Genomic DNA, 448,143 nt, shown 5'->3' with positions numbered 1-448,143 from the left:
ACAATATTGTGGAGACATCTAAGTATGTATATTGGGGGGATGGTATATATTGGGAAATGTTATATTTTAAAACATTTTGAACTATACGATTGTGAGTTTCTCTATGAAATAAATAAAATATACCAAACATATATTTATTTTAGATAACTTTATATATTAGATACAACGTATGGAGGGTACCTAAAAGTAGATTGCAAAAAACCTTTCTCAAACAATTATTTTAAATCGTATTTAAATTAATCATGACCCTATAGCTCTCATTTTTTCTACTCTTTAACTAAAAAGGATTTTCTGTATTCCAGAATACACCCAGGTAGAATTTATAATTTTTATGGTAAATGCTTTTGTTAGTTGGTGAAATACTTTTCAAATCTTTTATTCTTATTTCTTTCCTCAAAATGGTTCCTCTTCCTGTGACTGTCCATTACCAAATCATTTACCCAGTTGTCAAAGCATAAAAAGTTCCTTTCCCTCTCTCATATTTTTTCTATGACATTCAATAATTCAACAAGTTCTACTGATTTTACCTCCAAAATGTCTTCAACACTATAACTTTCACCTACCCCAACACTTCAGCATTGTTTCAAAAATGGGTCTTCTTAAATTCCATCCCTCCCCAAATACTCTGCTAAGGAAGTTGAAACTAATGCCCAGTTCATGTGTCAGGGTCTCTGAGTGGATTCCTACTCCTAGAGGCAGAATTAATCTATCTTTTCTTTATTGCAATTATTTATGTCCATGTAAATTTCCTGTCTTTTTCAGTAACATTCTTAATAGAAAGAATGATTAAAAAGTAGTTCAGACTAATACTGAATAATCTCACACTTATTTTTTAATGGAAGTCATATGAATGGACGTTTGAAGATTACATTTAATTTGAGCATATATTATTCAGTTTTGGATATGTTAACTAAAGTGTCCTTAAATGATAATATTCAAAGAAATTAAACAGTGTAAGTTTAGCATGTATGTTACATTTAATCAAAACAATAGGTGGTATTTACAAAATGAAACCCAATTGCTCAATGTTGCATGAGAAATAACATGGTCACATTAAATGTTTATCTTTAAATAAGGGTGAATTTCACTTAAGGAAATATCCTATTTCAGTCTTAAGGAGTCAATAATAAGTATTGTGCTTTTCATTTTGCCAAGGGAAATTTTAAAAACACATATTATCATGACAGAAATCTTCCTTTACCTAAAAAATTTAAAACAAAATAATGTACCAAAATAAGATTACTCATATTAACACTAATAAGCAACACATGCTAAAATTATTCATATGCTGTAAGTGGCAATTGTAGTGATTATATTTTATATCAAGTAATAGTAATTTCAAGCATTGAACTTAGGGGGGAGTTGCATATTGATACTTTTATTCAAAATGAATAATATTTTGTGAGATGGTAGCTTAATGACTGGTTTTTTAAAGCTCTTCTAGAAAACATTAAAATTTCTATAAACCTAGCATTCCATTCTTTATGTAGATTTTCTTAAAGTATATTTCATCATACTTACATGATTCCTCTATTTTTCAAAAATATTTACCTTTCCTAATTTTTTTCTATGTAGAACAATTAAAATAAGCTATGATTTCATGTATCTGTGACAAAAATTATACTGAAGAGCTGGACCAAGAAAACAGTCTCATATATTGAAAAATACATAATTTTTTCCACAGTTTTTAATGAGGAACTAGATATTTAAAGTGGCAATGAAAATATTATTTTGTTATTTTGAACATGCACAGATAGATGGGGATAATACTGATATGAATTAAGAAAAGATATATTTACTTAGAAACATGTAAGTAACAAAGTAATATGATCCATAGACTTACCTTTCATAGTCTTTTCTATTTGCTATGTTGTTCCAAAGCTGGGTAAGACTGTTAAAGTAATGACCATGGGAAATTACTCAGGTATATATTGACCTACTCATAAAGTTTTATTACACACTCACTAGCCTATCAATATTTAATATACTTCTGTTCAACATGTAATTGTAAAAAATGTTAACCCTGAAAGAAGTTTGTATAAATAATCCTCTCTGTGACTCTGAGTTAATTAATAACTATGTTCTTTGACAGTCTTTGACTTCTAGAAGCTAAGAACTATCTTAAGAACAAGAGTAGTTATTTCAATTGTTATTTTTCTTTTCAAAACTGTATTTTTTTCATTATTTGGATATTAACATAACATCTTATTGTGTGAAATTTAAATTATCACTGGAAAGTATAAACATATTTCAAAAATTGGATTTATAAAACATTTGGAACAACTAGAAATTAGAAGACAATATTTCATAAAAAAAATCCATGTCTTGCAATTAACCTTAAATTTGAAGAACTGACCAAATTCATAAGAAAAAATTATAAAAATGAAAATGTATGAATAACCAATTCATAAATAAAGTCAACATTTTATTAATCTGCTTGTTTATCATGTATATTACAAATTTTTGAAAAATCACATTGTAAACACTTCACAATTCATATAGTAGAATTTATAGTCAATTATACTGCTAATTTAAGCTACTATACTGTTGGGAGCAAAGGATTTGATGTAAGAGACCTGAGTATAAATTCCACCTATATTGTGGACACCTAAGAAACCATTGGCAAATTTGTTTACTTGTTTAAGCCTACATCTCTTTATCTACAAATTGTTAAGTACAATACCTGCCAGCAGGGTCACTGAGAGAATTATGTGAGCTATTATAGTTATTATTATGGTGTTACTATCACAAAGAAAATTGAATTTGAATAGTATTTGATTTCTGTACACCATCTGCCACTACCCTTTCACAAGAACATGCATTAAAATAATGTGGTCACACAGAGTAGAACAACTCACTTTAGGGCAACCTTAATTTAAGTCAAAACAGATTAGTGCTGACCTACTCTCTTTATAGACTGTGATGTACTTAGACTTTTTAGTTTGTATTTCATAATTTCAAACATATGGTAGTTAAATCATGTATACTAAATACAAACTTGATGTTAAAAGTTGTATGATTTGGAAATTATATGCTGGTTTCTCATGTCACTGCCCACCAAAGCGCAACACAAGAGAAGAAAAAAATTGCTTTTCACAGTGATTGTGCAGAGATACTTCAAAATACTAAAAATCATCAAAAATGCATCTATTTCTTTCAGGCCTTGGCAGGGGATTGGGGGCAGTACTACAAAGAAAACGGACACAGGGAGAGTGGAAGAGAGTTGGAAGGAGGCCCTAGAAGTTGTATGAGTTGCTACTTCTAGAAGCTGGAAGTCCATACAGTCATAAATATAAAAAAAAGGAACCAAAGATTCCTGCCTGAGGACACATACAAAACACTGAAAGCAAAACAAATTTAGAAAAATAAGTACTTAAAGGTCCATGAAGTTTCCAGGAAAAAAAAAAAAAAAAAAAAGGGCATTTGCAAGTGCTAGTAGGTACCTGAGTCTTACCATTCACTGATAAAGTGAACTGATGATTCCTCAGGTCTGAACTCTCCATATGACCATTCTCACAACTTCAGACCCAAATTTGCAGATGACGCAAATCCTCAACAGATTGAGAATACTCTTTGCTATCAGATCAGACATGCCTTTATCTAGTTTTATCTCAATTAATACTTTTACTTCTCTATGTCATGCAGGCTCAACAGTTTCAATTTATTTTTGTTGAGTATTATATGTAGACACTTTATTTCCCATATTTTTCTCTCAATCTCATACTTGGTACTTTGTACTTACTCTACTGCTGCTGGTATAATTTGTAACTGTAAGCCAATATTATTATAATTACTACCTAACAGGTCTTCCAGACTTCATCTATTTATCTCTTTTCCCTAAAATAAATCCATCTTTCTTTCCCCAAGAAAAATTTGATTAGTTGTAGTCCCAGTGCTGTACTCCAATGACACTGCCTGCAAATACTGAATCAGCCTTTTTAATTTTACGCTTAAAAGTCTATACTATTTGCCATTTCACATTGAAGCTCACAATTAGCTTGCTTTCCTGCCATATTACTTGCTAAGCCCCATTCACTTTCTTAATCTAATTTCTATGTTCACTCAGTTTCAAAATGGATATATCTTTTCTTAATGTGAATTGTATCCACGTTTCAAGGCCCAGTGGACATCACTTCTCTTTCAAAGGGACTCCTCAAACCATCTTCTTGCCCTGGACAGCATTGATTTCTCCCTTTCATCTCTCCATGCAATGCCTTTTATACTTTTATTACAGTACGGTACTTGTCCATTAGGGACTCAACTGTAGTCAAACAAGGAAGAGCAATGTCTTAATAATGGGGATTTGAAATGGGTTTATTACAGAATATGAACATGTGCTGTGTGACAATAAAGAGTACTTAGAGAGGGGGAGACTATCTCTGCATTGGATAATACCCATAAGCAAGGGCAATTCAGCAATACAGTTGCCAGGTATCATAATCCTTGTTCAGGATGTGGCAGGAACCAAGTTAAGCTAGGGATTTAATTGATAATAAAACCACAACATGCTCAAAAGTCAATTCTTGCTGGAACAATATGGTGATGTTTAAAATATTGCTTATCACACACCAGTCGGACAACTGGTAGAACTTTTTATTTTCTCTTTTCTTTCTTTTGATAAAATTACTTAAATTTAATGGGGTATGTTATTGTCCTTCTGCAAAGTGCATTTTCTAACCTCTCATACTGCTTGTTTACCTGTGTAATAAAATTTACAGTCAATGGAATGAAGCCAGAATTAATGTAGGCAACTTCCATATCACGATTTTTAAAAGAAGTTTCTAGTCCTCCAAATCCTTTATTTAATTTTTTCTTTAAACCAAACACATATGTGTTTTGATAAGATATCTTTGACCATGTATCCCTGGTCCCTGGTAGAGAGTGGAGAAGCAAGATAAAAAGGTGTCAAATTCCTGGACCTCCTATTTAACTATAGATACCTATCTGATTACATCATTTCACCTCCCTCTGAATATTAAATGAGGGAGAAATAATCTTTCAGCTAGTGAAAAGCTGGATCTTTTCATTAAATTACCTTTTTCCAGAAGAGATGTTGGTTATTGAATTATGAGTTCTAACAAAGAAATGTTAACTATGACCAGGAGGTTATTTGTTGGATTATGCACATTATCTATTGCCTCCTTGGACCTCCTGTTATGTAGTTCACCAATTATTTTCAGAAATCAGAAAATTACATGCATACATACTCTATATAAATATGCAGAGCTAAGAAGAAATAATAAATCTTTTTAAAGAACTAATACTATTATTATAAATGCAATGGAATAGAAAATCAAGCCTCACTCATGGTTTACTCTTTGATGAGAAAGGTTTTATTTGCTTTTGTCATTATTTTTATTTTTGAAACATAGCTGTGGAGTTGGTGGTGCTATGACCTCAATGTTTATTTTCCCCCCAAAATGTATATGTTGAAATCCTAACCTTCAAGGTGATGGAATTAAAAGGCAGGGCCTTTGAGAAGCGATTAAGGCAGGAGAATGGGGCCCTCAAGACTGGCATTATAAAAGAGGGTTGAGAAAAAGTCTACTCCCCTTTTACCTTGTGAAGACACAACAAAAAAGCAACATTTTTGAACCAGCAAACTGCCTCAGACACCAATCTTCCGTCATCTTGATCTTGCCCTTCCCAGCTTCCAGAATTGTGAGAAATAAACTTCCTTTGTTTATAGCCTCTGAATTTATGATATTGTTTTTAGAGCAGCTAGAATGGACTTAAATAGATGTGACAGATTTGATTGATTTCAAATCTAAATCTTTGGTGAACTAATAAGTTGATATCCTGTCCTTTATAATGCCCTGGAGTAAATAGAAAAAAATAGATCCTTATGTAGTGAATTTTCATCATGTGATATGTAAAGAAAATTTTTCTTTTGTCTGTGTAATATTATCAGTGCTATGAAATTCACATCAAAAGGAACAACTTATACAAATGAATGTCTGAGAACTTTTTAAATTATTATCTAAGTATTGTAAAAATCATTGAAAAAAATTGCCTTCCTAAAAATGGTCTTAAGATTTCAAACATTTTAATAATTTTCTTCACTCTGTTTCCATATTTTAATTATAAAAATTTTATTATGGAGAAAACTACTTTTGGAATATGAAATATTCATTTATATGTTCAAAATTGCTGATAAAAACAACTAAGTAAGGATTTAAAATAAATGGGCCATGATTTCTCTGGAACAGCTATTTGATATATTCAGTACTACAACAGGAGTTTCACAAATAACAGTAGAGATAAATAAAAATAAAGTGACTATAAACTGTTCTGAAATTAATCTGACCTCCCTAACACTGTGAGATTTACATACATTCAAGTAAATGTTTCCAGAAATTTTAAAACATATTTCTTTGGTGAATAATTTGAGAACCCTTGAAAGCAGCTTAGAAATTTGACTTTAGGTATTTTCACAGCAAAGGAAATAACAAAGAATGTGAAGAGGTGATCTACAGGATGGGAGAAAATTGTTCCTAGGTAATTTTCTGACAGAGGATTAATATCCAGAATATATAAAGAACTCAAAAAAACTTAGCACCCCCAAAACAAATAACCCAGCTAATACATGGGCAAATAAACTAAGCAGACACTTATCAAAAGAAGAAATACAAATGGCAAACAAATATATGAAAAAGTGTTCAATATCTTTAGCAATTAGGGAAAAGCAAATCAGAACTACACTGTGATTTCCCCTCATGCCAATTAGAATGGCAGTCATCAAAAGTACAAATAATAATGAATTCTGAAGAGGATGGTGGGGAAATAACCACTTTTACACTCTTGATGGGATTGTAAATTAGCACAACCACTGAAGAAATCAACACGGAAGTTCCTCAAAAGACTAGACATGGCACCGCCATTTGACACAGCTATACCACTACTTGGTGTTTATCCTTAAGAATTAAAATCATCATACAATGGGAATATATGCATATCCATGTTTATAGCAGCACAATTCACAATAGTCAAACTATGGAACCAGCCTAGGTGTTCATCAATGGCTGAAGAGATGAAGAAAATATGGCATATATACATAATGGATTTTATTCAGCCATAAAAAAGAATAGAATTATATCACTTTCAAGAAAATGATGGAACTTAAGAGCATTATGTTACACAAAATAAGCCAAACTCAGACTATCAAGGATCATATGTTTTCTTTCACATGTGGAAGCTAGAAAGAAAAAAGGGGGGAAAGGTGGGAGAGAACTTAGGAAAGTGAAGAGAGAATAATATAGTAGAGGAAAGGGACTGGAGGAGAGAGAAGGGGAGGGAAAGGGAAAATCTTGGGGAACAATATTGACCAAATTTTATCTTTAATCCGTGTGCATATATGCATGCTACAATTAACCTAATATTATATTTATAATTGTAATATACCAATAGAAAATATGGGGACTTTTTTTCTTTTAAATTCCTGTAAGTATTTTGTACTATTTCATACCATTATGCACAGTGGTAAAAACTCCACTGGACTCTGCATTCATAGGGCTCCATGAAATTTTCAATTCTAATTCTGTAAAATATTTAATAATGATAGTAAGTTCTCAATGAAACATGGATAAAACACTCAGTTTCTTATACTTTTACACCTGTAACCTAACATAAAATGCATTAAAGGCAGTTAATAAAAGTGTATTTTAAATGTGTTTAAATATAAATTATTTGAAAGTAATGGGGTAGTCTCCATAAGTGGCCATGCCATGATGTAACTTTCCTAAGATTTCAATTGTCCAAGACATCCTTTATTGTTTATTAATATTAGTAATAGTTTCCAGAAACATAAGATATTAGAAGAAAATACAAACATAAATTTCATTTAATTCCTATGTTTTCCAAGTCAATGAATATCTAATGAACCAAGTAAACATGGCCAGTTGTAATATTCACATTCGCCACATTTTGAAAACTTTATAACCAGTCTAACATACTGATATGTTAACTAGTGCCAATTCTGCATTATGAGAAAAAAATATTCAGTTAAACAATTAATACAGTGAGTGGAAAATCAACAAAATAAACTTTATAGGTTTTAAATATTTTATACAGCATTGTTTTTTATCACAAGCACAGTAAGCTAATATGTAATTTCAGTCCTCTTCATAAGATATCTGAGGTTAATTTATTTCTGATAAAAATTTTGAGATAGATTTTATGTTTAAATTTTATTTATTCAGCAATTATTTATCAACCTCCCAATATCAGGAACTGTTTAAGGCACAGGTGATAAAATACTGAAAAGGACAATATTGTGCTTTATACAACTTATCAGGAAATAAAGTCAAATGAATTATAATGAAAAAGAGTAATATTTTACTCTAATATCCTAAAGATATGTATTTATTAAATAAACATCATAAATTCAGCCCTTCTTCATCTCTGTCTGCTTTATTTATGTTATTTGGTCTTGGTTAGAACAGTAATAAAGTGAAAATGAGTCTGTCCTATACTAACTAATACAGTTCTTATTCCCATGTAAATATTAAAAATAAAAAGATAATTTTATATATTTGAAATTTCTTCTTTATGTGGATAGTTCATTAAGTAAGCCACAAATATAATTCATCCCATTCAAAGATTGTTTCCTTATTTTCCTTTTATTTTAGCCTAAATACATGTGATTTTTCTTTCTATATTTTGAAGTATTAACTTCATCAACCTCCATATGTTTACAATAATACCATGGACAGTGTTTCAAGATCCACAGATGGTAAGAGAGCACATATTAAGTTCATTTCATCTGGCAACAGCATGCCAGACCCTCAGAGCAATCATATTTCCCTCATATCTGAGAGCTGAGGTTCTAACACATTCAGGATGTGCATTGAAATTGTCACAGGCATAAACTTTACTTTGAATATCTTCAATACATGTATACTTGATGCTACTTTAAATGAATCATTAATTTTTTTGTTCTAGAAAAAAGTAACAGTACTACTTGTACACTGAGTTTTACCATTTAGAACATGAATCAAGTTCCACAACTAAACAACTAAATTCAATTTAAAATCAATAAATAACTACAAATGAAGCATTTGTTATATCTGTCTTCATAATATCCACTTCTTCTTGACACAATTAGTCCTGGACCAGTCACTGGACATAAGTATGACTGTCTCTAATCCTAAATGCTGATTAAAAATCTATAAGAAGATAGAATTATCTGCATCAGATATAATTTTATCAAATACTGGTGATACAAAACTTGATATTTTATTTTCAGTTGTAATTCAGGATCTTGGAATGCAATGCATTCTATTTTAAGTTTTCCTTTTCTTTGAACCCTTTTGGAATTCCTACAAAATAAGAATACTTTTCTGTTCCTCTAAGATTTCATGAACTAAAACAACAAAATATTTTGGAAAAGAAAATACTTCCATGAAAAAAGATGTAGCTAGCTAATCTATACATGAAGAATTTCCTTGTACCCAGTAAATTGGTAAAATTTAAATTATATTCGTGTCTTTTTTTTCAGAAAGGATTTTAAAGAGACAATACTGTTTACTTTCTGAAAGTGGATATTCATATTTTTCATGATTGTCAAGGGAATATTGAGTTAGATTTGAAAAGATGGATCAGCAAAAAATATGTTTTATTGACTTTTAAAATTACTTTAGACCTCTGTTCTTTCTCAAAATCCTATCCCTCGGAGAAGTCATCATTCATTTCTATGTTAAAAACTACTAAATTTGTTTATCTAGTTTTTTCTTTTCACCTAAACTACAATGTGCCTAAATTTCTACCGTACACTTTTTCTAGTTCCATCATCTTGCCTAAATTACAATGTATGTAACATTCTGCTGGACATTTTTACCGGAATGAATTTTCATTCCTCAAAGACAACAGTTCTGAAATTAAATTTAACATCCTTTCAGTTTTCTCCTAATGTTTTCTCAAGATCTTTTTAGGATCACTGTCACAGTTGTCCAAGGAGGTCCCCAGAAAGGAAGAGGAGACCTCAAATCAATTCTGGCAGGTTCTTCAATGTAGAAAGGAATTTCAGGGTACATGAAAAGAGGGACAAAGATTTATTTAGAAAAACAAGGAAATTTATTCTAGAAAGCAATTGAATAGGCTACACTTGCAAATGAGGAAGGAGTGTGGGTATATGTAATATTCAAAAAGTAATAAAATCTGAAATGAAAAAGGTTGCCAAATGTCAACATGTAAAAAGTACATAAATCATAATATTAACGAGGGTGTTAAAGGACATCACTGATTAATTCTAAATTGTGCATAATGCCTCTTACATAATACCATTAGCTAGTGTCATCAGTATAGTAAAGCATCAATCTTGGAAGCACTAAATGTTATTATGTCTCTTTTATCTTAAATAAAGACTACATAAAGGAAAATCACAGTTACAACATCTCAAAACACTTCCTATTGAAAAAAGGAGGCCAAGATATGGGAAAAGTCTGTTCCTCATGATGAAAGTCTGTAGAGTCTCTTTCCTTACTTTCAGCAGGTATATTAACTGCTACAAATAATTCACTGGGAAGCAGCAGAGATGTAGGTCAAGCAGTGCTGATAAAATTCTAACCAGATCAATAAAACTTTTCGTTTCTTGATTTTGTGTTCTACAACTTTGTTGAATTTGTTTTATAGTTCTGTCCTCTGCAAACACAGATCATTTTGCAACTTCTCTTTTTATGTGGTTCAATTTAATTTCTTTTTCTTGCTAACTATTCTAACTAGGACTTCAAATATTATGTTAAATAGAAGTTATGAAAGTGAGCATCCCTATGTTGTTCTTTGTCTTAGAAGAAATTTTTCAGTCTTTCACCTTTGAGCATGATATTAATTGTGGATCCTACATATGTGATATTTACTATGTTAAGTTGGTTCCTTCTATTTCTAGATTGTTGAGTGTTTTTATCATGAGTGTGTCATTTTTTTTTTTTTGCATTCACTAAGGTGGTCTTGTATTTTTATTTCCCTTTTCTATTAATGTAGTATATATATATTTTTTTGCATTCACTAAGGTGGTCTTGTATTTTTATTTCCCTTTTCTATTAATGTAGTATATTATAATGATATAATGATAGACATATGATGAGGCATGGTTGTATTCTAGGAATAATTATAACTTGTTCATGTATATGAATCATTGAATATACTGTTGAACTCTTTTCGTTAGTGTTTTATTGAGCATGTTTCTGTATTGTTCTCTAGTTATTTTTCTTGTAGCTTATTTTACTTTGGTGTCAGACTTCATAAGATGATTTTAAAAGTGTTCCCCCTTTTTAATTTTTGAAACAATTTAAAAATTCAAGTTAATTCTGCTTCAAATACTTGACAAAATTTAACAGTGAAGCTCTCTGGTCCTGAGGTTTTCCTTACTGGGAGTTTTTTAAATTATACATTCAATATTCACACTAATAATAAATCTATTTGGATTTCTACTTTCTCATGATTAAATCTGGTTAGGTTGTGCATTTCTCACAATTTATGCATTTTATCAAGGTTTTAAAATCTGTGGCATGCATATGTAGTATTTATGGTACTATAATTCCTTTTATTTCCTTAAAGTTGAGTGTACAGTGACCCTTCTTTGATAGTCAATTTTAATTATGTCGGTTTTCTTTCTTTTTTCTTTTTTCATTAGTCAATCTAATCAAAGGTTAACTGTGCTTAACTTTTCAAATAACAACTTACTTTTATGGATTTTTTTCTACTATTTTCTTTTTTTCTGCTCTAATGGCTAATATTTCCTTCCTTCTAACTTTGGTTTTAGATTTTTTTTATTTCCTTAAGTTTTAAAGTTAGATTTTTGAATTGAGAGCTTTCTTATTAATGTAAGCATTTATACCTATACATTTTACTTTTAACACTACTTACATTGTACCATAAGTTTTAAAATGACATTTGCTCAATTTTTTCCCAAGTAGTTTATAATACCACTGAAGACTTCATCTTTGAGTCATTTATAGTTTTAAGAGTATATTTATGAATATCTTCACAATTTTCCTTCTCCTTATGGAATTAGTTTTATTCCATTGTAGTTGGTGCAATAATTTGTATGATTATGATCTTAAAATTTAGACTTCTTTTGTGTTCTAAAATATGTTCTATCCTGTAGACATATGTACTTGATAAATTGTGTTTTGCTAATGAGTGGAATGTTCTGTTAGTCTATAGTATTACTCAAGATCTCTCTTTTCTTGTTGAACTTCTGAATGGTTCCTTTACTGAAAACTACTTATTGACATCTCTTTGTATGATTGTAGGATTGCCTGTTATTCATTCAATTCTGTCAATGTTTTCCTCATATATTAAGAGCGCTGACATTTTGTGAAATTATATTTACAATTGTTATATATTCTCAGTGAAATGATCCTTCCAAAATTAAATAACAACCTGTTTTTGTGTCTTGTAACAGTATGTTAAATATCATTTGCCATATTTTCCCTTTCAACACATACATGTCCTTAGACCTAAAGTGAGTCTCCTTTTTTTTGGTACTGGGGATTGAACTCAGGGGCATCAACCACTGAGCCACATCCCCCTCTCTTTTATATTTTATTTGGGGACAAAGTCTCACTGAGATGCTTAGCACCTCAATTTTGCTGAGGTTGACTTTGAACTGGCCATACTTTTGCCTTGGCCTAAGGAGCCACTGGGATTACAGGTGTGCACCACCATTCCCAGCTAAAGTGAAACTCTAGTAGATAGCAAATAATTGAATATGTTTTTCTTTCCAACTGTCGATCTATGTTTACAGTATAGTTTAGTCCATTTACATTTAAAGTAATTACTTTGATGCAGCTACATCAATGTTTCTAAGCAGTTCAATTCACAATAGTTAGATTGTGGAACCAACCTAGATGCCCTTCAATAGATGATTGGATAAAGAAATTATGGTATATATACTCAATGGAATATTATTCAGCCATAAAGAAGAATAAAATTATGGCATTTGCAGGTAAATGGATGGAGTTGGAGAATATCAAGCTAGATAAGCCAATCCCAAAAAACCAAAGGCCAAATGATTTCTCTGATAAGTGAATGATGATACATAACAGGGGGTTGGAGGGAGGCAAGAATGAAGGAAGGATGGATTGTATAGAGGAAAATGAGGGGTGGGGAAGGAGTGAGGCAAAGGAGAAATAATAGAATGAGACAAACATCATTACCCTATGTACATGTATGATTATGCAAATGGTATGACTCTACTTTGTGTACAACCAGAGAAATGATAGTTATACTCCATTTGTGTACAATGAATCAAAATTTTTAAAAAATTCAAAAAGATTCAATAAAGAAATGCAAATTAAATCATAAAAAAAGAAAATATCACTGTCACATTGGTAATGGTTTTCTGTATGTACTATATTTTTCATCTCTTATTTCCTCCTGTACTGCCTGACTTTTTGTTGTTAATTTTTTTATAATGATACATTTTTGATCTTTTCTGATTTAGTTTTGTCTATAGTACATAGATATGTCCTTTGTGGTTATCATGAGTATCATATAAACTCTCCTAAAGATATAACAATTTAAACTCATAGCAACTGAACTTAAGTTGTATAAAAATTCTACTCCTCCCATCTACTTTATAATACGGATGAAACAATTTGTGTAAATATATATAACATGCCCATGAACATGTATCATAGTTAACTTATGCTTTGTCTTTGAAGTCCTATAAAATTAAAAGTGAACATACAAAAAATTAATAAGTTTTAATATTTGTACATTTATTTGGTTTTTAATGAGCATTATATTTTCATGTGGCTTAGAATTACCATCTGTGCCCATTCATTTTTTAGCTTTAATGATTCTCTTAGCATTTCTATCAGTTGATTTTCAACAAAAGTATGAGATCACACAATGGATAAAGGACAAACTCTTCTATAAAGGGTATTGGGAAAGTTAGACATCCACATGAAAAACAATTAAACTGTACCTTTACCTCAAACTATATGTAAAATGAATTCAAAAATGGATTGTGGAGTTAAGTCCAACACCTGAAACTGTGAAAATACTAGAAGCAAACAGGGAAAACTACAACATTGGTCTGCCAATGGTTTTGGAAGGGAAAGACTGGATCCGAAAATTTTAGAAAAAAGTAGTATAAATCAATAAATAGAACATACGCAATGTCATACTATTCAGGTTTAAGAAAGAAGAAAATCCTATTTTTCACACGCTCAAAAAAAATTACATGGAGAACATCTCACTCAGTAAAATAAGCAAGGCACATAAAGATAAATATCATATAATTTCACTCACATGTGGAATCTACAACAGTCAAATTTGTAGAAACAAAGTACAATGATGATAATTAGAGGCTGAGAATAGAGAGGAATGTAGAAATGCTGGTTGAGTATTTAAGCTAATGGACATGTGAATTAGTTTTGTTCAATAATTTCACCCTGCATAAAGATATCATAGTATCATTTTGTTTGCTATAAGTAAACATAACTAGAATTTATAAGGAAATTAAACTTTTTTCACTTTGAAGAATAATATTGTGAATTAATGTTCAGCAAAAAATAGGTTTTATGTATGCTTAAAATTAAAGGTTTTTGAGTAATAAAAATACATATAAATATTATAATACATAGAAAGTGGTAGCAACAAAATATCAACTCAACATGCCCTGTGTGGTAATTCCAACAACTCAAGAGGCTAAAGCAGAAGCATTGCAAGTTTGAGGCGAGTTGGGCCACTTAGCAAAACCTTTCTCAAATGAATCAAAATGCAGCCTGTAAAAAATCAAAGTAATAAAATAAAGAAATTTAAAAAAAAATGATGGGTTGTAGAGTGTACCTGGGTTCAATCCCCAATTGTGTGTGTGTGTGTGTGTGTGTGTGTATAACAGAATTTTAAATTTATATATATATAAAATGTATATACATAATAACACAGAATTAAAATTCTAGACATTTAGAAAAACTATGTGAGAGCATAGGAAGAAAAAAGATAAATGTAAGCATATAAATAACTTAAAAAATTAAAAATATAAGAACAAAAATAAGGATAACTATGCTTGAATGTTGATTTTTTATCAAGGGAACCATTAAAATAAAATGAATTAAGTTTAAACCAAGAGAGTATTTCTCCATCATGTAGAAGTATATAAATAGCTTGATTTTTAAATGTGTTCTACTAACTTAATATATGGATCATTTTTGCAACAATACAGCTATCATCTTTTCACACAAATACTTGAGAAATAAAATATGAATAAATCCAAAATTTGTATTATCACAAAAACAGTTTTGAACTTGTGAAGTTCATGACAATCTTGGGGATTCCAAAAATTGCAAAATCACTGTACTAGAACATAAGAAATACCTAGGATACCTCTAGATATATCTAGTTTTCACAGATAATTTTTAACCGAATTCATAGTTATGAAGAAATGGAAGAAAGAAAGTGAACAGGGAAAAAAAGATTGTTTTGACACACCTATAGCTAACATTATACGAAAAGGAAAAAAGGAGTTCTCTCTCACTGATCTTATTCAATATAGCAATAGAAATTTTATTTAATAGAAATTAAGAGGAAGAAATAAAAGGTATACAAAGAGGAGAGAAGAAAGTCAAATTATTCCTGTTTCCAGATAATATAATTTCATACAGAGAAAATGCTAAGGCTCTAACATAAACAATTAGCACTTAAAAAATTTTCAGAAAAATAGGAGGATACAAACTCAACATACAAAATCAATAGCTTTTCTGTGCACCAATAATGAGTTTGGGGGAAGAAATGATGACAGTAGGTCCAGTCACAATAGACACACACACACACACACACACACACACACACACGCCTAGGAGTATACTTAACTAAAGATGTGAAAGACATCAGTGATGAAAACAATAAAACACAGAAGAATGAAACTGAAGAAGGCACTTAAGTGGAAAGGCCTTCTTCATTCATGCACTGGAAGAATTAATATCATTAAGATGTCCGTGCTACCCAAAGTGATCTACAGATTCATTGTAATCAGCATCAAGCTAACAAAGATATTCTTCACAGAAGTACAAGTACCATTCTTAAAATTCACGTGGAAGCACAAAATACCCTGAATAGCACAGCAATCTTGAACAAAGAAGAGAATAAAAAAAAAAAAAAAAAAAAAGATCAAGGAATCATAATCATACAGAACTATAGAAAAAAAAGACAGCATGGTATTGGCATAAAAACATATACATAGATCAATGGAATAGTCTAGAGAAACCAAAAATAAGTCAATTGATTTACAGCCATCTGACTCCTTAAAAAGGAGCCAAGATATACATTGGAAAGAGAAAACGAACAAAATGAATCTGGGAAAATTGGATATTCACATTCAGAAGATGGAAGTTTGTCCCCTACCTCTCTCCCTGTAGAAAAATCATCTCAAAATAGATTATAGACCTTAATGAGAAACCAGAAAATCTGAAATTAGTGGAGTAGAGAGAAGGCATGGGGGAGATTCTTTCAGATATTTGTATAGGCAAAGATTTTCTGGATAGGACTCCAAAGCACAGGAAACAGTAAAACTGACAAGTGGAATTACATAAAAGTAAAAAGCTACTGCAAGCAAAGGAAACAATGTAATAGAGTGAAGAAGCAACATAAAGAATGAGAGGAATATTTTTGTTATATCTGACAGTGGTTTAATATTCATAGTACATACAGAGCTCAGAAAACTTAAGAACTAAAGCAAAAACAAAAACAATTTAATTAAAATAACAGACAAATGTTCTAAATAGTCACTTCTCAAAAGAAGAAATACAAATGGCCAATAAATATATCAAAAAATGCTCAATATATTGGCCATCAGGGAAATGTAGTTGAAAACTATAATGATGCTCAGTTCACCACAGTTAGAATTAACTATTATTTAAAAAAATGTTTGTGAGGATGCAGAGAAAGGGGAAAACTTGCACACTATTGATGAGAATGTGATTTAGTACAGTAACTGTAGGAAACAGTAAGGAGATTTCTCAAAATCTAAAAATTGACATATCATTTTCCTTTCCTCTAAATAACTTAGCATTTCTGACAATATAGGCCTACTGGCAACAAATTTCCTAACACTAATGTTTGAATTTCTGTATATTGTGCAATGTTCATATATTCTCTTAGTTTCTCATTAAACTGTGTTAAAGAAGTTCATACTATCTTTGTGAGGTGTACAAATAAACTGCTACTTATGGAGTGGATTGTTACTGTCCTAAAATGACATGGTTATTAAAGATCTGTAATTTCAAATAATTATTGACTACTAGTATCCATAAGAATATCTGACGGGTCAAGTGAAAATAAATAAAAACCACTCCAAGTTTCCTTGAAATTTCAAAAGATTAACCCATCAATTAGGATAAAGGAAACTGACCCAAGAAAGGTTAGATCATGACAATCTCTTAATGTTGCTCAACTTTTCATGAATTAAACAGAAATATTTATTCCAGAGAAAACATCTTTGATCTTAGGTCCAAAAATAAAGAAAAGTCAATAAAGGAAAGAAAAGAGAAACTATGTAAAGTAGACTTTTGGATATTGAATCCAAAAGAAGATTTATATATATGTTTCAATAGAAAAGGTGCTTAATAAATATCAGTTAAATAAATAATATATCAGTTGTTTATTTAATGCCTTTTTCACATTATATCATCTCAGAAATAATGAAGTTTATTGGTATATTGTTTTATCCATGTGTTTATTCCTACAGCCAACATAAACCTGGGATAGTCAACATTATCCATCCTCATAACTATGACAACAGGCTGTCCTATTTAGCTAACTGAATTTACTGAATTTAGGTTTGGGAGACAGGAAATCTTGCTAAACTAAATACTTATATTTGAAACTGATCAAGTCATTTCATATTCACTTCAGATTTCTTATCTATGTAATAAATTCCATTTTATAACTGTCATTCCATGAAATCTAATTTTACCAGGGTCACTCTGAGGGGTAAAGTACATGCTATTATTTGGAGAAAATCTGCTCTATAATTAAAATATCAACAGTCACTATATTGTCCAAGTGAGATGTTTTTGAGTTGTAATGAGGCTATATTTTCCTTCAAGGCCAATAATGGAAAAATAATTGAAAGAAAGTTTGCAAAAAGAATAGAGATCTAAGAAGGAAAATAACTAAATGCCATATTAAATGCAAGCATGTTATTATGCATGCAAACATATGAACATTCAAGCAAAGAAAATGGTAAAAAATCTGAAAAGTAACTGCAGAAAATGTATAATGTTATGTGACTGTTTATTTAAAAAATTTAATTTTGATCAAAATAAATTCAATTACTTGAAATATTTTGGCATTTCAGGTCAATTGTATGAAGGTACCTTGCTCTTTTAAAAAGTCCACAAGAGAAAACTAGGTTCTACAAAACATAATTTCAAGAAATAAAAATATTTTAAAATGGTAATACTATGTTTATAGAGTCATTATAGCAAATTTTTGAAGTAAAGTAGAACATATGGTATTATGTAATGAAATTGGTTTACAGTGAAGTAAAGGAAAGGGAGTTCACATTTTTAAGCCTTTCTATAAAACACCGTGCTCTGTGTTTTTCTCATTTTATCTGAAAGAAAGATATGCCAGAGGGAGAGGGAAAGAGAGAGACAACAAAGTAAAATCCATATGAACTGAGTAGTTGTTCTACAGTTACTGACAGGAAAGAAAAAGTCCAACGTCCACCATCAGTGGAAGAGCCGTAGATTTCTGTCTCCAAAGGTCATGCACTTTGCATAATCATCAACAACTTTGACATTTAGCCTATCATGTATTTTAAACAATAAATAATAAGATCATGTACAATGTGGGCATTTATAAGCTTCTTAGCAGTATCAGAATTACCTGATTAAAGTCCCAAAGTTCACCAGGTCAGTTTCTTTTGCATGAATACACTATCTAAACTGGGATAGGGCACATGCAGGAAGCACATGTTACGGTGGTGATTTCCAATGGGGTCCTTTGCTAAGTGTGCCATATTTCATTTCTCTCTTGCCACAGGGATTAGAGATACGAAAAAGGACTGGCAATTTTAATAAATTTTAATGTGATTTTTAAATGCACCTACGCGATAAATTTTGTAGCATATCTGTTTATATAACTCTCACCCACTTTCAAACACTTTAATATAAGCTATATTTAGTTAAGCCTGTGATATTTCCAAACTGACTATAGTATTTATTCAATTTATTGATTCTTTGAAAGGAGATGACTGTGGGTGTAATACCATGGTGTTCTTTAAGACTTTTCATTGTTCTTCCCTCATGATGACAGTGATTATTTACTCTTTTTCTCTGCACTTAATCATTAACCTAAATGTTTCTTATGGAAATTGTACTAAAATTAACACTTATATACCCATAAATATGATCAAGTTAACACATTACTGCTTCCAAGGCTTACAAGGTACAATAAGGTCTCCCTTATATGTGATCAATATGGGTGATGGTGTCAATGATTTTTTGAACAGCTTATCAAATACTGTTAAAAAGTCTTCTTTCTAGGTCTTCTAATTAGCATTTCAAATAGGGAAAATGAAAGATTATTCAGCACTGTAAGAAAAATAGGATAGTTTTGGAGAAACAAAATAATGTTAGATTTTGGTTGAATCAAAATAAATTGTATAGAAACTAAAAATTTTAACATACAAATGAAACTATGCTAGACATGGCAGCCCCACCTTTAATTCCAGTGGCTCAGGAGGCTGAGACAAGAGAATGACAAGTTCAAAGACGGCCTCAGCAACTTAGCTAGGCCTTAAGCAACTTAGTTAGAACCTGTCTCAAAATAAAATCTAAAGAAGGACTGAGAATATGTTTCTGTGATTACGTACCTTCTGGGTTCAATCTCTGGTACAAATAAAAAGGAAACTATGAAAGTATTAGAAGAAAACACTGTGAAGCTGTATTAATAATACTCTTAAGAAAACAAGCACTAGATTTGGAATATTTTGAAATATATTTCATGATTAAAATGATGTAAAGATAAATGATTGATAAATCCAATATGTAAAAATATAATTGTTTTCTTGGCTCAAAACATGTAAACAAAAACAAGATTAAATGAAAAACTGAGAAAATTTTGTTAAGATTAAACAACTTGATTAAAAGCATTTGGAAAAATAAAATTGCATGTTACTAAAGACATATAGATTTTTTTCCTTGATATTATTCCCTAAACAACACAGCATAACAAATATTTATCCTCTGTTAGAAAACATATGTTGAGATGATTTAAAGTATAGGGGACAATGATCATAGCTTATATGCAAATACTACACCACTTTATATAAGGGACTTGAGCATTCACAGATTTTTGTATCAGGAGGGAGGGTGTTCTGGAATTAGTTCCCCATGACAAGCCCAAGATGGTCATATATATACTCTGTATAATGCATACACAGTACACACATACACACACTTGTACACACATACACACACAGTCATTGTATTATCTCCTGGATCTTCTCCTTCTTACTACTGCAGAACTTCACAACATGTTCACTCTGGTGGGTTGCTGGGTGAACAGGAAAAACTAATCCAATTAGTTTTGTGTTTAAGAATCATCTTTGACATTCACTGACCATATCGACAATATTGGATGGATACTCAACTTATCTCAGTTTATTATTTGCTATAACAAATCAAATTACACATAGGCTTTGAGTTAAAGATTAAATTCTTATACAACTATTTCTTGGCTTTGTGTTCCTGAAAGTAATTAAGTCCATGTATGCTTCATTTTTATAATTTATAGCATTAGGAGAACAGTAATACCCATCTCTTAGCAGTGAGAATGAAAACACTAAACCTCAAAAATTAAAATATTTGGTCAGAAATATGCAGATTGTTACAGACAATAAAGACTAGATCTGTTCTCTAAATAATCTACTCACGATATCATAGAATACATTCTCAGAAAGAATTTTCTTGATGACAGTAAAAAGAGATAAGTGAATATACAATTTTTATAGTGTTCTTAACATGAACTTTGTAGTCATTAAATAACCTAAAGCAGTTCTAATACTTTGGGGGATTTTCAGAATGTTGACTTTTGAGTTGCTTATTAACTTTTGATTATCTTAAAGCAGGAAAAAGTGAAACATTTATCATTCATTTATATCATATATTTCCTATTACAAAGTAGTAGTCAGCAAATTTGAAGATAAAAATAGTAGGATTTAGTTTTGTTTTGGATTTTTGAAGTGTGGAGGAAAATTGGAGGTAAATTTTAAGGTAATCAAAATGAATGGCTACAATGTATTAGAAATCAACAATGAACATATATATAAATTTTGGTCAAGAACATGTTTCCTTTTCTATGCATTCTTTAATTTCAACTTGTTTTGGAATGATTTAAGTAATTAATGCTTACGTTCTTCAAATTAAACAGTACTACTAATGCTGTGTAATAAACATAGTCTTTCAAAATGTCTAGAGTTGGAGAACACTGGCAACACAGCAACTTTGGCTAAGAAACTGTACTTTGTATCCTGCACAAGGTTTTTTTGAAGAACTTCTATTCAGAGAAACAAATTTTAACACAACTGGTGCTGGACCACACTCAAATGTATGAAATAGTTTTGTTCTGTAAAATCTCCTCATTAATTTTGACATAATTCCTTATTATCATAATTCTCAAGTTATCAGCATCACCTTTTGCCTACTTCTTACAAACCAAAGCTCAACCACACTTGTACATTCATAAGCATTAGTCAGATGCCAGAGTAAGTCTATGTAAAGTTGTTTAAAAGAATACAAAAGTAGAAGAAATAGTTGGCAGAGCCCTATACATAGAATTAATTTTTTAAAATGCTTGAAACTTTCATTAAAATACAAAGAAAAATTGTTCAATACCATTGATAAATATTAGAGTTGACACACTATTTTATGTAATTATTAAACACTGATAAAAGGTTTTATTTGCCAATAAATTTAGAAGTAGATTAGAATTGGGCAAAGAATATACGTAATGAATGGAATTCTTCATAGGAAATGAAACAAGCAATGCTGCAGAATAATCAAAAGGCATATATATAAGTAAAAAATAAATCACTCAAATAGATTCCTTACTTCCAAGTTTTATCCAGAAATTAGAAACATAGTTGTAGAAGTCTAAAATCTACTGAGCATTTTTGTTATTAAGTTGGAACATGACCTTAAGTACTAAACCTACACAATAACTGACAATAATAGCTGGCAAAAAATCTATTTGTTGAATCAAAGCAATTTCATGTTTAATTTTATTTGTTAAGCAAACATAGATGAAATAAAGTCATAGATTACAGGGTTATCAGTAGTGTGTTGGTAAACAAAGATCTGAACTTCGTTACTTCATACTACTGTGTACTCTGTACCAACCAATCCATTTTCAGCACACATTCTGCTGTGTCTTGAATACTAAATGATTTCTGCATAATTCTCATATACAAAAGACAATGATACCTTCTAATCTTCTGTAGCACTGACAAAAGTATAACTAAGCAATTACATTTCTAGGCACTAATACTATCAAAATAACTGTGCTTATAAAAGTTGCCAATATAGAAAAATGTCCTGAGACATTTTCTGAGACTCTCTAAAAAGAGAGTCAAAGTTGCTTTTATATCAAACAGATAATTATTTTCAATCTTTAAAAGCAGTAATACATTTTTCAAAACTAACATCTAGTAATGTTCTAATCACTGGAAATTTGTAAAGACAAACCTCATTCAAAGGTCTTATGTAGAACTTTAAATGGGTACATTTTACTTTTGGTAAATTATATTTTCATAAAGGTAAATTAAAGAAGTCAATAGATGGTCTCTGAATTGTACCTGACTGACCCATATTTGATATATAGGGTCATAAGTTACTCCCTGATTCAGCTATGAAGGTTTTCACAAGCATGTTTTCAGCAAACTCATCCGCCATTCATGTTGTTCCAGTGTTTACCAAGCTAACCTGTTCATGGGGAGGTCTATGCAGTTTTTCTAACCTACAGATTTCAGTACCCAGGTAAGACCAAATGAATCCACAAGTACAACAACCATATCAGTTAATTCCTAGCACCAGTAAATTTGAGAAACATGCTTCGGTTTTCCCTATTCCCTCTAAATAATAATATTTATTTATTTATTTATACTAATTAAAAATCATAAATTTACATAGGGTAATATTGTTTGATTCATTCTGTTATTTTTTTCCCTTCCCTCCAGCCCTCCAACCCCTCCTACCCCTCTTTTCCCTCTATAAAGTCCTTCCTTCCTCCATTCTTAACACCCTCCTTATCCCTAACCCTAAACCTAACCCTAACCCTAAAGCTAACTCCTCCTACCACCCATTATATGTCCTCATCCGCTTATCAGCAAGATCATTCGTCCTTTAGTATTTTGAGATTGGCTTATCTCACTTAGAATGATATTCTCCAATTTCATCCATTTGCCTGCAAATGCCATAATTTTATCATTCTTCATGGCAGAGTAATATTCCATTGTATATATGTATACCACAGTTTCTTTATCCATTCATTAACTGAAGAGCATCTAGGTTGGTTCCACAATCTGGTTATGGTGAATTGAGCAGCTATGAACATTGATGTGGCTGTATCTCTGTAGTAGGCTGATTTTAAGTCCTTTGGGTATAGACCAAGGAGTGGGATAGCTGGGTCAAATGGTAAGTCCATTCCAAGCTTTCTGAGGATCTCCATACTGCTTTCCAGAGTGGCTAAACTAATTTGCAACCCCACCAGCAATGTATGAGTGTACCTTTTCCCCCACATCCTCGCCAACACCTATTGTTGCTTGTGTTCTTGATAATTGCCATTCTAATTGGGGTGAGATGAAATCTTAGGGTAGTTTGGATTTGCATTTCACTTATTACAGGAGATGTTGAACATTTTTTTATATATCTGTTGATTGCTTGTACATCTTCTGTGAAGTGTCTGTTCATTTCCTTAGCCCATTTGTCGATTGGATTATTTGTATTCTTGGTGTAGAGATTTTTGAGTTCTTTATAGATTCTGGAAATTAGCGCTCTATCTGAAGTATGAGTGGCAAAGATATTATCCCACTCTGTAAACTCTCTCTTCACATTGCTGATAGTTTCCTTTGCTGTGAGAAAGCTTTTTAGTTTGAATCTATCCCAGTTGTTGATTCTTGCTTTTATTTCTTGTGCTATGGGAGTCCTGTTAAGGAATTCTGATCCTATGCCAACAAGTTGAAGGTTTGGACCTACTTTTTCTTCTATAGGATGCAGGGTCTCTGGTCTGATTTCAATGTCCTTGAACCATTGTGAGTTGAGTTTTGTGCAGGGTGAGAGAGAGGGGTTTAATTTCATTCTGTTGCATATGGTTTTCCACTTTTCCCAGCACCATTTGTTGAAGAGGTTATCTTTTCTCCATTGCATGTTTTTGGCACCTTTGTCTAGTATGAGAAAATTGTATTTATTTGAGTTTGTGTCCTCTATTCTGTACCATTGATCTACCTGTATATTTTGGTACCAATACCATGCCGTTTTTGTTACTATTGCTTTGTAGTAGAGTTGAAGATCTGGTATTGCGATACCCCCTGCTTCGCTCTTTCTACTGAGGATTGCTTTAGCTATTCTGGGTTTCTTATTCTTCCAGATGAATTTCATAATTGCTTGCTCTAGTTCTGTAAGGTACATCATTGGGATTTTAATTGGAATTGCATTGAATCTTTATAGCACTTTTGGTAGTATGGCCATTTTGACAATATTAATTCTGCCTATCCAAGAACATGGGAGATATTTCCATCTTCTAAGGTTTTCTTTAATTTCTTTCTTTAGTGTTCTGTAGTTCTCATTGTAGAGGTCTTTCACCTCTTTTGTGAGATTGATTCCCAAGTATTTTATTTTTTTAATGCTATTGTGAATGGGGTAGTTTTCCTAATTTCTCTTTCTGAAGATGCATCACTTATGTATAAAAATGCATTGGATTTATGAGCATTGATCTTGTATCCATTTAATTTCTTTGGGTTCTCTAATTGCTCTGGCTAAAGTCTCAAGAACGATATTGAATAGAAGTGGTGAAAGAGGGCATCCCTGTGTTGTTCCAATTTTTAGGGGGAATGCTTTCAGTTTTTCACAATTTAGAATGATATTGGCCATGGGCTTAGTGTAGACGGCCTATACAATGTTAAGGAATGTTCCCACTACCCCAATTTTTTCTAGTGTTTTGAGCATGAAGGGATGCTGTATTTTGTCGAATGCTTTTTCTGCATCTATTGAAATAATCTTGTGATTTTTAATTTTTAGTCTGTTGATATGGTGAATGACATTTATTGATTTCTGGATGTTGAACCAACCTTGCATCCCTGGGATGAAACCCACTTGATCATGGTGCACTATCTTTTTAATATATTTTTGTAGGTGATTTGCTAAAATTTTGTTGAGAATTTTTGCGTCGATGTTCATTAAGGATATTGGTCTAAAATTTTCTTTCCTCGATGTGTCTCTGTCTGGTTTAGGTATCAGGGTGATATTGGCTTCATAGAATGAGTTTGGGAGGGTTCCCTCCTCTTCTATTTTATGGAATACTTTGAGAAGTATTAGAATGAGCTCTTCTTTAAAGGTTTTGTAGAACTCCGCTGAGAACCCATCTGGTCCTGGACTTTTCTTTGTTGGTAGGCTTTTGATGACCTCTTCTATTTAATTGCTTGAAATTGATTTATTGAAGTTGTGTATGTCCTCCTCGTTCAGTTTAGGTAATTCATTTGTCTCTAGAAACTTGTTGATGTCTTCGAGGTTTTCTGTTTTGTTGGAGTATAGATTTTCAAAATAGCTTCTAATTATGTTTTGTATTTCACTCGTGTCTGTTGTGATATTTCCTTGTTCATTCCAAATTTTAGTAATTTGAGTTTTCTGCCTCTTTCTCTTTGTTAGTGTGGCTAAGGGTTTATCAATTTTGTTTATTTTTTCAAAGAACCAACTACTTATTTTGTTAATTTTTCCGATTGTTTCTTTTGTTTAAATTTCGTTGATTTCGGGTCTGATTTTAACTATTTCCTGTCTTCTACTACTTTTGGTGTTGGTCTGCTCTTCTTTTTCTAGGGCTTTGAGCTGTAATGTTAAGTCGTTTATTTGTTGGTTTCCACTTGTTTTGTTGAATGCGCCCCATGAAATAAATCTTCTGCTAAGTACTGCTTTCATAGTGTCCCAGAGATTTTGATATGATGTGTCATTGTTCTTGTTTACTTCTAAGAAATTTTTTATTTCCCTCCTAAAATCTTTGGTTATCCATTCATCATGTAATAGTGTATTATTTAATCTCCAGGTATTAGAGAAGTTTCTGTTTTTTATTCTGGCATTTATTTCTAATTTCAATCGATTATGATCTGATAGAGTACAAGGTAGTATCTCTATCTTCTTGTATTTGCTAATAGTACAGGATCTATGTGCTGCTGAGAAGTAAGTGTATTCATTCTATGTTGGATGGTATATTCTATATAAGTTGGTTAAGTCTAAATTATTGATTGTGTTATTGAGATCTATGGTTTCTTTATTCAATTATTTTGATTTAGTACATTAGGCAATGGAGGGAAAAAAAGAAAAATGTGATATTGACACTCCAATGTCACCTTCCTAAACCTATCAATAATACTAATGTTCCTACCTCCCAACTTATAATATACTTTGCTAAAAAAAAAGAAAAAGAAAAAGAAGAACAAGCTGCAAGCACTTTGAAGACGATTTAATATTTGTGAGGCAAACCAAGAACAAATGCCATGAGACAAACAAGGCTCTATTATTCATGAGTCACTAGGAAAAGTAAATTTACAAACTTGAAAAAAGAATTTTATGATGCCAAGCCATTAGCTATTTCTGAGTTCAAACTAATGCTCATAATTGTTTATAATTATAAACTCACTTTTTGGGGGTTATAAACAATTACTGAAGTTAAATGTAGAATGAGTATGGCTCTCGTGAATAATGTGGCTTCGGCAATCATTAACTAACCATGTTTGTCATCTTCACAAATTATAAATCAGTGAAGCACTGTGGTTACAGAACATTGTCTGAACTCTGTAAGAATACTGACAAATGTCCAAAATTTGATAATAAACAGCCGAGCGGTATGTTAGCAGCAGGTATATCTAATTTTCCTCACATAGACTGCAGGAGCCACATCACAATAACCTGGACTGCTTATCAAAAGCAGACTTCAGTACCAGCCCCAGAAATAATGAATCAAAACCTTAAAGTCAGTGACCCATGAATCTGTATTTTAACCAAATTCTAAGGCAATGCATATGATGAAACAGCTTGGGTTACCTTTTTGGATTTTAAGAACTCTGAAACTGATCAGGATGGGATTTGTCACTATCACTTAGGTCACCGGGGCCCTGCCATAGACAAGCACACAGTTGGATTTGTGTGACAGTGTTATATACTTACTATCTATAAAACCATTTCTCTTAGAGTAAAAAATAATAATAATAACAGAATCGTTAAGACAGCCCTCCTCAGAACCACTTGACATTGATTTTTGGCTACCCTTTTATAGGACTTACTAGAGACAACAACTAAAAGCCAGAATATAAATTTTCCTCAAGTGCCACTCCTTATAAATACACATAACTCTTCACCCACCCAGAGAAGCAGCTCTCAAGTGTATTTGATGCTTGAAAAATGACTTGATATCAGGAGGAATCGCCTACATTTCATACTACATATGAAAGAACAGTGATTTTTAAAATTCTTTTCCTGACTCCTAAATTTTCATTTAACATTATATGTTTTCCTCATTTGTGGGTTTCCTAATCTGTATGTAATGTGATCACTTTACTTTCAGGTGAATAGCTTATCGGGTTGTTACAGTACATAAATATTTCAGAGGGTAAGATGTGACATCAAACTTGTTCTACTTAATAACAAGCCACATTATTACAACATTTTCCTGAGTTTACTTTAAATTGATCTTTGTCCAGTTCACAAATGCTATGAGAGTACATATCATAAAAAGTAGAAGATAGTACATCCAATTATGGATCAGTTTTTCTCCACGTGGTGGAAAAAGTGCTTTTACAAGGCACATGCACTAAAATGAAAGACTCAGAACAGAAAATACATATGAAATGCATTACCTTATTATATCAAATTTATGGAAAGATAGTATATTTCTATTCAATTTTTTTCTAGTCTTTTTGGAAAAAAATAACAAAGAAAAGCAATCAGCACTGGTTTGCATAGAAATTGATGCCTTGCAATGAAACCATTTACTAAAGAGTACCGTGATGACCTTAAAACATCAATGCATCTGAGGTTTCCAGGAATCACTGAAAGGGTCTACCAGAATATTTATGCAGTGCCATTTTAAGTTGGGCTAAATAATTTATTACAGTGACCCTGTTTCTTTCACAATATTTAGAAACAATATGCTTTTTAAAAATAAAGAATTATTTAAAAAATAAATAATGTTAGCAAGGTGAATCCTTCAGACATTAAAAAATAAACTTTAGGAGATGCAATTAAAATTATAACAAAGTTGGTAATTAAATGGGGGTGGGGGAGTGAGAGAAGAATGGAGGCACTTTAGATTACGTAGAGGAAAATGAGAGGGGGGTATGAAAAATGGTGGCATGAGACAGACATTGTTGCCCTGTGTACGTGTGTACGTGTTTGATTACACAAATTGTATGAATCTGCATCATGCACAACCATAGAAATGAAAAGATGTACCCCATTTGTGTACAATGAATCAAAATGCAGTCTGTGAAAATAAAAAAAAAAAGAAATATAAAAATAAAGGGATTCCAATAAGTATCTTCCTTTTTTTTTCTTTTCTCCCCTCTGAGGGGCCAGGGATTTGAACCAGGGTCCTTGTGCATGATAGGCGAGCGCTCTCCAACAAGAGCTATTTCTTAAGCTCTGGGATTCCAGTAAGATCATTAGGCCTGCACTCAAAATATAATGTTCAGGCACTTGGTTGCTGAACAAATAAAAAACCAATCGAGTTCATGTTCTAATATAATGCTTTTGCCACACATCTAAGGTACAATCCTAGAGAAATTTACATGTTTGAATTGGCCATTGTTTAGACATCATTTTTTAAAATTGCATAAACCTTTTTATTATAATGCTTATTAATTATTTTATATTTTACTATTCAGTAATGACTTTTAGCTCAAAGTTGATTTGTATGCTATCAACATTATAAAATTACTTTTCATTCACAAAGAATTAAGTTTCTAGTTTTAATTCCTGTATTTTAAACATTTGGATTAAATCTTAGAAAACACACACACACACATATATATAGTAGACTGCTGGAGAAATTTAACTGTCCAGACTGGTTTGATATTGGCACAATTAGGCTCAAATTCCAAAGTATATCTAGACACAACTCTCACTTCTCACAGTGGCCATGTGTAAAACTCTCTCTAGAATGAGAATAACCTGATGGTTTCTTATTTATTGGATATCTGTGCCCTCTCCAAATTTTATGCACCCAAGTTGTGCTACTAGATGGTGAAGTCTTTTGGAGGAAATGAACAAACAGGAGAGTTTGTCCACTCTCTTGGCCCTTTGCCATCTGCAAACCAGGAAGAGGGCACTTTCCAGGCATCAATCAGGAGTATCCAACTCTCTAGTTTCTATTTTCCAACCTTCATAAATGTGAGAAATAAGTTTGTTTTAAGTCACTTAGTGTTAGGCTGTGTGGAGAATAAAATGGTAGGGTAAGACTTACAGAGTCAGAAATTTATTGCAGGAATTTAGAGATGTAATGGTGTTCACAGCAGAATACTGTTGGTAAAGGGGTAAAAAGTGGATTCTGAGGTATTTTTAAAATATTTCTCAAGCAGAAACAAGGAAATCAAACACGGTATTTGTTTCATTCTGTTTCTCTTCTCCCTCTTTTCCACAAGGCATCTGTTCTGAGGTCAGATTAGTATTCCATATCCACATTCTTTTCCCAGTTCATCTGCTATCGTTATTGATGAAGTTACCCCAATGAAGAACAATCAATTCCCAACTTTGGAGAGAATGAAATATTTTCACTTTCTTTTGACTTTCTCAGTCGCAACATCAGAAATTTACAGTCACATTCCAAGTCCTCAAGTAATCAGTGGAGACCTGGATTGCGTAGGATCGAACATCACACACACAAAAAAATTGACTTACTTTAATAGTGTGTTCCTTCTGCATCTGTGTTACTGATTATGGTGCTAGTCTATAGAAAGAGTGTGGATGAAGTGTAGCCAAAATTTGTTACTTTGGGATGATACAGTGATCACCATTATTTTTTCAAATTTTCTAATAATATTAAAGATAAAATAGATGGTGGTCATGGTAATCAAAAGAGTCCATACTTTACAAAAGACTGAGGAATATTGTGTTAGAAGATGATATATTATTTGGTGCTATCCAATTCTTTTCATTGTATTCCTTGTAAAGAATAATTCATTTATGCTTAATACTGTTTTTTTAAAAGTGATAACATTGTCATTATTCCAAGGTTGTAGAATGTCAGGGAATTGAAGGAGTGATCTAGGGATATGTTTCTTTAATTAAGCTATTATTAATTAATTGTGCATTCATATGTAGTTGTAAGAAATCATAGAGATTATTTTACCCAGTTTCTCTTTACTTAGTTTTCCTCAACAATAACACCTGCACAAACTATTACAGTAAAATACAACTAGAAGGAAACTATAGTAACCAGATATTGACATAGGTACAATCAATATTCACAGCCATCAGAACACTTACAGTACCACAAGGTTCCTCATGTTCCATTCTGTAGCCACACTTAGTTCATTCCCAGTTGTGACCCTCTTCTTAAGTCCCAGCAATTAATCGTGTTTTCTTCATTTCGAAAACTTTGCCATTTCGAGAAGATCACATAAAGGAAATGAATTGTACGGTAAGTTACATTTGCTGATCAACTTCTTTTCACTTAGCATAATTCTCCAGAGATTTATCCAAGGTGTGTTTTTCAAAAGTTTGTTCCTTTTGTTGTTGTATCATTTTCTTTGGTATGGAGGTACCACAGGTTGATTAATCATTCACCAGCCGAAGGGAAATACTTTGGAGCTGTTTCCAGTTTGAACCTGTTACAACTAACACTGGTGGAACATCATTTCATGATTTAAAAACTATCAAAAGATTAGGTATATGAGTAATCTTCCTCAACATAATAAAGGTCATATATGATAAATCCACAGCTAAAATCATATTCAGGGGTAAAAACCTGAAGTCTTTTCATCTAAGATTGGGAATAAAACCAAGATACCTACTCACACTACTTGTTTTTCAACACACTACTGAAAATCTTAGCCAGAGCAATTAGACAAGTAAAAGAAATAACAGGCATCCAAATGAGAAAGGGAGACATAAAATTACCTGATTCCAAATGACATGAATTTATATAGTATAAAACCAAACTCCACAAAAAAACTGCTAGAATTAATAAACAAACCCATTGAAGTTAAAGTACACAAAATCAATATGAAAATGGTTTCTATACCCCAAAAATGAAATATCCAAAAAACTAATAAAACAATATCGTCAGAAAAGTAAAGTGCTTCAGAAAATTAAACCAAGAAGGTGAAAAATCTTTACTGTAAGTCATTAGTGAAATAAATTCAAGACACAAGTAAATGCAAATATTCTATTTTAATGTATCAAAAGAGTTGATATTATCAAAATGTCCATGCTACTCAAAACTAATCTATCAATTCATTGTAATCCTTATCACAATTCCAATGGCATTTTTATTAAAAATAGAAAAAAATTCTAAAGTTTATATAGCACCATTCAGGCCCAGAATAGCTCAATTTTAAGCAAGAAGAACAAAGCTGAGGCATCACACTAAATGATGTCAATTTATATCACAAAGCTAGAATAATCAAAGTGGTATGATACTGTCAGAAAAACAGATATAAAGACCAAAGGAACAGACCAAGGTAAGTGCCACCACTGGTTGGTCGCAGTCGCAGAGTGAGCTGGCCGGTGAGTCAGGCTGCCTAGATCGTGAAGGCAGCTAACCCGCCCAGCCAGCAGGCCAAGGAAAGAGGTCATAACTGAGCGACCCCCCCTGACCCCTGCACCTAGGTTGGTGCCATCACTGGTTGGTCGCAGTCGCGGAGGGAGCAGGAAGGCGAGTCAGGCTGCTTGCATCGCGGAGGTAGCAGGCGGGCACCCAACCAGCCTGCCTTGCGGAGCTGGGCAGCAGGTAGCCAACCCGCCCAACCACCAGGCCAAAGACAGATGCCATCACTGAACAACCCCGCCCGACCACCATGCTGAGGTTTGTCCCCATCACAGAGTTAGCCAGAGGCTGCTTTATAGACTGGTGCGGGCATTTTGAATTACTCCTGAGGGCGTGACCATCATCATTGGAAGGGCAACTCCCGTCCTGAGACACCTTCAGGAGGCTAGAGGACCTTTGACAAGACCCAGGAGCCAAGAAGAGGAGGTATTGAGAGACTCGGGACCAACTCAGAGCCACCAGGGAATATACCCCACCTGAAGGCCACCACCCCAAGAAGGCTGCTTCCTAGTGGAGCACCACATTATCAAGTTCCTCCAAGACTTCAGGCTACTGAAGGCTAAGAGGTGAGTGATTTGAAATCTACACAGACAATATTAGTCAATAGAGGAAATCTGCAATATCCCAGAGTTTACTATTAGAGAGGTAGATACCTGAACAATATGAGAAAACAAGGGAAGAAAATGTCCCAAACAAACCTAGATGGTATAGCAATAAAATCCAATGACAGCATGGCAGAAGGAATGTCAGAAGGGAGTTCAGAATGTACATAATTAAAACTATCAGGGAAGCAAATGAAGATGAAAGAGTAAATGCAGGCATTGAAGGATGAGATGAAAGGGCAAATGCAGGCATTGAATGATCGCACCAATCAACAGTTAAAAGAGCAAATACAGGAAGCAAAAGATCATTTCAATAAAGAGTTAGAGATATTGGAAAAAAACAAACAGAAATCCTTGAAATGAAGGAAACAATGAACCAAAATAAAAACTCCACAGAAAGCATAAACAATAGGATAGAACACCTGGAACACAGAACCTCAGATATCGAAGACAAAATATTTAATCTTGACAACAAAGTTGACAAGCAGAGAAGAGGTGAGAAATCATGGCCAGAATCTACAAGAACTATAGGATATCAGGAAAAGGACAAATGTAAGAATTATTGGGATTGAGGAAGGTTTAGAGAAACAAACCAAATTATGAACAACCTATTCAATGAAATAATATCAGAAAATTTCCCAAATATGAAGAATGAAATGGAAAATCAAATAAATGAGGCTTATAGAAATCCAAATACAAAAAATTCCAACAGATCCACGCCAAGACACATTATACTGAAAATACCTAACATACAAAGTAAAGAAAGAATTTTAAAGGCTGTGAGAGAAAAGAATCAAATTACATTCAGGGGGAAACCAATACAGATATCAGCAGAGTTTTCAACCCAGACCCTAAAAGGTAGAAGGGCCTGGAACAACATTTTTCAAGCCCTGAAGAAAATGGATGCCAACCAAGAATCTTATACCCAGCAAAACTTACCTTCAGATTTCACAATGAAATAAAATCCTTTCATGATAAACAAAAGCTAAAGGAATTTACAAAAAGAAAGCCAGCATTACAGAACTTTCTCAGCAAAATATTCCATGAGAAGAGATGAAAAACAATGATGTAGACAGGAAAGGGAGGAACTACCCTAAAGGAACAACCAAAAAAGGAGAAATAAAGTCGTTTAAAAAAAAAATGAGCTAAATGACACAAATGCAAATCATATCTCAATAATAACACTGAATGTTAATGGCCTGAACTCATCAATCAAAAGACATAGACTGGCAGATTGGATTAAAAAGAAAAATCCAATAATAGGCTGCCTGCAAGAGACTCATCTCATAGAAAGAGATACTCACAGACTAAAGGTGAAAGGATGGGAAAAAACATACCATGCACACGGACACAGCAAAAAAGCTATGTATCCATCCTCATATCAGATAATGTGGACTTCAAGCCAAAGTTAGTCAGAAGGGATGAAGAAGGACATTTCATACTGCTTAAGGGAAGCATAAATCAGCAAGATATAACAATCATAAACATCTATGCCCCAAACACTGGCTCATTCATATATGTCAAACAAATCCTTCTCAATGCCACAAATCAAATAGACCACAACACAATAAAACTAGGTGATTTTAACACAACTCAGTCACCACTGTACAGATCCTCCAAACAAAAATTGAACAAAGAAATCATAGATCTCAAAAACACAATCAACAATTCAGACTTAACGGACATTTATAGATATACCATCCAACAAAGAGCCCATACACTTTCTTCTCAGCAGCACATGGATCATTCTCTAAAATAGACCATATGTTATGCCACAAAGCTACTGTTAGCAAATACAAGAAGACAGAGATAATACCTTGTATTCTCTCAGATCATAAGGAAGTGGAATTAGAAATAAATGACAGAGTCAAAAACAGAAACCATGCCAACACCTGAAGATTAAATAATATGCTATTGTATGATGAATGGATAACAGAAGATATCAGGAAGGAAATTAAAAAATTCTTAGAGGTAAATGAGAACAAAGAAACAACATATCAAAAACTCTGGGACACTATGAAAGCAGTTCTTGGAGGAAAATTTATTTCATGGAGCACATTCAATAAAAGAAGAAAAAATCAACAAATAAATGACCTAACACTCTGGCTCAAAGCCCTAGAAAAAGAAGAACACAGCAACACCAAAAGTAGTAGAAGACAGGAAATAGTTAAAATCAGAGCTGAAATCAACAAAATTGAAACAAAAGAAACAATCGAAAAAATTGACAAAATAAATATTTGGTTCTTTGAAAAAATAAACAAAATTGATAAACCCTTACCCACACTAACAGAGAAGAAGAAAGAAAACCCAAATTACTAAATTTGGAATGAACAAGTAAATATCACAACAGACACAATAGAAATACAAAACATAATTAGAAGCTATTTTGAAAATCTATACTCCAACAAAATAGAAAATCTCGAAGACATCAACAAGTTTCTAGAGACATATGAATTGCCTAAACTGAACCAGGAGGACACACACAATTTAAATAGATCAATTTCAAGTAATTAAATAGAAGAAGTCATCAAAAGCCTACCAACAAAGAAAAGATGGTGACCACATGGGTTCTCAGCCCAGTTCTATAAAACCTTTGAAGAAGAGCTCATTCCAATACTTCTCAAAGTAGTCCATAAAATAGAAGAGGAGGGAACCCTCCCAAACTCATTCTATGAAGCCAAAATCACGCTGATACCTAAACCAGACAGAGACACATCGAGAAAAGAAAATATCAAACCAATATCCTTAATGAAAATTGATGCAAAAATTCTCAACAAAATCTTAGCAAATCATCTACAAAAATATATTAAAAAGATAGTGCACCACGATCAAGTGGGTTTTATCCCAGGGATGCAAGGTTGGTTTAACATCCGGAAATCAATAAGTGTAAGTCACCATATCAATTGACTTAAATTCAAGAATCACATGATTATTTTGATAGATGCAGAAAGAGCATTTGATAAAATACAGCATACCTTCATGCTCAAAACACTGGAAAAATAGGGATAGTGGGAACATTTCTTAACATTGTAAAGACTATCTATGCTAAGCCCATGGCCAATATCATTCTAAATGGTGAAAAACTGAAAGCATTCCCCCTAAAAACTGGAACAAGGAAAGGATGTCCTCTTTCACCACTTCTATTCAACATTATCCTCAAAACTCTAACAGAGCAATTAGACAGACCAAGGAAATTAAAGGGATATGAATAGGAAAGGAAGAACTCAAACTATCCCTATTTGCTGATGACATGATTATATATTTAGAGAAATCAGAAAATTTCACCAGAAAACTTGTAGAACTCATAAGTGAATTCAGTAAAGTAGCAGTTTACAAGATCAATGCTCATAAATCCAATACATTTTTATACGTAAGTGATGAATCCTCAGAAAGAGAAATTAGGATAACTACCCCATTCACAACAGCTTTGAAAAAAATAAAATACTTGGGAATCAATCTCACAAAAGAGGTGAAAGACCTCTACAATGAGAACTACAGAACACTAAAGAAAGAAATTAAGGAAAACCTTAGAAGATGGAAAGACCTCCCATATTCTGGGATAGGCAGAACTAATATTGTCAAAATGGCCATACTATCAAAAGTGCTATACAGATTCAATGCAATTCCAATTAAAATCCCAATGATGTACCTTACAGAAATAGAGCAATCAATCATGAAATTCGTCTGGAAGAATATGAAACCCAGAATAGCTAAAGCAATCCTTAGCAGGAAGAGTGAAGCAGGGGTATCAGAATACCAGATATTCAACTATACTACAAAGCAATAGTAACAAAAACAGCATGGTATTGGCACCAAAATAGACAGGTAGATCAATGTACAGAATAGAGAACATGAACACAGACCCAAATAAATACAATTTTCTAATACTAGACAAAGGTGCCAAAAATATGCAATGGAGAAAAGATAGCCTCTTCAACAAATGGTGCTGGGGAAACTGGAAATCCATATGCAACACAATGAAACTAAACCCCTCACTCTTACCCTGCACAAAACTCAACTCACAATGGTTCAAGGACACTGAAATCAGACCAGAGACCCGGCATCCTATAGAAGAAAAAATAGGTCCAAATCTTCAACTTGTTGGCATAGGATCAGACTTCCTTAACAGGATTCCCATAGCACAAGAAATAAAAGCAAGATTCAATAACTGGGACAGATTCAAACTAAATAGCTTTCTGTCAGCAAAGGAAACTATCAGCAATGTGAAGAGAGAGCCCACAGAGTGGGAGATAATCTTTGCCACTCATACTTCAGATAGAGCGCTAATTCCCAGAATCTATAAAGAACTCAAAAAACTCTACACCAAGAATACAAATATCCCAATCAACAAATAGGCTAAGGAAATGAACAGACACTTCACCAACGAAGATCTACAAGCAATCAACAAAAATATGAAAAAATGTTCAAAATTTTTAGTAATAAGAGAAATGCAAATCAAAACTACCCTGAGATTCCATCTTACCCCAATTAGAATGGCGATTATCAAGAATAGAAGCAACAATAGGTGTTGGCGAGGATGTGAGGATAAACGTACACTCATACATTGCTGGTGGGGTTGCAAATTAGTGCAGCCACTCTGGAAAGCAGTGTGGAGATTCCTTAGAAAACTTGGAATGGAACCACCATTTGACCCAGCTATCCCACTCCTTGGCCTATACCCAAAGGACTTAAAATCAGCATACTATAGATACAGGCACGACAATGTTCATAGCTGCTCAATTCACAATAGCCAGACTGTGGAACCAACCTAGATGCCCCTTAATTGATGAATGGATGAAGAAACTGTGGTATATATATATATATATATATATATATATATATATACACCATGGAATATTACTGAGCCATAAAGAATAATAAAATTATGGCATTTGCAGGCAAATGGATCCAGTTGGAGAATATTATGCTAAGTGAGATAAGCCAATCTCAAAAAACCAAAGGAAGAATGATCTCACTGATAAGGGGATGATGACACATATGGAAGGTGGGCAGGGGGCAAGAATGGAGGAAGGAGGGACTCTATAGAGGAATAAAAGGGGTGGAGGAGAGGGGAGGAGAAAAAAAAAAATAACAGAATGAATTAAAAACTATTACCCTAGGCAAATGTATGATTACACAAATGGTATGCCTCTACTTCCTGTACAAACAGAGAAACAAGATGTATCCCATTTGTTTACAATAAAAATGAATTAAAAAAAAAACAAAGGAACAGAACAGAAACTCACATTCAACTAATTATTTGCAAAGATGCCAAGAGTACAAAATATAAAAAGTGTAGTCTCTTTAATAAATATTAAATTGGTAAAACTGTATATCAACATATAAAAAAGAAGAAAGAAATTAAAAAGAAAAAGGAAATTGTATACATGTCTCACACCATAACCAATAATCAATGCAAGATACATGAAAAACATATACATAAAGTCTGAAATTACAAAAGTACTAGAGGAAAATATAGGGTACAAGTTCCTTCCCATTGGTCTTGGCCATGATTTATTGAATATGATATTAAAAATGCAGTACTACAGTGATGCAGCCACATCAGTGTTCATAGCTGCTCAATTCACAATAGCTAGATTGTGGAACCAACCTAGATGACCTTCAATCGATGAATGTATAAAGAAACCGTAGTATATATACACAATGAAATATTACTCAACCATAAAGAAGAATAAAATTGTGGCATTTACAGGTAAATGGATGCCACTGGAGAATATCATGCTAAGTGAGATAAGCCAAGCCCTTAAAACCAAAGGTGGAAGGATCTCTCAGATAAGCGGATAATGATACATAACAGTGCATGTGAGGGAGGCAAGAATGCAGAAATGATGGATTGTATAGAGGAAAAAGAGTGGTGTGCAGGAGGTGGGAGGAAGGAAAAATAACAATGAGACAAACATCATTACCCTGTGTACATGTATGATTACACAAATGGTGGGACTCTACTTCGTGTACAACCAGAGAGACAACAGTTGTACCCCATTTGTGTGCAATGAATCAAAATAATTTTTTTTTTTAAATGCAAGCAACAAAAACAAAAGTAAACAAATTGGGGTCACATCAAATAAAATTTTCTTTCCAGAAAATGAAGCAAAAAGGGAAGAGAAAACTCACAACATGGTAAAAAAAATAATTTGATAACCATCTATCCAATAATAGTTAATGCACAAAATATATAAAGAATCCAAATAATTCAAATAGAAAAGACAAATAACCTATTTAAAATTGAGCAAAAGACCCAGAAGAAATGTTTAAATGACACAAACATGACTGAAAGGTACATGAAAAGGTATTTAATATCATTAATGATCAGCAAAATGCAAATTAAAACCACAATGAAGTGAGATATCACCTCACACTTGTTAGGATGACTATTATCAAAATTAAAAATACAGTCAGGACGTGGAGAATACGGAACCCTGGTGTGTCGTTTTGGGGAATTCAAATTGGTATAGGTATTATGGAAAATACTGTAGAGATTCCTCAAAAAAATTAAAAAAGAACTACCATATAATCCAGGAATTATATTTCTGTATATATATTCAAAAGAAGTGAAATTAATGTGCAAAAGAAATATCTGTACTCCCATGTTCATTATGGCATTATTAATAACAGTGTTGGTATACAAAAAAATACTTTACCTTTGATGGATAAATGGATAGATAAAATTTGACATACATACAAAGACACACAGATACACAAATACATACAAAATGGGATGTTATTCGGTTTTTACAATGAAGGAAATTGCCATTTGTAACACTGTGGTTAGTCTTGGAGATTGTTATGTAAAATGAAATAAGGCAGACACAGAAAGACAAATATTGCATGATATCACTTATACGTGGTATCTAAAATAAAATTAACTCATGAAAATACAGCATAAAGGGGGCATGGGAGAATTTTGGTGATGTCTTATGATCAATCTGTGGGTAAAAGCAATCAGTATTTTGCTATTAAATGAACAATTTTCCTTTAATATTAAAAGGGAAATTCATTATAGGACTCCCTGTGGATATCAAAATACACAGATTTTTAAGTATTTTATGTAAAATGGCATAGTATTTGTATATATTACACATATCATCCCATATACCTTAAATCATCTCTAGATTATTTATGCTATCTAGTAAATGCTATAAAATTTTTGTTATACTGAAATGTATTGCCTAAGGAATGATGACAAGAAAAAATCTCTATGTGTTAGGAACATTGGCAATTTTTTATTTGTTTTAATTAGTTATACATGGCAATAGAATGCATATTAACACAGTGTACATGAATGGAGTATAACTTCTCATTCTTCTGATTGTACATGAAGTAGAATCACGTGGGTCATATCATCATATATACACATTGGGTCATAATGTCTGATTCATTCTACTGTGCTTCCTAACCCCATACCTACTCGCCTCCCTTCACTCCCCTTTTCCTAATCCAGAGTGCCTCTGTTCTCCCCTACCTCCACACCCTTACTGTGAATTAGCATCCGCATATCAGATAAAACATGTAGCCTTTGATTTGGGGGAATTGGCTTATTTCACTTTAGCATGACACTCTCCAACACCACCCACTTACTAGTAAAGTCCATAATTTCATTCTTCTTTAAGGGTAATATTCCATTGTGTATATATACCACATTTTCTTTATCCATTCATCTGTTGAAGGGCATCTAGGTTGGTTCCATAGTTCAGCTATTGTGAATTGAGCTGCTATAAACATTGATGTGGCAATGTCAATGTAGTATGCTGATTTTAAGTCCTTTGAGTTTAAACTGAGGAGTGGGATAGCTGGGTCAAATGGTGGTTCCATTCCAAGTTTTCTAAGGAATCTCCATATTGCTTTCCATAATGGTTGTACCAATTTACAGTTCCACCAGCAATGTATCAGTGTACCTTTTTCCCCATGTACAACAGAGGCAATTTTTAAAACCACTTTTGACTCACAGTTAGTTGTGATGTGTAATTCAGGAATGTGGAGGAGGGCTGCCTATAATGTCAACTGCATGTCTTTTGTAAATGCTCTTCATCAAGTCTATTCTTATTTTTATTGTGTATGGCATTGAATTTTATCAAAAGATTTTCTGCACTCATTGATATGATTTTTGCTTCTTTTCTTCTTTTGCCTGTTGTTATGGGAGATTACATTGATTGGTTTTCAAATATTGAACCCAGCCGTGAATCACTGGAACAAATTTCATTTGATGATGGTATGTAGTTTTTTAAAAATTTATTTCCAAATTATACATGCTAACATATTTTAAATATTTTTGAAACTTTATTCACAAGGGGTGTAGGTCTGTAGTGATGTTTTAATTTGTGTGCCACCTTTTTCTGATTTTGTATCTACATAATGTTACTTTTGCAAAATTAATTGGGAAATGTTCCTTCCACTTCACTTTCTGGAAGAGATTGTGGGAATGGTGTTATTTAAACATTTGGAAGAGTTCTCTGGTGAAATCGCTGGGCCTGTATATTTTTCTTTTTAAAAAACTTTCAAATTATGAACATTATTTCTTAATAGCTATTTGGCTAGTAGAACTACCTATTTCATATGGGATGTGTCATGATAATTTTTTTAAGTAGTTTGTCTATTTATTATATATAAAGTTGGTCATGGTATTTCCTTATTGTTGATAATTTTTATGTATGCAGGGTCTAGAGGAATAATGGCAATTTATGACTTTTCTAAATTTTAGGTTGCTTTTGTAAAAGGCTTGTCAATTTAATGATCCTTTCAAAGAATCAGTTCATTCGTTCATTGATTTTCTGTATTTCTCTCTGTTTTCAGTTTAACTTTATTCTGCTCTTTGCTAAGTCGTGCCTTCTGCTTGCTTTGCATGCGTATTGATATTCTTTTTCTTTGTTCTTAAGATGAGAGCTTAGATGATTGATCCGAGACTTTCTTCTTTTCTGATAACATTTTCTGAAAACATTTTCTGATAACATTGCTATAGATATCTCTCTCAGCACTGCTTTAGCTATGTACCATGAACTTGATAGTTATAGACTCACTTTCATTCAGTTCAATGTATTTTTAAATTCTCTTGAGTATTCCTCTTTGACCAGTGAATTATTTATAATTTTGTTTTTTGGTTTCCATGTATTTTGAGATTTCCCTGTGATCTTTCTGTTATTACTTTCTGGTGTCCACTGTGGTCCAAGAACACACTCTATATGACTTCAGTTTTTAAAAATTTGTCATTTGTTTTATCATCAAAATATCATCACCATGGTCTATTTTTGGTATATGGTCTGTGGTTTATGAAAAGAGTGTACATGTCGTTGTTTTGTAGCTTTCTTGAGTGAAGCATACCTGTGATATTATGATATGTATTAGTGTGTGTGTGTGTGTGTGTGTGCTCATGTGTTTGACCACGATGCTTATAACTCTCCAAGAAAGTTCATAAAAACTCTAATTTTCTCCTACTTTTAGTTACTACAAAGAAATTCTCTGATCTATCTTTGTCTGATAGTTAGCAATAAGACTATCCTCATTCCTACACTCTGGAAGGAGGTGTCTCTTTGCTCTGAAGTCTACTTTATCTGATATTCATGCAACCACTCCCACTTTCATTTGATCAAGGTTTGCCTGGCATATCTCTCTCCATCCTTTTTACATCTAATGTGCCTATAAATTTAGACTTATAGTGAGTTTCTTATGGAAAACTTATAGTTAGGTCTTAGTTTATAATCCAATATGCCTTAAAGTATTTTTTATTATATTTAGACCACTCATGCCATTTATGTTTACTTAAGATTAAGTTTACCTTTTTGCCTCTTTTTATTCTTTCTGTTTTTGTTTTCTTTTTCCTGTCTCTCCTAGGTGTACATGGACTTTTCTTAGAATTCCGTTTTGATTCATCTATAATGTTTTTAGTATATCTCTTTGTATAGTTTTTGTTTGTTTGCCCCAGGTATTACATTGTAAGTACAAATTTATTAATACTGCAAATGAATTATCTTATTTTTCCTTCATCTGGCAATGTCTTGATTTCCCCTTTATTACTAAGGATATTTTCACTGAGTATAGGCTTTTAGCTGATAGTTACGTCCTCTACTGGTCCAATTCCTTTTGTCCTCTGTAATTTCTGATAAGAAAGCTATCATTTGATTTGCTTTTTCCTTAGACTACAGTAACTGCTGTCAAAATATCTTCTTCATCTTTAGTTTTCAGTTTAATTGTGAAGTGTCCTGATATGAATTTCTTAGAGTTTATTCTGTTTGAGATTCACCCACTTCTTGAATCTGAGGATTCACATCCCTTGTCATATTTGTGTAATTTTTTAACCTTCATTTTTAAAAAATATTTTTCAAGCTAATCTTCTTTCTCCTTTTCCATGGACTAAGAGGACACAAACATTTGGTCTTTTATTATAGTGCAAAAGGTCCCCAAGGTTCTGTTTCCCATTGTATTGATGGTGGTGGTACTTGGGGTTTTCCAATGATAGTTCACAAGTACTTTTTCATATTTGGCAAGTTTTGTTTTTCCATCTTCCTTTTTTTTCTTTTTTTTTTGGGGGGGGGGGGGCCAAAGATTGAACTCAGGGGCACTCAACCACTGAGCCACATCCCTAGTCATTTTTTTTTTTTTTTTTTTGTATTTTATTTAGAGACAGGGTCTCAATGAGTTGCTTAGCACCTCACTTTTGCTGAGGCTGGCTTTGAACTCTTGATCCTCCTGCCTCAGCCTCCCGTGTTGCTGGAATTACAGAGGTGCAACACCATACCTGCACCATCTTAAATTTTGATGACTCGTTTTTTGTCTCCTCCATTCTGTAGCAAATGAATCCACTGAGATGTGTAGTTCCATTATTTTGTTTTTAGGTTCTAACATTTCCACTTGTGGTTCTTTTTATCTTCTGTTTCTTTGCTGAAATTTTTTAATGTACTTGTTGAGGCATTATATTTTCAAATTCTTTCCTAGAAATTACAGTACTGTTGAAACATTTTTATCATGACTACTTTAAAATCTTCATCAGATAATTTTATTATATCTGCCATCTCAGTGTTAGCCTCTGGTGAGTGTCTGTTTTTTTGTTTTTTTGTTTTTTTTTCCCCAAAATATAAAAGATGTTATTTTATTTAACCCATGTAACTTTATTTTTTTTTCTTTTTTTTTCCCTTCCCCCCACCCCTCCCACCACTCTTTACCCTCTATACAGTACTTCCTTCCTCCATACTTGACCCACTCCCTAACCCTAACTCTAACCCTAACACTAACCCTTCCTTCCCCCCCATTATGTGTCATCCTCCACTTATTAGCGATATCATTCGTCCTATGGCTTTTTGAGATTCGCTTATCTCACTTAAGCATGATATTCTCCAATTTCATCCATTTGCTGCAAATGCCATAATTTTATCATTCTTTATGGCTGAGTAATATTCCATTGTATATATATACCACAGTTTCTTTATCCACTCATCAATTGAAGGGCATCTAGATTGGTTCCACAGTCTGGCTATTGTGAATTGAGCAGCTATGAACATTGATGTGGCTGTATCTCTGTAGTATGCTGATTTTAAGTCCTTTGGGTATAGGCCAAGGAGTGGGACAGCTGGGTCAAATGGAGGGTCCATTCCAAGTTTTCTAAGGAATCTCCACACTGCTTTCCAGAGTGGCTGCACTAATTTGCAGCCCCACCAGCAATGTATGAGTGTACCTTTCTCCCCACATCCTCGCCAACACCTGTTGTTGCTCGTATTCTTGATAATCGCCATTCTAATTGGGGTGAGATGGAATCTTAGGGTGGTTTTGATTTGCATTTCTCTTATTACTAGAGATGTTGAACATTTTTCCATATGTTTGTTGATTGCTTGTAGATCTTCTTCTGTGAAGTGTCTATTCATTTCCTTAGCCCATTTGTCGACTGGATTATTTGAATTCTTGGAGTAGAGTTTTTTGAGTTCTTTATAGATTCTGGAGATTAGCGCTCTATCTGAAGTATGATTGGCAAAGATATTCTCCCAATCTGTAGACTCTTTCTTCGCATTGCTGATAGTTTCCTTTGCTGAGAGAAAGCTTTTTAGTTTGAATCTATCCCAGTGGTGGATTCTAGCTTTTATTTCTTGTGCTATGGGAGTCCTGTTAAGGAAGTCTGATCCTAGACCAACAAGGTGAAGATTTGGACCTACTTTTTCTTCTATAATCTGCAGGGTCTCTGGTCTGATTCCAAGGTCCTTAATCCATTTTGAGTTTAGTTTCGTGCATGGTGAGAGATATGGGTTTAGTTTCATTCTGTTGCATATGGATTTCCAATTCTCCCAGCACCATTTGTTGAAGAGGCTATCTTTTCTCCATTGCATATTTTTGGCACCTTTGTCTAGTATGAGAAAATTGTATTTATTTGGGTTTGTGTCCGTGTCCTCTATTCTGTACCATTGATCTACCTTTCTATTTTGTTACCAATACCATGCCGTTTTTGTTACTATTGCTTTGTAGTAGAGTTGAAGATCTGGTATTGCAATACCCCCTGTATCACTCTTCCTGCTAAGGATTGCTTTAGCTATTCTGGGTTTCTTATTCTTCCAGATGAATTTCATAATTGCTTGCTCTATTTCTGTAAGGTAAATCATTGGGATTTTAATTGGAATTGCATTGAATTTGTATACCACTTTAGGTAGTATGGCCATTTTGACAATATTAATTCCTCCTATCCAAGAACATGGAAGATCTTTCCATCTTCTAAGGTGTTCTTTAATTTCTTTCTTTAGTGTTGTATAGTTCTCATTGTAGAGGTCTTTCACCTCTTTTGTGAGATTGATGCCCAAGTATTTTATTTTTTTCCATGCTATTGTGAATGGGATAGTTTTCCTAATTTCTCTTTCTGAAGATTCATCACTTATGTATAAAAATGCATTGGATTTATGGGCATTGATCTTGTAAACTGCTACTTTACTGAATTCACTTATGAGTTCTAAGAGTTTTCTGGTGGAATTTCCAGGTTCCTCTAAATATATAATCATGTCATCAGCGAACAGGGATAGTTTGAGTTCTTCTTTTCCAATTCGTATCCCTTTAATTTCTTTGGTTTGTCTAATTGCTCTGGTCAGGGTCACAAGAACGATGTTGAATAGAAATGGTGAAAGAGGGCATCCCTGCCTTGTTCCAGTTTTTAGGGGGAATGCTTTCAGTTTTTCACCATTTAGAATGATATTAGCCATGGGCTTAGCATAAATGGCCTTTACAATGTTAAGGAATGTTCCCACTATCCCTATTTTTTCTAGTGTTTTGAGCATGAAGGGGTGCTGTATTTTATCAAATGCTTTTTCTGCATCTATTGAAATAATCATGTGATTCTTGACTTTAAGTCTATTAATATGGTGAATTACGTTTATTGATTTCCTGATGTTGAACCAACCTTGCATCCCTGGGATGAAACCCACTTGATCATGGTGCACTATCTTTTTAATATGTTTTTGTATGCGATTTGCTAAAATTTTGTTGAGAATTTTTGTGTCGATGTTCATTAAGGATATTGGTCTGAAATTTTCTTTCCTTGATGAGTCTCTGTCTGGTATAGGTATCAGTGTGATATTGGCTTCATAGAATGAGTTTGGGAGGGTTCCCTCCTCTTCTATTTTATGGAATACTTTGAGAAGTATTGGAATGAGCTCTTCTTTAAAGGTTTTGTAGAACTCGGCTGAGAACCCATCTGGTCCCGGACTTTTCTTTGTTGGTAGGCTTTTGATGACTTCTTCTATTTCAGTACTTGAAATTGGTCTATTTAAATTTTTTATGTCCTCCTCATTCAGTTTAGGCAATTCATATGTCTCTAGAAACCTGTTGATGTCTTCGAAATTTTCTATTTTGTTGGAGTATACATTTTCAAAATAGCTTCTAATTATGTTTTGTATTTCAATCCTATCTGTTGTGATATTTCCTTGTTCATTCCGAATTTTAGTGATTTGGGTTTTCTCTCGTCTTCTCTTTGTTAGTGTGGCTAAAGGTTTATCTATTTTGTTTATTTTTTTGAAGAACCAACTATTTATTTTGTCAATTTTTTGTATTGTTTCTTTTGTTTCAATTTCATTGATTTCAGCTCTGAGTTTAACTATTTCCTGTCTTCTACTACTTTTGGTGCTGTTCTGTTCTTCTTTTTCTAGGGCTTTGAGCTGTAGTGTTAGGTCGTTTATTTGTTGAGTTTTACTTCTTTTATTAAATGCGCTCCATGAAATAAATTTCCCTCTAAGTACTGCTTTCATAGTGTCCCAGAGATTTTGATATGATGTTTCTTTGTTCTCATTTACCTCTAAGAATTTTTTAATTTCCTTCCTAATATCTTCTGTTATCCATTCATCATATAATAGCATATTGTTTAATCTCCAGATGTTGGAATAGTTTCTGTGTTTTACTCTTTCATTTATTTCTAACTTCAATCCATTATGATCTGATAGAATACATGCTAGTGTCTCTATCTTCTTGTATTTGCTAACATTAGCTTTGTGGCATAATATATGGTCTATTTTAGAGAAGGATCCATGTGCTGCTGAGAAGAAAGTGTATTCGCTCTTGGTTGGATGGTATATTCTATAAATGTCCGTTAAGTCTAAATTATTGATTGTGTTATTGAGATCTATGGTTTCTTTGTTCAATTTTTGTCTGGAAGATCTGTCTAGTGGTGAGAGAGGCGTGTTAAAATCACCTAGTATTATTGTGTTATGGTCTATTTGGTTTCTGAAATTGAGAAGGATTTGTTGGACATACATGGATGAGCCACTGTTTGGGGCATAGATGTTTATGATTGTTATATTTTGCTGATTTATGCTTCCCTTAAGCAGTATGAAATGACCTTCTTTATCCCTTCTGACTAACTTTGTCTTGAAGTCCACATTATCGGAAATGAGGATGGATACTCCAGCTTTTTTGCTGAGTCCATGTGCATGGTATGTTTTTCCCCATCCTTTCACCTTTAGTCTATGGGTGTCGTTTTCTATGAGGTGAGTCTCTTGCAGGCAACATATTGTTGGATCTTTCTTTTTAATCCAGTCTGCCAGTCTATGTCTTTTGATTGATGAATTCAGGCCATTAACATTCAGGGTTATTATAGAGATATGATTTGGTTTCCCGGTCATTTGGTTCATTTTTTAAATATTATTTATTTATTTATTTGACACAACTTGTTTCCTCCATTATTTGACAATTCCTTTAGGATAATTCCTCCCTTTGCTGATTTGCTTCTTTGTTTTTCATCTCTTCCTCATGGAATATTTTGCTGAGAATGTTCTGTAATGCTGGCTTTCTTTTTGTAAATTCTTTTAGCTTTTGTTTATCATGGAAGGATTTTATTTCATCATCAAATTTGAAGGTAAGTTTTGCTGGGTATAAGATTCTTGATTGGCATCCATTTTCTTTCAGGGCTTGAAAAATGTTGTTCCAGGCCCTTCTAGCTTTTAGGGTCTGGATTGAAAAATCTGCTGATATCCGTATTGGTTTCCCCCTGAATGTAATTTGGTTCTTTTCTCTCACAGCCTTTAAAATTCTGTCTTTATTTTGTATGTTAGGTATTTTCATTATAATGTGCCTTGGTGTGGGTCTGTTGTAATTTTGTATATTTGGAGTCCTATGAGCCTCTTGAACTTGATTTTCCATTTCATTCTTGAGATATGGGAAATTTTCTGATATTATTTCATTGAATAAATTGTTCATTCCTTTGGCTTGTTTCTCTAGGCCTTCCTCAATCCCAATAATTCTTAAATTTGGCATTTTCATGATATCCCATAGTTCTTGTAAATTCTGTTCATGATTTCTTACCATCTTCTCTGTTTGTTCAACTTTGTTTTCGAGGTTAAATATTTTGTCTTCAATGTCTGAGGTTCTGTCTTCCAGGTGTTCTATCCTATTGGATATGCTTTCTATGGAGTTCTTAATTTGGTTTATTGTTTCCTTCATGTCAAGGATTTCTGTTTGGTTTTTTTTCAATATCTCTAACTCTTTATTGAAATGATCTTTTCCTTCTTGTATTTGCTCTTTTAACTGACGATTGGTGCGATCATTCAATGCTTGCATTTGCTCTTTCATCTCATCGTTTGCTTCTCTGATCATTTTAATTATGTACATTCTGAACTCCTTTTCTGTCATTTCTTCTGCCATGCTGTCATTGGGTTTTATTGATGTAACATCTAGATTTGTTTGCAGCATTTTCTTTCCTTGTTTTCTCATATTGTTCAGGTATCAGTGGACCGCTGAGATATTGCAGATTTCCTCTATTGACTTACAATGTCCCTGAAGATTTCTCTATATATCCCCCCTTAGCCTTCAGTAGGCTGAAGTCTTGGAGGAAGTTGATAATGCGGTGCTCCACAAGGAAGCTGCCTCTCTAGGAGTGGTGGCCTTCAGGTGGGGTATAATCCCTGCTAGTGGGCAGAGGTGCCTCCACTTGTTGACCAATGGTCATCCAAAGAGGACCTAGGCTGTGGGCTGAGGCAAGGCCTGTTTGGGCCTGAGTCTCTAGTTTTACCGTCCTTGTGGGGAAACCTCACCCGGCAGGGAAGACTCACCCGGTGGGGTGGTCTTGCTGGTCAGTACCCTCCTAGAGGTTCCCCTCAATTTACAGCTACCGCCTGGGCTGGGCTGCCTTCCTCTGCAAAGTTCCCAGGGGCCCAACCCTACCTCCTGGGCCTGGGAGCCTCACCCTTCGCAGATGAATCTCCTTAGGCTGCCCCTCCTCAGAGAATCTGCCCGCAGGCCTGGAACCTTCGCTCCGCCCTAAGCCTGTCTCTGTGCGGCTCTTCCATCCAGAAGCCTCCTAGATCCTGGGACCCTGCTCTGCACCTAATCGCCTGGCTATGCGGCCCCTCCTCTGAGCAGCCACCTGGGGCCTCGTACAATCGCTCTGAGACCCAGAGACCCGCCACACGCGTCTTCCTCCAGACAGCCGCCCAGTATTCCGGTGCGGTCACTAGGAGTCCAAGAAACTCACTGTGTGCCTCCACCTCCCACCAATCACCCGTAGCCATGGGCAATCAATCACTCCGAGTCGAAGTGACCCTCCCCGTTCCTCCTCCTTCTCCAGATAACCCCCCGAGTGTTCAGGAGCGGTCACTCTGAGTGGCTCTGAATCCACGTGACCCGCTGCACGGGTCCTCTGGGCAACGGCCTGGAGCTCTGGTGCGGCCACTCAAGACCAAGCGACCCACCACGCTTCTCCTCCAGGCAGCCCCCCTGTGTTCAGGCGCTGTCACTTTAAGTCCAAACAACTCACCACTCGCCTTCTCCTCTGAGCAGCCGCCTGGAGCGCTAATGCAGTCACTGCGAGTCCAAACGACCCGCCGCGCTCCTCCTCCTCCTCCTCCTACTCCTCCGGGCAGGCCCCGGGGTTCAGAAGTGGTCTGAGTCCAAACAGCTCGCCACGCAGCCCCTTCTCTGGCAACCGCCTGTAGCTCTGGTGTAGTCACCCGAATCCAAGCGACCACGCTCCTCCTCCTCCTCCTCGTCCTCAGGGCCAGCCCCGGTGTTCAGAAGCAGTCGTTCTGAGTCCAAACAGCTCGCCGTGCAGCTTCTCCTCTGGCAACCGCCTGTAGCTCTGGTGCAGTCACTCTGAATCCACGCGGCCACGTTCCTCCTCCTCCTCCTCAGGGCAGGCCCCGGTGTCCTGAGTCCACACAGCTCTCCTCGCTGCTCCTCCCCTCGAGTGTCTGTTTTTAATTCAGTTGAAAATGTTTCTGGTGCTTGGTTGTTGAGGGCTTTTCAATTAAGAACTTAATACTTTTATATCATATCATATCATACCATATCCCTGTATTTTAATTAAATTTTTTGCTTCACTTGGCTTCTCCTGACATTGCTGGGTTCATCAGGGAAGAACAGGATATTCTTACTGTAACCAGATAGAAATGGAAGCCCAGGTTCTTTGGGTGGCCTCCACTGACACATGGAAGAAAAGGTTCTCATTGCCTTGGATGGGAGTGGAATTCCGGCATCCTCTCTCTGCTCAGGTGACTTCCTTTCTGCTCAGTGATGGTGAAAGTGCTGACTCCAGTGAGATTTCTTTGACACCATGTCATGGAGAAAAAGAGCCATCTAGTTACCACCCAGTGGGAGTTCAGTCCAGTCTCCTCTGGCCTCTAGTGACACCATCCCAGTTGGTAGTGTAGAGGCACACTTAATTACACATTTGTGAGGGTGGTATGTATTCATGTTACACGCTTGGAGTTCACTAATATAAGTGGGCATGTAACCACAGTTCTTTTCTGTGATATGTGATCCTAGTAGTTATTGTATAAAATCATCTGCCCCTTTTAGAGATGCTTTCTCTCAACCAAAAGTAAGTTGTCTAGAGTGCTATACTATGAAGGCTCTGAATATCTTATGTAAATTTAAGTTTATTGAGAAAGAGATTATGTGCTCTAAACTGAACAGAAACCTCATTGATCCATAGCTCTTGTCACAAAGTACTCATTCCTGAGGTAGGAAGATCATGAAAAATGAAATAGGATTTAAGAAATCTTGGAAACTAAGTTATGGAGCAGATAATTGTGGGACAAATATCATTTAAACTCTCAAATTCTAATTTTTTTTTTTTTTATTTAAAGAAAGATGGTCTAGGATGGGTTAATCCCACTGGTCTTGCCCCTCGAATTTACAATTCTATTATACAGATTCTACAAATAAGAAGACATTAGCATCACTTCCCACTGAACTCAAAGAAATGAAAAAAAATTAATATTTAGTTGGGTTAAAAAATATAATTTAGAAATTATTTAATACTAGCCAATGAAAATTTTTGAGTATATATTTTCATTCAAACTAAGTTATATTTAAAATAAGAATTTTGAAAATGTGATGTGATCTGTTAGAACGAATCAAAACTTACTCAACATAATTCTATCTTTTAAACTTTTTATTATTAATCAGTGTACCATTACCAATCCAATGAATACTAGAGAATTAAGAATTAAAATATGACTCTGTTGAAAGGACAAATTTCAAAGATAATCTTCACATGAAGGAAACACCCTCCAGTATCAGTAAGATAAGGTCCATTTGAATTACATGTAGCCAGGTATTAAGTTACTTACTTAGACTTAATTTTGTCACTCACTTGCAGTGTGACCTCAGATAATTTGCATTTTCTCCACTTTCTTAGTAATAAAATGAGTCATTTCAACAAGTCTATTTCAAATATACATTCCAGTTTTACAGCTTTACAATTTTATGATTCAGGTATACTTACTGTGATCTAGATATTTGTGCTAAAATACCAAGGGTCAAAAATTTATCACTGAAGGACTGTGTTCCTCCCCTTTATCACAGACATTCCCAGGTGTGTTAACCATGCTACTTCACCTTGAAGTCCTTTATAGCACCTACACATGAAACTCCAAGCATTCACAGATCACATGCACAGTCACTTCATTGACTTAGTATCTGTTAGAACTACTGGTTATCCAAGACCTGAAATTCAGAATATTTCCCTTTCACTCTCTGGTTCTCATCATTCCTTCTCCCCCAGTTCCACTGACTTCAGTTTTCCCTCATTATGATACCAAGTTCTTAAAATTTAAATTACCATAGGAAAGTCACCAAATGGTTGAGTGAATCCCCTCAAAAGTAAAGTCACGATCTCGGAGAAACTCTCAGCTCTACAGTTTCTTTGTTTATCTAGAGTCAAATGTCCATCTACCATTAGATCTAGAACTGTGATCACATTTTTAATAACTAATAAAGAAAATCCTTCTTCCCAATCAGGTTGCACTTAAGTTTCCATACCACCAAATGGCTTGAGTACCTTAGATTGTCATTTAGTGCTTTCATGTTTCCATTTCTTATATGTTGGCATTAAGTTATTGCATTGAATTTCTGTTCTTATCCCTTCCCTGAAATTTAAATCTCAAAGGTCAGGTACATAATTCCTCATATGTGCCAAATTGAATATTCACTTTTCCTGTCACAACAATCCATTATCAATCCCTAGGTACTTCTCATTTTCAGAATTTCCACTCAACCATTAAGTTTAGGTGCCCAGAACTCTATAAATTCCTTTCATTTTTAGTTTTTCATATTGTTCTTAAACTATCTTGGATATGTAATTAAATAAGGGACTTGAATAACTGTCTTTATAACAGTCACTTCTGAATTCTTTAATCTAACTAGTTTTCTCAGAAATGTATATTTCAGCTGCTTACTTGACTTCCCTACCAAATGTCCAGGGGACTCTTAAAATACAAAATATGCAAACTAAGCCTCTTTCAAGTCAGCTTCTTCCATAATTATTTTTTCTATAGTAATCAATACATAGTTATTCTTTACTTGTCTAACTATTCATCCCAAAGTATTCTCAAAAATCCCTTTGAATACACCACCTTAATATTTCAAATGCTACTGTAGGCTTACTGCAAATTAACAAAAAGCACAGCAAACAAAGAAAAAAATGAATGCAAACAGCAAAGAAAACCCTAAGAGAATGTGCCCTTAGAGATAGCAAAAACAGTCAGAGTGGACCTAGCAAGACAAATGATGTTAAAGGAGGTACTGTTAAAATTCTCAGTGCTGCAAAGAGGAAAGGTGAATTAAGTACAGTACATCTTAAGGACCTGTTCAGAATTAGGTTATTGGTTGCATTTAGAAAAAAATAAGAAGTAAAGATAATGAATGTTGACTCTTCTCCTTAAGGCATCTTGCTACACATCACAGGTTTAGGAAGCAAGTAGAAAAACATGGAATTAAGGTGCCCTTCGACAGATGAATGGATAAAGGAAAAGTGGTATATATAAACAAGGGAATATTACTCAGCATTTAAGAATGACTTTTTGACAGTTGTCAGTAAATGGATGGATCTGGAGACTATTATGCTAAGTGAAATAAGCTAATTCCAAATAATCAAAAGCCAAATATTTTCTCTGATATGCAGATGTAAATTCACAATAAAGGGGGAGCTAGGGAAGAATAGAGGTTCTTTGAATTAGAAGTACTTCAAATTAGTGATGGGAAGGGAGGGGATATGGGGATAGGAAGAATAGTAAACTAAACAGTCATTATTACCCTATGTGTATATGTGATTATATGACCAGCATGACTCTACATCATTTTAACCCCAAGAATGAGAAATCATACTCTATGTATGTATGATGTGTCCAAATGCATTCTACTGTCATGTACAACTTATTAGAAGAAATTTTTTTAGAAAGAGCACATATGGTAAGATGACACCAAAAAGTAAGAGAAAAGTTCAACCCAAATAGGTCAAAAAGTGATATATAGAAAGATTGTAGAATCCCAACTCTGATGGAAAGATATTCATAGGTAATCTTTAAGTGGGAAATAACTTTCATGAAATGATTTCTAAATCTGAATTTATCTTTTTTAGCATAATTTAATTTATTTTATTTGTTCTTTTTGGCTATACATGACAGTAGAGTCTATTTTGACATATTTATACAAACATGGAATATATCTTATTCTAATTAGGATTCCAGACTTGTGAATATATAGGATGTTGAGATTCACTGTGGTATATTCATATATGTAATAGGAAATTTATGTCAGATTCATTCCACTGTTTTTCCTATTCCTTTCCTCCCTTCCTTCCCTTCATTCCCCTTTGTCTAATCCACTAATTCCTATCCTTCCCTTCCCCTTCCCTCTTGTGTGTTAGCATCCACACATCAGAGAAAACATTTGACCTTTGGTTTTTTAGTGTTGTCTTATTTCATTTAACCTGCAAGTCTCCAGATCCAACCATTTGCTGGCAAATGTCTTAAAGACATTCTTCTTTATTGGCTGAGTAATACTCCATTGTGCATATAAACCACATTTTCTTTATTCATCTCTTGAAGTGCACCTAGGTTAGTTCCATAGCTTAGTTATTATGAATTGTGCTACTATAGCAGCACAATTTTTATAAACAATGTTTATAAACCTTCATGTTTCTGTGTCACTGTAGTATTCTGATTTTAATTCCTGAGTTATACATCCTTTGGATATATAACTGGTTCAAATGGTGTTTCCATTATAAGTTTTCTGAGGAATCTCCATACTGCTTTCCAGAGCGGTTGCACCAATTTGCAGTTCCACTAGCAATGTATGAGTGTAACTTCCCCCCACATACTCGCCAACATTTGTTGTTACTTATATTCTTGAAAATTGCCATTCTAATTGGACTGAGGCAAAATCTCTGTAGTTTTAATTTGAAGGTTAAGTTTTAATAGAGGAATAGCAAATATAATTAATCTCACATGACACATTTTTAGGATACTGCAAAATATTTGAAATTAGCATTTGTGAAGATTAGAACTAAGATGAGGCAAATAAGCCTGCCTACTGCAAAATTTAAGGAAGTAGTCACATTCAGAATTACACCACAGCAGGGTCATTATCTGAAGCAGAGAGTGAATATCTCTTTAAATCTTGTGCCTCAGACACCATGCTTGGTTCATCCAAATCCTGGCCTATTTGTAAAATATATCAATGTTTTGTAAAAATCTTAACACAAGCAATGCAATGTAGCAATTGTAAACTTCTGCTAAGGCCATAACTATTATATGCTCATAGACTCTAAGACCATATTGTTTTCTCATCAAATCATACACAGCAAAAATTTAAATTTAATTTAAAATATTAACTAGCCAACCAAGTGTGGTGGTGCACACCAGAAATCCTAGCCCCTCAGGAGATTGAGGCAGGATGATAGCAAGTTCAAAGCCAGTCTCAGCAACTTAGCAAGGCCCTAAGTAGCTTAGTGAGTCCCTGTCTCAGAAATAAAAAATAAAAAATCTGGGGATGTGACTTAGTAGTTAAGTGACCCTGGGTTCAATCCTTGGTACAAATAAAATAAATAAATAAATAAACAAACATATATATATATATATATAAAATATGTATATATCTAAGAAATATATATATATATATATATGCTAACCAATTTGGAATAGTTAAATAAATCAGTGTATTTATGAAATAGCTATTAAAAGTAGACAAATGATTTTACTGATTTTGTAAAATTAGAGCGTATCATATTAAACTAAATAAGGAGGCTTTAAACAATATAATGTGTGATGCAAATTGAGCAGTTAAAAATAAGAAGAAAACATATCAAATATAAGTATCTAATATTTTAAAATATTTAATTTTATTTATAATTTTACTAGTTATTTTAATATTTCTTTGCATATTTTTCTGTATCTCACTCTGCAGCAAATGAAACCAATTACACGCTCCTGTCCCCTCTACATCTATGCCTACACAATTAATTATGATGTAGGTCCATGTTACAGTACAGGAATGTTCTCTATGATAGCAAAATAATCAATGGTGTATGAAAACCCAATGAGTTATGTGGTATTGTTAAACCCAAAGCATATATTTCATTCTTTTTTTCTTCTAAGTTGGTTTTCACTGGAACGAACTGGAAGCCATATTCACCTGTAGAAAGTGATCTGTTGATACCTAAATGTTAATGTTTGCTTCCCAATATTGCAATAATTTATTTATGATAAAGGGGAGTCAGAGACTGAATACATGATTTAATAATCATTGTAAAGTTAGCTCTGCCCATTAAAAGAATATAGTCTTAGCTGAGCAGTCACACACACCTGTAATTTCAGCTGCTCCAGATTCTAAGGCTGGAGGATTACAAGTTCAAGGCCAGCCTGGGCAATTTAGGGAGACCCTGTGTCAAAATTCAAAAAAATAAAAAATAAAAAAATGAAGGCTGGAGATATGTCTCAGTGGTAGAGTGCTTGCCTAGCATGTAAGAGGTTCTAGGTTTAATCCTCAGTACAAAAACAATCCTCCTTTATTTATAAGCACTTGTTAAGAGAAGGTATTAATAAATTTTGATGTTCTATTGAGCACAAGTTCTTATTTGTACATAAATATTATTTATTTTAGCTTTTGTACATTCTATTATTTTTAATAAGCTTAAATCTAAGTGTATTCCCCTGCTGATACAGGTAAAAGGTAATAATAAATGTTTTCATTTTCTGTCAATTCCATTTTCCAAGTAATTAATCACTGGTTTGGTATGATGATTATTGTTTTATTTGACCTCAATAGTTACTAAGTTTTATAGTTTTTTTTATCTTGTATCTATTTATACTCAAATTTTTACTATTTTGCAAATAGCACCTATTATTTTACTTAATCCCATATACAGAATAAAAAATATGAAGGATTTTTGTTCTGACAGTTCTTTTTATGCTACTTTGATTCCTAAACTTAATTATTTCTAAGAGTTTTTAAAAATCTAAAAATCAGTTAAAATTTAGATGATTTATCCCTTCCTTCTTTCTTTGTTTCTTTATCTTTCTTTCCTTTCTTCCATCATTGCTCACTATTATCTAGTTTCCCCAAACTGACATTTCCCAGGTAAAACTAGAGACATTAGAGAATCAGTGTGGGCTGCACATAATTACTTCCTCCTGAAGTGTATATGATGGGAAGCAGGAAGAAAAAAATAACTTTACAAGAGACAAATGACAAACACAACTTCAGCCAGATGGGATCAATGTCAACATCAACAGACACAAATCAGGTTAATGGCTTGCACACTTGACATCTGAGATGAACAAGACATGTTCTCTCCTGTGGTCTTCCTCCCAAAAAATCCATTTAAAAATTACATTTCACCGTGCAAGTATAAACAAATTCTACTATTCCTCTAGTTAACTAAAGTGATAACACCAATTGTTGAAATATATATGACTTAATGACTACAGTTCTTCTGGTACTGTTGTAAACGTGTTACACATATTTCAAATTGTAATCAAATGGATTCATTTAATATTCACAAATTGCCTGTGAGATGGCCTTCACTATGATAACAATTCCCCATCCAGTGTACCATGGAAGATGTTAGAATGACTTTTGAACTCAGAGAATATAACTACAGAGACTGTGCCTTAAAACTATGCCAAATTGGTTAGCAGACCTGTTGAATTTTATAACCTTACAGCAAAAAATAAGTAAAAATGACAATTTTACAGTTCTGATTATGAGCTTTTTCACAAATATGTGCTTTTTATATATAAAAAGTATATACTTTATAAGTATATGAGAAATATAGACTGAACTAATAGTTTCAATCTTCTGCTCAGTGTTTTTTGCACAATTCCCAATCAAATTTTCAAAAAGAACCCTCAGGATGTGTCCCTTCCCTATGTTTTATGGCATACACTATTATTCTATAGCAGACAGTTACAGGGTGTGAATTTTACTTTTGCTGATCATAGGTAAGAACTAAGGAACATGTTACCTTGAGGCTAGGTACCTATTTTAAATTACAAATGCTTCCTTCTTACTTAATACACTTAGGTACCAAATAACAAACATCTATTATGCTATCAAAGTTAATTTTTCTATATTTTTTTTAATCTTAGCAGATGCCACTAGAAAGCGAAAGAGTCACTATGGTACTATTGGTGAACTTAAATGGCTTTTAATTAATTTTAGTGCTAATTTTTTAATGAACTGACATCTCATGCCTACTTACCACTAAAAGATAAGTTTATTTCTACTCCCTGAAACTGAAACAAGTGCATTGAACTCAGTTAACATTTTCAAGGAGTGTATTTATTTTATTTCATTCCAACACAGATCTATCTATGGGAGTAGGACATGAATTTAAAAATTATTAATCTTTTATCAATACTGATTTAAAAGCTTGCAATTTAAGACACAGAAAAACCACAATATAGTTCAGCTCTAAGATTCTTTTGTATTCTCCCTAAAGTCTTTTTTCTTTTAGGAAAGACTTTGGTGTGTTAAGAGTAGCACATTTAAGTAGTAATGAAAGGGAATAATTTTCTTAAAAAATACAGATAACTGTTACAGAGTTTGGATTTGCAATGTCCTCCAAAGACATTCATGCTGGTTGTGCTATTGGGAGATGGTGGAGACCTTTAGGAGGTGAACCTAGTTGAAAGAGGTGAATTACTGGAGATTACCTTTGAAGGGTTTATTTTGTCCCCAGTTCTGTCCTCCCCTTTCCTCAACTCTCCTCCCCACCCCTTCCCTTCCTCTCCCCTCCTCTCTTCTCCTTTCTTCTCTCTCCCAACGACCCCCCAAATCCTGGCAGTGATGTGGGGAGCAGTTCCACTTCATGACACCCTTCTAAAGCAATGTTCTACCTCACCACAGGTCCATAGCAATGGAGCCAGCCAACCAGGGACTGAAACCTCTGAATTCATGGTCCCCCAAGCAATTTTCCTCCTTTAAGGTGATTTTCACAGGTATCTTGTTCCACTGATGAAAAGCTGACTAAGGCAATACCCAATTCTAAAGTCCTATCTCATCTTGCCTCCTTTGAGACTATCACTTATACCATCTTATCCAGACCAAATTTTAAGCACCCTGACATTTCCTACTTTTCTTCTATTTTAATTTTCCTTCAATAACCTGTGGAAAACTGCTTTTCCTGACTGTCCTACTCATCTATTCTTCCAAACCTTAGTTCAGTCTGTGGAATCTTACCCAGCTGCAACAAAATATGTTAGTTCCCAGGATAATCCAGAAAAAAAAAATGCTATTGCAGTTCCCTCAGCCTTTGCCCTTTCTTCCTTGCTCAGAACCATTTACTCAGTCTTTTGTAGTCATTAGCATTCTTGGCAAAAGTACTCATCTGGCAGGTGTATGGATCATGATATTGAGAGATAGGCAAACCACTTGTTAGAATATCAGCATAAATAGAAGCAACGGGAAAAAAAATTAAACCTTGTACTAGAGAAGAACTCCTATTTATCTCTCAGGGACCAGGAATGGCCTGTACAAACTGATAAAATTTATTAAAGACATTAGCTCTAACTTCTGTTTAAAAAGCCACCCACACCAGATATTTACATAAAATCATAGGGTTAATGCTCTGTGCATTCTCTATGAATCTTTCATTTAGGGTTCATTACAACACTAAAATTCTTTCAAATTATTTATAACTTCTCGAAGTTTACATGCTCAATAAGAAGCTCCAAAAGAAACATCTTGAGGTGAAGGCCACTTTTGTTCCTCCCTTGCATATGACCGTGACAGAAAACTGATTTTATAATCCTATAGTCTCATATTCTTTTTGGTAGTAAAAGTAACTAGACATAGGTTTTACAGTCAATGAGGCAAATAATCTTACCATAAAGTAGATTATACTCTACACTCTTTTGCATTATTCCTACCTTTGTGGTCTCTGAAAGTTCTAAGCACACATTAATAAAAGTGGGATGGAGAGACAGGAAGACAGAGATTGGAAGATTGTTTTCTTTTAGGAAAACCTTCGGCATTCCAAGACTGGCATATACAAGCCTAACGAGTCTTATAATCTTTACTATCTAATTTCTTGGACTCTCTTTTCAATTCTGACTCCTTCCTCAAGCATATATCATTAAGCTATTGTTTAATGAACTATGAAATGTGTATATTCTATGGCAACACATAGCCTAGCCTTCCAAAAAATGAGGCCAAATAAACCTGGTGGTATATTCACAGGTTTAGCATACAAAGTCGATCAAAATAAACTTCAAAATTTGTATTTCCACAGGTGCACCATTCTCCTAAAGAATACAAAATCAGGATGAATCACATTTTTTAAATCTTCCACACTTTATCCATGCTAGATAATAGTGGCAAGTGGCCAAGCACAACTTGAAGTATTTTTTCACTAGTATTTCTTCCCTTTAAGGAAAAGAAAAAGTATATATACATATTTATGTATGTATATACATATATACACATATATAATAATTATATGTTATATAATAGAAAATATTATATGTGTCATATATAATTATAATATATACATTTTTCTCATGCAGTGTAGAAGAGAAAGTCATCCAGTACCTTTGATTGTAAAAGGAATTAATAATTTTATCTCACCCTTTCTGTCTCATAGCATATTTCATAAATGGCTATAGTTTATTAGAAACAGAAAATAAAGTGCTTTAAGAAGCCATAATAGGATCGGGGGAGGCAGGCCCAGAGACCCAGGCCCAGACCAACCAGGTTCAGTCCACAATCTAGCGCCCGTGCTGTGGTTGCCCATCTGTCCACAAGTGGAGGCGCCTCTGCCCACTAGCAGGGAAAATGCTCCACCCTAAGGCCACCATTCCTAGAGGGGCAGTATCCTTTTGGGGTCACTGCATTATCAAATTCCTCCAAGATATCAGGCTACTAAGACTGGGAGGATTGAACATTACTGTACAGTTTTATTGTAAATTTTTTATTAGTAGTAATATTACAATTATTCCTATTATAACTACTATTATTCCTACTTTTCTTTTCTTTTCTTTTATTAATATATTTTTCATCCTCTTTATTTTCCTCTTATCTATCTGTCTCCTTGGAGACTCTATCTCCCTTTTCACATGCTAACAACCAATTTCTTTTTTTTTAATAAATAATCTTTATTTATTTATTTGTACATGGTGTTGAGAATCAAACCCAGTGCCTCACAAATGCAAGGCAAGTGCTCTACCACTGAGCCACAACCCCAGCCCCCCAGTTTCTTTTAATTCCACTTTCACTACTCCTATGATGTAGTACCTCTATGGACATACTTCTTATCTCATTAACGTTGTGTCCTATGCCCCTCCTCATCCTCTTTGTCCACCTTTAGAAACTGTGGTCCTTATTCCAAACCTATTGACTAAGCTGTAGATAATAATCAAACTCATAATCTTTGTTTATTAAGAAAATATGATTACCTTAAAAAGGAACTATTTGAGGTAAGGATGCATATTGTTTGTATGGTGTGCTGCTAATATTGATCTCTCACTTCAAGGTGAGTTATTGGAAACCTGCAGGGGCACTATACATCTATAGGAGGGAAACTGCAATACCTCAGATTCACACTCCTAGAGGGGAAGATACATAAGAAATATGAGAAAACAGGGGAAGAAAGTGTCCTAAACAAACCTAGATGCTACCTCAATAAAATCCAACAACAGCATGGCAGAAGACATGTCAGAGAGTTCAGAATGTACTTAATTAAAATGATCAGAGAAGCAAACGATAAGATAAGAGAGCAAATGCAGGCATTGAATGATCGCACCAATCAACAGTTAAAAGAGCAAATGCAGGAAGCAAAAGATCTTTATAAGAAATAGATAGAGATTTTGAAAAAAAGAACAAATGGAAATCCTTGAAATGAAAGAAACAATAAACCAAATTAAAAACTCAATAGAAAGCATAACCAATAGAATAGAACACCTGGAAGACAGAACCTCAGACAATGAAGACAAAATATATAATCTTGAAAATGAAGTTGACCAAAAGAGAAGATGGTAAGAAATCATGAACAGACTGTATAAGAATTATGGGATATCATGAAAAGTCAAAATTTAAGAATTATTGGGATCGAGGACGGCTTAGAGAAACAAACCAAAGGGATGAACAATCTATTCAATGAAATAATATCAGAAAATTTCCCAAATCTGAAGAATTAAATGGAAAATCAAATAAACGAGGCTTACAGGACACCAAATGTACAAAATTCCAACAGACCCACACCAAGGCACATTATAATGAAAATACCTAACATAAAAACTAAAGACAGAATGTTAAAGGTTGTGAGAAAAAAAAAAATCAAATTACATTCAGGTGGAAACCAATACGGATATCAGTAGATTTCTCAACCCAGAACCTAAAAAGCTAGAAGGGCCTAGAACAGCATTTTTCAAGCTCTGAAAGAAAATGGAAGCCAACCAAGAATCTTATATCCAGGAAAACTTACATTCAGATTTGACCATGAAATAAAATTCTTCCTTGATAAACAAAAGCTAAAAGAATTTACAAATAGAAAGCCACCACTACAGAACATTCTCAGCAAAATATTCAATGAGGAAGAAATGAAAACCAATGATGTAAGTCAGCAAAGGGAGGAACTGCCCTAAAGGAATAGCCAAATAAAGGAGAAACCTAGTCAAGTTAAAAACCAAAAATAAGTCAAAATGACCGGGAATACAAATCATATCTTAATAATAACCCTTGATGTTAATGGCCTGAACTCAACAATCAAAAGACACAGACTGGCAGATTGGATTAAAGAAAGACCCAGCAATATGCTTCCTTCAAGAGATCATCTCATAGAAAAAGATACTCACACACTAAAGGTGAAAGGATGGGAATAAACATAAAATGCACATGGACTCAGTAAAAAAGCAGGGGTATCCATCCTCATATCAAATAAAGCAAACTTCAAGCCAAAATTAGTTAGAAAGGATAAAGAAGGACATTTCATACTGCTTAAAGGAAGCGTAAATCAGCAAGACATAACAATCAAAAATATTCATTTCCCAAACAATGGCTTATCCATGTACATCAAACAAATCCTTCTCAGTTCCAGAAATCAAATAAACCACAACACAATAATACTAGATGACTTTAACACATCTCTCTCATGACTGGACAAACAAAAATTGAACAAAGAAGCCATAGATCTCAATAACACAATCAACTATTTAGACTTAACAGACATATATAGAATATTCCATCCATCAATGAGCAAATACACTTTCTTCTCAGCAGCACATGGATTCTTCTCTAAAATAGACAATATTTATGCCACAAAGCAACTCTTAGCAAATACAGAAAGATATACTAACTTATATTCTATCACATCATAATGGAACGAAATTAGAAATACATGACAAAATAAAAAACAGAAACTACTCCAACACGGGGAGATTAAATAATAAGCAATTGAATGATGCATGGCTAACTGAAGACATGGGGGGTGGAATTCTTAGAGGTAAATGAGAACAAAGATACAACATATCAAAATCTCTGGGACAATATGAAAGGAGTCCTAAGAGGAAAATTCACTGCATGGAGCGCATTCAATGAAAGAAGAGAAAGTCAACAAATAAATGACAAACATTACATCTCAAAGCCTAGAAAAATAAGAACAGATGAACATGAAAAGTAGTAGAAGACAGGAAATAGTTAAAATGAGAGCTGAAATCAATGAAATTGAAACAAAAGAAACAATTGAAAAAATTGACAAATAAAATGTTGGTTCTTTGAAAAAAATAAACAAAATTGATAAACCCTTAGACATAATAACAAAGAAAAGGAGAAAGAAAACTCAAATTACTAAAATTCAGGATTAAAAGGAAATATCACAACAGGCACTATTGAAATACAAAACATAATTAGATGCTATTTTGAAAATCTATACTCCAACAAAATAGAAAAGCTCAAAGACATTGACAGGTTTCTAGAGACATATCATCCACCCAAACTGAATCAGGAGGACATACACAATTTAAATAGTTCAATTTCAAGCAATGAAATAGAAGTCATCAAAGGCCTACCAATAGAAAAAGTCTGAGACCAGATGGATTCTCAGTGAAGTTCTGCAAGACCTTCAAAGAGCTTATTCCAATACTCCTCAAAGTATTCCATGAAATACAAGAGGAGGGGACCCTTCCAAACTCATTCTATGAAGTTAATATCATCATGATACCTAAACCAGACAGAGACACATTGAGGAAAGAAACTTTCAGACCAATATCCTTAACAAACACAGATGTAAAAATTCTTAACAAAATTTTAGCTAATCACATACAAGAACATTAAAGATAGTGCACCATGATCAAGTGGATTTTATACCAGGTATGCAAGGTTGGTTCAGCATCCAGAAATCAATAAATGTAATTCACCATATCAACAGACTTAAAGTTAAGAATCATGTGATTATTTCAATAGATGCAGAAAAAGCATTTGATAAAATACGGCACCCCTTCATGCTCAAAACCCTAGAAAAAATAGGGAAAGTAGGAACATACCTCAACATTGTAAAGACTATTTATACTAAACCCATGACCAACATCATTCTAAATGGAGAAAAACTGAAAGCATTCCCCCTAAGAACTGGAACAAGGCTGGGATGCCCTCTTTCACAACTTCTATTCAACACCGTCCTTGAAACACTAGTTAGAGCAATTATACAGACCAAAGAAATTAAAGGGATATGAATAGAAAAAAGAAGACCTCGAACTATCCCATTTGTTAATGATATGATTCTATATTTAGAGAACCTGACAAATTCCACCAGAAAACATCTAGAACTCAGTAAAGTAACAGGATATAAAATCAACACTCATAAATCTAATGCATTTTTATCATAAGTGATGAATCTTCAGGAAGAGAATTTAGGAAAACTATCCCATTCACAATAGCCTCAAAAAAAAATAAATAAATAAAATACTTGGGAATCAATCTAACAAAAGAGGTGAAAGACCTCTACAATGAGAACTACAGAATACTAAAGAAAGAAATTAAAGAAAATCTTAGAAGATGGAAAGATCTCCCATATTCTTGGATAGGCAGAATTAATATCATCAAAATAACAATACTACCAAAAGTGCTGTACAAATTCAAAGTAATTCCAACTACAATTCTAATGATGTACCTCATAGAAACAGAGCAAGCAATCATGAAATTCATCTGGAAGAATAAGAAGCCCAAAATAGCTAAAGCATTCCTTAACAGGAAGAATGAAGCAGGGGATATCACAATACCAGATCTTCAACTATATCACAGAGCAATAGTAGCAAAAATGGTATGGTATTGGACCAAAATAGAGAAAGAGATCAATAATACATAAGAAAGGACAAAGAGACAAATCCACATAAACAAAGTTTTCTCATACTAGACAAAGGTGCCAAAAAGATGCAATGGAGAAAAGATAGCCTCTTCAACAAATGGTGCTGGGAAAACTGGAGATCCATATGCAGCAGAATGAAACTAAACCCCTATCTCTCACCCTGCACAAAACTCAACTCAAAATGGATCAAATCTCAGAATCAGACCAGAGACCCTGCATATTATAGAAGAAAAAAAAGTCCAAATCTTCATCATGTCAGCTTAGGACCAGACTTCCTTAACAAGACTCCCACAGCACAAGAAATAAAATCAGGGACAGATTCAAACTAAAAAGCTTTTTTTCAGCAAAGGAAACAATCAACAATGTGAAGAGAGAGCCTACAGAGTGGGAGAAAATCTTTTCCACATACACTTCAGATAGAGCACTAATCTCCAGAATCTATAAAGAACTCAGAAGACTTTACACCACGAATACAAATAACCCAATCAACAAATGGGCTAAGGAAATGACAAGTCACTTCACAGAAGAAGGTCTACAAGTAATTAATAGATATATGAAAAAATGTTCAAAATCTCTAGTAATAAGAGAAATGCAAACCAAAATTACCCTAAGATTTCATCTCACTCCAATTAGAATGTTTATTATCAAGAATAAAAGCAACAATGGGTGTTGGTGAGAATGTGGGGGGAAAGGTACACTCATACATTGCTGGTGGGTTTGAAATTTGGTGCAGCCTCTCTGGAAAGCAGTATAGAGATTCCTTAAAAAACTTGAAATGGAGTCACCATTTGATCCAGCTATCCCACTCCTTGGCCTATACCCAAAGGTCTTAAAATCACCATACTATAGTGATACAGCTGTATCAATGTTTATAGCAGGTCAATTCACAATAGCTAGATTGTGGAACCAACCTATATGCCCTTCGATTGATGAATGGATAAAGAAACTGTGGTGTATATATATATATATATATATATATATATACAATAGAATATTACTCAGCCAAAGAAGAATAAAATTGTGGCATTTGCAGGTAAATGGATGCCACTGGAGAATATCATGCTAAGTGACATAAGTCGATCCCATAAAACCAAAGGTGGAATGATCTCTCTGATAAGTGGATGATGATACATAACAAGGGGTGAGAGGGAGGCAAGAATGGAGGAATGATGGATTGTAAAGAGGAAAATGAGGGGTGGGGGAGTGAGGGCAAAGAAAAATAACAGAATGAGACAAACATCATTACCCTATGAACATGTATGATTACACAAATTGTATGACTCTACTTCATGTACAACCAGAGAAACAACAGTTGTACCCCATTTGTTTACAATGAATCAAAATAAATAATTAAAAAAAAGAAGCCATAATATTGAAACTCTGCTCTACTAAACTGAACAATTTACTGAAGATTCCTTTAAAACCTTGATTTTAAGGATTGTGGATGTAGCCCACTGCTAGGCACATGCTACTCTATTTGAAGGTTTAGTGAAGTTCCTATTATGAAGATTAATAGTATACATAGATTTTAGTCAGAACAAAATTGTGGTTTTTTTTTCCTTTAAGTGGGACATTAGTGGGTATATAGGTTAAAAACATATTTTTGCTTTCCTGTAAAACCTTTGAAACAGCATTTTAAGTAAAGGAATAGAATTTGTGAAACTAAACTCTGAATATGACCTTCTGAACAACAAGATATCACAAATATTTTTTATAAAGAAGACAAGAACATCCATTAGTTGTTTCTATCTTGCTGAAATAAGAAAGGGGCATCATTATGTTTTCATTTTTATTTTCATGAAGACATGTAATATCTCTTCCTTCTAACTTTGCCATACAATTTCCTATGATATGATAATTCATTTTTGCTTAGAATTTGTTTGAGGGTAAGGAGAATGACCTTCTATGATAGGCAAAATCTTTTGTCTTTAAACATTAAAAATAAAATAAGGGCAGATTTTGCAAAAATTTCAATGTAACCTAGAATATCAAATTTAACCAATTTAAATTTAAAATGTGATTATTTGGTATTGAAAAAACTTTTAGAACATAAACGTCTATAGTGAGGTTAGAAGGTATAATCTCAGATCATAATAAGAAACTGCAAAGCAGTTTCTCTTCACACCAGTTGCTAATTTGTCTGAGTCTTGTGAGATAACATCCACACCCAAGTTGTAAGGAGTCCATTTGTTCCTTACGGAAATCAATAAGAGATAGCAGAAGTCTTGGATTCATTATGAAAGCTGAATCCCCCACGGATCAGGAAAGCTGCTTAGACTCTCTCAGGTCAACCAGATCCCACATCCCAGTCTCCACCCTCTCCCAGTAGCCTATACAGCTAGCAATGGTTTAGTCCACTGATGAGGTTAGAGCCATCATGGTTTACTCTCTCCCAGAAGACACACCTCTCAACACTGGAGACTAAACTATTAACACATGAACCTTTGAATTACACTCCAGATCCAAGCCATAACACTTGCCTGGAATATATGTAAAAGAGGGTATAAGAACTGAACTACCTTTTACTTTCTATCACAATGTTTCTTCTCTGTCCTCTGGAGCTGTTTCTATTTTTGAAACCTTAAACTTTTCATGTAATCATTGCTCAGAATCTTTCAAAGTAGGTAAGCATCATTACTCAATTATACACATAAATAAATTCAAACCCACAAATCACTTTCATTTGGTGAGAGAGTCTTTGCATCAAGTCTTCACATTGATAGAAAATAATAAGCTTAGACAGGAATTTTAGTAAGGATATTCACTTTTCATATTTCTAATTCACTTTCTAATCATCTTCTACCAAGTTTTATTAATTGGATTTTACCAAAATAAGTTTTTAAAAGGCTAAGTAAATTACCCAGTTTCAAACAAGTTAATTTCTGTACTTCACCCTTCTTTCTTTCTGATTTATGAAACATACTTGCTAACAGAATTTCTCATATGCAAACAGTAACTGTATAGACTGCTGTTTAATTAAAAAAAAAACAGGAAATCTCCCTTATTAAATAATAAATGCAGCTGTGCATGGTGGCACATGCTGGTAATTCTAGCTACTTAGGAGATTAAGGCAGGAGGATCACGAATTTGAGGCCAGTTTGGGCAATTTTGAGAACTTGTCCCAAAATAAAAAACAAAACAAACAAAAAAAATGTATTGGGGTGGTACAGTAGGAGGGAGGACTGGATTTAATTCTAAAGTACTTGTTTAAAAAAGGCCTGCCTGACACTATTTAAGTCTCATTAATCTCAGATTTCACTTCCTTCTTATCCCCCCTCCCTCTTCTTGTGAATGCTTAGTACATAGTAGTTCACTACCTTTAGGGCATTGTTATCATAGTTGCCAAATAAACACTGCTGTATTTTCACTTAATTCTTATAAGTTGGTGTCATTATTCTTCCTGTTTTACAAAAAGAAAAACTAAAGTTAAGTATGTTTAGTCACTTGTCCAAAGTTTCACAGCTAGTAAGAGGAGTTCTGGGATTCGTTACTGGTGTTTAACTCCAGAGCTCATCTCTTAATCAACACACCCCATACTGTCCTGCTTCCCTAGAGAAGTCAAACAGTTTTTAAGTTAACCATCTTGTCTGGACTTATAGGTGGTGCTAAATGTCTCCCAGCAAGCCCCTTTCTTAAAGGCTTGCTCCATAGGGTGTTTACTGGGATATTTGTGGAACCTTTAGGAGGTTGGGCCTAGTGGAATGTCTTTAGGACTCTGAACACATACCCTTGAAGAGGACTCTGGGACCATGGCCACTCCTCAGTCTCTTTTTCTTCCTGTTAATGGAGTGAGCAGTTCTGCTGCACCACAAGCTTCTGTTATGCTGTGCTAGCTACCTCACCAGAAACCCAAAGCAGTGGGACCAACAAAGCATGGATTAGAACCTACAAAACGGTGAGTTAAAATAACTCTTTATAAAGGGATCATCTCAGGTGTTTTGTTTTGGAAAACTGATAAACAGTATTATTTGAGATTTGCTATGATGTGACATTTATGTTGAGATCTTGGTGTCTCTGATGTATGCTGTGCTTTAAGTTCAGGCTCAGCAAGCACAGTGTGTAACAGCTGGTACCTACTACCATGAATGACAGTGAATGTGGATGATAATTTTCTCAGACACCCTCTTCAGTTGTACTGAACTTCCTCTGGCTCTATACCTTGCTTTTGACACCAGTTTCTGTCCTATATACTTCAAGATACCTTACTGAACTCTAGATTCCTACTTATGTCAGATTGTGCTCATGCCTTTTATTTTAAAGTTATGCTGCAGCCTTGAGTGGGTTGCATTGATAAATGATGAGCAGGAGGTTGGTGCTGTCATGCAGGATGTTCTTGTCTATGTTACAAATTTTGCAGTTTTCAAGAAGGACCATGAGGAGTTCTTGAATGGTTTTTTAATAGGAAAGAAACTTATTAGATTTGCAATTTAAAGTCATCACTTTGGCTTCTATGGAAAAGGTGTTTTGGGGGTCAGTTCAAGAAAAAAGCATCTCATATCATCATGGTTTATGATATTCATCATGCATATGATTAACTTTGTTGTGGTTCAGGAATATATTGTGATGACTCAAATAGTGACTTAGAGGTAGAGAGAAACAACTTCAGAAATAGATGTAGGATATAGAATCAATAGGCTATCTTGATCCTGCCATTGGTCTCTGACTCTATACCTAAATCACTGTGACCAAATATGATTATATAAGAAACTCCCCAACAGAAATAACTGAATTGGTTACTCTGAAGATGGCTGACTTTCCATTATACTTGAATTTTACTTCAAGAGCTTACCATCTTCTCTTTCTACTTTCTAAGCAGTATGATATCACTAACTTAATATGAATTTTCTAGAGGTGAATAATTATGTATTGAAATTTATAGAATATGTGCAGAATTCTGAAAGCAGTGATAGCAATGTAGAATATTCTGGAAGAACCTGATTCCAGGCCATAAAACCACTATCATCCAGGCCATACTGTCACAGCAATGTAATCAGGGTCTTTCCAAATAATCATAAAGGGATGCATGAAAATAATACTTGCGAACCAATACAGAGGCAAAAATGACAATAGGACCAAGTATGAGGAGCTGGAATTTATTTCCATAAGATATGCATGATGAATATCATAAATCATGATGATATAAGGTGCTTTTTTTTCTTGCTAAAGGAGTGCTTAATAATTTCAGATGTGATTGTTTGAACATGCCAACATCTTTCTAAATCCAGAATTCTTTTAAGAAATTGCAATAGTCTGAATAATTATAACTGTGCCACTAAGTTATTCTCCACTTACGTACTTTTAAGTGCAGAATTGTGGTTAATCCTTTCCTTCGAAAACTTTCCAGACCTTACTGTTCTGTACACTCAAGAGTTGATTTGGGATTAAGGCACACTGAAATAAAAATGAGCTCTGAACCAGGAGCTAAAGCATGAAGGCTGGTATGTTCTTCAGCATTTCAGAAGGTCCTTGCTTAGGGCTGATTTTGAATGTTTCACTAGAAAACAGAAGAGATAAACATGGGAGGAAATACTGGTACAGAAACAGAACTTTTAATAAATATGGAGGAAACTATTGACGCAGAAACAGGACTTGTATAACTAAGAATCACAGACAGCAACGCTAAAGTCATTCAAAATTATGCCTTCAAAATTAATTCTCTTAGTTTAAGGAACAAGCCTACAGAAGGTTAACCAGAGAATTTCTAAAGATATCTTTTTGAAGGCACATACATGAAACCTCAATGTAATGTATGTGCCTGAATCTAATTCTAGGTCCGTGTTATGGTTTCAATATTAGGTGTCCCACAAAAACTGATGTGTGAAACAATGCAAGAAGGTATACAGGAGAAATGATTAGGTTGTCAGAGCCTTAATCCCATCAGAGGCTTGCCTCTGGTGGGATTAACTGAGGGTAACTGAAGGTGGGTAGGGTGTGACTGGAGGAGGTGGGTCATTGGGGATGTGCCTCTAGGGTATATATTTTGTATCTGGTGAGTGGAGTCTCTCTCTCTCTCTCTCTCTCTCTCTCTCTCTCTCTCTCTCTCTCTCTGCTGCTTGATCATCATGTGAGCTACTTCCCTCTACCACACTCTCTTCCCCCATGATATTCTGCCTCACCTCAAGCCCCATGGAATGGAATCAGTTGTCTATGGATCAAGACCTCTGAAACCATGAGCCAGATAAACTTTTCCTCCTCTACTGTTGTTCTAGTCAGGTCTTTTAGTGGCAACAGTGAAAAGCTAACTTAAACAGTCACTCAAAGGATATTTGTAGAACAATTGGTGAAATGTGAATAAATTAAGTTGTATGTTAATTTCATGATATTGGTAAATGTCCTGTATTATGTAAAATGCGAATATTGGAGGGATATTGGTAATGAATGCATTAGAATTCCCAATAGATTTTGCAGCAATTTTTGTAAACCACTTCCAAATAAAACTTTAACTTATTATAATAAAAGGTCACACTCATTGTTGGCATTCCTCCCTCCCCTTTTTATTCTAGAAATACTTAGATTACATACAAAGCAGATCCTCCACTCAGCACTGGTTGTCTTTGTCTGCACTGAAAAACAGAGTTGAGCATTACTTCAGAAGACACCAGCAAAACTCAGTTACCCTGTGAATGAGGAAGGAGTGGGGATGTTTTAAAATACCCACACTTCTACTCACTTACTTTCATTGCCATTCCATCTATCCCCAAAGGCTGCAGTTAAAAGACAAAATCTACTAATGTGATTCATGTCTGGATTCTGCTGTGCTGCTTCTGAACAAAAACATTCATTTTCTTCATAAAATGCCTTGTTTCTGATTGCCTTGAAATGTAATTATTATTATATACTGCTTAGCATGTGGATTTTATCAGAGGAATAAAATATAAGAAGATCAAATAGATTTAAAATATTTATAAGACCCCATAAAAGAGATAACATTTAATATAAGACCATAAACAGAAGGGTGAATGAAGTCATTCCAGTATTTCCAGTACCACTCACCAACAATGTACTGAAAACTCTATGTAACAGGACATTTGTCTGCACAATGAAATAATTCTAGATAAGGTATATCATGCCTGATAATGCCAGCAACTGGGAAAATATGAATAGAAATGGCAGATTTGTCCTAATTTGAAGGAGTGTTTGCTCATTTGTTTGATTTCCATCTAATTGGTATGCACCCACCTTCCATGTCACGAATAGCCAATTTTAATATATTAATTTGTATATAATTACTACCTGTTTTCACAACTAACATAACATTGAAGCTGCCTTATTGTCATTCTTTGATAGTCAAAGAAGGTAATGAATCTGCCATAATACACAACTCCAATCATAATAGCTAGCTGACCATTGACATAAAGGCGATATGTACATACTGACTCCTGTAAAATCAGGTAATTGACAAAGTCTGGGTCATTTGGTTATGCAAAACACAGAGAATCATGAATACATGCTGCACCTTCTTATCTTGCAGATGCTCAACTTTTTAAATTCAACTACAATGAAATTGTTAGTTTTCTCTAAACATAGCACGGCATCTAAAATATTTTACCTTTCCTGAAAAGAAAATGAAGGGTAACCTCTCATTTCTGGTACTTTAGTCTTCTCATTCTGACTTGAAGAACCCAAGAAGTAAGACACATAATAATTGATACTTTACAGCATCTCTGGGACATTTTCAGAGTGAATATCTACTAAAAATATTTCTATCAAAATCAGAAGTGACTCTAAAATTCACCATTTTTTGTCCTTATAAGATATCATTTTTTACTACTCTGAAGAGCACTATGGTTAGGAATAAACTGCATATTGGAAATCAAGTTGGTCAAGAATTCTTGACACTAGAATTTCATTATTACCTTGGAATAGTTTTCCCACAAATAAGGAACTTGATATTCTAAAATTTCATATTCTCTTTACAGGGATAATTTTTAAACTCCTTAGCATATATGTAAGTCCTTTTCACAATGGTCTCAATCAGACTTATTAATCTCATATTTTCCCTTCCAACTCATATGTCTGCCATTTTCTTAATATTCCATGTTCTTTTATATGCCTATATCTTTGCCCAAGTTGTACAGAACCCTCTCGCCTTGGCACCTAAGGCTGAAGCCCATTATATTATAATGTCCCTAGGTAGAACCCAAACTCAGGATAGAGAAGGATGACAGTGTGATAAGCATATCCTTCTGAACTCCAAAGAAGGTCTGGCTTCTCCAGCCCGCACTTCTCTTGATAGGTCTCTGAAAACATTTCACCGAGAAAAAGTGTGGAACCAAACAAGAATGACTCTTTGGGATCTTTGCCCAAAGCTTCTTTGTAACCTGAAACAATATTAAAATTACTTCCTGATGATAATGATAGTGATATTAATGATAAACACCATCTCATAACACTATCATTTATTGAACACTAGCACATGGCAGACATTGACCTAAATGCCTTACAGAATTATACACTCAAAAAGGAATAATGTCAGAATAGTCAGTCATTAGTAGAGGTCCCATTTTCTGAATGTGCAGCTTCATTATCTCTTTTCCAACCCAGAAATAACTGAGTTATAAACATATCCTTCTGAAGTTTAGTCTCATTCTATTTTCTAGAGTGTAAGGAACTGGAATCATTGAAAAATCTTTGAGAACTTACAAGCTATATGATCATGGACTACTCATGGATCATGTATTAAGACAGGGCTGGGAGTATAACTCAGTCCTAGAACACTTGCCTAACATATCTAAAACTCTGGATTCAATCCCTAGTGCTGGGGGGAAAAAAAAATGTATTAGAACAAGGAAGAGCTCAATACCATTAATCCCATTTTCATAAGGGAAACAGTATTTAGGAGTTATACATATTACCTGTGGTTTTCTGTACGATCCTCTTTAGCTTTTCATGAAGCCATAGTAGCTTTAGCAGAGAAACATGGACAAAAAGATGAGTTTACACGCTACTTCTTCCAACTTCTTCCAACTAACCACCACTTCACCTGGGAATAACAGAAGGCCTAAGAAATCTCAATCCATATTGTAAGTCCTTAAAAAATTCACAGCTGAGTTTTGTTTCCTATAGTATTCACTTGTTTTTGGCACTATGGTCTTCTAAGATGAGTATACTTTGTATGAAATAACATGTACTCTGAGCAGAATCTGCATCCTGTAGTGATAGAAGATCCTCAATTATTTCAAAGAATGCTGGTCATGTTGCAGTTTCAAAAGTATAACAATCAAAAATATTTTAATATTTTAATATGCAGTGCAAATGTTTATATTTCTTAGACGTTCATTTTCTATAATGTACCAATAAAACTTACTCTTTGTAAGCATTTTTAAGTTATGAAAAAGCTTTTCCTGGAATCTATTAATTAGCATCATTTCTGCACTCTATATAAACACCATGTTTTATACAAAAGATTATTTAGAAAAAAATCAAGTTGATATGTTTACTAACTTTTAAAGTGGGTTAAACATGACACTTTATGTCTTATGTTCATAGCCTTTGTAATTTATATATTAGCCTTTTTATACTCTGTCATATCATTTTTATTAGTGGAAATAGTAAAAATTTATGTAAAATATTTTTACACATTAACTACATGTGTAAATATTTTAAAATCCCACTATATTAAATCATTCCAAAAGACTATATTTTTAGATTTTAATTTTATATAACCCTATTTTGCATATGATGAATTTATTGTCTGTACAAACCTTAGACTTAGCTTTTTTCAATAGATTCTATTGATTAGCAAGATATACCTTATTCTATTTTTTCTAGAACTGGACTACAAACCATTCATTTGCTTTGACAACAGTTTGGTATTCTGAGATTCATTTTATACAAGTTCTAAAATAATCAAATTACATTATGAATGTATTTAAAGATATAAAGGTATAGTGTAGGATTATTTTCCTTAATAGGATTTGGACTCAAACTCATGTATATGTCAAGGACAATGTAAAGTGCCAACAACAACAATTTTAACACAAAGTCAAACATTTCAGACAACTAAAATGTAGGACTACACTTTGAAGCTTCCAGAAATGAAAAAAGCACTTTAGAGTTTCATATAGACATTTACTGAAAGTAAATACATAAAGTTTATTTTTTAAAGTATGTCTTTGTTCTCATATCTTCCTTAAATATTTGTTGGGCAAAGTTTGCCATCTGTTAAACTCTAGTTTATTATATTCTTTAACACAATAGAGGAAAATATGATCATAATAGCATTTCAAGATTAAAACTTAAGAACACAGATGATTTTTCTCCTCTTTTTACGGTCTCATATTACTTAGGTGAAAATGTAATTAGATGTATGTTAAAATTTGGATCTTGCAAGTGAAAAATATATTTTATATATTGATTCATATGATTATCTCTGCAATTCTGATATCATAACCAATTGTATTTCACCTTTGGCCAAAATAGGGTCAAAACCAAAATAAAGAGTTAGTCATGCCTTGTCATTCCAAGTGTAAATTCTGTTACATTTTGGATGGTATAGAAGAAGATAAATATGTACTGAAATTGCTCATCTCTCCAAAGGAAGGTGGTATATATGCTCCTTTTTGTTTTGATATTGTTAGCAGCATTAGCATTCTGGAAGAATTTTCAGTGAACTGGTAGAATCTGTTAGGCAATTATAAAAATGCAGACATGAATAGACCCTACTAAATTATTGCCCTTATTTGTAAACATTTCCAAAATGGAAAAGAAATCTTCACCTGCACCACACGGGCATGCTGCTGGCTCTGCTCTTTTCTAGCTTTGTTTGCTAATGAGGAAGAGATAACAAAATTTTATAGCTCCTCCTTTTCTTTCCTTTTTCCTTTTCTTTTCCCCTGAATGCTCCCCAGAAACAAGCTAATAGTGCACAATTTCCTCCATTTTACTTCCTTGAGGTCAATGTATATATTATTAATATGGAAATTCAAGAAAAGTAAAAGCAGTTACTGCATTTCCCACACTGTCTCACTTCTTCCCACCTCTCTTGCAAATCAGACTGCATCCCTTTCAGTCAGTGCTGTGAGTTACATACCAAAGGACATTCAATTATTGTAGTAAGAACAGTCAGGCCACATGCATTTTACTTCCATAATCCCACAGTGCAGGGGACTCAAACCCGGGCCTCCAGCATGAGAGGCAGGCACTCTATGAGGTGGGCTATATGGCCTGCACTCACATGCATTTTAAAGCTCTCTTCATTCATTTATTCCATAAGTGTTTATCTACTGCCTATAGTTATTGAGGCTTTATGTTAGAAGTAATGGAAAGAAAGGTAATAATATGACTGTTGTAGGTCCCATGAAACTAAGAAGTTTGATCAAAAATGTATTTGTTCATAGCTGTGCATATAGTCCAAGACACTGGGCTGCAGTATGTGCTCTGAAGTACTTACAGTGTAATTGAAAACCCAGAATTCTTGGCAGTGATAGGCAAAAAGAATGAAAATACACTTAGGAAAAAGATGCCAACATAGCCAAATTTGCATAGAGTGATAACTTATATTAATATTTTGGACAGAAGTATTTAGACAGAATATTTAGACTTAGTTTCTGTACTAAAGAATTGGTAGGGTTGAAGGGAATTTGAAGTTAAATTTTGATGCTTGTGAGAGATGTGTATTTCCAGATAATAAAATAATAACCACAGTAATTTGTAAAAACATGGACATAAAGAAACTGCATATTCTGAAAGATAAACTATTTACCTAGTTGCTGCTACAGATACTCGCTAAGAACCATGGTGCTCAAAAGCAGCAATTTGTGATCAGTATTACCTCAGTGACTTTTTAGTAACTAATTACGTATTATTTTCCTTCTCTTCATTTTCTGCTGTCAGCCTTTCTTTCCATTGTTCTGTGATGCCCCTGTAAGTGGAAATAAGGGTGAAACTATGCCATGTTGCTCTTAGGTTGGGCAAAGAGTGGATTGCAGAAAAGGTTCCCAAGAATTAAGGTCTCCACTCTTCTTTCTTTGAGTTAGGATACATGATTTCTCTATATAATAATTTATAATTTTTTAATAACCTAGGAGAAATGAATGAAAAATCTCATATTTAAATTAACATGAGAGATGATTAAGTGTCAAACTCGAACCCTGATCATTTAACAAATACACCATTATCAGCAGAACTTCATGTACCATTCAACATCCCACACTACATCTTATAACACTTTGAGCCCTAAATTTAAAGTTTTTTAAATTTTTACCTATGCAATAATGCATTAATGATGTACTTTTCGAACTCACTGATAAAATATTAGTAAGTACATATATAAAGTATATAATACATATATCCATAATTAATTTGAGTAATATTGTTATTCACATTTATGTATTTACCAAAGATGTTAACTATAATATGATCCAAATTAAAAAGCAGTTTCAATATTGTTTGTACTATCAAAATTCTAATCATGAACACAAATCAGAATAGTATCCCTGATAAAAAAATCTTTTTAACCTCTACATTTTTGACTCTGGAATATAACTCTAGAATATACTATATGATAAATTATGATAATTTTAAATAAATGCTTTTTCATAATAAATATTAGTAATTGTATTTCTTAAATGAATTCTGGTATAGGGCTCATGACAAAGTTATGTTAAAGTGACCCAAAATTTAAATAAGGAAATCTTTTTGTATATAAAAAACTAAAAGCTTAAAAGAAGACTTTATGATTCATAGTTCATTTATACCAGCAATTAAAGTAAATGTTTCAATATACATTGCTTATCCAAGTGAGTGTTGTTTTATGTTTTGTTTTTGTTTTTGTTTTTGTTGTGTTGCTGTTTCTGGTGCATTTTTTTTTTAATTGGTTGTTGTTAAGTTTCATTTGACATCCAATGAATATGGCGAGTTTATTTAGAATCATATTGAAAAATACAATGAACCTACTGTGGAATTTAAACTCTTCCAAATATAAAATACGAAAATGTTAATATGAACATCTAATTCAAACTTTCTACATCCACCTGATTTTTATTTTCTACTAAAAATGTAAATCAACAAAGAAACTGTCAACAAGCAATAGAGGAACAGATTTTGGATCCAAAACTGATGAAGAAGAGCACAGGTTAGAAAAAAATTCTAACTCTATTTGCTAGACTTAGAATATTTAATTTGAATAGAACAAAAGAAACCCCACCCCCCCATTATAGACTATGGTTATTGGTTTATGTATTCAACAAACTTGTTTTATTATAAAATTATTTACCAGAGACAAAAACAAAGTTTTTTTTAAAATAAATTATTTCATCAGAATTTTGTGGAAAAAAAAAAAACTTAAAATTCCAAGTGGCAATATAACATCTGAAGAGTTGAAAAATTTACACTTTAAATAAAAGAAAAATGTGGAAAGTGTCTGAATTATGATAAAAAGAAGTGTTTTAAATATGATGTTTTCCATTGATAGTGTTAATTCAACCAATATTTTAGATGCAATAACGAAGATAAAAGCCATTTCAGAGGAGGAAAAGCAAGGCTCTGAGATTTCAAAATTGAGTCTCATATTTCTAAAACATTTGCTAATTCTTTCTGATTTCCAGAAGTTTTTCTAGTTTTATTATAGGTCCTGATTTTTTTTTCATCAAATTTATAAATAATTTCACAATGAGGGGAAATATGCTGAATTATTTTCTGAGCTTAGGTACCAAGTTAGTGGACTGGGCACTTTGTCATTGAGTGTGAGGACTCTCATCAATCCCTGATCTTGCCTTGGCACTGACTTTGAGCTCAGTGAACACGCCGTTAGTCACAAGAATATCTTGGCACCGAGTCAGAAGCAGAAGTAGAAGCAGGACTGCCAGCAGCAGGAAAGGAACAGGCCTGGAGGGAGAAGAGAACTTCCTCCCGTTCCCCCACACAATCAGCCAACAGCTTTGTTTCAACATCCTTTTTCAAAGTTAACTTTGTCACCCCCTGGTTAGGGAAGTGTTGTTCTTGTTGTAAAGCTACCAAAAATCATTATAGTGTTTCTTCATTTGAATAAACTCTAGCAGTAAAAGTTCTTCGTAAAACATGTCAGAAGAGCAAAAGCTATTTTAGCAAATAATACAGGATAATACAGGTAGTGTGGTTCCTTTCATGATCAGGAGAACATTACAATTTAATTGAAACAAAGCATTCACATTTGCTTTTATGTGGTCATTAGCACACTTTTTGATGAATTTTGTTTGGTTTTGCTACAACCTAATATGCTAGAACTATGAATTCATTCTTCTCATAACATGTATTTTAAATGATCAGATTTCACATACTAGGCCCTTCTATTACTGAGAGGTAATGAAGAAAGCCTTCTTTTTTAGTAATGATTATCATGTTTCAATGTTCAAAGATGTTAGAAGGGTTTGGTCAAACCGTAAATCTATTATAATCCCCGTGTGGCTATATATCGTAAGTATATAAGTATCACTTTGTACTAGAATTTTTAAATCATGTAACTAATTATGTATATAAGTATAACAGAAAAGAAATAATACATTTTGTCAAAGGTATGTATATTATTCTCAGGAGCAGATTTTATCAGAACTAAAGGAGCAAGTCAAAGCATTGTTTTTTACAACTAACGACACTGATATGTAAAATCTTCCTCTTCAATTCAAAACCCATATGAGCATACTAAAAGTAGTCATTTCTATTACTATTAATGTTAAAATAAGAAAACTATGATAATGAATGTCTTAAACTGGTTCTTTACCTCTCATATTTTACCTTCAAATTCCAGTTTTTCTACATATCTAGATAAATCACACAGGTCTTGTCTAATTCATAAAGCTACTAAAATTGTTTTCACCTGCAAGGTTTATTCTAGAAATAGAAAAATGGAGAAAGAAGCACTTGTTTTTGATTTGACATGTTGCATACTTATGAGAAATGAATTCCTTTACTGTGAAGACTTAAAATTTAATTACAATTTGAGATTTGTCCCCTATGACTTAAACTACAAAATGAAACAAAACGGAAGATGAAAGAACTTTTAAATTCAGAAATATTAATTACAGTTTTACTTTAAACATGTGAGTATTTCCAAAGTGAAGTCTTAAAACATCACCCAGCTTCACTTGGGTGGTGACTAGACAGAAGCAAGAAAAGTAAGTGCATAAAACTACTGTTAAACATGTAAGAAAAATGCATATTTTACATATAAGTATAATTCAGCATATATAAACTGTAGACATGTATATACAATGTATATACATATATAATAGTGCTATGTGTATATATGTACACTCATGTGATTGCCCAATTACACATGTGTTATTGCTCCTATTACTTTAAAGGCCTATAATATAGTCAGTAGAACACTTACATGGTGAATTTAGTGATATTTATATCTATTCACCTGAATTTTCATAGTTGATGATACTGAGCTAAATATAAGATATAAATGTCTAAGTTTAAAGTAAACTAGCTCAAGTCACTTAAAATGGCCTGACCTTCTATTATCATTTTCTCTCACAGTATCTTGACTTGTATAGTAATAATAGGCCTCACATTTTGTGAAGCGTTTCATTAATATTTCCTTTGTCATAGCCATTTCACAAGAAATGTTTTTCAGCTTAGACCACATAATTTCAAAGACAGGACTGTACAAATAATAGATTTACATTAAATGAATCAAAATTATATTGTTCAAAGGCTAAAAAAGTTTTCTGCATCATAATTGCATTATGGGATTTCATAATCCAAAACACAAATACTACTTTTTTCATATATTAAGGTTTAAAATTAAATTCCCAGGTAAGAAAATAAAATTTCAAACTCAGTCATTAAACTTTCCTTGTGATTCTCTCTCTGAACTTTTATTAAAAATATGGTATTCATCATACTTATTTGTAAAGTATTTTGCAATTAGATGAAATAATTTCTTTCTAAATAAAAATATAAAAGCATCCACATAAATAATACCACAAAATTATATATAACATGTTAAAGCTATTGCTGAATTAAACTAATAGTTCGTTTGCAATTACTTTCCACTAACCATGTTTAAGGGACATTACAATATGTTTGTTACTTTCTAATATTATTACTAGAATTAGTAATAAAAAGCAATGAATAATGGCAAATATCTGTCAGATCTGGATCTGTTTCAGTAGCAGACCATTGCTAGGAAGTGAATTAGTTATCTATTTTTCCTTAAAATGAATGATTTTACTGCAGCAGAAGCATAAAGCAGATCCTAATCTGTACCTATATTAATATCCATGGTACTTTATAGAATCATATCTGGTATTATAAATTAAAGCCAACTTAACTGATATAATACAAAATTAAAACAAGTGACCTATCTAGGGGGTAGAAAAATCCATGGAAGCAAAAAAATATTCTCTCAAATACAAAATTCCATTCTCATATAAATTTATTTCCACTAAATAAATAAATGTATTTTCATTCAAGGGTGAAATTACTACCTATATTTAAGACAAGACAGTCTCACTTTCTGTATTTGATAAATAAAATATAAACATAATTACCAAGTTATATTGTAATTTAATATAGTTTATGGAGTCTCATTTTTCAAATGTTGAAAGCACCAGGGTCTCTAGGAATTATACTTTCACCTGGTTTGTATAATATGCCGTGTTATGGATATGAGCATGGTTACTAAGCAAGCGATTGTTGCCAGAAGCATCTAGCTTTGCACTCTTGAGTTTTTGTGTATGGTTTCCCCCTATTCAAAATATTTGGGTAGAAAGGAAATATGATAAAACATTAGTTTAGAGGGACTCCATAGATTGAGTTTTAAAACCCTTAAGGAATAGTACTGGCTTCTGTGCCTTAAAAAGAAGGAGGAGGAGGAGGAAGGAGAGGAAGAGCGGAGGAGGAGGAGGAGGAAAAGAAGGGAGAGATTACAAAGAATAAACAAGGTGTGTTAAGTAGAAAAAGGTAACCTATAGGAATGTTTGTGGTTTTTTTTTTTTTTTTTTTTTTTTTTTTTTTAATAAAAGGAGGAGGAGAAATGACCCTAAATAGTAGTAGTCCTGACTCTCTCGAATAAGAAGAATTTTGTTTCAATATTTTGTATGAATAAAGAGTGAATTAAGTTCAAGGACTTTTTGTTTCTAAAATAAGTCTAAAATGTACTTCAAATAACAGAGAGCAAAAGTTATAGATACAACATGTCAAATGCAAGGTGGTCCTGAAAGTTTCGCTTATAATTGAAATACCTGTGATTTTTCTTTGTATACATATTCATGTTAGTAGTTTTATATAATTAATCAAGAAGTATATCAATAGGTTCTAGATATTCATGGGGCATTTTTTTAAAAAAATACAGTGCCCTGGTGTTATTTCTCCCACACAGCATCAGAAGCTGTTGGTATCACTCATTTTTATGAGAAAAAAACATGATGTAAGGCATCAGTGACTTATGACGAATTACATTCAACACATAATGATAATTTTTACTAAGGGCAGCTTGAGAAAACTAGCTGAGAACCTTGGCCTCACTGCACAATTCTGTACTACTGAGTCTGTGGATCTGTGAAGCTCTGCTGCCCTCTACTGGCCAAATGAGATAAGTGCCTGCTTCAGAGCGCTCGGGTTTCTTTTTATCAAGATACTGGCATCCTAAAAATCCAATTTTCTTTGGTTTCACTCACATGTAAATGGATCATAACCTGAACTGTTGTCAAGTTAATTTTGCAACATCAATTTAATGTCATACAGAAAGAAAAATTCATTCAGCATCTTCTGACTTACTTCAAGCAATCCTGGAGCCATTTGCAGTAAGTGGTTGGGAAAAACAGTGATCAAACAGAACAGTGACAACTTTCACAAATAACACTATTCTGACAGTCCACTCGGCTTCAAGGCCTTGGATTTTGACTGAGTTGTGTGTGTATGTGTAGGTGGGAATGGATGGGTGAAGGTATATGTATAATTTTAGTGCATATTTTTTAAAGAATAACAATTTCACTTTCCTTTTTCCTTATATCATTTAGTATCTTAAGATGCATGGATCCTTGATTACTTTTCCTGAGTAATCCTATGTTTCTTCACAATCTAGCTACTTTATTTTCTCCCAACTACATACTGTCTAAGAGACAGTGCCTCATCAGGTTAATAAGTTTGAAAATCACAGTCCAAGAAAAAGAAGAACTATAAATCAGATTTTGATAAATACCAATTGTATCCTGGATTGAGATAAGGGTGATGGATTTTAAGATATATCAACATCACAGTGCATCAAACTTGTTAATAAATTAGCGTTCAGTATAACATGTAAAGAAATAATTATTTTTAAATGGGAGCACAAAAGGCATGGCATAGCTGAAGTTTAAGGTTCAAGCTTTGTATCTTCTATATATAATGTATTATGTTTTTCAAAAACTTTTTATTAGGAAAGCTATACCAGACGCATAATCACTATACAATGATTAAACATTACCTTTACAATTTATAATCACTGAAATTACAGAATAAATATATGCACATTTCTTTTGAATCTTTGTGTGTGAGAGAGAAAACATTAAAAGTGCTTCCTACAAAGCTGTTAGTGATATATACCCAGTTGCTTTTTATTTTTTAATATTATTTATATATGTATATTTATATTTATATATATATATATAAGAAAGTGCAGATGTTCTCCAAAAAATCTTGGCATCAGGATGAAATGTCACAAAGAGGGTGTTCAACCCTAGGTGTGTATCTCCAGTTGTTAAACCACCAGGCCTTCACTTCAGTAGGATCCAGCTTCGAATGTGACTTTTCCCAGGGTGGTAGGAGAGATGCTGTGAGCTGTACACTAGGAGTGTAGGGCAGGTGAAGCTATGGAGAGGACAGAAATGGATCAAACCCAAGCTAAGTGGATTGGTTTGCGTGGGAGTGTGTGTGTGTGTGTGTGTGTGTGTGTGTGAGAGAGAGAGAGAGAGAGAGAGAGAGAGAGAGAGAGAATGTGTGTGTGTGTGTGTGTGTGTGTGTGTGTGTGTGTGTGTGTACCTGCACCAAATGCAGGTTTAGGAACCTAACCGTATGCAGGGACTTGTGGTTTGCGAATGGGTCTACGTGTGAGAGACAAGAGAGTGAGTGAGAACATTCGAGCAAGACCCGCCCCTCCCTCCCCGTCTTGCAGTTTTCAGGCATGCAGCAAACTGCATTGTTAATACATGTACAGAATCTGTGCCATGATGGGAAGAGGAAAGAAAGCCACAAATGTCAATCCCCCCCTTTCAAATGAAACTACAATTAAAGAAAAAAAAAGTTACTGAAAATAAAAAGACACATTGAATTTTACTTAATTAGGATCAATACAACGATCCCCGATATACCTTATACATGGCACAGTCAAAGTCTCAAGTTTCAGTATAAAAAAATAATGATAACATTTGCTGGCAAAAGTCTGCGAAGGCACTTCATTGATTAATGATCTGAGTATGGCCCTTCCTCCAAATCACATCTGAGAGGGGAGAGCACACATCTGTATTCTCTAGTTATCATGCGGTTTCAGTTCTCTTCAGGGCAGGGAAGATTGTGAGGATGGAGTTATTGGGACAAGTGTAAAAGGAGCAAGGGACATATTTCTTTTACTTTCCTTTTCTTTTGTGGGAAAAAAAAAAAAAAAAAAAGCACTAATTTGTTTTCTTCTTTCTGTTAGAACCTGTAGGTTGACTTCTCCAGGACTTCGAGGTAATCCGGCTTGGTTTGAAGTTTGGCCCTTAACTCGAGGTAATCACTTTTTTGGGTTTGGTGGTCTGTGAAGCCCTTTCCAGCTGAGAAGAGAAGGGTTTCTTTAAGCCTGGCATCCTGCTGTAAGTCTGGGTATTGCATGCCAGGGGGGTGGACATGTAGTTCCTTTAATTTGGGCACTGTGCCGTAGAGACAGTCCACAAATCCCACTGTGCAGGGGGCTGGCTGTGGCCTCTCTCGGTCAAGCAGCATACTGCCACCGCCACAGCCTCCCCCAGGAGGAAAGAGCACCACCCCGCCATTCTTCTCATGGTGGCGGAACCCAGCCAAGTCTCCACCAGTTCCCCCAACCACCCCTGAGACCCCACCAGCTGCTGAGTGGTGAGGGTGAGGGTGATGGTGATTCACCGTCACTATGGTGTTGAGCTGGGAGCTGGAAACTGCTAGGGCCCATTCCTTCTCTTTTTCCAGCAAGGTCCGGTAGTTGCTGTGGTTCTCCTTGGGTGTTTCAGCAAACTGCTCACTTCCTAGGAGAACCTCACCCATTCCTGGCGGTTGCGTCCCCCCAGGACCGCCACGTTCTGCACCCCCTGTCTCCTGGACAGCTGAAACAGCCACTTCCTCCTCCTCGCGAGGCTTGTAGATGGGGTTGTTGCACATCTGGGTCACTGGGTGGGGGATGTACTCGTACACATGGCCCACAGGAGGGGCCTTCTCTGGGGAGGAAAGGGTGGGTCGGCCTCCGCCCCCACTTCCACCACCGCCACCACCTCCACCATCCTCAAACAGCCGGTGGCATTGCATCTGGATGCCAGTAAGGTCCACACCTTCTTGTCTCTTGCTCCTAAAGGGCAGCTTCTTTCGACGCCGTCGGAGCACATAGGCAAAGAGGCCTGCAGCAACAAAGACTGCTGAAAAAAACAGAACCAGCAGGCTAAGAATCAACACAGAAAGGGGCACAGGGCCACCAGGGGGAGAGAACTCGTAAGGTGATACGCTTGTTGGTCCCCCAACAAAGTGAGAATCTCCAGGCTGGGCTGGAGATGCTCCATGTGGTGCAATATGCAGCATCTCTGGGCACAGGACTTCTAGCTCAATAGTGCGCACATCACGGTGTGTGAGGTTCTCGGGGCTTCTACAAAGCACATCACCTACCACACTGACTGAGCTGATGGTTTCAATCCACTGTTTAAAGGGGACCAGGTCACAAGTGCAGTCCCAAGGATTCTCATTGAGGTCTATCTGGACAATGGCATTCAAGTGTTCCAGGACACCAGCCACAGGAAGATAGAGAAAGTAGTTCTTCCTCAAGTTGAGCCGAGCCAGGGATGTGCCTGCAAAGGCATCTGTTGGCAAGGTCCTCAGCAAGTTATTGTTGAGGAACAGCAGCTTCAAGTTGGGCATGAGGCTAAAGGCCGCAGGCTGGATTTCCCGGATAACATTGAACTCAAAGTACAAGTAGTGCAAACTTTGTAGCCCGCGGAACATGCCCGGTGTCAGCTTCTCTATATCATTGCCATTGAGAAAAAGGCTCTTAAGGTTGGGCAGGTTGATGAAGGCCCCATCCTGGACATAAGAAATACGATTGTTCCCCAGATGCAGGAGATCCAAAGAAGAAAAATTCCAGAAGTCAGAACGGTATATTTTCTGAATCAGATTGCTACTCAGGTACAGTTTCTTGGCATTCAATGGCCTTGGAAGAAGTTCAGAAATGTTATTAAATCCTCTTTCTTTGCAGTTGACAGTCAAGCCAAGGTCATTGATATGCAAATTACAGGTACACCCAGTGGGGCATATAATGGGAATTGGTGGTCTGGTTTGATAAGGAGCAATAGGAGGTTGGTTTGGACCAGGGTATAAAGCCTGGGATGTGGAGGGCGGTCTTGGCGTTCGGGGCTGTTTGGTGGGCTTAGGCTGTTTGTTTGAGGACTTGTATTCAACAGAAGAAGCAGTAAAATGGACAGAGGACAACATTGAGGAAGGCTTAGTTGGCCACGTATTCTCCTTGCTTGATGACAAGTGGGGAATCCCCAAACTAGCCTCCACCTCAGAGTCAGACAACAAGGGACAGAGTTCTGTCTTCCTGATTTCTCGGAGGTCCTTTCCATGGAAATGGAATGGTGTCTCACAAGTGATGTCTCCCACCAGGGCAGTGTAAGGAATGCGTTCCAGCCAACTCTTCAGTTGTACAATCTCACATGTACAGTTCCAGGGATTTTCTTCTAGTTGAAGCTCCATCAGGCTCCTGCCAATGTGATCTAGCATTCCTCGGTAAAAAAGAACCTTTAACCTGTTTCCACGAAGGTCCAAGTGTGTTAAAGAGACAGCCTTAAATAAATTGGTTGGAAGCATGGGGATGAGATTATCATTTAAAATCAGAACCCTTAATTTGCTTAGGTTCCGAAAGGCCCCACTCTCAATGCGTTTAATAACATTGTAATCTGCCTGCAGATATTCCAGACTTTCGAGGCCAAGGAAGGTGTCATTTCTGAAGACATCCAGTTTGTTCTCATGTAGATATAGCCTCTTTAAAATCTTAAGACCATTGAAAGCTCCCATTTGAATGTCCTGCAAAGCATTGTTCCCAAGGTTAATGGACACAGCATTATTCAGATGAAGAAAACTGTTGGTGTATAATTTCCTCATTGAATTCCTCTGCAAATATAGTTTAAAAGGTCTTGACCAGAACTCCGTAATCTGACTAATATTTGTAAATCCTTTACTGTCACAATGTATATGAAAAAGGCTTTCTTTAACTTCACAGTAGCATGGATCAAAACAGGGTTCATCTATTTCCTCGGAGTCCTCTATCAGGGGAATTGGGGTAGTCCATCCTAGAGCAATTGTGCTTAGAAGAATTATCCACAGCATTCTCCCTCTGTGAAGCATCTCGGTTATGGAACGTTTCATCATTCGTAGTTGATTACAAAACTGCAACAGAAATAAAGATGCAGATTTTTAGCTTTTAGTCATATGCACTATTTTAATTGACTCCTACATGTGGGGCTATTTAAAAGTGATATAAAAACTTCAGCAGTTATTGAACTGACAATCAAACTGAGCCAGAAACATGCTTAATGTTTAGAGTGTGTCCTATATTTTAAACTTAGGAAACTTTGATACATGGAAACATGCAGTGACGTTTTCCTGAACTAAGCCATACTTGGTAAATGGCATATCACATGAACAAAGGCAGCTTGCATTGCCTCTCATGGAACACAACAGAACTTGACTATTGTGTGACCTTTTAGACATGGGCAGATTTAGCATAATGGCAATAATTTAGCCATTACACTTGTTTGCCTGCTAAACCTTACTGACATAAAAAATGTCCATTATAAATCATATTGTTACTCTGATAGAAAAATATATTCTTCAATTATATGTTCTTATTACAAAGACATGACTTATCCCAAAGTTATTAAAGAGAATGGTAAAGTGTAAGCCTGTTGCCCAGTATCAGATGTTGAGATGTGTAAGATGATTGATATCGCAGGAAAACTTATGATTTCTTTTAAGAAGCTATCCAAACATGCTTAATTACAGTATATGGTCAGTTACATATACTCCCCATGCCCTCTTTTGCCCAAACACAAATTACTGGTATCTCCTTCCATTGAATACGTAACTTCCACATACCTTATTATTTGTCTGTTTAAAGTATTGAGGAGTGATTAGCCCTTTTAAAGAAAATACCTATGCAATTGTCAGAGCTAAAGATAGTGACATCTAAAGGTTGCTAAGTCTGGGAGTGTCTGAATTAAAACATTTGCAGAGCTTAGTTTGGAATGTTTATATGTGCCTTCAAGATCAACTGAGGAACCCTAAAAAGCTGGAAGGGCTGATGATTGGTTAGAGAAGAGGTGGGTAGTTAAAGGCCAGATAGGGTAGAAACCTGAATTCTTGCCTGCTGATAAATGATCAGCATTTCAAAAAAATACATCATTCTTTCCAATCAGAAGAAACGTATGCAGTGCACTATTCTAAAAACATACAGAGCCTTCATCCATGGCTTTCTTTCTTTGCCTAATATTACCACTATATGAAAATGTGTTCATAAATAAATTATAATAATGCAGTTTTATTAGATTGTCCTTCCTGAGTCACTGAAATATCAATCAAAATTGAATGACTGATTTTAATCAATAAAAATAAATCAGAGTTTCAAGCATGTATTTTATCCCCATGCATAGATACATACATCAAAGAAATATTTCTTAACTTGAAACACAGTGATATAATTGATAGGGAAAGTGAAAAGAATTTATCTTCGCATTCAACTTGCATATAATGTACACAGCTGTAAGAAAAAGAGAAACTGTGAGAAAGCAAAGAGAAATCTGCCTCAGGCATGCAATACTCAATTTTTAGAAACAATTAAATGAAAAAGAGAGAGAAGGCAGATGAGGCTACATTGCAGTACCAGTTAGTCTTCCCTTTCTCTCTTATAAAATATTAAAAATCTACTTAAGTTCTTTAGACTTGACCATTCTTTTCTTAAATGTTTTTCACAACCCTGAGGTTTAGGAAACATAAGCTCCAGATTTCTTTGACTTACCTATTTTGCAGGAGATTTTTTTTTTTTTTTTTTTTTTTTTTAAGCAATGAACATTTAAAAGAAAAAAAAAAAAGCAAAACCTTGAGTTTAAAGATTCTCTCTCTTGTTCCTTCACCCTCCCTTCCTCTCGCTGAAGCTGAAGCAAAAGGGGATGGGGAGTGGGGGCGGGGGGCTGAAGGGAAAAAAAGAGAGGAAAAAAAAAAGCAAGCTTGAGACGTGCTGAGAATGCAATGGGCTCTTCAATGGGCTCCTTTAGGATGCAGAACTGCCTCTTGGCACACTCAGTAGAGGAGGGAGGAGAAGGGGCTGCAGCAGGCTTCCAGCTCCGCGGCCGCTGCTGTTGCCTTTGCTGCTGCCGCTGCCGCTGCCGCTGCTGCCGCCGCGGTGGCTGCTGTCCCTGGGTACCGGCAGCACATCATTGGGCACTGGGAGGAAGGGCGGGAGGAAGGCAGAGAGGAAGGAAGGCTCAATCACAGTGCAGAATCTCGGACTTCTCTCGCGCTGTCTTTTTTTTTTTTTTTTTTTTTTTTTTTTAAATATGTGCTGTAACCCTGGATCCGGCTTTCCACGTCATGAAAATGAGCTCCAAGAAAGGAACGCGCTTAGCATGGGGTCGGGAGCGAGCACTAGGAAGCCCTGACTGTACAGTTTGTGTGTGTGTGTGTGTGTGTGTGTGTGTGTGTGTGTGTGTAGACGTAGAGGAGTCAGAATGATAAATTGACAAAATAACGAACAAAAACATAAAAGGGGGAAGAGGCCAGCCTACGGGAAACATTCCTTTGGTGGGGAAGAAGATGGGGGTGGAGGGAAGTAGGGGAGCAGGGGAGGCATTTTCTCTCTCTCTCTCTCTCTCTCTCTCTCTCTCTCTCTCTCTCTCTCTCTCTCTCTCTCTCTCTCTCTCTCTCCCCCCTCTCTCTGTCTCTCTATCTCTCAAGGAAATGGTTTGTTCATCTAGTTCTCAAACCTCCTCTCTGTAGTGCTGACGCTGTGGAAAGTGAAACTATCCTTCGGAACTGTCCTTTCACAGAACAGACATTGGAAAACCAGGATGAGGAATAAATCCAGGTCCCCAAAGAAGAAAAGCTGAATTTGACTGATTCTGTCTAGGTGTCCCAAATAAGAGCTCAGCTTGAGTGACTTGGACAGAGTTTCTCTTGCATTTTGTTTCGATCCTTTTGCACCAGAAATCCTTTTTGTTGTGCTGCAGCTCAAAGTCTTCGATTTCCCTTGGATTCTAAGACACCATGTGCCTTCTTCCACTTTTTTTTTTTAAACAGATGCAAGCCAGTGCTCTGGAAGTAAATGAAGACCACTTGAATAGCAGTGGCAAATTTCACATTCTTAACACAAGGAAAGACCTGCAGAGATAGGGTGGAATTTCAGGGTTTGAATTTTTTTCTTCTTCTTCTTTCTTTTTCCTTCCTCCCTTCTTTTATTTTCTCTTCTTCTTCCTCCTTTCATTTTTTTTTCTTTCTTAACATTTTTCCAAGATATTTTTAAGAAGTGGATAGCTAATAGGGAGTAGTGGAGTTATGGGTGACTGAAGGAAGATGTTGCAAGGTAGTGAGGCCACTAGATCATAGTTCACAAAAACCCTCTAAAAGGAGTTTTTAAAGGTTCAAGTGGCAGTTCTACTGTCCTACCTGCTGGGAGGAAATACAGCTTATGAAGAAACTGGGGAGACCCAGTCGTGCAGCAGAGGAGGCTTGTTAGCTAGAAATGGTGTGTGCCTTGATGCATCCACTCCCCACCCCAACACACACACACACACACACACACACACACACACACACACACACACACACACCCAATCCTGTCCTGGACTCACAGGTAGGGGGAATAGAGGGAGTTTTTGGTCTGAAGAACTAAACTTAATTGTCCAAGGGCTAAAGTTAGTAGGTAGAGATGGCTTTCCCTTAAAACACTGTTTGCAAAGACAAATATAAAGAAAAGTACAATTTATGTATAAATATCTTTTCACTCTAAAATAAAGAAAGCTAACTCAACAAAAGTCAGTCATAGTCAATTTACATGACATTTTGCATTTAAAATGATCGCACGTTTCCTGTGCCCCACAGCTAAGATTGGAAACAGCAATCAGAAACTAAGAAAGGAGGCTGGCAGAATTCTCTAACATTCTACACCCTTAATATTCCGGACCCACCCTGTTCTCGGTTAGGTCTCAGCGGAGAAGCAAACCAACACGGACAGCCTGAGCTCAGAATCGGAACAATTCTATCTCGCTCCCCAGCTGCCACTGTTCCCCTCCCCCAGGACCTAAGGTGCCCGGTGTGCAGAGGCGGTGACTGTTTCTTGGATCTTATCTGAACCCAAGATTTGATGGGATGAATGGTAACCAGGAGCTGTCCTGAGCATCCAGGTGACGGTAAATGCTTCTTCCTCTCTGCAATCAAGTCTCTGCCCTCTCTTAAACTACAACCCTGCAAATTCTGGACTTTGACAATGTCCTATGGCTATTTCACTGTTTTTCTTTCCTTTATGTCAAGACAGCATGTCTAAAAGATAGGGAAAGCTCCAAAAGTTAGGGATTGTCGGACTCCGGGGCCCCGTTTTCTTATGCGTCCTGCTGGGAGCGCACCATTTGTTTGTCCAGAGGGAGGACAAGAAGCCCTTTCTCCCCAGTGTGCCCCTTTCCCACCCCCCACCCCCCATTGCCGGATCTTCGAGCTCACTAATCTCTCCAGATCTAACACTAAATATTCCAATATGGAAGCAAAACGATCCCCCTAGAACATATAATTAAAATGCTGCATCATTCATTTTCTGAAGCGCTTTGAGCCTTCTGTAGATCCTTTTCTATTTTTCTGTCGCCAGGCGAAACACATAATAGGTCTGTTTAGAAATGAAAAAAAATTAAAAGCTCAAACCGTTTCCTTTCTATCTCTTACAATACAACCAAGCGATCCACTGGGGGAGGGGTCCTTCAATCAGCCACCTGGCCTATTTGTTGGAGTTACGATTTCCTCCCCCGAAGGAATCGGAGGGTATCTTAGTCTCCAGTACCCCTTTTTTCGCCATGGACCGTAAACCTAACTGATCCTGTTTAAAAATTCAACAAACCCCTAGCACCTGTGAACGTATAGAAGACACCACGGTCAAAGTCTGTTTTCTACTGAGGACATCCTACATACGAGACACACTGATTTCATTTAGGCAAAGTAGGAAAGGATGGCGGAGAGTACCTATCCGTGTAGAGCGCTCAGGATCTCCGAGGTTTGCTCCGAGGGGCTTCCCAGCGGGAGGGGCAAACTCTCTGGGAGGTTCAATTGTATCCTTCATACTGTAGCCTTGTATCTTCTCCTCTTCCGGCCACCAACTTTCAGAAAGGCTATCAAATCACAATTGAAATCCTTTTAAATATTTCCAACTCTGAGACTTGCAAGGAAATGGTCGCTGCATACCAATGGGAGAGCGGGGCGCACACCTAGCGTGGCGATGTCAGTGACCCGGAGCTCACGAACACAGCTCCGTATGCCCTCGATGAAAGTCCCAGGACTGGAATCATTTGATTGAAAATCTCGGTGCTCTCGATTCAGTGGCGAGCTTCGCTGTTCCAGAGAACCCGGGTTTGTTCTCTGGATTTCTCTGTCTTCCTGAAAGGTTGTCACTCACAGAACAATCCCTGCCAGAGGCCTCCTTCAATTCCAGAAGATGGAACTAGCCCTTTCCTTTCCCGGGTGTCTTTGCTCTTTGCCCTTTGGATGGGTGGGAGTGGGGGTGGGTGGTGTGTAGATGAGAGAAGAAAGGGGTGGGGAGAGGCGGAAAGGAGGCAGGAAGGGGGCGACTAGATCTCAGATCCCAGCATTGGTCAGACGGCGAAGGGGGGTGGGGGGGGGGAGAAGATACAAATACAACAGTATGGCTGTACACACCAAATCCGACTCGGATTTGGGAAATCTCAGGCAAAGCACGAAGGCGAAGCGATCCCGTTGGCAGAGTGTGTCCCCTGACAGCTCACCATTCAAGAACCCTCACTTCTCCAGCAGGAGAAGGAAGCGCGGTGGGCAGTGGAGGGGACCGCCGAACGTTTCAGGCCAAGGAGACGCTCACGGCGGCAGCGGCGACGGCATCTTTTCAGACTGACCTGCTTTAAAAGTGCCACTTTAATGGCCTAGGAGATAACTAAATTCGGATTACACGTTACTTACCAACGTCTGCTCCTAAACTGGGAGTGCCTGGTCGGGTATTGGAAGGCAATATAGGGAACGCTGGGCTGGAACACAAATGCAAATCCATCAGCTGCCCCCAAATCGCGCACCGAGGGAGCGGCGCTCCGGAGCCCCCAGATCAGCCCATCGCCTGAGCCTCCGCCAGCTTGTCCCCCCCGCACCCCCGGCCCCTCCTCCGCGCCAACTGTGTAAATCAGCCGCCGCAGTCCTCTCGCAGCGCATCGCAGGCAAATCCCTGCTTAGGAAGCAAGGAAGCAAGTGATATCCTCTCTCTCTCTCTCTCTCTCTCTCTCTCTCCCTCTCTCTCTCTCTCTCTCTCTCTCTCTCTCCCTCTCTCTCTCTCTCTCTCTCTCTCTCTCTCTTTCCCTCTTTCCCTCTCTCTCTCTCTCTCTCCTCTCCTCTCTTCTTCTCTCCTCTCCTCTCCTCTCCTCTCCTCTCCTCTCCTTTCCCTCTCTCCCTCTCTCCTCTCTCCCTCCTTTCTCTTTCTCTCTTTCCCCTCCCCCTTCTCCCCTGTTTATCGGTCGCAATCTGGCAGCTCTACAAAGAGAAACCCTGTCAGAAAGTCTGCATTCTGTATCCGTGGATTGATTTTAACTTTTGCAAACGAGAGATGGCTGTTTGGAAAATTACAGCCCAAACTGGAAAGGGGCGGATGGGGGGTGCTGTGATCAAATTAGGAACATCTGAGCTGTATCGGTGGGCGGTATCGCTAAACGCCTCCAAGGAGCCATTCCAAGTGATTTGCAGTAATGCCCAACCTTCATGAAACATAGGTGACAATTTCAAAGTACATAGTTCCTCATCTGTTTACACTTGTTGGGGGGCGGGTGGAGATAAAACTGTAGGGTGAGGGGAGGTGCGTGTGGGGGCGTTTGTTGGAGACGTGTACATATTATTTCGTGACAAATTAGAAAAGGACATTGGAACAATTATTGCACCTATGTTAAAGTACTATCACATTACAGAGGCGACCATTACCCCCACTGCAGTCATACTAATGCAGTCATTTAATGCTCCATTCAATCTGCAGTGTAAACCAACGCAGTTCTTTTTAATAGATCCCTTTCATCAGCAACTGTGTTGGAGAAAGGGCGGTATTTCACTAACTCCCAAGCTGAACAGAAGGTAGTCTGGGGGAATCATCTCTGTATCTTTTGCTGTTCCTTCCTGAAGTGAATGCAGTACATTGTCCAAGACAAGTGAAGTTGCGTTATCTATTATAATAGTAAACCTAAAGTTAGCTTGTCCTTATTTTTGAAAGCTTTCAAAGGAATAGCTAAATTCTAGCTCACCCCTCTTAAAAAAATATGTACTCAATTTATATATGGCAACATTTGAGGGACAATCCTAGAGATATGACTTTATTCTTTACTTTGTGAGTTTTTTTGTGTAATTTATACCACTGCTAGTCTATATCACAGTCATATAATACGGGCCTATATTCCTAACAGACTGTCCATAGTCTAGTATATATATGTATGTATACTATATATACTATATGTACTATGTATACTATATATGTATGTATTATATATATATATACACACACACACACACACCCCAATTCAGCTATGGCAACTGTCTGTGTTGGTTATCCTTGAAGGGTGAGTTTAGATTGACATAGTATTTTAATTTGCTCTTCAAAATGCTCAGAATTCTTCAAGTTTATCAAGATTAGTAAAGTATCTAGAGAGACCAAGACTGATAGAAGCACTATGACATCAAAACCTATTATTTTTAAATATAATGTTTCAGATCTACTGGCATGGATTCCAAACCTTACTTCAGTATTTTCTAGGATAATAGTATCTTCAATGTGAATTTTGCATATGTGAAGACATGGATGTGGAAAGAATATTTGTCATAGGTGTTTTACTTACTATATCTTCAAACTGGGTTTTAAAGAGGTCTATCCAGGAAAGATGGCCAAAGAACTTTGTCCTTATAACAAATTGGTCAGATTTATTATATTTCAGTAGGCTGATGTTTCTGGCCTTTTCAGGTGGTTGCTCAATTGGAGACAAGTCACTCCTGGGTACAGCATATTCTGTGTAGGCAAGTGTGAAATCCCACATATACCCTTTAGCCTGAAAGCTGGGGGATAATAGAGACACCCTAGACAGAATCAGGCAACATCCTTCATAAAATACTTGAATCTCTTTAACTTTTTGGAATCATTTTCACTTTGATTTTCAAGGTTATTTGTTGATGAGAAAACCTGAATATAATACTATATTTATCCTGAGTGTATATGATGATATAACATGAAGGAACTAGGGCACTATGAAGATCGTGGTTTGTAAGCATTAAAAGTGAGTTCTTCCAACACAAACATTCAGGCCAGATAGAAATGTTGGGGGAAGTGATTGTGATGGATCTTCGAATCTATGTTGTGACTTAGTATTTTCTGCAAAGACGTTTGTTAACATGTCCATACTTTATTTAATCAAACATTATGTACATTATGGAAAGGAATAACTTTCATTTAAAAACTTTTTTATTGATAATCCATTAACAGGCAAAGGAAAAACATAAAATATCACAAAGGATGCAATTTTCAGTCCAACCAAAAAAATGTTTATATTGCTGATTGGTACATATTTTGAAGTTATTAAGACATTATAATATTTCCAATAGATTCTTTTTGGCTCGCTGTCATTTTCCAGAAGGGAACAATGGTACTAAAATTACTTCATTTGGCATAGTTTTTTTTTTTTTTTTAATCTAAACTATTTCATTCACTGTGATAGTTTAAATAAAACCAATTCATAAATCTTTTGAAAGATTTAATAGTACTTGAAGTACTACTAGAGAACTGTTGGTTGTGTGATAGAGTATTCACATGAGAAACTTTCCAACAATAAATGCATTCATCCATGATAACATGCAGCTTTCCTAGTTCTTCTGCATATCAAACTCATCTCTTTTGAACTATTCTACACACATTGAAGCCTACCTACTCTATCCTTTTGAAATACTTTTAGGCCAACAAACTACATGTTTGATATTCAGCAAAAAGCTAACTTCATCCTTATTGGATTAAACTTTGGTATACTACCATTGAAGCAAAACCCAATTTTGTGTTAATGTAGCCTATAAAAATTAAGCAGGTGAAAATATGATAAAACAGAAACTAATGTTTTTAGTTTCGTTTGGGAAGAGTTAACATTATTGAAAGAATTCAAAGACTTGAACAATTCAGACTGAGGGCTATATAACTTACAGAAATGTTTGCATAAGCTTCCTATAGTTCCATTGTTGAAACAATTTTGAAATATTTTATGTAATGTATAAAAATTGCAAAGTAATTGATAACTTCTCTAAAGAAAAATTTAGTAAAAATTTAGTGAATCAGCATAGATTTGGAGTTATTTTAACTAACAAGTTATAAATATGAAGATGAAGTTATAAGACATGCAATTAGATATTCATCTTTTATACCTTTTCACTAAGCATTTCAGAGTGCTTTATAGGTGTCGGCTAAATGAAATATCAGCATATTTTCAAAGTAAACAAGAGATGATTGATTTGGGGGGCGGGTACTGGGGACTGAACTCAGGAGCACTTAACATCCCCAGTCACATCCCCAGCCCTATTTTGTGTTTTATTTACCATGCCCAGCAAGATTGATTGATTTTTGTGGTACTGGGGAGTAAATCCAGGAGTGCTTTACCCCTTACCTACACCCCCAGTTTTTTTTATTTTAAATCTTGAGACAGTGTTTCACTAAGTTACTGAGGGTGGCCTCAAACTTGAATCCTCCTGCTTTAGCTTCCCAAGTCTCTGGCATTACAGGTATGTGTCAATGTGCCCAAATAAATGAGTGTTTTGCTTTGTTTTTAAAACTCTAAGTTTAATTGAACTATTTTAGGATAGAATTAATCTATCCAATTATGAACAAAGTATTTAAATTTTTATTTGTAGACTGAATTAATAATAAAATGTTGTTATATTCCTTTTTTAAAATATTTTTTAGTTGTCAATGGACCTTTATTTTATTTATTTATTTTTATTTTTATGAGGTGCTGAGCATCAAACCCAGTGCCACACACATGCTAGGCAAGCGCTCTACCAATGAGCTATAACCCCAGCCCTTAAAGAGGTTTTTCAGATTTTTTTGCATTAGTAAATTGTAGATGCTAACATGTATATCTTTGAAATCAAAGTCACCTGGTCAAAATTCAGAAGTAGTCTTCAAGAGATGAGTTAGGGACAGAGACATGAGTTAAATTGACATGAAAACTGAAGCCATGAAACTTTGAAATTTATGATATTAGAGTGACAAAAAATGTTATAGAGCATTACAGTTTTTAAAAGCTCTTTATTAAGTATCCAAAATATTTTAGCTTTCATGGAAATTCCAAACACATTTAAAGTTCCCTATGTATCCTTATAATCTACTAATTTTAAAACCAGCTATAACTCGTAAAGGAAAAGTACTTACATCAGCAGAAGAGACTTGAGAGCCTGAACCATACAGGTAGATGGATATAAATTAAAAAAAAAAAAAAAGTTCCTTGACCCTTAAGTTTTTGAGAGCTATTTGAGAATGTGAAAAAAATGAATATTTTGAAATGAAACTTATTTTAATATCAAATACAAAATCTGATGAAAGATTCTCCATCAACTATGGGACAAGTTGATGGGTCTTAATATGGCAAGTGTTAAAATTCACATATAATTGAAACTCTCAAGGACAACATTGAATTTTTTACGTGTGGAACAAGAAAGTAATGAAATACTGAATACATTTCTGAATGTCATCAATTTAAAAAAATATTTTATTGGTGCCTCATAATTATACATAATAGTGGGATTCATTACTCCATATTAATGAACTCACACAATATAAAATTTGATCAATCTCTTTCCCCAGTCATCAATTCTAAGATGACTAACTTAAATCCAAAAAAATTGAGTTCCCTGCATTTGTCTATTCTCTTCCCCCATGTCACAACTGAAGCTTTTGCATATAACTTCTTTTAGTTTCTATGGTCTATTTGAATCTTCCTTCAGATTTCTAAGTTTTCGAAGAACTAATGGTAAGTGATTCTTGTGTCTGTAACTCTGTCTTTTGAACATTGAAATTGATTTCTTTTTAAAATTTATGGGCATTCAATAGTAAATATGATTCCATCATATCTATTGAAATACTCTTTTTGCAGATGAATGCTCTGAATATTATTTCATCAGATGGTAGCATTTTAAAATTTTTGGTGAGTGTGAGGAAAATATTTATTATGAGTATTTTAATATATTACATATTTTTAAAAATATTAAGGTGAGAATGTAAATGTATATGAAATGACTAAGTAACCATTTACTTGTTTTTAATGAAATAATGTGAAATTTATCATAGCATAAACTTTTATTCTCTCAATTTATAAAACATCTTCTGGAAAGAGTCACCAAAAACAGAAGATAAAGAATACTTGTGTATTTGAGCTGTATTTTCATGTTCTATTCTTGATATTTTCAAAGGATAATCTAAACTAAAAATATTTTTTTCTTTGTTTTAGTTGGATATTTTCATTCAAGGGGTAGTGTTGAAAAGTCCAATGTGCTTAAGACAGTGACAGTGTTTACCAACTACCCCCTCATTTTGAAAAACTAAAAGCTTTATAGTTGACTTTGTAATATTGTTTGACATGCCACGGAAATGGCCAAAGCACACCTACACATATACAAATTATGCATTTATTTTTGTTTCTTTTTGTACATGTGTTAGGAGGATCCAAAATTCAAACTTAATGGACTAAAAGAAATTATTTAGTTATTTCGTCTGTAAAATTAGAAGTCATACCTAGTTTTAAAAATTCTGTAGCATAAAACAAAATAGCTCTCTACAAAATATTTTCTTCAAACTATGTCTTAAATACAGTTTTCTTGCTATTGGATGATAATATTCATGAGTTAGAAAGAAAGTCTTGGAACACTTAAGTCACAAAGGATCAGATAACCTTTAGAAACTGATCTTTTGCTATGAGCTTAAACAAATAGCCTGGAAACATAACTTTGTTCAACAATATAATAGGCTGAAATCAACTCTCCAGCTACATTACATTCTATCATTTATTAAAGGTATTATATTTTTAAAAATTATTTTATCTCTTTTACTAAAATACATAAGAATTTAGAATATCCAAGTATTGGATATTTTTGACATTCCTTGGCATTTTTGATAAGTATTAATTCATGCAGGGTCCTATTAGGTAGATTCAGTATGACAGAAAAAGCCAACCTAATATAGTATCCATTGAACTGAACTAGAGTCTTTCAACCTTATGGAACTTTTAGTTTCATTTTATAAGGAATGGAGATTTAGCAATCCAGTTAAAGAAAAGAGAACTGCTTTTTTAAAGGATTTAATGTGTCATCTCATGAAAATCAAAGACTTGAATAAGTATAGCCACACCTGGTGAGAAACATAACTGGAAATTGGGTCAGACTTTATCTCTCTCAGGGTCCACACACAGCCTTACTGCCATATCCTTCATTTCCCATCTGTTCTCTACAGAAGCAAGAGTCATTCTTAAAAATACATCTGATATAATCTTCTAGTAACCCTCTAGCAGCTTCCTTTTTCGGTGGGTAAAAGTCAGTGTCTTCAAACAGGTTCATAAGCCCTGTAATATCTTGCTGCTGCCCCATATCCGACCATGTACACTGCATTATTTGCTTTTTTGCTCCCATTATACCAACCATATTTCTCACTTTTATGTTCCTTGACTTACAAAGAATACACATATTTCAGGACCTTTGCTTTCCATAAATATCAGGATGACTGGCACTTTTCACTATATTCAGGTTTCTTTCCAAAGGAGACATTATTGAATAGGCATCCCTGAACAGGTTATTTCAAGTTGTAATTTCCCCATAACTCTTAAGCCTCTGTAACTTGCTTCATTTTTATTCCTGCAGTTTTCACACCTAGTATTTAATAGTTTATTTATTTATGCCCATTTATTATTCCCCCACTATAAGAAAAAGTTTCATGATATCAGGGACTTTGTCACTTCATTATTTTATCCCTGACACCTAGAACAGTGCCTGGTACATGATAGAAAGTCCATATGAATGCATTGGAGGAATTAAATGAATGAAGGTTATCTCAATCTCTATATCCTTTCTCGTTTGCACCATTTCCCCTGATGCTAATTGGCTTTCTTTGTATTGGCTATCTAATTAGGCTGAGCCAACTGAGAACATGGCTGATCAGGGCTTTGGGCAGGTAGCCAGACAACCCAAATGTGGCTACAACAGAAAATCATTGCCACTACATGTGCACCAATGCTCTTCATTGTCCCAAGGCCTGACCATGATCCAAACATCACTCCTCAGTTCAGCATCTATCTACTGCATCCTTATCCCTTCCTGATTAAATGACTTCTCCAGTCTCTTTTATACTCTCTTCACTACAGTGGTAACTATGCACTACCTCTATGATTTATAGAACCACACTTCTGTTTTGATCTTAAAGGCAACAAAATACTCACATATTCATCCTTCTCCTAGACTGTTCTACTTAAGCCTTTTATTGGCAAACAAAAAATGTTATGTGCTTTTACATAGACTCCTTTGTTTACTCACCCTAAATGGACCCCCAGTGAATTGTGCCTTTGCATTAGCTCCTCTCTTTTGTTTGAATAGAAACTGCTATTTGTTTCTATCTGACACAATGTGGTAAAGAGTGAAAGGACTTTACAGATGTAATTAAAGTCTCAAATCTTTGATTTTGAGTGAACTGAAAGGGAGATTATTCTGAATGGGACTGGTCCTCTTCCTAAAATGAAGACACATTTTTCTGGTGCCCTTGAGGAAGTCATCATGGATTTCACAACCCTAAGGAAATGAATTTTGCAATGATTTCATTGAACTTAGAAATAGATTCTTCCTCAGTTAAGCCTCTATATAAGAACATAGTCCAAATGACACTTTGCAGCCTTAACAGATCCTGAGGAGAGGACTCATCTGAAATGTGTGGATTGCTGACCTACAGGAACTCAGAGATAGTATAACACATGCTTAATTTTAACTCTTTAAGTTTTGGATAATTTGTTATATAGCAATATAAATCTAATACCCTTATCCTAGTTCTTTGTAAAACAGATATTTAAGAATCCCCATGCTATTGTAGTTATTTAGGCTTCTCAGTGTGATTTAGATTTGGTTGGACCTTTCTTTTTTCTTTGAGTTTTACATGCTAAATTATGGATATAGAAATGGTTTTTCCCTCTTGCTAAGTATCTATTTGGGAATTTACTCTTTCACTGAATTTTCCCTGGTCTCAGTGTCTCAAAATTAAATTTAGACTTTCTCTCTGAGGGTAACACAGGACCAAAAGTACTTTTCTTCCTCCCTTTGCCACGTAATCATATCTTCTGTAGGTAACATCAACTCCTATTGTTTTCAGCTTCTGGTTCTCATAAACATAGACACAATATCTCTGGCTATGAGATTCGAATGTCTAGTTCTCATTAATAGCTAATCTTTTTTTCTCCACGCATGTGAATATTTCACTTACTTTAATTTTTGTTAATCATGGGGAGTATTTATTTAAACAAGGTAAGATCAGAACATTAATATGTGAAAATTTATCTTTAATTTTTTGCATACAACATATTTAAATATTCATGTGATTATTTTTGTAAATGTTGGAATATCTGTGTTTGATCACTATTTATTTCTTTATCATTTGTAGGTTTCCAAATGCTATTTATTCTGCCTGCAAACTTAAACTGTATTTTTGAAAATCTTGACTTTCTAAGAAGTACTGTATAACACGGACCATCATCCAGCACATGTCACGTAATCTAGGAACCCGTTAGTTAACTAATATGTTTTCATTTTCCAGTTAGGAGCTGAGCATATAGAGACAGGAAGAGTTTACATTCCTTTTAATTCCACCACAACATATATTTTTCAGAGCTTTTAATAACTCACAAAAAAATTACGGTTTAAATATTTGGTACATGCTATCTCTATTTAAAAGACAAATTATTTCCCTTTACAATAAGTTTCATAGCATGTGTTTGGTAAAAATATTCCTTTATCATTCACTTGGAAATAAACAATTTAGGTGACATATTGTTGAGAACAACTTTTTTCTGTTTATCCTAATAGAAATTGTCACATACCGATTTGAAATTGAAGTTATTAAGAATTTCTGTTTCTTAAAAGGAACCTAAAAAGTATATAATCAAATTCTGATCCACATTTTTTGGAAGAATAAGAAATCACTGTGGTTGAGTCTTTGAATAAGTAGTTTAAAATAAAAATTATAATTTTAAGGGAAAGGGAAATTCAAAATTCTGATGCATAGTGGAAGAGGGGCTGGAGGGGGGAAGGGTACAAAAATGCCTGTTCATGCTGATCCTTAGGGAGTCAAGAAATATCCATATGCACATTAAGGTACATAAACCTAAAAATGTCCTATTCACTCATTTAAGCATGAATCTCATTCTGGAATACAAACTCTCTCTTTTGAGAAAAAAAAAGTGTTGAGAGATATTTAGAGGAAAATCAATTCAAGTAGCTTTTGTTGTAATGTTAAAATCACATGAATATTTGGTCATATGAACTATAACTGAACTGCTGTTCCCTGTTACCATTTCAAATCAGTATAATGCATTGATAAGAAACATACTGACCATTTCCAGGGGTGAGGTCTGTAATTTTTTTTAAAGTAGCAGAGCACATTTAACATGCTTGCATTGTGTCAGTGAGAAGGTATAGATTTCTTTTTTGGAAAGGTGCATTTGAGTTAAATACCAAAATCCTGGAAACTTCTGATAGTAGTTGGTGTTAATTATTTTCCTTTGAGATGAATCCCCAAGAAGTAAGAAATTAATTTGCAAAATCTTATGGTGTTTGCACATATATGAGATCACACTTTATTTTACTGTGAAATATGAAAGGAATAGAAAATTCATGAGCAACTGAATAGAGCATCTTGAGGAAGATTTTATTTTCTTTCATTTTTTATTTTTTGTCTTTATTTTTCTTTCAGCAAACACAGGGATGTGTAAATAAAACCGGTGTGCTTATTTAACAAAGAATTTGCTGACATTCTTGTTCCACCCACAGTTGTTCTAAATTTGCTGCAGCTGCCTCGAAGTGCCTCCAGATGGCGGCCTAGTGCCCATTCGCTCATCCCAGAGACCCGCCAGTTGCCAGCTGCTGGGGAGAAAGAGCTTGGAGCGGCAGGGCTTAACCCGGTACTGCTCCGAGGTGGGTTTCTGAAGGACTCGGGGAGACAGCTGCAACAAGGCTTCACTCACTGTACAAGTATTTCCATTTCTGACAACAAAAAGAAGAACTTAAGCGGGCGGCACTTGGAGTGTAAATTTCTTTGTAGTATTTAAAAGCAGCATGGATCGTGGGCAGCCGAGCTGGTATGTGCAATAGAAACTACTCAATGGAAAATGTGCTGGGTAGGGACCCGTCTGATCATCCTTTGTGTACCAAATGTTCTATGTCCTGGATTGTGCCTATATGTTACACTCATTTCATTTACAGCAGGATCGTGGGGACTTGGGGGTCAAAAGCTTTCATTTGTTTCCAATGTGATAAAATGAAAGCTTTACAGGACATTGCTTATTGCTAGAAAGGTGAAACGAGTCACTGTCTAAAGAAACACATGATGATACCAAAATACTTTTATGTTTCTTTGTTAGATATCAAGAAAGAATAAAATGAATTGTCTTGCTGTATAGTTTTACTAGGTAAGACTTGTAAAAGACATGGCAAAGAATATGTTAACTACCAAGAACTAGATATCAAAACACTTAAGCCGGTAGGAATAGACTTAAACACACCTGTAAAATATAAACATTTCACATCTGTCTTCCAGAAAGAACATTGTGTAGCTATGGTAACACTAATTATGAGAACTACATATTATATGTATGAAGATTTGTATAGCCTGATATGCTATGGGAATATGTGCTATGTTTGTATACATAACAACATGTATGTGTGACCTAGATACAGAATTTTCATTGAATAGTTACATATATATATATATATATATATATATACACACACATATATATATGCTGGATATGGATGGATTTTTGCACCTCCACACATAATATTCCCCTCTAGGTAACTTAGTATACAGATCATATGTTGACAAAAATTAAATGTGAATTTAAAGAATGCACTTGTTTCAGTGTTATATTTTAAATTTCCTAAGTTTCATTCAGCTGTGCCCTTAATTTCCTATCCTTTTAAATTTTGGAGAAAAGCTATTTTTTATATTTTGAACATGAAGTATTGCTGATGTGATTATATAGGAATTGCATGCATACACATTTGACAAAAGCAGATTCTTTGCATTTAAGATTATATTTGGAGTTCTCAAGAGTTCTGAAAACTTGAGACTCTGACTGGGCATCATGTTAAAAATACAGCCAAAAAACCCGGAAAGATTCAAGATTCAGAACAAAATGGAAAATAACTCAAGTTGAGGTTTTGTTAGTGTTTTTCCTCTAATACCATTGTTAGACTACTTTTACACTTGTGCTGATGATTCCCTTGATAACAGATATTGCACACAACAAAGCAACCGAATTTCATATTTTGCCATTTTGCACAAATAAACACAAATATAAGAAATTTGAATTGAGAACTAAGTAGGATAATATGCTAAGTAAAGCATAAAATACCATGAAAAGTTGGAAACTTTTGAGTCCCTGCCCTTAAAGTTGCCAATCAAATGACTAACTTGGGCATGTTCCTACATGCAAGTGCATGGTAGAATACAAACCAAATTAAATGCCTATAAAGAAATGCATGCCCATGACCGGTAACAGTTAAAAGGGGGAAGAAATCTGACTTAGAAGAATCAGTAATAGTTTCAGATTGCAAGACCCTTTTTCAAGGAATAGAGTGAAAGATTGATTTTGGTAGCTATGATAATGTCCAAGTCTTATTCCAGTCAGATTTAGATTTAGATTGTGTTGGGTGTTTCTCATTGGTCTTAAAGGTGAGCAGTAAGAGAAAATAATACATGTAATGAGGAAGTATTGGAGATGGCCTTGAACAGCAGGCTGACACTTTTGGATTTCATCATTATTTCATCTCAGGGCCACCAACAATGCAGGTATCTAGTATTCTTAGAAACATAAATAGTGCATAACCAGAGCAAGCATGAAGTTTCAGGATAATTTTATATCTTATTTATTGTCTTTCCACCATATCAAAATATATGCTAAAAGAAGTGACACTTATAATATTATATTTTCAGGCCTTGAAATTGAAAAATATTTCTTGAATAAATGAATGAATAGTAAAATGGGAAGAATGCCAGGATTCTATATGATTTGCCTTTAATTTTCCTGATACTCATACATGACAAATAACCTCAAAATTTGTGGAGTTATTGTTCCTGCTGATTGCATTTATGGTTCAGGTAATGCCAAGTAAGTTCCTCAAATCACTACTACTGATACTTAATCTTACTCTATTTTTAACTTTTTAAAAGGTTATCAAGATAATTACAAACTGTGATTATTCAGGCAGAATTCACCAGTTCATCTTCCTATCTACACAAAGACGTATTGTATTTATAACACCTGTTAAAGAAATAAATTCAGGGAACAGTTGAAGAGTTGGAGGAAGACTTCACACTTCATAACATACTTTTACCCCCTTAAAAGAACACTTCAAATATTTGCTTGTCTATAACTTCATTTAGGTTAAACTCTCTAAATCCTCTTTATAATTAAGGAAGCTGCAAAGTGGTCATTTGAGAGACCTTAACCTGTATGCTTTCATAGCATTTGGAGATATTGAAAGAGTTTTCTTGGAGTCGCAGTCCCCATACACAGTGGTGATCCTCTTCCTAGTCCCTATGTGATATCTATACCTTTTATGAACAATTACAGGCATATGTGAGCAAACTAGTGAAGGAAATATTTTTGTCATTTGAAACAATGATACTAAATCAAAAGAAGCAGATATTTTAAAGCAATTACAAGTATGAATCACTCAACTAAATTATAAATGAATGTGTAGAATCTTACAAATAAAAAGGCCAAATAAATAATGCCACTGAACCATCAACTTTAAAAACTGAACACCTGGAATGTTCACCTGTTGCATGATGGACCTTTGCTCTGTGATGATGATTTATAGATCTTAATTTACTTTCACATGTCTCATCTAAAAATACACAAGGGTGGAATTTTTCAGTTTAAAATTACATGTTGATGGGATTTATACATGTCAGTTAAACTGAGAATTCAGAATTTCAGTTTTAGTTTTAGCTAATCTGCACAGAGTCAGGCTTTTTCTCTCAACAGTGTCAATATGACAAATTTCCACTCCTGCCCAGGTCTCCATCCTGCTGGACCTGCAGATAATACTTTATTTTTAGCTCTTTAAAAGGAGGTAATATGACATAGTGGCTGGCCTAAGACTTTCACCTTATTCCCAGTCCTAGGGCAAGGGTTGGCCTGGAGACTAATGGATTAGAGAAGCATACGCTGTTCAAATAGTGCTGGATGTTCAATTTTGGAGGAATATACTGCAGTATATGCTGCAGGGTTTTCCCCCTAGTGGTTGACTTGAAGCCATTGTGTTTCTTAAAACAATAGAAGTAGACTTTTCTTTATATTATAGAACTGCTTCCTCAGGATTCCCTAACTTAGTTTTTAAAACATTTTAGAAGGGTACATGGTTTTCTTCAAATTGTCATTTGATAGATATGAATATAATACCCTGAAAACATACTGAAGACTTCTCTTTAGTATTTGAAAGGCCGATTATTAAAAAATACACAGGGCTGGGGAGATAGCTCAGCTGGTAGAGTGTTTGCCTCACAAGCACAAGGCCCTGAGTTTGATTCCCCAGTACCACAAAAAAAAAAAAAAAAAAAAAAAAAAAAAAAAATTCACAAATTTTCTTCTTCCTCTGTGTATCCCGATGTCACATTTTGTATAGTCAGTGTCACTGAATCAGCTTAACATGATTTTTCCTTAGCTTCTCCAACCATACTCTAAACTCCTCAAAGGCAGGAAGCAAATCCCATGCTTCCTTTGAGTCTCACTGTCTCCCTATTACACTGGACACATTGTTTTGTTTTTGTGACAACTGAATAAAGAACAAATGCCAATTTTTTTCACATAAATTAAAATAAGTAGATGCAGTCATGTAGCAGTGACATCTAAGGGGCAGAATGGAAGTCTTTCTAGTACTCTAGATGTCTGGCATGTTACACCTGACACACGACAGGTGAAAGGGAAATTACCTTAATTGTTTTAAATAGAACTTCACTTAAAATAACATTTGAAATATAGGCATATACATAAAGGCATAAAACTTGTGTTGACTTGGTAAAGTTACTTACAGAGCATAGTTGTGTTTCTGGAATATTGTATATCTGCAGATAGGACAGTTCAAAGTCAGAAATGGTAAAAGGGCAGATAAGCAGAGTTCTCGCAGTAAGAATTCACCTTAAGGGAAAAAAGTCATACATTTTATAATGAACTTATTTATGAGCATACCACAAGTTGTATAAAAATAAGTTTATAGCAGCAAATTTCTATTTTAGCAAGTGCTAATGAAAAATAACAAAGGATCTATGACTGTATTGTTAGCAGAAGTATAGAAGCTTTTCTGATACCTCCTGACCAAAGGCTAACAGAGGCGCTTTTGGTTACTAAGATGTATTTTTTTTTTTTTTTTTTTTTCTGGTCTCAGGCTCATTAACGATGGAAGTAGGAGGGAGAGCATATAAAGTGGTAGCTGCAGCTGTGGGCACTCAGATCATTTGTCACCTGGCATGAAGTTAGTGTTGGCAGCTCCCGAGTTCCAGCACAGAACACCAGGGAGCAAATGCCAACTGATTGTTGTTACTCACCAGCTTGCTGGCTCAGTCCTGCTCATTCTTCAGATTCTCCTGAAGTGTTGCTGTCTCCAGGTAGCTTTGCCCCACCTCTTTAAATGCACTTAGCACCTTTCTCTCCATTGTTGTGACCTCATATTCTCACCACTTAAAGACTTACCTTCCCTCCTCCTAAACTAAGGGCACGGGCTGAATCTTGACCAACATGACTTCATATCTCTGTCTTGCATAAAATAGATTTGCAAATATTTATGATTATCATATGTCACATGTTGATGTCAGTAGAGATGGCATTTGAATCTTAGTGCCACACATAAGTATCATTTTGGTAATACCATGAGGATTTACTCATGGGATTTCTATTTGTTATTGTGTTAATCCTCAAAAACAAAAAACTTATCAAGTTGGTGGCATTATCATGCTGCTTTATGTTAGAAATTAAATCACGGGCAGGTTAAGTTACCTGGCCAAGGTCACAGAGCAAAGAATAATGAAAGTAGAAGATTCTGAACAATACCTGAGACAGAGTCAATATGTGCTGACTACAGGAATGGGGGTTATTGGAATTTTATTTGTAGAAGACTGATTGCCATGTAAATGGGAAGTTGCCCCCACACAGTTAAGAACAGTTTGTTCCCTGACTTTAGTGCCTTATGTTGCAGAAATGTTATTTGTAGAATTTCCATGGAAGCCAAATGTGGTCAAGGAAAAAACTACTAATATGCACAATCTGAGAGGATTCTTATTTTTAATTTAGTATAATGTTGAGCATGTTAGAAATTAAAGAAATTGTTATAAGAAATATGCTTTTGTTATGGATCTCAGGATTTTAAAAAAAGCAAATAATAGCTCAGGTTACTTTAATACTTTGAAGCATTCTTTATTTTATTTATACATTTTATTTGCTTTGTACAATTTTTACTTTTTCTCAAAATGCCTTTTGTAGAAAATATGCTAAATACAGATGAACTGAAAGGAAGCAAAAAATCATTCATAATTACTTGACCAAATTATAATTATCATGAATCCTATGGCATGTTTCCTTTTTTGACAAAACTGCACACCCGTTTATATACGCACATGCGTTTGTACTCACATACATTTTAATATGAAATTGTTATAGATCGAATTTCATGTCCTATTATGTACTTATTATTTTAATATGTTCTTTAAAATTATCTCTAATACCTGAATAACATACTATGTGAATATATCATAATTTTATTTAGTGATTTTTCTTTTTTAATAGTCTTCTAGTTTTGAAAATACTTTTGTTCCTAATTTTAGCCTATTTGAACAGGGTTAATATGGTGCCTTACATAACAGATGTACCTCTTAAATAATAATTTTAGATGACTAATTAACATGTACTAAGGTTGCTAAAGGTGGGACTACATTTCTGACCAAATATAAACAGGCCATTTTTTTTAAGTCGAGTCCATGCTTAAAGAAATAACAAGGTAAAAATAGAATTGCAGATGGGAATGGACTAATATTTCTCCAGTGATCATGATATGCTATGACCTACAAGATCAGCACTGTAATCACCATTTCACTGTGATTAACTGGTACTCAAAGAGGATGAATGACAAAATCAGGCCGCTTTAGTGACACTGCTAGAATCAAATATAAGTCTCACTGCTGGACATTTTATCTTTTTCATCCCAACTACACCACATTCTGGCAGGGCCCATAGCTCAACGTCATACTTAATTTCTTTAAGCCTCAGTTTCCTCATGTGTAAAATAGAAGCAGTAATGCTCACTGCAAAGGATTTCTATGATGATTGATTTTGAATAATATATGGAGATTGAGATCCAAAGGGATTTATCTTAGGGCTCAAATGGTAGCATTCAGGTCTAAAACTTTCATAGGAAGTCCTTTCCCAAATTAATAGAGTTCGAAAACCTCCTGGGATTTGAGGGACTGGCTGGAGGCTTGTTAACAATCAGAATCCCAGATGTGAATCTAGAAGAGTTTGATTGAGAATGTGAGGTGAATGACTGTGTTTGTTTTTAGCTAGTTCCCTTGGTAATTCTGATGATGTGTTAAATGGCAACCACAGACATAGGCAACTAGAAAATGAGCTGAAGGGAGGATAAGAAGTTTAAGTAGAGGCATGGAAATTTGGCAGTCATTAGATATTGGTTCAAAGTAGAGCTACCCTTGGGAGAGTATGGCTGAAAATCATCAGCATCTAAAAGCTATGCAGGCCTTGAAGGATTCATTGTTTTCAGGTTATTTAAAATATGAAACACATCTAAGACACTTGAAATCAAAAGCAAAAATAATACAGAAATGATGGTAAAGTTTTTCCAAAGTAGTAGGACAAATGTTAAATGGGTTGATTATGAAAGTATTTTCACTGGGTACTTGATGTTTGTGTATTAAATCACATGTATATTACCTAAACTAAAAAATTTTTCATTTGTCTTTTGTTTTTCTTTTATTTCTTTTTTTGCCATGATGGGGATGGAACACAGGGCTTTGTGTGTTCTACCTCTGAGCTACCTCTCCAGAACCCCTCTCTTTTTAAAAATACAGATTATTTTAGGAAACACTTCTCTGGGTTTCCATAGGAACCTTCCAGTATTTCATATACCATAGCAGTTGAAATCCTTGGCTACTCATAAGAAACTTTTTGAGAGAGTTTGCCTCATTGAAGGATGATGCTGAAGGCACCATTCCAGTGACATACTAACTTTCCTATGTTTTTCTTTTTCTTTTCTTTTTTTTTTTTTTTTAATTTTGAGACAGAGTCTCACTAAGTTGCTTACGGCCTCTCTAAGTTGTTGGGGCTGGTTTAGAACCTGTAATCCTACCTCAGCCTCCCAAACCACTGGGATTACAGGTATGGGTCACTGTGTCTGGCTCATTATTTTTAATACTTGCCAGAAACATAACATTAAGAAAGTTGTCAGTGGAAGACATTCCCTATCCCTGCTTAATTAAAATGATACCAAAAGTTTGAAGACATTAGTTTTGTTTTGCTTTTTGGATTGTGAATGTTTGATGTGACTCCCTAAAAAATGTACCAAAGCAAACATTACTAATATGTAAGTATGTAAGTATCTTAAACTGATTTGGTAGGAATTAGTAAGGGGTCTGACATTAATATCTTTAGAATTATTATTGAAGGTATGAAATTCCTTGGTATACATTTGGTTAAAAAAATCATGTTGGACCAAATAATTTTGTGCATTTGTTAATGAATAATAGAATCAGTGGAGCCTAGGTATTTTGACTAATAGGAAAGTGAAATTTCTGGTTTATTAATAGAGACATATTCTGGCTAAATATAACATTCAAATTCTCTATAGTTGCATTTTTGAATTGTTCCTTAACATATAATAAAATCTTAGATGGCTGAAGATGAGCTTGAAAAGTGATTTTCAGGATGAGATAAGAATTTACAATTTCAAAGCGTTTTCGAAGAAGCAGTGTCACAACTTCCTTTGCTAATCCTTCCCCATGTGCAGGTACCTGCATTGTGAAATTCTTGGTTAAACCCTTTTGTAAATCCTTCCTACTGATGTAAAAGCCACATCTCCAAACTTGACCTTTGTGTTGACTGAGAAAAGCTGCTCATGTTGCTTTTAACGTATACCATATAGCTCTCTGGGGCTTATTATTGAAATCTCCCTCCACAAGTGCTGCAGACCAGTCATGTGTGTAGGCTGGCTCTCCTTATGATTTCCTTCTACGGGGCAGGGCACCACAAGCTTCACTTTCAGGCGGCTACAAAAGGGGCTTTTTCAGGTCTCCTTGCCACCTTCTAACTTTTAAATCAGTTTTCTCTGGTTTTGTGATATATTTTTTAAACTCTCTTCTTAACTGTCTGCATTTGTCTTTTCATCTTCTGCCCTCGACCAGCCACACTTAGAAAGAAAACAAAACAGAACAAAGAAAACAAAACAAAAAAAGTGTCTGAATGATACAGAAGCAGTTTTACTGTATTGTCTTGTACGTACATAATTTTTATATGTAATTTTCAACATTGTTGTTTAGACATGTACTGTTCAAATGCAGTTTCCTACCAAACATTAATAAAGTTACAGAATATTAAACTTGCCCTTGAGGAATGCCTAACCGGTGTGTAACAGTTACCATAATATTGCCACTGACTTTGCTGCGTGTTGAATCCTTATAAAAATGCTGATATTAGTAATATTATAAAACGCTGGAATTAAAGAATAAAAGATCATCTGAGTAGATAATCATGCTGATCACTTCACCTGATTCCTGAGTTACTTTTGTCAAAGTAAGGTCCTCTTCTACCCTTGGATTAAGAAATTTAACTTGATGTCCTGCTCTTTTCTGTCACCTGCAATAATTTCACCATAGTTTTGTACTACTCAGTTCATTACCAACATTTCCATGGTTCTTTCTTCCTTCTTATTTTGTAAGTCACCTTTTATTCTGGCACATTTATGGATTTTTCAGGTGGCAAGATTTCTTGATTTTCATTGATTGCCCCTTTCTACACAGAATCTTCTAGTCAATGTCAAAGGGAGTTTATTATATGGATACCTCATGTTTAGGAAATTAGATTCACTATACACTGATTATATTGAATTTGCTGTATTAGATTAGATCCACTGTATACATTCAGGAACTTTTACAACCTCTACCAATTTATTAAAATTGAGTACAATTCATTTTGATAAATTATTCAGAAGTACATTTATGATTTTATATGCTCATTTCAGAGACACTTCATATTTATCATTACATTTTAAAATGCATCTTTTTCAGTTTTGTAAGTGTATTTTTCAAATTGTTCCATTGTTCCATGTGCACATGTTTGAAAAAAATAAAAGTAAAGATTCGCTGCAGCTTTCATTGTCTATACTGTAAGACTGGCAAATTACAAAATGGACAAAGATAATGTATTGAAATTATGAGACAATTAAAACTTCATTCACAAGAAAAGGATGCTATCTGTCTGGTTTGATGATCCACATAAAATTAGGAAGAATAAGAAAAATCTAGGTTTGTACAATAATTATGCTAGATATCAGAAAATGATGCTGTGCAAATTAGCCTGCTATATTTTTAACTTTCATTTGGTGCTGATAAATCAGCATACTGCAGAGCTTAAGAAATTGCTTTGTTTAATTTTGCCTAAAACACTATTTAAACAGATCAATTACTGATTTGGATTTCGTTATAAAAAGAATGGTTAAGGAGGAAATTTCCTGTTGACAGGGAAGAAAGGAAATGTTTCAAAATTGTTTTCATGCAATAGTTTCTTAGCATCTGATAAGAAATCAAGCTACATCAAATCAATTTATTACAAATATAAATATGAAATGTAGAATGTTGATAGAAATAAATAATTTCAGCCAATAAAAGTTCAGATTTTTTAATATAGTGATGACATATCTTAAGTGATAACTGAGTTTCATTTTGATTGTTTACTTAATACACAAAATGATGGCAGTGTATGTATGAAGACTAATTTTCAGGTGTTTAATCTGAATAAAATATATCAAATAATGTTGCTAAAGGCAAGAATAAAGACCTTTATATATCGTAGAAGGTCATTTACTCCTCCCTTCCCTCAATTTGTATTATTTTTATTTCTATCAATGCCCTCATCTATCTTCCCTGTTTTCTCACTCACTCTGTCCACACAGGGACCAGGTTGGAGAAAAGAGATGCCTAAGTGAAGAACTCTAGTCATTTTGGAACACTGTAAATAAGGTGATGGTGGTAGGTAGCAAGCAGCTGAAAGGGTTTATTTGTATTCCAAAATACATGAATCTGCACCTGCAAGATTTTTGCCATCACAGTCAACTCTTTATTATTTAGAGAATTCTAAATAATGTGGAGATTTGGCTGTAACCCCAGACTTGCTTCTCTGGAACACCTCACTTTGTTCTTGGCTGCAGACATCATGGTTTCCTTTGGAAGAATTCAGCTTAGATGCGGAGGACTGAGTGTTGTGTGTGTGACTGAGTGTAAATCAGTCCAAATTCCAAAGGCAAATTATGTAGGGCTTGGGTGCACTATCTTGTACACATGCCTCTTTTTCTGCCTTTTTAAAAGCAATTGGGAGACGTGTACTTTTGATGTTTCTGTGCAGTATGTGTTCAAACACATTTCATGAGGTCTTCCTTAAATTCATACTTAACATTTAAACTTCTGTAAGTCCAGTCACTTCACCCAGGCTACGTGCGTTAGGTGATCAAATATTGGTTTTCCTTTCAGTGCCACTCTCAAAGGACTATTATATTTTAACCTTTTTATGAAGTGTTTTAATACTTCATAAAAAGAAAATTTAACATGCAAAATATCCTCTTTCTCCTCCACTGGGAGAATATAATGTGTACTGGCATTTTGGATTCCCAATTTTTAAAGATAATTATTTATAAAATTAATTATTTAAAAAAAAATCACAGAGTATGCTGGATATGGTGATGCACCAAAACAACAACAACAACAACCCTCCTCCCAAAAAACAAAAAACAAAAAATCAACAATCACAACAATCACAAAGCAAAACATTAAGTAGCTGCTAAGCTGCTACCATCATCTGTCTCTCAGTTAATGAACATAATATGTACTTTTAAAAAGCTACATTCCATACAGTAAGGAAGAAGCCTTTTTAAATTTCCTGTTCTTGCTACGTTATCTCAAGGAATGTCTACTCAAAATTAAGGACAATAAGAAACAAGATAATAGATACTAATATAGAGACAGTAATACAATGTGGAACCTATTTAATGTGAAAACTACTGTCTCATTCACACTTGAGACATTAGATCTGTGAAATTTGAGAATTTAAAAGAAAATTTAGAATATTATATCCACTTTCCAAGATGAGACAGGGGATGAGACCGTTGAGAAAACTTGGGGTCAACTTTGATCACACATTCCAGTCAATTAGACGTTTGAAATTCTATTCACTGAAGAGTGAAGTTTTGCCTGTGGTTTCTTCCTGGGATAATGGGACAATTGCTTTTGTGTTTCAGAAAGATAATCCTGGCAGCAAGGAGATGGATAATTTAGAAAAAAATCTTGTTGGACAATGTGGATCTGAACTGAAGGTAGCTAGGGGAAAATTCTAAACGGCATTTTAGAAGTAGATCGATAGAATTTTCAAATGTAATGTGAGGGAAAGTAAGGAGTTCAGGACTTCACTGAGATGTTTAACTAATGTGATTGGATAGCTAATGATGGCGTTAATCAGAATAGGGAATGGTAACTAGGCTTTCTCGAGGGAATATTTGGAATTTTAAGGGGAGAGCAGAATAGGGCAGTGGAGATGAGGAACTTGGAAATAGGTCATGGTAGGTTTGCTACCTGATGGAAATAAACAGGAAGATTTCTTAACCTTGGTTCTATTTTTTCTTTGGGAAGAATAATTTTTTGTGGGGGTCGTCTTGAAGATTTTAGGATGTTGAGCTACATCCTTGGCCGCTACCCATGAGATGTCAGCAGCATCCCTCCCAGTTGCACCTATCAAAGATGTCTCCTGACTTCTTTAAGGGTTCCCTTCGGAGGGACAAAATAGCCCCCAAATTGAGAAACACTGATGTAGAAAGACAAAGTGGGTGACACAATTCTCATCTAGAGTTCAGAAGACAGACGAGGCTTGAAATTAGTATTTAATATAAGTCATGATAATGTGAGTTTATGAGATTTTATAAGAGGAGCATGTAGATGGTGATGTCACTCTTTGATTTTTGTTTGAACAGCTCCTGAGACTGAAAATTTCTAAATTTATGAGCTAGATTGAGGAAGCCTATTCCATATTTGGCTTATTTCAAGTGTTATATGTTGTTATTATTGTTACACGTTGTTACAAATTGAGCCAAATTCCTTGTATCCTTCCAAAATTAGCGTTTCCACAACTCTACTCTTTTGTTCCTGGAACACATATCAAGTCTAGTAAGACGAATCAGATTTTTTCTTTTCTGTATACCGCCATAGATTTGAGTGCACCTGTCAAATTAATTCTGCAATTCAGTAATCTTTTCTCCTGGCTAAATGCATTTAATATTTTCAACTTTCTATTTAGATTATTTAAAAAATGAGCCTCAACTTACAGACTTTGACCATAATGTTTTTATTAAAAACCTTCAAAATTGCATTATTATTTTTTGCCTGTCACATTTATATCATTTTCTTTTATTTACATTTTTTTCTTATTTACTATTTTTATTTTGCACAAACTTTCTGTAAAGTCATTATGTTAATCAACATTTCATTGCTGTAACCAAAATACCTGACAAGAACCACTTTAGAAGAGAAAAAGTTTATTGTGGATCACAGTTTCAGAGATTTGGTCCATGGTTGACCAATTCATTGCTCTGGGCCCAAGATGAGGCATCATGTCTTGATAGAAAGACGTGGTAGAGGAAAGCAGCTCAGCTCATGGAGGCCATGAAGCAAAGAGGAAGGGAATGTGACCACAGGAAAGATGAACCCTCTCAGGGCACAACCCCAGTGACCTACCCCTCCAGCCACACCCCAGCTGCATACAGTTACCACCCACTCCATCCAAACTAGGAGGGACTGATTAATTTACAGCTATCACGATCCAATCATTTCACCTTTAAACATTACTTCATTAATACAGGAGTATTTGGGGAATACCTCATGTTCAAACCATAACAATTATTCCATATGATATATTAGGATTTTTTTTAACTCAAATGTGGAAATTTATATTCATTTTTTAAAAAATATACTCTTGTTTATCCCATCATTTCAACCTGACTGATCCTTTTGAATTATGATTTCATCATCTAATATGTCTGATATTTCTATCAGTTTCTTGCCATCTGCATGGTTGATCAGCATATACCCACAGACACACTCATCCAAGTCATTAATGAAAACACGAGCAAGGTAGGTTCAGAATTAATGGGATCACATAGTGCTGTTTTCCAGTCTTTTTATTTCTTACTTAGAGGTCTTTTTATTTTCACAGAGTTCTATATAAATGAGAGTCATATGGATAAACATTATGTTCCACCTTTCCCAGATAAAATCTTGAAACATAATCTTATTATAGAAGATGGTAAATTATGTTCCATTTATAGGGTGGAATATTGTCAGAGGAAAAAATGATTTTTAAGTGCTAAAAGCAGAATACATATAGCAATACAAGATGACATCATTTTACATATATATGTTATAAAAAGTATATGTAGGTATAAATATGGATCTAACTAGAGATAGAGAAAAACCAAGATCTTAGTGATAGCTGCCTCTGAAGTGATAATTATGGTTGATGTGATTTATTACTTTTTGTATTCTCAAATGTTAATGAATTTGTCACCTTCATATCATATGTAGAAAATATATTCTACCAAATATATTGTGTGTGTGAGAGAGCGAGAGAGAAAAAGAGGCAGAGACTGAAACAGAGAGATTGAGGATTCAATCTGGGACCTCACACATGGTAGGCAAGCACTGTACCACTGAGTTACCACTCTAGGCCCTACTGTATAATTTTGAATCAACAAAATTTGAAACAGAATCTGGACAAAAATGTATGAATCCTTAATGACCACATTTGGGGAAAAATCCTGACCTTTATAATAGGATAAACCTTCTCAATGAAGACACTTTTTTTTCAGTATTTCCTAGGAAGAAAGGGAGCTAATGTTGCATCAGATTTCCCAGTCACTTGCCCCAGAGAAGACTTCCTAAGAGTATGATAAGTGTCACTGACTAGGCTGGAAGAAGCCTTTAGATGAGGAAACATACTTGCCTGTTTTTGTCTTTATAACAATGTTATAAAGATAAAATGAGATGATAAATGTGGAAATTTGTGCACAAAAGTGTTAAAAATAATCTTCAATGGTAAATTACTGATGAAAAAGTTTACAGTATAATTATTTTGAAATAGCATCACTATTCACACACACACACACACACACACACACACACACACACACATTCTGTATGATTACATTTGACTAATCTGCAGAGCAAGTTCCATGAAGTCATGTACCTTCCAACACTTGGTGCAAAACCTCATACCTACAGGTAAACATTTTATACATGGACAGAAGATGAGTCATATTTTTGAAATAGTGGAGGTTTTTATTTAAAGAAGGGAAATAGAATAATAGTGTTTTAAGTTAGCAAGTACAAGTGTTCTTAGCTTGACATTTTGGTACAGCAGATGACCCATTAATATCATTGAGTAATAAAGACCACTTGACTTCCTCCTCTTCCTGTTCCCCACTTTAAGGCACTCTAAGATTCTATGTTTGACCTGATTGTCTCTTCATACTTTTATGATTTTGATTGCACACATTTCTTTAATCTCAAATGACTTCTTTGTTGAGGATTTAAATCAGTCTCAAATTTTTCTAGTTCTACATGAATGACTTATTGGTCAACATCTTTTTTTCTTTGATTTTGCTGATTATCTTCATTATCCACTCAGATTTCATCTATAAAAACTTAACATGATCCACAGACTATCCTTAACATCCACTTTTCAAAATACACATGTAACACATTCTGCTCTTTCAGGGGTCTTTTCTTTTAAGGGTACTGATCTTCTCAAGTCCTTGTTCTCTCTGGTCTGCTTTTCCTATTCGTTGTCTCCAATATAGAAAAAAAAAAAAAAGGGATCTTAATGCTTCTATTTCTAATATTTCTAACGATATCTCTAAACTCTGGGCTGGGATGTAGCTCAGTGATAGAGCATTTGACTTGCATGTGCAAGGGCCTGCTTCAAACTGAACCCCTGTACCACCAAAACAAATCAACAAAAAAATTCTACAATCTTTGTTACTTGTTATCATGATGATTCATTTTACTACTATAATTATCTTTTAGATGTCAAAGCAAAATAACTCTTTTTTTTATCTTTTCCTATTCAAAATCTTTAATGACCACCCCCTTTAACTACTTTAAACATAATATTAATGGTCCTGTGAATATTATTTGGAAGAAATAGACTTGGGGAAATATTAACTTCATTCTTCAACATATTCTAAGCTGCATTCTTCAACATATTCTAAGGTATGTGAATTCATAACTCAGGGGTTCCACTCAAAACAGATGCTTGGCATTCAATACCCCACATATTGTACACCCTGAATGAAGGAAGCAGATGTTTTTGTGAGGGAATTTGGACAATGATCTCAAACTCTTAGGCACAGTAAGTGTCCTCATTCTAGAATGCAAGACCTATTCCTATCTGGGTACAATAAAAAGCTAATGTGATGTGAACACCCAGAAAATACAAGGTAATTCTTTCAATGGTATTAAATGGTTAGAAGTCTTGGTTTAGCTTCTCTGGCATTATAAAGGATAGAACTAAAAAAAATAAATAAATAAAAAAAAAAAACCTTGTTCCTGCCTCTATCGATTTTACCTTCTTGTTGCCTACATTTGACCTAAAAAGAAATTAAAAAGGAAGGTAGATGGAATTAGAAATATTTCATGGAATAAGGAAATCTTGAATACAATTTAGGATGGAAGGTATGTTTTCTCTCAGAGAAGTATAACAAGAACCTTATATTCAGAGAGTTCAGTGTGTTGGGTGGTTCTGTATCCAGGAATGGTGAGTCAGAGGCAACCTGTTTAGATAAGACATAAACTGTTCTAAATGAAATGAAAGACTTAATGCTAAACTATAAATAGATTGTGAAGCAGCGGAGTAGCTAGTTGATAATTTTTCAGTTGATCCACAAAACATTTTAATTTCTCTTGTTACATGTTATATTTAAAAAGGAAAAGGAAGTTTGTGGCTATGAAGAATGTTTTCCATTATTAATTATGCCCAAAGAAAATGCTACTGAAGAAAAAAAATTTTGTTGTTGTTGTGTGATTGTTTTTATAATGAAGCCTGTGGACTTTCAAATGGAATTCACAGATTAATATTGGAAGACAAATGACTATGTTTAAAATCCCAAAGTGTTAATACTATTAAATAATTTATCTATGTATTTCTATTTTTTCTTTAAAGTAGACTGAAGCACATATTAAATGTGAAAGCACTTTTTCTTCTTAGAAAAGCAATAAATGGGAAATTACTAAAGATATTTTCTCCACAATTTTGGAGCTAGAAATGAAAGTAATGTCAACCATTATAAAGGTAATGTTAACCATTAATTATAAAATTGTTCTAAATGAAAATCTATTTATAATGTTTATTCAAATCAGTTCTTATTGTAGTATACGATATTGAATATTCAAATTAGGATTTGTTTGGGGATTTTTCTAGATTCTTGTTTCATTTTGTGGGAAAATCAGATCCTGAGAATCAATGATCTTAGCTCTACCATATTCTAGCAATTTTGTGCCTTGGTCTCATCTTGCTAGGGCTGCTTAGAGAGCTAAAAGTATGTGCCAATGTATGGTATACAGAGTTAAAGTTTTTAAATGTTCTTTTTTTCTCCCCACTTATTTAATCCTTCACACTATTTCTCCAGTCAAGAACTGATCCCTGACAAGCTATGAACCGAAAACAGTTTACAAGCCTATGAAGGTGCCATCTGCACATTTAAAGCAGACTATGTGGATTTAAAACCACTTCAACTGATACTCCACCTTTAATTAGAAAATAAGTAGTCACTCTCCCTCACACCATGTCCTCAATCTGTTTGAAACATAGAGAAAACAATACACAGACGGCATATGGGGAGTTTTTGCAACGCTGTGATGAAGTTCTCACCCAAAGAAATCCCTCTGTTCTCTGGAGGAGGATAAGGTTTGGAGGAAAACCTCAGACAGGCAGATACTTTAATTGAGCCAAAGTTCACTTATGAAATTCTACAAATTAACATTAGTCTGAAGTGAAAAGGTAATTTAGATCGTTTTGTTGATTTTCTTTTAATGGTCCCAAAGTTTTCAGACAAAATACCAAAAGGGAACCAGACTTCTATAGTGGAGGCCGTAAACTACGCTTTGAATTGACAAGGTTAGATGAAAGGTGAGCCACAGAGTGGGTGTAGCCTGGGTAAAAATGTATTGTCCAAATACCAGAGAGACCCTGAGTAGAAGCCACCAAAGTGTACTAGCCCATTGCTGAAAATGGTATTAGACAACTTCAACTTCATCTCCTCTTCCTCCCCCTCCCCTTCCCTGCCCTTCTCTGCTCCTCCTCTTCCTCTTTCTCCTCCTCCTTCTTTTCCTCTTCCTTTTTCTACTTCCTTTTCTCCTTCTTCCTTTTCTTCTAGTGCTAGTCTTGGTAGACATGAACAAAACCAGATATTTTATAATTTATATGATTATATGAAGATATTCCAACAGTATATAATCTAATTTTGTATATAAAGGCATACTCCCACTCTCTTTCAATGAGTGACAGCCTGTTTCATTGATGAGTGATTTCTAGTTTCTAAGTTAAGAATTTCTTCTGAAGCCCTGTAATCAGTGAACACCATTCCTCTTTAATGCCTGAGTCTATTGTACTTAAGGAAGTTGTTTTAAAAGAAAATTCTGCAATACTATCCCTCCTCCTTCATTCTACTTTGTATTTCAACTTAAAAATGAATTACGGGGTCGGGAGTTTTGTGGTAAAGCATTTACCTAGCATGTTCAAGGCCCTGGGTTCAATCTCCAGGCTCAGCACTGAAAAAAGTAAATATGACAACATGACAACAATTTTGACATTCTGAAAAACATTGAACGAATGAGAAAAATAGAGAGTGCTTCATTATTATTTTTTAAATCCTCTATACTTTTGCTCTTTTGTTCTTTTTGAACTTGTCTTTTGAGTGATTCATTTTGCAAAGTCACCTGGGCTTCAAATGAAACGGTGGAATTTCCTAGGACCCTTCTTTAACTGTATACATAGGTTATACAGTGGCTCTCAAAGTGAGATTCCTAGACCCAGAGCATAAACATCACCTGAATATTTAGTTGAAATCCAAACTCCCAAACTCCACCCTTACAAATTTACTGAATCTGAACCTCTTGGGGAGAATTCTATCAGACTCTTTTAACAAGCTCACTCTGGTGAAGCTGAAACAATTTGAGAACTACTCATTTATGGCATCAGATGCAGGGAATGGATACAATAAATGGGCCAAAGGGCTTTGATTAATAATAATTTGCTCTTTTCTTCTAAACTTCAGTTATTTGAAAATTTTCACCATTTTTGATCTCTATGATTTTCTTTTGTTTACCCTGAATTAAAAAAATTGGTTGTTAATTAGTTTTGAAAGTGACAAAATTAGATTTGAATCTCTGCTGTACAACTAATTATATGACTTCAGAGTGGTTGGTGTTTCTGAGTCTTGGTTTCATTTTCTCTAAAATGAGGGTAATAATACTTTGTAAATCGATTATAAGAAGTAAATGACATAACTTCTGTAAATTACTTGATAAAGTGCCCATTAGATAGTAATTTCCATGTTAGGCTGTTTGCATATTTATCATATGCCTATCTTGACTTGTGATAATATATGAAAATGATTTTAATTTGTAAATATTAGTAATTGAAATGTATTTTCATGAAGCAGTTATCTGGAATACTGTTATTCAAGGAAAATATATCTTAATATAATTGACAAATGTGCTTTTTACTTATTTTCTAATGGTTTTGAAAATCCTTAAAAGTATTATTACATATCAATAATTTGTTTTGTTAGGTATTATGTCCCTACCTATAATGGCAAATCATTGAATTTATTACCAATTAGCTTTTAGTTTTCTTAGGACACCTTTTTCTTTCAGCTAGAGCCGGGTGTGTACATGTACCCTCATTTTTATCCTGTTGCCTCCATTTTCCTTCCTTTGACTCACCATCTAGTTTCTTTTCTTATCTTATGCCCCAGTAATTACAGAATCCTTAAATGGCCCAATTGAAAATGGGCAAGCGTATCATTATGTTTAAAGTACAGAGCAGTAAAGGGAGCTAGAAGATCATGGGTTTTTTTTACTTTGATAAAAATTCTGGTTGTACTATGATTCTGCAGAACAAAAGAAATGGCTTTGAAGATAGCAATAAAGTTAACTTTCTTAGATGGACAACAAAATTAAGAGCTTGTTGATTAGATCTTCTGAAATAAGAAAACAGATACATTCTCAAATGAATATCTACTAGAGACAATGAAAAAATTCTCAGTTCATGCAAATGATAGAAAAAACAAGTAGTAACTAGACTAATATTAGAAAATTATGATATCAAATTTGTGCATTTTAATCCTTTTTTTTTTTTATATTTTCCTTCATTATATCCTTTCCTTATATCCTGTGCCATATAATGTTTTATCTTGATCTTTTATCCCAATCTGTTAAGACTTTATAGCTCATTGCTTTAAGGTCAGTTTAATTGGATCTTCCTACTTCCATTTTCCTTCTTCCTTTTCATAATTTCACGGATTCTGGTTTCTATCCCACTTCTCTACTGAACAATGCTCTCATGAAAGGTCAGCACCCTGTACAGGCAGGACTGACCTTTTTCATATATCACCTGCCCTTAACAGTCCATTGGGTTGTACACTATTAGTGTGAGAAGGGACTGTAGAGACCATTGAGCTGAAGCATTTACTTTTCAGATGAGGAACCACAAACCCAGAAAGCCTATGTGACCTTATCAAAGTCCCTTAATAAACTGTGTCAAAATTTCTGTGCCCTAATTTCTAATTCAGTGGTAGTTATATGATTAAGAACTAACTTTCTAGTTCTAGAGATAGAAATAAAGTAGGATCTTTTCCTATATATGCAAGAGTTGTTACCAATCATGATAGCAGGTAATATTTGAAAGCTCACTGTGTGACCAATGGTTACTGAATACAAAGAACCTTTCATGGATGATCTCATTGAAACTTTACAGCAATTCTATGAGATCAGGGATGTTATTATCCCCATTTTACAGATGAAGAAAATGAGGCAGATAGAAATTAATGTCAAACAGAGTCTTATACTCACAGAAACCACGTAAAGAAGATGAAACATATCCAATACCATCTTAAAGACTGCCAACAGTTGAAAATACTTGGAGCTTTTCTTTAACTGGTCAAAGGTGGGAAGAAATGTGAGTAAGAAACATAATATTGACTTAGTTGAATCTCAGTGGATGTTCCTGTCCTGGCAAGGGTCAGTTATATGTTCCACAGCCTCCAGGATATTTCTGTTCTCTCCTTTCTTTGTAAAGATAAGACTGAGGGTGTAATGGTAGGATTGAGATTCTTGTTGACTGCCAGCTTGAGTCAGTCCTGACCATGTGGACCTTCCAATATGATCAATTAACTTCTGCATAGCCAGTCGGCTTTGATGTCTCTAGAGACAGACTATTAGTAAGACAAAATATATTTTCAAATTTTTATATTACAAATTGACATGTTACAATTATGGGAGGCAAACTGATGTTATGATTTATAGATACAATGTGGAATAATTGAATCAAGATAGTTAATACTGCCATCACTATAACTACAACGCTTTTTTAAAGAACATTTAAAATTTACTTTCTTAACAGTTTTGAATGTATAGTATTCTTTTTCTTAATTCTGTTCACTATGCTGTGCAATAGATCTTTAAAAAATGCCTACTTTCTTGTTTAGACTTTGTACCCTGTGATCATCACTTTCTCTTTCCCCCAATTCACAAATCTCTGTAATTAACCACTCTGCTCTCTGCTTCTTGTTTGTTATAAATTCCACATATAAGTGAGATTATGTTATGTTTGTCTTTGTGTCTAACTTATTTCACTTAGTATAATGTTCTCCAACTCCAACCACGTTGTTGGAAATGACATAATTTTCTTTATTTTCAAGGTTGAATAATATTCTATTGTATATTTCTACCACATCCCCTTTATCCATTAATCTGTTGAAGGATAATTATGTTGATTGCCTAAGGCAACTAAATAGTAATGCAGTGAACATTATTGGCTCATTAATACCACAAATATTCATTGAAGATAAAAGAGATCTAGCTTTGTCCAAGACATAAAGAAGAGAGCACAGTTCTTGTCTATGAGTCTATCACAGGTTAATAAAGGAAACACAGGCCTGAGCAGTACTACTTATTATTGTTGCTATAAAATGCTATCACTGACCACCTATTATGTTCTAGGCACTTTACATATTTAATAATTATACAACAATTTTATTATATTGTATACTCTATTATGTATTAGGCATTGTGCTTTACTTACATTACTGAAACAAAACTCCAGTTTTAATTAAACTTTCTTTGAGAATTTTAGAATGATTTCAAAATGGAGGTCACATGTGAACAAGGTTTGAAAGTTACCAAAAAAGTTACTATTCTTCAAATATTATTTGAAATTATTTGTGCTATATATTGTTTCATATTGGAATGATAAGCTTTTAGAGAACAGGGTCCAGATATTTTGTTTCTTTCATTGAACTTAGTATACTAATATAGCAAAGACTTATTTATTAAATGAGTAGGGTGTACGATAGAGCTAGAGAATTGTTACATCTGCATGTATGAAAAAGAGTGAACTACCACAAATCATATTACAATACTAATATAATTTCTGAGGCTGATGGTTCACTTTTTTGAAACATGTTAATGAAGCCAAGAGCAAATATTTAATACTGACAGCTTTCCATGCATGGACACAGCCATTGACCCTGACCATAACTGTACTTTCAAGAAATACCCTGTGAGGCATCCATATGTCAGATAAATATACTGTACTGTCTTGTATATATAAAAAGAACAGCAACAATAAAAAGACCCCATAAGAGAAAATGCAAATCCGTCATCATCAGTCTAAAAAACAAAAACAAGCAAACAAATAAGCTTTAAGTGCAAAAGTGTATGGTTTTCTGGTAGAGAATCTGAAAGATAATATCTATATGGGAAATGGAGCAGTATTTTTATAGCTGATCCCATTTAATCATGTTACATATAAATTCACCTCCTGTTGCAATTTTACAATCTTTTTTTGCATACTTTATAAGGAAATGTAACTTCAAAATAAGGAAGTATGTCTTTAAGACTCTTTAGTTTATATTCTCTTCTTGCTAGCAGTAATGATAGACTTCTATTTCTCACTATGGAATAAGAGGTCAGCTTCAGGGACCTATTGTTTCATGTACAGTGATTTAGACAGAACATAAGGAAATCTATGTTAATGTGATCTTTCAGGTCTTTACAAATCAAAATAAGAACCAAAACCTACTGAAGAAAGATCAGAGACACACAAATACATCATAAAACTCTGTCACCCTATTAGAATAGAAGGTTCAGGCTTAATTCTAATTTTCAAGAGGTTGCTCAGAGAAAAATCCAATGTTTTAAAATACATTTTCATTTTAATACAGTCACAAAATAATACTTTAGTAATTCCATTCCCCAAAATGACATAATGATCATTTCATCAAGTAGGTGTTTAATAATAAGAGATACTGCTTAGCTTTCTAAAACTCATTGTAGGTATAAAATTGGGTGGAAATAAAGTGCACACAAAATATTTCAAAGATTTTATTGTTTGCTTAGCATTTGACATGAGATGAAATAGGAAGATAGAAAGCCTGTTTGAAAAAAGTAGCTAAATAATATTGAGCAATTAGTAAAAATTTACATTTAGCCAACATTCTAAGAAGAAGAAATAGTGCCTAACCTGAAAAACAGGTTTAATTGTATTAATAATATTAAAAATAGTTTATTTGCATTAGTGTACATTTTCTTAATTTCAATTAGTTTTTAGTCTTTTGATGTTTATGTTGAGGCTGTATTTTTCTGGCATTATAAGGCTAAGACACATGGGTGTCTCAGACCTCATACAAGTAACTGAATGTTTAAGTGAACTTTCTTCCTTCTTTTCTTGCCTCAGTTTATCTTTAGGCATAAAGAAAAGAAATGATGCATCCAAAGTTAGTTGTGAAAATATCATGACCAAGAACCTTGTGACTAAGGAAGATAAGGTTGACGCGAGAGATTCAGATAAGAAGAAAATTTTTGAAGAGGATTTCTTTGGAAAGGGTCATACTAAGATTCCCACTGAATTAGAATGAGAAGATCTACCTTAACTAACTTTAGCCTAATGAGAAACATTTTAGGTGATTACTGTGAGAGTTTAAGAGGCATCCCTGGTAATTGAGAGATTTAGTGGGCTGTGCTTAAGTGAGGACCAAAATAGCTAAAGGGACTAATGTCAGTAGAGTAACAATTTCTTTTTTCTGGAAAAAAAACCTATACCCATTTTTCCTGAGTCTGATATACTACAATGTTGTCACACATTGCATTCCCCAGGAAGTAGACTTTGAAACAGAGATTAGCTTGCTCTAAAGAGTTTGCTTAGTGAGTACTCTTGGGGAAAAAAAAAAAAAAAAAAAAAATGTGAAAGCAGGGAGTGCTGAAGAGAAGTTGAGCTGGCAAGCTGAGTGACCCTTCTGAGTTTACCTGACTTAGAACATGGGGGCCAGTCTGTCATGATCCTGTCTTAACCAGTCTTTGGACATTCACTGCACATAGAAGGAAGCACTCCCCAGAGAAGGCCAACACCGGGAATAAATCTCCCTCTACTAGAATTAAATACCTCTTCCTGAAGGGAAATCTGGACGGTATATCACAACTTCCATCACAATTCCAAACAAAACCAAAAGGAGGTTGTTTTGCAGTTCAAAAGCAAGTCAGGTAGGAGAAAGGTGATAGCAGAGAGATTAAAAGTTACAAATGCAATGAATTATAATTTTGCCAAACAAAAGACATTTAGCGCTTTGATACATTTAGATGAAGATGAAGTAAATGGGTGAAATGAAAGATATCAATATAACGTATTAAGCTTTTAATGACAAAAGAAATTATACCATGCTTTTGTTAGTGGTGTATGTCCCTTAAACATCATCATATTGGGTTGCAGGTTGTTCTTAATTGTGATCTGTTATAGCATGCCTGTGTGCCTGTGTCATACTGAAAATAAGAGCTTGTTATTTTTAACTCTGTTCTTTTCCAAATGTGCTATATAAGCATAGAAAATCTGTTAATCTGTATGTCTCCAATGTACTATTTTGAAATTTTTACCCAGAGAATGCAGGCATGTGTAATGTCCCACCTATCTGTAGCAAGAAAGTATATTAATCATAAAAATAACACCAGTTTTAGCATGATATTTGAAATGTGTATTCTAAAACTCAAAACACCATAGTAGAGGATTAAAAAACATCTAGCAAGCCATCATCTTCAATTAATAGAAGGTAAATATTAAATTTTACTGTGACTGCTTCTTTAAATCTGACTATGTTAGCTTTCTGCCACTATAACAAAATACCTGAGATAATTATCTGTAAGAGAAAAGGTGTATTTTGGTTTACAGTTTCAGTGGTTATAATCCACAATTTAGTGGAAGTATTGTTTTGGGATTGTGGTAAAGCAATACATTATGACAGAAGTATAAGCAAACTATGGGTCCCATGACCAGGAAACAAAAGAAAGGAAGAGCCTGGGATCCCACAAACTCCTAAACACCTCCTACCAGAATTCACCCCTTAAAGGTTCTACCACCTCCAAAATGCACCCCTATAGGGAACAAGCCTTTAACTCATGGGTCTTTGGGGGACATTCAAGTTCTAAACTGTAGCAACGACTGTCAATTCTTTAATGTTGAGACACGTTAATGTAGGCCCAGATAACTAGTTAATTTGTACAGTCTGATATTGAGTTTATCACTTTTATCATTTTAAAAATATGTGAAGTGATCATAAGGAAAAAGTTATTTTAATAAAAATAAGTGTTTACTTTTTACTAATCCCCACATTTCCCCCCAATTGTATCAGCATTCTAATAAACTCAAAAACAATTAGTAATTTTTAGAATGAAGGAACAAATGATTTAAGAGTTGATGAACACCACTGCACTATCCTAGAGAGCAGAACTGGTGTGTCTTTGAACAATTGGTGAGAAAAGAAATTCCAGCAGTGACATTTTATAAGGTGATTCACAAGCAAACTGAGTCACTGGCATGTACCCAAATGGTTTTGAGATTTCTTACCCTTTTAAAACTTTCAGACTTAAGGAATCAAAACAGTTTGGTTGCGGGGGAAGTCTGTGGCAATATGTTCATTACAAAATTGACCAATATTTAACCTTCAGCCTATGTAAATAAGAATCAGTTTATGCATGCCCTTCTTACTGATCATTTCACATGATTGTACAGAATTCTTAAAACCAGCCATGCAGTCTTCAATTTTGTTTTCAAATTGTCTCAATCTTTCTTTTAGTCAGCTTTTTTGCTGCTGTGACCAGAGGACCTGAGGAGAACAATTTTAGAGATGGAAAAATTTATTTGGGGGCTCATAGTTTCAGAGGTCTCAATCCATAGATAGCAGGCTCCATTTTCCAGGCCAAGGTGAAACAGGACATCAGGGTGGAAGGGCATGGAAGAGGGAAGCAGTTCAGGACATTGCTCCAGGATGCAGAAAGAGCTCTTCTCAGCAGAATAAAATATAAACTCCAAAGTCATACCCAGGGACCCAACTCCTCAGTCACACCCTGCCTACACTTACCACCCAGTTAGTTCCTCTCAGGGGATTAATGCACTGCTTAGGTTAAGGCTCTCATAAACGAATCATTTCATCTCTAAACTTTCAAGCATTGTGTAACACATGAGCTTTTGGGGGATATCTCATAGCTAAAACATAGCACTCTTTGTTTCTTTTCTTAACATAGCTATGACTTGATTAGTCAATTATCCAAGGAATCAAAACATGTTCAACAGATCAGCGGTATTAGCATCACCTGGGAGCTTGTTAAAAATGCAGAACCTTGAGCAGGGTACCAGGGCAAATACCTGTAATTCTAGCAATTCAGGAGACTGAGGCAGGAGGATCCCAAATTTGAAGCCAACCTCAGTGACTTTTCAAGACCCAGAGCAAGTTAAAGAGACTATCTTAAAACAAGATAATAAAAAGGGCTGGGTAATTAGCTCAGTGGTAATGTGCCTTTTGGTTCAATCACCAGTACCAGAAAACAAAAGGGCGGTTGGGTCAAGAAAAAATGCAGAATCTTGAGTGAGACAATATCGCACTGTGATTTTTGATTTGCATTTCTCTTACTATCCATGAGGTTTACCACTGTATCCTACAACTGTTGGCCATTTGCATGCATTCTTTTGAGAAATGTACAATCAGATGATTTGTCCATTTTTAATTGGATTATTTATATTTTCTATTGTTGAGTTTCTGAGTTCCTTATCTGTTCTGGATATTAATCCCTTACTGATAAAATAATATGCAAATATTTTCTCTCATTCTGAAAGTTATGTCATCAATTTGTTATTATTTCCTTTGATGTGCAGAAGCTCCTTAACTCAATATAATCCAATTTGTCTATTTTTGCTTTTGTGTTTTTGGAGCCTTATCCAAAAAATCATTGCCTGGACCAATGTCTTGAAATGTTTGCCCATTTCCTCTGGTAGTTTGATCACTCTATGTCTTAAGTTTAGATTTTTGATACATTTTGAGTTGCTTTTTGTATGTGGTGACAGATAGAAATATAGTCATTCTTCTGTAGATGTATATCCAGTTTTTATAACACTATTTCAACCTAGTCAGAATGGTCATTGTTAAAAAACTGAAAAATTACAAATGCTGTTGAGGATGCAGAGAAAGGGGAAAACTTATACACAGTTGGTGATAATGAAAATTAGTAGACCATATGGAAAACATTATCAAATTTCCACAAAAAACTAAAAATGGAACTGTCATATGATTCGGCTATTCCAATACTAGGTATCTATCCAAAGGAAACAAAATCAGTGTGTCAAACAGAACCTGCAGCCATGTTTACTGAAGCACTATTTCCCATAGTTAACATGCATTCGACTGAGGAGTCTAACTGATAGATGAATGCATAAAGGAAATGTGGTTTATATACCCAACAGAATATTATTATTCAGCCATTAAAAGAATGGATTTTTGTCATTTCCAGAAACCTGGATGAAGTTGGGGTAATTATGGCGCAGGTTATGTTAAGTGAAATAAGCCAGGCACAGAAAGAACAATATTGTGTTTTCACTCATGTGTGGAAGCTAAAAAAACTTGATTTAATAAAATAAAAGAGTAGAATAGTGACTACCAGAGATTAGGAAGGGGAAAGGGACAGGATCAACAAAGGGAAGTTGAATAGCACTTTCTGAAATACAGTTAGACAGAAGAATGGGTTCTAGTGTTCTACAGTACAGCCAACAGTACGATCCAGTCCAATAATATAACTATTGTTGACGATTCATTATTTGTTTTTGAAAAAACTAGAGTAGATGAGTTCATAGACTCCAAACACAAAGAAATGACAAATATTGAAGGAGGCAGAAATGCTGATTGCCCTGATTTGACCATTGTGCAGTATACATATGTATCAATTATCACACCGTACTCCATAACTATGTAAAAGTCATGTCCATTAAAAATAAACTTTGAAAAACGCAGAACCTAAACTATCACCTTGAATCTACTAAATTAAAATTAATGAGATACCCAGACAATTCCTATGCACATTAAAGTGTGAGAAGCAATGATCTTAAGAACTCTCCCCTTGGAGGAAAATCTTTCTCTCTCTGGAAATAAGAAAAGTATACCATTTTCTTGTGACTTTCCCTGTCACCTCTGTCCAGTGAATTGTTTCTTCTCATTTTCCTCTCCTTCTCCTTTTCTTCTTACTTCTTTGGAATATCATTTCATTCTTCTAGAACTTCTCACTCAGGCAAAGTTTCAAATTAGGTTATGTCTATCTTTACTTCATCTGCCTTACATAGCTTTTCTCTTTCTGCTCTTGCTACTCATCTCTCCGCTTCCTCAAAGCAGTGACAGTGATGTTTCAAAATTTGGTCTCCCTTTCCATACTTGGTGCACATTACTCTTCCCATAGCTTGCATGATCCAACCACACTGGCTCCCCTTCTATCAACACACTACAAGTCTAGTGCTCTGTGGACTTTTGCCCTGCTTTTCTTTGCTTAGCTTACACAGTCACTGGCCTCTCTATGTGTACATGTTGGCTCCTTCACATGTCTGGTGTCTGCTGAAATATCCTGTCCTATTTAAGTCAGTTTATAAAATATATACTTTACAAACATTCACTTTATTATTTCATATTTGATATTAGTTCCAAGTACATATCATAATCTGAAACCACTAGCTGTAGGCAAGAACTTTGTGAATCATGCTTCCCTGAATTCTGTCACATTGGAATAGTGCTTGATCAGTGAACTGAGTCTCTTATAATTACTTGTTGAATCAATAAGGGAATAAATCACTGAATAAATCTCCCTTTCTTATATTTTCTTTATTCAGTTTGGGTAATTAACTAAACATATTCTGAGAACATACTATGTTTCAGTCATTTTTCCTACGTGCTAGTGATAAGAATTAAAAAAAAAAAAAACCACAGGGTAGGGGATGTGACTCAGAGGTAGAGTGTCTGTCTAGTATGTGTGATGTGTGAGGCCCTGGGTTCAATCCTAAGTACCACCACCACCAAAAAAAAAAAAAAAAAAAATGTCTGTGCTTTCTGGATTATCTACGATCTGGAGGAGATTGACGTATGATGACAGATTTTATTAAATGAATAGAATCTGATAGGAGACTGAGAAATGAAAGTAAAAGCTTATATGAAAGTAACCTCATGGTTACTGATTTTGAAAGCATTCTAATAATGGACAAAATTCATTGTATGTATGACGAAGCAAAGAAAGACAAGAAAATGCAATAGTCTATATATTACCAGAAGGAATGTCTAGGAAAAATTTGATTGTATATGAATAACTTGGGAAGCTTGTTAAATGAGAAACTGCATATAGCTCAAGCGATTTGTGAGAGTGATCAAAGATATCCTGAACGACTTGACTCCTCTACTCTTCCCTTCTTGAATACAAATAAATTTAAATAAAACTGAAAAGCATGCAAATGAACAAAGCACGATTTAAATAGCTACTGTGAGCACTGGGAGTGAAGTTCAGTGGTGGAATATTTGCTTAGCATGCATGAAGCCCAGGGTTCAATCCCCAGGACCAATAAAAATGTTACTGTGAAAGACAAAATGCACAAGACAATTAAGGATATAATTATGTTCTGGGTATTGTACCAGGGAGAGCTTTCATTGATGAAGAACATCTTGCAATTAGAGAAATGCAAATCAAAACTACTCTAAGATTTCATCTCACTCCAGTCAGAATGGCAATTATCAAGAATACAAGCAATAGTAAATGTTGGCAAGGATGTGGAGAAAAAGGTACATTCATACATTGCTGATGGGAATGCAAAATGGTGCAACCATTATGGAAATCAGTATGGAGATTCCTCAGAAAACTTGGAATGGAACCACCATTTGACCCAGTTATCCCACTCCTCAGTTTATACCCAAAAGACTTAAAATCAACATACTACAGTGACACAGCCACATACATGTTTATGGCAGCTCAAGTCACCATAGCTAAAATATGGAACCAACCTAGATGCCCTTCAACAGATGTATGGATAAAGAAAATGTGGTAATATGTGGTGTGTATATATATATATATATATATATATATATATATATATATAATGAAATATTACTCAGCTTAATATCATGCTAAGTGAAATAAGCCAAACCCAGAAAAACCAAAGTCAAATGTTTTCTCTGATATGCAGATGCTAATTCACAATGAGAGGGGAAGGAGAGGGAAGAATAGGGTTACTTTATATTAGGTAGAAGGGAGTGAAGGAATGGGAAAGGGTATGGGGGTAGGAAGGATAGTAGAGTGAAACAGACATTATTACCTCATGTACATATATGACTGCATGACCCATGTGATCCTACAATATGTATAATCAGAAAAATGAGAGATTATACTCCATTTATGTATGATTTATCAAACTGTGTAAATGGATTCTACTGTCATGTACAACAAATTTAAAAAATTTTAATAAGAAGTACAAGTGTAATATAGATAAAGCAGTAGTCTAAATGTGTATCTGAAAGATTATCTTTTCTTTGATAAATAGTAAATGAAATGCTTTTGCATTTTACATTTTTGAATTAAGAATTAAAGAATTAAAAATTGAAAAACAAAAACAAAAAAGAAGGAAACCATGAGGGGTTTGTAAGACAAGGAAGAGAATGAGTGAGGATGATAGAAGGAAGCCTGATCTTGGGAGATACCTGGGCAAGGTGGTTGTGTTAGTCAGTTTTTTCTTGTTGTGACAAAAGAACTGAGCAGAACAACTTAGAGGAAAAACCACTTATTTTGAGCTCACAGTTTCAGAGAGGTTCAGCCCATAGTTGGCCAACTACATTACTCTGGGCCCAAAGTGAGACAGAACATCATGGTGGAAGGTTATGGAAGAGAAAAGCTACTCATTTGATGGTAGCCAGAAATCAGAGAGAGAGAGAGAGAGAGAGAGAGAGAGAGAGAGAGAGAGCGGGAGGGAGAGAGACTGGGTGTAAGCACCAGGAGGGGGCAGACAAGGGCACATGAGACATAATATAAATCCCAAAGGAGCACTCCCAGTGACCTACTTCTCCCAGCTATGCCCCAACTGCATATGCTTACCACCCAGATAATCCATTCAAATGATTAATCCATCAAATGGATTAATCCACTGATTAGGCGACAACTCTTAATCTAATCATTTTACCTTCTTTATTAACACAAGAGATTTGGGGGGGGGTCGTATCATATCAAAACCATTACAGTGCCTTTTGCCATTTCCCAAAATACAAATTATTGTAGGATTTCTTAACATTTTCTGACTTTTTTGAGGGCTCAGGTCAAGTTCAATATTGTCACTACAAAGTTTCCCCTGCCTTATAGAATTTACAGGAGTAAAATCTAGTCTTTCGATTTTCTTTCAACCATCAAAATATGGATCACAGGTATGCGTGTCTCAGCTACAGCAGTAAGAAGATAAATTAGAATACACAAATTCAGGTAAAGTTGAGAATATATCAAAATATTCTAGCACTACCATGCGACTTTAGATTTTACAAAATAGAAAATTCAAGCCGAAGTCTCATTATTTTGTAGAATATCTCACAGTATTAAAACAGTGAATAATTATGGTCAGTGTGATTAAAGTTTTGTGGTTTAAAATTACTAACTCCCTGAAATCATGTCATGTCTGCTTAAGGTATTATGTAAGTCAGACATTGTGTCTTATACTGAATTTTAACAGTAAGAAAGAGGAAGATGGTATATATAGCATATAGTTAGTGCTCCATAAATATTTACTAGTGGTGATTATAAATATTTCAATTACACTCACATGATATTACCGGATATTAATATCCTTTCAAATTGCATTTAAAATTTATATCTAAAAATCTATGTCTTAGAGATGAGAAGTCACATCCAGAGAGGACAAAGTGTCTCTTAACAGGACAGTTTTATTCTCCAACATTTTGGCAGAGTCTAGTAACATTTTCTATTGTCACAAATTTTTTTAGAGGACTCTTCTGGCATCTAATGGGTGGAGGCTATAGATACTGCTAAACAACCTCCTACGCACAGAAAGGGCCCTTGAAACAAAATTATTTGGCCTGAAATGACAGTATGATGAGTTTGAAAGTCCCTGGCCTAAATAAGTTTATACATGGATGAATACATGCTTATGTTTTAGGTGTAATAAATTATTATATTTGTAGTTTTCTGTAAATTCAAAAATACTGCTCAGCTTTTACCAGTTAAAAAAGCTGACAATTTATCACTCTAATCCTTTGTAAAATTTATTTGTTGCCAATATTCTCTGAAGGAGTCAAGGTCTTCTGGGTTTAACTAGAATAGAAAAAAAATTACTTTTATTTTTATATTGGATCTCCAGCCCAACATAATAAGCAAAAATGATGGAAAGAACAAAGGCAACATAGTACAGATGTAAATCCTAAAGTTTTATCATGTTATAAATTTGGGTCACTGATGGGCTGGGGAGATAGCTCAGTCAGTAGAGTGCTTGCTTTGTATGCACAAGGCCCTGGGTTCAATCCCCAGCACTGCAAAAAAAAAAAAAAAAAAAAAAAATGGGTCATTGACCCTTAGTTGAGAAAAGCAATAAAAAGAGAAAAAAATTTTGAAAATTATGATTTTAAAATATTTCTTAAAAATATTATTTTATTTTGGCATATTTGAGAGAGAGGAAGATTGATTGTTCTTGCCTTTCTATACTTAAAAATTCATGGACCCACATTAAGAGGACATTTTAATTTAAATTGGGGGAGAGTGAATATCTGCCACAGAAAGTGATCAAAGAAAATGCAATTAGTGAAGTGTAGGCAATTTAAAACAAAACTAGAATGGCTAGGTTCCTATATCTGATGTATTTTAAGTTGTAACAAAAAAAATACTTCAACAGTTGTAGTAACCCACAAAAGAGCATATGAAAAGACAAAATACTTAAAGCCACTGGAAATTGTCAATCAACTGAAATTTAGGCAAAAACAAGGATGATAATTTGAAGTAATAATTGCTGTTATTTGTGAACATGTACATATATTAATGAATTTATTTAGTCCTTTCTGAATTATAATTCATAAGATATATTGACATTTAAAACTCATAAGTTATCTCTTTTTTTTTTTTTTTCTTGCAGTGCTGAGGATTGAATCCAGGGCCTTGGGTTTGCAAGGCAAGATACTCTACCAACTGAGCTATATCCCCAGACCACTCATAAGTTATCTCTACAGACAGACATTTGTTTCTTAATTAAAATAGCCTCCTTGCACACTGTTTTTCTTCTTAAATTTCTTTGGTTTTGCCCTCACAGCCATGTTGTCCCTAGTTATTTTGAAAACATGTGTGGGTTACTGAGAATTTCTGTAAGGTTTGTCATTTCATGAGACTCAGATCCCTTTGTAGAACTGAGCTTGAACTAATATAAGATTATCAGGATTCCATAATCTCCTTAAAATTAAGTTTGCTCCACCCCGTTTTATCTTCCCACATAGTGTTAATATTCTCGTCAGTGAAACCAGAGGCTTGAGTAAGCAGAAGATAACACAAAGGAGGAAAAATATCTTTCCCTTTACCCATCCTAGGTATTAACAAGAGAAAAGTATAAAATTATTTAGTATAAGTTTTATGTGACATGGGAGCCTCCCCAAGGAGATAAAGACCCAAATAAATGGTTAAGCCTATCTTTTTTATAGTTGGTTTGAAAAGTGGCTAGGATGGAGTAGTAAGGGTGTGGTCTAATGGCAACAAAGTGAGGGAAACTTAGCAATACCTGTTTGTTCATATTCTCCTCTGTGACTATGTAGAGGTAAAAATGTTATTTTCTGCTAGAATAGGCAGAGCCCTCTCCCCTACACACGTCTTCAGGAGGCCAGAAAATCCTTCCTTGTTTTTTGGCTACTTCAGGAGAGAAGAGCAAGGGAAAGTCAAAATGCCCTTCCTACTTCTGCTCAATATGCCAAAGTGCTATATATTGGGGTATATGTCCTGAACCCCATCAGTAACAACAGTCAGGCAGTTAATAAATAAATGAACCTGCAGTCTTCATGAGGATGGTGACAAATCTGAGTGTGTGAGCCCGTAAGGGGAACTGGAGATGTAGTTTCTGGTTCTCATTCTCGTGGTGTTACATTGGGTCACATGGGCTTACTGTCCAGTATCACTACATGTTCTGGTTTATTTCATTTTTTTTTTGTTTTCTTTTTATTTCACAAAAAGCATAAAGTTATATTTTAATGAAGTCTACTAAACTTTAAAAAAAATTCCTGTTTCTCTTTCTCTTTCATTCCTTTTTGTTATTATTATTTTTTAAATGCAGTACATCATACATTTTTGGAAAACACTGGTAAAAAAAATTCTGGCCTGAATGATCAAAGTGGTTGGCATTTTTCACAAAATATACACTAAATAAAACACATTCAAATTCTACTAGAAATCTACTCAAATAGTTGACACAGGTGTTTGATGTAGCAGGATTCATATTTTCATTAATGTCACTTCAAGAAACTGTCTTGTTAACCAAATAAATCTCTCACAAAATTCCAAAATATCATTGTTGACCAAGGCAGACACTTCTTAGATAATTATTCATAAAGGTTGCACTTTAATTATGACCTTTTTGGACTTGGAGAAAGATAGATATTTGAGATAATAAAGGTGTATAATAGATTAATAGTAATAAAGTTTTTGCCTTTCATTTCTGAATTTTCTGGGTTCAATGCTGAGCACCAAAACAAGATGAAAACAAGAAATGAACAGACAAACATTTACAAGGGTTATATAAGTTGCATTCATAAAACAATTATTTTAACAAGCATAGATTAATGCATATTTTGTGCTAGATACTTTGCTTTGAGATCTGAGATAAAAAGATGAATACAATACTTTTTGACCCCTTGAAGGTATGGAAATCAATTAATTGAATCATTTATTATGGATGGACAAATAAAGTATTAAAATTATTTTGGTGGAAATATGTCTGTATTACATAAATGCCAGTTTGATATGGAAATTTATGTGAGGTGTATGGGAGGAAAACATTCAGAAATTGTTCCTTAACTGAACCTGAACAATGAATAGGTGTTTTTGGCCACAGTAGAATGGGCTACATGCATTTCACATGAATGATAATACTTAGTTCATGTGGATTTCCTGAAATCTGTCCGTCTGAAAGTAAATCACAAGATGATCATGCTCACTAAAATTTAGGATGTAAACAACTTAAAATTTCTTTTTGTCACTAGTTCTATTACATAATTTGTCTTTAAAATTTTGATTACTCTTGTCAAAATAAAGTTCTTACAGTTTAATATACATCATAATCCTTCTGATATTTTTAGGAAAAACACAGATTGCACCCCACCCTGCTTCCCTGTTTCTGATTCTATAGGTCTGGGGTGTGGCCAGGAATTTGCATTTTAACACATCCCCCTGTTGCTGATGCTTCTGGTGAAAGGACTATACTTTGACAACTACTATTAATAAGAATGCAAGGCCAGAATAAGTGTCAGGTGATCTGGAGCGTGCTCCAATGAAGAATTTATTTTTCCTTCATTTCACCTGTAAATTAAAAAGGCTGGACTGTATCTTAGTTCATTTTCTGTTGCCGTAACAGAATACCACAGACAGTAATTTACAAAGACCAGAGATTTGTTTCTCTGAGTTGGGCCTGGGAAGTCTATACGAAGGTGTGGGCTTCTGGTGGGGGCCTTTCTGTTGTTTATGACTTAATGTGAGGCACCACACAGCAAGAACAAGCATACAGGGCTCAGGTCTCTCTTCCTTTTCTTATAAAGTCATTAAATTCTATCATGACCCCTTCTCACCCTTCTAACCCTAATCACCTCCCAGGGATACCATCTCTAATGATGAGTGCTCTTTCAAATTGAAACACTACTGTTTAGACAGGGATGAGTGTTTCTGAGTCGAGTATTAAGTCTCTAACTAAGCAATTAAGGTAAATTCCTAAATTTTAATACCTAATCAGCAAAAGAAAAGTCCAGTAGTCAGATTCACCGTCCTTTGACAGCAATTCATCCATCATCCTTCCTCTATTCAGTGTCTCAAAATATCCTCTGAGATGTGCAAGATACTTTTCTAGGTGTGTTTTCCAACCTCTGGTCTTGTTTTCTCTGAAAAGAGTTTTGGTATTTAAATGGATTAATGTGTATTCCTTTATCCTAGTACATTTCCATTGCCTTCTTAGGGGTTGGTACCTCTTGTCTGTTAACCAAGCCATAGTTTAAAATTCTCAGCTCCATCATTCCGTGGTCTGTAGGGCAAAGTTGGGAAACTCAAGCAACTTTAAATTCAGAACTTATAATGATGGTTGGGCCAGTGGAGGGAGCTGTTTACTTGAGAATCACTGACCTTTTTGGTATATAGTACATAGGAGCACAATTTTCATTGCTAGTGAAGAACCTAGTGCCAAAACGTTTATTGCTGAGTTGACATTTTCTCTGAGCTGAACTGCTCATCTTGCTTTGAATTTAGAAAGAAATTTTCCTTATGTCATTGCTTCAAAGTCTGTACCTGCAATGGCTTTTGCTACTAAAAAGATTGGTAGAAGCAGGGAGTGAGGAGAGAGGATGGGACAAGGGAAGGGCTGAATTATATGAACAGTTCCTTATTAGTAAGCAAACAGCAGTCTTAAATCATGAACTGGATAAATTATATTTGATGAAAAATACTCAAGAAAATATGTCTCTGTGCATATTTACCTTGCAAGTCACATTTTCTTTGGAGTTCCAGAGTTAATGATTATTTATTTTAATAAAATGAGTAGATTTAAATTGATTAAATATAGAGTGTTGAATTTCAGGACTAATGAACAATGCCTCTAATCTGAAAAAGGCCAGGTGTAAGAATAGAAAAGAATATTTAATAATGGCTGATAAAAATTAAGAATGAGGCTTACATAATATGAAATTTATATTTTAGGATCAAAATTTAAAGTTCTACTATATATCAATGGCCCATGATGGTTCAGATAACTCAAATTTGTAGTTCATAAATGTCCTATTTGTTGAATATTTATGAAAACAATAATAATAATAAAAGTTTATGATACTCAGTAATTTGTTTCTAATTTCTCTAAATGTAAATTTTTCAGTTATTAGTTTAGATGTAAAAATATCTCAGTTGAGAATATTATATAATTTTCACCTATTTTGTTTAGTTATTAAATGAGTAATTTCTCATTGCTTTTGCATAATATACTTTTATAATTCCTACACTCTTCAAAAAACTAAAATTCCCAGCCAAAAAAAAGTACAGTTTAAACTCTGAAAAACAGCAATAAAAAATGAAAAGTCAGTGTAAGTTTACATAAGCGAACAATGTCAAGGAACTTTGTATTATATATCACATCCTGATTAAATTTCATCTTTCAGAAAAAAAAAAAAAAGCACTCAATAGGATGATTCAGAAAGCTGAGAACCAAGGTTTAGAAATCCAACTAATGTCTTTAAAGTATTACTGCACTACTCTTATTTAGACCAAGAGAGGCCTGTGAGCTGCTTTGCATTCTAATCAAGTAGATTAAGCCTTGTGAATCTTTTGGTTGAGATTTTCTACCGATAGCTGGCAGTTCTCTGTAATAAAAAAGTCAAGTTCAGAAGCCTTTGCTGGATACTCTGTTTAGTTTTGCAAGACTCTCTCTTCCTACAAAAACATTAGGACTATTTCATATGATTTGTCTCTCTTGCCCAGGGAGATGATAATAAGCAAATTTGGATTTTTGAATTTTGTTTCAGTTAATCAGAGACATTTCTAAAAATCTTATGTCAGGCAAATGTGTAGTTCTGATTTATATCTCATCCCCAGGAAACATTAATATGGTTTCCTAAACATCAAATTATGAGAAAATAATACTTATAGGCATAAACATTTTTAATAGATTATCAACTTTTATATAAGCGTTCTTTAATATCATGTTAGATTTATTTGATAATTTTAAAAGGTATATTAAATGAATTTAGTATTAAAGTCCACAACCTTATATAATGACATTTTAAAATCTGTTTGCTATTTAATAACCATATGTACTCCTTAAAAACAAAATCAGAATCATAATTCTTGAAATTTCACCTTGGCAGCATGCATTCACTTTTATTGTCTCCTCTGCTGGCCTGAAATCACTAATGAGTGCCTGAATGTCATAGGCAGTGCCGATTGCCCATCAGATGCAGAGCTTAGTCAACTGTGTAATGAAGTCTTGTTTGTTTGCTTGCTTTTGTATGGCACTTAGTGAATCTCGACACATTTTCAGCTGCTTAGTGATATTGCTCATTTCTTTACTTCTCCTAAACTTTTTGCATCATTTTACTAACCATTACTGAACTTTATTTCATTTTGTGTACCTAGTAAGTCAATGCCAAAGTAATTGGTCCTAGAGCAACTAATAGGCACTAAAACAGGATAATAACACTTCTAACATAGAAGGCATCAAAAGAGGATAAGAAATTAGAAACTACACTCACCATATTTCTTTACACAATTTTAAAAAACAGATGTTTAAAATAAAAAAGCAAATACATGCTTGATATTAAAAATAAATACATGAAAACATAAATAAAAGGATCGTAGAGTGAAATGTTTAATATCTCTGAAGTGTTTACCAACACCAACAACCATGCACTGATTCTCCAGACACCAAATCAGTTTTCATCCATCTATTTCTGACATGACCTGCTTAAAGACTCAATCCCGCAAGCCTTTTTTGATTTCAAAACCCAATCTCAAGTCTTGAACCACAAATACTTCTGACTTCCTAGTTATAATGTGGTGGTTCCTGCAACCTTCTTTTAAGTCTTACTAATTTGCCAGAAAAGCTCATAGAATTTAGGAAGCTTATTCACATTTAATTTTTATTTCAAAATAAATGGAACACAGAAACATCTAAAATGGAAGAAGAACTAGGACAAGGAATAGCGGTACATGTGTGTATGGAACTTCCATGGTCCAGCACCTAGATGTCTTTACCATCCTGGGAGATCATTAAATTTAATTGCTCAGGAATTTTTAGGGAACTTAATCTTCAATCTAACCCTCAATTTTTTTCTAGTCCTGGGGATTAAACCCATGGCCTCCTCCTGTATGCTAGGCAAGCACTCTATCAAGGAGCTTCATCTCCAGCTCTCCATTAATCTTCCCTTTCCTGAAGGTCAGTGTGTTGGTCTTTCTAGAACCAGGCCCATCCTGAGGATATCTAGGTGCCATAACTCAATTTGCCTAATTAGCATAAACTTGAGTTTCGTTGTTTTGTTTTGTTTTTTCTTAATATATCAATTTTAATATTTAATTATCATCTCTCCAAGTGTGTGATCTCTATTTCATTAAAGATAGTCTAATCCTGTGAATTACTCATATTGTAATTTTTTTAATAATTTATTTATTGTGAGTCATTGTAAAAAAATGGGGTACAACTTATTTCTCTGGTTGTACATGTGATCACACCATGTGTGTAGTCATACATGTACACAGGGTAATGATGTTTGTCTCATTTTGTTATTTTTCCTTTCCCCCCACCCTTCCCACTCTTCTTTTCCTCTATACAATCCATCCTTCCTCCATTCTTGCCTCCCTCCCAGTCCCCTGTGTAACATCATCCGCTTATCAGAGAGATCATTCAGCCTTTGGTATTTGGGGATTGGCTTATCTCACTTAGCATGATGTTCTCCAACTTCTTTCATTTGCCTGCAAATTCCATAATTTTAATTTTCTTTATGGCTGAGTAATATTCCATTGTGTATATATACCACAGTTTCTTTATCCATTCATCTATTGAAAGGCACGTAGGTTGGTTCCACCATCTAGATACTGTGAATTGAGCAGCTATGAACATTGATGTTGCTGCATCACTGTAGTATGCTGATTTTAAGTCCTTTGGGTGCTTGCTAAAGCCTGTTTAATTTAAATGTGATCAGTATCCTAGACTCTCATATTATTTCTAATTAATTATCACTAGTTGATACTATAATTTGAAAATGAAATAGCACACCATATTAGGAATATGTACTGAATATAATCAAGTGTTTATTTGGAGGTTAGAGAATTCCGATTACTTTGATTACTCTTTAAATTTCTTTTAAAGTTTTCTTCCTTTGTTTTTAGCTTTCTCATCAAATTTGGTGATTCAGAGATTATAAGAAATTGTCTACTAATGTAAAATTTCTTTGTTATAACTTTAAAATTATGTATACTTTTACAAGTATCCTTATAGTTCTTTTTCCTATTTCTAGTATAGTTTTTAAATATTCTTTTGAAAAATCTTAAAAATTTTTCTCTATTTTGTTGATATTTCTTAAAGTCCACATTGCCTTTTCTTGTCTGTGTCTATTATTGATGTCCAATTAAGACTACTATTATTGCTTCGTCTTTAATAGTTTATTCACTTCAAGTTCTTTAGGTTTTTATTTTTTCCTCTAGTTTCTTGAGATGAAAATTTTATTTCATTTATTTTCAACTTCTACTTTTTTGAAAAATATTTAACAGTAAAAATTTTCAGTTGATATCACTTTGCCTAGATTTCTAGAATTTCAAGATGTTTTTGTTACTGTCTTTTATTTATATATTTTCTATAATTTCCATTTTGATTTCTTCTTTAAACCACTAAGAATATTCTCAAATTTTGCAAATTTATTGTTTTTTGGGAGGCATTTTTTTGCTAATTTCTATTAAATTAATCTATTAATTTGTTGTATTTTAATTTGGTGAAATAATATTCCCAGAATAATATTCATTATTTTCTTTGTAGAATACCTTAAAATTATCTTTGCAACCTAATATGTTGTTATTATTATTTTGGTAACATCAGCATGATTACTTGGAAAAGTATATTTCTGATTAAAAATATTTTGTTTCCGTGTATCAAGCTTGTTATTTTTAGAACCCCCAATTTTTTATAATTATAGGGATTTTTACCCTGAAAACCATCTTTTAATGTCTAAGCCTCCAATTTATTTTATGAATAGAACTTGATTTATGGATATAATTTTTCATCTTAATATTATAAACATGAAAATATTTTAATATATTTTATAACTTAAAATTAGTGACTACTGTCTGCTCTGTATTTTTTATATTATGTACCTTTCATCAACATACTTTTTTCTTTTAAATAATTTTTCTTTGAATTCTATTTTTCACATTGAAATGAATATTATCCTCTTATTACTATTATCAGCATACTTATGTTTCCTTTAACTTTTAATCTTTTTAATATTCCAATTTGAATATCCCCATATAGTAATTAAGCAACTTTCAAAGTTTAATCATTGTACTTTATTTAAAATTCAATTAATATTAATTAATTCTATTGCATGGATCTTGGTAGATGTATATTGAATATTAAAATAGAGTGAGCTTCCTGCTTGAAAAACCTCACAATCTATAATTGCTTTTTTTTTTTTTTGTTAGTGTTATGTTTTGGTAAGGGGATTGAAACCAGGGGCATTCTACCACTAAGCTACATCCCATCCTTTTAATTTTTTTAGTTTTAGAAATGGTCTCTAAATTGCAGAGTCTGGCCTCAGGTTTGGGATCCTCCTGCCTCAATCTCCTAAGTAGCTCTGAGTAGCTCTAAGTAGCTCTAAGTAGTACAGTTGTGGGTCACCATATCTGGCTATTGCAATTTGTAGTTATTTGGTTGAATATTAGGTACATGTACCTTCACTGAAAATACTGAAGTTGACACCACTGTTTCTAATGATGCAGGGAATACGTTGTAATTGTCTGCAGAATTATTATGTTTTCTGACTGAAAACATTGAAAAATTTGAAATAATTGAAGTTTGTTTTTGAACAAATGTAAAGGTAGAAGTATGTTTTCAATATGCTCAAGAATTTATTTTTCATTCTTCCTCAAGAAGTTCCTAGATTAGGCTAGAGATGGGGCTCAATGGTAGAGTATTTGCCTAGCAGTCATGAGATGGTAGAGTTTCATCCCCAGCACTGCCAAGAAAAAAAAAAAAAAAGCTCCTGGACCATCTAGTCCACCAAAACAGTAGAGTAAACCAAGGAAGAAGGTACAGATCAAATACAAGGGGAAGTTTTATTTTATAGTAAAACTACCATAGGTCATTTAATTTGTAAGTGAACTTCTCTAAACATTGTGTACATATAAATTCATTTCTATCTAATAATACCTCTGAGAAGTAGGATTTAACCCAGTTATAACTGGTTTCAAAGTCTTGGAAACCCTACAGTGTGCTACCGCACTGTATGTAATGGTGGGATGGAAATTCTTAAATTCTTGAAAATTTGATCATGAGATGTTTGAGACCATTCCTGTGCAGCAGACTGTGAAAGTCATGTGCATTCTAAGCCTTTTAAAAAAGATTTCTATTTTACTTTTTAGTTATACATGACAGTCTATTTTGACATATTTATACAAACATGGAATATATCTTATTCTAATTAGGATCCCAGTTTATGAATGTACATGAGGCACTATAGTGAATCTTTTAGGGACTTTGTCTTTTTAGGGACAAAGGAAGAAACTGGAAGAATATGTGAGGTTTGACCTCAAGGACAGTTGAATACACTATTTAACTTAAATGAAATAAATATGCAAAAAGAGAAAATTTAACCAATGGACTGTTGGATGATGTGAAAAGGGACATTATAAAAGAACCAAACAAACCAAAAAATGTGAAAGAATCGTAGTACAGACTGCTGGGAAAACATTCAAACTTTGCACAAAAAAAGAATTTAATTGCAAAATATTAACTGGCTTAAAGTAACAATATTTAATATTCATAATGATGAAATATCAAATACTGATTTTAACATTAACATGACATCATTGTATTGGTATTGTAGTATAAGTATATATAAAAACTAAATCTTTATTAATCCTACAATAATCTATTAGTTGATAAATACAAATTTCATAGAATTTGCATGCAATTTAGAAATACAAAAGTAAATGCCAAAATAAACAGTTAAAAGAACTGTTCCCTAATTCTCAGGAGCAGAATTAGAATGAAGTGGTCTCTTTATTTTTAAATACTCTTCCAGGTTCTTTTCCCTTTGAATTTGAATTTTTTTAAAACAAACTTACAAATCATTTTCTAAAGCAATAAGGTTTTTCAAATGTAAGAGCAGGAGCACAGAAGAGATGAACTGATGTAGGAAACTTACAGAACACAAAGAGAGATAAAATTAATACTGAAGTTATTTGATAAGCTCTATTATTAATATGGATTTAGAATTCATAATGCTATTATAGCTAATTATTTTGCTTTAATTGGTTTGATGTTTGGTAAATTTAATCTCTCCAGATACAGCTCACCACCCTCTGGAACCAAATTTATTTGCTTCTATGCTGCTCTCTAATATTGCAATGTTCCTTTTCTCATTTTTTTCCCTTCAATCATGACATCCACAATCTTCCAAGTCTTCCCAGCTAGAGCCTTGGAGTCTCTTCAGCATCAACCACCCTTTTCTTTCTCCACAGGTTGCAAACTCTTGCCAGTTCTATCTAATTATACCCCCATTCTTCCTATTTCCCTCATTATTTGCATGCTTCATATGTTTGTTAACTTTTGCCTGACTTACTGAAAAATCTCTAAATTGGAAAATACAAAGTAAGCTCTTTTATTAACTCTCTTACCAAAAGTTTCAAGCCTAAACAAAAGCAGAGAAAAAATATCTTGAATTCCAAGGATGTCTAAATTAAAATATTATTATTTTATTTAAATTAATAGAAGGAAGGCAATCCATGCATGCATTTATCTATTATTTACTTAATGAATTCCACCACACCATTTTTGGTAGTATGTAGGCATTATGTACTATTTAAGCTTCCTTATACACATTCTTCCTTGTTTAACTTTAGGTACAGATTATATATATTTTTTTTATTTGGGGCAAGTCTCTATGCTCATTTCTTCAGTTACTTTAGTTGTATTACTCTTATATAGAGAGATGGACTGATTAAAACAATATCTCCTGTTCATAATGGTAGCTTAAATACATGAAAGTAAATTTGGTTGTAAATAAAATATCATCTCACATTCTTTCCTTGTGTTTCATAAATCTATATTTATCTTCTGTTCTGGAATATTAATTTTGATTAATCTGGCAATAACCTGTTGTTTTTCTTTAAGTCATATGGTCTTTTTTCTGCTGAGGGAAAAAAAATACTTTATTGAAGTATTATGGTTTTACAAATGTGCCTTGCTTTTAGCTCTTCTGGTTCAATTTTCCCAGATATGTGGTCTCATGTCAATGTTGTTCCAAGTATTTTATTTCAGAAAAACATTACTTAACATTAATTAATTTTTACCGTTGATAACATTTTTGTCTATCTTTCAGTATAGATTAAAAACTTTGCATCTATGTATTCTTTTCATTTAATTACTACAAGTTCCTCCTTTCTATTTCAATTTCTCTTAATTGGAAGAATAATATTTCTAATTTAAATTTTTATTTCTGATTATTTTCTTCTAAATTGTTAAATTAAGAAAGACCTCTTTTAAAATTGTAGTTTCTGATCACCTCATATCTGAATTATCCTACTTTAATGTTTGTTGTTCTTTCTTGTTCCATAATTTTGTTGTTTCTTTAGTTTATCTGTGGAAATATAACTCAGTTTTGTTTTACTTGTATTTTGTTTGATAGATGGCAATTTCTTTTTCATGTATGATTTTAAATGCTGTGGTGAATTATTCTGCAATTTATTCTTACATCATTTATAATATATTTATATGTTATATACAATTCTTTTCTGCTGCTCATGTATGAATGCTCATGTATTTTTCTATATATACCCTTAAGAGCATAGTTTAAGATGGCCTTCTTAATTTCATGTCTTTAAAACTTTTCTTACTCTCACAAACGCTTAAAATAATATTGCCATCTATTTTTGAAATGTTGACTCTTTCCCTTCCCCCAATCTGCTGGAATTTTTTAGTTTAGTTTCTGTATCCTATAGCTTTTCTCAATGTAGAACTATTCTGGAAAAGTATCTGGCTAGTGGATTTCAAGGGCCCATAGAGCCCAATCTTTTCCCAAAACAACCTTAATATTATGCCCTTCCACATTCCTTTGAATTTGAAGTATGAAGAACCTCTGACCCAGTTTTTTTCTGCTGTGCCGATTAGCTGGACAACTTTTTTCTTTCTTTTTTTTAATTGGTGCATTGTAATTGTACATAATGGTAGAACTCATTGTTACATATTTGAACAGGTACACAATATAGCAATACAATTTGACCAATATCACTCCTCCGTGTTTCCCCTTTTCCTTTCCTCCCTTTCTCTAGTCCCTTACATCTACTCTACTTATCTCTCTTTATTTTCATGAGTTCCTCACCTGCCAACTTTCTTTTCTTTCTTCCTTTTTAACTTCCACATATGAGAGAAAATAAACAACCTTTTATTTTCTCAGTTTGGGCTTATTTCGTTTAACATAATGTTCTCAAGTTCCATACATTCTTCAGAAACTGACATAATTTCATTCTTCTTCATGGCTGAATAAAATTCCTGAGTGTGTGTGTGTTTTCATGTGTTTGTGTATCACCTATTCTTCATTCATTTATCATTGATGGACAACTAGAGTGGTTCCATGGCTTGGTTGTTGTGAATTGTGCTGCCATAAATATGGGTATGCATGTACCACTATAGTATGATGACTTTATGATAATTTCTGAAGAGTGATATAGCTGGGTCATATGGTGGTTCCACTGCTCATCTTCTGAGGAAACTCCATACTAATTTCTATATTGGTTGCACTAATTTACAATCCCACCAACAGTGTAAATATGTTTCTTTTTCTCCACATTCTGTTCAGCATTTATTATTGTTTGTATTCTTTATTTTCTAAATTTTTTATTTGTTCTAATTAGTTGTACATGACAGTAGAATACATTTATACATTTGGATAGCTCATACATAAATGGAGTGTAACTTCTCACTTTTCTGATTGTACATGTTGTGGTATCACATTGGTCATGAGATCATATATGTACATATGTAATAATATCTGTTTCACTCTAATAACCTTCCTGCCCCCAGATCCCTTCCTCTCCCTTCACTCCCATCTACTTAATATAAAGCAACTCTATTTTATCCACCCTCCTTTATTGTGGATTAGTATCTGCATATTAGAGAAAACATTTGGCCTTTAGTTTTTGGGTTTGGCTTATTTCACTTAGCATGAGTGAAATAACTCCAACTCCATCCATTTACCCAAAAATGCCTTAATTTCATTCTTCTTTAAAGCTGAGTAGTAAGTATCCTTGAAGTCTGAAATTCTGACTAGAGTGAGATAAATCTCAGTGTACTTTTGATTTGCATTTCCCCAATTGCTAACAACGTTGAACATTTTTCATATATTTGTTGGCCATTTGTATTTCTTCTTTTAAGTGTCCATTTAGTTCATTTGCCCATTTATTAATTGATCTATTTGGATTTTGGGTGTTAAGTTTTTTGAGTTCTTTATATATTTTGGACATTAATCCTCTGTCAAAAAAGTAACTGGCAAAGATTTTCTCCTGTTCTGTAGGTGCTTTCTTCACATTGCTAATTGTTTCCTTTGCTGTGCAGAAGATTTTTAATTTGATGGCATCCCATTTATTAACCCTTGGCATTATTTGCTGAGCTTTAAGACTCCTATTGAGAAAGGTGTCTCCTGTGCCTATATGTTGAAGATCAAGCTTACATTTTCTTCTGGGAGTTGCATAGTTAGCTGACCAAGTTTTTAAGGAGCATCATTTATGCAGATGACATGAAGGTTCTCAGACTCCATTCTGTATCCGAATTTTTTTTTTTTTTTTTTTTCTTTTCTCTTAGCTGCTAACAGAGTGTGTGTCTGGTTTTGTTTTAGTTTTGTTTTGGTTTGTGTGCATGTGTATGTGTGTGTGTTCTAGCACCTTAATTGAGATATAAAACATACCTCATAAAATTGACCTTTTAAAGATGTATAATTTAGTAATTTTGCTGCATTTAAGTTACACAACAGCCATGATATGAGAACATTTTCCTTACCCTAAAAAAAAAATCCATTAGCAGTACTCTGCATTATCACTTACTGACAATCTCTGAAAAAACACTAATTCAATATGTCTTCATAGATTTGCCTATTCTGAGCATTTCATAAATATGGACTGACGAAAGTTTTTTCTAAACTGGCTTGTTCACATAGCTTAATATTTAAAGGCTCATTCACATTTTGCTTTTTTTATATTGATGAATAATATTGTATTTTGTGGATATTTTATTCTTTATTTATCAATTTATCAGGTGGTGGATATTTGAGTTGTCTTATCTAGGTCATGTATTTACATTCTAATATCTCCTTAGAGAATTTCATTGCTTCTAGTTCTATTTAATTTCATTAGGATAAAACTACCTTCAGCCATCTGTCCTGATACGTATTTACCCTATCAATTCTGATTTTTCAGAAAGACCATTTTACATATATTTAAGTATGCAAATTCAGAAAAATATGTAAGTATAAATTGAAGTCAAGATGAACTGAGCCTTAAATACATTTCAAATACTTTTGGTTTAGAAACCTTAGGTGGTTGCAAAACTTTAGATTGACTGAGATGGAATGTGAAGTTTGAGTGTTTCCTCAACAAAGTCATCAAATAGTTATTGGATGCTAATCTAATAGAAATAGTATAGAGAAGTTTCCTGCATTAGTGTGGAGGTTAGGCAAAATGACCATCAAGAACATTTTACATTTTCTGGTTTTATGATATTATGTATCCTGAAAATTATGGGAAGAAAACTTTCAAAAATTACTTGCATCTTATGCCCTCAATTTTTATATAGAATAAATCTGTTCACTAAAATATAATTATTTGTATTATATCATAAAATAGGCATTTCTAAAAAAAACCTGAGCTGTTTTCCAAAATGTTGTATTTAGAATTACAGGGCTTATTTAAAATGAAGAATTCATAAAACTTTCTAATTAGAACAGAAAACTCTTTAAATAACATTCCTTATAAATATACTGGTTCAGTTTAAAAAGGTAAATGAAATTCCTGATAACTAGAAATATAACAGTATAAGGAAAATTTATCACCACCCCCCAAAGATAAAAGCTTTGGAGATGAAAATAAAAATTTCAAGATATATTAGTTTCTTAGGAAAGCTTGAGAAATTATCACAATGTGGGTGGCTTGAAACAACAGACATATATTCTCTTTCATTTCTGTCCTAAAATAAAGATTTCAGGTCCCCAGGACAATACCCTCTCCAAGAGGCTCTGGGAAAAACTGTTCCTACCCTACTCTCAGGTTTAGTTGTTAGGAGCATTCCTTGATTGGTATCTACACCACTGTGAGTTCTCCTTTCCTTTTTTGATGAACCTATATTCTGTGTATCTTTTCTTTGTTTTAAATCTTTCTCTGCCTCCCATGGTATATCTATCCCAATATTCTTAATTATATCTACAAAGACACATTTTCCTAATAAGACAGTATTTCCAGTTTCTGGGGATTAGGATAAGAATATATTCTTCAGGAGCCAGCCTTCCACTCAGTAAACAAGTACAAGAATCATTTCCAAATCAGGACTTTCCAATTTAAAACAACAGATGTCCTGTGGAATCCATTGGCAATACAATAGTATCTCATGTCTTGCTACACTCATGGTGTTTAGTGGCACCAAATATCAATATGCTAAGAAATAACGTATATAAACCAACATATCATATTGCCACACCATATTGCCATTCTTTCCCTATTTACCTGTGATGTAGGACTAGCCCACTTTACAGAAAACATTGTGGCAGAACAAGCTGGAGATTAAGACTAACCTGAAAACTCTGTTCTAGTTCTGTTTTAAGTTCCTGTCAGTTTTAGAATTTTTTAAAAAAGCAGTATTTTAATTCATGATTTAGATATTCAGAAAACTGACAGAATTGAATTTTTTACAAATCATTTAATCAGAATTTGAGGTAAGAATATACAGCAGAAAAAAACACATTTTATCAGATGGACACTAACATTTTTTAGTACAAACTATAACCTTGTTCATCAAGAATATTTTTGAATTATTTAAATAGGAACATAAAACAGAAATATAGAGATGGGCTCACGTATATAAGTCTCAAAGAGGGTATCATCAAAATACAGATTAAATCACTGAAACTTTTAAGTTCCTAAAATTTAAACTTTTGTAGATTTTGCTAGCTTTTGTTTTTTTTTTTTTTTAACCCTTATACTGTTTATGTCAACTTGAGGAATGTGGAGTACACTGAGCTGTATTATTTCCATTAATATCTTTTGTTGACAGACTAAGACAGAATCAGATCCACTGTACGTCATTGGGGACTAAGAAGGAAATCCTTTCTTATTTTATTTCTGTCAGGTATTCTTTAAAGAGAACATTAAAAACCTTACAGGTTAAGAATTACATTTAAAAGAGGCTCCAAAGAATGTAATTACTTTATTGAAACCCTACATTGGTTTCAGTGAAATCATTTTGAGATATATACATATTTTACAGATTGTGTCTCATTTTGGAGTAAAAGTAGAGATATTTTGAGATATGACTACAATGGAGTGACATTGCTTGATCCTGTCTTTAACAAATTGACATTTTTTCCTTACTCAAAAACTATTCAGCTAAATTTCAAAATTCTTCTTTGAAGTACAATTGTATCAAGTAATACTTCAAGCTTATTAAAATCCAGGTATGTCAAGTGCAAGAAAGTTATAAGTTTTAGGTTCACAAAAGATACATGCTTTGCATATTTAGCATAAACTGATTCTCTTTTAGAAGTAAAGTCAGGCTTGTTTTTTAAAAGAGTTATTCATATTTAATTTAGCATTTTTGTGAAACCATTTTAACATTTTTTATTTTAACATTTTTTAGACTAGGGACTTTCAGATGGATGGCATGTACTCTAAATAATGGAGGGAACATTGAAGGGCATTTCTCACATTTTATCCTCTTCTTGTTTTGCTGCTTTAAACTTAAATCCTAAATTATATTTCCTCTATCATCATTTAGTGGTTTGCAAAAAACAATCATACTACATGTTCAAGAAACTTTTCCATGTATAGTTTCAGCAATTTCTTGATTATTATGTTTATGGATTTCAAGTTAATTCAACAATTTCTACTGACAGTTATTAAGCATTCAGTGTTCCACAGAATGTTCTGTTAGTGTCTGTGTGAACCAGGTGGATAAGGCATTGTCTCTACTGATACTGCCTATAGATTAGTGTAAATAAGTTTTCATCCAAAGTTTCTAAGTCAGAGTGTCTTGAATAAAAACAAATTTTAAAAAGAACACATGGATGCTTCTCAGTGCAACAAAGAATTTTAAGTGTTTGCTCACATGATTAGATACAAGGAAAACTTCACTTTGTGTTTTGACTTATGTTATTGCCAAACAAAGTTGATCTGAAGATATGTAGTTTGCACCATTACCAATGTCAGAGAGTAACATACTGCTTTAGAGCAGAAAGAAAATTTAAGAGGAAAAAGTACTTGGAAAAAAAAGAAAAAAATGATTTGTAAATCCTTGCTTTCAGTTAATATAAATACATTAAATTTTTACATAAAAAAGTACTATTTCCCAGGAATGTTGAGGGTTCATTTTCCTGTACGTCTTTAGGAACCAAAGGTACTCAGAAATAAGAACTGATTTTTTTGTTGTTGTTATTATTTTTTGTTTTTTCTTTTTGGCAAATTTTGAACATACTAGCTTGAGGAATATTGTTTTCAATATTCAATCATTCATACTGTTCTTAACTTTGAATACATATGTTTATTTGTACTATACAGAAAACACGATACCAATCATTAGATGGGTAGCTGGATGGACATTGAGTGGTAAACTTGTGAATAGTTCTATTTTTATTAAAAAAGATTTAAAATAAGAATTTAAAAAAATAAATTTCAAAATTATCTTTATACATACTTTATTAAAGGTTTTGATATTCTATATTCATTTTTATTCTTATAGAAAATGCTTAATATTTTAGAACACAAATACGTTTGAAAAACATTTTAAAAATCTTGGCATTTGATTACATTGTCATCAAGATGTATTGAATTTTAATAAACTTTTCTATTTTTTTTTCTTTTTACAGTGCTAGAGATTGAACCCTGGGGCCTCATGCATACTAGGCAAACACTCTACCACTAAGCCACACCCCAGTCCTTCTTAAACTTTTTTTTTTTTTTTTTTTTTTCTGTGGTACTGGGGATTGAACTCAGGGCCTTGTGCTTACGAGGCAAGTACTCTACCAGCTGAGCTATCTCACCAGCCCAAACTTTTAATATAATTATATTTATTTGTTTAGATATGTGAATATCATCACCATGATTAGTCATTTTGCTAAAACAAAGGAAAGAAAAATGAGTCTTGAAATAAATGTGTAGTAATTATAAATACATGTATATACAGTCTGCATGTGTATTTCTGAATTCTATCACTAGCATCTTATCCACATAGTATTCTGTCATATGCAATGATTTACTATATCTGTCTTGGAGATATCTCTTATCAAGATATCAAGATGATAATTTGACATTTTTTGTAAAAATATTTTTATCAATAGAAGGTATATTTCCTAAGATAGAGACTAAAACCTGTTAATTTTGCAGTTCATTTATATATGGTTTTAAAATTAAGTCATAATTTGTGAACTTACATTTGTACCCATGTCCAGGATGTGTGATATGTCCTACCATATCACAAAAATAAATACTCATTGTGAAAAATTTGACAGATACAGGGAAGTATAAAGTTAAAAAATAAAACATCCCCATCCTAACATCTTGAAAAAACTATTATTAGTATTTTAGCCCTGGTTTTTTGATCTTATTTAGTTGCTATTATATTCTACATATAATATTTTAAGATATTACCTTTTAGTCTTTTCTATTAATGAACACAAAATCTTCACTTTGAAAAATATGTATATTAAAATATTTTAAATTGTTTATAATTTTATAAATAACTGAATTTTTGGTATATTTATAAAATGTAAGCTTCTTATATGGACTTATGCTTTATATCCTGAATTTCCCCATAATTTCTTAAGGAAAGATATATCTTGACATGAAAGGTCAGATAATAACACATTTAAGTGATTTATTATTACTTCTCAAAATCAAGGCAATACAGTGGATCAAGTAACAACATAAATTTTAATTATAAGAAAAGCATGAATTAAGTTTGGTTATTACAATAACTTTTACATTGTTAATAGCTACTAATAACTTTGCAAGATACAGATAAAACAAAACTTTGGTTTTATAATTCAGTGAGCTTAATAGTTTAAATGTATAGTTTAGATATTGCAAGGGTCTGAAAATAAAAGCACTATCTAATGTTTTAAGCTCTTCTCAACTCAGGAAAAACATTCCATCTGTACTCTTGATGAAAAATGGGTACTTTAGAGATATATCCTTGTATATTAAAAAATAGCTGAAAGTAATTTTATGGAATTAAATATGATATTTTAAACTGTAGAATTGATCAAAAATGACTTTTCTGCAAAATTGTTTAATGTAGAATCGATTATTCAAACAGAATAAGAAGTTCTATTAATTCAATTTTTTGTTATTGAATTATACATAATTTATTGCTTTTTGAAGTATATAATTAATATATTTTATTTTTTTCATTTAAAAGTTTTTACTGTGATTATTTCTAATCTCATTTACCTGAGGATCTTTCAATTTTATGAATGAATGAGGGCTGGGGATACAGGTCAGTTGGTGGAGTGAAGGCCCTGGGTTCAATCCCTAGCACTACAAAAAAAAAAAAAAAAAAAAAAAAAGAATGAATGAGGGAGAAGTTGAATGACCATACAGTTTCTGACTTTTAGCATTTTGTTTTAATTTTAATTGCTGTATTTTATTTGTTCTAATTAATTGTACCTGACAGTAGAATGCATTTATACATTTTGATAAATCATACATAAATGGAGTGTAATCTCTCATTTTTCTGATTTTACATATTGTAAGATCACACTTGTCATGCAATCATATATGTACATGAGGCAATAATGTCTGGTTCATTCTATTATCCTTCACATCCCCATACCCATTCCCCTCCCTTCACTTCCCTGTACCTAATACAAAGTAACTCTACTCTACTCTATCCCCTTCCTGCCCCTTTATTGTGAATTAGCATCCGCATATCAGAGAAAACACTGGGCCTTTGGTTTTTTTTAAGGGACCTTTTATTTTATTGATTTATATGTGGTGCTGAGAATTGAATCCAGTGCCTCACACATGCTAGGCAAGTGCTCTACCACTGAGTCACAACCTCAGCCCTGATTTTTAGCATTTTCTTCTAAAATTCTATCATACTACTCCATTCTCTTGTACATAGCAGAGGACTGAAACCAACCTGTTATTATGCCTTTTTTTATCTGGATATCTTTCAGATTTTTTTTTCATCTTTATAAATCAAAAAATTGCTAAGCTATATGTCGTATCAATCCCTTTCCATCATTTTTTTTTTTTAGTTTGGTAATGTGAGTCTTCATTCCAGCTTCTATTTTCTAAGCAATTTGTATAATTCATTCATGATTTATATTATTCTTCTGCTTAAGTTCATGTTCTGTTTCTTTTTGAGACATTCCTTTGGAAACACCTATAATTTACTGTTTTGTTATCAATATCTATCATTTATTCCTTAAATTTATTTTTGTATTTGTTTTTCTGTATATAGGAAGAACTACTCATGTAGTTTCTTCACATTTCTTATTTAGTTTTTACCTTTTAAAGTTTGGTCCTTCAATTTCACAAGTGTAGACTAAATTCTGTACTTTTATTTTTTAACATTCATATTCCTTTTTCTTTTCTTTGGTTGATTTTCCACCTCAGTTTCTCTTTTCTCCCTATGTTATTCTATTCTTCTTTCATTCCTCTTAAAAGTCTATCTAATCATAAAAATATACAGAAGATCAGTGGGATAGAAGGAGATTGAGAGGAAAAATGAAGGGATGAAAAAGCAGAGGAAATGCAGAAAAAATTTGACATAATTAATCTATGTGTGTGTATCAATATACCGCAGTGAATTCCACCCTAATGCATAGCTACAAAGCACCAATTCAAAATAAAAAAAATAAATAAATAAATAAAAGGAAGGCCAGTGGTGAAGAGAAAAGAGAATAGCATGAGGGAGGAGAAAAGGGAAACTGAGAACCCCAGGGATTGAAATGGAGTAAATTAAACTCCATGAATGTATGATATGTCAGAATGAACCCAACTACTATGTATAACTATAATGCACTGATAAAAGTTAAAAAAAAATCCATCTACAGTGAAATAGTTTTCTTAATAGTCTTCCAGCATCTGCAGGAAAACATTTTCAAGGGTTCTTTCTTTTTGTATACGAACATTTTATTTCAATTCTATGTATTTTAGTGTATTAGAATAAACACAAAGGAAGTTGTGTGCTTGTTTCTTTTGCTTGTTACACCCTCAGATTTTCCCTATCTGAATGAATTCTTCCCACAAGATTTATGGCCTTGCCCTCTTCTCTGAAAAATGATGTGCTAATTCAGTCACTTACACAAATTCAGTGTTTTCTGAAATATGTATTTTTAAGTATAAAACAGAGACAATCACTTAAATGATTCTATTCCCAGTTTTTCTGATCATGTGAGAAATTGTGTACAATTATTATTATTCTAAATGCAAAGGAAAGAAGTTAGTTTATTGTATCCAATAAATATTTTAGGAAATAAAGTTTTAGTTCTCTTTAGAAGGCCATGTTGAAAAACTGAGTTAAATATACAGTTTTGAATCTAGTGTTTTACTGTATAAAGAGACTTCCATTTGCTTAACAGAGTTATGCTAATTTCAGATTTTCTACCCTATTGTCTACTAAATATCAGTGTTGATCATCTTGCTTTCTCCTGGGAACATAGGAAGATAAATGAGATGTGGTCCCTCCCACTGGGGAGCAGAGTCTGGTGGAGCACACAGAAATGTTTAGAAATAGGAGTTTGGTGATGTGCTGAGTACTTGTTTTTCCCTTTGCCAGGAACACTCCTAATCTTCTGCTGCTTCAGATCTTGACTCAAATGCCATCCACTCACCTGTGAGGTCTTTCTGTCCACTTTATCTGAAATCACGCCATTTTACTCATCTCAACGTTTCCTTCTCCTTTTCCTTGCTCTATTTTTTTTTTCCCCTTCATCAAGTATTGCTATTTAGAATATTATATGTTTTACTTATTTTCTGCCTTTCCCCACTAAAATGTTAGTTTATGAGGGCAGGAATTTTGTCTTTTTTATTTTGATTAAAACTTTTTCTCTATTTTATATTTTTTCATTTTATTTCTTTTAATTAACATGTATTTATGTAGTCAATGAATATATGCAGAATGAATGAAATTATGTGTGTATGTTTTGAGAGGGAATGAATTTACTTTGTTGTTCATCTTGTTCCACATATTTTGTGTTTGTTTTTTTTATTAAAATTTCACAAATATCCAATGAAATTCACACACACACACACACACACACACATGATTGATTGATAGATGGATAATGGAGATTGAGCACAGGAGTGCTTTACCACTGAGACCCTTTTATTTTTATTCTGAGACAGGATCTTGCTAAATTGCCTAGGTTAGTCTTGAACTTGCAGTCCTCCTGCCTCAGCCTCCTGAGTCACTGGGATTAGTCTTGTGCCACTATACAAATTCATACAATTATCAACTTATATTTGTCATTCATCCAAGGAATATTCTAGAGTTTTCCAACCTAATAGGGAAGGTGAACTGTAGTATCTTCTTTTATTACTGAACTCTTTCACTACAAATAGAAATTTAGCAGAATATTTGTGAAATATTTTGAATTAAATAGGAGCCTGTTAATAGATGGAATGAAATTGATATGAAAGGCAAAGAGAAGAGGGCATAAAAAACCAGAATTCTAAGATACCAAGGATGTTAAACTGGTATTTTAAATAATCTCAGACTTGAATTTTTATTTCACTGGCATTTTTTTTAAAGACTGATCATTACTTGGATTGTTTTAGGTTAAATAATTGAATAGAGGATAGTTAACAATTATGGCATTGATCCTTGGAAAATATAACATTACCTACTAAAACTGACTTTAGATATGATTTCCATATACTAATTGAAGCATAGAGTAGTAATTGTCCATGTGTAACATAGGACCTGATTGAGCTTCAGAAAGTTTGTATTTAAATTTTTAAAAAAGAGAACTGACACCAATAGCTTTGTCTTTAAAAAAAAAAAAAAAAAAAAAAACCTAATTTATTGCATAAAAGAATGAACTTAGACAAGTTGTTCCCTGCTCACAGGAAATGCAAATTTTTCTGTGATCTTTCTACTTAGTTTCTCAATTCCTTCCTTTTCTTTCTTGGACAGCACATGTGCCTGCTCTAGTATTACACTGATTGATTTTGACTCAGTGAGACATATTTCCATTCTCTCCCTTACCTAAGTCATGTATCACACTTCATAGTGCCCCAGTTCCCAGTAGTAGTTTTCTAAACTGGTCAATGCCCTCTCACTCTCCATTCCAAAAAAGAAAACCAAACAATTCTTAAACAGTTTAGTCATTCCTTGATATATATTTTAAAAATATTTCAATGCCCAAATAATGATAATCAGAACCTCTTTTACTAAAATGAAGATATCAAATATATGTTGTTGTTTTCTTTTAGTAATATCAGTCAGATATTTCATAATGTATACTGCACTTTCCACTGATTGCTACATTATGTGTTAGACTTTAAAAAACCATTGGCGTCCTGACCTCTCCCTCACTTGGTTACTGAGAGGTAGAAAGACTAAGCTGTTTACCACTGCTCCATAAAAGGTTATGGATGTGGAAATTCTGACCCTATTCATGGACCTTTGGTACTAAACCCTGTTATCTTATCCTGGCTGTAGGATGTTTGGCAGGCATATCATTTTTAGAGTGATTGCTTTATCTTGATTTTCAGTAATTTTTGCAAATATTTTAAGAAACCTGGGTAGTTTTCTAACAAGTAAGGCAGTGGTGAATATCCGTGGTCCTTATTTAGCTGGATGTCATAGAATTGGACTTACATTGGCAAATATTTAACCATGTGTCAGCCTCTTGTTGGTGACTTTGAGTTAATCAATATCCAATCACACATTTGTGCCATCTGTATTCAGTTCAGCTTCAAGCATGGGTCTGATTCTATTTAGATTGACTTTGAATCTATTCTACTTGGCAATCCTGTTATAGCTGCTGTGTATTTCTTATTACTGTAGTTTACCGAATTCTTCTTGTCTTCCTTTCAGGCTCCCTTCTTCAATGCTGATTCAAGATGTTTTTTAAAAACTATGAAACACCCACAAAGCAAAAGTCCAGTTGCCATGATGTAAAACACCAATTAGGATTTAGATTATAGAATTGAAATAACAAAATAGTAGAGATCTTTCAATCCAGGGGTTTATCAAAAACCTTGAGCATTTCTGAAACTCTTTTTTAGGGGTGCTACAAGGTCAAAACTACTTTCTTAATAATATTAAGATATTATTTCCTTTTCTATTTCATTTTTATTTGAGTATAAAGGGGAATTCTCCAGAAGTTATTTAAATTAATGCCAAAAATGTGAGAATTTAGGTCTTCTATAAGGCATTAAAGGAATTTGCAAAAATGTAAAATAATGCTCTGCTTCTAAATAACATTTTTGTTACAGGAAGCATATTTTTATTTTGTTCTTATAAATAATGTTCGGTTTTAACTTGAAGTTTTATTATTTTAAATTGAATTAATATACACATATTTAAGATTTTTCAGTTTTAGCACCTGTAAGAAGTTACCCACTCTAAACTCTTATTAGTTTGAATTCTCACGTTAACCTTTATAAGTTGTACAACCTAGGGCAAGGAAATCACCTTCTATTTCTAAATAGGGTACTAAAACAGTGTTAACTAAACATGAAATAAAAGTTACTTATTAATATTGAGGATATTTATGTTGCCTTTCTGCTCAAAATTTTGAAAGCATTTTATAAATGATTAAATTTTATAAAAATACTTTTGTTCATTGTCATTAATGTTTAAGAGTTTGTACATGACCCAAGTGAAATTCAAAGCCAGAATTTCCCAAATCACAATTGCAAGGACCAAGTTAAATTATACACTTTTTCTGTTTCTATTATGGCTTTAAGCTTTTTTAAAATAGATTTTAAATAGTTTTTTATTTCATGGTTCTTTATTTTCTAAGTCTGGTTTCAGAGTTAGGGAAAACTATACATTTTTACCAAGGAAATAATAGTTCTAGTACAAAAGATCTACTTAGTTACAGAACAACTCCTAGAGAAGCAAAGTAACGTGATACTGATTTGCTACATAGCATACAGTTAAGACAACTCTCCGTAAGAGAAGATGGAACACAGAAAAACAGTTACACTTCAGGTTGTGAAGAAGATCCGGTGCATTGGTTTCATTTTGTGTTATTGCTGTACTCTGTGAAAGAAAATGAAAGAGAATAACAAAAAGAAAAAGAAAAAGAAAAAGAAACGGAGACAGACCTCAACGGATCAGTAAAGCTTTATTAAGCAGAGGAGGGGCCGATTTTTCAAGAGGAAAATGGCCACCGGCTGCCACAAGGGTCGGAGTTTTACAGGGTTAGCAGGTCCGCCTCATGGGAGGAGATTGTCAGTTACTTTTTGGTGGGCCTACTTTTGGCAGGAAGGGTATTTTGACGGTAGGAGAATTGCGAAAGTTCAGAGTCCTGAGTTTCATTTTCCCCCTGTGGGGTTGTAAGTTTCCACCTCCTTCACTCTGCATATGACAAAAGAATTCAGATTTTATTCAAATGTTAGTAGAATTTAAGGAATGACAATAACAAATTTGTGGCTTCACTAACTTTTATGTAAAAAGTTCCTGAGCCATCCTCAGACTGTCTTTCTGTTCCATTTGTGATGGTGACATCTTTCTCTTGATGGATTTTAGACACAATTCACATCTAGACAGGCAAAGGGCACATTGTTTGACAATGGAGTGAAATCTTGGATTTTACCAGTAACATTACAATGCCGTAACAAATTTAAGGTGTAGTATCCAAAAGCATACATCATCCAGAGAAAGTTGAAAGCAATTATATATGAAGTAAATCTGCAAAATTTTAACTCATTATTTATTGAGGGTGAACAGGGAAAAAGTAACTGATTTATTTTTGCAACATCTAATCTGAAATTTTCTCCTAAATCCCAACCTCTGAACTGTGCGCCTTGGGGGGATAGGGAACTGACTAACCTAATGATTCTAACAAAAAAACAATTTAAGTATTTAAAGGATTGTTCAGTGTTTGTTCATTTTTGAATGAAAATATTTAGTTTTTCAATCTCATTATTCTGGAAACCACCAGCATGCTAATGAACGAGAGGGTTGAGGCTTTAATATTGTAAATTTACAAACAAATGGATTTGTGCTGCTGTCCTGTGTGTAAAGCAAACCCCCGTTTGTCCCCAGGTCAATAACTTTTCTGCTTGCTCACATACCACAGGGGAACTCACATTCTCTTCTTTGATATGGCTACTGAGGGACTCTCAACTAGACTAGCAAATTCAAGATGATGTGCATAGAAATATCTCAAGAGATCCAACCTCTAGATGATGAGCTAACTGATCACTGTATGCATATAAACTTTTTCTTTATTTGCAATACTTTGCATTATTTTTATGGTTAGAGAAAAGTACTAAAAAAGCCCCTTGTTTCTTAGAAATGCTATTAACATAATTTTTCTCAGAATACCCCCCATACTGCCCCAATAATACAGAATAGAAATGGAACAAGAGTGTGATTAATCATGATGGGGATTATTTCATCATTAATGAGAACTTCTTTAGGGTACAGCTGGAATTTTTAGTTTTGTGTTATGAAAATTATGATTTGTGAAATCTGAAAAAAACCCTACTTTATTTCTATATTATTTTTCTTTCTATCCACAGCATGATCATGCCTGATTTAACTGTAAAAGCAGTTAGCCAACTTTATGTAATAGTGAGAATGTTTATGTAAAGAAGATATAAGAAACTTAAATGGAACAAAACAGGATAAACTTTAATCAGAGCTTTTTCAAAAAGCAGCATCCTTCTAAAATCCCTTTTTAATCCCTAAAATAAAGGGACTGGACCAATGATTTCTGTGGTCCTTTCCTACCACACTGTGATAGCATGAAATCCGACACTCTAATGAAGGATAATGTTGCACGGAATCAGGCCAAGGAGATTTGCTGATAAAAAATATGAGAAACCCTATTAATCAGTAAAGTAAAGGAGTCTATGACAGGCTTATGGCTTATTTTTTTTTTTTTTTTAGAATAACAAAAATAAAAGTAGAACTGAATCTGAATTGAAATAATGATACTAAAATAATTTGTCAACATGCGAAGTCAAAGCTTTCAGTATTTCAATTTAACATTAGATTAAGTTGCTCAGATAATACAAAATGTTGCTTATATCTATGAAACTGGGGTTTAGATCTAATCAAGGTTAAAAGCAAATTATTTCATTCCTTTATTTTATCATACCTCATAGCATTCATTAGGTTCAGCTAGATGAGGCTTGATAACATTAGTTAATTGCAGTGACTCTTGGTGTAACGGAAAGCTCAATTTCTGACTGACTTAGCTGATAAAATCCAGCCCCTGTCTTCCAACCTCCCAAAAGGGTTGAAAATTGCCACTTCGAGTCGTTATCATGATGTGTGTGTGTGTGTGTGTGCGCGCGCGCGAGCACGTGTGTGACAATACATACTACATATAAAACTTAATACTCATTTGCTTTGTTTTGTTAAAACACTTAACATATTCAACATTATCAGTTAATGGTGAAAGACAGGTATGGAAAGAAAAATTAAAAAGGGAAGTAGGTAAGAGAAGATTTTTGACAAGCAAAAAAACAAAGATGGGAATATGAAAAAGGATGGCAAGTTGATAGTAAGGAGGTGATAACTACAAAAACAAACTTAAGAGCCCAAAGTTCAGTGATCTGCAGCCATTTGGTACAATAAAACTGTTCTTATGTATTTGTATTTTAGCATTTTTAATGCTAAAAAAAATCTTTTCTTATTATAAAAATTCAAGAATTCAAGTTTTTACAGATATGAAATATTTAATAAACTTATGAAGTTTATAGTATTTCCTAAGACTTTCATCAAAGATTTTTCTTTTTGAGGGGACCAGGGCTTGAACCCAGTGATGCTTAGCCAGTAAGCCATATCCCTAGCCCTTTCTTATATTTTATTTAGAGACAGGGTCTCACTGAGCAGCTTTAAGACCTGGCTAAATTGCTGAAGCTTGTTTTAAACTCTTTATCCTCCTGCCTCAGCCTCCCAAGTTGCTGGCATTATAGGCGTGTACCCCCATGCCTGACTTGCTTAAAGATTTTTAAGATTTAAGCATTTAAGTGAACATATTTCATTTTTTAGTTTTACCTTTAATTGACATAACAGTTATACATATTTACAGAGTATGTTTTGATACATGCAAATATTGTATGAAGATTGAATCAGGGTAATTAGTATACCTATCACTTTAATTATTTGTCATTTATAGTGAGAATGTTCAAAATCCTCTCTTCTACCTTTCTTGCAATATACAATACATTTTCGTTAACTATATTCACCCTAATGTGCAGTAGAAAACCAGAATTAACTCCTCCAAAGTGTAACATTGTAATATTGAGCAGTATTTCCTTCTCATTTACCCTCCCCACTCTCTGTAACTACAGTTTTACACTCAACTTCTGTAAGATCAACTGTTTTAGAATCCACATGTGATTGACACCATGTAGTAATTGTCTTTCTGTGTCTGGTTTACTTTATTTGTCATAATGATCTTCACTTCAATCCATATCATTGCAAATGACAGGGTCTCATCTTTTTAATGACTGAATAGTAATCCATTGTGTATATATATACAATATTTTTAAAATCCACTTATCAGTGAAAGACACTTAGGTTCTTTTCATTTCTTGAACATTGTGAATAGTGTTTCATCAAACATGGAAAAGCATATGTCTCTATGACAGACTGATTTCATTCCCGTTGGATTTATACCCAGAAATGGGATTGTTGAACCACATGGTAGTTCTATTTTTAATTTTATGAGGAATCTCCATAATTTTTCTATAATGGCATGTTAATTTATGTTCTCATCCACAGTGGGTAAGGGTTTCCTTTCTTTACATACTTGCTAATACTGTTATTTTTTTCCTTTTTTGTTAATACCCATTTCAAGTAGAGTGAAGTGGTGTCTAATTGTGGTTTTCATTTGCATTTCTGTGATGACTAGTGATGTTGAATATGTTTTCATATACAAGCTGGTCGTTTTTGTGTCTTCTTTTAAGAAATGTCTATTGTGGTCTTTTGTCCACTTTTTAATTGAGTTTTTTGTGGTTTTGTTGTTCTTGCTGTTACGGAACTCTGTTCCTTATGTATTTTAGATATTAACCCATTATCAGATATATAGTCTGCAAATATATTCTATCATTCTATAGGTTTTCTCTTCACTGTATTGATATTTCCTTTTCTAATGGCAGTAGAATAATTTGGCACGAAGTATTACAAGGCATTTATTATAATTACTACACTTTTTTATGTATTCTAAATGAGAATTTGTTTAGATAGTAAATGATTCTGTTTAATTCTCTTTCATTTTAGTGTGGATAACTATTAAGAATAACCTGAGTGCTGAGAAATGCAGGAATAATTTTATATATAGATACATATGATTTTATATATAGTTTTAGGGAGCAATTCATAGGACAACTGGCATGAGCATGCTGAAGATCTATGAAGGACTTGACTGGGGTGAAAAGTTTCTTCTGAGACCTGTAGTTCTGAGTGCATAGCAGAATATATATTGAGTAATAAGACAGGCAATTATAATTTTAAAAGTTTTTACTTATGGATACTTTTTGTAATACCTCTGAAAAATTTTTTAATGTGTAATATAATTATTTAATACAATATTTCCTGATATTATAAAAATATATTAATGATGTCTTCAAATACTAAATCCTGAGTTATGAACACAGTGAGGCAGTTTGCCATGCCATAATTTAAAAGTCAAATATGAATTGTTGTAATAAGTATCCAATTAGTATTGCCACAGTTAAAAGTACCATTTTCTTATAATCTGACAAATTCTAAAGTTTATTTTAAAATAGGAGCATTTTGAGCTAATCATATAAATTATTTTATTCACAGAGTTACATTTATTCATATAGAAAAGGACGCTTTTCATCTTTAAGAACATCCACACTTTTCTGTCATTTTTCTCCTTCACTTCTAAACCTATTTTGTAACTGCTATAGAGTGACAATAGCTATAAATTGGCTATGGTTGGGCCAGTTCAAAGTCTCCTTCTAATTTCTCTAATAACTGAGAATGAAACCGTTTCGCTTATTCCTCTGTCTTTGAATAACTAAACTGTAAGCTCCATGAAGGCAAAGACCATGTTGGAAGACTCACCACACATCACGATACTTGGTATGTAGTAGATATTTATTAAGATACCCACCCAGTGATTTAAAGAACAAATTAATGTTTGGAACTTGCTATTTATCCCAATTTATTTGGCTGAAGCTTGGATAGCCTACCTAAATCTGTTCATTGTCATACATGACTGGTTCTCAAAAGCTACTGTAGACCAGACCAGATACTCCAGAAATAATGACCTCTCATTTTGTCATGATGTGTTTTCCTCAGTAATAACCCTGGAGCCCTTCACTTTGACAGTTATGATAGCCTTTCTAACAGGCCCTGTAGCTAAGTTGCTTCTCCCTAGCTGAGTTACAATATGTAGAATGTAGAAAATGTCATATATTTCATAAATATTGGTTAATTATTTTTTCAGGTTCTTGTGCTTTTGGTCCCTGATGCTTTGTGAGTAGTGAATGTGTCTTGTATTCAGTAATCTTATGCAACATCTTACATGTATTGTTACATAAAAGCATATTTATTTGTATTGATTTATTTCAAACGAATCATAATTATTTTCTTTGAATAATGAAATTTTGAGATTTTTTCATCATCTTCGTGTCAGTCAAAATACAATTTCTAATATATGTGATATGGAACTATGTTAAAGTATTGTTCATTCGTTCATTTACATACACATACAATCATTTTTAAACATTTACAAACAGCCACTATATATAAGAATCCACATAAAGGCTGAGTGTGACGATGCTCTTCCATTGTGCCAGAAATTCAGGAGGCTGCAGCACAAGGATTGCAAGCTTCAGGTAAACCTGGGCAGCATGAAGTTTAACACTTTTATTAAAGACCCAGACTTTTTAAAAATTGTTTCTTAATGACACATGCTGATTTTAAAAGCAATAATATTTGAAAACACAAGTTATGTAATTTGCCAAATAAGACACAAATATTCAACTTCTTACAGAGGAAATAAAGATTAATGAATCTCATAGTCTTAATATTGCTGATGAAGCCTTTACTAGACTCACCCTATAAACCATTAAACCAATTAAATCTTATGTTACGTTCTTCCACAGCAGATCTCTTTATTGCATAAGAGGAAAGGAACATTGTGTTTCCTACTGGAATCTTGTTGTTAATATATGGACAGTTCTACTTTAGTGGTAAAAAATAAAGAAATAAAAAATAATTTTTTATTTCTGCTTGTCGTTTTTTTAAAAATCACACTACATGTTTTCCTAAGGATTTAAAATCTATGCATCTTTATTTTTCTTCTCACTTAGTAGAGACTTAGAAAACATCATTATTCTTTCACCATTTGGCTTCTGAATGTGAAGTTTCTTTCCTTTTGAAATAGACTCATGTCATTTACACTGAAATACAACAAATTTCTTCATAACAGGTATTTTACCCACCAGATTTTAATAAGGAAAAAAATTGAAGTTGTTTACATGGAATCACCCATACAAAGGTCATAGCAAATACTCAGAACACATCTGGAAGTCTTTTAATGAAGAAGGTTGGCATTGGTTTCAAATTTCTGGGTCCCTGTAAGCTCTGAGGTCAACTTTCAGTAAGCAAAAGCAGTATAGGTTCAAAAGACTTAAAATTAAAAAGAAAAATAACCACAAAATCCATGTTAACTGATAAAAACCTCTTACACCCCAAACAGAAAATTGAGTGCTCAAAGATCTAAAACAGCCAGTCTTAAAATATTAAAAATAGAATCTTCACATATTTAATCTATGGTAATTATAATTATAGGGGGAAAAAAGAACTTAGAGGCTGCCCTAAATCATCCTTCATTTCTGTCTTGATCAGGAATCAATACTGTTTTTATAAAAACAGTATTTTCTGTTCTGTCCTTCTGCCTTTCATGTTTTGTTTTTCTTTCCCAATTTTGCAGGTTTTATTCCTTTTATCAATGAAAAACTTATTAAAGTCCAACAGCAAGAAATACTTCTAAATTAACAGAAAAATGTTATTTTAAAATGTTTTAGTGGAATATTTTCTCTGATAAGTGGATGATGATACGTAATGGAGGGGGTGAGAGAAGAATGGAGGAATTTTGGATTGTATAGAGGGAAATGTGGGGAGGAGCGGGGGAAGGAAAGATGGCGAACTGAGACAGACATCATTACCTATGTACATGTATAATTACACAGTGTGGCTCTCCTTCATCTACAACAATAGAAATGAAAAGCTGTACTCCATATATTTACAATGAATCAAAATGCAGTCCGTAACAATAAAATAAATAGGATTTTTTCAAAAGTTTAGTGGAGAAAATAGAATAGACAATTTTAAATATTTGGAATCTTAGAATCATATTTGTAAAATAAGAATAAAGCTATAAGAAGAAGCAGAGAACATTAAAAAATATAAATTAGTTATTACTGCTTAAATAAATTAACAAACTCATGTAAGGTTAGATGAGGGATAAAGACATTAGATGAGTGAATCAGTCATTTAAAAAATGAACCAAAGAACTTTTCTAACCATCGTTTTTTTTTTATTTTTGCAGTAACTACTTAAGTTAAATAAAATCTTTCCCCAAATTAGAATTCATATTATGTATTCTTCAAATAAATGTAATAAAAATAATATAACAATAATATTAAACCATTTGAGAAATATTTTTTAAAAACTCCTAAAGATCATCCTAAGAGAAAATCAAAGAGAAAATCAAAGAGGAAATTACCTAATATGTGTAATACAACTATATTGAACATACAGATAATCAACACCGATAGAGTAATACCTGAGCAGAGTTCAGGGGGAAGCTCTTATTTTTCAAAATATTCATTATAGAAGAAGAGAACAAATCCATGTGAGCCAAGCATTTGAAAATGACAACAAAGTTAAAACTGGAAGAGTAAATGAATTCAGGAAAGGTCGATGAATAGCTGTCTTATATCTAACAAAGAAAAATATTACATTTTTAAGAGATTGTCCAAATTCTTAAATTTTACCCAAATACATAATACCTATGTGAAGAAAACTATAACTCCTTACTGCTAATCAAAATATAGGACCAGAGTAAACGGAGAGTAATATTTTGAGAAAAGGATCAATGCTGTTGTGACACCAGGATGCACCCTCCATTTCTTCCTCAGTGAAAGTATTATTGCCATAACTGCTGGAAGTGCAACAGGAAAAAACAGCCTTCAGCTATTACCCCTTTAGAAATTGCCTCACCTAAAGAAAAAGACCTTGCCCAGAGTACTGACCCTTCGTAGCTTCTCACACCCAGTGACTGACTGATGAGGTATTTAGACCTTTTCAACATAATTTTGGAAAACACTGACCAACGATTCTAAATCCAGAGCTTCCAATGGGGTTAGCTGTGGCTGTGACTGGGTCTATAGCATCTTATATCTCCATCTGATCACTAAGGTTTATTGTACTTCTTTTCCATGTGGCACTTTTTAATAAATGTTCTACCTGCCATCTTGGTCTCCAAGTCTCTTTCCCAGTTCACATAGCCTGTGATGGTTATCTTCAGTTTCGACTATGAGTCAAAGCAATTACAACCAAATTCCAAAAGAAAATGAAGTGAATTGGATTGGACTTACATATTAGTTTTGACCTTCATTTGTTTGGAAGACTTTTATGTCAATTTTTTATTGAATTGATTGAAATGAAGAAAAAGTGTAGTACTTTGAATTTAATATCAAAATTTTAAATGACTCTAGCTGAAACAGATGCCACTAATGTAGAGTTAAACAAGAGTATGAGTGAAAGAATCTAAAATATTATCTATGTGTATCATTGGGTATGACTTTGATAAGAAAAAATGGAATATTTAATGAAGGTGTTGGGGGAAAATTGCTAAAATTTTGAGGGTCTATCTCAAATTATATCCCAATGAAGTGGCAGATGTAAGAATCTGAAACAACTATAAAATATAAGCTGGGTGTGGTGGTGCATGCCTATAATCCCAGTGGCTTGGGAGACTGAGGCAGGAAAATCTCGAGTTCAAAGCCAGATTCAGCAAAAGCAAGGTGCTAAGCAACTCAGTGAGACCTTGTCTCTAAATAAAATACAAAATAGGGCTGAGGATGTGACTCAGTAGTCAAGTGCCCCTGAGTTCAATCCCTGGTATCCAAAAAACAAAATAAGGCAAAACAAAAGAATATTATAAATAATCTCATAAAAACTCCCTAAAGATATGTAGCAAACTTAGTACTCTAAAGAACAAGAATTTAAATTTGAGTTAATTAAATATGAAACTTATTGTCAAAGGACATTATAACCACTGCAATCATTATAAAGATTTTGTATAAATACAGAAAAAAACATTAAAGTCAGACAATGTTTGTAAAACGTGAAATAGATAACTGACTGACATCCTCAAGATAAAAAGCCTTCCAACAAATCAGTCTATGAACATCATTTTTTTTTGTCTGTAAACACCTAGCATTTACAACTTTGTTATTTTAAATGTCTGATAAATTCACAATATAATTTATAACTTTTAGAATCATCTTTTCACCAATTCCATGTTGGGATTCCTCCCTTAGATGTTGACAGAACATTTCTTTCATGGGCGTGGATATTTCAGAACAGAATTTGATGGCTGGTAAATAAAGGTTCCAAAGTCTGTCTTTCCCAAATCCGGATATCCTAACAAATCCAAGAGATTCTTAAGATGACACTGAAGACCAAAGTACTTTTCCTAAAGCCGTTTAGATACTGATTGTCAAAAAGGCATTTAGACATTTATCTGACAGTTGCTAAAGCCTGCTTTTGGGGAAATTCGAGACTCCAGTACAGCTTAATGCCAACTATTTGGGTTTTGGTAACCCCTCTCCATGCGGTAATGGCCTTAGTTACCATGGAAAGTGAGGTGATGGAGATGCTAGATGAGCTTTTGTTTAGACTTGGGGAAGGCATGGACAACATGAAAACACAAGAAAAACTGCACAATTATTTGAGATCACATCTGTATTTACATTACTGTGAGGTTTTTTTGTTTTGTTTTGCATGTTTCCCTGTTTTGGAAATTCTATTCCTAAAAATCTGAAATCAATTGCATTCTAGAATACAAGATTGCAAACAGTTTGCTTACTACACATGCTCCACTATTCCATATATATTTAATAAAAATTGCCCATGAGAGCAGGCATCAAGCATTTGGTGCTAATGCTGCTGACATGAGACCTACTATCCTTTGGCAAACCTCCAGTCCAGGTCCAAGAGTATGATAGGTATATGGACAGCTTCTGCTCTTCTTTTTTTTTTTTTGTAATATTAAATGTGCCATAATTTTATCCTTTGACAGTATAAAAAGAGCACATAGGAACTTCTTGGGACAATGAAACTATCATGCTGTAGGTGGGAATTACAGCATTATGTTATATATTTGTTTTTTTTTTTTATTAAAAATCATAAATTTACATAGGGCAATGGTGTTTGATTCATTCTGTTATTTTTTCCCTTTCCCCCCACCCCTCCCACCCCTCTTTTCCCTCTACACAGTCCTTCCTTCCTCCATTCTTACCACCCTCCTTATCCCTAACCCTAAACCTAACCCTAACCCTAATGCTAACCCCTCCTACCCCCCATTATATGTCCTCATCCGCTTATCAGCGAGATCATTTGTCCTTTAGTTTTTTGAGATTGGCTTATCTCACTTAGCATAATATCCTCCAATTTCATCCACTTGCCTGCAAATGTCGTAATTTTATCATTCTTCATGGCAGAGTAATATTCCATTGTATATATATGCCACAGTTTCTTTATCCATTCATCAACTGAAGGGCATTTAGGTTGGTTTCACAATCTGGCTATTATGAATTGAGCAGCAATGAACATTGATGTGGCTGTATCTCTGTAGTATGCTAATTTTAAGTCCTTTGGGTACAGGCCAAGGAGTGGGATAGCTGGTCAAATGGTGGTTCCATTCCAAGCTTTTTGAGGAATCTCCATACTGCTTTCCAGAGTGGCTGCACTAATTTGCAACCCCACCAGCAATGTATGAGTGTACCTTTTTCCCCACATCCTCGCCAACACCTATTGTTGCTTGTGTTCTTGATAATCGCCATTCTAATTAGGGTGAGATGAAATCTTAGGGTAGTTTTGATTTGCATTTCTTTTATTACTAGAGATGTTGAACATTTTTTCATATATCTGTTGATTGCTTGTACATCTTCTTCTGTGAAGTGTCCGTTCGTTTCCTTAGCCCATTTGTTGATTGGATTATTTGTATTCTTGGTGTAGAGTTTTTTGAGTTCTTTATAGATTCTGGAAATTAGCGCTCTATCTGAAGTATGAGTGGCAAAGATATTCTCCCACTCTGTAGGCTCTCTCTTCACATTGCTGATAGTTTCCTTTGCTGAGAAAAAGCTTTTTAGTTTGAATCTATCCCAGTTGTTGATTCTTGCTTTTATTTCTTGTGCTATGGTAGTCCTGTTAAGGAAGTCTGATCCTAAGCCAACAAGTTGAAGGTTTGGACCTACTTTTTCTTCTATAAGATGCAGGATCTCTGGTCTGATTCCGAGGTCCTTGGTCCTCTGCTGTTCTTGTCACTGGATATTCCCGTGGCCTCCTTATCTGTTTTCAAATAACACATCTTTATCACAACCTCCACTCCCTTTCTATATGCCACTGTGAATTAATAATGCACTGTAGGAGCAAAGTGATAATTTTTAGTATATATGATGTGGAGCTGACACCATACTAAGAACATTAAAAGAATAATAGCTAATACTTGTTGAATGCTAATGTATGATATTGCCTTTACAATATATATAGGTATTCTGATACCATTCTTTTCAAATCTTTTGTTTACACATTATGAAACAGAAATTAAATAATGTGGCAAAAATTACAACACTTTGAAATATTTGAGTTTCAAATTTAAATCCAGGTCTCTCTGATAACAAGTTTGAGAGCATCATTTCCCTTAAATGCACCCTTCAGGGTGTGACAGTTACAGTCTGAAATTATCCCAGGTATCATTGCAGATGGAATAAAATGATATTGACTGGTGACCATCTGATTATACCTTATTTTTCCCTTAGTGAATTTCAGATTGTCATACTTCTGTCCACTCTTTGACTTTCTCTGGATCTGGATGTGTTGTTCTGAGAGATTTTAAGACTGGGGTCATAACGAACTATTAACTCATCACAAAATCATTTACAATCTCCTTATTTATAGATACTTAATCTACAATCTTCTTTTATTCCTTAGCATGCATAGGTCAAAAATAACATAGGTCTCAAAAATATTTTAGTTCTCATTTAATACAATCCAGGTGTGGAGTATTAATAGTAATTCTGATACTGTTCTTTTCAAACCTTTTATTTTCTTTCCCCCTTCCTTACTTTCTTCCTTCCTTCCTTCCTTTCACTTTTTTCTCCTTTCTTCTTTTCTCCATTCCTTCCCCTCCCTCCCTCCTTTCCTTTCTTTTCTTTCCCTCTTCAATGTCACAGAGGTTAAATCCATTTTAAATGTTATATCCTTTTTAAAAATATTTTTTAGTCATACGTGGACACAATCTTTACTTAATTTTATGTGGTGCTGAGGATTGAATCCAGTGCCTCACATGTGCAAGGCAAGTGCTCTACCTCTACAGCCCCAGCCCTTAAATGCTATATCTTCTGTGTAATTCTTTCCATACTTTCCTTTCCTAAATTTTTGACTAAATAGACTAATAGATAAAGTACAACTTTTTCTTCCTTGCTTTTTGAGGATATGCTAAGAATATATGTTATATCTCTTTGAATTAGTTCTTACCGTTTTCTTTTTCATTAATCATCCTTTTGAAATATTTATGAAACATTTATATCTTGGTACATTCAGTGTAAGTTCAGACTTTCTAATTTTCACTTTAGAATTACTTTGTACAGAGTTATCCACTTAAATAGCTTAAAGAACTTCAGAGTAGGTGGAAAACTGTAAATTGAAAAATGAAGTATTTAACCAAAATTTCACACTTCATTGCTTGTAATTTTAGTAGAAGAAAATAGAACATTGATTTATTTCAGAAAAACATATACTTGTTAGATAGTAGGATTAATTTTAATAAGTAATACATACCACAAGGAAGATGTTGACTCTGTTTTAGTGAATTAAATTTTTTCTGTATTTCAAACAGTAACAATATAAAGAGGTTCTTCTGTAACATTGTACCTTCCTTAATCCTGTAGGCTGTTCTGCATTTATTCTTGAGGTTAGTCACATTTTGCTTTCCATAGCACTTCAGTAATTTATTCTTATGACCATATTTTGAACTCATTTAGTTTTTTGAAAAATACTATTTCCTTAGTTTTTTTTGAAATTTGATTTTATTTTTACATTACTTAAACTTTAGTATGATTAAATAAGAGATTGTCTTATTTTTGATATGTTAAATTATGTTCACAACAATAAAACCCTTTCTTTGTAAGCAAAGTATAAGCATTGGATCTTTTGTTGCTGAGTCTGGATCTTCTCTTGTTCATTCTGCTTTCAAATTACGAATTCACCCCAGATGTTGCACTTAAGTGATTGTGTGAGTCCAGGTTCTCCATAGAAACAGAAGCAATAGAAGAACTAGCTAGATTTATCATGGACATTGCCTCATGTAATAATGGAGACTGTGAAATCCCATGATCTGTGCTCTGCAAGCTGGAGGGCTAAGAAAGTTGATGTCATTCAATACTGAAAGAGTCTGATGCCTGAAGAATCAAGACCTGGACAAAAGACAATCATTTTTACTCAGTCTAATAATTTGAATTTGAATACTAATCTTTTCCTGAATAGTTTTTACAAATACATCTAGAAATAATGTTTTACCAGCTAGCTTGGCATCCTTTAGCCCAATCAAGTTGACACATGACACTAACAAACACAGAGAATATGTTTTCTCTTTCTTTTCCTTTTTTCAGTCATCACAACAAGGAAAGAAGACTTTTTAAAAAATGTGTAATTGTTTCATGCACATGAAAGAGAAGATATTAGCACAAATGTTAGAGGGACTTCTTTATATGTGAGATTGGTTGGTATCAGCTTTCTTAATTCTCAGAACTTAGTAATTAATAAGAATTCAATAAATATTTATAGAGTGAATGAATAAGATTAGCATTCATCTAAATGATCTCAATGTCATGGGATGAATTTCCTGACAGGGAGAGAGTAGAATCTTTGTAGTGTCTCCTCTTTCCCCCTATCTATTGTGTTGAAATGTGATCTAGTGAATCTTTTTCCATTTTCCTTTGCAGCTGTTTTCATGAATTGTAATGATTTTATTTGTTAATTTGTTCATTTTGTGTTTGCCACCCCTACTGGAATATCCAGATTAGGCAAGTGTCATGTCTACCTTGCTCAAAATTTTAGTATAGTGAATTTGAAGATGAGGCACTCAGTTAAAATGTGTTAAAAAAATGAATTTGCTTTAACAAATTCACCTTATTGGAAAAAGAAAATTGATTTCACATTGGATTTTTAAAAAATTGTCTGTGAAAAAAACTTGCTTGGGTCATCAAATTTATAGTAGATTTTCAATAAAAATTGCTTTCAATAAGCCCAAAATATATAATATATTCTCCAATAAGTCCACATATACACCTTGCTATATGAATTATTTTACTAAATATGTAGTATTACTGGAAGTTGTAACTGCAGCTCTGGTACTGTTAAAAAATAGTTGCCTAATAAACATTTCCCACTCAGATATTTTGTTCAGGAAAATTTCCAACAATTCTGCATACCGGTTACACCTTCTCACCCAGTAATTTTCTTAAATTGAGGAACTTAACCATTCTTTGAAATTTTGACAGTTAAGAAGTATGATAAAGGGACTCAGCTGAGAACTCACTGGGGAGAAGGAAAAATGTTTTCAACAGTTGCCCAACATAATACAGTTGAGAGAGAATCTCATCATTAACCAGGGATTCTCCAAAAATGGGAAATTTCCTTTGTCTACAGATCATTTCTGTAGGGTAGCCAACAGAAGATGTAGAAATGAGAAAAATGAGTATAGGAGAGTAATGGCAAATGGAAACTATATTGTCTGAGTAACTCTGTCTAAAGCTTCAGCTGTAGCTGCACACACAAAAGTTCACACTGCTCACTCTCTCCTTGACTGAGCTGTAACTCCAAGACAGTCTTTGAACCTGACTTTTCTCTATTGGCATTACCACTGACAGTTAAATCTCACCATCTCACTATGGTTTTTCATAACTGCTTGTCCTTTATTTCAGCTAGCTTCTGCTCATGATCCCTTCTCTCATTAGTTTTCTTCCACATTACTTACTTTTTCCCTGACCACTTCACTGTCTCCTTATCTTCTCCAGTAAAACATACTATTGCCATATTTTCCCAGCAATTTACAAACACAATGCCTTTTCTCTTAGACTGTGCCTTTTTTTCCCATTTTTTGCCATTCTGTTTTTCTTTCCAAGTCACTACCTCCTTCTACACCTGGTAAACTCAGTTTTTGAACCCTGTCTTAAGTGTTATATCTCCTGTGGGCTTTTGATGCTTATGTAGAGATATATACTCTGAAGTATCCAATTCATACCTGTGTCATAGTACCACTTATATTGTAATTCATCTGTTTATATACCAATTGTCCTCTATTATTCTGAGAACTCCCTGATAAATTTTTTACTGTTAACAAATTTATCTTTCTAAAGCTTTCTTATTTGATAATCCTTATCAAAATGAATGAATGACCTTGAGAGGCCATCCCCCAAAGAAATAAGCAAATAGAATTTCCTAAACATATTGAAAGAATTATTTTGAACACAGTGGTTGAGAGTGTTAAAGCCAAATTACATAATAAATTATTGAAATGAAAATCTTACAGCAAGCATAGGGAGCATAAAATCCTAGAAATAGGAATAAAGATAAGACTTCAAATAACTATATACTGGTTTTGAAATTTTCATATTTTATGTAGAAATACTGAATACCATCTAAGAGTTTAGGGAATATGTCAGTAAGAGGAATTAGCTTGCCAAGGTTTTAGTTGGTGGTGAGGTAACTGCTACTAATAGATTCTTCCAGAAATGGTGTCTGAGAATATCTAAGTGCATAGATTCAAAGTGAAAGTGGACTAATTGGTTGCCAGGGAGACTATATGGATCACTAACAGCCCAGGGCTGAATACGACCAGTATTTTCAGAGTAGGCAGAAGAAAGTCATTCTTTTCACAAACTTAGCTCAGATCTACCACAGTAGATTGAAGGATAGAAGCCCCATCTAGTTATTCTTTGTTATTATTTTTTAACTTTAATTTTTCTTCTACTGTTTACCTGGACTGGCATTATAGAAGCAAATTTGTGTATGGTTTTCTAGTGTTGTATTTAAATTAAGACATTATCATCATTATTGTTTGAAATTTTCCTTGGTCTATACAGACCTGGCATACTACCTATTATTGCCCACTTGAGAGTTATACTGAAGGTTCAAGTGAGTTCCTGGTGGAGATCAAAGCCAAGCAAAGAAAACTGGAAAATTCACAAATCCACTGGGACTCAGAGTTATTGCAGATTTTGCCCTTGTCAGGATTCTGCAAAGCTCGTTGTTCCCCAATTTATATTTGCAACCTAAACTCTAATACTGCAAGTTGTTAAGTTATGCTTTCACAGATGTATGCCTAGGATAAACATTCATTCAAACGTGAATTCTTATTCTATAGCATTTTAAGTTTGGTCAGTAGGGATAATACTTAAGAAGTACTACTTCATCTCAACTGAGCAACAGGAAAATCTTAAAATGTCTTTCTATATGTGGACATTCTTTTGAATTAGTGAAGCGTGTACTCAGTATGTACTCCAAGATGGCAATGATTAATTGTGAAAATGATCATTTGTGTCAAAATGCACAATTCAACTTAATATTATGAGTCAATGTTTAAAGGACACATTTTCACCATTAGAAAGATTTTAGAGTCCTAGATGATTTAACATATTCATAGTTTTATATAATTTTGGATATAGTGTTCATAGATCAGAACTATAATGAAGAAAACATAAGGAGGACTTTGATACAAGCCTATGAACTGTAAGTGTTACTATTTGTATATAACATGCAACATAGTAACATAACATGGAGAATAATGAACCACAAAGAGAAAACAAAGGTACAAGAACTACTATATGTGTACAACGTAAGCAAAATGCAACCTTGCTCTGCTGAAAGCAGGTGTTTCCACTGTAGATGTGCAATTGTGTTTATTTCTATTGCATTCTTATTTCTCAGGTCCCTTCTTGCTTTACCTGCTACATGGTAAATCTATATGGCAGTCAAAACACCATAATATGATCTGACAGAAAATACATAGGAAAAACTATTCACTTATAAGTATCCGATGTTTGCTTTCAGGTTATATCAGAACTTGGAGTTATGAATGGAGTTGACAGACAAAGGCAAGGGCTGGACTGTTGACTTAAAGACTTTCGAATTTCACCAACATTTTTGAAAAATAATTTGTTTTTTAACACATTTTTCTCTCATTAAACTTTATAGAAATTTAAGGAATATTACTTTTACATATATATATATATATATATTTCCCAGTAAATAATTTTTCCATTTATACAAGATGCAGCTTTGATCACAATTGAAAGGTTATGCTATTGACTCATGGAGATTCTGTTTACCATCCTTATATTTCCATTGTCAAATGTGTGGCTAACTAACTTACAGAATCTATCACTGGGACATCATAGAGTGACCCATGGTACTATCTTTCCAAATACCTGGGTATACTTTTAAAGAAACGTACTTTATTTCAATGAATTTAATCAAAATACTGTTTATAATAGAGGCAGATGATAAATGGGATCAAGACAAAGATTTTGTGTTTTTGAAGTAAAAAGTATGCTTTATGAAAGAAAAATATTATTCTGTAATATCTTTATTATTATATAGAAATTTTAATAACTGAATTATACAAATAATTGCACCAGTAGTAATATCTGGGGTTCTTTCTTATCTAGCACTATCCATAAAGCTGGAAGTAAATCCATTGGTAATAAAATGGAAGTGATGATAGTCCTATCTTAAGATAGGAACAATAAATTAATATAGAAAATAGTGGTAGTTCCTTTTACTAATATGCCTTAGAGATATAATCTTGCTATGACATTTCTCTGCTAATCATAGATCTACAGTTGTTAGGAAACAGAAATGAATGTCAGCAGAAATTTGGTTTGATTAACTCTAGTAAAAGAGTATTACTTCATGAGTTCTAAATTTCTTTCCAGATGTTGAAATTCCATTAGCAGAATTGAAATGTATCAAATGTGCCTAGGTTAAAGTTCTGCAAAATTAATTGAATACTAGAAAAGAAAATAATTTAACTTATGTCTTTAGAATTCAACTCACTTCCTAATGTACAAACACAAGCTAGTCTTTTTAAGGTTTTCTGAGGAGGTAAAAGATCTACTAATACAAATCAGAGATGGTATCTCTCATTTTGAAAGAAAGAATGCATAGGACTTCCCATCCCTTTGTACTGCCCTAACTTTTAACCGTTAAGATTTATTGAGTGAATCAATACTGCATCTTCTGTGTGTTCTGAGAAAAAGATGCTCTGAAGCCTTTAGGTTCTGCCTCAGCTAAGCTCAGCTAAGCTCTTACATCTGTGACTTTATGATTGAATAAATAATACTATGTGCTGATTTATTATCTCAACAAGAAAGTTTAAAAGTTAGTCTTTCCTAGGTTTGAATAACATATTGTCAGTGTATTTTTGCGTGTAAGAAGACTATGTTTGTGGCAGGCAATGGAATTGTGAAGGTAAATGTGAAGGTAAGCAATGTATTAACTATTTCCTTATAATTTTATAAGTTTTGTATTTTCTGTTCTGCTTTTGGCCATTAATCTCTGAGATGATCACTTTAGATGAAAGTTAATCAGGCTGATATCTATTTTTTAATAAGAAAAAATTCAAATAGCAAGAGAATCACAAAAATAATTTAATTCATATTTTTATTTGGAAAAGATGATTTACAAGGGGAGAAGAAATTATTTGTTGTCCTGGGATTGGAAATTCTGAGAAAGATCAGAAGCTTTATAAGGATGAAAATTGATCAGTCATCTCAACATTGTTTTTTTATTTACAGTTTACAAAATCATAACAAATAATGAATGTTTACTATTTACTGCAGGGTAAGTATGTGACTGCATCTTATTTAGGTACCATTGGAGACACTCAGATCTATCATGGATCTTAGAATTCAGAAAAAGAGGGACTGCAGGAGAGTTCTACCAAAAGCAGTATGTGATAACTACCATACATATAATATACATGTTCTATGCATTCTAAATCTTTTCAACATGTACAATTCATAGTAGTAAATGATTTAATATTTACAATATTAGAATGCATGTGCATTTAACTGCATTCATGTAGGACTCACTTTTCTGCAAAAAGCAATAATAAAAATTAAGCATAACTCTTTGGATTATCTTAAGATTAAAATGAGATAATAAAACACTTATTACAGTGCATATCCAAAAAACACAGATTTCTAATAGATTTGAGTTATCAGTAATTTCAAAAGGCAGTCGTCATGTCTATGTCTTCCAAAGATTTAAAATCCCATGCAAATTTTTTGTCTATCAATGTGCCATTTTTAATTTCCTTCCACTTTATAAACTGTACTTTTGAGCATATCTTAGATACATATGCACAAACATTTATTTTCTTCCTTAGCATGATAAGAGGGTAAAAAATACAGGAAGAAAAGGAAATAGCTTTGGAAATAATGAAATATGATTTCTGCCTTCAGGCAGGCAGCATTTTACAGTAAAATCAGCATTCACAGAAAATTTGAAAACTAATTTTTACTAACTAAAAGAGTAGTTTGGACCATTTATTTCATTATAAGCCCCACTTCTTTATCACTTAAATGCCCAGATGACTTTTAGGGGTTATGATTTTTAGAATTCTATAATGTATGTAGAATGAATAAATATGTTTCAAAAAGTTAAGGAAAACTTGCTATGCAACCTAAAGAAAGCACATTATACGAGATTATAATTTATTTCTGTATATTATGATACATATGGTATGAATACAAGCCAAAGACATCTCTTTTGAAATTAGATCATGTATTTAAATTACAGAAATAAATGATCCTGTGCTTTATTCTTCATAAATATTTCCACTGAAAAAGAAAAAAAAAAAAAAAGAAAAGAAAAGAAATAATCTTCTTTCCAAAAATAAATGCATATATTCTACAATCTCATCTGCTCTGGTTTCAAGCCATGTTTTGGTTTTCTATATTGAACACAATTATTTTGGTTTATACTAGCTAATAATTAATGCAAGATCCTATGAGAGAAATTTAACACAGATGCTTAGATGAATGGGGACATCATGATATCTACAGAATGTCACTGCTTCTGCTTTTGGATCCAAATAAATGCTTGGGCAGTTAAATACTCAGGAATTGAAAGCAAGTGCAGGCCACAGCCCCAAGAGATGTCAGGAACCATGAATGCTGATGATCTGGAAATGTACTATTGATGGCCTCAGATAGTGCTGCATATAGCACAGTGAGTCCCAGAAATGACAGCGAGATATCAAAGTGAGAAAGATACATTCTAGATTTTCATGTAACTTGGGAAATAAAGCCTCTGCACAGGGAAAAAACAATGTATACATACACACACACAAACACACACGGGGATCACAGGGATTTGTGATTTTGTGCGATAAATGCACTTTCATAGAAGATTTTATACCTCAGAGATGATGACCCTACCTTCCTACCTAAACATTACTTTGAGAGTTTATAAATTTGTTAACATTCTCAGTTTAACTTCATTATATGACCTTATTTTATTACAAATGAATCTTCTTTGTGGATGCTGCTTACAAGAGCCTTGAAGACAGCCACATTTTAATCCTTTATTCTTCTATCTGCTTCTAACCCTATAAATACCTAGCAAATTGATGGGTACATGATAGGGCAACAGTAATAAAAGCTATATATTTAAAAAATGTTCTCCAACATATTTATATGCCTTTTTCTTATAGCAGTGACTTAATGAAAATAAGAGAGATATTTTCTGGTTTTACACAGGAAAAACTGAGACTCAAAGATTTTAAATGATTAGTCTGGGGATAACAGATCCTAAATGATAGTTTAGTGCTTAAATCTTTTCTCATTTTAAACTTAAAGCTCTATCTACCACATCATCTTGACTTGTCAAAGCATATGGAATTTTTCCTTCTAATTAAAGCAAAGAGAGAAAGCCATCATTCATTGGATCCTGCTGTGTTAGGAATTACATTAGATGTTTTCATTTTTAATAATTTATCTTTAAAACCCTAAGTTTTAATTTCTGTAGTTGTATTAACTTAGAAAACCTAAATGATTTCCTTTGTGTGACATTACTAACAAATGCAAAACCAGAGTTAAATAAATGTTTATCATATTATTATAGGATTGGGGATAAGATGACATTGAAAATAAAATGTGAATCCACCCAACACTTTAGGTTTAGATATAATTTCACTCTGGGAAGCCAACCTAAAGAGATTCCCCAATTAATTTATGGTGGCTTCATTTGGTATTAAAAGAAGGAAATCATAGAAGGAGAAGATTAAAGAGAGAGACCTGAGGAGAATTAAGCATGACAAAGACCCAACAGTGTAAGAAATGCCCTTTCTATAATAATAGAAAACATATAGATGAAATCAGATTATACTTACTGAACTAAGAAATGAAATGCCTTCTGATGGGCAGAGGATAAATTCCTTCTTTTTCTTGGGTTTCCTCTCTTTTAACTTAGTATAGCAATGTGAAATTTCGTCTTGTACTATGTGAGTGGAAAGATAGATGTGTTTTTTGATATATTTGATGTTTCACCTATTCATTCCATATAGTTTGAATAAAATGAAGGTGGGTCACTTGGATTTTTTTTAACATACCTAAACTAATGTTGAATAGTTAGGATATCCCTAATAAGAGTAGTAGACTTAGTTTTCATAGTTAATTCTTCTCCAGTAGTGGCTACCACAAACAGTGTTCTCTAAGGATGCCACTTTATTCTGGCAAACTTCCCAAACTTGTACCAGAGAGTGAGCTAAAATTGCTTGGGCACTACTGAATTTATTCATATATTTGGTTCCATAGTTCATCAGAAGCAACTCCTTATAATAACTATGTAAAAAGTAAACATTAAAGAATAAAACCCAGAACAGTTTGTGAACCCCAAAGTTGCAGGCATCTCATTTCTAGCTCTAAGGCTATGTACAATTATGATACCCATTATTTGTCTTCATCACCTTCCCTTTTTGTACGATTTCCTTTTCCTTACATACTCCTTCCTATTTCTCCCTGCTACTGTTCTAGAATTCTGGAGCCCCACCTATCTCTGAATATCCTTAGTTTTCTTTGTTCTTTAAAAGGCTTATTACAGCGTTGGGAACATAAATAGTCATTTAATTGTGAAGTTCATATGAAAATCTTAACTTTATATTCATTGATCAAATGTAACTAATGTTTCTCTTCAATTATAAACAGTTAATAAGAGTAGTGGTAAAACAAACCATGCTAGGGCAGTCCCTGTTCAACCTTCTACACAATAGCAGGGCAAAGCTGCAGAATATTGTTACTCGAAGTTCAAGTAATAACAAAATTTCATGTTATAATATATTGTGCTCTACTATGGATACTTTCATGCATTAGCATTAATAATATTAATTTAATATTAACAATAATTATCATATCCTAATATATTATACTTTGTTTATGAGTGATTTTGCATATTAATGTTAACACTATATTTTACATATTCATATTTTAATCTTAATATATGAAAGAATACCCTACCAAAACAGAATATATGCTAATATAACATTATATATTATATATAACATGCATTCCAGGCATCCTGCAAACACACTGTGTTGGACAGGCACCTACTTCATTCTCACTATACAGCCAACTTCTCCCAGCCCTAAGATGTCCATTTGAGAGCCCAGCTGTTGTTCGACTACCAGGCATGCAGCCAGTTGGCTGTAAGCTATAGGTTTCGTTGCCAGAATGTCACAGGATTTTCTCAAAGTTGTTTGGTAAAGTGTACGCTAAAATTATGTACAATATCTGCTTTCTTTTCCCTATGGGAATATGTCACAAGAATAAATGAGATAATTTAGGAGAAGCACTTTGAGTTCCTAGTAAGAAAATGCTTTCTATTTGTATAACTCATTGAAGTTTTTAGTATTATTAACAAATGCAACATTAAAGTTGACCTAAAGGAAAGATCTGGCACTTTACTATTCTGGTATTTGAGAATTAAACTTTTGCAAAATCAGTCGTAGCCTGCTTCCAGACTACCAAGATATGGTGAAATCTCTCATTTCATTGAATTTGAAGTTGTGGAATTGCTTCCCTTTCTAAGTCTGTTTGTAATATAAACAATTTGCTCCATAAATAAAGGGCATTTTTCATTGTTGACATGCTGTAATTTCCATTTGAAATGTAAGTTAAATTGATGAATTCATTAGAAGGCATATTGTAAAGTGATGCTCATTTATTTTCAAGGGATGAGTACTATGTGACTGCCTAGTTTGTTTTTATTTTTATTGCTTTTCTTCTGTATAAAAGAATAAAAAAATCTGAAATTCCAAAAGTGGAAAAAATAGATTAATAGAAACTTGTGAATAGAAGCTTGTGAATAAATGCAGGGAAAAAAAAGAAAAGAAAAAATTGCTACAAAAGAGACTGTATTAATTCAAATGAAATTGTCTTTTTTCTTTTTTCCATGCATAGAAGGTGGAAACTAGTTCTGCTCTGAGGTATTTTCTCAGAACTGTTTTTTAGATTATTCCTACTTCCCCAAATGCCTAAGTCCTACAGAGAGACACTAGTCAAGGCAACTCAACCTCAGAATGTAAATGTGAGGTTCAAGCAGCAGGAGGTCTGAGACATTACTTTAGCCTCATGACAGGTCAAACCCCCCAAAAAAACCCACCAGTCCCTAGCTTTAATCATCTTCTTCATTGTCTTTGGATCATTTGTATCTGACAGAACAGCCTGCCTTCTAAACAGGAATGTCCTTATTGTTCCCTGAATCATACTCTCCCAGAGGCAGAACTTCCTCTCCAAGGGCATCAGGGACTCTGTTTCACATTTGACATTTGCTGGACTGGCAAAAAATAGAAAGTTTTCCTCTAATCCTATATTTTTTCCCACTGGGAAGAAATAGGCTGAGTTTCACAAAGTGTCTTCACATGTTCCCTACTTGAAATGTTAATACATTATGCAAAGAATCATAATCCACCAAAATAATGTCTTGGAATTTGTACAGAGTAGAAACATAATACATGTTCTGATGCAATCCTTACACAGGCATATAGCTCTTTGAATTCAAATGTATATAGCAAATGATAGTATCTCAAATGTGAGAAAATGATATACATTATCCTTGTGAATAGTTACAATGAGAATACCATTTTCACATCTGCATCCTAATAGCACTATCAATAAAATATATTCCTATCTTTAGAGTTTGCAATGCTAATTCAAATTTACATTACTTTACCATAAAAATGTAAGAGGGATGTCAAAATCATTTTTAAAAAATCAACCTAAGACCATACAGATATTTGTAGTATATATTTCAAAATAGTTGTCATAAAATAAAAAAATATATGTGTGTATATTATTAAAGAGATGAACATACTTAAATTGTGTATGTAATTTATTATAATAAGCAAAAAAAAATTATTCCCTCTGTGCTTGAGATGCTTTTGGGCAGGAATTACTTACCTAGGAGATTTCTGTTTCTCCTACACCACTAGAATTTCTTGTCATGCAAGGCTTCCAAATTGAGTATTTCCTACGGTTCTCCTCCCTATTGGAAATGACTGCATTCTTTAGAAAGGAAATGTGAGAGTAATTTTGCTCTAAAATCTTCTTTATAGTATGAATAGCTCTAAGTTGGAGGCAGAGAGTTGCAGTAGCTGCTAACCTATACTCAAAATTTACAAGGTCTTAAGATGTATTGTGGATGGATATTTAATTTATTATATGGTTTCTACTTCCGAATAATGGATACATAGATATTGAAACAGGAACAAATACACATACAGATGTGTGTGTAGAAATTCCTTTATATGTTTGAACATGTATAATTATATAGCCATATTTTCATGCATAGTTGAACTTTGATCAACACACAGCAAATTATTATATTTTGATATGAAAAATGTAATTTGAAGAAATCTCTTATGATTTTAGGGTCTTTTCTATGGCAGTGTAGTCTCTTTTTATTCAGAAAAAGGGAGTGATATTAACATTTTTGTCTGTATGGATAATGCTGTTAGTGTGAATCACTAGTGGAACAAAGAAAGTTGTCTTTCCCTCAAGGAATCCAGTGATCTTGTAGATTAAAAGAAAATAAAGGAAGGGTAAAAAAAAAAAAAAAAAAAAAAAAAAACATTAAGAATATATTGCCATAAATTTTAAAAAGTAGAAAATAACTGTAGACTAAGAAATTAAACACAAGAAAATGCAAGTGGGGACTTGAGTAATTGAAGATATCCCTGAGGATCATGATTTGTGGGCCAGGCCAGAAAGATATGAATTTGTAAGGAATATTTCAGGAAAAAGGAGCATTAAGAAGTGGACAATGTAAGAAAAAAAATCTGCACAGGTGTTATGAATATATTGGCCTGGCCATATTTGTGGTGTATATGTTAAGAGAATAACTGCTGATTTAATCTTAGATGGGACAGGTTAAATCAGATCATGAAAAGTCTTGACAACTAGACAGAAAATGTGCTCATGGTATTGTGGACAATAGGCTATTATAGCAGATAATTGAGCTGGAAAAACAGCATTGCTTTTGGAAAATTAAACCTATGATAAGTAGAATTAAACTTTTGAGACACAGCATTCTGGCAAACTTCATGTACAGAAAGATTAAGAATGGGTTGATCGCATGAGTAAATAATGGGCACACATGATGTCTCAAAGGATTGCCACTGCAAGAAAAATCACAGAGCAGTGAAAAAGAAAATTTAAAGCTCTTTTCTCCATTCCTTTGATTTGTTTGAACTGAAGGGCTGTAATGCATTTACAGTAAAAATGACAGGAGATCTTTTGAACTTTTAAGAGCCTCAGGAGAATGTTAAGAAGGAATGGAAAGAATTGGGAACTTGGTTTTCAGAGAAGGTGGGAATGGGTGAATTTAGAATTCTGATGGGACAAAAGAGAGCTGGGTAAAAACGAGAATATATAGTTAGTAAAAGTATTCTCTAGGAGTCCATTAAATAGAAGCTCCTACTAATAATAATTACTGATTTTTTAATGATAGCCCAGGGCAATAGAGTATCTTGAATTGCTTTTAAATCTTCAGTGATTAAGTTGTGTTAAAATTAGTTTTAGTGGCTACCAGCATATAATAATCCTAGGAAAAAAATCATATTTTCATATATGAAAACTTTTAGGCAACATGAAAGCAGATAATCATTTTTCTAATGAGAATGTGTAACAGAGTTTATGTTATCATGCCAAATAAGCATTAGCCATTATAGAATTTATTTAATAGTGTTGTAAATTTTTATTTTTCATTTTCCTTGCTGAAAAAGGACTCTGAAATTTCAGCTAACTTGTAAAACTCTTATGTGCTACACACTTAAGGGAACATTTTGTCATTTTGTGATAAACTTCAAATTTAAGAAAAAAAGTCAATTCTTAAACTTGAGAAAATGTTTAAAATGGCACTGGCTTTTATTATTTCTTTGTTTGAATTTCATCCTAATTTATGCAACAAAATTTCTGTTATTATGAATGCTAGTAACCAATCTATTTTCTTAGAAACAAGGGAAACAAATGTTCAGGACCACGCTATTATCAGATTTATTTTTGTATAAAATTATTTTAAGAGTTATTATCACTTAACAAAACATAGATTCTTTACTAAAACCTTTTTTTCTATAGGAAACATGATAACTGGGTGTGGTGGATAGACCTATAAACTCAGTTGCTCGGGAGACTGAAGCAAAAGAATCTTTAGTTCAAGGCCAGCCTGGGCCACATAGTAAAACTCAGTATCAAAATAAATAAATAAATAAATAAGAAAAGAACACCACAGTAAAAATATTATGTACACAATTCAAATATTTGTAAAGTGTAAGTATACTTTAATAGGTAGAACTTCATTTAATAACACAATTTTTATTGATAACAATTGTAATTAGGGGCCTAATTATTGAATTATTGATATTTCAAATTTGCAGTGTTTTCATTATGTGTTTTTGATTCTTGTGTAAGTACAAATGAGAAAGAACAAAATTTTAGGAGAGGTGACGAGGACAATTTCAGATTCAGAAGGATTAACATTTATCACTTAGTGAGTGCTCACTGCTTGCAATAATGGTTAAGTCATGTGTTTTTAGAGTTTGATTTCAACACCTGTGAAGGACAACATTGTACCCACTTAAATGGAAAAAATATATATTTTGGAAGGTTTAAGAACAGCCCCCAAGTTATAGTTTATTAAATATCAACATAAATTTTAAAATTCAACTGGAAATTATTTTAATAAACACTTTTCCATACTGCTTTTCGATATTAGGACCAGAATAAAGTAAAGAATTGCTTGAGAGGACTATATGCATGATTATGTGGTGTTGGTAACTCAGAATACAAGAAAACAAATAAAACCATTAAAACTGTGGGGTCATGGAAATATAAAGGTGAAAACAAAATTTTGAGTTCACATAATCCAAACATTCTAACTAAGAAAATCAAGACTTAAAATGGAAAATGGCAAAATGGTATTACGGACAAATCACACAAAAAGAGCATTTGTCATTTGCTTTTATAATCTAATTCTGTGGTGAGAATATATGTCATAAGATCAAGCCCTGGATGCATTAAAGAGATTTTGGGAAGAGAAGAGTATGTCAGGAAAAGTGTTGAAGAGTTGAGACACTAGTCAAAAAGTTCTCCATAGCTTTTCAAAGGAAAAAAATATATATTTCACATTATCAATAGAAAAAAACTTAATTTCAAATTTAGAAAAATAAAAACTTACTCAACATATTTAATGCACCAGCACCTCTATTAGGTATTTCAAGAGTTATTATCTCCTTTAAAACTCACAAATGCATTTGAGACTATTAACATGCACAGTTACAAGTAATTAACGTTAAACCCTTCTAGCAAGGACATTCATTATAGAATTATCCACCAATTCCACGTACACAATTAGAAATTTAAAAATTGACTTAATGTCAGTAATCCTTCCTCCTCAATACTTTGTTGAGGTGTATTTGACAAATATTGAAAGTGTATACATATACACATTGCAAAATGCTTATCACAATCAAGTTAATTAACACATCTGTCACATCACAGTTACCTCTTTGTGTGTGAGAACTCTTAAGAATTTTAGCAAATTTCAGCTTCCAATCCCTGGGAAACACAATTCTACCTCTGTTTTTAGGAGTCTGACCTTTTCAGATTCCACATATAAGTGAGATGATACAATATTTGTATTCTGTGTCTGTCTTATTTCATTTAGCATAAAATCCTGAATAATATTTCATAGTGTGTGCATATGTGTGTAGTTTTCCCTACCAGCCAATCATTGATAGATAATTAGGTTGTTTCCATATCTTAGCTGTTGTGAATAATACTGCAATAAACATTGGGAGTGCAGATGTCTCTTTGACATACTGATTATACTCCCTTCGGGTATATTACTAGTACTGGGCTTGCTGGATAATATGGCAATCCTAATTTTAATTGTTTAAAGTGTATTTTTTTCTACAAAACTACACCTTTTAATTTTGAATGCTTTAATGTTACAACAAAATAAACAATAGCAACAACAACAAAAAATGATTCATGACATACAACCTTGTCAAATTAAGGACATGGGGGCCTAAGGTGAATGTTTCCTTTCTTAGCCACAAAGATAGCGGAAGCAAAAACACTAAATTTTAGCAGAGGAAAACAGTGGGAACAGGCCCCTCAAGACAGATGTGTGAGGGGTACTCACTTTGGACCCCCTCCTTCTGGAGGAATCTCTCTCTCTCTCTCCCCCCACCCCTCTATTCTGTTTCTTAAATAAAATTTACTTTTTACTCCTGAAAAAATAATGTGGGAGTAATGGGACACTACACAAGGGACACAAGATTTCCAAGTCAAAGCTTCTCATCTGCTTCCATAAGAGATGCTTTCTCTTCCACCTCAAAGTGTGTGAAGGGTTGGAATTCATGAGGAATAGCAGCACTAGGTTCTTTTGCTATCAACTCATTTTCATCAAGGCTTAGAACTAACTTAATGTTTTAGTCAGCTTTGAGTCACTGTGACCAATATACCTGACAAGAATGCCTTAAAGGAGGAAAAATTTATTTTGCTTCATGGTTTCAGAGGTTCAGTCAATAGCTAACTGACTCCAGGACTTTGGGCCCAAGGCTAGTCAGAGCATCATGGCAGAAGGGCATGGCAGAGGAAAGCAACTCAGGACATAATAGCCAAGAAGCAGAGAGAGAGCTCTGTTCATCAGGACAGAATGTAAACCCCAAAGGAATGCCCACAGTGCCTACCTCCTCCACACCCTACCTGCCTACAGTTACCACCCAGTAAATTCATACTGGAGAATTAATCCACTGATTAGGTCACACCTCTCAGAATCTAATCATTTCACTTCTGAAAATTCTTATATTACTTCACACATGAGGGTCTTTTAGGTACACCCCATATGTAAATAATAACATTTGATTATGCAGTAGATGTGGTTGGAATCGGTATGGGTATCCTCAAAAATGGATCCAGAAGAGAAATAAACACAATTTCAAATATCAGGACCACCAGGTCCTGGACATCTTTGTCCTTTTGGTCCACTTTGACTTCCTACCACATTATCTCCACCATGGAGTGGTTCCAGGTGGGATCTGGCAATCATGTAGCCATTGTAGAGTTGTCTAGAAGTGCATGGGCCTTCATGATCTACTCCAGGTGGGCTGCTCAGCTGTAGAGGATTATCACAATGTGGTAGTATGAAAATATAAGCCTACTGGAGATTATCATCTTCTCCATCTTCTTTTCCAAAATTTCTTTCATGAGCTTACAAAAGTTCTCAAGCTTATTTTTGTTACTCTCCATTTTCTTCTCCTCCTCATCCTCTGGCAGCTAGCTCTAGGCCTCCTTTGGCCACTGAGACCAGGCTCTGCCCATAACACTTGTTGAGCTGCTATGAGCTGTGCTCATCAACAGGCTCAGGCAAACATACAACTCCCCATCAGCACTTCCACACTTGCACTGCTGACCAAGAGTTGGTGGCCCATTCTTGGCCCTTACCTGAGATTATTAAATGGACTTTTTTGTTACCTTCATGTGAAAGGCATGTTCTAACAGAGAATTCCTCTCCATCTCCAAAGAGGAACAAAGGCACAGCAGCTCAGAAAGGCATCATGTCAGTAGAGTTCACATGGATTCCAAATTTTAGATTTTTAGAAAATACCTCATAAGACTGCTTATACTTTTCCTTGTATTCTACTGATTTAGGATAATTAATTAAAACATTTATTTATTTTTGTTTTTATGTTCTATCTTCAGTACTTATTATATTGAAAGCAGGTCCTCTAGCATGCTAGCAAGTGCTCTACTATTAACCTATATCTCCAGATCTTTTTATTTTTATTTAGGACATGATCTAGCTAAATTGCCCAGGCTGTGCTTAAATTTGTGATCCTCCTCCCTCAGCCTCCAAAGTAGCTGGGACCACAGGCATGTGCCAACATTCCCAGATCTTAAACTTATTATTTTAATTATATATGAAAATTGCACATTATCATATGATGTTTTGACATGTTTTCATTGTGTAATGTTAAAGTCTTGTTGAACACATTAATTGCTTCAAACATGTATTATTTCTTTATACTAAAATGTTCAGAATCTTCTCTTCTAGATTTTTGAAATATGTAGTACATTGTTATCTATATTCACCCTACTGGAAAAGAGTGCACCAGAAATTCTTCCTTCTATCTAACTGTAGCTTAGTGCCTATTGATCAGCCTCTCCAGATATACCTTCCCCTTCAGTTCTCCCCAGTCCCTAGTAACCACCCTTGTATTCTCAACTTCTGTGAGATCATTCTTTTTTTTTTTTAGATTTCTCACGAGTGAGATCATATAGTACTTGCCTTTCTGTGTTTGCCTTATTTCACTTAATGATCTCCAGTTCTATTCATGTGATTGCAAATTATAGGACTTCATTCTTTTTATAGTTGCATAGTTTTCCATTACATGTATGTACCATGCTTATCTGTTCATTGGTTGACAGAGGCCCAGGTTGTTTTCCTTTCTTGACTATTCTGAGTAATGAAGGAGTAAACATAGCAGTGCACATGTGTCTTTGACGTATTAATTTCACTTCCTTTGGATATATGCCCAGTAGTATGATTGCCAGATAACATGGTAGCTCTAGTTTTAATTTTTTGAGAATCCTTCATTATTGTGGTAGCTGCACTATATTACATTCCCACCATTATGAAAGGACCCTCTTTTCCCTATATCCTTGCCAAAACTTGTATATTTTGTCTTTTCAATAATTGGTATTCTTCCTTTACATCTCATTGTGGTCTTGATTTGTATTTATCTGATGATTTGTGATAATAAACATTTTCTTTCTTTTTTTTGTGTGTGTGTGTGTGTGTGCACATGTGGTGCTGAGGATTGAACCCAGGATCTTGTGTACACTAGGCAAGTCCTCTACCAAGTGAGCTATATTCCCAGCCCTAAACATATATTGTTTTTGTATTCGGTTGGCCTTTTTTTAAATGTCTGTTTAGGTCTTAGTTTGGACTGGTGTAAAATAATACCCCATATGGACAATTTATAAATAACAGAAATTTATTTCTCACAATTTGGGAGCCTGGAAAGTCTTAGATCAAGGCATTATCAGATTGAGTGTCTGATAGCGTTCATAACTCATAGATGGCAACTTATTGTGTCCTCCCAGGGTGAAGGTCAAATGGACAATCAGTCTTCCTTAGGCCTTTTTTTTATAAGGGCAATAATTTCATTCATGAGGGTAGAGGCCTTATAGCCTAATCACTTCCTAAACACCTCTAATCTTAATACCTCACGTTGAGGATTAAGTTTCAACAAAAGAATTGGTGGGGAGGGGATACAAACACTCAGACAATAGCAAACCCCTTATCTGGTGTATGGTTTTCAAATATTTTCTCCAATTCTATAGGTTGTCTCTTCATTATGTGGTTTCCTACCTTTGAGGTGCAAAAGACTTTAAGTTTGATGTAATCCTACATATTCAATAATTTAAAAAGAAAATCATCTTTAATTATATATGCCTTGGTATACCTAAGTACTTCTTAAACTATAGGGTGTTTTTATTTTATTCTATAAGTTTTTATATCTGACAACATCATACTGTAATTCCTGGTAATTTAAGGGAGCATCAAGTACAATTGTGATTACATATGATTTTTTCTGTGATGACTTTACCTCCTCATACTCATAGAGGAATTGACATTTTTTATGTATATTTATTAGAAGAAAAACGTTAAATAAATGTATACATTAACAAAAACCAAAGTTTGTAGACCACTGTTTTGATGTTTTAGATATCAGACAACCTACACTATAATCACCAGAGATATTATTGAATGTACAGATTCCTGGTTCCACCTCAGACTAACTGAATCAAAATCTCTAAAGTCTTGACCCATAGGTTTGCATTTTTGTTTTTATTTTATTTTCATATTTTTTTGCAATACTGGCAATTGAATCCAATGGCACTCTACCATTGAGCTATTTTATATTTTGATAATCTTGCTGAATTGTCAAGGTTGGCCTCATGTTTGTGATCTTCCTACCTCAGAATCCTAAGAAGTTGGGATTTCAGAATTGTGCCACCACCCATGTCTAGATTTACATTTTTAACAAACTTCTGGGTTATCTTTATGCATGCTAAAGTTGAGACACCTTACTCTATATTCTCTGTTCAAAGTTTTCCCACACTACCTCAAAGGGGTTATTTTAGCAGCTTCATGAAGTTTTCCCCTTGTTTAGTTCTACTACATAATGTGGAATGTCCATCTTGTATGAATCAGGAATAAACTTTTCTTAAAAGAAAAAAAAAATATTAGAAGCAATTATTTTATATTTTATTTGGAGGAGTAAGTATATGTGTGCATATTTGTGCATATGTATATGCATATAAAATAAAGAGAAAAAATAAACTGAAGTTGTAGCTTAACAGTAGAACCTGTATTTAGCTTGTGCAAGGAAGGCCCTGGGTTCAATCCCAGCACTAATAGGTAAACTAATTAATTAAACAAATTGCTTCTGTCAGCCTCTCATGAAAGAAACCTTTGTACAATTAAGTTGAAAAGTAAATAAATTCAAGAAGCAACACAGCATTGTGTGCATTTCATACTTATTTTTGCTTCTGTTCTCTACACAATCTCTTTTAGTGAATAATGGACATCCTGTCCTCCTTTGTAATACAGTCTTTGAATTGTGGTCATGGAAATCATCACAAAAGGTCATCCTGTCCTTTCCTTGACCTCCAAGTCTTATATATTTGAAATTCTATTTTTAAAAGATTTCCGCATTTGCTATGTTCTCAAATCCCTTGGGAACCCATTTAATGTTGAACAGCCTTTTTCATTATAAAAAGCTTCTTTCTTCCTTCCCTTGTTTTGCGATTAAAATTCATTTTCTCTAGTTAAGTTTTAAACAAAAATGAAAAACAGCTGGCCACCACATATGTGGCATAACTCTTCACTGAAAAGACTGTTAGTAGTGGGACTTTAACCAATTCTTCTCTGGTCTGCATGATTTAAGTCCTTTTACCCCTTCTTAGAATTTTCATTTTCTAACCATTCAATTATTTCCTCACTTCATCCTTAAGTTCTGGGGTGTGAAACTAGACACAGTAGGATCTCACCAGTGCCGCATAAAATAGTGGGATTACCTTGCTGCTATTATTTACTCCACTCCTATTTATGCAACCCGTAGAATTCTGAGAGGTGCAGATAAGATGTAAATGGGTGTCCTGATGCTCATGGTCTTGAATAATTTCATAGCACTTTTCATAAAGATATGGATGTTATTCCCAGAAACCTGACTGGTTTATATCATAGGTAATTACTTTCTGCCTATCTATAGCATTCTAAGTTTCAATTAGATGAATTATTCTTCACTTCCACTGGTAAAGCCATTATTGGAAAAAAAAAAAAAAAAGTTGTTTAAGCAGAACAGAACAGCTCTGCCTCTTAACAAAATGAGAACCACTTTTACCCAGCCTATAAATAGGCTAGAATTCCTTATGGGCATGAAAGACAGCAATTTTTTCCTGTCTCCCAAGCTGATGGACAGAATTCAATATGATCTATATTTTTTTTTATAGCTGTGTTTGACTGGCATCTCAATTCTTTATAACAAAATCTACCTGATAATGACTTTTCATTCACCAATTCTCATGAAATTGTAAATAAAAGATGTTTAAAACAACATAAAATTGACAAAGTCACAAGTCATATTTGCATTTGTTGTAACAATTTAACTAAAAATATAGATGACTATTTGTTTTGTTTGTTTATTTGTTTCATTTTGTTTTTGTCTGCTTCCACATTGGAAAAAGCAAAACAAATTATATGCATTGTCCTATGAAAGCAGAGTACTTTGTGCCAGAGCAAGTCATCAGTTTATCTATAATCATAAGTTCTAAAACATAAGTTCTAAAACAGGTTAGGGCCAGCTGGCTTTTATACCTTCTCTTTTTCCATTGTAATATATTTGATTTTTTAATTTTTCTTTTAAAAATACTGTCTTCAGTGTAATCTCTTTTAATTGAACTCCAAGACTTTGTCTTTGAGTTTTTTATTTCCTTTTCCTATTTCTTTATTTTTTCAATCTTTTTTCTTGTCTATTCGCATCACTAAGAAACTAAGTATTTTATTTTCTTTTAACCCGTTTGTCTTTGCATACAGTCCAGAGACTACTGAAGGTAGATACTAAGGAGAAGACCATAGAAACTGTGCAGTCAGTTCTGTTGAACAGGATGACTTTGCCTTCATGTCCTTAGACCCCATTCCTCTACTCTTCCCCTACCTTACTACCCAGCTGCATTCATTCTCAAGCCTACCTGGGGAAACCTAGGACAGTTTTACAAAGGTTTTGAATGTTTACATTCAATCATAAAACTCAAATACCATCATGCCATCTGTATACATTTATTGGAGCCCACATTCTCTAGCATAAAAATCTACGCTCCTTTGGACACAGATTATACTTTGATACTATAGTATACCAAAATATCCTCCTTCTCAGTTTCTCTGCCCTTTTCCAACAAAATCCAATAATTTTCCAGTTTATGTCTGTGGTCCCTATTTTGTTCTTAAGTATACCCTGGTATAGATGAAAAATTATGTAGCAATTCAATTATTAGAAAATTTACTTTGATGATATCTTTTAATTACCAATTCTAGTGAATTTTAAGTAAAAAATGTTTAAAGCAACATAAGATTGACAAATCCACAAATCAGATTTGCACTTGTTTTTGAATTTGACTAAAAAGGTAGATGGTTTTACTAGTTTCTTTTCCTCCTTCCATATTATAAAAAGTCAAAGAAATTATATGCACTCTTCTATTAAAACTTGTTTTGTATTCACATGCTTATAAGTAATGTATTGAGTACTTATGACTCATGTATTTAATGTATTTGTGAAGTTTCCATTTGCAGAATATTGTTTCCTTTCTCGTTTGAGAGTTAAAAAATGTTATGCTATTTACCCATTCATTACTACTTATTCACATTTTTAAATTTTATATGTGTTTTTTTTTTTTTTTCTTGAAAACATTCTTTCAGATAATAGGACTAGCTAGGCCTGATGGCACCTACCTGCAATCCCAGCAACTCAGATTGACTGACACAGGAGATCACAAGATTGTAGCCAGCCTGAGAAATTCACTGAGACCTTGTCTCAAAATAAAAAATATAAAAAAGGTTAGGAATGTATGTCAGTGGTAAATTGTGTCTGGGTTCAATCCCTAGCAAAAAGAGGGAGAGGGGGAGAGAGAGAGAGAGAGAGAGAGAGAGAGAGAGAGAGAGAGAGAGAGAGAGAGAGAGAGAGAGAGAGAGAGAGAGACCCATACTACATTATTATTCATTCATTTTATAACATTTTATGAAGACCTACCAGGCGTCAAATTATTTTGTGTGATGTTACAGTGGTGGAAATAAAACAACGAAGGGCCGTATTTTCATGTCACATATAGTATATATATTTTTTTGTTTTTTGAGTAGAGGAAATAACAAAAGTGGACAAATAAGTTTATTTCAGATTGCGATAGAGAACAGAACAGACTAATGTAATAAAAGTTGATTTCAGCTTTGGTCTGCATTAAGGAAAATGTTCAGCAAAAATGTAATAATAATGTGACCTTTAGGATGAGAACTGAATAATAAAAATACCTTAACTCTGAAGATCTGGGATAAAGGGAAGAGCATGCGCTGAGGCCCAAACAGCAGGAATGAGATTTGTGGTCTGAGGAATGTAAAGAGGGCTAGTGTGCCTAGATGGTAAAGGTGGATGGAGGGGCAGTTGGAGGTAAGATGGGAAAAGTATTCAAAACCATACTACCTGTGTCATTAAAACATGGTCTTCAGCAATTGTTTTAAGGAATACTCATTGAAATTTATATTATTTTAATATGTTTTAAATGTACAACGAAGGCCACTGGACAAAAGGAAATGAAATAATGGATTTTGATTATAAACTTTATATAGTTGGGCTCAATAACGACCAAAGCATACTTATGGCTAATAAAGCATGCTATAGTTTTCACATCACAGACTGTCCACAATAGGCCCTCTAATCTCAGATTTCATTTTCTCAGGCTTATCTGTGGTCAAACATAGTCTGAAAACACCTTGGTATAATAAGATATTTTGAGAAAGGAAGAGACAGAAGATTACATTCACATAACTTTTATTACAGTATATTTTTATAATTGTTCCATTTTATTAGTTATTTTGATAATCTCTTAATCATAATTATTCAATCATTAGTTAATTAATCAACCTCGTGTAATTATATCCACCCTCCCTACTACCTTCTCTTGTACTCCCTCTCCTAGTCTTCTTCTGCCTCCCCTATCCTGTTCTGCCTCCCTAATAGTCCATTTTCTGTTTTCTGGTCTTTTTGTTTGTTTGTTTCTTTGTTTCTACATATGAGAGAAAATATAAGATATTTATCTTCCTGTGTCTAACAAATTTCACTTACCAGGATACTCTCCAGTTCCTGGGCCTATTTTATTTCTTTAAGTGAACTCAAAACAATTACGAATATTTATGTGATACCATTCAGTGTCTTATTATAAACATTTTTGTATTAGTCAGCTATACATTACTGTGACAAAATGCCTTACAAGATCAATTTAAAAGAGGAAAGTTTATTTTGGCTCGTGGTTCTAGAGGTTTTAGCCCCTGTCTACTTGTCTCTGTTGTTTAGGGGCCTGTTGTGAAGCAGAACATCATGGCAGAGAGCACATGGTGAAGCAATGCTGTTGAATTCATGGTAACTAAGAAGCAAAGAGAGAGAGAAAAGAAGGAGCTGGAGTGCCCATATGCCCTTCAAAGTGTTCCCAATGACCTAACTTCGTTCCACTAGGCTTCTTTTCCTAGAGATTTCAACACTTTACAATATGCCATGGAGTTTCAAATGAGTCTCAACATGTGAGCCATTGTTACATACTCAGGTCTAAACTATAACAATTGCATAATCAGGGTAATCATATCCATCTCCTCAAATATTCATCATTTATGGTGAAAATATTCAATATCATTTCTTCTAGCTTTTTTTGAAAGAGACATATCCTTATTTATAGTCAACCTACTGTGAGATAGCACTCTAGAACTCTTTTCTCTGATCTAACTTGACTTAATACTCATGGATCAACATTTCCCTATCCTTCTATGCTGCCTATCTTCCTAGTTTCTGGTGACCACTATTTTACTCTTAGCTTCTGTAAGATCATTTTTTTTTTTAAATTCCACATAAGAATGGGATCTTTAGGTATTAGTATTTCTGTGCTTGGCCTATTTCACTTAATAAAATGTTTTCTAGTTCCATCCATGTTGTTGCATGTAAGAGGTTTACATCCTTTTTATAACTGAATAAAATATGTTTCCATTGTATGTTTGAACCACACTTTTTCCGTTCATTTTTTGATGGAACCTAGGTTTGTTTCCATTTCTTGACTATTTTGAAAAGTGCAGCAATAAATAAAAGAGGGCAGGTATTTATTTTTGCTATATTGACTTTTTTTATTTAGACTATAAACCCAGTAGTAAGAGTGCTTAAATATGTGGTAGTTCTGGTTTTGTATCCTCCGTAGTGTTTTCCATAATAGCTATACTTATTTGCATTCCCACCAAGAGGTACCTTTTTCTCCACATCCTTGCTAGTGCTTACCATTTTTCTTTTCAACAATAAGCATTCTTTCTGCAGTGTAGCAATATCTTCTTGTGGTTTTGATTTGTATTTCCCTGGTGATTTGTAGTGTTCAACATTTTTTTATATACCTGTTGGACATTTTTATGTCTTCTTCTTAAAAATGTCTATTTAGATTTATTGCCCATTTTAATTAAATTGTTCCTTTTTTGCTTTTAAATCATTTGAGTTCCTTGTATATTTAAGATGTTGATCCATTACCAAATATATTGTTTGCAAATATTTTCTCCCATTCTGTAAGTGATCTGTTCACTCTGTTGATTTCTTTCTTTTGTTGTGCAGAAGAATTCAAGTTTGATGTGATTCTATTTGTCACAATTTTGTTTTGTGTCCTGTACTTTCATTAGCTTATTTAAAAAATTGCTGCCCATTTCAGTGTCTTAAAAATTTTCAATATTTTCTTTTATTATTTTCATATTTCTAATCTTATATTTGTCTTTAATCTGTTTTGAGTTGATGTTTATAGATGATGAGAGAGAAAAATCTGTTACCTTTCTTTTCTTTCTCTCTCTCTCTCTCTCTCTCTCTCTCTCTCTCTCTCTCTCTCTCTCTCTCTCTTTCTTTCTTTCTCTCAGTGCTGAAGATTGAACCCAGGACCTTGCATAGGCTAGGTAAGTATTCTATCACTGAGATTACACCCTCAGCCATAGCATTATTCTTCTGCATTTGAATATTCCATTTTCCTTTCATCATTTATTGAAGAGACTGTCCCTATTCCAATGTGCGTTTTTAGCACTTTATTGATGATTAGTTGGGCTGTATATAAGAGAGTTTATTTCTAGGCTTTATTTGGTTCCATTCGTTTATGTGTCTGGTTTTATGCCAAAACCATGCTGTTATTCTCTTTGCTATAGCTATATAGTATATTTTGGAGTGAGGCTGTATAATGCCTCCGTTTTGTTCTTTTTGATCAAGATTTCTTTATCTATTCACATTTTTATTATTATTATTATTATTATTATTTAGCTTCATATGGATCTTACAATTGTTTTTCAACTTGGTTTTTTGGTAGGTTTTTGTGGGGGGACAGTATGGACATTTTGACAGTTCTAATCCTTTTAATCCATATGTTTCTAATAATTTTGTGTCTTATATAATTTCTTTCCTCAATGTTTTATAGTCTTCTTTGAGGAGGTCTTTTACCTCTTTGGCTGAATTTATTCTTAAGCCGTTTTTTAAATAGTTATTGCAAATGTAATTACTTACTTTTTATTTAAGATCATTTGCTATTGGTGTGTACAAATGCTACCAATTTTTAAATTTAAATTTTTTTATCCTAGAGTTTTGCTGATTTTTTCATGAATTGTTGTAGTTCTTTTGGTGAATTCTTTGGGGTTTTCTGTATAGAACATTGACACAACCTGCAAGGCATAACCCTAGGAACTGGTGAGAGGCAACGGGGGATTAATATAGAAAAACACTCATAGAGAGAAAGCTGGGACTAGGGACTCCTATCTCTGATGGAGGAACAATGACCCAGAGTTAGCTTAGCATATTTATTGTATACAGTCTCATAATCAGGAAGTTAAACTATAGTGGCATTGTTCATAAAAATTTACAGAACTAGAAACATTTTTGGAGTTATTCTACTGTTGCAGTGCTAGAAACATTCTTTTATTATCCTCCTGCAACCAGGAAACCCATTGCCCAGAGTTTCTACAAAGGAGGCAGGCTTGAAGTTTGCAGCACTGGCAAGATATTGTGGTTATCTTTTTATGCTCAGAATTCTCCATCCCCGAAAGCTGGTGTCTGAGCTCAAGGCCAAGACTGTTACTGTTCCATACTTTTGCACAGAATTTCCTCAGGCAGGGCTTTACCATACCTCCTGAGTGATATTGTCCTGCACCTTTTCAAAGAAAATTCACAAAGCAAAGTACAGCCACAGCTCTGAGGCAACCACAATGATCCAATACTCTCCACATAGCATCATGTTGTCTGTAAACAATGATAACTTGCTTTTTTTTCTCTGACTTGGAACTCTAGTACTGCTTAGGATTGTTCTGGCTAGGAACTCCTGTACTATGTTGAATAAAAGCAGTGAAAGTGGACAATTTTTTCTTGTATCAGAGATATTAAAGCAAGGCTTTCAAGTTTTCCCCATTTAATATGACGTTAGCTGTGGGCTTGTTATATATGGCCATAATTTTGTTGAGGTTCATGCCTTGTATACCAATTTTACTCATTGTTTTTTTCATGAAGTGATATTGAATTTTTTTTTCAAATAGATTTTCTACATCTGTGCAGTGATCACAAGGTTTTTATCTTCTTTCTGTTAATGTTGTGTGTAATGTTTATTGACTTGCACGTATTGAACCTTGCTTGTATCCTTGGATTGAGTCACACTTGATCATGATGAATAATGATTTTATTGTGCTTTTAGATTTGTTTTCATAGTTTTTTTGTGAAAGATGTTCATCAGTGATGCCAACATTTCCTTTTCCTTCTCTCTTTCTCTCTTTTCTTGTTATGGCAGTGATGGTATCCTGGTCTGGTTTTGATATCAAGGTCATGTTAGCCTCATAATGAATTTGAAAGATTTCTCTCAAATTAAATAAATTAAGAAGAATTGACTTGAGTTCTTTTTTAAATGTTTCATAGAATTTTGCAGGGAAGGCATCTGCTTCCGGATTTTCCTTTGCTCATAGTCTTTTTATTCTTTCTCCAATCACAATAAGCTTTTCTGTTTCATGATGATTCATTCTTGTAAGGGGTATGTGTCTAAAAGGTTTTCAGTTTCCTCTGGGTTACCAAGTTTGTTGCCATACAGTTGTCCATAATCATCTCTAATGATTTTTTTAAATAATTATGTGGTATAAGTTGTAATGTCTTCTTTTTTGACTCCAGTTTAATTGAATCTACTCTTCCTACTCTTTTTTATCTATGTCTATATGAAGTTCTGTTAATTTTGTTTCTCTTTTGAAAAAAAACAGCTATTCATTTTGTTGATCTTTTGCATTTTCTAATCTCTGTTTCACTTATTTCTGGCCTAATCTTGGTCATTTCTTTCACTTTATAGAGTTTAGTTTGATTTTGTTTTCCTAGTTTTTTTGTTTAGTTTTGCTTCATTTTTCTAGGTTTAAGTTCCAATTAAAGGCTGTTTATTTGATGTTTATTCCTGTTCCTTTTTTGATGGCTAAGTGTTGATTGCTGTAAACTTCCCTCTTAGTATTGATTTTGCTACATTCTGTTTTTTTGGCATGCTGTGCTCCAATTGTCACTTTTTTGGAAGGGTCCCAGTATTGAACTTAGAGGCACTTAACCACTGAGTCACATCCCCAGCCCTTTTTATTTTATATTTATTTATTTAATTATTATTTTGGGGGTACCAGAGATTGAACTCAGGGGCACTCGACCACTGAACCACATCTCAAGCCTATTTTTTATTTTATTTAGAAACAGGGTCTCACTGAGTTGGTTAGTGCCTTGCTTTTGCTGAGGCTGGCTTTGAACTCACCATCCTCCTGCCTCAGCCTCTCAAGCCACTTGGATTACAGGCATATACCACAATACCTGGCCCAATTGTCACTTTTCAATTCCTTTTTTAATTTTTTTCATTGAGGCATTGAGCTCTCAGGAATATTTTGAATTTCCATAATATTTTATATTTTCCAAGTGTTTTGTTATTTATTTCTGGTGTTATTACATAGTAGTCAAGAAAGATACTTGTTATGACTTTATTTTTTAAACAATTCCTTGAGTTTTATTTTGTGGATCATTATATGATCTATCCCAGAAAGTGTTCCCTGTGTTGTTCAGAAGAATGTGTATTCAGTAGCTGTTGGATAGAGGGTCGTTTATATATCTTTTATGTCCATTTGATCAAGGGCACAGTTTAATATGGCCATTTCTTTGTTGATTTTCTACCTGGGTTATCTGTCCATTGCTGAAAGTGGAGTATTAAAGTTCCCTACTATTATTGTATTGCTTTACCTATTCCTTTAGATTTGTCAAAATTTATTTTATATATGTGGGGGCTCCAACATTGGATGCATGTATTTAGAGTTGCTATTTCCTCTTGCTGAGTTAATTCCTGTGTCATTATATATTGTCTTCCTCATTTCCTTTTATTACTTTAGACTTAAAATCTGTTTTACATGATATAAATATGGCTACTCTTACTTTTTTAACGTAATTCTGTTTGCATAGGAATATATATTTTTGTCCCTTTACTTTCAGTCTGTATTCTTAGATGTGAGTTGGGTCTCTTGTAAGTAGCAAATACTTGCATCTTTTTAAAAAAATTCATTTTGTCACTCTGTTAGTTGGAGAATTTAATGCATTTGCATTTGGGTAATTGTCAAAATGCAACATTTTATTATTGACATTGTTATTTGTTTTCCTATTGTTTTGCAGTTCCTTTCTTTCTCTCTCCCGCTCTTATACTTTTTATGGGGTCATTTTCTCTAGTGATGTGTTTTGATTACTTGTTTATCATTGTTGATGTGTCTATTATAAATTTTTGCTTTGTGGCTACCATGAAGCTTACAAAAAATATTTTGAAATTATAACCACATAAGAGGATCATAAGGAAAGAGAGAAAAAATAAAGAAAATATACAAAATAAGAACTCTACATTTACACTTCACTCTTCCCTAAATTTTTGATTTTCATCACATTTTGCATCTTTCTGTAATCCCATTGCTTAACATATTAATGTCCTGATTAACTTTTATTGTTTCATTTTTTTGTTTTGGTCTAAATATTAATAACACAATTATGTATTTATACTGTGTTAACAATATTAGTATATTCTAAATTTGTATTATTATTTGTACCAGGGAGTTTTAGATCTTTAAATATTTTCTTCTCATCTGTATATCTTTCAGTTTGAATAACTTCATTGGGTATATCTTAAAATTTAGATCTGGTGGTGAAAAATGGCCTCAACTTTTATTTTCCTGGAAATATGCTTCTCTCTTGCTCTCTCATTCCTAAGGATAGCTTTGCTGGGTAGTGCATTCTTCTTGTTCAGCAGTTTTTGTGCTTTGTCTTTGTGTTTTATCCAATGTTATGGTTTGTATATGAGGTGTGTCCGCCCCACCACCCCCCAAACTCCTGGGCTAAGGCAGGAATAGTCAGGGGTGAAGTGATTTGGTCATGAGGGCTCTAACCTAATCAATTCATTTTAGTTTGAATGCACTGACTATGTGGTTATGATAGGCATATGGGGCATGGTCAGAGGAAGTGAATCACTGGGGGTGTGCCCTGGAAGGATTCATCTTTCTTGTGGCACCTTTTCACTCGCTCTCCCTTTTGGCTACATTGAGTTGAGTTTCTTCCCTCCATCCTGCCCCCCTTTATAATGTCCTGCTTCATCTTGGGGGCATAGCAATGGAACCTCTCAAATCATAAGCTCCCAAATAAACTTTTCTTCCTCCAAGTAGTTCTTATCAGGTATTTTGGTCACAGTGATGCAAAACTGACCAAAACATCTAACTTCTCCCTTGCTTATAAGGTTTTGGCTTAGCAGTTAGATGTCAGGGAAGTTGAACGATCTTTATTTGTTATTTGTTTCTTTTACCTGGCTTTGAGAATCCTCCCTTTGTCTTCTACCTTTGAGAACTCAATTATAATATGTCTTGGAGTAGATTCAGTTGAGTGAATCTTTCTGACTTTGACCTTTCTGTACCAGGATATTTGTATCCTTTTCTAGGATAAGAAGTTCACTTTGAATAAGCTTTCTGCTCTTTTGATGTTCTAAAGTTCCTCTTGGATGAAATGTTTGCTCTATAGCTCCCATATTGGCTTTACTTCTCTTTATTCTTTTTTCTTCTCTTCTGATTCTATATTTTTCAAATAGCATCTCTCTGAGCTTACAATTTTTTGTTTCATTTACTCTGATGACATATTTACTTTTTGTATTTTTTAGTTCAAGCATTTGTATTTGATATACATTTTAAATTTCTTCTACCTCCATATCAGTTTTCTCTGTTAGTGTATTGAATTGTTTCTCTGCATTTTCCTGATGTTTGTTGAATTTCCTTAAAACAGCAATTTGAAATTCTCTAAGATTTCATGCAATGTTACATGTTAGTCTCTGATGATTTATTGTGATTTTTAGGTTAAGTTATAGTTTTATGAATGTTCTTAATGTTTATATATATATATATACACACACACACACACACACAATGATGTCTGTGCATTGAATTATTAGACATTTCTCCTAGTCTTCAAAATATGACTTTGCTTTTGTCTATTCTTTCAGAAAATTCTAAGCATTTTCTCTGAGTCTGTGGTTACTGCTGCTCTTTCAATACTAGATGGAACTTACATTCATGGATTTTATGTTGTCATTGTTTCTGTGCTAGACTGTAGCTCAAGCCTAAATTTTCCCCCAACCTATAGTTGGTGACTGGTTCCAGATGGACAAGGGGGTGTTTTAAGAAGGGTATTCTGACCTTCCATTCCTTTGCTTGGAATTGGGATTAATCCAAATGCTTTATTCATAATCACCACTTTGTGGTCAAGTCCTGCATAATTCTGACCACCACCTGGCCTGAAGGCATAAGGTCAAACCTTAGGCACCAAGGCCTTGCAGCTAATTTCCTCTTTTTCCCGAAGCAAATTCTCTATGATGTGCTGACTTGGCAGAGATGAGATGAGCAGTTCCATGGCCACCAATACGGGAATGCTGGGTCACACCCAGAGCCCACTGGTCTTCCAAGACCAGTGCAGCACAGGCGTCATACCTTGTCCCACATTCGTATGTCCTTTCTGCAGCTATGTCATAATTGTGGTTTGAGACTGTCTCAGCGGACCAAAGATGATGCTGTACAAAATACAAGTTCATGTCTGTCTGGGACCAGGGTAACTCCAGAGGCTCTATCCAAGGGCACTGGTGTAGGGACAGTAGTTGTTGTGCTCAACTTCAAGTTTGTTCCACCAAAATAGACATGGTGCTGAGTTCCAAGGTAAAACCCTGTGCTTACTTCTACTCTCCAGTTGAAGGAAACTTTTTTAGTTTTGTGTCACCTATTACTGTGGAAAGGGTATTGGAGGTAATCTCTTGGCTGCCAGGTTGTGTGTTCAGTTATTGTACCTGGTCAGAGCTCTGGGGGCAGGTGTTATAGGTCTCTGCCTGGTATTAGGTTTCGCTCTGGTGGTCCTGGTACTACATTTTAAGTCTAAGAACTGAATTTAATTCCCTCACTCTTTTTTCAAGAGGCAGGTATCTGTTCCATCACAAGTTACTTAGAATTGGCAGAGAGGTTTAATGTGGGCATCTTTCTCTTGCCTTATACAAAGTGTTTTTAAATTATTATTCTGCTAAATCTAGCTACTGCAATCTCTTATCTAGTACTTTTGACACTTGTGCAAATTGTCATATTTCTCTATCTCCTATGTGCCTAATTTCTGTGTTAAATGAATAAATTATATAAATTATTAACAAGCTGGTAGAAATGTTTAGATAAGATAAAGCATATTATATATATATTATATATATATATATATAATATATATATAGGCTTTGATATAATATGCCATTCTGGTGTCCACTAACAGATTCCTAATATGCCCCTGAGAGGTAAGGAAGGGAGGAGGTGCTACTGTTTTGTTGTTGTTGTTTTGGTACTTAGAATTGAACCCAGGGTTCATCTTCCATTGACTTACATTCCCAGTCCCCCCCACCACCACATTTTTTGAGACAGTGTCTCAGTAACTTGCTGAGGTCCTTGAACTTGCTGTCTTCCTGCCCTAGCCTCCCCAGTGACTGGGATTACAAGTGTATGCCACCACCACACCCAGGAACTACTGTACTTTACATACCATAAATATATAAAATGTGCTTGAAACTATAAAAAATAAAGAATGCTACTATAATTAGGTTAGTTATGTATACTGCTCCATTCCAATTCTAAAACAAATTTGTAAAGAAGAGAGTAAAAACATTATTTTTTTAAAGAAAGATATCCTTTGAATATGTTAAAGAAAACTGATTTTTTTTTTAATATCAATTTTTCTTTGGATATATATAGCCAACATACATTAGACTCTATCTCTTAAATTACATGAACTATACCTGGTTTACTAGTTTTTGTACAATATTAATAAATATCTCTACATAGATATTTAAATAAGAATATATAAAGGAAATCTTATTTTAAATATTCACTTTGTTTATTTAAACTCTTAAAATGACTTTAAAACATAAAGACTGAAATACATCCTTTTTCCTATCAGTCACTTTATAGTAGCACTAAATAATTTCTATTATGTTCAACCACATATGTTTGGATTAACTCCAAAATAATTTTGTAACTTTATCTTCTGTTTTTATTTCTGGAAAACAATCATTGTGGGTCTCGTATCAGAACTAATAGGTAAAAATATTCCACCAAAAATTATAAAGACAGAAAAGTTCAACTTTGTAAGATTGTATTCTCTCATGAGAAATTTAGCAAGTTGTAGGGATCACTGTGATTTCCAATGTGTGGGAAGTCAGAACATCTCCAGGTTATTCTATGCATGAGTGTACACTGACAAATTACTTTTTCGTATAAAATTTTAATGAAAGAGAATATTACACTTTTAAAGTGAAGTGTTTGTATTTAAACTATCCCCATTTTGAGAATTTTTCCTAATGATACCTGATCCATATCAGAGCCTGGGAATTCCCTGTAATACTTCATTAGTCTTGTCAACTAGATTTATTCATAAATGAGAATAAATGAGCACATCAGCATAAGTTATTGTGGTAATTTGTGAAACTGTTAATGAGATATTTTCAGAGCTCATAAAAGGGAAGATCTATGTCATTAAATTACTGCATAGTCACTTTATTTTGATACAGTAAGTGAGCTGATATTTTATCAAAACAACACTTTTTTTTTAGCTGGAGAGAAACATGGGGGGATGTTGAACTGGAAAACATATCCACCTTCATGGAGAAGTGGCATTTGTGGTTTATTAGATACTGACATTGGCTTTATAGGGCTTTTGAAGAAGTTGGTTCCTTAATTAATTAATTTCTCTATGCTCTGCACAGAGAAAGAGAATGTCACAGTATAGAAGACTTGTTGAAAGGAATGCCTTTTGTTGTGGCATAATAGCTTTAGACTATACCTGTACAAAAGTTGTATGTCATTTAATTTTCTTGTTATACAAATGATGGACATTATTAATTTGCTCATTTTTGAAAGCTACTGAACCACAAAGAATTCCAGGGTGAAGATAGTAAAATTCAGGTCTTTCGTTTAGCTACGTTTCTATTTGTGGTACAGTTTTATTCCATGGAGGACTTAGGCCATTAAGTGGACCCTTTATGGGACACTTCATTACCAAAATCATGGCAGCAGTAAATGGAAAAGAGCATGAAACCTAGTATTCAGATCCAAGCTTATTCCACTTTTGCTTATGTGACCTGTTGGAAATTACCATGCGTCATTCCATCTAAAAATATTGTGGTGCACTCATAGTGTTGTTTCAAGATTAAAGGAAACAATATCTGTAATGTGTGGATCATAGTTGCTGATAGTTACCCTATACAAATTTTTTAAATATTTATATTTGCTGATTTTAAATTATTGTTATAAACCCATTGCAATCTGGCATAAATAATGTATTATTATAGGAAAAGTAATTATGTTTTCCAGGAAAAATATTTAGTGAAAGAAAGAGCTAAATTTTTGCAAGTTACCTTATTGTTTGACTTAATAAAATGAGGCTGAATTTTCTTACTTTTCTGCTGCATGATACTGTGTTGTGGTAAGTTCATTTTGTAGTAGAATATGAATAAAATCTGATCTCACACAGATATGCAATTGGAAAAGTGAAGAATATTTTCAAAAGCTTTGTGGTGAAAAATCAAACAAATAAAACAAGACCTAAATTTTTTTGTTTGTCTTTATGAAGTATAGAGAGATGATTTTATTTGAAGGACTGAACAATTATTGACTAGTATGTAAGTCATATTTTATAGTCAAACAGTATGTATACTTTAGGAACATAAACCCAAAAAGAGGAATTATATATTTAAACTATGTAATTTTTGAAAGTTATACCTAAGCAGCATATCTTTTATATGGTCCTAAGAGAGAAATAATATATTATCCATTCTACATAACTTCTGATTCACAATTATGCTTATCTGGAAAGTTCATTCATATAATCATATCAAGTTCATTATACTGGAACCATCTTTAAAATTAGAATTAATTATTTACATAATAGTTTTTATTTTACAATAAAATTTGGATACTTAATCCTGTCATTAAATATTCACAGAGACCTATGTAATCTGAGCTCTTATCCTCATTTAATTGTCCTTTCTACATGACAGTCTGATCACTAAATTGAGGATAGAGAATAAAGCATTAACCTAGAATTTCTGACTGGTTTGTAATCTCAAACATATCATAGCTGTCTTCCTTTTACATTAAAATATATGACTTTTCATACTGCTGCTGAATACAATTGAAATGTTAAAACTCTCCCCAGTCTGGTAACATCAAATGACATTATAAAACTATAGTAAAAATGCTTGCAGCTCAGCCTCTGCCAGCAGAGGTTGCTCTTAGGTTAGCAATTATCTCCAGATTGCTTTATAGCAAGAATATTAAGCAGTGGAATGGAAGCTACATTATGATACAATTATGCAGAAGTTAGATTTAAATTGAATAATAACTACTTCAGTGACTCTCAGTGTGTTAATCTCCACATCATCAGAAATTATTCTCTTTACAAAGATATCTCTGTAGCAGAGCAGAAAGTGACATTTTTGAAAACAGTTAAGGTTTACCAGGAGTGGAGAACTGATAATTTATAAAATCAGAAAGAAATTTTGAGGTTTAACAGAAAAGATTTATAAAATTATATACTTTATTATTATCATAGAACACCTTTGATTTGCTTTTAAAAGTACAAATCAGTGCACATCTGTTTGAACAAATGCAAAATCACAGGTATTACATATGTGAGAAAAATACTTTGTAATAGGTATTTTTTAAATCTCAAAGTAAGTAGAACATATAAACTTATGCACAGACACAAAATAAAATATTTTTAATTAAGTTCATGGAAGTGCCAAGTTCATTTTATAAAGGATTTGTAGGATTTGTATTCTCTCTTAATAATTCAGACATATAAAATTAATTAAACTAAATACTTTATTAGAATGGAACTTGAAAAACCAATTTTATTTTAGACGTTTTAAATGTCAGCAAACATGAGATGGAACTTTTGTCCTCTGATAGAAAGTCTGTGTTAAAAAGGAAAGTTAAAACTTTCTCAGTAATAAGAGTATCTATAACAATGGTCTATATTGGGAGCCAGCAATTTTTTTTATAAAAGGCTAGATAGTAAGTATTTTAACTTATGCAGATCATATGGTTCCTGTCATAACTTTGCCACTGTAGCACAAAAGCAACCCTAGATCTTAGGTAATAAAAAAGTGTGGCTTTGTTTCAATAAAACTTTTTATTTTTGAAATCATCAGGTAAACCAGATTTATCTCACATGTGGTAGTTTGCCAAACCCTACTCTATATCATAATATTATAGATAAAAATAAAATTGCTAATCAATGCAGTTTTATTTCAATACCAATAGTTACTGTTTCATAGCATCTATGGGGCATATGGTATATATTGTTCCATTTTCTTGTGCTACAATCGGATTAATATTTTAACATCTGTTTTTATACATGATACTATAGATTAAGCATATTTTTAAAATTATTTTGCATTCCAGTATTACCAAACTTTTATAAATAAAATTTATAAACAAGTTTAATTTAAAGATGTCACTCTGTGAGGATATCTTATGTGTATCATAATTAAATGTATTAAAAATTACAACTTTTGGGCTCAGTTTGCAGAGTGTTTGCCAGTCAAGCACAAGGCCCTGGTTTCAATCCCCAGCTCCGTGAAAAAAAATAAAATAAAAATTACAGATATTGTTTTCTTTTTTCTTTTAGAATTAATGTTATTTCCCTCAGAGTTATTCAGGATTATTTTTCATTCTTTATTATTTAAAATTAATAATCAAAAATAATAGAGTATGGCTGAGAATGTAGCTTAGTAATAAAATGAAAATCTAGTATATGTGAGGTCCTGGGTTCAATCTCCACTACTATAAAAATTATAATCATATTTAAAAATTTATTCATAAACATCGTAAATATTGTCCCTATTAAAAATTTATTTTCATATTAGGTAAGCCACAATAGGATTTCAGTGCAAAAATATTCTATAAGAATGTAGATAAATAAGTTATTTTGAACTTCAGAAGAGTTCTAATTCTATATTGTGGTATTTTAAAATGTATTATTGTTAGATTCTTGATGCTCTTATAGGGAGAATTTTTGATTAAGCTATTATCAACATTGTATAGCCAATTGGAAGACCTGGCAATAGTTGATAATATCAATATTAATTAAAAGTCATAGCTCTAAAAATACATAAGCAATAGTGACAATAATATTGTAAATAATAATAAGAAACAGACCATAATATTTTCCTTTATTACTGACTGCTTTAAGTATCTTGCAAATGAGGAAATTAATTCTTAGAAAATTTTGCTCATTGATCAGTAAATGAAAAATGAAAAATTATACAACTTGGTCAAAAACTGAGATGACAGTTGGATCATAATGTGCTGTGCAATGGCAGCAATAGCTGTCTTTCCCCGCAGACTGCTTAGACTAGTTCTCAGTTGTAAAATGGATCTCTAACATAAAATGTGCTTTCTTTCAAAAGCACCTGACTTCCAAATCTATACAAAAATCCTATTTGTTTACTATTAAGATCACATAAGCAATGTTCTAGGAAAGTAGATACTATGGTGCCAAATAGCTACTTTGGTGCCATCTACATTGATTTTAAGATATAAGTAAAATGGCAATCTTCATGTATTTTTAAATATTGAAATATGTGAAGCAGTAACTGAATTCCAAAAACTGTTTCTTAAATTTAATATATTAAAGGTCATATTTTAGGATGAGCAAAATCAAAAGTAAGTAATGTGACCTTCTAAAACATTTGTTGCTAAGTTCTCTGTGAGAAAATACATTATTTTATATTTCTTGTAAGGAGTAATTGGTTACTTAAAATCTAATATGTGTGAAAAAGTGCCTACATTTTTCTGCCACAAACAGTAGTTCACAAAAAGTTGAAGTTTAAGTTAATTTTATATAAGTTCACTGTGGGTCTGAATAGTACAAATATGAAAGAAAAAAATTAAAAATTCAATTTTAACTTCTTAGAAAGTGCCCTTTGGTAATCTGAATGAATATTTTCTTCAAACTCTATGAAAGGTTTATATAACTATCCTAAAATTCTTCATATGCTTAGTGTGTAAAAATATTTTCTTAGAAGGGATTAATAATTTAATACTGACAAGAAAATGAATGTTTTCCATTAGAAATATAATGATATCATTTATTCTCAGAGCATCTTTGAACTTTCATTTCTTTAGTGGAGAAAACAATGTTTCAAGAATTTTAAAGAAAATTTAAAACAAGATTAATTTTTCTGCCAAGAATTCAAAAATATATTTAAATTTTAGTTTCTTGATATGTACTCAGGATATGCATATATTCAAGGATATGTAATTTTAATCCAAAGAATATGCATGTTAATATAAGATTAGCATAATTTTGACTTCAAGCTATGCATCCTAAAGCACATGTGACTCTTGACCATTGAAAGGGAACATAAGTTTTGGTCACATTTAAATGTTATGGAAATATATTGTAGGTTTTGGATCCTACAGAGTGACCAATAGTTGTGTGTTATATCCTGCTTCATGGTGAGGTAGAGTAATATGGACTAAACTGTAATCTGGATTTAAACTTCTTCCACAAATGAAAAGATTTAGTTGTATGATCTGGGATTAAATCTATATCTGTGATAGTATTCAGTACTTAAAAACTCATCTCAAAATAAACATCGACTCTTAGATTTGTCTCCTGGAGTTATACTCACAAAAATTTGGCACTATTATCTCTTCAGTGAATTTGTAAAGTGTATATATCCAAGCAATAGGACTAAATGGGTATTTCCAAGCTATATCTTATGTGCATTATTTCATAAAACACTATGAGAATTTTTTTCAAAAATAGAAAGGAAAAGAAAGACATCAAGAGACAAAGAGGGTAATCAGTCATTGTATTTAAAAGCTAAATAGTTTCATTATTAACAGATGTAGGGATCTTTGACACCTGAATTGCCTTAATGTACCCTAGTATGGAACTTGACATAAAACATAGGTAACAAATTTTGAATTAAAAGAAAAATCAAATAACAGAGAGCATTGGTTTTCTTCAACCATTACAGAATGTGATGGTTAATTTGATTCTCAACTTTGATGCCTAGAGAATTGGTAAAGCCTTATTTCTGGGAGGGTCTATGAGAATCTTCCAGAGAAGACACACTGACTGGCGAATACCTTCCCTCAGTGTGGTTGGGCAACATTAAATCTGCTGGGGGCCCAGATGGAACAAGGAAGCAAAAAAAGGAAATTGGCTTTTCCTTCCGAAGTAACATGAGTCTTCTTTTCCTGTCACTCTTGGATACCAGACTCTAGATTCTTTAACTTTTAATTCTGAGACTTGAACCACAACCCTTTGGGGGACTCTGGGGCCTTTAGCTTTCCTGATTCTGAGGTTTCTTGGACTGAGTTAAAGTGTTGACTTCTCTGCATCTCCAGTTTTCACACAGCTTATAATGCAACTCTGCGATTGTGTAAACCAATCTTCTTATATGTATATTCACACACTTTCTTTGTTTATTTTAATTTTTAATTTTATTTTGTTGTTGTTGTTGTTTGTCTGGAGAATGATGACACCAATAGGGAGGGTTTTTTGTATTTTTTCAAATAAGCAGTGACAATGAAACTGGTTTACAGAGATATTTGGTAATTTGCCAAAGATGAAATCTAGACAAACTCTGGCCATTATTTGTAGTCATAATTAAATAACTAATGCTGCTTTATGTACATATGTATGACATTGAACTGACATCCAATTTTTATCAAGAGTCCAGGTGAAAGGGAGATTACTGTGTATATGAGAATCTGGAGGTGGGCAGAAAAAGGAGTGGTAGTTGAAGGATAAGTTCTATACACATATCTCAAAACAAATGCTTCCTGTCTTTTTTTTCTCACTCTGTAGTATACCCAAAGTACATAACACATTTTATGGGTTGGTTAGTGCATACCAGAGATTATCATTTCAGACTCTTGGGGTGAATATTGAATAATTTAGGAATTTATCAGCTTCAGTTTATTTCCAAATGAAACACATCCAATGCAAACATATTTTTATATTCTAAAGCTTATTCCTGGATCAAATCATATAATTGGATGGCATTCAGAAATATTTTTTTTATTAACCATGTACTCTTTCCTCATACTTATATATTGTTAGGCAGTTTAAGAATCAATTATATGAAATTCAGTATTATATTTATTTCAGAAATGTTGTTGAGGATGAAACATGACATCATTTAGAGTCCCATATTTTTAAAGATGTGCCATTCCTTAGTGTCAACACATATCTTTGCTCAAATAATTCATTAATTTTTTGATATTGTGAATTTACAACAAATTATATACCAATTTTTACAATGACCATGTTATATTTAAATACTGCAATTCTTCATATTTTAAATAGCTTATTTTATTTATATGCATAAATATGGTCTAGCTTTTATGCAATCTTTATCTGCATTTTTTTTTAGTTCTAATTTTTAGTGATTAAATTGTGCCTTTTTGAAAAGTGACTAACACTTTTTTGTTTTTTTAACAAAGCAGTGTAAAATTAAAAACAAATACAAGGCATTTGAAATACAAAGGAGTAAAAATAAAGTCGAAATCCAAAGGAATCATTCAATATTAGAAAATTGGAAATTGAATAGTTTAATAGACTAGTGAGGGAAAATTCAGAAATACAAAATATCTAAAAGTTGAAGTTAGCAATCAGATCATCAACCTAAGAATGCCTATTTTATGGCTCTTAAAAGTTTGGAGCATAGGGCAAATTACCAAGATAAGAAGTTATATATGCTGATACCCAGATTTAAGAACTAACACATAATCTATAGATCCTCCATTCTTTAGATTACATAAAGAGAAATGAGAGGGAGTGGGGTATGAAAAATGGTGGAATAAGACAGACTTCATTACCCTATGTACATGTATGATTACACGAATGGTATAAATGTACATCATGCACAACCTTAGAAATGAAATGATGTACACCATTTTTGTGCAATGAATCAAAATGCAGTCTGTAAAAACAATAAGAAAAAAAAAAAAGAACTAACACCTAAACTAAGGGAAGAGCTAAATGAGAAACTGAAGAGTTGTTCTTTTTTCCTTATTTCAGTGCTGAGGATTGAACCCAGGAGCTTGATACTTACAAGGCAAGCACTCTACCAAGTGAGCTTTCTCCCCAGCACCTAGGGGGCTGTTCTTGATAATACTCTTAATCCTTAACTCCCATTGTTAAGCCATCATGTCTACTTGAAATAGTCTGGAAGACCTATTTCATATTCTTTTTCACCCTTTCCCATGGCTCCAGTCTCATTGGAATTATTAAATTGACCTCATATTTGGTCTTTCTCCTTATTTCTTTGTTGTGAAATCTTCCCATTTTAGCCAGAGTTTCCTTTTTAAAAATCAAAACATAAATATGCCTTCACTATCCCTACTAAGCTTATATTTCTACAGTGGTTTTGAATTTCCATTAGAGTGAAGTCTAGGGGCCCAGAGTTTTTCTCTTCACCTATCTAGAATGAATCCTTTTCCTCCCTGCCTTATGGTTATTGCATAGAGTGCCTGTTTTGGGGGAAGGTTGGGGTTTGTAGGCATGGTAGTTTGCTGTTTTCCAGTCCTTATAGGTGATTAATTTACTCTCATCTTTTTAATCTTATTTCCTGAGATACTGCCTCACTGAAATGTTCTCCCTTGACTTCTCAACCTGGTGAAAAACCTAGTTATGTGTTAGAACTTACTATACTTCTGCTTGCTTTTAGTAGTGTCTTTATCTCTAGCACATAGCACCATTTCTGACACAGTCATTACTCTATAAATTGTTTAATAAAGAGATTAACCTCAAGGGTGAATTTATACTGATTTTTATAAGGTTGAACTAAACTTTTAAATTTTTTTCAGATGAAGATCCTAAATAACTTTTAGTAGCCAAGTCATGGCTGAACAGATAAGAAAGATTTTCAAGATTCCAGAAGAGGAGACAGGTCCTACTCGATTGCTTCAATAGCATATCTAGTAACTACTAGTTACTAAATGCATCTATTAAAAATCAGTTTCTAGATTTTGGAGTTGGGCCCTCCATGAATCTTCATTTGATGTCAAAATGTTGTCCTTACTAGAAGTATTCCATTTAAAAGAACTTGCACAACTGGAGCTTCATACATTATAGAAGTATAGGATCCCTCTGAAATTCTATGATGATGTTAATCTTTGAAAATTAGACAAATAATTCCTGAATGTCCTTTGAATCAGAGACTGACAGAGATGTTTTGATCATTGGAATCCTAAGCAATCTTATGATCATCGTTTTCTCCCCACCCTCATAATTTCATTTTAGAAGTTAATCTATGAGATCTTATGGATTTGTTGGTTCATAAACAAGTAACAAGGGATTCTTCTTCAAGGCCATTAGGATGGATATGTTTATTTGTTTGGTATACTTTGTGCTAATTACATGTGTTAAGATCAGTACTCCATTATTTGATTAGCTCAATAAGGGAATGATAATCTTTTAAAAAACCTGTTGATTTTATGAAAGACCATCATATCTTGATCCAGAACACTAAAAATTACTGAGGCCATCCAAAAGCACTTCAGTTCCTTTTCTGACACTTTTCTATGTATTCTTTAATGGAAAACTTTATTTTGTTTTTCTTTTTTTGCTATCAAGGATTGAACCCAGGGGTGCTTAACCCCTGAGCCACATTCCCATCCTTTTCATATTTTATTTTGAGACAAGGTCTCATCAAGTTGCTCAGGACCTTGTTAAGTTGCTGAGGTTGACTTTGAATTTGCCAACATCCTGCCTCAGCTTTCCAAGTCACTGGGACTGGACACCACACTCCACTAACAAAATTTTTATAAAATATTTTTATTAGTTGTTGATGAACCTTTATTTATTTATTTATTTATATGAGGTAATTGAACCCAGTGCCTCACACGTGCTAGGCAAGCGCTCTACCACTAAGACACAATCCCAGCCCCCAAAAACTCTCAACTGGGGAATAGAACCTCAGGGAAAAAAATATATTCAATAAAATCAAAGACAGGAGACAGCTTACAAAAAGGACCTAAGGCTCTGAATTCACTGATGCTTGACAAATCTGTGAATCAATCATATACGTTATAGTACAGATTATTTGGTGATACAGAAATGAAACATACTGATTTAACTAATTTGTATGAACACTGAATTTTTTATTAAATGAGGAACTATTTAATTTCTTCATTTATGGTCACCAACAACTACTATGCTATTTATGTTCTTTATTTATTTTTACATTTCACACAGATGCCTATCATTATGGAGGAAAAAATTAGTATAAATATACAAATATTACTGAATTTTAAATAGCTAATTTTTATTTTAATAAGGCCTTTCTTTTTCAAAATTTTCTACATTACATGCATATTATTTTCAACATAAAAACTTGAGTTTGTCATATCCTTGAGATTGCACACTGGCCCAGAATAAGGGTAAAACAAATAGTTGTGTGTTACCATTTAACCTGATAAGAAAATTACTTTTCTATTGATGACTAGTTTTTTACATAATTGGATTAAAAGAAAATATGAGAAGCATTTATAACTTCTTATTTGTTGTTTCATTTTTGTTTTGTTCTGTTTATGGTGCTCTACATAGTTTAGGTAATGGGAAAAACAAAATTCATAGATTGTCATCATTGTATACATATTTTACTACATTCTTAGATATGAGGAATTCTTAATTCCTATATTATTGCAACCAGAAATGTGACCCATTTACATGCCATAATCTGTCTGTGCTGATAATTTTGATACACATCTTCTTACTTAGGAAGTAAGTAGGTGATTATGAATGTAATTTGTAATTCTCTTTGTAATGGGAGTCATGTCTCTTTTCTAAAGAAAAATAATCTCCATACATATTCAAAAATATATTCTTTGACATATCCTTTAAGTCTCAATGCTATAATTATTTCCTCTGTTGTTATCAGTGGCAATTTATACCTATTCTTGTATTTCTAAATATGTTGCGTCCTCCCGCTTTTAAGCCAGTGCTTTGCTTAGTTTCTCTAATCTCCTATAACTATTGCACAATTTCTATCTTCCTCATTAAATGCCAAACATCCCCTAGCTATCTCCCTACAGGCCTCATGCCTTCTCCAAACAATTGAGAGGGCCTTTCCTTATTCTTTATTCTTATCTTCTCTGTCTGCCCTTATGTTGAATGTCAGTAACAGAAACTGGGAATAGATATCTTTATATAATACACTTTATTCTACACAAAAGCACAAACTCCAAAAGTATTTTATAAAAGTTTTTACAAACATATAGCGAACAAAGCTATCATTGGATACATCTGTATGCTCTTACTGAAAGCAATTTTAAAATAAATCACAAATTTATTTTATTTGGAATACAAGGATGATGCACTACAGATATGTCAAAATTTTCATCAAAGGGCACATTTCTTGTTGTTTGTAGTTTTCTTCTAATTGCACTTAATAACATTAAAAGGTTTTTCAAGAAAACATGAATTCACAAATTTACATGGAATTTTTGTCTCTCTCTGATTTAACCCTGACTGTAATTATTGCACTCTGTCTTTCTAAGATTAGGTGTCCTTACCATTCTATCCACAGTTTCTCATATTATGATTAAGGAGATATTTTAAAACTTAAAATAAATGTTTTTTTATTTGATACAAAAAAAACAAAAAGTTTGCATATTAATAGGGTACCATGTGATGCTTCAATACATTTTATGTTTAAATCAGCCTTAATATATCTAATTTAGGAGAGTCTTTAATAGTCAATTAAATTGTTATTGAGGTCTTTGGAGAATAATTATGCAACTTTTTTTCACATTCCAATTTGGTTATGACTTTGCTTATCCAGAGGATTGCACAGGATAGATATTCTAAGATGGTGCAACAAAAAGGCCAATATATAGTAGTGCAGAAACCAGAAAGTTGGGATGGAAGACTTCTTTAAATTCTAAAGGTAGGATATTTAGAAATTTTTTTTCAGCATAGTCAGTATCTAGCCATTAAGAAACACAGAGAAAAAGGAGCACTTGTTTATTGTGTTTCAGAAATACTCACATTCAAAGTTTTAGTGAATAAAGAGTGTCGAATAAAGGTTAGAGAGGTAATGGCAGGTCAGGTAAAAAACAGACACTAAAAGAATTTGCAGTATTAGACAAAAAAATCATTTTTGAGAATGAAGAATTGGTTAGTGAATTAAATTCTGCAGTAAGATTTGCAAGAACTAAAACAGTCTCTATCTATAAAAGTATATTTGATTAATTGACAATATTTGAGATTCAAAGTGCATGTCATATACTTGTGAGTGAATAAGCCAAATTGAGAAGACTAAAAAGAGGTTTTAATAAAAGGAATTGGCACAGAATACTAAAATGAGATTTTATGAAAGAAATTCATATTTTTGCTTTTGAATGCTCAGCATCTCTTCAATTCACTCACCTGAATTTTTTCCACCAAGTGCCTTTCTTTCTTCCCCATTTTCTTCTGATGTTTCAAGTCAATGTATATGACCAAGGAAGTGGGTTTATGTGGCTTTGTGTCAGTGGAGATTTACAGATAAGAATTCCAAGTAGGAAATTCTTTCGACACATGAAATATGTTCAGAAGGTACTAGAAAGCTTAAAAGGAACAAGTGTCCACTATAACACAGTGTGATTATTCCTGTCTGGATGGAATCAAAGCTTACAATTAAGAAATAACGTAAAATTGTAAAAGTACATCCAAACATTTCAGAAGAGTCTTATGTATCAGACAAATGAATTGAGACTACTTGGCAAGGAAGCAAACAAAGGAACAGTTCATTATTTTCAGGAGATTAATTTGGCAACAGTAAGTGGAAAAGAAATAAAATGGAATAAAAGTAGTTAGGAGATTTTTGCAACAGCGAGATCAAGGTTCATGTGCCTTACCTTTTCAGTTCTAATGAAATTGGGGGAGAGAATGATAAAATATATGCTGTGAAATATGTAAAATTAGTGCACGAGATATATTAAAAAAGAACACATTTTTAGGTGACATTTTAAATAAACAATTTTAATTTAGTGATTAAATTTAGAAACATTTTAAGTATCACATATAGTTAATTTTATGTAGAGTATGATTTAAGTGGTTACTGTAAAATATTGCAACAAGAAAACACTTTTAACCAAAAAAAAATATTTCAGGAAAAAACTAATAGTAATTTGTAGAATCATAGTGTAGCTTTGACAAAACTATTGGGTATAAATGCCAAGGTAAGTAAAAACAGGTATTAATATTTGTTTGAAATTATCAAAGCAAAACAAACACATACATTTGGTATTATATCATGATGTCATTTTGTTCAATGTAACACTGAGCAATTTGCTTATGTCTATTTGACTAATTTATATTTATGTAATTTATTTGTCCACATGCCCCTTAGATTTAACCAGCCTGGTGGTGCAATAGCAAATTGTGAATAAAAAAAAAGATCAGAAATATCTCCTGCTTAGACTTGCTATCAAATTATAAATCCCTAGCCAAGGTGAAGTAGGATATGCCTGCTGGGAGACTAAGGCAGGTTCAAGGCTAGCCTGGGCAACTTGGTTAGACACTGTTTCAAAATAAAAAATAAAAAGGACTGGAATGTAGGTCAGAGGTAAACACCCCTGGGTCCAATCTCCAGTATATGAATAAATGAATGAAAGAAAGAATGAATGAATAAATAAATTCTTAAATGAAACTGGTTTTGTTGTCTATATTTTTCATATAAGAATAACTAAGGGTCCCTTGGGCCAGGTATGCTGCAGTTTGTATTTACAGGAATTAGAAGCTGAGAAAAAATTTAGGGTGCAAGATGTTTATTAGGAAATGCCCTTGAAATTGGCATCTGTGGCAGGCAGGAAAAGGAAGAAAGATTAGGCAAAGGGACAAGTCCAGCTTTGATTCAGGATGGACAGCCTCTGGGCACTCCAGAAGGAGCTCCTATGTTAAAATGAACCTATCAGAATTGTTCCAGGTTGGAACAAAATTGAAATGGTTTAATTTTTAATCCCCTAGTCTTTGGCAGTTAGTGATTGTGACTCCTAGGACGGTTGTGATCCTCAGAGAGGTGGGTCTGAAGCCCAACACATCCCTTTAGGCCTTACTGCCAACAGTACTTTCACAGCTGGGGCAATAAATTTTAACTTGAAGTGGGGAATTGAGGCAGGGCATCTCTATGTCCATCTCAAGGTTGATAGACCAAGATCACATAGCTACTAAAAACAAAACAGTTTTGTTTTCAAAGCCAGTTTTCTAAACCACTATGCTACAAATCCCTCTCCTTTGCAGCTCCTGAAACCCATCCAGTAGGCTGAACCTCTATCCATTCTAGCTGTTGTTCCTATTGGCAATACACAGCTCACCGTTCAGTGTCCACCACTGAGCCTGCCTCAGGACTCTATAACCATTCCAGCATTCACATTCATGAAAACACTCTCCAAAGTTGCACTTTAAATTTTTGTACATTGAAATCAAGAATGCTTCAAGCTATATTCATTTGTGTGTTGCCACACATCCTGCATGGGCGAGGGAAAGGGTTCCTGTAGGATAGATGAGCTGGCTGCAAAATAGAAGCTATGAAATTTATTTATCAAAAATAAGGACAGAAGACAGAAATATTGACAAAGCAGGGGCATGACCGATTGAGTCGTCCATAGGGTCTGACTCTAACAAAGGAAGGAGCCTGGCCTTAATTTATTTATAGCGGTGCCATATAGACTGAAAGCTGGCTGGTAGGAGCTTCTGTGAAAAACAGGATAGGGGATGGAGTTAAGCAAGCCATTTGTCTCTCGCGGTCACTCTCACATCCAGGGCTTTGCATTTGAACTTCAGCAGTGAACTAACACATGATAACCACTTGACTCAGGCAGTCTCGATCAGTTATAACTGAAAGCTCCTAAGACCAAATTTTCCTGATTAATGGTCCAGCCATGCTTGGTTCAAATACAGGCCATGGGTGGCTTCCCAGATTTGTGTACTTATTCAATCAAATATTTATTAACTACCATTTGCCAACTACTCGTAAACCTAGTTTTGGAATAGAATAAGGGGAAGGTAACATGGTCCTAATTTATAGAAAATTTTCCTGTCAAGTATTTGTTTAAATTGATTATAGTTCTCTTGTTTATAGCTCCTGGGAAGAATCTGATCATAAATTTTGTGACAATCCTCTTCACCACTATCCTTTTTCCATTTCTCCAAATTTCCAGAGTCATCAGACCAGGCACCAAAATTTTATACCTCAAGTGGATTTCTTTCCCAGTCTTTATAGGCTATTGTAGTAAAGGTTTTTGTTCTTTTGTTTTTTTCCTGAATTTTTGGTAAAGAGCTTCATTAAAGGACCCTTGCCCATAAGATTCACAGACAATGTAAATGAAATTCTGGTTGGTCACAGTACCCACCAGAGTTAGACTTGCCAAGATTATTGGAATCTACTCTAGAGGTATAGATACCCGGATATGAAGAAATTATTTAATAGAATTTTATAATAATTATTAGATGAATGTTTCTATTGTGGTGGCCCCTAGTTACTTGGAATTTTCAATTAGAGTTTTAAAAATTTCAAAATTGATGAAAATGTGTTGTGATACTAGGAGAAGTTAGCTTTCACTGTCACTTTTCTTCACCTCAGTTTATCTCCCGAGCAGTGACTGGCTATTTTACCTAGACACTCAGAACCTAAATGTATAGACAATCCAAGAGTGGGCAGTTTCATAGATAACACTAGAGGTTGGTTACTTGGTTACCAGAATGCCATTTCCCAGCTTTCTTTCACTCTTTCTGTCCTTGAATATAAATAGGAAAACATAAATGCTCTTCAATTTTTTTTTTTTTACTGGTAGGAGTAGCAGTGTTATGCAATTGTAGCAAATAAGTGCTGAGGAATTCATGGGGAAGCTCTCTCTTCCTTGATGACACATTGGTATCAGTGAGACAGACTCTTTCTAATTCTTGCCTGCCATATTGACATGTTGTCTTAAGATGAGTAGTCCTTCTGTAACCATAGGTTTAAATTAGTTTAGGGATTTGGTCTTGGTATTGCAAGCTGGAGAACCAAAAACAAGTAGTCAGATATCTTCTTATAATGATAGAAATATGAATCTCTATATCACAGCCACTGTGGGTCATACTGCTACTTTCAGTTAAAATCATGCCTGTTACAAACAGTGGTATATAAATTCAAAATCATACTTCATAAATTTATGAGGAGAAACTTAATGATCAAACCTATCAGAATTATTATTTCAGCATGTCAAAGTTTTTCTATCCCTTTAGATAGAAAAATCAAACCATAAAGTCATGGTGAGGATTTCATTAAAAGAAAAGAATGTCTAATTAAAACAGATTTGGATAACTGTTCTGCTATCATCATAGTAGGATTAGTTTGACTAAAGTCTAAAATACTCCTAACTCCACTGGGTAATGTTTACTCTGAACTTTGCTAAGATGAATCCTGAATATTTTTTTCACTACAACTATTTCTAACCCTGGGCTCAATACTCTATGTAACCTTTGGAAAGTACTTTTTCCTCTGTCTCATTTTTAATAAGCATATTGATATCATAGCACTTGTGTAAGGATTAAATAAAAAATACTTCAAAAGAGCTTAGAATACTGCCTGGAATATAGAAAGTGTTTAATGACTTTAGATTTATTTTAATCTCATTAATTCTCCCCTTCTTAAAGACTTACGTTTTCCATATTTTAATGCTTTCAGTCAAGATAGAATCAGGTCTTATGACCTTAGATCCCTCTTTGATTGACTATGTGTCTTTGATCTGATTAATTATGCAATACCATGATACCATGATTTGAAATATAATTAGAAGTTCTTACAACTCTCTCTCAATTTAAAATATAGATCAATTTATGGGTTTATGATAAAAAATGGAAAAATGATTAGTACTCACACATGCATACCTACATATTATCTCATTGATTTTGGTATGCTCCAGTATAAACCATTTGTCAGAGAGTTCAGAGTAAGGGGTATTCAGGTATTCTGCTAGAAGCAAGGAAATTAAGTTCAATATGTATAATCTGTTGCAAAGTGCTTCCTGCCCAGTATTCTTTTTCTGCTAAGTACTGCTCAGGTGTTTTGAGTATACATTTTTGACTCATGAAGTTTCTGAGTTTCTCACAAAACTTTTAAGTGAAATAATGAGAGCAGTTAAAAATTTTGTGAGGTCCCCAAGTGGAAAATTCCATGAGAAGGTGTCATAAATGGAGCCAAAATTGTTTTTACCTGTATTGTAAAAACCAGATGACCAACTCCTTGCTTCAAATTGGTGAATGCTTATTCAGAATAGAAGACAATCTGCCTAGATTAAATGCAGAACTAAACTGCAGCCTCATTGAATAGCAAAAATGTTTCATATTTTAAAATCTAATCTATTAATTAAAGGTAGAGAATAGCACAGACAGTGCTAATAGGAATTGCTCTCTACCTGATATTAAAGGTGATTTTATTTTGTTTTGCTGTGATTTTTTAATTCATCTTTTCCCACAAGCAGTCTAACTACTCTCTATGGTAATGTTAATGACAAGCATAATGCAAAAATATTTTATTTTAAAATATTTTAAATTCTCTACCACTTTTCAGGTGGGGACCAACCCTGCCATTAACAAATGGAATTGTTTTATAATTGTACAAATGTTTCCATGTAGCACAAGAATTTCTGATGATATGATTGTTTTAAATTTAAGAGTCCTGGACTCATTTCTCTAGACTGCTTATCAGTAATCTTTGATGAGAAATATATGGGCAGGTAAAAGTGGAACAATGAAGATCATAGTAATGTTTGCTGCAATAACAAAATAGTTTATCAAGTATTATGATCCAGAATATATACTGAATTATTAACATAAAAATTCCCAGTCTAATTGCCAACTGTTAAAGTAATTTTATTATTTACATCATCTAAATGAAACTGAGGCTTAAAGGGCTAGGTTGCTATTAGGGTTTGGTCCTATAAAGTTCCCTAAAATCTTGTTTTGAAAGCACGATCCCCAAAGCAGCAAAGTTCAGAGGTGGGGATTTGAGGCACTGATTAGGGCTCTGAACTCAACAGTGGATTAATTTATTGATACCTGTATGGACTACTGGGTGTTAACTGCAGGCAAGTGGGCCATGCGAGAAGGAAGCAGGTAACTATGCATGTGGCCTTGGACTATATTTATTCCTTGACCATTCTGTGTCTCTGCTTTAGGGTGGCCATGAGTTGACAGCTCTCCTCCATGCCCTTTTGCCATGATGCTCTGCATTGCCTCAGGCCTAGAGCAATGGACCTCTGAAACCATGAGCCAAAATAAACTTTTCATCTTCAAAATTGTTCTTTTCAGGTACTTTGATCTCAGCAATGAAAAGCTGACTAACACAGTAATTGAGTGAAATTTACTCATAAGCTAACTTAAACTGTGATTTTTTTGACATCCAAACCTTCAGTTTTCACAAACAAAAGTGTGTGAATATATTTCATTATATACATACAAAATGAAAGATGATACTCTCTCATGTTACAGAAAATTGTGTACAATAAAATTACAATTATAATTAGCAATACTGATTTGATTTCATGAGGTAATTCATTATTAAAATCTTAATATATTTTAGAGGCATCACATACCTAGAATTAAATATATCCTCATAGTTTGCTTCTTATTTTCTCGCAACTTTCATTCACATTGCTTGGAACAATCGAAACATTAATTTGTGAACTTTTAAAAACTCTCAGGCAGGTGTGGTGGAGCATGCCTGTAATCTCAGCAGCTCAGGAGGCTGAGGCAAGAGGACCACAAGTTCGAAACCAGCCTCAGCAATTTAGCAAGGCCCTAAGAAATTTGGCAAAATAAAATATAAAAAGGGATGAGAACATGGCTCAGAAGTTAAGTGCACCTGGGTTCAAACCCTGGAACCAAAAACCAAAACACATCATAACAACAACTGCAACAAATGTCTTATTTATCTTTCTGAACCTGGAGAAATATCTTTTATAATTCCCATTTTATAGATGAATATCAACTCTGCAGAATTTATGTGTCCAAATGAAAAGTCCACCATAACTTCCTACAGTAGAAATGATAGAGATATAAGGTTTCAGGATGAATGTAAAGGGAGTTTGGGAAGATATAGATATTCAAGTTACCACAAACTACTACTGAAGAAGTTTTCACTACTGTAAAATATCTATCTTTACTTCTCCAGCCTCTGTATCAATATTGTATCTAAGTATCAATAAAATTGCGATTTTCAGTGTTTTCAATGATGCCTAGTTCTTTCATATCTCTTTGTTCACATTATTTCCTCTGCTTGCTTTTAGGAAATGATTGGATCATGAGAACTCATTAGCAGATTAAGCCATTTAATGGATTAATAATTTGAATGGACCACTGGGTGGTAACTGTAGGCAGGTACAGCATGGCTAGAGGAAATAGGTCAGTGGAGACATGGCTTTGGGGATTACATTTTTCCTGGGTCCCTTAATTTCTCTATTTTTCTCTGCTTCCTTGCTGCCATTTCCTCCATCACAATATCACCATGATGTTTCTGCCTTAGAGCCAGACAACCATGGACCAAATCCTCTGAAACCATGAGTCAAAGTAAAACTTTCCTCCTCAAATTTGTTCTTGTCAGGTGTTTGGTCACAGTAATGGAAAACTGACTATTATAATACCTATATCTAAGTTTAATATGAAAACTAACTATAAAGCCTGGAATGTTACTGGCACAATACTTGAAAAAGAATAGGCATTCAATATTTGTCAATTTGAACCCATATCCTTTTCAAATTAACTCAGATACATTTCCCTCAAATTTATGAGAAAGTTTCAAAAATTCAAATAAATAGGTAAAGGATAGAAGAGAATAGTTGTAGATCTATTCATAAATACAAAGATATAATATTTATCACTTATAGAAACTAAAAATATGAATCAAAGTAACCTTGAAAGAGCACTATGTAGTTATTAAAGTAGCAACTTTGTAATATAACATCTAAATTCTGGAATGGTTTGATGAACCTGGTATATCATTTATTATGGGAGACACAATAAATGTATTTGATACTTTCATAAAATGCAATCAATTTATATGTAACAAGAAAGAACCATAAAGATATCTATGATCTTTATCTTGATACATTTATACCACTTTATTCTCACTAAATACTTTAATAGAAATAGAAAGTTATAAATATTGTTATTTATTATTGTATTATTTAAAATTAGAAAAATAAGTGGAAATCCAAAAAATGCAAAAATTGTAATGACTTAATAAACAATACTATCATGAATTAACACACAGGGATATTATTTAATCATTTTAAGTAAAATGTATGCCAGATGTGGTGGAACACTCCTGTAATCCCATATATTCAGGAGGCTGAGGCGGGAAGACTATAAGTTTGAGGCCAGTCTTGGCAATTTAATGAGACCCTGTATCAAAATAAAAAACGAAAAGGGCTGGGTATGTAGCTCAGTGGTAGAGCAGTCCTAGATTCAATCCCTAGTACCATTTTAAAAAAATGTAAAACATAAATACTATACACGAGCATCAGGGCACAACCCTGTTATCCAAGAAGCTTGGGAGGCTCAAGCAGGAGGATCCCAAGTTCAAAGCCAGTTTCAACAACAGCAAGGCCCTAAGCAACTAGTGAGACCTTGTCTCTAAATAAAATACAAAAATGAGCTGGGGATGTGGGTTAGTGGTTGAGTGCTCCTGAGTTCAATCCCTGGTGCCAATTTCAAAAAAAACACTATATTTTCTAATAATGTGGAAATAAAATACAATGTGAGCCAAATATGCAATTTATAAATTTTATAAATCGAATACAAATTTAAAATTTTCAAAATTTTGTAGTAGCCACATTTCTTTTTTTGTCTCTTTTTAAAATTATTTTTGGTATGGGAGATTGAGCCCAGGGGCACTTTACCACCCAGTCACATCACCAGTTCTTTTTTAAATTTTTTATTTTGAGAGTGTCTCACTGAGTTGCTTAGGGCCTCTCTAAGTTGCTGAGGCAGGCCTGAAATGTGATCCTGCTGCCTGAGTCTCCCAAATTGCTGGGATTACAGGTATGCAATACTGCATCCAGCTCAGTAGCCACATTTCAAAAGTGTCTAATGAAAGAAGTAAAATTAATTTTATTAATATACTTTATATACCAATTTATCAATAATTATTTCAACTTTAATTACAAATTAATTTTATTGTTCATTTTTCATTCTTTATTTTGCACTACCTTTTTGAAATATGGTTCTTATTTCATGCTTATCGCACATTTCAATTTGGACTAATCACTTTTCCATTCTCAATAGCCGTATGTGGCAAGCTGCTAATATTTTGGACAGGGCAGATTATAGACAAATGTTTATGAGAAACAGGAATATTCTTAACATGTACATTATTGTTTTAATTGTCAAAATGTGCTCATGTATGTTTTGATGTGCAAAATGTAAAAAGGGTTACAAGAATGAGTTAGGACTCTTTTTATACAAGTTTAGACATTTTCATACATTTATTTTTTTCAATAAAAACTTAAACCTTTGATTAAGTTACTAATTTGTAAACTACAGCAACTCTGTCTATATGACTTCATAAAATATTGAGTTTCAATTTGTATTACGTTCACATTTTGACCTTGTTGCTATGGAATTAAATAAGTCTGTCCAATTTGGAGCTATTTGGTATGCAAAGTAGCTTGAATATTTCCATTGGGAATAACAAATAAATGACCTTCCTGGATTAAGTCAGTCTGGCAGTCTACCATTTTTCACAGTTCCAGCAGCCTATATTTGGTTGAATTCATGGGTTAAAAAGGTAAGCAAAAGTACTCAGAACATTATCAGAAAAATTATCTAGATCTCTGCCTTGTACAGAGTAGACACGAAATGCTTAACTACTGAATCTAATTGATTCGAAGCTTCCATCAATTAAATTGGGGATGGATTTGTTGAAAGCATTTTACTTTATTTCACTATGACGCATCATGAGGGAGGAAAGTCAGAAAGATGGAAAACAAAAATATTTAAACACTTAAGAGTTTAGGAAGCAGAGTTCTTTCACACAGCTTTTTTCTAACTAAAATCTGCATGACTGAAATATGTTCAGATTTGTGCCTTTCATGTTTTTGTAGTCCTGGTATTTACTATTGATTTTTAAAAATATTTATTTGTGCAACAATACAATTCTTACACTGCTGTAATTACATTTCCACATAATTTTAATCTGTTTTCTAAGCCAAGTTTCAAGCTGCTTATTGTCAGGGTTATTGTTTATTATTCTTTACAACCATAAATCTGTTAATGTGATTGGATTTATAAATACTAAGGCATATATAAGTAGAGTTTCTAAAAATATGAGTATTAAATTTATGTTTGGAGCATAGGAAGAATGATATAATACAGTTTTAATATAATTAAGAAAAAGGTATAATAATAAAAAATTATGCATTTCATCAAAAAGGTAAAAAAGTTGAAAGGATAAATAAAAGTATTTTTTGTATCTCTTCACATCTCTCTGTGTAGAAAACTGTTTTTGCTTTCTTTTCTTTATCTTGTTTTTCAGCAAATGATTTTTCAAGTGAGCCACATCTTCAAGTCAAATCTTAACAATTCTTGGTGATACTTTTCCCCCATCCCATCAATCAACTACAGTAATTGAGATCTTTTCTGTCTTTTATTTTCTTCCATTCTCCTTCTCTTTTCATTATGTAAGGCCATTGTTCAAAAGAATGGTCATAACTGAATTTATTTAATCTAAAACAGATAGAGACTAGAAAGAATAGACTGCTACCATTGGTAAGCACTACCTGATCCCAGAAATCCAGTCTGCTTTTGTCAATCCTCACAACTATGAATGTAATCAATTGTCATCAATGGTATGCTAAAGCCAGAATGTGATTACAAATATTTTATAAAATAGAAATTGCTGACAAGCATACCCACTGGATGCTGTCTAGTGAAAATATAGGGATATGATACATACAGAGCTATAAAGTACATTAATACATATCTAATAATTAACTTCTTAATGACTGTAAATATTTGTGGTCTTTGTTTCTTATGACACAATCTTCATTATTCCCTAGAGCTATTCTAATTTAAGCAGATGGTTAAATTCTTCCTGCTTGATTTTTAGTTGTCTTGGGAACAAAGTAATGACACTTATGGATGTTTTCTTCTAAAAATGAAAACAAAAAAAATTTAATGCTTAATCTATTAAAATTATATTTAGAGAGCAATATAAATTGCTAATGGCAAAACATAATAGATGAGTACTTGTATGCTAGGTGATGGGTAGATGATTGATAGGTAGTTTATGCAGGTGAATTTTATGATCATGAATCTACTGGGTTTATATTCAAATGTTTTAACTTCTCATACAGATTTTCAGTTTGGAAATCATCAAACATTACATTGTAGTGGTAATAGCATTTTAAGTGGTTTGTACATTTCTTCTAGCCATGAAATGTTTATTCCAATGTAACTCTTAATGTAAAGTTTTTCTTAGTGTATAACCTGGAAGATTTTTCTTATCTAGATCAGTATTAGTGATGTTTCAATTGTCATCTCAGAATATCAACAGTATTGTGTTTTAATATATCAAAAATTAAATGGTAATTGAAAGATAATAAGGCCGTAGAAAAGTTTTACCAAGGTTAAGGCTTCTGAGTGATATGTTTCCAGATTTACACCTGAACAGAGTGGTCTCTTTTGATTGAGAAAATGATTCTACTATCTGGTTTTGGTCTGATCTGGTAGCTTTGTTCTTTGATTTCCTCATATTTTTGATATGTACATTCTCAGAGGACAGAAAAGCCTACTGAATATGTCTACTGCTCAAGACACTGAAAAATTTAAAAACTTAGTGTATTAACTAGAAAATTTCAAAATATATGTATCTCCCAAAACTTGGTCCTATGTCACCCTTACCTTCCTATCAAGTTTATCCAAGTGATCTACTATCTATAGGGAACACTTTCCAGTCCTTCTCTCTTTTCTCTGTTTCAAATTTATACAAATGTCCATGTGATTTCCACAGTTAGGTTTAAAACATAATCATACTTTCATCTTCCTGCCATCCTCGTCATCTTCCGGAGTCTTCCCATATCAATAATTAGCATTACAACAATAACTAGTTGTTTCATCCAACCTAGGAATGACCATTAATTCTCTTTCGTACAGTTCCCAAACTTCATCTATCACCTAATCCTATTACTTCTTTCCAAATACATCTCATCGGCATTTCTACTAACCTAGTCCGAGAAATTTCCATTCATCTGGCTAATGCAGTACTCTATTTAATGGTTTGTTGTTTCAACTTTCGCCCTCTGCTTAGGCATCTCCACACGGCAGCCAGTGTGATTTTTAATTCATGGCATTCTTTTGCTCAAAACCCTCCCATGGCTTCCCATTGCACTTAGAATAAAACCTAAGCTCTGTGTAGATGATATGGTCACCCTCTCTTCTGCTGTCTTCATGCCTTTCTCCTTTCCTTCTCACTGGTTTTGCTCTAACCACACTGGTATGCTCTAAGTTCCTTGAAAACAACTGTTACTTCCACCCTTGAAGCTTGGCATCCACTGTTCCCTTTGCGTAGATCTCTCTGCCTTCTGACTTTCACATGCCTGGCTTCTTTTCATTTAGATGTCGGCCTAAATGTGAACTCCTCACAGAAAACTACCCTAAAGAGCACCTTTGGTTTTCTCTGTTTTATCTGCTGTTTTCATGGCTACTTTGTGCATCACTACCAAAATTTACCTTGTATCTATATTATTTTTTTGTTCTCTGAAATGTCATCTCCATTTTTAACAGTGACATTTTCTGCCCTTCCCATCATCCTATTCTTATCCCCTAGAGTAAAAATTGGAACATAGTAGGAAGATAAGACACACAGACAGACTGTGTACAATATAATACTGAAGCGACTGACATCTAATTTACAGTCTTCCCAAAATGGGTTTGGATACATGTTGGGACAAATGACACACGTTAACTAACTCAGGCTGACTCCTTACTCCCTGGCAAGTGAGCAAGATCGAGGCCTCAAAGGTGGTTTCAAAGCTTAATGAAGATAAATCAGACCACCATCAGGGATTGGTTAACAGAGCAGTTCTGAGGATGTGATCAGCTCGTGCTTGCCATATAGTCCTATGGGACTCTCACCTGCGTGAACCCTCATGCCTTGCTGATCTTTAAGCTGATTGGTTCCCACCTAGCCCCCACCCTACATAAAAGCTGTGTGACTTCCTCAATAAATGAGCTCCTGCTCTGACTGGTCTCCCTGATGCGTCTGATTGTCCTCAGCTTGGAGGGCTGTGTGTGGGCGGTCAGTCAGCCCTACCTATCCCGGTCTGACCTTGTTGGGGAGTGTCCCCTTCCCTTGCCACTGGTCAGGAAGAGCAAGGGGGCTTAAGACCCCGACAGATACATGCTAATATATTACTAGTTCTTTAGTTTATTAAATACTTTGTAAAATTTTGTAGTAAATACTTCAATTAAATGGTATTTAATTAAGTGAACACTAAAGTTGGTTGCCCTGTAGTTTATATTAAAACCTTTGAAATGCTGGTCTAAATCAACAAAGTACCTCATTTATAAAAGAATTAAGGTTAAAAAGAAGGAAACTTAGACCATAATATTCTTTCAAAGTTGTTTAAAACAAAACCTCAGTAAATAAGATGTATACATTTACTTTTGATAATTTGAGGAGAATTAGAAATAACTATGTTGAGAAAAAGATTTTAAAGAGAAAATTTGTTGCACATAGATAAGTAACTAAAAGTAATAATACATAAAATAATAATAATAACAATTTAAAAAGAAAATGAATACTTTCTAATAGTTTCAGATTTAAAAAAATAAGTTGGGAAAATATGAAAAGAAAATGCAGTCAGATAAAAATTATATAACATTGTTGTGAAAAACTCTATAAACACTAGGATAACATAAGCATGAACAATTAGTGATATAGCTAAACTGCAAAGCAAGCTAAACCAGAAGTTCAAAGCTAAATCAATTTGGAGATTAGTAAGATTAAGAAGACTGAGAATAAGTCCATGAAATATATATATCATTACAATGTGGAGGGATAGTTTTTAAAAACTGCTTTTTAAAAAATCTGATTTTAAACTACATACACTTATTATGTACATTTATATACATTTACTATAATTATTTAAAATTGTAAAAAATGATAAAGAGCAAATACATATGTTTTTAAAAGTTTGTTGTAGGAAATGAATTGTAACTCCTAAATGAATAAAGAAATGTATGTATTTGAATTCCAGGTCTCTTTGTACTTTCCACAGAATCACAGTTGTATTCTTAAGCCTCATTCCTAGAAGCACTGTAAACGGCAGATCAATTTAGAAAGTCAGAGTACCTTTGAGAAATGACATGGCAACAATAGATTTAGTATTTGATTAAGCAATCAGTGGATGTTGTGGATACCCCAAATCGTATTAACTTGGAAGACAGGTAAAATTTATTTTACTGTATGGTCATTACTGGTTCCTCCACTGAAAAATCTATTGACTTGTTTATGCAGTAAAATGAAGTTCATGATTAAGGTAGAATATCTCTCTGTTTTGATGTTAGTAATAGCTGGTTAGAAATTATACCAACCACCAAATAAGATTTTTCAATCAAATTATTAGGGGGAAAGTTTTTAATAAGTTGCAACTCACTTAGAAATGGGAATAACAATATAAATTTAGGGCTTATATTTGACTAAGGATTCTTACTATTTAAAAGAATATTAACATTCTGGACTGTTTTGTATGTTTATCTTTCTAGTACAAACAGATTTGTCACATCTTAGCATTTTCTGAAGAATTTTCAAATTGAAATGCTCATTCTAGAAGACAAGTTTAAGATAATAATTGTTTAAAATGGTTTCCTCCATATGTTTACAGTTTACTCTCTCATGCTGCATGCTGGTCTCATGGTGAGTATTGCTGTTCATAAAAAACTTCTCATTTTCATAGTTTTTAAAATTCCAAATTGGCCACAGTTCCACAGTGGAACTCCTTAGAAATGCAGTGTGTTCTTAAATTTAGAAAAGTTGGCAATATATATAAATAACCTCTTTCTCTGGATGTTTAATATTATTCTGTTAATGAATAATGCTCAATGGATTATATTAACTTTTTAAAATGAGAACTTTGACAACTGAAGATATTATTTCAAAATTGAAAACATATTTTCCTGAAAAAAACCATGTCAGGATATTAAATTTATGTTTGTAAGTCTCAGATGTAATCACATAGCCTTATTAATCATACCTGAATAGAGTAGAAAGAGCATTAAATTTGACCTGTATTTGTATCCTGTTTCTTCTACAGAGAGAGTGTCTAGTCAAGTCATTTTCCTTAAATTTAGTTAACAGATCAATAATTTGAGCATAATAATACCTATCTATGAACTAGTATTGAATATCAAGAAAGACAAGAATTATTACTATCATCATTATTGTTAATTTCCTCAACAATTTTTATCTTTATGATTATCATCAATATTAATGCAGGTATGGAAGAATCCAGAACTTCTGCACTCACAAACCTACAGACAAATCTGAACTCTGTATTTATAAGATTAGACAGAAAAAAGTATAATTAAAATGACCCCAATTAACAAATATAATTTAAACTGTTTTAAATCTACCTGTACCTGCCAAAATTTCTAAATAGTTACTTTGAACAAACAGATATAAAACCTACAGGTTTGGAAAGTGACTTGTTTAATTCAAGTAAAACAAATTATTGGAAAAATCTAGGCTGTTTCATGACTAAGTTGAAATAGAAAAATCTTTGGACAATCACAAGTAAATTTTCACTTTATGCTGAAATTTAATCCCCCACATTTGTTTTACATATACATCTATGTCCATTAAAGAATTTGACAAAGAAATTCAATTTGCTAGTTTTAATACTAATACTGATTTAAAATAAATTGCAATTTAAACATATGAAAGTTTTGATACATAGTATATTTTTTGTAATTTATAATAGACAATGATAATCTAAACTAAAACTAGATTATTAAATAATCCAGAAATTTTTAACTTAAATATACAAATGCAGGTGTTTTTGACAATTTCGATGAACACCATTTATAGGGTAAATTTTCAAATCCAGGGAGTCTAAGGATAAAGAATGAATATTCAGCAAATAAAGCTGTCTGAAATTCTTTTTATCTATTATTAGTTCAGTTTTAGCATCATTTATATTCCATAAGTTTTGCATTGGTTTTTGCATGTTTCTATGTCCAAATGAAATACAAGATAGAGTAAAATAGAAAGAAATGTAAATAGTCTGTGTATAAGTCATTCATTCTTCCATCAAACCTTGAAGAACCAAGAATTTTTCTTGAGTATTTACTTCCAATAGGCATTGAAGCATTTCCTTTCACTGTTTTAAAGTCTAGAAGTCTCTAAAAGTTCATAATTAATATCAAGTATGGCAAGTGCTACTACATACACATATACCTACACCAACCATATATAGTATAGCACAAGGAAAAGTGTAATTTAAACTTTGCAACATGAAAAAAGAAGTCTTCAGAGGGAAAAAGAAAAATACCAATTTTTCTAGGTTTTGAATTCAGTCAGGAGGGTTTCTAAGCACAAAGACAGTTGCTTATCCAGGTGGGAGAAAAAGTCATGTACAAAGGCCAAAAGAATGTGCCCCATGGTTGAGATGAATTAGTTGTAATAAAAATGTGTGGTTGAAGACAAAAGCAGATACTAAATTATGCAATAATTTATAATTTTTCTTAAAGAATTTAGCGTTTAGACTTTGGTTAGTAAAGCACTCCTGAATAAATAAATAAATACATTTAAATAAGAAAATCTGATTTTCAGTTTGGAAAATTCATACTGCTGAGGTAGGTCTAATGAATTAAAGGTATGTAGAACAGAGTCAGGAGTGTCAACTAGCTGTATGTGAAGGCACAAGGTACATGGAAGACTGAAGCAGGAGGTTCATTTGTTTGAGGCCAGCCTCTACAACTTAGTGAGACCGTCTCAAAATAAAAATAAAAAATAAAAATTTAAAGATCTGGGAATGTGGTTCTGTTGAAGAGCACTCTTGGATTCAGTGTTCAATACCCAGTCCAAAAGAAAAAGAAAGAAGGAAGGAAGGAAGGAAGGAAGGAAGGAAGGAAGGAAGGAAGGAAGGAAGGAAGGAAGGAAAAAAGGAGGTTACCATAAATTTTGCAGGGCATATCAGTGATTTAACTAAGCCAGTGAAGTAAAGATGAACAAAAATAAGTTCAAAATTAGTAGAACATAATAATCTATCGCATAAGAAATCAGGACAGAGAAGCAGATCTCTTGATGGCTCTATAACTTTATTTATGGATAAGAGGCATTCATCATTTTTAAAATCAAAACAGAAAACTTTATAGAGTAAAAAGAGGTTTTAAAATAATTTTTAAAATTATAAAATTGGCTTTTATTTTTTCTATGTTTTATTGATTCTAGCACTAGTAAATACATAAAATCCCTTTCTTCAAAAGTTTTTAAATATATAATTATTTGTATACATAAAATATTTCCTCATATATATCAAAGCAAAACAAAACATTGAAAAATTACACAAGAGACATGATTTTCTTTGATTCATATTAACATACTTCATTCAATTTCTTAGCCATAACTTTGTCTAGAATCATGGCACTGAAGAATGTACTTTTTAAATTTATTCAAATGCTTATAGATGTTTTAAAAATAAAATGGCTTGCAATTTCTTTCAAAGTAACATTTTATGGCTAATCACTTTGAAATTGTTCTATGCTTCTGTTGAGAATGTTCTATAGGCCACACACACAAAAAAATGGGTGGTGAGAGGGAATACCAGGGATTACACCCAATCACTAAGTAACATCCCTAGCCCTATTTTGTATTTTATTTAGACAGGGTGTCACTGAGTTGCTTAGTTCCCTGCTTTTGCTGAGGCTGGCTTTGAACTTGAGATCCTTCTGCCTCAGCCTCCTAAACTGGTAGGATTATAGGATTGTGCCATCGTGCCGTACCAAAAAAATATTTTGGGGGGTTAAAAAATATTTTTAATTGAGAAACTCTTCTGTGTCTTTCCTAAGATACCTGTAAGTTGAGAGCTAATTTTGCTAAATAAATAATATTTCCATTCTACTTCTTATTGCAACATGTAAACAATTTAAGTGCTTTCATCATTACTGGTTTTTAGTAAGAATTACTTTCCTTAACAAAAATTTTTATGTAGCATGAACTGATTCTATAGATTTTCTAAAATATGTATTACCAAACTAGAAGTTGCAAAAAATTCAAAGGAGGGACTCAACTTCATTCTAATTTGGTACATAATATTAATTTGGTTTAAAAAGAGGGTCACCTTCAAAAGTTTACTTGGAAGAAAATTTAATCTGCAACTTCTTCTAGATCTTCAAAAGTAATGTACAAGTAGCTGTCATCATCAACTTTTCTAAGTTCCTTTTTTGTTTATTTCTGTAGGTATCTTAGTGAGTTTGGGCTGCTGTGACAGAATTTCATAGACTGTGTGGGTTAAAAATAACAGAAATTTATTTGTGACAGTTTTAGAGGCTAGGAATCTGAGGTCAGGGCACCAGCGAGGTCAGGTTTTGTTTAAGGTGCAGACTGTCAAATTGTCGCATCCTTATGGGGTGGGAAGAATACTTGATCACTCTCTGGAGCCCCTTTCATGAGGGGACTTATCTCATTCCTGACAGATCCGCCCTCATGACCTAATCATCTTCCAAATGTCCTCACCTCATTGTTATCACATTGGGAGTTATGATTTCAATCATTCAATTTGTTGAGGGACAAAATATATGATCCATATCAAGAAAAATTTTTTCAACTTTTGGCTTCAGTAATTTCCATTTTCTGAAAATGTTAATATGTTTGGCAACTTTATTAGATTTTCAATAAAAGAAGTTTGAGAAAAGAGTATTGAATGTTAAAAAACAGAAAACATAGTTTTTTTGTAACAGTTCTATACCATTATTGGACACTTGGTATTAGTGTACAAAATTGTTTAATGACGTCTAAAATATTTCTGTAACTTAATTAATGATCAGTAGCAAAAAAAATTGCACAATGTTGCATTTGAATGTGTATGCATGTTTGTGCGTATATTGAATTTTAGTATACAACAAATTGTTTGAATGTAATTCAAACAATATTAATTTTGTGTGTATTTAGCTGATTACAAATGTTATAGTCTATGAATTTTCAATCCTTTACCATGATCTTGTGACCCACAAACATCTGTAATTTTATCTTCCTAAAAGCATATTATTTTGATTTTCATGGTTGAAATTTAAGTATTTTAGAATCATACTCAGTATTGCTCTGTTAAGGTTTAGATAGGAGTTGTTTCCCAAAAGCTCATGTGTGAGACAATGCAACGAAGGTTTAGAGATGAAATGACTGGGTTATGAAAGATTTAACCCAATCAATGAGTTAATCCCCTAGAATTACCACCCAGGATAAACTGGGTGGTAATTAAAGCAAGTAACAGGTGACTGAAGGAGTTGGGAACTTGTTTTTGTAGGTCTTGGTCACAGTAGCAAAAACACTGACTAAAATATCCCCAGATATTTCACTATAGAATTGATTTCCAAAAATTTACTTAATGTCTATGAATTAAATAAAAATATAAGTGCAATTAGGATTAATCTGACTTTCTATTTGAAACAATTGTTGAAACTAATTTAAACCACCCATCATTTAACTGCAAGGTCTTTTGAAAACAAAGCTAACTCAAAAACTATTGTCTCTATTCTTCTTGGATATATACAATAAAGCTTGGGATTTTAAAAGAATGAAATTAATTTAGGATAGTAATTTAATCTAAATGAGCATTGAAAAAGAGTGATATGAAGCCTACTTTCCTGTTGGGAGAAATCCTAGTTCTTGGCTCGCAGCAGTTAGGTCTCAAGTGTATAAACTTGCAGAGAGGAGCATTCCACTCTGACCACCTAGGAATGTAAACAACTGCCCCAAATTTACCTAGTGTTACCAAGGGAACCTGTATAGGAGCCTGGTGGTCTGATCCCCTGTGGCACTTGTGATTGGGTTAAAAGTCTATAAAATGTATGGATTTTCCTGCAATAAACGAGTTTGCAGGTTGCTCACCACAAGCCTGCTTTTACCCAACTCCCGGGGTCTGGGTTCTAACTCCACGGCTCTTACCTGCACCTGAGCTAGCCTGGCACCCCCTATACTTTCCATAACAAATTAAATCAAAATCTACTAACATGGGTTTCTCTTTGAAAGTACTAATCATAAAACTAAAACTAAAAACTACATGCTATTGCTTCTTCTGGAGATTTGTGATCTGGTTATTAAGAGGCCTGTAATAGCACTATGACCTCAACTATGGTGGGTGAGAAATGTGAACACATATTTTATGCAAGTCATATCTTTATCATTATTCATTAGTTCTGGATTTTTTTATTGAACGTATTTCCTGGATTTAATTTTTTTTTCTTGTGGTTCATTGCTGCTAAAAAGAGTATTACAAAATGAAATAATTAGTTGTTCATATTTAACACAATACATATTATGAAAATTACTATACGAATGGTGTTAAGGCTGCACACATTCTATGGCATGACCAGTCATCCTTTATTTTCTCTACTTATTTCGCACCTTCCCACATTGCATTTTGCCCCTACTAAGTGGAAGCTTGGCAAACTGAAACTTATAGGCCATGAAATGAGCCAGATACAACTGGCTGGGGTGCGCAGCTTGGACAGCACAGATATCACTGTTAATATGTATTTTAACACCTGAGACTAAAGGCTGTAGTGGTCTGTGCTATGCATGTCTGAAAGCACTTTTTTTTTTCTTGCATACAATATCATGAGTATTTGCTTTATCTTGGAAATTGGTAACAAAAAGAGAGCAGTGTTATAACTTGGATTTTTTTTCCAAGTTAAGCACATGTTAAAGTGATCATTCTTTGAAAGAAAAAAATTACATACAATCAGATGACACTTGTGTAGAAGCTGGAAACAAACAAACAACAACAACAAAAATGGAGGTTTACCAAACACAGATTATTTTAAAGTACTCTTAAAACTAAAAGAAGTTTGAAAGGTTTGAACAAGTATTAAACTGAATATGATAAATGAACAAATACAAACGAGGGTGTCTTAAGCTAACCAAGAGGTAAAGTCACCACAGATATGGGTAACTGGTCCTCTAACTGAAGTAGGGAAGCAAGAGAACATTTTGAATTATGATGATGAGTTTAAATAGTGAGACATATATTGATAGTGGGACTGCAAATTGGTGAAACCACACTGGAAAGCAGTATGGAGACTCCTCAGAAAACTTGGAATGGAACCACCATTATCCTACTCCAAAGGACTTAAAATCAGCATACTATAATTGATGCAGACACATCAATGTTCATTACAACTCAATTCACAATAGCTAAGCTATGGAACCAACCTAGGTGCCCCTCAGCAGATGAATGGCTAAAGCAAATGTGGTACATATACACAATGGAATATTACTCAGACATAAAGAAGAATGAAATTATGGCATTTGCCAGTAAATGGATGGAACTGAAAACTATCATGCTAAGTAAAATAAGCCAATCCCCCCAAACCAAAGTTTGAATATTCCCTCTGATATTTCAATGCTGACTAATGATGGGGTATGGGAGGTTCACTGGATTGGATGAAGGGAAAAGGGGGGAAGGTGGGGGGATGGGAATGGGAGAAACAGTAGAATGAATTGGACATAACTTTTCTATGTTCATATATGAATCCATGACCAGTGTAATGCCATATCATGTACAACCATAAGAATGGAATGTTATACTCCTTATATGTAAGATATGTCAAAATATATTCTGCTGTCATGTAGAATTAAAAAGAACAAATAAAAATAAGAAATAAAATATAAAACATAAATAAATCTCTTCATTTTATAGAGAAATTGCTTTGTGGTTGTTGTTGTTGGTACTGGGTATTGAACACAGGGGTACTGAGTCTCCTCCCCAGCCATTTTTATTTTTTTATTTTTATTTTTTTACATTAACATTCACTTTTATTTTATAACAAATTGCTTTCATAATGTGAATATAGTAGAATTCAGTGTCATCTGGGTATGAGGGCACATGCCTATTATCCCAGTTACTTGGAAGGATGAGGCAGGAGAATCACAAGTTCAAGGCCAGCCTCAACAATTTACCAGGGCCCTAAGCTAATTAATGAGTCCCTGTCTCAAATTTTATAAAAAAATGATTAGTGATGTGGCTCAATGATTATGCACACCTAAGTCTAATCCACAGTCCATAAATAAAAATGAAAAATGACACTTACTGTAAAATCTCAAAAAAGTGCAGACTAAAAACTATTCTGACAAGCCTTCTTATGATATAATAAACTATGAAAATTATATTTCCTTCAGTTTTTAAAAGTGAGGATACTTAGTAATCTTTGATTTATAATGAATTTATATCCTTTCAGAGATAAGCTGTCTGCATTATACTATGAGCTTTGAGGATTTTTATTATTTCTAACACAGCAGACAATGATGTTTAATAATTTTAAAGCAACATGTAAAGGCCATTACCCATATTCTCTATTTAAATGCCTTAGCTCTCTTAATAATCCTCATACACAGGATATGAGGTATCAAAAATTCTGCTGTACTTTTAAATATTTGTCAAGGTTTTTTATTGCAAGTATTTTGCTGTTATCCAAGGCATATATTTTGGATAAATGCCTTTCCACATTTACTATAGGTATGAGATTTCAGATGCTGAAGAAAGCTTGACATTTAAATAAAGACTTGGACACATTCTTTACATTTTAGGATTTCATGGACTATGAATTCTCTGACATTTAGAAATGTTTGAGCAATGGCTAAAAACTTTGCAACACTCTTTCCACTTGTACTGTCTCTCACCAGTATAAATTTGCAGGTGTTGAGTAAAGTGTGAACAACTGTTGGAGACCTGTCAGAGTTTTTTATATTAGCATACTTTCTCTCTGCTATAATTCCTCTGTGTTGGTATAATGGTCTCATTTGTAGAGTTTCTCTCCCATACAGCTTCTCTGATGTTTAATAAGAGGTAATTGTCAATGAAATGTTTTTCCACATTCTTCACATTTGTAGGGCTTCTCTCCAGTATGAATTCTCTGGTGTAGAGTAAGTGATGAATTTGATTAAAAACCTTGCCACATTTTTCACATTTGTAGGACTTCTCTCCCATATGAATTATCTTACATTGAATGAGGGCTGATTTTTGACTAAAACTTTTGCTACATTCTTTACATTTATAGGTCTTCTCTCCAGAATGGACTTTGTGATGTTGAGAAAGGTTTTTACGTTATTAAAAGTTTTGTTGCATTCTTTAGAATTGCAGAGCTTCTTTCCACGAATCCTTAGGTATCGAGTAAGGGTTGGAAAATTCTTTAAGATTTTGCTACATTTGCAGGCCTTCTCTTCAGTATGAATCCTCTGATGCTTAGCAGAAGGTGGACTTTGATTAAAAGTTCTGCCACATTCTTTAAATCTATAGTGTTTATCAATGTCATGGTATCTGTGGTGTTTGTAAATGGTTATTCAATCAAATAATTTGTTACATTCATTAAACTAATCGGGCTCTTTCCCAGAATGAATTCTCTTGAGGTAAGATTTGCAACTTGATTAAGAACACTTCACATTCCTTACATTTATAAGGCTTGTCTTGCCTATGAATATTTGGATGGGTAATAATTTGGGGGAACTGAAGAAAGGTTTTCTCACATATTTCATCTTTGTAAATGTTCTCTGAAAAATAAGTATAGTGATGTTTACTGGCATTGCAAGTAATGCTAACTTTTTTTTGAGTTTCTCTATAGTCATAACTTGTATCAGTAACATAAACATTATGGTAGTTACTTAGGGTAGAGACCTATGTACTTGTTTCATTACATATGTAGCATACTTTCCAGAAATTGACATCTGAATTTTCAGTAAGCAATAATCTGTAACTACAGACCATCCCACAGTTCTTAAAATTGTATGTTTGGGCACAAGAAGGAATTATTTATTTGCTGCAGAATAATGGACATTTTGAAAAGGAACTCTCAAAATAATCACTTTCAGAAATTTGTTTTTCAGTTTTAAATGTCTTGTGTGTACAAATGTTGAGCTGGAAGTTGACTGCTATATTTCAAGTTGGTCAAGTTATAAATTGAAGCATGGACTAGATCCTTTTATGAATTTTCCAAATTTCCTTTCAGAGGAAATATATGTTTCAAAAACTGCTGTGGACATATCCTTAAAGATGTAGAGAGCTCCTAAAAAGTAACTGGCATAAATTGAATTCATTTCTGAGATATGAAATGTCCTTGGTGTTTGCTAACAATAAAATTTTTATTATGAATAGTCACTACTAATTGGTTTTGTCCATTATAATATGATTTCTGACCTTCACACTCACCTATACTTTCCCATAGTTTTCTTAGTTGTAAATAGTCAAGATCACAATTTCCATATATTCCTTTTATCCTTTTTTGAAATAAATAATTTATGTCCTGCTCTGGTAAAAATTCTTGAGTATAAGAATTTGTGGCCAGGAAGACCAAGTTTCTGGGATTCTCTAACATCACATTTCTATATAAATTCTGCTGAGTGGGCTCCAGGCATTCCCATCCCTCTTCAGAGGAATCAATGGTCACATCCCTGAATGTTAACTGTTTCATTTCCTGGCTCTGGGGAAGCAGACATGCTTCCTAGGGATCTTCAGAACCTGCACAGCAGAGCAACCTTGGACTCCTAAGTGCAGAAGAAAAGTCTAGAGACCTTTGCAAAAATGGCAGACTCCGGAGAAAAGGACCTCACCAGATTGCAGAAGCCCGCCCTCCTCATTTTTATTTTTTATTTTGAGACTGGGTCTCTCTAAATTACAGGCGGTCTAGCTAAATTGCCAAGGCTGGCCTTGAACTTGCAATCTTTCTGCATCAGCCTCCTGAGGTGCTGACATTACAGGCATGTGCCACAGTGCCGGGCTGAGAAATTGCTTTCCTACAAATAAATAATTAATATTCCTAAATGTCGCTAAATTTTATTTATTCTATATATTTTACACTATTAAATTTGATATTCAGTTATACTATTTACTGATGCTTTTCTCCATTACACAGCAACAAACTAACAATACTTCTTGGAAAATCTTTAGCCACCATGTGATCCTTCAGCCTCCATTAACTCCACATTCTAGGAACTTTAGAGTCAAAGAGAACCACAATGAATCACAGGCTCATACTCTCAGCCCAGACAGAGTGTCCCACAAAGAAAATCTGAAATAATGAGTGGCAATCTTTCAAACTAGGGGAAATAAAGTAATTTGGAAGAGATTGGCATTTTATTTCCATGGCAGTCACATTTTAATGTGTTGAATGTGGCAAGGAAATAAGTGGGAATAGCCCAGCACTGTGGTGGGCACCTGCAATCTCAGTGTCTCAGGAGGCTGAGGCAGGAGGATCCTGAGTGCAAAGCCAGCCTTAGCAATGTAGCAAGGTTCTGAGTAATTTGGTGAGACCCTGTCTCAAAAGAAAACATAAAAAGGGCTGGGGATGTGACTCAGTGGATTAAGCACTCCTGGGTTCAATGCTAGGTATGAAATGAAAGAAAAAAAGAGGGGGGGATGGTTATCATGAGGGGAGATCCAAGGGAAACTTGTGGGAAAGGCAGTCTGCCACTATAGGAAGTTTCCAATTTCAGAAGAGAACTGTGTATAGGCCTGAGGGAAGAGTTGGGGAGAAAATCTGGGAAGTTTGTGAGAAACAGCAAGGACACTAATATTTATTAAGTCTATACTTTGTACCAAGTTCCATGTATGATATTCAAATGCATGCTATAACATTCCATTTTGAAGTCAGCAATTCCAGATGTAAAAAAAAAATGAAATAATTTGCCCAAGGTCACACAATACTCATCAAAGCCAAATTTAGGAGTCATTGAATGATGACTAGTTGAAGATATCCTTTAAGGGTGTTAAAACTAGATAAATGGTGAATCTGTAAGGGTAGAAAATTGGTAAGTGACTTTGAGTGACTTTAGAAAATTTCTGTGCCTTCAGTGACAAGAGTCTATGAGAGATCTGGGTCTGGGAGGAGAGGAGGCAGACTAGGGAATTGTTTGTACTTGGAAAAAGTTGATAACTGAGGGAACACTACTGAAGCGGAAGGCCTCAGAAGAAATGGCATGTTGGTTAGCCAACTAGTCAAGGTTTGGAATGTGATTACTTCCCTAGCACCCTGCTCTATTTCTGGTAAACATAGTCTCTTGATTTTTAAATAAAAATCTCCCAAAATATAAGCACATTTAAACTTCAGTCTCTCAAAAAATCTCATGAAAACAAATTCAAAAGACTTCAAGTTTTAGTAAATTTGTGTGTAAAGATAAGGGTATTAAAAAGACCTCTCCAGAAGATAATTGCATGATTTAATGGTACCATGATAATTAATTTCATAATTACCAAGTCTGTACTTTTCAACTTACTGTAGTCTCCTTAGAAATTATTCCTTCATTTCACCTGGGACTTTGAAGGATGTAATAACTTTTCTTCAAATAATAGCATTCTGTTCACCTCATTGAACTTCTCCTTCCATGGGCTTTTTTGTTAATTATGTAGTTAGATAAAAAATACACCATGTACTCTATCTGAAACAGTATTGATTTTTAGGCACTTAACCATTCAATCTTTGAGTAGATGGCAGAGTAATGAAGGAAGGACTCTGGCTGGTCAGAGGTTGGGTTGGTGGCAGGGGTAGAAGAAGAAGAAATTCCCATACTTGAAGAGACTGGGCTCACCATATATTCATAAAGTAAACTTTTATTCTTGCTGCTGTTTGACAACCTCCTTTCATTATCTACTCTGGGCTTTCCCTATTTGTTTTCTTAATATGTTTCTTTCTCCTACCTCACCTCTCATTTAGCCAAAATCAAGACTTTCCATCCAAGTTTTCTCATTTCAGTGAATCACAGTCTCTAACATATGGACCTTTTCATCCTCCTCTGAAATCTGAGGAAAAGAGTATTTAAAAAATGGAAATCATGAAACTCTATCTTAAACTCTTTTTGATTTTCTTAAAAAAGGTAATTATCAAAATGAAAAAGCTAATTGGCATTAATTTTCTTCCATTATCTTTAATTTCTCCTACTCTATTGACTCTAATGATGGTTGACTTTTTTAAAAGTTTGGATAAATTAAAAGTAACATATTATTGTTGTTAAAATGGACCATTCTTGAATTATATGATTGAATAATTAAATGTTAAGATAATTTTATTTATTTCCTGGTGAATTGTCTTTTGGAACTTCATACATCCTTTTTATTGATAAATAAATTTTTCATTTCTTGATCTAGCTTATGAGTTAATATTAAACATTTTTGACAAATATTTTTAGCAAAGTTGAATTTTGGAGACTTTTTTTCATTCGTTGCTTTTTTTGTTTTTGTTTTTTTTTTTTTTGTTTTTGTTTTTTTTTTGGTACTGGGAATTGAACCCAGGGACACTTAACCTCTGAACCACTGATCCACATCCCAGGCCTTTATTTTTTTAATTTTATTTTGAGACAGTATCTCACTAAATTGTGTAGGGCCTTGTTAAGTTGTTGTGACTGGCTTTGAACTCGTAATCCTACTACCTTAGCCTCCTGAGCCAATGGGATTGCTGCCACTCCTGGTTCATTCATTGCCTCTTAATAGCCTCTAGGAAATAAAGCTATTAAAAAAGTTCAATTTCATGTATCACATTGGTCAATATTTTCCTTTGTGATATCTTTAAATTCTTCTACATTTAGAATGGCATTTACTTTTTATATTTCACATTAAGCTATACTTATTTCTAATATATTGTTTTTTATTTACTACTTTAAGGTTTTGTATTCATGTAGAGTTATTTCATACTTTCTCATATTAACATATTATCCTAGATTATCAAAATAGTCTTACCATCAGTTTGTTTTGAACTGTCCAGCTTAACTCTTACTCCATGGCATTCATTTAGAAGGTAAAAATTTCACAAATTAAATTAAATTTGACAACGTTACTGATTCATTCTACTAGATAACAAACATAGTTAAGACTAAGAATTAGGTCATACTCAGAAAGACAAGTATCACATGTTTTCCTCATATGTGGAATATAGAAAGAAAAATAAGAAGATGACATGAAAGAAAGAAGCTACCATTAGGGAATGGAAAGGGGACCAGTGGGAGGTGGAAGGGGAAGTAAAAGGTGATGACTGGGAGTGTGGATATGATCAAGGTACATTATATGCATGCATGTTAATGTCAACAGAAATCCATTATTTTATACAATTAATCTGCAGTAATCATTATAATAAAAAGGAATCATGTCATGGTTGTATTCTTAGCTCATAGTATCATCTTTGATGTTTCATTTATTATTATGTATTATGTGTAATAGGCTTTCAATAAATGTTTGCCTAATTGGATTGCAAAATTGGGTTACCATATCATATCGATGTAATGATAATTATTTTATTTATGTAATGCTTTGCAGGATCTTCCTGAAACTATGCTTTTTTTTTTATTGTAAACAAATGGGATACATATTGTTTCTCTGTTTGTACATGGCGTAAAGGCATACCATTTGTGTAATCATAAATTTACATAGAACAATGTTGTTTGATTCATTGTTATTTTTTCCCTTCCCCCCACCCCTCCCACCCCTCTTTACCCTCTATACAGTGTTTCCTTCCTCCATACTTGCCCCCCTCCCTAACTCTAACTCTAACCCTAACACTAACCCTTCCCTCCCCCCCATTATGTGTCACCCTCCACTTATTAGCGATATCATTCGTCCTTTGGCTTTTTGAGATTGGCTTATCTCACTTAGCATGATATTCTCCAATTTCATCCATTTGCCTGCAAATGCCATAATTTTATCATTCTTTATGGCTGAGTAATATTCCATTGTATATATATACCACAGTTTCTTTATCCACTCATCAATTGAAGGGCATCTAGGTTGGTTCCACAGTCTGGCTATTGTGAATTGAGCAGCTATGAACATTGATGTGGCTGTATCCCTGTAGTATGCTGATTTTAAGTCCTTTGGGTATAGGCCAAGGAGTGGGATAGCTGGGTCAAATGGAGGGTCCATTCCAAGTTTTCTAAGGTATCTCCACACTGCTTTCCAGAGTGGCTGCACTAATTTGCAGCCCCACCAGCAATGTATGAGTGTACCTTTCTCCCCACATCCTCGCCAACACCTATTGTTGCTCGTATTCTTGATAATTGCCATTCTAATTGGGGTGAGATGGAATCTTAGGGTGGTTTTGATTTGCATTTCTCTTATTACTAGAGATGTTGAACATTTTTCCATATGTTTGTTGATTGCTTGTAGATCTTCTTCTGTGAAGTGTCTATTCATTTCCTTAGCCCATTTGTCAACTGGATTATTTGAATTCTTGGAGTAGAGTTTTTTGAGTTCTTTATAGATTCTGGAGATTAGTGCTCTATCTGAAGTATGATTGGCAAAGATATTCTCCCACTCTGTAGGCTCTTTCTTCACATTGCTGATAGTTTCCTTTGCTGAGAGAAAGCTTTTTAGTTTGAATCTATCCCAGTTATTGATTCTTGCTTTTATTTCTTGGGCTATGGGAGTCATGTTAAGGAAGTCTGGTCCTAAGCTGACATGTTGAAGATCTGGACCTACTTTTTCTTCTATAATCTGCAGGGTCTCTGGTCTGATTCCGAGGTCCTTAATCCATTTTGAGTTTAGTTTCGTGCATGGTGAGAGATATGGGTTTACTTTCATTCTGTTGCATATGGATTTCCAATTCTCCCAGCACCATTTGTTGAAGAGGCTATCTTTTCTCCATTGCATATTTTTGGCCCCTTTGTCTAGTATGAGAAAATTGTATTTATTTGGGTTGTGTCCGTGTCCTCTATTCTGTACCATTGATCTACCTTTCTATTTTGGTACCAATACCATGCCGTTTTTGTTACTATTGCTTTGTAGTAGAGTTGAAGATCTGGTATTGCAATACCCCCTGTTTCACTCTTCCTGCTAAGGATTGCTTTAGCTATTCTGGGTTTCTTATTCTTCCAGATGAATTTCATAATTGCTCGCTCTATTTCTGTAAGGTACATCATTGGGATTTTAATTGGAATTGCATTGAATTTGTATAGCACTTTAGGTAGAAACTATGCTTTTAACTAAGCTGACTCATGTATCTCAATTGGTCTCATTACTTCCTTCTATATTCTTTTTTCTTCCTGTCCTGCTTTAGGCACTGTTGGCACAATTACCTCTCTGCTTCTGGCTTAGAGTTTAGCTGACTGATTTCAATGGGTATGTATTTATCCAGTGACTTTTCTTTCTGTACACAGTAGATGATGACCCATTTTCAGTCCATAGAATTCCCCACATTCAAGAGTTTTTCTATATGATTGGCTTTTGCTTTCCATAACACTGTAGCCTTTACTTCCCCCAAAGTTCTCTATGCTTTGTATTTTGTTTTTACCTGCAGTAATGAGAATACAAAGACATGGTTTCTTGATTTATTACTTATTGACTCTATACATTATTTTATGTTAATCATTTTGAATGGTGTTAATGATAGGAAAAACAAGAAAGGACTTCTCAGGGATTACTAAAGGAAATAATTAAGCATATTTAATTTGCTAATGCAAGGTACTCCAAAATAAGCAACAATTACATAAAAAAAAGTTCAACATCTATAGTCATCTTGGAAATGCAAATAATTACATTACAAGTAATCTAGGTATACATTAATGTTGGTGTTACTGAAAAGTTAGAGTTCATGTGACTTGATAATAGAATTTTGTTCTACAGTAATAGGCTCTGTGGTCATATCACTAGGCTTAATTGACAATTCTGTCACTTATCTTTGTGTGACTCTCAGCAGTTATTTAATCTCCTTAACTCTCAGTCTCCTCATCCAAAAAATTTGTATCACATTTGTATTGTCTCATAAGATTTCTGTTTAGATAAAATGAATAAAATTTAGAAATGTAGCATAGTATTCAACATGAAGCAAATATTTATAAATGCTGGCTATTATTGTTAATGAACAATAGAAATGTGAAACAATTATACATCCATAACTTCCTTTGTAATAAACACAAAAATTATAAAAAAACATATTTTCTAAAAAAATGTCAGCACAAGGTGTTATATGAGACAGGGTATACTTTCACACTTGCTTTTGCTTACCTGGCACACATATGAAGATGAATGAAGGTGTCTTTAGGAAAAACTGTGAAGATTTGTATTCCAACTTCTTCCTACAAATCTTATTTTAAAACTTACTCACATACTTTTAGTCTCTGACTCATTGCTTTTCTTCTCAGCAGTCTTAAACAACCTGTGTATCTGTTTCTTCTTTTCATACACAGTTTTTTTTTAATTATAGAAGGTAACACCATTTGCTTACTTCTACTCCAACAATGTCTTCATGCTCCTTTTTTGTTCAATTTCTTGCATTTTAATTGTCTGTCCCTCATCTCCATCCTCTATCTGCTTCATGAAGTTTTATATTTTTGTTTATCACCAACTCTGCCATTTATTTATTTATTTTTTTTAATGTGGGGATTGCACCCAGGGTAAGCATATACTATACCAATGAACTACACACCCAGCCCCAGAAGTTTTAAATTATAAACCCAACCTACAACCTCTCAGAAAATTTGATCATGCAAAACTATAGCTGTTTGCCAATATTAAGAAAAATAAGAGGGCATATGTCCAGTTTGCTTTCAAAACTATTCTTTCTTATACAGATTTAATAGTGATACTTACAAAATATATGACTTTTTTTCATTAGTAAGTGGCAAATTAATAATAATTTATACTTTTATTGTTGACTCTGGGTCGTAATGTCCTTCACTTTCCATTTTCTATTGTTTTTCAGAGTTTCATTTAGTCTGATATTGGGCCTCCTGAACCAGTCCTCTCTCATTCTTTCTCTTATTTTCTTTTTTCTTTCATTTACTTTTTACCATTAAATAGTTAATACATACAGAGATCTAAAAACATATGTCTATATAGTTTAAACTTTTATTATTAAATGAATATTCTTATACTATTCTCCTAGAATAAGACGACATTACAAAAAGCTGGGCTGGGGAGATAGCTCACTTGGTAGAGTGCTTGCCTTGCAAGCACAGAACCCTAGGTTCGAGCCCTAGTACCACACGATTTTGATGTTCCACTTAAGAATTTTATGCACTCCAGGTTAAAAGTTAAAGAAATTTGCCTCTATTCTTGGCTTCTTAATCTTTTTAAAATGTGAATTTTCTATTGAAAGATGAATTTTTCTCTTTGAACATGCTAATACGATTGTTTACTTTTTAAATATTAAAACACGATTGCATTCATGATACAAATATAACATGGTCTTTTGGCTTAGTAAATGCTTTCCATCAAATCTTTGTTTCAAAAGTCATGGGTGAGATGGTCTTAAATTTTCTTTCTCATGTTTGTTTGAAAACAAATAGTCTTCCTATCTTCCTGTTCTGGAAGGGTGTTTCTATAACCTTATGTACTTATAGTACTTTGTACTATACCATCTTGGGTCAGAACTATATTTTTCAGCATTCCCTTTCTCTTTTCATTCCACGAAAAGTCAGGCTCCAAGAGAAACAGGTATGGGCTAAAAGGAAAACATGAAGTAGCAGCCATTACCTTCAGAAGGTTGTAGTGTATGAGACATCATTAAAATTCATACCCATTTTTGTTGATTCACTTGCTCACCTCTCTGGGCCCTAGATCTTGTAGCTTCTATTACGGCGTCCCCTATCATATTCTGACTCTTGAACCAGAAGCATGTAGTTAAGTTCACTAGCTTCATACACAGGAGATGAGAGCTGATGAGGCATAAGCAAGGATTCTGGGGTAACCTGTGTCTTGGAGTCTATCCCAACAGATTCTAGGTGATCTTTGCTCTTTTCTATATCATGTCCGGGTGTTATCTTCCTAATTGTCACTCATGTTAGTTTAGTGACTTCCAGCCCCAAAACAAGATGCAGATGTAATAGCGTCCCATAGACTTTGTCCAACTTCTTCCACAATTGTTCCCTGAACACAAGGCCTCATGTTCATAATGATGCCTGTGTGATAACTGCCATTTTGAAATTCTTCGTAGTTTCATCTTTAAATTTGTGTTTTATTAAAAAAAATCTGATGAGAAAATGAAGCATGAGATAGGTACTTGGAACCTTGATTAACCTGTGATTCTGACTTCTTGGGAATATTCTTAACTGTCCACTTCTTAATCTCTGCCCAGCAAATACTACTAAACTCTGAATCCAGTAAACCCCTGGCAAGAATTGTATTAAGTTGGTGTTTTAGTCAGCTTTTTCACTGCTTTGACTAAAAGACCTGACCAGAACAACTGTAGAGGAGGAGAGTTTTATTTGGGGACTCACAGTTTCAGAGGTCTCAGTCCATAGACAACCAACTCCATGCCTCAGGGCTTGAGATGAGCTGAACACCACGGAAGAAGAGTTCAGGGGAAGAGTGCCTCATAGGGAGGTAGCGCCTGTGATGATCAAGAAGCGGAAAAAGAGATTCCATCCAACAGATACTAAATATAAAGGCATGCCCTAATGATCTACCTGATCCAGGCACAACCTTACCACTCAGTTAATCCTATCAGAGAATTAATTCACTAACTGGGTTAAGGTTCTGATAACCCAATCATTTCTCCTCTGAACCTTCTTGTGTTGTCTCACACATGAGCTTTTGAGGGAAATCCCACATCCAAACCATAAGAATTGAGTTTCAACACATGCATCAAATCATGAACTGGTCTGGTACCCATAGTGTCTTAGTACTCACCTATAAGTTTCCTCATGCCTAAGGAAGTGTGCTATTAAATAAAAACTAAACAAACAAACAAACAAAAAAAAAACACTATGAAAAAGAGAAAAAAATACAGAGAGAAGGACAGAGGGGAAAAGAGAGAAGGAGCGGGAACAGTGGGGAGGGGAGGGGAGAAGAAAAGATAGAAGAGGAGAAGAGTTGAGACTGAGGAATAAAAGTAAAGGGTTTGCTTCTGCTTTTTGAACAGAAGCTCTACCTTTTACTTTTGATTGGCTAATCCTAATTCTTTAGCTGGCCCAGTCTAATTCCTGTAATAAAACCCTATTCCTTGTCATTTTTGGTTGTCCTACCACTCTGACTATACCTTAACTTGGTTCACAGTGGCGTGAACTGTTCCTTGAATGTTGACAGAACTCTTCTGTAATGTGTTTGGGCTTGTGTCTTCATTTTTTTTTTATTAAAATATTTTTTTATTTTTACAGACACATTGTGTCTTCATTTGAAGAAGACATTTAGTGAATTACACTTTAAAATGGTAATCATCCTTCAGAATTTCACGTTCTCTCAAGTCAGAATTTGGTAAGTTGCTGTTTTCAAAGGATATGTTAATTTTGATAATTTTCGAATGTATTGGTATAAACATGTTACTGCAACGTTCCTAGTTAATTATCTCTGTAGCATCTGTGATTTTTTTCCCTCTTTGTCTTCTCTGTTTTGTTTAAATTAGTCATGCCAGTGACTTGTCTACCTACTAGTCAAAGAGGCAATATTATCATTGACCTCTGTTTTTATTTCACTAATTCTGTTCTTATCTACTTGTTTCTATATTGTTTGAGTTTATTTTGTTGCTGTTTTTCTAAGTTGAAAATTTGTAACATTGACTATATTTAAATTAATAGCTAAGGACATATGGTTTTTATTTGACCTTACAAAAATTATAACCAAGATTATAGTAGTATGATTTATGTAAAATAATATTTATTCTACCTAGTTGCAAAGTTTGGTGTGATATGACAAATACATTCATGTAGTGATTCACCAAGCTGTAAAATATCTCACTCCAAGAAGTTCCCTAATGACCCTTTAGAATCAACATATTACCTAAGCCCAGGTAGCCACTGATGTACTTCCTACTGTTATTGAATAGTTTGTTCAAAAATTTTATATAATTGTAAGCATGCAGACTATATTTTGGAGGCTGGCTGCCCAAGCTCAGCTTTTCTAACACCTGTACAAACTTGGAAGGACAAGAGATTTCGTATTCTACTGACAAGGAGTCTTAATTGACAGGGCCACCATTTGGAAGTACATATTTGTCTCTTCCATTCCTGGAGTGCATACATATTGAATATACTCTAATGGTGCCTGTGGAATCGTACCCATATGTCCCTTTTGATGGCCGACTGGGGTTGCATTTCTTTGTTTGTGTGCTTCACTCTTTTCCTTCTCCTATTCTAATTTTATGAGAATCATTTTCTAAAATAACCACTCTATGTAAGCTTATCTTAGGTTCTCTTCTGGGAGATAAACCATGCCACAGAAAAAAGATAATAACGGAAATTTGTAAGGATAACCACACAAGAAAGTGTAAAGATACGCCAAATTTTCTAAAACACTTAGAAAATATAACCATCACAACTGAGAACCACAATTTCACACAGATAGTTCAGGGAATGTTATAAATGTAAGGAAATTATATGCATGTTATATTTGATGTCCTTTAGATCAAGTTCATTGATTTTGATATTAAAATTATATCTGTGTCACAAGTGGGGTTACTCCCATGATTTTTTTTTAAATATGTATAGGTATTTTAGTGGTGATAGATATTGGGAACATGTTATTCTCATTTAGTTAGTGTTGTCAGAAGTTCGACATTTTTGTAATACCTAAAACAGTGGCTCAAAAATAAATGAATATCTTATTTTATATGATTGAACCTAGATTCTAATTCTTTTCTACATATGTGCTTTGTAATACACTGAATTTTTCAAGCACACAATTATTGTTAACACTAAGGGAAGATACAGTCAATACCCAGGCAGAATGGAGAGTCACAAATAACCTCTGTCACTGGTGAATTCACTTGGGGTTCAATCAACTGATTCATAAGTTGCCTCCACTATATAACTGTTCTGTTTACCAATACATTTTCTCTTGGTATTCCTTGTATTTACAAGGGGACATTTTTTAAAAAAATAGTTATATCCAGAAAGAATCTAAATGTTCGAATCAAGTATTTTTATAGTGGTTATCTTACTGCATTAATGTTGTTAGAACCAATGACCATCATCATTATATATTTAGTAAAATATATTAATATTGTTACATTTATTTTAAATCTAAACTCTGTAATAAACTTTCTAAACAAACCAAACTAAAAATATCTTTTATTTTCTAGTGAAATATATGTATATATTTCATTAATATCTAAAACTGTATACTTGGAAACAGTATTGAAATTATTGTGTTTATTCTTCATTGACATTATAATTTTTAAAAGGTCTTTTATATTTTTCCTATTTTTAAACCATCTGTGCCTTCTGGTATTATTAAGTCTTAAAGGGTCATGCAAATTGACCTTTTAATTTTATCTTTCTATTTGATATCTTTTTGATATCTTTGTTATTTTAAAAATTTATTTTAATCTTAGAGTCACACATGATTTTTATGCTATATTTGTAATATCTGTTAATGAATTAGGTCATTTTTCCTATTTTTATATGCCATAGAGCAATTTACGTATTACCAGAATTATATTTTTTTCTAAAAAGCATATATCATTCATCTCTCATAACTCTATTCTCATGTGTATAATTCTTAAGGTCATTTAATTTCTAATTTTCTCTTAATCATAATTGCCAAAGTTTTTATATTATCCTAAATCATTTTAAATACCCTGTGCTTAAATATATTTACAAATTGTTCCTTCTGTGCTTTTTAAAATTCCTTAACTTTTGTCTTTATTATTTATTAACAATGTAGGTTTATGATTTTAATTACCATTCTTAATTAGTATGTACCATAACTTGGTGTTTTGAATTTTATGATGTTTCAATTTTTCTCTTTATTTTTGCTAATATGTATGTTATGATGAATGTCATTATAAATACTTCTTTGTTAATTTCTCTGATTTCTTCCAAAGGATAAGTTACTCTAAACTTTTAAGGTTAAATATTCTCTCTCTCATTCTAGTTTTGTTTTGCACTCTCAGATGAATTATCTATTAAAAAGAAGTTTCCCTTCTATGTGGTAGTATATATTTATCAATTCCCTTTTGAAGTATATGGAAAAACATTAGATAATATTTTCCATTTTTCCATCTATCATTTTTCTATTTAAAAGTGCAAATGGAACTAGGTAATCATTTATCTTTTTTGGTAGTCTAGGAAATTGAAAAGAAATCTCAAAATATTTTTAATTTTAGAATTTTCTTAATAAGGAGAACATTTGGAGATACAATAGTAGTAAATTTGCAAAGATATTTATGCAATTCACATGAGAAATAATGTACGCTCTTTAGCACTAAGTTATCTGAACTCTGGTTATTCTATAGGGTTATGCTTTGGCTTTATTATATAAATATGGGAAGCAAATTTATCTACAGTTATTAATAATCTCCTCAAGATGATTATTAATAGACAGAAGCAGAACTAGGCTATTCTGTATACATTTACTAACATCTCCATTTATGAATCTCAGCATCTTGTCATATTCTCTGTACTCTCCAAGGATGCTTTTCAGTAGAAAAGTACATTTCAACATAATTTAGAATCCAAAACAACTCTCCTGGTCCCCTCTCATTTAGGCTTGAAGTTCTGTGTATTAGAATGAGAAAAGGCATGATTATGTTATGAAACTCTCAAATACTTGTATTTGTGTAGACTGATGAAAAGAAAGATAATGAGATACTGGCTTTGAAGATAGAAATATCTGAGTTTGAATTTGTCTGCAATTTACTATTTAAGTGACATTGGGGACATTGGTGACACGTTATTAATGTTTCCAAACCTTTAGAGGATGTAATAGGGATATATAATTCCCTATAATTTCATATATGTACACACACACATATAAATATATACAAATACACATATGTAATTTATAAGTAATGCATTTGTATTATTTTTGATAATAGGGATTACATACATATAAGCATATATCATATATATCAACTTTCAAACATTTACTACTTATGTAAATATGCTTTCACTGTTCTTTTGGTCCGTGTGTGTGTGTGTGCATGTGTGTTCACATGTGCAACTGTATGGTGTGTGTGTGTTTGCACACAGAATTTAATAGATCTAGAAGCATAAATGCATACAGTAGTCATATTTTTTTTTCTACAGAAGAGAGTGTATTGACAGGAACTTGGATCCAAATTTCAGTTCCATCATCCATTAGTTACATGACCTTGAATATGTCACTTATTTCTTGTTTTATGCACCACCCATCTGCGTTCTCTATTTTGGTCATTTAAAGAAATTACTTGGGTTAAACTGAGTTTCACTTCTGTAGCAGATTCTTTATCTCTCCCAGACCTTTTATTATCCCCTAGCTAACCATCTCATTATGCACACTGCTGAGGTCAGGGAAAGGTTGTCAAACAGGAAAGAACCCTCTTTGTCTTTCAGTATAACATTGAGCATATAACTTGTCTTTTACATTCTTACTAAACTACTACTTATTTAAATTTCCTTGCTTCAGTCAATGCTTCTGAAACAACAATATAAAGTTTTCAAAGTTTGTGTGATGGTCTACTTAGGATATGTGTCAATTTTGCAAAGCACTGGATGAACCAATCATAAAAGACAGCTGTATTGAATCAAAAACTCCCTGGAGCTATGAATATTTTTTGTTTCGTTTCGGTAGTTTCTAACTACCCCTCCTCATAATCTTTACTTAGGAAGAATTACACTGAATTCACAATCAGGCTTATTCTACACTTCCCAGCACAATAGGGGAAATAAAATAAAATGTATAGCCAGCATAGTTTCAATCTGCAGTTACAGCAATGCTTATAGATGTGGCATTTAGATGCCTGACAGATGTTGCCTATGTAATTATTAAAAATTGTATTTTTCCATTTATTTTCTGTAATGTCTATTAACAGGAAACTAAGAGCTGAAAATTTTATCTCCAAATCAAAATTTCACTGAAAAAATGTAAAAAACTATTTTTGTCATACTTCTATCACCAAGTACCTCTCATTCTGATACTAAATATCTGCCAGAAACTCAGGTATCTGAAGTCGACTCTCCCTAACCTTCTAAAACAAGTCTTTTACATCTCTCCTTTACCAGCCTCCACTCATCTCATATGATTTTTTTCTTCCTTCAGTAAATTTCATTTTATGTATAACCATTCACTCCCAATCTGTTGTTTATTACTTATGTAAATGTATTCTTACTGTTCAATTAGCATATTTTTCTAGTGAATATTTATTTGGCTATATTAGTTTGGGGTGGAATGCATCATATTTTCTCATTAAAATAGTAAATTTTGTGTGTGTGTATGTAGGTGTACATGTAAAAGGTTCAGGAAGCATCTAAAATGGTTAACTAAGAATGCATATGAATTCATTTCTGAGATATATAGAAACCAGCACAATTTCCATTGTCTAACTGTACCTTCTTTGTTGAATATTATAAGTGAGCTTTTACAATAAATATCATTTATCATATCAGTTTTAAATTCCATAAATAACATACAATATTTATAGCATTTTAAAGCATACACTTAACGGCTTTTATATAACTTTTGCTACAAATTTCGAATATTATCTACAAAGAAGTTAATAAGATAAACATACTATTTTAAAACAGTAAACTAAAAGTGCCAAAATTTTATAATAAAATATCTAAGTTAAATTTTTAACATATGAAACAGGAGACCACGTCATCTAACATTATAATTGTTAGTTATTATATTGTAAAGTTGATTTCTTTAGTACTCATTTAATGGTAGGATATTGTCATGAATAATGAACATATTAATGTGACTTTTAAATAATAGCTTAATTTATTTGAAGATAATAGATTTGTAACATGGCTTAATATATCAATGAAAATTGGATATAAAGGTCAATGTTAACTTTCAAATGTTAATAGTACATAGGTTCTAAATTATAATTTAAAAATAAAGAAGAAGAGATTCTAGTCTTAAAATTTGGGGACTTCTAAAAAATTTAAATGTAATTACACATAATACTTAGCTTGAAAAAGTCTCCATAGTTCCTCCTGGATGGCTTTATGTATTGTTATTGCATAGACTATTTAATTGAAACAACTCAGTGTGTCAAATAAAAATAGGCTTTCTTTTCATCAAGTGCTACCTGCATCAGCATTTCAGAGGGAGGCCAACCAACATTGTTAAAATATAAATCCTGGTAATAAGCAACTTAATTAGAATCAGAAAATAAGAACAAGGATTTGTTAGTGATATTTTCTAACATATGAAGGAACTATACATACTTTTAAACATATAAACAGTCACTGAAGCTAATTTCAAAAGTTAAAACTAAAATGGCTTTTGCATTAGAAGAAACTGACTCTTGCCATCATCATCATTATCATAATAATATAATATTAATGCTAATTACTGCTTCTCTTGATGCTTTAGGTAATAGTTGCTAACCACTTAAAACTGGCAGACATTGAGCTAAACATTTTCTCTTAAGCATTTTATTTCATTTTCACTTGTCCGATGTGTAAAATATTGTTCTATCGTTACCCTATTTTGACTAATGAGAAAATTTTGACTAATGAGAAAATAAGCTTAAAGTATTTAGGAAGAACTTGCCAAAAGTTCCCCAAAGTCTGACTGCTTGACTACAGAATGAGACTTTTTTTTTTTTTTTCTTAATTGGTAGGCAAGCATTCTACCACTGATCTATATCCCCAACCCTGTTTTTATTTATTTATTTTTAATTTGATTTTGAAATAGGGTCTTCCTAAGTTGCTCAGCTGGCCTCATATTTGTGCTTCTCTTGCCTCTGCCTTCCAAGTAGCTGGGATTACTGGGGTGTACTACTTTGCCCAGCTGAAATGTGCCATCTTAATCACAATGCCCCGTTACTATGAAAATAATCAGTATTATAAGACTGCAGTTTCTTCAGTTGTGAAATATGAATGTTGGACAAACATTAAGCAATTCCTAAGCAAAATCTATAATTGTTTTAAGTGTTACAACATAATAAACATTTTTTTTTTTCATGCTGGGGATTTAACCCATGGTTGTTTAACTACTGAGCACACCCCAAGTCTTTACTTTTTATTTTGAGACAGGGTCTCCCTAAGTTGCTTAGGGCCTTGCAAATTGCTGTGGTTGGCTTTGAATTTGTGATTCTTCTGCCTCAACTTCTTGAGCTGCTGGGATTACAGGGGTGCTCCATCACACCCATCTATAATTGCACATTATATGGAGACAAATTTTCATGGGTGGTTTTTTTTTTTTTTTTTTCAATATTAGGAAGTGAGCCCAGGGGAACTCCATCACTGAACTACATTTCTATTCTTCGTTTATTTTTTGAGACAGGGTCTTACTTGAATTTAGGATTTTCCTGCCTTAGCCTACCATGCAACTGTGACTACAGGCATGCACTGGTACTTGGTGCTTTTTATTCCTTGTTACGGCCCAATACATATACTAAATATTTGGACTTAGAGCCAGGCACAGTGGTCCATACCTATAGTTCCAGCTACTTGAGTGATTCAGACAGGTGGATCACCTGAGCCCACAAATTTGAGATCAACCTAGGCGATATAGTGAGATCTTGTCTCAAAAAAACAAAAATCTATAATACATTTGTTTGACTATAGTTTTGAAATACAGGAATCACTTTATCAACATTGCCTGTATGAATTCTCTTGCTATAACTGAACACCTCAGACTGGGTACCTTAAAAAGAATAAAGCTCATGATTCTAGAGGTTAGAAAGTTCAAGCACTTATTGCTGGCATCTGCTCACTATCTGGTGAGGACCTTCCTGCTTGGTCATGACATTATATCATAGAGATATATTGTAGAGAGCATTATATCAACAAAAGTTGCTAGCTAGGATCTCTCTCTTCCTCTTCTTAAAAAGCCACTACTTGCATCATGGGTTCTCGGTCCTCATCACCTTATCTAACCCTAATTGCCTCCCAAAGGTCTTACTTTCAAATACCATTAATATATGATTTTGGGGAGAAACATTCAAACCTAGCAAACATTTAAAGAACATAAAATTCACAAAGTAGCCCTCTTCCCTTTTAATTGCACTTCTACCTTTTATTACCTTGTTTGCTTATTTTTGTCCAATTATTCATTTTAAGATTTTTTGAAAATGTTTTTTTCTTAGTTTATCATTTATTATGCCATTAACTAACATGAAATCATATTAATATTTTTAAAAAATAAGCTTTCATTATTGATCATTATTTATTCTTTCTTAATCAGTTTTAACATTTATAGCAAATTATTCCTCTTATCTCAAATTAATTAATTATATAAAAATGTCTTGGGCTGGTGTGGTGGCTCAGTGGTAGAGCACTCACTTAGCCGTGTGAGGCACGGGGTTCAATCCTCAGCACCACATAAAATAAATAAAATAAAGGTATTGTATCCATCTGTAACTGAAAAAAGAAATTTAAAATAAATAAATAAATAAAATGTCTTTTTTCCATGATTCAGATTATCCATGATCAGTTCTTGGAAGTTAGAAATACTCCTGTGGAAATCAGAAAATCTAAGATGTTACAATAATTTTTTATATAGTTTGGGTGACAAATTACAAAAAAGCAGAAAAATCCCAGATAATTTTTAACGTACTCAATTTCGTCTTAGCATTTTAGTTGTCTTTGTTCAAACAAGGTAGCTCTGTTACTGATGGCATGAACTGTGAGTATTTAAAATTTGAAAAAAGTAGAATCACTATTTAAGAGTTTTAAATTAGATATTTTGAATTTTTAAGTTCTTTCTTCTGTTTGACTAATATAATGGCTTCTAATACAGTGTGACTTTAAATATCAATCACTGGGTAAGGGGTTAAAATCCAGGAGTTACATTATAGAAGATACTTTAAAATATTCCATACTCTAGGTTTGGGATTTTACCTTCTAGAGTAACATTTTAATGTATGAGTTAGAGAAACTACATTTAATACACTATTCAGGTAAAACTTCTTGTGTTGTTTCTTGCATACTACAAGGTAAATCTTTTTCTTTGGAAGCAACGTAGTAACCTTTATTGCTTAAGAACATATAAAATGTATTGGAGTTTTTATTATTCTGAAGCTAAATAGCTAAACTGGGCAAAGCTAAAATGTGGAAGAGCTATAGTCAAGATAACATATTTCAAGTCTGGGATATACTTCCCCTGATCACAGTTAAACAATGCTAGTTTTATGGGAAATAAAAACAATTTCAGTGCATACTTGTTCCTTTGGGATTCCTTTTTCATTATTATTTTTTCCATTTCTATGGCAGAAAACACATTTTAGCAATAAGATGTATTCTAAATTTATTGCTCCATCTATATTACTGATTATAGACACAGAATTTTAAAAAATGCACATAAACATCCAATCACTATATTGTTCAATAATGCATTTAATTTTTTAATAATATATTTTTATTTAAAAAACCACCAAATATAAATACATAAATGAATTAGTGTCATTCTTTGTTACCATTACCATTTCAATCTCATTTTATGTACCTTATCATTATTTAAATCTGTTCGAAGTGCCATTAATTTTATTTCATAAAAGTAATTTTATGAGTAGTATATGTTAAAATATGAACGAATCTATTTTGCACATGTCCAAGTCAGTTAAAACAATGTAAAAACTTTACTTGAGACAAATTTTTACCAGATTTATGAAGAAAATAATTTCAGTCATAAAATGAAACCTATTGGTTAATATTTTAAGAATTATCAAGTTAATGACAAAAATGATATAAAAACAAATGTAAAGCATCTTTCATTTACAATATATATTTATGATGTGCGTGCTTCATTCCTGTGGTCACAAAGCATTTTAGGTAATATAATTTTAAAATAAACACAGTAAAGATAATTTCAAGTGTCAATTTTTAAAGGAGGAAAAATAATATAATGTATATTTTAGGTTAATTGTACATTACATTATTATAAATAATAATAATATAAAGTATCCTAGGTATATTGCAGCATATTAAACTCTTAATATACTAGGAGTAATTTTAGAATAAATGGGATAATATTTTCAGTTTTCTCCTTACAACTTGTCATAATGAATATGTGGAATTGAATCCATAGAGAATTTCCATACCTTTTTTATAAGATACATAATTTTCTGATATAAATTTCACACTGCCTGAAAGATCAAGGGAGGGAAAGGAACAAGGGGTGGGGAAAGGAGAGGTCCTGGGGTCAGAATTAGAAAAAGATATATTACATGTTTGTATAACGATATCAAAATGGATTCTACGTGATGTATGCTTAAAAGAACCAATCAAATAAATACATAAATAAAAATTTAAAAACTTCCACATTGTCTACTTTTACTGCTTGTTTTCTGTAACAGGGTACATTGAAAGTTTAGTTATCGGTACAATGGATGGACTAGGCTTACGGACTATACTTAAACAGATAATTCAGCAAAGAAAGGAGTTCCTGAGGTTAGATGTGGATTTTGTAATCATTCACACACAGAAAGAGAATAGATATATATTCTGCATGAAGAAACTGCTTTCAATGGGGTACCTGGAAAGGCAGGGACCCAGATAGTTGCTGCATAGTTTGAAGAATCACAAACATTGGATAGCAATGCTGGACAAAATTTGGGGAGACACAGATTAAAAGGAAGAAAAAATAAAAATAAAAAAATGTCCCTTGGGCTCCTTCAGCAATGGGAGGGAGCCTAAATCCTATGATTTGTAGTGAACAACAATGAAAAAAGGTGGAGAGAGAGAAATATGAGAGACAAGAGGCCACAAACTGGCAGAAAATATTTGCAAAAGATATAAAAAAGTTAATTGATATTTTTATGACTCCAGTTTAAAGACATTGCCTGGAAACCAGTCTAGTGCTCATATCAAAGTGTTTTATGGTCAGTTAAGAACAAACTGTTCTTTGGTATTTTGATGACGCCAACTACTTGAGAATCTTTTGTCTGCAAGGTTGTTCATGGAGTAAATTCCGGGAGGCATTGAGGAAGGTCTTGGGCTAGAGTTCACACGTTCAGAACAGGACTTTGCACTCTTCCATACTCCCCTTCTGGCCAGAAGCATGGTAACTAATGGCTCAGTTATTTAAATAGTGTTTCCTGGGCATGACTAGATTCTCTAGAAGTGTTCCTGAAGGACACATACAACCAAGGAAAACCAGATATCCTTTGTAAGAATGTCAGAAATAAATGAAAGAAAAGAGATAGTAGGCTCTGGGTGGGCGAGAGGGGGGAAGAGGTCTAGAAAGACCACAATCTGCTCAAAGTAGATGGGGAAAAATGTTATTTGGAGATTATTTTGAGAGAAAGAGAAAAATTTTAATGAGACTTTGTCCTGCTTATGAGAGGGATTCAAAATAGGAAACAGATAAAGAGGCATTTCATGAAATATTGTTTTACATTTAAAGGACAATTGTATTTGTGTTTTCCTAAGAAATTTCACTAAAAAATTAGGTTGCTTTCAATCATATTTTGGTCATTAAACTGTTGTGTTGTTTTTGTTGCTGTTGGATCATTGATTTTGTTGTTATTCTCATCACGATAACCATCATCATTATTTTAAGATAACTATATGTCAGGAAAAGTTACAAACCCAAATTCAGAAGTGTTAAAATTTCAGTTTTTTTTTTCCCCCCAATACTCTAGTACTTAGGATTGCTCCTTAATTCACCTTAGGGTTCTGCATAAACTTTAAATTTTTGGCAAAAGGAAGACTTTATAATAATAGTTAACCTAAATACAGAATTTTTATAAACTCAAGAAAGTGAAATAAACTTACTATAGAAAACACATGTTTAAACACAGATTATTTCATTTTTCTCCTTGGAGATACTGAAACAAAAATTGTGAAGGTAGTATATGGTGGCAAATGAGCTGTATTGAAATCTCCCATTGTCACTGGATCTGGGTCCAAAGTAGTTCCCAAAGATTCAGGACCAGTGGGATCCTTTGCATATGTGATGGAAAAGAATTTTAAAACGTGTTGGTAAAGGCTCAAAGATTTATTTAGGAAAGCAAGGAATACTCATTCAAGGGAAAATGTGTGCCATAACAAGAGTGAGAGATGCTTTTGAGGTTCCTGGCTCCTCTTTTAAAGAAAACTTGATGAGGGGGTTACTTGTGAGGATGTGAGGATGACATGTCTGGTCCTTCTCGGGATCCTGGGCCTGACTATGATATCCATTATCTGATTAGTAGCCAATATTGGTAAATCCTCTAAATTATAGGTTTCTTAACATTTTCTGTTTCTCTTTATCTATTTACTGAGCTAGTGAACAGTGCATAGGTGATTTTCATAAGTGAGTGGATTTATGATAATTTTAAAATTTACAGATTTTCTAGAAATTTGGGAGTGACATGTCTCAAATTGTATATAAAAACTTAAATTAAAATTACATTTTCACCATTTGACCCATCTATCCCACTCCTCAGTTCATTCCCAAAGGACTTAAAATCAGCATACTACAGTGATGCAGCCACATCAATGTTTATAGAAACTCAGTTCACAATAGCTAGATTGTGGAACCAACCGAGATGCCCTTAAATTGAAGAATGGATAAAGAAACTATGGTATATATATGCAATGGAATATTACTCAGTCATAAAGAAGAATAAAATTACAGCATTTGCTGGCAAATGAGTGAAGTTGGAAAATACCATGCTAAGTGAAATAGGCTAAGCCCAAAACACGAAAGGCTGAATGTTTTCTCTGATAAGTGGATGATGATATATAACAAGGTGGGGTGGCGAGGGGAAGGAAGAAGAATGGAGCAACTTTGGATGGTATAGAGGAAAATGGGGTAGGGGGGGTCTGGGATGGAAAGATAGAATGAAACAGACAGTATTACCCTATGTGTGTGTATGATTACATGAATAGTGTGAACTACATTGTGTACAACCATAGAAATGAAAAGTCGTACCTTATTTGTGTACAATGAATCAAAATGCAGTCTGTGAAAATAAAAAAAATTTTAAGAAGAAAAAGTAAATTACAGGAGGATCCAAGATGGAGGACTAGAGGGAGGCTGCGTTCCGGGTTGCTCCGTAACTCGGGTTTCAAGCAGAAGATATCTGTTCTTGGTGAGGCAGTTTTTGCTGCTTATTGATCCCCTGCTGTTTACCCCATTTGTCTGCTGTGATGACCTGCAGTCTGCCAGCATATCAAAGCCTTTTTTGAATGTAGATTGCTCACTGTCAGGCGCCTATCATCAGCCATTTGCCTGCCTCTTGCCTGTACATCTCCTGCCTTATACCTATCCATCACCTAATACATGAGGTTCACCTCCCGATTGTCCGACAACAGTCAGCAAACTGATCACTGACCGCCAGTGGAGCACCAGATGCCTGCTGTTGCCTTGAAGTTCACTGTCACAATATCTACAGGTTTGGTTACACGTGGCTGCTGCCATTTTGAGACAACAGCCAGGCCCTGTAGGACCCCTGGCCAGACTGACTGGGCCCCATCTTCAGGATCCTTCAGCCCAACCGATCACTCCCTGCCTCTGGGGCCCTCACATCGCCTGACTGCTCCCTGCTTCCAGGACCCCCAGACCAACGGACTGCGCCCTATCACTGGGACCCCAGACCAACTGATTGCATCCGGCCTCCAGGATCCCACAACACACCAAACACACCCAACCTCCGGACCCCTGCCTGACCAACTGCACCCAGCCTCCAGGACTTCCAGCTGACCACGTTCACACCCTGAGCTGCAGCTCCCCAGTTGCCAACACATTTGGAAGCCAGAGCGGCCATCTTGAGTTATCCTGGAAGCTGGAGCTCCAATCTTTAGGTGGGGCAAATGCCATCCTGAGATGCCTGCTGGAGACTAGAAGCTCAATGTTGGTACCTCTCCTGCATAAGGCTACTAAAGACTGGGAGGTTTTATTACGATATGACTATTATACTGTAGATTTTCTTTTTTTCTCCCTATTGAAATATTTTAAGTTTTTTTTCTTTACTTTTCTTGCTCTCTTTTCCTTTTGTTTACCTGTTCCCTCAGAGTCTCTTTCTCCCTTTGTTGCATGCTAATATTCAATTTCTTTTGATTACACTCTCACCCTTACTTTAATCTAGAACTTCTGTATATTCTTTTCTTATCCCATTAACAGCCAAATTCTACATCCCTCTGCATCCTCTTTGTCCTCCATTAAACTGCAGACCTTATTGCAAATCTGTTTGTTTAACTGAAGATAATATTTGAACTCATTCTGTTTATTATGACAATTTTGTTATTGTCCTCATAGGGGCTATTTGGTCTAGAATTATATAGTGTCTGAATTGGGCACACTAATATTGACCTTAAAGAAAAGGTTTTGGAAACCTAAAGGGCCACTATAAGCCTATAGGGGAAATCTGCAATACCCCAGATCTGCAGCGCTAGAGGGGAAAATACATAAACAACATGAAAAAACAAGGGAAGAAAATGATCCAAACAAATCTAGATTCTATATTAATAGAATCCAATAACAGTATGTTAGAAGAAAGGTCAGAAAAGGACTTCAGATTATACATGATTAAGATGATTCACGAAGCAAAGGATGAGATAAGAGAGTAAATGCAGGCAATGAATGATAATACCAATAAGCTGACAGAAAACTGCAGGAAGCAAAAGATCATTTTGACAAAGAGGTAGAGATTCTCAAAAAAAAAAAAAAAAAACAAAAAACAGAACTCCTTGAAATGAAGGAAACAATAAACCAAATAAAAAACTCAATGGAAAGCATCACAAAAAGACTAGACCACTTGGAAGATAGAACCTCAGACAACGAAGATAAAATATTTAATCTTGAAAATAAAGTTGCCCAAACAGAGAAGATGGTAAGAAATCATGAATAGAATCTCCAAGAACTATGGGACATCATGAAAAGACCAAATTTAAGAATTATTGGGATTGAGGAAGGCACAGAGATACAAACCAAAGGAATGAACAACCTATTCAATGAAATAATATCAGAAAATTTCCCAAGTCTGAAGAATGAAATGGAAAATCAAATACAAGAGGCTTACAGGACACCAAATGCACAAAATCACAACAGATCCACACCAAGGCACATTATAATGAAAATGCCAAACATTCAAAATAAAGATAGGATTTTGAAGGCCGCAAGAGAAAAGCATCAGATTACATATAGGGGGAGACCAATATGGATAGCTCCAGACTTCTCAACCCAGACTCTAAAAGCTAGAAGGGCCTGGAACAACATATTTCAAGTTCTGAAAGAACATTGTTGCCAACCAAGAGTCCTATACCCAGCAAAACTAACCTTCAGACTTGAAGATGAAATAAAAACCTTCCGTGATAAACAAAAGTTAAAAAAAATTTACAAATAGAAAGCCTGTGATACAGAATATGCTCAACAAAATATTCCATGAGGAGGAAATGAAAAACAACAATGTAGGTCAGCAAAGGGAGGAACTACCTTAGAGAAAAACTACTCAAATGAGAAACCAAGCCAACTTAAAACCCAAAAATAAGCCCAAATGACTAGGAATACAAATCATATCTCAGTAATAACTCTTAATGTTAATGGCCTAAATTCATCAATCAAAAGACATAGACTGACAGAATGGATTAAAAAGAAAGACCCAACAATATGCTGCCTTTAAGAGACTCATCTCATAGAAAAAGACATCCACAGACTAAAGGTGAAAGGATGGGAAAAAACCTACCACACACATGGACTCAGTAAAAAAGCAGGGGTTTCCATCCTTATATCAGATAAAGTGGACTTCAAGCCAAAGTTAGTCAGAAGGGATAAAGAAGGACATTTCATACTGCTTAAGGGAAACATAAATCAGAAAGACATAACGATAGTAAATATTTATGCCCCAAACAGTGGTGTATCCCTATACATCAAACAAATTCTTCTCAATTTCAGGAATCACATAGAACACAACACAATAATTCTGGGTGATTTTAACACACCACTATCACCACTAGATAGATCTTCCAAACAAAAACCAACCAAAGAAACCATAGAACCCAATAACACAATCAATAACCTAGACTTAATAGACATATATAGAATATTCCATCCATCAATGAGCGGATTCACTTTCTTCTCAGCAGGACATGAAATCTTCTCAAAAATAGACCATATTTATGCCACAAAGCAGCTTTAGGATATGCAAAAAAACAGAGATACTGCCTGTGTTCTATCAGATCATAATGGATTGAGAGTAGAAATCAATGACAAGATAAAGAACAGAAATTACTCCAACACCTGGAGACTAAATAATATGCTATTGAATGAAACATGGATAACAGAAAACATCAGAGAGGAGATAAAAAAATTCTTAGAAGTCAATGAGAATGACCATACAACATATCAAAATCTCTGGTACACTATAAATAAAGCGGTACTAAGAGGAAAATTCATTGCATGGAGCGCATTCTAGAAAAGAATAAAAAGTTAACAACTAAATGACCTAATATTACAGCTTAAAGCCCTAGAAAAAGAGGCGCAGAATAACAGCAAAAGTAGTAGAAGACAGGAAATAATTAAAATCAGAGCTGAAATCAATGAAGTTGAAATGAAAGAAACAATACAAAAAATTGACAAAACAAAAAGTTGGTTCTTTGATAAAGTAAACAAAATAGACAAACCCTTAGCCACACTAACAAAGAGAAGGAGAGAGAAAACTCAAATTACTAAAATTCATGATGAAAAAGGAAATATCAGGACAGATACCACCGAGATACAGAACATAATCAGAAGCTACTTTGAAAATCTGTACTCCAACAAAATAGAAACTACCGAAGACATTGACAAACTTGTAGAGACATATGCTCCGCCCAAACTGAACCAGGAGGACACACACAATTTAAACAGATCAATATCAAGCAGTGAAATAGAAGAAGCCATTAAAAACCTAACAACCAAAAAGATCCCAGGACCAAACGGATTCTCAGCCGAGTTCTACAAGACTTTCAAAGAAGAACTCATTCCAATACTTCTCAAAGTATTCCAGGAAATAGAAAAGGAGGGTACCCTACCAAACTCATTCTATGAAGCTAATATCACCCTCATACCCAAACCAGGAAAAGACACATCAAGGAAAGAAAATTTTAGACCAATATCCTTGATGAATATAGATGCAAAGATCCTTAACAAAATATTGGCAAACCGTATCCAAAAACATAGTAAGAAAACCGTGCACCATGAGCAAGTGGGGTTCATCCCTGAATGCAAGGATGGTTTAACATCCGTAAATCAATAAACGTAATCCATCATGTCAATAGACTTAAGGATAAGAATCATATGGTTATACCAATTGACGCAGAAAAAGCATTTGACAAAATACAACACCCCTTCATCCTCAAAACACTAGAAAAAATAGGGATAGTAGGAACATACCTGAACATTGTAAAGGCTATTTAAGCTAAGCCCATGGCCAACATCATTCTAAATGGAGAAAAACTGAATGCATTCCACTTAAAAATGGGAACAAGACAGGGTTGTCCTCTTTCACCACTTCTATTCAACATTGTCCTTGAAACTCTAGCCAGAGCAATTAGACAGACTAAAGAAATTAAAGGGATATGAATAGGAAAAGAGGAACTTAAGCTGTCACTATTTGCTGATGACATGATTTTATATTTAGAGGATCCAAAAAACTCCTCCAGAAAACTTCTAGACTTCATCAATGAATTCAGCAAAATAGCAGGCTATAAAATCAACATGCATAAATTTAAAGCATTTTTATATGCAAGTGTCGAAACATCTAAAGGGAAAGAAGGAAAACAATTCCATTTGCAATAGCCTCAAAAAAAAAAAAATAAAATAAAATACTTGAAAATCAATCTAACCAAAGACGTAAAAGATCTCTACAATGAAAACTACAAAACACTGAAGAAAGAAATTGAGGAAGACCTTAGAAGATGGAAAGCTCTCCCATGTTCTTGGATAGGCAGAATTAATATTGTCAAAATGGCCATACTACCAAAAGTGCTATACAGATTCAATGCAATTCCACTTAAAATCCCAATGATTTACCTTACAGAAATAGAGCAGGCAATCATGAAATTCATCTGGAAGAATAAGAAACCCAGAATGCCTAAAGCAATCCTTAGCAGGAAGAATGAAACAGGGGGTATCACAATACCAGAACTTCAACTATACTACAAAGCAATAGTAACAAAAACAGCATGGTATTGGACCAAAATAGACAGGTAGATCAATGGTACAGAATAGAGGACACGGACACAAACCCAAATAAATACAATTTTCTCATACTAGACAAAGGGTCCAAAAATATGCAATGGAGAAAAGATAGCCTCTTCAACAAATGGTGCTGGAAAAACTGGAAATCCATATGCAGCATAATGAAACTAAACCCCTATCTCTCACCCTGCACAAAAATCAACTCAAAATGGATCAAGTATCTTGGAATCAGACCAGAGACCCTGCATCTTATAGAAGAAAAAGTAGGGCCAAACCTTCAACTTGTTGGCTTAGGATCAGACTTCCTTAACAGGACTCCCATAGCACAAGAAATAAAAGCAAGAATCAATAACTGGGATAGATTCAAACTATCTATAGATAAAACTGTCAAACTATATATATATATATAGATATATAGATATATCTATATATCTATAGATAGTTTGAATAGCTTTCTCTCAGCAAAGGTAACTATCAGCAATGCGAAGAGAGAGCCTACAGAGTAGGAGAATATATTTGCCACTCATACTTCAGATTGAGCACTAATTTCCAGAATATATAAAGAATTCAAAAAACTCTACATGAAGAATACAAATAACCCAATCATCAAATGGGCTAAGGATATGAACAGATGCTTCACAGAAGATCTACAAGCAATCAAGGAACATGTGAAAAAATGTTCACCGTATTTAGTAATAAGAGAAATGCAAATCAAAACTACACTAAGATTCCACCTCACCCCAATTAGAATGGGGATTTTCAAGAATACAAGCAACAATAGGTGTTGGAGAGGATGTGCGGAAAATGGTACACTCATACATTGGTGGTGGGGCTTCAAATTAGTGCAGCCACTCTGGAAAGCAATGTGGAGATTCCTTAGAAAACTTGGAATGGACCCACCATTTGACCCAGCTATCCCACTCCTCAGCCTATACCCAAAGGACTTAAAATCAGCATACTGAAGAGATACAGCCACATCAATGTTCATAGCTGCTCAATTCACAATAGCCAGACTGTGGAACCAACCTAGATGTCCTTCAATGGATGAATGGATAAAGAAACTCTGAGATATATATATACACACACACACACACACACACACACACACACACACACACACACACAATGGAATATTACTCAGCCATAAAGAATGATAAAATTATGTCATTTTCAGGCAAATGGATGAATTGGAGAATATCATACTGAGATAAGCCAATCTCAAAAATCCAAAAGACAAATGATCTCACTGATAAGCTGATGATGACACATATTGGGGGGTGGGAGGGGGGCAAGAATGGAGGAACTAGGGACTGTATAGAGGGAAAAGAGGGGTGGGAGCGGTGGGGGATGAGGAAAAAATAACAGAATGAATCAAACGTCATTACCCTATGTAAATGTATGATTATGCAAATGGTATGCTGTTATTCCATGTACAAACAGAAACAACATGTATCCCATTTGTTTACAAATAAATTTAAAAAATAAATAAATAAAATTAAAAAAAAAAAAAAGTAAATTACATTTTCAGTTGGGAATGGTGGTGCAGGTTTATAAACCCAGCCACTCTGGAGGCCAAGGCAGGGGATCACAAGTTCAAAGCCAGGCTCATCAACTCAGCAAGGCCCTAAGCCACTCATTGAGACCTTGTCTCTAAATAAATACACAAAAGTTGCAGGGTGGGGGTGGGCTCGGTGAAAGGTTGTGGAAGAAAATATTCCTGAGCCCCAAAGGAAAAAGCAAACATTCTTCCCTACCCAGCCACAGTGGATCCTGGAAGGGAGGAGGCCAATACTCTGGGCCCTGGACTTTTTACCCTCTTTCATTGTCAATGAGTCCTAGAAGGAGAAAAGCAAATAATGAAGCTCTAAGTAACACTGGGTCTCAGGAAGGAAGATAAGCAATGAACACCTCCTTGTGAGCTTTTCCCAGTGACAATGGTTTTGAAATTTTTTACAACTGCCTTCCTGAGATAACCTGCACAACTAGATCCCTGACTGTCCAAACAGCATGTCCACAGTCTCCAATGATTGATTCACGCTCATTTTCAACTATAAAACTCGGACTCCTTCTGTAACCCGCGGGCCATTTCCATACCCAGAAAATGAGCCCTCCCCTACCTGATTGATTGACTCTGCTGCGAAATAAAGAATAGCTTGCTGATCAGTTTGAGATCTGCTTCCTTCCTGGTTACTTGTAAATTCATTATGGTGCCAAAACCCTATTGGTAATTTTTTCTTACATCTGGGGATGTGGCTTAGGGGTTAAGTGTCCCTGGATTCAATCCTAGATATGCCTCCCCAGATACATTTTCATATCCTTCCCTTTTGTCTCATTTCTACCTTTTTAAAATTTCTTCTATCCTAGCTCAGTGTGTTACCAAAAAGCTCAATCCTTGTCCCTGATGGCAATCTAATAATAAGGACACAGTTCTGAGGATAAAGAAAAAAATATATATTGCTTTTCTTGCAAAGGAGAAAACCAGGGGACTCCTGTCCCAGAGTCAGTGATTCTGCCCATACCAGGAACAGGGTCTTTTAAAGAGATGATTCAAAGGCTACATTCCACGTGTACTCTGTTGGAGTTGCGATTCACTTGTTAATTTGGGTGATAGTCATTTCTGAGAAATTCTGGTACCATCCCCCAAAATCTGAATTGCTTCATTCCTGTGGTGGTGTGTACTTAAGGACTAATAAATTTGCCTACCATGGGGAAGAAAGGTAATCCTATTTTCCCGGAGATTAGGGAAGGGGACAGATTAGGGAGGAGCAGGTAGAAAGGAAGAGAAAGAAACATGTCCATTTTAAAAATAATTCCCAGTGGCAGAGCAGCAAAGGCTATATTCACAGCATAAAGTGGATCACTATTATAAGTGCTCCCTTTCTTGGTGGATTAAAGTCCAACACTGCCAGTCATAATGAATTCTAAGAACCACACTGTAACTCTTGGAAAAGATTAGTGTTCAAATCTTAAAGCAAGCAAACAACAACAACAGTTCTGAAGGTTTGAGAGACGGGGACAGACATGGTGCATGCAAATGTTGCATAAATTCTTGGGTCTAAAAGTCTTTCCCTTCTCCCTCACTCTTACAATGTCTGAAATGTGCCTTTTCTTATCTCCTGTTCTTAATGAAGTTAACCATACTATCAGGTGTAGGGTGATACCAGGAGATAACTTTTTAGACAAAAAAACATAATTTGGAACCCCTTAAAATGCATTTATCTTGAACTTTAATTCACATTGTATACCTACTAAGAAAGTCTTCTGCTATTCCCCCACTCTGTATAATATGTACCTTTTCAAGAATTTCTTCCATAAGAAAGAAACTCTTTAAAGGAATTATCATAAAAATATCACACCCTTCCTGCCCAGCCACTCAATAAAAGGCTGGGTCATTCTCAGCTCATAGACAGGTTTGACTGCTCTCATAACCAAGGGTGTCCTGTCCTCTGGAGAAGCAGCCCCCTCCCCCTTTTCTTTGCCTGATTAAAACTTTGCTATATATCCTGATTACATGATTCAGAGTTGATTTTTATTGATACCAGGTCAAAAGTTCCTCTCTCCAGTTTCAGGTTTAGATGCACCTCATCTTTACAAAGTTTTCTTTTTAATGTCTTAGTAGTGACATATTTTACTCAGTTGTAAATGAATGAAGATCATTATTCCTTGTGGATTATATTTGAAATTATATGCTATAACTCTTTGAATACCTGGTTTTATGTATTTTTGCTGTGAATTGGAAATCTTTATCTTGTCTTTTTCACCTTATTTATAATACTGCTGCATTCAGAGATTGCATTCAGTCCAACATGATTCTTCATCTGTCTTGAAGTTTAAAAATAACAGCCAAAAGAAGAATCAAAGCCTCTTAAATAAAAAGGGGTCAGGGATAACCCTCCCTTTCCTGTAAGAAAAAAAGTGAATTCTTTTCTTAAACCATTATCAGCTGGCAAGGGCAGATCATACTCCACTGTACTGGTTTGATATCTGCCAATGTCCAGTTCTGTACTAATATTTTGTTTTTAGTTAAAACTTTAATGTTAACAAAAATGTCTGGAGACATACTGTAAGGAAATCCCACGAAAACCACACCGGACATGGGAAATCGCATAAGGGAGATTATTAAGCAAACAGAGTGTCTCCCTGCAGGGTAAGAGAGAAAATGAGAGGAAAAGAGAAAGGAAAGAGAAAGGGCATGCACTAGAAAGAGTGGAAAAGGGAGGAGGAGAAAGAAAGTGAGTGGGGGGGGGGAGAGAAAGCATGAGAGAGAAAAGATGGAGGGGTAGCTACCCTTAAGTAGTTTAATTCCGCCAGGCTAACAGGGGACCAATAACAGAGAAGGATACTTGCAAACTGACTGATGAACCAATAGCTAGCTAAGATGTTCACAGACTGACAAGTAGTTGGGAGGCGGGGAAAATGGCTGCAGTGGAAAGGGCAGGGAGAGCAGCTTTCAGACTGTCAAGCTAGGTTGTGATGCAACAGAAAGGGCGAGTGAGCAGCTTTGTATTACACGTAGAATCATAAACTTTCTTCTGGTGCCACATATTGAAGTGAAAGTACATTAATTATGTATGGAGTTAGAGAGGGGAACTTTGCTTTGTACTTTAAGGCAACTCATGACAATATTCTGCAAAACCTGTCTCAAGTGCTACAGGCATCAATCATTTGTTAAAACAACAAAACAAACAAAAGACCTCAATCTGATCCCTAGACATACTAACAATGGCACTTCAGTACTTAGGACCCAGAATCAACATTTAAAAAAATCATTCTCAATTAAAACTACTGGTGTATATTTCAGAATAAGTACATATTCCATAGAAATCTTTAATTTTATAAATGAAATTAACAATCAAGAATCTAGCAATTAATGACAGTGGATGATTTACAATTGATAGTAAACAAAATTTACCTATTTAATTTTATTTTAAATATTATCTTACTAGTAATTTTAAGAACTATAAACATTTTTCTATATCAATCAGAAATATATTAGATATTTTATATAATATTTGACTAATATTTTAATTAAGATATAAATTAAACATTTAATGGTAATTGAGAAGCTATTTAAAAAATAAATAGCTTTATAATATTAATGTATATATAATGTTTATAATATTCAACATTATAGTAACATGTATTCCAAGATTAGTAAGTATTTAATTTTATCTACAAAAGATTTGGGCTAAGGAATTTATTTTTAAAAAGACAAGAGAGTTTAGGGGGGCATGGTAGCACATGCATGTAATCCCAGTGACTCAGAAGGCTGAGATGGGAGGATCACAAGTTCAAGACCAACTTCATCTATTTAGTGAGCAAGGCCCTAAGTAACTGAGGGAGAACTCATTTCAAAACAAAATAAATAAAAGGGCTAGGGATATTATCCATATTATCCAGTGGTCAGATACCTTTGGGTTCCATTCCTGGTACAAAAAAAAAAAAAAAAGAAAGAAAGAAAAGGCAATAGAGTTTACAAAGTATTATGGGTTGAAGGTTTAAGAATTTTGTATCCCAAAATTTTCCGCTTCACTGAGGAGAAAATAGGAGCTCAGGAGGTGATGGAGTCAAAGTTAATCTATTTCCTAAGGCCCTTACCCTTTGCTCTGGGTCTTGTTCCCACTTACAATATAGGTACATTTCTAATCAGGAAGAAGATAGCAGTTAAGGGCATAGACTTTAAAGTCAGCCAGACCTGGATTTGAGTGCTAACTAATCCTCCTTCATTAGAAAATTTACTTAAATCCTTGTCTCAGTTTTACAACATATTGAAAGAAAATAGAACTTACCTCATTGGGGTGACATAGATGTTAAATGAAATATCAAATGTGTGGCAGAGGTTTTGAAATTTACTTTTTGGTATCTAATGCTCATTGAGTGTTAGTTATTATTATAATAGAAATAAAATAACAATATATAAAACATGTGTATTACATAATATGTAATATTATTAGTACCTAGCAGTGTCATTGATATATGACAGTTCCTATTTGGGGGACATGAGCAAATGACTATAATTTCAATATTCCTTATCTTTTTTTATGCTCATACAAGTACATTGATTTGTATTACATTATTTCACTGAAATCTACTGATTTTTCTTTTAGGCTTTTTTTTTTTTTTTTTTTTTTTTTTTTTTTTTGGTACTAGGGATTGAACCCAGATGTGCTTTACCACTGAGCTATGTACCCAGTCCTTTTTATATTTTATTTTGAGTCAGGGTCCTGCTAAGTTGCTGAGGCTGGTCATGAACTTGGGATCCTCCCTTCTTAACCTTCCAAATTGCTGGGATTATAAGTGTGCACCTCTGTGCCTGGCCTATTTTAATGACTTTATATGTCCAGTGTAGACAAATTATCTCTCTCTGCCTTACATTTGAATTTAATATACTTTTCAATAAGTAATGCTTGCATAGTTAAAAATATATGTTTTACTTATATTAAGGTACATACCATACCAGGAAATGTATATTTATTTCATCTGCTTTACAGATGAAGGAACTATTGGTACATACTTGTCCCAAATTTCATAAATTTCAAGGAGTGAATAGGGTTTCTAACCTGTAGGTCTTGCCACAGTTTTTGCTTTTAACTTAACAATATAAAGCATCTCAGTTTCATAATAAACCATAATTTGTGTAGTCAGTACTTTACTGAAACAAAATCATATTACTTCTAAACTTTTCATCTTATAGTCAAAGTTGCAATAAATAATTTCAAACAAAAAACACATATGCAAGTGTATTTATAGTATAAATTCCTACAAGACAGATTTCCAAATCAAAAAGTAAATGCCTCTGTAATTTTGATAATTTTGTTGCCAAAACTATACTTTTTGGTAATTTTTAGTTCTACTATCAATGTATAATAGTATTTCCTCATAGCCCTTCTTAAAGAATGTGTCGTCATTAAGATTTTTGTCTCCAAATAGGAAGAAAAGTGTTATTTCACTTTAGTTCTAATGTTAATTATTTTTATTAGGAATGAGATTGTGTACCTTTACAAGAGCAATTTGAAATTTATTTTCTGTTTCTAATCTTTGTCAAGTTTTAGAAATTGTACTTTGTATATTTTCTTTTAAAGATTTAGGAATTCTTTTTATATATTGATCCTCTTACTGCAAAGTGATTGAACTATTTTCAAGTTTTCACTCCTTAAAATAGAATTTATTTTTGTGGAACTGTTTTAAATAAATTTACAGAAAACTTCAGCAGAGAATACACAGTTCTTATATATTTTGTACCCACTAACTATTATCTCTTATTATTAATATCTTTCATTAGTATATACATTTGTTAAAGCTGACAAATATTGGGACATGATTATTAAGTCAAGCTCATACTTTTTTCAGACTTCCTTAGGTTTACTTTTTTATTTTTTAATTTATTTTTATTGTAAACAAATGGGATACATATTGTTTTTGTTTGTACATGGAGTAAAGGCATACCATTTGTGTAATCATACATTTACATAGGATAATGTTGATTCATTCTGTTATTTTTTCCCTTCCCCCTACCCCTTCCACCCCTCTTTTCCCTCTATACAGTCCCTCCTTCCTCCATGCTTGTCCCCCTCCCATTCCCCATTATATGTCATCATCCACTTATCAGCGAGATAATTCATCCTTTAGTTTTTTGAGATTGGCTTATCTCATTTAGCATGATATTCTTCAATTTCATCCATTTGCCTGCAAATGCCATAATTTTATTATTCTTTATGGCTGAGTAATATTCCATTGTATAAATATACCACAGTTTCTTTATCCATTCATCAATTGAAGGGCATCTAGGTTGGTTCCACAATCTGGCTATTGTGAATTGAGCAGCTATGAACATTGATGTGGCTGCATCTTTTTAGTATTCTGCTTTTAAGTCCTTTGGGTATAGGCCAAGGAGTGGGATAGCTGGGTCAAATGGTGGTTCCATTCCAAGCTTTCTAAGGAATCTCCACACTGCTTTCCAGATTGGCTGCACTAATTTGCAACCCCATCAGCAATGTATGAGTGTACCTTTTTCCCCACATCCTCACCAATACCTATTGTTGCTTGTAGTCTTGATAATCGCCATTCTAATTGGGGTAGGATGGAATCTTAGGGTAGTTTTTGATTTGCATTTCTCTCATTACTAGAGAAGTTGAACATTTTTTCATATGTCTGTCGATTGCTTGTAGATCTTCTTCTGTGACGTGTCTGTTCATTTCCTTAGCCCATTTGTTGATTGGATTATTTATATTCTTGGTGTAGAGTTTTTTGAGTTCTTTATAGATTCTGGAGATTAGTGCTCTATCTGAAGTATGAGTGGCAAAGATTTTCTTCCACTCTGTAGGCTCTCTCTTCACATTGCTGATAGTTTCCTTTGCTGAGAGAAAGCTTTTTAGTTTGAATCTATCCCAGTTATTGATTCTTGCTTTTATTTCTAGGTTTACTTTTTTCTTTCCTTCTTTTTTAATGTTCTGGGGTCTCCTTCAAGCCACCACAATCATTTGGTTATCAGGATTCCTTAGGCTTTTCTTTGCTATGGCAGTTCATAAAATTTTCCTTGTTTTTGATGACCTTGATGTTTTGAGCAGTGATATTCAGGCATTTTGTAGGCTACTCCTGAATTAAAATTTGTTGTTTTTTTTTTTTTAATTCATGATTAGTGAAAGGTTATGGAAAATAATATTCCTACAAAACAGCTCCCCAAGATAAATGGAGGAACAGTGTGGCTCAGGAGGAGGGAGGGAAAATTGGCCAAACATTAATCCTCTCTCAGTGCATTCTTTCCTGATAAAGATGGGCCCTGGGGGAAAGGGGCCCATACTGAATGATGGGCCCTAAGCCTTGACCATCCCCCATGGCAAATTGGTCCTAAATGAAAGCACAGCCAATAACAATGGGCAAGATTTGAGAACCCATCCGTTGGTGTCTGATTTTAACCTGTACAACCAGTCCCTGATGGTCGAAACTGCATGTGCATGACTTAATTACACCATCCTCATTGTATCCTATAAAACCAAAACGCCTTCTGTAACTGATGGCCATTTTCCCATCTGGAAAATGGGCCCCCATGGCACCTGAGTCCGTGGAGGAATGAAGGCTTCTCTGAATCCGTTGAGGTCTGCTTCCTGTCCTTTTGTGTTTACAATTAGAATGTGTTATGGCTTTAGGGCAGGAAGATCTCAGAGATAAGTGCTATTTTTCATCACATCATATCACAGCTACATACTATCAATATTTTTCTGTCATCGGCAAACTTGTTTTCCAGGCTATGGTAGTCTTTGCAGGTTTCTCCACTGTAAATTTACTCTCTTCACTCCCTCTTTGCTTGCTATATTCTTTGGAAGAAAGTCACTATATGCAGCCCCACACTTTGATGAGGGAGGACCTCCATAATTTATTTGGAATTTTTCTGTTAGGGAAATTTATTATCTTCCAGTTATGTCTTTATTCGTTTATGTATACCAGAATTGAATCACATGATTTTTTTACACTTTAGATTATACTCCAGTACGATTTTATTTTGTTGCTCTTATTGAATGAAGCCTTGGCCATTGGGAACTTTTTAGTGACTCCTATGTCCCTTTCACAAAAGCTCCTAAGTATCCAGTTTGTCTGAGCAATATCTTACTGTCCAGTCCTACATGATGCTTAGCCTCATCTTGTTGATTCCCTGTCATTTTTCAAAGAACACTGTTTTTCTTTTGATTTTGTTTTATTTGAGAATGATCCTGTGTTAGAACACAAGAATTAGGTACTGTTTGTGCTTGTTGCTATTGAGTTCTTACCGTTTTAAGGCCCTCTTAGCTAGCAGAACAAGAATATATATGTGTATACACTACTTCATTTGTTGCTGTGTATGTATATAATTTTATTTGTAACCATCTACATCCATACTGATTAAACATGAGTACATAGTGATGACTCTAACTCTAATCCATTGTCACATGGATAATTCTAGCCTTGCCTTGCTTATTACAAATTCCCACAATAGTGGAAAAACCGACTCCCACAACCTCACATTCATTTATCTAATTGTTTGAATTCAATAAAGATGAATGGCAATATTGGAATTGTTAATCTATCCCTTCATAAAAACTGAAGTATAATGCTCCTGTGCACTTCCACTTGTCTTTAGCTTTATAGATTCCACCCGTTTCTGGTGTTTTAGATCAGCAATACCCCATCCCATCGTCTTTCGTGAAGCCGTTTCATACCTTTGTAGTACAGTTAGATTCTCTTGTGGTATTCTGTCTTCCATTGAGATCCCTTCTACCTCTTAATAAATTTTTAAATTTGTATAAATTAGTATTCACTCTTTGTGTTAGAAAGGTGTATATGTTTTGACAAATACAGAACATTGTATTTACCATTACAATATGGTATAGAATATTTTCACTGCCCTAAAAACTTTCCCATGTTTCAATGGTTTTAGTACTTCCTCACCCCAAATCCCTGGAGAACACTGATTTCTTAATTCTTTCTATAGTTTTGTATTTTCCATATTACATAATTGAACTGAAATAGTGAATAGCTTTTCCAAATTAGTGTGTTTCACTTAGAAATATGCATTTAAGGTTCATCCCTATTTTTCTGTGACTTGGTAGATCATTTTAAAGTCATTATAGAATGATGTTCTATTGTGTGAATATACCACAGTGTATTTAATTATTCACCTGCTGAAGATTATCTCATTTGGCTCCAGTTTGGGGCAATTACGAATAAAACTAAATTTAAAAAAGTTTTAATTCAGAACTGACACTAACGTAGGTTATTTGCTTAATGCCTCCACATCAGAGTTGAGTTTTATTTAAGTGGGGTCAGTTATATGGTCCTTTAATAAAACTGAGGATTAAATGAATTAATACACATAAATATTCAGAAAAGGGCATGCCGTAGGACAAACACTAGTATCTTTTATGTGCAGAATGTTAACCATTTCTTTTGTATATCTCTGTGTTTAGTCAGGGATCTCTAAAACCAAGAATAATAATGTAGGTATATGCTAAGATAGGCCCCTCATCCCAAAGCTAGGTGCCAACTCAGATGTACAGGACATGTTTTTTCATAATTTCATCTAGTTTTGACCTTTAGTTACCTTACAATTATAAAACTAAGTAAGCTGAAAAACCCATTGGGAATTTTATAGAAAGTTATCAGTATGTCCCATTACCAGGAAAGAGTTAGATGAACATATTTCACACTAAGATTTAAATAATCAGTAAGAATGAAAAGACCTTCAGCCTGGTTTAGTGAAAGCACTTTGCCCTTCTCTGTACTTCTAATCCTGGATAGCACTGAGGGTGAAATAAATTAGAGCAAGAAAATAAAGACAAAGAAATCACTTCAAGGTTCTACATCAAAGATTACCTGACCTAAGACAGATAGGTTAGAGTTGACAGAAGCAGCTTTAATTACATGAAAGTTCAGAGATTTTAAAATGGACTGAACTTTTTACTGTCTAACTGAAAAACCTTTGGGAAAAATGCTCATTTAGAAAGCACAAAAAAAGTCCCTCCAAAAAAATATCCAGGGAGAATAGCACAAAAAAATAAGGTTGCTTTTCCTCACCTTTTTTGAGACCACTCATCAGTAAACCAGATGCTTTTGAAAGACTTACTTGGTATTCTGGAGGAATCAAAATCTGCTCTGATGATGTTTCTTAGGTTCATCAAGGACCTTTAGATAGAAAACTGGAGTTATGTTCTATTAGGGTGAAATCATTACTAGGAGAAATGATTACTGAAATCAATGCAAGTGTGTACAAATGTCAAACACAGGAAAGGACCTTTAGATAGAAAACTGGAGTTATGTTCTATTAGGGTGAAATCATTACTAGGAGAAATGATTACTGAAATCAATGCAAGTGTGTACAAATGTCAAACACAGGAAAGGATGATTACATGAGCCCAAGAGTTCAAGACCTGCCTGGGTTACGTAGCCAGAACCCGTCTCCAAAATAAATAAATAAATAGTTTCTGAGTGAGTCATTTGGAGATTTTTACATATTTTCACAGAGTCTGAGAGACTGAAAAGTCTAAAAGTGAAAAGTTGGTGCTGGCTGGATTTGATGGGTAGGGAGAGCAATTGATAGAGGCTCCACTAATGTCCTCCTACTCTTTTACATTTGCCAAAGAAAAGGTTGTATGCAGATAATACCAAAAGAATGTTGGCCCATCACAAAAAATTTCCAAATTTCATCCAGTTGAGAGCCTGGATGGGAAAATAACCCAAAAGATTGGTGGATCTTGACAAAAATGGCTCATCAGTCGTGAATTTTAAGTACCAACTGGAAGACTCAATACCCATGAAAGAGGCATCTATCTGAGAGCTCTCCAGGAAATGAAGGATCTTCAAACCCAGTAATAGAAGTGTTCTACTGGGAAAAATACAGCATTTGTGCTTTTCCTAGGGCTAGCATCCAGAAGGACTATGAATTCTGCCTACAACTTCATCTTGGGTTAAGAGAATGAGTGTGAACAATGGATTTGTAAGAGCCGTCGTTCTGTTTATCCACAAGTCCAGACACATACAATAAATCATTTATACCGATAGTTCAAGTCTGGGTCTCTCAGTGTTCCAGAAAACTTATTTTTTTTCTGTCCTATACCTTTTATGCCAAGTAATCAAATCAGTTTTTCTGAGAAACATGGGTGGAGAGCTTTGCAGATATTGGTTTCACATATAAAATTCATTCTTGTTTTTTAATGATAAATTTGGCAGACCTTAGTGCCTGAGATTGTTCTCAAATGTGATGCTTCATTTATGGCCTTAGGCACACAGCCAATTTGTTTAAATGTATCCTATTAACATAACTTTCCTAAGTTGTTATATGATTACACAACCAGTGTAACTTCACAATCATGTTCAACCATAACAATGGGGTCCTAATATTAAGATGCATTCTACTCTCATGGATATCTAAAAAGAACAAATAAAATAAAAATGTGAAAAGTTATAACAAACAAACAAACAAAATCCAGCTTCAGTAACTTAGTGAGGTCCTAAGCAACTTGGCAAAACCCTGTCTCAAAATAAAAAATAAAAAGGGCTGAGGATGTGACTCAGTGGTTAAGCACCCCTGGGTTCAATTCCTGGTACCAAAAACCAAAGTAAACAAACAAACAAAAGCACCCTTTAACTAAACTAACAAAAAAAAAAAAAAAAAATTGAGAAGGATCCAATAAAATTGGAAATGAAGGAAAAGACATTACAACAGATGGTTCAGCTGAGTATACTGTTATTAAGCAAGTTTGGCTTCCTTTCCTTCCTCTCTTGCTTTCTTTTTTACCATATGACCTCTTCAACATGTGCCACTAGTCACTCTTACATGTATATTTGCTCCGTGTTGCCTTTTGCCATGTTATGTTGCTCTCAGAAGGGCAATGCAGCTGATTTTGGACTTTCAGCCACCCAAAAATGTGAGTTAAATACACTTCTTTTATTTATTTACAAAAATATCCTATTAAAAAGATAGATTTTTATTAGTCCCATGAAAATATATTACTGTGAGAATTAATGAGAGTAAAAATTTGTATTTCTAAATTCTGAGGAGATTAAAAGAATCACATGTGTAAAAATGGTTCATTTCAGTTTGTATAGGTGATCAAGTTGAGACAGTGTTTTAGTCAGTCTTTTCACTGCTGTGAGTAAAAAAAACTGACAAGAACAATGTTAGAGAAGGAAATGTTTGTTTGGGGGCTCACAGTTTCAGAGGTCTCAGTCCATAGACAGTGGGCTCCATTAGTCAGGGCTCTGGATGAGGCAGAATATCATGGTGCAAGAGTGTGGTCGAGGGAAGCAACTCACAGGATGCATGATCAGACTGCAGAGAGAGACTCCCTTGCCAGATACAAAATATGTATGTCCAAACCCTGCTCGCCATGACCCACCTCCTCCAGCCACACCCAACCCACTTTCAGTTAGCACTCAGTTAATCCTAGCAGGGGATTAATTTACACATTGGGTTAAGACTTTCATAACCCAATCATTTCTCCTGTAAACCTTCTTGCATTGTCTCACACGTAAGTTTTTTTGTGGGGGCACACATCATGTCCAAACCATAACAGACAGAAAAGAAGAAATTGATAGGACATTTTCATGTGTACATAAAAGTGTCCAAACTATCCATAATGATAAAAATATTCTAAACAAATAACTACAGTAAGATTCCCCTCACTGAGTTATTGAGACTTGTATTGTTAATTCTTGTTATACTAAATCTTGGGTTAGCAGTGAACTTTCATGGAGTATATCAGTTTCCAGACTGACAAGCACACAGGGAATTTTGATTTAGTCCACCAATACAGAGTGAAAGTTGTCTAAGCAATGTCAACCTGAATCTCTTTACCCAGGAGTATATTCTTTGAACTATTGAAATGTCAGTAGTGCCTTTCTATGGAATGTTGAAGCTGTCATTTGATGGAGACACAATTTCTAGTCTGTAACTTAAAGCAGAACCTTTTAGCAAGATCAGGAAAAAGAAATGCATTTGATAATATAACCATTAATTTCTTATAATAACCAGTAATATCAGAATGGAGTAAGGAAAAATTCTCTATTGGGTTATAGTAAATAACAATTTCATAAGAGTTTGATCAATATTTAACTTAAGGATGAGAATATATTTTGGGTAGTAAGGATATTGATAATTCCCCAGGGCCTTTCTCAAATGAATCCAATTTCTATGTATAAACATTAATAACATTTTCCCTATAAACCTAACCTAGAAATGCAACTGTCTCTTGTGATTTGACAATTCTTCTCATGTAACTTTGATAATAATATTGAACTAATTAAGCAATATGAAGTCTGTGTAAACAAACCTAGTCATTTTGAGAACCAACACTCCTTTTGTAAAATGAAATCGCAAATCTTTATGATTTTCCTGGGGTTTTCTGGGAAGTCTCTAAGATATTTTCAACTGTAAAGGATAACATTTTATTTTATTTTATGACAAGATCTTAGGAAGACACAATAAAAAGAGGTGTTAAAGTTTTGGTCATTTATGAATTAATCATAATCAATTTGCAGATGCATGAGACACTGCACATATATAACTAGGTAAAGTGATGAGCTTATTTAAAATAAACATAGAAGAAGTAGCAGTATTAGAAGGAACTCTATTCTTTCACAGAAGAGAAACTGTAGTTCTCTGTGTTATTGTTGTTCTTTTGTTAATAAAGGGAGTTAGGTACAAAGCTTAGTTGTAGAACTCTTGCCTGGCATGTTCAATGCCCTGGTTTGATTTTAGCACTACAATAAATAAATTAATAAATTAATAAAAATTAGGTGACCAAGAATAGGATAAATTATCACAATCACAAAGCAAGGAAAATTATTTTAGGGAGACTTGAAATCTCGTTTCCGTCTAGACAAATACATAGAAAGTAAATAATTTTTATTATTCATATTAAAAACTTTCAAATTAATTTATCATTTTAACACAGGAAAAGTAAATAATAGTAGCTTCTTTTCTTATGACTAGACACATAGAAACACGGCTGACAAAATTTTAACACACTTCATTGTTTCTTTTCAAACATTAAACAAAGGCAAATGAGAATGCCCGCTGTTCAAACCTGTTAACAATTTTCTAACAATTCCAGTTATTTGCTTCACCTTTCTCTTTCAAATTCTGGACCACAGATCATTTGAGGCAAAACTACTTTACAAATTGATAAACAAAAACATATTCCATATTTTGCCTGTGCATTCATGTCACTGTCACCACTGTCCCAGCATAGTCTCGATCACTTGAGTCAATTATAACTTTTAACCAAAGTAACTAACTTTTATTTTACATAGCAAGTGAAGAAGTGGATACATGAGTTCTGTCACATATAAGCATTCCAATATAAGCAATCCACAAAGTCAACTCACTGAAACCGCAGAATTCACTTTGACAATATTTTAAATTGACAAGCATGGACACATTTGCTAATGTCACTCAAAGATGTATAGACATAAGAAATAAAAATTATATAAATTTGAAATGATGCTGATTAATCAATGTTTCAGTATTCAATCATTCTCTTAAATATGCAAATGATTATTAAATCACTTGTGAATAATTCATACTCATGTGACATAAGAATTTTGGAAATTATGCTTAGGCTAACATCCTACAAAGTATAATTGGTATTATTTAAAAAGATTGTCATAATTTTGATTCAGTTGGTTTTAATATAAGTTCACCATTATTTAAGTAGGAGTGTTAAGAGTTTGTTCTGTAATCCAATATAAAAATTCAGGAAATTGAGATGAATTATTTTCTTCATGAAAATACAATTTCAAATTAAAAACTAAAGAAAACATGTGCTTGTATTAAAACCATAATGTTCAACATAGGCAATTACACAGAAATATGCTCATATTTTTAAACCTGGACTATTAAATAAGTCTTATTTACCCAATGATTCAATTTAGTCATTTGAGCTTGAATTTTTAAAAACATTTCTAATGTAGCAATTTCTGAAAAAAGCATCTTTAAAAAAATGTCTGGCATACTTAAAATTTTAAAAACTCGCTTTTCTTATTTATTTATTTATTTTTTTTGTAAAATTTAAGAACTTTAGCTATATGGTGTAAAGATATTTATCTTTTTGGAACTACTGGAACAAAGTCACTTCTATTTAAGAAACCTAATAATCGAATTCATTAATGAATGCCCTCTGGCTGTCAATACCATTCTCACAGCCAGGAAAGGTAAACACTTCTCAGAATTACAGACACATGGTGTGTAGCATTAGTTATATAACTCCAGTCACAGGTCTGCAGCAAACCATTTATTAAAACCTAGTAGTTCAGATATCAAAAAGCTGTTTTCTTCTCAGTGGGTATAGAATTCTTAAGAGATTTGAGTTAACAAGTAGACAGTGGGAAAACAAAGAAGACTAGCAGATTCTCTGATATGTCTCACCTAGCAGAAAAGAGGTCATCGCCCACCCTTTTATCGTCATCTTTTAATGGTTGAAACCATGAAGCAGAATTCCCAATTACACAGCCACCAACAGGAAAACAACTACCACCCCTGAACAAACTGAATGCAAAGGCCAAAGCACATAATCACTAGGAAAAAGTTATTTTTCAAAAATCAAAAGTAGACTTTCTTTGAAATTAAATCTGGGCTTCATTCCTAGAGCCAAGAAAAGAATTAACTGGGATTCATCAATTCATGAGGTACACTTTTCTGGCAATACACACTTTTCCTGACTTCATCAGGTGAGTCCACTTGTACATCAAATCAATTTAAATTATCTTTCTGACTGTTAAATCTATTTTTTAAAAGGCATATTTTCATGCAAATATAAAATGACACTATTTCAGAGTTTTTTGTTTTTTTTTTTTTTTAAACTCAGTATTAATCAGAGGACCAGTACCATACTCCATATCAAGCTTCATACCAAGAAGGCATTTAAGAAACTGGGATTTCTAGGCAATGAAATCATAAATTTCCTGGCTTACACTTAAACTGGTTAATATCCATAAGCATTCAAAAGCTTTGGGTATGTTTAATTTTAGCAAAAAGCTATTTGTATTTCTATCAGTCAAAAATTCACACATTAACTTCAACCCCTCTTGAGTTGTAAAGGAGCCCAGTAAATAGAAAGTCAAGCCCAGAACTTGACTGAAAAACACTCAGTAATCTACATGTTTTCCCTAATTTATCCTTCTCAATGTGTTAGGTAATTTTCACTGGAAACTCTCTATTTTCTTATTTTTTCTTTTCCATTATTCATTTTCTTGATTTATTAATTTACTATATTAAATAACTTTGGCTGTAGTAATTGCAAATGTTTTATTATATTTTTGTATTCTGAAGTTTTTCTGTGTCTCTTAATGACATCTGTTCTATTTTCCATGTTGGTTCCTGATATTATTTTCCTGATCCCCCACCACAGTGTCTAGCAATGTAAAAACCATTGCTCTCTTTAATAGGCCTCACTTTGTATTGGATGTGTAGTTGTATTTCTTGTATAAATGGACCACGTATTTTGATAAACAAGGTTTTCTAAAGAATGCTTGTACAATAAGTGGGCAAATAAGGTGGTGACTTCCATCCTCCCCAAAGTAAAAAGGGTTTGTAAATGGTGCTCTTTAATGTTGTAGAGAGTTAAAGAAAATTTATTTTTCTCTTTCCATATAGGTTTATAGCTAAAACCCCTAGAAAAAAAAAAGATTAACAAATAAAAATCATACAGTTTTATTTAATACAAGTTTCAAGTTTGTGAGAATCTTCATAAGGAAAAGAATACCACAAAGAAACAGTTAAAGTTGAGTGCTTTTAACTTTAATATAGGTTTGATGGAGAGTGGAGATTCACGCAGAAAGATGTAAGAGGACAAAAGGTTATGATGTTATGACAATAATCTGGGGGAAATTGAGCAAGACCTGTGTGCTCAGATTCTTCTCTGTGACCCTCTGCCCTTTCCTCCAGTCACAGGGAGGCATCATTCACCTGAGGGTTTTATGAATTATTTCAGGGGAAAATCAGAAAATCTTTGTTAGTTTGATGACCTGCTTCAAGGGAGAGGGCAAAGAAAAGGTTAGGGACCTTCCTACTTCTGTGGATTTGTGAAATTTCATCAGCTTAACACATTCAATAAGCCAAAATGCCATAGTATAAAAGGCATGTCCTAAACCACATCACTTTCTTAAAAGTAGGAAAGTAGGATTGTGAGTAATATTAGTGTCTTAATTTATTTTTTGTACCAGGGATTGAACCCCAAGGGTGCTCAGGCACATCCCCAGCTCTTTTTATTTTTATTTTTTTTATTTTGAGATAGGGTCTCACTAACTGGTCAAGGCTGGCTTTGAACTTGCCATCCTCCTGCCTTAGTCACCCGAGCTGCTGGGATTCCAGGTGTGCACCACGGAATCTGGCAGTGCCTTGAATTTTTTTTAAAGCATGATTTGTAAGGAAATTTTTTTTAAATTTTTTTTTTATTTTTAGAGAATGGTAGCTCTGATGAAAATTTGAGTTTAATACATTCTGCTCATGTTGTAACAACAATAAATACTTTCCAAAACTTTTGGATATATTGCTTGCTATTATTTTTTATTATTCATACTACTGTTTTAGTATAAAATCTACATTTTGAAAAGTGATGAGAAAATGAGAAAATTTGAGATAGTGAGATACGTGCATTTCTGCATATTGCATGTTCATCTGGATATCAAAAATAATTTCCAGATATTATACTAGTATTTGATAGTGTAATGTTTTAATTATATTCCACTAAAATTTATCATTATTTTCCATGAGTCATAATCTAAGAGCAAGGGAGATGTCCTTGTAAACATTATAAGATAGTATAATCAATCCTCCTACCCACTTATATTAGCTGAATTTTATTGATAATATTGAAAAAAAGTAATACATTGTCCTTATGAAGATACAGTTGAAATGATATACTTCTACCCGCTTTTGCACTAATGCTTAAAATGTGGGAAACAATAGCACAGTTAACACATTACACTTAGAATTTTAATATTTTTTCAGAACCTATATGCATAAAATTGGAGGTTTGTTGCATGAAAATACAAGGCTGCCTAGCATTGAATCTCTTTAAGAGATAAGAGTTAGAAAGGAAAGGAGAAAGAACTGAGAAGCATGAGAGGAAGATGGAGTGATCCCAGGGAAGTAAAATGCCCTTATAACTCAAAGGCATGTGAAAGTGAAAGTGGCTGATAAAGCAAATACTTGTTAGTTTGATGCAATCTAAAGGAAATTTAATGATAAAAGAGATGTGGCTTTCTTCTGTTCCTATTCATCTTCATCAAGTATTTCCTCTGTGCTTTACCTTTATCCTGAAAAGACAAAATGAGTCTTATCACTCTCCCATTCACTCTAGTGTGTGTCATGAGAACTTTCAAAGGCAGCATTTGTTGTCATTGATAGATGTACTATTGTCCTTTGTTGTTTTTAATCAGATCTTTAGGTAAGTTTTTTTTTTTTTTTTTAAACTCTTAGTCTCTAGATCTCCAGCTTCCTTTTGTTTGCTAATTGTAATGTTACTGAACAATTTCTCCTTCCCCTCCCTTCATTATTTTTGTTTTCTTCCTTGTTCACTGACCTCTACTCAGTCTGAGATTTGTTCTGTTGTGTTCCACGAATACCTTGGATCTGCATATGTGTCTCCTCCTTGCCAAGTTTTGAATGATTCATTGGCAGAATAAAATACCCTCTCTGGATTGCTTATCCTTTGCTAACAAAATCACCTTGGCTACTATTTGTAAATATTTGGGAATGTTTCTTAAGATAATATTCAAAGACAACTTTCAGATGCAAGATGAACTTGACCATTGTATTTGCTAATTCTCCTCAGGTGGATTTCCTCTTGTGCTATGGTTACTGAAGGCTCAGTCCTTATCCCCAATGCCAATCTCATAATGAGGACACAGTTTTGAGAAAAAGGGGGAAAAAGGTATACTGCTTTACTACCAAAGGAGAAACACAGAGGACTCCTTTACCAGAAGCTGTGAGTCTGCCTATCAGGGTGAACCCTGGGGTATTTTAAAGAGGTGATTCAAAGGCTACATTTCAAGTGTGCCTTGACAGGGGTCATAATCTGGGAGATTTCTTAGATCTTCTGGTGGCATCCCCATGTCTGAATGACTTCATTCCTGAGTTGGGTGTGTGCTAAGGACAGACAAGTCATGTAAGATGGGGAAGAAGTGTAATCCTGTCTCTCCCACAAACAGATTAGGGAGGGGAGATTAAGGACAGCAAAGGGAAGAGGAAGACAACGAAGTATGTCTGTTTTAAAAATAAGTTGCATGGCAGGAGCAAGGGCTGTATTCAAAGTACCGAATGGACCCCTGTTACACCATGGGCTCAGTGCTTTCAAGTTCCTGGAGTACCAAAAGTCTTGGACAGATAGCTAAGCCATCACTACTTTAAATCAGCTTTAAAAAATTTCATACATATTTATCATTGCATTACAACCTACGTCTTAGGCCAGAGACTCTGGGTGTCCTAATTAATTAGGTCTACCCTCTCACCTTAAAACCAAATGGAAAAAGTAATACCAGTGAGAGATTTCCTGGGTTATCTTCCCGAATGACAGATTTTATTTCAAGAGGAAAGAAAGTATGAAGGTGTGTTTAGTGAAATGAAACTAATGCGGGGTATGTGGAGTGGGCTGTTTCCCAGAGCAGAAGTGACCTGCGTTGCCCAGGTGAGCTTTTGCTTTTGATCTTGGAACCACCCTTCATGTATATTATGTATTTGGGGTGGTTGCTGTGGTTTCTCACCATGGCTTGACTTGGTGTGCCTGCTTTAGTTTTTCCATGTTGGAAATTTGCTTATACCATATCCATTTTCTACAGACTGAAAGGGAGCTTTTTGATGGCAAGAAGGTGATCCTGAGGCACTGAAATGGCCAGAGGGATGCCATCCATGGGCAAAGTCTAAATTTCCACTCCCTACATTACTTGCTTGAGGCTACCTTGCTATCTTGTCTAACAAAAGAAATGGTGAAAAGCAGGCGACAGACTTTATGCAGTACTGCCATAACAGAAAGGTATGGGACCAGCATTTTCTGCCCTGTTTTTGGGGTATTGATGTAAGCTCCAAGATTACATAAACAAAGGGGACCAGAAACATGTACAGTCACGGAGTCTTGGTCACAGTGTGGTCTGGTTGATCACTAGCTCAAAATCACTCAGGCAGGACCTTGTAGGAGGAAATAAGACACTTGCTTTTGCCTGGGGTTAGTTTTAATTCATCACAAGATGTTTATCAGACTTGTTAGTCCTCAAATGCAAGGTGACTGACGCATAATAGCAAAGGAGACAGACTGAAAAATGAAAGCACAGATGCCAAGTTGTTTACATTCTCAGACCCAATTGAAGAGTTTGTGGCTTTAACAAAAACAATCTAAGTTTTTGTTATAGGATCACTATAATGATTATGTTTGAACTTATAGAACTTTTAGAATAACTTTTGAAGTGTTTGTTACTGAAACCTCAGTCCTTATCCCCAATGCCAATCCAATAACGAGGACAGTTTTGAGAAAAAGGAAAAAAAAAAAAAAAAAAAAAAAAAGATAAAGTTTTATTGCTTTGCTAGCAAAGGAGAAACACAGGGGACTCCTGGCCCAGTGTTACGGAAATCTTGGTCGTTGTGCCTGATACCTATCTAGTAATGAGGTTTTGAAAAGAAGGAAAAAGTTGGTTTATTGCTTTGCTAGCAAAGGAAAAGTACAGAGACTCCTGTCCCAAAGGCTATGATTCTCCCCACCAAGAGGAACAAGGAACTTTTAAAGAGGTGATTCAAATGCTACATTCTATATGTTCTGTTCAGAGTTGTAAATTCACTTATTAATTTGAGAGATAGTCATTTCTAAGATCTTTTGGTGCCATCCCCAAAGTCTGAATTACTTCAGACTTGTTCCTGTGATGTGTGTGTGTGTGTGTGTGTGTGTGTGTGCACGCTCAAAGACAGGTTACTCCTCTATGATAGTAAGAAAGGGAATTCTATTTCCCCTGAGATTAAGGAGTGGAAGAGATTAGGGAGAAGAAGGAAGAGAGGAAAAGAAAGAAACATGTCCATTTAAAAATAAGTCACAGTGGCAGCAAGGACTATATTCAAAGCATAAATTTCCCCACTGTCAATTTCTACATTACTTTTCTATGGAAAAAAAAGGGGTGACAACATTTTCAAGCTGCTTTCTGCTGAAAGAGGGCAAAGTTGGGGAAAGTAGCCCAGAGTCCTCGTGGACAATTAAGAGCATCAGGGCAGACCAGAGGTCTACAGTGGTAGATGGTGGGTGACTGGACAGGGCATACATGGGGCAGGAATCATGTTAAGACAGCAATAGACAAAACATCAAGGCATTACTGTTTTGTTGACAATTAGTACAAAAGCAACAAGTATTTCACCTAATCTCTGAAAACCATGAAGAGAGTAACTCATAATCATATCAGTGAAAAACAGGAGTTTATCTATATATGAGGTTAGGAAGATTTATAGGTATATGAGATCAGGCTCAAATTGACTCAGGACAAATCTGTGACTGTAGAGTCCTTTGTGATCCTTATTAGGTACTTCCCCTTCCTTTATAGTTTCAACTTTACTTACTTTTGGTAGTGCTGATACAAGTATACATCTTAAGCTACATTTAAAAGAAAACTTTTCTTTTCCTTTTAAATATCCATGTAAGACTGTGCTTTGGCTATACTCTCCTGCCAGGTGTTTAAGGCCAAGTTGATCAAAAGCGACCTTGTTGTTTCTATCTACTGTTAAGAGTCAGCAGAGATTCCTCAGAGATCACTCTTGAAAACATGTAAGAAGCCTCTTGGCTCCTTCGGCTTTCCTCTACCAGTGGTGCCATCTGACAAGATGGGTCAAGGTCTCGCTAACCATACATGGCTTCTCTTTGAAGCTTCAGGGACATTTCATTCTCCAGTGTTACGATATGAGGAGTGTTTGGATATGAGGAGTCCCCCAAAAGCTCACATGTGAGACTGTGCAGGACGGTTCAGAGGAGAAATGATTGGGTTGTAAGAGTCTTAACCCAATCAATAAATAAATTCCTAATGGGATTAATTGAAGTAATACTGTGTAACTGGAGGAGATATGAATCAGGGTGTGGCTGTGGGGTATATATTTTGTATCTGGAGAGTGGAGTCTCTCTCCCCCCCCCACCTCTCTGCTTCCCAATGATGTGAGTGGCTTCACTCTGCCACGTTCTTCCACCATGTTCTGCCTCACCTTGAACCCCAAGGAATGGAGCTGGCCTTCTATGGACTAAGACCTCTGAAACCATGAGCCCTCAAATAAATCTTTCCTCCTCTATAATTGTGCTGGTCAAATCATTTAGTCATAGCAGTGAAAAAACTGACTAAAATATCCAATAACTCTCTTCTTTGCAGAATGTGCACAGGTGGCTTTCTGTTCTCTAGGGTCCTCTCAATCTCCCTGATCCATAGACCAGGTGATTCACTGGAGTTGCATGGCCCAGAGAGGGGTCCCATCATTCTCTTGGTCCTGGCTGACTTTAGAGGACAAGGGACAAAATTTTGGTTGTATTCTCTTGACCCTTTTACTTCATGACTTTGATCTCCAAATTTTTGGTTTTAAACACCCAGCAGGCCAGTTTCACCAGTCTTGTAATGGATTTTAACTTCCATGTCTCTAATTTTACAGTTACACATTGATTATGGTTAGGATGTGAGGTGTCCCCCAAAATCTCATGTGTGAGACAATGCAAAAAAGAAAAGATTGGGTTGTGAAAGCATTAACTTAATCAGCAAATTAACCCCTGATGGGATTAACTGAGTGGCAACTGGAAGCTGGGGTGTGGCCATAGGAACTGGTTAATTGGGGGCATGGTTATGGGATATATATTTATATCTGGCAAGTGGAATCTCTCTTTCTCTCTGCTTCCTGATCTCATGTGAGCTGCTTCCATCTGCCACACTCTTCTGCCATGATATTCTGCCTCATCTTGAACCCGGAGGAACGGAGCTGGCTGCCTATGGACTAAGACCTCTGAAACCATGAGCCCTCAAATAAAACTTTTTCTCCTAAAATTGTTCTGGTCAAATATTTTAGTAAAAGCAGCAAAGAAGCTGACTAAATCAACATTCCATTTAATTGGGTCAGTATTAGTATTGAAAGTCAGCCTTATGCCTGTCTTTCCTGTAGATAGGTGATGGCTTAGTATCTCAATTTAACTCAGGTTGTTTTATTTGAAGTAGTACCTCTGCAAAGCACTAACAGGCAACAATTGTAAAGTTTACAAGGAAGACATAAAAATGAAATTAACAGAGTAAAAGAATTCAGTTTATGTAATGGCTATTAACAAAGAAGCATGATTTTTATAATTTTAAACTTTTATTTATTTATGTATTATATTTCTTGTTTATTTTAAGATCACAGTAATCTTTACAACAAAAATCTATATTTTGAACATAACTTTAAATGAACTTAAGTCTAGCCTATTTTGGAGCCATTCTAACGTGGATTAAGGTGAGAGGCGAGCTTTATCTCAGGTAAGGTGGGGCTCTTGACAAACAACACCACATTACACTGAAACATGAATCAAACAAAGTCTAAGAGAGTTTTTAACTTTATTTTTGTGGAAAATGTGGCAAAATGATTTCATGTTTTATGATGTCATCTTTAAATAGATCAGACTCTCCCTTATTCACTTCCAAAAAATTCCAAAACATTTAAATTCCCATCCCAGTGCAAAGAGCAACACAAAATTTTATATGTTACTTATTGACAACAGGTTACCTTATTCAGTTATAAAACATTAAATGACATAAATAAATACCAGTCAAACTTATTAGTTCTATATAAATCTGAAGAAGAATATTGATACAATTTTAGTTTGAAGAACACCAACTTGGTTAAGTGCTCTCCTAAGCATTACATTTAACCAAATTTAATTTTTGAAGTAAAATTTAGAATCCACAGTATATAGTAAAAATAATCACTGGTCTCCATGGGTTAGCAGTACTAGTAAAAATAAAATGATAACCTTAAATCTCATACATTTAGGAAAAAGAAGAGTTAATGGTCAAAGCAAACAGATATAAGACAGGTCTTCAAATGGCAGTGTGTCCCTTCATCAACTACAGTGTATAAAAGAGAGCACTTATTTGTTACCTTGTCTTATGATTTAGATGTGAGGTGTCTCCCAAAAGCTCATGTGTGAGATAATGCAAGAAGGTTCAGAGAAGAAATGATTGGGTTATGACAGCCTTAACCCAATCACTGGATTAATTACCTGATGCGAATAATTGAGTAATAACTGAAGGCAGGTGAAGTGTGGGTGGAGGGGGTGGGGCTTTGGAGGAATGGCTTTGGGATATATCTTTGTATCTGGTGAGTGAAGTTGTCTCTCTCTGCTTCCTGTTCATCATGTGAGCTGCTTCCCTCTGCCACACTCTTCCACCATGATGTTCTGCCTCAACTAGAGCCCTGAGGAATAGAGTTTGTGCCTATGGACTAAGACCTCTGACACTATAAGCCCTCAAACAAACTTTCTCCTCTACAATTGTTCTGGTCACCTCTTTTAGTCACAGCATTGAATAAAGCTGACTAAAACACCTTGCCAGTAAACTTAGGTAAATTTCGATTTTATAAACCGTTACATAACAGACAAGGGTTAGACAGATATAATTCTCAGATGTGTGTGTGTGTGTGTGTGTGTGTATATATAAAACATATATATACTACATATACTACAAACACACACACACACACATATACTTACATACATATACACACACACACACACACACATATATATATATATATATATATATATACGTAGTAACAAATATTAAGGGTGTCAACTATATTGTTTAACCTAAAATAACAGTTGTTTATTTAACCAGTGATGAAGTATTCCATTAAAGGTTTTAAAACAGACACAAACTCTAATATCTTTAAGACTTAGTTTCACTAAGTAATAAAACCTAACACCTATAAGAAAATTATCTTGACAGATAAGCAGATCAATGTTTCAGACTTGGCTTCATATCAGTACATTAAAATTTGAATAACTTTGTCCTAATTATAGCCAATTTAATCACAAACTTTTTGAGATTTAACTTCCACAAACCTTCTTCCACTTATTTAGACATTTTACATCTTATTTATATTCTCAATTTTGTCCTGCTTTCATCTTGAATTTTAAGCAAGATAATTACTTGACCATACAAAATATTTTCTCATTCAGAAACATTTCTTTTTACCTTCAAATTTTCTGTGTTAAAATATGCTTCCCTACCTGTAACTTTTTAAAAATATCTATTTTTAGTCCCTTTCTTAAATTTATATTCTGAAACAATTCTTATTAATGTTACCTGTGCATTAATTTACATGACAAATTTTATCCCAGGAGACGGATTGGGCAATCTAGTATATATAACAACTGTGCCTTAATCTTTTTCCTCCCAGATTGCATTCAAGGGTTTGGAGCACAGGATATTTTTTGAGTCTGATTTGTCTCTCTTATCGTTATCACTATGCTATCAACTTTAACTGAGTTCCCCCCCAGCAGTTGCAACCAGAGTTTCCTTTTCACCTTTTTCTTATACTAGGCATAGAGGCCCTTTCCATCCTTTTCAGTAAACTTTTTTGTAGATCCCTTTGTAGAGGCTGCCAACAAAACATGGATTGGCCTTAGTTTCTGTTTATTTCTTTTCTGGGTGCAATTTTTTAAGTCTACCCATGCTTTTGGTTTGATGGAATACTATTATAGTAAGAATTGCTTTGCCCCAGTAATGGATATCTTCTGGCCAAATGAGGTGTCCCATCACATTGTAAAAGGGGATACTATTCCTGTTTCCAGGTCATAAACTAACAATGCTGGAACATACTGCCACATCCTTTGTGGCCAGCAGCCTCCACACCCCCCATGGGCAAAAGGGGCTGGAAGGCAGGACAAGGCCAAGTTCTCTTTGCCTATTTTTCTACAGCCCCCACTTTCCTGGGAATTTTTTTCCAACCCAGGGCTGGTGTCCATGATCTATAACAAGATGATCATGGTTGCATGGGGCCAGGCTGAGAAATAGTGCTGGGAGTGCCAGCACTGGGTTGAAAGGATTTAAGTCTTTTTTTTAACCCTTTCTTCTGGTGTTCTATTCTTGCACACCAGAGGCAATACCTTTTGGCTCCTTCAACTTAATTTCTAACTATTCAGACCCCTTATCAAGCAACTGCATAAATGCCTGTACATACAGAATCTCTTCTATAAACTTTATCCCTGACAGACCAACTTCAACTGCAGGATTGTATAATAATCCAGAAAAACAAAGGCCACATCTTTCTCTACATCACCTTATACTTATAGATGGCCCATGAGCCAAGATCACTTTTTTCAAGAGACTACCAGTGAGAATGCAGCATGGTCTATGTCTTAAAGGGCCAGTAAGAGGTACAAAAACAGAGACAGAGATGGAGAAGATCACAGGAATCTTGACAGATGAGAATCTTCAAAACAAATCTGCACATACAAATTTCTTCTACTTACTTTACCTTTGACAGACCAACTCCATCTGCAAGATTGTATAACAATTCAGAAAGCTATTCATAGGCCAGATTGTTACAGATAAGCATTATCTTTTTCTTAGACTGGCTTATACCTATAGGTGGCTCTTTCTTCAGTTTACTTTTCCTCTGACAGACCAACTACAATGCAAGATTGTACAAAAAAGAAACAGACAACCAGGAAGGAACCGTAAAACCATGGCCAACAGACAGACCAACCAAGATCTTTCCCAAGGGACTACCTATAGGATAAACATAGTATTGCCAATGTCTTAAAAGAAGTAACAGATATCAACAAAACAAAAACAGACAACCAGAGGAAATTCCCAAACCCAAGCCAACAAACAGATGAGTTCTATACTTGTTGTCCATTGAAATATCTCCATTTACTCCCCAAAGTGTACTGGTTTGGGAAAAAATTAAATGATTTGTCTACCTGCATTTTCCATGATATATATAACTGTATATGTGGGAGAGAATAGAGAAGTGCCTGTGTTGCTATTTTCAAAATTTTCATGCTCTGTAACTATTTGGTCCTGAACTAAATGATTTTGCTTTATGAATATAACAATTTTCTACATTAAATATTTCAGTTGCAAACAATCTAGTGCCAAAAGTTTACACAATTATTTGGAGTCAAATTTCTAACATTCTACATGAGATATTTTGTTATATCTGACCCATCATCAGTGTAGTTTCTAGTTTCATCATTGATGAGCTATAAAATAGTGATTTGCAACTTAAAGAATATCATATAAACAAAAGTTAGATGACAATGAAGGATGATCATTATAGGTGTTTTCTAGGTATGTCCACCTTTCCTTCTCTATATCATATAATACAATTTTCCTTTGCTGCCCCATTTGAAACCAAAGAAATGGAAAAAGCAGGAAATTTATGACTGTTCGTGATTTTTTTTTTATCATTCTTCCAATGAAACTTTGAATTAAGCTTAATCTTTTGTGTAACCTGGAGCCTAAGTGTCTAGTATACATAGCATTTCTACCATCATGTATGTAGCTTGAATAAGAAATCAATTTTTATTATATATTATTTTAACATGCTTTGTTATCAAAACATAACCTAGCCTAACATTTGAGATCAACTGCTAAAATAATATTCTTAAGTAGTACCCATCTGTACTATTTGCTTTCAGACCTTTCCCCAAGTACCAACTCCTCTCAGCATTTCAGCTCTCAAATGCTGAAGTCATTGTATGTTTTGACTATATGTCTACAATCCCTTAATAATTAAAATATTTTGTGGTTTTCTGGAGATGGAAGAGATTTTGGGGATTATGTACCTCAACTTCACCATTTTGATGGATTTTATGGCATAGCATAATCTTAAAAGGCTCTGGAATTATTCCTTATATGAATTCAACCATAGTATTTAACCTTTCTGAATTGGCTTTTTTTAACTGTAAAAATGTGGATAATTGCATTTTCCTGGCAGGTTTATTTAAAAGATAATGTAAATTTAAATGAACCCACCAGCATATTATGGTCACAAGATATCCACATATTCATATATCTTCATTACTAATAGTTACATCAAGTTAGAAAAGTATAGTGGTAGAGATATACTGATAAATAACACACAGAGCTTTATAGTTCTATATTTACATCATCACATATTTCATGCAAGCTTGACAACCAATCTGTTATTCCAACAAAACAGGAATTATTACATATATTAAACAGTAGTCAGTTGAGACCCAGAGGTTCTGATTGTCCAAAATCACCGTCAGCATACAGTAAAACTAGAGCCCAGTGCATGGCCTGTCTTGGACTATACTCTTTTATTTCTACTACTTGGAAGCATAAACAGTGCTGTGAAATTTCTAGAGGTTTTCCACTATGCATAGCTTTTGTAGAAATAGGTATTTTTTTATTTTTTCAATACTCAATCTAAAATAATGTAAGTTAAGATAGTATGAAATACCTATTAGTGTTTTTTAGAGTATATTAATTGAAGAAAATATGTTCAAAATAAACTGTTGTTGAAGAATTGGACCTTTCCCCCCATTTCCTGAGAGGTAGCCTCCAAATTTTTAGAATTTATTTAGTGAAAAGGAAAGCCTTTATTAATACAGTGAGCTCTGATAAGTTTATGCTAAGAAGGTAATTTATGGGTGTTTTAGTTGGTCCTAATAAACTACCATTAATAGGGACAGTCTATGCCTGAGAAAACTACCATATGATTAGCAGTTTAGGGAATTTGAACCATGTGACATCAATCCAAAATGCTCAGTGGGGAATAGGAGCTGGATATTGAATACCAAGTATTTGGTAGCAAATAATTGAATCAGTACACCTATGTTATGAAACCCCAATAAAGACTCTGGGCATAAAGCTCAGGTGAGCTTCCCTAGTTAGAAATAATTTATCTATTGTCACACATGGATGTTCCAGGATAGTGGCAATCCTCGACTCCATGGGAAGAGGTTAGTAGTAGCTCCTCATTTGGACCCTTGCATATTCAGCCCTGGGTTTATTTTTGTTTGGTTGACCTTATTTTTATCCTTTAGCTATAACAAAACTATACTTATAAGTATGGCACTTGCCTGAGTTCTGGGATTTGTTCTAGTGAATTGTTGAACCTGATGGGCAGTGGATATCTTGAAATATTAGTCAACTTCAAGGTGGCCTGGGAACCATTGAACTTGAAGTGGAAGTAAGCATATTATTTTGGAGGGCTGTCCCCTTAACCTGTGATGTTTGACCCAAATTCAGGTAGTCCATATCAGGACTTATTACTAAAACATACTTCAGATTCAAGAATATAAATACTATATATAATGAGGAACCTGCCTTTTTCTAATATTTTGACTCATAGATAAAGATTAGCATCTGTAGTTACCTCATATCTTAACAATGTTTGCCATATTTTACATTTGATAATCAGATATTTCCAAATTTTAGAATTTTGTCCCAATTTAAAAATGTTTTGCTACTAATTCATCATTTTGAAAGTTCTTTAACTATTTTATTTATATTATGAGACCACAGTATTTAAAATGTAAGATAGTCTTATCTGATGCAAATATAGCAGAAAGTTAATATTTTCCTTCCTATGCCACAAACATGGATATTTATTCTATAATCTATGTGTGAAATATTTTCTTCAATTTAGTTTTATTTCAATAGTAGTTTGGCTTCCCTCCCTGGCAATACTGAATAAAAAAGGTATGCAATAATTGAACAGTACAATATAAGAGCATCGCAGAATTTTGCAAATACTATAAATCAAGGCTTTTCCCCCTTGGAGAGCTGGTACTGGGCAGCTTACGATTGCCAATAGTTTATTTCAATTTCCTGGACAAAACTAATACAATTTCTACCAGAAACGCATCCTCTTAGTAATTTGTTCTGCAGAATTGGAATCTTACTGGATGCAATGTTACGCTGCCTGCATTGTTGCTGATTGGCAGTCTCACCATGCATTCTGCCCAGTCCTTACCAGCCAACTTCATAATGAGAAAAAGTTTCCATCCACAAAGTTCTCAGTTGGTGAAATACTTTAATGTTGTTTAAATTCAAAATGTGGAAACTTAGTTTTTGATGCACTCACGTAACTCCTGGTTTGTACTAATGCCATAATAAAGTTTGAATAGATACTGTCTTATAACTAGTAAACTATTTTATCCTGAGGGCACAATGATAGTAGAAGTCCATTTTCCTCTTGATAATAAAATATGTATAATCTATAAGGATTTAATTTTTGCTCTCATTTAATGAACATCAACTTTATGACAACGTGCTAAGTACTATTTACATATTCATTTTCCTATTTCTTTTTCTACCTAGGTGATAGGATTTGCACATGTCTTGCATTGGAATATAATTATTGCTATGGCAGGGGCATTGTTTACTTCAAATCAAATCTAAAAAGCTTAGAGGAATGCGAAGAACATAGTAGATACTCAACAAATATTAGCTGCATAAGTTTTTTGTTTTTTTACTATTGGGTAAACTGAAATTGAAATTTAACTTTTCTCCATCTCAACATTTATAATCCTAAGACTGTAATTTTAATTAGGTTTTTTTGGCAATAAAACATATCAATTTTACAACAATATTATATTTACCAACTTAGGACTCTCTGTCTGGCATCCTTTTAGAATTCTGGTGTTGACGTAAAGCATGGTAAGATTTACAAGCAACCAGGAACAGGGAAGGCATGTGCTATTAAGTAAGATAAGTATTCCACAGAAAACTTGTCTATTTTGCTTGTTGCTGTATCTACAACCCCTCAGACTGAGACTGAAACATAGATGGCAATTCGCTCAATGAATATTTTTTGAGTAAGTGACTTTTGTTTTCTTTGTGAATCTTAAGAATAATTAAATTTCAGATACTTTAGACTGAAAGCTTCAAGTGAAATGTTTTATATCACAGCATGTTTTGTAATACTTTTCAATTTTTTTTCCTTCATTTTATTGAATCCAACAATGTTTTTCTGAAGATGAATAGAGCAGATATCATTATTATGTTTAAATAAATGTGAATGCTAAATTTTCTAAATTCAAGCATTGAAAACTGTCTCAGGGCCATTGCTGTTAATGCTCAGTTAAGCAGATTTAAAAATATATGTGTGTGTTTGTGTATATGAATACCTATATATATATATATATAGTTTCTCTTTTCTCTGTCTTAAATATAGACTAGCTTAGTGTATGTGACTGTTAAAGGTGCTGTGTGCCTTCCTAATATTGGAGGTACACTAATATGTTTAAGCCTGAAGCAAAATAGTTTACCCCTTGCAGAAAATCTGGTAGGATTACTATTATGTGAATCACACTGGAAATATTTAAGAGAGGGAATATTTTTAATTAGCTAACTTTTCTGAATTGATAGTCATAAAACTAATTTCTAAAATTCATGATTTTTATACTAGTTTAGATTATTACAATTATAAAGGATTAAATTGATAAGATCAGTACTTATGCTATACTTCAAAAATAACATGGAAATAGAAAATGAATAAGAATGCTAACTTATTATATATTCTATTCTATTATGAGCTATTGCAAAATGCCCTAAAACTTAACATGACACACATATTTATATATTGCAGTTCAGTTGCCTATTTCATATCTCTTCAAATTCAAAATTACATGGAACATTTTATATTGATATAATTGATATTTGGAAAATACTATGCCTTTTCTATGTGTAATTATTAGAACATTTAACTGCAAAATATGACTTCAACGGACAAATAACACGTGGACCCAAGCTGCATGTACTGACAGTTTCTTGAAAGAAAATGAAATAAAGAGCAACAAACAAACTGGTCAACGTTCAAAGGAACATGGTTATGGAATGTAAACATACAAAGAACATTGTTTGACATAAAAGTTACTCTAGATAATGAAAAAACGAAGCCAAAAAGATGATACCTGATATGAAAGGCAGCACAAGCTGACCGTGACACTGAAGACAGGAGAGAGTAAGATCTGTATACCCAAACCTTGAAAGATTCTCAGTTGAGAGGCAATATTTTAAGAATATCAGGTATATTTTTTCCTTATAGGTGCAATCTGACTGCTTGATTCTATATGTATACTTGTTTATATGACTTTACATGTCCTTAAATTATTCACTGATATTTATTTATTTATTTATTTATTTATTTATTTATTTATTTATTTATTTATTTATGGGTGCTGGGGATGGAACCCAGGACCTTGTGCTTGCAAAGCAAGCACTCTACAGACTGAGCTATCTCCCCAGCCCCCACTGATATTTAAAAACATAAAAAATACACATATTAATGGGATTTTATGTGTTATTTCAAGACATGTACTTTTATGTATAGTTTAAATCATTTCAAACATATCTTTCTCCTCAAATATTTATGATTTCTTTATGGTTAAAACATTTAAAATATTTTGTGGTTTTCTGAACATACAGTACACAATTATTATCAATAATTACCATCTTGTACAATAAGAACACATTATAGCCTTACTCTTATTTAATGATAACTTCATTCCCATTGCTCATGTTTTCCCCATATCTCATCCCTGCTACTCTTATTAGCCTCTAGCAACCACAATTCTACTTTTGATGTCTACAAGCTCAGTTTTCAAAATTCATATGAGTAAGATCATGTGATACTTGTCTTTCTGTGCCTGGTTTATCTACTTAAAACATTTATCATTTTTTTATGGTGAAACCATTCAACATCTTTTCTTCTAGTTTTTTTTTTTTTTTTTTTTAATTTTGTATCAGGGATTGAACACAAGGATACCACTGAGCCACATCCTCAGCCATTTTTATTTTTTGAGAAAGGTCTCACTACGTTGCTTTATAGCCCCATTAAGTTGCTGAGGCTAACTTCAAACCTGTGATCCTCCTGTCTCAGCTTCCCAGAGTCGCTGGGATTAAAGGCATGTACCACTATTTCTGGCTACTCTTCTAGTTTTTTGTATACACAATATATAATTATCTCCAATTCTCTTCGTGCTGTTACAGATGGCTGAATACCATGCCATTGGACATATATATCAGATTTTCTTTACCTATGCATAAGCTGATGGACCTTTGGTGGTTTTCATTTCTTGGATATAGGAATAGAACTTCAATGAATATGAGAGTACAGATGTTTCTTAAACATACTGATCCTCATTTTATTTCAGTATATACCCAGAAGTAGGGTCACCGTGTCATTTGGTAGTTCTATTTTAATTTCTGAAAGACCTCCATACTTTTTTCCATGATTACTGTACTAATTAACATTCCCCAATCACTTATAAGTTTTTTTTCTCCTGAACATCCTTGCTATGGTATTTTGTTGAGCAATTTTGAATCTATGTCTCTTCTATGTTTACCAAGGAGACCTGTAGTTTACTTTTCTTTTTGTGTCCTTGTCTGGCTTTCATATCAAGGTAATGCTAGTTCGATAGAATTTTGGATTGAATATAATGTTTCCTCCAAAATCTCCTGTTAGTGCAGGAATGTTTGGAAGTAAAATGATTGGATTGTGAGAGTTGTAACTTAATCAGTCTATCCTAGTTTGAATAATTGACTGAGTGGAAACTGTAGGCAGGTGGTCATGCATGGAGTAGGTATATCCCTAGAGGTGTGCTCTAGAAGGGTTCACCTTTTCTGTGGCTTCTTGCCTCTCTATCTCTGCTTCCTAGTCCTCCCGAGGTGAGTAGCTTTCCTCCAACCTTTATTCTGCCTTGTCTCAGTTCCAAAAAAGTGGATTTGACTGACCATGGACTGAACCTCTGAAACTGTGAGCCCAAAATAAACTTTCTCTCCTCTAAGTTGATCTTGTTGTGTATTTTGATCACAGTCACATAAAGCAGACTAACGCAAATGTGTTTTGAAGAATTCTTCACTCTTTCATCTTTTGGTGTAATTTAAGGTGAATGGGTGTTTATTATTATTATTATGTTATTATTAGTATTTAATATTTGGTAGAATTCCTCAGTGAAGCTATCTGGCCCTAGACAATTCTTTGATAGGAGACTTTACGCTACTGATTCAATCTTTTTATGAATTATTGATCTCCTTAAGTTTTCTATTTTTTCATGCTTCAATCATTGTAAGGTATGTGTTCTCAAAGAAATTTGCCTATTTCTTCTACATTATTAAATTTGTTGATATATAGTTGTTCATAATAATCTAATAATCTCTAATGATCCTTTGTATTTCATTTTCTTTGGAGTGTAATGTCTCCATTTTCATCACTGATTTTATTCATGCAAGTATTCTATTTTTCTTAGTTCAGCTAAGGTTTTGTCTATTATATTTATTTTTGTTTTCAGAGAATCAGCTCATTTCATTAAGTTTTTGTGTAGTTTATTTTATTCTTTCTGATCTGATCCTTATTATTTATCTCTTTTTACTAATTTTAGTTCTGGTCTGATATTATTTTTTGATTCCTTGAGTTGCTGTGATAGGTTGTTTATTTCAGATCTTTCTACTTTTTGATATAGGTATTGATTTTTGTAGACTTCTTCTTAGCACTGCCTTTAAAGTATTCCAAAGCTATGTTGTGTCTCTATTTTCAATTGTTCCAAAATTTTTTAAAATTCCCTGCTTGATGTTTTCCTTGATCTACTGGTAAATTAAGGGATAAGTTGTTTAACTTCTAGGTATTTGTATATTTTCCAAAGTTTTTTTCTGTTAATAATTTCTAGTTTTATAACATTGTCATTAGAAAAGATATTCAATATAGGTTTATTTTTATTTTATTTATTTATTTTTTTTGGCGGTACTGGGGATCGAACCCAGGGCCTTGTGCTTGAAAAGCAAGCACTCTACCAACTGAGCCATCTCCCCAGCCCCCAGGTTTATTTTTTTGAAATTTATTGAAACTTGTTTTGTGGATATCATGTAATTTATCCTTAAAAATGCTCTGTGAGATAAACATATCCATAAAAATGCTCATGAGACAAATATATATACATCAGTTGTTGGACGGAATGTTCTGTAGATTTCTGCTAGGTTTATTTAGTCTAGGGTGCAATTGAACTCTTTTTGTGTGTATTGATTTTCTATCTGGATGATTTGTCCATAGGGTGATAAATTCTCATATATTATTGTACCAAAGTCTATTTCTCTCTAGGTCTATTAATACTAGTTTTATATGTTAGAATAGTCCAACATTGGATGCATACATATTTAGAATTATTTCCTCTTAACGAATTGACACTATTCGTATGTGGCGCTGTGTGGGAGTGGTTCCCTGTCTCCTTCTGGAATTGTCCCCCTAAGAAGATGACTCCCCTAACTCCACCCTATCCTGTCCATCACAGAAGAAACTCCTCCTGGTCCTTGCCCCTTTTACCTGTCTGTCAATAAATGAAAGAGAGTTGGGTGACTCCTGGTTGTAGAGGACAGAGTTGGTATGGCCTGGACCCGTCACACTCTCTGTCATAAACAGAGTATTGGCTCTCGTGTGTTTATTGAGTAGATACATTTTTTGAGTAACAGATAGAAAAACAGTTAATATCCTCCTACGGCCGTCAACCCTTTCTTCCTCCATGCAGGACGTGGCTGAGAGGACCCCAACATAGTAGCATGGACTATCTTATTCTATCCCTTCACTTTCTAGCTTATGCATGTCCTCAGAGATCATGCGAACTTCTTGTAAACAAGATATATTTAGATATTTTTATCAATTCAGCACCTCATGTCTTTTAATTAAAGAATTTAGTCCATTTAAAAACTCAAAGTAATTTCTGATATGTTAAGTATTATTTCAATCGTTTTGTACTTTGCTTTCTAATTTTATTGTAGTTCCTTTATTTTTCAGTTTTTTTAGTCATCTTTTGTGGTTGAATGATCTACTTCAGGATTGTGTTTTGATTCCTTGCTTATTTTGTTTTTCTATTAAAGATTTTTGCTTTGTGATTACCATGAGATTTACAAAAAGCATCTTGTGATGATAATCATCTATTTTTAAATAATAGCTTAATTACAAAAATGAGAAAATAATCAGAAAAGAGAAAATATATTAAGAAAACTCAATTCTTGTGTACCATTGCTTCACATATTTTGAATTTGTGAAGCTTCATTTTATCTCTTTGTGTATTACTTTCCATATCACATTTGTGTAGTTAACGTCACTTTTATTGTTTTGTTTCTTAGTCTTCATACTAAAGATATAAGTGACTTACATAGGATGTTCACAGTATTGTAGGATGCCAAATTAGTCTGTTTGGTTTCTCTGTAACTTTCATATTTTCCAATGTTTTCTTCTTATTTATACTGTTTCATTCAGTTTAAAGAACTCCTGTTAGCATTTCTTGCAGGATAAATCCAGTGAAGATATATTGTCTCGGCTTACTCTTGTCTGAATAAACTTTATCTCTCATTTCTAAAGAATAACTTTTCTGGGCACAGTATTCTTGTCTGGAAGTTTTTTGTTTGTTTGTGTTTGTGTCTGTTTATTCCTTCAGTATTATGAAAATATCTTGCCACTCTTTCCTGACTTATCAGGCTTTTGCTGAGAAGTCTGCAGTCAGGAAATTTGGGACATGTTTATGTATTATTCATTTCTTTTCTCTTGCAGCCTTGAGAATATTTTCTTTATTTTTTTCCTTTGAGTATTTGATTGCAAGATGTCTTGAGATATAATTGGTTGAGTTAAATCTTACTTGTGATATTGACCTTTCTGTGCCTAGACATTTGTAACCTTCTACAGGTTTGAAATTTTTTCTGCTGTTATCTCTTTTAATAAACTTTCTACCCAGTTGGCATTCTCAAGTCCCTCATAAACCCAATAATCTAAATGTTTGCTATTTAATGCTATCCCTAAATTCCCATAGGCTTTCTTCATTCCTTTTCTTACTTTTAAAATTTTTATTCTCCAGCGATATGTTTTTAAATAGATTGACCTTAAGCTTACTCATTCTTTTTCTGATGTTCTCTATCCTGATATTAATGTCTTCTAACATTTTAAATTTTGCTTGGTACCTTTTTTACTTAGACTCCTTTTTGACATTTTTCTGTGGTTTCTGTTTCTCTCTTAGAGGATTGGGTTATTTTTCTGCATTTTCTCTAAGGTTTTGAGTTTTTTTTTAAATAGATGTTTTGAATTCTCGGAGGGTTTAGTTATACTAGTTCATATCTTTTTAGTATGTTTGTTTGTTTGTGTACATTAGGGATTGATTCCAGTGTCTCATGCATTCTAGTCAAACATTCAGCCACTGAGCTACATTTCAAGCTGCCTTGGGGTCTTATTTTGACCATAAGGTGAGGTTATGGTTTTCTAAAAGCTCTTGATAGTGTATGACATCATCTGGGCACTAATAGATTCAATATTTATTCCATTCTTCCTAATCTGTATTTGTTTCTATTGTTCTAGAAATTCTAAGCAGACCACTTATTACCTCTGAGTCTTTAGATTTTAACACTATGTGGCACCCCAAGTTGCTGTGAGTGCACTTTTGTTGGGTTTTAGCTATTTATCACTAGAGGGTGATCCAATTTCAGGTGTGTCCCATATCTGTAGATGTGTTTGGCACCAGCTGAAGGAGTAACTAACAAGGGTCATCTATCCTCCCAAGCCTTTCCTTGGGACTAGATTAGGTACAGATGCTTTATCCACAGTTACTGATTTGTGGGTGTACACTGTATGATTCTGTCTGGCTCTAAGCAGAATCACTGTGGAAAAACCAAGCCTCAGTTCCTATGCCATTGGTCACCAATACTACAAAGCTATGTCACATCCTAAGCCAAAAGCCCACTAAGTCCTGAGTCCAGCTCATTTTTGTTGTATACTGTTATGTACTGCCTACTGTTAAGGTAAACTCATGGACCAAGACTATTACAATCAGCCACCAGTGATGCTGGTCAGAATAAAAGTTAACTAGATTAGATAGCCCAGCTCTTCTTGGCATTAGAGCTCTTCCAGAGATTTTATCTGCACACACTGACTTAGAAATTTAGGTCATTAGGATTTTCCCAGTACTGAGTTTCATCATCCCTGCCCTGAGATACAAGGCAACTCACTGGGCCAAATACCTTGTCCTACTGAATGGAGTCTTGCTCCACGTTATGTTGCTTAAGGTCATGGTGGTGGTGGTGAAGGTAATCCATATGCTGTTGCAGAATTTACACACAGAGAAACAGAGTTCAACAGGAAGCAGTGTTTATCTTGGGATAGCACAGACTCAGCAGATTCTCATCCAAAGGCCGAGCACCAAATGCATGGGAGGCTTTGTCTTATATATTCCCTGCTAGTCTCCATCTCCCACCCACCCCACTCCCCATTACATATTAGCCCCGTTGTATCATCTATATGGAAAAATACATTTCATGTGGGTATTCTATACTATAAAATCAATAGGAAGTTATGACAGAGCTGTGCAGGTGCACTGGGGGTGGTGGTCAGCAGGGCTGCACATGTGCCCTGTCAGTGGAGTTGCACACGCACACTGAGTCTGTCACATTGCCTTTCATTTGTCTAGGAAGTACATTGGTACCTGGTTATGGCAGGTGCCACATTGTCCAACAGAGTTGCATGTGTGTGTGTGTGTGTGTGTGTGTGTGTGTGTGTGTGCGCGCGCACAGATACTGGCCACACCATGTTGTTTGGCAGTCATGCATGCTGCACATATACTATCCACACTGTGCTGCTTGTTTTTGTTTGAAGAGGGCTCCTACCACAATGCCACCAAGTCTGTTGCCAAGTTTGGTCTCATCTGAAATTTATAGCTTCAGAAAACTGCATCATATGGGGAAAGTACACCAGACCCATCCAAGGCTGGTAATAATACAGGCCAAAACTTAAGTATATTCCAATTATGTGCTTGTCTCTGCCTCATGTTGTGTCCTATTGCATATTCTATCTGCAAGCACTGGCTGGGTGTAAAGACTTTGGTTTCTACCTGATTTTCAGCTTCTCTGTGGTGGACCTAGTACTGAACTCCAAGACCAAGTCCTGTGCTAGTTTTTATACCCTGCTCCCTGGCAGTCGGATTTTTGTTCCCCACTATATTGCCTAGGGTAGAGGGAATGTGGTGAAGGTTGTCAGTCTCCTGGTGAGTACAGTGATCACCACTCCATCTGAAGGTATTGGCCTGATGGCAGCAGTCATTGACACTAAAAAGCATAGGGTTTCACTATGGTGGGCCTAGTTTTGGATTTCAAGTTTTAGTTCTGGATTAATTTTCTCCCCATACCTCAAGACTCTATGCTGCTTGCAGCTGGGGGAGGGTTGGTACTGTACTGGCATCATTTTCTTTCCTGCCTTCCTCAATTTATCTTTTTAATATGCTATTATAGCAGGCACTATGATCTGTCACCTGTCTTCTTTAGGTCCTGTGTAGAGACTTTGATGCATGGATAGCTATTTAAAACATATTTTATTTTATACATACCATAAATATATTTGTAGAAAGATGATTTCTGGAGTATCTTAGCCACCATCTTTCTCTACCTCCACATTTTAAATGTTGTTTAATGAACTTTTACAGTTAAGAAAAAGATAATGTTAGTCATCATTTTTGGTGCTGCCACCCAAAGACCTGAGAAGAAAAATTTTATAGGAAGAAAAGTACATTTGGTGCTCATGATTTCAGAGATCTCAGTCCATAGATGGCCAGTTCAATTTCTCTGGGCCCAAGGTGAGGCAGAACCTTTTGATGGAAGAGTGAGGAGAAGGAAAGCAGCACAGGACATGGCAATGAAGAAACAGAAAAAGAGCTCCTCACCAGGAACAAAATATACACCGCAAATGCATACCCAGGTGATCTACCTCCTCCAGCCACACCACACACTGCCTACAGCTACTGGCCAGTTAATCCGTATCAATGGAGTAAGTCATCGATTATGTTACAATTCTCATAATCTAATCATTTCACCTCAGAACATTTTTGGGGACACCACATATCCAAACCAAAACAGATGATGCAGAGAGACGTATAACTACAAACCAGAATATAAAACTAGGCAATAATTTATAGTAATTATTGTTGAATACTTAAATACATATTAATTTTATATATGTAATACATACATATATACACACACTTATAAAATTAGAGTTTATAAATACAAAAATTGAGAAGTAAATATAAGAAGAAGAGAGGTTGAAGAAAATATGAACTTTTGATCTATCTTCTTGAGCTTTCCCTATAGTTTTCCAAAGGTTGAGAAGTTATTTTTGCATAGTTTCTTTGAAGCAGAACTTCAATGGGGAATTTTATGGAAATGATTTATTAGGATTGTGTTCTCAGTAGAAACCAATGAGAGAATCAAGGAAGAAATAAGAGAAAGGAGCTGTGGAAATGTGGCTGTGGGTAAAAACTAGGTTCTCTTTGATCCCTGGAGAGCTTTATAATTTAAACGACAAGAAGGTTTGAGAGTTTGCCATGATGCAAGATCATGAAATTGTCATTAGGCTTACCTCCAACATTCCAGATTGTCATTGACTATGGATTGCAAAGTGGAGAGAGACTGTGCACTGTATAATTCCTAATCACTGTCAAGAAGTTGAGTGGGATGGTTAATTTTACTTGATCACACATTACTCTGGGTGTGTCTATGAAGGTATTTATGATGAAATTTACATTTGAATTGGTAGACTTAGTGAAATAGACTGCCAAATGCCCTTCTCAATGTTGGTGGGCTGCATCTCATCAGTTCAAGGTCTGAATAGAACAGAAAGACTGACTCCCCCCTAAGGAAGAGTGAATTCCTCCTGCCTGATTCCCTTTGAGCTAGGACATTTTCTCTTTGTTTGTTTGTTTATATTTTAGTTTTGTTTTGTTCCTTTTCTGCTTTTAGACTCAAACCGAAGCATTGCTCTTCCTGGACCTTCAACCTGATTGAACTTGGACTGAACCACCATTAACTCTCCAAAGACTCCAGATTTCTGATTGCAGATCCTGAGACAGTTCAGGCTCCATAATCATATCATGAAAACCCATTCCATCTAATCTCTCTCTCTCTCACTAAATATATGTATGTTCTATTTCTCTGAAGAATTCTGTCTAATAAAGTGAAAGAAAGCTTCCATAGCTCAAGTGAAGTCCTACAGAAAATATTGGTCAATGTGAGGGCATTGTGATTTAGAGGTAAGGTATCCTGCAAAAGCTCATATGTAAAACCATGCAAGAAAGTTTAGAGGGAAAATGATTGGGTTATGAGAGTCCTAACCTATTCAGTGAATTAATCCCTGATAGGAATTAACTGAGTGGTAACTGTAGGTTGGTAGGGTGTGGCTGGAGGTGGTGGGTGATTGAGAGCTTGAATTTGGGATTCATTTTTAGTGAAGAGGGCTTTTTCTCTCTTCTTCCTGGTGTGATATCTTGAGCTACTTTCATCTACATCACTCTTCTGCCATGATGTTCAACCTCACCACAATCCCTGAGGAGTGGAACTGGCTAAGGATGGACTGAGATCTCTGAAACCCTGAGTCCCAAAGAAACTTTTTCTCCTTTAAAATTGTTCTTCTCAGGTCCTTTGGTCACAGCTGTAAAAAAGCTGACTAGAACAGAGATATTAACTGAAATACTTTCAGGAGGCAGTAAAAGCATTCCTAGGAACTGTGGTTGAGAGACCAAAACATGCAATAATATGCATCCTGCATTTATTAGGTGTTAAGCTGTCTTCATAATTCCACAAAATTGTCTACTTACAAATAGTATTTCATCCTTTCTTTTCTTTTCAACCAAGGTTCCAGATAATCCCTGCAAAGACTGAAATTTTTCAATATGCAGTTATGATAATCTTGATTTTTCTTAAGTCATGTTTAAGTTTATTTCCTAAGAATTTGAAGTTCATACAGGACTGTTTGACAATTCTAAAATAATTTTTAAGAGTCTAAATTAATGTAGATTTTATATGGGTTCCTTAACTTTTACTTTTAACAAAATCCTTCCTTATACTAAACTATAACAGTTTGAGATCTGTTTGAAGATCTAATAAGACATAAAAATGTTATAGAAAAACTAAACAAGGGCCAATCCATTATTTGAAATAAAATTTTAGTACTTATTTCTGAGAGTGTAAAACTCCCTTAGAAGATGAAACCTAGAATCAATGTTTTAGGACTAGAAATTTTCTAGAGAACAGTGTGTGCAATACAGTTTCCATACAAGTAAACTGAGGGAGAATATGAAGTCAGTCAGAGAATGCAGGATGTAGGTGAAAAAACTTTTTATTTTACATTTTTAAGTGTTAACACCTTGATCAGCAATTATTTTTAGTTGGAACTTTGTATAAAATCATTTATATACAATACATTTTTAATGTTGAAATATTCCTCATGGCTTTAAATTCAACTCAGAAAATGCCTAAGATGCAATTTTATACTAAATGTTTTATTAAAAGGAATGCATTCTTTATAGAGAGCAGATTTCTATGAACAAAATATAGCAAAGATTTTTAAAATAGTTTATCATTACATATCCTTGTAAAAAAGTAATAATAACTGCAGTAACAGCATAAGTATATTACCAGATTTAATCTCCAAATAATCCTATGTGAGGTCAATACTTCTATTATCCTATTTTATGTAGGAGGAACGTGCAGAAGTTAAACCCAGTCGCTCTGGCTAACAAAATCATCTTCTCAACCACTATCTTCCTTTGCAGAACAAATGTACTCCTAATTATTATTTAAAGAGGTTGTATACACATTTAACAATTTTCATATCTTACTACAGGGGTTTATTGGAACTAAATATTATTTTACTACTTTTCTTGCTTATTACTATGAACATAAAATTGTGGCCAGTTATGAGGGTAAGCTAGTGATCAAGTGGGAAATTATGTGCTTTAGTGCAACTCTTGAACATTGAATGCAGTTTGCTCTTTAGTAAGAAGATAATGATCTTGATCCATTGACAAAGGGCACAATGGTAGGGTTGATTATGCAGCAAATGAAGGTTTACATAGGCTGGAATCATCCTTCTTATGAGAAAGTGCAATGACACAAAAGTCAGGGGCTTACGGTTTAATTTATGCTTTATCAGTAGCTACTTGGCTTTAGACAGGTCATTTAATTCTAAGAGAATCATTTTCCTCTCCTTTAAACCAAGACAATTGAAATTTTGACCCAGATCAACTTGAAGATTCCCCTCTAGGTCTCTGCTAACATTTTATGATTTTATGACTTAGACCTCATTGAGAGTGTGCTAATATTCATAATTAGATGCAAATGAAACATGATAGGTTGCTTTGTTGTATGTGATAGGTAATGGATTCGAGAATCTTCTCTTTTTTCTCTATACTCTCTCAGAAAACTTTGTTTTTAGAAAAGACTCAAGGTGCATGGAATGGATAAAGATAATAGAATTTACTAATTATTTAATTAGTTAAATTATAAGGATTAAAGATGATTAATAAGTGGAATATCAAAATTTTAAAAACACAGTTAAATAAACTAGTTTATCAGTTGGTTTTGCCTGAAACAGAAGACAAATAAAACACATTATTATATTTTATCTATGTAGAGAAGTTATGTAAAGTGTAAAGAGAGAATGACTTTGAATTTACCTTCTATAAAAGATGCCCTTACTTAGCATTCTTTTATTGTGATCCTTGAATGATGTGCTTAAGCAGCTGGTAGCTGGCTGGAACAACTGGGAAACACTGAATTAGAGGTAGTTAAAGGAAGTGTCTGCAACAACTGAAGCAAAAGGAACTTTTTTGTTGAGAAAAGCAGCTTAGTTAAAACTGTCTGAGCTCAGATGTCAATCCATTCTCATGCAGGACAAGTGTGGGTGATACATGGAAAGGGTATTTTAAAATCTGCTCGAGGTTGCCAATCTGGAGGTTTGCCCAGAAAAAAAGGGCTTCAGAAAAATCATGAAGGAAACAAGCAAATTTTACCAAGTTTATACAGACCTTCAGATTCACAGAAAGTAATTGGACAGAAGCCATCATTAAGCAGATGAAGAGCTCATCATTAATAATCATGATGACAGTTGTTTTAACTGTCTTTTATCTCAGGTCTTTTGCAATGACTAAATAAGGATGAGTTTTGTGCAAAATCATGATGGAAAAAATACTTTCCTCATGTGTCTTTATGAAGCTAATCCTAGCTGAATCTAGATCATTTTTCAAATATGGCTATGTTGTCAAATAGAGGCTGTCTGACCATTTTTTCATGTAGTAGGAAGAATTTCATTTTGAATGCTCAAAAAAATTACAAAAACCAAATATCATTTTCCTTTAGAATAAATATATGATGTCCAACTTGAGTTTGCAAAATATTTAAGTGATACTAAATTATAATAATCCATCTTTTTATTATAAGCAATCTTTTTGTCAGCTAAGTGTTGTCAATACATTGAACAGAGATTGTGTATTTAACATAATAGTGTATTTAACATTGGCTGTGTGCATTGTTGTCTTTTGCAGATATCAGTTGAATCACTGTGATTCATTCTAAATGAGAGTATTTTTAACAAAAATGGATCATATAGACATGCTAAACCACTTCTAGCAATATCGTAACAGCTTCAAAAGGAGACACGGTGGTGTTAAAGAGAAGCATATGATTCTTTGTATCAATGCCAGAGCACTATAGTTTTAATGTGTTGAATCACTCAAAGTGATGACATGAATGATTAGATTTTACAATACCAACCTAATTTGAAAGGAGACATTTTATTTTCAGAAATTTAACTAAAATTTATCAACAGTTATAGACAATGAAAATATGAAAAGTTTTTGAATAACATATTTTTAATAACAAAAGAACTTTATGTTGCAGTGATGACTTTTATAGGCAATAAAATACTTTTAAGTTAATGAAAGCACTCCAGATGGAGTATAATTAATCATATTTATTTTTGCAAAAACATTTAATATTTAGTTAAGATGGTCATACTCAATATTTAATAATTTAAATTCTAATATCTCAAATCCTGGTGCTGTTTGAGGGCTGCCAGATCAATAAGGTAAGGTTATATGTATTAAAAATAGAAAAATCGACATAAAGGAATCCAGAACTATCAAATAAAAATAAAGTTCACTAAAATTTTAATTGTACTCTCTTAGAATATATTAATATTGCTGCTCATTTGATTTTATTTTTTGATCTCATCCTTTATTTTGTTTTATCTTTTTAATAGATTTAATTTTTAGAACAGTTTTAGATTTACAGAAAATAAGAAGAGAGTATGGACAGTTTTTCCTTGGTGTTCCTTTTCTAATCCAGAATCCAATTCTGGATACCATATTTAGTTAAGTCTTCTTAGGTCCTCTTGGTCTAGGCAGTTTCTTAGACTTTTTTTTTTTTTTTTTTAAGACCAACATTAACACTATCAGTTCATCTATTTTAGATCACTGCTGACAGACAGCAATTATTGCTACAGATTGTCAATGAAGTTGTTTTTTTAAATATTGTGATGACACAGCTTGGAATAAATTCTGATCACATTTAAGAAATTCAGAGAAGCAATATTCAAAATAAAGGTGATATTTAAGAAAAGGGCTCCACTCAAGTAAAATCTAGAAAATAATCTTCTCCTATATTTGAGAAATACCTGAAACCATAATACACTTTATTCTTTTTATAGTAAGTGGCATAGGGCATAATTTGTTTTTGGTAAAATTGTATTTTCTGAAGTTTATAGTTAGTAATGACTTATGACAATATATTATATACTTGCATTCAAACTGCAATGAAATCATTGCATAATTGGTTGTTTAATGGCTGTCATTAAGCAGCTGCTGTTTCCAAGATTATAAACTCTGTCGGGACTGGGATGGTATTTGACTTTTGAACCATAGCCTTGACATTAGCATAGGGCCTTATATCACAGGCAGCTCCTCAATAAGAAATTGTTGTTTAATTGAACGACTGCATTGGCTCATAGTAAGTGGGTGGGAAGGGAATTCAAGCCAACTTCCTGACTTCATGCTCAGGGACTAATTTGAATTTGTAAATGACAGAGTACAACCATCAAATTCATGGATATATTTCTCAGTGAATTCAAACATTTCTATTGAATAAACCATGTGTAGCATGAGTAGCTTTTCCAAATCACTTGGTCATTCTTGCAGCAAGATTTCACGGTTTGCTGTGTATGGAAATGTTTTTAACTTTCAGTTTATAGTGCATAACATGATCCTAGACAGTTCATGACTAGGGCTACTCCTTCAGTTTGAGGAGATAAAACGAGATTTTCCAGGAAAACTGGATTTTTCCACAGTAAACTTGGCTGTATATGAAAAAGCCTATCTTGTCCTAAAGAAAAAGTTCTGGACCAAGTATGAGCAACTTCAAACTCTGAAATTTTAATTGACTAATTCTCCTTTTGATTCTGTATATTTAACTATAGTAATCAAGTGATGCATGTTTTGTAACATAATTCTGAGAACAATTCCATATAAACAACTCCATGTTAATATATCATCCTAATTTGAGAGATGAGGCAAATAAGACAAGAAGAAATTTAAACCAAGGTCTTCCAAAATTAAATACCTAATTATTTAAGTGATTACTTCACAGCAAAATATACTAGTGTTTATTTCATAGCATATTATGAATATAAAAAATAATGAAAGTTACTGTTTAATGTGATCAGTAATCTAAAAAGAATGTATAACAACACAGGTTATCATTAGTGTCATTTAATATAGGCTTTGGAGAGCTACAATTGGAGAAAAACATTTTGTTTTGATATAAAATTATAAAAATGTCAAAAAATACATAAATTATAAGAACACTGAAGAAATGTTTGAGACTTAACTTTTATGATTTTTATGAATTATTGATTCATTAAATGTCATAATCTTTTCAAAATACAAGCATGAGTATTACTATATTAACCAAGCAGTGTGTAGGTGGAATTCTCTATGGATGTTTTGTGAGGCCCAGTTAAGCATTCTTATCCCAACCCAGAGATGAGAAGTAGCCAGGCTGATACTGCCTTTCTTAGAACTTCATCTGAGAAGGAAGGTCATTTAGGATGCAGTGTTATACTTGTGGTTAAAGAGAAAAAAGCACTTAAAAAAATTCCTCTATATTGGAAAAATTGGTACCAAAGAAAAACTCAGGATTAAATTTTCCAGTTTTCTTAGTAGCTAAATAACAGCCATTTAACCATGTTTCTCTAATATTTTAACTCAGTAGGAAAATGTCAGAGGGATCTGGCTTTCTGAGGAATTCATCCTTGGTGATGTGGCAGAAGTCGGCATAGACACGGAGCCTAAGGAGCAAATAGGACTAACGTGCCGGTGGAGAATGCCATGCTCCTGTTTTATAATGCCTCTTAGTGGTGTGGTCTGGGTGTTGTTTATGGCTGCATTATCCCTGTTTTCTTGTCTTCCTGGGACTTCTGAGGGCTAACTTATATTTTTTAATAAATTCCTATCCTGTTTCATTTAGTTTCTCACTCATAATAGTTAATTTATGAAGCCACACTGTATAAAAAGGAATTTTGCAGATGTGGATTAAGATGACAGACCTTGACATGGGGTAGTTAGGTGGGCTGGATTATCTAGGTGGACTGAATCCACTCTTGTAAGTCCTTAATAGCACTATACTTTTCCTTCAATGGATAAGAGAGAGAGGAGAGAGAGAGACAGAGACAGAGACAAAGATGTGATAGAAGAAGCAGGAAAGCTTTTATGTGTGATAAACATTCTACCAGTTTTTGCTAGTTTTGATGACAGTGGTAGGGAACACAAAGCAAGGGATGGGAGTGATCTCCAGAAGCAGGGAGTAGCCCTCAGTTGATAACCAGCAAGGAAACAGAGACCTCGGTGCTACCAACTGAAAAGAAATGAATTTTGCCATCAACCTGTGTGAGTAAGGAAACAAAACCTCCCCTAGAGCCCATTTGTAGCATTTAAGGCCACTAAATTGGTAATTAGAAAATAATATTTGAAGGTTAGAATAAACTCAATAGTTCCTGTAGTACAGTCTCTGTAGAAATATTGATCAACACTTACAGAAAACCAGGAAACATGATCCAGCCCCTGGAGACACTCATAGGACATTTAACCAGATTCATAGTCATAAAGTAAAAAGTCTGCTATCATCTCTTCTTGCATAGTCTAAGTTATCAATTATCAGATGTGCATTTGATTATGACCTTTATTTATTGAATTTAAATATTAATATCAATTTACTTTTTAACTACCATAAAATCAGTATAAAGGCCTCTTAGAAATGGAACTGAGCTTGATGGAAAAATCAGTGATCTAAAGTCTTATTTCTCAAAGTGTGATTTAGGAGCTTGTTTGAGTACAGACTCTCAGACCTGATCTAAAACCTACTAACTCTGAATCTCGATGAGATTTCCTAGGTGATTCAAGTGCAACCTGAGATTTGGGATACATTGATCTGAAGCACAGAAATTAGAAAGGCAACAAAATTAAAATTTTAAACGACTTAATGTTATGACCACAGTAAAACTATTCTTAGGTAATCTCCATTTTGTTTTATCCTGTATAAAATGGAGAGAATATATCCTCTACTTCACAGAGTTATGATGAAGACGCCAACAATAAGTGTTTATAAATTGCAAATATAATCAATACTTTTATTTACTATCTTGTTCCTCTACACAAACTGTCTTTTTGTTTGTCCAGCAATCTGATTTAAATAACATTCATACATTAACTTGGAAACTTTTTTTTTTTTTTTTTCTTTTTTTTCAGTGCTGGGGATTGAACCCAGGGCCTTCTGCTTGCAAGGCAAGCACTCTACCCACTGTGCTATATCCCCAGCTCAAACTTGGAAACTTTGATGAAAGAACTCATTATTTAAAATTAAAACCACAGTGGATCAGGCAGAGAATCAACTTTATTTCCCCCTCGCTCTCCTTTGTCTGTAGCACAGGAAAAAGAATAAGACAAAATAAATCCACCTTGATTTGTATTTATTGCGTTTTTTTTTTTTTTTTTAACCAGGGATTGAACCCAGGGGCACTTAACTTCCCCAGCCCTTTTTGTTTTGCGACAGGGTATGACTAAGTTGCTCAGTCTTGCGAGTTGTTGAGGCTTCCTCAAGCTTGTGATCCTCCTGCCTGAGCCCCCTGAGTGGCTGGGATTCTGTAATCCCAAGTGCCACTATGCCTGGCTATTTATTGAGCTTTAACAGATTAATTTATTGCCTATGAAAATTCTTCAGTTATAGATATTTAGTTAAACCAATGAAAAATTACTTTTGTCTGTGGGAAGTCACATATTAAATCTAAAATAATAAAAGATATAGATTTAGATGTGGATCATTATAACTTTTACCGAAGTTTAAGGATGAAATCGAAAACTTTAGGCCTACATTAGAAACCAATGGAAACTTGGCTTAAATTCAGATTACTTTTCTTACTATGTGACATTTAATAAATCACTGAACTACTTTGAAGTTTAATTTCCTTATCTATAAACATCTGCCACAAAGGAATATAATTTTTATTAAATATAAACACTGCTTCCATTCTGTCTAGGGCAGAGCAGGCATAAAATAAGTCTGTTTTGTTTTCTCTTTTCAGATATAAATATGATAAAGCATGTACCAAGTTTATGTCTCTAAATATTAATCTGCATGTTTTCTACTTCCCTTACCCGCTTCACATCGTTTTCCAAGACCATTTTTTTTTTTTCTGCTCCACTTGTCCATGATAAAGCACCAGTAAACACTCATATGTAACTATGTGAGTCAGAGATTCAGCACATTAGCCATAGACTAGATAAGGATCAACCTGCATACAGAAGAGGAGGAAATGGAGGGGTAATGGTAACTGGTTAGGAAAAAGGAGCAAAGTAACCCTAGACATTGAATGGAAAAAAAAGATGATAGGTCTTGCTTTCCAAGGCTAGAGTCACAAGCTAAAGGGGGTGAGCACCAACATGTCTTTAAGGATAAATATTTAACCAATCCATTAGTAGAGCCAAAGGGGCATAGCTCAATAGTCCTGAGACACTGATGACATACTGAACACAGACTGAGAGTTAGACAGTCAACTGATGATCAACATGGAATCAACACAAGCAGAGCTCATTTCATTATGAACTGTAGCAGCACAGTATAAACCGGCAGAGAGAATTGCTATCCAGTTGCTTCCCTCAATTTCTAATTTTGGAGGGGATTAGATCCAGGATCTCATGCATGCTCGGCAAGAACTCTACCACTGAGCTACTCCACGCAGCCCCTGATTCTTCACTCAAAAAATAAGGGACAGATCAGTTGTCCTTGAAGAAAAAACAAAACTATTTTTTTTAATTTTTTAATTTTTTCTAATTCATTGTACATGACAGTACATTTATACATTTTGATAGATCATACATATTGAAGCAACTTTTTCAAATGACCCTGAACATAGATATGAACAACCTGAAACTTGTTTTTCTTTCTTTTTTTGTTTTTTCTGATTCACTATACACAAATGGAGTACAACTTTTCACTTCACTGGTTGTAAAGGATGAAGAGTCACGCCATTCATGCATTTGTCTCATTCCACCATCTTTCCTTCTTAAACTTACTTACCTCGTTAATTTGAATAACTATTAGAGCTCAAGGGAATGCTGGAGAGACTGAAAAATAAAAATAAATATTGCATTCATTTAGTATTTAAAATGCAAGTATTATTTATAGGTCATTACATTTTTATTAATGCACGTGGATATATTTTTTAGTATAAACAATTTCCAAGTTTCTTTGTGTTGTTATTTCGATTTTTCAGATCTTAGAACTTTTAAGACAGAGATATACTTTATGTTTAGTTGTACATTATATGTACTTTTCTAAAAGGTAAGAGTCACTTTTAAAAAGTCACTAAATTGGGCCGGGGTTGTGGCTCAGTGGTAGAGCACTTCCCTAGCATGTGTGAGGCACTGGGTTCCACTCTCAGCACCACACATAAATAAATAAAATAAAGGTCCATTAATAACTAAAAAAAAAAAAAATTAAAAATGTGACTGAATTATTTGACGGAAACTTCTAAATTTTATCAAATACATTAAAAACTGAAGATCAAGTACTTATCTTATTCTATGCCACACACTATCCACTCTTTCACAATGATAATGATGAAAGACAAATGCTTACTCAAGAACTGTGTTTAATGTTACAGGAATATGTATAAAATAATAAGGGAAATTTTTGAAACTGGATGTTTCTCTGCTCATGTATTATATTGGTAAAAAATGATAATTTAATTCAGGTTCTGCAGAAATGTTCTTTTTATATTTTAATGTATGAAGTCTGAAAACTGTAAAGACTTATAAAGATCTTTTCTTCTGATGTTATTCTCAGAGATTGTAAAAAACTGATTATTCAGACTTACATTTTTTCACAGTGGGAGACTAGGTAATTTGGACTAAAGTTCATATTGACAACAATTTAAGAAGCCTGATAAAGTTCAAAATGAATTTCCTGAAAGCACTGCAGAGCTAACAAAGCTGTGAAAAGTCACAATGTCAAGAATTAAAAGGTGGAAATTTAAAGATGGTTGACTGGTTTTCTGTGCCATTTTCTCCCAAGTAGCACTGGTGGATTCTTAAAGAGGGAGCTCACTGTTTGAGAAGTTGAGCAATGCTTTTGATGTTCTCTCAAGGTCAAGGGAAAAATGTGAGTAAACAACAACTAGTTTGTGGAAAATTTATAGATTTAAACTGGTATCTCAGAGAAGAACATCTGAAAGTCAATTATCTAAGTGTCTTTCTCAATAAGCTTTAAAAGGAACAAATAAAAAATACTTTTTAAAAGTTTTAGAATTTTAAAATTTAGGCAAAATGGATGAATCTAGAAAAAAATGCAACTTAACCGAATTTGACACAAGTTGGAGTAGAATAATTCAATATTTCTATGATTATTAAAGATCTGATATAAAACCTTTCCACAAAAATATCCCAGTCCCAGAGAACATGACCAATGAAGTCAATCTAATATTTAAAAAGAATGCCAATCTCATGCAACTGCTTCCAAGTATAATAAAACAGGAACAAGCCTCAATAATATACTTGGATATTATCAAATATATACAACAAAATATGTATATGTATGTACATATATATACACACACAAATATACATACATACTTTAATATATATATACAAAATATATATTACCTATATATGTGTGTATGGATGTCTGTATATACATGTACACATATAAATGATTAAGAGAATTTCACCAATTCTAAAAAGTAGTAATTTACTTGCTTAGTTATGTGTTCTGCTTGTTTGTATGAATAGAGATCCCTAAACAAGCTCTTGTTAGTTCAGGAATAATTGTCCCACTGAGAAAAAGACAAGGCTACTTGCCTGGTGATAACTAACTTAACTATTTAGATCAATAAACGTAATTTGAAAATTACCTCTTTCAATGAACTAAATGAGCCAAATGAGTTTGCATTGCCTTCCATGACAAATGTATGTGATAAATCTACCCCTATATTTAGGATTGGACAGTGGAAGCTGACTCATTTGAAGAATGCCCTTATGAATGGGAGATCTGAAGAGTCAGGTACTAGAATGTCTTGCAGAAGAAATTTCTAAACAAAATATCAAAGGAGCTTCTTGGTTACTTTTTATAACATATAGTAAGATATGGCATGAGATAAATGGTTTAAAGAAGAAATGCACATTTAAAAGGGAGATAGGAAATATTTGGAAAATTTGCAAGCTTACCTACATGAAGAATGAAGAGGCTCTTTAGGAGTGCAAACCAAAAGCATGGCCTAGTGAATATATGATAACGATATTAGCATTGTTTAAAGAGATTTGTACAGACGGAAGTCAGGTGCTATTGTCAGGAAAAACAAAAAAAGGGACCCCCCCAAAGGCATTTCAGTAATTCTGAAGTCAATCTAAGACCTTGGGCACAGGGTTTCTGGAGAAGTAAATTCAAGAACTCAGCCTCTGCTGCTCTGCACAGTCCTAGGTCTCTAGGTCTCTACCCACTACTTCCGGAACAATGCTCCACAGTCACCCCAGCTTGGCTCAAATGAGCACAGCTACAAATTGGGCCACCCCATGGAAGGACATAATTTGTGGACCTTTGCAGTGTTCAGGTCGTATTAATTCTGTAGGCTCCAGACATTGCAAGCAGTAGGGTCCTAGAGATCTCTTCCTGGGAACCTTTTAGAAATTTGCCACAAGAGTGGAGCTGGTACTGTGAGTCGTAGAAGCAAGGCTGAAATTGTCTTCATGAGGGTAATTCCTAATGTGTCCATGGGAGTGGGGCTACCTCTACAATACTTCTATAGACTTCTGTGGAACTCTAACCTGGGAAAACTGGTTGCAGACTCCAACCAATTAGAGGCAAGTCATGACAGAGCAAAATCATAGGGATGGGGCTACCCAAGACCTAGGGACCCACCCAGGTGCCTAGGGTTCCAGACGTGGAGACAAACAAGATTAGTCTGGCACCTTAAGATTTAATATTGTTTTCCTTCTTGGGTTTTGGACTTAGGTAGAAAAAGTTATCCTTTTCCTCTTACCTAGTTCTCCCTTTGTAGATGGGAATATCTGTACTGTGCCTGTCCTAAAGCTGTATTTCAAAGCTAGATAATTTAATTTCATAGGCTTACAGCTGAAGGGGCAGCATGAACTATGCCTTGAGTATCATGCATGTAAGTGAGAGTCTAGACTTTAAACTCATACCTTGTGCTGTAATAGGGTAAAATTTGGGGGACAATTGGGATAGAATTAATGTACTTCATATATCAGAAGAATATGAGTTTAGGGGTTTTGGTGGAATCCTTGGTTTTAAAGACTCCTCCAAAAAGTATGTGTTGGAAACTTAATCACCACTGCAACAGTATTAAGAGGTAGATTCTCTGAGTGAACAAGGACCATAAAGGACCTGCCTTTATGAATAGGTTAATGCTATTAAAGAATGATTTATAGCTTTGAGTTTGATATTTCCCTGACTCAATCTGTTTCTTTCTCTCTTTTTCTCTTATCTTTCTTACTTCCATTATGGGATGAGGTAACATGGCAACCCTCACCAGATGTAAACGCCTCAACTTTAGACTTCCTAGTTTATTAGAATTGCAAGAAATTTATTTTCTTTATAAAGTACTCAGTCTGCAGTAGTCTGTTAGAGCAACAGAAAGTGGACTAAGACAATTTCAAATTATTTTATCTTTTAGAGATGATTTATTTGGTCACTAAATAAATGTATTTACTACAACGATTATAAAACAAATTTAAGAAATTATGTAAACTAAGATCATTTAAAAATTTGTAGTTTGGGACTAAGATTTCAAATGCTTTGGTAAGTATTAACCTTACGATGTAAGAATTCAATAAATGTTAAGTAAAGCTTCTAATACGTATATACACACATATTCTTTTTGAAGAATTTTACATATTTTCTGGAGTATTCATCACAAGAATTAATACAGTGAGAATAGCAGTAGGAGCAGTGAGAAGCCAATGACATAGAGCAGTCCAAAATATTAGTGAAAGAATATTGTAGCCATATGACACTGCTGAGACGTTACACCTTTGCAATTAGCTCAGATGCTGCATCAAAGTCTAGGCAAGAAATAAAAGGGCAAACCAGGTGTGGTAGTACACACCTATAATCTCAGTGACTCAGGAGGCTGAGGCAGGAGGATCAGAAGTTTAAGGCCAGCTTCAACAACTTTTCGAGGTCCTCAGCAACTTTGAGAAACTGTCTAAAAATAAAAATAAACAAATTTTAAAAGCTGGGGATTTGGCTTAGTGGTTAAGCACTCCTGGATTCAACCCCCCCACTACCAAAAAAAAAAAAAAGAAAAGAAAAGAAAAGAAAGAAATAAGAGGATAAAACTAAATATAGATGAACAATGTCCTCTACTGACATTTTGAAACCATGACCATAAACGTTCCAGACCATAAAGAAGTAAAGCAACTTTAAAAAGAATGCCAGCAAATGACAAACACCTTTCGGTTCAGAGACATTTTGCCTTTACCTTATACCAAAAACTTCCGAATAAGCAAACATTTAATTGTGTATGTGCAAGCCATAAAACATTAAGGAGAAGGAATTAGAATACAATTTGCAGAATATAATTAGAATACAATACAATTTACAATTTAATGTTCAGAGCACTTATAGCTTCAATCTCTTTCAAATATTTTGTTCCTCTGGTTGTTTGATTTGTTAACATGTTAGGATTTAATAGATATTAGTGACCCATACCTGGTTTTGATTAATACCTTTGCTCAAAAATGCTGCATCTTCTTAACTAAAGAGTGAACTGTCATCGCTTCCTACTTAGTTTCCCTCATTCTCACATTGGATTTCCATATTATATTTATTAATTTTTGTTCCAAAAATGGGAAGCCAAAATGTGACTTTGTGGGTGGAGTGTTGTTTAAGGAACACACTAGGAAGTTTACTGTGAGCAGAAGCAGAGATAGAGTAAATAGTATGACCCAGGAAATTAGGATACTTGAGATCATTGATAGGATGTTAGTTTATCTTGGATTTTAAATCAGGCAGATCTCAAACTTTTCAATATCCATGGTTTTATTGTTTAGAGCAAAAGCTATGGTACTGGATAGAAGTGATTTATCAATTCTGAGAAAGATACAAAACAAAATGAAACTGGCATTAATGGTACTTTTGTACTTACACTAAAAACTCTCGTGGTGTTGGGGTGTAATTATTTTTACACACTGTTGAATTGGATTTACAAATACTTTGTGGAAATATTACTCCATCTATGTTTTCAAAAATACTGATCTGTAGTTATTTTATAATCAATGTCTTTGTAAGGTTTTGGCCTTAGAGTAATGCTGCCTCATAGAATCAGTTAGGAAGTATTCCTTTCCCCATTTTTATTTTTTTGGTGGGGGGAGGGCAGTACCAGGGATTGAATTCTGGTACTCATCACTGAGCCACATCTACAGCCCTATTTTGTATTTTATTTAGAGATAGGGTCTTAATGAGTTGCTTAGCGCCTCGCTTTTGCTGAGGTTGGTTTTGAACTTGTCATTCTCCTGCCTCAGCCCCCAGAGCCACGGGGATTACAGGTGTGCACCAGGAGTCCTACCCTTTTCCCTCTTTTTGAAAGGATTCTAGATAATTGATGAAATTTTCTTTTTTCTTTCTTTCCTTCTTTTTTTTGTGGTACTGGAGATTAACCGCAGGGGTGCTCTATCTACTACTGTACTACATTTCCAGTCTCTTTTTATTTTTAGAAAGAATCTCACAAACTTTCAAAGACTGACCTCAAACTTATCTTCCTCCTTCCTCAGCCTCCTGAGAAGCTGGGATTACAGGAGTTCAATCCAGCAGAATAATTTCTTTTTAATGTATGATAGAACTCACTAATGAATTTTTGAGGCCTAGTGCTTTCCGCTTTGAAAAGTTACTAATTATTAATTCAAAGTCTTTAACAAATATATATCTATTCAAATTTCCTATTTATTCTTGCATAAGTTTTGGCAGGTTGTGTCTTTTAACAAATTGATGCAATTATCTAGTTTATCAAATGTATACTACATCAAAGTCCCTGAAGGGTTATGTATGAAGTTGTGAGAAGGAATTGAATGGAGAGCCCACGTAGTTGCAGATACCAGGAATATGGAATGTCTACGAAAGAATACTATAGGTAGTGAGTAGAGTCAGCCCACGTAGAAGCCTATGGGTAACATCTGGAAAGGCCAGAGGGATGGGATGGCCCAATATTTCTGGTGTTCACATCACCATGTGCCCTGGATGCCAGACAAATGTCTGCAGGTTTCAGTATTTGCCTTGTTGGGCTTTGTTCCAACCTTTCTTGGTATTTTTTTATTCCTCTTTTTTGGAATGAAAGTGTTTACTCTGTATAACCGTAGGTTGGAAGTATGTGATTTGTTTTTGACTTTTACAGAGCCTCACAGCTGAGTTTGCCTTGTGTTTCAGAGTAGACTTTGGACTTGGACATTTAAGCAATGCTGGAACTGTTAAGCCTATGGGGACTCTTGGAGATGGACTGAATGAATTATGTTTTGAAATGGGCATGCTCCTTTTGGGGTAAAGGGCAAAATGCTATAGTGTGGAATTGGAATGTTTCCCAAAGGTTCATGTGTTGAAGGCTTGGACCCCAACTGGTGAGTGGTGGAAAGAAATTTAATGGAAGGCAGTGGAAAATTTAGGAAGTTGGGTCTAGTTGGAGGACGTAGATCACTGGGGCTATGCCTTTGAATGGTATATATTGTCCCCAATCCCTTTCTCTCTCTCTGCATCCTGGATACCAAGAGGTGGTAACTTTTCTCCTTTACACACTTCAGCTATGATATTCTGTCTTGCCACAGAGTCATAGCAATGGAATAAACTGACCATGAAGTGCAGTCTTTGAAATCTTGAATCAAAATAAATTTTTTTTTCCTGTAAGTTGATGTTCTTGGGTATTTTGTCAGATTGATAAAAGTTAAGTAAAAGCATGTGATAATTGAAAATGTTTATGGGGTATAATGTTATATATGTACCAATCATATCAGGATAAATAGCATTTTGTCAATTTGTACATCATTGTTTTGATAATCTGTTGTTATGGAATATGCATTAAGGATTGTAAAGACTTTTTGAAGTATTGACCCTTTTGCCATTATGTAATTCCCCTATTCATACCTAATTGCTTTCCTTGTACTGAATTTTGCTATATATGAAATTAATGTAGCTACTCCCCAAAATATTTCCTTCTCAAAATTGTTTTTGTCTGGCTCTTTGGTCTCAGCAATGAAACGCTGATTAACAGAGATGAGAACTCATGTTTTTGGAACATGGATATAGTCAATAGCCTGAGATGGCCCAAATGAACCCTACCTCCTGTATTTGTGATTTTGTGTAATTCTTTTTCCTCTAGTTTGGGTGATTTGTTGGCTTGGTTGTACTGAACAGAATAAAAAAAAAAAATGGGTTATTTCTGAAAATAGGTTACAAAAGATTGTGCTCTGCATTGGGTGTCCTCTCCTATGCTTTCAGTCACTTGCTTTGAGGATTCCAGCTGTCATGTTTGAGGGATTCGTATGGAGGAGAACTGATATTTCAGGCCAGAGCCAGAGAGAACCTGTATCTGCTATCTACCACGTTAATGAGTTTGGAAGGAGTCATTTCTCCAGTGAATTCAATATGATTACCACTTTAGTGTACAATTTTTGAGGGGTAGTAAGCCAGAATCATGAAACAGAACATGATAGCATATTTCTTTACTCAAAAGGACAGTGAGATAATAAATGATTTGTTTGAAACAATGGAGATTTGAAAACTTGTAAAATAGATCTCAAATACCATGAGAAACACGGTAGATTTGGATAGGGTGGCTAGAGAGAAATTTTCTGTCATCAGAAGTCAGAATAAAGGAAGAAAATTTTTAAAATCCCCATGATATAGAGAGACAGGATAGAAAATCACTTAGGAAACACTATATTTATTTTACCTAATTCTAAATTTTTCTTTATTTGTGCCACTTCTTAGCTGCCAAGATCTTAAAATGATAACTTTCAGGTTATCTTTCCCCAACCATTCACTTAATTATAAGTGTAATAGAAGTGTAATAGAAACACAGGGAGACTGGGAATTGAGCCTGAATCATAATTAAATGACTCTATACGAGAAAAAACAGAAACAAAACAAATTTCTTTCTAGATTTGAGGAAGCAACAAACATTTATCAGATAAGCCAATAAACAGTAATTTACTTTCACATAGAATAAACTGGTCTGCTTATGCTAGGTTTCTGATAACATTACACAGTTTTAACTCACAAAGAGATATTATCATGGGATCAGGAGTAATTATAGCTGTTGATTTCCAGAAAGACTGAAAAATTTCAATTGGACTTCAAATGTTGATATAAACCTGGTTTTTTTATGAGAAAAAGAATGGCTTTATGCTTTGCCAAGATTATTGTTTGGAAAGTTAGCTGTTTTAAAGTATTGATATGTGTATAGTGCAAGAGCATTCAATTATGAAGTTGAAATTATATTACTTAGTTCATTATGCTGGAAAAATTTGAAAGATGAGTTAGATTTTATTGAAAAATGACTAGATGTACTATGTATTCAACCCACTTTTGATATACCTCAAGTATATGAAGAGAAAAATATCATTTTAATTTTTTGTCTCCAAAATGCAATTTTATTCTTGAGCTAATTCTGCAGAGTAGAAATAATTTTGACATTTGTACTTTCTAGATGGAGTTCAATATATGAATAAAAGTTCCTGTGGGAAATGTATTTGTAGATTTAAAAGTTTAGTTTGAAGAGTTTCAAAGAACAAAAATTGCTTTTTCTTTTAGACCAAATTAATCCTTGCCTTTTCCATAATTTCTTAATGTCTTAATGTGGAATGCATTTAGTATTTCACTATTAGAAAGACTATGGATTTCATATGAAAATTTTATGTGTGTATATGTTGTAATATAAAATAATTGCTATGTGATTGTGAAGGCAATTTTTACAACCAAGGAAAAGACAAATGGGAGACTAAATAGGAAGAATAGAAATTTCTACTCAAATTATTAATAAAGACTTGTCTATATTACTTGTTAACACAGCAATAACATGCCACTATGCAATCCAAAACCTTCTGTATCTTAGGTCAGTAACAATGGAGACTGCAAGATTGCTGAGCTGGCAAGGTTTACAGAATATTTATGATATTTATTTATAGGTTCTTTTCTGGCAACTCTTAAAAGGGCAATTCTTATAAATGGTTGAGTATAATTTTTTATGTGAAGCAAAAATAAAGGTCTTGTCTGTATTAACAATCTTACAAGTAACTTGATTTTTAATAATAATTTTAAAGCCTTTTATTGTATGCAACTTTATTTTTAAAATTACATGCACAAATATGTGTGTGTGTGTGTGTGTGTGTGTGTGTGTGGTGCTGGGCATCAAACCTAGGACCCTGAACATGTCAGACAAGCACTCTACCACTGAGTTATACCCCCAGGCCCACCTTTCGTTATGAAATGTATAGGTTGATTTCCTGTATTTGGTTATGTATTGATTAATATTTGTACTGGGCATAATATATCAATTTAAGTAAGGATTATAAAATGATTGATGCTACATAATAAATATTTCAACTCATTTGCTCTTTATGGTCAGTGACCAGAAAGTTTGTGCTTAGAGGTTTAAATTTAAAATAATTGTTTACTGGGATGAAATCTTGGGGTAAGCATCGTATAGAAAATATAAATATCAACTTTGTTATTATGCATTGCTTATTGTGAATTTAATGTCTAGAACATTTTTAAACTGCAAAATTATATTACATAAAAAGTAACAAATTTTCATGTATTTCTATCATGTACTTAAAATAATTCAAATTGTGTTTGGTGATGATCATAATTTTAGATATTTTCAGTATTATTATCTAACAGAAAGTTAACAGTGTTAAAATCTATCATAAATGAACTAAGTACATCAACTGATTATTGGATTAAAATGCAAATTTAAATGCCAACTAGTTGATACTTTGTTAATAATACTTGTTTTTTTTAACTTTTTTTTCTGTGCCTGTGTAGTCCAAATCTCTTGCTCACTTGGTTGGCATCTTCCAGTCTTGTTGTACCAATCCTTGATGAAAAATGCCATAATTGTTTTCTTTTCTTTCTTTCTTTCTTTCTTTTTCTTTTTTTTTTTTTCTGTGCTGAGGATTGAACCCAGGGCCTTGTGCTTGGAAGCAAGCACTCTACCAACTGAGCCATATCCCCAGTCTCATAATTGCTTTTTATTTCTTGGCTTCAGGATACTTTGCTTTTGTTTTGAGGTTTGGTGGCAACATCTACACAGTGTATCTTTAAATAAGAATAAGCAAGTATAATAAGTTTTATTGAAAGTTTCGACAAAAAATATCTGCAGATCTTTCTTATAAATCTTTTCATTAACTTTTTCTATCTTCATCATCTGTTTCCATAGATACTTGCTAAATTATTGTTATAATCAAAATAACTATTATAATTATCACTTTTTGGTCAATAACTACCTTATCTTGCAATTAAAAATACATAACTCACTCTGGGTGTGGTGACACATGTCTGTAATCCCAGGGGCAGAAGCTGAGTCAGGAGGGTTATGAGTTCAGCAACTTAGAGAGGCTCTAAACAATTAAGCAGGGAGGGCCCTGACTCCCAATAATAATAATATATATTTCATATATATATATATATATTTATTTATATAGAGAGACAGACAGACAGACAGACAGAGACAGAGAAGGGTGGCTGAGGGTGTGGATCAGTGGTTAAGTGCCCCTGAGTTCAATCCCTAGTACACACCCCCCCAAAAAAAATACATATAATAAATATCTAAACAACCACAAATGACTATTAAACTGTTAGTATTATCTCTGCTAGTAAATCAGCTACTAGTATAACCTCAAACTAGGACTTAATTCTGCTTTAGATTTTCTGTTTCTTTTTGTGTTTGTCTTTTTCCAGTCAGTACAACACTTCATCTTTCTTTGAAGTGTTATCAGATACAAGGACTACTTTTCTAAGAGAGAGTCTTCAAGGAGAAACATTTGAATCCATTTTTTATGCTTATATTCTAATAACTATTGAGAAGCTGTGGCATATCAAGAATCTATTAAATGCTTTCTTATAAGTAGGAAGTTTATTATAATCTTTTGTTCTTCATTATTTTATTATTAAGTAATCTATATTATTATATTAAAAATTTAGTTGAAGGAGATATTTTTATATTTCTTCTACATATATCTCAGAGGAATTCCTATGCATAAAGAGAAACGAACTTCTGAAATTTAAGTGAAATGATATAGTTCATTGTATTAGTTAGGCTTCTCCAGAGTGACAGAACAAATAGAGAGACAGAGACACCCAGGGAGAGAGAGAGACAGAGAAAGCATGAGAGAGGAGTATGCTTATGAGAGAAAATGTATTAGGGAAATTGATTCACATGGTTATGGAGAAGTTCTCGGACATTCTGTCTGCAAGCTGGAGACCCAGGAATGTTTGTAGAATGATTTAGTCCAAATCCAAAGATCAGAGAAATGGGGAGGCCGCTCCCATACAAGTACACTGAGGTAGGTTTCAGAGTCCAAAGTCTGAGAGCCTGGGATTCTGGTGTTCCAGGGCAAGGAAAGAAGAATATATTCCAATACCAGGAGAGTGAGAAAGAACAATTTGTATTTCCTCTGCTTTGTTCTGTTGAACCACCAGTTAATGAGCAAGAAAGTATTCACATTGAGTACAGATCTTCTCCATGTAGTCCACTCAAACTCATATGGTAATCTTTTCTGGAAATACCATTATAGAAAACCAATGACAATGTTCTACCAGTTTCCTAAGAATTTCTGAATCCAGTTAAGTCAACACCTAAAAATAACCACCATATTCACCCAATTTTTACTGCTAAATAGCATCATGGGAAAATTAATTGCTTTTTTTTTTTTTTTTTGCATTTTATAACTGTGGTTCTACTTGTAAAAGGAAAAATTTCAAATAGTCTGTGAATAGGTTGACCCATCTGCAAAAATTATAGAGAAGAACTTACATAACCAGTTATTATAATCTTTTAGTTTAACTGACTAATAAAGTATTTTGTGCAAAACTTCTTTGTAGAACAAACCAATAGTATCATACATACTTTCCCAAAAAGTATAATCTTCAATTTCACTTAAATTTAATAGGACATAAGGTTCTTTGAAGAATAACTTGGTTTTAAGTTTATGCTAAATAAAGGAATCTCACTTGTTTTGCAAACCTGAATCTTTGATCTTTCCAATTGTGACTCTTTGCTGTTCTATATAAATAGTGCATGATTTGGATTTTAATAGGTAAAGAGAGTTTGATATTATGTAAGTTGATTTTTACACTTTAATTTGCTTAAAATATACTTTCTTCTTAACATATATAGTACATTTTAATACATGATATTTAAAATAAAGGATATATACTAATGATCTAGAAAAATGATCTCTAGAGGTCATTATTCAGTGTCCAGAAAGTACGGTCCCGAAATAATTTTGGGTACATTGATCTGTTTTCTACTTTTATGGACTTCTGGAGAGAGAGATTCTATATAATTTCTCATTTTGAGGAATGTTTATTCCTTGTCTAAAATGTTCATGTTTCAGTTTTAGATTGCTATTATTTTTGTTCTGATCTCAGTAAATGTGAAGAATAACTTTTTTCCATCTTTGTTTGATAATGTTTCATATTTATGAAATCATTATTAGTTTTTATCCAGGTTTCAAATTTGTTTTAAATCTTTTTATCTCATCACAGTTTTGATACCAGTAACTACTTGTACACAGTGACTTCTAATGCACAGATATAATACATATAAATTAATATAAATCACATCCATAAATTTCAACTATTTGTCTATTATTACCTCATCAGAAATCAAGTTAGAGCATGCTTGGGAATGGGTTACTTTAGAAATTAGCTCTTAGTCTCCCCAAATTTTGTTTTCAGTATATCTGAAATGGTATAATAAATATCTACTATGTGTATTATATAAAAGGGAGGATGATCTCTGTTTTAATGTTAGGAAACTGAAGTACAGAGAGATTAAGAAAGAAGAACATAGAAAACGGGAGATCTGGCATATCAGACTAGACATTCTGTCTCCACAGTTCTATTTCTTTTGGGTTTAACATGTACCTCCAATTTACTACAGGTAATGCCCAATCCACCATACTCTCTTTTGGACAGTTTTGTTATTTTTGCCCCACTTTTTGTTGGTTTCTAAGTACCTGCTCTTTTATTCAAGTCAGGAAAACCCTTTTCACAATAAAAGGATTATGAGCAGTGCAGTTTATAAAATAGAGACATTAGATGAAAAGGAGAAGAACAAAATAAATATTCTCAGAAAAGCTGTTTGGGGTAATTTCTTAAAAGTGAGCAGACATTGGGCTGGGAATCATGCAGAAATAGCTATGCCTCTGGGCAAATTCACAACCTCTCTAGACTGATTTATACAAACGAACATAATCGAAGTTAAAATTTTCACAAAATCACGGGCAGAAAATTGATGGATCTTAGTGGGCAAAATATGTGTCCCTGCACTGATGTCAAGGAAATTCAGTGGTTACTCTCTACATTTCTACTGATTATTTGTTGACTCTGCTTTCTTCAAATAGCTGTCTTTGGCATATCACCCTACCTGATGAAGTGCAGATGGCCACATTAGAGAAATAAATAAATTTTTTGAATTGAAAGGTGAGCTGTTAATTTACAAATGATATTGTTTAAAATATCCCAATGTTTTTATAATAGAAAGGATTTTATTTTGTTGATTAATAACTAGAAAATATTTTTAAAATAAACATGCTCTGTTCCATCAAAGTGAAAAATAAAGTTTTGATAATTGAGTGTAAAAGTAAATGCTTATTGGGAAAAATGTGTTATAATGAAGAACTCAGGGAAATTTAGTACTTTCTTGGTTATTAAAAAAAAATATATTGTTACCTATAAAAAATATACATATTTAAATGTAAAGAAGGAAGCCTCAAACTTGGTGAGACTTGTTTCCAAAAAAAAAAAAAAAAAGGTTGGGATGTGGCTCAGTGTTTAAGTACCCCTGGGTTTAATCCCTCATATTACTGCACCCCCCCCAAAAGGAAAAAAGCCTCAGAATTAGAGATTTTCTAACTTGTTTACAAATTATCAAAAAGAAACATCCAATTGGTTTTAAGAAAAAAAATTCTTTAATATATTAAATAAAACCTACTGATGTATAAAAAATAATAAAAAATAAAAATAATAAAAAATAAAACTAATAAAAATCAGGAAAGGTAAAGTTTCTAGATAATTTCCCATAGATAGTTACCTAATTGTAGGGTGTGATTTAAAAAATGGTAGCATAATTCTCCTAGATTTTCCCTCTTGAGAAACTCTAAAACAGATTTTTGTGTGTTTTCGGAGCATAAAAGGAATCATTTAGAAACTCCTAGATGAATTTCAGGAGAAATCAAGAAGAATTAATATCTCTATGCATCCTTAATGTATACTTATTTTCTAATTAAGTCATTACAATAATAATTCTACAAAAGCTATTATGTAATTTATCTTTGAGACATTTAGTAGTTAAATATCACTGATGTTACTAGGCTTTTATTACTATTTATATTATTTTTATACTTATAAGCCACATTATTATAAAAATGCTTATTATTTTATCAACTCTTCAATATACTTTGCACCAGGACAATACATGGAATGAGTTAACATTAAATCATGTAGCTTCTGACTGACATTCATGTGTAAAGCAGCGGAATAGAATTTCACCTGCAATACCCCCCTCCCCCCGCCCCCGAGTTCCCAGATGTGGACAGAATTAAAAGAATACAAAATATTTGCATAAAAATATGTGTTTATATTATTCTAATATTCTTCTCATTCTAGGGGGTGTATTATTTCCTTTACTTATAAACTGTTCTGGGTATTCTATTCTACTGAATGAGTCTATAGCTGGCTGTTTGTAGTGAAAAAAGACGACAGGAATTCAAATAGGTTTGTATCATTGCACTTGTAGTCACTACTTTCTTCTAGAATTGGGCAGATATTTGTCTCATCACAGTTGATGGGCAATTTTACATAGTCGTTATCTTCCTATTCTTAAGCACTTATTTTGGTTTGGCAGCCAGTTCCTCCATTTGGGTTCAGTTTCAGTAATTGTGCCCGTATCTTCTTGTAAAACAAATCTCATTTGATTACTAGACCAAATCAGCCTATTTGTGTACAGAACCCCAAAAGACTAGAATTTAATCCCCTGAGTACTTAACATTCTTGTGAGTCAGGAACAAAGCTAAGGCAAATTGATGATCACAGGCACGAATGCCTGAATTCTTGGGCAGAGCTGACAGATACACTCCTACTTCTATTAAAAGCTTGTAGACACATTGTTTTTCCCCAGTAACCTCCAAGAGGTAGTGAAAGTGAACACATTTCAAAATGACAATAGAAGCATTTTGAGCCATTAGCAAGAAGAAATAGAGGGCTTCTATCAATTCTTAAAAATCCTAAATTTAAATGAAAGATGCTGAGCTGGAATTTCAACTCACTGTTTTTTTTTGTAACCAAAAAAAAAAAAAGAAAGAAAGAAAGAGAGAAAAAAAACAGCATGAATTGTCTCTGTGGCCTCCTGCTCTGTACAGTCTCATTTGTATCCTTTTGATTTTTCTTTCTCAGTTCTCCAGCTATTGTCTGAGAGAGTAAATGTTGTCTTATTTGCGAGTCTTTAGTTCCAGTTTTTTGTACTGGGCTTGGATTATTTGGTAAGTCTTAATTCACAATTTTCATCTCCTTCCCTCTTGAATTGCTGAAGACTCAAGACTGCTGATGAACCAACAGAGCACATGGTGCCGGGTTGGTGGGTTGGCATTTCCTATCCATAAGATAGGTGACCGGAGTAAACATGGTTATAACATCTAAATGGGCCAAAGTAAGAAAAGGGAGCTAAGAGGAAAAAGCCAGGCGCATAGGAGACCCATATGTGGGAAAGGTTCAAATAAAAGAAAAGGCATACGTTTGAAAGTACTGGCAAGTGGGTCTGAAATATTTTTAATGTCATATCCACAATCTGTGGGTTTGCTGTACCTGATATAAGTTCAGGGGTATTTATTATTATTTATTTTCAGCTGGTTTTTATAATACTCAGAAAGTTTTTCTTTTTAAATTAGGTCAACGATGGTTCCTGTTGCTTTTAGTTTTTCAGTGATAAGTAATCTCTAATATTCTAATACATAACATGCTGTTAACTGCTTCAACCGTCTCCAGAAGTATATACACGTACTTTCTGATAGTGCTTCCTCTTCTTCACAGTTAATTCAATTGTATTATCTTTGTGTAATTTCATATCCTTCCTTATTTTCCCAGGAACCATCTCCTGTGGAATTGTTGGGTGGATGTGAAAACAGCCTCTTCTCTCTCAGATTCTAAACACCTATGGGCTCTCCCTTTTGCCCTCTGGTGACTAATGTCTCAGGGCAGTACTAACTGTGACTTCGACCCCCTGGAGTATGTTGGCTAATTCCACGGGGGATGCAGTCCTACTTTGAATTATTGGATCTCTGCCTTGGTCTTGTAAACTAGATCCTTATAGGATTCTGTGTCTGGTTAGTGATTGGATTTCTCATCTTTATACCAATTAGTTTGACTTTAGGACTGTCAGTATCCTTCCCAGGGGTCTAAGCTTTTCTAGTTTTCCACTTTTAATCAGTACCATGGCAATCACACATGTTTAAGTTCCAAAATAAACTAGCATAAACTACATTAAAAAATAGTAGTTTCCACAGCTGGGGTTCCCACACCTCCCCATCTTCCATCTTTCACTTTTCTCCATAGCTCTTTTATTACATCTTGAAGACATGCACTCTCAGAACACTTTGAAGGAAAGTGAGCTCCTGGGTCATGTGCTTACGATGGATCATTTACTGAATTTGAAAATTCTGAGTCATGGGCATATTGCTGCAGTAACAGAAAAGGACAGCCTGATGATGTCAGAAATGGGAGATGGGAAATGTTTCCAGACAAATAAAACCTTGCCTTTTTCCCTCATCTAGTACGTTTCTTCTTTTTAAACTGTATTGTAGAATAAATATATCCCCTAGGTTTATTTCTCTTCTAACCTCAGGTTAAGTGGGTGTGCATAATATACTAATTCTCTCCTGGGACTAAACCAGTGATCAGAGGACTTGGATCAACATGGAGAATGTTTTCAAAAAAATTACTCAACTGAAAATCATACCTAGGCCTTGATACCAGTTCATTAGAAGTACAGTGTGAGATCTTGGACTAGTTTAGAACTCAGTTTCTTTACCTCGAAAATATGATCAAGTTTTTACCTGCTATAATATGGACATAGTTTATTCTTCAAAGGTTCATGTGTTGAAGGCCTGGGTTTCAGGGTTAAGTTTCAGAAAAAGGTGTGGGACTTTGATGAAGTGGGTCCATAGAGGGAGTTCAATTGGAGATGTTCCTTCAGAAGCAATTGTGGGAAGCCAGTCTCTTCATATTTGGTGATGTGATTTCTCCCTTTTGCATGCATTCCTGTGATCTCCCATGAGGTTCTCACTGAAGCCTAGCAAATGCCCCTCAACTTATCTCATATAGCAAACCTATAGATTGTGGATATGACATTAAAAATCCCCAAGACTTTTAGCTAAATAAACCTTGGTAACTTGTCTTAGAGAGTTCAATACAGCAACAGAAAGGAAATAACCTATTTATAAGGTCAATTTGAGGACCACATTAGTTAGTACATATTGATCCCTTAGAATAGTACCTGACATATAGTAAAATTATAATATTAGCTATAATAATAACAATAATAATAGTAATGATGACATCAATATCTCTAATACTCAATTTTCTTCTGTGCAAAATCATGAGTAAACCGTAGATGAATCTCACAAATGTCTGTATAATCTAGAAATATTACATAAATTAGTAAAAAAGAATTAGAGGAAATGGACCTGCTGAAGGAGAAGAAGGAGGAGGAGGAGGAGGGAGAAAAAGGGGAAGAAGGAGAAAAGGAGGAGGAGACAGCACCCAATGACTCCTGGTATAAAAAGCACAGCATTATTATTAGATCTTAAAATTTTTTAAGGGGGCTAAATCAGGATTTTTATCTTAAATATCCTAAGTTTTAAATTTGAAATTAAAAAAATGTTAAACAATGTAAGTGAAATACATCATGCTGTAGTAAATCAATTAGAAAATCCCTCCTAATTTTACATTGCAAGTAAGGATACTGTCATCAGTTTGATTTTAAAATAGCTAGCTAGAATGGAGTCATTTGATTCTGTACAGCTAACAATTTTATGCAAATTTTGACCTAACATTTGAGAGGTTAAAAATTACTCTGAAGAACATCTAAAGCCTATACATATTTCTCTTATTCTTCTCTGACAGAATTCTGACCCTAATGTATTTTCCTGGTTCACAAATTGACTCCCTTTCAGGTTTGTCTTTTTTGTGTTAATGAGAGAACATCTTCAACCATATAAGTCATCAAAAAGTGATATGGTTTGAGTCTATGAGTCATGTACCAATTAAACTGATAAGAAAAATCTTATAAAACCTGGTGAAGGCACTCGTTTTCAATAAATAAGTACAATTAAAAATTTTAAAACTTTCATTTTTCTAGTCATGGTGAGGAGAAAATAGTATCTAGGGCACACTATAAAACAATGAAGGGATAAAAGAAAAGGAAGACAGGAAAGAAGGCAGGAGGAAGAGGAAAGAAAGAAGTAAAGAATTTATTTCCTATTCTGAAGACCTCAAATATGTAATCTAAGTTATCAATGAATCCATGATGACATGATTTCACATTTACATTTTTCACATTTAAAATTTTCAAGCTCTGCATTCTTAATTCAAAATACCCACATTTGTAATTGGGGAAATTACTACTAGGAATTACAAATTCTGCTTTATGTCAATCCAACACATCAGCAGAACTATTTGGTTTATTGGTATACAATTATTTAACTAAAATTGAATACCATTTCATGCTCAGCCAAATGGCTAACCTAAAATATTGGACAATTTTTGGTGAGATCTGCAGTGTTTGGAATGCTCACTTATTGTTGGTAGACATTTAAATATCTACTTTGTAATTCCATTTAGAGTTAGTATGTGTAGAATAATATGATCTAGTAACTCAATTAGTATTTACCCTAGAGAAATATAAACATATGTATAAAAGAAGCTTGTTCAAAAAATTTCATAGCAGTTTTATTTTTCATAGTTACCCCAAACTGGCAAACTTAATGATCCATCAACTGATAAATGGAAAAACAAAATGCCACATATTGTTACAATGAAATACTCAGAAATGATAAAGATATTCCATAACCTGAAAGAAACTCAAAAATATTTTAAAAGAAAAAAGCCAGTCAAATGCCATGGCACACACTTATAATCCCAGCAACTCAGGAGGCTGAGGCAGGAAGATAGCAAGTTCAAGACCAACTTCAGTAATTTAATGAAACCCTCAGCAACTTAGCAAGAACCTGTCTCAAAACCAAATAAATAAATAAATAAATAAAATGAACTGGGAAAAAAAAAAAAAAAAAAGCCGTTCACCAAAAAGTGCGTATTGTATAATTATATTACATAAAATTCAAAAACAGATAAAATATATCTGTGATGATAGAAATGGGAAAATTAGTTACCTAAGGGTATGGAAACTGACTGCGATAGGAACCTAAGTGAACACTTTGGAATAATGGATTATTTTTCTTTACTGGGATGGGGTGTTTTTTTTATACATGTGTACAGTAAATGGACATTAAAGATTCATATATTTAACTGAATATTTTTCTTCCATAAATTAGTAAATATACCATATATCAGTTTTACATATGCAGAATAATTAGTGAAAATATCCTTGCCAACAATTTTTAATAAAACCATCAGATTATTTTGATGATTAATTTTATGAGTCAGCTCAAATGGACTACACAGTGCCTTTTATTTGCCCACACATTATTCTAGGTATAGCTCCAAGAGCATTTCAGGGTGAGTTCAGTATTTGAATCAGAAGATTGAGTAAAGCAGATTGCCCTTCCTAAAGTGGTGGGCTTTATCCAATCACTTAAGGAACTATACAGAATAAGAATGCTGAGTAAGAGAAAACTTCTGTGTCTTCATTGCTTTAGCTTCAACATTGGGCTTCTCTGGCATTAGAACTAAAGCCTTTATTTTCTTGGGTCTGGAGCCTGCTGGTCTTTGAACTGGAATTTACCATTTTCTCCTTGTTTCCAGGTCTTTAAACACCAATCAGAATTACAAGTTGGTTTTTCTCAGTCTCCAGTTTGTTTTTTTTTATTTAAATATTTTTTATTTTTACACATTTTGATTCATTTTACACAAATGGGGTATAGCTTTTCATTGTACACAATGTATATTCACACAATTCATGTAATCATACATATATATAGGGTAATACTGTTTCTTTCTACTGTTTTTCCATTCTCACTCCCTCCCACCCCTTTTTCCTCTACACCATCCAAAGTTCCTTCATTCTTCTCTTCCCTCCACCACTTCCCATTGTTATATATTGTCATGCACTTATCAGAGAAAACATTCAGCCTTTGGTTTATTAGATTTGACCTATGGTGAAAGAGGGCATCCCTCTCTTGTTCCCGTTTTTAAAGGGAATGCTTTCAGTTTTTCTCTTTTAAGAATGATGTTGACTGTGGGCTTAGCATAAATAGGCTTTACAATATTCAGGTATGTTCCTACTATCCCTATTTTTTCTAGTGTTTTGAGCATGAAGGGGTGTTATATTTTGTCAAATGCTTTTTCTGTGTCAATCGAAATAACCATATGGTTCTTATCCTAAGTCTATTGACATGATGGATTACATTTATTGATTTATGGCTGTTAAACCATCCTTGCATTCCAGAGATGAATGCCACTTGATTGTGGTGCACGATTTTCTTAATATGTTTTTGGGTACAGTTTGCCATTCTTTTGTTAAGGATCTTTGCATCTAGATTCATCAAGGATATTGGTCTAAACTTTTCTTTCCTTGATGTGGCTTTGCCTGGTTTGGGTATGAGGGTGATATTAGCTTCATAGAATGAATTTGGTAGGGTTCCCTCCTTTTCTTTTTCCTGGAATACTTTGAGAAGTATTGGAATGAGTTCTTTGAAGGTCTTGTAGAAATCAGCTGAGAATCCATCTGGTCCTGGGCTTTTCTTGGATGGTAGGCTTTTGAGGGCTTCTTCTATTTCCTGCTTGATACTGATCTATTTAAATTCTGTATGTCTTCCTGGTTCAGTTTGGGAGGAGCATATGTCTCTACAAATTTGTCGATGTCTTTGGTATTTTCTATTTTGTGGAATATAGAATTTCAAAGTAGCTTCTCATTATGTTATGTATCTCGGTGGTGTCTGTCATGATATTTCTGTTTTCATTATGAATTTTAGTAATTTGAGTTTTCTCTCTCCTTCTCTTTGTAAGTGTGGCAAAGTGTTTGTCTATTTTGTTTACTTTCTCAAAGAATCAACTTTTTGTTTTGTCGATTTTTTGAATTGTTTGTTTTGTTTCAATTTCATTGATTTCAGCTCTGATTTTAATGATTTCCTGTCTTCTACTACTTTTGGTGTTGTTCTGTTCTTCTTTTTCTAGGGCTTTGAGATGTAATGTTAGGTCATTTAGTTGTTGACTTTTTATTCTTTTCTTGAATGTACCCCATGCAATGAATTTTCCTCTTAGTACTGCTTTCATAGTGTCCCAGAGATTTTGATATGTTGTATCGTCATTCTCATTGACCTCTAAGAATTTTTTTTATCTCCTCCCTGATGTTTTCTGTTATCCATGCTTCATTCAATAGCATATTATTTAGTCTTCAGGAATTGGAGTAATTTCTGTTTTTTATTTTGTCATTGATTTCTAAATTCATTCCATTATGATCTGATAGAACACAAGGCAGAATCTCTATTTTTTTGCATTTCCTAAGGGCTGCTTTGTGGCATAAAATATGGTCTATTTTCCAGAAGGTTTCATGTGCTGCTGAGGAGAAAGTGTATTCGCTTGTTGATAGATGGAATATTCTATAGATGTCTGTTAAGTCTAGGTTATTGATTGCGTTTTGAGTTCTATGGTTTCTTTGCTTAGTTTTTGTTTGGAAGATCTATTCAGTGGTGATAGTGGTGTGTTAAATTCACCCATAATTATTGTGTTGTGGTCCATTTGATTCCTGGAATTGAGAATGATTTATTTGATGTACATGGATGCACTGTTGTTTGGGGCATAAATATTTACTATCGCTATGTCTTCGTGATTTATGGTTCCCTTAAGCAGTATGAAATGTCCTTCTTTATCCCTTCTGACTAACTTTGGCTTGAAGTCCACTTTATCTGATATGAAGATGGAAACCCCCGCTTTTTTACTGAGTCCATGTGCGTGGTAGATTTATTTCCCATCCTTTCACCTTTAGTCTGTGGATGTCTTTTTCTATGAGATGAGCCTCTTAAAGGCAGCATATTGTTGGGTCTTTCTTTTTAATCCATTCTGCCAGTCTATGTCTTTTGATTGATGAGTTTTGGCCATTAACATTCAGGGTTATTATTGAGATATGATTTGTATTCCCAGTCATTTGGGCTTATTTTTGGCTTTTAACTTGGCTTGGTTTTTCCTTTAAGGTAGTTCCTCCCTTTGCTGACCTACATTATTGCTTTTCATTTCCTCCTCATAGAATATTTTGTTGAGCACATTCTGTAGCGCAGGCTTTCTATTTGTAAATTCTTTTAACTTTTGTTTATCATGGAAGGATTTTATTTCATCTTCAAATCTGAAGGTTAGTTTTGCTGGGTAAAGGATTCTTGGTTGGCAACCATGTTCTTTCAGAGTTTGAAATATGTTGGTCCAGGCCCTTCTGGATTTTAGAGTCAGGGCTGAGAAATCTGCTGATATCCATATTGGTTTCCCCCTATATGTAATCAATCTGACGCTTTTCTCTTGCAGTCTTCAGAATCCCATCTTTACTTTGTATGTTAGGCATTTTCATTATAATGTGCCTTGGTGTACAATCTGTTGTGATTTTGTGCATTTGGTGTTGTGTAAGCCTCTTGTATTTGATTTTCCATTTTATTCTTCAGGCTTGGGAAAATTTTCTGATATTATTTTATTGGATAGGTTGTTCATTCCTTTGGTTTGTATCTCTGTGCCTTCCTCAATCTCAGTAATTCTTAAACTTGGTCTTTTCATGATGTCCCATAGTTCTTGGAGATTCTGTTCATGATTTCTTACCATCTTCTCTGTTTGGGCAACTTTATTTTCAAGATTAAATATTTTAACTTCATTGTCTGAGGTTCTTTCTTCCAAGTGATCTAATCTGTTGGTGATGTTTTCCATTGAGTTTTTTTATTTGGTTTATTGTTTCCTTCATTGCAAGGATTTCCATTTGATTTTTTGTTTGTTTGTTTTGAGAATCTCTATCTCTTTGTTAAAGTTGAAATATCTTTTGCTTCCTGCAGTTGCTCTTTCAACTGCCTATTGGTATGATCATTCATTGCCTGCATGTGCTCTCTTAACTCATTCTTTGCTTCACAAATCATCTTAATCATGTATAATCTGAAGTCCTTTTCTGATATTTCTTCTATCATATTGTCACTGGATTCTATTAATATAGAATCTAGATTTGTTTGGATCATTTTCTTCTCTTGTTTTTTCATGTTGTTCATGTATCTTTTTCTCTAGCAGTGCAGATCTGGGGTATTGCAGTTTCCCCCCTATAGGCTTATAGTGGCTCTATAGGTTTCCAAAACCTTTTCTTTAAGGAGGAGATCAATATTAGCAGTGCCCAGTTCAGACAGTATGCAACCCTAGATCGATTAGCCCCTTTGAGGAAGTTAACAATTTTGTCATAATAAACAGAATGAGTTCAATTATTATCTTCAATATAACAAACAGATTTGCAATAAAGTCTGCAGTTTCTAATGGAGGACAAAGAGGATGCGGAGGGGTGTAGGAAGTAGCTGTTAATGGGATAAGAAAAGAATATATAGAAGTTCCAGATAATAGAAAGAGTGACAGTGTAATCAAGAGAGGTTGGTTGTTAGCATGTGAAAAGGGGAAAGAGACTCTGAGGGAACAAGTAAACAAAAGGAAAAGGGAATGAGAAAAGTAAAGAAATACAAACAAAGTTTTTTAATAAGGAGAGAAAAGAAAATCTACACTACAACAGTTATATAGTACTCAAACCTCCCAGTCTTCAGTAGCCTGATGTATAAGAGGTACCTTACAATGAGCTTCCAGTCTCTAGCAGGTGTCTCAAGATGGGATTTGCCCCACCTAAAGATGGAAGATACAGCTTCCAGGATTATCCAAGATGGCTGCTATGGCTTCCAAATGTGTTGGCAAATGGGGAGTGCAGCTCAGGGTGTGGGCGTGGTTGGCTGGAGGTCCTGGAGGCGGGATATGGTTGGTCATGCAAGGGTCCTGGAGGTGGATTGTGGTCAGTCTGGTTGTGGGATCCTGGAGGCGGTGCAATCAGTTGGTCGGGGGTTCCTGGTGTTAGGGTGCAGTCAGTTGGTGGGGGTCCTGGTGGCGGAGAGCAGTCAGTCGATATGAGGGCCCCAGAGGCAGGGAGTGATTGATCAGGCTGAGGGATCTTGGAGACAGGACTCAATCAGTCCAGCCAGGGATCCTGCGGGGCCTGGCTGTTATCTCAAAATGGCAGCAGCCATGTGTGACCAAATCTGCAGGTACTGTGACAGTGAACTTCCAGGAAGCAGCAGGCAGCTGGCTTTCCACTGGTGGTCTGTGGTCAGTTTGCTGACTGCTGTCAGACGATCGGGAGGTGAATGGATAGGTGGTGATGGATAGATGGAAGACAGGCAATAGACAGGCAAGATGCAGGCAAATGGTGGATGATAGGCGCCTGACAGTGAGCAATCTACACCCAAAAAGATATGCTGGCAGACTTCAGGTGATTGCAGTAGAAAAATGGAGTAAACAACAGGGGATCCATAAGTAGCAAAAACCGCCTCACCAAGAAACCAATATCCTCTGCTTGAAACCCGAGTTATGGAGTGACAAGGAATGCAGCCTCCCTCTATTCCACCATCTTGGATCTGCCTCTCCAACTTTTTGATTACACATTTTACAACTGTTCAGACTCCATGATTGTTTGAGCCAAGTCTTCACTATGGGGTGTGTGTGTGTGTGTGTGCATTATTGGTTCTGATCTTTGGACAACTCTACTACCATTACACATTTATACTTTTGCTCATAAATGCAACCTAACTTTGGGTCTTGAATAGGAATAGGAATTAAATGCAAATTCAGAAATATCAAAGAGTTTAATTTTGTTTAATGATCAAATTTGGATGGGTCATACAATATTAATACAATGAAAGAGATTGTATTGTACACTTTCACTTTAGAAAACTGGTAATTTAGTCTCATCCCCTCTCACCCTCCCTATGATCTGGAAGCGCTGGCATTTGCAATCCGATATCCTCTGCCAACTCTCATTTGCCTTGTTTTGAGCATTTTATTTTTAGAATTAAAACTTATTTAATTAACTCTCTGTCACACAATCTTCAACATCATATTCTTAGCCATCATCATTAATAACTTCCATTATCAGAGAGATAGTTTCAGGTTAGTGGTTAAGATCATGGATTTTGCATAAAAATATTAGTAGTTAGATCTTAGTTAACCTTTGTACCTTAGTGTCAATTACTGTAGAAATATTACCTATTATATATTATTGTTAGGATATAATGACAATAGAATTTAAATATTTATAAAAATACTGGACATTGCAAACAAAATGATATTATCAATATAGAAAGAACTCTGTATTTTGAAATACTGCCTTCAGTACCATAACTAAGAAGTATGTTTCTGCTATGGACTTTCAGAAGGTTAAAGTAAAAAAAAAAATAATGAAAATTGAGAGGCAAGTTTTTCTAGCTTTATGAAGTTTACATTCTAATGTTAAAAGTTAAATATTCACATAAAACAAGATTGATTCATATATTGTATATTAGGTTAAAATACAAAGTAGTGAGAAATATTCAATTTTTTAATAGAATGCTCTCTGAGCCTAAAAATTTAAAGCAAAAAGGGTTATATCTTAAAATATTTTTTTAAAAATTTCTGTTGTGATATAAATGCAAGATATTATCATCATTGTTAACATGAAATCCAAAAGTTCCATCCCAAAAGATGAAAAAACCAACGACCAGCAAAATTGAGTTGTCAATACTAACTAAATCAGAAGCTGACTAAAGACCAGAATCTAATTTGGCTGACTCCCAATTAGTATTCTTTCAGCTAAAATTTTTCAGAAATGCAGGTTTAAAGAGTTAGCAGAGTGCAGATGAGTTAAATTAGGGAAAAGATGAGTTTAATTTCAGATGATTAGAGAGGGAGACATGATTAAGATGAAGGAATAACTGTATGATCTTGCCTGTGATGGCTATTACCTTAAGCTTAAAAATATATAAATTAAAAATGGTGCTAATTTCTTGGACTTATATTTGGAAAAGCACAGTTTTGTTTTTGTTGAAAAGTGAATAGCACCTCTTTCAGACCTTGCAGCTTTACTCAGGGGTCTATTAATAGAGTCCACTTGTTTTAGTCAGCTTTTTTGCCACTGTGGCTAAGGGACCCGTCCAGAACAAACATAGAGGAGGAAAAGCTTATTTGGGGCTCTCGGTTTCAGAGGTCTTAGTCCATGGATAGTCGCCTTCTTTCCTTAGCGCTTGAGGTAAGGTAGGACATCATGGTGGAAGAGTGTGGTGAGGGAAGCAGCTCACATGGTGTTAAGAAAGCAGAGAGAGGGAGACTCTACTTGCCAGATACAAATATATACCCCCCAAGTCATGTCCCAATTCCCACCTCCTCTAGTCACACCCTGCCACTTCAGTTACCACTCAGTTAATCCCTATCAGGGGATTAAATCACTGATTGGGTTAAGACTCTTACAACCCAAACTTGTGTTGTCTTACACATGAGCTTTTGGGGGACACCCCACATCCAAACCATCACACCACTGTCTGAATAAAAGTCCAGTTACTTCAACTGTACTCTGAATCTGTCTCACTTTCCTTCTCAAAGACTTTGTGCCTATCAACTCTCTATTGCTTTATCTTTGCATCTTCAGTAGCTCGCCTAAATTATTTCCATGACCATGAAAATATTTTCTATCTTTAAAAGTAACTTCTCTTGAATTTGTGTATGTTTCTATTTTCTACTTTCTACTTTATTTCTTTGGTCCCTCACAAGGTTCTCCATATTCACTATTCTCGTGTCCTCATTACCTCCTCCTTTTTATCTTTCAGATATCAGTCAGCTTTTTAGTACTTTGACAAGATATCTGAAATAATCAACTTAGAAGGAGGGCAGTTTTTTTACCTCACAGTTTTGGAGGTCTCGGTTTGTGGTCGATTGGTCCCTTTGATTTTGGTCCTGTGATGAGGCAGCACATAATTGTGGAAATACGTGTTAGAGGAAGCTTCTCACCTCATGGTATTCAGGAAATTAAGAGAGGAAGAAAGAGTCCACATCCCAAAATTCCTTTCAAGGGTCCCCAGTAACCTAAGATCTCCTGCAGGAATCCACACTTCATGGTTCCATCATCTTCCAATAGTGCCAAGCTTAGGACCAAACACTTGACACATGGGTCTTTGAGGAACACTCCTGATCCAAATTACAGCATTTCTCCAATCTGACTTTTATCCCTTAATATCCTCTAAAATTGCCAGAGTTTAGCAGTGACTTCTAACGGTTGATAAATCCAACTCTCACTTTTATGGGCTTAACCTACTTGTTATCTTAAAAGAATCCAATACTGTTGATCTTTTGTGAAGTATTTTACTTGTTGTGGCAGATTTTATTTTCCAAAGATGACTACACTAATATATCCTTCATGATATTTCAACAAAATAACATTAAGAGATGGGGATCTATGTTTCTTCCTTTCAGAGATAGGGTCTTTGCTCACCCTGCTCTTGATTTCTTAATGATTTTAAATCGCACTGGCCAATAGAATGTAGTGTAAGTAATGTTGCATAGCCTGTGAAACTGGATAATCAAAGTTGATAGGACTTCCACCTAGCTCTGTTTTGAGACACATATTTTGTAATCCCTGAGGTGACACGTAGGAAGTTCAGTTTCTTTAGAGTCACCAATCTGGAGTGATTAGGTGGAAGCATGACTTAGTGATAGAAAAAGACATTTTAGAAATTCTCCTGGTCCGGTTCAGAGGTGTGAATTTTATAGTACAAGGACCAGATACTTAAGTAAAGAAGCAAAATTTCACTTGGTTGCTCTTAATTGCCTTCAACCTGTATACACTGATAATCGGAGTAGATTAGTGCCCTCCTCAGGTTGCTGATTCAAAACAAAATTCACGTTTTAAGTGACCTAAATTTTAGAGTATTTTTTTTATTATATAGTATAGTATCTGAATCACTTACCTGAGCTTCTCCAATAATAGAATTTCGATTTTCCCCACCTTCATAGTCTTCTCCTTCTCATTTTCTTCCATTGGCTCCTGTTTCTGTGCCCAGCATTCTACCATTATAGTTGATTACGTTGATCATGATCTTCATATCTTTTTCTGCAAACATTAACTGAACTTATTTCATCATTACCCATGGAACTTATATGTGGATGAGCCCATCTGTCCCACTACATTGCACTTCTATCCCTGATATCTCCTTTGTATTCTGTCAATTCTAGGCTTGTATATGTAATGGCCCTTATACCACCTTCACTGGAATGTTTAATGAGATATGCAAATTCAGTATATACAAAGCTGAACTCTTGATCTCATCTCACTGTGAAACAGAACATAAAACTTGTTCCTTCCCTAATCTTCCTCATCTGAGTAAAAAAGATTACAATTCACACAGTTTCTTAGTGTACAATTTTCAAGTAAATTAATTCTTCTCTCAATGATTGCATCTCATCTATTCCCACTGATTATACCTCTATAACATATTTCCAACCTTTCTTCCATTTCTCTTTCTTCTCATGCAAGCTACCATCAACTATTGGCTACACTATGGATGGCATAACTTCTTGAATAGTCCTCTAATTCCAGTTTTGTCTCTTGTCTCTCATTTGCATAGTAACCAGAGGATTTGTTTTTGACAAAAATCAGATCATATTACTAGTCTAACTCAATGCTCTTCAATTTTTTAAAATAAATTTGGGTCAATTTTATTTTTCCAAATTTACAATTTCCTCTTAATGTAAATTGATATTCCCACCATTGAATGTTGGGAGTTTATGTCCTCACTCCACTTGATTATAGTGGATGTGACATTATAGGTGATTAAATCAGATAAAGAAATGCCTAGTTCTCTTGGAACACTTGTTTTTGACCCCCATACTTATGCCTGAATAAGCCTGTAACCTGTGGAGGGGTTCATATGGAAAGGATCTAAACCTTCCAGCAACACCTAAGTTCTCAGTCAGTAGCCAGTATTAATTTGCCAGCCATGAAAGTGAGTCATCTTGAGGGCTCTAACAGGGATGGGTTATCCTTATCAAGCCCTGCCTAGGTTACAGAATTATAAGCAATGGAAATTTTTGTTGTTTTAAGTCATTAGGTTTTAGGATAGTTTATTCTTTATAGATGTAGATATCTAATAAGGATTTTGGTACCTGAAAATGGTACCTGAAAACAAAACCTGTAGCACTGACCTTGGGACAGACTATGTAAAGAATCCAAAAAGGCCTTGGCAAAGTGTTACCAGAAGCCTGATGAATCTGAGGAAGCTGCTTCCAACACTTCAAAGAAAAATAAATGTGATTTCAGATGTGTGGTAGTGATCAAAATTTTGATAATACTATGACCTGTAATATCAAAAAAGACAGTAAATATACCAACAATTTGATGATGTAGCTAAGGGAAATTTCAGGAAGAATATTGAAAATGTCAACTGGATCTTTCCCCTGTCTGAAACAAAATGTGAGGGGAAAGGAATGAATTAAAAATGAACTTTTACATGTAAAGGATACATAGCTTTCATAGTTTGAAAATAAATAGGTTTCTCTTTCCTAGTCTATTAAGATTATAAATGATCATTAAATTATGGACTGGTTTAAGGAGGAAGACAAACTATTTGTAAAACACATTCTTAACACCTCAGGGAGATCTGAGATAGTTCCTCAAAGAGTCTTGCAGATAATTACCCTTCAAAGGATCAAAATAATGTGTTTTAGATATCTTCTCCACTCTACCCTAAGGCTTATAAGAATATTAAAGATGTTGTCACATAGCAGTCTCATGGTGAGGATGAGGGAGAAAAGAGGTTATCTTGACAAGATTAGTGGTTAGGATATATGTCTGATGGACTGAATTATACATCAATACCAAGAAAACCTAGAAAGAACAACAACTAAAAATGTATTGGCTGTTAAAAATAAAAATATGGGATTGGGAAAGAAACAGTACAAAATGAGGAAAGAAAGGTTCTGAGTCATCAAACATTTACAAACAGGAAATCAGTTTATGTAAGCTTAGAGGAAAGGAAAATGAACTAAGAGGGAAGAACCAAGAGCTTATGCAGTTTGACAAGAGGCCATGAACAGCATCCAGGTAGAAGGACTGACTCCACTGAAAGAACTAGCTGCATTAACAAGCACCTGGCATTTCAGAACGGAAATGAACCAGAGAATACTGTGTAGCTTCTCCTTTCCCCATCATTTTGAATGGGAGTAGCTATGGAAGTTATCCAATGTTTATATTTGGACATTTGGAGAAGTACAGCAATTGTCTTTTGAGTATTTGGAGAATTAGAAAAGTTTTCTTTTTAGGTCAGATGCATCATATCGTCCTGGTGCAAGAAAGAGTACTCCATGAGCCTCATTTGATGAAATGCCCACAAGGAGTTTCATCTACTCCTATATCTTGCTTAGATGACAAGATTCTTGACTTTGAGCTATTGTAATTATAGAATGAAAGTTTCAGTCTTAGGGAAGTGAATGAGTATATTCAGCATGTGGGAGGGATATAAATTATTACAACCTAAAAATCTGATGTAGCAGATTGTGCTTTTTCTAAGAAGTCAATTTTTTCTTACAATATGATTCTGATATTCCTCCCATTAAGAGGTATTTCTGTCCTTATATGTGGACAGGATCATGGGTATTAATGCTATGTAACTTTTGAGAATAGGTCATGAAGTGAAATATATCTTTCCAGTTCATTTAGGATGTTGGATCTTAAAACCTAGCCACTGTGCTTGTGTAAACCCACGTGGCCTATTGTGAATAGTCCAATGTGAAGAATATAGGCCCCTGGCCTGCAGTCAGAGTGTGCTTCCATCTGATAGCCAATACCAACTTGCAGTGACGTGAGTAAGCCCTCCTGAATCTTTCACCCCTAGTTGTATCACTTCAGTGAGTGCTACATGGATTATTACAGATTTTTGAACAAAATAAATTAATTTTTTAAAGCAACTATGTTTTCAGGGTTTTATCATACAGTAATTACTATGATAAAACACTGAATATGGAATAAAAGTGAACTCCAAGGCTATCCTATGAGACCCTGTATGTTCTACTTTCTACAAACCTACAAACTCAGATCAAACCATTCTTTATTGTAATCATTTTGTTCCAATCATGGTGATTTTTCTCCTGTTTTCTAAAAATCTAGCAAGTTTAGATCTTTAGACTTTGTTACTGTCATTGGCTAAAAAGAATATTCTTTGTTCAGACCTTGCAATTCAGGTTGAAGGACATGGATTATATTCTCAGAAATAGAATCTCTGGCCTTCAACTCAACAAGATCCACCAACAACTCCAATCTCCTTATGTATTTCTATTAGGATATTTATATCTGTCTGTCATCTCTCTCTTTCTATTGATTATGGTTTGGATATGTAGTGTCACCCAACAGCTCATGTGTTGAGGGATTGGTCCTCTGTGCAGCAATGTTCAGTGGTGGGGATTTGGTGACATGATTGAATCAGAATGACTCAAAGTCTATCAGCTTCTTATACCAGGAGACATCTGTGAGAGAGCCCACTGTCGAGATTGTTCAGGATAGACATAACAGAAAACATGGAGTAGAAGACTGTCTCTTGGCCCAATGCTGTGCTTTTTTCATGTTTCTCAAACCAGAAGTATTTATATCACTCTCAGTAAGATTTGTGTGAGGAAATCTCAAGGAAAATCATGGAATGCTACAAACACCGGTCTGTGACTTCAACAAATACCCTGGTTCTGTTAGAATTAGATGCTAATGAGACTGTAGGCTACTGTTCCTCCTCAGGAAGAAAATCACTAAGGACAATTCCTCTGACTTATTTTGGAACTAAGAACAGGTAGCTGATTCTCACTGAAAGGAAAATTCCCCACTATATTTGTGCACTCTCTTTGCTCCCCAGGGTTTAAGGTACAAAGAAGCAAGTTCTAATCAAATCAAATCAAATCATTTTGCTATTTTACACACTAGATGAAAAAAATCTCTATCTCTAGTATGCCAAATATCCACATTCCAAATTCTTAGAAATTGAAGTCTTCTTTTTATTAGCTATTATCAATAAGTAGTTTGAGTAGCTTAATACTAAGCTCAAAACATGACATTACATGGTGAAAATTTTTAAAAAATATTTTGTTTTTCTTACATGAAGTGGAAAATCCATGCAAACAGAAAAATGTCATGTAAGTAATATGTCCAATTTCTTTCTAAATAGTCTACTTTATTTTGTACTATTTGTTGATATAGGGGAACTTCCATAGATAATCTAAGTAGCATAGAAATTGATTTATGTTTTTATAATATCACAATATTGTGAAAGCTTTTTTAAGTCAATTTAATTGATTCAATGAAGAGAAAGTATTACATACTGAGTTAATAATGGGATTTATGTGTTGATTTATAGTGTAAAACAATAAAAATATATTGCCATTTGTTCATTCACTCAACAAATAACTACAGAGTATTCACTATATGACAGGCACTATTTTAGATAATAGGACTAGAGAAGAAAACACAATGACCAATGTTTCTATTCTATTCTCATAGCACTTGTGCGCTAGTAGTGAGAGGTATAAAATTTAGTGTTAGTCAGTTTTTGTAGGTGTTGCTGTTGGAACAAAATACCTGAGAAAAACAATTTAGAAGAGGAAAGATTTATTTTGGCTCATGGTTGAGAGGTTTCAGTTTATGGTCAGCTGACTCCTTTGCTTTGGGCATGAGGTGAAACAGAACTTCACAGAGAAATGTCATGACAGAGCAAAGCTGCTCAACTTGTGACATCTTGGAAGCAGAGAGAAAGAGAAAGGGGATGAGGACAATATATACCCTTTCAGCATGGACCCTCACTGACCTACATCCTTTGACCAAGCCCCACCCTGTATAGTGTCTATCAGCTTCCCATGATGCCATCAATTCTTTAATCCATAAATGGATTAATCCACCAAATAATTCCACTTAAGCACATACACAGCAACAGCAATAATTACTTAATTCTAATTCTTAAATAACTGTAAATAAACCAACCCATGCTTTTATTAACCAATTTTCAATGCATGTAAATAACATATATTTAGCTTATTGCAGTGCCTAATTCTCCCTGAAGAACAAAACGATTAGAACTACTTGTATTTATCTTGCCGTTTCAAAAGATGTCCCATGTATTTCCGTAAGTTATTTTATGCAGGCACTTCCCTACCACCTACTTCCCAGTATTAGCCCCTTTTTTCTTTCGTCTTCTGCTTGTCAGTGCCAGTCCTCTGGTAATCTGCCTTCTGTGGATTTCCTTGCCTTCTGATCATCTGAAAATACCTTCCATCATGCTCCACTTTTATTATTTACTTTATGCCATACTATATTTGTAAAATGCATAAAAGATTGGTAGTATTTTTATTTTATAGGAGATGAAACTGAAGTCTGGAAGATAAATGATTTCCCAGAGGCCATGATTTGTGGGCTTTGTAGTGGGTTTAATGGGAGGAAAGCAGAGGTGAAATGGCAGAATAGAGAAGTTAGAAAGAGCTGAGATGAGTGATGGAGATCCAAGAAAGTGAGAGTTAAATGATCCAGGGCATAAAATGACCCGAGGGTCAGTAGAAAAAATAACGAGGGAAAGACCCTAAAATTAAAGACTCCTCTCTCCTGATTACTTCAAATGCATTTTAGTTTGAAAGCTCTATCACCTCATTGCATGGGGACAGATGAAGGAAATACAAGCAGACCATCTATCTCTTCTGAAATGTATTCCTCAAATATTGACATAAAAATTATGAATATATATAGCTTTTTTTTATCAATTATTACCATTTCACATCTCTGTAAATATATTTCATAAGTGCAATTTCTCATATCATTTAACCTTATTCATCTCATGTAGCATTGTTCTATTGATGCACTGTTTATTATATATTAATCATACACTTTTTATTGTCTAAAAGTTATGCATTTATGATTTGTTGCTTGTACAGGGCAAAGAGTGACTTCCAGTAAGGTCATGACCACCTGCAGGATGACATCATCAACAGTAGCTGTAAGGACACTATTGGCTCTACTTCCTCTTACTTTATCGCTTCCCCTGGTCTTCTTTATTAGCCTCAAGGTTGGGTCCCTGTCCAATCCTTTCTTTTTTCTTGTTCACAGGGCCAATATGAACAGCTGCGGAGTTTGTACATGATGCAAATCCAAGGGGTGCCTCTGGCATTCTGAAGTGCACAAGCTGCAAAATATATCTAATGACCCTGCACCAGTTCTCTATATAAGATTTTCCCTCAGAAGAGCACACTCCAATTACTGCAAAGAGAAAACAAACTAAGCCAAGCGATAAACAGAAGATTCATTTGATGAGTGTCTACAATGAGGCAGGTTATGTTTCAGTGCTGGGAATGCAAAAATGAATAGTAAGAAGCTAGCCTCTCACAAATCCTATATTCCAGTATAAGAAGAAACAAATAAAATAAGAGAACAAGATGTTGGACAGTAATAAATGCTAGGAAGGAAAATAATGAAGGTTAATGGAATAGAGATATATGGATACTATTTTAGGGGACAAATCTTATCATTTGAGTGGATATATAAGAAGAATTGATTTTACAGTCAGACCATATATGAACAGAAATCTGAGGAAATTCAATAAATGAGGTTGCCAAGCAAATATGTGTGTGAATAGAATTTCAAGGCAGCAGAATCACAAGTTCAAATGCCCTGAGACAGAGGTGTGCTCAGAATGCTTAAGGAATAGGAAGGGAACAATTGTGCCTGGAATAAAGTATAATGATAGGTAAAGAAGACACAGAGGAAGCTAGAACTCAGAGCTAAGACTTAAAAGCCATGATAAGAATTTAGGAATTTATTCTAAGTCTGAAGAGAAATCATTCACATATTTCTAGCAGGGATAATGTTATTTATTTGCTTTACTATGTAGAAGTCAAGGTATTCCCATAATTATTGGAAAATAGATTGGATGATGTCAGATAGTAAGCATTGAGGCTAAGGAGTCTACAAAAGTTGTTCATGTCAGATATGATAGTGACTTCAGTTGGAGTGGTATTTGGAGTAGAAGTAGTAAGAAGAGTGAAAATAGGAACAAGGTGTAGCTTTGGTAACCTGTGTCTTGACTATTATTCAATGGGGGATCATATATGAGCTTTAGGAGAAAGGGAGTAATGAAATGTGATGGTAAGTTATTAACCCTGAGCAACTAGATAAATGGTGGTGCCATTTTCTTTGGGAGAGAACACAGGATGACAAGAAAATCCGAGGGAAGAAGAATGATAGGAATCAAGCAGAGTGTTGTGGCAAATGCCTGTAATCCCAGAAAGTCAGGAAACTGAGGTAGGAGGATCATGAGTTCAGAGCCAGCTCAATTTAATAAGGCCCGAAGCAACTTAACAAGACCCCATTTAAAAAAAAATTAAATAAGTAAGGATTGTGGATGTGGCTCGGTGGTTACACACTTCTGGGTTCAATCTCCAGTACCAAAAAAAGAAAAGGAAAAAAAACAAAGAAGATAATAGGAATCAAGAGATTGTGTTTGATGATGTTGAATATGAGGTATTTGAAAGTTAACAAATTAGAGATTGTGGTTTGTATTTCGTGAATGAAGTGAATCTGAAATTATGTTTTCCAAAATTCCTTTTCCTAAATAGTAGTTCCAGGGCTAGTGATGTAGCTCAGTGCTAGACCTTGCTGAGCAAGGCCCTGGGTTTGATTCCCAGTATTGGGGGGGGGGGGGGGGGGGGAGGGAGAGAGAGAGAGAGAGAGAGAGAGAATATATTTAAAAAAGGAAGAAAATATCTTAATTTCAAATAAGTCATAACAGACATTTTGGGTCAGATTTTGGAGGCAAAGTGAAGCATCATTAATGTTCTTTTTATTTTCAGAAGGATAACAGGGAATAATGTACTTTTGCACTGTCAGTATGTGGTCACTTATCTGCTGACTCAACTTGCTGGTGTGAGGCAGATGCTAATTCCCTGAAATTAAAGAAGTCAAAAAAAAAAAAAAAAAACCCAAGAGTCTAGTATGAGAAATATATTTTTCACTATTTGCATTATAATTGATAGCTTTATAGTGTGGATGAAGCATATTGTAAAAAATGTGACAAGGGATTTCAATTATAATTAAAGCAAAACCTTGGCCAAAGAGGATAACAAATACAATTGCACAGAGTTCCCATTGGTCCTGAAGCCTGGCAGGCGCTGGCAGTGCCTTTTAGAGGCCACAGACTATGATCTGCTACAGATTTGATGGGCCTGTTAAAAATAGCCCAAAGCCAGACACATGCCATCCATCAGAATTAAGTGGATCACTCAGCACCTGCTTCCTGTACCCTGTCTTCTGTTACCCCACGTGTTTTTCCAGATACTGATGGGTCCTTGGCCCTTGCCTGTAGGTATAACAGTGATCCCTGCCCAGAAAAAGGGTAATGATGCCTGGAACAAAATATGCAAGCCACGCATTTATTTATCATCTCAGGACTGAGCTTCTATTACTAAGAATAGCTATCTTGCATTGAATCCTCTTTCTGTGCCAAGCTCTTGCAAAACATTACAGATTTTATCTCAATTAATCCTGGCAAGAGTGGTATAAGGCAAGACACAGTATCATTCCCATTTTGTAGTTAAATAAATTTGATTGTAAAGAAATTAAGTAAATTGCTCATATAAGTGGCAATATAATACTTAACTGCATGCCACCTGACTCTAATGACTGACCTCACATACTATATTGAATTGCTTCCATGAGTTTCAGAGAAGTTTAAAACATGCTTTTTTCCTGCAGACTTTTGGAGGTATGTGACTGGTTGCCTTATCAGAGTTCAACTCTGATATAGACCCTAGATGATTTAGCCTCTCTATTATTTTAAATATTAAAAAAGAGTAGAACCCACAATAACTCTTGTGAGGTTTCTTAAGAAATTCAGGGACTTACTTTCAAAATAAAAGCAATGGATATATATTTTAGGGCAATAGAAAAATGACTTAAAAGTGCTACATAACTAGGTAAATAAAAAGGAGAATTCAAGATTAGGAAGGACATTTCAGACTCTTAACTAGTAAAAATGTTTACTCCTCAGAAGTAAAAATGCTTTGCATAATAATTAAAAATACAGTTACTGTGGTGTGTCTCTGCACATTGATCTCTCCTGATTATTGCTGTCGCTGCTGCTGCTGCTGCTGTTAACAGAACAACATTTGACTGTTCTGAAAAACTACAGCTTCTCTTATAGAGAATTCTGAGTATTTGCTCCTAGAAGAAGCACAGGCTACATGCTAAAAGTTAGAGTAGCTGTTTATTTGAGAATCCTTTAGAGACCCTGAAGTACTTGTCCCTCTGGTGATCTAGGAAGAAGAGATAAGGCATGGAATTAGGAAGAAGCAATAGTTAGAACAGAAAGGCAAATAAGTACAATCTACCATGGAAGGCCAGACATTGGAGGCATGTAGGTATTGAAGTATAGCTACATATCATAGAAAGAAAACTGTTAAAAACCAAAGAATTTCATGAAATTTAAATTAACCAATTTTCAGTAAACAGATAATACAGATAGAACTTTTAAAAAATTCATAATTATTTATATTATTTAAAAAACTAATAAAAAGCAGAATTCATTTATATTATATTAATGGTAGACTTAAACTAGAAGTTAAAAGCAAAAATTACTGAAATGTATAAATTTATTGAAAATGTAAGTATTTTATTTATGTTAAAGTAGAAATCAAAATTAAAATCATAAATATTTTTATAAATCTCACTATCAAAATCATGCTTTAACAAAATTTTGCAACACAGAATGCATTTTTAAAACCTACATTGAAATTTGCATTCACTTTAAAATGCTTGAAAAATAATAAAATTGAAGATCAAAATAACTTCTGATCACCTTGTTAAGTGGAAGTGGACCAAACACACTTTCTTGTCCCTCCCTTAAATAATACTGACAGCAAGCAAAAATAAAGCAATTGCTTGCTATAGGAAATACTCTTGGAACAAAAGACTGTGAACCAACGAAAACAGCTTTTATATCAAGATTAATAACTTGTTCATCAATTCTCATTTCAAAACCTTGGCTTCAGAGTGCCCTATCAATCCAAAACTATTTCCCAGACTCTGCCAAATTCTGAACAGTTTCCCTCCTGGCAAGACTTAACTTTTAAAATTACCCAGTCCATGCACTAAAACCTAAAAGACAAACCTTATTCCTGGCAGAATCCCAGGCCTCTGCTTCCTCATAAATGCCCCAGACCAAGCCTTTGGACTAACATTAGTGTGACACCACCCCTTTCCCTTCCTTGGGTAGCATAGTGTGAGGAAAGACTCCATTCATTAGAGTTGGGGTAGAACGGGAAAGTAAGCATGGAACTTTGCCTTGGAAGTCAGTGCAAGGCTGGTGAAATCTGAAATCTGCAGATCCTCATGCTTCCTGTCCCTAGCCCAGTGGCCATAAATGAAGTCTTCAGACCCAGACAGAGATACCCAGAGGAGACCAGGCAGCTTTGGTAGAAAGAACTTGTATTCGAACCAGGATCATCTTTGGCTGGCTACAGTGTTCTGAGGCCATGTACATAGCAGGCAGTGTGGACCTTGTTCCTGCCCTAGAGATGTGCTGGGTTTGGTGGGCTATGAACCGAGGCGTGTTCCAGAATTATGCATTCATGACCATGGATCTGCCACATTATAGTCATTGGCCACTTGGGGGAAGAAGAGAAAAGTGGGTATCAATTCATTGCATAGGAGCCTAAGACCTTTTTTTTTTTTTTTTTTTTTTTTTTTTTTTTTTTTTTTTTTTTTTTTATGGGGAAGGCTCAGTGTAGGGCAGAATTCTGTGGTGTCCAATCACAGGTTGGTGAATATGGAAAAGGTATAGGACCTGCCCAGGCTGGGGGATACACTACCATTTTTAAGCATACCACTGTTCATCTTGAATAACATACTAACTGCATTTCTGGAACCGACTTGGACTTGGGGCACCTCCGGTTCTGAAGTAGTAACAACACACAAATCACAGGTTTATGGCAAACCTGGAGGGAGACCACCATCTAGTGCTGAAATAGCAGCAGTGACCAAACTTTCACAGAAAACCAGCAACCAGTTTCCAGAAGGATGGGCAAAAACAAAATCTAAGTATAGACTAGAATAAATACCTAAATGCATAGGCATGATTGTTTAAAAGAATCAAGACATTTCAGGGAGTTATGGTCTCATTTAATGGACAAAATAAAGTCCCAGAAACATAGAGTAGATGATATGTCCTCTAAAATAGGAAATTAAAAATAGCCCTGCTTTATTTGTTCTAATTAATTATTCATGACAGTAGAATACATTTTGACACATTATACATAAGTGGAATATAACTTCTCATTCTTCTGGTTGTACATGGTGTAGAATTACACTGGTCATGTAATCATATATGCACATTGGGTAATATGTGCATATATGATCCATTCTATTATCCTTTTTACCCCCATACCCCCTCGCCTCCCTTCACTCGCTTCTGTCTAATCTAAAGTCTAATCTAAAGTAATCTAATTCTTCCCTAGCTCACACTCCCTTTACTTTGCATTAGCATCCCCCATATTAGAGAAAACATTTGGCCTTTGGTTCTTTGCTATTGGCTTATTTTGCTTAGCATGATATTCTCCAGTTCCATACATTTTCCTGCAAATGCCATAATTTCATTCTTATTTAAGGCTGAATAATATTCAATTTTGTATATATATACCACATTTTCTTTATCCATTCATCTGTTGAAGGACACCTGAGGTTGGTTTCATAGTTTAGTTATTGTGAATTGAGCTGCTATAAACATTGATATGGCTGTGTCACTGTAGTATGTTGATTTTAAGTCTTGGGTATAAACCAAGGAGTGGGATAACTAGGCCAAATGGTGGTTCATTCTAAGTTTTCTGAGGAATCTTCATACTGCTTTCCATAGTGGTTGCACTAATTTGAAGTTCCACCATCAGTGTATGAGTGTACATTTCCCCCCACATCCTCACCGACATTTATTGTTTACTTGTATGTATTCTTGATAATTGCCATTCTGACTGGAGTGAGGTAGAATCTCTGTGTAGGTTTAATTTGCATTTCTCTGACTGCTAGAGATATTGAACATTTTTTCATATATTTGTTGACCATTTGTATTTCTTCTTTTGTGAAGTGTCTGTTCAGTTCCTTAGCCCATTTATTAATTGTTATTTGGGTTTTTTTTGATGTTAAGTTTTTTGAGTTCTTCATATATCCTTGAAATTAATACCCTATCTGATGTGAATGTGATATTTTCTCCCACTCTGTAGGCTTTCTCTTCATGCTCTTGATAATTTCCTTTTCTGTGAAGAAGCTTTTTAGTTTAATGCCATTCCATTTATTGATTATTGATTTTACTTCTTGTGTTTTAGCAGTCATAAAAATAGCCCTTTTAAGGAAACTAAATGGACTCCAAGTAAATATAGAAAAGTTATTTAGTACTTTATCAGCAAATAACCAGAAATTGAAGTAATGTTAAAAATCAATCAAATGATAGAGCTACAAAGTAAGCTAAATAAAATGAAAATAAGTGAGAAGGCACCAAGAACAGAATATAGAGAAAAAGTATCAGTGAATTTGAAAACAAGATATTTGAAAATGCAGTCAAAGGAGAAAAAACAAAAATCAAAAGAATGAAGAGGAATGAAGACATTGGAAATATTGGAAACATTGGGGTGGATTAAAAGAGTAGATATTTGGGTTACTAGGGTTCAAAAAGTTTCAAGAGGGACTTAAGAATACTAAGGTATATAAAGCTCTTTGAAGTCAACAGAAGAAAATTTCCCCGAACTGTAAATAGATACAAATGTCCAGCTGCAGAAAGGGAAAATATTACTAGTAAGATTCAACTCTAGCAATTCTACCCCACGTCTAATCAGTTTCTCAAAGATTAAAGACAAAAAGAATATTCTCAGAGCAGCAAAAAAAATAAATGAAAGGCAGTTTGTTTTATTGAAGTTTGCTTAACTTCCCCACTCAGCTAACTCAGGGGTCAGAAAACTACATTTATGAATGTAATTTGACTTACTGCCTGCTTTTATAAATAAAGTCCTATTGGAATATAGGTATGTCCAATTCATTCATGTATTATGTATGGTAACAGTTTTACTGGGACAATAGAAATGAGCAGTTGCAACAGTGATTCTGTGATCTACAAAGCCTAAAGCATTGACTATTCAACTCTTCACAGAAAACATCTACTAAATCTTGAACTAAGCAAATTGAGAATTATGTCATGCCCCATCACTATAATAACTCCCAGAAAGCATAGAGATTACACAGACTGCAGCACCATTTTTGATACTTAAGAAATGTACATAATCCTTATGAAAGATTAAAAGTATTTACTAGACCAGCAGAAATGATGTAAATTACTATTATTACATTGTTTCTTAAATCTGAATAAACATATTTATTTATACTTATAGTTTAAGTTTATTCCAGAACACATTTAAAGTATCACTAAACAAGAAAATTAACATTAAGCGATTAAGTGATGAGGGTATTTTATACTAACTACATCACTACTTGAGGCATGGAGATGGCACTACCTTACTTGACACAAATTCGTTTTTTTTCTTTTTTTTCTTTTTGTGGGGCTGGGAATTGAACCCAGGGCCTTGTGCTTGCAAGGCAAGCACTCTACCAACTGAGCTATATCCCCAGCCCCAACACAAGTTCTTTTGAGTCTGGCACATAGACCAATCACTGATCTCCACCTGATAATTCAGTTCTTCTTTCATTTATCTCTGTTCACATTGCCATAGAATCTCCTTTGGAAAGAAAACATTAAAATCCTTTGTGTTTTTCTTCTTAAGGGAGTATATCATAAATAAATATCATATAATTAAAATATTGAAACTCTAGTATGATAGGTGTTCTCATTTTCTTAAGATCATATTTTCTCAGGAAAACATTCCTTCATGGATCAATTCATTTCCAAATTGATATGTAATATGTGGACTCAAATCCATCAAAAATCTTTGTTTATAATGATGACCCAAGTTACATGACATGAGACTCTATATACATGTATTCTAATACATGTTTGTCTATATATAGATATACATATATTGGAATATCAGTCCAATAGAGAGAATAATTAAACTGTTCTGAAAATTTGTAGATTACCTAGACACATTTACACATGTCTATTATGCCTGTAAATCACCAACCCACAGCTATGGTGGTAATATTTTTTTAAAAAAGAAAGAATAAGATAATTGTCACTTACTTCATTAGGTAAAGGAAAGCCTGAGGATGCTGAAATGTTTGTTACTGATTGCTGGATAAGTGTCGAGCAGTCCTAAAACTTGAGCACAGAGTCAAAACCAGATCTCCCGCTCTTTCAAAATAGAATTCTTCTGCCTATAAGCAATCTGACAATTTTAATAAAATAAGTACATTAACAGTTTATTCTGCTTAGTACTAAATTATCAAAGAATTGAACAAGATAAGTATATGTTTTCTACAATAAAAAAGCTTATAACTGATTTTTAAAAAATACCCAAAACAAAAAACAGGACATGGTACATTGAGTAGTTGAGTGTTATAGAGTTTCAAGACTTTGTATAAAACTACTAACCTGAGTGGTAAAAAACATCGATATTGGCTGGGGGTGTAGATCAGTGGTTATAGCACTTGTGTAGCATGTACAAAGTCTGGGGTTTGATTCCAAGTACAATGAAAAAACTTCAATACTTTATAAATTTTGAATGAGCTTGATTAGTTAGAAGAAATAAGTTACAAGAATTCGCTTAGTAGAGATCCTTAAAAATGAACCATAGAAAGTTCTGATTACTATACTGACAAATCCATATATGAAATAAACTGGCCAAATCACTATTTTTTTTTTAAATGAGATCTTGTGTTTTAACTTACTTATAGTTGGACATATTTTGATGCTTACTGAACATATTTAGAGAGAACTCATTTGAATATTTGTATTTCTCACTCTAGAAACCCAAGTTCATTAACATTTTAACTTAAAAATTAGGAAATTATGATTCTTCTGGATGATACATCTCTGGTTTGAATTCGTTCCAGGTACCAACAGTCTCTACTGTTTAACCAACTGTTCTAGAACAGGCCGTGGAATTTGCCTGGGGTTAGGATGAGTGAGAATGATGATTTGGACTCATTTCTAGGTTACTTTTACTTTCATTTGCTTCTAAAGCAGCAAATAAGCAGAGCAGCTGATGTAAATGAGAAAAGAAAGTAGGTGGGTGGTGTAAATGAGATGAGAAAATGCATAGGGAGTTCACACCTTAACACCTCACCAGGGTGCATCAGAGCTTGATGGTCTTTGGCAGACCATAGGGAACCAGAGGCTACTGAATCACAGTGTGCGTAGATGGGCTCAATGCATCTTACATGCCCAGTACTCATGTCTGTGCTCAGAAACAACTTACACTCAAAGGCAACAATCTCATTATACTCAATAATGTACATTCCCTTGCCATCTCTGCTGGGGACTTAGGTTCTTTCTTATGAACACAGAGAAATGACTTGGCCTACCTTACCAAGAATATCCTGCTATTACAAGTACATATAAAAGTGTTTCTTCAAACAAAAGAAAATACAGGTGCAAAGAATAAGGGCAATGAGAAAGAAAAACAATGATATATTTTTCAGCAAGAAGATTCCTAATTATTTTGATAAAAATAAAATATACTTTAGGCTACTTTTCCATCATAGATTGTTCTGTAAATCTTTTTTGATTGAGAAGCTGTATTAATTTTCTCTATAATATACTCAGGAAGTTTAGGACACAGATAAATTTGTTACCACAAATGCCGTAATGGTCACATTCACATTAAGAAATGATATATGAACCCCATATGATATAGTACCATTTTTTATATTAACTCTTCTCCTTAGAATATAATGTGGCACATTGCAAAATAGATTCCCTTTAGTTCATGACTTGTTCAGTTGCAAATTCATGTAAACTACAGAACCAGTTTGGCACCTGCTGTGATCATGAGTCTACTGCTGTTTCTCTAATCAGAAAACATTCCTATTAGATAAACCATCTGGCTTGAAAAGCATCCCTTTTGCATTCAAAATGGTTTTGTTAGAATTCAGCCAAAGTATATTTTAAAAGAAAAGATGTGTCAGCAAGACTAGTCTGTTTACTTATGGAACAGTCCTCTACTTAAAAAATAATTCCTGAGATAAAAATCTGTAAAATGAAAATATTATCGTAAATGAATGTGCTATAGTTACATGTGAAAATGCCAATGGCAGCAGACTTTTTTCTAAGGCCATACGCTAAAATTTGTTGAAACTTAGACAATCATAGCCATCATCTGATCAGAGCCAACAGAATTGCATGTTATTCTGATTGCAATCATTTCCATTGAAGTGTGACTTATGGGTATTGCTTCGTGACCATCAGTATTACCTGTGGGTACTAACATACTTCTTTGCTACCCACTGAATCATGTTTATTCTAGTGGATGTGAGTCATTTTTATTTGTTCCCTTAGTCTTCAGGCTATTTATATTTTGTATCATTAATCAAATGAAAACAATATAATGTTATTTTAGGAATAACTCATAGGAAGTTTAAAATTTTGACTGAATTTGAGGCAATAGGATGATAAATGTTTAATTTTCTCACCAGAGCTGTTAACAGGAAATAAAAATAGCTGAAGCATGTTGACTCTTAGAGCTTACAAATCGTTGAGAAAAACATGAACTCTGAAATACTGCTCCTGATTCCTTTTCTTCGATTAATGTGTCAATCAAATTCTATTGTATGAACACACTTTTACTAAGATAACCTTAATGATGTCACTGATGAAGAGCAGTGAGCTAGACCTAACACTTCTTGGTTTACTGAAATCTTTGAAATTGGGTCCTCATACTTCAAGTGGCAATACTCATTTTCCATCACAACAACTTTACTGGTATTATGATCTGGAAATCAGCTAAATCTAGAAAACACCCACGAAAACAAAATAATCACTAAATACCCCTTCCTCTTTTCTTCACCAGTCTCATGCATCTTATTCAAAAGACCTCTACAGAAAACAGTTGCCCATTGTGAAGGAGAACCTGTGGGGACCTCTGAAAATATTATCAAGATCAGAAAAAGGAAAATTAAAATGGCAGAGGTAGAATTTGGTGGGCAAGTTAGTGTTAGAAACATAGTAAATAAGCAAGACAGTTGGAGAGATAAAAAGAACAACAGAAATGTTGGGCAAAGAAAAAATTTACCTTTATATAGCATGTAGTGGATATAGATTTGGATATATCACATTTAAGGTATCAATAGCTATCCCAAATTTTGTAATGTGAATCAGATAATTTAATACTTGCACATACAAATAAATACTGTCATTATGCTTTTATTTTCTCTATTGGACTCAACTCATTACCCACAGGTTGTACATTATATTTTGCAGCACAGCTTATGCACCTTATATATTGCAGGACTGAAGTGAAATTGTTTTCAAATAATAAATGTTTGAATGGATACAAAATAATTGCTGGTTATAAGATTGCTTTTTTATGATTAAGAAAAACTACTCTCAATTGTAGGCTTAAACATCCAAAATCTGTAACCGGCAATGCCTGAAATGAGTGAAATAACTTTAATGAATTAACGGGAAAATATCATTATTGCTAAATAAATGATAACAGTGAGATTAGAGATTCTCTGGAAATCTTAACAACTGCCACAAATCAACTGTTTCATTCTGCCTACCTTATTATTATTTCCTCGTTTTTTTCTGGCTGTGAATTCCCAGCACTAATATCACTCTTGGAAAGCACAGCAGGCCTGGGATCATTTTCTCTGGGAGGCTGTGAGATCATGCTAGGTATTATCTGGAAATGTGATATATTATCTGCATTTCAAAATAGGTGCTGGAATATTTTGCTGTAACACTCTTAGCACACATTTTTGTGATATTTGATCACTACCAACTTTGAAAATAGAAGAGTTTTGTTGTGAAAGAAAATGATAAAATACAGTCAAATTTCAGTAGGCAGGGAAAAATAGCAATTTCTATGACTTGGGAAGGAATGTGATAATAAAGCATAGAGAAAGACAAGACATGCTAAAACAGGTGTACTTGCATAGTCTGTGTGTGTATTAATTAATGTGTATATATGTGTGTGTGTGTGTGTGTGTGTAATTGGTGTGTATTATGGAAAAAGTGTTGTCACTGATAAATGAGGCATAGAAAAAAATTAAAAAGTAGGAATTAGAAGAAAAATAATAATAATAAACAATGTAAGTATTTTTTATTCCTCTCTCTTTTTTATTTTTATTTTTTTTTTGCAGTGGTAGGGATTGGACTCAGGGCCGCAAGCACATTCCACCAACTGAGCTATATCCCCAGCCCCAGTATTTTCTATTAATGAAGTATCAGAAGAATACATAGCTAAAAGAATCCTGTTATGATGAATATTTATGTTAATAAAACTAATTATTACTATTCAGTGATCTTTTGTATATGCCAGATTCATATTTTATAGTTTATTTCTCATTTTACTTTTAAATGATTTCTATAGATGGGACAACTTCCACATAGATCTCCAGTAGTTTCTGCAATGCTATTGAACAAGGTCTTTGAATTCCAACATTTTGTATCCCAGATGCATAATGAGTTCTGTCAAAGAAACAAAGGATGGGGCTAGGGTGCAACTCATTGGTAGAGGGCTTGCTTAGCATGTGTAAGGTCCTGTGTCCAAGCCCTAAAACCACAAATAAAATAAAGTTGTGGATGATTTCAGTGTGGCTAGTGAGAGCTAACTAGCCCAGCTCTAACTTCATTAAAATAAAAAGAAAACAAGAATGAAAGAAAAAATAAAAAAGAAAGAGACTGACTTTTCTACTGTTTTGTTTTTGTTATGATTGTTATTTTCCAGATCTAGCTGACTTCCAGATCAAAATACCAGTGAAGTTCTGATGGGCAGTGAGTAGATGTTGCCACCAGAAGTATAAAGACCAGTTTGAAATATTTCAGTAAACACAGAAGTGTAACCCTAGCTCATGGATATTAATGAGAGATATTAGGACTTCAGGGACTTGCTTAATTCCTGTTTTGTCCATTTCTTTTTGGTATGATCAGAAGAAACAGAATCAGATTCTAATCATGTCATAGACTGAATGTGAAAGTGTTCATAAATAGGCAATTAAGTAATCATATATTTGGACCAAAAATATGTATTTATTCTTATTAGGGTAGTGTTTAGTATCACAGTTTCTGGTATTTATGCTTGATTTTGACTCTCAGACCTGTCATTTACTAGTTAAGTGACCTAGAATAATTTACCTTTTCTGTACTTCAATTTTCTCATCAAGGGTGGGCTTAGTGATTACATGAGTCATGTTCTGAAACACTTAAAACTGTTGCACGTAGTAGATGAATGGTAAGTAAATCTCATTTTCTAATATTTATTTTGATTATAATATAGGTACTCTTAAATATCAAAATAGATGGATACATTACTAATTTTAAGTCACCAAGTTTTAGCTGTGTAAAGGTCACATGCCAGAAAACAGAGGAATGTTCATTCTCCATCTAAACTTCTATGGGAATTCTGAAAAGTCTTCTCCCCATGGCATGTTCCAGGCTCTGTAATTCAGGGGAAAACCTTGAAATCCTTAAATACCATAAATATCACATACCAACCATCATGTTTACCACTCTCCCAATTGAGAATCTTATACAGGACTGTCTTAGGAATCGATATGGTGCAGTGGCAGAAGAAGATTGAGAAGCATTGATTTAGGTAGAGTAGCATCACATGATCTCATCTGCCTAAAGAATAGCTTTTACTTTATTTGACTTTTGTGGCATGCATTATGAACAAGCTCTGAACCATGTTTTAGAATGTAATCATCTATTGTGAGTGTAACATCCACTCCAAGTGCCCAACCTATGAGTCTCCAAGAAAGAAATGGTATGTCTAGCAAAGTGTCAAAAAAAAGAGTGACTCCCTTGAACAGCAGGAATATTCTCTCTGTCCTTTGTAGGCTCTTATCTTCTTGTGGATTTGTTTATTTTTGTTCTTTCCCACTAGAATGTAGATTATAAGAGAATCAACTATTTTACTACTAAATATGCTTGCTCAGTACTTAAAATAGTGACATATGTATTCAACAAATATTCGTGAATGAATGAAAGAACTCATGAATTTTTTTGACCCCTGAAAGAAAACATTATATAGAAAAGTCATAGAACAAGGTCTTGAGGTTTATTTGTTGTTTCAATTTGGTAAGCATTTATTCTGTGTCTCTATGAACATGACCTTTATGGTATTTTAGTTTTTCAATTCCAGTTTACAAATTGGAGGTATCACAGATTATTTCATGGATATTCTTTTACTACCTCTTAATAATTCTCAGATACACCATAGTATCAGTAACTGAAAAGCGTATTTTCCACTGAGTGTTTAGGTAATTTGTCCATCTTAGCCACTGACAGGGAAATAAGCTTTTAGCAATTTTTCCTTCTTTTAGCCAACAATTTCTTAAACGTGGTAGTTGAATTATTCTGCAGAGGTCATTGTCAAGCTTACAGAGTACAACCTGATTTATTCTTTCTTAATAATTTTAATGTAGGCATAATGCATGAATATATTATAGTGTGCTCGTGAAGAAAGATGATGGGTTGAATGGGACTGAAAACCTCTCTAATTTCCTCTCCAGGCAGTGTTTTCCATAAATATTTCCAACACAAATGGCCTCCTCTGTTTGGTACCTGGTGAAATTCTTGATTATAGTTTCATAGAGCATGGTATTAATAACCTCCCTAAAATGAATGTTCATCATTGATAATTTCCAGAGGCATTTTAGTTTTGAAACTATCATCAAAACTTGCTATTGTTGTCTTTGACATTCCTCAAGGTTTATTTTTTGGATTGATTTTTTAAAAATTTACATTTCAGCCAGACTCACTATAACATGTCTCTAGTCCCATCTAAACAGGAAGTTGAAGCAAGAGGACTGTTTGAGCGGATGTTGGAGGCCAGCCTAGAAACATAAGAACTTGTCTCCAAATTTTAAGAAAATTATAATTCAAATTTGTAATAGCTCAGAATTGTGTGGTTATCTTTCCATGCTACATGGTTTTATTTACATGCATTACTTACTTCTTGCAACCATGCCTTGAGATCTTCCTCCGATTTTAACTTTATCCCCCCCAAACCTATTTCTTACTCTGTTCTTTTTGTGATTCTATATTCAATTACACTATCCCATGTTCATCCAATTGTTCATTGCCTTAAATAAAGGAGACTTCTTTTCTTTTTCTCATCTCTTTTTTTTTCTATTTTTCTCCTCCCATATACAATTCACCAGCAAAATTGTCAAGTTTTATTTTTAATTTCATTTATTTTTCTTCTTCTCCAATGCTTTCACAAGGTTGGATGGGTAAACTGCCAATGCATTCCCCTCTTTTCACTTTACTCCTTTACATGATTCCTTCTTTCACAACTAAGTGATTAAAATGAAAAAAAAAAAAATTGCATCATGATATAACTATGCTTCCTACTGGGGAATAGCATGCTATGGCCCTTGGTCCAGGCTAAGGGATTTGCTAGTACCCTCAGGGACTACAGGAACTAAATACCAATTTCCCTAACATTTTCTTTTTGTCTTGATATATACAAGATAATTTTCCAACTTGGGTTTTTTATTTCCTTCTGCTTTGCCAGATGTGAATGGCTACTTCCTGAGCAGTAGTTTTCATATCATTTATCACATCCTCAGAAAAACAAGTCTTTAACTTCCTATCTAAAATATTTTGCTCAATCATTCTCTGCAAGAGACCACTTTTTGCCCCTTATTAATTTCTGACAACACTTTGAATTTTATTCCCTGCCTTCATAACCATGTTCGTAACCAGAGGATGGGAAGACTGGTCCTACTATTCTGAATCTGATGAGTTTCACTCTTCATTATTCTAACTGTGAAGTTTTCAACCCATGTCAGAGCCACACTCACAGAGCTTCTGCTATCATTGTTTTGAAGTTGAAAATCAATTTTTTTCTAAACCAGTTATTGTATTTTGCATCAGCTTTGAGTGATTTGATATAGGAATGGGCACATGTTGCAATTTGGTGAGACATAAAACAAAGATTGCTGATGGGATGCCGAGAAGTGTTCTTTGCCTAAAAGTGTTGGGTGTCAAAGAAGAACTAACTTCTCAACTATCTGCAGACGTTGATGTGCAAGAATGTGAAACTAGGCATTACTGTAACTGCCTTGCAACCTGTAAGGGCAAAGTCTAAAGGTAAACGTCAACATCCTTAGGAAACACAGAAGCAAAGCAAAGCAAAACAAAATAGAACCAGCATTTGAATGACACTGCTGCATTAGGTAATACTTGCTCTCCATGAACTCTAGTCTCCTTCTTATGTGTGATAATAAATCATTTACCTAAGTCACTTGAAGTTGGGTTGCATGTTTATTTCAGGTCAAAGTAGCTTTAATCATTGTTTTCTATTTTATCACCCTGTCTGCCTGTCTTCATACAGGCAATAAATCCAAAATTACCTTGCTTACTTATGCATTAACTTGTTTTTCCTGTCTTTTCTTGCTTTTTAAGCAAAATAACTTTTGTCTATTTTATAATTATTTCTGACCCAATGTCTAGAATGGCCTCTGGCACATAGCAGTGAATTTGTAAAAATACATGATGAATAAAGACAATTTATAAAAACTAGCTCCTTAATGTTTAAAGATAAGGCTTTCTATGTTCTTCTAGTATGAAATCTTTAGTTTATTAGTTCTCTCCAGGAATACTTAAACATTCTCTATTAGAATACTCCTTTCTGTAGTTTCTTACTTCTATGGTTTATTTTTCACATTGCTCCAGCAGCAAAGATCTTAACCGTTTAAAATCTGTCTATTGTTTTAGGTTTCTACCTGTATATCCAACTTATCTTATTCTTTACAGTAATATGGACATAGCCAAGATCTCCAATATTTTTCAATACTCTGTAGTAAGTAGAATTCCTACTCCATTTTTACCTCTTGATATGCACTTTCTATATTATCCCCTCCCCTCAAGTGTGAGTTGACCTAACTCAATCAAGTAAGCAAGTCTCTTTATTATTTATTTATTTGTACTGGGACTTGAACCCCAGGGTGCTTTATCACTGAGCTACATCCTCAGTCCTTTTTATTTTTTCTTTAGAGGAGGTCTCATTAAGTAGCTGGAACTGGCTTCAACATTGTAATACTCTTATCTCAGCATCTAGAGTAATTGGGATTACAGTCATACATCACCATTCCTGGCAGCCTCTTCAGTTATTTATTAATTAATTGATTAACAAATTAATTAATTTTGAAAAACTAAAATGTAAAGGTACAAAAATTGCACATATTGATATATTTTTCAATATCTGTATACACAGCTTATATTTAAATAAGGTTACATTGTAATCTCCAAACACCATTTTATAGTGAAAATATTTATAATCACTTCTGCTTGTTTTTTGAAATGGATGATGTATTATTATAAGTAGTCATCATACTGTGTAGTCCCCCAGAGCTTCTTGCTCCTATCTAACTATGAACTGGTATGGACCAATTAACATTTCCTTATCCTTTCTTCTCTATTCTTCCTGGTCTCTAGTAACCACCATTCTACTCTGAAATTCTATGTAATCATTTTTGGTTTTTTCTTTTTAGAGTCTGCAGATAAGTGAGATCATGTGGTCACTTGTCTTTCTGTGCCTAACTTATTTCACTTAACATAATGATCTTCAGTTACATTCATGTTGTAACAAATGACAGAACTTAATTCTTTTTTGTGGTGGAATAGTATTCCACTCTGTGTATTTACCACATTTTCTTTTCCATTCTTTAGTTGATGGGCACTTAGGTTGTTACCTCTTGGCTCTTATGAATAGTGCTGAAATGAACATGGGCGTGCAGGGGTCTCTTTGACATACTGGTTCATTCACTTTGGATAAATACTCATAAGTGGGATTGCTGGATCATACAGTAGTTCTATTTTTAATTTCTTAAGGAACTCTACTGTACTGATTCATATCCTCACCAAGTCCCCTTTTTACACATCCTCATAAGTACATTTTATGTTGTCTTTTTGATATTAGCCACTTTTACTGGGGTAAGATGATATCTCATTTTGACTTTGATTTGCATTTCCTTGATGATTATTGACATTGAGCATTTTCTCACGTACCTGTTGGCCATTTGTATGACCTCATTGTAGAAATGTGTTTTTAGGTCTATCACCCTTTAGTCAGTCAGGTATGTGTTTTTATGCTATTGAGGTTATGAATATCAACCCTTTGTCAGATACATGCATTTCTCACATGTGAGAAACCTATTCTGTAAGCTCTGCAAAACCTTTCCAGTTTTAGGCAAGCACATTTGTCTAATTTAGCTTTTGTTTGGAGTCCTTTCCAAACAAACAGAAAAAAATAAAGAAAGAAAAAGATAAAGAAAAAAAAAATATCAATCATTCCAATATCCTGAAGCCTTCTCCCAAAATTTCTCCAGAAAATTTAGTTTCAAATTTCACATTTAAGACTTTAATCCATTTGAGTTCATTTTTGTAACTAGTGAGAGATAGGAATCTAACAATTCTTCTACCTGTGAAGGTAAACCATTTAAAAAATAAGATGTGGACATGAGAGATAGAAGATGCCAGAGTTATTTGAAGCTACTGCAGACAATCTCCAGGCTAGAGGAGATCTCAGCTGTATAACCATAAGGCACTGACCTCATCCCAGAACATGAATAAGCTTGCAACTAGACCCAAACTTTCATCCTGGCTCACATTGTGAGAAATACTGTGAAATACTCAACTGAAAACTCAGCCAAGGTATGTCTAGATTCTGACCCACACAACAATAAGATAATACAGACAGTTTTTATTGAGCTGAGAAATTTGCAGTAATGTGTTATGCAGCAGAAGAACACTAATGAATCATGCTTTCTCAATTCTTCTTGCCTTTTGCTTGTCCCCTCTCATTTCAATCCTTGATTGCCTAGTTGGCTTTGACCCATCCCTTAAGAACCCAGTCATGTTTTATCTTCTTCAGTAATACTTTGTCTACAAAATTTTCTTCCACAACTAGCTAGTTTACTTCCCCATGCCTTATTCTCCCCTGCTCTGTTTTTTTGTTCTTCTAACATTTGCCTTGCATATGTCTGTTAAGTCAGAGTGGGTGTTCTCTTATCTTGATCTAAAGGTATGACCGTTGTCTTGGTAGTTAGTCTTTGGTAGAACTGATATCATGCTGCAACCAGGTGATCAGGAGTCTCTTGACGGAAGCAAAACCCAAATATCCTGAAACATTTCATTGTCTTTCTAGCCCGTTAAGCAATGCATCAGGATTGTGTGAGGATGTGGCACAGGTGTCACTACCACAGGTGGGTTAATTGCTAGTTTATAGTAGTATAATAAAAAAAATCTCTAATTCCTTTTCCTATTCCTTCTTAAAACATTTCAAACTATGAAACGTGCAGGAAAGATGAGAAACACAGCTCTATTTTTGATGAAACTGGAAACTACCTGCAAATCTGAAATAAAACCAATTAAGGTCTACTAAATACAATGCGATAATAATATCACCCTGTGAAAGCTTCCCTAGGCCTTTTTTTTTTTTTAAGCATCACAGAGAATCAAGAAAATGAGATCAAAGAAGAGAATATATGAACATAAAGAATGTGGAGAAAGCAATATGCCAGGGAAGTCAATAAAGGAAGGACCCTAAAATTTGAGCAGACTTGCGACTTCTAATTTTTTTTTTCTTTTTTCTTTTTATTTTTTTTTACTTAGGAGAATTAAAAGCTAAGTATTTGGGCTGGGGTTGTGGCTCAGTGGTAGAGCACTTGCCTAGCACTTGTGAGGCACTGGGTATAATCTTTAGCAGTACATATAAATAAATAAATACAATTTTTTTAAAAAGCTAAGTATTCTCTGTGTGTGTGTTTGTGTTTTTCTTTATGTATATGCATACATGTATTTTTTTGTAAATTACATAAACATGCGCATTGTTAAAGAAAAATAAAAACAGAGGCCAGAGTTTACATATATCATAATATCAACTACCTATAGCCTAACCAAAACTTAGTTTATTCTGATTTCCTGGAAACACTTGCTTTCATCATAAAGTATACATAACACAAATTTTATTACTTTTCTCAATCAACTCTGGTTTTATTTTTATTGCTTTTCAATGTATTAATTCTTTTTAGTTGTACATAAAGCAGATTCCATATTGTTATAATTATACAAGCATGGACTATATATATATATATATATATACACATATATATATATATATACATATAATTCTAGTTAGGATCCCATTCTTTAGTTTTAAAAAGTATTTATTTATTTTTTTTATATTTTACAGACTTATAGATATACATGATGGTGAGATTCACTATGTTGTTTTCATATATGTACAAGGGAAAATCATATCAGATTCATTCCACTGTCTTTCCTTGTCAGCATGTTTAAGTGAAATTAAACCAGATATAGAGAAATCAGCTTAAACTACTCTTTTACCTTAAAAACAATATTAATGTATATCAGCCAATCATGACAAAATATCAAAATACTTCCTTCTTTATGCTTTATAAACTGTGTTATGATTGCTATAAGGTGAACTTGTTATTTGGTTTGAGGTCTGCCAGTTTGTGAATTGTTCTTTTATATCACAATAAACTTACACAAATTTTAAATCTGATCTGCTGAGAAGACCACATATACTCAAAGACCCCCAAATCTTGGTGTCATAAGAAATTTCCACATGATCGAGAAGTTTATTTTGGTAGTCTACAAACAGTACACAGTCTTATACCACGGAATTTTTTTACCTAGAGATGGTGGTATAGGCAGAACTCACCTAATTCAGATATAAATAAAATTTTAAACTTTCCATTTATCGTTTCTCTAGTCATTGTCTAAGTTAAAAAAATAAGAAAAAAGTGCAAGTGGAAAATGAGGAAGATAAAATAGGAAAAAGTATTATAGTGAAGATACAAGATCTTGAAGAAAATCGTATAGAAAACATACCAATTGGAAATAAAAAATAAAAAAAGACTATTTTAGACCAAAATAACTGACAAGAACAATGAAGAGTAAGAATAGTTTATTTTGATTCATAGTTTCAGAGGCTAAGTCCATCAGTTGACTTTCCTTTACATAGTTCTGGGCAGAAGGGCACAGTGAAAGGAAGCAGCTCAGGACATGATGGCCAGGAAGCAGACTGAGAGAGCTCCACTCACTAGGGACAAAATATACACCCAAAGTCACATCCCCTGTGACCTAAGTCTCCACCACCACCATCTGCCTGTAGTTACTACCCAGTTAACCCTGATCAGTGAATCAATGTGCTGATTAGGTTACAACTCTCATAACTTAATCATTTAACTTCTGAGAATGCTTGCATCGTCTCACATATGAGCTTCTGAGGGGCACACTCTATCTAAACCGTCACAAGGGCAAAGAAGAGATGTAAGAGAACGAGGAAGATATTAGTAAAATACATAAACTAAGAACTGGCTGAACTCAGAAGGTAAGAAAATTTTCAGAGACACAAAGTCACAGAGAATTCAACAAAGGAATGTAGGTTGCTGCAAAGGGAGTGGAAATCCAAAATGGAAATATTGACTCACGCGGAACTAAAGTGAACAGTGAAGAGACGTGAAGCGGGGAGAAGACCGACTTCTCTGTAAGATACCTAGAGTCGGTTTGAAACATATGAAATTAGTATCCTTAAAGAAAAGAACCGAATGCAAACAAAATTTCAAGATATGGTTTAACGATTTTTAGATTATAATAACCCCTTTAATGTATAGATTATTTAAAAAAAAACTAATGTAGAGAGTGAATGAGAAAAATATGTCTAGGTGAAACTACAGTGATGCCTAGTTTATTTTCTGGTGTTCAAAGTTAAAAAATAACCCTTTGGACTTAAAAAAAGAAGAAGAAGAAAGATGCCTGTCGTGGTTAAAAAAACACAAGGCTTCACATAAACCCCATATCCTTTCAATTTCTCAATCAAAGTAGACCCTGAGTAGTATTTTGTTCTACAACCAAAATTCAAACATACAATATCACAAGAGTATATTCTTCATGAGTCCTCTGGAGGAAATGTCCAGAAAACAAACTGACCAGTGGAGTAGTAAATACAAACATTCAGCAAAGGATTGCAATGATAATTATTTCCACCTGAGAGCAGAAATAAAATTAATCCACTACTAGAAGTAATAGACTATACATATTATAAAATATCCCAATGAAAAACAAAAACATCACTACTGTTAAAAGTACAGAAGACAAGTGGAGGACTCAGGGTGTAGCTCAATAGTAGAGCACAAGCTCAGCATGTATGCGGCCCTAGGTTCAATTCCTGGCTGCAAAATATTAAAATTAAAAAAAATAGGCTAAATGAAAATAAAGAAGATATATTTTAATGATGATAATTCCTCTTGTTTTAGAGTTATGGGTCAAATTCTGTATTTTTAATACTGGCATATAAAGATATATATCTCATATATATGAAAATTTTAAGAGTAATATAAAGGATTTAGAAAATTATATGTAGATGACAAACTAAAATCAAAACTGACATTTTATATCAGGATATGTTTAGAAGAATGGTGAAAGTGAAAATAAAAAGAATGGACAAAATTATAAGGCATTACAACAACAAAAACAAAGAGAAAATATGGTCTCTGTATCTCGCTAGGCTGAATTCAAGGCAAGCTCATCATAATGATGAAAGGGCATACAAATTTTATAGTCCCATATAATGCTGTATAAAATAACAGCAAGAGAATTCATGAAATAAAAGCAATAGAAACATGTTCAGTAACATTTCAGGAGTAGTATATTTTAATTATTTTAAGTCTTTTGCCTGTGGAATTTCAAACCCACCAAAAATAAAGCTATGGAAATTCAAACATGAATCTACTTCTTAAGTACATTTATTTAATATATATCTTGATAAATCAACCTCAGGAATTTTGAGAAGATAGTTTTTTCTCAAAAATTGAGGTTCTATTATTACAGATTCTCAGTAAATGCCCAGAAAAATTTGTGGGTTGTCATCTACTACCTACATATTAGAAACAGGTATATTCAAACCACCATCTCCAGAAGAACAGGAAGAAGTCAGGAAAAGATAAAGTTTTACTTGAGAATTAGGTGGGGGAATTTCTCTGAAGAACCTGGCAGAATCTCTACCTTGAAAGGCAGTATCATTAGCAAACTGTTCCTACAACAGTAAGGACCATTCTATGTATCTATCCCTGTTAGGATTAAGTTGCTTCTTTAATTGAGGTCTTTTAGGCAATTCAATATCAGGAAATCAATAAATACTACTTGTTATAATTATAGATACACCTTATCTTTATGAAAAATAAGTTCTTATGAATTTTACTATAATTACAAATCATTAAAATGGTAAAACAATTTAAGTTTATATTACAAATTCAAGATAATTTAATATCAAAAAATCAATAAATTCTACTTGTTTCAATTATAGAGAATAGATGCAAAGTATTAATATTAAAAATTCTTTTGATCAAAGATTATATTCATACTGGATAAAGTTAATAAGGTATACATTCCCAGCTATAGTTTGGGTCTTCAACATCCCAGAAAGGCCCATGTATTAAAGGTTTGGTCCCCAGAGTGGCATTATAGAGGGATGGAATTTTTAAAAGGTGGAACTAGTGGGAGGTTTTTAGGTCACGGAGGTCATGCCCTCACAGGCGATGATGGGATCCCAGCATCCTTTTCCTCTCTTTTCCTTCCTGGCCATGAGGTGAGTAACTTTCTCCTCCATGTGTTTCCCACCATTGACATCCAGCATCCCATCAGAGGGCAAAGCATTGGGACCCTTGATCTTGAATTGGAACTTTCAAATCTGGGAAAAAAATATTTTTCTTTGTACGCCAATTATCTCAGGCATTTTGTTACAGTGACAGAAAGCTAATATATTTCCTTAATATGTCAATAAAGGCTATTCTGCTCTATTTGTATATATTTTGCATACATATGCTAGAACATATTTCTAAAATGAAAATAAACCTATATGTGCAAAGTATATAAGACATTTATGAAATATCATAAAATAATTAATCTTAAAGCTGAGGGCAAAATAAGAAAATTGGCTACTGTAATTTTTAACATTTAACATACTGTTTAACACTTGTGTGAAGATACTACTTAATGGATATTACATAAGAAATAAGCATAAATATTGGAAAGGAGGGATAAAGTTAAAAATAGGTATAATGATATGAGAGAATACCCAAATAACCAAAAGAACCACCTAAAATTTACCATAGGAATAGGAGAGTTCAATAAACAATACACCAAAATCAACAGCCTTAATATATGCCAAAGAATTGTTAGAAAAGACAATAGAACATATTACTTTTGCTGTAACTACAACATCATAGGATACCTGTGGATAATCTAAATAAGAAATCATAGCAGTTTTTTTAAGAAAGAAACTTTAATAATGGGACCAAAAATGAAACTTAAGCTTTTAAAAAGAAATGCTTTGTTGTTGAATAGAGATGTAATGTTAAAAGAGTCTCTACTAATCCTAAATCAATTTGCAAATCGTGGTCTTTCCAAGTTACCAAAATGCTTATTCATTAATAATCAATAAACTTATTCCAAGATTCATTTGTGCAAATGAATGTTTAAGATTAACTAGGAAATTTTTATAAAGTAAGAACAACTAGGTATATTTGAAGGACCTAAAGATATTCCAGTATATTATGAAATATTATAAATCTTAGCAATTAATATAATGTAGTACTGATTCATAAATAGAAAAAAGGTAAAGAATGAAAGTTTAGTTAAAAATGCAAATATGTATAGGAGTTTAGTACACAATAGATATTATTTTATGTCAATGGATAAAAGTTAGCTTAATTAATAATGGTGTTGGAGTAATTGGTTAGTTACCTAAAAAAAAAAATTTGTACCACAACTTAATTTCTTACAACATAATTCTAGTCACACTCAATAAACTAGGATGGAAAAATAAAAGAAGAAAAAGGATAAATGTAATATTAGAAGTAAACATTTTTTCCATTTTTTCTATTTCTAAAATTAACTTTGAAATGGAAAAGACTTGTATAAATATTAAAAAAAAAAACACACAAGAACTAAGACCACCAGCATCAATATAATTAATTGTTAGGACTGAGAACTGAGACCACCTGTGTCAACGTAATTTAACTGTTTGCTCCTGAAAACTCTTGGGCAGGAAGATAAGACTGATAATCAATAAATAACTTCACTGTTTGCTGTAGGAAATTCTTGCAAATCAATTCATCTGGGCAAATAATTTGCTCACCTGCATGAACAACTCACTTATCAGGACAACCATTTGCTCATGAAGAATTGCCTCAATAACTTTGCTTCTCTGTGTCCACCAATTCTATACTATTATGTCATAAACTTTGCCCACTTTCAATCAGTTTTGTGTCTTGAGATCTTAAACCATTTGAGCAAAAACACATAAACTCTGATTACCACTTCTATCATTCTCCTTTTAAGACACTATTAATATTCTTTCGAGATAGAGTTTTGCCTTGCCACACTGTTTATTGATTCAGTTTTGTTTGAGCAAGAAGTTTTCCGGTAGTCCTTGTGAACTGCTGATGACCCAAAACCACTTAATGACTTAATATGGAAAGCAATATATAAAATCAAAGGAAAAATGATAAAATGGAAAAAGTACTTTGAATACTTACCATAAACAATTTGGTATTTTCCTAAATATATTAGTCTTAACAAATTAAAGGAAAAAATTATAATGGGTAACATACACATAGGAAAAAACATTAAATTAAATAAAAGCAGCTTTAAAGTTATGAAAATAAATTCAATGTGAATCATATGACAAGAAATGCATTTCAAAATTTCAAGAAAATTTTGTTTTTTATCTATAAGACTAAAAAAATTGGGCAGGTATGTAGAAATCACATATTGTTGGGTTTATTTGGGTAGAGCACTATGAAGCATAACAACGCAATACGTATCACAATTTTAAACACACATAGACTTTGGTCAAGGAATTCTACTTCTTAAGAATTTTTCCTCTAGATATATTACCACAGTGTATATTTAAATATTTTCGGAAATAGCAAGGAATTAAAATGTTTAAAGTATCCATCATTATGATACAATAAACATGCCATTTTTAAGTAGCTTTTATAAGTAATTAGAATTCTTTTTGTACAAATGCCCAAGTGATGTTAAGTTTTCAAAAAATGATTGCACAGGAATGATTTTTATTCTATGATTTCAATGTGAAAACATCAATGTAATTCAAATGATTTATATAAAAACTCTGCTACTGAAGTTAACTAAATTATTTAAGGAAGAAAATACTTGCTATTGAAATATTTTTTAATTCTTTGTTCAATTCTGTACATATATTAACTATTAATACTCTTTCACCCATTGAAATTATAATAGATTTTTTCTAATAAAAAAATTGAACAGTGTTACAACATTAGGCAGTACTATTTTAAAAAATATACAATAACTTAAAAGGAAATGAGTTCTGTTTTCCACTTCGATTTGGTGACTAGTGGAAACAGGCACAGACGCTCTTCCAATCCAGTGCCCCCCCTGGGCAGGGACAGAGATGGTTCCCTGATGGAGGCTTATGGGCTAATGTTGTTGGAAGCATTGGTAGGAAAGCTTCATTCTAGCAGCAAAAAAAATTTGGTGCATTTAAAATAAGATAAATCCCAGTAGGAAAATGATAAGGTGAACTTCCCCAGAAGCTGTTAAAATCCATAGCAAGAGTGACATTTTTCTCTAATCTTGCCCTTGGCAGCCTCTGAAATTGGGGAAAACTTGGCAGAATATGAGGCTTTTAATAAGTAAGTTGGGACATAGCATTAATTCTTGTGCAACTCCAGGTGGTGTGTCAGGAGACAGAAATACAGCCTGGCTACAGAGAGGAACAAATTCCCTAGGAGCGAATGCTTTGAGCAAAGTCCTCCAATATGAATGAAGTTTAATATAATTAATTAAAATTCTTCTACAAGTAAAAGAAGCACCAGATCAACTTAATGATAGTTTTACTTTTAATTCAAATACTCAAAATTAAGTTCCAAACCAGTCTTACTGAATGGCTGTCCTTCACTGAGCAAGGAATAGCTAGCAGAGGGAGTGATAGAAAACAGGTGGCATTTAAATATTTCATCATTCCCCAACTCATGCCTGCTTATTCCGGTCCATTTTACTTTCATCTTCACTGTTTCAATCTAGCACAATACTCCTTGCTTTGGTCATACTATTCTTTGGAGTCCTCATTCAAAGTCGTTTTACTCAGTCACCTGTGGGGAATGTGTGTGGCAGGAGCCACCAGAGCCTTTCTTCCCAGTCCTGCTGCAGCCTGGAGGACCAGGCCAAGCAGCTGGAGGCATCTTTTCAAAGCAGCCCAGCACCAGAGGAAGCCCCACATTCCTCCACCGCCTTCACTCTCTCCTTGCACAAGTTCCGCATAATGTCAAAGCTTAAAATGACCACCCAGGAGGAGCATTATTATTAATTTGAAAAAAAAAACAAAAAAAAAAAACAAAGAATAAACAAGTTGAAAGTAAGACTCTATCATGTAAACATTATATGACAGCTGAGATAGAACCATAAAAACTAAATGGAGTGGTCATTTAAGCCTTGGGTTAATTTTTATTTCTTACATTTCTTTAGAATGTATTTGCCTTCTTCTCTTTTGGGGAATTAAGGGCAGGAAAATGTTTTTAAGTTTTCACTGTCTTGCATTCGTTCAAGTACCTATTTGTGGCTATAAATTCCAGTTTTCTGTGGCAACCTAAAAGTATTTTGAACCTAAATTAAATATTTCTATCAAAGCATATGGTATTGAAAAAAATAATGCTTTTATGCAGGAAGAAAAAGGAGGGAAATAATGCATCTTACCGATGTGTTATATCCTAATCAATGCTTTAAAAAGTGTTACCAATTCCTCATAGACACTACATTAACTCCTGAATCCATTTACTGAATTGAAGCACATATCTCCCCTATATGGAGTTGTATAGTATTCCACCAAGATAGAGTCCACTAAAGCCCTCAGAATTCCATCTTGATAGGTACAATTATTTAAAATGAGTCATTTTGGATTAGAATGCCTCCTATATGCAGTGATTGATATACTTACAAAAAGAGAATATGAAAACACATAGGAAAGAAAGCCATGTGAAGTTTGAGGTGGAGATCAGAATGATTCTCTCTAATGTTGGTGTCTAAGTGACACCAAACATTTTCTGCGACCACCAGAAGATGAAACAGTGGAGGAGACTCATGAGGCAGTTTCTTCTTCAGAGCTGACAGCAGAGGAACCACATGCCACCATCACCTCAAATTCAGAATCCTCGCTGCCAGAACCATGAGGCAAGGTGAGAGGACTGGTGATTTTAACTGAAGTTTATGGTAGATTTTACTGAAGTTTTATGAAACTAATACAGATTTGGGCATGATGGCAATAAATAACCTAAAATCATGGAAATAGGTTTGACTTGGGAAGTGTGTGGAGGCACCTATAAGAAGAAAATCTAGATTGCTTTGAGGAGAACTTTGGTAGGATTACGGATGTTAATTTTGTGTGTGTGAAAAAGGGGGAGGAGTTCTATAATATTAGGTAGGAGAGCCCACATTTTAACTAATCTATGTTTTACTTCAGTATTCAGTCTTAATTTATAATAAGAAAAAAAAATTATTTTAACATATAACAAATTTTTAAATGACTCTGAGCACTGGAAAGAGCACTCACTCTTTATCAATAAGCAATCTGTTTGTATTTAATTTTCATCTCCAACCCTGCAAGATGTTGCTCATCAGTATGAGCTTGCAAATTCATTTAGAAGTGTAAATACATTCAACTGTGCCATATAGGGCTTAGGTTGTGGCTCAGTGGTAGAGTGTTTGCCCACCATGTGTGAGGCAATGGATTGGATCCCCAGCACCACATAAAACTAGAATAAAAACAAATAAAGAAAGAAAAATTAATAAAAGTGTGCCATATAGTCAATTCCTTTTTGAAGGAGCTTTCACTTTGACACCTCAATGCTTTTATGTTTAAGTAAGTCTAATGACAAGACTATTAGTTCAGGTATTGATCAAAACTTGCTAACAGAAGACCAATGGAGAAGTTCACCTAAAGATGTGATTACAAAGTAGACGAAGTTGGACAAATGCATTGTTCTCTCTCTTTTAAATACACCCTTCCCTTTACCCTACATTAGTCTGTGCCTGTGAAACTTAAGGATAGGCTGATTTATAGCAGAGTAATTCTCACCTTTAAAGAGCATAATTTATCATGATGGGGCAGGCAATAGTGGTGTGGCACTTCATTAAATGTATATTAAAAGAGTGTTGTGAGAGAACAGGGTGTGAGTCATCTAAAAGTTTAGCAGCATCCAACACTGGGATTCATATGTGCTGGATAAGTCAAGGGGAGCTGTGAAACAGAGAACTGCAGAGACTTGAGGGAGAATTTTTACTTTAAGGGACAAGGAGGACAAGCCAGCAGACCACATCTATTAACAACATTTTAGGCTTAGGGGGAAGGTAAAATAATTTGCTATAGCTACCATAAAAATGCACCACAGACTTTATGACTTACACACAAAAAAAGTATTTTCTCCCAGTTGTGGAGTCTGGAAATCTTTACCTAATGCTCTATTTGTCCATGTTTGTGTCCAAATTTACTCTTCCAGGGACACAAATCCTGTTGAAGTAGGGTCCATCCTAGTGACATAATTTTAAATTAATTACCTTCTTTATGACCGTGTTTCTAAATATAGTCCTATCACAGGTACTCGAAATTAGAACTTTAACATACAAAGTTAGGGAAAACCCAAAACAGCCTATAACAGAAAGAATGATTCTAGAGAGAGATCCAAGATGGCGGACTAGAGGGAGGCTGCGTTCCTTGTTGCTCCATAACTCCGATTTCAAGCAGAGGAATCTGTTTCTTGGTGAGGCAGTTTTTGCTGCTTATCAATCCCCTGCTGTTTACCCTGTTTGACTACTGTGATCACCTGCAGTTTGTCAGCATATCAACGCCTATTTTGAGTGCAGATTGCTCACTGTCTGGCACCAATCATCTGCCATTTGCCTGCCTCTTGCCTGTCCATCCTGCCTTACACCTATCCATCATCCAACGCACGAAGTTCACCTCCCGATCGTCCAACAGTCAGCAAACTACTGATTGCCGACCGCCAGTGAAGCACCAGCTGCCTGCTGTTGCCTGGAAGTTCACAGTTACAGTACCTGCAGGTTTGATTACATGTGGCTGTGGCCATTTTGAGACAATAACCAGGCCCCATAGGACTCCTGGCCAGACTGACTGAGCCCCGTCTCCAGGATCCCTCAGCCCGACCGATCACTCCCTGCCTCTGGGGCCCTCACATCGACCGACAGCTCCCTGCCACCAGGATCCACATACCAACTGACTGTGCCCTATCACCGGGACCCCAGACCGGCTGATTGCACCCGGCCTCCAGGATCCAGCAACCACACCAAACACACCCGACCTCCAGGACCCCTGTCTGACCAAACACACCCTGCCTCCAGGACCTCCAGCTGACCACGTCCACACCCTGAGCTGCACTCCCCATTTGCCAAAATATTTGGAAGCCAGAGTGGCCATCTTGGATAATCCTGGAAGCCATAGCTCTGATCTTTAGGTGGGGCAAATCCCATCCTGAGATGCCTGCTGGAGACTTGAAGCTCATTGTCAGGTACCTCTCATGCATCAGGCTACTGAACACTGGAAGGTTTCATTACTATATGACTGTTATACTGTAGATTTTCTTTTTTCTCCTTATTGAACAATTTTAAGTTTTTATTTCTTTACTTTTCTTGCTCTCTTTTGTTTACCTGTTCCCTCAGAGTCTCTTTCTCCCTTTTTTTGAATATTAACATCCAATTTCTTTTGATTATACTCTGAACCTTTCTATTATCTAGAACTTCTGTATATTCTTTTCTGATCCCATTGACAGCTACATTCTACATCCCTCTGCATCCTTTCTGTCATCCATTACAAACTGCAGACATTATTGCAAATCTGTTTGTTTTACTGAAGATAATAATTGAACTCATTCTGTTTATTATGACACTATTGTTAACGTCCTCATAGGGGCTATTTGGCCTAGGATTGCATAGTGTCTGAATTGGGCATAGCTAATATTGATCTCCCCTTAAAGAAAAGATTTTGGAAACCTATAGGGCCACTATAAGCCTATAGGGGGAATCGGCAATACCCCAGATCTGCACTGCTAGAGGGGAAAACGCATGAACAACATGAAAAAACAAGGGAATAAAATAATCCAAACAAATCTAGGTTCTATATTAACAGAATCCAGTGACAATATGATAGAAGAGATATCAGAAAAGGACTTCAGATTATACATGATTAAGATGAGTTGTGAAGCAAAGGATGAGTTAAGAGAACACATGCAGGCAATGAATGATCATACCAATAGGCAGTTGAAAGAGCAACTGCAGGAAGCAAAAGATATTTCAACTTCAACAAAGAGATAGAGAGTCTCAAAAAACAAATCAAAACAAAAAAAACCAAACAAACAAACAAAAAGAAAACAAATGGAAATCCTTGCAATGAAAGAAACAATAAACCAAATAAAAAAAACTCAATGGAAAACATCACCAACAGATTAGATCACTTGGAAGAAAGAACCTCAGACAATGAAGTTAAAATATTTAATCTTGAAAATAAAGTTGCCCAAACAGAGAAGATGGTAAGAAATCATGAACAGAATCTCCAAGAACTATGGGACATCATGAAAAGACCAAATTTAAGAATTATTGGGATTGAGGAAGGCACAGAGATACAAACCAAAGGAATGAACAACCTATCCAATGAAATAATATCAGAAAATTTTCCCAAGCCTGAAGAATAAAATGGAAAATCAAATACAAGAGGCTTACACAACACCAAATGCACAAAATCACAACAGATCCACACCAAGGCACATTATAATGAAAATGCCTAACGTACAAAATAAAGATAGGATTTTGAAGGTAGTGAGAGAAAAGCATCAGATTACATATAGGGGGAAACCAATACAGATAGCAGCAGACTTCTCGACCCAGACTCTAAAATCTAGAAGGGCCTGGACCAACATATTTCAAGCTCTGAAAGAACATGGTTGCCAACCAAGAATCCTATACCCAGCAAAACTAACCTTCAGATTTGAAGATGAAATAAAATCCTTCCATGATAAACAAAAGATAAAAGAACTTACAAATAGAAAGCCTGCACTACAGAATGTTCTAAACAAAATACTCCATGAGGAGGAAATGAAAAACAACAATGGAGGTCAGCAAAGGGAGGAACTACCTTAGAGAAAAATCACTCAAAGCGGGGGTTTCCATCCTTATTTCAGATAAAGTGGACTTCAAGCCAAAGTTAGTCAGAAAGGATAAAGAAGGACATTTCATACTACTTAAGAGAACCATAAATCAGGAAGACATAGCGATAGTAAATATTTATGCCCCAAACAATGGTGCATCCCTGTACATCAAACAAATCCTTCTTAATTTCAGGAATCAATAGATCACAACACAATAATTCTGGGTGACTTTAATGCACCGCTGTCATCACAAGATAGATCTTCCAAATAAAAAACCAACCAAAGAAACCATAGAACTCAATAACACAATCAATAACCTAGACTTAATAAACATATTTAGAATATTCCATCCAACAATGAGCAGATTCACTTTCTTCTCAGCAGCACATGGAACCTTCTTGAAAATAGACCATATATTATGCCACAAAGAAGCCCTTACAAAATGCAAAAAAATAGAGATACTGCCTTTTGTTCTATCAGATCATAATGGACTATCATAGTAGTCTCCAACACCTGGAGACTAAATAATATGCTATTGAATGAAACATGGATAACAGAAAACATCAGGGAGGAGATAAAAAAAAAGTCTTAGAGGTCAATGAGAGAGATGATACAACATATTAAAATCTCTGGGACACTATGAAAGTGGTACTAAGAGGAAAATTCATTGCATGGAGCGCATTCTAGAAAAGAATAAAAAGTCAACAACTAAATGACCTAACATTACAGCTCAAATCCCTAGAAAAAGAAGAACAGAATAACAGCAACAGTAGTAGAAGACAGGAAATAATTAAAATTAGAGCTGAAATCAATGAAATTGAAACAAAAGAAACAATTCAAAAAATTGACAAAACAAAAAGTTTGTTCTTTGAGAAAGTAAACAAAATAGACAAACCCTTAGGCACACTAACAAAGAGAAGGAGAGAGAAAACTCAAATTACTAAAATACATGATGCGAAAGGAAATATCATGACAGACACCACTGAGATACAGAACATAATGAGAAGCTACTTTGAAAATCTGTATTCCAACAAATTAGAAACTACCAAAGACATTGACAAATTTCTAGAGACATATGCTCCTCCCAAACTGAACCAGGAAGACATACAGAATTTAAACACATCAATATCAAGCAATGAAATAGAAGAAGCCATTAAAAACCTACCATCTGAGAAAAGCCCAGGACCAGATGGATTCTCAGCTGAGTTCTTCTACAAGACCTTCAAAGAAGAACTCATTCCAATATTTCTGAAAGTATTCCAGGAAACAAAAAAGGAGGGTACCCTACCAAACTCATTCTATGAAGCTAATATCACCCTCATACCCAAATCAGGCAAAGACACATCAAGGAAAGAAAATTTTAGACCAATATCCTTGATAAATATAGATGCAAAGATCCTTAACAAAATATTAGCAGACTGTATCCAAAAACATATTAAGAAAATCGTGTACCACGATAAAGTGGGGTTCGTCCCTGGAATTCAAGGATGGTTTAATATCCGTAAATCAATAAACGTAATCCATTATGTCAATAGATTTAAGGATAGGAATCATATGGTTATTTCAATTGATGGAGAAAAAGTGTTCGACAAAATATAACACCCCTTCATGCTCAAAACACTAGAAAAAATAGGAATAGTAGGAACATAACTGAATGTTGTAAAGGCTATTTATGCTAAGTCCATGGCCAACATCATTCTAAATGGAGAAAAACTGAAACCATTCCCTTTAAAAATAGGAACAAGACAAGGATGTCCTCTTTCACCACTTCTATTCAACATTGTCCTCGAAACTCTAGCCAGAGCAATTAGACCGACTAAAGAATTTGAATGGATACGAATAGGAAAAGAGGAACTTAAACTGTCACTATTTGCTGATGACATGATTCTATATTTAGAATATCCAAAAACCTCCTCCAGAAAACTTCTAGACTTCATCAATGAATTCAGCAAAATAGACGTGCATAATAAATCTAAAGTATTTTTATATGCAAGCGATGAAACATCTGAAAGGGAAAGGAGGAAAACAACTCCATTTGCAATAGCCTAAAAAAAATAAAATAAAATAATTGGGAATCAATCTAACCAAAGACGCAAAAGATCTCTACAATGAAAACTATAAAACATTGAAGGAAGAAATTGAGGAAGACCTTAGAAGATGGAAAGCTCTCCCATGTTCTTGGATAGGCAGAATTAATATTGTCAATATGAGCATACTACCAAAAGTGCTATACAGATTCAATGCAATTCCACTTAAAATTCCAATGATGTTCCTTACAGAAATAGAGCAAGCAATCATGAAATTCAACTGGAAGAATAAGAAACCTAAAATAGCTAAAGCAATCCTTAGCAGGAAGAATGAAACAGGGGGTATCACAATACCAGAACTTCAACTATGCTACAAAACAATAGCAACAAAAACGGCATGGTATTGGCACCAAAATAGGTAGATTATGGTACAGAATAGAGAACACGGACACAAACCCAAATAAATACAATTTTCTCATACTAGACCAAGGTGCCAAAAATATGCAATGGAGAAAAGATAGCTTCTTCAACAAATGGTGCTGGGAAAACTGGAAATCCATATGCAACAGAATGAAACTAAACCCCTATCTCTCACCCTGCACAAAAATTAGCTCAAAATGGATCAAGGACCTTGAAATCAGACCAGAGACCCTGCATCTTATAGAAGAAAAAGCAGGTACAGATCTTCAATGTGTCGGCTTAGGACCAGACTTCCTTAACAGGACTCCCATAGCACAAGAAATAAAAGCAAGAATTAATAACTAGGATGGATTCAAACTTAATAGCTTTTTCTCACCAAAGGAAACTATCAGCAATGCAAAGAAAGAGCCTACAGAGTGGGAGAATATCTTTGCCACTCATACTTTGGATAGAGCACTAATTTTCAGAATCTATAAAGAACTCAGAAAACTCTACACCAAGAATACAAATAACCCAATCAACAAATGGAGTAAGGATATGAACAGACACTTCACAGAAGAAGATCTACAAGCAATCAACAAACATATGAAAGATGTTCATCATCTTTAGTAATAAGAGAAATGCAAATCAAAACTACACTAAGATTCCATCTTACTCCAATTAGAATATTGATTATCAAGAATAGAAGCAATAATAGATATTGGAGAGGATGTGGGGAAAAAGGTACACTCATACATTGCTGGTGGGGCTGCAAATTAATGCAGCCACTCTGGAAAGCAGTGTGGAGATTCCTTAGAAAACTTGAAATGGAACCACCATTTGATCCAGCTATCCCACTCCTTGGCCTATACCCAAAGGACTTAAAATCAGCACACTACAGAGATAGAGCCACATCAATGTTCATAGCTGCTCAATTCACAACAGCCATATTGTGGAACCAACCTAGATGCCATTCAATTGATGAATGGACAAAGAAACTGTGGTATATTTATACAATGGAATATTACTCAGCTATAAAGAGTAATAAAATTATGGAATTTGCAGGCAAATGGATGAAATAGGAGAATATCATGTTAAGTGAGCTAAGCCAATCTCAAAAATCCAAAAGAGGAATGATCTCGCTGATAAGTGGATGATGACCCATAATTGGGGGTGAGAGGGGGGCAAGAATGGAGGAAGGAGGGACTGTATAGAGGGAAAAGCGGGGTGGGAGGGGTGGGAGGAAGGAGAAAATAACAGAAGGAATCAAACATCATTACCCTATGTAAATGTATGATTATGCAAATGGTATGCTGTTACTCCATGTACAAACAGAAACAACATGTATCCCATTTGTTTACAATAAAAATAAATGAATAAAAAAGATAAACAGGAGAGAAAAAAAGAATGATTCTAATATCATACCTATAAAAGAGGTTCCTGGTCTAGATGTCCATTAATTCATTTCTGTTTCCTCTGGAGTGTTTCAACAATGAAGACTATGAAGCACTATAATCTCTGAGCTAAAACAAAACAGCATCACTAGTGCATTGACTTTAGTGTTGGATAGAGAATCCTAGGTTCAGAATTTTCAAAATGCTGTAGGAATAACAATTTCCACAGACATGAGCAAGAGCTTGTTAACAACTGTTCCTACCTTTACCTATTCCTCAAGTGATCAACAGCTGCTAAATCATGAACTCAGTACTATTGTCCCTACATCTTATCCCATGACTCACATGACTTCCATTTTTTTATAACCTTCTCAGAATTTAAACAATGAAAATTCACTAAGGGGAAAAAAAAAATGACTGCCTAGACATACTCAGCTTTTCTTACAAACACTGTAACCTTTCTATTCATAAGAAGCTTAAGCTTTTCCTGTTTTTCCAGGACTTAATAAAGGTTTTGGCTAATGGCTTTTAAAATTTTTATATATTTATTTATTTTTTCTCTAAGAGTCACAGTGGCTTTCTGAAATTCCCATTTCATCAGGGACAGAAATGCCCAACAGAACAGCAGACAATGAAAACTCTGAGAAAAGGTGACATTGCTGGTGATAACAGTAGAGATTGATAAAAGTATGACAATACCTGGTAGAGACATTACAGCCGTGGAGGACAGGGTATAAATTAAAGTATTTTGCTGCAAGTTTGAAATGGAGTGATCCTGGTAAGAGACATCTGTATGGGAAACTGAATCTGGAGATGGCCAAGCAGGATCTATTTCATTCATGATTATTTACAAAGCTACCTTTGAGAATATACATACATGATTTAGGCTACTTTAATGGAGTTAGAAGTTTTAGTGATAGCAAATGAGGAACTATTGAAATAAGGAGGCCATTATTACTGATTTGACCAAAAGTAACACCTTTGTATCACTCCTGCGTGATGTCCTCTGGAACCATGTTCCAGGTGCTTTGCAAGTATTCATATCACGTTCCACAGGAACAGCTCTCTTGACCAGTGCAAATGTTCATGTCCATGAAATATAACTCAATTTTAAGTCCTAATGTAAGTTTATCTACCAAAGCAATTAGATTTACATATACTTGTAGTTTACAAAGAATTTGCACATACATAATTATATTTTTATTCTTTTTATCCTCCAAAACCCTATTAGGTAAAATTTATATAATTCATCCTTAATGGTTAATGAAATTGAAGAGTCATTTTGCTATTTCTACTATAACATATTACAATAGCATTAATTTTAGCATATAATAAGTACTCAACTAATATTTGATAACCACAAAATTAATTATTCATAAATACATAATCCTTTGAAAATATGTGTTCTAAGTAAAAGTCTAATTGTGATACAATACATGTTTTAGAGCTTTATGCATATGATAACTTTATTCATGTTCAGTCTTACCAGCAGTAACAATAAAGTTTGCCTCTGGTTTATGTTTACAAGAAGCCAAGAAATACTTCCATGTTCCCAAACTGATTATGGAAACCTGTTAATCAATTAAATATATAACTTGATTTATACAACACTTAATTGTAAGTAAATGATATTGTATTTTTTCCTGCTAGTAGAATTATAAAGGGAAAGAGAAAAAAAAATAACATCCCTAACTTAAGATGAAAATACATGCATTCACTTAGCAAATGTGTATTAAGTATTCGCTATGTACCAAGTAATATTCTTGGTGCTGATGAATCAGCAGTAGGACAAAATATTTCTGCATTTAGAGGACCTAGATTCTGGATTTAAGTACTTTATCTTAGGGCTTACATTACAAGAATTTATCCTTGCAAATAATCATCTATGATTTTGTAATGAAAGATACTATATGGGTCATGTCTTGTCTTATTGCAAATGACAGAATTCCAACTCAAATAGGCTTAAAAAATGTATTGGGTAAATGTGGTCTAATGAAGGAATTGATATTAACTAAAGAGATTCCTGTCTTTATCAATATCTATTCCTTTTCCTCTGCATTGGCCTGAATTTTTTGCAAAGTATCCATATTGGGACTTCTAAACCTCTCTAAGTTTGCCTTCTAATAGCTAAATTACCCCATGGTAAAGAATATTTCTTGTCTGTGGCTTTCAAAAATGTTTCTAGTATGACTGTTCAAGATCATAACTGATTAATTTGTTCAGTTATGACCAATGACTAAACCAGCCTACAGCTACATCTTTTGATCCAGTGGAAAGAATTTGTTTCCACCTAAATGATATGTGCCTACTAGATTAGAGATTATTTCTCCAAAGAAAAATCGTATCTGTTATCAAAATAAATGGAATTGCATGTTGGACAGGTAAAATAGCAGAACTGTATTCCAGCTCTCAATGCATATTGAAATTAAGTAAATTTTTATAATCAAAGATTAGTGGTTTTGAAAATAAAGTCAAATTGGGACTGAGAGTCCTGTGTTCTCATGCACAGTATTTCAACATACTTCCCTGTCAGTTTATTAAAGTATACGTGAGATTGTGAGCTTAATTATTCTTCATAAAAGTAATAATGTGCTGAAGAAATGGCATTGTACATGTTCCATGATTTCTATGAAATATTCTTGAAAGTTCCAGATGCCTGGATTTCATTTGTACATTTAAAAAGTATTAAATCAGGAGGAATATGTTACATTCATTATTTGGAAATTGTGGTGGGCGAGACCCAGGGCCCAGGGTTACGCCATGTGCATCCAAAGATGGCGACTGGCAGAGAGCAAACAGGCGTTCTGAATATGCATGGAGAACGGCAGGAAGAGTTTACAATTGGCTGCATGATAATCAGTTCAGCTGCCTAGCACGTGGACATATATACTTTGTATGTATGCTTGAGCTCCTGATCGCTTGACCTTTAACAGGACTGGACGGACATATCTGGTTACAATTGCTTATGCATGAGACTGCTTATATGTTGAGGGTGTTATTGGAATAAAGGGGAAGCTGATTCATGAACTTCTAAAGAGTAGTGTCTTTTGTCCCGCTGGTCAGGCCGAAAGCTCAGAAGCGGCTTTCCGAAAGCCGAGCCACTTTAGGCAAGGAAGCCCCGTTCTTTCATAAGAGCGGCAGGAGCCGCTTGAAGCAGCCCGTAGGCAAACAGCAGCAGCTTTCTGCAGGAAATTATGCTACAAGTGGATTTTTTTTCCTTTAGTGAATCTTGCTAATGACCATATGGAAATAATAATAATGATCTTTTGGACTAAGACAGTGAAATGTTATCACTTAATAGTAAAGACTGAGAAGAGTTCATGCAAAGTTTTCCCTCCAATGAGGCTCCATGGAATTCCAGTAAGACTCTTCATATTTAATCTACTTGGTCCACTTACTCAGCTCTTTCTAGGCTATAAATATTATCAAATTTCATCAGTATAAATTCCTTGGCCTGAGAATGAGTACCAGAAATTCTTTCCCAAAACCTCTGAACTACTTTTTTCCTGGGGGGAAATTATCCTTCTTCATTTTTTCCTCAGAAGAATCACATCTCTTATCTGTTCTACAAATATAATTTATTCTTATCTGGCAAGAGGCAATTATGGTTTATTAAATTCAAATCTAGAAACACTGACAACCCTAAATCCAGTTCTTCCTTGATCAAAATGGAGGGTTTAATATTTAAATTTCTGTAGAAGTAAGGAGAAATTTTGTGTTCCATCTTTTTAGTATAGCAAATCAAAGAAGAAGTAGTTCCATTTTTATATATAGATATCCAGGCACAATTTCATGTTATAATTTTTGGAAAATTTAAGTAATTTTCTACTACAAACTAAGAATTTAGAAAATATGATGAGACAATATTTTAACATTAATGGACTCTTTTCCAAATACTTACATTATCAAAATTAATCAAAAGAGAGTACCTATATGAACAAGCTATCTTACTGTAACTATACCTTGACAGTGTAATAAAGTCTTAAGCACTTAGAATTGAAAATGGCTTTAGAAATTGTCAGAACCTTTAATGACAACAACAACAAAACCCTGGAATAATTATCCAATTATGTATTACAGATGATCTTTTCTCAAGTATACAATCAAACATGTGCTGTTTAAATTGGGTTTCAAGTATGTAACAATTATACAAGAATTATCTTAAGAGTTTTTCTATAAACTGTTCAAAAATTTTTTTAATTCATAGATAGTATATATTTCATACTGCTTTAGTAAGTTTTTTCTTTTATCACTGTGATCAATAAATCTGACAAGGCTGACTTAGAAGAGGAGGTTTATTTTGGCTCACAATTTCAGAGTTTTGCTTCATGGTCAGCTGACTCTGTTGCTGTGGGACTGAGGGGGCACAGAACATGATGGTGTAAAGGTGTGGCAGAGGAAAGCAGCTCAGGACGTGGCAATCTGTAAGCAGAGAGAGCTCTGCTCAACAGTGACAAAATATAAACCCCAAAGTCATGCCCACAGTGATTTGTTTTCATCAGCTGTGTACTACCTGCCTAAAGTTAGTACCCAGTCAACCCATATCAGTGGATTAACAGAAAAACTTGTCTCTGTGAAGGTTGGGTCTATTCTCAAGGAAATTTGTACTTTTACACCCTTGAACCTGTGACAAGCGTGGTCTTGGCAATGCCTGAGATGCCCTAAAGCCATCTTCCTTACGGTCTCTATTTGAAGTACTTAGCATATTTTTAGTAACTAAAATCTCTTTAACAACCACACTTTCCTTAACCCCAGTTTTACTTGCACTTTTCTGATCAACAATCATACATGTACATAGGATAATGATGTTTGTCTCATTATTTTTCCTCCACCCCACCCCTCTTTTTCCTCTATACAATCCATCCTTCTTCCATTCTTGCCAACCTCCCACCCCATATTATGTATCATCATCTGCTTATCAGAGAGGTCATTCGTCCTTTGGGTTTTGGGGATTGGCTTATTGACAAGTGAGATTTTTGAACTAATAATTTATTTTGTGTATAAGACTCAAGGGCATGCATTTAGGAATAAAGGTAAAAATCAAGTCACCAAGGATTCTATTCTAACTTCAAATCACCTCAGTTTCAGAAATTATATTATGATTCTAAATGAAATAATCTCTCAGCAAAGGAAACTATCAGTAATGTGAAGAAAGAGCCTACAGAGTGGGAGAATATCTTTGCCAATCATACTTCAGATAGAGCACTAATCTCCAGAATCTATAAAGAACTCAAAAAACTCTACACCAAGAATACAAATAATCCAATCGACAAATGGGCTAAGGAAATGAACAGACACTTCACAGAAGAAGATGTACAAGCAATCAATAAACATATGAAAAAATGTTCAACATCTCTAGTAATAAGAGAAATGCAAATCAAAACCACCCTAAGATTCCATCTCACCCCAATTAGAATGGCGATTATCAAGAATACAAGCAACAGGTGTTGGCGAGGATGTGGGGAGAAAGGTACACTCATACATTGCTGGTGGGGCTGCAAATTAGTGCAGCCACTCTGGAAAGCAGTGTGGAGATTCCTTAGAAAACTTGGAATGGACCCTCCATTTGACCCAGCTATCCCACTCCTTGGCCTATACCCAAAGGATCTCAAATCAGCATACTACAGAGATACAGCCACATCAATGTTCATAGCTGCTCAATTCACAATAGCCAGACTATGGAACCAACCTAGATGCCCTTCAATTGACGAGTGGATAAAGAAACTGTGGTATATATACACAATGGAATATTACTCAGCCATAAAGAATGATAAAATTATGGCATTTGTAGGCAAATGGATGAAATTGGAGAATATCATGCTAAGTGAGATAAGCCAATCTCAAAAAGCCAAAGGAAGAATGATATCGCTAATAAGTGGAGGATGACACATAATGGGGGGGAGGGAAGGGTTAGTGTTAGGGTTAGAGTTAGGGTTAGGGAGGGGGGCAAGTATGGAGGAAGAAAGTATTGTATAGAGGGTAAAGCGGGATGGGAGGGGTGGGGGGAAGGGGAAAAAATAACAGAAGGAATCAAACAACATTATTGTATGTGGATTTATGATTACACAAATGGTATGCCTTTGTGCCATGTACAAACAGAGAGGCAACATGTATCCCATTTGTTTACAATAAAATAAAATTAAAAAAAAAAATAATTGTCCATGTTCCTGGTAGAAAATATATACTCTTAGAGAGTATTTACTTAATCACAGGTCTCAAATTATTTATACATTTTTGCAAATGTAATATTAAATACTCAATAAAGATAATTAATTAGCTAAGCAAGATAGAGAACATAAAGTTAAGCAAAAAAAGAAAAGAAAGATAAAAGAAAAAGAAACTCCACAAATAATGAAATTATCAGAGGGAGACATTGAAAAGCAAGACTGATAATTCTGGTGGAGAATAAGTATAGAAAATGAATAAATAAAACTATAGAACTGAAAAATTAATGGAAGAAATTAAGAACTAAATAGTTTTGATAGGTTAGATGCAACAAAGGAAAAAACAGCTGTAAGATTGGTTAAAAGGAAATATTTAGAATAGGTCAAAAATGAACAAATGCTAGAAAATGTAAAAAGAAGATTAAGATATTAAAATAATATAATGATATAAAAAAAGACAAAAAGGTCTCAAGGCAGCATTTGAATATAATCATCTTAGAACAAATACAATAGACTTTAAGTCAAAATTCTTTACCAAAAATAAAAAGGATTCATCATAATGAAAAAGTGTAACTCATATGTAAGATATATTTCCAAATTTTATGCACTAATTAGTATAATCTCAAACATATTAAACAAAAACTTACAGAATATAAAGTAGAAATAAATTAAGAATCATAAAATAAGAAAATTTAAATAAAGGTGATTATATTATTCAACTTTACAAATATATGTAGAATACTCAAAAATAGTATACACTTTCTTGCATTTAAAAAAATTTAAACTATTTTTATATCAATTAAGAAATATTTCAGATTTTAAAATAACATAGTTATATTCTGTGACAATAATCCAGGTAAATTCTAAATACTAACAAAAATGGAACTGTGAATAAATTCCAAATTTCACCATTTAAAATGTACTTCTAAACAAATTATGACCATCAAAGAAATCTCAAAGGAATTTGGAAGATATTTTGAAGTTGATGATATTAAAATACTATATATTAAATCCTACGATCATTACTAAGTGTGCAATAAGTACCTTAAAATAATTTTTAATAATAATTAAGACTGTAGCATAAAACTTTCAACATTCATTTAAAGAAATAAGAGTAAATTAATCCCAATGGAATTAGAAAAAAATAATAAAGATATAACACAGTCAAATATAAAGAAAAATTAGCTTAAAATAAAAAAGTAAGCAAGTCAAAGCATAATCTTTTTATTTCCCCTGAAACAATGAATAAGACTGATAAATTGTGGAACTGATCAATGAGAGTATAGGAATGACACAATCATTTTTAGCACTATAAAAGGGAACATAATCACTGAAAATGTTGAAATGTAGCTGAGCCCTGTGATCCTAAAAACTATAATTATTAAATCCCCACCTTTTCAGTTTAGAACAGAGATTGCTGCAAAGAAACACCCTTTGACTTAGGTGAGCATCATGATGAATCAACCCCTTGTTCACCTATGGCAAGGCCGGACACAGACCATACAGAATCAAGATTTGTCTTATATGGCCATTTTGACAATATTAATTCTTCCTATCCAACAACATGGGAGATCTTTCCATCTTCTAAGGTTTTCTTTAATTTCTTCCTTTAGTGTTCTGTAGTTCTCATTGTAGAGGTCTTTCACCTCTTTTGTGAGAATGATTCCCAAGTATTTTATTTTTTTCGAGGCTATTGTGAATGGGGTAGTTTTCCTGATTATTCTTTTCAAAGATTCATCACTTATGTATAAAAATGCATTGGATTTATGAGCATTGATCTTGTAACCTGCTACTTTACTGAATTCACTTATGAGTTCTAACAGTTTTCTGGTGGAATTTCCTGGTTCCTCTAAGTATATAATCATATCATCAGCAAATAGGGATAGTTTGAGTTCTTCTTTTCCTATTCGTATCCCTTTAATTTCTTTGGTCTGTCTAATTGCTCTGGCTAGAGTTTCAAGGACAATATTGAATAGAAGTGGTGAAAGAGGGCATCCCTACCTTGTTCCAGTTCTTTGGGGGAATGCTTTCAGTTTTTCACCATTTAGAATATTAGCCATGGGCTTAGCATAGATGGCCTTTACAATGTTAAGGAATGATCCCACTATCCCTATTTTTTCTAGTGTTTTGAGCATGAAGGGATGCTGTATTTTATCAAATGCTTTTTCTGCATCGATTGAGAAGATGGAAACATCTCCCATGTTCTTGGATAGGAAGAATTAATATTGTCAAAATGGCCATACTACCAAAAGTGCTCTACAGATTCAATGCAATTCCAATTAAAATCTCAATGATGTACCTTACAGAAATAGAGCAAGCAATTGTGAAATTCATCTGGAAGAATAAGAAACCCAGAAAAGCTAAAGCAATCCTTAGCAGGAAGAGTGAAACAGGGGGTATCGCAATACCAGATCTTCAACTCTACTACAAAGCAATAGTAACAAAAACGGCATGGTATTGGTACCAAAATAGAAAGGTAGATCAATGGTACAGAATAGAGGACACGGACACAAACCCAAATAAATACAATTTTCTCATACTAGACAAAGGGGCCAAAAACATGCAATGGAGAAAAGATAGCCTCTTCAACAAATGGTGCTGGGAGAATTGGAAATCCATATGCAACAGAATGAAACTAAACCCATCTCTCTCACCATGCACGAAACTCAACTCAAAATGGATTAAGGACCTCGGAATCAGACCAGAGACCCTGCAAATTATAGAAGAAAAAGTAGGTCCCGATATTCAACATGTCGGCCTAGGACAAGACTTCCTCAACAGGACTCCCATAGCACAAGAAATAAAAGCAAGAATCAATAACTGGGATAGATTCAAACTAAAAAGCTTTCTCTCAGCAAAGGAAACTATCAGCAATGCGAAGAAAGTGCCTACAGAGTGGGAGAAAATCTTTGCCAATCATACTTCAGATAGAGCACTAATCTCTAGAATCTACAAAGAACTCAAAAAACTCTACACCAAGAATGCAAATAATCCAATCAACAAATGGGCTAAGGAAATGAATAGACATTTCACAGAAGAAGATCTACAAGTAATCAACAAACATATGGAAAAATGTTCAACATCTCTAGTAATAAGAGAAATGCAAATCAAAACCATCCTAAGATTCCATCTCACCCCAATTAGAATGGCGATTATTAAGAATACAAGCAACAACAGGTGTTAGCGAGGATGTGGGGAAAAAGGTACACTCATACATTGCTGGTGTGGCTGCAAATTAGTGCAGCCACTCTGGAAAGCAGTGTGGAGATTCCTTAGAAAACTTGGAATGGAACCACCATTTGACCCAGCTATCCCACTCCCTGGCCTATACCCAAAAGACTTAAAATCAGCATACTACAGGGATACAGCCACATCAATGTTCATAGCTGCTCAATGCACAATAGCCATATTGTGGAACCAACCTAGCTGTCCTTCAATTGATGAATGGACAAAGAAACTGTGGTATATATATACAATGGAATATTACTCAGCCATAAATAATGATAAAATTATGGCATTTGCAGGCAAATGGATGAAATTGGAGACTATCATGCTAAATGAGATAAGCCAATCTCAAAAAACCAAAGGTTGAATGATATCGCTAATAAGTGGATGAGGACACATAATGGGGGGAGGGAAGGGTAAGTGTTAGGGTTAGAGTTATGGTTAGGGAGGGGGGCAAGAATGGAGGAAGGAAGGACTGTATAGAGGGAAAAGAGGGGTGGGAGGGGTGGGGGGAAGGGAAAAAATAACAGAATGAATCAAACAACATTACCCTATGTAAATTTATGATTACACAAATGGTATGCCTTTACGCCATGTACAAACAGAGAAACAACATGTATCCCATTTGTTTACAATTAAAAAAATAAAATTAAAAAAAAAGATTTGTCTTATAAATGATGAAGTGAATTGATTTGTTCACACTGATCAACCCAAAAACAAAAATGCTTGTTAAACAAATTTTGGTTGAAATTTTCTCCTTTGAGGTTCCCAAACTTAACACATTCTCAGAGTCAGCCAGCATGCAATCCCTTCTCAGTAACCTATCAAATAAATAAGATGATCTCGTGGTAAAACATTCTCTAATCTGCTCTCCAGTCATATGGTGCTTTATATCATTTTTCTGCAGTTGTTACTTGTAGCCTTGTTTAACCCTCCCTGGTAAAAGAAAAGTGCTTTTGCTTACAGATAGTCTCTAAATTTGAAACTTTCAAATCTGATGTTTATAGTGTTCTTTTTATTGTAATAGTCCCTCTTCCTCTAATGAAAGTTATTTTTTTCCTTAATTAAATCCTGATTTCTTTTTATTTAATATTTAAGAAACGGAGGAAAACAGAAAAAAATGAGAAGATACTGTGAGCACATTCTATGCAATAAATTTGAAAACTCACCTTCTATGGACAAATTTGTAGAAATATGTAAATAGTTTAAATGAGCACAAGAAAATAAAGCAAATTTGAATAGTCTGAATCTCTTAAATGTATCATATTCATAATGAAAAGATAGTAAAGATAAAACCTTAGGCCCAGGTGGCATCACTGGCAAATTCTAAAATTAATTTTAGGAAGAAATTGTATCAGTTTTATAGAACCAGTTCTAAAGAATGTTTTTTAAAAAGGGAATTCTTTCTTTTCTAATGCCAACATAAACTAGATAATAAAACCTGAAAAGAGCGGTGTGACCCTTACCGCACTTGTGGAAGTAGATGCATATCCTAAAAATATTAGCAAATGATAATTAACTAAATGTAAAACAAAGCATGTGAAATTGGGTTTATTTCAGAAACAAATTGGTTGTGATATTTAGATATCAGATAATGATATTTGTCATATTAACAAAATACAGGAAAAAAATCATGTGCATTCTTTCAGCTAGATCCTTTAACAGAATACAATATTCACTTAAGACTAAAGAATTCTTAGCAAAAGAAAATAAAGAATAAATAAAAATTTCCTGATTTTGATAAAATATTTGCAACAATCTTAATGTGAAATGTTGAGTGCTTTATTTGAGATGGGAACAAGACAAGAATATTTGCTATCATCCTTCTACTTAAGGGTCCTTGCTATGCAGTAAATAAAGAAATGAAAATAAATAATGGTTTAAGGAATTGGAAAGACCATTAACTATTTATGGTGACAAATTTCATATGTTGGTGGGAAACAACACAAATAAATTATCAGAAAAAAAATTAACATTCAAGTTGATTTAATTCCAAATCAATATAGAATGGTTGAATTTCTATATTTCAGTTATTATTGACTGAATTATATCTCCCCTCAAATTTGTATGTTGAAGCCTTAATCCTAAATGTTACTATATTTGGAGATCAGTTTTTTACTAAGGTAATTATGTGTGACAAGGTCTTAAGGGTGAGACTCGAACACAATAAGACTGGAGTTCTTAAAAGAAAAGGAAGAGATACTAAGGACTTAGTAGCTCAAAGGAAAGGCCATAAAAGAACATTGGAAGAGAGTGTCTGTTTGCTTCCCAAGAAGTGAACTCAGGAGAAACCAAACTGCCAACCAGTAGATCTTGTCCAGCCAGTTTCCAAAACTGTGAGAAATAATTTTATTGTTTAATCCAGTCCATGTGTGGTATTTTATTATAGCAGCCAAAATAACACATCAGTTGAAAAATTAGGTCATGTTATATAAAATCATATTACTTATATTAGCATCAAAACTCTTGCAAATAAATAAATACTATAAATAAATCTCATGAAAGACCTCCATTTTAGACTATTTTCTTGTAGAAACAGACCCTGTGGGAATAATATATATCTGAAATCATATATGGGAACACTTTTAAATAGTATTGCTTTTCTGGAAGAAATCATGGTATATGGGAGTTAATTGTACAGGAAAAACTTTTCTACACACTTCATCTTTTGCTACCTTTGAAGTAGTTAGTGATGGGAATGTACTGCTTTTCAGAAAAGTGGTTACAATAGTTTGTTTCTTTTAAAATAAATTTTAGTAAAATTTGATTTATAGAAATTCTTTGATAATTGAAACTTTTCAGTCTTTCTGCAATTATGATTTAGCAAACAATGATGAAAGAAGCAATCGCCAAAATGATTTTCTTGCTTTAATAAAGATTTTGAAGGTTACTATAAGCATTTTTCATATTGTCAATTTCATTTAAAATATTGTCATTTCTTTTTCTTTTATATAGGAGACAGAGCTCCTTAATTTATACCCATACTTCTTTCTCATACATGGATTAATGATGAAATAAGAGATTATTTTTCTTTGAACTTGAAATTTTTCATCTTCACAAGAAAAATGATACTGTTGTGATTAATACAGTAATATAGAACAAAGTTTTTCAGGTTTATATTTGTGCTTTCTTTAGAAAAATGTATTCAAAGGTATCATTACAAATTATATCTTTTATATAGCTTTCTCTTGAGATCTGTAATTGCATATATTGTGGTGTGAAAATTGAATCAATAAGGTAAAATAGGAAAGAGGATAGTACAAAGCTTCCTCAGGTTAACTTCAACATGAGATAACTGTTTAATACTAAAATATTACTGATTTTTTTATATTAGTTCAATAATACTTTTTTTGGTTATTGGTGTTGATCTAGTCAATAACTGTTGATTTGGTTTGCATTTGTTATGCTTTTGCTCTAGACGGAAGCAAATAAACAGTATTCTTTCTTGCACAATGTTTATAGACTTGTGGGGATAGTAGGCAATTCCAACTACAAATACAGCTTAATGTTGTGAGTGTACAAAGGACATACATACTAATGATGCTGAAAGATTGTGAATGGGAAGTTTAATTATTCCAAAACAACAGGAAAAGATTCCAAATGATTTTATTTATACCAGAATATTGACATTTTTCATTAAATTTGAAAAATTATTAAACATTATATATTTAAATATTTTTACTCTCTGACATCTCTCTGTTCTCATCTTAGGACTCAGATACACACTTTGTTTTTTAGCTTAGTATTATCCCACAAATCAGACACATTGTTCATTATATTTTCTTCTTTTCTGTTTTGTTTAGGTTTACTTAGGTTTAATAAATAGGAAAACATGCAACTCAATTTTTAAAACTGAACTAAAACACTGAAGAAATATCTCCCCAAAAGAGATTTACCAATTGCAAATAAGTTTATGGAAAATTGTTAAGTGTCTTTTCTCAACAAAGAATTGCAAATTTTAAAAAAATAAAGAAACATCAATACACTCTTATTGGAAAGACTAAAATCCCCAAACTTGACAACTCCAAATATTGAAGAGAATGTGAACAAAAATCACTTTCATTCATTGCTGACTGTAATACAAAATGATACAACTACTATGGATGACAATGTGGCAGTTTCTTACAAAACTAAATGTAGTATTATCCTACAATCCAGCAATTTCACTGCATGATATTTACCCAAAGGAATTTAAAACTCATGTCACACAAAAAAGCAGTACACAATTGTTTATAGTAAGTTAATTCATAACTGGTCCAAACTGGAAGCCACAAAGATGTTCTTCAAATGTGAATAGAATAAAATAAAAATATAATAGAATAAAAAGATAAAAAGAAATCAACTATCAAGACACAGAAAGTCATGAAAGCACTTTTTTTAAAAATTTATTTTTATTGTAAACAAATGGGATATTTCTGTTTGTACATGGAGTAACAGCATACCATATGTATAATCATACATTTATAGGGTAATGATGTTTGATTCATTCTGTTATCTCCCCCCCCACCCCTCCCACCTCTCTTTTCCCTCCATACAGTCCCTCCTTCCTCCATTCTTGTCCCCCTCCCACACTCCATTATGTGTCATCATCCACTTATCAGTGAGATCATTCATCTTTTGGATTTTTGAGATTGGCTTATCTCACTTAGCATGATATTCTCCAATTTCATCCATTTGCCTGCAAATGCCATAATTTTATCATTCTTTATGGCTGAGCAATATTCCATTTTATATATATACCACAGTTTCTTTGTCCATTCATCAATTGAAGGACAGCTAGGTTGGTTCCACAATATGGCTATTGTGCATTGAGCAGCTATGAACATTGATGTGGCTCTATCTCTGCAGTATGCTGATTTTAAGTCTTTTGGGTATAGGCCAAGGAGTGGGATAGCTGGGTCAAATGGTGGTTCCATTCCAAGTTTTCTAAGGAATCTCCACACTGCTTTCCAGAGTGGCTGCACTAATTTGCAGCCCCACCAGCAATGTATGAGTGTACCTTTTTCCCCACATCCTCTCCAATACCTATTATTGCTTCTATTGTTGATAATCGATATTCTAATTGGAGTAAGATGGATCTTAATGTAGTTTTGATTTGCATTTCTCTTATTACTAAAGATGGTGAATATCTTTCATATGTTTGTTGATTACTTGTAGATCTTCTTCTGTGAAGTATCTGTTCATATCCTTAGCCCATTTGTTGATTGGGTTATTTGTATTATTCATGTAGAGTTTTTTGAGTTCTTTATATATTCTGGAAATTAGTGCTCTATCTGAAGTATGAGTGGCAAAGACATTCTCCCACTCTGTAGGCTCTTTCTTCGCATTGCTCATAGTTTCCTTTGCTCAGAGAAAGCTATTAAGTTTCAATCTATCCCAGTTATTGATTCTAGCTTTTATTTCTTGTGCTATGGGAGTCCTGTTAAGGAAGTCTGATCCTAAGCCAACAAGGTGAAGATTTGCACCTGCTTTTTCTTCTATAAGATGCAGGGTCTCTGGTCTGATTTCAAGGTCCTTGATCCATTGTGAGTTGATTTTTGTGCAGGATGAGAGATAGGGATTTAATTTCATTCTGTTGCATATGGATTTTCAGTTTTCCCAGCACCATTTGTTGAAGAAGCTATCTTTTCTCCATTGCATACTTTTGGCCCCTTTGTCTAGTATGAGAAAATTGTATTTATTTGGGTTTGTGTCCATGTCCTCTATTCTGTACCATTGCTCTACCTGTCTATTTTGGTGCCAATACCATGCCATTTTTGTTACTATTGCTTTGTAGTATAGTTGAAGTTCTGGTATTGCGATACCCACTGTTTCATTCTTCCTGCAAAGGATGCTTTAGCTACTCTGGGTTTCTTATTCTTCCAGATGAATTTCATGATTGCTTGCTCTATTTCTGTAAGGTACATCATTGGGATTTTAATTGGAATTGCATTGAATCTGTATAGCACTTTTGGTAGTATGGCCATTTTGACAATATTAATTCTGCCTATCCAAGAACATGGGAGATCTTTCCATCTTCTGAGGTCTTCCTCAATTTCTTTCTTCAATGGTTTGAAGTTTTCATTGTACAGATCTTTTACCTCTTTGGTTAGATTGATTCCCAAGTATTTTTTTTTTTTTTTTTTTGAGGCTATTACAAATGGAGTTGTTTTCCTCATTTCCCTTTCAGCTGGTTTGTCACTTGTGTATAAAAATGCTTTAGATTTATGTGTGTTGATTTTATAGCCTGCTATTTTGCTGAATTCATTAATGAGGTCTAGAAGTTTTCTGGAGGAGGTTTTTGAATCCTCCAAATATAGAATCATGTCATCTGCAAATAGTGACATCTTAAGTTCCTCTTTTTCTATTCGTATCCCTTCAATTTCTTTAGTCTGTCTAATTGCTCTGGCTAGAATTTTGAGGACAATGTTGAATAGAAGTGGTGAAAGAAGACATCCTGTTTTTAAAGGGAATGGTTACAGTTTTTCTCCATTTAGAATGATGTTGGCCATGGGCTTGGCATAAATAGCCTTTACAATGTTCAGGTGTGTTCCTACTATCCCTATTTTTTCTAGTATTTTGAGCATGAAGGGGTGTTGTATTTTGTCAAATGCTTTTTCTGCATCAATTGATATATCCATATGATTCTTATCCTTAAGTCTATTGACATGATGGATTATGTTTATTGATTTACAGATGTTAAACCATCCTTGCATTCCCGAGATGAACCCCACTTGATCATGGTGCACGGTTTTCTTAATATGTTGTTGGATACAGTTTGCCAATATTTTGTTAAGGATCTTTGCATCTATATTCATCAAGGATATTGGTCTAAAATTTTCTTTCCTTGATGTGTCTTTTCCTGGTTTGGGTGTGAGGGTGATATTAGCATCATAGAATGAGTTTGGTAGGGTACCCTCCTTTCCTATTTCCTGGAAGGTGAACCTCGTGTGGTGGGTGATGGATAGGTGTAAGGCAGGCGATTGACAGGCAAGAGGCAGGCAAATGGCGGATGATAGGTGCCTGACAGTGAGCAATCTGCACTCAAAAAAGGCGTTGATATGCTGGCAGACTGCAGGTCATCACAGCAGACAAATGGGGTAAACACCAGGGGATCGATAAGCAGCAAAAACTGCCTCACGAAGAACAGATATCCTCTGCTTGAAACTTGAGTTACAGAGCGACAGGGAACGCAGCCTCCCTGTAGTCTGCCATCTTGGATCCATGAAAGCACTTTAAATAAATATTGCTAATTTAGCGACACCAGTCTGAAAAGTTAGTCTTAAAGGATAATTCCAAAGGGATTTTGTAAAACTCCAAACTATCAGAACATTAGATCAGTGATCCCAGAGGGTTTGAGCTTTGGTCAACACCCTTAGAATTGGAAACACAAAGAGTGAGCCCTAGTGTAATAAACTATATGGTTTGATTAATAACATGTTGATACTCGTTCTTTTGTTTTAAGAAATGTACTAAACTAAGACAAGGTGTTAATAGAAGAGGAAAATGTGAGCAAAGTTTAGAGGGAGATTAGGAAACTATACAATTTGTTGAATTTTTCTTTCTTTTTCTTTTTTTTATTTTGTACCAGGGATTGAACTCTGGGGCACTCTACCACTGAGCAACATCCTCAATCCTCTTTTGTATTTTTACTTAGAGACAATGTCTCACTGAGTTCCTTAGTACCTTGCTTTTGCTGAGACTAGCTTTGAACTCTTGATCCTCCCATCTCAGCCTCCCAAGCCATTGGGATTGTAGGCCTGTGCCACTGGACCCAGCTATTCAATTTTTTTTGTAGGTGAAAATTTTTCTAATAACTAAAATATATTAAGAAAAAATTGAAGGAGGAGAAAAATTTCAGTTTTGGTAATGGTGGAATAGTTTGTACATAAGTAAATCTTCCAGAGACCACAATGATAAATTATGGACAAAATTAAATTATGGACAAAATATACTTAAAAAGAAAATTTAAAGTTACTACAGAAAAAACAGACAAGTTGAAAGTACAGGTATTTGACCTCTGAAAGAAGACAGCCATATTGACTGCGCCCTTGTTAACATGACATTTCCTGTGAAATTATCCCTTTGTACATAGAGCTAGTGGTGGCTAAAGTATGTGTAGAAAAGAGTCATCTTATTAATTATGTCATCAGAGGACTGAGTTCAAGTTTTTCAGAACAGATAGATATTGAGTTTTGAAAATTAAGAGTCCTGTCCTGGAAATAAATGAAACACAGAGAGAAAGTTCAAGATTGTGAGGAAAATCTTCCCTTAAATCAACATTTGGCATCTTCACTGAGCTTGTGCTTAGGAGACTTTGCAAAGCCCAATGGAGAGCAATAACTGGCAAGTTAAAGCAAAACAAAACAAAGCAAAACAATCTAAGACTAGATTTCTATTTCTACCCACCACATGTTGAAAGAATTTCAGGATTAAATCTTAAACTCCTGGGGAATTGTAAACATGACAGATTTTCCAATAAACTGCAAGAATGACAATGCTTTAGGAGTAAAGACTATATTTTACATATATGAAATTTGCATTGAGAAAAATTACAAAACTAAATAAACCTGTTCTTAAAATGTAAATATTAAACTTATTCAAGTTTAATCATTAGCTAATAATTTCCCTTTCATCCACAAGAAAAAATAATATTTTAAGGGAAATGGTCAGTATCAGAATCTTAGACATATATCCCAAAGTGTCCAACATCCAACAATCCCTAGACAGAGGCAGAATGAGGAAAATATTAGCTAAGGTCAATAAATAGTCAATCAAAGCCAAACATTAGTGATGGTAAATAGGTTTTTAAAGTATGCTCAAAAACGTAATGAAAAACCAGGCATGGTGGCACATGCCTGTCATCCTAGCAGCTCGGGAGGCTGAGACAGGAAGACGGAGAGTTCAAAGCCAGCTTCAGGAAAAGTGAGGCACTAAGCAACTCAATGAGACCCTGTCTCTAAATAAAATACAAAACAGGACTGGAGATGTGGCTCAATGGTCGAGTGCCCCTGAGTTCAATTCCTAGTGTCAAAAAGAAAGCATCTTAATGAAAAAAGTAAACATGTCATTGAATACATTGTGCACATCATCACATAAAGTTAAGTTGGAAAAGAATCACATGAAAATTGTAGAACTGAAAAGAATAACTTCTGAAAGTCAAAGTTGATAACTTACAGAAGAAATGACCAGTGATAGTGAATACAGATTAAAAAAGTGTTTTGAATATAAAGAAAAAAATGTCAGAGATTTGAGGCAACATAAATATTAGTATTATGTGTAGCTAAAGTCATAGAAAAGACAGAACAAAAATAATAGAACAGAAAAAAATTGGTTGAATAAATGGTGGCTATAATTTCCTTAAGTATGGTGATGATATTATTTGTCAGACCACAGGGACTTGGTGGTTATCATGAAAAGTACAAAGAAAAGCTACATGCAGGCCAATGATAATCAAACTGCTAATTCAAAGCTAGAGAAAACTCTGTGAAAACAAGAAAAGTATATTATATATTGAATAACAATCAGAAAAAAATCAGATACAAATTAAAGAAAACTATAAGACCATGGAATACATTATCTGTAAGAAAAAAAGAGAAACAACAGATTTCATACCCAGTTAAGAAAAATCTGTAAAAAATAAAAGTTTAATAGCAGAATTAATGTTTCATATCTATGAAAGCTCAGAGACTTCATCATCAGTGTTCTTTGAGCTGAAGGCAAATGGACACTTAGATCTACATCCATGCCCCCTCCCCTCTGCCTAATGCAAAGTACTTCTACTTTTCCCTAGTCCCCCTCTGCTTATTGTGAATTAGCATTCACATATCAGAGAAAATATTTGGCCTTTGATTCTTTGCAATTGGCTTACTTTGCTTAGCATATTTCTTTATCCATTCATATGTTGAAGGGCATCTAGGTTGGTTCCATTATTTGACTACTGTGAATTGAGCTGCCATAAACATTGATGTGGCTGTGTCACTGTAGTATGTTGACTTTAAATCTTTTGGATATAGACCCAGAGTAAGATTGCTGGGTCAAATGGTGGTTCCATTCCAAATTTTCTGAGGAATTGCCATACTGCTTTCCATAGTGGCTGCATCAATTTGCAGTTTCACTATAAATGTATGAGTGTACATTTTTCCCTACATCCTCATCAACATTCGTTACTTGTATTCTTGATAATTGCCATTCTGACTGGAGCGAGGTGGAATGTTGGTGTAGGTTTAATTTGCATTTCTCTAATTGCTAGAGATGTTTAACATTTTTTAATATATTTGTTAACCATTTGTATTTCTTCTACTGTGAAGTGTCTGTTCAGTTCCTTAGTCCATTTGTTGATTGGGTTATTTGGGGGGTTTTGATGCTAAGTTTTTTGAATTCTTTATATATCCTAGAGATCAGTGCTCTATGTGAGGTGCATATAGCAAAGATTTTCTCCCATTCTGCATTTTTAAAATGAGAAACAAACATGAAGAATAGATATGGTCATTAGGTGAGTTTGGAGGGTTATTAATTAGAGTGGTGTGGTAGGTCTTTCTGGATAGCTAATAAGACTGTTTCTTGATTGAGATGGTATAATATGAATATTTTATTTTATGAAAGGTTTTATAATGCTTTACACTTAATATTTGTAGAATTTTCTTGATGTATGCTATCAAAAGGTTATGTAGGAAAGATTCACAATGCAGATTTCGTGACAGTTTTTAAATTTTGAAAATAGTAAAGTCTGTTTAAATGTACATATGCTAATATTTTTCAGTTGATACCAGTACACACTACTTGTTTTTTGTTTAAAGCTAACACATTTATGCCATCCCATAAAACTCATGTTCTCTGAAACTACTTGGAAAATAGATTATATAATTGGGTCATTAATTCTAAAATATGGTTTACAATTCTCAGTGTTTAAATTAGATTTGAAATCTGCCATGTTAGCTTGCTCTTCAACTCATTACTTACTTACTGAGATATTGCCAAAAAAGTTATTAAAACTCTGGGTCTCCATGTCTCCTTCATAAAAAAATGGTCATGGTAATAAGTACCTCAAAATGTTTTTTAGTGAAGAGTAAAGAGACATTGTGTCAGTATAGTTATTGTTACTATAAATGATGAGTCAAACCAAGAAGCAGTGATATAAATGTTTGTTTATTCTAAAATAATTTTTCTTATGAATGAAAGAACTGGGGCTGAACATGTTGCTCAGTGGTAGAGCATTTTCCTAGTGTGCATAAGTACCTGGGTTTGATCCCTAGCACTACAAAAATAGAAAGAAAGAAAAGAAAAATATTCTAAGGAAAATATATTACAGTCTCTTTCAAAACAATCTTCATACATCACGTTAAATTTATATTCCAAAGACATATCCGTTAGGATCAGAAGCCACTGAAGAATCATTCATACATTGGCAACTGGTTTCAAAACTGTAACAAAACAATCTCCTCTAGCATTTGTGTGAGATTCCAGTGTTATCATCCTCCATTACCCTATTAGCTTAAATCCTTACACATGTATGTTAAGATTTGACTTCAACACTGTTAACACTGTGATTACTGCGAGAGAATTTGGAATTTTCTGCTTCATTCTTTATGGTCTTTCTCTAGCTAGCTTTTAAGTTATAGATACAACTTAAAAAAAAAAAAAAAAAACTGGAGTGAAAGAAATATAAAAGTCAGATCCTAAAATAAGAAAATGCACTTTAGTGCCTCTAGTAAAAATATTTAAAAATTTCCTGGAAACTTTTCAATTTAAACCAACAGGTGTTTAATATCTTATAGTTTTTTAAATCAGATACCTGAAAGTGGTTCAGCCAAGAACTCTTAGTTCAAGTGTATTTGCAAGCTTGCTCTGAAACCATATGCTGTGACTTATTTTCATTCAAAACATCATTACAGGGAGGAAGATTTGCCTCTAAGCATCCTTATGTGGTTTTTGATAGGATTTGACCTCTTCCTAGGTAAACCTATCTACAAGACTAACAATATGAAGTAGCAACTGATTTTCCCAAGTGAGCAATCCAAGAGAAAGTGCAAGAACATGCCCAAGAAATAAAGCATGGTCTTTTTATAACCTAATCTTAGATGCAGCATTTCATTGCTTCTTCTCTCTTCTATCTGGTGAATCAATAATTCCAGCTTACACTCAAGGTAAAGGGCTTAAGACCAGCGCATGGACAGATACTAAGAGACAGGCCTTGGGCAGGTCACAGGGGGTTAAGGGGAAACATCATACAAGTTGCTTACCCATGTGGTTTCCATATCTCCTTAGGTGAAACTTGGGAAGATATCACATTAAGTCATACTGAGAAATCGCAAATGTTCAAACTGGATGAAATAAGAATACAAAATTATAATCTCCTTTGTATATTATAACCAAGTTCACTAAAAGGTTTAAAAGGTGTTTTTTTTTTTTTTTTTTGTGCGTGTGTGTGTGACAATCTTCAAGGAATAAAAGAAAAATAGGAGGCTTTGGAAAGTAGGATATAAAGGAATATGTGGAGTAATATATCCCCAGTGGTGCAAAATACAAAACCCTCAAATGATTGGTGGTTCTAGGAGACTAAATGGTCGGTGACGTGCTGATTAACGCGCTGATTGGATAGGTACTCAATAAAAGAAGAAGAAGCTTCCACAATAAATGAGTCAGCAGCTACTAGCTCGCCTGCTCTTACCTGGCTCCCAGTGTGGTTACTGACACTGCGCCCTTCACCCCCCATTACACGAGCCCTCGTGGTGTACAATAGGAATATTCTATTTTTAAAGACTATACAGAGAGTATAAAAGTTTCCTGGAAATGATATATTGAGAAAATTGACATTAATCCTTCACAAATGTTATAAAAGCTCAGGATGATAGCATCAGCATCACACAGATTCATCACAGAATCACTGAAGAGCAATCAGAGCAAACCCAAAGATTTGCTTTTAGACCAGTAGGGCACATGATATTTTGATTCAGGAAAAAAATAATGCTTGACAGAGTCTCTTTTATTCTTTTTTTCTGGTAACATGATGGGATACACTCCTAATAACCATACTGTTTTGATGAGTCAGGCTTGGTTTGAAAAAAATAAAACAAGTATAAAGGAAAATTATATTACTGAACCATAAGTCAGACATTAGGAAGCACCTCTAGAGAAAAAAGTACAAATGGTTTAAAATCATGTGCAGTAAGTTTATAAGAAACTTCTCTCCCCTGAAATTGCTGCAGAAAACAAGTAAAATATCCAACTGCAGGAGAGAAAACCGAGATGTAAGGGCTGAGAAAGGGACTGATCATGGCATTCATCTAAATCAGCATTATATAAATATTTTAGTTTCTGGACCTCTTTATACTCTTAGAAATTATTAAGTATACTTAAGTATTTTGTTTATGAGGAGCACATCTGTTGTTATTTATGCTATCAGAACCTTAAAATTATTATAATTGAATTTGGAATAACAGTAACAAGTCTGCCACATGTATTAATATGTCATAAAGAGGTTTTTTTGTTCTTTGTATCTGTTGTTTTTTGTTTGTGTGGTGCTGGGGATTAAACCCAGGACTTCTAAATGCTAGGCAAGTGCTCTGCTATTAAGCTTCATTCCTAGTCCTAACAAATTTTACAAAATGAAAAGCAATTCTGTTTTCAAAAAAGAAAAATGCATAAGATTGGCATTGTTTTATTCTTTCACAAATCTAGTTAATATCTGCTCTGTACTCAATCTATGTCAGAATATTTTACTTTGGTTTAAATATGAAGAAAATACAGCCTGGGGGAATTATACAAAAGTCTTAATTTTATATTGCTTTTAATTTTATTATATCATTCAAGAAGAGTCTAGAAAGCTTTAGTACAAATTAGATTTTTTAATGTACAGGAATTTTTCAACTTATAGTGATTAATTAATTTATAGACATAATTTCTAGACCTAGAATTATAATTGCCTTGGTTTTGATCTTTATTCTGATTTAAAGGGCTTTGGTGATAATATGAAAATTGTTCAATATGCTACAGTATCTACAGGATGAGTTTTAACCTGGTGACTAGAATGTAAATTACTTCACTTGAGCCATAGAATATTCACCTGTAGTACAAAGGAGAATATAAGAACAAAATATATTTTTCTTCATAATATGATTCATATATTTGTATCCTCTCATTTTTATACATTAAAAACTAGTAAATATTTTATATATTTCTGTAAAATTGAATATATTAAAAACTAATAGCTACTTAAACTATTGCCTGACCATTTTTCTTAGCTTTTCTGCTAAAAAAACTATCAGTATTTTGATGCTTACATGTTCTTCATACAATGTAGATGTGAATCAGTAACAGAAGATCTTTCCAATATGGATTGAATATGCTTGTGCTCATATCAATCAGTAGATAAACTGAATACCTGAAGTAAATATTTTGAATTGTGCATATAGAAAAATAAAGAGAAACTTCATTTTAAAAAATCAAAATAGTTGAGGTTTTGTGATATTCCAGAGATCACATATGAAACCATAGTAGAATTTAAAAGATATACTTTGAGTTCTTCTATTAGACATTCTGAATATATGTGAAAAATATTATGATCGGCTTATGTTTCAAAAATCACTTTCTATGTGCTATATACTCTGTATATTAGCATATTTAACTCACACTAAATCTACAAGTTAAGTGTCTTGTTGTGTTTTTCAGATGAGGTTGATAAGATACAGAGGTACTTACTAATAGCTTGAGATCAGGTAATTAGGAAAAGGTGGTTCCAGCAATCTGGCCTGAATTCAAGTACTTTTTGAAAAGTACTTTTTGAAAAATTGTCTGGAAGTGACAATAAAAGAGAATGTTAAAATTTTCCCTTTTCCAGAGGGGCAGATGATGGAAAATAAATACCCTCTTTCTCTTCAGAGAGCTTAGAGAGGTGGGGCAGGCAAGTTTTAGCATCAGGCAAGAACAGGGAGGGAGAATTTCTGTGAAGAGTTGCAGGTTAAAGGGGTTCTCTTTTTAATGAATGTTGGCTTCACAAATCAACGTGAAAATGGTTGAGAAGAAACACAGGGCAGCACAGGTATACAAATATTGGTTATGTAAAATTGAAAAGGATGTGAAGCATGATATTATTTGCTGGTATCACAGTGTCAGATTGAGTGGAGATCTGCTGACACCTAGCAGTGTACACAGCACCTGTTTGGATTCTAAGTGGATTACTGAAAAGATGTGCTAGTGACTCTCAATCACACCTCATCTAATAACTGAAGAGAATCTCTCATGGTGTCAACAAAAATAGATAATGCACTCTTGGCATATTCCATTTTTTCTATTTATTTTTATTATGTTAACATTTTAAAGCTCTGTTCTATACTTCTTTTTTTATCTTATAATTAAATGAAGATAATTATAAGGACACAATATTTACACATATGCCCAATAGTCAAAAGTTTTAAAATTATATGAATGCCAGGTCATTCTTTTTACTAAACATAGATGAAACTGTAACTATGTTTTTCATCTTTAGCTCAAATTTTTTCCCCTATCCTCAGTGGAAGTCATAATTTTAAAACCTGATGTAAATTCAAACTGTATGCTCATTCATTAACTTTATATGAGTACTATATACTTCATTAAAAACCACTAAATGTTTCATTAACATTTCTAAATATTTTATGTATACATGTTTTCACATATAGAAAATTAATGAGATGAGCAGTATAATAAACAATGGCCTATAAATGTTAAATGAAGTAAGAGGACTCAAGAGAGAAATCTATAAAATATCATTGAAAGCCATCAAAGGTTTGAATAAAAAAGAAAAGTCTGTGCTTGGGAATATTAAGGATCAATATTAAAAACTGTGGAGTGCCATCCTTGGCGTGCAAATAAAACCAGGCTTTTTTGAGCAGTAGACACCGAAATCTGGCTCTCAGGAACTGACAATTATGAAAAATTGTTCCAGATTTCCTGGAGTATGTGGTTTCCCCGCAGATTGGTTCACTGCTGGGGTTTGCGGGTCCTGGATGTGGAAGTGGTCCACTAGAGCAGAATGGCTTGCTTATCCTCCCCATTCTGTTTCTCATGGAAGAAGCTCCTCCTGGTCCACCTTTGATCTATACCGCTATAAATAAAGGAAACACGGGATCCTTTTTTGTTAGAGCCAGTCCCTTATGAATGACTCATCTGGTCATGCCCCTGATTCAAAAAATAATTCTGTCTCCTGTCTTTCTCCATGATAAATAAATTTCATAGCAATTATTTCACAGCCAGCCCATCTCTCCGACAGGAACCCTTTTTGTCGCCCGCAGGGTTGTGCGTTGAGGAAAAGTGTTAAATTTCTCCAAATTAAAATATAAAGATAAAGGAATTGCATTTAAAATCCCAGTAAATTATTTTGGGTGTTGAAATCTTGATTAATTGATTCTAAAATTCTGACAAAATTTTGAAAGTTCAGGTTAAGACTTCCCAAGATAATTTTGAAAAAAGAAGAAAAGTTGAAAGGGGTGGGATATTCATAATGAATCACAGATTATGATTACTTTCTACCTTCTTAAACATTGCTGGTGTTTTCCAAAGAAGTATATAGGATGTTGGTTAAAAAAAAAAGAAAGAAAGAAAAAAAAAAAAAGAAAATCAGTGAGGAAAGAATAATTATTTAAGGCAAAGGAGAAACAGAAACTAGATTTCTATCTCATTACTAGGTATAAAATAAATTCAAGTTGTGATAGACATCTAAAATAAACAGACACAACCAAAAATTTAGAAAATCATCCTGAAGTATGATCTGTAAGGAAAGATACAAAACAGAAATCCTTAGAAAAGGTTAAAATGCTTCTTATCAAAATTATACTTTTTACAATAACATACTAAATATGCAAATGTGAAAGGGAGACACATGAATAAGTTATTTTCCATATCTCTCAGTGAGAAAATATTAACATTAATAACATTTACAGAATATTTACAAATCAATAATAATAAGAAAAGAGTATTAGGGTAATGAGATGTATAGATATTTCAAAGAAGATAAAATACAAGTGTTTAATAAACACCTGAAGAGATATTCCCACCTCCTAGTAATCAGAAAGATGTAAATTCAAATAGCAAGATAGAATTTTAATCCCATCAGATGAGCAAAACATTTAAGGATTTAGCGATATGAACTATTTATGGCTGTATGAAGAAATGGAAAGTCTTAAGTGCTATTAAGCACAGTATAAATCATGGCAACAGCTTTGGAAACCAATCAACAAAGGTTTAACCATGTTGAAAATAAGCATACTGTATGACTCAGAAATTCCATCTTGGCTTATAATCTAGAGTGACACTATACTTGAATACAGAAAAAAAAAATAACAGTGTTATGTTCTGCAATCTTTCTCCTTCCTTCCTTCCTTCCTTCCTTCCTTCCTTCCTTCCTTCCTTCCTTCCTTCCTTCCTTCCTTCCTTCCTTCCTTCCTTCCTTCCTTCCTTCCTTCCTTCCTTCCTTCCTTCCTTTTTCTTCCGTATTCCACTGGAGCCCAAGTGCTTAGGTTATCAAATAAAACAAAGTTTTGATGGAATCAAGATCACTGTTACTTGTATCTGAACTTGTAAAACTCTCCAAACTCAAATTCACTGCTGCTCTATGATGGCTTTAAACTCACTGTATATGTATACATATTTAAAACACTTGAAGTCATTGTTGCTGTCTTGCAATAGCATGGATTTACAATGTGCTATTTTGAATGAAATTTCAAGGATTCAGATTTCATTTAATCCTAAAGAAATTAACACTTTTAGATATTTGATCATTTATATCAGGACATAATGCCATAAAAGATCCATAAGTGATCATTTTTATATAAAGATTATATGATGATATGATGATTTATTCCTCTACGAATTCAGTGAATACACAAGTTACAAAAACTTGAGTGGTATTAGTTTGACCAGTGATTTTGATATGTGATGCCCAGACTGTCCAGAGTTATCCAGCAGATAACCCTGATGCAGTGGATAGGCAATATTACAAGATACACATCTCTAAGTCTCTTAGTCTTTTATTCCACTTTTCTCCTCATTATTAGAGCATGACATTTTAACCTGAAGCTATTCTAGCAACATTTCAAGGAGAACATATGTTTAAAGTTCAAAGACACAAGGGGCAATGTCCATTGGCTACTTCTCTTTCCATCAGAAATCTAAAAGTTTTCCTAGAAATCCCATCTGTATTACTTCTGCTAGAACTCATTAGTATTAGCTGAATTGCATGGCCTGATAAAGGCCTATCAAAGATCAAGGAATTCAGACTACCATGATGGATAAAGCAAGACCAGCAACTTCTTGTGGAAATATTTGAGGTTAAAGATTTCCAGATTTAGCTGAAGAAAGTTGAGTTTTCATGGCAAAGGCAAGGAGAAGGGGAGAATTGCCCAGCAGATATCTTTTCCTATCTGATAAATTTTATACTTAATATCAGAGATTTATCTGCATGAACATTTATCTTAGATCTTTGAAAATTAAAGAAAAACATGAACTATAAATATTTTTGTTCCAATATTTTAAAAATACAATTTAAAACAAGAGTTTGAAAAATATTTTTATATGGATGAAAGTAGAAGAGATAATATATTTACTACATGGTTAATCAGAGAGCCTTAAATTAGTAGTTTTCAATAAATTCATTTAAGTTCTCTTCCAAATGTATTTTTTTGTTCTAGTAAGATTTTTATTTTCAAAATTAGAAGTCTGATAAAAATAAATTCATGTATATTGATTTGTTTCACTTCTGATCCCTCCACCCCCAAAAAACTAAGGAAGATAGTTATAAAGAACAAATGAATTTTAGAGGATATTTTTCAAATATTGAATTTGCTAATCTGAAATCACAGAAATAGCAAATACTTAGTAACATCTCTTCTTTGCAAACAAACAAGTTTTTTATATCTTTTATTTTCTTGAACAATAGACTAGAATGTGCTAGTAACAACATAGTGTATTTAACTTTATGAATGAAATATTTTATTAATATTGTTATGTTACTAATTCATAGGGGATGTGTTTTTGTGCTTTTTCATAGCATGCATCATGTATAAGATATTAAATAATCTTAGATACTTTATAAGTGGAGATATTTCTGCAAAATTATCAAATGATTTTTCAAAATTTGTCAAAATTAAAATAAAGGTTCAATACACAGAAACTACAGTGAAGGTTGGGGGAAAATAAAATCACTAAAAGATCTTTTTAAGGTTGTTGAGTCCCTTTAAAATTACTGCTAACTTATGACTCTACATGATAAGTAGGATATCTTTAGAATGAGTATAGAAATATGACCTTAATAATAATAAGAAGAAACTGGTTTCATTAAGCCAGGTTATTCATTTGATTTATTGCTTCTGGTGATGCAAACTTTCTGTGCATTGTAGACAAAATAAGAAATTGTAATTTTCTGTTGAAAATGATTTCTTGGAACAACAAAAAGAATTTTAAAAATTCTCAGTGGGTTTTGCTTTTATATCAAAAAGCTCCCATGATATTTAGAATTCATTCTTTCTTTTCAGGGAAAAAAAATAAATCATAATACAGACAAAGTTAAGAAATGTGTTGATTCTTGCCTTGCAGACTATAAGCTCTGTAATATTTAGAACTGGTCTGTCTACTAAACTCTTTATAGTCTCCCCTTCCTTCAGCTCTATGCAATACACATCACTTTTTTCTGCAAAACTTAATATCATACAACAACCTAAAATATAATTGAATCTAAAATATGATAGTTATCCTGATAAGTTGACTCATTTCCATATTATTCCATATTATTTCTGTATTTCTGTAAAACCAGTTTAAATAAAAAAATTCTTAGCATAGGCATCAGCCTTTATCTTACTCAATGCAAAATATGAATAAAATAATCTTTATAAAAATTTACAATCTAATTAATAATAATGAGATTATTACTCAAATGACACTTCAAGATAAGTTACCCAGTTTCTGAGAGTATGATATCTAAAGACTGGTTTTCAAACAAATTATATAGACACTTCTCAAAAAAATAAATTACTTCTTTCTCTCCCCTAGTTGTACAGAATCAGAACCTCTGGAAATAGGGCCAAGAGGTTTTAATAAGCCCTCCACGCGATTCTGTGTAAATTGATATTGGAAAATTACTGATCCCAATGTTGCATGCATAGAAATTCTAAATTCTGAAACCCCTCCAAAGAATGTCCATAACGATCAAGCTTTATTCCACTAAGTCACACCTCCTAAATATTCCCCATCTCCTAGTAGTATCACAGGCTAGTGACCAGTCCTTTAACACATGGGTGGTTACGGGATATGACGAAACTAGACTATAGCACCCCCAAATTAAAAAAACAAATATAATTAGCATGAAAAATAAAATAATAAGAATCACACTAAGAATATGGAATATATTTAAATCTTAGAATTGAAGAGTAATGAAAGCCCAAACTGTGGCCACAGGGATAATAAGTTTTGGTATACTCTTAACACTTTTCTTAGTCTATCAAATACATGTCTTTTCATTGCTACATTCAGGCCTTTGTGGATCAAAGACCTAGAAATTAGACCAGAAACCCTGCACCTATTAGAAGAAAATGTGGGCCTAACTTTCAATCGTGTCAGCAAAGGAAACAACTTCCTCAACAAGACTCCTAAAGGGCAAGAAGCAAAATCAAGAATCAGTAAATGGAATGTTATCAAACTAAAAAGCTTCTTCACAGTGAAGGAAACAATCAAGAGTGTGAAGTCAGCTTACAGAATGGGAGGAAATCTTTGCCACCTGTACCTCAGATAGACCATCAATCTCCGCGATACATAAAGAACTCAAAAAAATTTAACACCAAATAAAAAATAATAATAACTCAATCAATAAATGAGCAAAAAAAGATACTTCTCAAAAGAAAAAATACAAAGGTAAACAAATATATGAAAAAATGTTCAAGGCTTGCCTGTCTTTAAACATTTGAATTGTTAAGAGTGGAGAGTGAAAGGGAAGAGAGGAAAAAAGTTGAGATGAGAAATACAAGAAGGCTGTAGCGTTGACCTTTATGCCTAGAGGTTTCAATATGTTTTCCAGTGAAGAATACAATTACGTAAATCAATTGGTTTCTCAAGGAAAAAAAAAAAAAAAACCCTAAAATAGTGTCTCAATATGCCAATATGCCAATGACATGTGAATTGTCTCTGTCTTGCAGAATCTGAGAAGGGAAATTAAGGGCTCACAATTCATGCATTGTCAGAAACAGAAGTTCTTTTGTAGTGAATGATTTTTACATCAAATGCCCTAAATTTATCTAGAAGTAGCAATGGCATTGACTATTGTCACTGTAAAGTATAATTTTAGTAAAAGAAAAGAAAAAAATACTGAACAAGACAAATGTCAAACTGTTCTAAGAAAGGAGAAATTAACTCTTGTACAATGAATGCCTTAATTTAATGATGTTACAATTTTTCAGGGACTCTTCAAAAGATCATTTGATTTGTTTCCTAACATAAAACTAGATTTCTTATGCATGTGTGATTTTTTAGAATGATGTCTGTTTCAAACTTTTAAATAATGTACAATGCTTAACAACAGCAGGAAGTGTATCATGTTCATGTAACCTAGAATAGCATTTTGCAGACAAAAGTGCATCATCAGTTAATGTTCGTTATGGAAATTAAACAAAAATTAAGAACAATGCATTTGTAAACTTCATTTATGTAAATAGTCACCAAGAATGCAAATATGTCTTTCCTTCGAATGAACCCATCTAGAAGAGGTTAGAAACTGTCAGAATAGAAATCCCAGCATTCTGGCACCAGATACTAGTTCTCTGTGTATGTAAAAGTCTTGTTAAAGTCATCACCATAAGTTCACTGACATTTATTTCTCTGAAAATCTGGAAAGAGTGTAAAACAGATGCAGTAGGAATCTCTTGTTCTTCAGTTCCGTTCTAAACCAAATTGAGGGAAGTGTAGAGGATGACAAAAGACTGTTCTGCATCCAGCTTCAGACAGGAGTGTCTTTCATGTTTTTGTCATCTCTTCTTTACCATGTTGTACATTTTTGTTGACGAGCATCACATGTAGCACAGGGTGTTGTAAGGGTAAGTAAAAATCAGAAAAAAAAAAAAAGTCTCTTATTAAAGGGAAAAAGACTTCTCTCCTTTTCTTTCAGAGCATTTCATTAAAACTTATAAATTCTTTCTCTGTACCATTTGAGATACACATAATCTTTTAAAACCTAAATCAGCCTCTTGCTTCCTTTATGAATCAGGGATGTCTTTTTCAAGACCCTGAGATTCATCTTCAAAATGAATCATTAAGAAAGGTAGCAACCCTATTACTCAGTTTATGTGGGATTTTAGGAACTTAACATTAATGGTATCTTTGCTTCAAAACCATTGCCCATCATACAGATCTGAGGTTAGTTTTTACTTTGGTTAAAACCAGTTAGTCAACACAAATAATCGTCTCAATTACCAGATGCATTGATAAGGAACTGTGTTTGACAAATGGAGTGCTCAAGTCCTTTTATTTGAAGACTATCTATTTATCCTGAGAACATGTGTACAAAAGTTTGTACCCGCTCAGTCGTATAAAGTGAGCTTATTTATGCCTTAATGTTTATTCAATAATAAAAATGTTCTTTTTCTTCTAATTCAGTGGAGCAGTTTTCTGAGCCAGAAGGAAATTATTTTCATTTAGATTTTTCTAATAATATATAACACAAGACTTGACACACATATGCTTATTAATTGGCTCAAGATATTTTATTAATACAAATGAAGCATAAATACTTAAAAAAGAATATTTCTCCTACAGTGTAATTTGCAGGATTTTTGGTGAGTATTAACATTTTATCTTTTAGTTTAATGCCAAAGTCAACTCAGCCTCCAGGATGAAAAACAAAATAGTCAGAAATTGCGAAGCTTTTTGTCTGGGGTAGAGTACTAAAAGACAAAAAAAATGTTATGGAAACCAAACTACTATTTAGATTGTGAAGCAATGAGGAAATGCCTAAAGGGGGAAGGGAAAGTTAAAAACAGAGCATCAGTGGATTATAACCAGTGGATGCAAAGGATTATTTAGGGTGCTGGAATTTCTGAAACTTAATCTGGAGGAAAGAACTTACAAATGTACAGGCATGGAGCGAGAGGATAATGGGGTAGTAAAAAAGTAGTGTGAAAAAAAATAAGATAAAATTATTAAATTGATCAGGAGCCTTCCTGAGGATGCTGAACTTGTATAAAAAATGTAAACTAGTATAAATGGTTACATAACTTAACAGATTTATATATGACATGGAGTGTATAATGATTAAGACAAAATCAATAGCAATTGTCAATTGGTTGTTTATCACATTTATTATATTTTCTATATAAATTGTTAATTAATTATTAAAAATGTTATATAAAGCTATAGTATACATTGAATATAATATAATTTATTAATTATTAAATAATAAACTAATGTAATGTATTATCAGGGCAGAGGGAAAGCTAATTATAAAAAAATTTAAAAATAAAATATAGTTTATTTTTGTATCCTTTTCATAAGTATCTAGTATATGTGAGATACTACAGATTTAAAGACAATATAATTGCTGCCTTCAAATGTAACATTCCCCATATAACATTAACATTCATTAATTATTATAATGGTACTTAACAAGGGCATCTGTATTATGTTCACACAATCTAGAATAAGTACTTTTGTCATTATTGGTTGAATAGAAACTGAACAAAAATTAAGAACACTGTATTTGTAAAATAAATTTGCATAAATAAATAGCCACCAAAACTATAAACATGTTTCCTTAGGATGAATCCATCTGAAAGAGGTTAAAAAAGGTCAGAACTGAAATCTTTATTTGCCAGCACTAAAGAATGTCTAGTGGTGTGTATGCATGTGAAAATCTTGTTAAAATCATCTTAGTAAGTCTACCCATCAGAAGTTATTAACAGCTCACAATGGAAAAAGAATTATAATGAACACTAACCATCATAAGATAATTTTGGAATATTTAATGGCAGCATAACTAAAGGCCTATTTTAGTAATACCTCCCAACGACAAAAGCCTAATCATGTACCACAATAATCATCAAATGAACAAAGTATAACTAAAAACCTAACTTTAAGCAATTCAACTTCCCTTTGAAATCTATAATATAAAGCCAAGTCACACCTATATTCCCAGTGGTTTGATTTAGTGAAGTCCTAAGCAATTTAGTGAGACCCTGACTCAAAATAAAAAAATTTAAAAAATAAAATAAAAAAGCCTAGGGATTAAAACGTACTCTACTGTCATGTGTAACTACAAAAAGCAACACGAGCAAAGTTTGGGAGGTGACTGAATGGTTAAGCACCTCTGGGATCAATCTTTGATACAAAAAAAAAAAAAATCTATCAGATGAGTTGCTTAGGAAATGCATAATAATAATTAATAAATTCTGATAAGTAATTATTAACAAGTGAATGAATCTTACCTAATTTTTCACTTAGTTTCAAAAATATATATAATCTGTGGTTTTCATTTTCTCACCAGTACCTAATAAACTAATCTCCAGCTAGAAGAGTAAAATATATATTAAATTTTTTGATACCGTCTTTTATAGAAAGATTAAATCAAAGAGCATACAAAGTAATACCGAGTGGAACTGGGGGAGGTTTTGTGGATAAATAATTTTGAGGAGGAAATATGCTCTAAGAGAGACTTTGAGATACTGAAGTCTCTCTGAGAGCATCTAAGTCTGAACCTTCTCCTTCTGCATAGTAGGAAAAATACAAATCTCTTGTTTTGTTTTCTCTGATTCCATTTCCTCATCTTGTTCTTTTATCCCTTATAACAGTCACTTATTTTAAAATGAAACTCAGTGTACTTTTAACATAATTGGGCAGCAATCTGATAGGGAGCATTAGGTGTTCTGGTTAATAACATGATCATTTGGAGTTGTTTTGAACAGAGTGAAAACAAAATTTGGAAACTCATGTTATAGTATTTTATGTTTTTCCTCCATCTCTTATTGCATGTCTTTGTGTTTATACACACAGATATTCAGTGTCCATTACTGAAAATATTTTAAAATACTTTGTTGAGCCTTTCTGAAGGAGGGAGATTTTTTTCTTTGCTTTCACCTTTAAAAAAATAAATATTTGGGAAAGACAAAAAAGATAGCAATATTTTTTTAAGTATTTTCAAGACCAGCACACATGGTACATTTGCTTAGTTCTTTTTTCAATAAACTGGTATGTTTCTTATAGTACTATTTTGGAAAAATCATCTTTTAGTGTGCTTATAGAGGGAGTAACCTAATTCTTCATTTGTGACCCAATTTACTATGATAGAAATGTTTCATACAGTAGGCTTATTGTGAGGCACTGGAATTCTCAAACTCTTTTAATTTAAATATGGTTATGTTTTAAATAAGCTCTAAAATATCCCATTCATATGTTTACAGATGATAAGTAGACATACTTAAAAGCAGTGCACCAAGGACCTAGATAGGCAAAAGGGTCCTATAATCTTAGCTCTGTGAATTCATCACAATCTTTTAATCACCTGGTCTCAGTTTTGTTATTTTCCAGTTAAAAAGTAACTGGGTCCTACTTTTTTCTTTTAAGGTCACTTCCAAAACAAATTATTCTATGTTTTCATGATATACATACTTCAACAATTGTTATTTGATAAAAGAATTTACAACTGATAATAATCATGACCAGATTTAGACATCTTCACTAGCTTGAAGTTGTCAAAATACATTAATTTAATGATTTTCAGATTTCCAAGGGTTTTAGCATCTATCTACACTAAAGATGTTTTCCATTTATGGACTTGACAGCTTTTTAACCTTTGTTTTTTTTCTAAATTGCATTAAGATAGAGATTTCAGGAGTCAAAGAAAGAGAAAATTGTCAGAATTTTACCTTCTTTTTAAGTCTTTATGCATTAAATTCTCAAATAACTCAAAGCTATCCTGAGGTTCTGTGAATTAAACTCAAAGTTATCCTTTTAAGTTACTATGAATTAAAAGTTCAAACAACTCAAAGAAATCAAGAAAATACTTATCCAGAACTGGTATTGTCTGCAACTATTACAGACAAATGACAGAAGTATTCTTTCTGTACTTTTTAGATAGGTACAAGATATTCTGGGCTATAATTCTTGTAAAGAGAGAGAATGTTCTAATCATATTTTTTCTAACATTTTCTAGTTTCTGACCCATGATAAAATTTATAATTTCCACCTATGCTGCAATCATGTCAGAACTTGACCATGGTAAGAGCTAGTCTAAAGATCTTTCTAGAAATCAAAGCATGCTCTTTCCAGTTGCTCCAAGTCTCAGTATTCAACCAGCTGGAGTCCTGCTTCTGAAAGCGGTTGATGACAGAGGCATTTCACTGAAACTCGATATCAGAAAGTTAAAAAAAGAGAGAGAGAGAAACAGACAATTGGGTGCTTTGAGTAGAGTAGAGGACAAGAAAGAGTTCATTGGAAGCAGGTCAGTGGTGCTGGTGACGCCAGTTCACCACAGAGGGAAGGGAAGGGATGACACAGGCAAAAAAGGGTGAGAAATACCGGGAACATATCCAGCGTGGGAGAACCGGTGATGTAACAGAGAAGCAGTCTGAACTTCACCAGAGACTAGAAAGCAAGCTGGTGTTTGAAAAGCGTTCCATATTTCTGAATTGGTGAGAGAAGAACTGAGATGGGAAGCCATTTTGAAAAGTGCCATGCTGTGGTTTGCTGCTGTGGGAGTCCAGGAGATTATGACAAGCATTGTCGTACTTGCCTCAGGAAGCTCCTGCCCTGTGACCTAGAGTGTACCTGGTGTATTGTGATTGAAACTGGCAGACAGAGGATTGTACCCAATGTACCCAATGGCATTCAGGATTTGGAGGAGAGTGTAATTCACTTCTCTTTGGGACTTGTAGATCACAGGATTACCTCAGTAGAGTCCTGAAGCTGGTCAAGTGACAAAATTGTCCTTGTGTTCTGATCTTGGGAAGATAACATTCATGAACAGTGAATGTATGAGACCTGAGGAGGATAGGTTACTCCAATCTACAGGTGAAGATCTCAGGAAGTGCCTGGTACCTGAAGGAGTTAAAATTTAAGTGCCCATAATTAAAGCACAGAATCTGTAGTCTAGCAAATGAACTTAGAAAAAGAAACAAAGAGGGACAGGCCTGAGGCCTGAACATACCTAAACAAGCCTAAAATAAGACTGCCAAATCATCAAAAACTAACTGGCCATGGAGGATAAACAATCTCCACAAGGCCGTGGACCATCTGGTGTCACCCACTTTCCCCCTTCTTCCCTTTTCTTTAAGGTTAACTTGACCCCTGCTAACCAAAATAAACTGCCCTACCACATTGCTGGAATGTCAATTTGCACGTACTACTTGCTGATGTAATCAATGTAGTCATGTGCCCGCTTATGTTTGAATCAGCCAATTATGTGTACCCGCGCCAGACTCCCTAACTTTTCCTATATAAACCCCTGATTTCTGAGCCTCGTGGTCAACTCCTCTATCTCCTGCGTGAGATACGTGTTGGCCCGGAGCTCCGTTATTAAAGTGCCTCGTGCTTTTGCATCAAGCCAGTCTCTCGTGTTTCCTGGAGCGTGCCATCCTGAGACTCGAGTAAGGGTCTTCCTTTTGGGGGGTCCTACAGTACCCAGTTGCTCAGTCGAGATCAGCATAAACATGGTCCGAGAGTGTGTTGAACTTACTTCTTTGAATCAGATACAAGCAAAGTTCCAAATTTCCAAAAAGCTAACAAACCTCAAGAACTTCCCAATTAGAATTCTGCATCATCCCTATCCTGGGAGTTCATTGACCTAATCTGTTTGGACAAAACTTCATTAACTTTATTTTCTATTCCTTCCTCCTGAGAAGGAAAGCTGAGAACTAATACCACCAGGCCACTCCAACTGGCAACTTGATTAACACCGAAAGAGAAAAGATTTAACAACACTCTTACTGTAAGTAGTAGGTGCCTCAAGAAGAAATGGAAACAAGGGTAGTCTGCCATAGGCATTGAACATTCAAACTTCTGGCAATTTTGGCAACTTCAGTGGAGTCAAGCCTTTCATTTTTCATTAAATACTTCTTTTCATTTCTTACATTTCCTTTCTATATGCACGTGTGTATCTTCTTGCTGTGTTGGTTTCTAGATATATGCATATAACCTTTAATTTTTTTTTTTTTTTTTCGTTTATCCATTTGCTATTTCATCTTGTTTTGTCTTTTGAGGGTTAGGATCTTTTTTCTTGGTTTGGTTTGAATTTTTGTTTGTTTTTGTTTCTTATTACTATTTCTCTTTCTTCTCCCTCTTATTCTCTTATTCTCTCTTTTTCTGCCTCATTATTTTGTTTCTTTTACTTATGTTTTTTCTTCCTTCTTTACAGCCTTCACTTGCTTCCTTTCTCTGCTTTCCCTCTGTTCATGTTTGGGATATTTCAAGTTTTCTTTGGCCTTCCTACCATATTTTCTTTTCTCTTAATGAACCATAATTTTACCATACTTTAGAACTACCTAATTTATATAATTCCTGCCCCCACAACTTAGGTTATTGGGGTCATTACTAGTGGGGATGGTGCAGTTGACACCAGTTTACTCTAATATTAGATCTAGCCTATGGCTTATTATTATTGTTGCTCTTGGTAATTGGTCTTTACTTTTTTGTGGTAATTATTATTGTAGATGTCTTAGTAGGTACCAGAAATTTTTTTAAATACTATACATTTTTTGATGCTGCTTTTCCCTTTTGTGAGATGTGCTGATCAGTGAAAGGGACAGTATGAATTCACAAAGTAGAGACTCTGAGCTAAATCCACAACTCAGGCAAGGGACAGTGTATCTTGGTCCCCAGACAAACTAACCCTGCCCAAGCTTTGACAGTAGTTTAACACATAGAATAGGGGAGGAAAGAAAAAAAAGAAAAAACAACAACAACAACAAAAAAAAAACTCCAAACACATTACCAGACCCCAAGTGGGAATGGACAGTGGCCTTCATGTCCCATTTATGAGCATCTGCTCCTATAGCAAACAGAGAGAAAAGTTCTAAGACAATGGCTCAGAGTAACCCACAGTATTTTGGCAGCTCTCCAAGAGTGAATTAAATCAGCATTTCTTTAGTGGCAAACTGAGAGGCATTGGCAGTTAAAATTAACACTGGGAATATAAAGAGTCTATTTGTTAAAGCTAAGATATAACAACACAGGGCTTACTATGAAACAGGTAGCTACTCACTAAAAGTACACTGATAAAATGAGCATGGTGGTGCATGCAGTAATCCCAAAACTTTAGGAAGCTGAGTCAAGAGGATCATAAGTTCAAAGTCAGTCTCAGCAACTTAGGGAGATCCTATCTCAATTAAAAAAAAAAAAAAAGAGAGAGAGAGAGGCTGGGGATATGCTCCCCTAGATTCAATTGCTGACATAAAAACAAACAAACAAAAATAATCATAATAAAACAACCCTCAAAATAGTGGAAGAGAAACATATTTTAAAATAGACTTGCAAGTTTCCTCTGAAAACACAAGAAAACAGGCACTTTATAATCCACTAATAGAATAAGTTTTACATATTGAAAAGGATAAAATTCTAGAGAAAGATTTAAAAAAATGATGATTAAAATGAATTCAAAAGAGAACTCAAGGAATATGAGTTAAAAAGAAAACTCAAGGAATGAATCAAGAGATCAAATGTGGGAGGTGAAAAACCATCACAATAAAGAGTAAGAGATTATGAAAATAAACAAATCAGAACTCCTGGAAATGAAAGACATAATAAAGCAAATAAAAAAGATTCAGTTTCATCTATAACCAACATATCAGACTACTTAGAAAACAGAACTTCAGGCCTCAAGAACAGAGTATATAAACTTGAACGCTCAATAAATACTTAAAAAAAAAAAAATACCATGACTACAATATATAAGAAATCTGTGACAACAGTAAGAAGTCAAACTTTAGAGTCATTTGAATTGAAGAGGCCATGGAGGTACAGATTAATGAAATTAAGAAACTTTTCAGTGAAATAATAGTGGAAAATGTCCAAATTTTAGAAATGAGATAGATGCCCTCATATAGAACACATATGGATCTCTAAATATGCAAGATCAAAAGAGATCTTCTCCAAATTGCATTAAAATCGAAGGGCTTAACATAGAGAATAAGAATAGAATATTAAAAGTTGCAAGAGAAAAAACATCAGATCCCAAGCCTCTTATTTTTCCAAATGAATTTCACAACTGCTTTTTCTATTTCTATGAAGAATGTCATTGGAATTTTAATAGGAATTGCATTAAATCTGTATCATGCTTTTGGTACTTTGGCCATTTTGACAATATTAATTCTCCCTTTCCAGGAAAATGGGAGATATTTTCATTTGCTTTGGTTTCTTCAATTTCTTTCTTTAGTGTTCTGTTATTCTCTTTGTAGAGGTCTTTCACCTCTTTTGTTAGTTTGATTCCCAAGTATTTTATTTTATTTTTTTGAGACTATTGTGAGACTATTGAGACTATTATTTTTTGAGACTATTGTGGAGGGGATAGTTTTCCTGATTTCTCTTTCAGCTGATAAGGAATACAACTGATTTATTGGTGTTGATTTTATACCCTGTTACTTTGCTGAATGCCTGGGTCCAGCCCCAGCAGGAGTCCATGGGTTCCACACTGGTAAGGGGGCGTGGGGAGACAGCGTTGGCGATGGATGGAGAATGAAAGACAGATTCTAGTTCTGGTGCAATCATTCCCACTTTATTCTGGGGAAGGCTGGGTTTATATACATTTTTCTTCAGGCTTTGATGACAGGCTTGTGACTAATAAAATCAAAGAAGTTTCCAAAGCATAGGCAGAAATTGTTTTTACCGAAAGATTATGAGAAAACATTAACCTTACAGATTATCCTTACTTAATCACCAGGGCTTGCCATGATAAAATAAGCTGGTCCATATCTAGTAACTACTGTGGGAGGTGCTTTGTGCTTAGAACTTGGGGAAACATTGTTATCTATAAGTTTCTGTTCCCCAACAGGTTCTGGCTGTGCCAGTAAATGCAGTGTTTGGTTTTTAACATAACAAAAACATTCTGCTGTTGTGAGGTTAATCATCACAGGGTTTCAACGTGTCTTTTGTCTCCATGATGTTTTCCTGGAAATTTGTAGAATTATTCCCATCACCTCTAGCAAGATCCTACAGACTGAAGTGAGTAATATATTATTAGGAAAACTCCACAGAATAACATCCAAGCTAGGGAGGCATACATCTGGCATGCAATCCTTTTAGGATAAGTCTTGCAATCATCCTTCAGTGGAACTCTGTCAAGCACTCTAAGGAGAACCAGGTGCCCCTGCAGCTGAATTCTTTTATGAGTTCTAGAAATTTTGTTTTTGGAGTATTCTAAATATGGAATCATGTCGCTGACAATAACCAAAGCAATCATTATCAAGAAAAGTGATACAGGAGGCACAACAATACCATACCTTAAATTATATTACAGAGCTGTAGCAACCAAAACAGCATGATACTGGCACCAAAATAGAAACGAATACTAAAGGTACAGAATAGAAGACACAGAGACAAACCCACACAAATATGTTATGTCATACTAGAGGAAAACGTCATAAAGGTTAACTGGAAAAAAGATAGTCTTTTCAACAAATGGTGCTGAGAAAACTGGAAAACCATATGTAGTGGAATGAAACTGAATCCCTATCTCACCCTATTATTTAGACAAAACTCAACTCAAAGTGGATCAAGGACCTAGGCATTAGATCAGAGACCCTGTGCTTACTAGAAGAAAAAGTAGACTTAACTCTATAGCATTTTGGCTTAGGAACTGAATTCCTCAATAAGACTCCTAAAGCACAAGAAGTAAAATCAAGAATCAATGATGATGTCAAACTAAAAGTCTTCTTCACTGCAAAGTAACAATCAAGAACGGAATAGAGAGTCTAAAGAATGGCTTCACCTTCAGTCTGTGAACGTCTTTGTCTATGAGGTTTTGTATTTTAATCCAATATACCAGTCTATGTCTTTTAATTGATGGGTTCAGGCCATTAATATTCAAGGTTATTATTGAGATATGATTTGTGTTACTGGTCATTTGGGCTTATTTCTGGATTTTAATTTGAATTAGTTTCTCCTTTGATTGACTATTCGTTTAATGTAACTCCTCCTTTTAGTGGTTTCCACTTTTTTTATTTTCTTTTCATCTTCATGGAATATTTTGTTGAGAATATTCTGAAGCACAGGCTTTCTGGCTGTGAATTCTTTTACTTTTTATCAGGGAAGGTTTCATTTCATCATCAAATCTGAAGTTCAATCTTCCTAGATAAAAAATTCTTTGTTGGCATCCATTTTCTTTCAAAGCTTGGTTATTCCAGGAGGGCCCAGGTTGAGAAATCAGCTGAGATCTGTTTTGGTTTCTGTAATGTTTAATTGTCAACTTGATTGAATTATGAGATGATTAAGAGGCTTCTGGGTATGTCAATGAGGGGGTGTCTAGGAATGCTTCGCATGTGGGATAGTGAACTGGAGACCCTCCCTAAGCATGGGCAGCACTGTATGGTGGCTTGGATGGAATAAAAGTTGAAAGAAAAAGGAAACAGACGCAGATGCAAGCTTGACCTTTCTTCAACAGGTTCTTGACTGCTGCTTCAATCATCTGAGTATATCATACTCTCGCTTCTTCATTCTTCCAGTGACAATTCTGCCAGTGAATCTCCAGGTAGTTTCCAGAAGCCTTGGTTTGGTACTAGGGTAGCACTATTGATCCTTCTTGTTCTGGGGCTTCTGCTTCTTGGATTGCACAACTGCTGGTTCTTTCAGTTCTTCAGCTGCAGAAGGTCATTGTGTACTATTCAGTGGTTACACACTGGTGGTTGTGTAAGCCAATCTAATAAATTCCCATTTTATAATCATACTTCCTGTTGATTCTGTTCCTTTAGAGCACACTAATACAGTTTTCCCCTATATGTAATCTGATATTTTTCTCTCACAGTCTTTAAAATTCTCTCCTTATTCTGCATGCTAGGCATTTTCATTATAATTGGTCTGTTGTGATTTTGCTAATTTGGGGTCCTTTAAGTCTCTTGTATTTGATTTTCCATTTCATTCTTTAGATTTGTGAAATTTTCCAATATTATGTCATTGAAAAATTTGTGCATTCCTTTGGTTTGTATCTTTGCACTTTCATCTGTCCAGATAAATTTTAAATTTGGTCTTTTTCATGTTATCCCATAATTCTTTATTTTATTTATTTTTTTGCGGTGCTGAGGATTGAACCCAGGGCCTTGTGTATCCCATAATTCTTGAAATTCTTGGTTTCTTACCATCTTTTCTTGGTGGCCAACTCTATTTTCAAGATTATGTATTTTGTCTTTATTGGCTGAAGTTCTGTCTCCTAAATTGTCTAGTTTGTTGGTGATGCTTTCGATTAAATTTTTAATTTGGTTTGTTGTTTCCTTCTTTTCAAGGATTTCTTTTTTTCTCTTTCTCTCTTTTTTTGTCCCCCAGAATCTCACCTCTTTATTGAAATGATCTTTAGGTACTCTACCTCATCCTTTACTTTGAAGATCAGTTTAACTAAATACATCATTCTAAACTCCTTCCCTGACATTGCTTCCACTGTGGTGTTAATGAATTGTTATTTGAAAAACTTGGTTTGCTTGAAGTGATTTGCTCCCTTTCTTTTTTATGCTGTTTGTTTCTCTACTCATGTAACAATATGAATCTGAGGAAGTATAGTTTCTACCCTGTGGACTTATAGTGTCCCTGAAGGTTTCCAGTACCTCACTATTTAGGAGGAGACAAATAATAACAGTAACCAATGCAAACAATTTACAGCATTAAACCAAATTGTTCCTACTATGACATTTACAAAGTTAATTATCACAATAAATAGAAATTATATGATCTGTTATCATAGCATAAGCAACAATTTTCCTAAAGTGTTTACATTTTCAAATGGTGAACAGGGAGAGTACAGAAGGGATATAGGGTGTGTTGATTATGAGGGGGGAGGAAAGAAGCCAAAAGTAAAAGATTAAAGGAAGAGTGAAAGAGGGAACAGTAGAGATTGGCTGTTATCAGAAGAAAATTAAAAAATCAAGGGAAATGGATAGGAGAAAAAAGAAAAAAAAAAACATATATAGAAAGCTAATTTAAAAAAAATTAAAATATATAAAAAAATTAAAATATATCTGTCAAACATCCTAGTTCACAAAACCCAAATACATGTAAAATAACTGGCTTAAAAAATGACAGTGATGAGAAGAAGATAAAAAGGGAAACTGTATAAATGTCCATGTACCATTAAGGTCATAATTAAAATAGTGAAAAATAATTTAAAAAAAGAAAAAAAAGAAAAGAAAAGCAAACAGGATCTTAATGAAAAGTTAAAGAATTCTTCTTATTGGAGTTCAAAATATTCTCAGCTTCTCTTCTCAGCAGTTTTACGTGGCATCTTCTAGAGTGTGATGCTCCACCCTCTGGATGGCTAGAGAGTGGTGATTCCATAGATGGAGTTCTTGTTGGCAGGGTTTAGACTTCAGTGGGCTCCAGGCCCTTTGCTGAACACTAATTAGTCTGGAGATTTTAAATCAGTGCACCTCCAGCACCCAGTACTTGCTAGATCACGCTGGAAGATTTTGCCCCAGGGATATCCCCTGGGTTCCACTCATCTGGTGGGAGCCAATTCTTAGTCCTCTAAGTCACCTGCAGACCCCATATTTTTTGGTCCCTGGCTCAGTCTTCAAACAATTTCTCCCACCCTTGACCTTCTGAGTTCCCAGAAAGATGGATCTCTCACAGTTGGCCTTACAAGCAGTCAGATTGGAGGGAGAGGGATCGGGCTGGAAGGGTTTCTGAGACCAGTTGTTCCCTGGTAAACCTCTCTCCATATTTGATTTTCTTCTGGTCATTTAAGTACATTCTGTGTTGTGCAGCATGTGTTTACTGGGCCTGTATTTTAGTCCAAACTTATGTTTGCAGGAATTGGCTTCCTCAGTTGCTGGCCCCCATGCTATAGCTGCAAACTGGTTTCTTCCTTTGTCCTCCACATGCCGCCTGGAGAGATGGCAGCTTCTTTCCCCACACACAGATATCATGCAGCAATTCTTTCAGGTTTGTTGGGCAATATCCTGGGTCTCAAAGTGCTCCATACTTGACTTGCCTCGGGCCTCCCCAAAATGCAGATTCTTTTAATTCTCTTAACCCTCTACTATCCTTGTGGAGGGACCTCCCTGGCTGGATCTTCTGACCCAGCTGTGGCAAGGAATGTGCTGCTGGGGATTTTTTCCTTATTTTATTATATCCAATTGCCTGTGTCCTCAGTCTGCTTTGAATGTTCAATTTTAGTTTCCAGTAAAGTTCCCCACCCTTTCTTGTTGACCCCCCTTGCAGAGAAGTTGTCAGTCTGCTTTCTTGGATTCCCACCACAAAGCATACAGGAATTCAACCTCCTCTATTCTACCATCTTGAATCTCTCTTTTGAAATTGGATCTTGCTTTCAGAATGGAATGGAATAAACATTGTTTTTTAATGAGGATGATTAGACTTTCTACAATTATTTCATGGTCATTAAAATATGGCTATGTTTAATTTAAAATTTTACCTTGGGATTTGTTTTTATCTGTTTTTATTTTTACTTTTTTATATTTTTATTTTTACTTTCATTTTTTTCCTCCATTTGCTTTAATTGGATACTTTTATTCCATTATATAGTTTTTATTGATTTATTAATTATACATTTACATACATATATACAATATACATGATATATAAAATAACATATAGTTTCATACATACTGGAAAAAATAATTACATTCTTCCAAAACTCTCTGTTCAATACTTCCCGTTTTTTTTTTTTTTTTTGGCCATATATTTTACTTTTATATTTATTTTAAATTTGATAAATATTGTATTTATATGTGTTAATTAACAGTGAAAATGATTAGACTAATAAAACCATCTTTCTTTTCTTTGGGAGCTCAGAAGACCAGAAAACTTATAGAACTGTGAACAGTGAAGACTCAGGAGGAAGAGGAGGACACCATTGGAACTTGGAGTAAAGACCATTTGTGTTATGCTCTGACTGAGAAGTTGTCTGCATTTTGCACATATCCAGAGACTTTCTGTGAGACTGATTTTAAAAACAGGGGCCTTGTTAATCTGTTGGAAGAATTTTCTAGACAGCATAACATTCAGGCAGTGGCATAGATACTGCTGGTAGTTTTTAACCAAATTTATTGTGACAATCAGGAGCAGAAAACCAAGCAGAAATTTTGAAAAACTTGAAAAAAGGTGGGAGTAAACCTGGGGCTATGGAAGTTGCCATTGTTAAAGACATTACCACCATTAAATAAATGCTAAAAAATTTACCCAGTGACAATAAGAAAGATGTCTTGAGGGTATCTCAAGGAACTGGCAAGACAACACCCACCTCGGCTCAAGGGAGTAAAAGTGAAAATTCTCTTGAGAAGAGACCAGCAGGGAATCCTTCTTGCACAGGGGACCTGGGAAGGGTTTTCAATGTGCTCAGCCACCCAGATACTCAGAGGTCCCTGCAGCCAGGGTCCTGGCATCAACCATGTGGTGCTGGTTCTGCAGGAATGCAGGATGCTGGAGTTAATGGTTTATGGAGGCTTCCACCAAGATTTCAGAGGAAGGCCTTGGAAGCTAGGCAAAGTGCAGTAGGGTCAGAGTTCCTGGGGACACTCCTTCAGAAGACAAGCTTTGGAGATATGAGGAGAAAGTCCAAGCTTCAGTGGAGACCCCCATGATTAAGAAATGCCAATAATGTGGGACAGTGTCCTTGGAAAGCTGAAAGACTTGAGCAGAGGCAAGTCAACAGAGCGGTCATTGGACTGCAGCAAACTACACAAGCCTTTTGGAGAGAACATCGTGCCTTGTGCTTCAGGTGCCGGACACAAAACTACAGGACCTCTTTTCCCAACTGGATTTCAGTCTTGCTTTGGTCCCATCCCTTCATTCTATGCCCCTTTCCATTTTTGTAAATGTAAATGTTTACTCAGTACCATTATATATTGGATACTTGTAAATTGCTTTTTGTTTTACAGGAGTTCACAATGTGAGATCTTGAGCCCCAGAGAAAACTTTGGATTTGAACTTTGAGCAATCTCAGAACTGTTGAGATTATGGGGACTCTTGGGAGTGGACCAAATGTATTTTTAATTGTCAGATGAATGTGAGATTTTGGGGGTCAGGTGTGGAATGCTATGCTTTGAATATGAGGTATCCCCCCCCAAAATCACATATGAAAAAATGCAAGATTTGGAGGAGAAATTATTGGATTATAGCCTTATCATAATAAGAGAGTTAATCCCTAATGGGATTAACTGAGTGGGATTAATTAAGTGTTAACTGGAGGCAGGTGGGGTATGGTACCTGGGGCCATGGCTATGGAGTGTATATTTTGTATCCAGAGAGTGGAGAGACCTCTCTCTTTCTCCCTCTCTCTCTCTCTCTCTCTCCTCTCCTTCCTGATCACCATGTGAGCTGATGTCCTCTGCCACACTCTTCTACCATGAAATTCTGCCTCACTTCACACCTGAGGAATATAGTCTGCTGCCTATGGATTGAGACCTCTGAAACCATGAGCCCCCAACTAAACTTTTCCTCCTCCACAGTTGTGCTGGTTAGATCATCTAGTCACAGCAGCAAGAAAAACTAACTAAAACAAGTAATGTTTAGGGTGTATTAGAAAATACTAACAACTAAAAACTATAAATAAATACATAAAAGGACCCAGAGAAGTGAAAATGAAGAAGCAAAGCACACCAGGGAAATATTGACTAAAAATAAAGCTTCTATAGTTATAGAAAATTCAGAAAAATAGACCTTACTATTGTAAAAATAAAGAGGGATATTTGATAATGTTAAAAAAACAAATTGATTAGGAAGAATTCTAATTATGTACGAACTTAGGAATAGCTTCTAAATACAGAAAGCAAAACTTGGCAGAATAAAAGAGAAAAAAGACAAACTCAAAATTTTAATTGCAGTTATTTTAGTAGCTTTCACATTCAATTAAAACCAAAAGAAAAGTAGATATAAATAATAAAATGATCAAATTTGACAATAATCCCAATAATGGGATTATTATTTTATATTTACCAAATGTAGAATTAAGTTGAATTAGACTAAAATAAACACAACAAGAATAAAGAGTATCCAAACACAAACCAAATGTTTGAAATTAAACATAATCCTTATAAATAACTCTTTAGTTAAAATGTATTTTCAATTTTTGAGATAATTTATAGACCCAAATTAAATATGACATACCATGATCATGGATTAGCAAGATTAATACTGTTAAAACATCATTATATCTGTGGAATAAAATCAACCAGAGCACCCTAAGTCATGTCTGTAATCCCAGCTACTCAGTAGGCTAAGGTAAGAAAATGGCAAATCCAGGGAAGCTTAGGCAACTTAGCAAGATCCTGTCTCAAAATAAACATAAAAAAGACTGGGGCCAGAGCATGGTGATAGAGTGCCCCAGGATTCAATCCCAAATACCATAATCAATCAATAAATCAAGCAAGCAATGAAAAAAAATGCTATAAATGTGTAAATCTTTTCAGAGTTCTGAATTTAAATGTCAGATGGAATTTTATAAAGCTTAAGCAAAAATGAACAGATGAAATGCACAAGCTTGGAAAATGGCTGGTCAAAGTAGTTCTCGGAAGAGAGGACATTTGTAATTGTGGATTAGCACCCCCAGTTTGAGGAATATGCATTCAACCATGTGAGCATTATGGTCACAAGACTAACAAGAACAATGAAGCAAATAAAAGTTGTCACATGTCATACAAGGCTTATAATGGAGAAAATTGAGGTCTTTAAGCTCCTTCACACTCTTTTCTCTCACAGACACTGCATTTAGTTTGGTTCAGAAGTTTGACTGTGATCAATTTTAATGATTTTGCTCTCAGATTCATTGGTGATAGTTGCCATCATGGCTTCTTATGACTTTTGCCTTTGTAGTTGAATTTAAATTTTGCTGTGGAGAAGCATTTAAGACCCTGGAAAGTAAGTAAACATTTCTGCAGAAAATCAATATTGACATTAAAAGTATTAGAATGCCTTGGACAACTTCTTTTAGTTAAAATCGTTGATTAAACCAAGGAACAAGCAACATTTCTATTTTGAATTGCTGAAGAACAGAATTTTGATATTAATAAATTTGTATAACATTTATCATTTCCTTTATTTTTAAAATTAGTTTCCTCTTTTATTTAAAATTAGTTTTCTTAGTGTCCTTGTTTATGATAGACAGACTCTGCCTTATGATCTGAGTACATTTCAAGTTTTCTCTTGTACCACAGCTTGTTGAATTTCTACTAGTTATTTCAGGTTTACTCAGGTGTCCTTGGTTATTGGTGGTTGTTTCCATCATGGTATGATGAATTCTGTTTCTTAGCTTTCATATGACTTTCAGAGCTACACATTAGAAAAGAAAGAGCAATCCAGGATTCAATGAAAATCACGTTATCTTTTTTCAGAATTAAGTGTCTTCTTCAAACTCTAGTGAATATCCTCTTGGAAATTCAATATCGTGTCCGTTTGGAGATTATAACTAGTTAGTTGTGTGTATTTGACAAAAAAACAGAGTAAGGTTTTGAATAATTAAAAAGAATTGAGAATTATTTAGAAAACCAGAACACTGGAGACACTGAAATAGTTTTCAATACTTGGCCAATAGAAGGAATCATCTGGTAACCATGGATTCCAGAGATCCAAAAATATTCAAACAATCTGACGTAGAGTCCATATTTGGATACAAAAGGTATTCATCAGATAGCTTTGTTTGTATTACTAAATGATTTTCAGGATCCAAGTTTTTTCAAATAATCACTAACTTCAGAGTTTTACAAAGGTTGAAGTATGAAAATCACAACACGATGTCAAAAAAAATTTAATTATACAAAACAGAAACAGAGGAGAATGAAGTCATAAACATGTATAAAGATTGTCTCCTGAACTTGAAAGGGTCATAATATTTGGTAGAGATGAGAGTGAATCTAAAAATAGGGCAAATAGGAATGCAGTTTATACTTTCTAGAAGGTCATGAATATGTCAGTTTGGTACTAGAGTTTTAGAAGGAAGAAATTCATTTATGGGCTCGGCAAAGTCAGCTTCCAGGCATCTTAGAATTAAATATACAACATCTTAATGGGGAGTGAAGTCTAGATTGTTTCTTTTTTAAATTTTTTTTTTTTATATTGATCACCCTAAAGTCTCTTTAGCAGTAAATAATGAAAGGAAAGTGAAGTTACTTTCTTGTAGAAAGATAGAGTTTCCTAGGGAAATAGGTATAAATTCAGCTCTCTGATCAATTGAATTCTTCAGCTAGAGAATAGACTTACTGATGACAAATGTCATCTAAACACCGATGTTTAATCTTATGTACTCAGAGTAACAGGACTGGGAAAGAAATGTGCAGAATTTCGTTTTAGCAATCAAAGGAGACAAACATCATTAACCTATGTACATGTATGACTACACGAATGGTATGAATTTATATTGTGCACAACCATAGAAACGAAAAGATGTATACCTTTTGTGTACAATGAATCAAAATGCAGTCTGTAAAAATAAAGAAAAAAATTAGAAAAAAATCCTAAACCAACAGAAGAGATAAAAGAAAGTCAGTAAGATTTAAAGAAGGAGGCAAAGATGGTTGCAGCAGCTTCAATCTCCTGTGTGCACTTGTCTGGGTCTGAGGGCTATGGTTGGAGGCTGGGTCTGTTAGTCTACTTTGGATTCAAGTTTCATAATATTTTTGGACACATGAAAATATTTTGAATTGAGAAACTGGAATTCAAGATTAAGTTTCTGGTGTTTTACTGATGTATATATAATTAAGAGTACCTGATAAGCTTTCTTCCAATGAGACTCAAGAACAATCTTAATGGTGTCATTTCTAGTCAATTGAATTTCTGAGCTGAAAACAATATAGAGATTCCTATGGTTTAGTTTGGGGAAATATACTTTAACCTATTGATAATAAGATTTTTTTAAACTTTACATTAAGCTACTATAAAATACCAGAGTCAAGGTATGGGTGAAATCACCAAATGCTTGGTTATCCAAAATAAAGTTCATGTGAAAATACTCTATGAGTTTCTATTGGAGTGGACCAATTGGCCATGAAAGCTAAAAGTAGAAACTTTGGTCACAGCCACTGAAGTTCTTCAAATAGTTTTGCAATTTTTAATTTCAGTGACATATTCACTAAGTCTAATTTTTCTGAGGAAAGTGAAAATGCAGCTTCTAAAGCAATCAACTAAAACATAGCAAGGACCTTACTAATGAAATTGTCACTCCCATCATTAAATAAATGGGGTGAATTTTCACAATAGGGAAAGCAAAGCCTAAAACCTGCTTTCTACTATAATAGCAAGTGATTTATGGCAAGGTAAGACTATCAACCAGAATATGTAAAGCAATAGTAAGAATATGTTTAAATGATTATAGTTATATGATGATTAATTAAATTAAGCTCATTTATAGACATTTAATAGAAGTTAAAGATGTTACTAAGTTTAAGACTCACCTTAAGAATTTTCCCAGAATTGTGATTTCACAAATGGATCTTGTTAAGACTTATTTAAGATGGTTTTAAGTTTCTTTTGCATGGTGGATGTCTTATATTTCTGTCATTGTAAAAAAGCCATTAGATAATTAACTTGTAAAGAGAAAATTTTTACTTTGTCTCAGTTTTGAAGGTTTCAGTACATGATTAGTTGGTTCTATTGATTTAGGTCTGTTGTAGCACTTCATGGTGGGAGCACATGGTAGAGCAAACCTGATCACCCCATGGTCAGGAAGTGAAAGAAAGAAGGAGGAAGAGACTGGAATCCTACTATTCCCTACAAGAGCATATTCTCAATAACTTGAAGACCTCCCATCAGGCCCACCTCTTCATCATCTCCCAAGAGCATCAAGCTAGAGATAGTTTCTAATACTTGGGCCTTCAGGGACACTCAAAATCCAGTGATAGCAGTGGGATACATTTTTTAAGTGACTTAATTTCAGGGTTTGGTGCACTCCATAAAGCTGTATTACTGGGAACAAAGACTACCTGGGTGCAATAAACAATTTTATCCCTCTTCCCATGGGTTTTTGTTTGTTAGTTTTCATATGCATGTGCTGGAGTTGACCCAAGACCTGAGAAGAGGTCTCTATGTAACAGTGAGCTATACAACTGTTTCCACTGTGCATAAAGAAGGAGGGGAAGTTTTTGCTATGGGAAATGGAAAATATATAGTAAATAATGGACTTCTGATGTCTATTGTTTGGTGGAGATAGAATTCCTAATGCCTATCCTAATATTTCATATTCAGGTAGAAATAAAGTTTTATGGGTATTAGTAAGTTCAAGGCAAGGGATTTTTTTTTTTTTTTGTGTGTGTGTGTGTGTGTATGTATATATTTATTTATTTATTTTCTTTCCATATTGCATTTACTAGGACTTTCAATACAATACCTCATAGGAATGATGAAATGGGATGCTATTGTTCTTCTCAGTTTTAGGGGGAAAGCATGTAGTTTCTCATCTTTACATAGGATCATATTTGTAAGTTTTATTTTTTTAATTTATTTTTATTGTAAAGGCAAGGGATTTTGAAAGAAATGCTTAATGCTTTTGAATATAGTCTCTTGTGACTCTATCCAAGCCAAAGGCTCAGATTTTCAGTTTTTATAAGGTTGTATAAAGATTATATTCAGATCTAGATTATTAGAAATCCCATGAATAGTATCTTACAGAATCATACATGTCTCTAAGTTTTCTTCTAGTAGTTGATCAAGGAAATTTATAAATAACTTTTTCAAGGGAATGAGATTTATCATTTTATATGATGTCATGGCTTAGAAGATGCCCTTATATGGGACAAAATGAAATTGGTCCTTAAAAGTTCAGTCAGAGAGTGGAAGGAATCAAAACTGTAAGACTTTTCATTTGAGGAAAAGAAGAAAATCCATATGTAAGTGTGAAATCTGAACTGAGTATTTGCAAAATATAAGAGGATGCTTCTTCAACTCAGTAGAATTTAACTGTCACATGTTTTGTTCATTTCCCTAAGTAAATGAAAAAAAAAAAAAGGAAAAAAAGGAGGAGAAAGAGGAGGAGGAAGTACTGTGAGTCTGGAAAAGTGTACTAAAAAGGCTAAACACATACCAGCAACAGTAAAGTCATGTGTTAGGTGTTGAAGGATAGTACTCTGGTTGGGAACTACAAGGAGAAAGGGAGTATGAACTTCTTAATGACCCATGAATAATATA

General features: G+C 33.9%; 1 protein-coding gene and 1 long non-coding RNA gene across 6 annotated transcripts; one reads left to right on the top strand and one right to left on the bottom strand.

Annotated features, from left to right (window-relative positions):
- Positions 1 to 79,726: 79,726 nt before the first annotated feature.
- On the bottom strand, positions 79,727 to 93,664 carry SLITRK3 (SLIT and NTRK like family member 3). Of its 5 annotated transcripts, XR_013757323.1 has the most exons (3): positions 92,805 to 93,026; positions 84,411 to 87,699; positions 79,727 to 83,910 (listed from the first exon to the last, which is right to left on the bottom strand). XR_013757323.1 is itself a non-coding variant. In XM_079100879.1 (2 exons), exon 2 carries the CDS (start codon positions 87,679 to 87,681, stop codon positions 84,733 to 84,735), a length of 2,949 nt encoding a protein of 982 aa, XP_078957005.1. In that variant the 5' UTR covers positions 87,682 to 87,699; positions 93,496 to 93,664; the 3' UTR covers positions 79,727 to 84,732. The 5 variants fall into 5 exon arrangements, 4 of the variants coding, with proteins under 4 accessions (XP_078957005.1, XP_078957006.1, XP_078957004.1 ...); XM_079100879.1 differs by lacking the exon at positions 92,805 to 93,026 and adding an exon at positions 93,496 to 93,664 and having other exon boundaries at positions 79,727 to 87,699; XM_079100880.1 differs by having other exon boundaries at positions 79,727 to 87,699; positions 92,530 to 93,026.
- A 13,759-nt stretch (positions 93,665 to 107,423) lies between these two features.
- LOC306670248 lies at positions 107,424 to 361,009 on the top strand. Its single transcript, XR_013766359.1, has 4 exons — positions 107,424 to 108,442; positions 201,126 to 201,161; positions 255,110 to 255,206; positions 359,410 to 361,009. It is a non-coding gene; the product is annotated as an uncharacterized lncRNA (long non-coding RNA).
- Positions 361,010 to 448,143: the final 87,134 nt, after the last annotated feature.

This window comes from Sciurus vulgaris, assembly GCF_902686455.1.
Source record: "Sciurus vulgaris genome assembly, chromosome: 10".
Lineage (NCBI taxonomy): Eukaryota > Metazoa > Chordata > Mammalia > Rodentia > Sciuridae > Sciurus > Sciurus vulgaris.
The sequence above is the reverse complement of the archived record's forward strand: the minus strand, read 5'-3'. Positions and strand labels throughout refer to the sequence as shown.

Coding starts and splice junctions, on each gene's coding strand:
- SLITRK3 (XM_079100878.1), bottom strand. CDS start 92,852: ATGATTCCAGTCCTGGGACTTTCATCGAGGGCATACGGAGCTGTGTTC. Junction 87,700..92,804: donor GGGCATACGGAGCTGTGTTC/GTGAGCTCCGGG, acceptor TTTCTGTTGCAG/TTTTGTAATCAACTACGAAT.